This window comes from Ochotona princeps, chromosome 26 (genome assembly GCF_030435755.1).
Source record: "Ochotona princeps isolate mOchPri1 chromosome 26, mOchPri1.hap1, whole genome shotgun sequence".
NCBI classification, from domain to species: domain Eukaryota; kingdom Metazoa; phylum Chordata; class Mammalia; order Lagomorpha; family Ochotonidae; genus Ochotona; species Ochotona princeps.
This window is the reverse complement of record NC_080857.1, coordinates 26,984,537-27,561,252: the sequence shown is the minus strand read 5'-3', so window position 1 is coordinate 27,561,252 and position 576,716 is coordinate 26,984,537. Positions and strand designations below refer to the sequence as shown.

General features: G+C 40.2%; 4 protein-coding genes across 4 annotated transcripts; 1 reads left to right on the top strand and 3 right to left on the bottom strand.

Moving 5' to 3' along the window:
- Positions 1–145,383: 145,383 nt before the first annotated feature.
- Positions 145,384–386,013, bottom strand: KCNH5 (potassium voltage-gated channel subfamily H member 5). The gene is made up of 11 exons (XM_004584494.3): positions 385,941–386,013; positions 371,367–371,490; positions 360,954–361,060; positions 354,884–355,012; positions 335,327–335,442; positions 327,448–327,840; positions 305,812–306,238; positions 223,817–224,016; positions 201,781–202,033; positions 185,346–185,542; positions 145,384–146,594 (listed from the first exon to the last, which is right to left on the bottom strand). The coding sequence occupies exons 1-11, from the start codon at positions 386,011–386,013 to the stop codon at positions 145,647–145,649; spliced, it is 2,967 nt and encodes a 988-aa protein (XP_004584551.1). The 3' UTR covers positions 145,384–145,646.
- Positions 386,014–387,136: 1,123 nt separating this feature from the next.
- RHOJ (ras homolog family member J) lies at positions 387,137–555,513 on the top strand. The gene is made up of 6 exons (XM_058655107.1): positions 387,137–387,287; positions 474,510–474,704; positions 541,320–541,378; positions 546,598–546,762; positions 547,766–547,861; positions 555,170–555,513. The coding sequence occupies exons 1-6, from the start codon at positions 387,137–387,139 to the stop codon at positions 555,314–555,316; spliced, it is 813 nt and encodes a 270-aa protein (XP_058511090.1). The 3' UTR covers positions 555,317–555,513.
- On the bottom strand, positions 520,378–520,992 carry LOC131478027 (transmembrane protein 126A-like). Its single transcript, XM_058655245.1, has one exon. It carries the CDS (start codon positions 520,988–520,990, stop codon positions 520,412–520,414), a length of 579 nt encoding a protein of 192 aa, XP_058511228.1. The 5' UTR covers positions 520,991–520,992; the 3' UTR covers positions 520,378–520,411.
- Positions 555,514–565,061: 9,548 nt separating the features above from the next.
- Positions 565,062–567,458, bottom strand: GPHB5 (glycoprotein hormone subunit beta 5). The gene is made up of 2 exons (XM_004584493.2): positions 567,255–567,458; positions 565,062–565,577 (listed from the first exon to the last, which is right to left on the bottom strand). The coding sequence occupies exons 1-2, from the start codon at positions 567,456–567,458 to the stop codon at positions 565,389–565,391; spliced, it is 393 nt and encodes a 130-aa protein (XP_004584550.2). The 3' UTR covers positions 565,062–565,388.
- Between the last annotated feature and the right edge of the window lie 9,258 nt (positions 567,459–576,716).

The following is a 576,716-nucleotide window of genomic DNA, read 5'->3' as shown; positions in this document are numbered from 1 at the left end:
AAAATCAATTTGCCAGTTTCTTCTTGGGCTGTGATCCTTTTAGAAGGTGTTTTTTTGCCAAACCTCTTTAGTTGTCATCATCAAGAGAATTAATCCTACTTACCAGGACTGTCATGCCTGGGAACATTAATTATGTGTTCTTATATACTAATGGTTGTTTTGCATTTTATATTTGTTAATGGCATCTTTTTTATGTTTTTTTTTTCTGGTTTGATCAAATTGTAACTCATTCCATTTATTAAATTGAAAGTTTCATTAAATTCTCCCCTCCATTAATTACTGCACAATATCCATTACAAAACATATCATTTTATAATTATAGGAAGTTGATATTTCCAAATAACTTCCAATAATCTAACATACATAACAATTTCCAACAATTATCTTTAACATACATAAACTTTTTCAGTCCTTTTTTCTTCTCACTGGTTCAATGAGATCTTTGGAATTCTTTTCCTTGGCTTCTCCTTTCCAACCCAGTAAATCCCTCCAGCAAATGTTTCCCTGAAATAGCTGGGGTGTATTAATAATATTTACTTTACAGTCACTGCGTCCTTACATTTAAAAGATCCTTATTGGACACTTACATTACACATTCCTGGAATGGTTACTTCACTAAGTATTGATTTAAATTTTTATGCATTGCAGTTTTTTGTGATAAAGATTTTATGCCTGTTCTTGGAAATGAATTCTTGTTTTTGTTAGTTTCATTTTTTTGAAAGACAGAATAACACACAAAAATAAGAGGGAGGGAGGGAGGGAAGAAAGGATAGACAGAGGGAGGGAGTGAGGAAGGCAGGAAGAGCGAGAGAGAGCGAGAAAGGGGGGGCGGAAGGGAGAAATTCCCTACCTACAAATTCACTCCCCAAGCACCCACAACAGCCAGGGCTAGGCCAGGATGAAGGCAGTAATATGGAACTTGGATTACATATGTCAGAAACTCAAGTACTTGAGCCATCATCTGCTGTCTGTTACAGGGTGTAATAGCAGGAAGCCGACGAAATAGTGGAGAAAGGACTCAAACTCAGGTAACCCATTATTCAATGTGGCACCTGAAGCATTTAAAAAATATTTAGTTATCGTTTATTTGAAAGTCAGACTTGCGGAGAGAAGGAGAAACAGAAAGATCTTCCATCTTCTCGTTCACTCCCCAAGTGGCCACAATGGCCAGAGCTGAGCAGATCCAAAGCCAGGAGCTTCTTCCAGGTCTCCCACACAGGTGCAGGATCCCAGAGCTTCAGGCCATCCTCCACTGCTTTTCCAGGCCACAAGCTGGGAGCAGGATAGGAAGTAGAACAGCCAGGACTTGAACTGGTGTCCCTATGGTTTACTGTTGCTACAGATGAATGCTTAGCCTACTATGTCACAGCACCACCTTCTGAAGCAATGTCTTAACTGCTGTGCTGAACTGTCTACCATATCATGTGTCTATTGTTGAGATCAACGTATGGATTGGAAGGATGGTTCTTATGTATTTTGATCAAATGGTTTATGTGACATATTTTATTTTGAGTCTTACTTATCTGTGAATGCACCTTTGGGAATTTGTTATCTAAATAAAGAGGACAGATTTTATGTGTCCTGTAGGTCTAATTCCAAGAGCATGACAGCTCCTTCTCTCCCCTCTGGGCATCTCCTTTCTTCCTTTCTCTTCATCAGTTTCTGCAGTTTTGATCCACCCACCCTACATACTTAACCATTAATTATTAAATTCAAAAATTACAATATGGAGAGACAATGGTTCTAATGGAATATAAACACAGGCTACAAAGACTAAAAGTGGAAATCATATACTAACATGACTATTTCATTCCTATATATATTTTTATATTCTGTGATACTTGCCAGATACCAGGAAATATGTATTTGTCATTTTGCTACTGGCTTATTTCGCGAAATTGCATCCATTGTTTTGCAGAAGAGGTTTGAGGTTTTGGGTTTGTTTGCTTATTTTGCAGTTCAGTAGTATTTCATAGCATAGATATGCCCTGTTTTCTTTATCCAGTTTTCTGTGAGACATTTGGGTTGATGCCATATCATAGCTATTGCGAATTGAACTTCAACAAAAAAATGGGGTACAGACATTTAATTCACATGCCACCTCCATTCCCACAAGTGAGATTTTGTTCTTGTGTCTGTTGGCAACTTGAATTTCATCCTTTAAAAGTGTCCTGTTCATGTTTTTTTCTTATTTCTTGACTTGATTTGTTGTTGTTGTTGTGTTCCTCGTACTCTTTATACATCCTGGATTTTAATCCTCTAATAATAACATAGGTGCAAATATTTTCTCACATCCCGTTGGTTGTCTCTTTGTGGAGTTTTTACTTTATAGAGCAAAAGATTATAAGTTGATATAATTTCATTTTTGTACTTTTGCTTTGTTTGTGCCTCTGGGGTCTTTTCCAAGAAGTCTGTGCCTATTGCAATGTCGTGCAGAGTTTCAACCAGGTTTTCCTCTAGTAATTTCATGGTATCAGGTTGTAGATTTAGAACCTTGATCCAGTTTGAGTTGACTTTTGCATAAGGTGATTTTTGCATAAGATATTTGGATTAAATTTCTTGGATTTCCATTATGTTCCATATGTCTGAATTTCTGTTTTTGTTCCACTACCGGGCTTTTTAAATTATAACTATCACTTAATTATGACAACTATAAATCCTGAAATGTGGAGTTGTGATATCTCTGGATTGTTTGTTTGTTTATGTAAAATTTCTTGAGCCATTTGTGGTCTCCATATCAATTTTATTATTTTATTTTCCTAAACCTGAAAAAAATCTGATTGGTACTTTGATTGTGAACATCTAGACTCTGTAAATTGATCTTATTAGAGGAGAATTTTGATTATGTTAGCTTTTCCAATCTAGAAACACGGGCAATTTTTCCATTTTTTTGTTGTCTGTTTTATATGTAATGTTTTAGGATTTATACAATAGACACTTTTCACATTTTTTCAATAAATGTATTTCAACATATTTTAATTTTGTAACTATTGTGCGTGAGACTAATCTTACATGTTATCTTTCAGCCATGTAATTGTCTATGTGTTCAAGAACTGTTGAATATTGGCTGCTTATTTTATATCCTGCGACTCTACCAAACTTCTTATATGTTTTTATTTCCTCAGTATATAGGAGAATATCATTTGTGAGCTTGGATAATTTGAGTTCCTTGTTTTCAATTTACATTCTTTTTGATTTCTACTTGTTGTTTAATGCCTCTGGTTGAGGATTCCAGAACAATACTGTATAGCAATGATAAAAGGGGGCCTCCTTGCCCAGTATCAGATCTTAATGGAAATATATCTAACTTTCCCTACTTCAGAAATTATTCTGGCCATGTTTTCTCATATATTGCCTTGTTGGTGTTAAAGCATGTTTCTATAATAAATTTGCTTAATTTTTTGTTTTATCATGAAGGCCTGTTTCATTTTATCAACTGTTCTTTGTGTATATATTGATAATAATACGATTTTTATTCTTTATCTTTTTTAATGTGGTGGATCACACTCACTGTTTTGCGTATGTTGAACCATCACTGCATACCAGGAACAAATCTTACTTGGTGCAGACGAATGATCTTTAAGATGTGTTGTTGGATTCAATTAGCTAGTATTTTGTTCATCAGGAATGTATGTCTAAATCCCATTTCTTTGTTGTGTCCTGTCTGGCTTTTGGAATTAGATTGATTCTGGCCTCATAGAAGGAGTTCGGGAGGATTCCATGCTTTTCAATTTTTCAGCAGTTGGGAAGAGATATAATTACTTCTTTAAAATCATGGTGAATTTTAATAGTGAAGCTAACTAGTCTATGGCTTTCCTGTGTTTTGATTTTTTTTTTTCTGATTCAGTCTCCAGCTTTACTTCTGTTGGATCTGTTGTTACATCTTTTTTTTTCTCCTTTGATTGCATTGGTTTGGGTCTTTTTAATTTTTTTAAGACCAATAGTGTACTAATTCTATTTTCTTAAAAATAAAACTTTCTTTGCAGTGGTCTTTTATACCATTTTAAATTTCTATTTTGTTTATTTCCTTTCCTCTTTTAATTAGTTTTTTCTCTTACTCATTTTGAGTTTGGTTTATCGTTTTTGTAGGATCTTGAGGTACATTAATAGTTCAGTTATTTGATTCCCTTTTTGATTTCTTAGAGCAGTAGGCACGGATTGCTATGAACTCTGTATTAAACACTGCTGATATGTTTTTTAACCAAAAAAGAAAGAAAACCATAAAGTCACAATCAAAAGGAAATATTGAAGCTACAGGATACACTGGCTAAAAGAAAAATAAAATCAACAAAGTTTTATCACCAGAGTTGATCAAGTGAAAAATCAGTGAATGAGAAAGCAAGTCCTATGAAATTACACAGCAAGACAGAGGAAAAGAATGAATGAAAGAGTAAAGAGGATCATGAAAATGTCAGCGCATTATTAAGTAAATTGACATGCACATTACTGGATTATCAGCATGAGAAAGGAAGGGAAATGCATAAAGAGATTATTGTGAATAAATAAAGATTGTAAATGTTCCAAATATAAGAAAGGAAATAGAATCCATACTTATGAAGTCTAAATGGACTGAAATATACTGAACTTTGAGCCGTATACTGAAACACATTAAATTATTAAAACTGAAAGCTGGGGAATTTTGAAAGTACCAATGGAAAGTGACTTGCTTATATAAGGATACTGCGTATCAGTATGAAAAGATTTCTCAGTAAAAACCATGCAAGCAAAGGAGAGGGTAATAGAAAAGAGTGAAAATGTAGTTTTAAGCAAGAAAAGAAAAGCCAGATATGGAAAAACAAATGCTATAATGTTTCATTTTGTATGTGAAATGTAAAAAAAAAAAGCAAAACACAAAAGCTTGAATTCATAGAAATAAAACTAAATAATAATTTCCAAGTATGTGGTTAATGGGGAAATTTTGATCAAAGAATAGAAAAGTTCAATCTTCTATTGGATAAATGTGGTCTGATCTAATGTATACTGTACAATTGATGAGTTTGGTGATCTAATGTACATTGCGATGACCATAGCTACTAATGCTGTATCACACCTGGAAGTTGTTAGGAGAGCAATTTTGTAACAACAAATCTGAGGTTGGATACATTTTAGAAACCAGAAGTTTCTGGAAGCAAGGATCTATTTTTAAAAGTTTCATCTATTGTATTTTTTAATTGGAAAGTCAGATATACAAAGAGAGACAAAGAGGAAGATCTTCCATCCAATGATTCACTCCCCAACAGCCACAATAGCTGGAGCTGACACAATCTGAGGTCAAGAGCCAAGAGCTTTTTCTGAGTCTCCCACGTGGATGTAGGGTCCCAAAGCTTTGAGCCATCCTTGACTGCTTTCCAGGCCACAGGCAGGGAGTTGGAATGGAAGTGGGGATGCCAGGATTTGAACTCGTGCCCATGTGGGATCCTGGCCAGTGCATGGCTAGGACCTTAGCCACTAGGCTACCTCGCTGGGCCCAAGACAGGGAATTTTAAGCATAAGGTGCTGCTTGTGGGAAGGACTCTATAGTGTGCCATAAAATGGTAGCTGCCATCACCTGGCAGGAGCACACAGGAAAACAGTGAGCATACCAGATCTGAACAACACTTAGGATGAAATGGGGTCCCCAGCTGGGCGCCCACTTCATGGCACCCAGTCCTTCTCAAGCATACATAAGAAATTCTCCAGGGCAGAGCGCATGTTAAGATTAAAAAAACATATTTTGAAAAATGCTTTTTGATCACGATCAAATTATTCTTGGACAATGCCCATGAGGAACTGGTATTTCAATATGCAAAATTCCTTCACAAAGGACTTAATGACTTCCCTATCACACAAGACCCTAACCATTTAGGGAATGAAATCACACAAGGAAACAAAATCCTAAGGGCTCTCTTAGTATTTTTCCCCACATAACTTCATGTATATCTTTCTTTCTTTTCTTATTTTGTAAGTAGTTAAATAGCATTGCACACCTAATAGCATTCCGTTTTGTATACGTATCACATTTTCTTTATCCAAAAATAAGTTATTGAATGACTGAGTTTGTTACGTACCTTAACATTTTTTTCTTTTTAATACTGTTTACATAGTTGAGAGGGATGCATACCCATGTGGGCCTCTGATTAGGTTGGGAGGGTCAAGTATGGAGGCAGGTGGATGAGACAGAGGTTTCAGATGTTTTTTTCCCCCTGTGTCTGCAGTGGAGGAAAGTGGCGAAGGCTGCTCCTTGTTGTCAGACTACATCAGCAACTGTGGATGGGGAACCTCACCAGTTTTCCTTCTAACCCAGCTTCCACAAGTGTCAGATGTATGTTTCTGTGGTCTCTCTTGGCTTGGCTGTCACCACCCCAGTCTTTCTGTGTAAACCAGCAGATGCTACAGTCCCAAAAGGGTGAGACCGCAATTCCCCCACAGAATCTTCTCCCAGATCAGCTTCTGTCATATTCGGGTGAGTACCCTGGGCCAGCTTGATGTGGCCCACTGCCTGTTCCAACACTTGTGGGCGGGTACTGCAGTCTAACCCAGCCAGGCATGTGTGCACCAGCCCCAACGTTTGGCTGTGGCTGCTGCTATGTATCTCATCCCAGGTCTCCCACATGGGTGGGTGCCTTGACCTAACCCGGACATGTCATCTGGTCTCCCCCTCTGAACAACTCTGCCTCAGTTTGTTCACCAACCTACAAGTGCAGTGTCCTGACCCATGCAAGATCCTAGAAGGCATTCCTGCCCTGTCAAACATGTTCTTAGCCACCTCCCACTCCACTATGTCCCCCTCCCCCCCTGGACTCTATTCCCTGGACAATCTAAGCCTTTCCACCTGGAGCCACAGTGGTACATCTAAGCCTAGTATCCCTTGCCTTCCCCACAAATCTTTCAAAACAAGCAAACAAACAACATGAATAAGCAATTGTGCTGGGGTACTGAAATAGTTAACACAAATTTTGCATTCTTTGAAAAATACCTATTCTTTTCCTTAGCCAAATTCTGAACTGAGTTGTTTGTTTTGTTATTATTGAGTTTCTTGTGTTATTTATAGACGTTTGTTCTTAGTTCCTTAACAATTGCATAGTTTGCAAATATTTTCTTTTTTTTCTGTCTGTTGCTCCTTCATTTTATTGTTTCCTTTGCCGTATAGCTGAGCTTGATGTGGTCCCATTTGTCTACTTTTAATTTTATTGTCTGTGCCTCTGAGGTCTTTTCCAAGAAATCTTTGCCTATGCCAATACCTTGCAGTTTCCTTAGTGTTTTAGTAATTTGATGGGATCATAGATTTAGATCCTTATTTCATTTTGATTGTATTCATGCATTTACAGGGTGGACAGAAGGAAAGGTGTAAAAATAGGACAAGAGATGGAGAAACAATATAATTCCTACCTAGGGATAGATTGAAAACAGGAATCTTTAAAGGAAATTGGATTAGAGAAATTGACCCTCCATCTGAGCCAGTGTTCCAAAGCGGGTGTGGGGGAAGAGTTAGATCTACAAGACTGATAGATGCCAATGTCTCAGAATTTGTTAGTCAAGGTTCTCCAGGGAGACAGAACAAGATGCTGTAGAAAGAGCTATAGCTATAGAAGCAAATAAATTTAGATATTGTGAGGGCAGTTTTACAAGGAAACATGGTTTATACAGTTGTGGACACTGAGAGCTGTTTGCAAACTTCAGATAATGAGATAATGGCAGCATGAGTCAGATCAAGTTTAAAGGCCTTAGAAAGAAATCAGTGTTGTGACTCTCAGTATGAGGCTGCAAGCCTGCTAACCAAGAGATAAAGTGGCTTAAATACTTGAATACCAAGACTTGAAAACCTAGAGACCTGTGGAATTCCAAGGACAGAAGAAGGGTACATCTCTGCTCTAGGAGAGAAAGGAAATACTGTTTTCTTCGTCCCTGGGTCTCCAATTGATTGGAGGATGTTTGTCAACCAGTTGGATGCAGCTTCTTCAATCAGACACTGGACAGTATCCTCTGGATATGCCCTCTTAGATACACCAAGAAACAATCATTTGCCACTTCTCTGGATAACCTTTACTGTGTTTTTAAAAGATCTACTTATTTAACAAAAGCTTCTGAGAGAGAGAGAGAAAAGAGATAGAGATGTTCCAACAGTTGGTCACTCCCCAAATGGGCACAGAGATTGGGGCTGTGCCAGGATCCTGGTATTCCATCCAGGTCTCTCCTATTGGTGGCCCAATAGGACTTAGACCATCTTCCCCCCATTTTCCAAATGCACTAACGGGAGATGGATTGGCAGTGAAGTAGCAGGGACTTGAACCAGTGCCCATAACGGATCCTGTCCAAGCAGATGGCAGCTTCAGCTGATTTGCTAGAAATTTTAGGTAGTACAAACTCACACTTGGAAGTACCCATCACAGATAAGAGCAGCCTGATGGGGACATGAGCAGCAAGACCTGTACTAGGGCCCAGCACCGATGAGTAAATGGCTAAATTCTCTCCTTATAAGCATTGGGATCCTATATGAGTGCTAATTCACGTCCCGACTGCTCTACTTTCTTTTCAGCTCTTTGCCTGTGGCCTGGAAAAGCAGTAGAGGATGATCCAGAGCTTTAGGACCCTGCACCAGTGTGGAAGACCTGGAAAAAGCTCCTGGCTCCTTGATTCTGGCTTTGAATTGGATCAGCTCCAGCTGTTGTGGTTATTTGGGAAAAGAACCAGTGGATGGAAGCTCTTGGTATCTCCTTTACTCCATAAAACAAAAAAACAAAAAAAACAAAAAACAAAAAATAACAACCAAAAATCAAAAAACAAACAAACAAAAAAAACTTTACTAGGACACAGTTGACAGGGATGATGAGGAGCCTTATTAATCTACTGAATGAAGATCCAGTCCCATTTGACAGTTGATTTGGGAACCTTGAGGCTTAGATAAGAATAACCTCATGCAAAAGTATGTTTAAAGTTTTGTCACTCACTCACTTACAAACGAACAATGTAGTTTCTAACATGCTTTGCTCTTCATAAGAAAATATTTTATGTCAATTAAGCTATGCAGCAATGTTTTTCAACTATTTCCCTTGTCTGAATACAAATACAAAGAAACGATTTTAGATCACAGTGGAGAAGCTAGACACAGCAATGTGACAACACAGGAGTCTGACTGTAAGAATACCTGAAAGCCAGCTGAAGAACACTGCTTGGGAGTTCATTTGTAGAGTGTTTTGTTGGCAGAAATTGCTCAGTGATGTCTAAAAACCAATTAATTGCAAACATATTTACATATATCATAATAAAAAATGATGCCCTCTGAGCTCCATTTCATTTTCCTGAGAAAATAAAAACTCAGATTTCCTATCAAAAATGCTTTCTAAAATTCCTTTTTTTGTCACTTCAAATCTAAATAGTTTCCTCAAATTAGACAAATATGAACAGCAATATTTTTTGGAATTAGCTCATTGATGAGTTAATTTGACTCCTAACTAGATTGAATGGCTATTGATGGCTGCCCAGGGCACTGGAGACAAGGAGCTGGTCTGCTTCGGACCGGCATGTCTCCCAGGCTTCAGCCTGGAACAGGAGGGGCCACAGAAACCAGTTATGTCACCGACCTGGCAGGATTCCAGTTGACCAATGGCACACCTGAATGGACATTCCTTACATAGTTGGGGCACAGACAGCCCCTTTGCCAGCCCACGTGTCTATGGAAGTATAAAACTGCTCAACACGTATCTCAGCTGCCCTTTTCGCCTCCCTCTTTCTTCCCCTCTGTGCGAAGGGGCCCAGGAGTGGATTTTCCAATAAAGCTTCCATCACAACTCTGAACAACTTGCGGATATTATTCCACCAGCGGGTGGGCGGTCAGTGGTCATCATCTAACAGCTATCAACAGCCCCTGTTGCATAACTTTTTTTTCTGTCCTGTTCTTGTTGGAACCTGTTGGCAGTTAGGTCTAGGGACAATCTGGATCTGTTTCAGGTGGAACTTATGGGATGTCAAGTCATATTTTCCCCATGGGACAAGTACAATGTGTTGAGCTCCAAGTAAGTTCTCCTCTCGCTTAGAGCATGCAAATTTTGCTGTTGCCCTCCCCACCAGGGGCATTGTTGAAGAAATCAAAATGTGCTCTATGTGACACAGGCGGGTGTCTGGGCCATGTAACCCACCCTGTGTCCACATCTGTCTGAAAGGGCTTCACCATTCTGCCTTTCCTCATTACTGGATGTTAAACATCTGCAGAACTTGCAATTCTATGGCTGCATCCACTTTCTGCATTTCTGGTGATCTCCCCTTCCTGCTTGATAGCCAGTGGACCTCAGACCACTGTTGGGCTATCTGTTCACTTCACTACCACTTCACCGTTTGCTGCTTTATTGTGTCCGTCGGTCATCAGGTGTCCCTCTACTGCTGACCTGACCTCTCCCATTTCTCAGGATTGTAACCCTCTTTTCTTTTCAGTTAGTCCATTTCTATTTTTAGGTGCCTTCAGTCTATTCTGCCATCTTGTTTTCTAGTCAAGAATTTTATACTCTTACAATAGACTATATATTTGTATGTTTATACTTTAATGTAAATACATTTTTATAGCTGTTGATTCTTGAGACATTGGGTTTTGGCCCCATTTTTTTCTGTAGGTAGTAGCTAATATTTAATTACTTGCACATCTGTTGATCTGGAATTCAACTGAGTTCAGTCAAATACAGGACAGGGAAGGGTAAGGATGCAAATGTTCAGAATATTCTGAAAAGCCAGAGGGATGCAAAGATGCTTCATCTTACTGTTGGTAGCATTTTGCCATTGGGCAGACACACAGACTTCCAGTGGCATTCAAGGAGTCGGAAAGCTAAGTCAGCCTTTGATTACCATTGTTCCATTTATCTTTCTTCCAAAGCAAGAAAAATATCCAGACTGCAGCACTTTTTGTTTGTTTGTTTGTTTTAACCCTGATGTCACTCTTGGTTTGTGCCAACTCTTCTCATCTTAGTGAGACATGTGTAGCACACTCTGTGAAGGCACCATGAATCAAAAAGTAAAGTTTCTTGTGTTTCATTCCTTCCTAATAGGTGTCTCAGGAAAAGATCTAATTAGCAAGCACCTGACGATACTCAGGGAAACATTTACAAGACCCCTTTGCTGCCCACAGTCCAGAACCTGCCCAGTGATATATAACAAGATACTTGCTATATTAAGTTGATGTTCTCTGCTTTGTATTCCAAGGTTTGAGCTGGATGATGTGGGTCCTTAGGTAAGCAGGTTGCCCATGTACAGGCATTGGGATTCTCCTTTGCTTAGGAAATGTTGCCCTTTCTGTGGTCTGTATTTTAGAGGATGGTTAAAACGTTTCTGTAGGATGCATCTAGAAGAACCTCTCAGACTCCTGTGCCAGATTCATTGTTATTCTCTGACTTTGTTGAGTTTCTCATAGACCTGGATACCTCAAAAATCCTCAGGATCACAGTTTCACAACCTGTGAAGGATCTTCAAAACGTTTGTGCAACATATTCATCATGAAGAGAATATCTGCACCAAAATAAACATCATTTATTCCATTTTCAAAACTTTTCAGAAGACTCTCATAATCTCTATTTAAATGAGAAAGCGCATGTCTCCTGCAGTGAAATGTATTGCTTATTTTTTTAATCTTAGCTGGACGTTGGTTTATTTTTGTAAGCCTTTTCAAAGTCTGAGAAAATCCTGGAGTTTCACATAATTTGATTACCTTTTTGGGGTGACCAGGGAATTTCTGCTTATGGTGCAGAACAGGAAATCCTATGGGTTGTTCCCACATCTTATGTTTCTCAAGTAGCTGAAGAATTGACTACTAAAGCAAATGTCTAAATACACAATTTTCAGGTTTTCCAACCCTTTTTTTAGGAAAGAGTTAAGCTTCTGTTAAGCTCTATAAAGGTAAAAGTTGTCAATAGAATAGTGGGTTGGAATTGAACTGTTTCTATAAACCAGGAAATGATTGTCTCAGCTTTTATACCCCCTGGGGTATCCTGCTAGAATCAGGAAGCAACAGGAACTCTAGAGATGAAGGTATGGTGATGATTTCTGAGTTATCTGAAATATAGAAAGATGGGTTCAAATCCAAAGCTAAATTGAGAGTAGCTGAAAATTATAGGACAAGGCCCAATGCATGATGATACAGCAGATCAGTTTAGACTCAGAGGGTACCATGACTGAATTTGGCATCCCAGAAAGAGGTAATGCAGTAGCATGGAACGATTCTCTTGAAGAACAACCTTTACACCATTTCCTGAACCTAAAACTTTTATCTCCATGTTTATCATATGGCTTCCACTATCCGTAAGAAATCCATTGTTAAGGTGGGCTAAACATTTTAGAAACACTGATTGTCATAGAAGTGGATATAATATTATTTCAACACAAAGCTTTGATCTTTGTTTCCCTTCATAAATTATGAAATAAAAACAATGAATCAAAATAACTTACTTTATGGAAATGGTCTATTCTATTCATTTAGAGTTCACATCAGGGTAATGTATCTGTTAGTATAGGCACCTTGCCTTGACCATAACTTTGACAAATTGCAGTGACTCTGCTCAATATGTATAATGTAGCCATGTGATTGATGGCTTGCATTATTAATACTCTGAGCTTTTTTGTCAGTACTTGACATACTTTGGTCTTTTTGCAACTGAAAATTGCCTCAATAGTTACAATAGTATTAGGGCCCATCTTACACAGATACTTCCATGGACAGCCATATTGAAGGCTCAACTAAAAGGCTGTAAGACAGATAGATGTTCAGGATGTACACCCTCAGTCTTCATTGGCAGATGACTGAGGTGGGGAGGTTCTTGTGAGAGGTGCACAGTGTTATTTTAGATCAGCCTGACATTGCATTTTTGTAAAATAATCAAAACAGCCACCAAATCACTAGAATAACCTAGTGTTTGATATGAGTGGATCATACCAATTCTACTGAATTCAGAGTAGAAAAGTTTTTAAAAAAATATTAGCCACAAAGGTAAGTAGATTTTTTTGTGTTTCAGATCAGTTTTTACCAGTGCTTGATTTTATGTATTTAATCATATTTATTTGAAAGGCAGATTTTTTATAGAGAAGAGAGAGGAAGAAGGAATGGTCTTCCACCTGCAGCTTCTCTCACCAAATGGCTGCAATGATCAGAGCTAAGTTGATCCAAAGCCAGGAGCCAGTAGCCCCGCTCTCCCACAAGAGTGCAGGGTCCCAAAGATTTGGACTATTGTCTGAACTTTCCTAGGCCATAATCAGGAATCTGGATGGGAAGTGGAGCAACTGGGACATGAACCAGCTCCTGTATGTGATGCTTGTGCTTTGAGATGGAGGATTAACCTTTTGAGCCATGGTACCCATTCCCCAGTGACTGAATTTCTCTCCTACTTGATATGGGGCACCTGAAAGTGGTTGTTTCCTTTTGAGTAAGGCTTTATGTGGGCCAGATCACAATGAGCAATGAGTACTGCAAAGCAATAAAAGCCTATTTAAATTGATTTAGTTGGAATATTAATGATAAAATAAAATAAGAGGTACTGCCAAATCAGTGGTCTCTTTTGAATTTATCTCTTTTATACCCTCTTAGGGAAATGGCATTTCATTCTTTATCCAAAGCCAAATGGTCTTACACTTATGAAACAGGGTCACACTGTTCCTTTGTTTCTAGCTAGGAACGTCTCTCTTGGGTCTGCTGTTATATACTGTTGGCAACAGTTACCTGAATGCAGAGGTGTAGACACAGGTGAGGAACATGTGTTTCTATTCTCTAACATAAAAATATGAGAAAATTGGGATTTTTAATTCATGGCCTGGGAGACTCAGTAATCTAGCCATAGTTTATTGGCAAGGTGATGATTATGGTGCATTAAAGAATGTGAAAGCTCTCAAGCTAGATAAGTATGAGAAACGCCTCTTGTCTCTTGTTATCTTGGTTTCCAAGGTGATAAGAGTGTAGGCAGAATTAGGAAGAGGCTGTATGAGAAAATGTAATATCAGAGCTAATCACCTTTATAAAGCCCTTTTTTATTTTTAGTACATTATCTGAATATCACATAGTCATGATTCCTGGGCCAGAATCTCATATTTCTTAAATTAGATCTACACCTTAAAAAATTAAGAAGTTGAAACTATTACTATTGGAAGCATAATTTCTAATAACCGTGGCAAAATATTTTAATAGAACAGAATAGCGGTTTAACATTTGCAGATTTTTCTCCCAGATCTCACAACTGATTGGTGAAGGTTTTCAAGAAGGTGATTTAAGGAACAAACACTATCACAAGGCAAATAGTTTCTCCTAAAGCGCCTATTAACAGTCAACTCTTCTCCTTACAACTATGAAACCACTGCCTTTTATTTTCTGTTACTGGCAAGAACTGGGGGTATGAATTCCTCCAATTCTTGACAAGGGAAAAAAGAGAGATGTCATTTCTAAAAGAAATTTTCTGACCTGAAGTTGATGCATGTGGTTAGATGTGAACATTAGTGAGCATAAACGCTCAAGGAGAAATGCTCAACCTCATAAATCATGTTCACGAAGACAGAATGGTGTGTCCCATACAGGGAAGTCTGCCGACTTTAACATCGTGATGACATGGTTTGCTAAGTCATTTGTATGTAACCATTATACTCTCAGACCCATTACTGACCTATGCTTTTTTTTAAAGATTTATTGATTTTTATTACAAAGTCAGATATACAGAGAGGAGGAGAGACAGAGAGGAAGATCTTCTGTCCAATGATTCACTCCCCAAGTGAGCCGCAACGGGCGGTGCTGTGCTGATCCGATGCCAGGAACCAGGAACCTCTTCCAGGTCTCCCACGCAGGTGCAGGGTCCCAATGCATTGGGCCGTCCTCGACTGCTTTCCCAGGCCACAGGCCGGGAGCTGGATGGGAAGTGGAGCTGCCGGGATTAGAACTGGAGCCCACATGGGATCCTGGCTTGTGCAAGGTGAAGACTTAAACCACTACGCTAGTGCACCAGGCCCAATGCAGGTGTTATTTTAGCTGGATGTAAATTCTATGTGTTCCAATCAGTTTTTCACATTCTATACTAGTTGATAAACCTGCATATGGGATGGGAAGCTAAATGAGTGCCTAAATTGATACTCAAAAATGACATATGTATATATCATATATGTGTTTCTTAATTGTGAAAGTAGTTAAAGTCATGGAATGGCTAAAATGTATTATACTAAACTTGTGGAAACTTCTTCAACTACTGTATAAACAATAGTGCCCGCTGAACTCCAGGACTGCTGGGATCTCAATCTTTCTCTCTCTCTCTCTCTCTCTCTCTCTCTCTCTCTCTCTCTCTCTCAATCCAAACTGTAGCTGTTTTCTCTGCCTGGTAACCAATCTTTAAATTACAAACTTTGAGGGCCAGAGTTGCAGTGTAACAGATTAGGTTGCAGCTTGTCCTGCTGGCATCCTCCATCAGGTCCTGGTTATAGTTCTGCTGCTGTGCTTTCAAACACTGTGCTAGCATGCTTGGAAAGGTAGTGGATTATGGTGCAAGAACTTGGGTTATTGCTACCCACATGGGAGACCCAGTGCTCTGTGACTGCTTAGGGATTTAATCAGCCGCTAGATTTTTCTTGCCCTCTGTGTGAGAGTCTGTGTGTGTGTGTGTTTTCTCCAAACATTCTGACTTTGAATATATATATATAAATTTTGCATTTTCATTAAGCTAATAAGTTCGATATCAAGAAAATGTTTAGGCTGAAGTGGGGATACTAAGTCAATTTCAAATGATCGCCACATAGGGTAAGTTATGTATCACAGAGAGTCAATCAGGACTTATTGTGTATATTGAGACCTATGAATTGGAAGAATTAACTCTGCGCTGATCTAAAACAGGTACCAACATCACAACATACCATGACGTGTTTCTTTAGGAAAGACTGATGTTGTGACCTTGAATTGTAGCCTTGCCCAAAATAGACTTGAAGGCCTGATAGTTCCTGCTACTGAAAATGGAATCTTGTTGTTGCTCCGTTGTCTTAGGACTAAACGCCCGAGCCAGCAGGGTTCATGCCATCCATTTACCTCTCAGATATCTAAACAGGAATGACAGGTCTAATTTTATTATCCTTACTCTAGTAAAATACCCACTGTCATCTGGAAGGACAATATGATCAAGACTCTTGGCTCAGGAATGCATTTCCTCAGCCATCCTATCCCCGAGGCTTCTAAATAAAATGGAAATTCAAACTTTGCTTTAAGAAAAAAAATCACTGTGTTGCATTTCTAAAAATAAGTTTTTCTCAGACAGAGCTTTTCTGCAGTGCTGGAGGGATGTGCTCTAGGCTGACACTTATGGAGAGTGGCAACGGAGTCTCCTAATTGATGTACAGCCAACAGTTTGGCATGAACTCTAGTCATGGGTAAAATAAACGTAAGGGATGGATGAACTGCAGATAGTGGGGAAAAACAGAGAGTAGCAGTGATTGAAGAGCTGTAGGTCTTCTGAGTCAGACTTGAGTGCTTTCAGGGACCAAACTGGCAGTAAAACAGCCAGTGAGCATAATATAACACAGCGTTTTAGGGGCTATGACAAAGCAAGTGCATACATCTTGGGGAGCATTGTTTCATCAACCACGACTTTGTGATTCTGTATCTAAAACTTAGAGTAGAGGAAAATGGCCTTACTAGTTGATACTGCTTTCTTCTCAAAGAAAGAATTGGGACCTGGAGGAAAGAATTCATACTACAAGGTTCACAATTTGAGCCTTGCTTTTTTTTTAAATTGTTTATAATCCTTTCTTTTGAATGTTATCTTTAATAAATGTACACACAATATTTACATGTTTTATCGGATGTTTAAGAATATTTACCCAGTATGAACTGATAAAACCAGGTGGCTAGATTTCGCATTTCATTCTATTTTCCCTGTTTTTGTAGCCTACCAATTTTATTCTGGTTCTTCATTCATTGTATTATACATTATTGGGAACTATAGCTGTCTCAGTGTACTGTGGGATATTTAAACATATTTCCTCTAACTGTACTTTAGTATGCACTACCCAATCACACGATACCGGCTCTTCTGTCATTATTCCCAGGTGTAGTAACCACTAATTTAATGTCTATTGTTTTTAACTTCCACAAGACAGAAGACATGGTATTCACTTTGTGTCTGGCTTATTTTAACTAATGTAATGCCATTCAATTCATCGATTTTTAATTGTTTAAAATGTCAAGATTTCATTCTCTCGTGGGTGAATAATATTCCTCTGTGTGTGTATGTGTGTGTGTGTGTGTGTGTAGTTTTCTTTATCCGTTTATCTAGCAGTGGACACTGAGGATGAGTCTCTATCCCCCTATTGTGACTAGCACTACAATGAATAGATGAGTGCAACATCTCTTTCATAGGCTTGTTGTATGTCTGTTAGGTATATACCCAGACACCCATTCTTACAATCTTATGGAATCTTCATGATGTTTTCCACAATGTCTATACTAATTTTGATTCCCACCACAGCATAAATGGGTTCTCTTTATGAGGATTTGTTATTGTGTGTCTTTTTTGTGTTATCCATTGTAAGTGGGGTGAAATGACATCACTTTGTAGTTTTGATTTGATTTATCCTAATGGATGATGACAATGAGGGCTTTTGTATTCCCCTGTGAACTTGTTGGGCGTTTGTGTTTGGTAAATGAGATATTAAGATTCTTTGTTTGTTTATTAATATTTTATTGTCTGCTATTGCATTTTACAGTTCCTTTTACACTATAGATGTTAAATTTTTTCAAATTACTGGTTTCCGAATATGTTCTCCCATTCTATTAGGTCTCCTATTAGTCTAATGATTGTTCCCTTTGCTGTATAGTATATCTTAGTTTGTTATAATCCTATTTGTACAGTCTTTATTTTTATTGCCTTTGTCAATACAATTAATGTTTCCTGTTTTCTTCTAGTAGTTTTATACTTGGAGGTCTTAAATTTGGAAATTTGATCCATTTTTAGTTCATTTTTGTAGAGTTACTGGCATGTGAATTACAGAGAGCAACTCAATTTGCCACTTTCTTCCTACACATGTTCAGTTTTTTTTTCAGCTCTACTCATTGCTACATACCATTTCTCCCATGTATGAAGTTGGCTTCAGATATACAAATCCATTTCTAGAATCTGTATTCTGTTACTTTGACTTGTATACCCCTTTCTACAGCAATATGCTGTTTTGTGTACATCTTTAAAAATAAAGACTTTTGGTGCCTCTGGCTCTGTTCTTTTCTATTCAGTCTTTTGTGCCTTCATATGTATGAATTTCATGGTGTTGAAGACTGTTATTGGTGTTTTGACGGGGATTTCATGGACTGTGCATTCCTTAAGGTGATATGGATTCTTCTTATCCAGAAACTTGGAGGCCTTTTCTTGTTTTTGTGTCATTCTACTCTCATTAATGTTTTGTAATTTTTGTCTTTTGCATATTGTTCTATTTATTCCAAGGTATGATATTATTTTTTTCACTAATGTTAATTAAGATTGCTGTTATAGTTTCTTTCTCAGCAAGGTCATCATTACAGAAATGCTATGTTTGTGTGTTGACTTTGTATCTTGCTAGTTTTCTGAATTCATTTATCAGTTTTAGCAGTCCCTTGTTGAGTCCTCAGCTTTCCCCCACCATTCACTAAATTATTTCAGTATTGTTTGTGTATGTGCTTGTCTCACTGTATCTCTGTTTATTTCATTTTCTGCTTAGTCTACAATAGTCTATACACTATATGTGGAATTTATTTACACAATTATGATAATGTAAATTCAAAAAATTCAAGAATATTTTGCACCGAAAGAAGTTTACTTTCACTTTTCAGCAGCTTGTTAGAAGACCTTTCTATGCCTGTGATGTGTGGCTGGTTTCAGAGAGTATCCTGAAAGTGATAGACATATTTACTTGTACCATTGATACGGGAAAGTACATCATGGTCTGCGTTTCTCTCGGAAGCCATCTGCCCCACTTAACAATTGCCAGGAGAGAATAGGAACCCCAGAGTCAGTGTGTGGCCTTTCCATTCAGGGATTATCAAATTCCTGCTGGCTTTTACTCCAAAGGCTGTTGTCAGCAATACCGACAGCCCTAGCCAATGGAATCCTTATTTTTAGAAGCACTCTATTCTCTGTATTCTAAAAATAGATCTTAACTGTTCTCATCATCCAGAAATGTATGTTCATGGCACCTGGTGGGTAATTTTCATACCGCAGCAAAATTCTGTGAATTGAAGATAAATGAGATTACATATTTTGAGCTTTGTGGAAGGAACTCACACAAATATGGATGTATATATCTACAAGGCACAGAGGAATATGGGCAGAAAAGGCATTTAAAAATCTACACATCGGACAGTAATGCAACTTGTGACCTTGGTCTTCTCTCAGGCTGCTAATGGCCACTCTGGATTTTGATGTTAATGGACCCATGATCATGGTGTATTGCTTCTTAAGCTTTACTTTGTGTCTTTTCTGTGATCCTTCTGTCCACACCTCTCATGAACTAAAAGAAAAGAGCTCATTTTATCTGCATGTTAGTATAACTATGTTTCTCAAGCTAGCAAGATTGTTAATGGCTTAATCCCTCTTCTTTACAAAACCTTTTTTCTTCCTATTCCATCTTTTTCTTTTTTTATCCTTAATCTTGTCTGTTGCCATCATCTGCATCATCTTTAATGTTTTGATTTATAACAAGAACCTAGGATCCTCTTCTTAACCTTTACCCAACCCCAAACGCAAGGGTAATTGGAAGCTAAGTTTATTTGGGTGGGTAATTGTTTGAAAACTGCATTTGAGAAGTTTCAAAAACTTTATGGGAAATGTGTGTTATGAAAAACTATGCATAGATTTTTTTAACATCCACTACAATAAACACGTATTTTATTTCCATTTCCATAAACTTTTTGAAGTGTCTTTGCACTCTTACTGCCCCACGACAAGCAGCCAAGGTGCAAAGGGTTTCAGAAACATCTATTAGGACATAACTAGTAAATATTTTTAAATATTTTCCATAAAAAATCTCCAATTACTGTCTCTGACACCAGGAAGTTAGGAGTCAAGTGTTAGGGCCCAGCATGATAGCATAGTGGCTGAAGTCCTTGCCTTAAACGTGCTAGGATTCCATATGGGTGCCGGTTCTAACCCTGGCAGCACCGCTTGCCATCCAGCTCCCTGCCTGTGGCCTGGGAAAGCAGTCCAGGATGGCCTAAAGCCTTGGGACCCTGCACCCACTTGGGAGACCCAGAAGAAACTCCTGGCTCCTGGCTCCTGGTTTCAGATTGGCTCAGCTCCAGCCATTGTGGCTGCTTGGGGAGTGAGCCATTGGAGAGAAGATCTTCCTCTCTGTCTCTCCTCCTCTCTGTGTATCTGCCTTTCCAATAAAATAAATAAATAAATCTTTAAAAAAATAGGAGTCGGGCCTGGCGGCGTGGCCCAGCGGCTAAAGTCCTCGCCTTGAAAGCCCCGGGATCCCATATGGGCGCCGGTTCTAATCCCGGCAGCTCCACTTCCCATCCAGCTCCCTGCTTGTGGCCTGGGAAAGCAGTTGAGGACGGCCCAATGCATTGGGACCCTGCACCCGTGTGGGAGACCCGGAAGAGGTTCCAGGTTCCTGGCTTCGGATCGGCGCGCATCGGCCCGTTGCGGCTTACTTGGGGAGTGAATCATCGGACGGAAGATCTTCCTCTCTGTCTCTCCTCCTCTCTGTATATCTGGCTGTAATAAAATGAATAAATCTTAAAAAAAAAAATAGGAGTCAAATGTTAACATCTTTATCCTCGAAAATCAGGGGAAAATGCATTACTGTAGAATTGGTGTTCTGATTTGCATATTCTTGAAACGGTACAAAAACAAGATTCACAACATTAACTTGAAACAGAACAAAGGAAAAAAATCTACAAAGTATCTAGTGAAAAATTCCTGAAAAATACAAGGTAATGAAATAATAGCCATTTCAAACTTAAGACATGCATAGCATAGTATACTCACGAAATGAACTTGTTGCTGTGTTTGTGCTTTAGTGGGCAGCAAACAAAGCCCCATTGTTTGTTCCAGCGGTGCCCATTCTGGTTGCTTGCTGCCATCTAATATCTCAACTCACGCATCTCATCTCATTACAAGGATCAGGCTTGAGGGCCAGGATGTTATTACAAACATGCCTGACATCCCCCGGGTTTGTTTCCTTGGAAACATATCCTCAGGTGTCGCTGTCTCATTTTTAGGTGGTGTGAGCTAAAATTGCATGTGCCTTGCCTCTTCACATTTAACCCTTCTTGCCTTCCTCTCTCTTTCTCTCTAGTTACATGCATGTACATATATACATACATGTACACATATACTTGAAGTCATCATGTGGTTCACAGTAGGTATAGAAAATTTTATTTATCTATTAAAATATGTTTTAGATGTTAGGATAAATGCTACATGCCTGGCTATTTAAAAGGGAAGACAATGGAAGGCACACAGATCTCTGATACTGAATACTTTTGAAAATCAGTCACACGTAATTTTCCAGGTCCCTAATTTGCATGAGTGAGTTCTTGATTCTACCACTTGAGTTATGCATCTTGTTTCCGCTTCAAAAAGCAGGTTACGTGAGCAACTGAGTTAGCTTTACAGAGTATTTTCTGACTACATAAACAAAATGTACAAAATGTAGCTGTCCTTGTCATACACCAGGTCAATTTTCCGCACAATGTTGGCATCCCATATGAGTGCCAGTAGGCACTCCAACTATTCCTCTTCCTGTCCAGCTCCCTGCCAATGAGCCTGGAAAGGCAGTGGGTGATGGCTCAGGAGTTAGGAATAAAACCACTGCCTCTCGGCCTCAGCCCAATACAACTCTGGCAGCTGTAGCCATTTGGGGATTGAAGCAGCAAATGGGACATGTGTCTCTCTCTCTCACTGTCTACCTCTCTTTTTCTCTGCCTATATCTCTCTGTAACTCTGACTTTTAAATAAATTAACATATCTTTTAAAAATATCTTCAGAAAAAGTTTATATATGTCTGAAAAGTTCAGTGAAGCACCATAGATTTTATTTACCGAGGTCTTAAGAAGAAATCTTATAAATGCATCTTTAATTTTGTCATTTCTTCATTCATGCCTACATTGGAGCCTTACCACGTCCAGTAAAAGAAGAAATAGCTTATGCCACCAAATTCATTACAGGCAGAGTCATTAGCTCATGGGATGCAATTTCAGCTTTCTTTGTTCCTGTACGTGAGAGTGCGTGAGACACACACGCAGAGAAAACCCTATCTGTTCAATGTCCAAACATCGGCAGATGCACGGTAAACAAGGCTTGCGTGGGGCTAGATCCTGGAGCTGGAACTCCATCCAAGTCCCTCAAGTGTGCGGCAGAAAGCCAGTCGCTTGAGCCATCATTTGGTGCTGTTGTCTGCACCTGCAGCAAGGTGCAGTCAGAAGCAGGAGCCAGGGATGAAGCCGAGACCCTCTATGTGTAGGGCATCCTAACGGTCAGGCCCACTCCTCACATTTTGTTTTCAGTATTACCACACGTGACAGCTTACTAAACATTCTGCCACTGCATGAAAGGACTAGTTTTTCTCCAGCTTCAAATAATGTTCTCCTTTCCCCTAAGCCCTCACTAACAGCCTCTTGATGGCCTGTTGCTGCAGCTGCCTCAAGTCGGCTCGACGTCTGCCCACCATCTGGGCCCAAGGAAACACCAGCTGTTTCAGTCTGTGTTATACGTACATTCCATTTCCAGAGATCTTTTTCTTTTCTGCAGGAAAAAATAACCTAACATGGCTTTATGAGGCCATTGTGTTATAACTCACAATTTCTGTGGGTTCGTAATTCCACAGAGGGAGCATGTGATGGTGCTGCCTTGGTGTGTCCCAGCTTTCAGTTGTACAATGGCTAGAGTTACCTCCAGAGTACTGGGCCCCTGCGTCTCTGTGGAGTCAGAGCCAGCCCATGCAGTCCCTCTGCGTGTGGTAGTTTGTATTTGCTCAGAGCACATCAGCTCAGGGCAGTGGATCACACATTCCCATGAGCAAGGGAATAGCTTCATTTCTTTTATAAGCTAGCCTGGACAGTCACCTAGAAGTATGTCCACTTCAGTATTAAGTTCTCTCCAATGCGATGGTAGTAACGGATTTAAACCCTACTTCTCAGTGAACTTGGCCTGCTGCTTTGGAATTTCCCTGATGACTTTGTCTTTTTTTAATCATCATTTCTTCTTAATCTTGAAATCCCCTACAGATATTTCAGGCTATGAGATGAAAGTACCTAGTATCAATTTTACTAGCTTTATTATGAACTGCTAAGCTTCTGATTACATGGCTCTAGCATGGCTTAATCATGTGTTCCATTGTCTCCCCAGTGTACTAAAGCAGTTTAGGCCAGGTTCCAGTGGACCGGGCTGCCTGTGTATGAATTCTTTGTTCTGCTCAGTTGGTCCCAGATTCTGACCGTGGTCTACTACAATAGAACTATTTAAAATCAATTATACTAATTCAGACTTCTGAGCAAGCAACCCTGACCTTGGGCTCTAAAGAGTTTTTCTATTACACAATTGACTACTTTGCCCCTAAAAAGGCTCAGAAATTGAAGCCATTTCATTATACTGCTCTGCACAAATATCTTATTAGAATCAGGTGCTCATTATAACAGGTGAAAGGGAAAACTGTTAAGTGCACTCTTCATGACAAGGAAATTTTCTGTGATCTTGATTTTATGTCTATTTAAGAGCATAAACAGCACCAATATGCAAATGTAGACATTTTAATGATACTAGATCACTAGGACAAAATTTGGTGGGATGTCCCCCCATACACTTTCTTTCTTGTTTAAGGATCTGACCAGAGTTTTGGGCTCTAAATGACATATCATTATGCAAAATTCTTGTGTTACCTTTCCATTGCAACTCACTACCTGGCATCCATGAAAACATCTCAAATCACAGGCCAAAGAGAGTACGAATTTCAAGTAACTGTTCTTTCCCTGACTTTTTTTTTTAGCTCCTGAAGTTGTTTATTTGTATAGTACTTCTCAATTTACAATAATAATGTACTCTGGCTATCAAATATTTTTATTATATGATTTTTTTCTTATTATTTTTGCATAAACGATATTCTTATTTTCTTGTTGTTATTTTCCATGCTACAGTTATGTGGGTATAGGGATCCCTTTTCTCCTGGCCCTCTCCCCCTCCTCGTTTATCTTTTCCACAATGTTTCCCCCTATTGCCATGGTAGTACAGTCCCTTAGTAACAGTTACAAGTTCAACATTCTGCTATTTGTTGTGTCACAGCATTTTAGGTATAGGTACAAGTAGAAAATCAGGTATCGTACTGGCAAGGCATAGATAACTAGTTCATTCAGAGTCCTCCTTTTTGGGGGGAGTAGACATGCATATTTTTTTACTGTCAGTGAACACATGCTTTCATTTTCGTCAGTAACCTAATCAGAAGCCGTTCTGCCTATAATTTAAGATGCAGTGCAAACCTGTGCCTGTCTGTGGCTTTCCATCCACTCTCTAAAATATGAAAAATCCAGGTAATTTGAGTCAGAGAAACTGGCATTTTGTAAGATTATCATCCTTATCTTTCAAAAGTTTCTTGAGTCTAAGAGGTCAGTAAGAGGTATCTCCTGACTCATGCTCTCCAAATTCTTTACCACACCCAGCCCATAAGGTCAGGTGCTGTGGTCGATGACCTCAGTATTTTACAATATCAAACAGAAGGCGCTGGTGAGTCTCAATAGTAGTGGTTGCATAAAAGAGGAAAGATAAAGAAAACCTGATTTCATGACCACTTTCCCTTAGCCTCTGGCCTATTTTTTCTCTAGTCCCTATTTAAGAGCAAGTTAACAGAGCTCCCTTGTATGCTAAAAATGTCTGAGAAAGGAGAAAAGGTTTTCATTTGCAAATTGGAGGGAACTTATCTGCAAACAGGCGTGTGCTCCCACCCTGAATAACCAGAAAGGATCACATGTTCAGATGGGTTGTTTTGCTCCAATATGGATCCTGACGTCACAGGTAGCTTACTAATCAGATGTGTCACAGGTTGGAATATCTGTACTTTGATTTATGTAAAATGTCCGTTTCAATAGAAATTTAACTGCAACTTTGTCTTTCACTACCCTTCATCATTTATCCTACTGTTTCAATAGACTATTTCTTTCAGGTAGCTTTCTGTAAGTAAATTTAATCCCCAAAGTCGTCATAATGTTTAAATTAATCATCTAGTTGTCATCATCTGTTTGGCTTCAGTGTTGAACTATTGGAAACTAGTGCCTATGAAAAGGCAGTGCTTAGCCAGGGACTAGGTATGACTAAATAAGAAAGTTCAGCTACTACCTACATTTATGACTTATCCAGCTAAGAGAGTAGATTACATTGTAAACTACATTGTAAAGTTGTCTCTTCTGCTCATTTCAGACTCCTTATCTCCTAGTTTTTATTCACTTCCCAGTTTTGGAGGCCCTGATTCTTAGCAACTCCGCCCAAGCCTAAAGGTGGCATGTTAAGTTGCATCCTGACTAGAGTATACTTTTCCTCAAAAAAACCAGAAACCAGAGGTATTAAGAGTACTCAGGACAAATTCAATGGAATGAAAGTAAAAACTCAAGCTTACTAAAATAAACAAAAAGTAAGGGGAGGATGACAACACTTGACAAAACTTGGAAAAGCGTTATCTACAAGATATGTCCTCAAATTGTGCAAGTAGGCTTTTATATCAAGTGTGGAAAAGAGACCCTTTCCCTTGAACTTCAATATAAGTCATGTGGGCCCGTTGGGAGGAAATCAGCCTCCCATCCTCGGAAGACACAAATGGTTCTCATTGTTCTCTACTCAGAGAGTGAGCCAGAATCGAACCTCAGGGAACCCAAGAGAGAAGCATCCAAGACATAGAGTTTTGTCTGCTGCGTAAGTAACGTTCAGGGCTGTCTCAGATGGATCCGTCACAACCATACACAGTTCAGGCTTATGACAATGCAGGGATGTCAAAAGACTTGTGAAAAACAGACTTGAAACATGTGTTTGCTTTAGTGCCAAACCTTTGAAGTTCATATGCATAAGAGATCTTCAAAAAGTGTGTGGAAATGTGTCTTATGGAAAAACTGTACATCAATTTAAATTGTTTGAACCATAGTAAACTTGTAGTTTCCATTAACTTTTTAAGGTACTCTTCCATAATGCTAATATCAATGTGCTGAAACTATAAAACATTTGACCAGTACGACACTGTGATACCTTGGCTGTCTTTTCCACCATCTAGCATTAGTTAAAGAGCAAGCCAGCGGATTTGACAATTATACAGGAACCATTTTCCAGGTCAGTAACAATATCTCTCACATTTGCCATGGAAAAGCAGAGGAACACCTTATATGAATGAGGTTTAATATCTGCACTTGTGCTAAGGTAACAATTGCTTCTGGAAAAATGATTCTTGTGGTGTTTTTTGTTGTTGCTGCTGTTTTCTTTCTTTTGTCCAGAACAATCTATTTGTCCTCTTTGTTCAGCCTTTAAAAAAAATGGAAAAATTAAAAAACAGAAAGAAAAAAAAAAAGAGTTTAAAGGGAAAAAAAAGCCATTGCACTATTACAACAAATGCCCTAAAGAATGTAAAGGAAAAAAAAAAACATGGAAAATAAGCAAATTCTTGAAACTGTTTCCTTGGAGAAATAAAAACAAAATTTAAATGAAGCCATTTAAATGCAATGGTACTTCAAAACATTTGTAGGGAAAATGGAATTAAAAATGTTTATTTTGATGAAAAGGAAATTTAAAATCCATGCTTAATTTGTCACGATATGTATTTTTCATGAATCTTTGAAGAGCCCTTGTATGCTTGAATTTCAAAACTTTTTGGACCAAAATATATTTATCTTTTAATTTAATTTTCTCAAGATATCAAATCTTAGATTTTATTTTATTCATTCTCTACGACAATGTAGATTGGGCTGAATTGGCTACCCTTGCCAATTTCATTTGCAAGTTCATTTGCAAGAAGACTGAAGAGAATTCATCCTTAAAAAAGAATGAAAGTACTAGCCCCAATTTAGTTCTTTAATTATTGCGAAGGGTTTAGTGTGCTGGGTAATATTTGAATGTTGGTGTCTTTTTCCTCCACAACTCCTTGCCTTTGTCTAGGAAAAGAGACGCACATAACTTTAAATTGAAAAAAAGAAAAAAAAATGCAGTCTACCTCTGAATGTATTTAAAACAGTTCTTGGAGAAATGGAATTAGAAGATGCATTTATTTTAGTGTTGAAGAAGTTGAAATCCACGTATGCAATCATTTGTGCATCCCTGAAGCATTTTCCCAAAGGGATTCTCAAAAATGCTTAACGTTGAAGATATCGACCCATTTCCCAAGAGCAGCAGAAAGTATGAGCAAATCTCTCTTAAGTTTGAGTTATTCCTCTTCGTGGGACCCTGAACTCAGAAGTCCGTGAGACTTGGGAGATTTTACTGATAAATAATTGGCGTCTCTCTTGGTTTGGTATGACTGATAACAAAGTGGCTGAGAAGAACGGAACACATGTCTCACATCTCTGTAGGCTAGATGGCCACAATCAAGGCATTTTCTGTGGTTCTCTCCTCCTGCAGCTGTGATCCAGGCCTGCTCCTAGCCTCCTGAGTTCTTGGTCTGTCATTGTGGCCATCTCGGTCGCTGTCATCACAAGGGTCTGTGTAAGTCACTGTGTGTCCTCTTATGTTTTGTAAGGGTGCCTGTCATTGGAATTACAGTCTCGGCTTGTCTAATGACGCTAGTGAAGCCACTTTAAGATGACCCAAATGTGATCATATGCAGAAATCCTGCTAAACAGGAGTATTGAACGGCCACTGTTAAGGTTCACTATAGAAAGTTTATCTCATCATTACTTTTAAAAAGTTGCCTTCCCCCTCTGCTTTTGCAAATACAAAGGAAGAACATGATTTCAGCCCTGCTGAGATGCGCAACGCAAGATTGAGCCCAGAGTCAGTCAGCTGTGGCTTATGGACCATCACATGTGTCTGCAAGTCTGTCAGGATGTTTACACATATACACGCCCAACTGGAGAGCATCCTGAGTCCTCAGAGGCAATACATGTCCACTTCAAGTCACAGTTGAAAAGCCAACTGGAAAAAAGAGTTTCCTTCATCTATAAAACAGATTCTTTAAATGGAAATCTACTTTAAAAAAAATATTTATTGGGCTCGGCAGCGTGGCCTAGTGGCTAAGGTCCTTGTCTTGATCCCATATGGCCGCTGGTTCTTGTCCCGGCAGCTCCACTTCCTCTCTATCTCTCCTCCTCTCAGTATATCTGACTTTGTAATAAAAATAAGATAAATCTTAAAAAAAAATTTATTTATTTTTTGAATTCGATGGCAGATTTACAGAGTGAAGGAGAGACAGAGAAAGATCTTCCATCTGCCGGTTCACTCCCCAAGTGGCAACAATAGCCAACATCAGACCGATCTGAAGCCAGGAGTTGAGAGCTTCTTCCGGGTTTCCCACACTGGCGCAGGGTCACAAGGACCTGTCTGGGCCATCCTGTGCTGCTTTCCCAGGCCACAGGCAGGGAGCCAGATCGGACGTGCAGCAGCCAGGACATGAACCAGCTCCCATTTGGGATCCTGGCAGTTGCAAGCGGAGGATTTAGCCACCAGGTTACTGTGCCAGGTCCAAAAAATCTATGTTGTATTTTAAGATTTCTTAATTTTTCATTGGAAAGTCAGGTTTACAGAGTGAAGGAGAAACAGACAGAAATATCTTCCCTCCATCCGCTGGTTCACTGCCCAAGTGCTGGACTGATCCGAAGCTAGGAGCTAGGAACTTCTTAGAGGTCTGCCATGTTGGTGTAGGGTCCCAAGGCCTTGGGCTGTCCTCTACTGCTTTTCCAGGTCACAGGCAGGGACCTGGAGGGGAAGTCATCAGCCAGATATGAACTGGAATTCATATGGGATCCCCGTGCATGCAAGATGAGGACTTTAGCCACCAGGCTATCGCAACAGACCCCTGGAAATCTATTTTTAATTAATTATTCCAAATAATGTTTTTCTTAGTGACCACAAAGTTTTCCAGAATGTCTTTTTGTGCAAATGCGTCTTGTGCAAACTTTAAGATAATTCCTGGTACAGTTTGATGTAAGCGAAGAGGGGGCCGGCAGAGCTGAAGTGTGACAGTCCTGGCTTGTGTAGCCTTGCATTGTCCATCATGTGACAGATTACTCTGGAGCATCCAAACCCCCTCTTCATGCACGGCCCGGGCTTTTCCTTTCTGTGTAAGGAAAACACATTCAGTTATGTTGCAACTACAACCAGTGTCATTGGACACATGCAATATGGCTGTAGGTTATGTCCCCAAGATCACTTTTTAAAAACATCTGTGATAAAAATTCCATAGGATCAGGCTTTCCCACTTCCTCACCTCTCTATTCCCTTCTTCCCCCACTGGTTCCCCCTATATTATTACAATAGTACAGTCCTCCAACAGCAGTCACAACTCCATTATTCTGCTATTTAATTTTGTCCTAACATTGTAGGCATAGACAATAGTAGAAAGTCCAGCATCCTATTGTCAAGTTAGGTTTAACAGCTTCACTCTTCTATTGCAGAGTAGAATGCTTACAGCAATGTACCTTCACTTCTCAATATAGTTGAGAATATAGCTAGTTCCTATAATACAATTCCTGCAGATGAATACATATATATACATATATATGTTTACCTAAATACATTAAAATGCCTGAGTAAATACACAGAGGCCCCACTTCCCATCCAACTCTTTGCTTGTGGCCTGGAAAAGCAGTAGAGGATGGCCCAAAGCCTTAGGACCCTGCATTCACGTGGGAGACCCAGAAGAAACTCCAGGTTCCTGGCTTCGCATTGGCTCAGCTCCGGCCTTTGCAATCACGTTGTGAGTGAATCAACAGGCAGAAGATCTTCCTTTCCTCTCTGTCTCTCCTCCCCTCTGTATATCTGACTTTCCAATAAAAATAAATATATCTTTCAAGCAAAGCAAGTTCTACACTAAAATAATTTTGATTGCATTTTGCTTGTACTAGTAATTTATATTTATGATACTGAAAATCCAAGTCCACTCTTGGCTCTAAAGGAAATGGCAAGAGGCCAAAGCCACCTTTCCCCTTCATGCTGCTTTCATGACATATAAATCATCTATTTTCACTGTATTGAGCTACTTTGTATTATTTATATCTGTGTTTTGTGCTGTTTTGTGTCAATTTCCTCTCTTGCAATTAGTCCAAACCAAAATTTCCAGAGTTTGTTGTTGGCAAAGAAGTTATCGCTGGCTCTGAATGTCTTTAATTTTTTTTCTATAGCATAGTCTCATACATCTTCTAAGAAACCTTAAACCCACATTAAAGAAAAGGATAAAGAAGACCTTATATTGAGTGACAGATGATGCCACCAATGCATGCTTTTACAGTTCTCAAGCTTCACCATTATTCTTTCATGGTTAGTTCTCAACTACCATAATTGACAGAGTTCTTTGTGGTCATGAATCATGGGATCAGGTATTGGTATACTACATAACATTGTGTTTGTGTCCGATGTTTGGGCTTCTGAGTTGAACGTCTTGATTGCATGCATTATTTTCACAAACAGGCTGTCTTCTTTCTGTTCTAAAGAAGAAAGTTTGGACTATTTTCTAGGTTGTTTAGGAAAACAATGGTAAACAGTAAGCTCTAAAAATGTTCATGTCTCTCCTTTGGCCTCTTCCGTGGTGGTGACTCCTGTTTCACATTAGGGGGGTCTACTCTTTAGGTAAGAGCTCGATATTCCATCCCCAAAAGCCTAAAAAATCATCAAGAGTAGGTACGTATACCTCACCCAGCATCCTAGTCATCCTTGGAGCTGCATATAATTCACACAATCTCACACCATGCACCACAGTTAATTCATCTTGTTTATTGTTATAATTATTATACATGCAAGCACATTGTACTGGGGGGGAATGAGCCCTCTGACATTATTTAAATGAGCTTTCCTCCTTTGACCATTGTGCTACTTTTCCTAAATACAGATTGGCAGAAATATAGGTGTTTTGCACAAGAAAGAAACTGTTAGAATGGAAGTTTCATGCTACTTTCATACCCAAAATCTAGAATCCATAGCTTAGTTAATTTTCTAGCATGGATAGGAAAGTAAATCAGAGGAACTTTTTGCCAGTAACTGCTCTCTTTTATTATTGACCAGAAGACCTCTGCCTTTACTCGCATTGAACACCCATGTCAGCAGAAGGAGCAGCTGGTGCCCCTGGCAGATGAAGGCAATGGCAGTATCAGCACTGAGTGAAGACTGGCTTTCAAGATTCTCTCCCAGCCTCTGGCATTTCGTGAATGAGTCACAGTGCCAGAATAAATTGAGTCATAGAATATTCTCAAAATCAGCTCTCTATTAGGAACAAAACTCTATCAGAAGAAGTTCCACCTAATATATTAAAAAGCAAATTATCAATATTCCCTAGCTTTCTCAAGATAGTATCATTTTAAGCCCACAGCATAGCATGTTGCCACAAGTGAGCCAATAAATTTCATAGGTTACAAGATTTACTCCCCCCCCAAATAATAATGGCTACATCTATAAATTAATTTTATTACCTATGATGTATCAGATAATTTTGGTTCAGAATGTTAACCCTAATGTAACAGTAATAAGTTACAGCGGTTTCCACTATAATCATTGGCAGTGCTGTAGTGTTAGTAATATTGTTTTAACTTGAGTTAAGCTCATTCTTACAATACTTCCTTAGAAGTACTTAATATTTCCTAGACACAGAATTGACTAGAAGTGTCATCTTTAATGGGAATATCATGGAAAGTTGAATTTTGACATCATTTACTGCAGTATTATTACCATTAATGAACACCCATTTCTATGTAAAAATAAATAAATGCAAAACAAAATAAAAACTAAAAAATTTCAGGGACAGTCCATATTTCTCTTCAATTTTCTATGACATAGTCAACAGGTGAAATTAATTAATTTGCCTTCTTAGAGGGTATGATCAAGCTCTTAGCTCCATATATCATATGACCATTCATATTCACTTGAAGAGTTTTGTATTGGATACCAGAATGAAGTGTGTGACCAGAAAGCTAAAAGCAGTATAAAAGAACAGATCAGTACTTGAAATACATCACAGCATCCCTAGTGTAGCGCTCAATCCTAATTGTCTTTTGGAAACCGTATCTTTGAAGTGCTACTCCAAAGAACTGATACAATCAGCCAAGTTGTCAATAAGGGAGAAATCAAGATCTCATTATTACACTGTATCATTATGGTGATTGTAAGAAGATTTTTGAAAGGTGCTAAATAATTCAAGAACTAGCATACCCTTCTGAAAATCACTTGACTTAATGCAAGAGCTAGCCTCACAACTCTATCCTATTTCAGAGAATGAGCATTCTGGTAAATTGCTTAATAGTAGCCCAATAAAATAGTCAACACTTTTTGAATCTAGAAATTACTTCACCCAATCAGGAATCTGTAAAAGTCAAACAAATCTCCTTTTTTAAAAGGTTCGTTTTTGGTATGATAAAGAAAAGAAGTCCAGGTAGACTAAGCAAGATTTAGCTCTTTCGTCGTTAGATGGAAATGATTTCGTGGATTTATTTCAAAGCAAGTAGCTTCCACATTCAGGATTCTTTAGTTGAAACTTCCCATCTTTCGTGTCCAATCAGTTTCCTCCTCCAAACTGCTCATCATTAACAACATAATCACCAAACAAGGTGACCTACTTCACGATCAAAGGACCATCTTGACACAACCTGAAGAGCTAAATGATTGTGTCTTACCATTTATCCTTGAGTATATTCTCATTTTTGTCCTGGAACGTTTTTGGAGGAAAGTGATTAATTGACACTTTTCCACTATCAAAATTAGCATGCGGGTGTTGGTGGGTAGTGGGCATTGGGAGGAGCACACGTTGTTCCTGCTATTCCCCCACAAGACACTGTGAACAGAGGTTAGAACATACTATTTGAAAGAGTGATTTAATCAGCTAGGAGAGAGATGTACAAGATTTAACAGTGTATACCACAACTACACAAAGCATCATCAAGGGTTACTATAAATGTTTGTATGTCAAAAAACTGGAAAATCTAGAATTGGATAGATGTATGCATATACACATATCATCTAGCAAAATTATGACATGATGAGTTTGAAAACTCAAACAGATTAATAGCTAAGACAGAATTTGAGTCAATAAGAAAGACCCTCCCAACAAAGAAAAGCCCAAGACTGGATGGATTCATTGCTAAATTCTACCAAGACTTTAAAGGAAAACTAGTTATGGTTATTCTCAAATTGCTCAAACCAATTGAGAGAATCCTTCCAAATGCCTTTAGGAGGCTAACATCACCAAACCAGTAAAAGATACAACAACAAAAAAAAGAATTATGGGCCAATAACCTTAGTGAACATAAACGCAACAATTTTCAACAGAATATCAGCTAATTGAATCCAGAAACACATTACAAGAGTCATTCATTTAAATCAAATGGATTTATCATTGTATTCAGGGATGATTGAACATAAGCAAATCATTATAAATGATACATCAATTTAGCAAATAAGCAAGTAAAGAATATGATTATTTGCATCTGGTAAAATGCAACATCTTATTATGATAAAGATATTCAGCAAATTTGGCATACAAAGAACACTCCTCCACACAATCAAAACACTACATGAAAATCTAAAGCCAGCAACTACTAAATGTGGAAGAGTTGAAAGGATTTCCACTAAGTCCACAATCAGACCCAAATGCTCACACACACCAATGCTATTCAATATGGTGCTGGAAGTTTTAACCAGATGCATTAAGGCCAGGAAAAAAAAATCAAAGGGATACAAATTGGAAATCAGCAAGTCAAATTATACCTATTCGCAAATGGCATGCAAGACTCTACAATGAAACTATTGTAATTCATAAGAGAATCTGCTGAAGTTGCAGGATATAAAACTGAACACAAAAATCAATTATCTTTGTATACGCAACTTTGTGTATTTTATGTATACAAACTCTTCCTTAGTTGAAGAAGTTGTAAGGTCAATCCCCATTTACAATGGCTGCAGAACAATTTAAATACCTTGGAATAAATTTAACTATGAATTTGAAAGTTCTTTATGATGAATGCTACAACGCATTAAAGAAAGATATAAAAAAGATACCAAAATTGGACATTTTTTATGTTTGTGGATTGGTAGAATTAATATCACCAAAATATCTACTACATTTGCCACAGATTCCAGGAATCTAACCTGTGGATATTTTTCCAGGATTGGTTAAAAGTTTGGCCAGGGGCTAGAGTTGTGGCATTGTGGGTAAAGCTGCTACCTGCAATGCTTGCACTCCAAATGCATGGTGGCTTGTGTTTCAGCTGCTCCACTTCTGATCCAGCTCCACACTAGTAACCTGGGAAAAACATGGAAAGACAGTCCAAGTATTTGGGTCCTTAGCACTCACAGGCGAAACCTGGATGAAGCTCTTGGCTTTTGCTTGACCGAACCCTGTACATTGTAGGACTTTGGGGAATGAAATAGTGAATAAAAGCACTCAGAATGACCTCCAAATTAAAAAAGACCCCCAAGGTAACCTCGATGCAAAATGCAAGATAAATGGATATATAGGTGAATATGCATATACATACGTTCTCATAGATGAACTGTATAATGGAGACAGGAAATGAAGATATGCCGAGTTTGCATCTCTATTCCCAAATAAAAGAAGGACTACCAGTGAAACTATTAAATATACCTTGACAAAAGGATACTAGACGGTTTACTATTATCTATTTCTACAGCGCCATGATACATTTAAATAGCAGGCTGTTGGACTTGTGACTGTTGCTGAAGGACTAGACTATTGTAATGATATAGGGAAATCTTAAATGGAGGGAGGTGGAGGGATACTGGGAGAATCCCCGTGCCTATGGAACCGTAGCATTAAAAATAACAGTAATTTTAAAAAGAAAATATCCCTAATATATATTAACTGGAAAACTGGACAAATTGCAGCATATGCAAATAGTAAGATAACATATGCCTATTTTGATTATTTAATGTAACGACTTACACATCCTAAATTTAAGAATTTCCTTTTCTCCTATGTTTCTGTTTAGCATATGTTACTTTTTCTTCATATTTATTTACTTACTTTGACAGATGATATTGTGTATGTGTGGTTATGATGTCATTACAAAGCCATGCTTAGAAGTATATGTACGTTGTGCAGGCACTAAGTAAATCTAATTAACATAAGTACTTCACACTGTCATGATTTTTTGTGTTGAGAACACACCCAACCTTTAGCAATTTTAAGAACATATGAGTAACTCTAGTTACTTGGTAGATTTCATGGATTTATCCTCCTCTCTGCTGAAATATTCTTTCAGCAACATCTCTTCAAATGCTGCCTCCCCAACAAAGCTCCTGGTTAACATCATTCTTCTCAACTCCCATTAGATCAACATTTTTAGATTTGTTATTTGCCTGACTGTGTCTGGCTGACTTCATTTAAAATATGGCTTCCCAGGTTCACGAATTTGTTGGAAATTACAGGATTTCCCTGGTTTTCATGGATGAATAGTATTTAATTGTGTCTATTTACTGCACTTCATCATTAGTTTATTGTTGGACATAGGTTCAATACTTACATAGGTTACTGTAAATATTGCTGCAATAATCAGGGGAGTGCATGTAACTCTGCTAAATACTGACTTAATTTCCATTGTGCATAAATTCAGTAGTGAGGTGGCTGATGGGATGGTAGATGTATCTGTAACTTTTTGAGGAAACTCCACAATGCATTCTACAATGCCTGAGCTGTTGCATCATACCCCAATCATAATGATACCCTTGTCTCCACCCACTCACCAACATTTTATTTCATATTTTAATAGGTAATCTAACACTGTGAGGTGCTGTTTCATTGTGGTTTTAATTTGTATTTCTGTGATTATTAGTAATATTGAACATTCTTCCATATTTCCCTGCTACCTGTATGTCATTTTATGAGAGATAATATATATATCTCAATTAAATATTTAGGTCAATTGCCCATTTTTAGCTGGGTTTGTTCTATGGTTACTGAGTTGTTTGAGCTTCTGATAACTTCTGGTTATCAACCAGCTGTCCAATGTACAAGGATACTTCAGCAAGCTTATGTAAAATGAAATGAAAAGGTACATCAATTTTGCTGTAAATATTTTTAAATCTATGCAAAAGAGTAGTCCTCAGAACAACGCATGTCATTGAAAATGGATTTCAAAAAATTTGGTACCAAAAGAGATGCATGTTTCAAGTCTATTTTCCAACATATTTTCATATTTGGAGTGATGCCTCTAACATTGTTGTTTGACTATCTGAAATCTACAGCTCCATGTGCATTTTGGGATTGTTTGCATGATTCTTAAATACTGTCCTTGACATTCTGATAGGAATAAATCAATTTGTGGAGAACAGATATTGTAACTGTTAAATTTACAATCCATTAACATAAGATATCTTCCCATTCAATCGTGTCCTATTCCATTCTTTTCATCATGTTTTGTAGTTTTGCTTATATAGATATTTCGCTATTTTCATTAAATGTATTACCTAGCACTGTAATTCTGTAGCTATTGCATTGTTTGGTATTTTATAGCCAAATTATTTTTTCAGTGAATTATATAAACATTGCTGCTAGTGCGTATTAGTTTTATGTTTTTCTCCTTTGTTATGTAACATGAATGCAGGTATCTAATTTCGTCAATTGTTTTCTTCAAAGGAAGGCGAGATATCTAACCAACATTTATATTTTGTGACTTTGGGGATTTTAAATATTTGTGAATCAGAGTGAGGCCAAATGTAAAATGTCTGATTATAGCAGATGATCAAAACATCATCCCAAAGCTGTGTGATGACTAATAGCATGCACTATAATCCAAGAGAAGAAGTCACGGATAATATTTTGAGTCTGTAACATAAAATCAGTAACATACAAAATCCAAGAATCCTTAGATTCAGTATGTATCTCGTCTGAATTACTAATGAAAACCAGACAGGTGTTCTCTGTTTGTGTGATGATGTATAAAAAAGAAATAATTCATTCATCTTTTAAGAGCAAATGCACCATTGTAGGAAAAAGCATAGATTAACATCCTTCTTGGCATATTCTAAAATTGATCCTATTTATACGGAAAAGCTGCAAATGCACAAACTGTACAGAGCATTCATTTGGCAAGAAGACCAATGTGGTGTGTGACTGTGATTCAATTTTCCTTATTGTTTCCATAGTTTTGGAATCACTGTTCCACTTCACAGCCTTTTCAGAAACACTTGCCTTTTTTGCTTCAAAACTTTTTTAACACCTCCAGAAATTTATCAGCAAAAGCAGAATATCTAGTTTAGCAAAATCATTAACTAGTTCAAGAGCTAGTTAATGAGAAAAAGATAACAAAGTGGTTGTTGTTGAGGCTTGTATTATGACTTCTAAAAGTTTAATAAGAAGCGGCTGTTTTTGCTAGATTTAGTGTACATTTCTAACTATCAAATATTTAGTGTGTATACATACCCTTGCATGCATAATTCATTTCTGTGTCCTTACGCCTGTCTTTGTAGACACAGACAGATCCTTGAAGACTCTTGGTGTAAGTATTGTAGGAAAATTGTGTAAGACACAGGTTATCTGTCTACGTTTAGAGAGTCGATGGAACATACAGAACTAACCCTTAACACAAGATTTTCTAATTCGAAATAACATAGAAAGAAAATATTGAAGTTAAGCACTTTGGTCTATATTACAATACAATTTCACAGTAAGAGCTCCATAAAACTTTTGATTCAGTTAACTATAGGATGAAGAAAAATAGAAGTTACAGTCATCAGGAAGGAGCACATACAATAGCACAATGTGTCGACACATGGTTAGGGGACTCAGCATAAAGAAGAGAGACATAGAAAGTCGTTATAGAAGAAAATAGAGGAAATTATCTGGTAATGAATCAGTAATTAGAGTATACTTAACACTGACCATTTGAGATATTGAATACTGTCTTAGCAATATGAGTAGTAATTGGGATTTTTTGAACAGAAATATATGATGTGAAATTTTCTGCATCTAACCCATTAGGTATATAATGGAAAGGGATTATAAATTGAGGTTATAAGATAGGACAAAAGCAAGCTCTTAGAACATGTGTTGTTGGCACAATCTGAGAAATGACTAGCAATCCGTAAGGGGTAGTCATGCAAGATATATTAATACAAATAATAATGATCGCTGAGTTATTGAAAGCATTTACATAGGATGCAAGTGACTATAAGGACAGTTTCATTTTAGAAGTAAAATAATAAAATAAATAGATTATCTCAAAGCTCCTTTCCAAATGTAAAATATTACTTCTCTCTCATTTAATTTCCTTTGCTGATATTGCTTTTCCTGGTTTGATTTCTTTTATTTACAAAAATGTATCTATGAAAAAATAGATCTATGTCCCTTTCTTTCTAATAAATGTCAGATGCACAAGGTTTCACTAAAGCTGCATATTATTTGCTGTAGCAAAATGCATGAACAGCCAACAGTAAAGAAGCAAGCACTCCTCCAGGAGACAGCATCTCATTAAAAATGCAGCTTGCCTTAAGAGTTCTGTGCTATTATATGATTTTTTTTTAATTAAAGGACTTTTTCCTAATGTTCATTTTAGAACATGTAGAAGATTCTGAAGAAATGTAGGACTCTTGTGTGCCAAGTAAGGGAAATATTTTTTTCCTCTCTTCCTCTTTCTCCCTCTTGGAATGGAGTATGAATATGCAGGCCCAGTTCTGTAACACTGTAGGGCTCATCTTCTGGTATTTATATTCACTATATGTATTTTTCATTTTTTTCACATTCACTATATTTTTTTCTTTAAGATTTGTTTATTTTTATTGGAAAGGCAGATCAGACTTTAATTTTTATTTTGAATTTTGAATTTTATGGTACAGTTCTGTAGAATCCGGAATATATTTTAAAGTGTTGAAACTGGACCTGTTTCACTTCCTCCTTCCACTGCCAAACAGGAGGCAGAGCTGTTGTTGGACTGAGGCCTTGTATTGAAATCAGAGTTTATTCTCATTTCCCTCTGTTGTGCCAGCAGAACAGAGAAAATCCCCAAGACAGGTTGGGTTTGGGAGTGCATAGAAGTAGGACAGAGTGGGAAGCCAATTTAGAAGACAATCTTTTGATTTCTATCCTGGGGCATCAGCCTCCTTGGAGTTCTGATATATGGCCAAGTTTGTTGTCCCTTGATGTATTTATGCAGAAGAATGACTGAAAAATAAAATCAGAGTCCAATATTACTTGCTTCCTTGATTACAGGACATTAATCAAATATTGTACACGAGCACCATAATCTCCTTCTAATTTCTTCTAATTCCCTACACTCAGAGGTAATCACTTGGAGTATCTGAGTTAAAAGTTTTTGCATTCTTTCTTCAATAATACCAGTCCAGGAGACTCTTTTTATTATTAATATAATTTTACAAAGTGCATTGCATAGCTATAATTATTTATGATTGAGTGCAACAATTATTGTGATATTAAAAATTACAACACTTTTTATTTTTCTTTGTTTGTATTCATAATTATTGGACATACTTTTGGCAAATATTGTTAGTGCCTACCCACCAGCTGCTCTTTCTTTTTTCCTGATTGCGTTTGGAATTGCATTTTTCCTTATAATTAATTGAAGATTAACCCATATAAATCATAAAAAAAGTTTTTCCCAAGTATCCGGTTTTTCCAGTACAGCTTTCTTACAGCTAGAATTTGCCATGTGATCCAGTCTGCCAATGAGGTCCTAGCAAATTTGCTAGGGCAGATATCTGAAAAATTCTGCCCTTTCCATGAGGCATAGGAAATTCATTTTACCCCGTTTTCTTTTGTAATTATGCTATTAGGATCTGTAGACACAACTTGATAGCCAGAAGAAACCAAGCTGAGACAACGCCATCAAATGAAGATAGCACAGAAAAATGGATACAATCTGGTTCATCTCTTAAGATCAAAGAACCACAGGACTAAACCAGGAAAAGCCTACCTTGATACTCTTAAGAGGATATATACAGGCCTGGCAGCATGGCCTAGTGGCTAAAGTCCTCGCCTTGAAAGCCCCGGGATCTCATATGGGCTCCAGTGCTAATCCTGGCAGCTCCACTTCCCATCCAGCTCCCTGCTTGTGACCTGGGAAAGCAGTCGAGGACGGCCCAAAGCTTTGGGACCCTGCACCCGCGTGGGAGACCCGGAAGAGGTTCCTGGTCCCGGCATCGGATTGGCGCGTACCGGCCCATTGCAGCTCACGTGGGGAGTGAAACATCGGATGGAAGATCTTCCTCTCTGTCTCTCCTCTCTGTATATCCAGCTTTCCAATAATAATAAATCTTAAAAAAAGAGGATATATACAGCTAAATACAACCTATGATGTTAAAATTTTCCTGTTCTATAAAAAGAAATGTCATGGGCATTTGCATAGGAAATATTGGACAACTCAGTTAAGTCTTTATCATGCAGTGCTAAGAACGGGATTACTAGCATATAGAAAGTGTAAAGCACTGCAGCTTTGGTACATATTGCCATCAAACTTTCCCCAAGATGGATAGCTACATATTTAGGATGCAATAAGCACTATGGGAGCTGTTTTAAACATGAAATTGTACCAAACTACTAATTTTTCTCAAGAAAACCCTGTATATTCTGTCTCTCTTGAAACTTTCTGGAAACTTCAGCAAACTTCCAAGGGGAAAAAAACACAGAAAACTGATAAAGTTTGGAAAACATAATGAAATATGTACATTAATATACTTATTGCATATTATTCACAATACTCAACAAATGGAAACAATCTGAGAGTCTACTCATTGATGAATGGACAACAAACTTATGGTACATATGTATGGTGGGATATTACTCAACCATAGAAAAGGAAAGCTTGTTACTAGCAGCAGCCTGGATGTAACTGGAGATCATTATGCTAAGAAAACAAGCCAAACAGAGAGACACAAATATCTCATCATCTCATTTACATATGGAGTCTAAAAAAGATGAGTTTATCAATGCTAAAAACAACAGTAAGTGCCAGAGAATGTAAAGAGAAAAGAGATGTTTTGTTAATGGATATATGGCTATAGCTCGATAAAAAGATTACAGATAATGTCAGTGTGTCACATGTATTTCTATTAAAATAAACTGGATAATAAAAGTAAAATTTGCAATGCACATTGAAAAAATGAAGTCATTTCTAGATGTAAGGACAACTGGTAAAACTATCCCCTGACAAGACTGCATTTTACAGATAAGTACCTTCATTAGCTGTGCAGGTACAGTCACAACATAGCACAACACAGTGCTCTGACTAATGAGTAGTCCCATAACGATTGTCAGAAAAGTACCTGGGGAAAAAAAAAAAAAAAAACTGTCCCCGACTCCCAGTCTCAGACACTTAGTGCTGAGTTGATGCCTTGAAAGTCCCTACTGCCCCCATCTTCCTAGTCTGTTTGCCCTGATGAAGGTCATTTCAAAGAACTATAAAGGCAAACATCCACAATCATCTACAAGGCTCAGTGAGATGGGAAGCAAACATACAGCAAGCTATTACTGCAACAGCGTTCTAATTAATGACACAGCTGAACCCCATTATCAGGTTAGTTGACAGTGAAATAAAGGTCAAGTGAACACAGTGTCCTTTTAAGAAGTTTGTGGATTTCCACTTTATAGTGGCATTTGGCAAATTAATTTTCGACATATCCCCAGTGTGAGGAGCCTAATATTTAAATTTGTGTGCTAACATATGTTTCAAGCAAATTTCTGTTGCATGAATGTCATTTCACCTAATGAGCATTCCTAGCTTCCATTAAGGTCACCTAGCAGTAGGAATACACAGCATTTTCAAAAGCCAACATTTGCTTCAAACTACCTACCATTCAGTATGTGTGTCTTCCGTATAGAACGTGATGTTCATAAAAGAAGGGGTCCCGGGACACAGAGTATCCAGTGCAAGTGTTATAAACAACATACGATTTATCTTTTAGCCATTGAGTACATCCAGCTAGGAGAGAAAGACAACTGTATGATACTGTCAGGGTATGGTGAAGCCAAGGAAAGAAGAAAACTGTTTAAAAATCATTAAACTCAACAAGGAAGTCATTATTGTTAAAAGGAATTGTACTGAGAACTCATTACATGTATTGATATGTTCCAACATAGCCTTTGCTTATAACATATTTCCTAAGTAATTGGAAGAAGAACACATATACAGATAGACAATGTTCACACAAGGAACTTTCCATGGCCAGGCTGGAATTACGCTGTCTGCCATAGACATGCAGCAGTCAGGGAGGGGACCTGGAACAGATTGCTCAGGGGGAAACTGGCGCTCTTAACATGTACATGTCAGCCTGAGGTTTCTGCCGTTGGGAGACAAGGACTTGCCCCAGCTCCTTTGCACCCAAGTAAACAACTTTTCATTCCATGTTGCACCAATGTTTTCAAAGTGGCCTCACGTATATATTCACTTATAGCACAATATTTAGATTTTGCTAAGTTTCAGGCACTTCTGTGAACAAAATAACTCAATCCCTCCTTTCATGAAGTGTGTGTTCTTCAGTAAACAGAGAAACAAAATTACACAAACCTCATGAAGGAAATAAGGCTTAGTTAAATAACAGAGACTAGAACTGTGGGTGGAGTTGAAATGGAGTAGATAAAGGTAAGTCAGAAACAAACTAGATGTGTTTGAGGAGCGGCAGGGAGATAACTATTAGATCAGGTGAATAAATCAACTGAATGAAGAAGTGTTTTTACAATTCAGAATGTGAAACGGCAGGTGTTTGGCAAGCTGGGGATAGCATTGTGATTCAGGTAAGTATGTGTCATAAGGATGTATCAAAGAAGATCGTGGCATATATGGGATTATTTTATGAAATGATCCCTCTGGTTGCTATGTGACAGATGGATTGGAGCAGAAAGCTTTGTTTGGTGGCTGCTGCAAGAGCTGAGATGAGAGGTCATTGTGATGCTGTCTAGGGTGACCCAGAAGTGATGAGAAATCCATTTTATCAATGGATTTTGGAGACATGGCTGATAGGCCTAGCTGTTGGATCAACTATGGAGATACTGAAAAACAGGGAATCAGTAATTCTTAGTTTTCTCATTATCAAGTAAAACTGAATTTAATTTATTACATGACTTCCACTGAGTCATCTGCGGTTGGTAGGTAGGGGCTGCTAGGAAGGCATTGTTCATTTAGCCCATTTACATTCTGAATATTTCGAGCGGACCTGTTACTCTACTGTTGGTCAGTCAGTCTGAGAAACCGAATTCATACAGTGAAAGGAAAGTTTGGGGCAAGAAGGGAGACTCCACTCATGCTGAATATATATGCTGCAAAAATGTTTGAGCATCAGAAGACAATGCCTTGATTACTGACAATCCTTATCATTTTCTGCCTACCTTTGTATACAAGCTTAATGTTAATACTCTGCACATCTCATCACATAATCTTCATGGAAACAATGGATAGTAAATAAAAATGTCCCTTTCATGTAAGTTAAATAACTAAACAAACATTTTTCAAAAGAAAAAAAATCAGTTATCATTAGGTGTATGAAAATATGTTCAGGCTCCCAAGCTATCAGGAAATACAAAGATTCCACCTAACTCCAGTGAAATTGGCCTACATTCAGAAATTTACTAACAACATCTACTGACATGAATGTGGAGGAAAAAAAGTACACTCCTCCAATACTGGTGGGAGTGTAGGCTGGTGAGCTACTATGGAAGTCAGTACAGAGAATGCTAAGACAGTTGAAAATTGATCTATATATTCCAGCTATCCTTGCCCTGGAGATACATCCAAAAGTAGTGAAATCTGCATATAAGAAAGTGACCTGCAGCCCTATATTTATGGCAGCACAATCCACAATAGTGATGGCATGGAAACAAGCCAGATGCCCATCCAAAGAAAAATAAAGAAACTGTAGTCTATCTACTCCATGGAATACTATTCAGCCATTAAAAAATGAAATTCTAACACTTGTAACAAAATGGTCTCAACTGGAGATCAGTATGTTCAGCGGAATAAGCCAAACCCAAAAGGACAAATATCATGTGTTCTCTCTGATATAAGGCAACATTCATTCAAAATACAATACAGATACATATATATGTAAACATGTATGTACATACATTCTCATAGATGAACTATATAATGGAGACTAGCATACCTGGAAGTGAATATACATTGCAGTATGCATATTTACTCCTGAATAAAAGAAATCGCAATGAAATTGTTAAATATGCCTTGACAATAGGACACAAGATTTTTCATCATTGCCAATGATTGTAGAATACCAAGATACAATTAAACAGCAGATTGCTAGACTTCGGACTATTGCTGAAAAACAGTGCTTATAATGATATGGATAAAAATAGTGGTAGGAGTAAGAAAAGGAGGACAAAGGTGGGCATCCCTATACCCACAAAACTGTATCACAGAAAATAATAATAACAATAAAATACAAAAAATAAAAATAAACTATTGAAACAACTAGTATAGCTAGAAAAATTCTGGAGTGAGGAAGTGACATGATCGGAGATATAAACTAGATCTTCGTAATTTTAAAGGCTCTTCCATCTACGAAGGAAGAAAAATAACGGGTGTGAGAATTAAAAATTAAGTTGGAACAAATACATATTTTGCTTTTAATGTGTGAATGTAACATGCTTTATAGGAATATAGAAAACATGAATACATATGATTATAAGCATATTGATATACTCTATAAATGTGTGTACTATATACATACACAATAAAAAATTGACAAAAATTTCTTACAATGAGTAATTTTGGTGATTTTGTATCTAAAACCAAGAATTTTTGCGATCCATCAACACTTTAGATTTATTGGTAAAGAAACTTCCTCAAAGCCAAAGTAAGAGAGATTTTTTTTAAAATGCCATTTTTATTGTTTCTCTATGTTCCCATTCATTGGGTGGTTAGAGAAATAAATCAAAGTGACAACGAGTTAAAATGAAGATCAAGTTTTGCTAGTATTTTCATTCAAAGTAGAGTTCTTCAAAAGGCTTGAAAAAATGAAAGTCATTCTCACTGCTAATGAAATGTTTCCTTGCTGTCAAGCAGCATATGGCTGAAAGAAAAATGACTTGGACTTAACAAGAAACTCCAAAGCCAATGCATTTTCAACCTGGTGATTAGACTGATGTGGGAATGTCACAAATGGTGACTGTTCCAATGGGCTGGCTCTGAAAGGCATACTCCAGGTTAAAAACTGCCGGAATGGTGAGTGTGCCACTCTGCAGTCTCAATGAATCTGTGTGCGATGACAGTGTTTGGGAAGTCACTCCTGCTGGTTCTAACGTGTCCTCGTGCCCTGGCTGGAAAAGCAGGTGTTTTATTACACAGATTTGATTTTTAAAATAAGGTTAAAAGATAACAGCTGTGAGAGAATGAAGGCGTTCTCTGGAGAGGGGCTGTCTCTGGGATAAGGAAAACAGTTCGTGGAACCCAGCCCCACAGCACCACTTTAGTTAGATGTGAAGGGGGAGAGCTTCTATTCTTAGAACTTGCACTGAAAACATCCATTTGAACCTCTCCTTAGCAACATATTGTTCTCCATCTGCTAAAAAGCAAAGCAAAAAAACTCCATGTTTGTCATTTATTCAACAAATATCCATGAAACAATCACTAAAATTATATTTATAGTGATGCTAATATACATCTGAAAACCTAAACAACTGTATTGTATACAATTCAAGCTTCTATTGTGGCTTAATCAAAGGGTTTTTATTCAGCATGTCTACACAAACAGGAACACATTCTTGGTCATACCACATTCTGAGGTCATTTGGTGGTATTTCCAGGATTGGAGAAAAACTTTCCCAAACATATTTATCAAAGTCCTATTGTGCAAGATGTGTACCACAGAGGAGATTAATGTATTTTTAAAAACATTTACTTACTTAAAAAGCAGAGTTATAGAGTGTTAGAGAGAGAGAGAGAGATCCAATCTATTGATTCATGCCCCAGATAGTCTCCAAATGGCCATGGCTGAGCCAGTTCAAAGTCAGAAGCCAGAAGAGTCTTCCAAGTCTCCCACATGAGATATTGGGTCATCAGCCACTGTTCTCCCAGGCACATTAGCAGGAAACCTGTTTGGAAGTAGAGCAGTCAGGATTCAAATTGGTGCCCATATGGGATACCAGCAACACAGGTAGTAATGTTGACTATTAAGCCACAGTACCAATCCCAGGCTTAGTATTAAGTAAGATACTATTTCTTCCTGAAAAAGCACAGAATTTGGTATGAAAAAATGTGTACATATATATATGTGTGGTGTGTGTGTATATGTTTTATGTATATAATCTATAATATGTATTTGTATGTATGTATGTATATTTGCATATGTGTATTCAAAAACTCAAGGTACAATTGTTCGTACATAGTGAAATTATGAGTATAAAATAGAGAGAAATTAAATCCAATGAAAGTAATCAGAGAACTTTCAAGCGGATTATAAATGAACCTGGATCTGGTCATGAATGTGAAGCAGAAATTAGGAATGCATGAGAAGGCTGGTGTTGTAGCATAGTAGCTAAGCTCCTGCCTTTGACATTGGCATCCCATATAGTGCCTGTTTGGGTCCTGGATGCTCCATTTGCAATCCAACTTACTGCTTAACGGACTGGGAAGGCAGCAGAGGATAGCTAAAATCCTTGGGCTCTTGCACCCAAATGAGACCTGAAGAGAGTCTCCTGGCTTTTGGCTTCAGAACAGCTCAGCTCTGACTATGGCAGCCATTTGGAGAGTGAACCAGATGGAAGACTTCTCTGTCTTTCTTTCTCTCTGTAAAATCTAACTTTCAAGTAGAAGTAAACAAATATTTTTAAGGAAGAAAGGAAGGAGGGAAGGAAGAAAAGAGAAAGAAAGAAAGAAAGAAAGAAAGAAAGAAAGAAAGAAAGAAAGAAAGAAAGAAAGAAAGAAAGAAAGAAAAGAAAAGAAAGAAAGGAAAGAAAGAAATGAAGAAAGAAATGAAGGAAAAAAGAAATGAAGAAAGAATGAAAAGGAAGGAGCCCGTCAGAAGAATCCACAAAAATCAAATGAAAAGTTCCAGAGACCAGAAAAATGGTTGTGATTTGGGAGTAAGGGAAATGGCATATGTTAACAAGAACTAAAAGTAAGCCAGTGGTCTCAGTATCATGTTAAAGAATGTGGGCTGTCTTTGTATGACAACTGAAATCATGAGTATTGAGCATGCAATGTTATGATCACAAGTATTCTTTAGGAAGATAAAGCCTGTGGCTGTATGGGGGATAGAAAGACTGGTTTAGAGGCTATTGTGATGGTTGTAAGAAATAATAATAATAATAGTTGTGAGAAACAATAATAGTGTACAAGTAAAGATGAGATCTCAAGTTAGGTCAATAGCAGGTGAAATGAGGGAGAAAAGAGGTATTGCTAAAGGAATAAATGCACATTGGTTATTAGTAATTTGTGCATTGGGTTAGATTTTCATGTGACCAAGTCTGGAAAACTCTCAGTACTTCTGATCTGAGGTCAAGGGGAGTCCAGGATTGAAGTTCTGAATCGGGTTTCTAGGTGTAGATATAAGCGCCCAGGGGAAGAAACTGCAGCAATCAGTAGGATTAGAACCTGGAGAGATGATCAGAATTTAATAGTTGGGTTAAGAAGTCAAGACAGAGTGTACAGGGACTTAGAAATGCAAGGAGGGGCAAAAGTTGTAAATAGTGGGAATGGATCCCACAATCGGGGTGGCAGTCCATCCACCGTGATATGTAGACACTGGTAACCACTGATAGGACAGATTCAGAGCCACTGTGATGATCAGATTCCAGCAGTTACTGATCAGGAACTGAAGAGCTATAAAAGGGCAATCTGTGAGTAGAGATGACCTTTTGGAGCGCAGTTCAGAGTGAGCGTGCGCTATGAGTGGAGAGCGAAGACAAAGGATACCCTAGGAGTACTATTGCAAGAGCAAAGAAACCTGGAGCAGCAAAGAATGAAGAAGTGGGAGAGGGAATCTAAGGAGGATGAAGGCAAACACAGAGGCAAGCTCTATAGCTTGGCAAGGCAGAGAACGCTCAGAAATGCAGAGACTGTGCCCATGAACAACCTCACCCCATTCAGTATCCCACGCCTTATTCCCACGCTTGTAGCTACCATCCCACCATCAAAACCGCCAGTAAACCAATGTTTGCAGATTCCATATACGAGTGAGATCAAGTGGTGCGTATGTCTTTATCCTGAAGTTATTTCACTGAATGTCCTCCAGATCCCATCCATATAAATCATGAACATAGTTTTTAAGGAATGCAAAATCTTGCATGGTGGATGAGAAGAAAGCTCACAAAGTTCAGTGACAAGAAAGTACCACAGCTTGACGTGATGACCAATCCCAAATCTGTCCCTGTTGAAAACAGACAAAGGATTATAAATTAGTAGAAAGAAGTTGAGGTAAAGAGACACAGAGGTGAAAATCACTCAAGATGAACGCAGGAGAAGATTGGAAAACTGCAAACCATTCACTCGTACCATCTCTATCAGGATATAGGTAGTATGTTTTTCTATGTTCCACACACTACATGTATATGGCATGTCAATGGTGTTCATGCATGGGATGAGAAGTACACATTGTGGAAAAGCTATGCCTATGTTAAAATTAGTTTTGTACCAGAATAAAATACCTGCTAATTCAATTTTCCACCGACTTTTGAAACCCCCTAGACTACACATAGAGATTTTTCTTTGGTTGCCTATCCATAGAAGTGAGTGTATATATTTGCAAAACATTAGGATCAAATTATTATGAGACTTAAGGTTGATTGTTAACATGAAAATTAAAGTTCCCCCCAAAAGAAAAAGAAGGCTAGGCACTCACATTTTGACTTGGAGGTAGGGGAGGGTTGTTAGTCAGTACTTGTGAAGCCCATATTAGACAGCCAGTTTGAGACCAGGCTGCTCCACTTCTGTTTTAACTCCCTGACGATGCACTTGGAAAAGCAGTGGAGGATGACCCAAGCATTAGTTGCTTTGACATCCGAGTAGGAGACCTAGAAGGAGTTCCTGGCTCTGGAATTTGTAATGTGCAAACCATTTGAGGAATGAAGCAGTGGGTAGAATTCTCCCTGTCTCTGCCTGTCTCTGTTTCTCTGTGGTTGTTCCTTGAAAATCATAATAAATTAATAAAATATTTCTAAGTCCTAAAAAACTTCACATTTTAGTAGTGCTTTTGTAATTGTCCAAACACTGACACATATCCGGATATTCTAGGAGCCTCACAATGTAACTCTGGTCTTACTCAGAAAGAATTTATATTCCCTATTCTGCCAATGAAGTGGTCTCTTTGTCCTCTCTGATCATCTTGACAGCCCTGTCCACTATAGCCCACACATCACACAGTCTTTTAGTCCAGATATACATTATGATTTTGTATTTTCTCTACAGAATAAAGCTGTGAAAAACAAGATATTTTAAGTGTTGAGAATTCTTTTTTTTTTTTTTTGATTATTTTTAATAATCCTACTTAGTTGCTTGGGGTACAAAGGGTCAAGGGCTACAGGAAAGTGGGTAATACCACTGTTTCCACACTAATATCATCATTTTCCCCCTGTATCTGGGGTCTAGGGAAAAACAAAGGGAAAAGCCCCACCCAGCCTCCCTCTCATCCCAGTTCCCTGATGCAAGGCGACCTGCTCAAGCAGTTGTGATAGTTCAACAGTTCTGAATTGCTGCTAATCTCGCCATTGCCTTCGCGATGACATCTATTCAGAGTTTACTGGCTGACAAGTGATGAAAAATCTATACATAGAGTTTATACACACAATTGTTGCACATTTGTGTACTGTTCACAACAATTTGGCATGTCTGGCAGATAAGATATGGGCATTCTATACCCGTCACAGGTTTGATAACAGCCTCTGGCTCTTCATTACACCTTCTTCCCAGTTCAGACCCTAGGGCACAGCAGTGATGGCATGAGCGGTGCTCCTGTCCATCACATCGGAATGTGGATTCAGTCCTTAGTGCCTTGCTTTGGCCCTGGCCTCATCCTACCCATCGTAGGCCTTTGGGACTGAACCCACGGGCGGAAAATCCTCTTTCTCTTTTCTCCTCTCCTTGCCTGAAACTAACCAATAAATAAACAAGTAAAGATTTTCAGAAAGGGGATTTGTTATTAAAAAAAATCTCAGCTTCCATTACATGGTCTCTCAAATTAGAAAGCAATAGTTCATGAAGTAAACACAACCATTATTTCATTTCCAGCTTTCTGAAACCCAGGCACCATGAGGAATGCCTCACACTGGTAAGAAATCAGGCTTCAGAGGCGTTACTGGGGAGAAAAGAAACTATACTTTGATAGTATGAATTATTTAGTTGAAGCTTGCAATTCAACTATGCAAGAAGCTTTTGACATATCCCATGTTAGAGTCAGGCCCTGGAGAGAAAACAGCAATACAGAAATTTGCTTGTTGCCTGAGGTATGTTTTTAATTTGAGACTCCATGATTCATGGTGAACTTAAAAAAAAAGCAATAATGTTTATTTTGGAACTTAGTTCTTGAGGCTTTCAAGACTAACTTCCCTGAACACCATCAGTTCTACCTGCCGGAATATGCTCATTGTTATATTGGGTTTAGAATTGTATACAGATGGAGAAAAATCAACTCTTGTTAAATTCCAAAGTGTTTTCTCTGTGGTTACTTTGGAAATACGTTTTGCCATTGGTCAGGGAATAATAAAACAGCCTTCCTCGAGAAAGGATGTTAACGTATTTACCTCCGGTTTTATCACAGCCCCTTTCAACAGCACCAGGATCAAGGGACAGCTCCTAATGCATCTCACCTGAAATTGATTTCTTAACAAGTTATTTACGACCTGCAAAACAGTGGGGCTAAGAGCCATCTGCAGCTCAAGGGACCCATTTTCTGGGGGTTGGTTCTTTCCCCATAGTTCTGTCTCAAGTATGTAATTGGAAAAAGCTGCCATATTATTTTGAGGGTTAAGCTGAGAGCCCTCATGGGTAATTGGGGTCAGCTTCATGTGGGTAGTAGTGCATGTGAAGCAATTCCAGTTTGTCTTTTAACCTTTTTTCTGATATCTTCAGAGATAGCAATGAAACAGTGAAAACAGAGTACTCTAGTTTTTATTTCAAGCTGGGTACATGAATGCTGGGTTTTTACATTTTTAAATCACATATTCCCTTGTATACATAATCATATATCTATGCATGTATATCTGGAATAATTCAAGTCCTTTTGTAGAGTATCTTTTCTGATTTTTTTAAAGAAATAATAAGGTTCTCCCCTTATTCTACTGCAAACCTAAGAATTATGGACTGGGTAGCTAGGTTGCTTCTAATTATCTTTTTAAATTAAATTAAAAGACCACTTTGTATAACTCTGTATACTTTTTTTTTGTTTTTGTTTTACGTTTTCCCTGTTCAGTTGCAGAATTTTCAAGGCCTTATTTGTGAAATTCTATGTAGCTGTGGTGCTCCAGTCAAGAATATCTATAATCCAAAATGAGTTTCACTAAAATCAGGAATAAGAACTATCTGGGCCTTCTTCTTTGTGCCAGGGACCAACATTGTGGTGCCATGGGTTAACCCACTACTTGTAAAAACTGTACCCATATCAGAGCAGTACCTGGTTGACAATGAGCTGCTTCATTTTCAGTCCAAGCCCTGTTCATGTGTCTGGGGAAACAGCAAATAACAATCAAGTGCTTGGCTCCTAGCCACCATGTGGGAGACAGGGATGGAGTTCCTGGCTCTTGACTTCAGCCTATTTCATTTTCTCTCTCTCTCTCTCCTCTGTTTCTCTGCCTTTTCAAATAAATCCTAAAAAACTAACCATTGAAACATGAACATTTCACATTGCTTCCCTAGTTTCTCTTGGCAGAAGCAAGAAGGAAAGAAAATGAGCATGGAAAGCAACTGACTCCTAAGAAAGGAGAGAAGGAAGGTGTGAGAGAGAGGAGAGCATGTCCAAGACAGGGAGTGAGGAAGCAGTGTTCACACACTGCATCGTCCAGGACACCTCTGCGGAGCCACAGGCGCCCCAGATCTCACCTACAAGAACATGAACTGCGCACCTTCTGCTCTCATAGACAGAATATGTGCAGTGATGATGATAAGGCTGCTTACTGCAAGAAAGGGATGTCTAGTGAACTGTTGTTGGCCTGGGTTGCAGCGGGAGGATGTACCAAGGTCTGTGAGAGAGTGAGTCCAAGCCCCTGGTAATAGAAAGATCTGAACTCAAAATAGAACAATCAGCATCGTTCTGCTTTTTGTGTTTTGTTGTGTTTTGATTTTTAAAAAAAATAATCATTCATTTTAGAGGATCAACTATTATATACTTCATAAATACAATTTTGCAAGAATAATGATACCTCCTACCTACCTTATTTTCTTCCCCCCATTCCTACCCTTTCTACCATTCTTATTTTTCTTCTAGCTTTTACAGTGACATACTTTCAGTTTACTTATAATCACAAGCTTAACCCTAACCCTCCACTAAAATAAAGAATTTAAATAACAGTAAGGGAAAAAAACACTGTTCCTCAAAACGCATTTAAACAATAATCAAATCTCAAAGTGTAACTTTGCTCACATACATTACATTTTTTGTATTCTGTATATTAACAGTCACATATCAGAGAAAACATAATATTTGTCTTTTTGTTCCAGGCACATTTCACTAAGCATAATGGTCTCCAGTTGCATCTACGTTTGTGTGTATGATAGACAAGCTGTAAATTTTTTTAGAACTGAGTAGTAGTTCATCATACATATACACCAGAATTTCTTTATGTGTTCGTCAATAGATGCACATATGGGTTGATTCCATATCACAGCTATTACAAATTGAGCTATAGTAAGTATATGAGTACAAAAACCATTTTATATGCTTATTTCATTTCTTCTGGGTAAATTCGTGAGAGTGGAATAGCTGGATCAAACAATAGATCTATTTTCAGATTTCTGCGGAATTCTCATTCATCCTTCAATAATGGTTATACTAGCTTATGTTCCCACCCACAGTGAACGAAGCTACCTTTTCCCACACATCCTCATGGCTATATTTAGTTTTCTTATTTAAAGTCTGGTGGTGTTTATTTTTTGTTCGCATTCCTCTTGTGGCTAGTGGTCCTGATCATCTTTTCACGTGACTGCTCTCCATTTGTATCTCATTCTTTGAAAAATGCTCATACCTGTCCTTTGTCCATTTGGGCTGTCCTTGACTGCTTCCCAGGCCACAAGCAGGGAGTTGGATGGGAAGCAGGGCTACAGCGACTAGAACCAGTACCCATATGGGATCCTGGCATGTGTGAGGTGAGGACTTTAGCCCTAGGCTATTGCACCAGGCCCCGAGCCATGCTCTCTTATAGAGTTTTTCTATATTTGAGTTAAACCAGACTCTCACCCACCAGCTTTCACCTCATCAATTCCTGCTGTCCTTTCATTTGTTCTTAATTAAGGCAGTCTAAATTGTGTTCTATCCTCACAGAATAATATTCTTTCTTTTGACAATTTTTTAACTATTTGTAACTCCATACACTCAACACATACAAAAAAACCCTTAAAATTTCTTTTTATTCACGGTAGTCTCTCCATCACTTCTGTGCATAGAATTCAGGATAAATTTAACAACATTTTAAAAAATAGATGAAATTTGAAATATGATCATCACTGTTGTCCCATTTTAATGTTGGATGCATAGCGATAGAAGGGATAAGAAATGAGAAGGAACTGGAGAACACAAAGCAATGCTGAGTTTATTTGTGTCTTTCTAACATTTTCTGGGTGAGGTTTGAGCCGAGTCAGAGGTCTTCGTCTGCTCTGTGCTGTGCTGGGACTTGAGGCTCTATCGCCTGTGTGAGATGAGTTACTCTTAGTAGTGCCATTCCTTTACTCAGTTTAGCAGCCTGTTGCACAAAATTCAAACTCCCCCTCTGGAGTTTGGAAGGTGTTTCTGAAGTGTAGTGAATGTTCCCTACCAGGAGAAGTGTTCCGGAACTCAGTTCTGCTTTCCTGTGCATTTTTGCCATCCTTCCCTTTCCACAATGCCCCATGCCCTTTCTTTTGGGAGTCAATTCTCTTCCACTGTTAACTAATTCCAATGAAGTCAGGCTCTGTAAGGATCTGCTTTTAGAGTGGCTTCTTGCAATTGTCTTCCTCTGTGAACCATTTAGCATTAAACTAGGGAAACACACACAAAATTAAAAACAAAAATTGTGCCTATATTTTTTGTGTAGATTTGTATTTATTTGCAATCTTGTACGTGTGGACTTCTGTAAATGTGTTGTGTTGCTCTTCCTTATAAATTATTTGAGTGTGCAATGCATCAGTATTTTTATATTAAAGTCTACCTTCCAGAAAATACATACAAATTTCAGTAGACATTTTAAAAAACTTGAGCATTTTGTAAAACTGACGTGGGTTGCCCTGAAGACAAAAGCATTTTGCAAGCCAGATTTTTAGATTTAAAACTTATCATTCAATACTCGTATAGATAGTATATGCCATTATTTTTTTGCAACCAGAAGCACAGAAGAATAAATTTATTTTAAAGAACTCAATAGAGAACCCTAAAATTCTGCTTCCTGCCAATTAGTTCTTTCTTCCCTTCTTTTAAGTTCAAGAAATGACTTCTGAAAGCTTGTTCATGTATTATTCACAAAAGGAGCCCAAAACAGAGTTGTTTGGGTTATCTTTTGGAGTCTAAAGTTACGTTTCTTTACATCTAAGAACTAAAGCATTGAGTAGAAATCCTGTCAAGAAGCTCACAAAGATATGTCATTATCAGTTTCAGGATATAATTTTCCAAGAATGTTATAAACACAACATCCTAAAACTGTGATCTACTAATGCATCAGATATAAACTATTTCTCTTTATTATAAATTTAGTTGTTGAGGATTACCACCAAATAATAGAAACTTTAAAAGTATTATAATTATTTTTGTGTGATCTATACGAATATGCATTGAATTAAACTAAGTAAAAATCTACTCATAAACATTTTAGTTACACAATTAAGTGTGCACTTTTTTTGCAGAACTTCTCAAACATCATGATTTTTAAAACCTGGGAAGGGGCCAGCATTGCGGGCTAATGAATCAAGCCACTCCCTGCGAGGTTGACATCCTGTACGCATGCCAATTTTTGTCCCAGCTGCTCCATCTCCCATTCAGCTCCCTGCGGATGGCCTGGGAAAAGCAATGGAAGATAGCTCAAGGGTTTGGCCTACAGGAACCCTCAAGGCTGGCTCATGAAACACCTGCTTTCTCATGGCTCATGTTGGTCATTGCAGTCCTCTGGGGAATGGGCCAGTCGATGAAAGATCTCACTCTCTCTCTCTATCTCTTCCTCCATTTGTGAAATGCTGGCTTTTCTAAGTATTTTTTTCTGTTTTTCTCCTTTATTTCTTTATTGAAAAGTATGTTATATCTGATGACGACAGTGTATATACATGTAACACAAGATCAATAAAAACGTTTTTCTTGCACTCACCTGCAGGAACTGTATCCTGACAGAGGAGTTCCTCAAGCTCCTTTATCAGGTCTCCTCCTAGTGGCAGATCCCACGCACACCTGTGGGTCCTTGGTCCAGTCTGACTTAGTCCATCTTCTGTCCTGGCAAGAACAGTATCCTTGCTCATCCGGCCCTCACCCATTGTAGTTCTTACTGTTGGGAGCTTCAGCCCAGCCACACTTGGTCTGCTCCCAGACATAGCTCTCACATGATTCAGCGGGAGCCAAGACCAAGCCCAGCCCCTTCTACAACACCCTGGCTTTCATGAGCACCAGTGTGTTCTGTAGTCTAGCTGAATCTGGCACACCACAGACCCAGTCCACATCCATGCCAGGGGACACTGCAGTCATATCCAGCCCAGATCACTGCCCCTATTTTGGTTCTCATACTCAGCCGAGGGAGCCACAACCGACCCAGGGTATTCCCTTAGCTCTCCAACCAAGCCGTTTCCTGCACAGATTTTACATTTGCCAGTGGTTGCTCTGACCTCCCCAGACCTGCCCTTTCCCATTGGATGCTACAGCCTAGCACTGCCCAGTCTGGCTCACGCAAACCAGTAGGTGTAATAACCCAGTTTGGCATGACCCATACACTCCAACCTGGCTCCTGCATTTGCCAGTGGGCTCAAGTTTGGCCCAGCCCTGCCAAGTCAACCCTCCACCAGAATCAACCCACACACTTGCCAACAGGTGTAGCTATAATTCTTGGCCTGATTAACACCCGAGGTTGAATCACATGCTCGCCCACCAGGGGAGTTTCCCAAGTTCCCCCACCAGGCCCACTCCCAGACCCAGATCTCACATGTACCAGTGAGTGCTAGGTCCTAGTGTGTCCCCTCTGTCTTAGTATGAGGTGGATGTTGCGACCAGCCTGCCCCACTCCCTCTTCTTGGGTGTGCTTACAGGTGCTGCAGCCTGACCAATCAGCAGAAGCAAACCAGCAAAAATTGCAGTTCCATGGGAATGAGTCCACTTATTCTCCACCCCCCAAATCTGCTCTCAGTCCCGGTTCTCTCACATGCTGGTTATTTTCATGGCCCAGCCTAATGTCACCCCTCCTCTGTTCTGACTCTCATTGGCAGGTGCTATGATCTGGTCCTGCCAGGTAAGCCCCCAGGCCTAACTTTCATGTGCACTGGTGGGTGGTGGTCAGCATTGTACCCTGCTTACTAGCCCAGCTCAGGTCTCCCATATAGGTTGGTGCATTGATCTGACCTGCAAAGGTACTCCAGCATTCCCCCTCCAAACAGTTCCATTTCAGCATCCCTGCTTATTTGCAAGTATAGTGGCTTTTTCAGTGGAAGTCCCTCAGAAGTCCTTCCTCACCTGCAACATGCTACCCCAGTGGTCTTCTTTCCCACACATCCCCTTACCACTTTCCCTGATCAATCCACAGTCCCTGAACCCAGGAACTCACAGGTTCCTCAGCCTAGCCTTCCAGAGTTCAGTCTACAGGTGGCGTGGTGTGCTGGCCTGGAGCTCTGACCCCTCACTAAGGGCCCAAGCTCTTGGCATGTGTACTGGCCTGGGGCATTACCCATCTACACGCCCAAGAACCAGGCCCATTCCTAGTTCCCTAAGCCCAGTTCATCAGCACCCCAGACCAGCATTCTAACCTAGGACTTTTACCACCCTTCCACCATCTGGGATCAAAACGTAGGAAATCCCCAGGCTTGCTCTGCTTCTCTGCATGTGAGTCCCCAGGTCCCAGCACAACCCTTCTGGCTCCATCCCATTGACCCCTTGTATGCCTGCTTCCACCTCGTCCCCAGGTCCCCATGATCCCCCGGAACAGCCTGCCATGCACACTCTCTTTTTTTTTTTTTTGAAAAATTTATGTTGAGGTAGCATTATTCATTCTTCAAATGTTGGTGAAATTTTCCAGCAAAACCATCCAGCCGAGGTGATGTATTTTTTGGAAAGCCTTTAGTTATTAACTAAATAGCTGTAGAACTGTGCTACTTCAATTCGTTTTTAAAATCTGTACTTTTTGGTGAATTGATCCAATTCATTTCAATTTCAATCTTATTTGTGTAGAATATTTCTTAGTATTATTGCTTTATCCTTCTAACGTCTAGGGAGAACAGTGCTATTTTTCATTTCCTCAAAGTAGAAATATGTCTCTGTTCTTTTTGTGTGTCATTTTTTACAAAAAGTTTATTGTTGTTTCTTTATCTTCTGAAAGAATCGACGTTTAGGTTGGTTAATTCCTTTTAATGTTTTCCTATGTCACACTTCTTGATCACTGCTTTTATAATTGATTATTCCCTTGCGTTGCCTCACTCTGAATTAATTTTACTTTTGTATTTCTTGGCTTTTCAGAGGGAGTCTTTCATATTTTTATGTATCTTACAGTTTTTTCTCTACCTCAATGAGTCATTAAGCAAAACTGTAAAGAATATCAATGGAGACTTTACGTGGCTAGAAGAAATATAACATTCTTATGTGCTCCATTTTAGAAAAAGTCTCTCAAATCCTGGTTTAGATCATTGAATTGAAATTTATCTTCCTTCCTAATATGAACATTTAGGACTATTAGGTTTTTTTCCCAACACTGATTCATCAGTAGTCTATAGAATTTCATTGCTTAATTTTCATTTTTATGAAGTTCAAACTATAATTTTTCCTTTGAGCTCATCAATTATTTAGAATTACATTGTGCAAATTACAGGGGGAGATTTTTCATGTTATCATTTTGTTAATAACTTTTATTTAACTTAGAGAACAAACTTGTGTAGTTATGAGGCTTCTATTTTTCTGTAGTTTTTATGAGTCAAGGTAAGATTTGTTTCCATGAATGACATAGCCAGACTTTAAAAGGAAGTATCTTCTGCTAGTGTATTCTCTAAATGGCTGTGTAATTCAGTTGGCAGCTGGTAAGGCTGTGCTGTTCTGTATATATCTGGGCAGAGATGGTAGCACCAGTTACCAGTCTTGTTTGTGAATGAGATATTATTAACAAAGAGAAGTAGCCAGCGACTGCCCATGAAATAAGGACATTCCCATCAGAGATTTTACATAAAAATCTAATCTCAGTCTGTTATCTCTTGATAACATTTGCATTTAGGGGGAACACAAGTGGCATAACAGGAGTAGCTTCCACCTGCGGCACTACATCTCATATAGATGGAGGTGTAAGTCTCGCCTGTTTCACTTGCAGTCCAGCTCCCTGCTTTTGGGCTGAGGAACAACACAAGAATGCCCATGTCCTTGGGCCACTGCGCCCACATAGGAGACCTGGAGCTCCTGGCTCCTGCTTTAGTTAGGTGCAAATCTGACCCTTGCGGCCATTTGGGGGGGGTGCCCAATAAATGGAAGACCTCTCTCTGTCTCTGTTTCTCTTTCTATAATTCTGCTTTTCCTATAAAAATAAATCAATCTTTTAAAAAAGACATTCACATTCCAAGGACCCATCATGTCTAAGAGGTCCCTGTTAGACAATTTTTTTTTATGGACATATCCATGTCCTAAGAATTATCAAAGCAAAATAATAAAATACTGTAAATAAATTACCTGATACTCAAAGAACTGTATACAGACACATAGCCTTAGCCCAATCTGGATACATTTCAGGAATTGATATATGAGGCTTTGCAAATCTATGGAACAAGAATGTGGCGTGTGGCAGGATTCACTAGGTTATTTTATGCACACGGTAATCTGGGAATCACTAAGTTTAAACACAGGCTTCTTAGCTTCAATTAACTGTGGAAAATATTTATTTTTGTTATTTCTTGTTCATATGCATTGCAGACCAAGATATCTATAATGTGTAATAAAAATCAAACAATATGAAAATAAGATACAGTATGCAAAATATTCAATTTAAGTATTCAATTACATTTAAAAATATTATAAAATATATTATAAAAACATACATCTGCTAGTTCCACACCCGAGATGGCCCCAACAGCTGGATGCAGCCAGGACCCAGGAGTTTCCTCCAGGTCTGTCCTGTGGGTGTAGGGACCCAAGGACTTGAGCCAGCTTCGCTTCTGACACAGGCCAGAAGCCAGGATCTAGATTAGACACGGAGTAGCCAGGACTCGAAATGATGCCCATATAGGATGCTGGCACTGCAGGCTGAGGCTTAACTCGCCAAACCACAGCTCAGACCCTGGTTATAATCTTTTGATTCACATGTAGAAAGTTAGGCATCTTTGCTGACTTTACAATTTATTGATTTTTTTTGCAATTATTTATTTTGCTTCAATTTGTTATATGTTGGTCTGTATGAAGTTTCCACCTAAGAGTTCGACAGTTCCGTTGCGTTTTGATCCTGTGTATCTCTCTAAGTAATTCACTGTGTGTTCTTCAGTTCATCAGCTGTTTCACAGAACTGGGTCGAACATAGCCTTCTAAGAGCTGTTTTTTTCCCCCCATTTGGTTGTTATTTCAGCATTTGGAAAAAGTAGTGACTTTTGTTTGATAAAGATTCCAATGAAGATTACTGTCATCTATACAAACGATGTCATCCAAAACTCACTTAGGCAGTTGTTATAAACCTTATATTTAGCAAAATTATGATTATTTTAAAAAGACTTAAATGATTATGAATAATTATAAAAACAAATATTTGCATTTTCTCAAATATAGCTTTTGAATTAGAAAAGTGTGTCATAACATTATCTCATGAGGCAGTTTGTACTATGTAGTTTGGAAACCTGCATTTGGAAATCATGACTGAACTGTTGCAGAATTTACTCAAATGTGACAGTCCACTGATCGTGCTAGCAGATGTCACAATGGATGTTACCATACCTTGAAACGGCCACACATGCACGTCCAAACACATTGCTCCTCTTTCTGAAGATGTTGTGGAGTTGGTGATCTTTTTGATCAGTATCCACTTACAAACACAAGACCAATCAAGTCAGCCATCAGTGTGAATGTTCCTCATGCTCAGATCCATTTCCTTCAGAGAACAACATTAGATGTGCATAGAGCAACATCAAAACTTATGCACCCTGCTGTACCTACCTGAGTTTACCGAAGAAATGGTAATTTAGTACCTCAAAACTCACATGGATTTGGATCTGCACACTAAACGTACACCAAAATGTCCCTCCCCCTAAATTTGTCATCTATTATTTCACATAGAGGCTTCAGAAAACTTTGTTAATGCAGTCACAGTACTCTGTCCTAAGGCCGTGTCTGGCTTCTTCAGTTTGTACACTGCTGCTTTATACAGAGCAAACAGTCCTTTGCACTGTGTCTTACTTAACACTTCGTGTTAAGAAAATCTATGTGCAGTCACATGCATTGTTTTTTAGACAAGCCTTGTTTTCCTTAAATTTATGTATTCATTTCTAAAAACTATGAACTCTTTTCTGATTTATTTAAATTATCAATATCATTATGATAAGATTCATAATTGTAGGCTTTGGTGACTTTAAATCATAGTTTGAGTGGAAGACATTTTTACTGAATAAGGGCCTGGCAGGGACACAAGTGTTCACCAGTAAAAATCCAGTATCTGAGTGCTGGCATGCTCACTGGGTATCCAAACGCATGTTCCCTGAGTTATGTCTGTTGATTCTCCATAAGGTTCCAAAATCTTTGACCAAATGGTATGTTATTCCCTATATCACTAGGAATGCCGTGTTCCTCGGAGAAGGAAAAACAGCATGACTTTCTTTTCTGTTTGCCACCCATCATCATATTGATTCCAATGCAGCAATAATTATACCGTAGTCTCAAAGCAACCTACTGAAAGAGACTCTACCATCACATTGTTAATTAAGGTGAATATTACTATTAATCCAAAAGCAGATGAATAACGTGATTATGATTAAAAAAAAACCTGTAAGTAGGATCATTATAATAGCTAGGATCCAGATAAAAATGGACAGGGCCTGAAAAGCCAGGAGACAGAGAGAACAAAACAATTTAGAGAGACATTAAGGAGATTGGTAGGGAGCATGGAGCTTTGAGAAAAACAAAAAAAGAATGTAGATTAAAGGGTAGTAAATGCATTTTTACTAAATAGAATTTGAAGCCTCAATGGGATCCAAGTGGTAGCCATAAATTAAAAAAATCTGTATAATAACATTCTCACAAAGATGTGAAATAATGGCAAGCAAACATCTGGGTAAAATTATGAGTCAATAGTTGTAAAAAAAAAAAAGCAATTTCAAGTAATGACTAAGTGATGAGTCAAGAAATAAATGGATTTTTGTTTTCATGCCCAAAGGGTCTTAAACTATTAAAATATAGCTTTTAAATGCCCTGCAATATAGCATATAAAACACTGTGATGCATTATACAACATTTCATATAATTAATTAGAAAAGCATTAAGATTAAGATTATAAGAACCCAAGAGAGAACATAACACTCCATTGAATAAGTAGATAATTCATGCAAAAGAAAATGTCATTAGTAAGCATTTGAAATAACTTTTCTATGGAAAATTAAAGAAATTTATAAAGAAATTTAAAATTAATCGAATTATTTCTGATAATTAGTATCTTGAGTTGAATAAATTTGTCAAGATTTTTAAAACAGATACATACATACATACATACATACATACATAGACATAAAGAAAGAAGGAGAGACAGAGAGAAAGATCTTCCACCTGCTTGTTCAATTTTAAAATGGTCACAATGGCTGGAACTGAGCCAATACAAAGCCAGAAGCTTCTTCCAGGTCTCCCGTATGGATTGATGGCCTTGGGCCATCCTCTACCATTTTACCAGGCAATAAGCAGGGAGCTGGATGGGAAGTGAATCAGCTGGGACATGAAATGATACCCGAATGGGATACTGGCACTTGCAGGGGGAGGATTAACCAATCGAACAATCACACCAGGCTCCGTCTTTTTTTCTTGCTGAACTTTATTCTGTGGAATAGTAAGCCTTTGACAGCAATGTAACTTAAAAATATTTTACCTGAGAAATCAAGAGACAAAGAGGTAAAAACAAAGGAATAAACAGAGAGAGAGGGATAAGGGAAGTTTCATTATTTTCTCAAAATTCTGTTGAACACAATGAATCTGTTCTCTTTTTATTAATATCATAATAAAATCAGAATTGTGTTGTTACATTCTAGTGTATTAATAAACCCCTTTAGATGTTTCTACTTTACTCGTGGAACATGCTTACAAAAACTACTTAAAAGTCTTTTATTTAAAAACCAGGACGTATAATTGACTGGGATGATATTCTACCAGCTTTAACTTCAGACCAGAAATAGTCTCCCCAAGAAACTGTTCAACCCATCTGGACAATAATTAGCTGGACTCTATGCTTGGTATATGTTTGCAAAGAAAGAATCTTGATTGAATTTAAACTGTAATACTGCAACAAGGTGGAGGAATCCACCGGGGGGAAGGGTGTGGGGAGGGGTGGGGGGATTCCCAGAGCCTATGAAACTGTCACATAATGCAAAATAATTAATAAAAAAAAAAACCCAGGACATAGTAAGGGTCATTTTCTGTTGACTGGTTTTTTTTTTAATCCCTGACTATAGGTCACAGTTTTCTATTTCTTTTTATTTCTATGAGTTGTTTACATTTTAGTACACAGCAAAAAGGTTATTGTATCCCCAAGCTGTTTTACCTGAACTGACTCAATGTTTACTCTTTGTTCTCTGTATCTAAGACATAGTATGAAATTTTGTTGAGAAAGTCGTACAGTAAACACCCCTTCCCTTGCCCCTTTTTTTGATATTGGGTGTTTTCTCCTGACTCAGCTCAATTTTGGTCATTACTGATATATACACATACACACATATACATGCATCTGTATACGTATAAACAAGTGTACAATAATTGCAGCTGCTCTCGGAGAAGTTCCACTTGTCTTTTCTAGTTTAGTCTAATCCATTAGCGGAAACACACCAGGAAATTCTCGGCACAAATGCCTGCCTTCCGGGGACCGCAGCCTCCACTGTTTGGAACATCTGATTCCGAGCTCGGGATGACTTCCATGGCTCACCATGCTGAGAGCAGAACGTTATTTCAGGCAGCGAGGCGTTCTGCAATGGGACCTCGTCTTCAGCTTCTCTCTCGGCCATTAAAAATTCCACTCTCGCAGTTCCTGCTGTGTAGGGCCTGAAAACAGCTGCTTCATTAATTTGGCTCAATTTTACCGTTGTTTACAGGAAGTGGAAGGAGCTAGTGAAGCAAAATAGTGAAACAGAACTCAACTTGAACGATTCTAGGCATGAGGGGGCACCCTCCTAAGAGCTAAGAAAGCAGTGAAAGATCACAAAGCGTGGCGCTGTAAGAAGACTCATGAAAGAAGATAAGAAGGACGCTGTTGGGTGAGATACCTCACCACACCCCAGCCTCGGCAGCAGAGTACACTGAAACAGTAAGAGGAGGCAGCCTGGGCCTCCACTCCAACTCTTCATCTGCTTCTACTGCATGAACCACAGCACCAGGGAGGCTTCCCAGGCTTCAGAATTCATGTTATTGAAAAACCTCAAAATCAGAATCCCAACCATTTGCTCATTGCTCATTGCTAATTGCAATATTTTCTGCTTGCTTGCCTAAGAAACCATGTGAGCTCACAGGCCAACAGCCCAAGTGACATAGGACAAGTCATGATCACAGGACATTCCTCAAGGCAAGGTCCCCTAGGTGCCTTTCAGGTAACACTTGCTTACTTATAGTGTGCCTTAGAAAGATAGACTCAGTTGCCCCATAGCTGCTGCCCCATAGTCTGCCAATTTGCTTGTTTGAAACATGTTTTCTGCACCAATAGAAACCTGCCAACTTGCACTTTTTTGAAAGTGAAGAGTGTAACTGTGAGGAATCCCCTGAATTGTATAAAACCCTGCAATATCTTGTCTCGGGGTTTCAACCTAGAGCCGTTGTGGTGGTGATGGACATGCCGAACTTGAATAAACCACCCATGTGCACTTGCATCGACTTCAGACTCCTGGTGATCTCTGGGGAACTCGAAATCTGGGCATAACGTTAACACCTACAATGGAGGCTCCAAACCTCCCAAGTAACAGATGGGCTCCCACAGCTTCAGGTTTCAGATAAACAAGGTATATTCAATCTCCTGTTCATTGCAAAACTGCACAAGTTTCCAAGCTCCCAGGCTTTGGGATGATTTCTGATGCTTTGCCAACATGCTCTGGGCTATTATGACAAGGTTTTCCTGGACCAAGCCAACCTTGAAAACTGTGGTCATGACCCACTTCTCCAAGCGCACCTCCATAAACACAGAGAGACAAGAAATCAAGAACAATCAATAAAATATGATGTCATGAAAGGGATAAGAGAAAGTGCCAGTGGCTAAACTTAAAGATCAATAAATTACCCGACAAAAGAGTTCAAAGTAACTGATTTGAGGAAGCTTAGTGAATTAACTGAACATAAAAAGCTCAGTGAATTGAGGAAAACAACGCATGACTAGAATACAAACACTAAATGGACAGAAACAATAATAACAGATCAAAAGCAAAAATCTGAAACTGAAAAATGCAATGAAGGAAAAGAAAAGGGTAATACAGTTTCAGCCGAACTAGTCAAGCAGAAAGAATCTGAACTAAAGACAGATTGCTTGAACACAGACATTTGGGGGGAAAATGGGGGAAAAAATGAAAAGGAATGGAGAAAGTTCACAGTGTTTATGTGGTAGGAGCCAAAGAACAAATCTTTGAATCATGCAAGTAAAGAGAAGAGAAAATCTAGTTTATAACGGTTAAGGCACAAGTTAGAAAAATAATAGCAGAAAACTTGTCAAACTTAGAGAAGATATAAATATCTCAGATCCAAAAATATCAAAAGTTCCTAGCCATCTTCACTCCAAGTTAGACTACTCCAAGACAATTTAATCCAATGGTCAAAGACCAAGCACAAATAGAGGCTCATGAAAACAGGAGAGAAACAGAAACCGAGGGAGTTTAATACAGCAAGCAGCATCCTTCTTAGCGAAAGCCACCAGAGAATGAGTGGGTAAGGACTGAAAAGAGGCAACAAGACCTTCCTCAGGGAAATCTAGAATTCTGGTCAATGTTGTGAAAGTTTATGTCCAGCAGCTGCTAAGTCTCAAACGTCTATCTGCATGAGTCATGGCTTTCATTTGCCCTTCTCCATGAATTAAGGTAAAACAGAACATTCCCTTGAATTGATTGCATTCCAGATAATCTTTTGTACATGCTCCCAGGGTAATTTGTAAGGGTTCTGTCTTTTCAAATATATGTCAGGCTTGTCCATTGATACCAGACATCCCATTGTTGGCTTGGAAAGAAAAATAGAAAAACGCTCACTTAAAATGAAGATAACTATGCTATTGGATATTTAGAAACAAGTAATGGCTGTCCTGATATTATTTTTTAAAGCATTTCCTATATTTTAGTATTTATTTTCATTTATTTGACAGAGACAGATGGGGAAAGACAGAAAGAAAAAGGAAGATAGAAAATAATCTAAATGCTGGTTGTGTTTACATTGAAAATAAAATGTATACATTGAAAATAAAATGTATACATCGAAAATAAAATATATTTTATATATTGATAATAAGATGTATATGTTGAAAATAAAATATGTTTTACATATTGAAAATAAAATGTATATAATGAAAATAAAATATTATATATATATGAGAGAGAAAGAACTGAATTGTAAATAAAACATTTTTGGAGGAATGATAATGAAATATATTTAATAGAAATTTGTGGAATGCAGCTGCTATAACTTAGAAAGAAAAAAGTGATAATTAAACTATCTACATCTCTACATTGAAAACAAACCTAAAACTCCAACTATACTAAACCCAAAGGGAGAGAGCATGAGATGAGGCAGGGAGGGTAGGATACAGGTAACCAACATCCACATCACCAGGGATGAAGAAGCGGACATCACTAGAGAGCCCACAGATTGCAAAACTACAGGAGCATTTTGCTGAAATGTTACCAGAAAAAAAATCAGCATTTCTGATGACACTGATACAGGCCTTCAAATGACACATTGTGTTAAAGGTCACACCAGAAAAAAAAAGCAATTTGTAATTGTCAGTTTTAAAATTACACAAGGAAGTCTAAGCCCACATGTTTCGTTTGTCAAATTCTAGTATCTAAGGATAAACAATGCCAATTCTTTGAAATGATATAAGATATATAAGCCACAAAAGTATAACAAAAAAGATGTTACAACCAGATCCTTCATAAAGACATATATATGTATATATATGTATAGTGTGTATATATACCTAACCATATATATATATACACACACACATACACACACACATATATATCCTTAACAAGGCCTCTTAAAATTTAATTTAGCACTGTATAAAGGCGTAATTTATTATGATTAATTTGAATTCATTTCTAGAATGCAAGATTAGTCTAACATTAAAAAATAAATGTATGCAATTTATTTTACTAACAGAAGAAAGAAAAATATACTGTCAACTCTATGTATGCAGAAATATTATTTGTTTAAAGTAAACCTGTATTCTCAGAAAGAAAACTGTATAGTGAAAGAAATATCCTCAAGATAAATGACAAATTCTACAACTTTGTACTTAATGATTAAAGATTAAATACCCTCTGTAAAAGTGAAACACACATTCTGTCCTTTAACTGATCATCGTACACGATGTTCCAGACAGCACCAATAAGTCAAGAAAAAGAAACAAAACCAACAGGAAGCACCAACTAAAGTATTTGTAGACAACATGATTATAGATCGAAAAATCCTCTAGGGCCTACACACATGCCAGTAGAACTGTTCATTTAAAGTTCATTTTCAGAACACAAGTTCTACGTAGAAAACGAACACTCTGTCTACACTAGCAGAAAGCAATGAGAATGGGAAAACTGAAAGAGAAATGAATTGCAGTCCAATTTCCTAGCCTGACTTGCATCCAGAATATGCAACAAAAAGCGGCAATTCAATAAGGAGCCAATCAGCACATGAGTAAATAACAAGGTGACACATCTAGACAGGATACTCTTTTTCTTAGGGAAAAAAAAATAAGGCTGAATGTGCTAAAAAGCATGTCTTCTTTGAGCCATCGGAGATATGAGACCAGAAAGCAGCTGTTTCCCTGAATGCTGGAGAGACAGAGGGCAGACGCAGAGCGTCAGATAATGCAGATAGCAGCAGCACCAGGTAGAACCGGCATCAGTGGGAACACTTAGTCACCAACGAATTGTTGGTGGCTCTGGAGAGACTAACTTGCGTCTTACAAAATCCACCGGGTCCCAGTCTGAAAGAAGTCCTCACCCTGTTGATCTACCTGCAGGATTTCCTCTTCTGAGAGAGGGGAAAAAAGCAACCAAGTTGCAATTTTCCCAAATCTTTTCTTTATCTATCCATGTATGCGCTTATCTATTTATTTGAAAGAGTTGCGGGGTGGGGACACAGGGACAGAGTTGCTGATTCCCTCCCCCAGATGACTGCACTGGCCTGCGCTCTGCCAGGTCAAAGCCAGGTGCCAGGAACTCCATCCAGACCTTCCACGTGGTTGCAGGGGACCAAACACTTGGTTCATCTTCTGCTTTCCCAGGCACATTAGCAGGGAGCTGGATTGGAAGTGGAGCAGCTGGGACTTGGAACCATTGCTTATATGTAATGCTGGTGTTGCAGACACCACTATGCCACAATGCTGGTCTATTTTCTATTCCTCTTAACAGGGAATACTGGGAAAAGAAATTAACTTAGCAGAGCTTTAACCACCTGGTGCATCACCAAGCCTAACTGATCTGGAGAAAGAGAAACGTCACTCCCTTGCCTCTTCAATCCTTTCCTGTGGGGGGAGGGAGCTACAACACTCAGGCAGATCTGATCACAGGACTATACAGTGAGCTTCCTCTCTTCACATCCTACAACAATAGCATCCTATACGGGTACCAGGTCTAGTCCTGGATGCTCTGCTTCAGATCCCACTCCCTCCTCTTGGTCCTGGGAAAAGACAGGATGGCCCATGTGCCTGGGCCCCTGAACCCACCTGAGAGATTAGATGAAGCTCCGGGCTCGTGGCTTGGGCCAGCCCAGCCCCAGCTGTTGCAGACATTTGGGAAATGAACCAGCAGGTTATTCTCTTTCTCTTTCATATAAATAAGTAATCTTTATTTTTTTATATTTTAAATTAGAAATCTAGGCTTTAACAATAACATCATTGAAAATTATTAGGGAAAAGTGGAAAGTTACAATTTGTGTTTGAACAGTGGGTAGCCATGAGGAAATAGATGAGGTGATATTGACAAATGTATATATAAATCCAAAATGGGTCAAATGAATAAATATTAACATACTTAAGGTAGGAATGAGCCATCATTGTACATTAATGGAGTTGAAAATTTTATATAATTAAAGCTAAGCTTATTTGGCTGTAAAAAAATTTAAGATATGCATTCAAGAGATCTTAAGCAGCGCATAAAAATGTGTATTATCAAAGAGCTACATGTATTCTGTATCTTGGTTAATGTGATTTATGCTGCAGTAGCTACATGAATGCAGATGTTTCTTCCATAAAACAGTCTCATTTCCCTTGCTACATTCTCAGCTGGGAGACCATCCCATCGAACAGCAGCTCTATAAGCACTTTTGAGTCACCTCCATACTGTTTTCTGAAGCATCTACATTTTCATTTTGATTCACAATCTTTAAGAGTGTCCTTTCGTCCAAATTCTTGCCGATATTTATTTTTTGACTTTTTAGTTATTCTAACTGCAGTGAGAGGATAGGGATGAAATCCTGTCATCTGTGGACAACGTGGATGGAATTGGAGGACACTATGTTAGATGAAATTAGACATGCACACACAGAAAAATACATGTTCTGAAACAAAAGCTCTAAAAACTAACTTCCTGAGATAGAATAGAGCTCACTAGGGTGCTGGAAGAGAAGAGGAGAGTAGGGCTGGATGGAGGCCGAATAACGGGCATCAAAATAAGGGGCGTAATGGAGGAGTGAGTTCTAGTGCTTCATGCCACAGTGGGGTAATTTTAATTCCCAATCTACTACTTTATTAAGAACTGGAAGCCAGAACTTCAAAGCTTTCCAACACAAATTAATGATGAATGTTTATGGAGCAAGAAATGCTAAATACCCTGATTGATCATTACATTATATACCTGCATCAAATGATCACACTGTGCCCCATAAATATTTAGTATGTATCAATTAAAAGCAAAATCTAAAATAAAGCACTATTACTAAAAGAACCCATGGGAAATAATTTCAAAACTTTCTGACTCAGTCATACAACAAAGCAGGGAAACTACAGACTATGACATTTTTTATCCATTTAACCGATAAATATCCAAAAGGCTGAAGGTGCCTGTGTTCTAGGGAGTGGGAGCAAATGAGCATTCTCATACTTTACTAGTGTTGCCAAAGCAGTGGAATTTCAAGAGTTCAAAGCTATGGAGTCTGTATCTTTTTTTTAAAGATTTATTTATTTTTATTGGAGAAGTGGATATACAGAGAGGAGGAGAGACAGAGAGGAAGATCTTCCATCCGATGGTTCACTCCCCATGTGATCACAACGGCCAGAGCTGAGCCAATCCAAAGCCAGGAGCCAGGAACTCTTCCAGGTCTCCCACGCGGGTGCAGGATCCCAAGGCTTTGGCCATCCTGACTGTTTTCCCAGGCCACAAGTAGGGAGCTGGATGGGAAGCAGGGCCAGCGGGATTAGAACTGGCGCCCATATGGGATCCCCAGCGCGTGCAAGGTGAGGACTTTAACCACTAGGCCATCGTGCCGGGCTCTGAAGTCTGTATCTTACAATGACATCTATTACATCATTCTAAGGCTGCGGTGAAGTGCATTTCTTAGGAGACAAGGTTAATAAAGTTTCAACATAAAAATATATTCAATGAGTGTGCAGTGTTGTAGCATATGCATGTTAGAACAGTGCTGGCAGTGCTGGAATCCTACATTGAGATGCTAGTTCAAGCCCAGGCTGTTCTGCTTTCAATCCAGCTCCTGCTAATACACCGAAGGAAGCAGAAGAGGATGGTCCAAGTACTTGGGCCTCAGCCACCCATGTGGAAGACCCAGATGGAGTTCCCAGCCCCTGGCTTGGCTCTGGCCATTGCAGCTCATCTCTCCCTCCTTCTGACATTCTGCCTTTCAAGTAAATTGAGGGAAATTAGAATATTGCCACACTTAAACTGTCTTTCAACTAATTAAGAAAATTAAATGTTCTCACAATTAAATCTTATGCTTGACTTGCTAGTTTAACTAAAGAACCATGCCACTGTAATAACACAGATGTGTTTGATTTAAATTTGGTTTAGATTATGGAACAGCATGTAAGACAAGTTAATGTGTAAAATGCCTGATCAGCCGTGAATTAATTGAGCAGGAATCTGGGTAGATTTTAAAATAACTAGTAAGCTTAATGAAGTTCAAAGTTATTTAAACAAATGTATACATTAATTATTAAATAGTCACGGGCCTGTCGCAGTAGCCTAGTGGCTAAAGTCTTCATCTTGCATGCACTGGGATCCCATGTGGTTGCCAGTTCTTGTCTCAGATGTTCCAATGCCATCCAGCTCCCTGCTGATGGCCTGGGAACGCATGGAGGATAGCTCAAAGCCTTGGGACCCTGCACCCACATGGGAGACCCAAAAGAAACTCCTGGCTCCTGGCTTCAGATCAGTCCTTGCAGCCACTTGGGGAGTGAACCAGCAGACTGAAGATATTTTTATCTCTTCTTGTCTCTGTGAATATGCCTTTCCAAGAAAAACAAATAAATGTTTATAACAAAGAGAAGCATTAAATATTCACAAAGACCTGTTACACAACCTTACCTAAAATATATCAAAAAATATACTTTAAATATCTCAGTCCTCATTATAATCTAGAATCTGATTGGGTTTTTCTGCCCAAAATAAATCTAATTCATTAGGTGAATAAAAACTGTTGAGAACAAGAGCGTCCCAGGGAGTGAGCAGACATGTACACGCATAAGTGCAAGCACCAGTGGAACATCTAAAAGTCCATGGAAATGGAATTAAATGATGTTTCTCTTGGATGCAGAAAATTTTGAAATACATTACAGCTTTCCGTAGTACATATTTCCATGAATTTTGAAAGATTCTGCACATGCATAGATTTTGAAATATTTGGCCAAAATAAAACTCTTAATCATGTGTTTATACACATATATCCATTCAATAGATTTATATATTTGATGATTGATTATATATTATATATAAATATGGGCATAAAATGATACAGATACTTAAAAACCTCCATTAGGAATGGAATTCGACTCATCTTCACAATAAAAACTTTTAAAATGATGCAGTTTTTCATAGTAAGCGTTTTTCATGAAACTTCTGAAGACATTTTAGATAACCTGTAAATTACACAGTATAGACAATGTTCACATCCAGCTAGGAAAAAAATTAATTACATTCCAGTGGCAAGTAGATCTCCTGTCTCTAGGAACTCAAAATATTGCCTTCTGTGGAATGCCAGAGAGAGAGAGAGCTATAATTTTGACTTACTACAGAGCTTCAAAAGAACAAAAAAAGTTTCATGCTTCATTCCTTGGTAAATATTCTTTTAGGAAAATAGTAAAATTCAGTTTTTAATTTATTTACATGTTTACTTATTTGAATGACAGAGAAATAGCGTATTAAAAAATATGGGCATTTTCTCAGATATCACTTAGATATATTTCCAGAAATGGATTAGTTCGTTTTTGATGCTCATTCTATGTGTAGAGTCCATATCGTTTAAGTGAAGAATTTATCCCTTTACATTTAAAGTTACTGGTACGTAGTTGTACTACTTCCATTTCGATGCTAGTTTTATGTTTTTATTATAGCTTCTTTATCTCTCTCTACTATTGTCTTCCTTTGATGCATTGTGTTTTATTGATTGTGGTTTTTAGTTAGTGTGATAAAGGTTCTTGCTTTGTAGATACCTTGAAGTTTATGAACATTTTTTCGGGTAATATCTTGAAATGGTGACAATGTTGATTATAAAGATAGGAAGTTAAATAAGAAAAAAAAGATAAGAAACACTAACAAAAACACTATATATGTGCTTCATTCCTTTCTACATTTTGAATTTTTATTGTTACACAGACTTCTTTCTATAGTGCCCACCTCTTAGTATTTTAATATGGTAATTCCATCTTTTATTCCATACAGTAGATGCATGTGGCTTACAGGCCGCCTGTACAGTATCAGAGCACTTTAATTACATACTTGCTCAGACTTGTGGGTGTCCCACCTTTTGATACTCTTCTGACTTAAGAGCATCCCTTTGTTTGAAGAATGCCCTTGGCATCTGGTGTAACACTGCTGTGTGGTGAAAACTCTCTGAGTTCTTATTTTGTCAGGAAATGTCTTTATCTCCCCCTTATATTTGAAGAACAGCTTTGCTGGATACTGCGCTCCTGGCTAATTGTTTTTTCCCTTCAGTACTGCATCCCACTCCCTCCTATCCTAAAGGATGTCTGCTGAGAGAGCTGTAGCCTGGCAAGCTGGGAACACTTTCTATGTTCTTGGTTCCTCATCTCCGTGTTTTTGAGAATTCTATCCCAGTGTTTCTCCCTAGGGAGCTTGACTATAACATGTTGTGAGGGAGACTCAGCTGGACTGAGTGATGAACTTCTACTTCTCTGAGTGCCTTTCTGTCCCCATGCCTTTGCAGGTACTTTCTACACTTCTGTCATTCACAAGTCCCTGAATCCCAGTCGCTTCTCTTTCAGTGGTATGTCATACTTCCTATAAGCTTTTTCATTTTCATTCCTCTGGATTCTTTTTTCCTCTCCCAACACTGGTATTTTCAAATATCTGATCTTTGAGGTCACTGATGCATTCTTCTGTTTAGTCTGTTGATGTTTCTTACTGTGATTTAAACCTCATTTATAGTATTCTTCAGTTGAAACATATCTGCTTAATTTGAATTATTTCCCTCTTGATCAAACCTCTCTGTTAACATATTGAGTCATTTCTCCATATTCTCCATATTCTCTGCTTTCTTCACTACAAGTTTTGCTATGATTTTAATATGAGAATGCACTAGGCTTCTCAATTGGCAACTTACTGTATTTGTAGCTCTTCAGATTGGCATCTTTGCATGAAGGTGGTCACCAGAGCACCTTACTTAGTCACCATATTGGTTCAACTTATAGAGTTTACATCAAGAAACAACTACTGAAAAGTGTTTAACTCAACAGAATTAAGCAAGAATTATGTTTTCTTTAAATCAAAATGTAATTTCTCTGGACTTGCTGTTTTTGATTTTCAGATTCTAAATTTCTGTGATTTCTATCTAAAAGACAGCTGCCAATGGCACTTGATGTGAAAACTAAGGCATCAAATTAAGTGTAAAGGCTGTCAAGTAAAGCAAACTTTATAACATTGTAACATCCAAATTAATTAGAGAAAGAGCATCATAAAAATATTCTGATGAAAACACTTAAAAGAAAGCAGTAGAATCCCCAGTGTCAGGGTGGTAGAAATCTAATTGATCATCTGGTACCCACCAACAAGCCAAATATAATTGAACCGTACCTCAAGGTATCTTTATCGAAGGATATACTTTTTCAAACATCTGTATGGGTTTAACCTTTTTGCATGTTGTAATATCTTTCAAACATTTCTTTTTCTTCCATTCCGTCCTCTGGGCCCCCATTACCGTAACAATACATATTCCAAAATAAGCACTAGAAACCTTATCCGGAAGGATAGAGTGAGTTAGAATTTTGTGTTGGTTCCCAACTAGGAGATAGTTGTGATTGGAGAGCTCCTATAGTGCTATGATAGCAAAGACATTTTAATGGCCCTTTTACAAGAATAATAAGTTTTTTAGAAAGACCATGCCATTTGAGAAGACTTCAGCTATGTTTAGACATGCTGAACACTGAAGACAATAAATGTAAAATTAAACAGGTGTTGATCCATGTTCACTTGCCATTTTGTGGTGCTGTTCCCTTAATGAAGGCACAGTATAACCCAGAGGAGCTTTTCTTTCCCTCTGCCCATCATCCAAGGCTCGGTCTCAGGCAGTTCTTGTTCTATATAATTTTCTGCATGATTTTTGTTTGATCTTCATGCTAACATTACAAGTTAGAAGGTGATAAAACAAAGTTACAACCTTATCCTTGAGATTTTTTTTTTATGAACTACAATCTGCAGACCCAAGGTTTCAATAGTCTGTAGGCTATCCTTCTTATACTCTCAAATTCATTACAAAGAGAATCCATTTATACCTACCGTGACCAAACTTCTCCCTTCCAGTGTTCACTACCTCAAAATATGGATTTATTATTTTCTCAAATGAAATACCTGGGCCCTTTCTCTTGACACCCTTCCCCTCGCTCATCTCTATAATCTCCAGACTTTGCCATTTCTGGCTCCTGTCTGTCTCACAAATTAGTTCATAACTCTTTATAGCCTTACTGCTCTTGCCTTAAGTATCAAATCTCCAGCAGACTTAGTTGAGATGATTTCAAAGCCTCTTGGTAAAATTCAACTAACAGTTTTATTATTCTTCTAGGTGATCGTTCACAACTCACACAGAGCTAGTTTTTTCTTTTTTTTTTTAAATTTTGTTGACAATCTTTACATAGCTGATTAGGGTGCAAAGGGTCAAGGACTAGAGGAAAGTGGGTAAGACCATTGTTATCATAGTCTCTTTTTTCCTTCTTGCATCTGAGGGGAAGGGAAACATTAGGGGGAGAGTCCCACTCAGCCTCCCACCCATCCCAGGGTCCCCAATGTGGGACATGCTCCGAGGGCTCTGCTCAAGTGGTTTTGATAGTTCAACAGTTCTGAATTGCTGCCGATCTCACCACTCCAAGCACAATGAAATCTCTCCTGAATCTACTGGCTGACATAGTCCACCTTAAAGTCTCCATTCACTTAGATTTTCACTGCCAACACTTGGCTGGGGTAGTTAATTGATTTATTCTGTCCTCCATCATCTGTTCTAGTACCAGGTGTCCTCTGCAGGCTCCAGTGTACCATTGCATCCTCTGCCTATAACTGGCCATGCTGTCCACTGCTCTGAGCCACTAAGGAGGCCCAGTGAGGAGGCCCACTGAGCTCTGAACATGCATTCCACGGTCAGACCATGGACCCTGTAGTTCTATCCATGGTTGAAGTTCTGAGTCCAGTGGTTCAGTTGAGGAATTCTCTGAAATCTCATGTGGGTTGATCTGAGACCTGACTCTTGTCACACAGAACTCTTAACATCATATATTCACTATGTCAATTTGCTGCTTAAAAGACTTCATGGCTTTTTCTTTCAATTATCTTAAGGTTAAAATTCAAATTCATTTTATTGATTTTTTACAAGACCTGGTTCATGTTCACTTGTCCAACACTGTACCCAGCTGTTTCCTACCATCTACTTCATGCTACAGACACAATGAACAGCTGTAATTGCAATCCTGGAAAACAGTCGTGCACTTGATCAAACTCCTTTTAGACAAAATTCTCCCACTTCCTAGATTGATCTTGCACATATTTTTGTTTGTTTGATTTCCACCTGTCATGAACATTTTTTAATGTGTTTCTTTTGTAAAGTTATTACACAGCCTTTTCTTTATTTGTGCTACTTACACTAGACTGAGTACGTAAATCTGAGTTCCTCCATTGGGAAGCTCCACCATAACACTTCAGATCTCACCAATATCAATGTCTGTTAAGAACAGATTTCACATGCCAGCCATTGAACTCATATTCAGAGGTACACAAAGATGAAAATACAAACCCTTTCTTCTTGAAACCCGATGTCTAGTCTGGTTTCCTTTACATATTGTGTAACATTTGTTCATTTGTCTTTTTTCTTATATCAAGTGTTTTCAGAGTCCAGGAATTCTGGTCCATAAATAGCTTCAGCTTTACCCAGGTGTAGAAGATAATTATAGGGGCCTTTAAAGGCCTTGTAACATTGTTAAAATAAACCTTTGCATTTAAAAATGGGAGGAGAGAGTTATTTATTCAAGAGGATCTTCAACAACTTCAAGAAAATGCCTCTATGAGTGAATTATACATGGATTTCAACCTTTTTTTTTTTTTAACACCAAAATAAGGTTGCCTTTTACTTCATTTTTTTCCCAGAAACATCATGAAGTACTTTTGCATATTTCTGGAAGAAATGCTTCCAGTGTGCTGTTTCTATCTCCCTTCTACGTCTGTGAATATTGCGGCAGAATTTCAGGCTATACCCAGGGATGGCTCCTGTAATGTTGCATCCCCATACATGACTTGGATGAGTGGCATAAAAAACATTAACTTTTCCAGGAAATCAGGTCCTGTATATAACAGAATACTCAGCTTTGTTTTCTTGTTTTGCATTCCAGTGGCTTAATAGACATCCTAAAGGTTTTCTTATTAGCCCCCACTGGAGCACCCACGACAGCTGTAAACCATGAATTGTTGGGTTTGCTGCAGGCTGCAAAGCACTGTGCCATGCTGGCATGATTAATCCAATTCATGCAACAGTCATCATTCTGAGTTTATGATGGGATTTTAATAGGAATATTGAGGAAAGGAAGTACCTTAGAGCTACTAAAACTCATTTTGCTTCCCAATCAATGCCACAATGGATTGGAGAAAGCTTTTGACTTGTTTACTTTTAACAATCAAAATGGACAAAAACCTTCATATTTCTTGCCTGATGAAGTAAATTGTAGATACAATCTGGAAGTGGTTTGCATAAACCAACTCTTTATAATGTATGTTCGCCATTCGGATAGACGTGTCTGGACATGGAAAAGGGGCAGTAAATGGGTCTATGCACCTCTCCTACATGCCCCAGCTGTTTATGATGGCTTTTGTTCCTCACTTGGAGGTGACTGGCAATAATGACAACAACGTTATGGTTTGAGAATCCTGTCTAAAGATTTGATATTCTTAAAGGGTCTCTGAAGATCAAATAAAATCTTGACCATGACCATTGTACTATACTTTTGAAGTTTAAAGTTAAGACAGACACAAGAAAAATAAAAATCACAGTTCTCAGAAACTGTCTCAGTTCCTTATAGTTACTCCAATAATCTATTAAAATAGGAAATAAAGACATTATGGTATTTCCATTGAACCTTGCATCCATATCAACTGTTTCTTCTGCTAGTCTATGTTTGCAGGAGGACTGACTGGAAAGAAATTATTTCCCTCACAGTGGGACAACCTGGTAGTATATTTGATTGCTGATTTTCTCATGATTGCAAACTTTAATTACTATTGATAAATATATTTTATAAATTCTTCTTATGTGATTTTTTTCATCACAATAATTTATGGGGTGCTGAGTGCCCTGAGTGTTAAAAATAGACATTTTCCATATCCTCCATGAATTCGTAATGCAGCAAAGAAATCAGAACTGAATATGTATCTGACAAAATCATGTAAAGTATAAAACAAACAACAAAGTGGGAGCCCGCACCAGGCTCAGTAACTTTCTGCTCCCCACTTCCAACTCCATCACAGAGCAACCCTTCTAGAAATGGCAAAGACAGGAGTCAAGGTCTATCGGTGTTGTAGCCAGAAAGCTGTTGGGGAAGCTCCCTGACACCTGCAGATGGGATTCCCCCTTCTCTGGACCATCTATGATTGGCCACTGCCTGGGACTGTCTATGCGGGTTAATTTGAGTTTTGTTGCAAGATATGAAGGCTTAAAACACACTCTCTAGCTTCCAGAGACTTCTTCCAGACTATTTGTATCAACAAAGATAGCTTCATCTATCTATCTATTATCTATCTATCTATTATCTATTATCTATCTATCTATCTATCTATCTATCTATCTATCTATCTATCGCTTTGCAATTCCAAACTCATCCACATACACCATCCAGGTTAAGTCTCATGCCCACCACATCCCCAACCCCCAGAGCACACTTTCCAGTTTTCATTCATAGGATAGAACATCAAGGCTCACAAGGGGCCAGGCAATTTCCAAGGCCAAACATTTAAAGCATTAGGACACTGAGGTTAAAATCCAGCTCTGCTGAATCAGAAGCTAAAATCCTTCCCACTGCACTCTGTGGCCCTCACTCATCAACACACAGCTCATCCAGTCCTGTACTCTTATTTCCATCACGCTTGTAGCTGACAATGGCTTTTGAGCACCTCAGAAAAAACCTTGGATATTTAATTGTGATGAACAGGATGTGAGCCCCTGGAACCAGCTGAACTCAGAGCCTCTCTTGGAAGGAGAAGGAGATGCAAACGCTCAGTGTTAGCATCTTCATTAGATAAAGATCTGGGAAACTGAGGCAAAGGAAGTGACAAAAAAAGGGTCTGGAATGAAAAATTTGCAAGGAAGCAGGAGGCTGAATAAATACACAAGAGATGTTTTGTGTTAAGACCTGCAGGTCAGTATCCCAGTGGCAGATTTCATTTTAGAAAATTGAGGGTTTAGTTTAAACACTTCAGGAAGGTAAATTATTGTATCAATAGGGAAGAAAAGTCCTGGGGAAAAGAACACTCTTTTGAGGGACAATGGGAATCTCTAGTCTCCTCTCTGTTTCTTACAGCTGAATTCAAGTTTTAAACCAACAGTCACAGTTGGCTTTTGCTCCTGCTCAGTGGGAGAAACAGCATGAAAAGCAAGGACTTTGTGGTCGACCTGAAAAAACTGCTTAAAGGCAAAAGAAAATTACCTTAAAATACCCCAGGCTCTGCTTGGCATCGGCCTTCTCCATCCCCACCCACCAATCCCCTACCACAAAGGAAGGGGAGTTGCATCGTGCACACTGGGTATTTCACTTCCTCAATTAGTGCATGCTTTTCTCAGGGAAGAGAGGTAGTGCTCAAAATCAAACCAGCATGCAGTTACTTCCTTGGAGTCTGGGAAGTTAGGTGACCCCGGAAAGGCAGAATAGTAACCTCTCTGTCCTCTAGGTTTCTATCCTGACAGTCTGCGGTGCAAAAATAGCATGATTCAAACCCCAATCTGTAAACTCAGGCCGCCAAAATTGAATCTGGGCTATTTGGTATACCATGTGTATGTCCAGGAAGAAGCCATTTGCTTTGGGTATAAGGTCAAGCATGGCACAGAGGCCAGGAGGGGGCACCCAGGAGCACTAGCATAATGGCACCATCTCACCTCATTAACTTCTCCAGCCTTTGCAGTCCAAGTTACCCAACCTTTCCCTCATCCACCCATGAATTTCTTTTCTAAGCTAATCAAAGTCAGTCTCTATTATTTTCCTCTAAAAATGATGAAATGGGAAAGACATACAATTGCAAGGACTGAAATGGTAAGTGCCATTAGGTTTAATATTACTGACCTGCATTAAACATTGAACACATATTAGCTGTTGCGATGCTCCGAACTACTGTGTTAGTCTTATATGTATCTTAATGCGTACAAATTTTTTGTTTTTCTGGACATAACTTAAAATACGTTTCAGATTCAGTGTGGATGAAAGAGTATCATAAATTTTTAAAACATTGGAAATCATGAGAAAAGAAATACAAATAATTCAACAATACAATAGGAGTGCTTGCTATGGATTTGAGGCCCTCGGAGATCCCCTCGAAAAAGAACTGGTGGTGCAGTCAGCTGACAACCTGCAGGTGTTAATAGTTTCAGGATCCTCCTTAGGCTTTGAGGTGAGTTCCACGGTTTCCCAGGCAACACAATCCATAGCACAGGCAGGGCAGAAGTACGGTGACCGGGTCTAACCCACCCAGAATGGGGCCCTTCTAAATGGTTGTCTCATCCCAGATCTGCCTTCCGGGCTGGAGTTTGTCACATCTATTTTGTGAATCTTTGTTGTCCAGTCTTGCTTTTCACTCCTCTGCCTCATTATCAAATCCACACAGTTGTTGGAAGTTCATTTCTGCCCAGTCCTGCCTCCTCCCACTTTTATGCTCACAGATTTTATCCCCCCAGCAAAACATCTAAACTCCTAACCATGTCCTAATATCTTCTTCCCAGAAGAACCAGCATTAAGGTATACTTGCTGTCAGCATTTTCTTTCCAAATGTAGTTGTGCATGTATATATGACTATTGCCACATACATAGACCTTATTCCTAATAGTATTTTACTTTTTATTTTTGTCTTCTATTAAATATTAGGAAGTTTCCATAGCATCCACATCACTCTGAAGATGAATGACTGTTTTACTTACTTGTGTACATTCAAAGACTACATTAATCATCCCTTTTCTATAGACGAGAAAAATGAAGTTCGGGGAAATCCAATGACTCATCCGTGGGTGCAAAGTAAGCATGCGTGGGGTGGAACCTTTCACCTCGCTAGGACAGCCCTAGTACACTAACAGCAAAGGGGGCTGAAAAGGCAACAAGAGGCAATGGCTCAGTGGCTATATCCTTAGTTTTTTATTTTGTTTTTTTTGTTGTTGTTGTTGTTTTTTTACATCCATAGTTTGAAAGCACTGGGATCCATGTGGACACTGATTCATTTCCAGGCTGTTCTACTTCCCATCAAACTCCCTGCTTTGTGGCCTGGGAAAGCAGTCTAGGACGGTCCAAAGCCTTGGGATCCTGCACCTACGTGGTAGACCTGGAACAAGCTCCTGGCTTTTGGCTTTGGAACAGCTCAGCTCTAGCTGTTGCAGCCATTCAAGGAGTGAACCAATGGATGATAGATCTTTCTCTGTCCTCTCTGAGACCCTGTCTTTCCAATAAAAATAAATTTTAAAAAGGCAACAAAAATTGAATTATGAAGGCCTTAATATGTTATGTTTACAACTTTTTGCTTTTATTCTAAAGGCAATCACATGATGATAGATTTAAGTCAAGTACAGATACAATACAATTCATGCCTTTCCCAGGCACATTAGCTGGGAGCCAGACCAGAAGTGGAATAGCCTATGCTGATGCAAAGGCACAGCAAGCTAAGACTCTCTCTGTGGTACCAACATTCCATATGGGTTCATGTCCTGACTCTTCCACTTCTGATCCAGCTCCCTGCTAATGGATTGGAAAATCGGGGGTTGGGGGGGGGGGAGGTTCAAATCTTTGGGACCCTGCATCCACATGGAAAACCCAGAAGTCCTGGCTTCCAGTTTCCGATGGGTCCAGCTCCAGCTGTTGTGACCATTTGGGGTGTGAATGAGCAGAGAGATCCCTCTTTGTCTTTCCTTCTCTCTCTGAACCTTTGCCTTTGGAATAAGAATAAAATACATCTTTAAAAAAGAAGTGGAATAGCTGGTTCTCAAACTAGCTCCCATTTGGGATGGCACCACTCTAGGAAATAATCTAAGCTGTTATACCATAAAGTTGATCCCGCTGTATTGATTTCAAAGACAGAAGCAGAGAGCTATCATCCACTAGTTCACAGCACATGTCCCCACCAGTCTGGGCTGGGCCAGCCTTGGGAACAGAGCCAGGCCTTGAATGCAGGCATTCAGAAGGGGCACGGGTATTTTATCCACTACACACAATGCCTACTTGAGTAAATTTGCTTTATAATTCTCTTTTATATAAACATTTTTGAAGCATCTTCATGTAAAGGATTCTGGCACACTTGCCATGTGTTGTGCTTCGGGACAGAGTAAATGGTCTGGGAGTACCACGAGGTTCAAAGGGCTCCACACACTAACAGGTGAAACCGACTGCTCCCCATGGTCCTTGATGCTCCTGCCAAGAAAAAAAAAAGCAGTTTGATCAGTATGCAGTTCAGTTGTCAAAGGCTGTGCTGATTTGCTTCAGTAAATATGCTACATCTGGATCAGCAGCTGCAACTCATGGCAATCATCACCTAATTCAATTGATGGTACTCCATAGACATCCTGCACAATCTGTGTGTCACACAGGGCAGGTCAAGGTGGATGTGATAGGAATCAGCTCCCTCTTAACTCTCAACTACCATGGGGCATATTCTGTGCAGTATTCCTCTAGGTAGAGCCATGGTTGTGCTTTTCATGATGATGAGGTAGAGAAACTGCTGGGTCTTTGACACAAACAAGTCACTCTACAGGTAACCAATAGGATGATCTTGCAATTTGCTGAGTCTTCCTGTCCTACACTGAAGAAGAACTAAGGTGATAAGTACAGAATGGTTAGGCAGAGCTGTCAGATCAATGGTGCAATCTACAACTCTAGCCACTCCATGTTACTACTGGTCCCCATAAACTTTCTCTCAGCTCCTTGGAATCCATTCCAACACTTACATTACAACTTAACATTTTTCTACCTTTCAGTAGAAGCTAAGCTTTATCCTGATGAGAATCTGTATATTGCTCTCTAACATTTCTTTCCTGTGATCTTGGTTAGGGGGTTAGATGCAGTTAAAGTTAATGGGAGCTGATAATAATCATCTTATCAGATAACTGCTTGGCGGAGTCTTGAACCATATGGCTTTCTCCCAATAAAGATAGAAGAAACTGTCCTGTTAGCAGCATTGCTCAGGAAATTAAAGTCACACTTTTCCAATTTTATACAAGAGTTCCATGCCAAGCCTAAAGGTCTCTTTCCATTCCAATTAAGATTCAAACTTTAAAATGAGAAATTTGCAAAGTGTGTAATTACTAGAATTTGCGACTATGGCAAAAAGTTCTCAGTCTGGGTTTCAGCTTTTGAGTCTTTCTGATGCTAAGAGTTCTAAACATTGAGTTTGTTAATCTTGGTTACGGACACCGGAGATAAGCTTTCTGATGCAGTTAAACTGGCCAAATGGGACCCGGCATGATAGCCTAGTGGCTAAAGTCCTCGTCTTGAACACACCAGGAACCCATATCGGCACCGGCTCTAACCCCAGCAGCCCCACTTCCCGTCCAGCTCCCTGCTTGTGGCCTGAGAAAGCAGTCAAGCATGACCCAAAGCCTTGGGACCCTGCACCCACGTGGGAAACCTGAAAGAAGCTCCGGGCTCCTGGATTCACATCAGCTTAGCTCCAGCCATTACAGTCGCTTGGGGAGTGAATCATCGGATGGAAGATCTTCCTCTCTGTCTCTTCTGTCTGTGTGTCTGACTTTGTTTCCATGACATTGCTATTGTGGATTGTGCTGCTGTGAATATAGGATTACAGATCCCCTTCTCGTATGCAGATTTTACTTCTGTTGGGTATATTCCTAAGAGCGGGATTGCTGGGTCATATGGGAGGTTTATTTGCAATTTTCCAAGCACTCTCCATATGGACTTCCACAATGATTGTACTAGCCTACACTCCCACCAGCAGTGAAGGAGGGTACCTTTTTCCCCACATCCACGCCAGAATGCATAACACCAATTTTTTTCTTTGTCCTTCCTTCTTATGCTTTTTAATCACTTTCCTAATGCTTACTTGTCACCACACTTTACAATATTCATGTGCCTTAGATCTTGGTCTCACACCTCTCTCTGAGTGTGTGAAAGTATTTCAAACAGTTTGTGTGAAAAAATGGAATTGAAGGATGTTTGAAATCCATGCATAGTTTTTTTTTATTAAAATCTTAGGTAATGACCATGGTTGTCATGGAGGGGATTGTTCTTACACCTACAATGCTGACAGCCTGTGGGGCAATAGGGGAGTGAACCAATAGATAGAAGATTCATTCTCTCTCTCCCCACCCCTCTCTCTCTCTCTCTCTCTCCTTCCATCCCCTCTTCCTTTCCCTCTGCACCCTTCCTCCTGCCAACTCTCTCCCTTTCTCTCTCACTCTGCCTGCCAGATAAAATAAATCTTTTTTTTTAAAGTACTTCATGTAAAACACATAGTATAAAAAAGTGCATGCAAGTGTTTCAAAAGTTGTTTTTCACTAAGATAAGTGTTTCTTTTGAAGTGCCTTCATGTCTTTATAGATTTCTTCATTCAGTCTCATGGACTTTCATATCACTACTTGGTGAGGATTCCAAAGTCTTTATTTCTAACATCAACTTTTAACCCACGCTTTGATCTCAAATGTGTGAAACTGGCTACCGACATTTGCAGTTAACTTCACTTTATTAGCTTCACAAAGCTTCAGCGGGAATTTTTATTCAACTCAACACTGTTCCTGTGCAAGTATTTCCAGACTCAGAAAACAGAAGGAGTTTCCTTGTGCTCGTTCAGGCAAAACGCCCTGACTTTACTCTTCGCTCCCACTTTCACTCCATTTGCATTGCTCCTTTAATCAAATCCTACTTTTTCCTTCCTTCTCAATAAGTCCAGGATGGAAAAATAATTTTCAGTCCTTCTGCTACCACCTCTTTCAAGGCAGAAACATTTCTTGCCGACACTACTGAAATATTCCTAAATTTCTCAATTTATTCTTCTGCTGAAAACTTTTGAATCTTGGTGAAAGACTAGACACACAAATTGGGTGAACACGACATTTTAATGAAGCAAGTTGAGTAAACTACTATTTTAAATTATGATACCTTACACTTAAAAAATTAAGAGGATATTTTCACATTAATTTTGCCAGCAGTGCAAAGTTAAAATAATGCTGGAATTGCAATAAATAATTTACAACCATGACACAAAAACAGATAACAGCCACATGCAAGGCTCTAAATTATGATTACTAAATAACTGAGCACAAAAATCACTTTTCAAGAATTTTATTTTTGTTGTTATTCTTCGATGTTGTATGTTTAAAGGAATTTTGAAGAAAGAGCTAGAGTTTTGTGAATTAGCATTGAGGACTCCCATGGATATTCAATGTTTTTGCCATGATCACTGGTTTAACCGGCTGTCGGATTGCTCTTGGTTCTGGTCTGACAAGTCCGCTTGCTTAGACAGGCTTCTGGAACCTTACTAGGCTGCTCCACTGCTAAGGCTCTGCCCCCATCACAACTCATTGGGAAGTGTTTCCTTTTTTATTGCATTTCATTTTATAACATCGTTTCATAGGCTCTGATGTTCCCCCATCCCCTCCCCGTGCCCTCCCCCCACGGTGGATTGCTCCTCCTTATTGCAGTATTACGGTTCAAATCCAGTCTTGTTTCTTTCATTGCAAGCATGTGCCATGCATAGAGTCCGGCATCTTACTGTCTGGGAAGCGTTTCTTAAATAGACATGCTGCTGTTTGAAATTCAGCTTGCTTAGATATATTTGGTTTCAGTGTGTACCAGCACGGCAGAAGGTAATCCACAGAGATTTGAAGACAAAATTTTAAAGATTGGGTAATGGATACATAATCATATAAACACGCCTACTTGTGCGGACACAAGGAACTTCAAAAAGCCTGTGGAAAAGGCAGAGTATGAGAAAAATATTCATGAAATTCAAAATTTTTGCACCAATGTAAGCATTTTTATTTAAAATTTCCACAAATGTTTTGTAGTTCATGTACGTGTGCTTGTGTGCATATGTATATACTCATGGAAAATGGAATTAAGTGAAAAAACTTACTTTGGTGCAAAACATTCAAAACATTCTTTTTTGAGATTTATTTATTTATTTATTTTTAGAAAGTCAGATATATACAGAGAGGAGGAGAGGCAGAGAGGAAGATCTTCTGTCCAGTGATTCACTCCCCAAGCGACTGTAACTGCTGGTGCTGCGCTGATCTGAAGCCAGGAGTCAGGAGCTCTTCCAGGTCTCCTACACGGGTGCAGGGTCCCAGGGCTTTGGGCTGTCCTCCATTGCTTTCCCAGGCCACAGGCAGAGATCTGGATGGGAAGCGGGGTCACTGGGAATTATAACTGGCGCCAATATGGGATCCCGGCGCGTTCAAGGAGAGGACTTCAGCCGCTAGGCCACTGCGCCAGGTCCCAAAACATTGTTTTTAGTGGCAAATGTATATTATTAAAAATTCATGCAGTGATTTCAACATATGCTTTTAATTTCAGTTCCACTTTCTATGAACTTGTATGTTTTAGCATGTGTGCTATTATTGTAAACCCCACTAACTATCCAGTGGTCTTTGTTTTAGTTCTATGAAATTTTCAAAACATTGATTAGGATGTTTTAGTTATATATTATATGATGTCATCATCCATATACTTGTGATACTTTAAAAATATCTAAAGAATAAAATAATAGATCTCATTTCTATATATCTGCATGTTTTCTATGCTTTCTCCATAGCATGATGTCTTTTAAAAAGTAGCTATTTTCTCATTCATTATTTAACCATCAAATATATAATTTGTTTTAGATGTCTGAATTTCCAAAGCATTCTCCCCCTCACACAAATACATCAAACAAAATAAAACTACAGTGATTTGAACTGATAAAATGATCAACAAATTTGGAACATTTTTCTTCTTATACCAAAATGCAGAATTTATCTTTAAATTCCTTAACTATATCTACCTCTTAGTAAGGTTGTCTACAAACTTCTGTAGACTATGAACAATTTTCCCAGCTACTCTCAATATCATGTAGATGTTTCATATTTCTCTTGTGCTGAAAAAAAACATTGTAGTTTGAAGTTAACCTCATCATTATGCTATGGCTTCCGCCAAGCTTGCGAAAAGATGCATCAAGTTAATTTCACATAAAGGGATTGCTTTATAATGTTGCTCTGGAATCCTTTCTTGCTCCAGTGTAATGACTCCATCAGATCTACCTTTATGTACTCCTTCCTGTTAGGTATATTTTTATTGCTTGGAAAATATTGCACTAACATTTGAACCCCTTTGCTAGCTCCTTCAAAAATGTTATGAAAAAAGGAATTAAGATACTATATGTTAGAGCATGTTGAAGCTCTGCTGCGATACCTGTATCCCGAATGGATGCCAGTTTGTGTCTCAAATGATCCACTTCCAATCCAACTCACTATTAATGGCCTGGAAAAGTGGTGGAAGATGGCTCAGACATCCATTTGCTGCTACTTATATGCGACACCCAGATTAAGTTCCTGAGCCAGCCCTGCCCGTTGTAGCCATCTGAGGAGTCAGCCAGAACATGGAAGACCTCTGTGTGCCTCTCCCTCTCTCTGTGTAACTCATTCAAGTAAATAAATAATTAATTCCCTTAAAATAGAGACAAAATTTATTTTGGTGCAAAAAATATTGAAACTGAAGTTGGTTGGCATGCGTGCAGTGTTTGTCACTGTTGGAGGGTTCTTCATGAAATCCCTGCATCAACCAATACACATGCTTTGCTTTCTTCGTATGATGAAGATCAGGGATTCAAGCTTTTTCTTCAACTTTTGCAAAAATTTTTTATTGTGAAGAGCATTAGTAAGAATTTAACTCAATAGTTCTCCCCAAAAAAATAATTTAAGTACTTGGCCTCACTGCCCGAATGTTGTATTTTTAGAGAAATCTTTCCTATTGTACAAGTCTTCTGCTTCAGTGACACATGGTTTCAAATTAAATATTCTTGGAATGCTTATATTGGTTTGAATAAAGTGGACCTTCATAGATAGAAGTGGTGAGGGCAAGGGGGAAGAAATTGAGGGTAGACTGTGTCAGGCTGTGATCTCTCTGAAGAGATACTGGAATTGAAGAGGACCATAGAGTTCAAGGTTAGTGTTGGGGATCAAAATGGGGAAAAATACAGCTCATTCAACACAGTCTGAGAATGTACAACTGAACAGGTGTTGTAAGTCAAGTAGTGCTTGGCTCCCTGGCACACATGAACATTTAAACTCTGATGTCTTGATGTTTACAGAATCCAGCCAGACACCTGTTCTAATTCTAGCAGCTGGGTTTGGTGGAAGACTATTGTAATGACAAGGTTGATTCTTTGAGTTCAAGTTCTATCTAGATGTTCCCTCTCTGCATTTTTCGTAGTACCCTAATGAGTTTCATGCAGACTCAGTCTGATGAGGCTATCCAACCCTGAATTGTAACCTCCAAATTGTAACCTAAAATAAACTTTTTTCTTTCCCAAAAAACTCCTCTCGGGTGTGTTACACAAGGTAACCAAAGCAGACTGACACCATGGGACATTTGTAATTTTGCATTAGGGATTAATGTGATTGTTACTCATCTATTTCACAATGTAATAAAATCTTAATTTTAGTAAGTCTGCAACCAGCCCCTATGTCTGAGCAGTGATAAATGGACCCTGAAATTCCATTCTTCCAAATCAAATAAGAAATAGGAAGAAAAGGGGATAACAAGATCTCTCCATGGAAAATTCCCTGGCATTAGTTCCATGGAATTGGATTTTGAGCACTGCTAATAGGAATGCTCCCGCCAACCTAAATATCATGGGTGGATTTTGAAAGACATCCAGGCTGCAAACCCCTTAGGAATCTTGCTGGTAGTTAACACTCGGTGTTCTAGTCTGACAGCTCCTCAGAGCTGGTCGTGATGTGCTGCCTATGCCGTTACCATTTGATCAAACTCCTGGGTTCTGTGCCAGCTACCACTGTGGAACATAGAAAAGGAATAAAAATTTCCATAATGCAGGTAGGTCAGGGTAAGTCAGGTAGATCTACTTGGAGTTTAAACCACTAAAAGTGACAAGAATTTTCTTCAACACTGTTTTTCTCAACTTTTTCCACCTCTTCACAATTGCACTGGATAATTTCTTTGGGATGGGAGGCTATGCATCCGGACATGCTTATCATTGTCATCATCCTCAGCTTGCGAGGTCACTTGAGGTCAATAGCACTCTTGTCTGTAAAAATGATCAATAAAAGGGGAATGTGTTTGGCTTCACTGCTAGGACACTACTTGGGACACCACAGCCCAGATTAGCACATCTGGATTTAAGTCCCATTTCCATTTCTGCTTCCTGCTAATGTGTTCCCTGGGAAGCAGCAGGTGATGTGTTTAATTACTGAAGCCAATCCACCTGCCCAGGAGATCTACCTTGAGGTCTCTGCCCAGGGCTTCTGCCTGGCCCAGTCTCAGCTGTTGCAGGAATTTAGAAAGTAAACCAATCAATTTGGAATTCCTTTCTGTCTTGCTGTCTCTCTACTTTTCAAGTAAAAAAAAAACATAAATTTTTAAAAATTAAATAAAGTGCATCAATAGATACTGACACATGGTCCTGTAGCCAAAATTGTGTAACTTGCCCATCCAGTAGAGAACTGTTGCTCTATTCAGGGGTTAAACTCAGGCTGAAATCCTACAAATGACTCTGCTCTTTAGAACCAAAGAGGCCATACTGAACAAAGTTTCAAAAAAAAAAAAAACCCTTTTCTGTTTATCAGTGTGGAAATCAGAAGGGTTGGGAAGGCATAACTTTGGCTTGGTGACGTGGAGGCCACATTCAATATATGGAAGAGAGAGATGCAGTGGACGTAGAAATAAGCCAATTTTCTTCATGGTAACATAGAGGGGGTAAGTGAACTGGTATCAAGTGGGTTTCACTGCCTTACTAAATTGTGTTCTGAACAAATACCTAACTATTTGATTGATTGTGTGACTTACAGTTATTTCCTTAAATTAGAGACAGTGAAGCAGTTTGGAGGTTGGACAGAGTCAAGTGGAAAAGCGAGTGAAGGAAACACAGGAACGGAACAGGAGGTAACACGGCAACTCATGAGGAAGAACAGGAGTGAAAGGATGTCTGGAAAGGAGGCTGATGCTGACAAGAACTGAGGTTGGAAGAACCTGAAAGTTTGACAACTAGAACTAAGCTATCTGGTTTGAACTCTAAATTTATCATTTCCAAGTTACTTAACTTCAGGATTTTTTTAAGTTGACATTTCAATTTTCTCATCTGCAAAACGGCAATCTATTTCTACCTATAAGGTTACTGGGATATGAAAATGCTTATAAATTCTTACAAAGTGCTTATAAACACAAAGTTGTAACAGAACATGATCCATATGCATGCATTGCATATCAGTGTATATATGTGTATAGGCATTTGACATATCACACACACGTATGCATTTGTGTAATGTGTGTATGACATAAATACTACATCCATACTTGTATAGGGACTACACATGCATCTGTGCCTGTGTGTGATGTGTGTGCACATATGAAATTGAAGATATGATAGAACACTGAGGAACACACAGGTCCTACATTCGGTGCTTTCCGCTATACAATGATGATTCCTTGCGCTATCCTTTGTCCAGATGGACCTGGCCTAGTAGGTGCAAGAGAAATGAGAGGTAATTTAAAGATTTACCTAGGAGCTGGTACCTTGGCATGGCACATTAAACTGTGGGTATCATATCCAGCATCTCATATGAGCAACAGTGCAAGTCCTAGCTATTCCATTTCCAATGCAGCTCCCTGATAAGGTACCTGAAAAACAGCAATGGTCAGCCCAAATCCTTGAGCCTCTGCACCCATGGGGGAGATCCAGAAAATGCTCCTGCTTCCTTGCATTGGCTTTGTCTAGCCCCAGTCACTGCAATCATCTAAGGAGTGCATCAGCAAATGGAAGATCTCTGTCTGTCTCTCTGTGTGTGTGCGTGTGCGTGTTCTTCTTTCTCTGTAACTTTGCCTTTCAAATAAAACTACATAAATCATTTTTAAATGCTTAGCTGAAACACAGAATTAGGATGGGCCAATAATGAGCAGTCCTCCAGCGGGTTTGCTGGAAATGCACAGATGAGGAGCGGGGGTGCAGTAGCTGGTGTTCCAGGAACATCGGTAAGAGATGCAGGCAAGAGGCAGGAAGGTTGGGAGTGCACAGGCAACTGTCAGCCAGAGAGCAGGGGACAATGCCAGGTGACTCTGTGATACAGACTGTGCGTTGTGCTAGAATACACAGTGTCTATGGAAATGGACTTTATCATGTGATCTGAGCCCTTATCATGGATAACATCTTTCTCCTGTGAGTGTTCAATAAACATGTGTTGAGTGAATAATTGAACAGCAAACAAGGGAAAGTATGCTTTCTACTGTAATCCCTTCTTTCAAATATTTTAAATCATTGCAGCAAGTTTATCTTTAATGACAATTTCCATACTGTCAACTTGATTGAGCCACGGAGTATCCAGATGTTTGTGCACATGTTATTCTGGGTTTGTCTGTGAGTGTGTTTTCATTAAAACTAGCATCTGAATAGGTAGACTCACAGCAGATTGCCCTCATTGAAGCTGATAGAACTCATTAGTCAATTGAGGGCCTTAACAGTAAAAAAAAAAGGCATGATCCTCCCCCGGACAGGGAGGGTACCTCCTTCCTGAAAGCTTGAGCTCAGAGTTTAGTCCCCCTACCTTCTAGACCTAACTAACACATCAGCAGTTTCTGGGCTTTCAGCCTGCTGCCTTTACTGATTCCAAGCATTTAAATTAGGATGAGAACAATACTGTGGGCTCTCCTGGGTCTTCGACTTGCTGACTACAAATCCTGGGACTTCTCAGTCTCCATAACAGTGCAAGCCAATTAATGAATAGATTTTAGTGAATCAAAATATGTATATATCCCTTCCCAGATATCATATATACATACATATATATGCTCCTGTGTCTATCATATCTTCAGTTTCCTTTGCAGATCATATACAGAAACCCCTTATTAGTATCGTATAGACATATAGTAAATATCTCCATGTGCATAAGATTAAAACACCCACAAATATACTACGGATGTCCTGTTGGACATCACGAACTAATGTGCCTAATTCTGCTAGCGTTACAATTACACTACATGTAAATTAGTTCTTTCATAGACAAAAACTCTTTGAGAAAGCAACTGTAATCTACTTGTAATTATGTTTTTTCTCAAAGCACATTACTTGTATTAACCAACTAGTATAGAAATACATGGAATTACAACCAGGTTGGGTGGCAGGTCACAATTTGGGATAACATTTGTTAAAACGGAGTCCATAGTGGATCCTGAAGAATTTTTAAATAAATTTTTCCTTTAATAACCAGCTTTGATTTTGCTTTGATGATAGAACAATTCATCAATGACAAAGTCAAATTTATCTTTTGGGTTGATAATGCACAATTTAAAGAACTTTTGTTAGACTTGGAGCTGTGAAGTTAATGCTTCTCTGAGTTTTCAGGCTTTTTGCTATTAAAGAAGTTATTACATTAGCCTGGACTAAATATCAGGAGAGAGCAGCTTTTATCGCTAGCTCTGTCAACGTGTGACAAATTACTACACTCTTCCATGGATGCTATGTATGAAGCAAGCAGGGAAGCCCGGGGCTAGAAGCAACTAGTCTGGGTCCATCTTGCAGCTCCCAACCACCACATGCATACTAAACAAAACAGGACAGAAGTCTCTTGAGACAAATATTCATCCATGGACAACAAGATTTAGGTTAAGACAAAAACAAGCTAGACAGGGCTCGGTTAAGACTGCTCCTGCCTTCACAGTAGCTAATGTATAATCACAACACTTGCTCCTTAGAGAGAACACACTGAAGACCTGCAAAGAGCCCCTAGGCCATAAGATCTCAGGAGCACAGTCTCTTTTCCATCAACCCATCCCACTATGTGGGGAACTTCGCTTCTTGTTTAAACAAAACTTCATTTCTTCTACCGTCACCGGTATGTCCACCTTCATAAACTGCCATGGACACCAAGATGGGAATACACACTTGTGTTACCAGTCTTCCTACAACACGGAAGATTGAAGTTGATGATCTGGTGATTTTTAAGTGTCCTTCATGCTCTGAATGTCTGTTTACAAGCACACTGAAGTTGTACAAACCTGCATAAAGAAGAAATAGCGTCGACGCAGCAGTGAAAACCAGGCATCAACTACATCTTCTATGCATTCTCCCGCATGTGTAATGGACATCAGGCCTGGTTCCAGGTACTGAAATTCATCTGGTCCCAAATCAAAATCCAACCCTACCTCCAGGAAGCTTCAACTGAAGGCATACTGGACCAGGGAAGTGAGTAACCAAGTAAATAAATGATTTAATAAATATAGGGGAAAGTCATATACTGCTAAGAGGATATCTAGGTCGAGGTATTTGTTGCCTTTGGGAAAGCTTATAGCTTTAAAAATTATGGATAGCTAAAAAAAAAACTGTAAAATATTCCAAAGTACTTGTAAGTGCTAGTATAGGTACAATGATCTTTTCTTCACCATCTCTCATCATCCAAAAATAAAAACAAACAAATGGGGCCAGTGCAGTGGCTTAATGGTGAATCCTTACCTTGGAAGTGCTGGGACTCCATATGGGCAACGGTTTATATTCCCAATGCTCCATTTGCCATACAAATCTTTTCTTATGACCTGGGAAAGCAGCAGAGGATTGCCCATTTTGAGTCCTACATCTGTGCAGAAGACCTGAAAGAAGTCCTTGGATCCTGGCTTCAGATCGGCGCAGCTCTAGCCGCTGTGACTATTTGGGGAGTAAAGCAGCAGATGAAAGGTCTTTTTCTTTGTCTCTCTTCTCTGTAAATCTGATCTGCCTTTCCAATAAAAATAAACAAATCTCCCCCACCCTGCAAAATGGAGAGAGAGAACCAGCTTAGTCTGCATTTGCACACCAATGCCAATATGACTGACTGAAAAATTTGATTTGCAGACTCATCTGACTAAATGTTAACTATGGGGAAGAATTTGTAAGTTCAAAGTGTTCATTATTTGTTTAGTCGTTATTTTTTACCTTTTCCTCAAAGTGATCTTTTAGTTATGGGTAAAATAAAATAAGGAAATAAAGCAGGTTAGTATGATAAGCAGTGATGAAACGAATAAGGGCAGGTACAGCTTTCATCAGCTCATGAAGAATGGCTTCTTGGAGGAGGAAGTCATCAAAAACAGAGACTGGCATGATGACAGTGAAGGAATCAAGGGAGCAAACATCCTGGCACGAGGCTTCCTTTGGTATGTTCAGGGCACCAGCAAGAAGTCAGATCTGAGATTTGTACATCCTGAGAGGGAAAAACAAACAAACAAACAAATAAACAAGAGCAAAGACTATATAACTTGAGGACAGGGGACGCAGGCAAGTGACAGATGTTCAGGGCCTCCACAGCTATGGGAAAGTATATAGATTTCACTCAAGTCAATGAGGAAGACAGGAGAGCTAAAGGATCTGAATTCTATATTTGGAAGAACTTTCTAGAGGCAACTCATTTAACTGGCTGAATTTGTATGAATTACTTTAGTTAGTCCTCATATTAATTCTATGAAGCAGGGACTATGATTTTCCTCACTCCGTAGATGAGAAAATAAGGTAAATGGACACTAATTTCTACAAGGTAGCAAATGTTATATGCCACCATAAACAAGAGGCATTGTTTGTACAGTATCTATATTATGTTGTGAATAGATTCAGTCATAATCAGCAGCCCATTTCTAACCCTTAAAATTAAGTTTTATATATTAATTTTTCAGAGCTTGTTTTCTGACTTTCCTTTTTAGAGACATTAATAAAGTAAAGTATGACTGGGAATTTGAGCTAATGCTCTTATCGAACCAAAGTTGGCAATGAATACCTTGGAAAGCTTATCTAATTTCTATATTGTGTCTGGATTTTATTTGTGTTTGTAATGAAAGCATAATGTAGCTTGCATTTTTTTCCTAGTCAAGTTAGTGCTTAATTACTGACTAATCAATTAAGGCACTTAAATGACATGTTTCTCATAACTACTTTCTATTTCAACAGCCAGTGAAAACGTATGCGAATTAAATCACACTTCTGATAGCTTTTAGGTTAGGTTTATAATTAAATGGCTATGAGAATGCCTTTTTTCAATTTAAATAATTGAAAATAAATTGATCATTCACAAGTTAGAGTATTTAGTATTCTCCCTGAAGGAGTAGGAAAATTGCATATTTGTGGGGAAAAAACAAAAGGTTGGGTAACTGACAAGCCAAGTCTCACCCAATGAGCTGTGCCGAGGTTTGCCAGTATTGACATCTTATTAAGATAAGGGGTTATATAAAGTTTTCTACTGTGTACCTGTAAATCCTTTGTCATGGCCTGGCATTTTTACAGTTGACTATTTCATTTTCCTTTCTTAGCTGTACTAGTTTTCCATAGAACAACTTAGATGCTTTTCCATCTTTAAAATACAGATGACTTTGAAATGTGACAAGCAAGACAGTAACAATTTGGATATACTGAAATGAACCACCAGTGTTTCCCAGAAGTCACATCATGACTGTTTTGTGTGGAGAACAGCTCTCCCAGGGCTCTCTAAATCATTGAGGTTGGACACATCCTAAAGGTTCTTTCAGAAAAAAAATGGAGACACGGGGAAGATTGGGATGATGGGCTAAGCAACACGCAAGCTCCATAAGACTAAAGAAGCACAAAGAGTATTTCAGGAAGGACAATCAACTGGAAGATCAGGTTCAAAACCCATTTGCTTGTTGGGTCCAAAAGGCTTAGGAATTTAAATCTAGCTACAGAGAATGAAATTGTTCTTCCTGAACATGCGTGTGTACTTACGCATGTATGTATTGAAAACCATGAGGATAATTTATAATGCCCACGCATGATGGAATTAAAAGCTGAATTTATTTTGGTGAAAAAAATGCTTGGAATTTATGTTTGACTTATTGTAAAGATGTTAAAATTATCTGTAGAGGCTTTCTTTGTCAGGTTTATTCATTTTGCTTGAAAGAGTTACAGAAAGTTACAGAGAAAGAGAGAGAGAGAGAGATCCACTGGTTTGATCTCCAAATGGCTATTGCAACCAGAACAGGGGTGGTCCAAAGCCAGAAGCCAGGACCGTCCTCCACATCTCCCACGTGGATGCAGGAGCCTAAGGCCTTGAACCATCCTCCACTGCTTCCCCAAGCCATTAGCTGAGAGCTAGATTGGAAGTAGAGCATCTTGGACTCAAACCGGTGCCCACATGGGATGCTGGCTTTGCAGCAAGATTACCCTGATATGCCACCACACATTTTTAATCACGCACATTTCTTATGAACTTTCTGAAGATCTCTTTTATGCACTGATTTCACAATATTTGCACCAGAATAATCTGCAAATCTCATTTTTACCTCTTTATTTTTTTATTAATTGGTTATCTGAGTTGCAGACAGAGAGAATTCCCATCCACTGGTCACTCCTCAAATACCCAGTGACAGAAAGAGGCTAGATCAAAGCAGTAGTCATTGCCTGTTGCCTCCCAGGGTTTGTGTTGGCAGGAAGCTGGAATCAGGAGCAATACTGGGAATTGAACCCAGGGAATCCAGTGTGGGAAATGAGTGTTTAATCATCCAGCCAAATGCTCGCTCCACATTTTACCTCTTTTTTAAACTCAGTTTTACAAGCAGATGGTCATATTTGAGCTGATGCCATCCACACCCACACTGAGAAAGCACTAAACATATTAAAATGTATAAATATTTTTCTCCTGCTGACTTTATTAGCTGAGCAAATTATACATGTTGCTTCTCGCTCAGCTCAGTAGGTTTGCTTTCCTGCAGAGTGGGCAGAAAATTTCTCAGGTACAAATGAATAATCCCCCAGACACTGAGTTCACCCCAGCCAAGAGGGACTTCCATAACCTGCTCAAGCATTAAAAAGAAACACACAGACGCCGTTTGTGAAGATTAAGAGATCAAAATAGAATCCTTACCCAGCCCTTGGATGGGGCACCCAACATCCCATGGGCTCTCTTAATCTCCTTCAGCAAAAAGCAAAACTGTGATGCAGGTCCCTTTTCCCAATAAAACAGAATATGGTTCAAATGTGAACAGGAAAAAATAGTGACTACTTCTCAAATCAGAACCTGGACACTTTCTTTGATTCCATAATTCTGCTCTTATGACTTAATGTAAAATTTAAAATAACTGCATGTGATACCTTCAAAACTTCATGAAAATGTGTGCTATGAAAAATTACAAATACTCCAGGGTTTTTTTTCTTCTAAAATAAACATCTTGTAATTATACTTTTCCACAGCTTTTTGAAGTACCCTCATATTTTAGTATATGAGCAAGAATCCTTTCTTAGGAGGAAAAAGAGTCTACTGTGGCTGTGACAGTATCTAACATTAAAGGATACAAGAATGAATCTGGGAGAGGATAAACATGCCAGAAGAGCGAGGGTCTGTATCCACCTCATCTGGAAAAATGCTTCAGAAAGAGAGAAGACACTTGCAGAAGATAAAAGGGACAACCCACCGTAAAGTCAGCAAAGAAGAAAACAAAAGTCACGGTTCTGCCCTTCCCTCCAGGCTTCCGGATTTCCCAGCCAGAAACACCATCTGGGAAAAGGCTTTCTCAATAAAATATCAACTTAGAAAACCGACTGAGATGAGAACTTCGATAAGGAGGTAATAAGTTCTGCACACAGCCCAGAGAGAGTGAAGGTCGTTAGAAAGAGAAACAAAGCTGCCACCTTCCATCACTCCTTCCCCAGCTTCCCTGCCAAGAGACACCCTCGTGTCAGGAAGAAGCAAACCGAAGTCCGTGCAGCCCTGTCGCTGCCACAGACAGGCAGCCCTAGCCGCACGAGAAGCCAGCAGGCCTCACCAACTTTCAATCAAGTCTAGAGGGCTGGCTGGGGCCTTAGTGAATATGTTGTTCCACTGAAGGTACTCTTCTTCATACCACTGAGTGACTGCCAATAGGCTCCTAAACTCCGCCTGTCATGAGGGTAAGCCCTTGAAAATGACCCCAGAACTAGCAGGTGAAACTTCTGAGAACAAAATACCAGACATGTGTCACAGGAAGCCATGAGCAGGGTATTATATTAGAAGTCAACATTGTGAAAACACGTGACAGTACCCAGTCTATTATCAAAACATTCTATTAGCAAAAACAGGCAGGAACCAAACTACAACATGAAAGGAGTTATTTTAATCTAGCAACACTAGCCTAGAATGAAAATGGTTTAAATTTGCCAGTCAGAAGATACACATTGGGTCACCAGTGATTACATGAAGTTACACCACCTCTGCTTATTCTCTCAAACAGCTTTTACCTCTAGCTATCATAGAGTTAGAAACTGTTACTATTCACCAAAAATGCTTGTGATTCTAAATTGTATCCCAGTCTACTCAGGGCCCCATTTCCTTACAAAGTAAACAAGTGAAAACAAAGGCCAAATCACCTTGGGTTCTTGAAGCCCCCTCTTTCTCCATTAAAGTTAATGGATCCCTGGCATAGACAAGCAGGGGGGACCTCTAAAGCCCTAGCTACTTAGTCTACTCCAATGGCTTGCTCTGTTTCTTTGTGCTAAGACACCCTCACTTTCAGGGAGCTGTCTGGGAAGTTTTCGGAAGCCTTTGCTCATCAACAAATTTGTCAAAAATATTTATTGATGGATAAAATAAAAATATCAAAATCAAGCTTTGATCAAATTACTTACGATAAGCCAAATCATTTAGATTCTGGATTATGGATAACAGGAGGGATCTCATGGCAATGAGAGCTTGCGGTATCGAGCCTCAAAAAGTTTGTGAACATGTAAATCGTGGAAAAACCATGCATCGACTTCATTTTCTTGCACCAGATAAAACTTGCTAATTAACATTAATCAATCCCAGCTTTCCGTGAAAATTTTGGAGCCCACTCATATTTTTATCAGCGGTAACATGTTCCAAGGAATTTTACCATAAACACAATGTGATTCTTAGAGCAGTTAAAATGGCATAACGTGCTATCGTGAAAAGCCAGGACAGACCATCATGGGCTAATAATAACAATGGTGTATTCTTGGCTCATGTCATGTATGTTTCATGGGTCACCTGTAGGCGCATATTCCCTCGGGGACACAGGCTACAGGAGCCTCCATGTGTGCTTCTCTGCTTGCAAAGGTGGAGAACAGGGAGCAAACTTAGTAGTTCAGAGGCAGGCAAAGTGTCTCCTGGAAATTTCTCTATATTTTGAGATAGGATTATTGCTTACAACCTTTGAGGAACAGTGGTCTTTCAACTTTAAAAATATTCATATTTCTGCTTTCCATGTATGATTCAAAATAAATTCTTAGCTCTGTGAGAAAGTAGGCAGACAGGCAAGTCATGGAAACCGAGAGAATGAGTAGATAGGCACCTACAAAGCTAGGGTTCTTCTTTCTTGGTCAAAAGTATCTTCTTAAGGTGCCACAGTTTCCAAAGTGTCAGCTTTCATTTTTGTGTAAAAAATGACTCCTCAATTTGTTGCTTACAGGAGACACATCTCACTCACAAAGATCAGCAGAAACCACATCTCACAGACTTTGTTTCATTTCTTCAAAACAAAACACTTTTTCCTCATTAAATCATAAAGCAGCAATCATTCTCTTCGGAAGTTTCTTGATTTTCTTTTTCATTTCTTCAGTGACACATTAGTCATTCAGTAGCACGTTATTTAACATCACAGTGTTGTAAATTTCCTTTTGCTTCTGTTGTTGACTTTATATTATGTCTTTTCGTTTCAGGGAATGTATAGTAACTGTGTAATGGAGCCTATCATATCTAGTGGCATGTTGTTTAACTTCACAGCATTGCAAATTTCTGTTTTTCTTCCTGTTGTTGGTTTTTCCTGTTTTGCGGCTTTTCACTTGGGAGAATTTATAGTGACTGTGCAGTGGAGACTCACATGTCCAGATATGACAAGACGGCGCAGTATGCATCTCTACTTCCTGATTGAGGATGGACTCCCAGTGAAGCTGTTTACTGTATCTTGACAATGGGATGCTGGACTCTCTGTCATTGTCCATGCCCGCAATGATGGACATATGACTGTTTATGAGGAATTATGCTATTGTAAGCCTATGGGGGCACTCAATAGGGACAGGGATTTAGGAAGAGGGCAGGGGAAATCACAGGGCCTATGGAACTGTATCATAAAATAATAATAATAATAAATAAAAAATTTAAAAATGGATTCATATTTAAAAAACATAACTATGGAGAAGGAGAGAGAAGGTCCTTGCACTCACTCACCCACTTTCCAAAAGGCTGCAATGAGTGGGCGTGGGCAAGGAGCCAGGAGCATCCTCGGGGTCTCACAATGTGTGTCAGGAGCCCTAGATCATGGGTCAGTGCTCACTATTTCCCAGGCATGTCAGCAGAAAAATAATCAAACATGTAGCAGCCTGAAATTGAATCAGTGCCCACATGGGATTCTGGCACTATATGCCACAGTGCTGGCCCCCATCCTATGTGTGTGTGTGTGTGTGTGTGTGTGTGTGTGAGAGAGAGAGAGAGCTGAAACACAGCTCAGGTTAAAATGATAATACTTTTCCTAACAGCTTGGTACTAATGAGGTAAAAAATGATGAGAATGTGTTCTTCAAGGCAGATATGAAACACATCTCATGACATAAGAATTAAAAAATTGAGCAGAGTCGATTCTGCCAGAGTACCTGGTGTTAGCATGAGAGGGTCCATGACTAAAGTGGTATGGCAGGAGGAGAATGGGGCTTGGAAAGCTCTTTCACCAAAAGACAGAAAGTCTACGTATGTGTATATGTACCTGTGCATATATATATATATATATATGAGTGTACACTGGGAAACGACTCCTGTAGACTGCAGACATGATGCTATAAAAGCAATATGTATCTGTGTGTATATATATATATATATGAGTGTACACTGGGAAACGACCCCTGTAGACTGCAGACATGATGCTATAAAAGCATTAATTTCTACATCCTCATTAATTTGTATTCCTCAGACCTTATAAAGCAAATTAAAAGCAAAATAAAAACTGAATGTGACTTTTGTGAGAATGTGGAAAAGAGAATTTCCTTGAAATTACTGTGCTAAACTATCTGTATAACTGACTACGCAGTGACACTTAATATGGGATGCTGTAATTCAGAATTAAGATTATAGAAGAAAAGCCAAAAACAGAACTTGGAGAAAAAGTAACCACTGACATGTAGAAAAATTGGACAGTTGTTATCAAAATTTTGCTGAATATACAACTTGAAACATGAATGCATTTTTCTTTTATTAATAAGATACATCATGAAATATTTTTGGAGGATAAACTTTCATGAAGTTTCATATAAAAGTCTGATATACTAGCATTCTCATAAAATCCTAGCATATTTGCTTCCTGTTAAAAATATTTGTTTGAGGGCCCAGCAGCGTGGCCTAGCGGCTAAAGTCCTCTCCTTGAACATGCCAGGATCCATCCCATATGGGCGCCGGTTCTAATCCCAGCAGCTCCATTTCCCATCCAGCTCCCTGCTTGTGGCCTGGGAAAGCAGTCTAGGACGGCTCAAAGATTTGGGATCCTGCACCCGTGAGGAGACCAGGAGGAGGTTCCTGGTTCCCGGCTTCGGATTGGCGCAGCACCAGCCGTTGCGGTCACTTGGGGAGTGAATCATCGGACGGAAGATCTTCCTCTCTGTCTCTCCTCTCTGTATATCTGACTTTGTAATGAAAATCAATAAGTGTTTAAAAAAATTTGTTTGAAAGTCAGAATTGAAAGGAAAGACAGAGAGAGATGTCTTCCATGCTACTGGTTCCCTCACCTCTGCAGGCCAGGCTGGGCTAGGCTGGAGCCACTCTTTCCACATCTCACGTGGGAGGCACGACCCAGATGCTTCAGCCACCCTCTGCTGCTTGTTTCAGGTCATTAACAAAGAGCTGTAACAGAAACGGAGCAACCAGGACACCAACTAACATCCATATGGGATGCTGATATCACAGACGGTGACTTCAGCTTCTATGCCACAAAACCAACACCCTCACTTATTTTTAAAGATTTATTTATTTTTATTGGAAAGATAGATATACAGAGAGAAGGAGAGACAAAGATCTTCCAACCGATGATTCACTCCCCAAGCGCCTGCAATGGTCAGACCTGAGCAGATCCAAAGCCTTGAACCAGGAGCTTTTGCCGAGTCTCCCACACAGGTGCAGGGTTTCAAGGCTTTAGGCAGTCTTCAACTGCTTTCCCAGGCCACAAGCAGGGAGTTGGGTGGGAAGTAGAGCAGCTGGGATTAGAACAAGGATCCCAACAAATTCAAGGCAAGGACTTTAGCCACTAGGCTACTGTGTCAGGCTCCTGGCTCATTTTTTAATCCACCCTCATGGCTTAAGGGCCCAAGAACTCAACAAAAATGATATTCATATAAATGGCTTTAGGGAACCATCTGTTGTGGTTATAATTTTATTTGCTTAAAATTTTAAGTATTAAAGCATATCACCATTAAAATAAGATATTCAAAAAGGGTGCTTAAAAGTTGAATTAAAAGGTAAATTTAAGTTCCCCCTAATCTTTGAAATTCATGCCTATCAGGGGATCTTCAAAATGTTCATGAAAAACTTGCACTATACAAAATTTGTCGAAAATTGTGAACTTGTTGAAGTCACTTCATATGAAGAATTCTAGGATTTTCCATGAATTTATTCACTTGAGGCTATTATAAATGCAATGTTTTCCGAAAATGTAAAATTTAAAATTGCAGGGAAATGAAGAGATGTTCAAGTTACATTCAATTTCGGTTAGGAAGAGTAATTTCAGGAAGTACCTCATACAAAGCGGTGATTACAGTTAATGCAATATATTCTTGAAAGGTGCTGAAATTTTATGTGTTCCTACCACAAGAAAGTAAGTGGAATAATTAATATTGTAATTATCTCAATTTATCCATCATAAAGTGTGTATGTATTTCGAAATAACAATGGTGTACATCATTGTTATAATTTAAATGTCAACTGGACAAATGAAAAACCATTCTCAGTATGTTTTATAGACATTAAGATATGTGACATAGATCCATTCCTCAGCTGTACATGTACTTGTTCATATTAACGGTAGCCTCATTCTGAGTTTCTGGGTAGCGCTCAAGAGACCATCGCAACCTCTCCTCTTCTGAAACCCCAAACATGGAAGTTAGAAGAGCGTCAGGATTTGGTTCTGACTTCACTTGCAAGCTCTCAGCTTTTCCTCTAGTCACTCACTTTTTACAAATTAGTCATTTATTTACTTCAAAGATCGACTCTGTCTCCATTTCAAGGCCAAGGAGGGGTTGTAGAGGAGAAAGAGAGAGAGGCTTTCCACCTGCTGGCTCACTCCTCAAATGGCCAGGCCAGAGCCAAGAGTCTGTGATCACAGCTGACTCTCCCGCCCGCCCTGCGGTCGCCTGTTGCTGCTGCTTTTCCAGGCACATCAGCAGAGACCTCGACCCCCTCAATTGTAACATGCACAAAAATACAGTATCTCTCATGCTTTATTAACGATAAGAAAATTAAATGCATTTAAAACTATAAGAAAATGAGAAATTATAAAGCATTACAAAAATATAAGCTTCCAATGTTACCATTTATTATACGTCTCCTTTTAAAGAGAGAAGGCATTCACTTTTCTAACAACTAAAATTAGAAATAGTGGGAGCTTCAAAAAGTTTGCAGAAAATGCATAGTGTGAAAAAGACTGCGTATATCTCAAAATCTTTTTGCACTAGAATAAATTTATCTTGTCATTTTTCCCACAAATGCTTAAAAGTCTCTTTTATATAAAGATAAATAGACACACATATATATAGATAGATCTTTATATAACTAAAATATTCCGTTTACCTTTCAGCAATGGAAAGCTTTGAAGATTATAGTGTTACAATTCTAGGTAGACGGTGCGTATCTTATTTCCAGTATGTATTTTAATTGAGTTATGCCGCATGATTAATTATATTTAAGTATAACAAAATCTAATTTCCTATTTCATATGCAATTTGGGACCTAAAATATGCATATTTCAGTATGATTCTCTTCTCCGTGCTAGAGTAAAATGTATTTCTTCATAGGAGTTGAGAAATACAGGAGGATACAGAGGATGTTTTAAAGGCATTGACAGGGAGGCTTCACGTCACCGTTATTCCCCAGGACACCCATCCGCGCCCTGTTCACTCCAGACTCTTCAGTAGAAGGCCTTGGATTCCAGAAGTTGTTGGATTCTCGAAGGCACTGGATGCTGCATCAGAAAGGCACGCTGAAATAAAATGCACAAAGAATTAATGGATCAAATAAAACAACTGTTGAAAATACATGAAATGCCAAGTGAACTGTTAGGGAAAATAATTACTGTCAAACTTTACACTCTCCTTTTAATTCATGTTCTTGGATGAACATACTTTATTACTTATCTAGAAATGTCTCCCGAATAAGTCAGGATTCTCCTAAATGGGGGTCACCTGCTTGATTTTTTTACCTGTAAAACATTGACAATGCTTTTGTTTTCTTCCATATTCCATAGTGCAGGTATCCCCTCTGCAAGCAAAGCAATCATGATGTTCTTACTTTGGTGGAAAGAAATTGATTTAATAGCCATTGGCTTCTTTCACCAAGAGAATCATGTGTCCCATTTCAAAGAAAAAGCAAACTTCATTTAACAAGCACCCTATATGCCCACTGCCTGAAAACCTTAGTTGGGCAATTCCAGTGATAGATAATCATCGCCTGGGTACCTCTAGCAGGTAACTGGAAGATGGAAAACAGGAGCTGCACGTTTGCTACTGCATGGGAACTCCCATCACGTAACATTCCAACTCCACAGCACAGGTCTGTAGGAGAAAACAGCTTTAATGTTTATGGAGAAAGGCATGTCATCACAGTCAAAGCAGAATATACTTACTGTCGGCAGCCCGTGAAGGCAGGCTCAGCCTCTCCACACCCACACACCCTCAACAGCTGCAGTCAATTCCTTTTATTCTTCTTTGATATTTTTGCTTTCAACTTCCCCTTTCCACATTTGGTTCACACTTCTAGATGTGAAAGTTGAGGTCCTTTCTAGCTCTGTCTCGTGTGTACTGTTTGCTTCATCTGCAATCACTTCTGTCTTTAAAAAAAAAAAAAATTCTACCTAAACTCCTATAAGAATTCCTTATCCTATACTGGTGCATGATTTGTGCTTGCACAAATACTCCCCTACCTAACCCTCCACCTCTTCACTTGGGGGAATGGCTGTCCCTCCAGCTTTTCATTTCATTAATTATCATTTTTAGAGTATTTTGCATATTCTGAATTCATTTCTGTTAAATAATTTACCTGCCACTAAAACACATTCCACACTCCCGACGCTTGAACTTGCAGCTTTGTCTTATAGAACTAGCTATGGTGTCAGCAATTCCATGCAACTTGGACTGAAATTCCCATTATTTCTCAAACATTTTTTTAAATTAGACTAGATATGGCTCAGCATGGTAGCTTAGCGGCCAAAGTCCTCACCTTGCACACACCGGGAACCCATATGGGCACCGGTTTTAATCCCGGCAGCCCTACTTCCCAACCAGCTCCCTGCTTGTGGCCTGGGAAAGCAGTCAAGGACGGCCCAAAGCGTTGGGACCCTGCACCCATGTGGGAGACCTGGAAGAGGCTCCTGGCTCCTAGCTTTGGATCAGCTCAGCTCTGGCCATTGCGGCTACATGGGGAGTGAGTCATCGGATAATCAATCTTTTTTTAAAAAATGTAGACTAGATTAAAACCACCAAAGTTTAATTGACTAACAGGCAAAGCAACCGCTTTGCTCAGAGAGATTCTGTGAAATACATATCCCTCAAGAAGGAGTAACACTTTACAAAGAAATCTCCCCCAGAGCAGCTGGAGTGGAGTCCCAGAGGAAGGCACCAGTGCTGGCCATGCAGAGTAAAGGAAAGGCATGCGAACAGATGTCTGCAGGGTCAATGCGGAGAGTCAGGGGTTGGCACAGAATATTGGTTGGATTTTATTACTGGAATGAATACATGAGGCAGCAGACTGATAAAGAGTGGAAATTCTAAACTGTACAGAGGGAACGTCCCAATGGCATAGCATAGGTTTCTTTCTCTCCCAAGAGCCCTATAGAAGATAGCAAATGGCAAATTGCATGCAGAGAGAATCACACAGCACACCAGGCTTCTACAACAACCCTGTCTTGGGAACTCTGTTCTCAGCATACCCTTCTAATGATCCAAGGACCTCCCAGTGGGCCCCACCTCCTAAAGGTCCCACCACCTCCCCAGGACTCTACCCTGGGGACCAAGGCTTTACCACGTGGACCTTTGAGGAGTGCCCAAACTAATATCCATAGCATAGCTCAGAAGGGGCCCACGAGGGCAACAGAATGGTCACCTAGCAACATGCACTTGACATTTTGACTGGAATTAAACACTGGTCCTATGGAAGATGCTTAAGAAGGGAAAGATAATAGCAGTGAGTTATCCCATACAGAGCGTTTCAAAAGATTCACAAAAAAATAAATAAATAGATAAAATTAAAATATTATTTTGGTGCAAAATCATTTTGAAATTGATCCTTGAAAAGTTCGTAGAAAATGTGTCCTATTTAAAATCTCTTTTTGAATTTTAAAACATTTAAAGCTAAATGAACTTATTTTTAATTATATCTCATGGACCTTTTAAATGGCCCCAATATGGCAATCCCTGAGGAAATCTCACAGGCACGTGTATTTTATAGGCTAATCTCTCCATACTTACCTACTCTAGCTTCCAACAATATGCACTTCAATAAGCACCTTGAACAGCTCTGACATATAGACACCAAACGCCATCCACGGAAAATGGTTTCAGGGTTTAGGGGGCTCTGCTTTCCAAATACGTCTTATATCCTAACGTTCCAACTGATTGAGAGCTTGGTGTGTCCACAGGTCTGATGTCTTGCCAGGAAGGTACAACCTGGTTGGTCTCATCCACAGATCTGCTCACCAGTTTTGTTATCATCAGAAGTCCAACCAGAAGATCTGGTATATTCAAATCTGGAGACATTACGTTTGTTTCGGTTAGTATTACATGTTTCCAGCTCAATATGATGAAGCCCTTTTGTCACATTATTTTAAGATGCATAAAGTCCAGTGGTACATACAGTTTCCATAGTAAAAGTTCCCTAACTGTCCCAATGATAATTTACAAAACTCATAAAAGTCAAACATGGAAGCACCGACCAATCTTTTCATTTTTTAACTTTCAAGCAATATTCTAAGAGGACAATTACATCCCTATATAGCAATTTCCCATGAAAAAATGGCAGCAAATGCATCTCATAGATAATTTATTTTAGTGTTATTGATTTTTGTTTCCTTCTAAAAAGCTGCATTGAAACAATGGCCACTAACGCTTACAGAGCTTTGCAACATTGGTTATGACGGCAGACAATGTTTCCATTCTTTATCCTTAAGGCTGCAAAAATACCACTGATAACACCTTCATTAGGAACTTACTGCCCCCCTTTCAGATGGCACCTGGGGAGACCCACGTTAAAGAGGTAAACATCTGAAGGTAAAGCAATGATTATTGCACATGTATTACTAACATCATTTACTCCATGACTGCTCCATGGTGTTGACTTGGATAAACATTTTGCTTCCCTGTTTTTTTACTTGGGATAGCTTTTCCCGGTGCATTTATTTAATTAAATACAACCACTTTTAATTTGGAGGCAGAGCAGCACATAGTCTTCCATTTAAATAATTCTACATAAATAAACCTCATCTACATCCTTCATCAATTTTGATGGGTGAAATACAGTGATTGGAACTCAAATGTTTTTATTAGAAATATTGGAATTCTGGCACTGTTGCCTAGCGGCTGAAGTCCTCACCTTGCATGCTCTGGGATCCCATATGGGTGCCAATTCTAATCCCAGAAGCCCCGCTTCCCAACCAGCTCCCTGCTTGTGGCCTGGGAAAACAGTCGAGGACGGCCCAAAGCCTTGGGACCCTGCACCTGTGTGGGAGACCTGGTAGAAGCTCCTGGTTCCTGGCTTCAGATCAGCTCAGCTCTGGCCATTGCAGCCACTTGAGTGAAGCAATGGATGAAAGATCTTCCTCCCTGTCTCTCCTCCTCTCTGTATATCTGACTTTCCAATAAAAAATAAATCTTTAAAAAAACAAAGAGAAATATTGGAGTAACTGAGGAAGTTCCTGGAGAGCCCAGAGGAGGAGGCTTGGAGAGACAGGCAGAAACCCGTAAACCCCCCTGCTGTCACTCTGTGAGGTTGGGGACTCCCCTGTTATTTGTGAGGTGAGTTCATGCTCAGAACCAGAAATGCACACAAAGTGAAGCTCAGCTTAAAACAAGTTTGATCAAGTGCCCTCCTACTTATGTTTACTGGTCCAGCACTGACAGTGGGCCAGGGAAGTCCCGCCTGGGGAAAGCAAGGTACCATCTTTATCAGGGGGCTGCAACAAGAAACAGAGGTGGGGTTTAGAGGACTAAGGAATGCGTCTTAAACAGTTGCTATGGAATGCTATAGGATCCTTCAGGCCTTGGTGAGTCCACACAGCTGAGGGGACCGCAGTCTTCAGATCCAGCCTTACCAGCTTGTAGCAGACCGTGATGGAATTCCTGGCTCCTGACCAGCCTAGCTCGGCCCAGCTCTCACTGTTGCAGGCATTTGAGGAGTGGACTAGCGGTAGCAGTGGTGCTCTGCTTCTGATCCCAGCTTCCCGATCATACGTATCTGACTTTGCAATAAATAAATAAATAAATAAATAAATTATAAATCTTAAAAAAAAGACTTACACCAATGCCTTCCATTACTTTCTCATTAAGTAATCAAGAAAAGACAAAAAATCTAATGAGGGGCCCAGCATAGTAGCCAATGGCTAAATTCCTCACCTTGCAACTGCTAGGATCCCATATGAGCACTGGTTCATATCTCGGCTGCTCCACTTCTGATTCAGCTCTGTACTTGTGGCCTGGGAAAACAGTAGAGGGTGGCCCAAAGCTTTGGGACCTTGCACCCTTGTGGGAGACCTGGAAGAAGCTCCAGGCTCCTGGCTTTGTACTGACTCAGCTCTGGCCTTTGTGACCGCTTGGGGATTGAACCAGCAGATGGAGATCTTTATCTCTCTCTCCTCTCTGTCAATCTTTACTTTACTTTCAAGTAAAAATAAATAGATCTTTAAAAAGGAGCAGAGGAAATAATCTCACTCATAATACCTAATCAGACCTGTGTGAGATGAACAGTAGAAGGTAAGATCTCATTTCAATATACATGTCCATTTGGACAGACCTTTGGACTACAAATCTTTCTTGGTGTATGGATATGAATACATGATATCCAGATATAGTATGGATAGATGATGATACCTATATCTGTATCTATATCTATAGATAGAGGGATATAGAAAGGAATGGAGATGCCAACATGGTTATGGATAGTGCCAGAAATACAGAGATAAAAGTTTATCTGCCTCCTGATAGTTCAGGATGAATCCAGGACAACTAACACCCATAAGCGGTAAATGTCAGAAATTGATTTTGCCTTGTATGTATGATGATACTTCAAAAAGGTGGAAAATGAAGGTAAAAAAATAAGTTCATTTTAAGCAAAATTTTGAGCTCTTACATGATTTTTTCATATAGGCATTTTCTGTGTGCTTTTGGATGTACCTGCATATTTACAGGCAGAATGAACTCTGTTTCTTAATTTTTTTTGGAATTACAGTGAGAGGGGAAGTAAGTGGGACATAAGATTGGCTGGAAGTCAGTAAGTATTGAGGCTGAATGATAAATTATCTACATTTTCCATGATTGAAATATTTTTCCACAATCAGCTTTTTAGAAGATGAGCATTTACCTTACCAGGCATGATAGCCTAGTGGCTGAAGTCCTTGCCTTGCATCCTCCAACATCCTAGATGGGTACCAGTTTGTGTCCCGGCTGCTCCACTTTCCTTCCAGCTCCCTGCTCATACTCTAGGAAAGCAGTGGAAGATGCCCAAAGCCTTGGGACCCTGCACCCACATGGGAGACCCAGAGAAGATTCCTGGCTCCTGGCTTCAGATTGGTTCTGGCTATAACAGCCACTTAGAGAGTGAATCAGCAGATGGAAGATCTTTGTGTATCTCCTCTCTGTATATCTGCCTTTCCAATAAAAATAAATAAATAAATTAGAAGGTTACGCTGCTTGCCGGGATGCCCACATCTCATCTCCGAGGGCCTGAATCCCAGCTCCCTTTCTATTCCCTGTTTGCTGCTAATGCACACCCTGGGAGAGGGCAGGGTGATGGACCCCTGCCACTCACATGGAAACCAGGCTGGGTTACCAGCTCCAGCCTTCATTCTAGGTGTTTAAGGAGTGAACCAGCACTTGGGACATTTCCTTCCCCCCTTCCCTGTTCTCTCCCTCTCTATTTCCTTTCTTCCCTCCTTCCTGCCTTTCTTCCTTTATTCCTTCTTGCCTTCTTGCTTGCCTGCCTGCCTTCCGTCCCTCCCTGTTACCTCCTTTCTTCTTCTCTTTTCTCTCCCTCTCTATCTTTGCCTATCAATAAAATAAAGAAAAAATACATACATAAAATAGCATTATTTTTTAAAAATAAAAAGGAAAAATTGTTTTCCAGCTAAAGTGTTACATACAAAAATAACACTTTGTTAGCTGATTAACAACCTGATAGAGATTAGCTCAGAACATTCAAGAGGAGTGTCAAGGAGTTGGATCAGACTGGAGGCAGGATATTGAAAAGTGGGTAAGAAGAGGCTGGGTAGGCAAAGGAGCTGTAAGGAAAAAGGAAAGCAAGGGGAAAAGACAAGACTCATTCACTGAACATTAAAATATTAGTTTATTAGTGATGGACAAGTAATGCAAATATGGAAGTAGGAAGATTGAGCTGGATTGTGAAAACCCATCAATGCAGAGTTGTACAGAAAAATCTAATTTACAGACTTCTTGCTTGGACCATTGCATAGATGACGAAAGAAGAATCTGTGAAAGAAAATGGGAAAAGAGGAGCAGGTGGGATGTGGGATGAGTTTGTAAGTAATATCTGGAGCTAATTGCTGCACCATTAGATACATCTGTGGAAGTTCTTACGGGCTTTGCTATCGTTATTCGTCCTGAACATCAACAAAAACACTCTTGCTTCTCACCAGCTGCGTTTACCGGGAGGAACTGCAGCTGCTTTCTGTGTCCCCACGGTTGGGAAGCCTGGCATTGCTGTCAGCATTTCAGAGTGGTTGGCTGGCACTGTTTCGATATGTGGGTGGATTTCCTTATGGGTAGTAATAGTGGTGTTGTCTGATTTCAGCATTGGTGGTTTGTCTGCTGCTTGGTGTTGAAGCACAATTACTGAAACCAGGGTCCCTGGGGAAGCATCTTAAAATCGTGTCCTCTGAAAATGTTAACTAATGAACACCAGTTTGATGTGTTATGGGAGCCCATGGGATGCTGTGTAATAAAAACCTAAAAATGTAAGGTTGATGTGCTGAAAGTAATGGTAAAATTTGCTTTTTATGCACTTTGAGAAAATGCATGAATGTTCCAGGTCAGACAGTGCTGTAGCTGTCACAATGTGTTGGCATCATTCTTACCCTTTATCCTCGGTGTGGGATTGTGTTTGTTCAGACTCTGAACTGCATTAAGCTGCTGCATATTAGGATAAAACAGACTCGGTTCCATAAATACTGGACAAACTTAACTTGGGTATTTTCATGCTTTTAAGTGTTTTTAATCCAGCCTTCTTTTTATACTGAAATCTTAATAAGCTCAGCTGCATTAGGTGACAATTGAAATGCTCTTTACATTCTTATGTAATGAGTGAAGAATGGGGTTCTTGAATATTGATTTATTGTGTGGGTGTGTTGTAATGGACATCTAATTTTTTTCTTATCAACACAGTATAACCTTTAATAGAGTTCCCTTGTCCTTGAATATTGACTTCTGTAGTTTTCAGAGTACCTCTCTTACATATAAGATGCAGGCAGGATATTGGTTACAAGTGTTGTGCTCTGTTTAAAAAAAAAAAGGCTCTCTAAAACATAAATTTGGAAACATTAAAGAAAGCTGTATCTTCATTTATTGAAAACTGTCTGAAGATATTATCTCTTGAAATCAGCCCCTAGTTCTTGCCCAACTTTAACTTATTATACATACAACATTTGCTTGATGTGTCTTTAATGGACTCTACTTAGTTACAAGGGGTATTCCTTGGCTTCACCTCTGGGTGGTCATGCAGTCGTTTAGTTCTTGCTTCAAGTACTTTCTTTTATCCAGCCATTCCTTTGGGCCTCTCTACTGGGCCTTGAGCACATCATCTCCCAGTTAAGAAATCTCAATTCTACTTGCTTTTCTCTACTCACATTATCACACTTTGAGTCTACCCCTCTGGACTATTCCTGAAGGCTTCAGCCAGATTTGTGTTTGACCACAAATCATAGTATTCTATCTATAGTAAATCATCAAGCATAATTACACGAGGAGTTTTCAAAAGGTCAGTGTTGGAAAGCATCTGGCATTGTAGTTAAAATGTCCATGTTCACAACAGTTTCCACGTGCAATTCCCAGCTCCCGTTGGGACTCGGGCATTCTGTGGTTGTGCACTCTGGGAGGCAGCAGTGGTAGGTGACGTAACTGGGTTTTTGCTATTCATGTCAAAGGCATGGACTGTGTTCCTAACCCCAGCTTTGCTCCCAACCAGAGACCACTGTAAAGATTTGAAAAATGAACCAGTAAATAGAATCTCTCTCTTCTTCTATCCCTCCTGATAAAATATTTAAAGCTGATGAGAAATGCATATTATAGCAAGCTATGCACAAACTTCAAATCTTTTTCACCAAAACAAACATTTGTTTGGAGGGCAGACAAGTTTTTTTTTTTTTAGTTTAATTTGTTTTAAATAAGGAAGAATACTGTTCATACAGTATTCCTTATTATTATTTTCCAGGAAGCTGTATCAGTTCACTTGTGATATAGCTTCCTGAATCCTGTGAGGCAGTAGATGATAATTTAAGTGCTTTTACTCCTGCCATTCACATTGGGTTTCTAAGCTCCTGACTTCAGCTTTTCCCAGCCCTGGCTACTGCAGCCATTTGGGCAGTCAACTAGCGAATGGAAGATACATCTCTCTCTGTCTTATTTGTTCTCTCTCTTTCCCTCTCCCCCACCTCTCCCTCGCTCTGTGTCTCGCTATATCTTTCTCCTTCAAGCATGTAAAATAGAAGACAGCATGTAGCACAGACGATTGTAATACTCGCATGCCATAAGGACACTGGTTCAAATCGCAGCTTTTCTGCTTCCAATCCAGCTTCATGATAATATACCTGGGGAAACAAGGCAAGATGGCTTACATCCTTGGACCCCTGAAACCACAGGGAAGAACTGAATGAAGCTCCTGGCTTCTCATCAGTCAATGCGGCCATTGGAGAGCAAACAAAAAAATAAATGTTTCTGCAAAGACTAGTTGAAAAGAATAAGCATTAGACAGACACGCTACGTTTTCTCTGATAGAGATGACGAGATGCCTCCGTAACTGAGGTGGAATTTGAAGATTCTGTTCTCTAGCAACATAGACGTGGGTGAAGGGCGTGTCTCCTCAATCCTTTCCCCTGTGTGCACTTGGAAGTGTGGCACATCTAAGTTCTCAAGGGATTCATCTTGAGGAAATGAAGACATCATCTTTGATTTGAAATTTGAAGCTGTGCTGTTTCCTTTTCTGCCAAAGAAACAACTGCTTTTCTAAAACCCAACATCAATATGTTGAGGAATTTAGGCAGGTCTAGCCTATGAATGACAGCTTTGCAAGGGCTGTGTTGATCATACCACCTCTCTCCAGCAAGGCCACTGTTTCCAGTGCCATCAGGGGACATGCCCGATGGCACCTTGCCTTGATAGTCACCTTGGAGACCTAGCAAGAGCAGACGTTTTTTGCAGTTTCCTACTTTGAAAGCCACTTATACTTGAATGTATTATTTACTGTATTGAAAAATGCATCACTCTTCCAGATCTTCAGAGTTCAAACAGTTTTAAAAGGGTTGGAAACCTTTCCAAAGCTAAAATAGCCATGCCCTTGGAACAGCAATGCAAGCTAATCCTCCCAAGATTTTCACTGGTCGTCTGCCTGGAAGGGTGCAACAATTATATTAGCAGTTTGGTAAATGTTGGCAGTATGATGTCCCTCATCTCCATCCAGGAAGCTTAAAAGGGGCTTATATATCAAAACCAATTATCCTCCCATCCTGCTTCACATAAGTACGAAATCGCTGTAGCCACAGCCTAACAGTAGTGTTAAATCCTAGACACATTGAGAAGTAAAATAACTTGATCCAGCTTAGAGAACAAGGACTCTGAGAGGGCGCAGATGACCAGGTGCCTGGCAGAGAGACAAGACTAGCCAGGCTGACAGCATGAGAGATTACCTATCCAATTAGGTCATGGGAGCAAGCCCTAGAGAATTCACAAAATGAATTTTCAACACTCCTTTCCAGCTATTGGCTTGAGTCACTGGGGGGAGATACAAAGGCACGTTTGTTTAGTTATGCTCAGACTCTGTTTCCCACCCTTCTCTGTGTGGTCTAGGTTGGGATTGGTCAACATGGAAACTGAAAAGGGAAGAAAACTCCTCAATGGATTCAGTCTTGATATTAGGCCTGTAGGTCAGTGTGCTGCCAGGTGGTGGCGCAGTTTGGTATGTTTTGGGGTATGCTAGATTGCATCTCCATCATACCATTTTCTTCAGCAAATTTAGGGATTTAAAGGTTGTGAATTAGCCTCCAGCTAATTCTCAGGGGTTCAAATTTGTCCCTTCTCTGTCTCATTCAATACCCATTTTTTTTTTATTCTCTGCTCCCTGCCCATTTTAACCAACCTTCATCATACAAGATTCCATCTCTGTAGTACGTTTCTTATGCTCATTTCAGATGGCTTGCTTTCTAATCAAATCTTGATGGACACAAGGTTTTATGCAATGAAAGGAGCATCACCCAAGTACACCTTCACAAAAGCTTCAGCGTTTATTAAATTAGAGAAAAAAAATCTTAAAATGCCTGTAGTCAGTCAAGGTTCTGTAGACAATAAATTCCAGCTTTTTGTAGTAAATAAACAGTAAATAAACTAAGAGCCGCCAAGCTTTAACAACAAAGGTGGAAGGAAATACCTTGATTAGAAAGAGACAGAGCAGAACTACAAATGGCCAGGGCGAAACAAAGGCTCTGGAGGTAGGCCATCAAACTTTGGGCACCAAAGATTCTCAGTGATATTTTCAAGATAATAAACTCCCACAACATAGAAGAGATTTTCAAAAAAATGCAGATTATTGAAAAACTAGAGGAGAAGCCATTTAGCCTAGCAAACAGTTAAGAAGCCCATATCTCACAAAAGTGGGTGCCTGTAATTGGTTCTCAACCTCTCGACAGAAGCTTCCTGTAGGGCAGATCCCAAGAGTCAGTGTTGACGGCTCGACTAACTGGGTTTCTTCCCCGTGCATGGGAGCTTAGCATTACACTCCTGGATCTTGCCTTTCGGCCAGGACGTTTGAGGAGTGAAGCAGAGAATGAGAGCTTGAGCTTTTTCTCTCTCTCTTTTTCTTACCCCTTCTGAAATAATGTTTACAATATTCTAAAAATCTGGAAGAGATACATATTTCAAAACTTTTTATACCCGAGTGAATATTTTTTTAATTCAATCTTTTCCGATAAATTTTTGAGCTGCCCTCCTGGAAAATTTAATATTGGCGTAAATCATGCAAACAATAATTCAGAAGGCCCCAGAGTTCTGGAAGTCACTTCACCCAGTGTATGAATACTTATTATTATAAGGTAACTATGGGTGCTGTGGAATCTACAGGACAGAGCACAGTGAGAAAAGCAAAGTCCTTGTAGATGCCAATAACCATTTGTGAGGATTGGCTCTGGGACACAGCGGATTGTATTGACATTTGACATCCCATGTGGACAATCTCTTCCAGGCCAGTTGCCCCGCTGTTGATTCCCCTCCATGCTGATGTGCCTGGGAAAGCGGCAGAAGATGATTCCATTTGTTGGTCCTTGAAGAAGCTCCTGGCTCCTGATTTTGGCTTGGCCTTGTCATGACCGCTATGGCTGTTTGGGGAGTACACCAGTGGTTGGAAGACCTCCCTCCCTCTCCATAATTCAGTCTTTCAAGTAAATAAAACACATTTCTGATAGCAGGAAGAACCTGATCTAAGCTCATCTGCGTTCTTGAGAACAATGACTAGGTCAGCCACAAGACACCTTTCCAAAGCCAGGCTAGAGGGTGGGTAATGGTGACTTCATGTTGGACCACAAACCACCTGCCCTGAGAGTCTTTCCTTCATGGTGGAGGTCAGGATTGGTCCCAGAGATGCTGTACTCTGAAGTTAGGTAGTTTCTACAGGTGGCAAGAGCCAGGGCATAAGAAGATGTAAGGAGGTGTGAGGACTGAAGAATAAACTCTAGATGATCAAATGCATAAATCATAAATGAACCATGGAGTCAAAATGGATGACTATGTAGCAACTAATGTAATATATATAAAAATAGCCTAATGCTGTATTTGTGCATAAGGGATTTTCAAAAATTTATGGAAAATGCATATTGCTAAAAATTATACATTATAAACAGGTTTAACTTTTTTGCACCATAATAATTCAACTTTTCAATGCATTTTTGAAATAAACATTTCATGTATGATCAACAACAGAAATGCATGTATGTATGTATGCTCTGTATACATAAAGCAATGGTATTGAACCTATGTTCATGATGATTCTGTTTAAAGGAGTTAAATATAAAAGATAGTCTATTTTTTTAAAGATTTGTTTATTTTTATTGGAAAGGCAGATATACAGAGAGGAGGAGAGACAGAGAGGAAGATCTTCCATCTGATGGTTCACTGCCCAAGTGGCTACAATGACTGAAGTGGAGACAATCCGAAGCCAGGAGCCAGGAGCTTCTACCAGGTCTCCCAAGCCAATGCAGGGTCCCAAGGCTTCAGGCTATCCTCGACTGCCTTCCCAGGCCACAAGCAGGGAGCTGGATGGGAAGCGGGGATGCCAGGATTAGAACCAGTGCTCATATGGGATCCCGGAGCATGCAATGTGAGGATTTTAGCTGCTAGGCTATTACACCAGGCCCAAGGTAAAATCTATTAAGAGATCAAATTATGAAATTCTCTTATTTAAAAAAAAATGTTTGTTTCTTCCTAAATTGCTTACACTGGGATAAAATAACCTAATAGTCCTTTTGATAGTAATATATTTTCTCTTCTTTTGATTAAGTTGTGCTTTTCCACTTTGTAACTTGGTTTTGAGGTTCTAGTACCTCTAGAGTACCTACAATATCTCTTCAAATCGAAAAGACTGGGCCCAGCTACTGAGGAGGCTTCTGGCTCCTGGCTTCAGATCGGCTCAGCTCTGGTCTTTGCGATGGCTTGGGGAATGAATCAACGGATGGAAGATCTTCCTCTCTGTCTTTCCTCCTCTCTTTATATCTGCCTTCCCACTTAAAAAACAAAACAACAACAAAAAAAAAACTAGTAAGTCCACAGATGCATATCCTCTCAACCAGAGAACCTACCTGTATTTCAAATAAATCCTGTACAAGGGCAGGCATCTGGTCTTGTGGTTTAGATGCATGTTTCATTTTTGGAGTATTTGAACTCAGTGCTTGACCCCAGCTTCCTGCAAACACAGAGCCTGGCAGGTGGCAGCGATGGCTCAAGCATTTGCGTTCCTTCCAGCCCCATGAGAGACCTGGACTGAGTTCCCAGCTCCCACCTTAGCAGCGGTATAGTCTTGGTTCTTGTGGGTATCTGGAAAATGAATCTGCAGATGGGAGCCCACTTTCTCCCTCCTTCTCAAACTCATAAGATTAATTGGAGCCCTCTCACAGTTACTTGCTGTTTATAGCTGGCTAAGAAATGTTTGCAAACATGTAATGGCCACTTGCTGGCCTTTGGGATTGTGAAATCCTTGCTTAACAACAGCAATGTCTGTTCACACAGGTCTTCAAGACTCAGCAAATAAAAACTCTCATTACCAGAAGGCAATAAAGTTCACAAAAGCAATCTATTGTGGCAACATTGGCTTAGGCCCCTTTTTGGTAGTGATTCATTTTAATATTCTCAGTCGTATTGGATTATTACACTCGCTTTTATTTGCTCACTGTGTCCTAAGCAGCAAGAAAGCTATTAACATGACAGTTCATGCAAGTTCCTTTCTTTAGGTATTTTATTGTCTGTTCCTCTTCACTGGCGATAACAGCTTTAAAATGAGCATTACACTATTAGATTTTTATCTCTGCATAGTTTTAATGCATCCTGCCTAAAGAGGCAAATACCTCCCCTCATTGGATTAGAAGCAGCAAGAAAGGTCCAGGTTTCTGAAACTTGGTGCACAGCAGAGAATTGGACTAAGCCGATTTGCCGAGGAAACCTGGAGACAAATCATCTCATGACCAGATTATCCCCAGGCTAACAAGGTCGAGTAGAACTCCAGTTGTCACAGACAGTCAGAAAGATGCTCAAAAAATTCTTTAGTATATAAGAAAAATCATTTATTTGCTCTGCCATTTGAAAAACGTGTGTGGGCAATGGCAGAAAGACTGGCTGCTATTCATCAAAAATGATTCATCTCAGTGTTGTGGTTACCTGAAGGAGCCTGGAACATGTTGGGAATCTCCTACAAGCAGAGTGGAGCTTGGGAGAAGCTCTTGGGAGAAGCCTGTCTCAAGGAAACAACACAGGGAAAGGGCTCTTTGACCCAAGAGAAATGAAAAATAATCATCGAATCAGCTATCTTTTGTTAGCACTCTTACTTGGTCATTATTAACTTTATTAATCATCACGCCTCAAGAAACTCATTGTTTTGGTCTGAGTTCTGTAGTGTTGGTTGAGATCCGCACACACATATGCAGATCTGCACATGCATGATGATAACTCATGTGGGAATACATGAAACACAGCTTCCTATTTGTGTTTCCTATTGGAAAACTATGATAAACGTTAATTGTAAGGAGCAGTGTTTAAAATATTGTGCTGAATTTGAATAATTAATAATTGCTCTAAAATATTCATTTTTGTTGTTAGAAGATAAATTTTATGAAAAATTTATGAGATTATTGACATAAACAATCTGAAAATTATATTTGTGATTACGATTATTTTGCCAAATATTTTTGCTGTTCAGAGAAGGTATATTTAAAGAATGATCTGCTCCCAAGGGTCAGAAACACTATACACACCACTCAGGAAAATTAGCCAGGGCTAGGGTATAATTTACAGAGTGTATCAGACACTCCATCCAGAGAAATAAAATTGACCCAGTTAGCAAAGGACTCCAACAGGCACATATCTGACCAGTTCTGCACATGCTAGCTAGCCTGTCCCAAGTAACTGGTAATCTGCTTTTTACCTTTTTTGGGGGGGAGGTAAGATGCAATATTTCTGGAAAAAATGTGTTTTAATAATTTATTTGAAAGATACAATGAGAGAGAGAGAGAGAGAAAGAGAGAGAGAGACATAGAAAGAGATCTTCCATTCACTAGCTTACATCCCAAATATCTGCTTACTTACAGTGTTTCAACACAGAGAAGACACCAGAAATCCACTCTTCTCAGAAACCTTGGTTGCATTCAGGATGGAGAACAGTTTGTTTGGCTGCTTTGTGGGAGACCACACAGAGTAATTAGAATCTATCATGAGGAATGACTGCTCGTCCCAACCCTGGCTTCAATGTTGACACAGTATCACCGTAGCCAAGTGACATACTATGTCATTTTCCTCTCCTTGCCTTTCATTCCCACTCTTTCTACAGCTTAATGTATTTCATTTTCTCCCCTTGTAGCCTAATTTGTATTTAATAATAGAAGATAATCTTTGAAAATGAAATTGTTTCCTCTTGGTAATAATGATAAACCCAGAATGGAGATACAAAGTTGCAGGTTTGCCTGCCCCCACAACAATATCCAAGTAGAAAAAAACACAGGGTCCAGAAGTTCTTGCTTTCGTTAATGAGAGGGATTCTGATCATTGCTTCATGGATGGCTATAACTTACCAGGACAAGACAAAAACATCCCATGTCTTTTTATCATTGTTATTTTTAATTTTGTGCAACAAGATAATGTTGTAACATTGGAAAATAGAAAGTTCAAATGGAAATTATGACCATGATTGACATGAGCAAAACTTTGCTTCATCCACTTCATGCTTTCTCAAAGGAATAGAGGAAATGAGGAAATGAGTAAAAGTACTTCTTTAAAGAGTCACAAAGTATCTCACGGCTTAGCTACCAATTTAATATTGCTGAAAATGCCTCCATTCTTGTCCTGCACTTTTCACTAATCAAACAAGTCAACAGGATGCCAGCTTTCGTAGGTGCAACTGCTCAGTCCTGGTGGTTTAGAAATCGTGGAGATCATATTTACAGAGAACGCCACAGCAAGGAAAATGACACGTTTGCTTCACAGCGCAGCACCTTTCTCAATCACAGCTATTTTTAAGATAATGTTTCTCTCTTGGTGACAATGAAAAGAGTTTCACGCGTTAATCTATCTCTAAACCCAATTTAGATAAATAATTCAGCAGAAGCTTTTTTCCGGTTTCCACCTTGTCACATTCAATCATCACAGGAAGGAATATTATGAAAGCAAAAAATATATTGAAATCACTCAGAATTTGCTTCCTGATAGAAGTTATTTTTTCCCAATGCATTTTCTGCTATTTCTTCCACTTCTTCCCACATCTTGACATGGTGCCAACTCAATAGGATACATGTCCTACTAAATAACACATGACCTTATGCGATGCTAGGGTCCTATTAATAATGGAGGCATCTGCATGCCCAAAAGGACGCATGCAGGGCTCATGTTTGCCACCCACTGCTCTCCTCTGAGCAAAATAAAATAACCATTTTGTTTCTTCTCCAAACTCTTCTGCTCTTCTGTTTGTGTCTGGCCTCAGACATCTTCTCCTTGCTTTCCTGATTTCCATACCTGAATTGTGGTGCTTATTTTCAAGGCACGCTGGTATTTCACACATGCCTTTGATATTATTAACTATTTTTTGAACCCTCATTAACCCAAATTATTGTAGACTGAACTATTAGCTTTCTAATAACTTACCTACGTTGGATGCAGAAATCACCAATATCACAAGGTCCTTGATATTTCCGGAAGCAAAGAAAAGAAACCTGCCCAAATAACTATGTGTATTTAAGCTGGAAATAGAAAATTTCTTTAAAGAAATAAACCTTATTAACCTCAACGTCTTTTGTAGAAATTGCTTGATATGTATAAATGTCCTTAAGGAGAAGATAATAATTAATCTGAATTAGAAAGTTCACACAAAGAGGCTGCTGTTAGACACTATGGGTCAAATTATGCCTCGTCCGTGTACAAGCTGGGAAACAAGAACAGGTTTCTCAATATCTCAATGCCTCATTTTTCTCATCTTTAAAACTAGAATAATACAGCTGTAATTATTCAATGAGTTAGTGTTCATTTAAAAAAAAAATCCTTAGATCATCCTTAAGCTTAAATACAATGCCTTAATTTGCACACTGAGCTTTACTCTCAAAATGCACTAAGTTAGGAAACAACAAAGGAATAATTAATTCTGCAGTGGTCTTCCCATATGTTAATATAGACAGCAAGGACCCAGACCAATTGTGATGAAAGAACATCAGTGCTAAAGAATTATTAAATATCAAAAGGCACCTCCAGAAGCTCAGGCCAGAGGACTAGGCAACCTGTTGCTAGCCAAGAACACACAGGAGTATTTCTGAACCCTGTCAGATGAGTTTTCCTTTTCCAGCATATGCTGAGACCTCACAAGACCCCAAACTCTATGAGCCTGTTATTTGCATGCTGAGACTTATAGTGCTGCATTACAGCAGAATATACCTGTGTTATGGACAGCCATGGGGGTCCTCTCACTTCTCAGCCCTTCACTTCCTGCGAATTTCTTTGTTCTTGACCTCTAACGCAACAACCCTTCACCTCAATTACTGAAAATTTCTCTCCATGTGTCCTTTACTTATTCAAGATGAATGTTACCCTGGCTGCGTTCATCTGAATTCTTCACCAATGACTTACACAACCTTCTCCCCACTTAGCATCTTCATTTTCAAAATCTGTTTGAAATTTATAAGACATCAGAACAGACTGTGGAACCTGCAATTCTCTCCATGGTTGGAGCTCTGAGTTCAGCAGTTCGGTTGGGGGAATTCCCAAAGAAACTTCATCTGAGATGATCCCAGGCCTGATTCTTGTGTGTGCATACCAATGCAGGGTCTGGCACAGTACGTCGGTCTAACCATGGAATGCATGTGTCAGAGCTGGGCCTCCTCAGTGGCTTCGACTGAGCAATGGAAAGCATATCCGTAAACACTTGGAGGATGTGGAAGTACATTGGCATCTGCAGAGGATATCTGTTACCATAACAGAGGACAGAGGACAGAACCAATTGAGCAATTACCTCAGCCATCTGTTGGCAGTGCATACCTGGGCAAACGGAGTCTCTAAGGTAGATTATGTCAGTTAGTGGAGTCTGGAGAGATTTCATCATGATTTGAATGGCAAGATCAGCAGCAATACAAAACTGTTGAACTATCAAAACCACTTGAGCAGGACCCTTGGAACACGCCTCACATTAGGGACCTTGGATGCTTGGGAGGCTGGGTGTGGTTTCTCCCCTTATCTCTCCCCTACCCCCAGATACAGAAAGGAAAGAAGAGAATGTGAAAATGGTCTCACCCACTTTCCTCTAGCCCTTGACCCTTCATACCCTAATCAAATATGTAAAAATTCTCAAAAGTAAAATTTATGCAGTTAAAAAAAAGACATCAGAACGCGAACTCAAGACTTGTTGGCTTTTGTCATCCCAGGTTAAAACTCCTAACAAACCAAGCAAAGCTCTTTTTACTGATGTGTGCCTCCGTTCCTCCTGAAACAAGGCACTGCAAACAAGACAAGTTGTGCAGTAACACTTCACAGGAAGTGTGTCAACAGATAATCAGAGCAGGTGCCGTCAGAGCAAACCAATGACAGCTTTGAGACATCAAACAGAAGGAATCTACAGGAGAGTTAATGGACTGAGCAGCCAAAGTGAGGAATCAAGAAGAGTGGACCAAACCTTAGTATCCAGAAACATGAGGGCCTGTCTCATGCCAAAAGACATACAGCACCCTGAGACTGGGCACTGGGTGATCTTTCAACAACTGGAAGTCACAGGAATGTGAAGGCAGAAGTGGTCGATTGTGAAGAGAGTGTCAAAATCCAGTCATAAAACACATGCAGAAATCGTTATATGAGAAAATTAGAACGAGATGGCTCCTGGCTAGTGTCACAGTCTTGGCCCTAATGTCAAAGCAGAATCCTATGAGTTCTCCATCTGTCTCCCGGAACACTGGATTAGACCTTCCCAAACCACACAGTCTGATACAGGATGTGGGCAGCCTAAACTCTGATTTATTCTGCTCCATCACAACATCTACTCTGAAACTTCTATCTTACTTTCATTTTCCCATTGGTTATTTGAAGTATCTGTTATCATTAACTCCCACAAAGGGAGAATTTTCTACTAAGAAAAAGGTGATGGGGTTTGAGGGAGGTTTCTGATAACTTGTCAGCATAAGAGTGGATGCCGATAGCTGATACAATGGCTTGGCAAGCTAATCCTCTGCCTCTGGCAACCACATTCCATATGGATGCCAGTTCTAGTCCTGGCTGCTCCACTTGCAATCCACATCTCTGGTAAACTAGAGGAAAGGTCTCGCCACTAAAGGAGAGGCCTGGAAAAGCAGCTGGGGGGTCCTTGGGCCCCTGCACTCATCCAGGAGATCCAGAAGAAAGTCCTGGCTCCCTGCTTTGAATGACCCAGCTCTGCCCATGACAACATTTGGGAAATGAACTACTGGGTGTAAGATCTCTCTGTCTCTTCCTTTCTCTCTCTCTCTCTCTCTCTGATTCTGACTTTCAGATAAAATAAATAACTTTTTAATGGATGCTGAAACAGCAACTGTATTAAGCTCATTTATGACTTGGGTAAGGACTGAACAAAGAGGAAAGCGGAGGCTCTGCTGGGACAAGAGTGTGTAGTTTCCCTCAGGGTTGTTCCTGGGCTCAGGTCTGGCCATAGGCTGAGCCAACAGCAGAGGCAGACCTTACATTTTGGCATTGAGTACACCTGTAAGAACTGTCAGTGTCCATAATCGTGGTCCCAACAAATCCTAAATGCCCAGGTTTTCCAGTGGCCTAATTGTTCATCAAAGTGTTAGGGATATTTAATACTGGGCTGTTTTCATTGCAGTCTGCCTTCTTTAGCATAGGTATTGAGAATACAAGCTCTGAGAAAGACAGATCAGTAATTCTCAGCGACACACACACACACAAATGGCCATGCACTTTATATGATGTGAAATTATAGTGGACAATGGTTTTAGCCACAAATCGAAGAACACTATCACATGGGTACAGTGTGGTGAGGCCTGCTGTGTGGTATTGACCCCTGAGCCGCAGCCCCATCTATCCTACCTGAACATTCCAGAAGTATAGCTCTGTATTTCAGCTTTGAACTGTCGTAGGTCAGTAATAAGAATTATAAATCTAAGTGTTTCAAAGACTGATGGGTTGCCTAATTAGAAATGTTTATAGCAATCGATTGCACTCACATTAATAGTTTGAAAAGAGAATGTGAGTTTAAAATAATTAATAGGATAAGTCTGGTCGAACATTTCCCAAATGAATCAGATTATTAATGTGTGTGTTTGTGCATGACACTTTCTTTTTTTTTTTATTTTTTTCTTTTTTTTTTATTGTATTGTTGTTGACAATCTTTACATAGTTAACTATAGTTGAAGGAAAATCAAGAAAGAGAAGAAAAAAAAAAAAAGGTTCAGGGGGATAGGGAGGTGGGCAATGCTATTATGTCCATATTGTTTCCATCATGTATCTGAGGTAAAAGGGGATATTGAGGGAGAAGCCCCACCCGGTTTCCCGCCCACCCCAAGTCCCGGATGTGGGGCATGCTCTGAGATATGTGCTCAAGTGGAGTTAATAGTTCTCCAGTTATGAGTCACTGCCAGTTTCGCTCGATGAGGTGGTCCACTGATTGATATGGTCCATCATGAAGTCTCCATTTGTCCCATATTTCGCTGCCAACATGTAGCTGAGATGAATGATTGTCCTATTCTGTCTTCTGTCTTTTCTTGGTTAGAATTCTGAGTCCAGCAGTTCAAGTGGGGAGATCTCCAAAGATACTTTGAGGTATTCCCAGACCAGATTCTTGTATGTTCTAGCAAGCACAGGGCCCGGCACAGTCCATCACCCTGATCAGCTGGTGGTTGCAATTGCTGTGTTGGTTCTGTTTTCAGTCCCGAGTTGCACTGGAACCAATGGGTGTTGCAGTCCAGTCTGGTTCGGCCCTTACATCAACCAGTGGGAGCTGTAGCCTAGTTGGGGCGACCCACAATAACCCCCACCAGACCGCCCCTACCCTGGTTTGCCAGTATGTGTAGCAGAAGACCAATATGTCCCCCATCCCATTTGGCTCTGGTACTTGTCAATGGGTATTAAAGCTTGGTTTTATCTAACCAACTCAACCATCCAGCCCTCACAGATATTGTTGAGTACCTCTCTATCTAGCCATCCCAGCCCCCGTCCTAGTTTTCATGCCCTCCCACGGGAATAGTGACCCAAGAAGGGGGAACCCACTTTTTCCCTCCCAGGTCTCTCTGTCCCGGTTTATGTGCATGACACTTTCAAAAATTTCTGAAGTAAATTCACCCAATGAAAATGCAAACTATCACTGAAAGTTCACCAAGCACAATGAGCTCCCTACCAAAAAAAAACAAACACAGAGATTGTGCTGTTTTGGGGGAAAGTTATAGGTGTATTTATCCAGTGTTGTTAGAAAATATGTTTAAATACACAACCTCCAACTGTCCCACGAGTACAATGAAAGGAAAAATCCTTTATTTCTTTGTGCCTCATTCCTACTGTACACAGCACTGTGTACACAGACTTGTGGGCTAAAAAAACATTTATTACTGATTAATGAGAAATAAGTAAGGCAACAAAACACTGCTAGATTATCATCTATTGCTTGTTGAAGAGAAACATCTATCAGCTGCCACTGATACAAAAACATCAAAACATCATGCCAACCTGCCTTTGTAGACCACCTTTGTGCCTTTTATCTAAAGGGTAAATGAATCATTTCAAGCTTACACAAACCAACGTTGTGTGTGTGTGTGTGTGTGTGTGTGTGTGTATATATATATATATAACTTCTCTCGTAAAATGCTTTTCTGGAACGTCTTCAAAATATGACTGTCGGTATAAAATAAGTTCCTGACAAATCCCCAGTTCTCTCTAAAGCTACCACTTCCTCACTCTCAGCAAATAATCTTGCGTTTAAAGTGGCATTTTCCATCAGAAATGACCTTCTCTGCAATGCACTGGTCATCCTGCAGCCAGTAAGGTATGGAAAGACAGTAGGTATATAAACCAGCAGAAAAGCAGGATCAAGACTGCAAAAGGCTCTTATTCACTGACCAGTAAGGTTCCTTTTAGGAGTTTATTGTAAGAACCTAACTCAAAATCATAGATTTCATTTGTAAAGATGACCAGTGAACATTGCAAACACTTAGAATGCTCAAACTATCAACTACATGAACTCCTGTATTTCTATGTGGCAATGTTTCATATGCCCTTTAAAAGAATACTTTCAAGGAGAATATAATAACTGAGTGGTACATTAACAAAACAGATATTCTAATTTGAAGATACACTGTTAGACTATATATCAAAATTACAATTATATTTATCTTTTGTAGTATTACGAGATATATTTAATTGAATGTTAGCTTTATTTTCCTTAACAAGCACCCGTTCTTTTACAGAATAAAAAGTTTTAAAAACTTTTATTCATGCTTTTAGCAGAGCCTAAATCCGTCATCCCTCCCTGATACACCTCTTGCCTCTTCTTTTCTTTTTCAGTATCTCCCTCTCTTAGCTATCCCTCAACAGTATTTTCACATCATCACAGTAAACAAAAACAAGGAAATCAATCTTGAATATATTCTACTCTTTGATTTTATTCTATCGCTTCCCTTCAGAATCAATTTGCAGCATAAAAAGACAAAAATAAATAGAATAAATTGTCTTGCCTCTACCTCATCACTCTCTCGTCACCTGTTTACCCTTTGCAACGTGGGTTACGCCATTAGTCTTCAACTGGATCTCCTATCTCAAGGATTGTATTTGCAAAATCCCTTGGCATATTCTGATTTATTATCTAAGAAGCTTATGACCCAACAACCAAGCTTCTGTCTTAAAACTTTGCAGATGGATGCCTAGGCTGCCACGCTCTCTTAATTGCCCTTTCTTCTCTGACTTCTTGCTCATTCTCTGTTCTTGGCCCTTGCAATTATAATGAGAATGAGTAATGGAGATTCATGGCAACCATGAATATAAAATATTTACTACAAGCTAAGAACTGGTTTGCCATTATTTTATCTTTAAAATATATAAGTGTTACTGCCACGCTCTTATTGAGTCTGAGACACAATGAGGTTAATCTATCTGTCCACATCAATATCACCAGAAAGTTGTCAATGAAGATTTTAATCCACACAGTTTATATCAGGAAACCTGGCCTTGATCTTAATTTCCAGTAAATTTCTGATAAGCTCTATTAAGTGTTTTTAAACTTAGTTTGCCAAAACAGCAATTTTTATATTCACACAACTACTCCTTAACTTAATTTTTCTCTTGATCTTATTCATAATTATATTATTTCAGTCCCTAACTCCAAAATCTTTGACTTCAAAAGCCTTCCTATCCATGTCCCATTCCTTCCTCATTCGCACATTCAAATTAGGGAAACATTATACCACTTTCTCTGCCTCCATTTCTCATTATCTCCAATTGCCCTTAGAATACACTGTAATAACATTCACTGTGCTATAAATTATGTCACTTCCTTGTTTACCCATTCAACAAGTGTTTTTCTTACTGGACTGGAAGTACATTTGTCATTCAGCATGATATTTGAGCCATTCTCTGGTCCAGGTTCCCTGAGTTTTATGTCCTTTATAATAGATGATGTATGTTCAAGGTGCGGCCAAGCCACTGCCACACATCAAGGGCACTCTACCTATTGTAATCCTGTTCATTCAATTCCAGGACCAGCTCTTTCCCTGTGACCTCCAAACACACCCTGAAGTCCCTTCATAGCACTTACCACATCACGGCACTTCAAAATGTTCACAGAAAAACAGGAATAAACATAATATTTTTTTGTGTAAAGGATTTTGAAGGTTATGCATGATTTTAGTCATAATATACATTTTTTTCTTTTTTAAACTTTATTTATTTAATTGGAAGGCTGAATCATATATAGAAGGAGAGATTTCCATGTACCTGTTCAGTCCTCAAACGGCCTGGAGGAAGTGCTAGGCCCCTGGCTTTAGCCCAACCTTGTGATGTTAATTGTGGCCATCTGGGGAGTGAACCAGAAGATGGAAGATCTCATTCTCTCTCACCTATTTTTTTTTAAACATTCAAAATGGAAAACACAAGGACCTAAAATTTTCAGAAGTTATCATAGGAGAAAATCTTCAGAACATAGGATCTTATATAGCCCTTAGATATGATAGCAAAAAAATATTTTCTGAATCTATAAATTAGGTATTATCACAATTATACATTTCTGCTTTGTGGCTTTGCAAAAGGCCATGTTAGAATAATAAAAAGACAAGCTATGAAGTGGAATAAAATATTTTCAAAACATATATATGATAAAAGATATGCATTCAGAACACGTATCTAGCTCTCAAAAAAAAAGAACCAGTTCAATTGGGAAATGCCAGACACTTCAAAAGACATTTTCAGAAAATGATACTTACTGGCAAATAAACATCTGAAAACATTCAGCATCACTTGCCACTGGGAAAATACAAATTAAAGTTACTATGAACTGGTATTACATACCTATTAGAAGAGCTGATTTGAAAAACTGTGATAATGCCAAATATTGGCAGGGATGCAGAGAAACTGAATTTCTGGTCCACTACTAGTGGGGATGTAAAACATTTCTTAAAACTAAACATATGAGGCCTTCATAAGAAGCTCTGTCTGTGCCTGCAGAATCCGTGTCAAATATGGGCACCGGTTTGAGCCCTCACTGTTCCGTTTGCAATCTAGCTCCCCATTTATGGCCTGAGAAGATGGCGGAGAATGGCCCACATTCTTCAACTCTGCATCCACGTGGGACACACGGAAGAGGCTCCTGGCTTCTGGCTTCAGGTCATCCAAGTTGTGGCCATTTGGGGAGTGAACCAGTGAATGGAAGATCTCTCTCATCTCTCTTTAACTCTGCGTTTTCAATAAAGATACATGAACTCTTTAAAAAAAAAAAACTAAACATATACTCATCATATGTATAGCAATATGTACCCCTCAACATTGATACCAGGCAAATGAAACTAACATTCTCACAGAGACCTGAAAACAACTCATAGAAGTGTTATTTGGTAATTACTGCAATGGTCAATTGTACATCCATACTATGGAGCAGTGTGAAACAGTCGAGAAGAATAGCATATGCACATATACAGCATCTTGGGTAGATACAAAGGATATTAGGGCAAACATACTTTCATTTTTGAGATAATATTTTTAACATATGTTATAACTGAAGGTGCTACTATATTGCAAAGTGCCTGGATTTCAGTCTTTGTTTTACTTTGAATTCCAGTTTCCTGCTGATGTGCACCCAGGTAGATAGCAAGTGATAACTCTAGTACTTGAATCACTGCCACTCCTGTGGGATCTTGGATTGAGTTCCAGGGTCCTGGCTTCTGCCTGGCCCAGTCTGGCTATGGGTATTTGAGGAAAAGCCAGGGGGATTAACAATTTCTCTCTATCTCTCTATCTATTTCTCCATCTCCCTATGTATCTCTATTTTTTTTAATAAAAAACAAGATTTATTTAGCATTATGTAAAGGCAAATTCAGAAAGAGGAGAGAGAGTGAAAGATCTTCCATCCACTGGGTCACTCCCAAATTAGCTACAAAAGTTGGAGCTGGGTAATCTGAAGTCAGGAGCCAGGAGCTTCTCCCAGGTCTCCCATGCAATTCAGGGTCCCAAGGCTTTGGGCCACCCTTTATTGCTCACCCAGAGCATCTTGTACAGACACAGTGCTCATGGGGGGGCTCTTCCCCATCCATCACGAACCAGAGAAGAAACCAAGGTGATGCCAGGAATTGCAATATGCCCTATCTGTGCATAGGCAGATATAACATGGCGTTTCTCCTACCTGACAAGCATCAGAACACAGTAAAACTCTTAAGTTGTGTAATCAGATTCCAACATCCAGGGAAAGACTCTGAACCACTAAAGTGCTCCCCCAAATTATTTTTTTTTCACAGCTAATGTCATCCTGGGAGGCAGCCATGATGACTCAAGGAGTTAGGTCTTTACCGCCCATCCAGAGATTCGAGTGGAGTTCTTTTCTTTTTTTTCTTAAGATTTATGTATTTTTATTGGAAAGTCAGCTATACAGAGAGGAGAGACAGAGAGGAAGATCTGTCCACTGATTCACTCCCCAGGTGGATGCAATGTCTGGAGCTGAGCATATCTGAAACTAGGAGCTTCTTCTGGGTCTCCCACATGGGTGCAGGGTTCCAAGGCCTTGGGCCATCCTTGATTTCCTTCCCAGCATACAAGCCGGGAGCAGAATGGGACGTGGAGCCAAAAGGACATGAACCGGCACCCATATAGGATCTTGGTGCATAGAAGGTGAGGACTTTTGCTGCTATTGTATCTCGCCACCCCCATTCCCACCCCCAAAATTAATTTTAACAGTTTCTTCTATAAGTTATGGCATAAAAGCCATGTATCTTATGTGAGTCTGAAAGTCACTGGAAGGCAAATAAAAGCTTGGTTTGGAGTCAGAGATCTGGGTTTGAAAATTTTCTGTTTACATTCCAGTTCTCTGAGGTTAGAAAAGGCTCTCTATCATCCAGAGCTCATGCCTTGTTTTTCTAATGCAGAGATGGGGAGCATTATGTATTATGAGAACATCTGTGACTCCAGCTGACAAGCAGGTAAAATTCCATTTACTCATTTATCCATCATTATGTTCATCCATCCATACATGCTTCTGTCCATTCATATATAACACAAAGTAGAATATCAGCTAAACGTCAAAGTTTGTTCATTGTCTGTCTACCAATGCATACACACATACTGACATACAAACTCATCCAACCAGCCACCTGTTCATTAACCGATCAACCCATTCACACAAGCATCTGTCAGTACACCCATCTGCCCATTCATCTGTCCATTCTTTTTTGTTTTTTTATATCCATGTGCCCATTTATTCATTGATTCATACACAAAAATATGAAAAATAAAAATCTTAGTTCTCTATCAAACTTAATAAAACAACAAAATAACAATAAAACCCAGTGCTTGGAAAAAATATTGTAGAAGAAAATCTCCGACACTGTACAGAAAGAAGGCAGGTCAGACAAAGTTGCTGATATTGAAGTTGCTAATCACTGTGTCGCGTAGGAATAAGCATGTACTGTGTCAACTCCAGCAGTGTGTGCTGACATGGACCTAATAAACTGTGCCAGAGTCCTTAACTATTTCACCATTTATAAGATTTCCTATTTGCTTTACCCTGAACTTTCGGAATTTATATTCTTCTAAGTTGAAACCAGTAAGAACTCTGAAATATGATGTAGCTCCTAATCTGTATAACAGAAATCTCGGAAGTATTGGAAATTGACTCTGGAAGTGAAAATGTTAACTAACACTTATATCAAGAACATTTTATTTAGTTTCCAGACTAATGAAATTCATGCGATATTGTTCATTTATTAATTGGTGCCTCTTAAAAATATTCTATTACCTAAAAGATAGGAAGGCAGGTGAAGTGGTTTGTTGAGTGCATTTTCCTTTCAGGGTGACAGAGAAGTAAAAGCACTGCATTTGTTATATAGAGAAAAACTGTGAGCTAAGTTTCTGTACATTTATGTGAAAAAGTTGAAACTTCAGTGTATGTTATTTATGGTCGTTAAAAAGCTCTGGAATCGCCTCTTGATAACTTGGAAAATAATGGCAAGCAGAATCCCAACTTCGTCATCTGTTATTGTTCAGAGCACTTTCAGTACTATTGTCTCATTTACTCTGATCCCAGCTGACTTTAGGCTCCAGGAAGAATAGCACACTGGCAGAGGAGGGGAAAAGAAGAGACTCCTGGCAACTCCAGCACACAAGTGTCTGTTTTTTTTTGCTGTTGATGTCTTGAAGGGCAAATACCCCCTGGCCGTCCTCCATTCAGACACTGCAGAGACAGACAGATGCCTTGCTTTTGTCCCGTCTTCTCTCCTGGGGCAGGCAAGCAGCCACAAAGCCACCAGCTCAAGGTTACCTGCAGAGTGTTTCCTTCCCCCAGCCTTACTGCAGAGTGGAAAGCTACAGGGAAGAGAAGGTCTTGTATGCAGGCACTTGTGAAGGAACCACAAGTCTGGTAATTGGTTTTCTTCTCCCATTAACGAAAGTGTTAGTATTTGGGAAAAGGAGGTTCAGGATGGAGAATAAATATGCCAGTTTCCTGGTTTGATCAGTTTACTGTCACAGGTGTGTTGAAATGTTGAACTGCGCACAAAATAAACACATGTTGCACGTTTTTCAAAGAGTTGTAATTAAAAACCAATAGAAAAAAAAACAACAATGGAGAAGACTGAAAATTTAAGAAGGCTTGAAGAAAGCTGAAATAGTCCACAGTCTCTAAAATCCAGATATTATTCCTGTACTCCTGCTCAGTTACACAACTCAAAGCTTGTTAATATGCAGTATGCTTGAAACAGGTTGTTGACAGTGATGGGGAAGACTCCTAACGGAGATCCGCATTTGAGGAATGGCTGAATTCGGTCAGAGTAGGATGCTCAGAGCAATGCTAACCAGGGAAGAATTGTTTGTTGATGGACTGAATGACTGCAAATGAATAGAAGCCAGTCACTGTGCACTGCTTACTGGCCACATTGAACAGCATCACATACAAACTGTAAACATGGAGACACATTTCTGTTTACATGGTAAGGCATACGTTTATTTTGACATGAAAACATTGGAAATTCATGCATAGATTTTCATAATATGTGCTTTCCAAGAACTGTTTGAACGATTTCTCTAGATAGGAATTTCAAAGAAAATTGACACAAAAAATAATCACAATCTTTTAATTCCATTTTCCCTGAATTTTGCGAAGCACTTTTGCAATCCTTAGGAGTTTTAAGAACCAAGAAGAGGGCCCGGCATGATAGCCCAGCAGTTAAGTCCTCGCCTTGCACCTGCCGAGATTCCATATGGGTGCTGGTTCTAATCCCGGTGGACCTGCTTCCCATCCAGCTCCCTGCTTGTGGCCTGGGGAAGCAGTCTAGGACGACCCAAAGCCTTGGGACCCTGCACCTGCGTGGGAGTCTTGGAAGAAGCTCCGAGCTCCTGGCTTCAGATTGGCTTAGCTCTGGTCATTGCAGCTACTTGGGGAGTGAATCAACAGGCGGAAGATCTTCCTCTCTGTGTATCTGTTTATCTGTATATCTGATTTTCCAACCAAATAAAATAACCATTTAAAAATCTTTTATTTAAAAAAAAGATGAATGATATTTACACACATGTGCATACATACATTAATGTTGGAAATTTGGGTATGAGAGTACAGGAGAATCAACAGAGAGGAAAAACTGTGTTTAGGGTACCCATTGGTTCCGGAGAAGAGAAGAAATCCAGAAGTTTGAGTTTCTACCCCTTACACAATGATCTACTGTGGTTCATAGTCCATGTTTTCCTGGTGCACTTGAAAACTGGTCCATATGAATAAACTTCGCCAGCTACAACAAACAGATGATGTGTCCAGCACCGATTCAGGAATCTGAAGTGAACTGAAGATCCTGAGTGTGATATGCAGTGACTTTATGCAAAGTACCACCATGAATGTAATGACTCTGGAAGGGCATATATAATATCAAATAAATAACAAGAACTGTCTTTTCAGCAACACCCAGTGATCAATGAACAGCAATTTCAGTAGCGTTAGGTATTGTGTGTCGATGTGTGTGTTACACTCAGAAAAGCGATAAATAACGTGAAATATATTGGATTCAGAGGAAACTCAATTCCAAGCTCCTCTATTCATTATGTGTCTATCTTAGGGGATTGTATGCCTTCTCTAATTTCTGCTTTCCCCACTTTTCAGAGTTCATTTAGTGCAAATTCATCTCCAATATTTCCTCCCGTCAGTTCTGGGTTGCTAATCTTATCTAGTCAAATGGAGACAGATTGTGATGACTCCGCTAAGCAAACTTTGCTTGCTGTAATTCACTCCTATAATTTTGTTTTCATCTCTCATTTTTCATAAGGGCTATTGGCAAAGACGATTATATTTTCCCCAAGTGAGAAAAAAACACTTTTTTGTCCCTCATACATTCTGACCTTTATATCTCTAAATTTTATAGAAAATCAATCTTAATAATAGATACCTTTTTGATACCTCTAAATTTCTACAAATATAATGGCAATGATAAAAACAATTGAGAATTTACAATCCAACAATAATAACAAAAGTTATGACCTATTAGTAGGATTAAGAACTCCTGAAAACTAGTTCAAAATGAAAATTTCTGAAATATTTTATTTATAGTTGATCATTATTTTTTATGATAAAGAGGAAATTTTAAAATGCATAAAGTTACTGCTGGAGTTTAAAATGTTAACTTCTCATATGATACTACTTTAATTTTATTGTTTATACCATAATAGTATAATTTATCAAAGGAAAACTGTAATACAGTATAAAATAACATGCACAGAGTTAATATACCAAAAGACTTCTCTTTAAGGCCATTGTTTCATGCGTTTATATTGGGGAGCTTTTCATTTATTTAACTAAGTTCAAAACAGCAAACTCCAACAAAGACCCAATTCAAACAAATTCCATAAAATGCATGTTTTATTCTGCATCATGAAAAAATATCCACATTTAAATTAAGTGTGAAAAAATTAAAGTTAATCCGCCCTGATGAAATACAGTTTATTGTGCTGAAACCCAGAATTCTTTTGGGTTAGACACTTCCACCTGCCAATTCCTTTTTTTAAAACGACTACTTAATGAACACAGATGTAAAATAAAGCAATAATCACCATAGATTTCCCAGCCGCAATTCAACTTTGATCACCAGTATTCCAGAACTGACTCTAATATTTCAAAGTTAAAAAAGATTTTCACACATCTTTCAGCTACCTTGTAATTGGTCAATAGTACATACAAAATTCTATATTACATGTTGTAGCATCTTTAAGTAGAAAAAATGGCCTGCTTAGTTTTAGACTTCATAAAAAGCAGACGTGTACAGCTTAATAGAATGATATGAAAAACATCTTACAGAAGAATTTACATTTTAACTTTGGTCAATGCATGCATTTACTCTTCCAAAGGACTTATTCTCGAAGGCAGGAGCATTTTTAATATCCATTAATTCCCACAAGTATGGTTGCAGTGACAGGAATATTTAACAATTAGCAACAATAAATTCCTAAACATAATCAAGAATTTTACATTCATGCTCAAAGTATCATAACAGGTACAAAATCACTGAAACATATCATACAATGAAATGTGACGTTTTTACTATATTAAAGATATGCACATTTTATTTTGGGTTGGCTGAGTACTCAGCAATTGGAGGAGTCAGCTTTCGGTGAACTACAATGAATGCTTTGGGGTAAAAAGGATCTAAACTGCTTTCACATTTTGGTGCAGTGACAAGATTCATGAAATAGGTTCCTAATAAGAAATGCGTATTGTCTCTTACTTTGCTGGCTTTGCGCATAGGACCTGAGTTGGAGAGTACTATATGAGAGAGATCAGTATACCCCACCAGAAGGATACGCTGGCCAGCATCATGCTAACCCTCTCTGACAAAGTTTCCCGAAAATCAAAAATCATAAGACAAAAGCACTTCCCCTTAGCAACCCAATCACTAATTTCTCTCTAAAAATGAAACGTTAAATAATCCTTCAAATAAAAGCAATCTTGGTTTGTGTGTGAGTTGCAAATCCACTGCTCTGACATAATACACCAATCTTAAAGTCAAGTTTGTGAAGCATCTTTGGGCATGGAATTGCAAATGAATCTTGCCTATCATTTGTGTGGTTTGCCAGCTAACTATTCTCCCGGAATGCTCTTGCTTGGCCTCACCAGGAATTTTTTTTATCATACATTAGTTGCAGAAGTTGAAGAGCAAATGACACCTACAGTTGTGTGATCAAATATTGCTTTCATGTTGCTTTTCACACAAAGCTCAACTACCGCAATTCAATGGGGAGTGATTAGTGAAGGAAAGACGGCTGCACTAAACTACGTAAGTTAGTTATTATGAATACCCAAATGTGATTATTCAGGCGTATGATGCATATTTTGGTATTAATTGCTCTGATCATTTAAGTCAGTGATTCTGCATGAGTGAGATGATGATCAAATCTTGTTGACTTCATTATATTGAACATGTGGCCGGAAACGGCAAGTGCTTACGGTCCTACACTTCCAAGCCAGAACCAGAGTGCTAAACTCCTTGATGATGGATGAACACTCACGTCATGCATTGAGAGAAAGAAAGAGAGATTAAGAGGGAGGGAGGAGGAAGGATGAAAGAACTGAAGAAAGGAAGGAAGGCAGACAGGAGAGAGGTAAGGTTCTAACTTTTGATGAGCTTCAGAGAACTGCTTCCTGAAGATTCATTAAATCTAAATAATGATTGCAACAATGTGTTATTAAAAAGACTATTTTAAGAAGCAACACACAGAAAAACCATTAAGAGAAATCAGCTGCTAACACATCTCCCTTTTCTTCATTTATAATTCTGCCATAACATTGTACTTTTTGGTTCATAGCTCTGTAACCCAATGCCTTTATAAATAGCACAAGGGAGAACCCCATTTTAATAGCAAGCAACTATGCAGAAAAACAGGAATGGAAGGCGCTCACTATGAAATCCCTGGGAGGGTGTCACTGGAGTTCTCCTGGATTATGAAGCCAGTAGTACAGTCCTTCGCACAGTTTGCTCTTGCTCTTAGCAATGAAGTGAAAGCAAGATGGTTAGGCTGGAGATAGGCATCTAGAGACACTTGGTTTACAAATTCCAAAGGACAGAAGAAACTCATCGCTTTGCAGAAATTAACGTTGTTTTTTCATTAGAGAAGATTATGGAAACTCTCCGAAGTAAATACACAGATCACAGGCTCATTTAATGTTGCCATTTCAAACTGAAAGAGTTTATTTGGATAGTGCATGTAAGAGTGGCTTGGCCAAAGAACCAACATTAACGCAATCAATAAAAAGATCTGAACAATGTACTTAAAACTCAGTGGATCAAATCATATTAAAAAAAAAAAAACAAGACTGAGGTTTTTCTGCAGTCTTATCCAAATTCTAGCATTGAATAATAATTAATAAAAAACTAAACATCTCTTGCATTGTTTCACTACCATTCATTACCTTTTATAGGTTAGAATTCAATTGGAAGAGAAAATGTTGATAGCAGTGACATATCAACACCGCTTCTTCCTCATATCCACATTTGGCAATTTGTCTCAACCACGCGTATCAACTATTCTTGGGAAAAACGATGAAAACTTCACTCTGAGGACAAGGATGCCTTATGCTGTCCAACATCTATGATTTCCACCTCTGCCATTCTCTCAGACCTACTATGAGAAATCAGACACTTACACTGGAGAGTAAATTTTAAAATAAAATTTGAATGTATAGAAGTTGTAAAAGCATATGTCTTGAAAGATTCAGTGTTGGACTGGATAGTCTTCCCAATGTCAGCATTCTACTTATGTAAGACAGATTTCCCTTTAAGGTGTGATTGCCTGGTTCACTATCTGATTTGCTGCTTAATAGCTAAGCTACTTTGGACAAGTTCCCAAGCCAATTCCTTCACACAGTCTTAGGAAAACTTAAATGTGATCATCTAAGTAAATTAGCACCGTGAACTTAATAAATACAAATTTAGTTTAATAATTTGACTTTTCAGACTAAAGTGAAAAAATGGTTAGTCTTAGGGTTCTTTAAGACTTTGCCTTCAACGTCTTTCTAATTCCCATCTCAGACCCTCAATGGTGCTGAGCCTCCTACAGCTTACAAATACACTGGTATCAACTAAAAAATAACAAAATGTCAAGGTAGAAAACAGTCATACCACCCAGTACATAGTAGGCACCAAGAATTCTAGTTCACAGTCCTCCTCACTATATCCCACGATTCAGAACTTTAAACAAAACCTAGGGCCAGGTACAAGCCTAGCATCACTTGAATAGACATCAACGTATGCATGTACCATTTGTCACAGAACTTCATTGTTCAAATTCCTCCAAATGCCAGCATGCACTCTAATAGATCTAAATTTTCCAGAAAGAATGGAAAGCTTAGGTGTCTTACTTAATTCATGTCCAAGGGGAAGACTTCTTTGGTTGTGTTTGTGAGCATTTTGAGAAATAAACATGATAATATGAGAGAGCTTTGTACAGCATCGGAAAGCTTCTGGGTTGGACAGGGTTTTTTCTAGGCTTTCACCAGATGACTGAAAACAATTTCACTTAAAATGCTGTGAAGAATAAGCTTACGAGTAATAATGAATATGGGAACTGTTTAACATATGGATTTGCAGGATATGATTAGGTAATATTAGTTCATTCAATAAATAATGGCAGTCATTGTTTTAACATAGACTCTCTAGTTTAGAAATATTTGATATGAAAAAAAGTTGGGTAAAACATGAAGGGCAGAAGAAGCTACAGATTTAGGGAGAAGAAAAAGGTGTATTCGCAGAGAAATGAAACAGTGAATTTCAAATGCTCAAAAGAAAGAACACAAGCCACAATTAGTATTGAACTTGTAGGGGCTGATTCTGTGAAAATTAAGTGTGGGATTCATATTTTTGAATCTAAAATTCACAGAAAAGATATGGAAAACTTCAGCATGGATCTCTGCACACTGGTGGTTCTGTAACTTATTAAAATTTACATTTTAAACAAATTATAGGGTTTAAAAATATCTCACAGGAGCAACTCCTTTGCTTAAAGATAAGAAAACCCAATACTAAGGGAGAATGCGTGCACCATATAAATATATTTGAATTTAGTTCCTGTCTAAATTGTAGGAAAGCATTAAGTCTATTAATTGCTATTATTTAAGTGTAGGCTCTGATGCTCTAAAAAGGCATGTGAATCTGTCCTTTTTATTTCACTGGTACTGTCCAAGAGAGAAATAAAAGGATGTGGTTGCTGTAATTCAGTTTCTGCTCGAATGCCCATCTTACTCTTTCGTACTTTTCTCACTTGTCTGTCTTGCTTTGCAAACAACTAGTAGCAGGTGCAGACTTAGCCAATCCTCACTTAGGGAGGTTGCACAAATGAGTGGACTTCAAAACATTCTTGGAAAGATGGAATTAAAAGATAAGTATATTTTAATGCAAAAGCATGTTGAAACCTATGCATTGCTTTTATATTTTCCACAAACTTGAAGATTGCTCTTACTTAACACAAAACCAGTCTACAAATGCAAAGGACTGCACCACAGTAAAACTGAAGTAAAATGCATTTTAAAAGCTTTCCATTAGCTCACTGGAGTTTATCTGATTGCACACTAAAAGCACCAGAACACTTGCTTCAATTTACATGCATCTAAATTGAGCCTCTCGTGTGTTTCTCTTTGTAAATTTGTTCCAATCATGGAAATTTAAATCCTGGTTTGGCATTACTAACCTACTTAGCACTTGAATATTTGCTTTTATTGTGATTAAACATCATCTCTTGGTTTTCTTTCCTGAAATAAAATGAATATTTTCCATGATGTCAAGTTGATCTTTACAGACTCTAAAAAGGGACAGGTGATTGTCTCAGCAATGAAGACACCAATTGGGATGTCCACAAACCACAGCAGAGTGTCTGCTTTGTTCAAGTCCCAGCTCTGCTTCTACCATATGCTCTTGCAAAAACCCTGAGCAGCCTCGGTGATGGTTCAAGAACTTGGGTCCTTCTTACTCATGTGGGAGGCAGGGATTAAATTCTAGGCTCCTTGATTCCACCTGATTGGTGTGAGCATTTGGGGATTGAACTAGCAGATAGACAATTCTTGTGTGTCTGTTCTCCCAGTTTTTTTTAAATGAAGTGAAAGCAAAAACAAAAAAAAATGTCAAACTGCTTATGGAAAATATATGCTACTGCAAAGCTATGTGTGTGGACTTTCTAAAAAAAGCTGCTAACCCTGTTGCGAACAATGATTACATGATAAATACAAATTAAGACTGACAGCAAGTTGATTGAAGACATTTATTTACATATGTGTAGAATACATATGTAAAACAATCATAAGTTAGAAAGTCAAGGACTTAACATGGAAGATTAAAATATAAATGTTACCAACCATTTAGCAAGTAAATAGAAAGGATTAGAGTGGATTTAAAAACCCAGGTCAGTGAACAGTCTTCTTCAAGGTCCTTTTATTTCACTTCCCAAACAGAAGTCATTCACAACTCACCCATGTTCAGTTTGGAAAACTGACCAGTTTCAAAAAGTATCTAATTTCTAATTTGTAATAACTATTGTAAAATTGTGGCTTGTCCAAAAGATTAAGAAAACTCAGTAAGTGATGGAGATACAAATATCCCTTCTTGTGCATCCATCCTCCCCCGTGTTTCTCTGTGCCCTTATTTTCTTGATTTGAAAGGTCAGAGTCAATGGACTGACTGCTGAGCATAGCCCTGCGGACAGCTGAAGCAAGCATTAACAAAAATGGAGCTCAGTGCTGGCTTCGGCAGTGTATATACTAAAATTGGAACAAAGTGGAACTCGTTGTCCAAACTCAAGTGTGCAAGCTTTATAAGTGACTTTTCTTGCATCACCCAATTTCTCACAATCCTTTAAAACAATTTCCTTACAACAAAATAACTAACAACAGTGGACTCTCCAAAAGATTTGGCTTTTTTCAGCCTGATCAGTTCAACAAAACTGATCTTTCGAAATGTGTGTGGAAAATGGTGTTAAAAGATTATTCTGATTTCAAATTTTTTTTAGCTCCATGCATAAAAGTCTTCTTCAAAAAGTTCGTGGAAAATGTGTACTTTGAAAAAAGCATGCATAGATCTCAAAATGTTTTCAGTAAAATAAGTTTAGTTTTAATTCCATGTTCCCATTATTCTTTAAAGTATTCTCCTATACTGAAAAATTTACTGATTAACAAATTGTTTTCACAGTTAAGAATGCTTTGCCCATGTGAAATCATAAATCTTGAGTGAGATATGATTATTTTTGTTAAAAAACTTCAAAGATTAATTACTTTATACCTTGAATACTAACTAATATGCACATTTTTAACCCAAAATGGACAGTATTGACTGAGCAGTATAATTAAGTGGAAAAAGAGGACTGATAAAATTGGCCTATGTCTGTTTTCCTTCTTTCTCTCAAGACTTTCAGTCTTTGCTTGCTTATTTGGTTAGCAGTTCCAAATTAGTGAATCTTTCGTTCTCATGATACTGATGAATAAATAGTTATCAACCTGTGACTCCACCAACCCATGTCTCGAGAAATCTCTCCTAAATTTTAATAATTTTCAGATAGAGAAGACTTTATAGCTTATTAATCTGTCCAAAAAAAGAATAAGTTGTTTTAATGTGATCTTCATCTGCAAGCAAAATGAATTTTCCCAACTTTCACAATCTTACTACCAGAGAGGATCTGATTTTAATTGTTTCATTCTCTGTTGATGGGGGGAAATTGGGAGAAGTAAGTTAACTTGCTCACAATTACACTGCTAAATTATGGCAAAGATAGAGTCAGAATTCAGGAAAGAGTTCAGCAATCCATGCTAGATGTTCTTCAAAAGGTCGTTTTGAGAGCAAGTATTTGACCAGCAGTCAAGATATCCACATTCCATGTTGGGGTACCTGGGTTTCACAACCTAGTTCCTTGTCCTGAATCCAGCTTCCTATCGAAGCAAACCCTAAGAGGCAACAGAGAAGACATCAAGTGACAGACACTCAGCTGGTTGACTTGGATTAAGCATCTGGCACCTGCCTTGAGCATTGTAGGTTTTAGACAGAGTGAACAATTAGGTTGAAGTTCTCTCTCTCTGTTGCTCAAATGAATAATACATAAGTTATTTAACATTTTCTCTTCTTCTCTCTACCCAGAACACCAGAGAAGCATTCGTGTCAAATAATGAAATGTTAAAATGCATTCAGACAACTACAAAATTTTTACAGTTTAAAGTTAACCATGTATGATACTTTAGACCCATTTTCTCATTATTTAGAATTAAATTTTGGAAAAGAGACTCAGGGAAAATATCTTAAAAGACAAAGTGATACAAAACAGCAAAACCATTGGAAATCTGACAATTTCACAAGTATCAGCCACTGCACATTTTCATACAGTCACTGCTCTGAAGACATTTTTTTTAATTTTTGAAAAATAACTCAGTTATCCAAAGTAGAATATCAAATGGGTCGGATCCTCTTAAATTTAAGAAATAAAGTTCCATCAAAACTAAAGCAAACTGGGATTTGAATTTTGGCTTTAATAATGTTTCAAAATAACACTTGATTTACTGATTGTAAGTGCCGGGCACAAGGATCTGAATGTGCTTGTGCTAGAAGCAATTTAAGACCTAATTTTCTTACTCTTTTCTGGTAATCCATATCCCTTTAATACTTCTACATTTGTATACCTACACTTAATAAGAAGAAACCAGTACCAAAATTAAAATATCCCACCTTAGCAATTGAGTATCATTTGGTCACTACGCCTGAGCCATTTTAAATGCCATTCACGTCAATGTGGGACACAAGGTGCTTTGGTGTTGTCATCTGTCTTTTATGTGATGTTTACCTTTTATCATAGCTTTCCCATCTACTAGGTCACATTTAGTGTAACAATATCCTGATGGAAATGGATAAAATCGCTATTATGATACATAGCTCACATTTCAATTTCTATTTGGCTTTTGCTATTATGTGAAAACCACCTGACCAGGATATAGTAACTGACCTTACATATTAATATTATCATAGAAAAAATATTAAAGGCTTGTATGTTGCTTTGGAAAAACCATTGGATTTTAAATACACATCCTTTTATTTCTATTAGTACATTGTCCAGAAATAGAATAGTAAAAAATGTATTGGAGATGCACTTGGAAGCATCTATACAGTGTAGGAATAATGCATGCAGTTGTGTGGTACTCTAGAGAGCTCCTATTGTCTCGACGTGCTGGCTGTGGCAACACAGAGACCATGACTGACTGATCATTACTGCATGTGTTACAGCAGGTGTTCACTGTTCATTCAAACTGGAGTAAATTCTACTATGAGGAACAGTGGATTCTGGGAACCTATAAAGCTAGTCTATATACAGTGTGTGCTGAAAACAGCAGAGTGCATTCAGCACCACATCATGTCATGCACACAGAGAGAAGTGGCTCGAATAGAAAGCTGTGATAACTGCACCAGAAAGAAATCATTGGTATGCCCTCCCGTTTCTTGACAACCGGAATAGCCCAAAACCGTTCTTTCTTTCCCATCTATCTAAAAAATAATATTGTGGGTCAATTAGGTAAGACTCTGAGTCTATGTCAGAACACAGCAAACACCTTGCATTTTAACATGCAAAAGCATAGATGGACACTTTAAGACATCCTACTGTCTTGCAGTCATGCTTTTACAGGTTTACACCAATTTTTGAAGCAGATGGCTAAAGATAAACTGACCATTTCTGTACTCTATGTCTTACCACTCATTTGTAAAACTTGACCCAACCTGTCTATCACAAGCAGAAAGACTCTGAAATTCAGTAAATGTCAAGGAGAAAGACAAAGCTATCCTCACCGTGAAAGCAATACAATTCCAGTTTCCATGCTGCTCTCTTTTTACATGTTATGGGCAGATATTGTAACAAAAGGTAGAGCCAAGCTCCCCCACAGCCTTCTACTAAAGGAAGTTATGTGCTCCAAGAAGGGAAATACGGAACCCATGCACACACCACATGTTCTGAGACTCCACGATTAGACACATATCTTGGAGGCAATGTAAGTGAGTTCTAATGGAAATTTCTAAAATAGCAAATGTTTTTATAAACTGCTACTTTGCACTTCCCCAGTCTATTTATATTAACTTGTCTTTCAGATCTGGTGACATTTGGTTTGGGGGTTATGGAGAGAAAGTTAGCAAAGCTCATAGAAATGAGTACTGTAGATCCAAATAGCTCCTTCTCACGATTTGTGTTTTACGTAGATGTACAGATGGCCCAATAATACACAAATCGCTGGAACTTATTTTCAACTTGACGCACACACAAGCTCCCCTGCTTTCAGCATTAAATGACATGCATGCAAAGACCGAAAAATACGCCTGTCTGAACAGCTGCAGAAAATAAACCTCGGTCAAAGTCAAATTCTTCTGGGCTCTTGCAATGAATGTGTTTTTTGTTCTCAACGCGTATCACTGAAGATATTGGCTACACACAACACAACTCTTTGTGACTTTTTCCTTAATTGACAAATAGGCACTTTCTAAGAGGAAGATTTGTGACCCAAAGACTATGAAATTCAGTTTTTCCCTTTCAAAAGTGGATCTCGCTGAGTCACATTAGTCTCTGGTAACAGCTCAGCAGAATTGCATGTAATAGGCTTTATAAAATTGTAACCAGAATAAAATGATAAAAAACAGTTATCTAGCTGAGCAGCTTAATATCTATTTCTTGGTTTGGTTGGTTTTGTTTGTTTGTTTGTTTATCACATTTCAGATGTTATCTCTACAGTTAGAAACACTTGCCAACACTTCCTCACCTCCGTTTCATTCCAAATTACACATATGCTACAAAACATATCCACCTGTTTACACTTTCTATTTTTACAACAATAAGTAAACATTTTGATATGATTATTTCAAGGTTTTGTTTTCATATGCTTCTTTCAACTTCACTCTTAAGCAAGTTTTGGGAACAGAAATTTATAACAGTCATCACCTTAGGAAAACCAGCATCTCAAACATGAGTTGTTAAAAGGCTGTTTATACCCTGTGGTGCAGTATGTCTATCATAGAGTACACTACATTAATAGCTTAGTATTTACCATGTTGATAACGTCAGCTTACAAGATGACAGCGGTTCCCCAAGATGGAGGATGTAGGGATAGCCTTACATAAGAGCTAATGATTACTATCTATGTATAATGTTAAAAAAGGAGAAGTATAGTTGAGCAGAAATGCAATTCATGCACAAAACCCGTAACAACAAGTTCTCGATCCCACATGTCTTTCTGACTTAGACAACAGAACAATCATTGAAGTGGAGCAAACACTGCCTTGTAGAGGAAAACAACCTAACACCAAGTTATAGAAAAACACCCTACAGAAAGAGATCAGAAAAATGGTAGCAACAATTTAAAAGGTTGAACTCTTTCTTGGCATTAATCTACAGTTTCAACTTAACGGAACAGCGAGGAAATGACAGCTCAATATATACTCAGCCTGAGATCAAACTTGTCACGGCAACATTGGCAGGTTGGACCCTGATTCTTCAAATATTACATTGCCTTAGTTAATACAAATCATAGTTTTTTTTGTGAGAATAGAGAGTATAAAGTAAGTGTGCATGCAGTCAACTGCATCGTATACAAGCAACATCTATGTCTTTAATAATCGTCTTCTTTGGCAGGCCAGAATCCAGCTGGACATGCAATATTTACATATCAAAATCCATGTTGTGTTCATCATATTGAAAGCAAGTGAAAATATATATATATGTATATACTGTATATACACGCATATGTATATAGATGTATATACTGTCTTTAATATATTAACAAATATATATGTGTATTATATATATTAAAAGTGGATTTCATCTTTGTCAGATTCAGGTGAGTCAGGCCTTGAAACACTAAAAATATCCTGACAGGGGATCTGGGCAGGTACTTGGAGAGGTGTTTGGGACTTGGGCGACAAGGTCTGGGGGCTGCTCCTTTCCGACAGTATTTTTAGAATCTCTGCCACCTGCTTTTCCAGGGCAGTCATTCTGCAGCTCAGGAGCTGAAAGTCCTCTTTGAGTTCGTGTTTGACTTCTTGCAGTGTGGTTTGTAAGGCCTGCTCGGGAATGGGGTAGAAAGGGTGTTTGGCATCAGCCTGGATGGGGCTGTGCTCCAGCGGACTTCGGGCCTCCCCGGCCTTATCCAAACGAAGGTCACTTTTTGTAATTCCGCTGTCACAAGAATCTGTTTTTCTGAGTGGGTTTTTGGTCACACTGTTTTCTGAATCACTGCCCTTGGGGTCCTCTGACAAAAGCCCCATGGACTCAGCTTTGGTCACGTTATTCCAGTCTTCCTTTTTCTCCTCATGGGTGCCCATGTGATTTTTGAGGCGTAGCCACCCTTTACCATTGCCGTTTTTCATTCTAACCGGGCTGTTGACTTTGAGACATTTGGGGTCAGCACCTCCGTTGGGCTTCAGTTCCATGGCATCTCGGTTGTTCTGCTTGAGGGACTCACTGGTCTTCACGTAGGCCAGGGATGTCTGGATGGGCGTGATCTGAGACACGGTCACCACGCTGGTGCCTGTCATGGAGGCCCCGTTCTGCAGCGCGCGGCTTTCTACCTGCAGCTGGCTCCTCTCGGGGTCACTCTGCGTGGAGCCCTGGTTCCGCAGCTCCTTCTGCTGCTTGAACTTCTGGAAGAGCTTTCTGACCGGGTGGTCCACGGGGATGCTGAGAGTCACCTCATTCTTCTGCCTCAGGCGCTCCTCCTCCTCCTTCTTGACGTCGCTGATCTTACGGAAGATTATCTGCGGGGCAGGAGAGAGATTCAAATCATGAATACACAGGCGGTTGCGTTTGTATCTGTGTGTCACAGCACTAGACGTGCCTTGCTTTACACAGAAAATCCTAGAGCAGAAAATAGATCTTTCTGAAGGGGCAAAGAGCATATCCCAACCCCATTTAGCAGGTGCGATACTTAACATCCAACAGGAACACCCATAGCTGACGCAGTTATACTCCCTTACCTATCAGAATGGAAATGTGGTAGAGACAGTTGAGGAGAGGTGCTTTGCTTCCAGTTTATGAGTCCATTATGTTCCCATTTAATAGAAAGCATGACTTCAAAAATTTACCAAAAAATGAAGTGAAAGATGCATCTATTTTGGTTCATAAAATTATAACCCATGCAGTTTTAATTTTTCCATCACAATACAAGGGTATACAAAAGTTCACAGAAAAGGGAATGAAAATATAAATACATTGTCACGTAAAACATTTTGAAATTCCTGATTATGAGAGGCTAAGTTCATGGATAGTGTGTATTAAGGAAAAGGGAATGACTTTCAGAAAATTTTCTGCACCTCCATAGTATCTTTTCATTCAGTTCTTTCAGGACATTCTTAAGGTATATTCTTGTTAGGAAGAAAATATATGCTTATTCCCTATATTACACTATAATGCATCATTGTTTCATTCGGTTTTTCTCTTTTCCCTGTAAATATAACTCAAAACCAATTCTAACGTTAGGCTGTGTTTGAGAGTTGTATATTGAGGTTTCTATGCTATGAAGGTACTGAGAAGTTGCTCGACTAACATGGTACCTACATTGGGCTCCATGGGAAGACAGGTTTATTCATGAGGCTTCAAGATGAAGAACTGGGAAGTGGGTGGTGAAAGTTCTGGGAGGACAGGCACAGATTCACCATGGGGACTTCATTACACACTGCTTCCCAGTATCTGAAGTGGGCTATTTCAACAGAGGGAAGAACATAGTATACTTGAGCCTTTCACTGGGTGGCAGGTTGACTCTTGAAATTCCAAGGTTCCTTACATTTCATATGTAAAATTAAGTGCTTAGTCCATGCAAGGATAGATGGGTATTCACAAATATGCATCCTTTGATTAAAATTGTGTTTTGAAAATAGCGTTGAAAAGAAATTGTAATCACTCCATGAACAGAAATATAAAACATCGGTGTCACATCAAGAATCAGCTTCATCTATAATATGTGAGATTATTTTTGACTCAGAATCCTGAAAGAAAAAGTAACTTCAGACAAAGATCCTATGGAAAACTCAAGTTCGAATTATGTTAGACAAGCCCTGTCACAGTCAGACGCCTGGAAGGCCTAAGCAAAATTGCTTATCTCCATCGCCGTCCTTCAAGCTACTGGCTGGATTAGAAATACAGGAGAAACTCCTTGTCAATAACATTCCAGATACGACACAAAAACTATTTTCAGCACCCTTTGAGGTTTCCACAGATTCCAGCAGCAGCAGAAGCAGTTTGATATCAGAAACAATAGTCACTGTTGATCAGAAAATCAGAGAAGCAGCTGTTCTACGCCAGAGCACATCTCCCAGGTTGAGACTGATGTACTTCACACAGCCTATAAGGCGGTCTTCATTTGAATTTTAAAACACATATTCCCTAAATTCAATATCTGTCTACAAAGGCCAACATATTTTGCCTTCTGCAGTGACACATGAAATTGGATCTTTTTCTGATAGATGTCAAAACAGATCTGAAAGTCTGACACTAAGGCTCCAGCAGTTTGATTAAAAAATCTTTCAAAACCTTGACGTATTTCTTTTACTTCCTGAGAAAATTAAGCTTATTCGGAGCCTATGATATATACCCATGCTCTTTTGGACTGGACAGATGCAAACACGGAAATGCTATAGATATCCTTTTGCTGTCTCATCCTCTGTTATGGAAAAGGGATTCATTTGGATTCACTGGACACACAGGGAGGTCCTAATGTAAATGCATTGGTGGTGTCCCCTCCTCTCACCGACCAGTGATCTCTTTATTCTAATTGTTTACCCTCATATACACAATGTTGGTGTAGCCTGGTAACAGGAAATAGCCCTTAAGTATGGGGAAAAGGACTCTCTCAAGCTATCAGTGGAGGAAGAAAGGCACATAGCACATGCAATGTAACACTGTCATGCGATTTTTGGAAATCAACAGTAAAACATGCAGCATTTTATCTGAAGATATATATCGATATATAGACTTTAGAAAGTATTATTTATTTATTAATTCAATAACCTGCTCATATAGTCAGAAAACACTTGTTTGGTAAGGGTCTGTAAATAGAAAATATCATAGACAGAAAGAATACTTTCCAATTCCTTTGTTGTTTTCCACTCTCTAACCAATGGATCCATGTTATCTGTTTTATGTTGATTTATCATTAATGTCAACCTCTTATTCCTGTTTTGGAAGCAGACATAATAACATGGTCTACCTTCTGACATCTAGTCCACTGCTACGCCCAGGCAGCCAGTTAGTTACCAAATGCATAGTGAGGATAATAAAATTCACATGTTCCATTGACAAAAATAGCCTTGGAGAGATTTTCAATCAGAACCCTTCTTCAATTCCACTGTAATAGCATCCATCTCCCAGCTTATGCCAAGATAATATTCTTTTAAAGCATGAAAAGAGAACATTAGCAACAAGATTAAAAGCAAAAATGAAGAGGTGGTTTTATGCTTAGGAGGTTTAAGGAGTAGTTTATCAAGGCGCTTCAATATATTGACCCAAGTAGTATAGGCAGAATTTGATGGATTCTTGTATTGTTTTGAGTTTTTAAAAATGCATTACCTAATAAACAAGAAGATAAAATATCAGGGCTGCCCAATTCAAATAACTTACTGTATTGAAAAATAAATAAATGCAACATGTCCCCTCTGTAAGTTCACGGAGTGTGGAAGCTAACTTTCTGATCTTAAATTTCAATTTTGAGCAATACTGAATTTTTATTACTAAGGAAACTGCAAGGTAATTTTTCTAAATTAGCATTTCAAGCATTCTGTTTAATTCTGCTGAACATTACCTTTCAAGAGCTGTTTTCTACCTCTACCATCTCGATCATGCCTGTAATATTTCAATTTAAAAACACAATGAGAATTGACAAATTTTATTTAGTTAAGCTCTTTAAGAATAATGCTTTTATTTAGATCTTTGTTTAATTCTGCAGGTTACACTTCAGTCATTGAAAGAACTTGGAAACATCAACTTTCATAATCCAGTCAACTCTCATGGGCGACATTTCACACGAAAACCACAAAGTCTCCTAATAATTCAATGCAAGAGCTATGTGAATTAATTCCACTCAATTACCGTATCAGAATGATAATAGATTCACTCTAGAAAGTAAACACTGTGGTTTTTTTTTAAGTACAGTGCAGAAATCATTTCACAAAATGTGGAAGGATTTGGGTTTATGAGAATTTAGCTTGTGTTACATAGGTGTTCGATGTGGGGTTCAAAGAATCATTGAAGAAACCAATGTTTGCTGTTTTGTTTTTCAGACTAGTAAGCCAGATCTTCACAGCTGGTGTACGGTACATCTATCTAATGCAAGTTAAAGTGCTGTTTAACATCATAAAAATTTAGGACAAAATGTAAAAAGAAAAATGAGGAATCGGTGTACAGTTCCAGCTACACATTTCTTGGTAGAATGCACACCAGCTTACACTGTTTCTATCAGTAAACAGGCTTCTTTCATTTAAGCTTTTTCTTTTCCAGGGCTTCATTATGTTCTGTGGAACCCATGCTGGATGGTTTAATTTATTTAAATGATGAAAGCTCCCTAAACTTAAACGGGAACATGGCCAACTGAGCTTTCCATTTCAAAAGTACAACATTTGATCATAAAAATGATATCAAAATTGAATGATTTGAATGTGTACTGAACTTTGAAATCTAATAAAGGCAAGGGAGAAGAGGGAGTTAGAAAGGTCTGATTAATGACATGGATTTAGTGTTATGCAGTTGCAGAAAGACAGAGGAGTTTTCTCTCAAGGGGTCCATTGCTTTCAAGACCTGTGAATCTAGGGAACAGGCTGGAATTTTTCACATAAAAAAAAAATTAAGTAATGCACAGCTCCAGTTCATCTGACTCAACTGGGATCTAATTGGATTAGCCACTTGGTGCTTCTTTCTTTTTCTATAAACTTAATCACTAATTTTGGTTCCAGTCTTTCCAGTCCATTTCAACTTCACTACACACAGCATTGCCATGCACGTATTAGAGATTGCAAGATCTTAGCAAAGGCCACAGGATTGGCTTGCTTACAGATGGCTATTCTGCATGTTTAGACATATAGACTAGTGAGGGTGAATCACATTTTGCTTTGACATATGATTGCTTTGCTTTACTCTGGCCTCTTATAAATCTATAAGTACTATAAGGGAAGGAATGTGTTATAAACTGGGCAGCCTTTCAATCCCCAAACTTTGAGGAATGTATACATTGATTAACTCATGTAAACATACGAATAAAGAAAGGAATGAAGATAAATACAGAAGAAAAACAGGGAAGGAATGAACCATTTCTGTTTTAAAAAAAAAATTCTGATTTTTTAATGTATTTGAAGTTAGAGAAAAAGAGACAGTGAGATAGGGAAAGAAATCTGATTCTCTGGTTCACCCTCCAAATACCTGCAACAGCTGGGACAGGGCCAGCTTGAAGCCAGGAGCCTGGAACTCCAATGGGTATCTTACGCTGACCTTCACTAGGTACATCAGAAGGAAGTTGAAATGAAAAGCAGAACCAGTTGTTGAACCCAGGCAGTCCAACATGGATGCAGGAATTCCAAACAGCATCATCAGTTCAACACCCTCCCAACTGAGCTATCTTGCCCCCCCCCCCAAGCAACCTCTCAACGACTGTCAAATCCACATCCCTAAACATTTTTTGATTTTGCTAGGTTGGGTATTAGTGATAAGCCAATACAGAACAGTCTAGAACGACTGCTAAGGCAAATTAACTAATGAAGTCTTCTTGGCCTCATTTTTTTATCATATAAAAGATCCATTATCACTGTTTTCCACTACATCGTAAGTGTAAAACTATTGTGAACTCTACTGATGTTAGCTAACATCGCTTTGAAGCACAGATGCTCAAAATAAATATGATTGATGGTCAAAAGGTCTTATTTAAAACAATAACAAAAGATGGAAGACAACAAAATCTGGATGCATGGAGACTTGAGGTCGATTATGTCAGCCAATGGGGTATGCTGGGCTGGTATCAGGTGACATTTCCCTATCTCTGCCTGCTGGGGCATATGGGAGGCTGGGAATGGCTTCTTCCTTTATCTCTCTCCTTCCCCTAGAATCAGGAATAGAAAATTTGGAAATGATGATCACACCCACTGTTCCCTAACCCTTGATCCTTCCCAACCTGATCAACTATGTAGACATCATCAAAAATACAAAAATTACTAAAAGAAAAAAAAAATGGAAAAGCAAAATCTTCCAAAGCTAGATTATAACAATCGAAGTATAACTGGTAAGGCTCAGATGCACTAGCTCCAACACTGCTACACTCATGAATTGTTTTCCTTGCCTCAATTTCTCATCTCCTCTCCCTTCAGACTATTCAAGTATGATAGTGTCCTAGGCTAAAAAACATCCCAGGACAAACTGAAAATCCCTTAATAAGAAGTCAGCAACTGAATTTCTGCGACTCTACCAGTCCATCTGGTAGAGTTCCTTTGACTTCTCCAATCTGTTCCTTTGACTTCTCCCACCGAGTCACTTTAAGTCCACAATTTCCTTGTGATATTGTTCATGTTGTTCTCTGTCCTCTGTGTCTGCTTGAGACCTCCCACATATCTTTGACACGCACCTCCTTATGCCCCTATGCATAAGACAGAACAAGCTCAGTGATTTTCAGGGTCCAAAGCAACAAAAATTCAGGACCTCTAACATCAAACTTAATGAAAAAAAATATTGAAAGGTTTTCTCTGGTGTTCAGAAAAAAAAAGCAAGTATGTATGATGATAAACTAGAAAATTAGTGGAAAATATTCCAGTTGCTTATTTTTCAGAAATTGACAAGCTGACACAAGAATTGTGATGGAAATCCAAGTGGCCCAGAATAATCAAAATAATATTGAAAAGTAAGAAGAAATTTAAAAAAAATCTCATTTCCAGATTTTAAAAAAAACCTTATTTCAAATCTATAATAATCAAGAAATCTGGCAGTTTTAATAATATACACAGACATCAGTGGAATAGAATTGAGAGTCCTAAAATAAACCCTCATGCTTACAGCCAACTGATTTTTGCCAATTGTTCCAAGGCAATTCAATGATGAAATGATAACTTTTGCAACAAAAATAATACAAGAGCTCATGCATGATTACTCATAATATCATTATGTATGATACCAAGTGGTAGAAATATCCACTAACTGATGAATGAAGAAAGCCTACATTGCATATGCATGTAAAGGAATATCATTCAGCCAAGACAAAACAAAACAAAACAGAAAAAGAATGAAGCACTGATATACATGACAGCATGGATGAGAGCATGCTACATGGAAACAACACATATTTTAGGACCTTACATTTACACAACGTCAAGAATAAACAGAACCAGAAATACATTAATGTTGCCAAGGGTGTTGCTAAAGAGCCTGGGATGATGAAAACATTCTGGAATTACTGTGTGAAGCCATTTGTGCAGAATACACCAAAAATATAGTGAGGGTCTGATGTGACAGCCAAGTAGCTAAATCCTCTCCTTGCATGCACCAGGATCCCATATGGGCGCTGGTTCATATCTCAGCTGCTCTGCTTCCCTTGCAGCTCCCTATTTGTGGCCTGGGAAAGCAGTAGAAGATGGCCCAAAATCTTGGGATTCTGCACCCGCGTGTGGGAGACCCAGACGAAACTCCTGGCTTTGGATTGGCTCAGTTCCTGCCACTGCGGCCACTTGGGGAGTAAATCAGGAGACAGAAGATCTTTCTCTCTGTATCTCCTTCTCCTGGTATATCTGCCTTTCCAATAAAAATGAATCTTTAAAAAGAACCACAGTGAATGATATGGTGTATAATTCTGAATTATGATCAATAAAATAAGTGAAACAGGGGCTCCCTGTTTCAAATTATTGCTAAGAATTTCAAGATGGCAAAAACACAACATTTACCCAGGAGCAGGCCCTTTCCAGGGGCAAAGAGCTGGGCAGCTGCCAAGGCCGCACACCCTGGGACCAGCTAGGAGGCTCTTATTAAGCTTAGTCAGACTCAGGTGCATTTGATTCTATACCCCAACTACGTTTCTTTTATATTACGGATGCAGCAGCGAACAGGATACTCACACTACGAATATTGTTAAATAGCTACCCTGATCCCGGTTTGTTTCTCTCTTTCTCTCTCTCTCTCTCTCTCTCTCTCTCTCTCTCTCTCTCTCTCTCTCTTTCACTTTGTTTCTCTCTCTGTCTCTCTCTGTCTGTCTCTGTCTCTCTTCTCTTTCTTATTAGGAATACATCTGTAAATAAAGAAAAATCCACTGGATAATCTCATTGGGAAATGAAATGAACAACACTTGACATCTCCTGCTATGGAGGCAGAATGGGGCCTGCCAGAGCAGGGGAAGGGACAAGATGGAGGAGGACAGAGAAGAGCCAGGAGAAGGGAAGGGAAGACACACGGGAAGGAAAAGGGAGGTGTTGTGTGGGCTCTGTGCGTGCTCCGGACACTGGTCACTGAGATTACCTGAGCCACAGGCAGGTGGGTGGAGACCAGGGGGAGACTCGGGCCAGAGAGACTGGGGAGTGGAATTCTCAGGTAAGGCACCAGGTTACATCTGATTGGTGGGTAAGCAGAACAGTGCAAATTTCGGGAGGTGTGGGGAAGGGGAAGCAGGATTTGCTTTTGCAGAATTCGGTACCTGAAGCACAGAGGTCAAATTGGTGAGTATCATGCTGGGCAATTGATCCATAATTCTCCCTGGATCTCACTTTTCCTAATTTCTAAATCCACCTTTCACTTCCGAGGTATCATGTCTCTTATTTCTGGGTTAAAATATGTGGAGTGGGAGTTAAAACCAGAATGAAAGATCCTGTAAGAGTCAGGGAGACTGCAATGAAAGAGATTATCCAATCAGAATTTATCCAAAAGAGTCAGGATTATTTTGCCTTTCCCAGGTAGGAAAGTGGCAGACTATATCCCAGAGTGCTTCAAAAAGTAAAAATAAAATTTAAAAAAAAAATGAGTATTTGGGGGGTGGAGGGGCAAGTGTTTAAATGGCACAGCAGTTAAGATGTCACATGCCACAACCAAGTTGTTGAAGTCCTGGCACCACTTTCAATTCCAGCTTCTTGTAAGTGAACACCCTGGCGGGGAGGGGGCAACAAAACATTGCTCAAGAGTTAGGGTCCTGGCCACACACATAGCAGACCCAAACTTAGTTCTCCATTGCTAGCTTTGTCCCTGGCCTGCCCCTTAGCCATTGCAACCATTTGGGGAGTGAGCAACGAGATGAAGGAAATGAGTGGTGGATCCCTCTTGCATGCTCTTGCTCTCTGTCTTGTCGACTTTCAAACAGTTAAATATAAATATTTAAAAAGATGTTTGCTGCAAAAAATATAAAAAAATTCATGCATTTGATGGTTCTCCAAAAAGTTCATGAAGAAATGCATATTATGAAAATTGTATGGTTTTAAAATTTTATACAAGAATGAACTTGCCTTTTATTTCATTTTACATGGAGTATTTAACTCCCCTGGCAATATTATATTTAATTTAATAAAATGCTCCTAGCATTGCATTGGGGCATTTCTCTTCTACTGGAAAATTCACTTTTCAGGGCACTTAATGCTGGGAGGCTGTACTGGGAAAGGCTGTGCCGGATCACTGAAGACTTGACTTCCAGTTCTAAGCAGAGTTCTAGCTTGTTGTGGGATTTTTTTTGCGCAGGACCCATCTTCCTTTTGGACGTTAGTATCTTTCTTAAAATAGTGATACGATGATAGGGTTATTCTTGGTTCTTCTCAGTTTGGGCTATCCTGGAATATATGATTTAAGAGATCACTGTCCATTGTTTAAACCTTAAAATGGCAAATATAATCTACTTTGTTTTTGAAAATTATTCCTGATATAATTTCTTGCTAGAAAATACCGTATTTGTTTCACACTCAGTATATTTCCCTGACCCTCAGCAGCAAGCATGGATCTGGGATCCTTTCATTTGCTTGTGATTCTGCTGTCTGGAGGCCAGAGCTCACATGCTGTGCTGAGACGATAAAAATGGACTTCTAATTACCAAGGCCTGTGTTTCTAAACATTGCTGGCCAGTAATTGAATTGCAGCGTTTAGAGTCAAATACTAGCTAATAACTTTTGTCTCCATGGAGTAGCACTGTAATTAGTTATAACAGTCAGAAAGAAAAAAAAGACAATATGAAAAGCTTAAGAGGTTGTTTCTTTAGTGTTGCAATTGGCAGGAGTTGGAACTCAAAATTTTCAAAAGAGAAAAACCCATTGAAGTGATTGTAATATGCCATAACATGCAGGGACATACGCACACAGCAAAGCCAGGGGAGGCCTGGGGAGCAGAGTTTGAGCTGTTAACATTAGAAAGTGTGATTAGGAGCTAGTTGTGGCACAATGCCTGCCTGCTCTGTTGATATCCCAAATGGACACCAACTGGAATATGTTTGCTGTACTTCCAGTCCAGCTTGCTATTCATATTAATTGGTCTGGGAAAGCAAAAGATGACCCAAGTGCTCAGGCCTCACCACCATGTGGGATGCTCAGATGAAGTTCCAGGCCCCTGGCTTTGATCTGGCACAGCCACAGCCAGTGTGACAATTTGGAGAGTGAAGCAGTAGACAGAAGATCTCTTTGTCTCTTTTTTCATCTCATTTTGTAAGTCTGTCTTTCAAATAAACAAATTTTTTTTGGTCTGGATAAAGTGATCTTACTTTTGAATATTACTGGGCCATTGAAAGTAAGTCCCAAAATAATATTTTGAATGCGGGCTCTAGAAACCCTCAGGAAGCAGTATTCTAGCCACCCTCCCTGGATTAAGTCCTTGAAGCGAGGGAGTGACATAGCTAACCTTGCAAGATTCTGATCATCAGATCAATGAGGTCTTATGCGTCTACAAAGGATGATGTATTGATAGTCAGTAAGATCCTAACGGGTTCTGTTAGGGAAATTTCAGGTCTAGGGAGGAAGGCTCGCAGTTCCCAAACTGTCTGAGATCCATTTTGACTTCACATCAGCAGAGCGTCCTATTGCTGTTTCAAGGCTAGACTACAGGCGGCCCACTTGACCATGTCCTGAGAAGTACAATTCCTCGTTTCTCGTCTGAATATCTTAGTAGACAACCAGAGTGCAAAGAAGGAATGTGCAAACCTCAGAGCCTGACCAGAAGCCAGATGCAGCTGCCTCTATCCTTTGCCTCCCTTGTTCTGGTCTCTCCTTCTAGCCCCAAATGCCACCACTCAAAGAGTGATAGTCCTTGAGACCCAGGGGTATGCTACCCTCCCGTCTGTCCACAGGTTAAACGCTCTCCTTTCTGCATCCCAAAACCTTGCCTTATGATTTTCATTTGGCACCAGAGACCAGAACCCAGCTTTCAGCAACACAATAGCCTGTGCAAAATTATATGCAACTATTTAAAATAGAATGTATAATTCCATTGGGAACTTTCTGTGCATTTATGTAATTGGTGCCAAATCTGATGTCTGTTAACAAGAAACAAAGGAGGATACCTCAAATGATGTGTGGCAAATGGAACTAAAAAACAATGTCATCTTGGTGTAAAAAATATGGAAATCTGTATACTTTTCTATGGTACACATTTTCCATGAGTTTCTTGGAAGATTCCTGGTTGGCCTGGATTAAAACCAGTTTTTGCATCAAATAAACATGTGTTCATTGCATTTTAATGAAGTTTTTGAAGTTCCCTTGTGTCCTATTTTGGTGTTATCTGTAAACAGTAAAAGCAAATCACTCACTATCATACTCTCCTTAACTTTGCCAAGTTTTGTTACCATGCATAGAGGAACTTTATATTCTATACTAGGATTTGTCTTCTACAAATGCAATCTCTAGGTAACTAGAAAAGAACCTGTGATATTTTGCTGAGAATCACTGACTGTACTTTCCCTATTAATACTTTAGAGTTCTGGCATTGAGCAAAAGGTGATCTCTGAGGAGTGAGATCAATATATTTAGCTGAGGAAAGTAAAGTGCAAAACTGGCAAAATGAGGGAGTTTATGGTTGATTAAAGACAGCAGAGAAGGGTAGAGAGTATGAGTTTGTATTTTTGAGAGTCAACTAGATTCTAGAAATATTCAATGCATATAAAACAGAAAACAATAAATTATCTAAGTCAGTTTGGGCATACATCATCTTTATGGTTTGGAAGATCAGCTACTGAGAAGATGAAATCTTATTGGTTCTTATTTTTATTAGAATCTAAGTAAAAGTCTTAGCAGGATAATTTTGAGGAAATTAACAAACTAATCCTATAATTTATATGGAAATGCAAAAAGCCTCTAGTAGTTAGAGCTGTATTAATTAGTAGACAGAAAATTATCTCATGTGTTACAACTAAAAATTTTAAATGGGGCAGATGTTTGGCTTAGCAGTGAAAATGGCATTTGGCATGGCCTCATCCCATACTGAAGTGTCTGGATTGACACACCCACAGCCTCCTGGTTATGTGTATGCTAGGAAGCAGCAGGTAAAGGCTCGGATCACTTGGTCATTTTCACCTATTGTGGAAGACAGAGTTACTGGCTTCATCTTGGCCTACTCCTGGCAATTGCAGACATCTGAGGTGAATAAGCCAGTGGATGAAAGATCTTTCTTTTTCTCTCTGCCTTTCAAATAAATGAGTAGAAAAATTATAATTATAATATTATGTGACTTGCATTGTGATGTAGTAGTCAAGCTAACAGAACCCAGTGTGAATACCAGTTTGGATCCCAGCTGATTTACCTTCAATATACCTTCCTGCTAATACACCTGGCGAAACAACAGAGGAAGGCCCAAGGACTTGGGCCACTGCACTCACTTAGGGGACATGAGGACACTCCTGTCTCTAGCTTTGGCCTGGTTCATCCTTGGTTGTTGTGACCTATTGGGGAGTGAACCAACCGATGGACAATCTCTCTCTCTCTCTCTCTCTCTTTCTCTCTCTCTCTCTCTCTCTCTCTCTCTCTCTATATATATATATATATATATATATATATATATATATATATATATTTCTTTCCCTATCTCCCTCTTCTCTCTCCTTTCCCCTAACTCTTCATTTCACACAAATAAATAAGTCTTAACATAGAAGAATGAAGTGCAGAGTTTTCATAATAAGAGACCAATAAGCAGCAGAATAATGTCCAGAAATAGCTCCATAGGTATTTAACACAGAATAATGGTGAAAGTAACACTGCAGTACACCGGGAAAACAATGGTCTTTGCAACGCATATGCGAGAGGCTTTTAAATCTATGTCTATATATATATATAGAAAGACTTCAAAAAATTGGTGGAGAGTGGAATAAAAAGGCAACGATTTCTATGAATCTTAAAGACCCTTCATGCATCTAACCCTTACACTGGATACAGGTTCAACTATTAATAAATTGTAGATTTAAATACAGCAAGTAAAAATCATAAAACTTATACAAGAAAAGAGGAGAAATCTTCATGACCTTGAGATAATACTTGTTTTCAGCATCACACAAGTCACTTACATAAGCAGTGAAAGGAATAAATCATACAACACTAAAATATTTTTCCCATGAGCGTCATCATGAAGAGATCAAAAAACAAGTCAAAATGAAAGAAGATTCTCAGAATACCTATCTCCAGTAAATAACTCACAACCAAAATCTATACAGCATGGCTAAATGTTGCTAATAATAAAGATTGACCATTCCAATAGAAAAATGAGCATTTTACCAAAAAGTTACATAAACACACAATAAGTATGTGGAAAAATGCTCATATTAATTAAGCATCACAAAAGTACGATTTAAAACTAGAATATGTTATACTTACACACTCACCAGAGCAGCAAATATGAAAAAGAACTGATGTACAGAAACTGAATTCTCATAAGCAGTTATCTTGGTTGTACATTCAAAGGACCATTTGGAAAACGACTCAATGAGCTATAAAGCTAAAGACAAACTTTCTATTCTCAGAAACATTATTTCTGAATATGTACTTCTTTCCAAATAATGTTGTACATTTCTACATTAAAAAGTACAGTAAGATTTGTCACAACAATGTTCATGATAGCCCTGAATTGCAAATATAAATGTCCATCAAAAATAGGATGAATAAATAAATGTAATTAAACTTTACTATAAAACGCTACAATAAAAAACAAAGAACCAAAACTGCAGGTAATATCAGTGATCCCTACAAAATAATACTGAGTGAAAAAGCCAGATACAAATCAGAGTGTTTTGCATGGCTCCACTTACACAAAACTAAATATTGGGAAAAAAAAGTGACACTAGCCAAAAGTATAAACATGGTGTAGTACTTCAAACTTTACAAGCTGGGATTGGTGTTGTGGCATCAAATAGGTTAAGCTGCCACATGTAGCAAAAGCATCTCATGTTTCTCCTCTGGATGGACAGCTACTCGCTCCACTTTTAATCCAATTCCCTGCTAATGTGGCTAGAAAAGCAGCAGAAGATGGTCCAAGTGTTTTGGCCCTTGCACCCACATGGGAGAAGTGATAGAGTTTCCTGGTACCTGGCTTCAGCTTGCTCCAGACTCCATGGTTGTGGACATTTAAGAGTTGAGCTAGTTTTATACACAAGGATACTTCATAAGATTGGGGGAAATGGAAATAAAGCATAAGCTTATTTGGTGCAAAGCAATGAAATCTGTGCACAAAGGGTTTCAGAAAAATTCACTGAAAATGTGTAACTTGCAAAACTATTTGGAGATTTTGAAATGTTTTTTCACCAAAATAAATTTTAACTGAAGTTTTATGAACTTTCGAAAAGTCCTTCATATGTCAATCGATATATTTACTGCTCCACTTTAAATGAATGGAAATTAGAAGTATCAATGTCTATATTATGGCATTGCTTTCATAAGAAATATTGCTAGTGCTTCCAGACATAAGCAATCAGTGTACATTTTTCAATACTCAAAATAAAAAAAGATAACTAAGCAGAATTTTTTAGAACTATTTATTTATTTGAAAGGCAGGATAACTGAGGAATAGAAGGAGAGAGACAGAGAGAGAGAGAGAGAGAGAGAGAGAGAGAGAGAGAGAGAGAGAGAGAGAGAGAGAGAGAATCTTCCATCCACAGAATCACTCCCTAAATGACCACAACAGCCAGGTGTGAGTAAGGCTGAAGCCAGAAGACAGGAGCCTCATCTTTGTCTCACACATGGGTGTGACAACATTGTCATCTTGCTCTCCAAGCTCTCTTCCTAGTCATTGGTTGGTGACTAGCCCAATCAGACGAACTGTATCTTCTTCTTCTTGACTTTTTTATTTAAACATTTATTTAGTTATTTTTAAAGGTAGGTTTTACAAAGAGAGAGAAGGAAACACACACACACACACACACACACACACACACACACAGTCGTCCATCTGCTGGTTCACTCTTCACTCTTCAGATGGCCATAATGGTCAGAACTGAGCTGATCTAAAGCTGGGATCTGGGAGCTTCTCCCCTGTCTTCCACGTGGGTACAGGGGCTCAAGGATTTTAGTCATCCTCCAGTACTTTTCCATATCATAAGTAAGGAGCTGGATCATAAGTGGAGCAACCAAGGCACAAGCCTGTGTCTATATGGGATGCTGGTGCTACAGCTGGAGGGTTAGCTTGCTACGCCACCTCTTCATGATTTTTAAATATCAATACTACCTGAGGTTCCATTATCTTAAATAACAGATCTTAAAGATTCTGGTTTTGTTGGGTTTTTTTTCCATGATAGTCTGTTGCTTGAATTGCAAACTCAACTGCATCTAATGTATCAATCTCAAGTGAATCAAGTACATATATGGAGATGTTATAATTACTTCAGTACAACAGGCATACAGCAGGGATATTCTGGGGGGCAAAGTGGGATATATGGATGCCTTATATATCCAACTACTTACTCAATAGTCTAGAGAAAGAGATTATACATTGCCTGGACATTCGTACCTTCAGTGGATGACAATGTCTTGAGATTTGCCATTGCCCACTCTGAGTAATCTGTGTAAGAAGGAGGACCCATAGAACCGATCTCTGTTAGTTATGAGGCTTTTGTTCCCTAGACACAGAAGTTTCTGCACAACTAGCCTTCAATGAAGGGATCCTAAGTAGAAACGATTTGCTATAGCTAGAAGGGAAAGACCAATGCGTGTAGGTGACATCAGTGAAAGATGCTTGGGACCCGCAATCACCAATGGGAGACTGCGAAACACTTGCTTTGCAATGCTACACAAACAAGGTTATGACACTTAAATTGAAGGTTTTATTGATTTTAGCAGCTGTAATTTCCTTGACAAAGAAATGGATAAATTTTCCATGAATTTCCGTTTGATTTAGTCTTATCACAGTATACACATTATTATGGAATTAAAGTTCAAGAGAGCATTACAACAATCTCTATGTCCCTCCATGCAAATGAAGTCTTAGCTTATTTCTTTTTGGACTCTGCAAGAACTTACAATTGTTCTAAAATTTATTTTTATAATTTGAAATGCGAACAGTTTCAGTAGTTAAAGGACTGGAAGCAGGAACAAGAAACATGTGAATAAAATGTTATCTTGTGATTTTTATTTCACCAAAGTCCAAATAAAGTAGCTGTTAAAGTATAGTTACTTAATTCCAAGGTCTTCATTATAAATAGTGATTCCTGCAGATGGATGTGATTATCTGGTCTTTTTCTAATAGTTATGGGGAAATGGCTGCAAGAAATCACAATCAATAACTTTACAACAGTAATGTTCACCATGGATCAATTACTACAATCAATAGCATTCTAATCAATTTAAATGGCTCACAATCTTCTTTTATGCTACACAGGAAAATAAATTTCTCCAAATTATTTTATATGGATTAGTATTAGCAGAAGCTAAAAATATCTTGCCACGCCTAGTCAAGACCAACAACAGTGTAGAATTTACTTATTAAATGAACCTAAGAACAGAAAAGACTCACGGGAACCTTAATTTCTACTGAAATGGCATTATTTACAATTAACATCTACCTGTATTGGCAGGCAGCTTTTTAGCTCCCCTGTAGGAAAACACATATCAAAAGTTAGTAGAATACAACCACAAAGGGATAATTTCCAATTTAACTGCATTCAAAACACTGAGTCTAGATGCAGGGAAAGGGAGGTGGAGGAGTAGCTGTAGTCACAGCACTCTTTTCATTGACTTTATATGTAAAAGCAAAAGGTATAGAGCTTTGAGAAGAGTATGCTTATTGTGTGTTTCAGATACTAACTGCACTGATGAGAAGAAATAAAAAATGAAATGACAGGAAAATGTGCTTGAAAATTCTGTGTGCTTCTCTTTCTTTAGAAACACACATTGGTTTGTCAGCTTTAAGTTGTATGGATTCAGCAAAGTTGATCATGTTCTAGGTATGGAAACTCAGCATAATTTTCTACTAAAATTAAAATCTCAGCTATATTCATTTACCTTTCTCTCATGCTTCCCATAATCATCAAAAGAAATTTGTTGTATAAAACATGAAAATCCCAGTTACAGTTAAGGAATTCCAATAATTCAATTTCATAAAGTAAGTATAATAATGTCACCATTCAAAATGTTCATGGAAATAATGCGATGAAAAGATAGGTTTATTTTGATGCAAAAATTCTGGAATCTGTGCATATATTAGGTCTTCAAAAGAAGTTCACGGAAAATCTATATTATAAAAAACATTGTGGGTAAATTTTTAAAGCTTTTGCACCAACACAGGCATCTTTTCATTCCGTATTTGCAAATTTTTGAAGTACCCTCATGCAATGTTTTAGAGTGGCACCAAAGGACAAATGGAGGAATAAATGTTCTTGACTGGTTAAAACTAATTTAGCGGTTGATTCCCAACAGCCTCCTTTCATGGTGTCCCATCCTAGCACGGAACTTTCAAGCACCTTGATCTTGAATCATCCTTTCCATTGGTTTCAAGTTAAACATAATGGAGTGGAAAAATCCCTCAGTTACACACATGAGAGGCCTTCAAAATGTTCAAAATGTTCATGGAAAAAAAAATGAACTGACTTCGATGTTTTTCTTTGACCAAAATACTTAGTTTTTAATATAGTGTGCCCTCAATTTTCTGAAGTATGTTCAGATAAGGTATGTGTGACAGCTCGCCATCCTATATCAAAAGGACTTCCTTGTGTTTGGTCAATTCCATCTTCTAATCATCTCAGTGACCTTTCAAATATCTCAACTCTTCAAAATCCATCAAGATGCTGTCTGTCAGTATCAACAGATGTGCATGATTTCTATTTGTAGAATATTTTTTTGAAAGGCAGTTCCAGAAAGAGAAGGGGAGAAAGAGAGCATGAGGGTGAGAAAAACAAAGAGACAGATCTTCCATTCACTGGGTCACTCTTCAAATGGCTACAATAACTGGGATTGGGCCAAACTAAAGCCAGGAAGCTGAAACTTGGTCCAAGTCTCTCACATGGTGTCAGGAGCTCAAATATTGGATCAATTTTCATTGCTTTCCCAGGTGTTTTGGCAGGGAGCTGGATCAGAAGCAGAGCACTCAGGGCCTGGTATGATGACTCCATGACTAAATCTTCATCTTGTACACACTGGGATCCCATGTGAGCACCAGTTCCTGCTCCATTTAACTTCCAGCTCCCTGCTTATGGCCTGGAAAGCAGACGAAGATGACCTAAAGCACTGGGACCCTGTACCCACCGCTGCACAAACCCTCCCCCAATGGTGGATTCCTCCACCTTGTTGCATTACCACAGTTCAAATTCAGTTGAGATTCTTTCATTGCAAGCATTTACCAAGCATAAAGTCCAGCATCTTATTGTCCAGGTAAGTTCAACGGTTTCTTGGGGAAACCATCTCTGGTCTGAAGGTAGAGCCGGCAGAGTTTCATCCCGATCAATTAAAAGCCCCGACATAACATCAGTAACAATTTATAACGTTATGGAATTAGTTGACATGGTATTGAGTAACCAATATGTTAAAAGAAAAAAAAAAAGAATGCAAGTTCTGAACCACATCCTGTGACTTCTTCATTGACATTTCAATTATTAGTTTATGTACAACTGGGTTCTATACACCTTAAAATGGCTATAGATTACTATTCAGCTGTCTCATGTCTATTTTAATTTTAGTATTTAGCAGTTTATAGCGTTGAAGCATGATTTTGCTGAACCTGGCTGCTTTTCGGGTAGTCTAACTCTATAACTCTAACAAGACGTATGTCAACTTCTTAAATATTTCTTTATGTTCATTGGAAAGGCAGATTTACAGAAAGAAGGAGAGACAGAAAGATCTTCCATTCATTAGTTAACTCCCCAAGTGGCCTAATGGCCAGAGCTGAGTCAATCCAACACCAGAAGCTATGAGTTTTTCTGGGTTTCCCCTGCAGGTGCAGGGTTCCAAGGCTTTGGGCCATCCTCTGCTGTTTTCCCAGGCTACAAGCAGGGAGCTGGATGGCAAATGGAACAGCCAGGACAAGAATTAGCAGTCATATGGGATGCTGGTGCTTGCAAGGTGGGTATTTAGCCACTAAGCCATCACTCTGCACCCTGTAACTGACTTTGTAGTTTTCTTCAAATGATCCAGGAAAAGTATGCCATTCGTCTCCTACAGCATTTCAGTAGATTTTTCTTGGAAGAATAGTTTACTTAAATCATGGCCTCAAGACTTTTGCCAATGGAAACCTCAGTCCCCACTGCTATTTTGTCTAGACACGGGAACTTTGAGAGGTGATTAGGCAAAGAGGAAAGAAATTGTGTGAATATGATTTCTGTCTTGTAAGAAGAGATATGAAAACTTGTTTCCTTTTTGCTTTCCAGCATGTGAAAAAATAGCCAACCACAAACCAACAGGCACCTGATTTCCTGCGACATTGATCTTAGTCACTTCCAGCCTCCAGGATGGTGAGAAATATGTTTGTTGTCTCCCGTCTCCTAGTCTCAATATATTCACACAGTAGTATAAACACCTCACAACTCCTGGTCAGTCATTAACCCATACAACTTATCTTTTGCCTCACTATCCACACATCAAAACCATTTTTGCTTCTTTCTTCTCACTGTTATTCATATATACATCCTTCAGTCCACAGCCCATAGTGGAAATGACTGCTGTGTTTATCACCACCCATCACTCTACTCTGGGAGAGCCCTTTGTCTGGCAGCCATGGTACACTTTTATTCTTCTTTATATCTCATTCAAAGACTCTCCTAACCTTTATTCCTGCAAACACCGGTGTTCTCCATGCTTCAGTCCTTAGCATATCCTAGTTACACATTGTAAGATTTTTCTAACTGAAGTCTTCCACTCCCAAGGCACTGATCCAGATCTCACCATCCAAATCTGCCGGACACAATCATCCTAATATGCCAGTAACACTGCAAATTCAGGTATCAAAAATAGCTATATACTAAAATCAGTGTCCTTATAAATCACTATTTAAATGAACAGTACTTCAGAACTCTTTCTACTTCTTTTGTTTCTTAGCCAACAGCTTCCTTTATTAAATCAGAATAATCTTCCTATATTTCTATTTCCCCACCACATGTGAAAATCATGCTGCTATGATTTAAGAACCTCCCATAGCTTATGGTCCCTTCATAGTTCTTGGTTGTAAACGTTCAAGGTCCAGAGGATGTTTTCTGCTTGCTCAGATCCTTACCTATTGTAACTTTGGTCATGGCAGAATGCCATGCCTTTTGCCTTATGAGTTATCAAGACAAAATTCATTGTAGATTCTAGTTCAAATTAGTTTCCTCCCCCCACACTTTTAAAAAGAGATTTATTGATTTTATTGGAAAGGCAGATTTACAGGGAGGAGAGACAAAGAGAGGGAAGATCTTCTATCCGTTGGTTCACTTCCTAAGTGGCCACAACTGCCAGAACTGATCCAAAGCCAGGAGCTTTTTCTGGGTCTCCCATGTGGATGCAGGGTTCCAAGGCATTGGGTCATCCTCTACTGATTTGCCAGGCTACAAGCAGGGGTTTCAAGGTAAGTGGAGCACCCAAGACAGGAACTGGTGGTAATTATGGGATCCTGGTACGAGCAAGGCAAGGATTTAGGTACTGAGCCATCATACCAGGCCCGTCCCCACACTTTTTGGGATCTGTTTTTCCACCCAAATGTCTTAGAACAGCCTGTAGGATTTGCCCATAGCCCTTCAGGTTCCTACTCAGCCTACTACCTCTTCTACTTGAATTCTTCCCTCCCCATTATCCTACTGCTTCTAAATTTCTACACTAAGGCTCCTGGGATATCATAAAATCTCTTACTAAATTGAAAATGTTGTACTTAAATTAGCATCTCTCTCTTCCTCACCAAGTTTGAAGCATTCTAAGGCAGAGAACATGGTTTGACCTTCTTTTTATGATTGTATAGCATAGTTATGTGAGGCAACTCAAATACATAACCACAGGTTACCTAATGAAAAATAGTTCTCTTAATAAAATGATTTTTTGTACTCTTTCTTATTCTCAGTGCCATCATTTTAAAAATATTTAGTGAAACATTTTAAATATCTATTCAAATATCATTATTCTGATCTACTAGGACACATTTTCAAGATTTGAACTGCTATATTGTACAAAAGCTGTCATACCAGCATAAAGTCCTGTACTTTATACTTATTAGAAAGCAAGACAAGAGTAAACAGTCCTTTGGAAGAGGCCTCATTGATTTGTATGCTTTACGACCAAGGGGATGTCATTTTTTTCTCATGTTTTAGACTTACTGTTTACTCCATTTACCTGAAATCCTGAGAAAAATATGGCTGTTTTTTTTTCAGCTTATAAAGTGGGAGAAGGATCTTGTAACAGAAGGAATCATGGAGTCAAGAAAAAGATTTGGAGCTGACCCCATTGCACAGCATGCACAGCTTCTGCTTGTGATGTCAGCGTTCCTTATGGGCACAAGCTCAAGTCATGGCTGGTCCACCTCCGATCCAGCTCCCTGCTAACGAATCTGAGAAAGCCGGGAAGCTGGTCCAAGTCCTTAGGTCCCTGCACCCATGTGGGAAGCCCAATTGAAACTCCTGGTTCCTGCTTTCAACCTGCTCCATGCCTTGTCACTGTGGCTATTTGGGGAATGAAATAGCTAATAGAAGCTCCCTCCCTCTGGCTCTCCCTCTCTGCAACCAGCCTATCTGATATGTAAATGAATCTTTAAAAAAAATAAGAGAAACAGGTGACATAGATCAACATCCCTGAGGCAAAGTGGTGACAGACTGATGGGGCTGCAAGAAAGAAATCAATTGGGCCTAAGTGTGATGGGCAGAGCAGGCACTGCCAGTTCATGAGGCAAGGCTGTACAAGGGAATGTGAGATTCCTTGGAGACCTCTTGAATTGAAAGAGTGCTTTGGAAGCATCAAAGTTCTTGAACTTTGTTCTTTCTGTGATGGTCATGTGTTACCTGGGGTAGCATAAACTCACCATTCAGACAAGTGTTGCTAATCACCACTTCTATTTATTAGCCCATATTAGAGGCACTAAGATATATATTATATAGGTGTATATCCAATTATTCAATAACTGTTGTTGGCTCCACCTTCAAAATAAATGTAGAATTAAATCACAGTATTTCCATTGATATCATCCTGGTTGAAACAACTAATTTAGGTTGAATTACATCCCACCCTTCAGACAAGAATGTTGAAGTCCTAATCCTCATTACCTGTCTTTATTTGAAGATAGAATCATTATAGAAGGAATCCAGTTAGAAAGAGATCATTAAAATGGACCTAATCCAAAACAACTGGTTCTTTATTCAAACGGGGGAAATTTAGACACAGAAACAGTCATGAACAGCAGGAGGAAGCTGTGGGAACAAACTGGGAGAAGACAGATAGCCAAGGGGTGGGAGTAACAAAGTAGCATGCCAACAAACCACAAGAGCCGCTGGTATGTAGCAGAATCTGGACAGCCCAGGAAGGACGCTCCTCAGCAGCTGGCAGACGGCCCTGGCCTCGGTTGTGATTTCAGGCTTTGAGCTTCCAGAGTTTGAGAATCGATTTCTCTCCCTAGCCACCCCGCCTTTGTCTCATTTTTACAGCAGCCTGTGCAAACACGAAGCGCTACTAACATTGGTCCCTTATCCTCTGATTCTGTACTTCCGTGTCTTCCTTAACGAGTCTTACTCAGTTTATAACCCTGGTGTCCATATCATGATCTCTGTGAATCAGTTGTCTAGATTAGAAAGCAGAACGGTGATATCGTCCTCAAAGGCCTAGAGGATTGAAGTGAAATAACATCTGAACATTGTGGGCATGACAAGAGCTCAGCATATTTTAGCAGCTTTAGGACAAGGAATGCCCTAAGTACCACAAGAAAACAAGGACACTCTGCAATAGAAGATGACAGATATCGTAGTTTTTAAAAGATTTTAATTTCTTGGGCCCGGCGGCATGGCCTAGTGGCTAAAGTCCTCGCCTTGAACACCGGGATTCCATATGGGCGCCGGCTCTAATCCCGGCAGCTCCACTTCCCATCCAGCTCCCTGCTTGTGGCCTGGGAAAGCAGTCGAGGAAGGCCCAATGCTTTGAGATCCTGCACCCGCGTGGGAGACCCAGAAGAGGTTCCTGGTTCCCAGCTTCGGATCGGCACAGCACCGGCCATTGCGGCTCACCTGGGAAGTGAATCATCAGACGGAAGATCTTCCTCTCTGTCTCTCCTCTCTGTATATCTGACTTTGTAATAAAAGTAAAATAAATCTGTTAAAAAAAGATTTTAATTTCTTTTAGACTTTTTATTAGATGTTAACAAAAATACATTCATTTTAATAAGCAAAACTCCTAAATAAGGAGTGACTGAAAATAATCCAGCTAAATTTTCATTTAGAAAACAGAGTAGGGGGCCTGGCGGCGTGGCCTAGCGGCTAAAGTCCTCGCCTTGAAAGCCCCGGGATCCCATATGGGCGCCGGTTCTAATCCCGGCAGCTTCACTTCCCATCCAGCTCCCTGCTTGTGGCCTGGGAAAGCAGTCAGGACGATTCAAAGCTTTGGGACCCTGCACCCGCGTGGGAGACCCGGAAGAGGTTCCTGGTTCCCGGCATTGAATTGGCGCGTACCGGCCCGTTGCGGCTCACTTGGGGAGTGAAACATCGGACGGAAGATCTTCCTCTCTGTCTCTCCTCCTCTCTGTATATCTGGCTTTCCAATAATAATAAAAATCTAAAAAAAAAAAAAAAAGAAAACAGTAGGGACTGTTAAATAAGTGATTAATAGATCTATGTGTGTCAATAATCCTCTGTGATTCTTGTGCAGTTTTAGAATCACTGACCTCTGAAAAGTAGTGTTCAACCTTGGTTGAGCACTACAATAACTCTGTAACTAATGCTAAGCCAGTAAAAACACCCTGTCTATGCCTTGTCTCAAACCGTTTTAAATTGAATCTCCAGGAATGTGGTCACTGGACTTTTTTTCAAGCTCTCCGGGGGCTTCAGAGCACAGCCGGATTAAAAACCATTGCTTGAAAGCACTCAGAGGTTCCATGTCTCATCTATCTAAGGTAAAGATGAGAAATCTTCATTTAAACAGGCTCTGCGTCACATGCCTGCTCCAGTGGGGCCTCATTACTGAGGCTCACATGACCCTTGATCTCCCTGTGTAAGATGTTGTCTGTCCCCAGAGAGCTGACTCCGTGATGTGTTCTTCCCAGGTCCACCCCCACGCGGGCAGTTACATTCTCCGAGACAGTGGAAGTCACTAGACATTTACTGGAAACAGGCATTTTGAAAAAGAAAGCTATCTTGGGAGGAAGGGAAGGGAGGTGGCAGGAAGCCCAGGTGCCTAGGTTCAGCTCAGAGCTGCCCAAGTCCTCTTCATTCAACATACAAGAAGCCAGGAAACAATCCTGGCATGATTTGAAATGATTAGTTAACACAGAAAATAAAGAATCTGCTAACCATTGTTTGCCTTCAAAGGAATAAATGTTTGAAGAGACAGGTTTATCCTGATTGGACACTTTGCATTATGACATGATAACCTATAAATGAAGAAAATGTTCATGGTCAGTTTTTTAAAAGGACAAAGTTACTCTGTATAAATGCCACATAAAGTTTCAAATACATTTTAATTTCCACACCCTTTCTCGGCATTGGATTCTTAGAACCTCAGGGAACTAAGTAAAAGCATTGAAAGGATTCATTCGCTTCATTCTTATTGATCTGGTATTAGTGTAACTGTTCATACATTTTAAGCACTTGTTGTTCGTTTGAAAGGCACAGTAACAAAGAGAAAGAGTAAAGAGGAGATAACAAGAAGCAGAGAAAAGAGGGGAATTTGCACGCATTGATTTGTTTCCTAAATAGGCAGAACAGCTGTAATGGACTAGAATAAGTCAGGAGCCATCTGAGTCTCCCACACGGACAGCAGGAAGCCAGCTATTCAGGCCATCACCAACTGCTGGCCAGAAAGTTGGGTCAGAAGCAATGATGAGAATTGAACCCAGTCATGCTGATATAAAATAGTGGCATCCCAAACAGCATCTTAACTGGCTACGCCACAACACTTGTCCCACTGTTGATATTTTAAAACTCTTTGCTATAACATTTATACTTTACTTTGAAATAATTTGAGATTTGTAGAATGCATTTTTATGAAGTAATAACTAATACACTTTGATGATTTAGGTACATCTCATAAATGTTACTGTGCTTAGAATATACTCACCCATTTTCTATTTCCTAGTCAATAAGTCACTGGTATAGTGACTTATTCTACAGTCTTAGAATCAAAATAGCACCCAACTGACATTCTGAAATCATGGAACAGAGGGGAGACAGAGAGAGAGAGAGAGAGAGAGAGAGAGAGAGAGAATCTTAAGCTCTTGAAGTCCAATAACTCCCTAAAAGATAAATGCTAGGTGAACTCAAGAGAAGACTGTAGAGGGAGAATAAAGTGTAGGAGGCAGAGCTGGAGGTGGGACTAGGGGCTCCATGAGGGAGAGGAGACAACAAAGAGCTCATCAGAGGAAGTGTCTGCATGGCCGTGTGTTCACACTCCAGCTGTACTGCAAGCTTTTTACAGCATTTGGTTATCTTCAACAAATTAAACTATCCTGGCTTCTCTAACCTTTTCTTAGAGACTGTCTATCTATCTATCTACCTATCTATCTATCTACAGTATATAGAGATATATGGAATATAAATCCATGTAATATCACTATTCAGTTCTCTTGCCAATGGCAGACACCGAAATGCAGATTAACTCGCTCAACAGCTTTTTTAACCTTACAGAACAGTATTCTAAGGATTACATTACTCCCAATCTTTACCCTTTACTAGATGACAATCTGAGGAGAACAATGTTCAAAAAATAAGAAATGCAGTCAAATATTCTCACAACATACTTTCAAGGAACTACTTCTCTGAATTTCCCAAGATTTCAATGCAAAGTGTCTCACACCCACATTAGCCATGTGTAAGATGGGGTGCGGCGTCCGAGCCATGTCCAGGGGTGGGACGGCCACGGTCCTGCAGACGGCTTCACCAGGCTATATTCCTGACTGCAGACTCTGAATCAACAGATGCTCTTTTAAAATGACACTTCTCTCATTCTGTATTTCTTTTAATTAACAACCCTGTGGAACATTTTTCATTAAAAATGAATTGTACCTTTACTATGGAATGTCAAACATGAATAAAACAAGTTACTTTTTCCAGCAGGGACTATCACTTAAAAAGATGTTAGTTTGGCTTTTATTTGGCAAATCTGACTAGAAGAATGAGCTTTTTTAAAGCAGTAACCATGTCTCTTCCTATACTAGTGATTCCCTATTATGTTCTTTTATAAGCAGATGAATGAAATAAGGCAATTTTCCTTAAAACATTCAAATCATGTAATATTAAGGGCAGATGAAATTTAAAGTTTTGTGACAGCAGACAGCATAAGCTAGCTTTGTCTTACTCCAAAAAGCACAAATTGCATAAGTTTCTAAATAAATGCAGGAACTTTTAGCTTTCAGTTTACAAAACTACTGGATTAATACAAAGCACAGATTGACAATACTCATTTCTGTTTTTCTCAGTGCTTCCCCAGAGTGTCTTCCATTCAGAGGCACATCTTTGCATAATAACCATTTCCACAGCTGCAGGAGCATGGCTGTAAGAAAAGCATTTCAACAGAAATAGGGGCACTCAGATAGCCACACCCGATAGATATAATTCAGGATAAGTTTAGAGCCTATAGATAAAGTGCAAGTCTCAGGTCAAGTTAAAATGAGGAATGCTAATCTTAGCATAGGCAGCAAAACAGAGCTTGGAAGCTTGTTCATTAACCTAGATTAGAAAACTACAATCATTGATCTGAAAGTGCATTTAACATTTTGACCTTTGTTATCTGAAGAGGCAAGGAACTTTCAAAAATTTATGGAAAATGAAATTTAAACATAGGTTCATTTTTGTGTCAACTTTTGAAAGTTCACATACAGTTTTTTTGTAGTATACACTTTTTCATGACCAGTTTGAAGATCTCTCCTGTATCAGTAGCCAAATGGTGTCATCAAATGTTGGGAAATCCACTTGAGATTTTATGCCCAACAAAGGACATGCTAAATGCATGGAGTTTTGAAACAGGTGCAGGTAGACAACAGATGTCCTTCAGGAAAATAGTGCATGTTTCCTTCAGCCAATCTGACTCTGGGAAAGTACAACAGTGTTTCTGCGTTTCTCAGCACATCCTATTACCGTATGTAGAATTCGTTGCCACTAAACATTACACGTAGCTTGTTACAGGGAGATTCTATTCCCTAAAGCAGTCAAACCTTGAGGCCTAGTTACTATTTCTTTTATATTCTTATCACCAAGGACTAATAAACTCCAAAAACATTGACACCACAGTTTGACCTCTTTCTGTTAGAATTTTGGGAGTGAATGTTGAGCACCAACCACGTCTATGTCATCATTTTCATCATCCTATTCTTCTCTCTGCATGCACTCTTCCACGGTTAGTGTATTTCATCACAAGGAAGAGAATGCACCAGCACACATTGCTTTTAAGTAATGAACTCTGCAACATCATTACTCTTTCAATCAACACATGTTAGTGAAGCGCTGGAGCGCACAGAGCAGTTGGAGAAATGTCTCCTTAAGAGTTCAATGGAAACAAGGCAACAGTTCAGCTACCTGCTATGATCCTTCAAAGCAATTCACAATAAATTCTGAGCAAATAGTGCAGTGTTTGGTTGTGTTTTTGTAGGAGATGGACAGAAGAGAGGTTATGTGGAGTTGGACCACAAGGGAAGACTGGAGAACATGGAGTTATAGCTGGTCCTGGAGGAAGGAGCTAGAGAAAAAGTATAAAGGGATTGGCTCTCTCTCCACATAACATCTCAGGGTCAAGTTCCTTTTCCCTTGTTATGAGAGAATATTCACCATGATCATGTTAAATATAAGTGGTTTTGGTGAAAAGATTTTTTTGAAAGTCATGCCTAGTTTCTTCATAATAGGCATTTCCCATGACTTTGCTGAAGACCCATTATATATATTTTTTTTCCCAAATTGTATTCATGTGACTAATTCTTAACGATTTTATTGTGCCACAGTTTAGACAGGAAATGTTAAATGTTGTGTGTTTTTGCTTTATTTACTTGTAGGCAGATTTACAAAAGCAGGCAGAGAGAGCACGCTCTCATCCACTGTCTCATTTCCCAAATACCTGCAAGGGCTGGAGCTGAAGCTGACAGCAGGTAACTCAGTTGAGGTCTCCCCCATTGGTCGTAGGGACCCAAATACTTAAGGCATCACCTGCTGTCTCCCAGGGTCTGCATTAGCAGAAGGTTGGACTCAGAAGCCAAACCCAGAAATAAAACCCAGGGACTCTGACCACAGACACTGGTTTTAGCCAATAGTCCAAATATCCACCCTTCAGATGTCCAGTTTTCCAAATAAAAGGCCTTGTGTGACTCAAAAAAGGAAGACTTCTACCCTAAATTAAGCAATTTCGTTACTACAGAAATGACTGCTGTGCTGTGGTCACCAATATTAGTTTGAACTTTATTTTGGTAAGACACAAAATGTACCACTGATATTTTTTAACCAACTGTGTTTTGGATAAACTAGAATACACCTGAAGATTGAATATTCTTACTCCTGAAAAAACGAGTAAGAATAATAGCTAACTAAATTGGCCATATTCTTCCAAAGAGGCTTTAGACAAAATGAAAAAGAGTTTGGGTAATTTGAAATTCCGCAGCATCCGTCAGGAATTTATTTATGGGGCAAGGCTATTTAGCCAGGAAAAATGCAGAAAACGCTTGTGCTGCTAGAAAGAGACTGATATGTTTGCTTAATAAAGATGGTTCAAAAGTTGGCAATTCACATCACTTTTACTTCAGTTGGTGCAGTAATGCCAGCTGACACTATAAACATCTGGCACACTTTTACATAACTACATCTGTTGCAAGTCTTTTTACCGAAAGATTGCACTGACTGAACTTTTATAGCTCTATCTCTTTCCCTCCATCTCTCTTTGTCTCCCTCTCCTCCTTTCTCAACATTATCCATTAATGTTTTTAATGTCTGTCTAACCCCTGGTTCAAAATCAAACACTAGCTTTGGAAGGCATGCATCCAGTAGAATGGCCTAGAAACCTAACACTAGAGATTTTCAGCATTACAAAGATACCAGATCCAGATCTCCCTGCAGAGTTTTCTCACCAGAGCAAACATTCACTTTGGGTAACAAGCCATTGGTGATTCTCAGGTGTAGAAATGTTGCTGTTAACAAGCCTGCAGTCAGCCATGTTTTATGAAGTCATAAATCCAACAAGCTGGATCAGAATTCTCCAGCTCAGTTTCCTCTGGCATAATAGACCCTTCTTGGCATAGCAGCACATTCTACAATAGCTAAGTAGGTCATTCAACAGCTTGGTTTCTGAATTCTGAGCATTAAGTAACACTGCTTTCTCACACAAAGGGACATATGCAACTTCTTGTCATGGGAAACTAAATTCCAAAGGATTCATGTTGCTGAATTCCATCTTATGTGCCTAGATGATGATGCACTCTGTAACCTTACTTAAACAAGATGCTGAAGTCCTGGATCAAAAAAGGAAGCAAATCTGTACCAGGGCCCAATGCCTCACACTCCCTCCATGCACTTCTAATGGGGGAAGTCGGTTGCCTCTGATGCATAGAATTAGCCATGGCCATTATTCACTGTACAATTTACATCTTAAGTGTTGAATTTCCTAGGGGACTGTGCCTCTGTTGACCGTGCACGGATGACATTTTTCTCTAGAGGACAAAGCTGTGGGTGCAGGAGACACACAGTGAGATCAGATGTCAACCTCTGAAGCATTGAGAGAATCACGTACAACCGGATTCAGACGGAAGAGGCAGGAAATGAATGACTTGATCCATGAGAAATTACTGAAGCCCCACTGGGTCACCTGCATGCCTGGCTGTTTAGTAGAACCACTTTATTTGATTCCTGTGGGTGAAAAGGATCACTTCACTGGAATGTTAAAATACAGGAAATGCATCTTCCAGCTTCGGGGCAGGGCTTGGACATACCAGGGAATCAGATGTTGTCTTAGTCTCAATAATCAACTATTAAGTATTCAATATAACCTAAAAGAGGTTATTTTCTCACTTGTATCACAAGGGCATGGCCCTGCACACACACACACACACACACACACACACACACACACACGGTGTTTCTAAGCCCTTATTAGTCTATAACCATGCACATATATTACTAAAATATCTATTATGCGTTTTTGTAGCAGTCTAACTTAGCTCGCAGTGAATACCTTGAAATCTCTCTCATTAATGACCAGAGCCTTTTGAAAATGTATTCCCTGATAAAACAGCAAGCATTTGTTGTAACAGTTAGGATATTGTCCAGACTGCCACTGTCCCACATCATAGTGCCTGGGACTCAAGTGTTCATTCTGCTTCCAGTTCCAGCTTCCTGCTGATGTGCACCCTGGAATGAAAATAGTGGTTCAAGTCCTTGGGTCCCTGACACTCACATGCGACATATAGACTAAGTTTCAGATTCTTGGCTTTAGCTTAGCCTAGACTTAGATGTTGTGGGCATTCTTTAAGGAACGGTTTAGGAATGGCTTATGGCCCAGCGCAGTGGCCTAGTGGCTAAGGTCCTTGCCTTACATGCTCCTGGATCTCATAGGGCTCCAGTTCTGATCCCAACAGCCCTGCTTCCCATCCAGTTCCCTCTTTGTAGCCTGGGAAAGCAGTCAAGGACAGCCCAAAGCCTTGGGACCCAGCACCCACGTCGAAGATCCGGAAGAAGCTCCTGACTCCTGGCTTCGGACTGGCACAGCTCTGGCAGTTGCAATCACTTGGGGAGTGAATCATTGGACGAAAGATCTTTCTCTCTGTCTCTCCTCCTCTCTCTATATATAAATATATATATGACTTTACAATAAAAATAAACAAATCTTAAAGAAAAAAGGACGAATGGCTTTTTGGATTTCTGTAGGATTTATTATTTATTTATTTACTCATTTATTTATTTGGAATGCATACCTATAGCAATAGAGGGGGAGGGAAGGACAGAGAATGGGAGAGAGAGAGAATTTTCCATTGCTTATTCATTCCCCAAATTGCCAGAACTGGCTTGGATGATATGTAATGCGGTCGCTGCACGTGAGAGTTAAACCTGTTACATCATAACACCAGCTAGATGGTCTGTTTCTGTCTCCTTCTGTTAAATACATCAAATCAACAAGTAAACATTTTATAAGAAGCAGCATGGATGACTTTTGAATACGTGTCTGGGGTTTTAATTTTCTCAAATACTTCAGAAAACAGTAAAAGTTGAGCCTGTGGATCCAACTCAAAAAGTGAAGAGAAGAAACCCCTAGAATGACAAACTACAATGATCAGACTTAGACATTGCCTCAGGGGTTGCGCGGAGCAACTCCCAAAAGAACACTGTCTGAAAATACATTAACAGATTTATTTTTAAAAGAATATTTTTAAATGTTATTATTTTATGGCACCAACCACAGGCATTATGAAGGATTCTTTTTTTTCCCCCTCCGAAAAGAGAAGGAAAAAAAATACATAAAGTCAGGGTAGGAAAATTGTATGCATTCTAAATTCAAATCAATATTAAAAGGCAGTAGGTAAGAAAATAATATCCATCTTTCTGATGCAAAGCTAATAAGCATTCCTGATTCTTCATTCTAAAGGAGCACTTTCCTTTCAAGGAAGATGATGTAGCACAGCACCTTTCTTCTGCTGGCTTCTCCTCAGTGAATAATTGTTGAGAACTATAAGAGGTAAAGATTTTGGAAACAAACAGTCTGGTCTCTAACCTCATTGCTCCCAAGAAACCATTACTTAAGTCAGAATTCAGCCCTAATACAAGCACATGCTTGAAGTGGATTACGAATTTTCAAGAAAAACAACTTATAAAATACCCATCATCGTATCTTCTGTTTTTTTTTTTAAATACCTCTATCAAATGCTCACGTCTCCTTTCCATTTAGTATTAAACCACACAGTTTCTATCATGTTAGATCCTCATATTGAAAACAAGAAGTGGCAAACAACAGTGCACAATAGCCCACTGTCAAGTACATTGGCAGAGTCCTGACTCCATCAAAGCGTTGTCCTTAAATAACTGCTTTGCAGGCATATTGAAAAGTAAGGGATCTGTGAACTTCTGTCCTAGCAACTAAATGTGGAAAGGTTTTTACTTCAGTCTGGAAGTGGACCAACAGAGAGCCCTAAATAGAAGCGGCTTAAGGGCTCAAAGAATCCATAATTAGGTCCTTGCTGCATCTACATGTACAAGACCAACATCTTGACTTGCAGCAAGTCGGCTTCTTCTTATCCCAGCAGTGGAATGGGAACCAGTTGGAGGCTGGAGAACCCAGGGAGCAACCTCAAAACTTATAATCAGCTCTGTGGACCACGATCTAGTGCCTTCATCTCTCAGCACCCTTCTCCTACAGCACTGACTCAAAGCCTGAAGGAGATAACGTTTGCACTGTGTCCATTGCCAAGCAGCAGCTACATGGAAGTAAAAGTTCTATGAACCCTAACGCATAAGCAGAGTCATTACTAACAGGATTGGTAGTTCAGGGGGAGTTTGAAACCCTCATGACCAACTGAGGTGCTGAGAATTAATGTAATTTGAAGTGTGGTGTACAAATTCTCCAAAGGAAACTGCAAGAAGAGACAGTGTCTTCTCTCTTCAGAGTGCTTAAGAATGAGACTACGGCACAATTCTGGCAATCACAGTACCAGGCATCGGGTGATCCTGATGCATTCAAACGAGTTGTTGAAATTGCCTTATTCTGAGAGCACTAGATCAGTTTCTGTAGAACCTTGCAGATTCTGCAAGCACAAGCGACTAGAAGCAGCAGCTGGAAGTGAACTCTAATTGTGATTTAACACCAATTAGTTGTAATCATTTTCATAATCCTATTTCATAAGGCTCTTCGCCAAAGTTGTCAAGGGTCTCATGTGTTTTTCTAGATGACAGTGATTATTCAAGGCAGTAATGATTAAAAACTGTGCTAGCCAACAAGACAGATTCATGCTGCATTCATTCTCCAGCTCATTCATTAAATTATACAGTATACTTTTCTGGTCATTGACAACAAAAAACGTTACAGAAAATGAATACCTAAGAGATGTCATTGGTTGGAAAAGCAAAAAATATGAATAAGAAGTCAAAATGCCACAATCAATGCTATGGCAGAAGTAAGCATGAACATACCATAGAGTTTTGTGGAACCCACATTATCTTTCATTCTCAATTTATATAATGTCTCTTCAAGGCCTTTTCCATAGCTTCAACGCATGATTGGGTTTGTGGGGTAAATGTACTCTCGCATTTTGTAGAGCTTACTCACCAAGTTGTGGGGTGGGAGAGAAAAGGAAGTAGTGAAGTTGGAATTCATTGGAGATCATTTCTCCAAAGATGCTTGTATTGACTCCTGAAGTACACCCAACGTGCACTCCCTGCCCATCAAGCAGGTACTGGAGCCCCATGCAATGACCACAACCAGGATATGCTTTGCCCACAAATGAAAAACTGCTGCTGAGGTGCCTTGTGGCTCACAGAGAAAGAGCATTCTGGGCTGTTGGATTCATGTCAATAAGAATGCTGAAAAGAGGATCAGTTACTGAGTTCTGAGCCTTTTTTTAAGCAAGAATACCCCTTTCTGCACCTGAGTGCAAACCCTACTGTTATTCAAATGACTCTTGTGCAATTGCTCCCTAGACTGTACATTCCCTGAGATCAGGCATTATGTCTTTTATCTCCTTGATCCACAGTCACATTTGTAGAGAATTGATGAATATATACTGAACAGAACTACAGTCAAAACTCCCTGTGCTACAGTTAAACAAAGTGCTTCATGAGAAGATGGATAGAAAATAGCAAACAAAATCCCTCACCCACCCTATTTGCAAAGTCAATTTGGAGGAAAATATGGTCCTCCTATCTTGAAAGTGAAGGAAATATTCAGAAATAATTCAAGCTCTCAGCCATGCTTAATGCAGCTGTAAGTGTTAATGTAACATTTATTTTAAGCTTCAAGGAGATGGAATTCTCCTGACAGCCTCATGGACAAATACACTCGCTAGTTTTAAAAAAGCTCATCTTCTTATCCACATAACACACTAACCTATAGACTGCCCTATGTTTCACAGGAAAAACAAAGAGTACGGGGTGAGCGTTTGGACTAGTGTTTAAGGTGACAGTTAAGATAACACTGTCACACACCTGGATTTGATGCATGGCTCTGGCTCATGAATCTAGATTTCTATTAATGCTGGGAGGCATTGGTGTTAGCTCAAGTAATCAGGTCCATTCCAACCAGGTGGGAGTTGTGAATTGAAACTTGGCTCCTGGTTTTGGCTAAGCCCAGCCCGACACTGAAAAAGCAAACGAGAAAGCCATCCCTTTCACCACCCTTAAAAATAAATAACTAGGTGAGCAAATAATATTTTAAAAAAAGAAACAAGTTACAAGGAAGTATCAGCATACATGCAGATTTGAGGGCCTCTGAGAATACAAAGTTCTTACTCAGGATATAAAGGGTGCAGGAATGATGTTTAAGACCATCCGGGTTGGATGATGCACTAACAGAGCTCCCAGGATTCAGCAGTATGTCAGACTCCTGTCTTACAGCATGGGGGCAGCACACAGGTTTCTTCAGAAAGTTTACAGAAAATGCGCACTGTAAAACAATTATGTGCAGATTTCAAAATTTATTCTGCACCAATATAACTTTTTAATTCCATTTTTCTTGAATTCATGCTCCTCAAAAAACACGAAACAAATTCAAGGAAAAGAAAATATGCACAGTACAAGTTAAAAGGACGGTAGGCACAAGCTACAAGCCCTCTCTCATAAATTTCTCCAGCAAGAGTCGTGGCAGCATTGAACGTCATCTACCAGGCAAGTTCATTAGCGACTCAGTGCCCAACACTTTTTACAAAAGCATTCTCTGCCTGGAATATACCAAATCCCATATTCTGGAAGGTCAGTAGGTGTTCAACATAGATCACACTGTGTGAATAAACAATGTGGGCATGGCAGCAACTTTTCACCAGTTAGAATAATGGGTACCACCCCATAATACGAGTTCCCAAGGACAAGCTTGCTAAGTAAGTTTTCAAAGCATAGCCCTCCTGCCTGAAAGTTGTAAAATCACTATATAGCAACTAGGGAAAATGGGTACAAACTACAACAATGATTTAAAAGCTTAATGAAGGGGGTTGAATAAAGACAGGTTGGGTAACAAACAGAAAAACAATTAGATTGAAGGTATGCTCTCCAGAATTCAACAGAATAGAGGAATGGTTCACAAAACCTGCTGTATACATATGAGCAAATAGATGTGAGGAGTTCAAAGATTCCAAACATATATTCATGACAATGAGGGTCAATCATTTACCACCCAGCTATAACCCAAGTACACTGTATCCCTATAGTGAGATAGCTCCTTATATCAGATCAATTCATACAACTGTATATGTTAATCAAAAACCTTTTCAAAGTGTTTAAGGATATGGAAATGCTAACTAAACTGATTTTATTATCATGTGCTTAACATCTGTATTGAACTTTTACATTGTACCTCATAAATGTGCCCAATTATATATATGCCCGTGTATATATATGCATATTAGCTGTCACCTGTAGTGGGTGAGCTGCTTATTTTCTTGATGAATTCCTGAGGACTGGTCTTCAGTTTAACCAAACCCATTTTTCATTCCATGAAACACCATCTTAAATTGAGCAAATAAATACTCAAAATCAGCAAGAGAGTAAACATTCCTTTGTTGCTTTTCCATGTCATTTCTAAATATGCCTAATTTGGGGGTGGGGGAAACTATGGAATTGTGTTCTTCTTAGCGAAGAAAGAGACACACCAACCAGATCTTGTACTCCACTCTGTTTAGTTTCTGACTCTTGAATGTGTCTCTTTAATCTACAGTAGTCCAGCCAAGCCTGTGGACTTCTCACAAGGTTACTTTAAGTTCACAAAAGTCCACAGGACTGCATAATCTCTTAGCAGGTCTAATGACCATCATAAGATTTAAGTCACAGTGAACATGGTGTTCCAGGATATTTTTAATACATACAATATGATGTGAAAATATCTATGATTTCTTCTGGTACTTTTAGTAAAACTACAGTTGATCATCCATCTTCATGACTGAATAAAAAAAAGTCAAATTTCAGTTAGCAACTAGGGAAAATAAATATATAATCATTTTTCTCATTAAAATTTATAGATAGGCCTTGGGTAAAACAAACAAACAAATAAGCAAAAAAAAAAAAAAAACCCTCAAATCTCTAGTACGTGGGATCTGAGGTTCATTACGCCGTTCCATTAGATTTCAAACTGTTCAGCCAACAACAAGCATACCTGCTTTGTTTCATAGGAGTCGGAAAATCAAATTAATTACTAAACTAATGTGCTTTCATAGTAAAATTCATAATTCTTGATTCTCCAGAGGGAAAAACAAATGGAGATTGAGCAACCCTAGGCTGCCATTCAGCAAGGTCATGTGCAACCAGACTGATTGAACAGCACCTGGTGTTCATAAGGCATGAACTTCCCAGTCTTGGAAGTTACTATAAACTTGGCCTCACCCTACCACCACACGGGGATAGAGTTAGTCAGCCGACATCTTCTTTGTTTTTTTTTTTAATTTAAACTTAGCAGTTTATAGTATTCAAGCAAGATTTTACAGAACTTTGTGCATTCTAGAGCAATAAAGCAGTCTTGTAACTCTAACAAGCCATATAGTAGCTATTGAAGTGTAGAACAGTCTTAGGCAGGTGAGCAGAGAAATCCCCAATAACTCAACAAGTGAGGAATAACTGAACTCTGGAACCTACGTAGTGAGGTCTAGGAAAAGCCAAATAGAGAACCTCACCAGTAAGGTACAGGTTGAGCAATCATAAGCCAGCTGACTTCTTCCTGTTTGTTCAAACTTTCTGTATTAGTCTCTCTGTCTATGTGAGCTGACTTGGGGGCTCCTGACCCTCCTCATAGGGTCTGGTGACATCAGAACAACAGCCAGGAACCTTGGGTGGTCCTCAGAGATAAAAGAACTGTAAATCTCCTTCTGGACTCAGGAGAGGTGCTTTCTCTGGTCCTTACTTAGGTCCAGCTTTTGCTACCCATCCTCACTTGCACTGTCAGCTGACATCTTAAAGCCAGTATGAAAGCCCTTACCATTGAGCCACGTAGCTTGATCTTGGACTTACAAGCCCGTGCTGTTTATATTACATTGTCCATTGTATTGTGTCATGGCAGCCCAGGCTAACCTGGCTGCTTTCACACTACAATGGCAAAATGTAGTAACTGGGATTCGTTTATAATCCTAAAATACTTAGTGTCCACTCTTGTTCTGAAAAGTTTTCCAAACTCTGTTCCAGTTGATAAATGAAATACCAGCAATACCTCTAAACTTTCCATAGAGAGAAAATGAAGGACAGTCAGGGGCATAACAAGTATCTAATCCACGGAAAGATTCCATCCGTTCCTGTATCCTCCACTGCAAACAGCTCATCTACCTAAACCCATGCACTGAGTCACAGAATACACTATTTGGACAGAGCCAGATCTACTATGACTGAAAACTTGTATTCTAAATCTATTCCTAAATTTGCCAGAAGCAATCCCTTTATTAAGGGCCATAAAATCTATGGGACACCAAAAGCAGACAAAGCGCATTGCTTTGATTATGCAATGATGCTTTTACTCTTGTGTTGTAGAACTAACAACACAATATCTACATTAATAGATCCATAGGGAATAAAACTGTAAGTGAGGAAGACACTGTAACTTGTTTAGAGTGTGGCTATGGAATATGCTTGCAGAAAAAATGTCAGCAACTTTAACAAATGAAAGTAATGCGGTACAATCTATTATGCATAACCAGATTTTAGAATCAAATAGAGATAGTTTCAAACTCAGACTCCAACCTGTTAGTCATCTGGGAAACAACTTCTCTAGTCGAAGAATCTCAATTTCTCATAGGTGACATGGAGATTATGCTGCCGTGTTTTGTGGGTTGTTCACTCTTAATAAGGTTATTACAGGTCAGACATGCTGAAATGCTGGTTACAAGGGTTAGACTCTGAAAACTGAAGCATATTTTCTCACAGTTTCATTTTTGTAAGAACGTACTTTGCTCCTAAGAATGAAATGACATTCATCGACAGTACACCCTGTGCCCACAATTTGCCAAGTTATTGAGACCATCCATCAAGCAGAACTGGGAAAGTTGGCACCAGTAATAATGGGTAGCAGGTTACAAGGGGAATAAGTTATTTGGTGTAACTCAGTTCCTAGCTCTAATAATATTTGCACGTAAGTGTACTTGCATCTGAAGAGAGACACCACATCACCGCAAATTCCACTAAAAAGCAGTATACAGGTTTTCTTTCGCCAGTATGCCTATTCAGTTATTCTAATCAATGCGTGGTGTGTGAGTGTATATATGGAAGAGAAACAGGCAAGACAGTTTTGTGATGAACTAACTTTGAAGAATCAAAATCCATCTTCCACTGGTGGTTTGCCCGAACCATCCCTTACCGAGACAAAGAGAAACATTACAAACACAACGTTTGATTATTTCATATAAATCACTGTGGCCTCTTCTCAGCGTTTTAAGCAGGAAGTTAACTTTTGGTTTTATTTCAACAGAAAAAATTCAAATATCAAATGAGACACATCATAAACAATGTGTTTGGGCAAGACAAATAAGATGTGTCCTGAGGAAAGCAATGTGGCAATGGATCCATTTGTTTTTTGCAGAAGGCAAAGCATAAACCATACCAAACCAAACATTTATGTGGGTAACATTGAAAGGAACTCTGAGCTTCCTCATGAATAAGCAAAGAAGTTCCTTATTTGGTACCTAGTTAGCACCCCTCTTCCACATTCAAATGATTATCCATATAACCAAGGCATTTTATTCCTTTGAAAAATAAACAAGATAGAAATCATAGCACTTTCCATTGGTTAGAATGCATTGCTACCAAATGAGGAACTTTTCCACTCCTCAGCCAACATAGTACAACGTATTGACCATCTGAGCACATTGACAAAGGCAAGTAGACGCAGACAACATACCCGTTTCCTCAGGTTGCACGTCAGCGTCAGATTCCTTGAGAATGAGTTTGCAAATGCCGTGTAGAAGTCCAAAACTTTCAGCAAAGCCTCTCGCTTGATGATATGGAGGTCACAGTACGTCAGTGCCCGGACATTGGCACAGGCATGAGCAAGGGTGGTTTCTTTCCAGAAGATGTCTCCAAACACATCCCCTTTCCCTGGAAAACATGATAAGACAGGGCTTCCATAAACTAAAACACCTGTTACTGTAAGAGCAGCATTGTAATGACCTTCTAACCCAGCTAAAGATCTGAGAGGACAACTTCCTGTACACATACAACAACAACACGCAACACTTTTACATACCAGGTAAAGTAACACCCCCCTGAATTCAGTACCTGATGAAAATTTGGAAGGACATAAATAAATATAATCCAATGCAAAGGCATTATTTAAATGCAACCACTTTTATTGTTTAAATTATTTAACAAAAATTTCATTTCTTCTGTCATCTTAACTGCTCCCATTCTGAGTAGAAGAAGCAAATGTAGTTTCAGTCTTTCTCTACTTCTTCAGGTAAAGATGACAATAATAACAGTATATAAAGATTCACTGTCATAGTCTTTGTTAATCTAGTTTTGGTTCAACATATGTTAAATACACATTAGTCTTTAAGAAGGCAGAACTTCAGAAAGTTCATAGAAAACTGGAATGAAAGCTTGACAATTTTTTTTTTGTGGAATCAATTCTGAAATTCATTTGTTTGAAATCCACTAGGATTTTTTTCCCCACAAAGTTTTTAAAGACCCAGTTATATGCATGAATGTGAACAATGCCTTGCCCCAAAATAAATTTTTACTTCACTTTTGTTTATCCACAAACTTTTGGAAAGATCTTTACATTGTGTACCAAGCAGCCTAGAACTAACCATGACTCTGCCACCAAAGGATGCCTTACCATTACACCTCTCCAAAGCCCTATCCTGCGTGTCAGCACCCAGCCCGAGGGCCCCCTTCCACAGAGTCCAAGCCCCATACTAGGTGTCAGCACCCAGCCCGAGGGCTCCCTTCCACAGAGTCCAAGCCCTATCCTGCGTGTCAGCACCCAGCTCGAGGGCTCCCTTCCACAGTTCCCAAGCCAAATGCTAGGTGTCAGCACCCAGCTCATGGACTCCCTTCCACAGTTCCAATGCTTGGCTAAATTGTGGAGGCCTAGATTTGTTATCCCATAGCCAATCCATAAAAACGTTGTAAATGTTTTCTGAAAATTTCTGGAAACAGTACAAAAATACCTATTTTCTCCAGATGTAAACTGGAAGTCTGAACTAAACCATCTACCTTTCCAACTACAGAGTACTGAGTTTCCCCAAAAGTAAATGAGGCAGAAACAAAAGTTAATGGTTTCCAAAGGCTCTTCTGCAGAAACAGTTTCAAAAGAGCCTTTGGTCCCTAAAGTATAGTCAGTTGCACTCAGTTCAACTTTGGGAGGAAGCGGAAGGTTTTAAAGTGGAGAAGACAGGAGGAATACATCTAAGCGGGAAAAACCTTGCTGCAGGCAGTCTGCTAACGATGCATTCTACCGCATTCAAACCAAAGACATGAGAAAATAACTACAGTTGTCATTCAGGTTCAGATGAGAACCAACAGGAAAACAGAACAAAGTCATCACCTTACAGTTATTTAGGTCAGCCATACCATCAGAGGGTAAAGGTAACAGGTACGTAGAGAACTAGAAGGCAGAGAAAGAGCAAAAGGCTGGAAAATTACAGACTGCCCAAACAGGCAATTGGAAAGCCCTTGCAGGCTCATAAACTTGGACAGGAACCTTAAGAAGCATTCTAGATAGGAAAAAAAATGTACATTCTTGGACTGGTGGTGGCCACATGATCAGCATAAAAGAATCATGATACGTAGTTACTTAGCCTTAAGCAAGTAATTTGTTTCTGGACGCTGAAGAAATTCAGACAGGACAATAATATCGAAGAACGGCACAACTATTGCTTTGATAGCCACTTACTTTTCCACAGAAGAAAGGTGAGAGACACAGGTAAAATCTCTGAAATGATACAATACTCTAATATCCTAAGAGAACTTTTTAAATAGAAATTTAAAATACAAACTCCACTTCCTCATGTAGATACATTTCAGGTATCTGCAATGCTATTTTCTTTGATTTAGAAATTCAAATTATAGATATTTATTCTAATTTCAAATTCAGAAGTGTAAAGATTTAGTTATAAAAATGCTCACAACGGGGCTGGCACAGTGGTGTAGCATGCTAGTCCTCTGCCTACATGCAGGTGTCCCATACGGGCACCAATTGATGTCCTGGCTGCTCCCCTTCCAACCAAGCTCTCTGAAAATAACCTGGGAAAGCAGCAGAAGATAAGCCAAGGCCTGGGAACCTTCAACCATAGGGGAGACTCAGAAGAAGCTCCTGGCTCCCATCTTCGGACAAGCTCAGCTCTGGTCACTTTGGGCCATTTGAGGAGAAAACCTGCAGATGGGTGATCTCTCTCTGTCTCTCCTACTCTCTTAACTATTCCAAGTAAAGATACATGAATGTTTACTCAAAAAATGCTCACAAAAGCGACATAACATTAAAAAGCAATAGAGAAAGCAAACATGAATATATAAATTATGAAATACATAGCACCAAATGCTGTGACATTTACAAAGTGGCTTAGAGAAATGTTCATAATATGAAAAATAATTCAAGCAGGATATCAGATTACATGAACAGTATAATCTCAATCTAGAAGTTCTATCTACATATCCCAACACATATGTAATTACATGAAAGTAAATGTTTCAATATGACAGTCTCTATATATATATTATGAAACAATGGAAGGATCTTATTTTTCTTACAACTAACATGCATTTTTTTCCTCAACAGAAGAGATCAACAATTATTTTATTGCTATGTCCCTGTTGCTTCTCAAGTGAGTTTTAATGGGCTTCTTTGTTTACTTCTTCAAGATGCTCATTTCCTTGACTGCTTCTCAAAATATGAATTATAATACAACTCTGTACCATTTATAAAGACTCATTACTTTGCAGCTATCTGATTTGCATGCATAGAATACCTTGAATGATAATCAATGCTTTGACTCAGTAATTTCACTTCTGGGAACCAGCCAAAAGATTACAATCAACACACAGAATATACACTGTAATGTTATCAATCACAACTCCACACCAGACAAAAATTCTGCCCCCAAATAAAAGAATGTGCAAAAAATGTAAAATACCAATTAAACAGAATTAAGAAAAGTATTGAAACAACATGTAAAAATCTTAATTTATAATATTAAATAAAAATGAATTCAAAGAAATATGATTAAGGTTACAGCTATAGCAAAATGCACAAAAAATGAAATTGAAAAACTGAAGAACCAAGTGAATTATCATTAAACAAATATCCTTGTCTTTACAAAAACTGTTTTCATAGAAGCAAAGTATATTTTCATATAGTCCTTCTTCACGTATATTACTAAGGGAACAGCAGAAATTACAGGGTGAGTGGATGTGGGCCCATGTGTGGAATTATCTAATAGAAAAATGACCTTTTCTTCATTGCAAAAATTTTTCACACTTTCAGCACTAGACTCTACTGTTCGTCTTTATGAGTACAGAACAGTTGATGCTGGTTTTTAGGTCAGCACCTGCTGGGTGTTAAGTAGTCATAGCTACAAACATTTCAAAATTTGAGAGAACTCTGCGCCACCCCCTTCCCAGAGTCCTAAAATTAGTAGAAAAGCTCACACTCAACACAAAAGTTGTTGTTTGGTCTATTTATATTTTCTCAGTTCTTTGTGCCAAATCTTATGAAGTAGTTCACTGAAAGCCACAGGAAACAAGACTGGAATTGAATTTAATGTTAATGATTCATAAACTGAGAAAATGGAAAACTCCAAAAGGAAACAGTCAGGGTTAAAGCATAATTAAAGGGGTAATACAGGGGTTAGGATCCTTGTATGGTGCTGTGTTGCAGACGGATTTCTTTTTTAGATTTGTTTATTTTGAAAATCAGAGCTATAAAAAGAGATTCTTTGATCGTCTGGTTCACTCCCTAGATGGCGAGGTCAAAAATCAAAAGCCAGGGGCTTCTTCCAGGTCTCCCACATGGAGACAGGGCCCAGACACTTGGACCACCTTCCAGAGCTTTTTCAGGCAATTTATGGGGAACTGGATTGGATGTGGATCAGCCTGGACAGGGACCTTCCTGTCTGGGACGCTGGTATCATAAGAGGAGATTTAACCTGCACAGTACTGGTCTAAGGATTTTTTTTTAAAGATATATGTTATTTGGTGAGATAATGGTATGGATAAACAAATGCATAAACTTATCACAGTTTTTCATTAGTTTGTGTATGTAACTCCATCTAATAGATCCTTGGCAACATATCCTTTGCATTTTCCTTATGCAGCATCCTGTGTGTGTGAAGTTTAATAGTGACTACAGTTGATGATTCTGCCATACATTAGACAATCCAGATACTTACTAATTTCTTACAATTAAAGTTTATTGTGTACACTTGGGGTTTCAAACAGGATGCATTTGGTTAATAAAATGTTTCAGACAGTGAAGCAAAATAAGATGTTTCACTTCACATGCTCATTTCTGTAAGTGTTAGAGGAACAGATAGAATCTACTCAATAACAAAAACCTCATACAAAATACAGCTTTACTAACCACAGGGCTCATTTACTGCATTGACTACGTAGTCTTCTTCATCCTATACATCTACTGGATTGCTCTATTGATCAATATCTCACCATTTCATCCCCCTTCTCTCCACCTTCACACCTGGTAAACTATTGTTTTAATCTCTCCTTATATTTCACATCTTCTTCCTTAGGAGTCCATGTAAAAATATAAATGTAGCCATGCAATATTTTTCTTTATGTCTCTGGCTTATTCCGTTCAGCATAACGCTAAATTTCATGTTGTGAAAAATGTCATGATCTCCATTCTGAAGGCTGAATGATATTCTATTTTGCCTGTGGATCACATGTCCTTTATCCATTTACCCACTGAAGAGCAGCTTGTTTTATAAAGATGGACTAGTATACCTAATGTTGTCATGAACATGGAAATGTACATTGGGAGGTACTAATTTCAACATCTTTGGATATATACACCTACAAAAGGGACTGCTGGGCCATTTGATAAAACACTTCAAGAAATATCAAACTTTCTAGAGCTGTTTCTCTGGTACGTATCCTACCAACATTGTTCTAAGGTTCCATTTTATACACAACTTCAATGTTGGCTTTTACTTGTTGGATTTTTGATAATGGTCTGCCTAGTGTGTGTGACCCAACAGACGGAGGCTCACTCTCTCATTCTCACTTTTCCTCTTTCTCTGTCTCTCCTTCTCTCTGTGACTCTGCCTTTCAAATCAAAATAAATCTTTATAAAGAAATAAATAGACTTTGACTACTTACAAACAAGTGAAATTCAGTAATATTTTAAAGGGGAAGAGCAGACAATGCAAAAATAAGAAAGTATATGTAGGTATAAGAATATCATGTTTTATAGCACGTCAAATGATGCACCAGTGACTGATGTCATTTTGTTAAAAAGCATAATAGACACAAATTTGAAGACATTTTGAGAGAAGCAAATAATAATTATCCAAAAGAAAATAATTCAGTTTACAAATCTTTCTTTTCACATACAAAATGAGTCAAATATCTCGTGAAGTAGGAGTAAAAAATAGAGCATACTGATATTTGTAAGACACCATAGTAGTTTCTTTTAAACAGATGCCAATAATAAACAGGTTCATAATATTGAGCTCTGAAATATTACTGTTAACAAATTGATTAGAAACAGAAACCCAAGCATGGGCCTGAATTAACATTTAGTGGCATGTTATTAAAAAGAAAACCACGGGGGGGTGGAGAGAACTAAATTAAAAATTAGTTACGTCTTTTTTTAAAGATTTTAGTTATGTTTATTATAAAGTCAGATTTACAGAGAGGAGGAGAGACAGAGAGGAAGATCTTCCGTCCGATGATTCACTCCCCAAGTGAGCCGCAACAGCCGGTGCTGCACCAATCCGAAGTTGGGAACCTGGAACCTCTTTCGGGTCTCCCACACGGGTGCAGGGTCCCAAGGCTTTGGGTCATCCTCGACTGCTTTCCCAGGACACAAGCATGGAGCTGGATGGGAAGTGGAGCTGCCGGGATTAGAACCAGCACCCATATGGGATCCTGGTGTGTTCAAGGCGAGGACTTTAGCCACTAGGCCACGCCGCCGGGCCCAAAAATTAGTTACATCTTGAAATCCTTTCACTTTTTTCTAAGGAAAAATTAGACCTGAAGCCTATAACTAGATAAATGTTTTAACTAAGTCTTATAACTTTCACATTTGTCAAATGTGAAAAACAATGGTGTTTTGTTCACCTTATCTAAGTCTGGTATCCTAGCCCTAATTGTAACCTGTGACCCAGCTATTCAAATGCTAGACATATACCCAAAAGAACTGAAGCAAGAATCTCAAAAACAAGCCTCCATCAATGCAGCAGCATTATTTAACACAGCCAGATACGGAAACTACACAAGCGTCCATGAACAGATGAATGGATAAAGAAAATGTGGTAAATACTTACAACAGAATGCTATTTAGCATATAAAAATATATGAAATTTCCCCATATGCAATAACACAGACAACCTGGAAGACACTATGCTAAGTGAAAAGAACCAGTCACTGAAGGATAAATATTGCATGATTACACTTGATAAATAGTCGAACTCATAGAAGCAGACTGCAATAGTGGTTACCACGGGTTAAGAGGAATCAAGAGTTGTTTAATCAATATACACTTTCATTTATGCTAGAGAAATAAGTTTTAGCTATTTGCTATACAACACAGAGCTTGCAATTATTAACACAATATTAAAAACTATAAAATTCAAGGATAGATGTCACATTGAATGTTCATGTCACACACAACAAACATAAATGACACAAGTTGAGTAGTATTGCAATGTCTATGACACTGATTGTGTGGATGGTATGCAGATGTTTGCAAATGTCCAAATTCAGCAAATTGAATAGATTAAATATGCGTGAGCTTTTGTAGCACAATTATATCTCAATAAAAAACAAAAATGTGATACATTTTTTGCAAAACAAAAAATGTGATACATCACATCAACAAATTGACTGGTAAAAACCATATGATCCTCTCAATAGATGCAGAGAAGGCATTTGATAATATCCAACACCACTTCATGTTAAAAACCCTAAACAAGATAGGCATAGAAGGAACATTCTACAACATAATCAAAGCAATTTACGATAAACCCAATGCCAGTATCATACTAAATCGGGAAAGATTGGAAGCCTTCCTGCTAAAATCTGGAACTAGACAGGGATGTCCACACTCACTGCTACTCTTCAATATAGTTTTGGAAGTCCTTGCCAGAGCTATTAGACAAGAAAAAGCAATTAAAGGAATACAAATTGGAAATGAGGAATGCAGGGAGTTTGTTCACGAAGTAGAATGAGATCTTAATATTATTCCATTAATCAGAGTCAAAGTGGAGTCCTTGGAATGTTTGAAAAATATGCTAGCCAGGGAGGTGAGTCCTGTGCTTTTCGTGAAATAGCTTAAAGACTTCAAAAATGCCATTATTGAAACAAAATAAGGGATAAATTAATCTTTCCAGGAAGTGGCAGAAATCCAAGTATAATTCTTTTATGTAGTTCACCAATGGCAATTTATTTGTAGTGTCAAAATAATAAAAAATTGAATTTCAGCAAAGAAAAATTGCTTTAAAGTGAGGCAAAAATATTTGTGCAGTGGGTTCACAGAGAAATTCAGAAGGTACAAATCCGACTTTCAGGAAATCTATGAGTAAAAGATATGTACAAAAAAGGATTTACAAAATAGGAAAAATAAAATGATCTTTTCAGGATCAGGATAGACAAAGCAAATAAGACAGAGATATTTTAAAATTAATAAGATTTGGAAAAGATCTGATAAAGAAAGTGCTCTTTGAATTTAATTGTATCTGAGCTTTCTACTAGATGGGTGGGATTTAAAATAGAGAGAAAATGACCTACCCAGTGAGCAATGAGAATTGCTAACCCAGAAAGATACCTACATACCTAAAGGACCAAGCACGGAGGAACCCCGCAAGACACAATTAAAAAAAAAACACCTTAAGTGAGAGATAGTGGAATCTGCTTAATCTTGCTTCAAAAAAGCCACAAAGTCAGGAGCTGTCTCATGCATTTTAAAACAAGACTAAATGCTAGTGTGAAGAGTGACAAAGTACTGTTGAAAGACCATTTAGCACTACCTTTAAACAACAGGGCATTTCACAGATTCCTAACGTTATGAATTCCACTCACCTCACCACTTCATCACTTGTGATAGTGGTGACAATAAAAAGGACAGAAAGATAAAACAACACCGTGCTAGACAACAGAAACGCCTTGGTTGTGCTTTGTCAACTGATCTGAATGGAACAGAGAGCAGTGTGTTGAACATAGTATAGGAAAGAAATGTGAGCCAAGAATTTCTTGTCCAGAAAAACTGACTTTCAAGTCTAAAGGACACACGCTATGTAGCTGGGATAACAGAAATGAAGGAATATGGTTCCAGTGGATCCTTTCAAAGGGATGTATTACTACATCCAAACAGCCAAAAAGACAGTGATGTAAAGACTAATGGTAATACCATGTGTACCCTTTAATTTAGAAACAAGACAAAATAATGACTGAAAAGGAGAGAGAGAGTATGGAGTGATCAAAAATCATGATGCATAGGAGAGAATGGGACAAGTGTAAGCAAAAATATTTTCATGGATATTAATAATTTTACTGATGTTGGTAGTGGTATTGCTACTTTGAGGCTGAGATTGTAACATGGCATTGAGTGAACAGTTAGGGAATGTCTTAACTCTACCATCACTCACATTGTCAATAAAAGCAGATGATGAAAGGTAATAAGAAATGGATAAGGCCCAGTGCAATGGCTCAGTGACTAAATCCTCATCCTGAACACCTCAGCATTCCACATGGCTACCAGTTCGTGTCCCAGCTGCTCCACTTCTAATCCAGCTCCCTGTTTGTGGCCTGGGAAAGCAGTAGAGGGTGACTCCTGGCTCGGATGGCCTTGGGCTCTGGGTCTTTTGTGCTTTTATTGGTTTCAGGAACTTTTTTTCCCCCTAATTCCAGTGGCATTTGCAGAAGGATTGTATTTCACATGCAGAGTGTTTTAGGCAGTATGGATCAGTAGGTGGCATCACTTGTTCCAATCTATGAACCAGAAACACCATTCCGTTTTTTGTGTCCTTGATGAGTTCCACATTGTGTCGTAATTCTCATTATAGAGACCATTCACTTATTTGATTAAATTTATCTCTGAGGATTATAGTTCCTAAGACTAAATGAAATTGTTTTGTATAATTTTTGAAGTCTAATTTTTGAAATACTACTAAAGTATTTTGTTTTGAATTGATGATTAAGGGCATGGTATAATCTCTCAGATTGGATTCAAATCCTGTAATCACCACTGTCTTACTAGCTATGACCTGGGTGATGACCATATACAACATACTTCTATTTCCTTCCATCTGTAAGATAACTAATTCTTCACAGGAATGATTAAGTTATTAAGTTATTTAAATATTAAGTATAATAACGTATAAACATAATGAATACTAAATAAATATGGCATTTTAAATCACATGGTTAAATGGTCTGCATGCACTCTAAATATACTTTAAAAGTCTGGTTAAAAATAAAGTGTATCTATGGACTTCACACTTCATTTTTCTCTAGAAGAGACACATTTATTAACTACAAGTAAGTTTTTAATTTCAGCACCATGGCTCTGTGGCTAAATCCTCATGTTGCAAGTGTCAGCATCTCTTGTAGACACTGGTTCTTGTCCCAGCTGCACTTCCCTTCCAGCTCCATGCTCATAGTCTGAGAAGGCAATAGAGGGCGGCCCAAAGCCTTGAGTCCTGCACCCACATGGGAGACCGGGAAGAAATTCCTGGCTCCTGGCTTTGGATCAGCCCAGCTAAGGTCATTACAGCCACTTGGTGAATTAACCAGCAGATGAAAGACCTTTCTCTCTGTATCTTCTTCATTCTGTACAAATAAAAATAAACTTAAAAAATTTAAGTCCCTTTTAATTCTTAAGTTTTAAAATAAAATGTATTTATTTTTCATTTAATGATACAGTTCTATAGGTTCTGGAGTTTCTCATCTCTCCTCCTAAAGCCCCCTTTCCCCTCTGATCTCCCCTACATCATTACAATAGTATAGTCCTTCAGAAATAGTCATAAGTCCATCATTCAGCTATCCAACTGTATCCTAACCTTGCAGGTATGGACAATGGCAGAGCATCCTATTGTCAAGATACATTCAATAGTTTAATTGGGAGTCTATCTTCGATTTGGAAGTAGCATAGTGCAATGTATATTTACATCTCAATATGTTAGTCTCTACCACAAAGTTACTATATATCCCTTTAAATAAAAAATTAAAACAAATCCAGCAACAGAAAAAGAAAGTATCAACATCATGCATTTGAATAAATGCTACTGAATGACCAATATGTCTATGAAGAAATGAAAAATGTAAATCAAAAATACTCCTGAAGCAATTGATGAAAGTATCAAAACCCTGAGATATAGCAAAAACAATATTGAAAGGGCTATTCTTGTATTTGGCATAAAGGTTGCCTTATATCAGAAATAAGTATATTTGTCCTTTGGGATTGACTTATTGCACTTAGCATAAGGGGCCTCTGGTAGTGACCATTAGGCTGCAAATGGTAGAATGTGATTTTGTTTATTGGCTGAGTAGTATTCCATGGAGTAGATGTATCACGCTATTTTTATCCACTCCTCTTTGGACAGGCATCGTTGTTGCTTCTATGTTTTTGCTATTGTAGATTGCACTGCTGCTGTGAATACAAGATTTCAGATCCCTTTCACATATGCAGATCTCATTTCCCTTGGATATACTCCCAGAAGTAGGATAGCTGGGTCCTATGGCAGGTCTATTTTCAGTTCTCTTAGCAAAATCCATACTGGCTTCCATAGCAGTCGTACCAGTCTACACTCTCACAAGCAGTGATGGAGAGCACCTTTCTCCCCACATCCACACCAACAGGTGTTGTTAGTAGAGTTCTGAATGTAGGCCAATCTCAATGGTGTTAGGTGGAACCTCAGCATGGTTTTCATTTGTATCTCCCTGACGGCTAGGGAGCCTGAGATTTTTTTTTCCTAAGTCTATTAGCCGTTTGGATTTGTTCTATTGAAACATGTCTGTTCATTTCCTTTGCCTATTAATTCACAGCATTTTTTGGCTATTGTTGACATTCTGAAACTATTTGCAAAACCTGAATATTAGTTTCCTTTCTCTTGTTTAGTGCAAAAAGCCAAAAACTAAATCATAGTCTCCCACATAGGTGGCAGGTACCACAGCACCCAAGTCATCACAGCTGCCTTCTAGGGTGGGATCAGAAGCCACACTGGGACTCAGATCCAGGCACTCTGAACATAGGTGTCCCAAGAAGTGACTTAAACATTGCACCAAAAATCTATCTTCTGAGAACAAGTTTTAAGATCAATAGTGGGTTGATGGATATGAAGGACAAGAACAAGGGACATCAAGGGGTTGGAACACATAAGCCTCAGTTCTCAAGTCTGCTCTAGAGAGGTGTTCATCTGAGTCTATGCAGGATTGCAGAAACCTAAACGTATCTGAAAAATATGCAGGCTGAGGAACGCTAACATTATGCTAATGGTGTTATAATCACAGCTTAGAATGTTAAAAATCAAAGAGCATCGTTTTTTAAAAGAATTGATGAAAACAATGAAAAACAATTGATTTCCCTTTTACAATATTTTAATTAACTAAATTCAAAATCATAGTATGTAAAATAGGCCTACATATTTCACAGTTCAAACCTAAAAACAGCAATGTTGTTGCAAAAGAAAGTAATTTTCTGGAACTTAGGCAAAGCTCTTTTAAGAGTGTAAAGTGTGAAACATTTGATTTATAACAGAAAGTGTACAGGAAAAAAATCTTAACCACAGAATGCAAGTCACATTTTCACAGATTCTCAAAATAGCAAAATATTATTGATTCACATCCCAGATTTGTTCTGTTTCAAATAAAAAAATAGGCTCTGATTTTTGAAAATGATAAATTAAAAGTTTTCTGTACTAATTCACAAATGTTTAGAGGAAAACATATTTAAATAATGGATTCTAATGAAAATAAAATCTTACCAAATGTCAAAAACTATCTTATCAAGTTAACTTACTCTCTATATATTCATTATGACTTATGCTTCCTTCTTGTAGTGTCCTAGTTAATATTTAATTCTTTGATCCAAACTCTACACAAATAGAACAGGTCTACTGGAAATTTAAAGTTATAATCAAGACTTAGCACAGAAGTTGCATAGTTTAACAAATCTAACCAAATAATTATAATAATCAACAACACACACACACAAACATAAAACGTGGATGCAACAAAGCAATGTCCTAGGAACAAGATCTACTGTTAGTGGGGAAATGTCATTTGTATACCCTTTGAAAGACATACTATACTTGTCAGGATAGCTAAGAGTAATCTGGCTATTACAACCACACCAATAAGCCCATTCACATTAAGTCATTATAAGATAAGAACTGAAAAGTAAGAAGATGTTAAAGAAGTATGCATCACAAACTTAATTTGGAATTCATTGTGTTTCATAGAAACTGGGAAGGTAAAAAAAAAAAGGTGGAGATGTAAGAATTGAAAGAACTTCAAACTAGAAAAGACACGAATTGCAATGATGTTCATATGTCCTATTTATAAAAACACCTTGAAGCCACCCTCCAGTGTTAAAAATCAAGTATTTGTTGACAACTCATTTTATCTCTGCATTAGTTAGCTATCCTTCAGAACCTGCTCATTACACACCTCAGCACTTTTGGCAAACCTAAGAATTATGTACCTGATTAGTAACTGCTTGGAGGCAAGAACACAAAAGAATGATATTTTACCTGATTTTAGATTCAGAGATTTTTAACAAAATTTCTAAAGTTCTATTAATATAAAGAGAACACATTTTGAGCATCCCACAGGTACTGTTCCAAGAAGACAGCCATACTCTCCTCCCTCCCCTTTCTTCATCAGTTTTTGCAAATGAATCATTTTCATCCTCTCCATAGTCACAGGCCTAATTCATTACTAATCACAATAATCAACAAGTAAAAGGTAGAAAAGTCACTTTTCCACCAGAATGTAAACATCAGTCAAAAACACCAATCATAACCCAAAGTGACGATTTCATTTCCAAACATTTTTTTTGTATTTTATATTAGTTACTACATATCAGAGAAAATATATGTTTCTTGGAGACCGATTTACTTCACTGAATATAATGGCTTCCAGCTCCATCAATTTGTTGCAAAAACAGGATTTCATTCTTTTTGTGGATGAGCAGTATTTGTAGTGTATATATACATGTATCCCTTATCCAGTTATCAGCTGAGGGACATGTCGGCCGACTTCATATCTCAGCTGTTGTGAATAGAATGGAAACAAACATGGAAGTATACATAATTCTCTCATATGCTGATTTCTCTTAGGTAAATTCTCAGGAATAGGGTGGCTGTGTTATATGACAGCTGTATTTTCAGATCTCTGAAGATTCTAAATAGTTTTAAAATCCCCTCAGTTCTCTAGCTTTCACTGGCAAATGAATCAGCATAAGGCATATCAAGTTCTGTAAGTTCTGCTTTTACTGGGATGTCCTCACATGTTGCAGAAAGGGGTCTATTTCTTTCTAGCTCTTACAAGAATATTGGTAAAACAACTAAATATGTTAAAGAGGACACATTCCATCCCCCAAAGCCAGAGTTGACAACGAAAATAGAACAGTTACAAACACCTGTGTGCCAACAAGCACATTGGAAAAATTGTGAAACATAATGTATAGAAAGTACAAGAGGATATAAATAAAACATAAGACCAATAAGATAAATTAAATGAAATTGTCAGTACAGGGGCAGATCAGGAAGAGGAAAGAAGCAGAGAACTAGATGTAAAGGACGCAATCAACTTAATCAATGAGGTGGAACCTATTAAAAAAAAGATATATATCACAGTTTACATCCTGGTAATTTCTGCAGCTTTTCTTACAGGTTTCAGTTACTGGAAAATTAAGCTAATAAAAATAAACATAGGAGGAAAAAAAAACAAGCTGCAAGGAAGAAATGGACAGGTATCAAACTGAAGAAAGCAACATTGATAAGTTAGTATTTTCCTTCTTTACTGACACATTGTTAAAATTTGTCAAACTATATTGGCCATCAAGCTACTAAATGAACAAACAAAAAAGTCTGTATTTGCTTGCCTTTTATTTAATAAGTCTTTATTAGAGGCCCATGGAAAAAAGAAAGCCATTTAGGCTGTCAGAGTTGTCTCTACAATCAGATCCATTAAAGCCAGAAATGAAAAGTTTCTGAAGCCAAAGATTTTTTTGAGAGGAAGAACAAAAAGTACACATTCAAAGAAATGGAATGTGACAGATCCACGGTGAGAGTGGCCCGATGCTCAGGCCTTGTGTCATTGGCCAAAACCCATGACCATTTTATTTTAAAAACAAAAGGAAAATGCATTTTGTCTATCTTGCTGAGCAAATGATTTCATTTTAGCAGACCCGGGCCAGAGGCTCAGGGCTTTCTCCAATCGTCTTTGGGAAGGTGGAAGCAGGTATGAAGGTGAGGCCGTAACGAAGGACATCGAGCAAAAGCAAATGACAGCGAGTCTGCTGGGGAGGTCATTCATCTCAGGACCGCTTATTAGCATGTCATATTTTTTATGTCATTTTTCCAACCATCATTGCCAGTTATCAGGGGGGAAAAAATAATACCTGTTTGGTACTTGAGTATCATTCCTTTTTAAAGCAAATAAAAATGGTTGTATAGACATGCTTCATTCCTTGGTATGGATTACTCTGGTAAAATGCATACGTTCTAAAAGGCTTATGTGCAACTCTTTCAAACAGCAATAAATAAATCAGAACAAGAACTAACTGGCATTAAACATACCGAGAGTGTTGATTTTTTTTTGTCTTCTTGCAAATAAATAAATAGAAACTTAACTATAGCTGGAGCATTATTAAGAGTCAAGGAACGGTTTGCAAACCATGACATTTTGTCTATGACAACCTTGAACCATTTTCTATGACTCATAATTTTTAGAGAATTTGTTTTCCTATGAAGGGTCACGTCTCCTCCATTCTCAATTCTTTCTCAAGTAATTGTGCACTTTGAATCAGTTTTTCCATTTTTTTTTTCTGTTGGATTTGCTTTTGCCGCTTCAAAAAATCCATCAGTCAATCTTTTACTTAAAAGAATAAGTAGTGTTCAAGCTATGGTAGGTTGACCTCAATAGCTAAAAATCCAATAACTTAAAAATTGAGCTCATTTTTCATGAGACACAAGCCGTGGAAAATGTGATCAGAAAGGAGCAGACATCCTGCAATTCTAATTTATTTTACCTAAGAAAAAATATGGAATGATTCTCTTCTGACCTCATCATTGCTTCCTTTCATTTCAGCATAGATTTTATGAACTTGCTGCAGATACTTGAGCAGAAATCTGATCCAAAGGGTCATTTAGCAATTTGTATGATCTTTACCAAGATACTCATATATCTTACACTCTCTCAAACTATGCCTTTTTTTTTAAACAAAAAAATGTCACTTGCATGCACTACAATGCCCTGTCATTGTTCTTCTGAATACAGATGCCTACTGGGTCTCAAAATTTTAGGATGGACTTATTATGAGTCAAATAATATTCCTGATTTGTGAATATGAATGAGCAGAATCAGCTTTTTCAACCTAAGATGAATTTACTTGTTCTGTGATTACACCAACATAACAATGAAGACTCATTAACTTCTTCAGTATTTTTATTATTTAGGTCCACCATGATAAAAAAAAATGTGTATCATGTGATTTATACAGAAACTTTAACGCGTTTACTAATTAGCTGAGCACGTCATTTAATTCTTATGGGCCACAGATGACTTCTCTCTAAAGGAAAGGATTGAATTAAACAGGCTATATGGGCCCCTTTGGAACTAAGACGCTGGCAATTACACCACATGTCATTTCCATACTTACCAACAAGAAAGCACACAGAGCCTTAGGCTGTGCTTCTTAGTCTTAAAGCCACTATCCTACTGTTTCTAAAGTCTAACCACCCACCTCCACAGCCTATGAGACTGTAACCCATATTAACGTTACTCCCTGAAGCAGCATGACTACTTCTCCCCGAGATTCATCATCTCCTTAGGGACCCTATTTCCAAAGTCACCAAAGAGAATTTCTGTTTAGAAACCTGAGAGACATCTCTAAAACTGTTACACATTTGTTACTCCATAAGGAAAGTTCACAGTACCTAAAATTGCCACCACCTCATCATCCTGGATGACTTCCAAGGATCCCGACACGACAAAGCAGAGGGCATCCACACTTTCTCCAGCGTGGTAAATGAGGTCCCCAGGGGCACAGTGAATGGTTTGGAACTCTACTGCTAAGGCGCGCAGACACCCATCGCTGGCCAATCGGAAAGCAGGATGCTCATTAAAAACCTTCCGGTTTAGATGGACACAGATATCAGCTCTCATGTCCTTGGGACAGATGGAGAGGACCTGAAGAGAAGCAAGAGGAGAGTAACTAAGAGGGAGAAAGAAAGGCCATTTCAGAGAAAAAAAAAAAAAGCTTGTCCAACAAACATTTGCTGATCGTGACTGTTTATCGCACACCATGTGAGGAAATGGGAGGGCAACGTTAACAGATGTAGCTCTTCTTTGAGGAGCTGCACCATAATGACACAACACCGTGGAGAAAATGCTTTTAGGAGAATAAGGGTCTTGCCTCTACCCCAACACACAAGGATTAGAGAGCCGGGACAGTCCTGAGATGATTAAGGTATCATGAAAACATATTTTTTCATCAAAACACTAAGGAAAACAGGGCATTCATTTTAGACTTGAGCATGTTTCAGAATTTTTATAGCTAAATCTAAATTCAAATTGTAGTCCCTAACCATAGTGGATTTGGACCCCTATCAGCCAGCTACAAAAACACAAAATCAATAAAAGCCCCCGGGCACCTTGACACACTGGCACTGACTGATATAACTGCACGTTTTCTTCACTGTGAAAGATTCTCCCCTTTAAACGCATGCCAAAAATACGGTCCAGGAAGAGGTGTTCTGTACTCCCCTGACAGGTTTAGGCACCTGGCAATGTCGGCATCACTGGGGGGATGCGTAAGTGCCTAATCAACCAAGACTTGGGTTTCTAGTGGTTGCTAAGAATAGCAGCAGAATGTGAACTCCAAACATCCTTTGCAAGAGAGTGTGCCAGTAAAATTGTTCTTACAGAGCAACGGGCAGAGGTCTTTTCCTGGTTACGGCTTCTCAATGGGGCATGTAAACCCAGACATACACAGACATGACCATCACATCTAAGCAAAACTATGGAGCCACTTATGATTACCAAAGTTGGTATTACCCACTTTAAGGAAGTACACACAGATTAATGTAAAGCCCTCCATCTCACTTGGTGAACTATACCTTTAATCAAAATGTTCTTTGATGGGATTTTGATCTCTCAAAGCTATCTAAGTTCATTTTCCTTCATTAAGTTACACCATATGTTTAACATAAAACAGTTTTTTTTTTCCCTCTGTTAATTGCTCTTTAAGCTCTAAAAAAGTACCTGAGACTTGAAATATTCCCTTGACGATATCTTTCATGTTGGGCTCGTCATCAATGAAATGCCAATTGCTACACCATGGGGAAAGTAGCCTCATTTAAAGACCATTAATTAAGTCATGCCTTCAATATGCCTTCTCCACAGCTTTCCCAACATTTTCATCAGTTAAGCACGTCTGTGCATTTTTCTTTTATCCCTCAGATTCCTACAGGCAACAGCAATCAGCTCACTACCTTTCTGAAAAACAAACTTCATCTTTGAGGAAAGGAACACTTAATAGTTTCGAAAGCCATTGGCATTTTGGCCTGTGTTATTTATCTTTCATAATAATTTACTATTTCCTTATATATATTACCTTTGGTGGTGGATGGTTTTGCACAATGTTAGTCACTTATGAACAGTTGCTGAGTTTTACCACTGTGTTAAATCCCTGAAATTAAAAGGATAAATAAGACACTGTCTACGCCCTTCGTCAACCAGGGAGCATAGAATTTTAGGAAAAAGACAAACAAAAAGGATAATTAAGACACATTTAAAAAGGTGTGAGGATGAGTCCTGGCCATGGTGCCAGGAGAGTACTTGCTGACTGAGACTTTAGACCTAAGCTTCAACAGGATGTAACTCTGGATACAAATCTATCACTTACAACCTCTGCAACCCAGAGCAAGTCAGTCTCACAACACCTCATCGTGAACACCAGACATGACACAGGCTTGTTATAGGAATTAAATGAAAGGGTATGAATTTGGGCCAGTTCTGCCTCCCACAGAGCAAGGGCTGAAAACCACTAGTTTCTGTTTCCTATTGATCCTTTAGTTCCTGAAAAAGCAATTTGCTTATTTTACTTTCTACTCCTGTGTAAACTCTGCATCTGAGTTGGATAAAGATAATAATACATAACTAGGACTCTGTAGATAAAACAGGTCTTGGAAAAGGTTATTTTTTCTCAAGTTAAAATTACTTCTAGGAAAATAAAAAAAAATGGATATATGCAAATATTAGAGTATTTAGAACGTTCATAGAAAATCAAATTGAATGATATTTATTTTGGCATAAAAAACTTAGAAATTATACATATTGAATATCCTGCAAAAGTTCAAGGAAAATGTATATTATGAAAAAAACACACTTTCAATATCTTCATATAAAAATAAGTGATCTTTTTGTTATTATATTGTTTTTAAGTGGTCTTTTAATTTCATTTTCCCATAAACCATAAGCATTAACACTGAATGGCTTAATGGGAAAATGCAGTGCTCAGTTTCTATCCATTTGCAATGCGTGACTTTCATTGTTTTAGATTCATTTGGATAATAGTTATTTTATGTCCTTTAATTATTTCTTTTCAGGATTCATCATACTGCAAGTGAAATATTTCAGTATTTGCAATATTCTCTGCCTAGTGGCATATAAAAGGGGATATATATATATATATATATATATTCCATTTGAAATTATTTTTTCTTTTCTTCACTTATGACATTAGCATTTATTTTGGTTGATGGTGTATTCTTATGTCCAGATGCTGTACAATTGCAATCTCCCTCCCTCCCATCCCTATATAGAATATCTGTCTGACGTGGTTGAGTGTGATAGAAATACAAATACAATGTCATATAGCCTGGAAATGGAAGCATTAATAGCCATCATAAGCAAAGTAAAATTTAAATGACAGAATAAAATCATCATTCAAGATAACTCTCGTACCTGACCTTTGGTCTCCATTTTAAGATACTCTCCCTGGAGAGATTGTGAGAGGGTGAAAAATTACAGAGTGAGTCCATTCAACGGTCACCGGTTGGGTGTTAGATTGACCCTCCTTCCCTAAGGAGGAACCAGGTCCTGGGAACTGAACCCCATGAAAAGTAGAACCAATTTCCAAGAAGTTAAACTGATTGTAACTATAGAATTGCTCATCTTGGCTCTAACTTGCTTATCGTACCCTTCTTGCTTTCTTGGTTGTCTGTGCAAAGGTCCCCCAGGATGTGGGTGTTTTCCTTTAAACACTCACTGCCCGACAGCTAACAGCTGTCTCCCTCAGACCTATTTTAATTGGGTACAGTTGCTAGCTGACCAATAAATACTACCCGAATTCTAAATTGACTTCGGTGCTATTTTATACAGTGCACCCCATAACAATATTTCATACTGACCCTTATATGGTTGACATGTCTAATGTGTATCTCATAGTTTTAACCAAATACAATTATATTTCAGTTTTAAAAAGGGGGTTAAATGATTTATATATGTCTCTGTGGTTGTTTCTCCCCTGTTTCAGAATACAAAAAGTAAATCTTTAATTAAGACAAACAGTACTCTTTCTATTCAGAACAGCTGTAGCAGTGATGAGGAATCCATTTTTTTATATAATTCTACAAACAATCCCTGAAAATCAATGGATACTTTGGTTTGATAAAAAGAAAATCTTTTTTCTATTATTTATGACATCCATGAAATCCAAGGTAATAAATAGCCAATAGGCTCCAAAATTAAAACCTAAACATTGCCACTAGAACACCTCTGGCAAGACAAAATACTATTAATTATTTATTTATTTTATCTATTTGAAAAACAGAGCGAGAGAGAGAGAGAGATGGTGAGCTCCCATCTACCAGTTCAGATTTAACAGCTGGTGCTATGCCAGGAAGAAGCCTGGAGTCATGAACCCAATCCAGGTCTCCCATATGGGTGCAGGGACTCAAGTACGTGAGCCGCTGTCTGTTGCCTCCAGTGGTGTACATTAGTAGGAAGCTAGAACTGGAAGCAGATCGGGAACTCAAATCTAAGCATTTCGATGTAACATGCTGTGTTTCGAGGTGCATCTTGTCACTACATAATTGTCTTCACCTTTAAAACACAAACACAAAGATAACTCAAAAAATTCATGAAAAAATACAATGAAAAGTTTATTTGGGTGCTAAAAAATGAAATTCCAGGCATAGCTTTTCCATGCTACACATTTTACATGAATTATTTGAAGAAACTTATACCAAGACACATTGTAATCAAAATGTTAACAGTCAAACATAAAGAAAAGATTATAAAATTTTCATGAGAATAGTGCCAGATTGCCTTCAAAGTCTTTTCAACTAGACTAATAGCCAGTTTCTCATCAAAAACCTACAGGCGGGCCCGGCACTATAGCATAGCGGTTAAGGTCCTCACCTTGAACGCTCTGGGATCCCATATGGGTGCTGGTTCTAATCCTGGTAGCTCCACTTCCCATCCAGCTCCCTGCCTGTGGCCTGGGAAAACAGCCAGGATGGCCAAAGCCTTGGGATCCTGCACCTGAGTGGGAGACCTGGAAGAGTTCCTGGCTCCTGGCTTCAGATTGGCTCAGCTCCAGCCGTTGTGGGCACTTGGGGAGTGAACCATCGGTTGGAAGATCTTCCTCTCTGTCTCTCCTCCTCTCTGTATATCCACCTTTCCAATAAAAATAAATAAATCTTTAAGAAAAAAACCTACGGGCTAGAAGAGAATGAAGAGACAAATGCCCTAAAAGAAAACAAGTCAACCCACAACACTGTACCCAGCAAAGCTCTCGTTAATAAATACACGTGACCTAAAGGTCTTTCAAAACAAACAAAATATGTCACCACTTGTCCAATCTTGAAAATGCTATTTAATAATGTGCCACACACAGAAACAAAGAAAGAGCACCATCATTAGTAAGGAATGTGAAGGCACAAAACTCCTTAATAGAAGTACAGAAGAAATCTAAAGGAAACAATAGGAATATTTACGGAAAAGTAGCAAGTCATGTCACTGTTTAGTAATAATAGTCTGGAATGTCAATAGCCTCAATTAGCCAATGAAGATACAGACTTGCTGAATATATGAAACAACAAGACCCAACTAGTTACTGCCTAGAAGAAATTTACTTCACTTACGAGGATAAGCATAGATTGAAAAAAAAAAAAGCATGTAAATAGATACTCCCTTATATCAGGGCGCAAAATTATTAAGAGTAGTAATCCTGGTATCAGACAGAATAGAAGTCAGCACAAAAACTCTTAAAAGTGACAATGAAAAGCATTCTGTAACAATTAAGTAAAAGGGAGATGTGACCCCAGTAACTATATCTGTACCCCGTGCTAGGATGCCTGGCTATTTAAAACAAATGTTAATGGATCCGAAGAGAGTTATAGACTTCACTACAGTAATAAGGGAAGATTTTATCATCACACTTTCATCAACCAACAAATCAGTTAGATAAAAAAAAAATCAACAAAGAAACAACAGAGCCAATCTACATTAGGGACCTAATTATGCAATACATGTACATCCACACAACAATGCAATGACCCAGAATACTCACACTAAAAAGTAAAGATGTTTAACAGAACATAAAGTAGTAAATGGAGCAGAGTACGAGTTAATTCTGCTTTTAAACAGGATTTATTTATTTTATTATTTGAAAGGTAGATTTTACGGAGATAGAGAGAAGCAGAGATAGAAGATCTTTCATTCACTGGTCCTCTCCCCAAATGGCACAAAAGCCAGAAATGAGCTGACCTGAAGTAGAGAAACAGTAGCATATTTCCAGACACTTCTTGATCCCATGTTTCAGTTAGGTGATTCTAAAAGTGAAACATTGAAGAACTGGCATGTTACAATTACAAATGGGGATGGAAACTGCTTTGGCAGTGAAGAAAATGGCCTCCAATTGGGTATTGGTGGTGGCTGTTCAACCCTGTGGATACAGTGAAAATCACAGATGTATACATATTCTTAAAATTTGTACTTTCACTTCATTTGAAAGACGAGAGACAGAGAAATTTTCCACTGTGAATTCATTCCCCAAATATATGCAAGTGCTGGGGCTGGGCGGGCAAAAGTCAGAAGCCCAGAACTCAACCCAAGTTTCTTACACTGCAGCAGGTTTGCAAGTCCTTGAGGGATCACCTGCTGCCTTCCGGGACGCACGTTAGCAGGAAGCAGAGGTGGGGATGCAATCCGGGACTCTGAGGCATGTTACACAATATGTGATCTGCTGTAACAAACACCTGCCCTAAGACTGTACATTTTCACATGCTGAGTCTTGTTATATCTAAATTATGTCTTGGTTTTTAAAAATGGTTAGTTCAGGAAGAGAGGAAGTAACTGCCTGGACAAGACAGGGAGAAGATTTCAAGGATGTTTGTTTGTTTGTTAATCTTGATCCCAGGAATATTTGCAAGGTAATGAGTAAAACTGCAATTGTTTGTACAATCTCAGAGTTACATATTTTACAGACATATGTGAACTTTTCCATGATAAACATTAGATGAAAAAACATTACTGCCAAATTCTACAACCACTAGAAAGCATGTACATCTTTACTCACAATTTACTCACAATAATAGATTGAGCCATTTCATCAGCCATGAGTATTTAATTTCATTTAGTAGTTATCTTCATATTGTCCTGGTCAAGTGTGACTGTTACATGCAAAAACATATAGGAGGCTGCATTTGAAAACTGCTAATAACCACTTAAGCATACAGTTCATTTTTCCAGGAAGACAGTCTTACCAACCCTGGGTCAGACAGAGCTATGGCAGGGGATTAGCCTGTGGTAAGAGGAAGACAGGTTCAGGAAAAATAGGCAGTGACGAGAAGGAAGCAGAGTAAAAAATGAAGAGGACACAAGAAGACACTTTACAAAGGAAAAAGCAAAGTGACCATCAGGCCACTTCATAATTATTCAATCAACTTTCTGACTGTGACACTTGTGTTTGCAGTTTGTGTGGTGGAAGCGGCGTTGAATAGCTGGTGCACTCCAATGAATTTCTACAATGAAACATAGGTTCTAGTGCCTTATCTGTTAAGTTTGTATCAGTGCCTGTTGATAAGATCTGAGAACAGAACATTGAACACTGCAACGTATCATTGCTTATTCAGAGAAATACATGCTTTCATGGCGACTAAAATGCTTTATGGTTTGTTTTCAGAAGTAGAAATAACAAACTTTCCTATGTGCTGAGTTCATCTAGTAGCACATGGAAAATATATTTTTTATAATTTTAAAGAATGACTTAATCTTATTTGCAATATACCACATCCTAGATGCCAAATTATCATCTTTTTGAAATAGCACCTTATGTTGACATTATTTAAAGATGCTTTGGGGAAAGAAGTCGTAATTGAATTGCAGTTTATGTGTTATTTACGTTGATATTTGTACCACCCTCAGAACTGAGAAACTGGACATGCCAGCAACACTATCCAACACGTTAAACTTGCCACAAATTTCATCATCCTGTAACTAACCATGAATCTCAGAGAAGATAAAATGACGTCACATGGCCTACACCATTTGTAGTAACAAAGGCCATTCAATGCCACAGAATGCTTCAAGGAATCCTTCTGCAGTTCCAAATCCTATCAGCACAGTCTTGTTTCTGCTTATGGCAGATCAAAGACAACAGATGGAAACATGCTGGAGGTGATTACTCCCACGGTAGGATAATACAACAAATGACAACAGCCTCATGCCAAAGAAATGTGCAACAAGTTCAAACATAGCAATGAACATAAGTAACTTAAATGCATAATATGAGGAAGATGTTTGGTATATCAGTTAAGATGCTACTTAGAATGTTCATATTCCCTATCAAAATGTCTTGGTTCAGGGCTGGAACAATGGCTCTACCGGTTACTCTTCTACTACCAAGTGCCAGTATCCCACATGGGTGCCAGTTTGTGTTCCAGCTGCTCCACTTCCCATCCAGTTCCCTGCTTGTGACTTGGGAAAGCAGTAGAAGATTTGCCAAAATCTTGGGACTCCAGACCTGCGTGGGAGACCGAGAGGAGGCTCCTGGCAGTGAATGGAAGATCTCTCTTTCTCTCTGTCTCTCTCTCTCTCTCTCTCTCACTCCCTCTCTCTCTCTCTCCCTCTCTCTCTCTCTCTCTCCTTCTCTGCAAATCTGCCTATTGCAAATAAAAATGAATAAATCTTTTTTAAAAAGTCTAGGTTCAAGTCCTGAGCCTACTCCAATTTCTAGTTTCCTATCCCTTATGGTATCCACAGTTGCACCTGGTTGTTTTGCAAATGTTCCCAGAAAGATCCACAGCTTGGGTCCTTGGCCATGTGGTGAGATCTACCTACCTGACAACATTCTTGTTAGTTTGTAACAGCAGCAGCACCTGTCCCTTAAGTTTGCTCATCTGTTGACATCCTTTTTTTATATATAAGATTTATTTTTTATTACAAAGTCAGATATACAGAGAGGAGGAGAGACAGAGAGGAAGATCTTCTATCCGATGATTCACTCCCCAAGTGAGCCGCAACCTCCAGTGCTGCACCAATCCGAAGCTGGGAACCCGGAACCTCTTCTGGGTCTCCCACGCGGGTGCAGGGTCCCAAAGATTTGGGCCATCCTCGACTGCTTTCCCAGGCCACAGCAGGGAGCTGGATGGGAAGTGGAGCTGCCAGGATTAGAACTGGCGCCCATATGGGATCCCAGCACGTTCAAGGCGAAGACTTTAGCCGCTAGGCCACCACGCCAGGCCCCTGTTGACATCCTTTATGCTCTTCAAATTGACTTTTCATCTATCCTACTCACTGCATAAGAAATATGATCATTATCTGCATTCAGCTTGACCATTTTCAAATTTTTTTTTCTGCTTCGAAGTAAGCAAATGAGAAAGCTCACACCTTGTCCTAACACGAAGTTCATACATTCATCTTGCATCTAAGTAGAACAAAGCCTGAGGATAATGGTGCTGTAAATAATGTAGCCTTTGTGAAATTAAATACCTCTAATCATCCCACAGTCATATCCACGCACACTTACAGTTAGCAGCAGTTCATTGCCTTATCAAGCTCTCCAGCCTGCTGCTCCCCCAACACTTCCCACTAACCATTCAGCATTCCTGCAGTCACTTCTAGGATGGCAAGCATAGACTCCTATTGTTTACCATTTTAAGTACTTTGAGTCATTCTTCCTCTACTTATATTATCTGCAAAAACTTCAACTTTGATGTATATCTCTTGGCTACACAATTTCATAGGAGGTTGCTAAATGGTTTTACTATAAAATGATGAATATCAACTTATTCTGGAGCCTCATCAATATCTAAAATTTTTATTGTATCTTGCTGACATGTATAGCTTCTCATTTGTCAATGTAGCTGTTTCCTAGACTCTAATCTTTTTTCAGTCTTTACACTCAACCCTAAACCTTAAATTTTGTCTGACTAGTTTCCCTCATATTTGATTTTAAAGTAACACAAGCTTGATTTCTCCTAGCTTGATGAGCTGTCTTGCCACAGACATGTTTCTCTACTGACAACAAGCATTAAGCTTGAAAAACAAAAACAAAAAGGTAACTCAACCGTAATTCTAGAGAGAAGCAATCCTAAAGAGAAGAAAAACCCAAAAAGATGAGTTCATTTTTCCCCTACAGAATGTATTTACTGTACATTGAATGATGCAGGCAGGAGAGTCTGCCATGCTAAGAAGTTGTTTCAGTAGTTCAGGGCCAACAAGACAGTCAGTACTTGAGATCCCGAGATGCTGAAGAACAAGAAAGCCAAAGTCCAAGCTGCTCTCTCCCAGGCTTCAGGATCTCTAAACATCAAAAGATCCTGACACTAAGCAATGGTTATGGAAATCTTCCTGCGTTACGAAGATGAAATTTGGAGTTCAGAGTCTTCAATGGGTGAAGGCTTTCATACACAAGATTTCAAACAGAGACCCCTGAAACACAGAGCAACTGGAGTAATTGATTATTTCAGAAAATTCAAATTACAGATGAGACTTTGATTTGACAGTTTAGCTCCAGACCAGCTTCAAGTTGATGTAGATGTTGGGAGGGAGTAGTGGATGATGGCTCAGAAAGTTTGGTTCCTTTCATCTTCATAAGATACCGGGACTGAGTTCCCTGACCTACAAACACTGGCTGGGGCAGACATTTGGAAATAAACAGGCTCGCTCGCTCGCTCTCTCTGTCTCTGTCTCTGTCTGTCTCTCTCTCTCTCTCTCTCTCTCTCTCTCTCTCTCTTTCTCCTCCGTCTCCATGTTTCTAACTCTCTCTCATCCTAAAGGTATCTGTTCCATTTTTCCATCCTTTCCCATTCTATGTTGTCTTTCTTTCATTTTATTACTTTCCACTAAAAACACAGAACATGTTTTCATTTTCTTCTGCCTAATTGGACTTAATAGAGCTGTCACTGTAAATATGCATTTAATTTTTTAAAAGTTTCTACAGTGATTTGAAAGTAAATTGCATTTCCATAGACTCCAGATCAAATATGAACATGTATTTCTTCAATGCTATTATTTAGCTCATCTGCCTTTCCTCTTATTTCTGTTTACCTGATGTTAGTATCTCCACTACGTCAATTGAAAGTGATAGGAAAGTAATGTGTTAAAGTGATAATGGTTTAGGCAAGCAGCTAGTTTAGGGAAACAACTTTGGAAGCCACACCTCCCCACCCTGTGTCATCTTTCTGCCCATATGTGAGTCAAATGACACTCATCCATCATGGCCTGGAACCTGAAGGGGGCGGGGTTGCATTATTGGGTAACAACTCCCCTCTCCGCCCCACAAAGCCTCTGTTGGAGAGAGGCTGGGCCCTCTTAGTTGCACCTGCTACAGGCTTGCTCTGCTGCTTTCAGTGGATGGACTGAGGACAGAAATAACAATCTCTCTCCCTTACCCTTTCTCTTTCTGGCCCACTCTCCCTGTATGGCTCCTCTGTATCTGTGTTCTTCACCCTCTGAATAGACTAAACCACTTGCTTAGGCTGTGTCAATGCCTGTGCTTAAAACTCTTTTTAAGTAAAACAAAACAAACAAACAAAACAAAACAAAACAAGAACCTAGAAAGTAAATATTTGGCCGAAAACCTAGACCTCAACAAAAGCACCCCATTTTTATGTGTCGTTTACATGTTTCCATCCTCAGTGGTCTCTACTTTATATGATTAGATTCATATCATTTGTTGCATTTAAGTGAACAGCTAATGTAGCCACGTTCTGAATCATGATCCATCTTTGTCTGGTCAAAGATATTTTTGTCAAACTTCCTTCCTTTTTAAAGCATATCTTTTGAAAAGTGTATTTGTTTATTTTCATTTTACTGAAAACACAGAGCAAGAGAAAATCTCCCATCCGCTGATTTATACTTCAGAGTTTCATTGTTGCTACTAGTTTTAAACTTATTTGCATTTTTTAAAAAATAGATGTATGAGTTAAGGCAGGGAGGGAGGAAGAAAGAAACAAGATTGTTCATCCACTGGTTCACTCCACAGATGCCTGCAACAGCGAGGGCTGGACCGAGCAAAGCCAGGAGCAGGCAGTTCACATGTGTAGTAAAGCTTGGTAGGCACCATCGCAACAGAATCACAAAGAGGAGCCTGTAACACAGCATTCCTGAAGGCAGTTAGTGTTTCAGTCTGCTTTTTGTGGTCTACAGACTTCAAGCCTAAAGCACAGCAAACTTAACCATAAAGTTCTGCTCATTTTTCTCAATTATCGCTCCTCCATTACAGTTTTTGCTTTGTACATGGATATGACGATGGTGCATGTCAAGTTAATTTTCTGAACATTCTAAGTGGTCTTTTCTTTTTGTGTGGTGTTTACAGTAATATGAAATTTAAAATCTCTTATATACCCCTCTTGGATCTCTCCAATAAAAACACTTTCACCAGTAATACTCTGGTTTCTCTTCAGAGCAAATAAAAAAAGTTCATCAGCAATGCTTTTACTGAAAAAATCCAAAACATTTTCTTTCATATTTTGTTTTGTTCATTTTTAAAATTCTAATTTTTTTCCTTTGGCTTCCATGAAAATGAAATAATTCTATTTCTTTTTTTTTAAGATTTATTCATTTTTTTATTACAGCCAGATATACACAGAGGAGAGACAGAGAGGAAGATCTTCCGTCCGGTGATTCACTCCCCAAGTGAGCCGCAACCTCCAGTGCTGCACCAATCCGAAGCTGGGAACCTGGAACCTCTTCCGGGTCTCCCACACGGGTGCAGTGTCCCAATGCATTGGGCCATCCTCAACTGCCTTCCCAGGCCACAAGCAGGGAGCTGGATGGGAAGTGGAGCTGCCAGGATTAGAACCGGCGCCCATATGGGATCCCGGGGCTTTCAAGGCGAGGACTTTAGCCGCTAGGCCACGCCGCCAGGCCCAATAATTCTATTTCTAACCTAATGTCATTTCTTACTCATCCTTATCTACCTGACATTTCATCACCAGCCTGATTTAAAAACTCTTTTCTCTTTCCAGATATATATTTATATAAATATATATATTTTTATATAATCACAGATACACAGCCTTGTTATATATTAAAGGCTTCAAAATTTATCTGCTCTGCTGAACTCTAGAATTACATTCACTGATAAAATACATATTTATGCTGCATTTACCAAGCTCTGCCCTAGGTGATAATTATTCAACAGTGAACAAAGTAGGCAAAACTCAGCACACTGGGCAAATTTATCCTAGCAAAAGTATCGTTAACAAATAACACATAAATAAACTGTATAAAGTTCATGGAAAATGGAATTAAAACATAAGATCACGGAATGTTTTGACGAACTTAAAACTTAAGTTGGAAAACAACGAAATCTATACCTAAGTCTTTTCATAGTTAGCATTTTCCATAATTTTTAGTCATATGCGTCTTTAAAAAATAATTACAGTTGTGTGTGTGTGTGTGTCTGTAAACACGCATGTCACACATAGTTTCTAACAAGCTCTGTGTGAAAACCAAAGCAGGCCAGGCACATAAGGACTTTGGGATGGGAAAATTTGCAATGTCAAACATGATAAAAATCTGAAATTCTGACCCATGATCCAGTAATGAGAAGCAGACATCAGCAGATTACTTCCTGAAGGCCAAGTCTGGACCACTTACTGTATTCCTAGGCCATAGAGATAAGAACAACTTTCAAATTTTCAAGTGGTTTTTAAGTATTAAAAGAAAAATTTGTAGCATATGAAACTACATGTAATTACAATGACCAGGTTCATTAATACTTTTTATTAAAACACAAAAATATTCAATTATTTACATATGGTATATGACTCCTTTCATGCATTTATGAAAATGTTGAATAATTGCAACAACCTTTAGATGGCTAACAAGGTCTTAGCTACTTACTACATGATACTTTCCAACAATGCTTCATGATTTCCGTTCCTAATTAATATTCCCTAATACTTGTAAGCAGAAAGTCCCACATTTTAAAGGCATTCAGTACCCGAAGAAAATATATGTCTTGAGACAAATGTGTTTGTTCCTTTAAGATACGAAAGCATTTCACTTTTAAATTTAGCTGCCAACAGACTGTAACACTCAATATCATGTTCAGTAACACTCCAGGTGGCTGGACACCTTGACTGTGTTTCATTCTTTACATGTTTTAGCGTGTGCCTCCACGCATCAACAAAGTCAGGACAAACGTGTGTGTCCCCTCAAACATTTATCACTTATTGGGAGTGGACATTGAGTCAGGAGTGAAGATGCCTTTTGGGGTACCTACATTTCATGTCAGAGTGATGAGGTTTGAGCCTGCCTCCACAAACCATGCAGATTCAGTCTGTGCACAACGCCCTCAAGACAACCAGATCCACATATTGCTTTAGAAATAGGCTAAACAAGTAACAACTGGTTAGTTCAACCAGATGTGTTCCTGTCTCAACTTATGCGTTGGCTCTGGCTTTAAGAGTGACATGATCCACATGACACATTAGTTGAAATTGTGCTGTGGCACATGAAGCACACATTGATATTCAGTTAATTGATATTCATGAATAAATGAGTTAGTAGTAGCTTGTGGATTAGCTAGACCTTTGCTTTTTCATCTTTGTGTAGTTTTTCACTTTTAGAACAATTGGTTGATTATTAGTACAGAATACATTAAGATACATGCTTCTCACAAACTTTATGTCCACACTTCCTTGTTTTTCTATCACCTTCTTTGAACATAGTCTCCAACTTTAATTATCAATCCTCTTCCTTTTTAGTGTCTTACATAAGTCTTTCCACCGCATTTCCACCACCACCACAATTTGGGTCACATATTTATAATTACTTCTTCTCCCATGAGGCTCTGAGTGACATAAGAACATGCACGTTTTTTCCTTATCATTCTAAAACAATGGTCCTAAACCCAATGATATTTCTCTTTGTTGGAAGTGCAAATTTTGAAGAATGGATATTTTGCTATCCATAGCATAAATTCTTATTTTACTGGTGTCTTCTATCACTCAGAGATACCCTTATCAGAAATTACAGAAGCAAGGATTTCTGCAAGAAACTTCAGGCATAAAGAAACAATATGAGAACAGAAAAGGTGATCTGAAGGTCACAGGAGAGTCTGAGACTCAAGCAGAGTGGAGTTAGTAGAAAGCCATCAGGTAGCACAGGACTCGCAGCAGAACCCAGACCCAGAGCCCCAACTTATATCCGACGGGTAGCAAGGCAATAGCCTTCTGCCATGCTAAACAGAGATACCCATAGTTAACTGGCATTACCAAAAAGAAGCTAACAGTGGATTTTCAGCAGTTCACAGAACATAAATGAATGGAGTCTCAACAACCATCAGACTGAGCCAAAGATACAAACTTTTTGTTCATCACCATAAAACCAAGAAGGAGATACAAAGCTGAGCAGAGAGTCACAATGTCCTGGAAGAAAAAAGAATTTCCAAAAAAACAGTCAAAAGCTACACTAAAATGAGCAGAAATGGAAGCATCTTTTGAAAAAGCTCAGTTTATAAAATCCAATTATTAGCTTAATCCTACCTTCATGTTAGAAAACTACAAAAAAAAAAGGTAGGAGGCAGCAAAATCTCATTCAAAAATAACAGTTGCTGTAGCCCTAACTGCAGAAACACTCCAGAGGAGTTTGAAAACAGATCAATCATGTCCTCTCAGCACAGAATAATAGGTTGGCTGCAAACACCTACTCACACTATAATATTGTCTGCAGCAAGTGGATTTGGTTATAATTTATTTTTTCCCCATAGTCTAATTTCAGAATTTGCATTCAAGGTACAAGCCTATCAAAATATTTTGTTCATCCAAGTTGCTTTACCACCGATGTTCTATTTTCATCTATATTGAAGGACAACAGTATCCACTGAACAGTAAGCAAAGGTGACGATTTAAAATGATGCCAGGGATGATGGGGAGTCGGTACTTTATGACTTGTATAGGAAGAGATGCATTACAGCTACAATGGGCAAAGTAATTTGCTGACTCTTATTATTGCTTTTTTATGCAAGTTTCATGTGGGCGTTTTGGATCCTCCACCTAAGCAAGGCAGGTTGCTGGTGTTATTTCTATGGGGGATGTCAACAGGAAAGGATAAAGGCCAGTTCTTATGCTCTAGAACACACCAGAACAAACTTCATGGCCCTCTGCAGACAGTCTTTCTTCTGATTTCTGCACAGTGGGCTAGCAAACAACTCCTTTGGCCTTCCCTCAGAAGCTGATGGCACAGCAATTAAAAAACATCGTTCCAACTAGCTTGCATTATCAGACTAAAGTAATTTCAACAACAAAAAGAGAATGTACTTAATATTATTCCTAGAGAGCTGTGAATCATTCAGGATTTAACCTAGCTCTTTATGCCTCCCTATCATTACCATACAAAATGAATATTGCCTAGTACGTGTCTCACACACACACACACACACAAAACACTAACAGATTTAATAACACTGATGTAAGAGTGTGTTGAAGAATTCTTCAACTATGCTGAAAGTTCTGACAAACTAATACAAAGATACTTAAAAAATTCACAACAGGGCCCGACACCATAGCCTAGCTACTAAAGTCCTTGCCTTGAACGTACTGGGCACCAGCTGTAATCCCAGCATTCTCGTTTCCTACCCAGTTTTCTCCCTGTGGCCTGGGAAAGCAGTTGAGGATGGCCCAAAACCTTGGGACTCTGCAACTTCGTGGGAGACCCAGAAGAAACTCCTGTCTCCTGGCTTCGGATCAGCTCAACTCTGGCCATCGTAGCTACTTGAGGAGTGAGTCAATGGAGGGAAAATCTTCCTCTCTGTCTCTCCTCCTCTCTGTATATCTGACTTTCCAATAAAAATAAATAAGTCTTTTAAAAAAAAAGTTTCTTCAACATGCTGATTCCCTCCTGAAATGGCTGGCCCAGGCTGACACTAGCAGCCAAACCTCTGTCTGCAATAAAAATAAATAAATCTTAAAAAAAAAAAGTTCAGGACAAAAAACGTTCACAGACATGTATGTTATGAAAAAATGATGCACAAATGGAGGAATTTGGGGCACCAAATAAACTTCTCTTTTGTTCCGTTTTCCATGAACTATTTGAGATTCCTTCATATAGACCATCGAGTGCTTCAAATTTGTCTCAGTGAAATACCAAACTTCCATTCAAAACGGTCCAAATAAAACTGAGGGGTCAAATAAAATCTATTTTCTCAAATGAAGTATGTAGGTCAGTTAGAAAAGAGAAGCATCAGGAGCAATATGTAGACTAGTGGTTCAGTTGCTTGTATCTGACATAAATCTACTTGAACCTTTCTGGCTAATTCTGTCAGAATATTTTAGATGTTGTTCCCTTTCCACTAATGTGTTAGGCTTATTACCAAACATATGAACCAAAACAAATATGAAATATAAAATTATAAAATATAAAAAAAATAATCAAGACCAAAGAGTTTTGACTGATATTTTAAAAGCTATACATTAGGGGGAGAAAAGTAAGACAGTGGAAAACTAAAATGGTACGATTTTAGGCTTCATTCCCTAAAACAGACCGGGAAAATTATCCAGTATGTTGAGACATATTTGTTCTGTATCAGGTTATAAAGCTTTATATAAAGTTTTGCACATGGTTCCAAAAGCTGGAAATAAGTTCCCCCAATTTATTTCATTTTAAATATTTCACAATAAAGTCATTCTAAATTGTAGGATAAATTTTTCTAAGCTAGGCCATCATAAATTCTACTTTTTGCTCCATCATCTTCTCTCTCCCTTTTAAATTCTCCCTCATTTTATCCATTTCTTAGTCTTTGAAGTCCATAGAATGTTGCCAAGTGGCAGAGCCCAGGGGACCGACTTGGCTGTTAAATTTTAAAGGAACCTAAAAGCAACTGTAGTAATTAATGGGCAATAAAATATTTTCAGCTGAATAAAATTGATCTCAGTACTTTTCTGTATTTAAAAATGGTGCCTAAAGCAAACACTAATGGTAGAACTGACACACTCCTGCTCAGTACAGATGTTAATATTGCCATTGTATGACTGAAATTATTATTCACAGAAGGCAAGTTAAGATTCAACTAAATCACAGTGATTAATTTGCTTTCGGGTTAATGCTGAGTTCAAAAATCTATAAAACTAAATATGTGGAAAGATGGAAGGAAATAATAATTGGGGTAAAGGTTTTTCTCTAATTGGCTATAACGCAACCCTACATTCCATTGTCCTTGCAACTGGAAAAAAACTGCATACCTGTTTTAAAGCAAGAGAAGCAAAACACACTGCATTTCCTATATTTTTAACATGCACTCAGAGCCAAAAATTGTCAACTGTCATTCAGAAAATAGTTGAAAGAAACCAAAACACATTGAAATAGGATGCATAGAGTAACATGAAATATTTGTCTTATTAAGGAACAAGAAGTCTCAAATAGAGATCATCTCATGAAACCAAGGGTACTTAAAATTCTGATGCTGTTTTATGGTTATGTCCTGCACTCGTCACAATTCTAAGATCGTCACTATAATTACAGAATATGCTTATCAAACTCTCATTTTGTTTACACTTGTATTTTAACAGGTTCAATGAATTTGACTCATTACATCTATCAGGAACCCCTAAGCACAGATGAATATGTAACAGGGCTGGAAAGAGACAGAGACAGGTGGGCAAAGTCATAAATGTTGACTAGCTACTATGCTGAGAATAGACTACAAATGAAGAACGAAACAAAAACAGATTAACTGGCTACTACAAAACCCAGAAAAGCAAATGATGGCTACTCAGGCAGGTGCTAACGACAGAGGTGATAAGACCTGGTGGTAAAGTTATATGGATTTGGTGGAGGTTTAAATTGAAAGCTTTCCGGTTTCCATTAATTGCCTTACAGAAGAACATCTGTAGAACAGGATTCCAGGAGATGATTAGGAATTTGGTTTGGGACAAATTTCATTGAACATTAGCATAAGGAAGTTAGATGGGGGTGGGGTAGTTAGCGCACATTTTGTTAGACATTGGACAAGATGATCGCAGTGAACTCCAGAAAGTTCCCAATACTGTACACCAGCCTGGTCAAATCACTTTCAAGAAATTCCCTAACTACAATTACACAGTAGTGCCAATCACTTTTGATCTTGCCAACGTAGGGCATTATCTTTGTCCATTGGATATATTAAAAATGGTATCTTTCTGGGACAACTCTTATGCCTTGCTACATATAAAAATTAAAATGTTTTATTGTTTGTCAGTAATTTATATTTAGTCTTCTATAAATTATCTACATCTTCAGCTCATTTTTCCCAAGTATTGTAATTCTTCTTAATGAATTATAAAATCTCATTAAATATAAAAATAATCACATGTTCACCTGTGATACTTGTCACAAATGTTTAACTTGTTTCATTTCCATGGCTTTTTGTTGTGAGGGATTTTACAATTGGGGGAAGAAGATTTTATAGCTCTGAGTTAAATGTGAGTATCAGCTACCTTCAAGTTTTTCTTACTTTAATGAGTACAAGGATAAGTTAAATTTATTCATAAGTTTTCTTCTAAGAGTTTATAATTGTTAGTTTTTTTTTTAACCTTAACCACTCAGTTCTTCTGATACGTATGTTAGGCCATGATCTAAGATTTCTGACAAATATTTTCTTAAGCATTTTAGTTCACTTCATACTTTTTAAAAAATAATATATCAATTCCATTTTTGCAGTTCAGCTTTAACTTGCATTCAAGTCTTAGATATAACTTAACATATTCGTAAACTACAATCCCCTCTCTTTACTTTGGTTTACTTTGTCTATGCCCCAACATCTTATGACTATATTTTAAAGGTCCATGTTTTATATATACTATTGGTTAAATAACTGAATACCTAACAGATGCACAAATCTCCTGTTCTACTTTGGGTTTTCTAAGTTGCTTAGTGAGTTTGATGCCAATTTTTGTTTTCTTCTTATTCCAGAGCATATGGTGTTTAGTCTAAGAAGCATCCTTACATTCAGGCTCCTTACTGGGAATTCCTACACCCCCTGTCCAGACCCACATTTTGGCGTACATCTATTCTTGTTTCTCTTTACATAAAATGTCAGTTCTCAAATTCTTATATGTCTCAGTGGGATTTTCTCACTAGTCCTTAAAACATCAACGCATGTGTGGAGTATGTTTTCTGTGTCACAGTTATTTAGCTGTCTCTTCTATTAGCCAAAAACAACTTTCAATAATCCCTCATTCAAGTAGAAGCAAAAATTGTGATTTTTTTATTCTCATGCTAATCTGTTTCAGCATCTTAAACACATTTGTAAAAGATCTTTCATTTAAATTATTTCACCTTTAATGTCAGCATTCTCTAAAGCACATTTTTGTGCCTCTGCAATTGATAAACAAGCAAAAAAAACAGCATAGTACAAATCTAGACATTTTTTCCTGCTCCATGATGTGTGATTTCCAGACACGCCCCATGCCAATTTGTTGACCTCCTCAGTGTAGTGTGTCAATCCCAGGGAGGCATGGAATGACTATAGTCAGCTTCACCACAGCAACATCCAGGAATAAAGGGAACGGGGCCTCCAGCGTCCACCCAGTGCTACAGTCAGGGCATAGACCCTGTGCTGGACCCTGTCCTTGTATGTAAAAGACTAGCACTGCAACATCTCACTGATGTCATCTCCTTTTCTGAAAAAGAGCTTCCAGCTGACACAGTGATTTGACAAGGCAAGAGGTTGCCCTGAATCTCTGTTTGACTCAAGACAGGATTTCAAGAAAGTTCTGCCTTGGGTGACCATGACCCTGTTACTCTCACACTCGCCCCAGGAAGGAATCTGTTCTTCTCTGGATACTTTTCCTAACATATCTTGCTGCAGATGCATATTAACCAAATCCTATAGAATATGCTCTTTTTCCTGCTATGGTTATGCATAGCACTTTAAGTGGCCATTAACTACATGTCCACACATAACTAATTCCAGGGCCTCCACCTGTACTCCCTCTGAAGGCATCTAATATCCCCAGACCCCCTCAATCATGTGCCCCTAACAACACTTGCTTGCTTTATAGAATTCTAAATAAATCCCTACTTTGCTCATTTGTTCTTCCCATTTGAGGTTGAAATATGCTTGTTGCACAAGTCTTAAATGACAGGCCAACTTCAGAAAGTTGAAACAGCAACAAGGAATGGATACTTCACATGTCAATTAAGACACACAAGTCCCACGTCAAGATGCCTGGATTGAATTGTTGGCTGTAGATTGCCTCTGATTGCAGACCCTGGGAAGCAGCAGCTGATGGCTCAATCACAGGGTTTGTGCCATGCACATGGCAGAGCCAAACTCAGTTCCTGGCTTTTGGATTCAGCTTGACCCAGTCCTAAGCACTGTGAACATTAGAGATTGAATCAGTAAGTGTGTGGGATCTCTCTTTCTCTCTCGTTCTCTCTCTCTCTCTCTCTCTTTCTTCCTCCATCTCTCTCCCTCTATTCTTCCTCTTCTTTTGTCCATCTTTGTCTCAAATAAATAAGTAAAAATTGAAAATAAATACTGTGAAAAATTGAAAGCAAATGTATGAAATCTGTCAGAACAGTCAGGAAGATACTGTGCTATCTGCTTGCATATATAAAAAACATTATCTACAAATAGTCTTATCTGATGCTTTATATAAGCAAAATAGCTCCAAATAGATTTTCTCTGTAATTCAATGCACATACTCTATTTATAATCTGTATTTTATGCGAATCTGTTGGGTGCATAAAATTATTTTTTGCTTTGTTTTATTTATTTTAACAAGGGGTTTGGGTCCTTGTCTCAAATATGATATAGGTAGAAAAACTTAAAATGAAAGTCAAAGAGAGATTTCAGATGACTAAAGGTGGAGGTATCGATTTTATAGGTTCGTTTAATGACAGTTGTAAAGTGAAGAATAATGAGTGGTTTAACAAGACATAGCAGTGAAGAGAAATTAAGAGGAAGCTAACATAAAAGGTAATTTTTTAATTTAGACAGTGTTTTTAGAAAGTTCATGGGAAAGACAAATGCTAAAAAAGCAAAATAAGGAGTTCAAAGTTCTTTTAGCATCAAAAGAAATATATCTTTCCATTCAATTTTTTCCTTTCCATTGAATTTTCAAGAAACTTTTAAAAATACATATAGCTAAGAAAATGTCTTCTTAACATTACAATAGGCAAAAAGTCAAAACAGAAATTAAAAATAAACAAATTCTAATGGGAGAAATAACAGCATTTTATTTTGAAGAACTGCAGCATGTTTTCACGATTATTATGCAAACGTTTTCTGGAACTAATTTTCCTAAATTGAGTGTGATGACTAGGACTAACTGATGATTAATGGTCGAATGCTTTGCACCTTATAAACACCCAATTAGTATGATTGATACGCCACTTACAAAGTAGAGAGTAACACTTATAAGTCAATCTCAACAAGCAACACATAAGTTAGAAAGCCACATGCTTCGAAGGATCCCATTGAAACATAAAGCTAATCGTTGTAAATAAAAATCGAGTGACAATCCATACCTTCTCAGTGTCAATGCCTTTTGACATGGACCATGTTGAGACAATATAATCCATGACTCGTTCACTAAGGCCTTTGGGGACCTGATAGAGTTTCAGGAAGTCTCGTACATTATTCAGCATCTCGTGGTATCGGTTGGTGTTGGCATACATTTGTTGGAAAATTGTGGTGACATTTCCGAAAATAGTTGCATAAAGAAGAGCTGAAAGAGAAAAAAAAGTGAAACTAATACCACAAGTGAAACAGTAATGTGCATATTGGCTAACACAATCATTTGACAGAGATGTCTTCATAAACATGAAAACATGTTGTGGATATTAACATTGACAAGCGTGCATTCATTGGGGATTTACTTGGGGAATGATCTCTTCCTTGTGACCAATAAAACTGTATCAGGGGGCCACCTATGTGGCATAGCAGGACAAGCTACTTCAGGATATGCTGGCTTCCCACATGAGTGCTGATTCATGTCCTGGCTGCTCCATTTCCAATCCAGCTCCCTACTAATGATCTGGGAAAAGCAGCAGAGGATGGCCCAGGCAGGTGAAGGCCAGGATGAAGATCCTGCCTTGAGGCTTCAGCTTGGCACAGCCCTGGCCATTGCAGTTATCTGGGAAGTGAACCAGTGGATGGAAATCTGTCTCAAACTCTGTGTGTGTGTGTGTGTGTGTGTGTGTGTGTGTGTGTGTGTGTGTGTGACTCTGACAGTCAAATATTCATTTTGTAATGAACTTTATGTATATACACTACTACAGTCAACAGGACAAAATATCTGGGTGGCTAAGAAATTTTTGAAGAAGCAAGTCATATAATTTACTAGTTACCATAAGAAATTTTAGATTACGATTAAGGTTATCCTTCTGATTGAAGCCTAATCAGTTAATGTGTTTCAGGGACACATGACCCAGCCGAGAGAATGTATATTCACTCTCCCTGCTTGTTCCTTCAGGTTCTGGAATACTTGTCTGGTTATAAATATTTTTGACAGAACATCAGAAAGGTAAGATGAGCATCCAACTTAAAGTGCTCTATTTTCAGAATTCTCTGAAGACAAGCAGAGATGAATTGAAAAGCTAAAATAAAACTTTGGGAGTACCTGGAGTAATTAAACTCCTGTCAGTACTCCAATGATTAAACACTTTTTAATTCTATCATGTTAGTTAAGAGCAAAGTCAACTTCTTGACCCTTGTTATTAAATCGACAGGGAGCATTGAGTAGGACAGGGCTTTCTGACATGGCAGACAGCTGCTGCGGCCTCGAATCATGATTCCTCAACTTTCCTTTCTCCACAGTTAGTCATGTTGACATGATCCTGAGAAAGGGTTTGTTGGTTTTTTATTTTTTTTAAGATTTAATTATTTTTGAAAGACAAAATGACAGAGCGTGAAAGAGAGAGACAGAGATACAGAGAGAGATTTCCTTGTGCTGGCTCACTACCCAAATGGCCACAAAGACCAAAGACCAGGTCATAGCCAGGAGAACTTGGAACTCCTTCTGGGTCTCCTAAGTGCGTAGGAGGGGCCCAAGTATTCAGGCCCTCACATATGATTTTCCCAGGCATATTGGCAAGGATCTGGCTCAGAAGTGGCATAGTCGGGACTCCAACAAGAGTTCTCAGGGTTGCAGTCATTGCAAGCAACAGATTTAGCCACTGAGCCACGATGCCAGTACTAAGCAAAAAAAAAAAAAAAAAAAAGTTTAAAGCTGTTGAATTCCTTGCTAACTGAATACAACTCCAATCAGCAGTCACACCATCTCCAGACTACACTATCCCTCTGCTTTCATTCCCTTGTTAAAAAGAAGCTCTTTTGAAATAGGACAATACCACATTTGCCTTCATACTCAGTATTTACAATGCTTAGTAACCACAGACATTCCATAAGCATTTCACAAATAACAGAGTTTCAAACAATGATCATTTCTGTGCTACCGCCTCCAACCATTTAAAAGATGACCTTGGTTATCAAGGTGAGAGCTCTTTGAGTTCGCATTTTCAATAATCAAACTCCTTTTGATGGAAGGACCACAGACTCAAGCAGGCAAAGCAACTTAGAGTCATCAATATGCCATCTTTGAGAAATGATTTATTTTACCAGGAATACCTGCTAGTTCTCTGGATATCACAAATCATAGTTTCACATCAGAAAGCTATCATTTCATGACAAATTAGTCATTTTTCTGTTGTTATTAGGAATTCTGAGGTCAATTAGGATGATTTTCAAAATGTTCTGCTAAACATGACTAGGGGGAATCTGGTGTTACAATTGCTCAGCAGAGTCCCTGAAACCTCACACATTTCTGTTTAATAACCAAACCAAAACATGGGTTTAATCACTGGCTCAACATCTATATTCTGTCATTGTCGCTATGAGGACACTTCCAAATCATGGGAAAAGTAGAATTAAAAGAGAAATTTATTTTAGTACAAAAGAAACCGGAAGTCCATTCAGTGTTTTTCATAGTACAGATGTTCATGAATTTTTGAAGACCCTCTGTATTAAGAAAGAAAATCATTAATGTGCACAAATAAATGGCAGGAAAATCATCTAATAAATGTGAAACTTTGTATTTTCAGAAGAGAAATAGGAGAATTTACAGTTCTAAAATAATAGCCATCTTAGGAATTATAGAAGTCATACTGTATTTAGATTTTGAATAGAATCCAGCTAGGAGAGAATGTTAATAAAGATCACAGAAGTATCCCATTTCTCTTGATCGGCTACGATGTTTCCAATAAATTAGCTTACGCAAATGTCTTACTACTTCTTTTTGTATAACAAATGTCCACACATTTTAACTTTTGCAGTGTACTGCATTTCCACACAAAAATACATTTTTGCTATGTGAAAAATTTTAAATGTGACAAAATTGCTAATGTATTAAAAGTTTGTGACGATAATTGCTAAAATAATCAGCACCTGACTGAGTATATTTCAAAGACAGCCACATGTGCCTGCCATGTTCCAGTGAATGTGTTATCCTTACGCAAGGTCCTAACTTAAAGCAAGCTCTTCAATGATACCTTCAAGCACTTTTCATTTTTCAGAACTGAAAATAATTTTAGATTCAAAAGAAGCTGCAGAATAGTACAGAATGCTCATAGGTATCTGTGGCATTTTACTCAACTGTAACAATCTGTAAAAACCTGGACACTGATAATGGCACAGACAAGTTTTATTCATATTTTATCTTTTTTTTTGCCTGCACTCATTTATTTGGTGTACGGACTTAGCCAATTTTATCACATGGGCGGCTTCATGGAATGTATATCTACTTTTTAAAAGTAAAACGACTTTCTTACAAATAGTTCAGCACTTACAGATGTAATATATTTCAAAAGAAAAAAAAAAAACGTGTGATAGTTCAGCACAAGCAGCAACACTACAGCCGCTGCAGCCTCTGCTCCCAAGACAAACGGGCACATCTTTAATGAGAAAAGCCTTGGAACACAATACAAAATAGTGAAGGAAATGGATCTCCCTGGAAGGTACCTCTATACAGATAATCCCCCAAATAATACTTCCCATCTGAATTATAGACACACATACACACATTATCTGGAATGTTGAGCAGTCACTTGGATCTAGCATGTCCATAAGAAAATGTCCATCTATCCAACAACCAAAGGTGCTTTATTTTTGGTCTCAGTAAGAGGCAAAGCTACATCTTGTTGTTCAGACCAAGGTCATTCTTCAATTTCCTCTGATTCATCCTCAGCCTCTAATCCATCAACCGTTCCTGCTGGCTCTGCCTCAGCACCCAGCTTCTATTTTATCATTTTTCACTTTTCTACCAGCGTTCTTGCAGGGTCTTACAGAGTGGGTCTCCTTCTGTTGGTGAGTCGGAGTCTTTAGGCCAGTTATCAAGTCTCTATGACCTCTACTTCCTCTTCTCTAACTTTAAAATCATACTAGAACTTTCACAAGGAGGTTGTGTTAGATGACATAACACACATAAACCGGTTTTTAAAAAAATTTAGTCCAGTAGGGAGCCACAAAATGCCATGTATCATCATCATCAATTGTCATCACATAAAAGAAGGCTCTATGTACATGCATAGGTAGGTAAGCAGGTATACAACCACTCACCTATGCAATGTATAAACATATGGATATGCATCAACCCACACAGGAGAGGACTCCAAAAATGCATGGAAATAGAATTTACATACTTTTTGGTGAAGAAAAATTTTAGGTCTATGCATGAAAATCTTCAGAGAGCTAATGGATGTGTATGGTTATGAAATCTTTCATTTTTTAAAGATTTTTATGTGTATTGCAGTTAGATATACAGAGAAGAGGAGAGACAGAAAGGAAGATTTTCCATCTGCTGAATCACTCCCCAAGTGACGGCTAACGACAGGAGCTGTGCTGATCCGAAGCCAGGAGCCTGAACCTCCTCCGGGTCTCCCATGTGGGTACAGGATCCCAAGGCTTTGGGCCATCCTCAGATGCTTTCCCAGGCCACAAGCAAGGAGCTGGATGGAAGTGGAGCTGCTGGGATTAGAACTAGTGCCTATATGGGGTCCCAGCGCATTCAAAGCGAGGACTTTTAGCAGCTAAGCCACCACATCCAGCCCTCATTATGAAATCTAAAAGGATGGATCTCAAAACCCTTTGCTACACAGAAAATGGATCTAATTCTATTTTTGTGAATATTTTCTAAAGCACCTTGGCGTGCAGAGATCTGAGTGTGTGTGTGTGTAAGGGGGAGAGGGAGATATATATATATATATATATATATATATATATATATATATATATATATATATATATATATAGAGAGAGAGAGAGAGAGAGAGAGAGAGAGAGCGAGCGCGCCGAATCCCTTGTATTCAAATCTGTAGGTCCTTTCCTGCTACTCTTCAACATGAACCCAAGCCTCAGCATCGTGCAAGGACATACACGGTTAGAACATTGCCTCCTTGCCTGATCCTGAGCGCTATCTGTCCTCCCTTCATTCATTCCCTCTGCTCCATCCACAAAGAGCTTTCCTGTTGCTCCCCACAAACCCCAAACCTGATTCTACCTCAGTACCCCTGCATTAGCTCTCCAGGTTGCTCCAGGCTTTTCCAAGATCCTTGCCTGGTCTGATTTCTCTCTGTCTTCCCAGTCTTTTCAAAAAATTCAACTCATCCTGGAGTCCTTGCTGGGTCACATGGTCTGGACACCCCATCCTCCAGCCGATAACTTTCCATCCCCTCACTATGTTTTTTCTTTACATATTACCACATCAATTTACAGCACGTATCTACCTGCTTGTTCTCCATCTTCATCCACAGGAATGCAAGCATGAATATAAGTATAGATCTGTTCCTTTGGGTTCACAGTTATATATCCTCACACAGACCAATTCCAGAAACAAAGGAAGAATGCACAATACTTGTTTTATTTCTTGACAGTAAACTTAATAACCCAATCAATAGATAGCTTTTCAGAAACATTCATTTCTGCATTAAAATCTCACCATGGGTAATTTAAAAATATAGAAGAGATAGCATACAGTATGTACAGCAAAAAAAACCCTAGTATTTATGGGGTTTATTAGTGACAATTCCGTAAGTTAGTCTCCTACAGACTTTAAACAATATATAAATTTGCAGGCTTATCATATTTAAAGTCTTGATAATCTTAACACATACACTATTTAATGGCTTACCTAAAAATCTTATATTCTTATTAGTAACACAAACTCAGTTATAATAAGGACAGATTAAAGATAGCTACAAATACTCTGCCTCCCTTTCCTTATAGAAATAAGTGCTATGATTCTTCCGATTACATCTAGGCATACTCTGACACCTGGCCAACAGACTATTGCAATCATGTTTATAAGTCAATTTTCAGGACCCTGTCTTAAGAAACTGGAATCTTCTAATTCTACGTATTAAAACATCTGCTCTTAGGATCTGATATCCATGCTGGAGGGAAGCCTAATCATTCTGCTCAAGTGGCTCACATAGACAGGACTAAAGGCCCCGGACTAATAGCCGTGGCTAAATTCCCAATTAAGCACCAGCCTCTGATTAAGCAATATAAAATACTGACATGAGTATTCCTTCCTCATAACATGTTGCACTGTATAAGTGTTCAGCCATCACTACCATTTCTGCTTACATATGTAATGTTTATTAATGACAGGTAAGATATGAAGAAAATGTTCCATCAATCTGTGGTTTATGTGTAGCTCATGGATTGCCCACACCAGATTTCCTGCCAGGGGTTGAGCCAAAAAGAAAAAGATTTTTCCAGGCTGTTCATGTCATTCCAGCTTACATCCTATGAAATAGAAATAAGTAATAACCCTCTAGTGCTGAGTAAATTATAGATTCATGGGTAACCAGTAATTTCTTTACTAAGCCACTAACTTTGATATATTATGAAATTAAGGTAACTTAAACTCTAATGAAATGGGATAATTCTCAATTGGATAAAGGATCTCAAGGAGGAGTGTATTGAAACCTTAGCACACATATCACAGCTTTAAACATACATTTAAAATACTTAAAAACTTTTAAAATACATAAAAACTATCTAATATTGCATTATATTTTAAATGAAAGCATATCTATTATATTTTCAGAAAGGCATAGATTAGAAAATTGAAAAATGTTATAACTAATCACAGATATTTCTACTAATGGTTTCACCATTATTGATTCCATTACTTATTTCAACTTGATGAACATCTGGTATATGACAGCCACTAGCAATACAACCATAACTTAACCCCATGTTTAAGTAGTATCCACTGTACCCTCTGTAGAAAAGTATGAGTCCTTAATTTTTCCAAATAACATCATTGAAACAATACTAAAATTTGCTCTTCGTAATTTATAGAATCCCCCAATACATAGCCATTCCAAACATAAATGTGATACAGTTGTTTTGTCAGTTGGAACCAACTGTAGGGTTAAAAATCCACTCTCAGGAGCAGGTGGTAAGGAGGAAGCTTGGATCCCAACCATGAAGACTCCCAGCCCTTCACCACAAACTATTAATACGAGCAACAAGGACTACTATATCCCAACTGCCAAGGAGGCCACAGGGAATTGGATGCCCTCAGAGGCCAAGTACTCTGAGGTCACCCACCCCCAACCGGAGCTTCCACAGGGGATGGAAGAAGTCCAAACACTACCGTGCAGAAACCAACGTCATCGGAAAGACAACCAGAAGCCCTGAGCGGTCCGCAGAAACAGAAGAACAATAAACATCCTTCAGGACCAGGGAGGAGAGCTTTCTCTGGTCCGAGCCTGGCTCCAACTCTGGACCCCCACCCTCCCTCGCAATGACCATCGGGTCACTCCTAAAACCCCTCATAGCAAACAAACAAACAATCATACAAACTAAAAAAAAACTAAAATAAATAGACAAACAACAAAAAGTAGAGCTTGGAATCTGACAGGAAAGAGCTGGCGTGGATTGGCTCATGCCTCGCTGGGTGGGACACAAAGATTAGTCACTCCTCACCATGGCGTTGAGGATTTTCCTGCACAACCCCCCCCCCAAAAAACTGTTCTGCACCTTAATTGTCGACAAATGTCTTGTTAGAGTTACAAGCCAGTCTAGATTATCCTAAAATCTGCCAAGATCAGCAAAATTATACTTCAACACAACAAATGGCTAAATACTAAAATGAAATAGACACGAGACAGCTGAATGGTACCTTAGAGCCATTTTAAGGTATATAGCAGCCGGTCCTGTATATAAATTAAAATTGAAATGTCAGTGAGCTAATCATAGGTTGTGGTTAAGAACTTGCTTTTTTTTTTTTTTTAACATAGTGGTTACTCAAAACCATGTCAATTCCATAATGTTGCAAATTGCTGTTGATGTTATATTGGGACTCTTAATTGACTGGGATGATATTCTACCAGCTCTAACTTCGGACCAGAAATGGTCTCCCCAAGAAACTGTTCAACCCATCTGGACAATAAGTAGCTGGACTCTATGCTTGGTATACGTTTGCAAGGAAAGAATCTTGATTGAATTTGAACTGTAATACTGCATCAAGGTGGAGGAATCCACCAGGGGGGAGGGGCGTGGGGAGGGGTGGGAGGATTCCCAGAGCCTATGAAACTGTCACATAATGCAAAATAATTTAAAAAAATCCACTCTCAGTTTATTCATTGAAAGTTGCTCTCCACACTTAACTTGTAACACTATCAGATAATACAATGATGTGAGAATGAATTCCAGGAATGCTCAAATTCACATAGGTAGTCCAACCATCTTTTTGTCTACTTCCCAGGATTCTCAAGCTGTTCTCATTCTGTCTAAAATGGAAACCGTGACAATTACCCTGCTAGACAGTAATCTCATTAATGATTTCATGTGAATTATTAAATGTTGAAAATTAAGGTGTGATCCCTCTCCATGATGTTCAAATTACGAAAGGGGAACTTCAAGCAAGACGAGATGAGCTGACTGACTCACAATTCGTTAACTGTCAGTTAACGAGGCGAATTGGAACACAGATGTCATATTTCGCACTAGCAATATTAGCATAATGTTAGACAGATTTTACATAGTTTACAGATTATCCCTCGATTGCTGAACTGATTTTACTAAAATAGTTTTAATAATTCTATGACAATAAGTATTAACATTATTTCATATATGTCCCACAAAAGCAATTTTAGGAAATTAATCATGAGCTTAGATTAGTTAGTTACTGAGGTAAACTCAAAGATAAAAATGGGACAAAGGAGGATGTGAATGTAGACACGAGGTTCATGTAATGTTTTGTCCTTTGTTTATTGTTTCTGGTTTTGTTTTTGTTTTTACACTTAAGACTTCTCAGGAAACAAAGAAAAAGTTAAAGTGTCAGGCGAGTCTGATCTCCACTTTATCCTTGCGTCATGCTCTTCCACGTTTCGTGAGTCCATCTTCTCTACTCTCCCTACATGTTACGAAGTTGCTATTACTTTGATAAAAACTGGCTAAAACAATGGCTGTGAAATTAGAACAAAAATGATAAGTGCAGAGTGAATACTGATATCATTTCGGACTGATGTGTTAGGGCTCAAACACAAGTTCTTCGATGTATCCCTCATCAAGTGAACAAAGAACATGAACAGATAGGAGAGTTAGAGTTTTAGTCTTCCTCAGCTAGTTCACATCTGTTCCCTACTGCTCGTACACCTTCTATCATGCCAATTTCTCTTTCTCAAGGGCCCCAGTGCTTATGATTTCATACCCTCCTCCTAGCTGTCAGCCAGGAGCTGAATTAGGCACTGAACCACCGTCCCAGGTAAGCACACTGCTGTTCATGCCTACCATGGAACACTAGTCTCTCTTCTCCATATTTTTCACAAATTTTGAACTCAGCTGGAAAGCAGCAGAGGAAAAAACCACAATGGGTGAGCTTTAAAAAGGTCAGAGCCAGAGACTGCTTGCAATTCACCGTAACTCAGAGATTGCCAGCAGAAGGAAAAGAGAGGAAGAGATTTTTATTTTGATGATATTTTCGAAAAAGTGGCCTCCCAAAAAAGAAACAAAGACTAAAACTTCTGTTGAATACAAATGACCCAAGATAAAGAAGATAGGTTTGTACCACCCAATGTAGAATGGACAGGGGTGAGCACACACACGATTTCATTTCTCAAGCAGCAGAACATCAAATGGGAAAAGATAGAATGGTCGACACTTTCTTCACCACAGCTGACATTCGGTTTGCTTTGTTTCCTAACTCAAAGATCGCTGGTTTTACAGATTCACAGAGCAACTGGAAGTCCAGCATTTCACAAGTTATACAGCTGACGACAGTGCCTATGGCATTTGCATTTTGTTTCTTACATTTTTTCCCTCTATAAGTTGGGGAGCAGGCATGATTCCTCTTTTAGCATCTCTCATCATATAAATTTATCCACAATTGTATTTATATACACACATACCGAAATCCATATGCATAAACTCAACTCATAGGAGGGCACTTCAAAACTTCTGGAAATGCAATTTAAAAATAAGCTTATTTTAGTGCAAAAAATTGTGAAATGCATGTATTCAAAATGTATGAATTTTGCAGTCAATCCATGCAAAAAAGAGAGACACAGAGAATCTTCAGAAAGTTCAAGAAATGCATTTTATGAAAATGCTATCTATGTGGGGGGGGGGGGTTCCTTTTTCCCAGCTCAATTCCAAGAAAATATCTTGGCACATAGGAAAGGGAGGAAAATAGGTACAAGTAAGTAAAAGGGTACAGCCCATGCTCACATGCCAAAGAACACAACCCTGAAGAGGAGGATGCTAATTTTGCACTAGCTGCTCAGGAGATATATGACTCTGAGGTTCAGTGCTACCTGCATCACTGAGACATGTTCAAAAGCAACTAGATTCTCATGGATCACAGCCACAAGCTCTGGCAGATATGATGTACAAGACCAGGCAGAAGCCCACAGGTCTAACACCAAGAAGGCACACAAACCTTCAGGGTCTGGCAAGCAAATCACTGCCTGTAAGGCTGGTATCCCATGTTGGCACAGACCCTATTGCCCTATTTCTCATCCAATCCCCTGCTAATAATCTGCTTGCGCAACAGAAGCCTTCTGCACCTAAATACGGGACTGGGATTATGCTTCTGAAAGGAAGCAATAAAATATAAAACAGAATTAAATCATTTACTGTTTCTATTTATAACATTGATATTAATATTATTCTTACTTCAAAGTGGAAGCATTATTATGAGAAGTCTCCAAAATGCTTGTGGGAAATAAGTATTCTGAAAAAAAAAAAGTATTGAAAAGTAAAACTAGACAAATGGGACTATATCCAACACAGAAACTTTTACACAACAAAGGAAACAACTAATAGTATGAAGAGACATCCAACAAAATGAAAAAGAAATTGCAAGTTATCTATCAGAAAAAGAATTAATATCCAGAATAGATCAGCAACTCAAAAATTCAACAGGAAAGAATGGCCATTCAATAGGAAAGAATGGACACTCAAGAGTGGAACTCAACAGCTAACAAAGGGACAAAAGACCTTAGCAGAAGAAAATTCACAACAGAAGAAATACAAATGACCAAAAACCATATGGAAAGATGCTAAACATCACTAGCCATGCGAAAAATGTGAATCAATTATCCTAAAATCTGCCAAGATCAGCAAAATTCTACTTCAACACAACAAATGGCTAAATACTAAAATGAAATAGACACAAGACAGCTGAATGGTACCTTAGAGCCATTTTATGGTATATAGCAGCCGGTCCTGTATATAAACTAAAATTGAAATGTCAGTGAGCTAATCATAGGTTGTGGTTAAGAATTTGCTTTTTTTTTTTTTTTTTAACATAGTGGTTACTCAAAACCATGTCAATTCCATAATGTTGCAAATTGCTGTTGATGTTATATTGGGACTCTTAATTGACTGGGATGATATTCTACCAGCTCTAACTTCGGACCAGAAATGGTCTCCCCAAGAAACTGTTCAACCCATCTGGACAATAAGTAGCTGGACTCTATGCTTGGTATACATTTGCAAGGAAAGAATCTTGATTGAATTTGAACTGTAATACTGCATCAAGGTGGAGGAATCCACCAGGGGGAAGGGGCGTGGGGAGGGGTGGGGGGATTCCCAGAGCCTATGAAACTGTCACATAATGCAAAATAATTAATTTAAAAAATTCAAAAAAAAAAAAAAGAAAAGAAAATTGTGAATCAAGCCCACACTGCAGTATCACTTCACCCCTGTCAGTATTGCTATTAAACAAAACAGATAGTAACAGATGCCAGTGAGGATGTGGAGAAAGGGGGAATCCCCATGCGCTATTGGCGGGAATGTAATGAGATCACTGGAAACCAGTGTGAAAATTTTTGAAAATGCTAGCAAAAATTTGTCATATGATCCTTGCAAGCCCAGTCCTGGAAAAAGCCTGCATATGCTTTATCCAAAACAGAAAAGTACTGTTAATAACAGCCAAAATATAGAATTAGTCCAGGTGTCCATCACCAGATAAGTGGATGAGGGAAGTGTGATGTATATGTACAATACAATACTAGTCAGCTATGACAAAGAATTAAATTCTGCCATTTGCATCAAAATGAATGCAGTTTAAGGATATCATGTTGACTAAAAGAAGGCAGGCACAGAGATACAAGTACCCCATAGTCTCCCTCAGATGTGGGAGCTAAAATTGTTTAGGAAGGCGAAATGAAAGAAAAAAGAATTGCCTATATGCATCCATATTTCTGTAAATATGATTTCGTTGAAATTATATTGTGGCTGAGAACAATGTACTCCCAGAGTTCAAATGACATGTAGTTGTGTGACTAGAATGGTCAACTTTTCATTTAATAATTGCTTATATTGCTGTTATTTAACCTAGGATTTTACTTTGTACTTATCGACCTCTTTAGGGGAGAATTAGGAATTTAATCACAATGTACATTAATAATGTTATTTCTTAAAGGAAGAAAGAAGGAAGGAAGGAAGGATGGGAGAAAGGAAGGAATGGAGGAAGGAAGGAAAGAAAGAAACCAATCAAAAAGTATTGATTGTACATTGATAAAAAGCAGATTAGTAATTTCTGAGTCCCAGAGAAGTCTGAAGATGAAATAGCTGTGGCAGTGAAAGACTGGCTGTCGAGGAGGCTCCTGTCTAAGGATCATTGCACCTGTGGTTTAGTCTTGAGTTGCACCCTGAGGAGCCTCTAGCGCAGGGATATGTGCTGTGATTTCACTACAGGTGAAATGAAATCTGGACTCCTATCTATCACTTCCAATGGCACAGCTCTGGTTTCATTCGTTTTTCATAAGTGTCTTCCCTGTAAGACTTGGAGAAGAAAACAACAAGAAAATTGTTATCACAAGTGATGACTGGTTACATAATTAGAAAAAAAAAGTAGGCATTCATTTCAATTTTTTTAGCACTGAAATAAGTTTACTCTCTTAATTCCATTTCCCCCATAAACTTTCTGGAGTATTCTCACATAATACTTGAAATAATATGAAATATCTTGTTTTCCAAAACAAAATAATTATATTGATCAAGAGAAGAGATCCTCACGCATTGTGTCGGATGGTCAAGATCTATTCACACATCCAAGAAATAGTGTCCTATCTTATTGATTCACAAAAACTTGTCCATGCAATTCACTCGTGACAGATTTCAAAATATGATCACAAACAGTTCTCATCTTGGTACACACACACATTCTTGGAGAGGCTTTTCTGCTTCTCCTACCAAATGATGGAATCCATTTTCTTGAATCTGAGCTACAAATATTTCAACAAATATGAAAGAGAACTGTACTTGTCTGAGCAGACTTGACCTTCACTCTCTTTGGACAATGCCTGGATGCCCCAAATTCTGAGGAAGCCTGTGATATGATGGGAAACAGCAAGAAAATAATATGGGGAAATATGATTTTTGAGAGGTTCCAGCCTAGCTCCCAACTTAATATGCCAGCAAAATGAAGCTGCTTGAGAGACACCAGGCAAGAGGAGCAGAAGGATCGCTTGTTCAGTCACCCCATAGGATCATGAGCAATAATGACTCATTGTGGTTTAAGTCACTGTGGTTTGAAGTCATTTACTGAATGGTAATAAATAACTGCTACATCTCTCCTCCATGATAGCCCTTCTTTTAGCTCCATCCTTTCTAAATCCCAACCATGCCTCAGGATCTATTGATTATCCCCGTCACACAATCTTTTCTGACTGATCTGTGGTCAAGGAGTTTCTCCTACTATTTTATAGGAATTGGTCATACACCAGTCCAAAAAAAGTCTCTGTACAGGTACTTCAAAATATTCATGGAAATTTAAGATTTTAATTTATTTGGGTGGGAAAATAATATGTTGAAATCCACAGGGCCTAGAGCCCTTCAAAAATTCCATGGAAAATATGTACTATGAAAAACCAGAATAAATTTCCAGAACGTTTGCACCAAAGTGAGCTTATCCTTGTATTCCATTTTTCCATAAGCATTTTACAGTAACCTTGTAAGACCTATTTGCATTTTTAACTTCCAAATATGTCCATATCTCGACGTAAATGTAGTGAAGCTCCTGAAAGCAACTACCTTGTAAACTTCTTGACGTCCATTAACAACTTAATGCTGAAAATAAAACATCTGACTTTATGACTAATATAGAATTAGAACCAAACTTTAAGATTTTTCTACATAGCAAAGAGAGAAGCAAGTGGATAAGAACCATTGCACTTTAAATATGACTGAGCATAACATACTTTTGATTTGCCAGTCTGAAGACATACAAGAAAAAATAAGAAGTCATTGAAGAGTAAAATGTCAAGCACTAGCACTAAGGTAAAAATTCCCTGCTGAGCTGAACCAGACCCATTATGTCCTGCAAATATCAAAGGCTGCATGTTGATAGTTTACAAAAAATACAATATAAACCATATTATAATTATACAGATACAGTCTTCAGAAATTAATAAAAAGATGTACATATCCAGCATTTGTTTAAAGTTTAAATGAGTACACTCTGTTCAGTTATTCCATTTCTTAGAAATTATATTAGGTGGGTGCCAGTTTCATGAGCCCAGGGGTGGAGAATGCGACAGGGCTCGGGCCACCTTTCCCGGGTCCTGGTGCCCACCTTTGCAGCGGATGTCAGGTTTGAGATGCAGGGAGTGGGGCTCCGGCAGGGATTGGGTTGCCTGGTCCGGGTCCTGCGAGGTGGGTACTGATTTGTGAGCCCTGGGGTGGGGGACCCAAGGGGCTAATGTCCCCTGGCCTTGGTGCTTGGGCCTGCCCATGAGTAAAAAATGGCAGTACAGTGGACACAGTCCCTGATGCACAGGGAGCATAAGGCAGCCCATTTGGTGCCATCACAGAGGAAAGAGAAAGGCCAAATTGGACAACCAGACCAGCAAATGTTGACAGTAAAAACCTGGGTAAATGCAGACTTGAGGTCATCTATGTCAGCCAACGGACATTGGGAGGGTCGCCTCACCCTTGGATCAACGAAACTGACAGCATTTCAAAACTATCCGAACCACTTGGTCAGAACCCACAAAACATGCACTACAGCGGCACCCTGGGTTGATACTGGCGGTTCCCCGGGCCTGGGTACTGGAACATTTGGGAGGCTGGGTGTGGCTTCCTCCTTTATCTCTCCTCTTCCCCAAGAGACAAGAAGAAACAGAGATTTTGGAAACAATGATTTCACCCACTTTTCCCTCTAACCCTTGATCCTACCCACTCTGGTCAACCATGTAATCATCATCAAATAAATAAATAAATAAAAGAAAAGCACAAAGAAATTATACCAAGGCCCAGAGCAATGGCTCAGAGGCTAAATCTTCCCTTTGCAAGGACCGGCATCCCAGGTGGGTGCCAATTTGTGCTGTGCTGATCCATTTCCCATGCAGCTAGCTGCTTGTGGCCTGGGCAAACAGAGGAGGGTGGTCCAAAGGTACAAAGCCTTTCAGATATCAAGATCAGCCCTCTGAAATAAAGTGTGCATAAACTTTCTTCTGCAATTTTCAAATCTCTTCTTTAGAGTACGAGGCAGAACAATTTGTATCAAAAGACCTCTCCTGTTTCTCTCCTAATATGAAAAAACTATACTAAAAATTCAAATTGTCAAACAAACAAAAGTAACAGAATTTTGGGCAAGTGAAGAGCAGGACTTTGCTTTGGAGTTGGAAAGAAAGGCAGACTATTATGAATCCGTATTTCCATTTCCCCAGTATATGCATTCCATTGCCTGTTGCATCGTGGAATGCAGACAGACTTAGAACAAAGGTGGAACGGTGAGCCGGTTCATGAGGCAGTCACTGTGGTCATGTTGACCTCTGTTGCGCTTTTCTCTGGACATTCCTTATTTTGGAAATAGCTACAAGATGTTTCTTCGGTTGTCTTTCTGAAGTTTTGTTAAATTCACAGTCTCCTGTCTATTAACATTCCAGAATTCAGTATTATCTCCCCAAGGCTACGTCACCATAACATCTATTTAGTAACTGTTCCCTTCTTCATCCCCTACCTATTATAAATCATTCTGCACATGCCCACTAGACAAACTTTCTTAAAATACTGATTTTTTAAAAAATTTATTTCCTTTTCTTAAAAAAAAAATTAGCCAAGGAGGTCTGGCATGGTGGTGTGACAAGCTAATCCTTCTCCTTTAGCACCGCGGAGAGACAGAGAGGAAGGTCTTCTGTCCACGGCTGCAACGGCTGGAACTGAGCCAATCCAAACCCAGGAGCCAGGAGTTCCTCCATGTCTCTCACTTGGACACAGGGTCCCAAGGCCTTGGGCCATCCTTGACTGCTTTCCCAGGACACAAGCAGGGAGCTGGATGGGAAGCGGGGCTGCCAGGATTAGAACCAGCACCCATATGGGATCCTGGTGCATTCAAGGAAAGGACTTCAACCACTACGCCATCACGCCGGGCCCAGCTGCTCCACTTCCAACCCAGCTTCCTGCTTATGGTCTGAGAAGGCAGAAGAGAGGATGGCTCAAGTCCTTGGACCTCTCCTCCCACGTGAGAGAACCAGAGGAAGCTCCTGGCTCCGAGGTTAGGATCAGCTCAACTCTGGCTTTTGTGCCCAGTTGAGGAGTGAACTAGCAGATGGAAGACCTCTCTCTATCTCTCGCTTTCTCTCTCTCAGTCTCTTCCCTCTTTGTAAAATCTGCATTTCAAATAAAAATAAATGAATCTTTCAAAAAATATTTGCCCTTATAATGAAGTCATTCTGGAAGCAACTGTAGAATCTTACTGCCAAATTCAGCACTTGTCTTTGTTTTTCAAAAAGGTCACTTCCCTACATGAACTCTGAACTACTGTAAATAAGAAACCATATCCCTCATTTACTCTGCAAATAAAAATATTCCTGTGAACAAATAAATAAAACCTAATTTAGGATGTATGTGAACAAATGTGCATAAGATTTTTGCTGACCACATACGCATAACAAAGCATGGACGCTCTACATGTCTTGAGCTGCCTGATCCAGTGAATGAATTATCTTCCTACCTGTAAAAATCTCATGCATGGCATAGCAAGCAATTCATCAAGAGAAAAGCAATATCATCATTGAGCAAATTAGTTCTCTAAGCTCTTTGACATAGGGTCAGTATAATCTATTTCTTTCATAATCCCCAAGGATAACTACAATGTTCTTCAACAAAGTATTATTTAACATAAGTTGCCAACTCATATGAAAAAAAATGCTATACTGGGCAAATTGTAATGCTAGTTTACGTGATCACATGCTTACTAAATTACATTCACATTGTTAACATTATAAGAATCATATTTTGTATAATTAGGCTGTTTTGTTTTCATCAGCCAAAAGTCAGGATATACATTAATGCAGTGAGCAGAGTTTTTGGTTACTGTTGCTTTTTTAAAGACTTATTTATTTTTACTTGAAAGTAAACGTTACAAAGAGAGAAACAGAGATGGGAGGGGGGAGAGAGATACTCTATTTGCTGGTTCACTCCCCCAATGGCCACAAAATCAGAACTGAGCCATTCCTCAGAGGAGAGAGAAACTTCCTTCAGGTCTCCCATGTGGGTGTAGGAGCCCAAGGCCTTGGGTCATTTCCTTCTGCTTTTCCAGGCCATCAGCAGAAAGCTGGGTCAGAAATGAACTAGCCCATATGGGATGCCAGCACTGCAGGGGGAGGATTACCTTGCAAGCCACCACAGCGCATTCCCACCCCTGCAAGCCCGCAGTTTTGACCACAGACTTTATGTCCACACAAAGCTGGGCACAACTGGAGATGTGCTTTTTTGCTTAACCTTTTATGTTTGCTTTTAACTAATACTTGAACCACTTTAGTTGTAAAATCCCATGACTTTAGATTCCATGTTCCTTAAAAGCCTTCAGCCATGTGTCAGATATCTGACAGAATTTCAACACAATTAAAAAAAAAATCCGATTATTAAAAAGAACACATTTGAGAAAATGCTCTGAGAGGGTCAACAAGTTCAAAAGTAAATGCTCTGACCTCCCCTTCCTGCCCCAACTATCCTACATTAAAATATTGGCTTAGCTTCATCATCACTACCTTCACACATTGTCCTTGACCATGTTCGTCCTTTTCTTCGTTGAGTAGTGCTACTGCCTTTACGGCTCCCTGCCTGCCGGTCCTCTCCTCCCTGACGCAAAGGGACTTTTCACATAATTGGTCCAGTTGACACCTTCTAATGAATAAAAGAAAGAGCTCTTTAAAAAGTATGTTAGGACAGTACGAGGCGGCAGGGCAGTCCTGGTACAGCAGGATTCTCTGTGACACTCTTCTTCGATTCCAATTTCTCTTCCTTACATTACAAGGGATAAGGTCTATGGTTTTCTCATCAGCCTTCATCCACAAGGAAGTCTGTCCATTCCAGAGTTACAACCAACGTCTGAACGCAATCACACCTGATTACTACCAAGGTATATCACAAGTAACAACACAGTCACACTACTTGAATCAATATATTTCTCGAACTTTCTGTTATAATGTGTAAAAAAATATGTCATTGACTCCCCACCTGGAACATTCCTCTCCTACAAAATGTTGTTTATATGCTCCTAAATGAGTATTAAGCAAGGTTCGTGTCTGAAACTATTATGTTCTTTCATGTTGTTGTAACTATATACAGACTTTCAGGGTTTAAATGCGATTAAGATAAGTATGTCTTGAAAGATAAGAGCTGGGCAAGATATAATGAATTAGATTTGGTGAAACATTCCAAAATTTGCAAACTGTAGTCTATCGGGATGCTACAATTCTCTGTGATGGAAACAGATGTTCATTAAAAAAAAAAAGTTGCTGTATCAAAGAAGTTTCATTATTGTTGCACATTAATTCTCTCTCTTGGAGAGTTTCAATTCCTATTAGCATATCACAATGCATATTAGCATTTCAAATGCTCTGGGAAGCCTTGCAGGAAAGGCACTTTCTTTCTTGTCTGTTTCCTACAGCCTCATTTGTTCATTGAAAACCTAGGAGCATATGAGAAATCTCCATGGAATCCACAATCACCACAGCGACAGAGGTAACCAGTGCAGACGCCGGGGCCTGTGACACAAGATCAGTATGCTAAAGCGGCCCAGCACCTGAGGAGCCTGGCTTAGCATAGCTAAGATCAGGTGGTTGCTACAACCACCGTTGTCATAAACTGGTATAAAGAAGAAACCAGTCATGAAAAGCCATGCCTGTCCATGGTGTAAGCAAGAACGGGAGTACCACTCATGGATTCAATTAAAAAAAAAAAAAAAAACCACTCTGCAGTGACAAAGAACAGGGAGAAGACCAATGTACACATGAGTGAATGAGCAAGCTTGGTGCTGGTTGCTTAGCAAGATGCTCTGCACTTCCTACCACTATCACTATGAACCTTAAAAGGGCATCTCTAGTCGAGTCTGAGGTCTGTATTTGATGAGTCAAGGGCAGCACGTTAATTTTTTTTTTTTAAGTTTGTAGGTTTAGACAAATCGGATCGAGGTGGGTACGAGACAAAGCGAGTAAACAAGCTAACACAGCGGAAGCTGCCATCTTTAGGAAGAAAGGATGAGGATCTGGAACACAACGGTTGAGGGCTAAGGAAGAAAAGAACACATAAAGAAACCTGCCCTAGAATGTTTCAGATGGGTGATCTCAGTCAAGAGTCGAACATGATTTGCATACTTGCAACCTAGAAGGTCTCAGGGAACCCTATGGTCTGTTCATTCCATATCTAAACTAGACCATTTGCTTGTACTCTGTTCTGCACCTTTCCCACTCCTTTTTGACACAAAATGCAAATTTACTATAATATAGAAGGCATTTTCTATTAACTATGGATTTTCTGGGACAACCTTGTACAGTGCTTGCCACAAAAATTGGCTAATTAATTCTTTGTAACCATCTACTCTAGTTGTTTTATCTATGATGAAGTAATAAGTCAGTTCTGTGTTTAAAGAAAGATGGATTCTTCATTGTTGTTTTTGTTAAAGGTTTACAGAGAAAAGGAGAGACAGAGAGAAAAATCTTCCATCTGCTGGTTCACTCCCCAGGTGGCCGCAACAGCCAGAGCTGAGCTGATCCAAAGCCAGGAGCCAAGAGCCAGGAGCTTCTTCCAGGTCTCTCGCACAGGTGCAGGGTTCCAAAGCTTTGGGCTATCCTCAGCTGCTTTCCTAGCCACAAGAAAGAAGCTAGATGGGAAGCAGGGTTGCTGGGATTAGAGCCAGACCCCATATGGGATCTTGGCATGTGCAAGGTGAGGAATTTAGCCACTAGGCTACTATGCCAGACTCAAAGTTGGATCCTTTAAATGAATAGTCATAGAGAAGTTATTTTTGATACAACAACATTACCATCAAAATAGAGGAATAGATCCATACGAAAGTAATCAAAGAAATAAAAAAAATCTAGTATCTAAAAATTTAAAAGGTAAATCCACTTTTCCACTTAAAATTCTCATAAATCATGATTTGGAAAAATGCTACAGAAACTACAGTGTTTCTTAGAAGTAGCCCCCCAAATGAAAAAAAATACTTATGATGCATTAAAACAATACCAGATAAAACTATCACATAGTTCTAATTTTCAAGACTATGTACATCTAAGAAACATTATGTATCCCATGGAATAATTTATGGTATATAATAAATTCTTAGTTTCCATAGGTGATCAGTTACAGTATACTCCTGCAGATACTAAAATCCACAGAGCGCAAATCCCTTAAATATAACCTGGATATAACCTCCAGTAGGGTTTACATCCTTTCTAGATTACTTACACTTCCTGGTATGAGACAATTGGTAGGTAAACAGTTGCATATGGTATTGTTTGGGGAATAATGACAAGAATACAACTCTATACAAATATGGTACAAATGCATTTTTTCCTGAATATTTTCAACTAACAATTGAATGAATTTCACAGATGTGGAGCCCAGGGATTTTGAGCACAGATTGTATAACTGAATTTCTTCTCTTACAATCTCCCACATTACTAGGTTTTATTCTTTTCTAATAACAGTTGGTACCAAACATTCACCTTTTCAATAAATCATTACTGCCAACGTTTGACAAGTATGAAATAAAGCCATATCAAGCTCACTCTACCGGGCACATCACTGTGGCAGAAACGTCAACCATAATAAGCATGTGATGAAAAAGATCTTAAGGGTGCCTGTCAGGTAGTACCTAACCTGACAGCAGGTTAAAACTGAACATTCACACAAAGAGGTAGGGTGACTAGAACTGACAGCTGTCATCAACACTGTGAAGAAGTGGAAATATGCCAACATTTCCCAGCTCACACACTCCATAGGTGCCCCCCCATTCTCATGTGATCCTTCTAACAGTGAGAGTTGGGTCTCCCCTCTCCACCCACAGTCCCACTGTTCTGGTGAATACACTCATCGTGTTTCAGCTGAAGTACAAAAAAGCTTTCTGTCCAAATGGTTATCTTAGCAGCCATCATGTCTTTGCTATAGGAACTGAGAAATACTTGGTAATTCCAGGAGGAAAAATACCTGAAAACTCAGCGGCTGAACAATACCCAAGTTCTACCCAAGTGCACAAACCACAGGCTGCAGGTGGACTGCCCAGACCTCCAAATGGCTGATGCTCCCTCTATGGGGGAGCTTCAGCAGCTTTTTTCGACCTCCTACTCTGTCCACTCAACATGTGTTCCCCCAACATCGTCACCCATGCAGACCACTTCCTACCACCTCTCAGTGGCACAGCCCAGGCACATGTCTGCGCCTGCTACTCCCCAACCCAATCTCTTACAACAATTCTCCGATGCCCACAGGCCTACTCCCCTTCTTTGTCTTCTGCTGCCTCAAACCCCCAAATGTAGTTCTGTGGACACTGAGCCACTGGCATTTTGTGTTCTTTGCAGATTTTACGTTGGCTCATATTTTCCCAAATATATCAAACTTGCGACTACTTTTTATTCCATTCACATCCACCACCCTGGCTCAACCCACCTCTTTTTCCTGGGTTTCTGAAATCACTCCCTACCCAGTCCTGTCTCTCTATCCTTCCTGCTCATTCTCAATACAGCAGAGAGAACGTGTGGTGAATGAAATAAACCAGACACAGAAAGACAGTATTGTGTGTTCTCATACGTGGAACTTAACTAGTTGACTCAAAATGGAAAATGATTTCTATTGTCTGGACCAGGAATGGAGGCAGATAAATAGGGGCTGGATAAAGAGTATCAAAATATGGAGAGAATGAATAAGTTTTGGTACCCTACAACACAGTGGGGTGACTGTGGCTTACAATAGTTTATTATATGCTTTATGAAACAATGAACAAAAGAACTTAAAGGCCTCAAGCATAAAGCAATGATCAAGAGGTGGAAAAACTAATTTCATTAATTGGATCAGTAGACACTGAATCCATGTCTTGAAATAGCAGACTGTGGTACCCCACAAAATTTTGGTGACCATTTTTTTAAATATGTAAGATGAAAATTCTGACTACCCTGATTTTGTCATTATACATTCTTTGCATTTATTGAATCATCACATTGTATCCAACGAATAAATACAACTAAAATAATTATAATTATGAATAAAATTATTCCACTGGCTTGTCAGAAGCTTTGAGAGTCGCTAGCACAAGCAGAATAAATTCAGAACTCCACAATCCAGCCCCATCTTTATCCTTAAATTCATTTCCTATTCTCTCCTCCATCTTAGCATACATTGGCTCTCTAGATGCCAGTGTTCAATCTTCTACCACACAAATTACTAAACTTTTTGCCCCCTGGTATTCTCAGCACACTTACATGGCTTCCTAACTTCACTCACGACCCTAACACGTCACCACCTAAGACAGAAGCTTGGTATGCCTTGCCCTTCACCTGTCTTACCGTCCTTGACAACATTCATCTCTACCCAACACTGTAATGACAATCAGCTTGTCTGTCACTGGACATTTCTCTTCAGCAAGTGAAGGGCATGATACCGTGTGTTATCTGTCAGAATCCATATAATATTCCCGGAGTTGAGTCCATATCAAACAAGCAAATTAATAAACAAACAAGTGACTCCCAGCCCTTTATGCCTACAATGCACTTTCTCCTACGTCACTGGGTGGCTAAGCAGATTTATGGATTTACCCAAGCCTTCCACATCCTTCCCACCAAGACCAGTGAAGCCAAATGACAAGGCAGTGTCAAGACAGAGATGTCAATTCAGCACTTAAAATCTTTAGGTGCATGGTTATCTCAACCATCTGGCTTAGCTGCTGTGAAATAGACAGCTGGTAGGTCACATTTGGGAGTTCAAGTTTTTCTTGTCTTTATAATACTTTCAACATAGTTAGCATTTTAGTCAAATGAAATAAATCCTGAGTGACAGATGTGCTGAGGGCAAATCTCTTTTTAAAATAGCCTTCCGAGATTTATTCAGCACACCTACATGGAAACATGTCAGTAAGTAGTCTTGTGCATTTCAGAGAGGAAGAGTGACATTTTTATTTGACTCCTTAAAATAACTGAATGTGAAAACTGAGATTTTCACTGCAATATACAGGTCTATGATTTCTTCAGAGGGTCAAGGCTTTAATATTAACAGCTTGCAGGGGGCAGGTATTCAGCTCACAGCTAGGACACCCACAACCCACAGCAGAGTCCCTTAGTCTGTTTCTCGTCTCCAGTGCGGAAGCAGGTATTGACTCAAGTCCTTGGGTTCCCTACCACTCATGTAGGAGATGAGACTTAAATTCTCAGCTGATACCCAGATTCAGTCCCACTGTTGTAGGCATTTGGGGAATGAATACTCAAATAGGAATGTTTTCTCTTTTTCTCTTTGTGAATGTCTTTCTCCATGCCTCATAAAAAATAAATGTTAAAAGTTATACATATATGTGTGTATATATATCTCTATATAGATATCGATATATAGATCTATATATATATATATATAGAGAGAGAGAGAGAGAGAGAGAGCGTGCGCAAGAATGCATTATTTGATTGTAAATTCATTTGTTCAAAAGTAGTCATGTCTATAACTGGTGGCCAAGAAGTGCCAATCATCTGACCAGTGGTCAGTGCCACATGTAGGAAAAGCAAATACTATTTTTTTTAACACAAGAAAGATTTGACTTCACTCCATTTGTAAACATAATGTTTCTGTTAAAGTTTGGAATAAAATAAAATAGGGAAATGACAATATTTTTCATATGAAAACTTTTCAAGTAATTACTTGAAAAATATGAACACACGGATTTACTACCAAACATGCAGGAAAATGTTTCAAACATGTGCCTACTGAAATAGGCATATTATAAATCATACACTTCCATAAATTTTACTTTAAAACAGTTCTCTGAGATAGGTTTAGTATCATCTCTTTTTTAGATATGATGAAACTAAAGACAAACAGAAGCTAGGCTGCTTCCCAAGGCAAAACAGCCAATGACGTCACAGAGTCAAGGTTTAAATCCAGGCATCCTGACCACAAAGCCTATCTTTTGCAATCTTGTTTAAGATTGCTGCCAATAGACACTTCAAGATTTTCCACCAGCCAATAGAACTTAATATAGGTTCTCTGTATTTATATAACACATCAGGAAAAAAACTTGTTTTATTACAACTGAAAACCCAACTAAGATGGAAACAAAAACTTAAGATTTCATGTCATCAATTGTTTTTTTTTTAATATTCATTTATTCATTAATTACATTGCATTACATGACACAATTTCATAGGTACTGGGATTCCCCCCCCTTCACCCCAAACCCTTCCCCCATCATGAATTCCTTCACCTTGATGCATAACCACAGCTCAAGTTCCGTTGAGATTCCCTAATTAAAAGTTTACACCATACAGAGTCCAGCATCCCACTTGTCCAGTTCAAGTTCAACCGCCTCTTAGGGAGGCCCTCTCAGGTTTGTAGGCAGAGCCAGCAGAGCGTCACCTCGATCAATTAGAAGCACCAACATATCATCAGCAACAGTCCAGGTATGATGAGGCTGGTGCAGAGTCCACTGATTGACATAGTCCGTCTTAGGGTTTCCCCTTGTCCAGTTTTCCGCTGCAAGCATAAAGCTGAGGTGGTTGATTCATCTACTCCATTTTCCATCTTTTTTTGATTAATGCTTTGATTCTTCCATTTTGTTCAGGGGAATCCCCCTAAAAAAAACTTTGAGGCATTCCCAGTCCAGGCTCCTACATGTACTACTAGTAAGCACAGTGCCCGCCACCGTCCATCACTCCGATCAGCTGATGGTTTTAACTCCTGGGTTGGTTCTCTTCTGAGCCCCGACCTCTATTGGAACCAATGAGTATCGCATCTCTCCCCGGCTCTGCCCATCACACTCTTGATTGGTTTTTTGGATACTACTTCACATTAGTCATTTTCTAAATATCAGAACCAATGTTGGATGCTGAGTAAGTGGTGTAAATGATTGGGTCTATGGAGCTAGTGAGCCATGGTGCAGCAGTGAAGCCCCTGGCTGCAGTGCCAGTGTCCCACATGGACACCTATGTGAGTCCTGACTGTTTCATTTCAGACCCAGCTCCCTGCTAATGGCCTGGTAAAGCAATGTAAGATGGCCCAACTCCTTAGACCCCCTGTATTCACCTGGGAGACCCAGATGATCCTCCAGCTTCCCAGCTTTGGCCTGGCCCAGCTCCTCCACTGGAGTCAGTTGGGGAGTGAACAAGTGGATGGGAAGATCTCTCTGTCTCTCTGCAAATCTGTATTTCAAGCAAAATAAATCATTCTTTTCTTAAAAAAGAATGACCTTATCCTAAAGGTAACTAGAGTCTATTATAGACAGATAACAATCACTTCTAAATGCTTTGGCTACGATCCAGTGTACTGTAAATAGATGAACCACTTCTGTGCAGTGTCACAAGCGTGACATCAGGTGCTATAGGAATTCACTGGAAGGTTACATGCTTCCTAAAGTTGTTGGATGTTACTCCCACAGAGGATGATAAAATTTGTACCAAGGTATGTTAATGGAATGATAAATAATAATAATGTAAAATAATAAATCTCTTTACAGAAAACAAGTTGTCTTGGGGTTTCATTTAGAGATTTATCAAAGCAATAGGATTGGGTTGGAAATTTGGTTTTAGTTCTAGTTTCAGCATGAAGCAGCTCCCAAAATTTCAGGTAGGAAAAATTTGCAACCTGAATTGATATGATATGTGAGAAGAGAGTGACAGAATATTAAAAAAATGAGGAAATATACACAAGGATTCTTCTTCAAAATATTGATGGAAAATGAAATAAAAAGATAAGCGTAAAGCAATATTTATTCCTGGGATGCAGGAATGGTTCAACATATACAAATCAACAAATATGATATAACCCATTAATAGACTGAGGAATTTAAAAGTATATGATTATCTCAATAGATGCAGAGAAAGCGTTTATAACACCCCTTCATGATAAAAGTCTCAAGTACGTTGGGCATACAAAGAGCATACCTCAACACAATCAAGACAATCCATGACAAAACGATGGCCAGCATCATACTGAAACAGAAAAGTTGAAAGCATTTCTACCAAGATCCAGAGCCAGACAAGCATGTCCAGTCTCAACATCAGATTCATTCGACAAAGAAATAAAAAAGAGTTACAAGCTGGAAACGAAGAGGTCAAATCACCCCTGTTTGCAAATGATATGATGCTATACACAAGGGAATCAAAAGACTCCAGCAAGAGATTATTAGAACTCACAGGAGAAACTGACCAAGTTGCAGGATATAAAATCAATAGTATTTGTATATACAAGAAATGCCATGACAAAGAACAAATTTATAAGATCAGTGCCCACTCACAACAGCTCAAAAAAATGTAAATGCCCTAAGATAAATCTCACCAAGGAACTAAAAGATCTCTACATTGAAAATTAGAAATCATTAAGGAAAGAAATAGAAAAAGGCACACGCGAAAGGAAAAAAATCTCCCTATGTTCATGCACTGGGAAATTAATACAATGAAAATGCGCATTCCACCCACAGCAGTTTACAGACTCATTGTGATGCCAAACAAAATACCAAAGACAACTTTCCAAGACCTGAAAAAAAAATTCATAGTGAATCAGAAGAGACCTCAAGTAGCTACATCAGTCATAAACAGCAAAAATAAAGCTGAAGGTATCTCCATACCAGATTTCAAGATATATTCCAGGGCATCTATAATCAAAACATATTTGATACTAACACAAGAATTGAAATGAATCCAATGAAACAGAGACCATGGTAATTAATCTATGCAACTACCATCAACTAATCTTTGGCAAGGAGCTAAAACCAATTCCTGGAGAAATTAAAATCTTTTCAACAAAAGGCGATGGGAAAATTTGACCTCTGCAAGCAAAAGTATGAATCAAAACACGACTCTTGCTACCCACACAAAAACCAACTCGCGATGGATACGGGATCTAAATCTGAGACCTGAAACCATGCAACACTAGACAAAAACACAAAGAAAACACTGCAACACCTTGGCACAGGCAGAGAAGCTTGGATAAGATTCCAGAAACAAGCAATAAAGGCAAAGATAGACAAACGGGGTTACATCGCACTAAGAAGCTTCTGCCCAAAGTAGCTTTGCTCAACAAAGTCCAAGGCAATCTACAGAATCAGAGAAACATTTGATAAAAGATCAACAGCCAAGACCTAAAAAGACCTCAATCATTTCAATAACAACAAAGCAAATAATCCAGTTAAGAAATAAGCAAAGGAATGAACATTTTTCAAAGTACGAAATTCAAATGGCCACCAGACACACGAAAAGATACTCAGGATCATTAGTCATCAGAGAAATGCAAATAAAAAAACCCACAAGGTTTCACCTCACTCCAGTTAGAATGGCTGTATCTCCAAAACAAAAAACAACAAATGCTGGCAAAGATGGGAGAAAAAGACATTCTAATACATGGTTGTTGTGAATATAAACTACTACAACTATTATGGTCTGGATATCCCTCAGAAATCTGAAAACACAACTGCTATATGAATCAACCATTCCAGATCTCAGAATTTACCCATAGGAAATGAAACCAGCACATGAAAAAAGCTATTTGTATCTCTTTCTGTATAGCATCTCAACTCCGAGAAGCTAAGAGATGGAATCAAGCTAAATGTCCATCAACTGATGACTGGATAAAGAAATTGTAGTATATGCACGTGATGAAATATTACTCAGCCATAAAAACAATGAAATCCAATATTTCACATAACAAAATTGATGCAACTAGAGACCACTATGCTTAGTGAAATACATGGTAACTAAGACAGAGTACCAAATAAAAACTCATACTGCATATAAAGGAAATTGACAGTTTGCTTATAGCCCCGTCTATACTCTAGAGGAATACTGGGTTTTATTTTGCTTACTGCTTGTTTAATTCTTTATTCAGTGCAGATTTAAACTTGTGATTATAAAGAAAATTGAAAGTATATTATATTAATATTAATTGTAAAAATTAAAATAAGAGAGGAAGAAAGGTGGGCGGTGATGGAAGGAGTGAGTGATAGAGAGGGGTTAGGGTGAGAAGCACCATTATACTCTTAAAACTTGATTTATGAAGTATATGACATTTGCTCCTTTTACATAAGCAAAAAAATTAAAAATAAGCTTATCGTTGGTGGAAACATTTTTAAGCCATTCCACGATATTTTCATATCTGTATTTTCCATGAACTTTCTGAATGCTTTCACATGTGCTTCCATGAGCAAAAGTGTTTAAGCGATGAGCTCACAAGAGACCTGGATGGAATTCATGCTCTGGCTTTGACCTAGATGAACCCTGGCTATTGCATCCATGTGGGGAGTGTACCAGCTGCTGGAAGATGGCGCTCTTGCTCCTGCTCTGTTTCTGCCTCTGTCACGCTTGCCTTTCAAAGAAAACAAATAAGTAGTTCCAGAAAATTTAAAAACTTTCTGCATAACAAGAGCCATTAGATTTGTATGAATCCATTCGTATTTTATGATCAAAGAAATGCTTGTATTATATCTGAAAATTTGATCTATAGCTTATAATATTAGGCTTCTATCATTAGAAGTTAAATCTCTAAATATCAGTCTATCCCCAAACTGCACCGAGAAAGCACAGAAAAACTGCTTAATTATCTAATTAGCGCTCACTCTTCCTCTAGAGCTATCCTCATCCATCTGGGAGGTGAAAATCAAACAGATGCATTCTTCCTACTTTGAGAAACAGCATTCTTTATACACATCTTTATTGTCCATTTAATATTTGAATCCAATCAGAACAACTTTTCTGGTAAGAATTGGGTGTATTTCCAGGTTCACGAGAATCTAGTTACTGATGCTGTATCTAGGAAAATTTAGTTGTCCTGTTTGAAAAAGAGTAAATGAGTTAACACCTGCTAACTCCCAAGAACTGCAATCATTTCACCTGAATAAACAATTTTAGCTTGCTTCAAAAAGTTCATGGAAAAAAGAAACGAAGAGTGAAGTTTACTGTTCTGCAGGAAAATTGAAATCCAGTCATAATACTGTTTTCATCAGATGCATCTTCAGTGACCTCTCTAAAGACCCCTTGTAGAAATATTTTCTCTATGTGGTGTGATTAATATTAACGAAGGACCTGCATTTCAGTTCCTGACAGTGCTAACCCTGCTGTCACTGCTAATGGAATGCAAATTAAAAACACTAAGATTCCATAACGTGTTCAAACTGGGACTCTGGAAATCCAATGTTCATTATTACTGTATTTGCAAATAGCATATACTAAGAAAATAATTGGGCTTGGCAGCATGGTCTAGTGGCTAAGGTCCTCGCCTTGATCCCATATGGCCGCTGGTTCTAATCCCGGCAGTTCCACTTCCTCTCTATCTCTCCTCCTCTCAGTATATCTGACTTTGCAATAAAAATAAAATAAATCTTTAAAAAAAAAAAAAGAAAAGAATTGAAATTGAGATAGCTTAACTGAAATTGGGATCGGCTGAATGAAATATATATATAAATATACGTATAAAATATATAATATAGTATATGTGTGTATACAGATATATAAATATATGCATATCTGTCAGCATATATATTTCATATATAATACATGTGTATATATATCTCTATATAGATACAGATACATATACAATTTCTATGATAACAAATTGTAAGGTAATAAAAAAAGAGTTCCTGAGGCATAGATGATAAACTGTCAGGAAGAGGGAGGCTTCAATTTTTCATCTTGCATCAAGTTGTTCTTTTTTCCAACTCAAAGAACAACAGCAAAATATTCATGATGGTGATGACAAATGGCTCATAACAGGTGCCAAGATGAAGCCTGAGGAATCTGGTTAAGAATTTTTTAAGTTGTGGCGGCAAATGTTGATCTCCCAAATAGAGATTTTGTTCTCAGTGGATATATTTGCCCCAAGTGTGCCCTAATCTATATGCCAATATTTACATGTGGAATAATGACCAGTGTTTCATCTTATTTAAACACAGATGGGAAGCAACATCTTGTAATCTTGTAAGTATCTAATTTGATAGTCACAGCCCGTTTTGCTGTAAGTAATCAGCAGTATTGTAAAAAAAAAAAAAAAAAAAAAAAGGATTTTTCTGAGCAAAGATGCAACCTAGATGCTCCTCAAAAGAGAATTGGGTAAAGAAACTGTAGTACATCTACTACATGGAATACTACTCAGCCAGTCAAAGGAATGAAATTTTAGTGTTTGCAACCAAACAGTCCAAACTTGAGATTATCATGCTCAGTGAAAATAAGTCAATCCCAAAAGGGCAAATATCACATGTTCTCTCTGATATAAGGCAACCTTCATGCAAAATACAAGATCAATAACCTTTTCAATGCTCTTTTTGCTACATCAAATGGGTTTTGATATTTTTATTTTATTTTCATTTCTTCAAAAAAATTTTATTATTAATGATTTCTTCACTGATTCATACTTCATATATTAGCATCAGATGATTCAAGCGTCTTCATTTTCTTCTTCATTTCTTCAGGGACATATTGGTCATTCAGTAGCATATTATTTAACTTCATGTTGTTGTGAATTTTCTGGGTTTTTTTTTCCTTTTGTTGGGTTTGCTTTATGGATTTTCAGTTAAGGGTATGTATAGTCGATGTGTAATATAGACTATACATCCAGATTTAAAGATACAATGTCATATGCATCTTTACTTCCAAATCGAAGATGGACTCCCAATGAAACTGTTAAATATATTTTCACAATATGATGATGAACTCTTTGTCCATACTTACAGGGTCAGAATACACTTAAATAACAGAATGATGGACTTATAATCATTTATGGAGGACTATACAATTGTAATAATATAGAGGAAATTAATGGTGGGGAGAGAAAAAGAGAAATCCCAAAGTCTGTGGAACTGTATCATAAAATAAAAATAAAACTTTACAAAGGATTTTTTTTTTCAGGCCTGCTGTGGTAACCTAGTGGCTAGAGTACTCATGCAAGGGCCAGGATCCCATATAGGCATCGGTTCATGTCCCGGCTGCTCCACTTCCCTTCCAGTTCCCAGCTTGTTGCCTAGGAAAGGAGTGGAGGATGGCTGAAAGCCTTGGGACCCTGCACCTGCATGGGAGACCCAGAAGTTGTTCCTGACTCCTTTCTTCAGATCAGCTCAGCTCTGGCCATTACAGCCACTTGGGGAGTGAACCAGCAGATGGAAGACCATTCTCTCTGTCTCTCTTCTTTTTCTCTGTAAATCTGACTTTCCAATAAAAAATAAATAAATCTTTAAAAAAAAAGGATTTTTCCTTCAAGTTCTGTGTTAGAATTCAAAATGCTCTCCTTATTGAATGTACAATAAAATTTGAAAGTAACTACAAAATATTTAACCCATAGCATATCTTTGCTACAAAACTAATATCAGTCTATGAGCTGCATTGCAAACAAATCAAGATATGTAAAAATAGAAATGATAATTATTGTTTTAGACTTTATCATTTACATAGTCAAAATTATGCATGTGAGATTCAAATGTGTATGCAAATATGTATCGTGTGCACGTTTATACACACTCATGTATACAGATGTATTTAAAACATCAAATGACAAACACAAAGTAACAGGAAGCTAGATAACAAGTATCTATCATATCTATATCTATTTGTATTTGTATCTTTCATTAGATATTTGTATCTATCATTTCTATATGGTATGAGCATTCAAACTTCTCTTTTCTAACTATTTTGAGATACGCATTGCGTTATTATTATTAGTTATATTCACTCTACTTTGCAGTACAAAACACAGGACATATTAACCCTATGGTACTATAACACTACCTATTAACCAACCTGCTCCCATCAAACAAGCCATAACTGGCAACCAAGACCTACCAAATAAATACAATGCAACACGAGCCTTGTCACTTTTGCAAACTTTGATTTAATTATCTTTCCTATAGACTACATGACATTTAATGTTCTTTTTTGCTCTAAGATGGTTATATTAATTAATCATCATTAATCATATTAATTAATTCCTTTAATCTAGGAATATGATAAGCTCATAATAACTTAGATTACCACATTTCAACATTGGCTTGTCTCATAAGTAATCATTAAAGAATTACAATTGAAAGTGTTCTAATAGGAAAGCATGTTTTTTTCATGATTGGGCAAGGTGACAAAGACTGGTTAATGAATAATGACCTAAGACACTTGAAGACAAAAAAAAATATTTAAAGTAAGAAAACCTGTTGAGCAAATAGTGAAAAAAAAAAAAAAGCATTCATGCATTATATTTTTTTCCAAGCATCTAAGTGTCCCTGTGTCAATAGGGACACAGGGTGAAATGTTTTGCCATTTGCCCTTGGGGAGTCATATCACAGTGAATGTAGTAAACAGTTGAATAAACAATTACAGCTCCAAGAACTTTGCTGATGATACAGTGAACAATATTGCCTAAGGATCCTCTTGTATTTTGCAATTATCATTTATCGTCATGTAGTAGCTGAGAGAAGCACAATTAAGATTAGATGGAGTCCTTTTATAATAAAGTTTGATCTCACAAATACGTGGAGTGTTTAAAAATGCATATCATCCATGCACACATCTCAACATTTTTTTTGCACCAAAAGAAATATCTTTTATTTTTCACAAGATTTTTAATAACCCTCATAAATAAAGTAGTCAATTGTAAGGTAAAATTGTCAGATGAAAGACATGATTTTCTATGTGAGAATTTACCTAGCTCCAAATCCCACAGCAGTTCTCTAACGCCATCATTTGCACTTTGTATTCAGCACAGCCAATGCTTGTCAGCTGGCAAATAAACATCCCACAATTCTAAGTCACATCTGCTCATGCTCTACATCTCTCTCCTTGAAAATGTAGCACCTGCAGGGAAAACACACGTGAGAATACTATTCTCTGGGCAGCTTCAGAATGTAATTTCGGTCAAGTTGGCCAAAAGATCACTAAGCTGCACTTGTGTCAATCATCCTGCCAACCCAAGTTTGACCAACAAGTGCAACGCCACACACCATCCATCTAACACTTGGTACTCTGATTTATCTGTTGCACCATGTAGTTTGCCCTTCAAACTCCTCGAAACAGAATCATGAAGGTTACAAGTTTTCAGGGAAACAGCCAGCCCACTACCTCTCCTTAATGGTTGTGCTACATCATAATGTGTTTTAACCCAGCAGGGTTTCTTAATGCTTTAGCCAGGAGTGGGGGTGCATGAGTGTAGAAACCCACAAGGAAGTGACACAAGTAGCAAATGTAAAATGAATATTTCCCATTTGTCTCATGAAACTCTTCAGGCTGTCAAATCCAATTTGAAACTTGAAATTGGTCATAATCTCCCTGTCTGAAAAACTGCATTCATCAATCATGCTTTTAAGGGTGAATATGATTCCTGTCACCATGAGCATTATGCTAACACGTAGGGTGGGACGATCATTTCCTTCTGAATACCCTACCATGTTGCAGAACAGTTTCGAGTTCATAAAGCACGTTGAAAATAATAAATGGTCCATTGCTATACTAAACAAAAACAATTAACACTAAAAAAGAAAGTAAGCCAAGAACAATTAAGATGTTGTTACATGATGTGGTTGAATAATAGGATATTTAGATATGAGACGCATCAATACTGAGTAAGACAATAGGGCAAGTTGTAGCTTTCAGGAGTGCAAAAATGGTATTTCTAGACATAATACCAAAAACATTGTTTTCTGTGGTTTACCTCCTCTTTAGCCTCCTACCAGTGCAGAAAGGGCATTTTTAAAGAATACACAACTAGCTCCTTCACTCCCATTTTCCCTTAATTAAACAAATACTCTGTCATCCAATTTAAATGAGACATTCCTTTTATTATTAATTTGAGAAGGTCCATGTCTTATCCATTATACATTCCTAGATGTTAGACAGACTTGAGGATGTATTACTCAGATTGTGCGGCCTTTACAACAACAGTAGGAAACAACACATGTATGATCAGTTCTGGAATGAGCAGGTGCAGAACTATACCAATAGACATTCCGGCAGTGCCACCAAGCATAATAACAAAGAAGGTGTTCCAGGCAAGATCAGTTCCTGCAATTCAGTATCAGCAATTTTAGGCTTTATGGAAAGTATATCTAGATGTATTAGCAAAAAACAAGACAAAATCTGCCTTGTCATCAACATTAGAAAATCACACAGATATATTTAACAAAACAACTATAAAGTCTCCATTCAAGCCACATGTTGAACAAAAGAAAAACTGTAATACAGGGTATGAAATAAAACACAACATTTCTTGTCCTTTACCACCAATCCAGTGACTTGCACACATCTTGCTTGATCATCATTTATTTATTGGTAAAAGAAAAAAAATTGCCTTCTTCCCAAGGCTGTGTCTAAGTTAAGTTCATTTTCTTTTTTACAAAATCACAAACACCCTATGTTTTACCATAAAAATACAGTTTAGAAAATTCAAAGGATTATTATGGCTGAATATCTTCTTTTAATAATTTGTTCATTTGTTCATTTAACAGCAGACAAAGTTCTTCCACAAACTGGTTTACTCCTCAAAACTGCAATGGCTAGGTTTGATTCAGGCTGAAACCAGAAGCCTGAACTGTCTAGGTTTTTCACATTTGTAGCAGGCGTCCAAACACTTGGGTCATCCTTTGTTTCTTTCCCAGGCAAATTAACACAAAACCAGATGGGAAACAGAGCCACTTGGGATCAAATGACATCTGATACTGGATGCTAGTGTTGTCAGCAGAGGCTTAACCCGCCGGGTCACAATACCTGTACCTAAACCTCATCTTACTAACCAATTACTGCTGTTAAAAATAATTACCTGAGATTAAACCCTCATTTACCTCCCAAGATCATTTTCAGCATCGGCTAAGTTGACATGTGGCCTAGATGGTAGTCCAATTAACTTGAATCTGCTCAGCTTTACTTTCCAGCCTTCCATTTTTAACTAGTCTTGGCATACAAATGCCATAGTAACAACAATAACAAAGACACACACTGGAATTTGTTAGATTACCAGTGTTCTATCAAACTACACTTAGAAAAATCAATACCACAAATGCCTCTGAGCATTCAGAAATGGACATTTGGAATAGGAATCGTCAGAAAAACAGTTCAAATAAAACTGAGCACTTGACATCTGGTCTTATGCAAAGCTAAGTAGGTCAACTTTCTCTCCCTAGAGGAACATAGGATGTTCTTAAAATGAATTTCAGAAGCAGAGAAACAGGGAAAGACATACAGACAGAGTGAGCTCCCATTCAGTAATCCACTCCCCAAAAGTATCTACAATGACCAGAACTGGATCAGGACGGAAGCAGTAAACTGGAAACAACACAGGTCTCCTCTATGAGTAGCCAGAATCCAGCTACTTGAGCTATCCATGGTCGCCTCCCAGCATTTTCATTAGCAGAAATCTGAGTCAGGAGCTGGGACTGGGCATGGAACCCAGATACTCTGATGTGGGGTGTGGGCATCTTAATGAATGTTAAGTAAGCTAAATGTTGACATCTATTGTTATTTTAAATCATAAACTGAATTATCAAAGGGTTTTTTTGGATGATAAAATTATAAAACATTTTTCACACTATAAAAAGATACATAAAAATATTGATGGGGTACCAAATGATGTTCTAACACATTTTTGTACTAGATGATGTTCAAGCGAAGCTACACACATTAAATTCATCAAATATTTATTATTTGTTGTGGAGAAGACATTCATAATACTTTGGAAAACAACCCTGGAAGGCGTAGATAAAGGGATTCCTTTTATCAAAATGGAAAAGGCCTTAGTTTTGGATTTTTAAGGAGCACAACGTGGTATCAGCTTGCTACTAAGGAGTTCTGCAAGAAACTTCAGGAACAATCGTTCCCTTATTTTTAGTTCTTAAATATATAAACTTACCACTTATTTATTGGTCCTGGTTTTTCTATCGTAAGAAGGAAAATGGAGATGATCTTCAGTCTTAACTGTCTCTGAAATTTTATGGATCTTTCTACTCAAACACATATGGTTCTAAGAGTACTTTAAATTTGTCCTCATCCAGGAATGATTTAAAGATGTTGGCATAGTTCCTTCAGGAGTCTAAGATTCTGCAGGTAACATTTTAGTCTACTTTAGCTTTGTTTTTTATTCTTCGCCCATTCAGCTGAAACTACAAAGACTGAACTACAAGGTATCCTATACATACCATAAGAATATGTGTGAGAGTGTTTATCCTAGTAGTGTAGACAACCTTCTGGACACAAAATATCACATTTGGGTTTTGGAGTTTGAATTCTGTGTTCCCTATACTAGCCTCCACTGACACACACCCTAGGAGGAGACAGCGTGTGATTGTTCAAGTAGTTGGGTTCCTGCCCCTCAGAGACCTGTTTCGAGCCCGTCACCTTGACCTGGCTCAACATTTGATACGGAAGGAGATTCAATGACTGGAAGACCTCTCTCTCCCCTCTCTTTTTTTCAAATCAATCAGTAAACAAACTTTCAAAGAATATGTGCTTATAACATTATAGGTTGTCGAGGAAGCTTACTATAATAGGAGAATTTAAACAGAAATTACGAAAACACATATTTCTGTTTGGAGTATAACTCAATAGATGGAATTTAATTTTGCCCTGTCACCCCTGGCAGAAGAGTCTTTAACCTCTTTGAATCTCAAATCTATGCTTTGAGTAACATTCAAATTATAGCTAACCTGCCTGTGGGTAGTCATCCAAAATAGATGACCTACCAAGGTTCCTTTCAACTCCTAAGACCTATATTTCTAGCCATCTGTGGTTTTAAGTTGGAAAATAACTTGATATATATTGCCATATGATTCAATCCTATAGAATTTTAAAGTTTCCGTCAGAGAACTGTGTCAGATCAACTCTTGACCATAGAAGCAGTATCACTAGCTATTAAGAAGCAAGGGTCTGTGTATATCTTGACTCACCACTGACACCATTATTATTTGCAGACTTCCAAAGATGCCTGTCACTCATGTGCATGACCCATTTGAATCTGTGTCCCTCTTTGCAACAGTAAATTTTAGTGTCACAGTCAATTTCACTGGCTCCCACCCAATCACAAAGTATGGGGAGATAAGGCTAAGCATTTCCTGGAATCTCTCTTTAATAAAATCCAAGAATGTCTTAGGCAAGAAAATATTTAATTTGGGGAAATCCAAAAACACTTGGAGACAATTTATCCTTAGGCACAAGATATCTGTGCTAATGGATGACAACATCCTGGAACATTAAAGTTCTTGTGTCAAATATGCCCATGGGTGGATTGCCATGGAGTGGGAGTGGCTGAATGTGCAGGAGTCCTAGAAGAGTGAATTGTCCATGGAATTCCTGCCCTATGCCCTACTATTATGGAAACTCGCAGGTAAGAGAGGAAACAAACTGGTAGGAAATCCCATTCAATCAAAATGCATTAATTCAGAAGGTCTCTCACCTGTCAGACAATATGAACACAGAAATTAAAAAAAGGAAGAAGGGAAGGAAGGAAGGAAGGAAGGAAGGAAGGAAGGAAGGAAGGAAGGAAGGAAGGAAAGAAGGAAAGAAGGAAGGAAGGAAAGAAGGAAGGAAGGAAAGAAGGAAGGAAGGAAATGTTCCATTTGGAGTTTCTGCAGTGCATCACAAAGAGGCCCAGCCAACAAGAGAGAAACTGCATGAAAGAAAGCTCAGTGTAAGGGAATAGGCAAGGCAAAATCAGATGATTAGGTACAAAAGAAACTCAATAACAGAGGAGATACCAAAAATTGGGGGGAATAGCATGTGAGGATCCAGGGAGCAGCCAAAGGGCTCCTGAGCATAGGACTGGATTTTCAGATGCTGGCCCCCTTCCCAATGTTGTGCCTCTGATTCTTACAAGACTGATCCTCACAAGGCAAGGAGTCAGGGAGGGTTCTAACAGACTATTTCAGTACCTGCAATGTTTTGGATGCGAGACAACAATTGGATCATTAAGTGCTGTATTCTGCACAATAACAGTTTTGGACCATGATAAATTATTCTGCAAGCTGCCAAGGTATTTCAACAATATTCACAACTATATAGTAGAGAAGCTACTTATCCACAGATACTGAAAACTTCAGAAATGCTAAGTAGAATAGTTAGACATTGAATGTTCATCAAAATGCCATGGACACTTCAGTCATCAAATCTTTCAGAGCCACCAAGGCTTGAAAAACATCATGTCCTAATCCTACAATTCTAAATTTAGAACATTTACACACCTACACCACATAAAATACACATACATACAAACACCAATTAAGTATTTAAGATTCATGTACATACCTGCATCCAGATAAGTGTGGGAGTAAGAAGGGCATAGTTTCAATTGATGAGCAAAAAAGATGTTACCAATCAAGGGATATAAGTATATACTTAGACTTTCTTCCTGTATGTTTTTCAGTGTGTTAATGTTCAGCTACATCAGTAGATGCTTGCTGGATTGAATAGCAATATTGTTGTATTAACTCAAGCTTCTTCATCCAGGAATTTATTCTATCTTTATTTTCACCAACATATTTAAGCTAAATATTCATCTATAGCCACGTGCAACCTGGAATTCAGGCAGATTTCTATGATTTCCATTGTATTAACAACCATTCAACTCTAGAGCCTTTTTCTGACTACTTGCTAAATTATATGTAAAAATTAGTTGTAAGTCCTTCTCCATTTTGCACAGTAGAATGCTTGCCTCTCTGACGGCCTTAACTAAATGAATCCACCTTTGACTTTCAATAAATGCGCTAAAATTAAACTCACTGATGCTCCATAAATTTTTCAGATATTCTAAAAAAGATAACTCTTTTTAATTTAATTTCTAAAACTCTGAAATAACATGTTCCTCTCTTCTACAGCTGGGACTTTATAGATAACCAACCCTGTAATCTGTCCTAATGATTACTCAAAAAAGAGCTAAAACCTTACATTTGTAACACTGAATTTAATAATGGAAGAGAACTTGACATTCAGCTTTTCTTTGGTTTTAGGTTCACTTAACAAAATCATAATAGAATTCCTATGTGCTCATTTAACTCTTACTAAATCTTAAAGCTTTAGACATGTGAGATGGAAGACTTTCTTGCTTCTATTTTTGAGAGATTTTACAATATTGCTACTAAGTAGTAATATCCTCTGTTACGTTATTCTTTTCAAAAGTCTAGAAAATTGTAAAAATGTTTCACCATCTTAATGACTCACAAATTTGACCACTTAACTATGCATCTATCTACCTATCAAGAAAATCATTATTTGACAATAACTCATTCAACATCATGCTGTTGATAGGATGTGGATAACGGAAAAATCAAAATACACTGCAAGTAACATCTTCTTAGTTTGGCGATTGGACAAGAAGAGACATTGAAAGTCAAGACTACCAGTCAGGATACACATTGGTATCATAAAGAAGCTAATGAAAAAACTCAGACGACAAGGAGATAACTTGTAAAGGTTCATTAGCATCAGCGACAAACACTGCCTTTTACCTGAACATTCCTTGGGACAAATTCCTGCAGCAGATACAATCCTAACTCCATTTAAATCAAGAGTAAACTTACTTTTTAATCAAATAATCAATTTTTAGGGCAGACACAGAAGAATTTTAACATTGCAAGCTTCTGCAGTAGATAATCATCACCATCATCATCATCATCATCATGCAAATCTCCACAATGTTTTCAACCAAGTAGATCATTGATAAGTTTCGAAGCAAGAAATCTACAGGAAGGATTCTCAAAATATTGCTTCCCTAATTCCAATGTCCATCAGGCTAAGGAGGAAAGCATAAGTCCTCAGCAGCCCATGCGAAGCCTTCTTTCCATCAGAAATATCAACAAGCCACCTGCAGCTGTGAATCAACCAGATTTACATTCTGTTTGACTGCACAAGACCCTGTGTACCCAGGGAAGCAGTTCAATTTACTGTTGTCAACAAATCACAAATAATGGAGATATACATGTTCTAAGAGAGGGAGGTAGGTCTACAACTGATACTGTGAAGGAATCTCATGTTCACCCTTTTCTTACCATGGACAGCATCCATAAAGGAAAAAGAAGATTGGTCCACATGCTACAATATTCTTCTTAGAGTAGACTCAGAGTTCAATTTTTATAATCATTTGAACAACAGAACTCACAGTAAATTGCAACTTGACAGACTATGAAATAAATTTCTTTCTGCTTTATAGGCATTCAGATCAGATTTCAGATTTTCAAAAACAAATAAAGGTCATAGAATGCCCTTTACTGAGTCTCTTTGGTCCCAACAGCAATTTGAAACTTAACACATTTCACAATTTTAATGGACAATTAAAACTTGGCAATGACTATAAATGTATATAAATACATATACATAATCTCAACAAAAAAATGTGACAAATATACACAACAAATAGCTGTCTCTCCAAAAAAGAGCCTGATTACTAAAAGTTAAGAAAATGATACAACTGTTCAGCAGCTGAGTTAGTTAGCCAGTGGTCACAGGGAGGCAGCAGTCAGGCTGAAAAACTATATATTGAATCTATTTTATTTATTTCAAGGGCTGAAAGAGGGGGTAAGAAGGAGAGAAAAGAAGAGAGAAACAGAGAGATTTGAAGGCTCATACTTCAAATGCCCAAAATGGTCAGGGTGAATTTAATCTTCTTCTGCCTTGTGATGGCTAGAACACAACCACCTCAGCCATCATAGTTACTTTCCTAGGTGCATACCAACCAGAAGCTGGAATTGGGAGCCAAACCAGGACTTGGACCTAAGTAATACAAGGTGGGACGCATCCATCACAATGAAATCGTAACTGAAGCCCAGTGTCACCTCAGACTAACAAAGTTTGATCATCAACTTGCTTTATGTTGGTAGCCCCATTATCACCCAGGGTTTCAAATTTTACTTCTTTTATTCTGACACCACAAGCTAAATAAAAAAGACCAAAAAGAGTGCATGAGTCTATTGAACAAGCAATCTAAGGAATAAATAGCACTAACTCCTTATTAGCATGACTGTTAGCCTTGGGTTATAAATAATGAGTAACAGATGTCTGATCTGGAGTCTTTTATTATATTATCTTGAGTGAATGCACGTTCATTTTTATACTATTCTTGGATCAGATACTGTAAGGCAGTCAAAATGTTGTTATGAGTGGGAAAGAAAAGTTTCTGGATGAACCATGTGGAAAAATTAAGACTGAAAAATTAACAAGGGTTTCTAACACATACTAAAGTAAGCGGCTTTTTTAAATCTGAAAAATGTCAGAATACTGGAAGAACAGCATGGATAAAAAAAGAGACTAGAAGTTGTCTTTGGGCTTGCATAGCCTTCTGTGACGCAGAAGACTCAAGAATAAAACATACTGGGGCAGCACGGTGGTAGAAAAGCAAGCTAATCCTCTATGCGGTGGTGTTAGCATCACACATGGATGTCAGTTCATGTCATGACTGCTCCACTTTCAATCCAACTCCGCTTAGTGTCTGTGACAGCAGCAGAACACAGCCCAGCAGCCACATGAGAGTGCCAAAGCTCCTGGCTCTCAGCTTCTGCTCCACTCAAACATCTGGGAACTGAAACTGGATGGAAGAGCTAGCTTGTTCGTTCTTTCTTTCTTTCTTTCTTTCTTTCTTTCTTTCTTTCTTTCTTCCTTTCTTCCTTTCTTCCTTTCTTCCTTTCTTCCTTCCTTTCTTTCTTTCTTTCATCTCTATCTCCCTTTCTCTCTTTATAAAATCTGTCTTTCAAAGAAAAAGTTTAAATTTTTTTTAAAACAGCACATATCAATTCGTTCCTCTTCTACAGCATGACAACTAATAGATGTCAATAAATTAAAATGAATGAAAATGGGTAGAAGAGAAGAAAATGAAAAGGGAAAGCATAGCTATTTTACTGTTTTCCACAGTCACAAAGTACAGCAATTTTTTTTTTTTTTGGTCTTCCTTTGGTTTTCTTTCTCTCTCTTCCCACCCACTACTTCCTACAATAACCTGTCCTACTAATTTAAACTGCCAGCTAAATGCAAACGGAGCATAGAAAACCAATACTAACCACTGAGGACTAAGAATGCTTACATTTGGATGTTAATTTTTTTCTTTTAGTGAAATTCATGAGTGTAAAGGGATATTGAATCAATGAACCAATGAGTATTATTGAGCACACTATGGGTAAATGAATAATAAATAAGACTAGATACTTGGTCTTAAGGAGAGTCTTGGGATAGGCTATAGATGTGGATTTTAAAACATAATGTAATATACGAAAAAGGATTCAATTCTAAGTCTGCATTGTAGAAGAAAAAGGAGTTTATTGTGATGAATATTTTGTTCACTATGATGCCTCTGTGGTCAAAAGCAAGATAGAATTAATTGAAGAAAAGAAAACAACAACATAAAATTTCAGAAAGCAATAAGACATTCTTAAAGTGCTTATACTGCACTAAAAGAAGGCATAGATACACAGTAATAATAGACTTTGTTAAAACATACACAATAAAATATCTAAGGAAATCGCTAAAATAATAAATGTGGATATTTTATCTCCTAAACTAATAGTGCAAGACCCCTATAATGAAAATTACAAAACGTTAAAAAGAAGAAATAGAAGAAAACATTAAAAGATGGAGAAACTTAACATGTTCCTGGATCAGCAGGATCACCATAATCAAAATGTCCATGTTACCACAAGTAATTAACAGAGTTAACATGACCACGAATAGCCAAAGCTATCCTGAAGAATAAAAATCAAGCTGAAGGAATCATAAAACCAGACGTCAGGACATACTACAGTCATTGAAACAATCTGGTACTGGTATAGAAACAGAGAAGATGATCAGTGGAACAGAATAGAAACCCCGGAAGGGAGACCACATATGTAGAGCCAACTAATCTACTACAAGATATCTGAAAATAATCCAGAGAAAAAGCCTGGTCTCTTCAACAAATGCTGCTGACACAATTGGATAGCAGCCTCCAGAAGTAAGCAGCAGAACCCCTCACACACACACACACACACACACACACACACACACTCCACAGAGAGTAAACCCTCAAGTTTATAAAGCACATTTTTCTTTTAGACATTTTTTATTATTTTCCTTATATTCCATACAAGACACACTGAGGCTAATGTGACTGCTAAAGATCCCCACCAGGACGGACTTTAGAAAAAATAAAGAGAATTAAAATCAAACTGGGGGTACATTTCTCAATTCACTCTTCCCCATGACAATTTTCTGCTTCTACCACACAGAGATCTTGTATCTGAAATTTGATTATATTTAACTTCTGTAAACTCCAGCCACAATACTTAACAATGGATTTGCAGGTTCAAACATTCATCTTTCGATAAAAGGAAGTTTAGCAGGAAATAGGACTAATTCTGCAGATTATAAATTCAAGATATTCCACCCTAAAATTGAAACTAGACCCCTACCATCCATCTAACTCCATTAGCTGAATTCCAACTCTCTCTTTTTTTTTTTTCTTAGCCTTATACACAGAATGAGGAGGCTTGTAGGAATCAGGGAGAAAGCTCAGGGCTCCAGGTGCAGACAGGATTAAAGCCATACTCAGCTAAGAAAAGAAAGAAAATGAAGGGTTCATAGACCCCTTTTCCCTGAAAATACTACTAAAGGGTCCCTTCCTAGTAGAACCTCAATCCATAGCTATTCCAGTCCAATTGGAGTGGACCTTATTGGGTCACTTTAAATGTCACAGTTGCTAAGCAGTCGGGATTTCCCACACAGATTCATTTCTGCATTTTAAAACTTGCCCTGAGCAGGAAGAGAACTGGAGGGAGACCCTGAAGAAATGGCCATTATAAACCGTAATATCCACATCTTTCCACCTCACTGCTATTCCAACAGATTCTGAAGAGATGACTACTTAGAAAACTCTAACACTACCCTCTCCCGTGTCAGATCTTAGACAGTCCTAAGATATTGTCTTGACAACTCAAAAACTCCATTCTTCACCCAGTTCCTACTTGCTTCTAGCCAAGACCCACTGTTGCATCGCCAGAGTCCCCTCCCAGAGCAACTTTGCCCTTAGAGAGCTCTCTCTTGAGCTATGTGGAATATTGATCAAGAACAGTGGCCTTTTAAACCAGCAGGCTCACTGAATTAATTACTATGCCTCTCCCCGGCAAGCTAATGGCAACTCCTTCCGAACAGACTTTGTGCTCAAGCTTCTCACCTGCTTTGTGCATGGGATTCCGTCTTTAATCTTCAATTCTGTGTAGGTTGTCCTCCTATAACACATCAGAAGTTACCCAAATTAACCACAACAATCCTTTACAACCACTCACGGGTACAATACAGAAAGGCCCTCTCAATATTTGGGAGAATGAACCCAAAGAAGAAATTGTTATTGCATCAATCAATCCAGTCTCATTCATGACGCTGCTCCCAACATACAGAGCACCCAGAAGTCAATTGCAGACTTTTGACTTTTGAACCATCTGGTACCAAAAGCCCTCTTGTCTACCTCAGCTTGTGTCCCTTCAACATCCATCATAACAAAGTTTTCTTCTTGTTTATCCAGAGCCATGCATGATTGAGCTACTGAAATGGTTTATTCAGTACTCCAGAACATCACTCAGACTCATTGCAACAATATCCTGCTAAAAGATGCCCAATTCCAGGAATCAGTTCCACTGGCAGGAGCTGAGCTGCCACCACCATATCTGCCCTCTCAGCAGCCATTGAGAATTGTCCACATCCCCATTCTCGGTTTCTCCTTCCCCAGGAGCTCTCATTAGGTAACACCAAAAAACACCAAACCCATTGTTTGTTTCTTTCATTCTATGTATGTATTGGAACGCTGGGTTTGTTGGCAAGCAGGACCAGTTGATGGAACTGGGTCCAGATAGTTTATCCAAAGGCAGGTGGAATGCTTATTGCTCCAGAACAGCCCTCCCTTGGCAACACTCCAAACAATTAAAACAATTGCACTGTAAATTTCACCAAGGAGCCTTTCTACATATCCCCCACCCATCTTATAAGGGTCTCTGCAGTACTCTGTACCCCCTCCCAACAAGCCTTTCCCCAATAATGTCCTTAACAAGGGACTCTGCCTGCTGTGCAAAAGTACTGAAGGCTGGTTTCAAACCCATTGCACTCTGTCTGGGCAGAATGTAGCCCTACTCTCTTTATCCCCCTCCTCTGATTCCATCCCCCTAAAATAAAGTCTTCCTATCTTTTCTTAAAGAGAGAAGAGAAAATCAACCTCCTTTCTAATGATCTCCACACAAGTAACTACAATTTTCTTGCTAACCCTGTTTTCAAATCTCCATCCTTGCCAGTCCATCAGATCCTTTGGAAAACAATTAAACCTCTTTTGTTTTGTAAAAAAAAAAAAAAAAACCAGCTGGTATCATTTGCATAATAACCCTAGTATTGAAAATTATTAATGAATATGGAAAACGATGAGACGCAGAACAAGGCTACAGAAGGTAAGAATTATGCATGTCTGCCATGACGATCAGCATCATGCTGGACAATTCCACGGGGACTACAAGAAAAACATCTGGCTCCTTCCCCTTCCCCTTCCCCTCTCTCACTACAATCTCTTTTCTTCCCTTTTCCTGCACTGTAAGAAAAATGCCAGATGTTAGGCAAGAGTCCTGCAGTTTCCCAAAGAAAAAGATATCACAAAGTTTCCAAAGATTAGGAAAGGACTCTGCTAAATGGGTTCAGTTGCTGTGAAAATCCTGTCATCTTCCCTACTCTCAGCAAATGAGTGCGAACTTCCTGCTCAGTGAATCAGTCATAGGGGGTGCAACCGAAGAGCTGTGACTGAAGGCCGCCTTCTAGGCTGAGCCAACAACCACAAGTTTGAAGGGCTTAGATCATCTTCACAAAAGGATATCAGAAGGGCCTCTCCAGTGCTTTTAAAGGAGCTTTCAAAAAACACAATGAAAAAGAAACACACTCGGTGATTAAAAGTAGACTGAGACGGAAGTTGGAACTTGTCTATCACCTTCACTCCCTCGTCACCGACACAGCAAAGGCACAGTGCTCTTCTTCCTCCTCCAATCTCCCCGGTCCTCTCCACCTCTTCTTCTGTATGTTTGAAAAAGTGTCCTTCTTAAGAAAAAAAGGAATGCCTAATGTTTGGAGGTGGGTGGGTATTACAGGCAGTAGGTAAGCCAACACCTGAAAGCTCAACTTCAAACTCATATCACTGTTCCTGGGTTCAAGTTTTGGCTATTTGTATTTCCAACCTAGCATCCTACTATGCACCTGGAAAGCAATGGATGCTGACCCAATTGCGGGGTTCCTGTCACCCACATCAAAGACCAGGATGGAGTTCCAGACTCCTGAGCTCGGCCTTGCCCAGCCCTGTCATGGATACTTGGGAAGTGAACCAATAGATGGTATGTTTCTATCTCTCCCTCTCATTTCCCCACTTCCCTGACTTTCTTTCTCTGTCAAGCTAACTTTGAAATACAAAAATTAATTCTTTTATGGGTAATGACTATGTTGTTTTTCTTCCCATATTTATTAGGTAACCTCATAGCTTTGTTACATTCATTCAATCATTGGCTCATTCATTTATTGGCAATCCAACAGCTATCAGAACCATACATGGTTTCAGTCAAATGTGGCAATCTGGAGTAGGTGTTTAGTGTGGCAGGTTGGATGTCTCTTGTGATGGCTGCATTCCTATGCCTGGATTCCAGTCCTCAGCTGGACTCCCAGTTGGAGCTTCCTGAGGATGCACACCCTGGGAGGCAGTAGTGATGGCAAGTGAACAATAGGAGAAGTCATGAATCAGTGTGTAAAAACTCTCTCTCTCTCTCTCTCTCTCTCTCGCTCTCGCTCTCGCTCTCGCTCTCTCTCTGCCTAATATACATTTTAAAAGAAAGCAATAGTTATCTGGTAGAGATGGGAATAAAACAGAGATGCCCCTTCTATACGAAATTCCTTTCTTCTTTCATGAATCTATATTTCACCTGGACCAATGCTATTCACAGTTCCTATTAAAAAATGAAAATAATCCAGCTTACCTTAAGAAGGGTTGGTGAGATAGAGAGTGAAACTATAAAACCCATACACTGCTCTGTTGAACACAACATGGATAGGCTCTACCAACCCTTTGCTTTCCAGTTGAAACTGTTTTAAAGATGAAATACACAGAAGTCCCTTCACATACAAGGGCACTTAAAATTTCATAAAGAAATGGAACTAAACGTGCTTATCTTGTGAAATAATTTTTGAAATCCATGCACTGGATTTTTATAACTTGCATTTTGCATAAACCTTTTGAAGACCCCTAGCAAAGGATGCAAATTAGAAGAGTTTTGTATTTTTTTTTATAACAAGACTTTTTTCCCTTGTCTTAGCTTTAGGGTGAAATTCATACTTCTTTCTCATTCTGCTTTTCCTATAACCAAGGTTCATTTCACTAGATTTAAGAAAGAATCAAAATTCAACGCACTTCAAAGCATCCTCAAGTACCTTACCTAAGATATCTTAAAAGCAAAATAAAAATTGAGTCTACCAGGCAGGAATGATAGCATAGCATATTAAGTCACATTTGGATTTCATATTGGAGTGCCAGTTTGAGTCCTGGTTCTTCTCTCAATGTATCTTACCGCTAGTGCACCTGCAAGGGCAGCAGAGGATGACCCAAGGACTCAGACCCCTGCCATGCATGTGGAATACTTGGATGGAGTTCCAGTTTCCTGGTTTCAGCCGGATCCAGCGTCAGCCATTACAACCACTTGGGAAACTTCAAATACTTCGTAAGTAAAGTGTTATTTTCATTCTTTAACTCATTTAATCTTCACAAGATTGCCATGTGCTCTATTTTAGAGATTAGGAGAATGATGAAGCAGAAGTGCTTCATTAGTAGCCAGTAGAGCAAAAATATACACAGATCTGGCAAGTTTAAGTTTCAAACACCTGCCTGCTTCTTGTCCTTACTCTCACCTACTATTCCCACTCCTGCCTCTTGTACTCACATCAGTTTGATACATGAAAAAAACTGTCTCCTAAATTCTTCGTTGAGATGATGGTCTTAGAATACACTAAAGTTTTTTTTTCTTTTGTCGAACTTAAAATCATTTTGAAAATGAAAGAACACACTCATTTTGTAACTACTACCACAGATTTTACTGAGCATTTTAGACGTGCAATGGGACTAGGAAAAGGGAAACAAAATTGGTATTCTATGATGCAGAAAACAGTCAGCAGGCATATTTGTCCCTTACAAGAAAACCAGATGGATTCAGTTGTTAAAATACTAGCGCTGTTTGGCAATGCAAACAGACCTAACATGAAGGATTTAAGGTTTTAATCCGTAAACTACAAAACAGTTCTGACTGTCTCTGGATTCCACCCGTGCTTGGCTCTGTTGGCATCCTGGATCCTGTTTAGAAAGTGCCTCAGAAGATAGTCACATGGTTCACTTTCTCCTTTGACCGACATGTCCTCAAAAGTGAGTCTGAGAAGACTCCCCTTCCAATCAAACATGTTACAGAGAGAGAGAGAGAGAGAGAATACTTCAAAACATTCATAAAACAATAGAATTAAACTACATTTATTTGGTACAAAACTTTGAATTTCATGTACAGTATTTTCATAATGAATATTTCTATGAAATTTTTAAAAGACCTCTCTCTCTCTCTCTCTCTCTCTCTCTATATATATATATATATATATATATATATTAAATGTACAAAGGAGTCTTGCGTGGTGCTTAAGAATAGTCAAAGTCTAGAACTGTAGTATAGAAGATGTCAAAATATATTACAAAAAGGTAAAAATTAGCGAAGTACAACATTGATTCAGAAACAGGCAACATGATCATTAGAATGAAACAGAAAGATAGAAATGTGGGCCCATTGCATGAGAAGGTTTGCTACAAGGAAAAGATAAAATCACCGAAGATTATTGGAGGAAAGCTTTCAATTAGTTAGTGCTTCAAGAGTAAAAAATGCGAACAGTTTTAAACAGTGTGTGCATTAATTATTGCGTATCATATGCCACTTACAAGATATAACTCAAAGGATTTTCACCCACGACAGCCTGAGAGGTGTTGTAGAGGATTAAACGAAATGGGGCATACATGTGGAGCAATGATGAACTGTATTGAAATGACCCCCATGTAATAAAAGGCTCAGTAAATTCCATATAAAGATAGTTCAAAAGTTTGTGGAAAATAAAATTAAAATATAAGCTTGTTTTGGAACAAAAACTCTCATGCCTAGTATTTTTCATAACACACGTTTTTATGAAGTTGTTAAAGAGTTCTAATGTACACATATTTCAAAATATTTTGCACCAAAATAAATCCATCTTTTAATTTCATTTCCCATGAATTTTTTAAAAATTCTCACATTAAGATTTTCACAATTTTGAACTAATAAATTGAGCATCATTGATAGTAATTAATTCCTATTTTTTGTCTTTTAGTTCTTTAAATGAATGCTGAATTAAATCAGGATCTAGTCTTCTATTTTCTCTGATCATGATCTGTGACTTCTTCCTCTTCAATTGTGATTTCCTTTAACAGTGGGTTCTAATAGCAGTCCTGTCTAATACAACACAGCTAAATGTAAGAGTAAGCTTTGTGATTAGCCACTTCAATTTGGTAAATCAAAGCTAACAGATTCAGCTATTTTTATTTAACACTGAAGTAATTCCTATGTAGTAGAATAATACCTTTTCCTCCTAGTTACTCATTGGTATATCCATTTACTTAGGGCTCAGTCCATGCTGTGAATATAAATTACTACAAAGAACCAAATATGGTACAAGTTTCTTCCCTTAAATTGTGTAGAATTATTGAACAAACATATCTAGGGGTTCTAGTAACATCTATCTGAAAATGACTTCTAATCAGTTCCTAGTTAAATTTTTCTTTCTAAGTACTACAAATGGATGAGGAAGAGGACAGTGATTTGTCAAGACAACTGAAGCCACAGGACAAATCTAATGCATCCTCTTGGCTTTGGATGGAAAACAAGCCATGAATAATCAATGCGGTGTGAATCAGGAAGGAACCGTATGTTCAAATAAATCTTAAACTTTCCTGTTTATACAGCAGGAATAGGTAACTGATTTGGCTTTCTAGGTCATATGGAAACGGCCTACCTAGCGGTTCTTTCTAAATTCAGTTTATACAATTAGTCCTTATAGTACTCCAGAGAGGATAATGCATAAAAAGACAAGAAAACTTAAGATGTATGGCTTCTGGTGTATACCCCCACCCCAAAAAAGTTTGACACTCTTAAGGATTCATAACAGCTGCAATTAGTTTAGTTTGTCAAATGTTATTCATCTTTCAAACAATTTGGGGAGATTATTTCATTATTTCAAATAATCATCCTTGATATAAAAAAAGGCTCACAGCTTTCTTCCCACAACCTGCTCCTCAGAGAACAGCAGTAGCGCTGGCCTCAATCAGCAAAAACCCCTCACTAGTCCCATTTACACCAAAACCAAGAATTAACTCTCACTTCAACCTCAGATATTAATCATATTCCTTCTAAAAAGAGATATTTTTAATAGCCATCTCCACTAAGTTAATTGTGACGAGTAATCACTCGGGTTGGTCAAAGTGATTAGAGATTGTCTTGCTTGTGTATACACTTTGCGGAGGGCGACCAAGCCACCTTTAAAAATGAGAAAGATACAAATAATGAAATCAATACAGGGGATGTCTTCAGGATTGTGCAACACCATGAAACTCTCAGCACTGAGAAATTAAGTAAAACTCACCACTGACAGTTGGAATCAAATATTTGAAATAATGATCCATAAAACTTCGTTTGCAAAAGCACAGGGGCTGACATCGAATTGTGATGAGCAAACCACTCCTGCATTCCATGTGACCCTAGTTCTAGTCCAGGATGCTGCATTTCTGCCCAGGTCCCTTCTAATGTGCCTGGGAAAGCATCGGAAGATGGTTCAGATTTCGGGATCATTCTACCAAGGTAGCAGGCCTGAAAAATCCCAAGCTCTGGCTACCTAGGGCCGTCAGGGTAACGAAGCAAGGATAAGAAGAAGGCAAGATTCTCTTTCTCTCTCTCACTCTCTCTCCAGCAATGATCCAAAGTGATCTAGCCAGAATGTACAGAAGTGGAATCACTCCTAGGGTACCTGCACTGCGGCTGCTACTTGGATCCAATAGTGACAAGGTTTCTATGTGCAATTCACTTTTCTCATAGGAGAAATAGATGCTCAATGAACACAGGAAAGACAGGAAGGAGAAGGAACAGGTCCTGACAACAGCTCAGAAAGCGATGAATGAAAAGCGCAGAAATGCAGCCGTTGAACTTGACTGGACAATAAGATGCTGGACTCTAGGTTTGGTATATGCTTGCAACGGGGGAATCTCAACTGAACTTGAACTGTGGTTATGCAACAAGGTGGAGGAATCCACCATGGTGGGAGGGTTTGGGGAGGGGTGGGGAGAATCCAAGTACCTATGAAACTGTGTCACATAATACAATGTAATTAATGAATTAAAAATAAATAAATAAATAAATAAATAAATAAATAAATAAAAAGAAAAGCACAGAAATGCAGTGAGCAACCTGCCAGCGCCATCAGTCGTAAGGAGTTCAAGGAGAAGATGAAGTTGCTTCTCCAGAGGAGATCCTACTCGCTCCCCAATCCCTTCATATGCTGTTAACAGGATGATACTGTTTATTCTTACTCCGATCTGTTAGTACTCACATGGAAGCCAGCTTGAAATTTTACCACCTGCAAGTACTGACAGTGTATGAACAAGTGCCTTGATTTACTCCACCTTTTGTATTTGCATTAGTTGTCAGCATCCACAGGGAGATATCATCACACTTGGACTTCCCAGAACTATCAGAAATAAATTTCTGTCATCTGTCAGCCACTCAGCATGCAGCCACCTATTGTGGTAGCTTAAACAGACTCAGACAACGCACATGAGACCATTGGATTTCAGACGCACAAACCTGGCCCTTTGCAGTGAAAACAGGTCCGAAGTGAGTTCTCAAACATAGCGATAGAGATTTTGGAGTTTTTGCTCCTTGAAAACAGGGCCTGTGCTTTATTCAACTTGTGTTTCTGGAGTTGAGTCCGTGCCTGGCACAGATTAGTCAATAAATACTGATGGCATCAGATCAACACACCACAAGTGTCAACCAAAGATCTCTCTGCTCCACTTAGGCTGGCTGTGGAAAGTAACAACTTCATACCTAATTGGCTCTGGAACTTTGCAACGTCCAAAACTCATGTGAGGCTCCTCTCGATTATCTGCAGAGAACCAACTGTGTTTCTCCCCTCTCCGCATTAAATTATTGCCACCAATTCACTATATAAATTGACATTCTCTTTTGAGTACTTCCCTTCCCATTTCTTGAGATGCAGGGACTATAAACACATGGAATAAAGTTAGTAAGATTCCAACATTGCTGTCATTTGTGGAAGGCGCCCTATGTCTAAATACTAGAACAAGAAATGGAAGTCTTACGGGTAAGTACGCATCGGTTGTTTCCCAGCAGAATTTTTAAGGGTCAGAAATGTCATGAAAATGCACATATGATATTGAAGCAGAGGCAGTAAACATAAAGGCAGAATTGTTTGTCTCCTCAACTCCTTTAGAGCAAAGGCACTATGTCATCTTTATTTGTTTCTCAGTGTTCAATACACAACAGGTCCTCATTTTATGTGAAAGTGAAAGCATCAGAAAATGGGGTGAAAATGTTATTTCAAGAAGCATTTCTGAATGTTAGACGTGCGAAAAATTATCATCAGTATGGTGATCATTGCTACCTAAAACAGAATCAATTACTCTACTTGAAAATAGATTTGATGTCAGGCAGTACAACACCATTGCATATGAATTGCCTCTTTAATAGTAACTAGGGTTTTGATAAGAGATGAGCACCCAAACTCCTTCTTGATCAGTAAGGAAATTGTGCTTGAACAAGTAGCTGTCCATCAACAAATGAAAAAAAAATTGGAGATACACACACACACACACACACACAAATATAATATATTATTCAGTCATAAAACAAAAAGTATGAAAGTTTGCCATTTGCCACAAAGTGGATGACACTGGAGGTCATTATACTAAGTGCATGAAACCAGGTACAGAAAGACAAGTAACACATAATCTCACTCACATGTGGAATCTAAAAAGACCTTACCTCATACAAATTGAGATTAAAATAGTAGCAACCAGAGGCTGGGGAGAGTAGGAGAGAGAGAAAGGAAAAGCTTGGGTGCTAGGCCATAATTACATAAGAGAAAAAGTTCTGTTCTAATGCACAATATGGGGACTATATATAATGAAAATATTCTGTGCTTTCAACAAAGAAATAATTTTGAATGTTTTCCCAAGAAATGTATAATAAATGTTTGAGAAAATGCTTTATGGAGAGCAGGACCGTATTCAGGATTTTGCATAAGGCTGTCAAACTATCAAGTGCTTCTTAGGGCCATGGCTTAATTTTGATAGAGACAGGAAACCTAATGTGAGAAGTAATTTACTTGGGAAAAGCCTTGACTCAATGAAACCTCTTAGTATATGAAAACAATAAAGTTTAGGCACCAGTGAGGTCTTTTTTCCACTTCTCTAAGGACAAAACACCTTTCCCCACTCCTATCTTAATTTTGAATGCTGTTTTGAAAAGCATCTGACCAGAAAATACCGCCAGCAGGCTTTAAGAATGCATCAAAGCTCTGGAACTGAACAACTCGACTGAAGCAGGGAGAAGCACAAGCCAATCAGGACCCCAGGATGAGGACTCCAGGGTGACACAGGTGCGGATAAGTGCTGGGATTCATAAAACCATCTCCTCAATCCCAAAGATGGGTTTAATTCAGTTGTCATGACCACTGTCTCAACGAGGATAAAAATAACAGATAATGGGACATGCAGGCAATGTTCCAAAAACTCCATCACTGACACCTGAAAGATCAAAGATCAGTTCACACAGTTAGAGCATCCACGTTCCAGCTGGGAGTGAGGAGTTGGAGAATTCAGCCCAAAGGAATGAATTAGGGAAACGCCCAGTTTGCAGTTTAAAACATATTCAACTGCCATTAAAGAGAAGCCAATACAAAACAAGGGTATTTTGTTTTGCCACAGTCATAAGATCTGCTCTTCTAGTTTGGTGTGGTTACAGAGGGAGCCTCAAGAATTCAAGGAAAATGGGAAGAAAAGATTAATTTCTTGGCAGGCAAAACTACTTTTGACATCGTAACAGTGTTTTTCCCATAACACTCCCTTTCCATAAACTTTTGAAAACTGTTTATATGCATAAATTTCAACTATTGCGAGGAAAAAAATAACCTGTCATGAAATTCCATTTCTGACAAAATTTTTGAAGTACTCTTTATAGAACCTCTACTGTTCTGCACTAAACTTTTGAATTTGTTTAATGACATTGAGCTCTGTTTATCTCATGTACCTATAGATCCTTACTAACTTGAACCTGAGAGGGGGACCAAAAAAAGCAAAATATGTCTCACTTTTATATATTGTCTCAATAATATGCCTTCCTGAAAAATCACTGGATCCAGGCTAGTGTCAATAATTCATCAAGTATGTGATATCTACATTTATATCCATGTTTGTATTTTAACAGTAAAATCTGACTTCGAAGACTGAAAGTGTTCTGCGAATGACAAGTTTATCTGCATGAAAATCCAGTATAATACCAAGCATAAAATCCTTTCTAATTGTACATGTAAAATCCTGCTTAATACTTGCTCTGACTACATACTGGAAATGAGATAAGAATTTGCTCAATATGCCTGCCTGAAAATGGACCAAGCATTCTGATCATCACTCTTGCTGACCCATTTTAACAAACTCATTTAACTACTTGGCCATCATCCTCTTAATTCTTAAAAATCCAAAGCATAACCCCACGTTATTCTTAATACTGAACATTCCCAGGACTCTTTTCTTTGAACATCTAATTGCTTTCCTACCGAAATTCCTTTCCAAAGACTGAACCGGAATCCGATTACTACTAGAAGGATCATATTAACAGTCTGGGATTCAGTTCCTAATCTTTCTATCAAAAGAGGACAACGTTCTTCACCATGATGCAGGTCGTTTCACCTTCCTTTTTTCTTTCATCTTCCGAAAAGATCTTGGTGTAAAGGCACAGCTGAAAGCATGGCTTTGGATCACAATCACCTCTATTCTCTTCCAAGACATCAGTTGCAATGAGTTTTATTCGCTACCTCATCATTAACTCACCAGAGAAATATTAATGGTATTAAAAGTTAAAACGTTAAGTGCAACACAAAAGGCACAAAAAGACGAACCCCAGCTGCTTTCCCTTACTTGTGGGAGTTAAAATACAAAACTTAAAAGACCGTAAAATGACACCTGTGTGCATCAGCTTTGCTGCGAGTATGGCGTTTCACCAAACTGTTTTAAATACTTCTGAAGCAAATTGATATGAATTACAGGCTATTGTAAAATCAATGATCTTACAGTTATCACTTTTATGATCATCTTCCCGTCAGATTATTTATTTATCTCTTCCATATTATTTTTTTGACCATGATCTTTTTATTTGTTGAATTCCTTCCTTAGCAGAGCCGCTAAGCCTTGCAATATAATGTAAATGAAAACAAAGTCTTACCTTAAAAAATACTTTTTCTTAAAAAGACAAGGTTCCTGTAAGCTTTTAGTAAGCTCTACAGCGACTGCCATGCCAGCAACGGTTACATGCCCTGGCTTTCTTTGAGTTCTTGAAAAGAGATCATTTCAACAATGTTGGAGTAAAGAGCCCTTATTAAGAGTAGCCCTCATGCCTGAAATGAAAAGATTTGTTTGGTTACGTAAAAATGTAAATTCCTGGGGTCAGTGTTGTGGAATAACAGGTTAAGCTGCTCCCTGCAATGCCAGCATCCCATACTTGTGTGGGTTCAAGTCCTAGTGACTGTTCTGCTTCCAATCCAGCTTTCTGCTGATGTGCCAGAGAAAACAGCAGAAGAGGGCCTGAATCCTTGGACCCCTGCTCCCACATGGGGCACCTGGATAGGATCCAGCTCGGCCTGGCCCAGTCTCTGCCATTTGGGCCATCTAGGGTGTGAACCAGCAGCTGTAAAATCTCTCTCCCTGTGTCTGGGATTCTGCGTTTCAAACAAACCCAGTTCAAAAAATGTTTGTTTTTAATTCACGTTATGGCAAATGATAAACTTTGAAACACTATCTACAACACACAAGAGAGGCAATAATCTTGTTAATGTGTAAGAAACATCATAAAAATTTAAAAATGCATACTGATAGAAACAGTGCTTCCAGGACATCAATAAGTAATTTGCAGAATTCATAACAGTCGATAGGCATAATAAATACATTCAATATCACTAATTCAAATGCTTGAAATAAAACAAAGCCCACGACTCTCAGGCAGTGATCATTTTCAATGATTAAATTGACATTTGCAAGGAAGCAGAAAAATTGGCATAATTAAACTATCTTAATAGAGTAAGTCATTACAATTGAAAAACTTGGCATTATAAAACCAAATAAAAACACATATGGTCTTTATGCCACTAAGCCAGTTTTGGCAAATTTGCTCAGTAATAGGTAGCTGTGCAAATGTCAGATTTGTGAAAGCCATGGCTACAGATAGAGGGAGAGACAGAGAGAAACGTTGTCTATGTACCATTCACTCCCCCCAAATGGCTACAATAGCAAAAGCTGAGCCAAGCTGCTGTGGGGAGGCAGCAGTTTCTTCCACGTCTCCCCTGTGGGTACAGGAAATCAAGGCTTTGAGCCATCCTCTGCTGCTTTTCCCAGGCCACTCATAGGGAACTGGATCAGAAATGGAGTAGCTGGGACTTGAGTCAGCACCCATATGGATGCTGACACCACAGGCAGATGATTAGTACACAATGCTACCACATAGCATGGAAGTCATGCTGTTATCAAATTGTTTGTAATATTAGAGATTTAAATGTTCATCAGTCAGAGGATAGACATGTCATGGTGTAGCCACACAAAGCAGGACCAAACAGTCATTCAAAGTCATGCTGTATGTCAGGGAATGTCAAAAAGTTCTGGATAAAGAAACTAAACATAAATTTATTTAGTGCAAAGAATTTTGAAATCCATGCATACAAGAGTTCTCCAAAACACTCATAGAGAATTCATATTATGAAATGTTCTGTAAGGATGTCAAATTTGTTTGCCCCAAAGTAAGTTTATCTTCCAATTCCATCTTTCCATGTACTTCCTCTGAAGTTCTGCCGTACTTACATTCATTGCTACAGAAAGGTAACTCTAACACATTACAAACTTACAACTAGATTTAAACACACGAAAAGCATATTCATGCAACATGGATATATAACGTGTCATAATACATAGACACATATGTATTGTGTGTATACATTTATCTGTACAGGGGCATAACAGCAATATCAATAAGAGTAGTTTTCCTAATACCTCCAGGTTGTAGAGTTTCCAGTGACTGACCTCGCATTTGCATTTTCAATATTGTTTTATTTTTTCACATGTATATGTTATATTCATCATCAGAAAAAAATGAAACTATTTTCAGTTTTTTTAGAAAACAAAAATTATACCTATCTTCCCTAGAGCTTCCATATAATTACCTTTGAATATACTTCCTTAATACATCCATATAACTATCTTTCCCGTGAACTTTTAGTAATGATGTAACTGCTGTATTTGATGTAACTTCTTCTGCATTTTATAAAGCTCAGAATGCATTCTACCACAATCGGGCATCAATGCAGGTGAGTGAGTACTGCTCAGATGGTAACTGACAGTGACTCACCATGCAGGCTGGCCAAGACCTCCACAACAGGTTCTGCTCTTTCCTTACGGGGTGACTTTTAGCACTTACTTCACCTTTCTTATTCACTTTTATGTCCTGTATAAAATGTGGGAAGTAGAATATCCCATCTTCCAACATCTGGCAGATGAAATAAATTCATGTGTGTGTAAAGCATTTAGATTCATAGGTGATATTCCAGGAAAAGAATCATGCTTTCACTGTAAAATGAGAAAATATACAGAATCCACCTGGTACACCATGGAAGTTAAATAAATGGTATCCACTGTTACTGTCTGCGTATTCATTATGTCACCTAAGGACAATGTGAGAGAATCAACCACTTTCTCCATCTCGAAGTACAGAGAGTCAAACAGTCTACTGAACATCATTAGTTTTAAACATAGCATCTCCAACCAAGGATATGATGTTTGATTAAGCTTAAGCCATTTACATTCAGAGTTTAATATACATGGGTGTTACATTGGTCCTGTCATTTTAGCAATGGGTTGTTCATTGGTTTAGTCTTCTGTTGTCATTTTACTGGGATGTTCTTCCCGTTTGCCTTAATCTGCTTATTGTCTGGAGGAGACACACTTCAACAAAGATTAGCGGAAACTATATCACATGGGTTTTGTTATTTTCTGTTAGTTTCATCTCTTCAAAACACTTCCTTCTGATTAAATCATTCAATGACTCGTATATCATACGGTAGCATCATTTTCTTCAAGAAGGTTCTTGACTTTCATTTCTTCAGCTACATATTAGTCATTTAATAGCATGTTACTTAACTTCTTGGTGTTGTTAATTTCTTTTTTCTCCCAGATGTTGATTTTGTTTTGTGGCTCTTCATTTAAGGGGATGTATAGTAGCTGTGTAATGGAGACTGTCATATCTAGTAACATGTCATTTAACTTCAGGCATTGTAAATTTCTATTTGTTGATTTTGTATCGTGACCTTTCATTTAAGGGGATGTACAGTAGTTGTGTAATGGAGACTGTCATATCTAGTAACATGTCATTTAACTTCATGGCATTTTAATTTTCTTCTTTTCTTTCTATTGTTGATTTTGAAACATGACTTTTCATTTAAGGGGATGTACAGTAGCTGTGAAATGGAGACTAACATCCAGATATGAGGATGTAGTGTGGTATGCATTTCTGCTTCCAGACAAAGATGGACTTACAATGAAACCGTTTACTATATTTTGACAATAGGATTCTGGACTCTCTGCCATTGTCCATGCCCACAATGATGGACATATGACTGAATATGAAGAAATATATGTTAGTAATGATATAGCGGAACTGGGGGGGGGGAACTGGGGAGGGGATAAGGGAATATGAAACTGCACTATAAAATAATAAGAATAATAATAAAATGTATAAAAAAAGAAAGGGAGGTCAGAGACGCTTCAGGAAGGTAGGGCAGGCAAACACCCAGAACATCTGAGGTTCCCCAAATTTGGCAAGATGATATCAATTACTTTGGTAAATCAATACAACTTCCTACATACAATTATTCCTAATGCCTTGCCTTTTTTCACCGCATGACAGTTTGGGGGGAATTTGCCCATCTCTACTATAAGCTGGCAATCTTTTTGTTCATTCTGCCAACTAAATGAGAAATGGAGACTATCCTGCAGTGGCACATTAGGGCACTGCTGCTCATCAGGCTAAGTGGTGCAGGGGAGCTGGGGTCCTGCACAGGACCAGGCAATGAAGACAGCTGACAGACACAGTAGAGTCGGGATACGGTATGCCTCGGGAGCAGCAACAGGTCCCAGCTCCTCAGAGCAGCAGGCTTCATTCCTCTGTGCAGCTCCCTCAGTAAACTTAAAAACCCGCTTTGGGTTCAATGAAGGAACGAGGGAAACAAAATCTCTTCAATTAGAGCACGGAGCAAGGGATTTAGAGGGAAGGATAAATTTGCTCCATAGTTTATTTCAAGTATGCTAAAAAGCTAGATTTAGGAAGAACTGCAAATAGTTCATGAAACACACACACACACACACACACACACACTTAAAAGACAAATCTAGGGCCAACGCTGTGATGAAGAAAGATAAATTTCTGCCAGCAGCGCCAGCATCCCTTATGGGTTCCAGTTCAAGTCCTGGCAGGTGCACTTGTAATCCAGCTTCCTGCTTAGGCCCCTTAAACCCACGTGGGAGACCCCGAAGAAGCCCCTTGCCCTTGGCTTCAGCTCAGCTCAGCTAAGGCTGTTGCGGCCATTCGGAAAGTGACCCAGTGGGTAGAAGATTGTCTCTCCCATTCTCTCTCAAATCTATTTTGATGCCAAAAATGTTGAAATTCAGACATAGTCACTTTCACAATCAATGCATAACTTAGTGCAAATGGGCCTCAATTTTTGCTTTTTTGCAGCAAAATAGACTCATCTTTTAGTTCCCTTTCCATACACTGAGGAGCAAAATCCCATGTGGCTGACAATGTGGTGCCTATCTTCTTACGCTCCTCACCCTTCCCCGAGCTGCAAGGGGAGCCTGCTAATGTCTCAGGCCTGCAAGTGCAACTGTGGGTGCTGGTCTGGATTATTTTAAAAAGTCCCTGAAATAAACTAATTCACACCGAGAAATAAAAATTACACACTTGAAAATAAGATTCATTAAGCCATGAAATCTGAAATATCATAAATTATTCAGCTTTTAAATTTCTTAAAATAAATTTCATTTATCTGCTCTTCTCTAATTACTTATTAATCTCATTAGCAAATCAGAATTTACACAATACAAAGGTAAAATACGATTTTAAAATAAAACTAAAAATACAAAGAGATATACAGTAGCCAAATTCCCTACATCAGAGATCCTGCGTTCATTTGCAAATGTATGCAGTATTCTCATTACACAGAGAAATTATACAAACTGCAAAAAGGCTTTTTGTTTCAATAAAGCAATTAAAGACATTAATTGCCCTGTGTTATCACTTAACGGCGGCATGTTTAATTTATCATGCCTACCAATGCCTGTGTGCTTTTGTAAGGTGTTCTATCTTTGGCTATCTCAATGCATTTCCCAAAACATTCATTTTATTTTTATCCTTTATTGTAGAGCTGCAAAACCTGTTCTGTGGCTGGCTTGAAAAGCTGACATTATTTCAGAAATAAACAGAAAAAAATGGCCAAATGTGGCTCAGTGTGTTCTGTAATTAAACATGGTTGCAAGAAGTCAAGATTGGTTTTTTTTCCACTTTCTTGCTAACCACAAATCTACTCATTAATCCAAAGCAAAAGAAGAAGCCAAAAACCTGTAACTCTTCTGCATAAAGAAAGACGATTTAAACTTACCCTTTAAAATAAAATATTAATGTCTCTGAGGACTTTTTATGTAGTATCTCTAACCCTAATCGAATGTGTAATACATCAAGTGAAAGAAAAAGAATCTCTTCAAATGAATGTGATGGACTTCTGGAGAGGACGTCATCCTGGTCTACCATGTTCTGAGCCATCAGTATCCTGGGAAACTGGAGTATGCTACCAGCCTGGCTTTGATCCGATTTCATAATGCACAAAGACAAGGCCTTCAACTGGCAAAGGGACTGATCAATATGAATATTTGAAAACTACCTACCAAGGGGTTAAAGCACAAAATATCTATGGAATTCATTCAACTAAACAACCAAGAAACCAATCTGACTTTGAATAGGGACTTCTGAAAAAGGAACTACAAATAGCCAAGTTGAACATGAGTAGGTGCTCAGCATCACCAGTCATCACGAAAAGGCAAGACAAAACCACAACGCCGCTACTTCACACCTGCCCAAATGGATATGAACAAGAGCTCAGACAATCATAAGTGTCCAGGAAGGCAGTAGCTTAGCAGCAGCTTAACTGAGCTGTCACTTGGGACACTCACATACCGAATATGAGTTCCTGGATTGGAGTTCCAGCTGCGTTCCCAAATCCAGTTTCTTGCTAGTGTATACCTTAGGGAAGTAAGAGATCATGTGATGGGTTTCCTACCAAACACATGGTAAAGCTAGGCTCCCAGCTTTGGGAATAAACCAGCAGAGGATGGCTCTGTCCATCTGTCTGTCTGTTTTTCTTTCTGCATTTCAAATAAATAAATGCATTTTAAAAGGAATATCAAGCATTGGTGAGGATCAAAGAAAGCAGAAACTCATATGCCACTGATGGGATTATAAATTAGTAAAGTCAATGCGAAAAATAATATGAAGATTCCCCCAAAATAGTAAATATGAAACTACCATGGGTATGATCCAGCAATTCCACTTCAAGTTATCAACCCAAAGAAAAACAGCATTATAAACAGGTGTCTGCATTCTCATGCTCACTTCAGCATGATACACAGCAGTCAAGACATAGAAACATTCCAGGTTCTCATCACTAGATGAATGCATCAGGAAAAATTGATACGTGGAGGGGCACACATACAGAGGAATAATGTTTGGCCTTGAAGAGGAAAAGAATTACCTGCTCTTCACAGGAACATGGGTAGGCCTGGAGGACATTATGTTCAGCGAAATCAGCACAAAACAATAATGCATTGTCTCACATGTGGAATCTAAAAACATCGAACCCACAGACCCAGAGCATAGAAGGGCCCAGGGAGTAGAGGACAGGATCAACAGGTAAAAACGTGCACTTATGAAATGAATGTATCCTAACAAATAGCCTCAGTCTGTCTTGAACAATTTATTTGCTTACAGATCACTGAGAGACTAGATCTTAAGTATTCTCAACACACAGTCCCTATAAAGTAATTGATATGTAAAGTTGTTTTATTGTAATAATCACCTCAAAATTTATGAAAATAAAAACATCAAGTTGTATGTCTTAAGTATTTTCTTTTGTCAATCCCTGGCAAAAAAAATAATCATATTAAGCAAACTAGCAAAGATAAATAACTAAAATGTAGCCCTGGTCTCTATGGACCAAATTTTGTTGGTTACTGAAAATTTAGGTCTCTCAACAAGAAAAAAAAAATTAGAGAATACCACATAAACTACTGTTTAACTAAAAGACATATGCCTTCTTATCCCCATTTCAAGACTAATTGAAGTACACACTCATTTTAAATTAAAATAAACCACAAAAGACTTAAAACAAACTAATGTATGGCATTCAACCATATGTTCTTTCTTTTGTGTAACTGTGGCTTGCATAGTTAACTATCCACTAAATGCTTCTTCCTCCTTGTAAGTTCCCCAGAAGTACAGCTTTATTTTTCTCTTTGAGCACCACATGAATATTCTTCAAAAATCACATATAAGTCAGCCCAAAATGTATACTTATATATGACACAATAGATATATATAGAGACACAGATACCTATTCATTCTGTATTTCACAGGCAGAAGAGAGAACTATAATATTAATCAACCTTCTCCCACCATCCAGGCATGTATGCCTGGTTTCTTTTAACCCTTAAACTCCCAACAAGAAACCAATATTTTGGGGCCTACATGACTAACATGATTCATAGTCTGAGACATGAGGCCACAATAAACACTTAGAGATCTAATTCTGGAACCTGAAGTTAGATGTTCAGTTATGGAAAACCCAAACAAGGGCATTCTTTTCCTATAAAGGTAGTTAACCAAATTATTGTAAAATCCAAAGTCTAGAAAGCACTAACGATTATCCCAAGAATGCTAACAGCAATGAATAGGAAAAAGAAAGAACTAGGACATTTTTGCCCAAGTACCTTTGTTTTCCACAGTTGTGGACTCTGAGAGATCAGGGAGCCAGCACAGTTGGCTGAGAGTGCTACCTTCTCACTGTATTGTCTCTTCCTCTTCTTCCTTTTTGCCCCTTTTGTTTGTTTGAAAGAAAGATGAAGATAAACTAAGAGACGTCTACCATTTTCCGGTCCATTCTCCAAATTCTTACAGGAGCCTGTCCAGGCCAAAATCAAGAACTCAGAACTCAACCCAAGTCTCACTTGGGTAGCAGGACCTCAGGTATCAACCCACCACTTACTGCTTCCCAGAATTCATATGAGCAAGATGTTAGACTGGAAGTAGAGGAGCTTAAACATGAACCAGCACTCTGACATGGGCTATGGGCATCGCCGACAGGGATCTAATTTCTGCAGCAAGTAGCTACTTCTTCCCCTTTTCTTACAACAACACCAGTACCATCAGATTAGAGATTCACTCTTGTGGCTTCCATACAATCACAATATAGAAAGCTTTAATATACGAGCAGCACAATTCAATCCATATCACCATTGTAGGTCAGTGTTGATGATTGGTAAGATGCACAAGACCTTGTGAACTGCTCTGCCTGTCCTTAATTTCACACAGAATAAAGACTGCCAAACCAGAGGGCAATGAGACCACTAGGAGACTTCATAATCCCACAGGAGACAAACATTTAAAAAGAAAACTTCAGGCAACACAAAAGCAAACTGCCAGAATTGAAAATGGGCAAAGGACTTGAAGAGATCTTTATTCCAAAGAACTTATGCAAAGAGTACTAGCAGAAAAATTAAAAGTGCCTGAGAGTTTATGGAGAAATTAGAACTCTTGTGCACTGTTGATTGGCAAGTGAGGTGCCACCGCCACACCATTCAGGAGAACAGTGTGATAGCGCTCCCAAGACATTAAAAATAGAAAGATTGTATGCCTCGACAATTCTATTTCTGGGCATATATGCAACAGAAATGAAAACAGGGGCAAGTGTTTAGCCTAGCCTTCTAAATCAGAGTTCATGAGCTCAGTTCCCACCGCTGATTCCTGGATGCAGCATCTTAGCGTTATGTATTTTGGGAGGCAGAGGCGATAGTTCAAACAGTTGGGTTCCTGCCACCTACACAGGAGAACTGGCTTCCAGCACCAGCTACTGCTAACACGTGGGGAGTGAACCAATTGATAGGAATATATTTCTCTCTCCCCTTTTCTCTCATTCTGCCTCCCTCTGACATTAGATAGATAGATGATAGATAGATAGATAGAATAGTAGACAGAGAGACTTGAAGTAGAATTTTTAAGAGATAATTGCACACCTAAGTTGATAGCACTAAGTTGATAGCAGTGAACAGCATTCACTGGCAGATGACTGGATAAACAAAATGTGGGAGAAAAAGAGGAAGTTCTCACATATCCTACCCCCTAGAGGAACCTGAAAGCACTAAGTAAAGTGGGATAAACCAGTCACAAAAGGACTAATAATATGAGTCCACCCATAATGAGGTACCCAGAGTAGTCAAATTCTTGGAGGCACAGCATAGAATGGTGGTTGCTAGAGGATAAGAGGAAGAAGAATGGAGTGGATCACTCAATGGCTTCAGAAGTTTAGCTTTATAAAACCAAAACAGTTACGGAGATGGCTGGTAATAATGGTTGTGCAACATTATGAAATTATTTAATACCACTAAAGTATAAATTTCAAAATTGCTAGGATGGGGACTTTTACATTTTATGCAGTTTATCACAATAAAGTACTAGGAAGGGGATGGAAACAAAACTTTAATGGTTTTAAATGAGTTTGTGTGATCATCTCGGGACACTTGGGAGAGCCTGCCAATTCAGTAACTATGCCACTGCCAGCAATGCTTGAAGAAGACAGAGTTGGCAAGTGACTAAAAATAAAGCAAGCCAAATTTGAATTTTCTAATAGTATCAATAAAATGCAGTGAGCTCCAACAGGAGACTGGAGAAACAAGCATTTGTGGATAAGAGTCAGAATGAATCAGCATCCAGAAATCAAAAGACTGTTCTGTGAGACACATCATGTGCTCCTGTGGAGGAAGTCACACTGTGATAGCCTCCTTTCTTGTTCGGCAGAGTTATCACGTTGCTCAGATTTATCTAAACTTGGGTGAAATCACGGAAAAGATCTTCAAAGAGAGCTTAACAAAGAAGTATATGGATTATGTGCTCATTCGGGTGGGCGAGTTCTGGATTTATTGTATGGCCTCAGTGAAAGACTATGAATGAAAATTCATGAGTACCTGAATAAATGTTTTTAGAAAAAACAAAAAGTGTGTTCACCATTTAAAACGTGTTAATCACTACAGCACACATTTTATATTAATTTATCTGGTTCTTACAAGAATCCAATTACAGAAGTAATATCATTTCCCTATTTTTGTAAGATAAGGTAAAAGAGGCCAAGAGAGGTTAGAGCTTTTGCCCCCAAAATTGCATCAAATCTGTCCAAGACTGCAAAATCCATGATTCATTTTCTCCAAAAAGGAAGAAAAATAAACCTTTGCTTTCCTCAAATTCTTCCATATCCATAGGAGTGTATAGGTCAACATGTATTAATCCGTTTGTGTAAGTTTATTTGAGAGGTAAAGAGAACTAGACTGTTTAATGGAGCTTCCATCTACTGCCACAATCCCCAAATGCCTCCAATACCTATAACTTTGGGGCCAAAGTTGGGAGCTGGGAGCTGGGAATCAATGTGGGTTTCCCTTGTGGGTGGTAGGAAACCATTGAAGTAAGCCATCCTTGTCTTCATTAAGCTTCCTGAGGTCTTCATTAGAAGGAATCTATGGTCTCGGCATTGTGGCCAAGTGGCTAAAGTCCTCACCTTGCATGCACTGGGATCCCATATGGGAGCCAATTTGTTGCTCAACTGCTCCACTTCCCTTCCAGCTTTCTGTTTGTGGTGTGGGAAAGCAGTATAGAATGGACCAAAGCCATGGGACCCCGCACCTGCACGGGAGACCCAAAGGAAGCTCCTTGCTCCTGGCTCCAGGCTGCGGGCTTCAGATTGGTTCAGCTCCAGCTGTTGCGGCCACTTTGGGAGTGAACCAGTGAATAGAAAATCTTTGTCTCTCCTCTGTATATCTGACTTTCCAATAAAAATAAAACAAAATCTTTATTAAAAAAAAGATGAAAGAAGAGGAGGACAAGGAAGAGTCTAAAGTCAGGAGATAGGGCCATGAATTAAACTAAGCAATGTGAAACATAGGTGCCTGAACTTCTAGGCTAAACACAGTCTAAGCACTTCCTGCCTTTTCGTTGCTAGAGTCTTTGTCCAAGTCATCTTCATCTCTCAAGGAGATTGCAAAAATCCTTCTGGAATTGTCTCTTCCCCTCCCACTTTGTTACTTTAGAGTTTACACATTTGGATTGACTCCGTTAAAATATTTGTCAGATCACATTATCTTTTTTTAGCATTTTTTTATTATTAATTACATTGCATTATGTGACACAGTTTTATAGGTACTGGGATTCCCCCCACCCCTCGCCAAACCCTCCCCAAATGGTGGATTCCTCCACCTTGTTGCATTGCCACAGTTCAAATTCAGTTGAGATTCTTTCACTGCAAGCATATACCAAGCACAGAGTCCAGCATCTTATTGTCCAGATTATCTTTCATTCAGAACCCACTGGAAGTCCCCATTACGTGATCACGGCATGATCTACCCAATTCCATTATCTTTCTGATCTCATTGCACATCGTTTTCTCCCTCTCTCTATCCCAGATACTCTGCCAGTTCCATTTATAAAGGGAGCACAGATTTTAATCATGATACTTTTAAAGGTTTCTTTTTACTACTTAGCATGATGATTTTTATTAGTCCTTGCCTGCTCTAAATTTTTGAAGGCAAAGTTTCATTAACAGCACACATATTCCAATCACCATTTAATTTGCATCCCTCCTCTGCCAATAGACCCAGACACTAGCAATCTAGTTACTTGTGACTCAAGCCAAAAATGTTCAAGGCAGTAATTATATAACAATGTTCACAAGATACAGCTTCACAGGAGTCGCAGTCGTTTTAACTGAGAAGCAGCTTTCATCAAAGGCACATATGTTCTCATCCTACACTGGCTGTTTCCAAAGCACACCAGCTGACAGTGTTTCAGCCCAAACACAAACCGAAAAACACATGTAACAGGGTTATCAACAAATCCGAACAGCATTGTGATGAATTCTACGAGGAAGACAGAATGCTGCTTATTAGAGGCTGATAGAGTAGAAATTTTCGCCCCAGTGGTTTCTGAAGTTAAAGTATTGATGGTGATTTTTCTTTTCACTCCTTTATTGTGGACCACATCTAGTCTAACAAATTTAACAAAATCCTGACATTAAATTCAGAAGGTGCTTAAGTCCAGCTTCATTCCTGAAGCTGGTGAACTTCACACCTTCCTTCAGTTAAATTATAGCCTTAGACGAAAACATTAGACTCGTGTCTTATCCTAGTGAATACCTGATATCTACAGTGCCAGTTTGTATATTTACGGGCCTGGGGGAAGATGTTCTACTGGAATAGGGGTTGAGGAATGATGTAGGATCAGAAATCCTGGATTTAACACATAGAGAGAGAATCAGCAGAGGTTGTCCAGGACATCACAGCATATTCAAAGAGCAGAACTGACCCAGATTACCTGGGATTTCAAGCAGACAGTAAACTTGCAGGTTATGGTATAGCAAAGGGCTTTTATTGGATTTAACAAGATGGAATATTTTCTACTGACAGGTCGCTTGAGTCAAATACCAGTGGGGACTGATGTTTTGCAGAATTCCGGACAATAAACAAGTGATGGAGAAACTAGAAGCAGCAGAATGAACACACCAGAAAAACAGAAAGAAACTCAGCTGAAATCCAAAAGATCGAACATTGTGTGAGGATGAGGAGCTACCAAAATTTGTGGAAATGCATAGTGTGAACAAACTAGACAAGAATTACTTATTATTTTGAACAAAAATAAGCCATTTTTACAAACCATTTGAAGTACCATCAGATAACCACACGTTTTAACTCTCCAAATCAAATAAAATTATAGTAAATGTAAAGCCACAAGGTAAAGTATATGTAAAGTATACAATGTCAAGTATAGTAAAGCCACAATGACAAACAAAACACTAGAACACATAACACGGACAAGAATTTGCAAGCTAGAAAACACAGGATGACTAGTGTCAGACTTAGAGACAAGAAAGCTGAATCAAACCTGCAGAAGAGAAAGCCCACAAGTGACCTGACTTGGAATACATATTTCTGTACAGCCCAGGGAATGTTACCAATGGGTACTCAGGCAATGAGGGGACAAAGGTGGGACTGACTAAAGCTGGAAGACTTTGCTAAAACTCTGATTAAGAAAGAGATGAACCTCACACCTCATGCCTCCCTAATTCCAAAAGCCCATTCATTTTTCTTTTCACATGTCAGAGAGGACATGAGGAAGGATTCTGGACTACAGTTAAAATCAGAAATAGGAGTTTCACAATGAACTCAAGGGGTTACTATGGAAGTTCACAAACTCATTGTCAAACTCACGACTCATAGAAAACTGTAGAAAACGAATAACAAAACTAGAAAGCCAGTCTTAGAGATATGACATTCAAATAATAAAAGCTACAAAGAACTAAAAGAAAGAACTCATTAAGAAAATAACCCAGCAAGATATCCTGTGGGGACCGGCATTGTGGTGCAGTAGGGAAAGCTGTTGCCTGTAGTGTCAGCATCCATTACAGTCACCAGTTCGAGTCTAGGATGCACTGTTTCTGATCCACATCCATGCTAATATGCCTGATAAAGCATCAGATGATGACCCAAGAGCCTGGGTCATTGTCACTCACATAGGACACCTAGCTGGCACTGCAGGGTTTCTGTTTAGATCTGGCCCAGCCAGTGAACTCATGGATGTAAGGTTTCTCTCTCCCATTCTCTGTCTCTTTTCTCTGTGTAACAATGCTTTTCATAAAAGACCCGGATTAGCCCAAACACTACTGAGCAAAAGAAATCAAGCTAGATGGATCATAATACCTGACTTCAAAGCATACTACAAAGCTAAATAATTAAAGCAGTATGGTACTGGTATAAAACCAGATATGTATAGGAACAGAAGAAAGAACCCAGAAGTTCATCCACATACAGACAACTGCAGGTTTTTTTTTTTAATGACACAGTTTAATAGGCACTGGGGTTCTCCCTTCCCCCTCCCTAGATTCCTTCCCCTCCCCCCCCCCCCGTTCTCCCCTCCAGTCTTACAAAGGATGCCTTTCATGAATTTTCACAAGTCCATCCACTGAGGCGCAGATAACTGTTTTGACAAACTTGCCCAGACTACACACATATCAGAAATTCATAAAACTCAGCAACAAAATGTAACCAATCCAGACAAGAAATGGACAAAGAACAGATCATTCTCAAAAGAAAAAAATATGAATTTTCAGGAAATACAGGGAAAAATGCAGGAACCAGCATCCTGGAATAGTCAGTTAAGTCAATGCCTGTGATACTAGCATCCCATATTTGCTCTGATTCATATCCTGGCTGCTCCACTTCCAATCCAACTCCCTGCTAATGTACCTGGGAGAGAAGATGGAGACGGTCTGAGTGTGTGTGCCACTGATGTCTACATGGGAGACCTGGAAGGAGCTTCTGGTCCCTGATTTAGAACTGGCTCAACTCTGGTCATTGTGCCCATTTTGGGAGCAAACCAGCAAATCCCATTATAGTCACTTTCTCTCCCTCTGGAAACTTCTAATGACTCAATGAGCAGTGAAAGTCACCCAGCCACCGGAGGCTCTGATCATGCATCAGAAGAGACTGTACAGACATACATTCTCATAGATGAACTGTATAATGGAGACTAGCATACCGGAAAGTGAAGATACACTGCAGTATGCATCTCTGCTCCCAAAGAAAGGGAGGACTCCCCATGAAACTGTTAAGTATACTATGACAATATCGATTCCCTACCATTGCCTTTACAATATACTTAAACAGCAGAATGTTGGACTTGTGACTGTTGCTAAAGGACTATACTATTGTAATAATATGGCGGGGGGCAGGGAGGCGCAGCTGGTGAAGGAAGAAAGAACAGGAGGAAGAGGAGATGGAAGGCAGAATCCCTTTACCTACAAAGCTGTATCATGGAAAATACTAATAACAAGAAAAAATACAAACAAAAAGAGACCGAAATCTCAGGACACAGTTTTTTCAAGATGCAAGTTTCACTAAAATACATTTATTTATTTAGCAAACAACAGCAGCAGTAAAAAAGAAGATATTTGTGCTTCTAAGATGAGACAGTTCTGACTTTCTTTTGTCCGTTACAACAGAGTACCCAAACTTCATCATGCAGCCTGCCTGCAGGAGACAGCTGCTTGCAAACCTTTTGCATTTCCATGTGCGCCTTTCCTATTACCAGCAAATCAAAAAGATTGGGGGACTGACAAATTCATTTATTCTAGGACTCAACCATGATAGAGGATGAGGCACACACAGAAAGTGTTGTCAGCCCTTCTAACTCCTGGTTCCTCCTATTGGTTCTTCAGCCTTCTTCCCAAGAAAACAGTGAAGGTGGTTTGCTTTTTTGTTTTTGTTTTTGTTTTTGTTTTGTTTTGTTTTGTTTAAGAAGAATGTGGATTCAGCTGAGAACAAAGAAAGCAGCTCAGCTTTTAAGTTTCAAATTAGTCATTTTTAAAGTGCGGAGCCAAAACAATCATCTTGAAAGCATAGATTTCCTTTGCAACTGCCAGGCCCTTGAGATAGCAAATGGCTTTTTGCTGTTGCTGTTCTGCGATTTTGTTTTTACTGTTAAAATCATAGTCTTTTTCACAGAAAACATGGGAGGAGCGGCAGTGACACACAGGCGGGCAGAATAAAAGGAACTCTCTAGGGCAAGAAAAGAAATTCCACATGTGTCAAAGGAAAAACTCCAGACAACAAGGTATGGCCTGTTTCCCACTCAGAGGCTGTGCAGAGGGCCAGGTCAGATGCAGCCAGCAATGGCACCTGGGAAAGTGTCACAGCAGGCCAAGCGTCATCAAGTTGGCTCTGTTACAGAGACATGGCATCAGCCACCTGTTCCCACATCTGAGTTCTATCATACAACAATGTAAACTGAAGGACTTCAGTCTAGAGAACGAGGGTCATTTTTCTTTGCTTTGAATTTACAGCATTTCAAATAGGGAGAGTCACAAACTATCCATGTCTTCCAAAAGACACTATTGAACACCTTCTGTGCTCCTGCTACACGGGAGATGCAGACTTGAACCAGACAAGTTCTCTTCTCCCCTGATTCTGTCCTAGTTCTGATCTGAGACGATGAGGTAGACAATGTAACTGCAGATCATACTAAAGAGATAATGAGACAAAAGACTGGCAGGAACATTTCAGAAGCAGGGAAGGTGGTGTCGTAAACTCAATCCCCTGTTGGTTTCCCCACCATAGAGCTGTGAAGGGGCAGAAAGTCCTTCTCGAGTAGTCTCTTCCTGTTGGCACTGTGACCTTCGATTCTTCCTACAAGTTGTACGCCATGTTTCACACACGGCCTCTAGCCTCTCTGCAACACCAGCAGCCCCTTCTCCTTCCTGTGACGTGTTAACCATGATTTTGTTTTCATGAGAACTTAGCTTAACCCTAGGACAGCCATGATGCCAGAGCTCGGTCCCCATCTACAAACGGGTCTGTGGAGGAAGAGGAAAACACCATAATGGATTAACTACTGAGCTTGCTGCACAGGTCTTGTACTTCAGTCTTTTTGTGCAATCAACAACCCTAACTATGTTGTGATCAGTAGACACAAGACCCTTGTTCATGCTAGTTTCTGGCCTCAGTCTGAACCAACAGCTGCCAAAGGTGCTGTCCTGGGTACCACCTCTCATCACAAGCCCCCTCCCTGTGTTGCCTCCTAATCACAGTCAAACTTCTCTTCTCACCTTCCCCTCTCATACATATCTGCCTGGTAACTGGTCTGGGTACCCATTCTTCTACTATCCCACCCAACCTTAGATGCTGCTCAGGTCTAGATTGTACCTCTCACGTTGCTCAGTCAGTGAGAAACAGGGGCCAGGGACCAGTGTGTCACAGGAATATAGAGGAGCTAAATGCTAAAAGGGCCCAGCCTGGTTTCATCATCTGGTCACTGCTTTTGAACCCAGGAGAAAATAAACAACCACTTTCTGAGTCCATCCTTTGGTGGGTAGGTGGTCTCAGGTGGCTTCATTTCTCACAGTGAGCCAGTTCAAAGCTCAGGTTGGGCTGTTGCACTTACAGAGGCTGCTATAGACTGACAGCTTTTAGCAGGGACTCTTGGGTCAAGGACACACAAAACAGGGTTTATAACAGTGAGACTCTCAGGCCAGGTGATACAGGGAGGTGTGTGGGAGTTGGCTGGTTCCCACCAACAACTGGTTCTCACTATCACTTCAGTATTGAAGAGGGGGAGTAACATGATTCAACAAAGCAAACAAAAAACCAGCAAGACACAAAAACATCAAAGAATCAAAGGAGAATACTTCTACATGGATGAAAACCACCAAATTCAGCAAATGCACCTGTACAGGTGGCACAGGGGCAGAGGCACATTCTCTTTTTTTTTTTTCTTTTTGAAAATTTATATATTTTATTGTAAAGGAAGACTTACAGAGAAAAGGATGGAAAAATCATCTGCTGGTTCACTCTCCAAATGGCCACAATAGCTAGAATTCAGCCGATCGAAGCCAAGAGCTTCTTCCAGGTCTCTGAAGCAGGGGCAGGGTCCCAAGGCTTGGGGCCATCCTTGTTCTGCTTTCCCAGGCCTCAAGCAAGGAGCTGGATGGAAAGTGGAGTCGCTGGGACCAGCACCCATATGGGATGCCAGTGCTTGGAGGTGAAGGATTCACCAGTTGAGCCGTCACGCCTGCTCCCACAGGCACATATTCAATTGGTGAGTGAAGGGAGGTAGGGGTGGAGAAGATCCATGCCCCAGGAAGCTTAAAGAAAGGAGAATCAGTGCGGGAGTTGTTAAGGTAGAGATAGACGCAAGCTCAGGCTGAGTGTTTCATTCACAGATTTTTATACTTTTAAATTGAAAGATATGAATGATATAGGTTGAGACGAACGAATCTGTAGAGAGTCAGCGAAGAGTGCAACATGAGGAAAAAGGGCAAATACTTAGAGAAATCACTGAAGCCACAAGGCAAATCTCTGTACCCAAGACCACTCTGCTAATAACTGTCCACCTGACAAATGGCCAGCTTCAACTGAGCACAACAGCTACTGATAGTAACAACCTAAATAAATCCTGACTCGTTGCCTCTTACCTGCCTTCCATTCTGGTTAGTCTGAACCACATATCCTCAGCCCTGTCTGTTTTGGGCATTTGGGGAGTGAGTCTAAGCAATTTTAACTATCAGCACCATCACCATTTCTCACCTGGATTATGAATCTAACTGGTTTCTTTCATTCTGACCCTTACAGTCTGTTTTCCATACAGCAGCAAAATTTATCTTTCTACATAACATAGAACAAATCATGACCATTTTTGATCCAAATCTTCAAAATGCTTTCCATCTGACTCAGAATCAAAGCCACTATTTGCCCTGCAAGGCACATAGTGTCTTCCCCAATCTTCCTTTTTAGGAGACTTGGGAGTGTTGAGGAGTGCAATCTGCTTACAGCTATCCTCTTCTTAAATATGTCCTGACTACATGTTGACTGCTCAATACCATGTCAATTAATTCCATAACGATGTTAATTGTTGCAGATGGTATGTTGGGGCTTTTAATTGATCGGGATGATACTCTGCTGACTCTGCCCTCATACCAGAGAGGGTCTACCCAATAAGTAGTTGGACTTGACTGGACTATAAGATGTTGGACTCTATGCATGGCAAATACTTGCAAAGAGGGAATTTCAACTGAACTTGAACTATGGTTATGCAACAAGGTGGAGGAACCCACCATGGAGGGAAGGTGGGGGGGAGAATCCCAGATTCTATGTAATTACAACACAATGTAATTAATGAATAAATTTAATTAAAAAAATATGTCCTGACAATAGGATGCTGGACCTTCTGCCATTGTCTACACCTACAATTTAAATAGTAGAATGATGGACTCATGACTGTTTTTGAAGGACTATACTATTGTAATAATATAGAGGAAACCAGTAGCAGGATAAGCCCCTGAGTCTATGGAACTGTATCATGAAACATATCCCTCTCATAAGGGGAGGTTTTAGGGGTGCCACCCCAAACAAGTCCTTTGTTGTCTTTTCTCAAGAAACTGATTGTCAAGTTCACAAGAAGCCAAATTGTCAGAAAAGATCCCAAGGTCTATGGCTGTCATAACTGGAGTCTCAGCAGAGCAACCAGTACTAGACATATCTTCTTTGCCAGTACCCAACCAGAGGCATACACGTAGGTGTCCTTTCCTTAACACTTATTTGAAATAAGTGAAGCTCCCAAAAATAGACCTTCACAGACTGAGATATTTAAGGGTTGCTAAAAATAATTTCAACATTAAAGATAGGATCTAAAAAGGTGGTTATAGAAATAGCGCCTAAAAGAGTAACTATAAACCAGCTTCAAAGAACATTTTTAAAGCTTTCAGTATTTCCTGAACATCAACTTGGATATTGTTCCAATCCCAAAATGATCTGCTCACCGACATACACAGCCCAAAGCCAGCACCTGGCACCCTTAAGACATCATTCCAGCACAAGTTTTATAAATGTTAAATAAATAGGTAAAAAGCAGTTATCAGGGAGTGGCTTAGAAATTTCTCCAAAGAGAGAATCAAGATGGCAGAACAGGGCAAGGATATGTTTAAACAGAGAAATATTAGCCAGTGTGAAGCAGAGGATCTTGAGTCCCAAAGAAAGTTCTCACATCTCCGAAACCGAAACAGATATCCTGAACTAAATGAATGACTGGCAGTGGGAAAAACAATCTATTCACTTGCTATAGTAATAATCGCTCCCTCTTTCCTATTTTAGAAGAGTTGTGCTACAGCAGGCATTTGGCCCAGTGGTTAAGAAGCTACTTGGGATGCCCACATTCTATAATAGATTGCCAAGTGCAAGCTCTGGCTCCACTTACAATCCAGTCTCCCACTAATGAGCAACTTTAGAGGTAGCTGATGATGGTTGACGGACTTGGAGCTCTACAACTCACATGAGACAGCTAAATTGAATTCTAGCCCTGGCTGTTGTGGGCATTTAGAAAATGAACCAGGGTATGAAAACTTCTCTGCGTCTGTGAATCTATGTCTTTCTCTTGCTTTCTCTCTCAAATAAAATTAAAATTTTAACTATTTGCAACAAAATGTTCCCAACTTGAGGGCATTAAGCTCAGTGGAATAAGACAATCCCAAAAGGCCAAATGTCACATTTCCCTCTTATGTAAGGCAACATTTATGCAAAATATAAAACAGATATATAGGTTACTATATATTTTTTTTTCATAAATGAACTGTATAGTGGAGGCCAGTGTACCAGAAAGTGAAGATACATTGCAGTATGCATCTGTACTCCAGAATAAAATGAAGACTCACAATGAAACTGTTAAATATACCTTGACAGTAGAACACTAGATTGTCTACCATTGTCTATACCTACAGTGCTATGATACACTTAAATAGAGGAATGTTGGACCTGTGACTGTTGCTGTGACTATCATGACAAGATAGGGGAAAACAGAGTGAGAGGAAGAGGAGGTGGAGAGGGAAATATTGATAACTACAAAACCAGATCACGGAAAATAATGATAAATTTTAAATTTAATTTTAAAAAACAGTAAAAAGAAGTTAATAAAATTTCAAGATTTAAAAAAAAAAAGATGGATGGGCATTTAGCCTGGCAGTTAAGAAATCACTTTGAATATCTACAGTCCACATCAGAACACAAAGTCCAGCTCAGCTTCTCGTTGCAGTTTGCTGCTAATGCATGGGAGACAGTAAGTGACATCTTAAGCACTTGAGTCCTTGCCATCAGTGTGGAAGACACAGACTGGGTTATCAGCTCCTGGCTCTGGCCTTGCCCAGTCTTGGTTGTTGGTGACATTCACCAGTACATGGGCTATTATGAATTAGCCAATGGATGGAAGAGTCTCTCTTTCTCCTTCCCTTCCTCTCCAATAAATGAACACTTTTCATATTTTTTAAAAGATGAGCTTATTTTGATGCAACAAATTTTGAAATGTATGCATATTTTTTTCATTTTCCAAAGATTTTTTTGGAGACCCTTCATTTGTACATCTGGGTTGTGGTTTTTTGTTTTTTTGTTTTTTGTTTTTTTGTTTTTTTGGGGTTTTTTTGCTTTAATTTAAAAGAGTCTAAGCTCTGCAAAGCTCTGCCTCACTGATTTCCCTGCTCTGTTTTCTCAGCTCAAGAGTCACTTCCTTCTAGAATACTTTCTGGACTCTCTGATTCTAAGCTTGGACTTTTCTCATTCATTCATTCAACTTATGTTCATGAATATAACCATAAACTAGAAGGCAAAGTTTATCCTAAATATAAAATGTTGAGCTGAAAAAAACATAAGTTCTGACTACAAGTCCAATTTCCTTATCTAAAGTCTTAGTTCTGAAATCACAGCATAAAGATGAGGTTGAAGATGGGTGTAGCAATGGAAATGGAGATGAGAATAGAATTAAAGGATATGATGAGAGGAGAAAGAGAGAGAGAAATGATTTGGTGATCTTCTTGTCTGTCACTCTTATCACATCACAAGTTCATGGAGGACCAGCAGTATCAACCGTCTCCCAAATCCCAATCCTTAGAATGATGCTCAGCACCGTGTTGAATGAATCAGAGGATTCCAAGTCACACAAGGACACAAGGGAGTTTCAGGGGCAAAGACACTTGCAAGTGTATAACCCTCTTAACAGGCAACCAAGAAACTATCCTATTGTCTTCTGGGAAACCTCAACCTTCCAGAACCTGAGAATCTTGGTGAAAACATGATTGGACATAAAAAGAAGCATGGAATAAAAAAACAATCTGCAAGAGATACAACAAGGAGGGAATGGAGGCCACATCACTCAGTTTTTCCTGGCTCCTAAACTATACACCTGAAACCAGTGAACCTTTTTAAACAATGCCTATAACCCAGTACTTTAGGTTCCACAAAAATATTTTTTTCTCATAGAATACTCAGCTCATTAAAGAAAAGAAAAGGGCAAAAAAGTATTTTGTACAAGTATTTTGTACAAGCTAGGGTAAAGCTGACACAAAGAACTGACCCAGTTTCCAAAATAAACACTGGGCTTAAAGCTCTCTCCATCTGGCTAAAACTAAAAGCAGAAATGAAAATCAGCATGTTCACCCTCTACTTCTTACCTGTACCACAAGATCAAGGGCAAAAAAATAAAATTAACATATAGCTTAACAAAATACCTATATTACCTGCAAAGAAAGATTTTCAGAACCTCTTGAAATCTTAGCAATGGTATAAAGCTATTGGGAAGCCTGCCTGAATACCCATCTAGGTCAAGTGCCTTCGTGAGTCCCAGTGGGCGTGTTGTAGAGACCCCTTCACCCCAAATCACATGCTTCTTAGTCTTTCCAGCTGACTACTTTTTCTGCAATAAAACATTTCTATTTTGGTTTGTCTGTTTTTGCTATTATGAAGTGTTTGTGCTGGGAAACGTATAAAGAAAAGCTTCCTTCATAGTACAAAAGGCTCATGAGCAATGCAGAAGCATGGGCTGGGCACTGGCGAAGGTTCATGGCAGACAGCATCACAACAGTGACCCCACGTGTGAAAGAAATCACATAGTGAGGCAAGAAGCCAGAGAATGGGAGACAGCATGCCTTGTTTGTTGTTGTTAACAAGTATCTCATAAGAACTGACCAAGGTCCTATGAGAATGAATTCATTTTCTTGGAAGACAGAACTCCCAATGACATGATTCTTTCCCTCTAAGCCTATCTCATAAAAGTCTCATAAGCTACCTTGTCACCACTATGGACCAAACTTCCAATCCGTGAACATTTAGAGGATTCACTCAACCCACATCTAAACCACGACACTTTTCAAAAGCATTTGGTCTATTCTGCATAATATTACCAGAAAATTCCCCCCTTAATTCTTTCCTGAACACTTTTCACTGAATACAAATTTAGCTTTTTCTAAAACAAGGAATATACTAGACAGGAGAAGTATGAAACCATTCTGGCACCAGTTATTTTTCGCATAAACTTCATCCTCAATAACAAATCCCATTCTGCACATAGAGATTTCACTACACTAATAGACTCAGTTATATAGAATGTTAGCTCTAAAAAGAACTTTTAAAGCCCTTTATTTCAACCTCTGCATTTATTTCAAAAAAACATAAAACATAAATAGATTTGAAGAGTCTAAGGCCACTCAGGTCTTTTGTCCCAACTTGTTCTATAGGCCTCAAACCTTTGGGGGCTTGCCATTTGAATTTACTTCCTTTTCCTATTGAGAAGGGTCAAGAGAACGCATATGATCACCAAGTGGCTTTTATCTAAATTACACAGAGTTGATGAATCTGTGAACATGACACATGAACCTGGTCTCCTGCACAGGATGGTGAATGGCCAGTGTGTCACTCAACATTCCTTTGTTACTTAACCACCCACAAGGAAATTCAAATTTCCCATCATACATATCCTACTGGCAGGTGGTACTGCTATCCTTGTATATGTGCAAAACCATTTGTCTGGCTGCATTACAAACCATACCAGTGAATTACAGAATCTGTTTAGACTGTTTAAGCTACCATCAATTACATCCTGTTTGAAAATTGCAAATTAGCATCATTATGACTGGGTTTCCTGTCTACCAGCTAAAACTCTGTAATTTTCATATTTATAGCTTCTAGTTTTGTCTTGTCTTACTTTTTAAAACATAGTTTGCATGACATCATAGTAGGACAATTTCCGAACATCGTATTCCACATAATCCAGGCTGGCTCAATATACGAGCTTAGCAAGACAAAGCAAACAACTCCTGTAAGTAAAATGAATACCCCAAATCCAACCTTGGTAGCCCTTTGACTTATGATATCTACATGGTTAATGATGTATTATGTAGAATACAAAAATAAATATATTTGGAAAGACAGCAGTTATGGTTGTATATAAATTATGGAAAGCAGTTATGTGTAACTTGCACTTTTGTTTTATATGTTTAGCTTTTGAAATGTAATAACAGGTGCAAATGTAGAGTTCTTTATGTGACTGTATTCTACTGAAACACAATTTATATGATATTTTAGTAATAAAGAAGTAACTAAATAATTGCTTTCTTGATGAATCTTCAGAAGAGGGTTCATGAAAGTATATTAAAACAAGAAGATAATCATATTAGGAAAATTCCATACTCGTGTTCATTCGTTTTATAACCATCAAAACAAATCATCAGTATACAAAAGTGCTTTCCAATAGCAGCAAAATTAATCAGCCTGCTAAGCCTCAGAAAACTGAATATTATTAGGGGTTTAATAATAAGATTATGTAAATAAAATGGACCAGAAAATACTTAATAAGGCATCATTAAGTATTTACTGAGCAAATTTGCAAAGAGATTGCCCACACCTTGGAAAAAAATTACATGGCACTTTCCAATTCCTATCATAAAGTTCTGTGACAGTGGATTCTGTAAATGTCAGCAAAGTAGCTGGATTCATTCATGAGTGGACAGATCCAAAGAAACGGGGAGGACAGTACTATGTTGGGGAAGTAACAGCTGCTACAGAGCAGTAGCGGTCACACGAGGCACACAGGTTGCCAAAATAACAAGAGGTTTAGAGGCAAAGAATATAAGAAAGTAGACATAGGTACATTGCAGACCAAAGAACCCTTTGAGCTCAGGAATCCAAGCAGGAGCGTTCTCCACACTGGGGACATGCAGCAATCAAAGACTTAGGCTGAGTAGCTGTCCAGGTCATCGAAAAGAGTTACGCTGAGATCCTGCTCACATAGGCCAGATCTGTCTGGAGGGGTATATCCAGGGACTGAGGCTGAGGAAGAGTTCACAGGCGCCATTTCTTGGAAGATGTGTATGATAGCAAAAGATGTATATAGACAGACATATATAATACATATATTATGTATACATATACACATACATATTTGTACTTTCATATATTCATGTATATACATATGTATGCATGTGTGTATATATATACATATATATACGTGAATATATATGTATATATATTCATCCTTCTTCCTTCCACTCTCTTTCTTCATCTTTCTCTCACTGGTCCTCAAATAAATAATTTTTTAAAAAATTTAAAACAGCATAGTACTAAATACTATAGCTGACTAAATATTGCCTTCCAGAATTTGTAAGCCATTAATGCAATATATCTTACTATTCTTTGCATATAAGTACATGAGAAAACAAATTAAGCAATCATCAGGATCTCTCTGTGTGTGTAAGTACTTATTCCTCCTGAAAGCCTCTCTGGCAGAAAACATTTGGAATTGCCTCTCTAATTGTAAGGTCTTACTGTGCATGAGTTTAATTCAATAATTCAGCTATTAAATAAAATATTTGCTAGGATCTGGTACTATAGGATAGCAGGTAATACATTGGCAGTGGCTCATATCCTAGCTACTCCGTTTCAAATCCAATTCCCTCTTAATGACTAGGACAGCAGAGTCAGAGCGCCTATATGTCTGAGCCCCTTCCACTCGCACAGCAGAGCTAGATGAGTCTAATGGATTCTGGCTTAAGCCTGACCCAGTGCTAGTCATTGTAGCCATCTGGGAAGTGAACAGGTGGACAGCAGATCTCACACTCCATGAGTGACTTTCAAAATAAATAAATTGCTTTTGAAAAAATGTTTCTAAACTACATATATCTCACATGATTCTCTGCTTTTTGGAGAAATTAATTTAACACAATGCCAACAAATCCTATTGAATGTGCCACCCACTGCCTATCTGGAGGTTCTTCAGGATGCTCTGCCAGGTACAACTAGGCATAATAGAATTCAGATACACAAGTTCCCATTCCGATTTTGGATCACCCTATCCATACTGTTTCTCACATGCCAATACACATTGAAGAGTAAAACCCATGGTTTGCATTTTTACTCAGGCCAAATAAAATTAAATCAATTGCAAATGAGATGGATTAAGCACTAGGTGATGACAAAATAGTTCATATTAATCCTATCAGAGCTTGGAGCCAAACTTTTGCCAACAACAATTTTTTGTAAAAAAGAAAAATATACTTACAGCCAACCATCATCATTGCCACCGAGAACATCTTCTCCACGTCCGTAGTAGGAGCTATGTTTCCAAATCCTATGGTGGTAAGGCTTGTCATGGTAAAGTAGAGTGAGGACACATACAATGAGTCTTTGCTCGGTCCTCCTTCCCACACTCCTGCACTGGTATTGTATCGATATGGAGTCCCAATGCTCAGGGCCAGCTGGTAGAGCCAACTATCTATTTGGATGGTGTTGGTGACTTCATCGATGACTTCGTAATCTCCAATGCTATACCATATGCAGGCCAGCCAGTGGGCAACCAGTCCAAACACACACACCAAGAGCACCAGGACAGCTGCTCCATACTCCAGGTAATGGTCCAGTTTCCTAGCCACACGACCCAAGCGTAAGAGACGCACCACTTTTAAAGAACTGAACAGGCTGCTGATTCCCTGAATGAAAAAAAAAAAGAAACAGAACTTTCAGCAGAGAAAAAACTAGGGAGACAAAAACAATGATTCACCTTTTATGAATCTGATTATTCATTTATATATTAAGAGTGTATATCTGCTTAAGAAAATGTGGTATCTCCACACTATGAAAATACTACTCAGCCATAAAACACAGTGAAATTCTGTCTTTTGCAACAAAATGAATGCAAGTGGAAGCCATTAAGCTTAGTGAAATACGTTTCTCTTGTATATGTAATAACTAATACATAGAGTACACCAAATATAATGTATATGAGTGAAATGGACATTTTAAAAATTTATAATCATTCATAGCCCTTGTTTCTATATCAACAAACAGTGGTTTATCTACTTAATCCATGTTGGATTCTGTATTTAGTGGGGATTGTAAAATAGATTGAAAGTACATCACTTTAAAAATTCAAAAAAAAAGTAAAAAAGAGAGTAGGAGAGTGGGAGTTTGAGTGGGAAGAACCAAAGGGTAGGAAGTTCCATTATGCTCTTAAACCTGAATATATGAAATACCTGAAACTCGTTCATCTTACATAAATAAAAAAAAAATTAAAAAGAAAAAAGAGCATGTACATGACATAGTTGACTTCACATGAGAAAAAGAACAAAATGATAAGCTTTTGTGGATAAATGAAGATTATTTTCTCTCCAGAGATATTTGTGTGCTATTAGATAAGGTAATGGTCTGTTGAGAAAGCCACCTACATGGCACAAAGAAAAGGCTAAATAAGCAAAGGAGAAAATTATTCAAATGCAACATACACAGAGCACTGAAATAGCAGTGAGAGAATCAAATATTTTATTTCCTCATCCTATAAATTTTTCTCTTTGCTTTAAATGTTTTGCTTTTATTTCTTATTTTAAAACTGGTACAAACATCAAAACTTTGAAAATAGAAAGCATAATAATATTGACAACAGAAAATACTTCTGTGCACATATGAAGAATTACAAACATCACAGTTTAGCCCTATACCTGCCACTGTCACAATAAGCACTACATTTACTGAGCTCTGGAAAACTGAACATAGTTGAACTTAGAAAGGGGACATATCCCACGAAATCCTATCCCCCTCTAGCAACAGATAAGCAACAAGAAATTCATATCCTGTTGAGAAACTTAAAACACCAAATCAAGTATCATCTAAATGCAGGCAGAGAGCATGGCTTTTCTTCAGTCAACAAATGCCCCATCGTTTCTTTTCTCTTTTTTTTTCTTTTTAAATTATTTTGTAATAATCTTACTTAGTTGATTAGGGTACAAAGGGTCAAGGGCTACAGGGTGAAAGTGGTTAATACCATTGTTTCCACACTAAGATTATCATTTTTCCCTGTATCTGTGGTCAGGGGAGAAACAAAGGGAAAAACCCCACCCAACCTCCCACCCATCCCATATCCCCAACGGGAGGCGCGCTCTGAGGGTCCTGCTCATACAGTTTTGATAGTTCATCAGTTCTGGATTGCTGCCAATCCCGCAGTTCCAATCGCAATGAACCCTATTCAGAGTCCACTGGCTGACAGTCTCTTCACCCCATCGTTTCTTTTTGATGCATACAATAGTTTACCTAGGGAGACACCTTAAATGCAAGCTTGAGGTGAATCCCAAAGTAAGCAAATAGCAAAAATAGATTAGTGATCCAGAAAGCCTTTCATGTCATCACCAACTCAAAAACAAATGGAATCCATCACTTTGCTTCTGCTAGTTCTTTTCCTCAGAAAGAAGAAAAGGAATCCAACATAACTATTACTTGCACATTGTTCTCGTCTTCATGGACATGGGCTGGTATAGTCGAATGGGTCTGACATTTACAAGAGACCAATTTTGACATGGCTAAAGTGAACAAGGTCTGGTTTTGTGATACCAGATTCTCTATAACAGAATATGTTTAACGCTTTTTCAGAATAAAATCTTCAAAGGGAGAGAAAAAAAAGAGGAAGTAGAAAACAAAGATCCTTTGTAAGTAAAAAAGTAGTTGCAGAATTATGCTACAAATTGTATCCCTCAACTTCATCCTTCTTAAACGGGCCTCCATTTCAATTGTAGAACGCAGCTGTAATGGCTTCTATGCAACCTTAAAATAAATTCTCACCTCACTCGAAAACTTGTACAAAAAATGATATTGAATTCTAAGCAGTTAAAAAGAGTAAAGTTTTAAAAGCTCAAAACACAAATGGTTATAATGTAGTGACCTGCCATAAGGTAGGATTAAATAGACCATGAAAGCCTCAAAGGTAGAACTGGTTAGGCATAGAAGAAAAACAAAAAACAAGTGTTTATCAAGCATATTGAAATGCTGGGCTTTGGCTTAAGCTCTCCAGATATTAACATAAACATGTCTTGCTTCTGCTCTGAAATGCATGAAAAACTCAGAATTCAATCTACAAATAAAAAAACAATCCTGCTATAGGTAGTTTATGGTTACCTCCAGTTTTTAAAGGCCTCTTAGGATTTCTGTTGCCTGCATAAAAGAGCTGATCATTTGAGGCAGTAACTAAACTCCACTTGGGACTTCTTCATCCCACAATGGAGGTCTTTGGCTCATGTCCGCGGGCTCTTAGCTTCCTCCACATGCAAGTGAAGGTTCAAGCATCCGGGCCCCTATCACCCACGTTGCAGGACTCTGGCTTCCACCCCACTGGTGCTCTTGCATGCACCTGGAGAATCAATCAACAGCTGGGGAGAACCTCACTCTCCCCGCATCCCCAGCCCACCACTCTGTCTCTCTCTGGTATTCAAAAAAGGAAAAATAAATTTAAAAAATGTCCATAAACAGAGCACAGCAAAATTATTTCCACCTGAATTATTTTCTCCAAAAACAAAAGGAAGGCAAAGCAGAAAATCTTTACCTCATTCAAACTAACACAATCCCAATCTTGCTCCCTGTTAAAAGTGTATGAATTAGGGCCTACGATAATTAGAACACTGGATTGGAGGACACAAATCCATGATCTCTAGCAAACATATTTCTCTCTGAAAGGACGCACCTACATTGGCAGACACCTGCTCTAGACAGCATTTATTCAAAGTACATTTTTTACAGCCATCCAACAACTTCAGCATGGCAGCGGATGTCACATCAGTGACAACCCACATGGCATCTCTCACAATCCATTGTCTAGGGCTACCTTCTTCACACTGCTGTATTAGATGAGAATTCTCATCACGATTGCATTCACCTTCAGCCTGATCAACCACACATTCATGTTGTAATCATATTCCACACACCAGGGTATTTCAGACAGTTCATGGAAAATGGAATTCAAACATAAGTTTACACTGTTCCAAAAAATTAAGTCTTCCTATGCTTGTTTCAAAAAGTTGGCAGAAAATGTGCGTTATGAAAAGGTGAGATACCTTCGCAGGTATCAGACATAGGTCCAGTTCTCGGCACAAACCAAGCAGCTCACCTGAGTTCCCAACCGTAAGCCATATTCCTGTCACACACCTCCATCTGGGCACTGCAGTGGTTACTGAGGTCTCCGGAGGGCAACAGCATCCTCCACTTCTCCTGGTTCAGTTCTTTATCTCCCATTTTGTAAAGGACATCGTTATCTCACCAGTCACCCCGTCCCATTCCTTTGCTGCACACAGGCACTGAGATCTCACTACTCATGGTGCCTAACTGCTCAAAGCCCATCCACTTCATTAATCTCAGAATTCTTCCTTTTCTCTGTTCCTGTGAAATGCCTGCATCAAGATTTTATGAGTGTGTTTCCTCACACATGTGAGGAAAACGGTCACTCCATTAGCTGCATTATTTACATGAGTTCAAGAATTTTACAGAAAAAAAAAATGAATTAAGATAGGCTTATTTGTGGCAAAAAGGAAAAAAAAAAAGCCCGAGATCCCTGCAGTTTATTTTGTAAGATTACTTGTTTTTCATGGACTTTTTGAAAATCCCTTACCATCCTGCTGACTCTAACGCACAGGACACAGAATCTAGGCTCCTAGCCCAGTACTTTTTGTTTTTAATGCACATTATCTAATCACATCTTTCTCTGGTGTCTAATCTTTCATGTTTATACATTACCTCTAGGATTAACTGCAATTCTCTACCATGACACAGCCCATTGAATGTTGGTCCACTTGGCAAGACTCCATCCTAACCAATTCCTCTATAGCTTCATTCTGCAGTTATGGTCAGCTCTTCACAGTGCCCTAAATGCCCATGTGGTTTCTCACTACACGACTGCTCCTTCAGCTCGAAGGGTTCTTCCCTTCCACCCCAGAATATTACATTCATATCTACATAAAACACACTCTCTCCTCCATGTGCCTATCATCACAGCTTCACTTTCTTCCCCACTGTGGGAATTCATTGTCCATATTTTATGTTCGTTAATACGTTCTCCACATCTCTATCACAACAACTGTCACTGTCACATTTTTTTTACAAGTCTGCTTGTACCTTTGAGCTGTGCTAGTAGCATCGCAAGTTAGGCAAGTCTCAAGAAATGGAAGTACTACTCAACTGGCCCTTCAGATTATGCCCATGTGCGTGTCCCACAAGCAAAAACTGAGCCATCTTCCTGCCCCTGCCCCAAACACTCCAATACAATGGTTAAAATATTAGGTGTCTACAGAGCGGTACTGAGCAAATCCTCCATGAGCAGGTCTTCGACACCCCCAAACTGTCTGTCAACAATACTGGCTAATATTCCATTATAATTCTACACAGCAATGGTGCTCCATTCAAAGCAAACTACATTTTGCTCCCAAAAGCAACCCCCAATTTTCATCTCTGAATTTGTTTTAGTGTTCTGTTAACCTATCAATCAAATTAGAAGCAGTTATTCAAACTGAATAATGCATAAACAAATAAGCCTTCTTTATTTGGAAAACAGCATTCTCTTTTGGATAAGGGAGAGTATAATGTGATCGTTATCGTCCAACCTCAACTGGAAATGATTTGGTTTAAACATGTGTCCCAAATATAAAACGAAAAATCCAAATGCTCATTTATTCAATTCTACTGATTATCACTGGAGTTAGCAGGATACTGGATACACAAAGCGTATAAACTAGAGTATATTCACTCAATAGAGTAGTATCCAAAGCAAACATGAACACCCCACAATTTATATTGCATAATAAGACTGAATCTGGAAAAAAACACATTGAGCCTAAGAAACTAGATTTTAAAAATAAGAGTTTATAGGCTCTACACGATCCTGTTTATGAATGGAAAGTTGATTCATGCAAAGTTCTAAAACAAGCTGAACTGCTCTATAAAGCCAGAAGAGAAGATAGTGGTTCCCTTATAGAGCAGACAGTAACCATGAACGGGAGGAGGTAGCGCTGGTGTTCCTACAGGTTCCTGCCTGCTAATACGCATACTAATTACTAACACGGGGACTTGATTTAGCGATAAAAAGTTATAGGTAACTCAGCATGCATTGCTAAGTTGTTAGGTTAACATCTCAGCCTAGTACATGATGAAAATTAATTATATTCTACTTATCAGGGGTATTGTGTCCAGCATTAGATCTAATATTATAGATTTTCCTTGTTTATGTCTGTCCTCTTACCTTTACATGGGGCAGGCAATTTCCCAACCTAAAGACAATTTTAATTTTACTTACAAAATAATATTGGATACTTTCAGAGACTACTCCCCAAAATGCCCTCTTCTGCATCCCTTCCTTTTTGTAACAATTTCTTGACGTGGTTCTTTCCACTAGTCTTTTTGTTCATTCATTTTCTGCTTCATTTTATCCCAAACTTTGCAATTCTCTGTGCCCTTCTATGCACTTTTGTGGCTTTCTGCTTCTATCTTAACCTCTGAGCTCTTAGTACACAAATCCCTGGGGTTCCACTGGTGGAAGAAAATATCAAACATCTCAAATACATAATAGAACACAGCAGGGTTAATACAGAACTGTCAGTCATCAGCCTTTCACCTTTCTCGCCAATTTCCTTACTTGCCAAGCCCTTCAGGCTGTAATAGCATAAGGAAAAATGTCCAACAGACATCTTTGTGCAGTTAGCTCTTCAACCTATTTTGTGGACTCACATATTAAAATACTACTGGCGCAAAAAAGAAAAAGTATCTTGCAATGATGTATCCAGAAAAACACAAATCGATTCTCTTATTTGAGCATCATTTGTGATAGTAGGTAGCTGGTTCAGCCAATATTTCTTCCTATTTTATTCCTTTCATTGTATCATAAACAGGAAAGGGATGATCAAAGTACTTTCTTGTACAAGGACGTATTAAATTTAACTGGGATAATGAATATTTACAACATAGAATATTGTGGTCGATTTTCAAGAATAAATGTGATGACTGTCCTCCCTGCATCCATATCTCTTGGCAATGAGGTTCTCAATTCCTCATCAAAAGGTAAAGTCCACTTACAATCTCTTGAGTCTAGACTAGCCTCATGACTTGTTTTAGCCAATAGCATGTGGCATAAATTATATTGTGCCAGCTCCAAGCCTACCCTTGAAATGAACTTGCACTCCTCCACCCTTAGTCTTGCAAACTAACTGACCTCAAATGGTTCCTGCCAACCATGGGAGAGACTTCTTTTTCATGGTAACAGTTCCATAGGCTCAGAGTTTTCCCTTCTACCTTCCCACTCTCCCACCCTCACTGATTTCCTACATATTATTACAATACTATAGTTCTTCAGCAACAGACACAAGTCCATCATTCTGCTATTTAATCATATCCTAAAATCGTAGGTATAAACAAAGGCAAAAAGTCTAGCATTCTATTGGCAAGATATTTAACAGTTTCATCATGGGAGATTCAGATTGAGTTTCCAGTTCCTGGTTTTTGGCCTCTTCCCAACTATAGCTGTGCAGGCGTTTGGTGAGTGAACAGGTGAGCAGGATCTATCTCATACCTCTCCCTCTCTCTCCACTGTGTATATGGGTGTGACTGTACCTTCACCTATCAAATAACAATTAAGGGATGGTGGTCATTTGGCCTAGTAGATGAGGCACTAGTTAAGATGCCTGCATTCCATGTTGAAGTGATAACTTCTAACTTCAGCTTCCTACTGTGCTCTCAGGCAAGCAGTGGTGAGGACAAAAGTTAATTGGGTTCCTGCCACTCAGATAGGAGACCAGGATTATATCACAACCACTAGCCTTAGCTTTGGCCCAGACCTGTCCATTACAAGCATTTGGGGACTAAATCAGCATATGGTAGAGCTCATTGTCTCCCCACTCGCATCTCTCTGCCTCTTACATTGACTTTTTACTGAAAGTTACTTCCAGTTTAAAATCACATGGTAGCTTCTCATTTTTCTAAAATTGATTTTGGTTTACACAGACTTGCATAAGTCTTCTCCCTCCAGCCTTATCCTTGATCATTTTTTTGCTCATTCTCCATCAAACCTTCAATCTTTAAAAATGGCACGCTCCTGAAATCATAGGGAGTATGCATTGGCAATTCCTTATAAATTGAATATTCTGAACCTTTCTCACACTGCTGTGCTTAGCCTAGTTTTTCTATTCAGACTTCAGATTTCAGCTTAGTCATCACTTCCTCAGGGAGCCTTGTCTCTCCAATCCAGATCAAGTCATTTCATTATGTAATCTCAGGTCCATGCACACGGCCTTCGTGACACTTGTCTCTCTGCAAATATACATCATATCATGTTTTCCATCCATTTATCCTTAGCATACTCTTTAATACAAAATAGGTTCTAAAATGTTTATTGAAATCATGAAAATATTAATTAAAGAATAAACTACCCAATATTTAAATTTCTCATAATCATTTATGATGACTCCTGCAGGACTGAACTTATGACAAATAATTAACAGTTGTTGAATCTTCATGAGTAACATCACATAAAGCAACCCTAGAGAAATCACCAAGTAATAAAAAGCTCTGTTTCATGTGCCCTGAATCCTTATTCGAAACAGATTTTCTCCATCCAAGACTACATAGTCCATTTCCATTTCTTCTTGTAGAGGCCAATTTAAGGACAGAGAAAACTGAAAACTGCATTTTTTATCTGAACCTTTAACCCAGAAAATAAATTCTATTGCCTCCTTCCTATTCAAAACTCACTTTTTCAATTCATGCTACCAAGAGTTCTGTGGAGAAATAATCTTAACTACTACATGTGGCAGGTAACATGCTTCAGCAGAGTATCTGAAAATCAGATTTTTAATAAAGTTTGCATTTTTATATGCATTGAGAGATTATGGCATTCAGAGGGAAGAAGAGAGGAGAGACAGACATTCATCTTTAGCAAAAACCATAGTGTACTAACTCTACATGCACCTTATTGTAAAGAAGACTTTCTATTTCATAACCATTGAATTCACAGTGAACATAAAGCCTGTCCAAAAGTACACCCTTTGAAGAAGTGTCTAAAGTATGAAGATTTTCAATATATATCCAGTATATATCCAAAGAATCCTCCAACTTGGTTTACATATATATAATGCAAATATATGTGTTACATAAGTAAACCTACACACGTATGTGTGTATGTATGTATGTATATGTATATATGTGTATATATTATATACATATGTAAACCAAGTTGGAGGATTCTTCAAATCCTTCTTCAATAACTTTTTTGCAGTCTTCAGAATAAATTCCGAACAGAGCCCGAACCTTCACATCTCTGAAGTATCACTTCTGTTTTTTTCAGCACCTCTGTTCTCTGCACTCTGTTCATAGAGGATTTGTTTCCTGCTTTCAAAAAATGACATATTCAAAAAAGCCTGGAGAATTCCCAAGCACTGCTGTAAAAACAACCTCCTGGGGCCGGCACAATGACTCGATTGGCTAATTCTTCCCCCATAAGTGCCAACATTCCAGGTGGGTTCCGGTTCCTGTCCTGGCTACTCCACGTCCCTTCCAGACGCCTGCTTGTGGGTGAGAAAGCAGCCAAGGATGGCACAAAGCCTTGGGATGCTGCACCCACACTGGAGACCCAGAAGCTCCTGGTTCCTGGCTTCGGATCTACTCGACACTGGTCATTGCATTCATTTATGGAGCAAATCTGCAGATGAAAGATCTTTCTGTCCCCTCTCTGTGGATTTACCCTTCCAACACAAATAATGTTTAAAAATAATCTTCCTAACCCCAAATTCCTTTTGCCAGAATTAAAGATGACCTCTTCAAAGAGACTTTCCCTAATTATTCTTTCAAGTAGATTAGGATGATTGTTTTACAGGATGAATAATCCATCCATGAAATGAGGAAGGAATGAAGCAGTAGGTAATGCAAGCTGAAACACAGAAGAACTAAAGTGATCATGATGGAACATGTAAGTGAAGAAATAACGAAGAATTAAACGAGGGTAAGTGTATCATTCAGAGCCCTCCACAGAAACAGAACCAGCAGTAGCTAGAGACAACAAAAACGGGGAGGTTAAAGAGATGGAAAGGCAGTAGACAGAAATAATTTGCTACCACTTGAACAGGATTGGCCCAACAAACTCATGCATCTGTTTAAACCTCAAAGTATGACATTAAATATGAATGCTACTGATTGATACATTGGGGTGGTGTGTGAGGGTGCAGTCTTTGTGAAGTAATTGAACAAGATTAACTTGCTGTGGTGATCTCAGCATCACAGATTTATGATGGCATTGAAGCAGAGACCACATGGAGGGTATAGGAAGTGTGTGCTTCCTGTGTATCTCTCTTTCCTGGTTCATTATGTGATTCTCCCGTACCCCCGACCCTGCCCATCATCCTCTGTTTGGCCCTACCAGATACCAAAACAAACAGGTACACCAAGTCTTGGCATGTGAATCTCCAAACCTCTGAGTAAAAGTAGCTCATCCCAATTGTGCCAGCTAAAGTATTGAAACACTGGCTGATGCAGGTACCCATAGAGATATCGAGGGTTGGCTTGTTTTGAAGAATTGGTTCACACAATTACAGAGGCTGAGAAGTGCCACAACCTTCCATCTGCAAGCTAGACAGCCAGGAAGGGCAATGGTTTAGTCCAGGTAAGCCTGAAAGCCTGAGAACTAAATATGGGAAGTAATTCCAATTCCAAGGGCAACAGGAGTTGGGTTGAAATGTCCTCTATCGTATCAATGTAGAAAAAAGGAGAGAAATCTTAATTCCTCTACACATTGTTCCATCCGGGTCCTCCATAGATTGGAGGATGCACACCCACAAAGTGGAGAAAAATTTACTTTCCTGAATATGCTGATTAAAATGCCAGTCACACCTCACAGATGCACCTCAAAGTGAGCGCTTCACAGCACTGTCAAGTTCAGACATAAAATTTACCATCGTACCAAGGAAATAAATCAGTAGAGAGAAGAGAGAAAAACAGACAGGAGTAAGCGACCCATGTTATGCTAGAATGCAAGACATGAAGCTATGGGAAAATATCTGCAAAGGGACAGTAAACAGTCATGACCTCCTCGACCCCCCCAAAAAAACTTCTGAAAGTAGCTCTTTTCAATATGTTAATGCAATAATGTAATTGCCAAGAGTATAACAAAAAGATATTGACAGAAGTCATACCAAAGCAAGACTGTGAGACATATGAAGAAATTGATCAAAGGTGTGACTTTCACTCCCTGCTATATATGCTTTAGCCCAGTGCTGACTTTCAGGCTGAGTAACCTTGAAGACAACATCCCTGGAGCCACTTTACTCCAGGACCACACTAGGTCATAAGATATCACTGCTTCTTTCACATTCTGAAAACTGTCCATCCGTGCAGTTTATATCCCACCACTGAAGGTAACATGAATCTCACTTCTTTATAACATACAAGAAATAATAACTCATTAACTGTACTTAACCCTCTACATGTCTTCCTATATAGTTTAACTTCTATTCACCCAAGGCAAATCTATATGCTATTGCCATGTATTGGTCTAAATTTCTAATTTGTAAAGCATAGCACTGTATGAGATGTTCATACACACATTATATGTATATACACACAAATATATACTAAAGTCGTGTCTATTGTCTGATTTTCCCCATCAGAATATACACTCTGATCAAAATGACTTTACCATGATTAAACTTTACATAAATTTCTTCCAAACTCAGCCCCTGATTTTTCTTTTCTTATAGCACTTATTTTACTTTACAAAACCTTCCATTGGAAATTCCTTGCCAGGGACACATTTTCAAAGATGCGCAGGGCATGTCTTTGAAATTTAATCAAGAGCATCTATAGGAGTCTAGGATCCTAACTTTGATCAACAACAATGAAAGCAAACAGCCTACTCATATCGCTGAATCTCCAGAGTAATTGTTCCGGCAAACTTGATTCAGTCTTGCATTCCTGTTGCAATAGTCTTGAATAAAATCATTCCTGCCATTTTTAATGAATGACTTGTACAATTCCTCTTTAACCATTTCATGAATGTAGAGGATTTTTGCGTTTGTTCCTTGCGTTTGTTCATCCTTAGAATAAAGTAGTTCCCAGTGTGGGGACAAATGGATGAATGAAACCAAATAAGGCAGTTTATTTTTGCATTGAAGGATGTTTATGAAGGAAAAATAAAGCCCCCTTGGGCTATAGCTGAATATTTCTAAGTGTATCACCACAATTCAGAAGTCAATCTAATAATGGCATGCTCATTATTCACACTTAAAAGCAGAAGTATAACAACTAAGCTATGATTAGTCCAAACAGTACACACTGAAAGGCTTCTGTGCAAAGAGACAGTTTCCTAAAATCGATCATGGTCTCTGAAAACAAATAGAAAGATTTTAGTATTAAACAAAGGAAGTAGAATAGGTTCTAAAATTCTAGCAGGATCATATTGAGTACAAAGTGCAGATAATCTAAAAATCTGTAATTATGATGATTGTTGCATAGGCACCTGCCATCCATTCATCTTCATTCACTATCACCAAGATAGCCACAGCATCTATACAAACTTGTTAGAAACTTTGAAGAAGGCCCTTCTTCATTTGGTGTAATCCTGTGTATAAATGTAAACTCAGCTGAAGATAACTGACTTATTGGCACAATCCCTTAAGTACAAATATGCCAGTGTAAATTAGAATGCAGACCAAGAATTCAGTTGCAAAATCCATGTTTCTGTCTTCAGTGTTGACTAACGTAACACTGGGACTCACAGGACTAGCCATCCTTGCTCTCAGCAGACTCGGAAGGTGCAGAGTACGAGTCTGCTTACCAGGAAGGAAGCATCAGACATTTCTTTTTTGAGATTTGAGCTCATACAAATCTGAGTATCAGTCTGCAGTGCTGCATGAGTTGTGCCCTCTTCCGGTGGCAGGGGAGGGAGAGGGAACACAACTCAAGAGTGAATAAACTCATTTGGCAGATACTAGAGTTATCTTGACTTAAAGACTTAAAAACTGACATTCTGTAACACTCCCATCCTCACTTACACAGTGCACATTTAGCCCATATTAATGCCTACATGAACATGGCTTTATGTTCATTCTCTGTCCCCCATAGCACAACATTATTTTTTTCCAGGATTCTTCTATTAGATTTCATTTTTTCATGACAGCAGCTTCTGGAATACTTATTAACCCCTCAATGGAAAAGTTATAACCTAATATCCTTGGAATTCTTTGCGTCAAAAACTTCAACATGCTGCTCTCACCAATTCTGGGTTATTGGATCCTATGACTGATTTTTATGAATGCATTTCTATTTATAAACTGCTTCCTTAAATCAAGCACAAAATCTCAATGAGTTCTTGGTTTTTCCTGCCCGAAGATACTGCCCAAGCCTTGCACAGTAGCTCTCCCTCCTGGTAGTAAGTGAGAAATTGACCTCAGCTTTATCAAATCAATAGGTTGTGTGTGTTGTACTTGGGGGATCTAGCTTTCCGATAGCCTCAGATCACCCTGATTCAATACCTCTGATACTACCACAGAGACAGGCTTCTGAATCCCAGAGAGGAAGCAACAGTGTCATGGTCAGCTTTTTGTAGTTCACTGAATATTCCTCGCAGATAATTTCAACATACTAGATTTACTGCTTTTATCAGTTCCCGGAGAAACAGACAATAGTTCACTACAGGTCAGCATAACGGGAGGAGAGTGGTTTTATTAATTCTTTAGCCACAATTGCTGATAAATAATGCTTCTTGAAGAAGAACAACTCTAATACAGAGATAATCATATTCCTGTTAATTAGCATGTGTCAGGGAAAACAATGAAAGGAAGATAGGAAAGGTCACACAGGGGGATGGATCCAAAGAAGAAGTGGTGAAGCTATCAGTCATGATAGCACGACTACACAAAAGATAATAAAGAGTAACCTCTATGCAAATAGTTACAGGAAAACTTGAAAGTAATCACAGCATGCCAATCGCAATGTAGCTCAACTTTGTTTGCCTCGATATTAAAATCATTCTCTAACGTTTAACAAAAGGAAGTCTTCCGTATGAATGAAGGTCAGTAGAGAGAAAATTTGCTTTTCATGGAAACAACAAAATCAAAGGGAATCTCATTGCCATCTTCACTGCTTGTGTTTTTTTCCAATCTGCTCAGGGCAAATTCCCCCAGGTAGACAGGATGCAATATCTTAGTGAAAAATGCTTGCAAAAGAATAAGTTCCTGGAACACCAATAATATTTTTAATATAAAAAGGATATCCATCCTTAAACATGTGTCTGCCACCAACCTCCACAAAGAATAAATCGTGCCGCTCTATTCCAGTTTGATATCTGAGGCTAACATTCCACCGTTTTTTAAACCTTTTCCACATGTCTTCCTTCAGTCTGACCCCTCCTTCTTTCAAACCCTTGAACAGCTAGTGATCCAGGTTTTCTCTCAAATTAGAACAGAAGAAAGCTTCCATTCAAAGGCTATCCCTTGCACTTGCTTGTCTGCAGTTCTCTGCACTCTGGGAGGCTCTTTAAGGTAACCTCTGGATACATATGGAAAGAATGAGAAGCAGATTTACACACTGGAAGGCTCTTTACACAACAGCGTAAGAACACTAGCAGGAAGGGACTCCAACAAGAATGTAGCACAGTGACCAAAGGAGAATACACCATCATCAACAAGGAGAAGTTTGGCATACAGCTAAGGCGATGCCACAGATTTCCCTGTTATCCTATTACATCATTAGCAAGAACCAGAAACATAGTAAGCACGGATGCCTCATTGGCTTCAATAGAAATGTTTATATTATGGCAGTTGTGTATCCATCATGGTAGATGCTACCAGAAGGAGGAGATTGCCTTAGGAAAAGCACAGATTTACCTGAAGGAGCAAGTCTAGCACCTAATCGTCAGTTGCCTAAATGTCTAGTTTCACTTGAATTCTTTATTTGAATTAGTTAAATAATTAATGTTCTCACAATGCCAACAGAGTCACCCTCACACCTTCCACAAGTTTATAAATGAAAGATAATATGCATAACCGCATAACTGAGAAACGACTCTTAATTGCGATTATAACCACTATTATTATGAAAAGATTCAGCATTTAAAAGTTTGTTTTTGAAGTCAATTGCAGAATATCTTGAAAATCTCAATGCATTTTGAGATTAAACAATGTATTTCTGTGTAACCTGAGTCAAATTAGAAATCTCAAAAGAAATTTAAAATATTTAATCCATAAAAAATTACAGGTATAAATAAAAAGTTATGGGATATGGTGAAGGCAGTTCATAAGATAAAATTTATACTTTTAAATGTAAATATTTAAAAAAACAAAGGGCATTAAGGCCAATAGTTTAATAAGCTTTTATCTTCGCAAATTAGAAATACAAAGTTGAAAATATCAAAATAAGTTAAAAAACAGAAATTGATGGAACTTAAAACAGGAAGTCAATAAAGAAAAATCAACAGAATCAAAAGTTAATTCTTTGAAAAAAATCAACAAAATCCATAGTTCTCTAAAGAGACTAGCAAGAAAAATGAAAGAAGAGAGAGACCAATAATACTGTAAATGAAACAGGAAATGCCATTACAGATCCTCACACATTGAAAGGATGCTAAAAGAATATCATAATCAACCCTCTGTCAACAAATCTGGTCATCGATTTGAAAGGAACCAATCCTTGAAAGATATACCTGCACAACTCACTCAAGAAGAAGCTGTCCGGATAAGAGTCTATTCGTTAGATTAATTAATTTACTAATAACTTTCCAAAACAGGGAGCATCGTGCTGAGCTGGGGTCACAGGTGAAGACTACCAAACATTTAAGGTGAAAATTGTACCTACTGTCTAAGATTTTCTTTCCAGAGTGTCTTAAGCAAAGGGACTATTATCTAAAGACTACCCTAATGCCAAACCAGACAAAGATGTTACAATAAATCAACAGACATACAGTATTTCTCGTGAGTTCAGGTGCAAAAAAAATGTTCAATGTATATTAACAATTTCCATCCGATAATGTGAAAAAATTATACAGCATGACAATGTTAATTTATCAGATATGCAAGGCAAGTTCAACAGGTGAAAATAAATTAATGTAATCCAGAACATCAATAGGTTCAAAAATAAAAATCACATGATTATGAAATCAACAAATAAAAACCATTTGATAAAATCTGATTTTAAAAACTCTCATCAAACTAAATATAAAAAGGAAGCACACTAACCTGATAAATAACATTTGTGTGAAGAACCTACAGCTAACATCATGCCTAATAGTAAGAAGCTAGAAGCTTCAACACCAAGATCAGAAACAAGGCAAGCATGTTATTTAACTTCTTGATGTTGTTAATTTCTTTTTTCTCCCTGATGTTGATTTTGTTTTGTGGCTTTTCATTTAAAGGGATGTATAGCAGCTGTTTAATGGATACTGTCATATCTAGTAACATGTTATTTAACTTCATGGCATCGTAAATTTCTACTTTCTATTTTCGATTTTGTATTATGACTTTTCATTTGAGGAGATGTACAGTAGCTGTGAAATGGAGACTAACATTTCCAAATGTGAGGATACAATGTAGTATGCATTTCTACTTCCAGACAAAGATGGACTTACAATGAAACTGTTTACTCTATCTTGATAATAGGATGCTGGACTCTGCCATTGTCCATGCCCGCAATGATGGACATATGACTGTGTATGAAGAACTATACTTTAGTAATGATATAGAGGAACTAGGTGGTGGTGGGGGGTGGAAATTGGGGCTGGGATAAGGGAAATACCAGGAGCCTATGGAACTGTATCATAAAATGATAATAATAAAAGTAATAATCAAAAATTTAAATGCAGTGTTATGAAAGAAAAAAAAGAATAATAAACACAGCACACCTATTCAAATGGCCCAAGTCCAAAAGACTAACATCATTAAACGCTGACAACAGTGTGAACCAATAGGAACTACTGTTTACTGCTGAGAGAAACGCATAATTATATAATCATATGGAAGACAGCTGGGCAGTTTTTCACAAAACTAAACATACCATTACTTCACAACCCAGCAATTGTGTTTCTTGTTATTTACTCTAATATGTAGAAAATTTATGTCCACATATAAAACTGCACTTGAATATTTATAGCATCCCTATTCACAATTGCCAAAACCTGGAAGCATCCAAGACATTCATCAACAAGCGAGTAAATAAATAAATAATCTGTGGTCCATCCGGATGATGATACATTTTTCTGCGCTAATGAAGACCGATCATTAGGTCATGATTGAAAAGACATGAACAAACTTTAACGTACAGTACTAAGTGAAGTAAGCCAATGTGAGAAGACTAGATACCACATGATGGCAACTTTTAATGCCCGGGAAAGGCAAAGCTAAGGAAACCCTTTACAAGTACCTATGAAACTGTGTCACATAATACAATGTAATTAATGAATTAAAAATAATAAATAAATAAATAAAGGAAACCCTTTAAATTTAATGGTTGTCAGGAGAACAAGCAGACCATGGAGAATTTTTAGAAAAGTGAAGCTAACTTATGTGAGACTGTACTGATGGATAACTGTCACCAGGCAGTTGCCCAAACTCACAGCATAGATAAAACCAAAATGAATCTTAATGTAAACTGGGAACTCTGGATGATAATGATGTAACCCTACAGATGTATCCCTACAGATGTATTCATTATAACACACACACACACACACACACACACACACACACCCTCTGTTGTGAGACTCTTACAGTGGTGAAATCTTGCATGCATGGGAACAAGAGATAATAAGAGGTTTCTGAATCTTCTTCCTCAACTTTGCTGTAAACCTAAAACTACTGTTTAAAATAAAGGGTTTTTACTCCCCCCGCTCCAAAGCCTTGTTGTTTTTACAAACTCAGATTTAAAACGAATTACTTAGGACTCAATATTGGTATTCTATTGTGGGCAGAGAAATGCAGTAAAAAGAAAATTGAATCTATTCCAAGGAGGATTGAGAAAATATGACTTGCATATTTTCGTATTCTCCCCAATTCATGTTGAAACTTAATCCTCCATGAAACACTGTTGGGAAATGGGACTTAATAGGGGTGTTTAAGCCTGCCCTATGAAATGAATTAGTGTTGCTTGAAAATGGACATGCAGGAGTGGACTCACTCTCTTCTACTTTCTGCCATGTGTAACGTTACATGTTCTCACGTTCTGTCACGTGAGAATGGAGCAAAAAAAAAAAGGGCCACTGCACACCAGATGCCAGCACCTGATGTTGGAATTCCCAGTCTTCAGAATTTTAAGGATAAATGTATGCTTTTTATAAATTAAATAAATAAATCACTGGCTCCTGGCTCCTGGCCTCGGATCGGCTCAGCTCCAGCTGTTGTGGCCACTTAGAAATTAAACCAAGACAGAAGATCTTTCTCCCTGTATCTTCTCTCTACAAATCTGTCTTCCCAATAAAAATCAATAATAAACCTTTTTTCAAAATAAAAAAGCCTAGGACAGAAAAATCTGGAGGGAAGGAATATAATCACATCATTTGGTTGGTATGGAGACAAATCATAAATTCCCTGAACAGTTCGTAAAAGATTGATTCTAGGGTCTGTTCCTTTTTAAAATAAGACATTGTCAATTATTCTCCATAAAAGTCTCACCGATTATACCACCTTGAGCAATGTATGAGGCCCTTCTTCAACCTATGCTTCATCAGTTTAGGTCCTATCAAGGGAAGATGCCAACATTGAAGTACTTGTGCTGGAAATTTACCGTGATAAAAATTTAGGAAATAAGAAGGGAGGCAAAGGGAAACCAGAGGAGCCTGCAGACCACAATGCCAAACTGACACCTATGCCACAATGATGGAGGAGGTGAGTGAGAAGAAAACATCAGACCCCAGCACAGCAAACGCTGAGACCCGGAGCAAAACGAGAAGTCGCAACCTTATTGTAAGAGATGCACCCCACTCAGTCATTGGCTGAGATCTCCCAGGCTTGTTTCTCAGTTCTAACCAAAATTTTGTATTCTTTTATTGGTATCTTTCCAGTTCTCCCCAGCACCTAGTAAACACAATTCAAATGACCTGAGATCAACTTTTCAAAATTCCACATGAGTGATTATTTTTGTTGAGATATTTATACCTACATTCTTAGTAAGCAAAATCCCAGTATATGAGTGTTCTAGTCCATGTAAGATAAGCTATCCAAGCACTGCCTATCATTTCCTCTTCACTTGAAGCAGATCAGCATTTTCAAAATTATTTCCAATTGGCCCTACCCAAAGGACAGACTTGAGATAAATACACCTTTACAATCCTGACAGGAGTAGAATCTAAAATAACAATTACAACGGTAGGAGGACAATTTATATGAAGTGTGGGCCTAGTTTAAAAAGCAGAGGAACTTCCAGGCAGGGGTGAGGGAACTCCCAAAGTCTCAAGTCAACGCCCTCTTGCTATTGACATGTAATTCCTCAAACCCTCCTCCCTTATGCCCAGGTGACCTTCAGGCTTTTAAAGTCTGATGCTGTGGACAAACTGCGGTTGCTAACCATCAGTCAGTAGCCCACATGTATGATTATCAGCTCCATGCACCATGTCCATTGCTGCGAGACAGTGAACAATAAGTTTCAATAAATATGTGATCACTGTCAAAAGGCAGGATCTGTACTTTGGAGGAAATAATTTTAAATGTCATTACAGTTGATTGAATGTAATCTTGTGGCACGAAGTCATTCAGGAAGTTTCACAACAAGTAGAGAACAACACTGAAATGATTTGGGGAGATCTGAATTTAAAATAGGGATTGCTCAAGGCACACAAAGACAGAAATACAAAGCTGGCATCTCGCAGCACAGAGAGGTTACTGTAGTTCTCAATACCATAATCCGCATCACACAAAGAACTGGAAGAAAGCAGCTGCTATGCACCAAGCACAAAGAAAAGAGAATAGAAAGGCTAGTTACCTGGCCTATTAGCTTGTGTTGTGCATATGTGTCAAAATATTGTATTGAAACCCATAAAAATGTATCAGTATGAATTAATCAAAAGTGTTAAATAGTAAGATGATAAACAAACACATTGTATTGGAAGTTTTCCACCAAGTAGTTAACCAGAACAGAATCTTTAGGAAAATTATGTTAATAGCATTATCATCATGAACACATTTTATCTAAATATATTCTATTTTTACTCATGTAGATAATAATCATCCATTGTAATTACCAGTTGCATCCTATTAGTTTGGTGTAGCAATTTATAATCCATTTTCTATTAAGTTAGAATTCTAAGAAGCTGGGGCTTGGTGTTGTGATATAGCAGGTGACACCACATACGGTATCTACACCCCACATGGGTGTAGGCTCATGTCCAGGCTGCTCTACTTCCTTCCAATCCTACCCTCTGCTGATGGTCTTGAAAAAAACCTGGAATTGACAGCCCAAGATTCTGGTTCCCTGAAATCCATATGGGAGATCCAGATGAAGCTCCTCACTTGTGAATTTAGTCAGGTTCAGCCCTGCATGAACATTGCAGCTGCTTGAGGAGCGAACCAGTGGATGAAAGAGCCTTCTCTCTCAGTGGGTGTAGGTGTGTCCCTCTCTCTTTTGGACTTGCAAATAAATATAAATAAGTCTTTAAAAGAATGCTCAGGTGGTCTTTTGCACTATGACATACATTAGGAATTTCCACTTGCACAAATAGCATTAAAGGAGCAGGAGTTTGAATTAAAGCAGACATCAAACGGGATTCCATTCAGCTCCTAACCACAAACATATTCAAGCAAAACTGGAAGTGAGAGATTATAAGAAAGAAACAAAAATAGCAACAATGCAGGGCCTGGCATGGTAGCCTAGTGGCTAAAGTCCTCACCTTGCATGCACCAGGATTCCATAAGAGCACTGGTTCTAATTCTGGCAGCCCCACTTTCCATCCAGCTCCCTGCTTATGGCCTGGGAAAGCAGTGGAGGACGGCCCAAAGCCTTGAAACCCTGCACCGGCATGGGAGACCTGGAAGAAGCTCTAGACTCCTGGCTTTGGATTGGCTCAGCTCCAGCCTTTGCGGTCACTTGGGGAGTGAACCAATGGACAGAAGATCTTCCTCTCTGTCTCTGCTCCTCTTTATGTATCTAACTTTGTAATGAAAAAAAATCTTTAGTAAAAACAGTAACAATGCAAGAGTTCCTCTTCCTGAAATATTTGTTAATTTTCATGCTACTAGTATCAATGGTAACTCATAGCTAGATGTGAAAAGCCAAAACCTCTAAGGATGCATGCTTTTAGTCCTCATCTTTTCTGTTTTCTAGTTTGTGAACTATCATAGCAGTCCATCTTATCTGCAGTTTCTCATCCCTGGGTTTCAAGTAGCTATGGTCAACTGTGGTCTAAAAGTATTAGGATGTGTCTTGATTATGCAGAGAGTAATAACATATTCACACAATCTTAGCAATACCTTACTTTAATTGACCTATTTTATTCTTATTGTTTATCTCTGTGTTGTGCTTAATTTATAAATTAAGCTTTATCATAAATGAGCACATATAGGATAAAAGAAAGTTACATACATTATAATATGCGTAACACGTGCTGTATGGGTCTCAGGCATATATCGGGAGTCTTAGAATGTATGCTGTGGATAAGTAGGGACCACTGTACTTGACTCTAAATGCTGTTACCTGCTCCTAAAACCATAGCCGCTCTCATCATAATTAGCAATTTTAATTAGAAATCAAGGCCAAAACCAATGAAAATCAAATATGATCATTTGTGGCAAGGGTTTAGTGGGGTGGAGACTGAATTTGGTAGCTAAAAGGAAGCATGCCTTTTCTGTAGAATTGTTTTATCTTGTAGTTCTCAAATTGTAAGATCCACCATACCAAAAATCAAAACCCCAAAACACACACAAAAAAAACCTACCTCATCCACATTTTCAAAGGCATTGATGATGTCATAAGGTAAACAGGAAAGAAGATCAATCACAAACCATGTTTTCAAATAGTTCATCCGTATGAGTTTAGGGTCAGAAATGACCTCTCCACCGGGCCCCACAAAAGTCGTGTGAAAATTTAAAACAATATCAACCAGAAAAATCACGTCTACCACGCTGTCCAGCACCAGCCAGGCTATGTTGTTCTGCTTCGTTTTGAAAGAAACGTTGTAAGGAACCATGATGGCGGTGTAGAACGTAAGAATTAGAATCACCCAGTCCCAAGTGGTTTTAAAAGCACAATAGTGCAAGATGATGTGTGGTGGCGTCTTTGGCGCTTCTTGTTTATACTGAGGAAGGATGTCTGATCCCAGCTGAAGAACCTAAAACATAGAAAACGTGTAAGTGAAGAACTTCATCACTCCCATACAAGGTGTAGTATGGATTGCCAGGGGCAATCACACACACTCTCTTCTTCATGGTTTTAGGGCAGTCATGCTTCTTACTTTCCTCAACGCCTTGTCGCACGTGGTCCCAGCATTCACTCCAAGGAAGTCACTCCAACCCACCACACTACTCACATTGGCCTATTTGCTGCTCTGTTCAGTTGCTCTCTAGTGCACACCACAGCTGGAGCTCGCTGCTACGAGATCCTCCTGCACTGGCTCTGCCTACCGTCCAGACTCAGATACCCAGTAGATGTCCTCACCCGTGACTCATTCCTTACCCTGCTTCTACCCAGCTTCAGCACCTCAGGAAATACATCTGGGATGTTGACAACCCACTTAAACTTCAGGACCTCACCCCTGCGGAGCCACAGTATGTGCTATATGGTCTCAGGCAGCTATTGGGAGTCTTAGAATGTATGCTGCGGATAAGTAAGGACCGTTATGTTTGACTCTAAATGCTGTTACCTGCTCCTAAAACCATAGCCGCTCTCATAGTAATTAGCAATTTCAACCAGAAATCAAGGCCAGCAGTGTAAAACGATGTGCGCTGGTGTAGTGGGGAGTGTAAATGTGATAGCCTGTTTTTTACTTTCTTCCTTAAAGGAGGACTGTAAGATTGTGTGCCCTCCCCAGTTTCAAATTCCCTTTAGGGAAAAGAAATGCTAAATACTCGAGTTTGCTTCTCTATACCGATTTCACAAATGGAAACTATCCGGTACACGTTGATAAAGAACTTACTCTGATTGCATACAATTAAAGAATGAGAGAAAGAAAAAAATCACATGACAGCACCAGTAGAGGCTTAAGTACCCCTTGGCAAAGGTTTTTTTTTTTTTTTAAATAGCATTTTCTTCTGGAAACTGGAAATTGTGAAAAAGCTGAAGGAGCAGATCAAAGGCCCTTGCCTCGCACTATCATCAAAGCGAAGTGTAAAAAGCCTAGTAGGGAACAGTTTGCTTTAAAAAAAAAATGGGTCCAACAGTTCAGATAATCTTTTGCAACCGATTATTCTGTGTCGGTGGCACCAAGGGGAGGTAGCAGTCAGAAAAATCCAGATCATAAAGTCATAAACACTCAAAACATTTGAATGCAGGAAAAATATAAAGCATGCATTAGCATGTCACTTGGCGTTACACGCCACAAAGCCAAATAAATATCTTAGTATCATTTGAAATTTTGGGGAGAATATGCTGAAATGTTTCTCATTCACAAAATGTATATAACTGAAAATTAAGTATATGATACCCATTACTACTATTTTAATGTGAAAAATATTGCAGGCATTCTCATTAATTGGGAATTATTATTACTAGTTTAGGAACTGTAAAAACTAGTTGTAAGCATATTTTATGTACTTACCCACATTATCAACTCCCAAGACAAATTTTTTTTCCAGAAAGAAATTACTTAGCAGCAAATTATCCAGGAATATAATCTTCATGCTGGGACCAAATGTTATTTACACAAAATCCTACAGACTCTTGGCTTATCTTTCACCTTACAAACACTACGTTCAACGTGAACACTTCTCTCATGCTGAGTGTTACTATTTTCTTTTTTCTGCCTGTGTAACATATTTTTTAAGGATGAAGAAATCAAACTTGGAAAATAACAAACCCAGAGCCAAGGAGACTGGGATGCAAAGGAAACAACTTGGTGGTCTCCCTTTTATTAGAATGCATCTCGGCTTTCCTTACATGGACCATTTCAGAGAATTCAGAGGATGGGGCCATCCCCCTTGAATTAGGCCACTCTCTGTGGAATGAGCATCTTGGCTTCCTAAATAAAATTCTTGGTGCTCTCTATTCATATTGGTGTCTAATTTGTTCTTGAATGCTTTCTAAAAGTGAAGTTGGGCAGCTGGTAGCACACAGTACCCACTGCCTGATGTGGCACGGCTGTATCAACAACGTTTGGGGACTGAGGTCCTCCTGCCTTCTTGGGTCTCATTTTCTCACTAAGAAAATAAAACTGTATTCTATGATATGATTGGTGTTAATATGACTTCACATTCTATGTGGTGTTTTATGCAGGTTTCTTGTTTGTTTTGCTTCTGCTCTGAAAAGAAATAAAGATACACTATGGGCATCAACACTGTGCCTGCCATGCTAATGAGCATGCCAGCCCTGCTTGGCACCTAGCATCATGGGAGGACTCTCCTCTAGAAATGCAATGGGATCCATATGCCTTATATCTGAATTCAGTATTCCTTAAATCTGATCTCATTCGAATCATCTGGGAAAATTTTTAAAAATACATATTTTGCATACATATTACACCTGCCCCCAGAGAATGATTAAATTGTTCTTGGGTGGATTCCTAGAAAATCTATATTTTCTTTTATTTAAAAAAAAAGATTTATTTAGTTTTGTTGGAAAGTCAGATTTACAGAGAGAAGGAGACAGAGAGAAACATCTTCCACCTGCTGGTTCACTCCCCAAGTGGTCACAATGGCCAGAGCTGAGCAAATCCAAAACCAGGAGCCACGAGCTTCTTCCGGTTCTCCCACGCAGTTGCACAGTCCCAAGGCTTTGGGCCAACCTCTAACTATTTCCCAAGCCACAAGCAGGCAGCTGGATGGGAAGTAGGGCTGCCAGGATACAAATCGGCACCCATATGGGATCCTGGTGCATGCAAGGTGAGGACACAACGGGCTATTGTGCTGAGCCCACAAATCTATGCTTTCAAAATCTTTTCAGGTGAGTATAGTATACAGTCTAGGTAATATCCTTGTGTTACTTTCTTTAATTCATTCAGAAGCCAGTTCTTCTGAATGACATGTGTAGGAAAAACATTATTAGATGAAAAGGAATAAAAGAACCTGGGGAGGACAGTGGAATGAAGAAAACAACATTCCCAAAAGATGGATGAGACGGTTTAGGGTTTGATATTTATGTCTTAACTAATTCATCAAAGTTCATTCAGTTTTTATTTGAAAGGCAGAGAGAGAGAGAAGAGAAAGAGAGAGATGGGCCAGGCCAAAGCAAGCATCGACAACTCCATCCAGGTCTCTCATGTGGATGATGGATCCCTGAGAACTCGAGCCACCCTCTGCTGCCTCCTAGGGTGAGCATTAGCAGAACACAATCCCAGGCACTGACATGGAATGCGTTTTCATCAGTAATAAGCTTTAGGTGGGAGGGCAGAAGTCGTATCTTCTGATGTATTTTTGTGCCAATACAGGCACATTCAGTCTCTCTGAAGTCCTAAGGGCTCTCATGAAGTCAGGCCCACACATGCACAAGGCCACACTCCTGTATCTCCACCCAGCACAAGTGTGAGCAAGCTGAACACAATCAACAGAGAGGCAATGTATGTGGGAACTGAGTAAGTGCCTATAGGGTAACTGGAATCTCAGAGAGTGAGAGCCCATTCCAAATCTTGGAGGATCAGGTGAAATCGAGATCAAATGTGATTTGGAAAAGGTGAAAGAACCTGAAATTCCACAGCAAAAACTAAGTTCTGTCATGCCAAACGTATAAGTCCTTTGAGTAGAAATAAACAAACAAACAAACAAAAAAAAAAAACGATGTGCCTGTGCAAACTTGTTATTTCTTAGGGTGTCTCTTTGGAAAACCAATAGCCTAAACTACATATGTATAACTAAATCGCTTTTGAAAAATTATGATCTCAGGTCCTCTGAAATCAAGCCTAAAATCCAAGAGGAAGCAGTTTTCTGTTGGGATCAGCTTTACGAACAGGAAAAACATAACATCAGAGATCAGATGTGTGTCCGAGGAATTAAGGCTCCGGGTGGGATACCGCATTCCATCACAGGTCTGCTCCTGACTCCAGCTCTTGCTATTGCAGGCCCTGAAGGGGGGAGGGGACAGCAGGCAAAGACTCAAGTACTTGGATACTGTGTGACACGTGGACTGAACTCCCAGTCCTGGCTTTGATTTGGTCCCTCTCCAGGTATTGTAAGCATCTGGGGAGTGGACGAGAAAACAGGAGCTATCCGCATGCGTGTATCTTTCTCTCTCTCCCTTTCAAGTAAATGCATATGGATGCCACAAAGCAAACATGAATCAACAGGTACAGCCAAAAAAAAAAAAAAAAAAAACCTTGGAAAGGTAGGAATAAATCTTCAAAAATAGCCATGTTGACACAAGAAAAGTTATCCCTGGTATTAAGATAAAGGATTTTCTTCTCTGTGACTGTCCCACCCCACGTCTCAAAAAGGGTTCTTGCTCTTTGTGTAAAAAAAAGAAAGAGAAATTCTGAATAAAGTATAGTAAGGATTGGGAAGGGGGAAATATGACTGTCATCTTACAATTGTATATATGTAATACATGAGGTCTGTTTTCATTCTTCACAATTTTTTTTATAAGCTGTGTCTTTGAAATACATGAAATCATATTTAACTAAATTGAAATTTTAAAATATACAAAAAGCAAAAAATACAAATAAATAAATATAAACATAAGGGGGGGAAGGTATAGTGAGGACCCAGCAGTAATTAGGACTAAGAAAGCCTAACATTCACCAAAATAAGCTTCCACACTTCAGCTTCATTTTTAGAAAGAATTGGATAATTCATAGAAAGAGAAAAATCAGTCATAAAACCAAGTAATATTGAAGAAGAAGCATTATTGGAGGTCATATCTAACTATCTTCTTCAGGTCTCGTACTAACTGCATATCATCTTTGAAAACATTGCATCATTGCTACTTAATATTTAGTTATGCATGTGTCTTACTTTGTCTTTAGAAAACCTGTCTGTACATCAAAGAATTCATCTTTCCCCAAGCTAACAGTGCTATGTAGAGCAGAAAACCATAACAAGCATCTTTGTTAGTTGTGCACTAAAAAAAAAAAAAAACCCTCCAGAGCCCTCCAAACGCAGGGAACACGACTCATTTTCTAACCCTTTCTGAACTCTAGTTAACGTCTATGCAAAGTTGGGAAATGTTACTCTGGATTTCTCTTTTCATTCCCTTTCCCTTTGGTCTTGGTTCTCTCTCAAGGGTCCACTGCCTCATGACTTTAACAGCCACATCTATGAGGGTGACACCAAAGCCTGCAATCCAAACCAAAAGATCCCCATGGGGTGGCAGCCCTGTCAATCCTGCTGCCATGTAGGCACCTGCACTTAGCAGGTCCAAAATCATGTTCAAAATGAATTCGCAATCATTGTGCACAAACCACCTCTCCCTCCTACTGTATTCCACGTTTTACTAACCGACTATATTATCAACCCAGCTGCTGAAGTCAAATACACAAAACTGTCCTTGGTTCATCTTAAAGTACAAGCAGTTGTGGTCTAGCAAGAAATGTGTTCAGGAAGGTGTATAGCCTAGGGCTTAAGATGCTCACTGGGCTGTCCAAACGACACATCCTCACAATGGTGTGTTTGGATCCAAGGGCCAGCTTTCACTCCCCATCCAGGTCCCTGCCATTGTAGACAGTAGGGGATAACCAGTCATGCCTCAGGTACTGGGTGTCTGCCAGTCTTGTGGGAGACCCAGACAGCATCCTGGGTTCCAACTTTCAGGTTCCACAGCCCAAAACATTGCAGGTATTTAGAAACTAAACCAGCAGATGTAAGAATTAGCTCACTCTTTTTTTCTCTCATCCTTCTGCCACTGTCTTTTTCTCTCAAAAAAAAAAAAAAAAAAAAAAAAAACTCAAAAAGGAATGTGTTGATCTCATCTTGATGTCTGCCATCTGTCTGCTTCTGCCCCCACTACCTTGCTTCAGGCTACGGTTATTTTAGCTAACTTAGAATATCACAGGACCACTAGGTCAAGCAAAAGATCTTAATCACCTTTGGGTTTTGGATCCCACTTGATTAGGGGTGGCCAAATTTTTTTTTTTGCCATGGGCCCTTCAGATATGTCTCTCATTTATGGGCCACACTTCAGTTTAAAAAAAAAAAAAAGTAAAAGATGGCTACAGAGTTATTGAATGTCAAGGCCTGCCTGCAGTTGCCCTCACAGGAACTAAACCATTTGATTGTGCTGGTCTTCTACAGCCAACTACTGCCTTGACAAGTTAGTGAAAGCTATGAACTCCTTCTTAAAATTAAGTTTTCGTTTTGTTTTGTTTTTTAACATATAAAATAGGGGGACTATGCTTATGGAAACATTGCTCTGAAACAGCCACCTGCAACAACAGACTTCCATGTCAGAGCACCAGCCGCTCAGCTTCCAATGCAACTCCCTGCTGATGTGCCTGGGAAAGCAGAAGACAGCCCAAGAACCTGGCCCCCTCACCCACATGGAGACCCAGATGGAGTCGGGGCTGTACTTCCTGTCCAAACCAGTCCAAGCTGTCATGGAGCTCTCTTTGATTTCAATTAAATAGATTTTTAAAACTGCAATAAAATCATGGTACTACTCCAAAAAATAAAACTTTCTTTAAATGGAACCAGTCTCCCTTTAGAGGCTTTTCTGAGGCACACATGGGATCATGTCATTTTCCTGGCACATTTAGACTCAGCTACCAGCATCTTATCGTATCCACGACAGCACACTTCCTTTTTCACCGGAAAGCAGGCACTCTGAAGTCAAGCGAAACACTGTCACATGACCTTATCTCTGGCTTTTTGCCCACGCTGACCTCCCTGGTGGGGATGTCCTCCATCCCTCTTGTATTTAATCCACTCACATTTTGCCTGCAGGGTTCATTCAGCCTAGGTACCCTCTCACTTGGGCAGCCTTCCTTGAAGGAAGGTCGATGTCTATGTGGGCACCTCACCATGAGCTCCCTCTGTCCATCCTTGTATCTTTCATATTGTTAAAGATTTATTTTATCTTCTTATTGGAAAAGCAGATCTACACAGAGGAAGAGAGAATGAGAGAAAGATCTTCCATCGACTGGTTCACACCACAACAGCTAGAGCTGAACCGATCCAAAGCCAGGTGCTAGCAGCTCCTTCCAGGTCTCCCACGTGGGTGTAGGGCCATTCCCTACTGCTTTCTCAGGCCACAAGCAGGGAACCAGAAGGCAAGTGCAGTAGCCAGGACTCAACCTGGCACCTTGCATGCGCTAGCATGCAAGGTGAGAATTTAACCACTAGACTATCACGCCAGGCCCTACTCTATCTTTGGTTCCTTGATGACAGCCCAGTTCGTGCTCAGTGCAGCATCCTCTGCATAGTCCTAAGCACTGAGCACAGCCTCCATGTTTGCTACATCCTCAAAATGAAGACGTGACTGGAACCCCTTTCCTATTTGCTAAAAGGAACCCTCACACTGTGCATACACCACCCAGGATGCCAATAACCACATTCCTGTTTCCAAAGGTAGACAGGATAAAAAGAAATGAATGTTGGGGATTTCTGGTTTGCTAACAAGGGAAAAAATAAATGACTAGCTTTGTGCTTATAAATAGTGGCCATAGTTGTCTACAGTGAATGAGTTTTGGCATAGCAGCTGCTTGTACCACCACCTCAGGAAGCCATGAGTCTTCCACTTACTTCAGCCAGTCTTGAGTGCTTGTGGACCACCTCTGTTTTGTTCATTGGCGTGAGCTGCTGCAAAACACTCCGACTATTTGTCAAAGCCCGTGTCAGCCGGGCAAATTTGGTCCAGCCTTAAAGATAAGGAAAGAAAGATCTGAGTTTTTCAGGCATGATAAAACACTACATTAGCCAATATTCTTAGTGAAATTTGCAGAATATCTCAGGCAACACCTCATATTCAGAACAAATACAAAATATTCATCTACAGCTTTATTTTCAGCAGAGTCATTATCATATATTTGAAATATAGCTATGAAATTAAGAGCAATCTTTATGTGCAATTTTTGTATAGCCACTGTCCACAAAATTCTGCACTTCCACTCCATTGCATGGGTTTGTGACTGGGGGTAACAGCTGCTCAGGCCAGGAATACATTTCCCAGCACTCCTTGCATCGAGGTGTATCCCATGTCCCCAGTTCTTACCAATGGAATGCAAGCAAAAGTAGTACATACTGCTTTCATGCCACAACTTAGAAAGAAAGTGGGACTTGAGGTTTCTCACGACTTCTAGCGGCTGAATTCAAACAAAGCCCTCAAGGAATCACAAAGGAACAGAATCACTGCATGGAACACAGCCATAGGCCAGCCAGGATCATTTTCCTGGACTTTCTATGAGCGAGAATATTAATATAATGTCCTCATTATATTAAACTGTGGTAAATTGGAAGTTGGTTAACTATAATCGGCAGCATTACCCTAATAAAAATAGTCCTACTGTAGTTGTGTAATGATGTACACACAGAATAATGCATGGTTTCAAACAATCTCACATATTATGATTATGCCACATACCTCGATATTTCTTACAATGTAACAAAATGTGGTTCATTAACAACGATAGGGAGATTTAAAAATTGTTTTTAACAGTCCTAAAAATGTTTCCTGGAAGAGCAGTAACTTCTGAACAAACAATGTGAATTTAATGGAAAAGAATTTTTTTTCTTAGGAACTCAACTTGTCATTATTATTAAAATTAATGATTGCAAGCAAATTTCAGTTTAATGTGAATAGGAGAAGAAGCAACCCATACTCTGGTCCTCTCCCAATTATCCTTTGTCAGAAGCTCTGATCCATTAGTGATCTCATTAGAACTATTTCAACAATTTTACAGAATTATCCTTTGCTAGGGCGGTCACAAACACTATCTTTAAAACGGAAAACTTCTGATAGTACAAAGGAATAGCTAAAATGCAAATTATTAAATTAAAGAGAATGCCACAAGAAAATGATGGAAGGAATCCTGGGATGATGCCAACCACAATGCTAGCGGCATTGTTTTACTTCTCTCTTCAGTGAAATTCCAACTTCACTTGGGGTTTATGTAGCCTTATCATTTCCACCCCCTCTGTGTGTTCAATAACTGACACAGGAAACAAAAAGCAAACATATCAATTTATGGATGGTTCTTATTACTTCCTCCTAAATGGACTTCATCCTACTGACTAAAAACATGGGAGTTTTCAGAAACTCCAAAGTGCATTCAACCCCAGGTAGCCTGTGCAGTGTGCTGGAAAAAAACAAAGATGTGCCTCCCGCTCACACTAAACACTCAGCATCAACACAGAAATTCTCAACTGCAAGCCTCCCACTACCCACGCTTTCCCAACCTTGCTATGTCAGACAACACATCATTCTTCACTCGGATCAGATACCAAACGACTACATGCGCTGACAGAGACTTTTATAAGGCACAGATCTGATCACACCGATCACTTACTTCGACCCTTTTTTTTTTTTTTTTTTTTTTTTTAATTTTAAATTCATTAATTACATTGTATTATGTGACACAGTTTCATAGGTACTGGGATTCTCCCCACCCCTCCCCAAACCCTCCCACCATGGTGGATTCCTCCACCTTGTTGCATAACCACAGTTCAAGTTCAGTTGAGATTCCCCCATTGCAAGCATATACCAAACATAGAGTCCAGCATCTTATTGTCCAGATAAGTTCAACGGCTTCTTAGGTATACACTCTCTGGTCTGAAGACAGAGCCAGCAGACTATCATCCCGATCAATTAAAAGCTCCAACATACCATCAGCAAAAATTTACATCACCATGGAATTAATTGACATAGTAACGAGTAACCAATATGGTAAAAGTAAATGCGATTTCTTATCCACCTTCTGTGACCAACTCATTGACATTTCAATTTAGGTTTATACACAACATATAACATTCATAACATAACTTGTTATACATAACATCGTGTCATCTTAAATTAAGGCAAATATGTGGTATTTAACCTTTTGGGATTGGCTCATTTCCCTTAGCATTATGGTTTCCAGTTTGGCCCATTTGGCCACAAAGAACTGCATTTTGTTTTGTTTAATAGCTGAGTAGTATTCCATGGAGTAGATGAACCATAGCTTTCTTATCCAATCCTCTGTTGATGGGCATTTTGGTTGCTTCCATGTCTTTGCAATTACTGATTGTGCTGCTATGAGCATAGGAGTGCATGTTGGTTTCTCATAAAACAAGTGTTCTGGATATATTCCTAGGAGTGCTATTGCCGGGTCATACGGTATGTTGTATTTGAGTTGTTTGAATGTCCTCCATACTGATTTCCATAGAGGCTGTACCAGCCTGCAGCCCCACCAGCAGTGGAGTAGGGTTCCCTTTTCCCCGCAACCTCGCCAACAAGTGTTGTTGGTGCTTTTATTCATGTGGGCCAGTCTTACTGGCGTTAGGTGGTACCTCATTGATGTTTTAATTTGGATTTCCCTTATTGCCAGGGAACTTGAGCATTTTTTCATATGTTTATTTGCCATTTGGGTTTGTTCCTTTGTGAAGTGTTTGCCCATTTCCCGTGCCCATTTCTTGAGTGGCTTGTTTGTTTTGACATTTTGGTTGTTTTGTAGCTCTTTGTATATTCTGGAGATCAGCCCTCTATCACCTAAGTCGTGTGCAAAGATCTTCTCCCATTCTGTGGGTTGCCTTTTTACTTTGCTGATTGTTTCTCTAGCTGTACAGAAGCTTCTTAGTTTGATGAGGTCCCAATTGTTTATTTTGGTCTTGATTTCTACTGCATCTGGAGTCTTTTTTAGGAAGTGAGGGCCTACCCCTAAGTGTTCCAGTGTGTTTCCAACATTTTCTTCCAAAAGTTTGAAGGTTTCTGGATGTAGGTTTAAATCTTTTATCCATTTGGATTTGATCTTAGTATATGGTGAGAGATGTGGGTCTATCTTTTTGTTTCTGCAGGCTATCAACCAGTTGTCCCAACAGCATTTATTGAACAGACCTTCCCATTTGCCTGGGTTGTCGTTTGTCTTTTTGTCAAAGATTATTTGGCTGTATTTCTGTGGGTTCCCATCTGGTGTTTCTATTCTGCTCCATTGATCTTCTTCTCTATTTTTGTGCCAGTACCAGGCTGTTTTGATAACCACTGCCCTATAGTATGTCCAGAGGTCCGGAACTGTGATTCCCCCTGCTAACTTCCTGTTCTTGAGAATGGTTCTAGCTATTCGTGGTTTTTTGTGTTTCCAGATGAACCTTTGAATCATTGTTTCCAGGTCTGTGAAGAATGTTTTGGGCAATTTGATTGGGATTGCGTTGAATGTATATATTGCTTTTGGCAGTATAGACATTTTAATGATATTGATTTTACCTATCCAGGAGCATGGGATGTTACTCCATCTTTCTAGATCTTGTTCAATTTCTTTTTTAAGTAGTTTGTAGTTTTCCTCGAATAGGTCTCCTACATTTTTGGTTAGGTTAATTCCCAGATACTTCATGCTTTCCTTTGTTACTTTGAATGGTATCTTGCTGGTTAGATCTTTTTCCAACTTGGGGCTGTTAGCATACACTATGGCTGTTGATTTTTGTTCATTAATTTTGTACCCTGCCACTCTACCGAACTCTCGTATAAGTTCTAGTAGTCTCTGTGTTGAGCCTTTTGGCTCTTCCATATAAAGAATCATGTCATCTGCATATAGTGAAAGCTTGACTTCTTCATTTCCCATTTGGATTCCTTTGATTTCTTTTTCTTGTCTTATGGCCTCAGCGAGTACCTCTAGAACTATGTTGAATAGCAGCGGAGAAAGCGGACATCCCTGTCTTGTTCCAGATCTCAGTGGGAAGGGTTCCAGTTTTTCTCCATTCAGTATGATGCTGGCATTGGGTTTTGCATATATTGCTTTGATTATGTTGTGGATTTTTCCATCTATGCCTACCTTGGTTAGGGTCTTTAGCAGGAAGTTGTGCTGAATTTTGTCGAAAGCTTTTTCTGCATCTATTGATACTATCATGTGATTCTTGTTTTTCAGTTTTTGGATGTGGTGTATCACATTTATGGATTTGCGAATGTTGAACCATCCCTGCATTCCAGGGATGAATCCTACTTGATCTGGATGAATGATCTGTCTGATGTGTTTTTGAATTCTGTTGGCTAGGATTTTGTTGAGAATCTTAGCATCAATGTTCATCAAAGAGATAGGTCTGTAGTTTTCTTTCTCTGTAGGATCTCTGCCCGGTTTTGGGATTAAGGTAATGTTGGCTTCATAGAATGAGTTTGGAAGGGTTGCTTCCTTTTCTATTGTTTTGAAGAGTTTGTAGAGGATTGGAGTTAGTTCTGTTCGGAATGTTTTGTAGAATTCTGTAGTGAAGCCGTCTGGGCCTGGGCTTTTCTTTGTTGGGAGGTCTTTAATCACTGATTCAATCTCTGCTTCAGTTATGGGTTTGTTCAGGTTGATTGTTGCCTCTGGGCTAAGTTTTGGCAGGTTGTGTGAGTCTAAGAACTTTTCCATTTCTTGGTGGTCTTCTGATTTGTTGGAGTACAGTGCTTTGTAGTAATTTCTGATTATGTTCTTAATGGTTGTAATGTCTGTTGTTATGTTGCCTTTTTCATCTTTGATGCTGTTAATTCTTGCTTTCTCTTGTTTTTTCTTTGTCAGACGGGCCAGCGGGGTGTCTATTTTGTTTATCTTTTCAAAAAACCAGCTTTTTGATTCGTTGATTTTGTGTATGGTTTTTTTTATTTCTATCTGGTTGATTTCCTCCCTTGTTTTGATGATTTCTTGTTTCCTGTTGTGTGTGGGGCTCATCTGCTGCTGCTTTTCCAATTCCTGGAGGTGTGTGGTTAGTTCCTGTATTTGGCGACTCTCTTGGGCCTTGACATGAGCTCCAATTGCGATGAGTTTACCCCGTAGCACTGCTTTGGCAGTGTCCCACAAGTTTTGGAATGTTGTGTCAGAGTTTTCATTGGTTTCCATAAATTTTTTGATCTCATCTTTAATTTCTTCCCTGACCCATTGTTCGTTTAATAGCATATTGTTCAGCCTCCAAGAGTTTCTATATTTCCTGGGACATTTTGAATTGCTGATTTCCAGTTTCATTCCGTGGTGGTCTGAGAGGGTACATGGTATGATTCCTATCTTTTTGAAGTTATTTAGATTTGCTTTGTGTCCTATCATGTGGTCGATCCTGGAGAAGGTGCCATGCACTGCTGAAAAAAATGTATAATCTGTGGTCTTAGGATAAAAAATTCTATAAATGTCTACCAAGTCTAGTTGTTCTAATGTTTGTACGAGCTCTGTTGTTTCTTTGTTGAGTTTTTGTTTTGTTGATCTGTCTATAGTTGTTAGTGGGGTGTTAAGATCACCCACTATTATTGTGTGTGTATCTATGTCTCCCCTTAAGTCTGTAAGTAGTTGCTTCACGAAGCTAGGCGCATTGGAATTAGGTGCATATATGTTCACGATTGTAATTACTTCTTGATGGATCAGTCCCTTCACCAATATATAATGTCCTTCTCTGTCCTTTTTGATGTCTGTCAGCTTGAAGTCTAGGTCATCTGAGATTAGAACAGCTACGCCAGCCTTTTTTTCTCGTCCATTGGCATGAAATGTCTTTTTCCATCCTTTCACTTTAAATTTCTTACAGGATTTTCTGGTTAGATGTGTCTCTTGTAGACAACATATAGTTGGGTGCTGTTTGATGATCCATTCCGTTAATCTATGCCTTTTGATTGGTGAGTTTAAGCCATTTGTGTTTAGAGATAATATTGAAAGGAATTGGTTTTGGGCTGCCATGAGTGTAAGTATGCAAGTGTGTATTTGCGACTATTAGAGTTCTTGATTGGTTGACTTTTCTTGTATGGATTTTAGTGGGGAGGTCTTCCCATTTGCCATCTTTGATTTTGGTTTGTATTTTTTCTTTCTGGGTTTAGCACCTTCCTGAGGAGATTTTCCAGAGCTGGTTTCGTGTTGATGTATTCTTCGAGTTTCTCTTTACTGTTGAAGTATTTGATTTCATTCTCGAATATAAATGAGAGCTTTGCTGGGTACATTATTCTTGGTTGGCAGTTGTTTTGTTTCAGGATTTGATAGGTTTTACCCCATTCTCTCCTTGCTTGGAGCGTTTCTTCTGATAGGTCGGCTGTGATCCTGATTTCCCTTCCCCTGAAAGTAATCTTATCCTTTTTTCTTACTTGTCTTAGAATGGTTTCCTTGTATTCACTTGAAGGTAGCTTGAGGACCACATGTCTGGGAGACGATTTGTTTGGGTCGTATCTCCTGGGGGTTCTTTGCCCTTCCTGGATTTGTGCTGGATTTATATTTCCAATATTCTGGAAGTTCTCCTGTATTATCTCATTGAGCACCCGTTGCAAGCCTGTCTCCTTTTCCACTCCTTCGGGAAGGCCTATTATTCTAATATTTGATTTTTTGAGGTTGTCTTTCATTTCCTGTATGGACCTATTGGCTTTCTCTAGATTTGTCTCCAACTGTTTGATGAGCTGCTGCCTTTCATTCTGATTGTCTTCCAATTCTGATATTCTGTCCTCTGCTGTGTTCATTCTGTTGGTTAGGCTTTCAATTTTGTGCTCTATATCGAGGATTCCCTTTTTGATTTGATTTATTTCTGCAGTGATATGGTTTTCGAATGCCTTAGACTCTTCCCAGCGCTTTTCACTCTCTCTGACGAATTTCATCATTAGCTTCTTAAAGTCTTTATCTGATAGTTCCTCTATGTCTTCATCTTGCATCTCAGATATTGAGATTAGTTTTTGGTTGTATTGGGAGGGAGTGCTTGATCTTTCCTCTGGGTCATTGCTTTTTCTGATACTTCTCCTCATTGTGTTTTTGCTTCTTGTTGTTTTGAGATTTTAGCGGTGATTCAGCTGAGCCGGCTCTGGTTTGGGGTCTCCGGCTGAGCCCAGCAGGGCTTACTGCCTGAGTCACCAGCTGCTTTCAGGGTCTGTAGATCACAGCCCTGAGCTGGGTCAGGAGGCTTTGTGGGCCAGCCCTAGTGCCAGGCCCCTTCCCCTGTGGCTCCCTCTCAAAGGCAGTGCCCTACAGATTCACTCTGCTGAGCCGCGCCTGGGCTTTGGGTCACAAGGCTAATACAGCGGGGGTCTCCGCCTCAGTGCTGAGCCGAGACTCTCCTTCAGGGCTTGAGGTTAGCACAGCAGGGGCTCCTGCTGCTCGGAGTCTAAAATCCCCAACCCCGGCCTGTGCTGGGCTGGAAATCTCCGCGGCCCCAGTGCCAAACTCGGAAGCGCTGCTCCGCTGAGGGCTGCAACACCGCAGGCAGGTCTTTCCGAGTGGGCTCCTGCTGGGAAAACCTGTCCGGCCAGTTCAGCTGAGCCCGCTCTGGTCTGGCCTCTCTAGCTGAGCCCAGCTGGGGACTCTGCCCTGAAGAAGCCACTTCCTCAGCTGCACTCTCTCAAGGGTAGAAGCTGATCTCTGAGAGGCACAGAGCCCTTGAGGTGAGATATGCCCCCACTAGTCTGCTCCTCTGCCCAGGACGTGAGGCCCTGTCGAGCGTTGCCCAGCCTCTGGGGCTCAGGGCTAGTCCAACAACAGGATCCACTGACTCTCCCACAGCCAGTCCACAGCTCGGAGCCGATACGGGGATCTCTGAGCCCCAGTCCCACAGCGCTGCTCCTGTTCCCTCTGCACTCTCCCTCAGCCGCTGAGCAGCGGGTAGGCAAGCCTCTGGGAAATCTCCCCTGCTTTTCCTCCACTTCTGCAGGGATGATGCACCCAATGATCAGTCCAGTAGCCTCCTCTGGGGGCTCCTGCCTTCCAGGGGACTGGTGCCCCTGTCGGTGTGGGCGCCTATCCTTCCAGCCGCCTCTGTTTTCCCTGGGGCGGTTGAGCCTCCGCCGCCTTCCCCCTGCCTGGGATCGTGACTCACCAGGTTTCTCGCGGCGTGCTGTATTTTCTTTCCTACTTTTTGCGGCTGTTCCTTCACGCTGTGTAGATCTTCTTGCTTTAGTGGACTCCAGTGACCTTCTCGTTCTTCTCCCTACAGTTTCGCACCTCCTGGCCTGCTTCTCTGCTGGATCGGCTCCCCTCCTTCCCTACTCCACCCTACACCAGCTCTCTGCAGTCGGCCATCTTTTTTCTGTCCCTACTTCGACCCTTTTAACAACAGTCCAGAAACCCACAGGATGACACTACATTGTATATTCTGGTGTATAATTCATCTGATTTCTAACCCCCAAAATTTGCTCTGTGTCCATCTCCTGCCACTTTCTCACATGCTCTGCCTATTTCAGCCTTATCAAAACCAGTAGCACACTGGATGAAGAATAAATTCAAGGTTAAAACTAAATGCACCATGGATTTGTTGCACATGTTATGATGTGTCCACATGTTTCTCCCTGCTGAGAATTTCCTGTCTGTCCCCAGTGTGTCTGGCTGATAAACTCACTTCGACTTCCGACTATTAAAGTACTATTTCCCTCCAGAAGTGTTCTTGGCCTCCCCATAAAAGAAAGGAATCCTTCTCTGCACATTCAAGCCATAGGACACAAACCTCAAGCAACATTAACACCATCGGTCTAGTTGTTGGTTAATATATCAGCCATTCTCACTACGCAGTGTTCATCACTCCATGCTCAGAAGTTAATAGAACAGACCGCACATTAATTTAAAAAAATATTTGTAACTTTAAAATCATAATTAAAAGCAAGCTTTATTTTTTTATTATCACTGAGTTTGGGTTTGGTTTGATTTTGTAGGATAAAATGAAAGATACTGTCTTCAGATAACAGAAACTGTATTAGCCATACTGTTTGGAGTTACTACCTGGTATTCAGCTTTATACCACCTGAATATTATAATCTCAATGATTGCTCCTAAAAACATCCCAGCCAATCTTTCACTTACTGAAGTTCATATTTTAAGACAGGTAATGTCATACTCCTTTACACATCAGAGTCAGATTAAAAGAGAAGTCTATTGCATCCTCCACATGGAGTAAGATTTACCCCCAAAATATTTTGCAAAACCAAAAACAAAGAAGATACTGAAGAAATACATTCAATGACATGTAGAAGATACAAATCACCATATAACAGGTGTTCTTTCATTTCATAATAGTATGCAAGGAAGTGAATGCGTGATGAAAGAGAAACATGGGAGTGAAAGCGTACTGCTATTTTCTGCTCATCTATTTACATTCTTTTAAGCACATACCACTTTGTGAATGAGTAACAGGAGTTGCTATGCCAAATATCTAAAAGAACTTATTCAAGTGTATCCATGCATGTATACAGCTACTTTTACATAAGAAATCAGTATGATCAAGGAATATTCTATCCCTTTATCTCATTCTAGTTTCCTAAAGGAAGGGGGAAAAAACCTTACACAGTGATAAGAAAACACATTTATTTTTTTCTTCTTGGGTAAAATAAGGCTGTGTTTGATAATTAACAGAAAGAAACAAAAAGCAAAAAGGCAATATTGATGAATCAGTCTAAAAGTGTTTTAACTAGCATAGTAGGGGTTAATCTATGTTTGAACATTGATAAAAAAACAGCTTATTGCATGATATATAGTTTAGTTGCTCACCCTTATTCTGGTTATGCCTGATCGTTTAACGCTGTGACTAACATTCAATGGATGATAGATATAATTTTGTTCAATAAATGAGGACGAATTAAGAAAGTGGATGAAAACAACCTCTGTGTTACACACAGCAAAGTGAGAGCATAAACAAGTAAATATGCTTTTAGCAGGTGCCGTCATCACTCAGAATAAAGAGCTTTGAGCTGGAGAAGTTAGCGGGAGTGTGGAGGCAGAGCAGGAAAGTAATGCCGGTGGAGGACAAATCAGAATAGAATAATTTAAGAAGAAAAACGAGGAAAGAATTTTTTAAATCCCTAGAGAAATCAAAGCCGAGAGTGCTTTCAAACTGAAATGTCCTAAAAGATGAAAAATTCATGCAAAGCAAGTACTATTTGATTCTACCTTTTTCTCATTTTTTTTTATTTTTTAATAGTTTACATATTTGAAAGGGATGCATACCCATGTGGGTCTCCAATTAGGGTGGGGAGGGTTGAGGTATTTGTGTGAGAAAATTTTTTCTTTTTTTTTTTCTTCCCTGTTTGGAGCAGTTAAGGGAAGCAGGCTACTCCTTGCTGTCAAGCGACATTGGCTCCTGTGGATGGAGGATGGCCCTTTGATGAGGCCTTAAAGACCCTGACGTGGGGAAGAGTGTCCCAGGTATGTTGGTAGTTCTGGGATGTCGTCGGTTTCATTGCAACAGACCTGAGAAAAATCTTTCCAAGGTCTATTGGATGACCAAGTCCACCTTAATGCTTCTATAGGCCCAGGAACATGTTGCAAACTTTGGCCAGGAGAATGGGTCAACCAGTTCTGCTTTTCATTCTCTGACAAGACACTTGATGTCCTCTGCTGGCCTAGGTAAGCTGGCTGTCATGCCTCCGGTGTGCATCTGGGCATGCTGTCCACTGCACAGGCCTCTGTAACTGAGGGGATCCTCCTGATACTGCATTCTAAGGTCTGAACACATGTGTTGTGTGTTTGAATGCAGTCATCTGCTTGGGGAGTGGCCGATGCAGGTGACAGACCGCCATACCTGATCCCACACTGACTTGTACACACTAGAGTCTTAAATCTGACGTCACACCAAGCGAAGCTTCTTGATTTCACCTTTAAATCAACAGGAGTACCCAGTGAGAACCTCCCTAAACTGCTCAATAATCCTTCTTATTTGTCTATGACCAGTCTCCATGACATTTTCAGATCAAAGCATCAGTATGTTTGCTTCTCAAGACGTTTATTCAACAATTCTGTCCTCCTTCTCTGCACATACCCTTGCCAACACTTATCTGAATAGCCCACATGCTGCGCACAGGTGTTGCAGCCTTGCTTAGTCTGGTCTGTCCCCATCCCAGCCCACGCTCTCCAGTGGGAGTAGCTGTCCGGCGAGGGGACCAGCCCCTTAATCCCCTTGCCAGCTCTGTCCCTCCCTTCCTGGATCTCACGTGTGCTGGTTGGGTGCCGCAGTCAAATCCAGTACAGGCTGGGCTGATTATTCCTGTGGGTGCAAGCATAAATTAGAGCAGGTGAGGGATGTTTGAGCTTGCCCACAGCATCAGCTGGCAGAAGCTGGCACTGGGGACTAATTCTGTCAAGTCAAATCACAGAACCACCTAAAGAGTGTATAAACCGGGAGTGAGAGAGACCTGGGAGGGGAAAAGTGGGTTCCCCCTTCCCAGGTCACTAGTCCCACGGGAGAGCATGAAAACTAGGACGGGGGCTGAGGTAGCTAGACAGAGAGGCACTCAACAACATCCGTGAGGGCTGGCTGGTTGAGTTGGTTAGATGGAACTAAGCTTTAATACCCATTGACAAGCACAAGAGCCAAATGGGATGGGGGACAGACTGGTCTACTGCTACACATACTGGCAAACCAGGGTAGGGGGTGGGCCTGCTGGGGGTTATTGTGGGTCGCCCCAACTAGGCTGCAGCTCCCACTGGTTGATGTAAGGGCCGAGTATGTGCTGGGCAGAACCAGACTGGACTGCAACACCCATTGGTTCCAGTGCAACTTGGGACTGAAAACAGAACCAACCCAGCAATTGCAACCACCAGCTGATCGGGGTGATGGACTGTGCCGGACCCTGTGCTTGCTAGAACATACAAGAATCTGGTCTGGGAATACCTCAAGGTTTCTTTGGAGATCTCCCCAATCGAACTGCTGGACTCAGAACTCTAACCAAGGAAAGACAGAAGACAGAACAGGTCAATCATTCATCTCAGCTATATGTTGGCAGCGAAATATGGGGCAAACGGTGACTTTATGATGGACCATATCAATCAGTGGACGACCTCATCGAATGAAAATGTCAGCGATTCATAACTGGAGAACTATTAAAACCACTCAAGCAAATATCTCAGAGCATGCCCCACATCCGGGACTTGGGGTGGGCGGGAAACCGGGAGGGGCTTCACCCTCAATGTCCCCCTTTACCTCAGATACATGATGGAAACAATATGGACATAATAGTATTACCCACTTCCCTATACCCCCTGAACCTTTTTTTTAACCACAATTAACTACGTAAAGATTGTCAACAACAATACAATAAAATAAAAAAAATGAAAAACAAAAACAAAAAAAATAAACACTTCTCTGAATAAAATAGAAGCCATGAGAAACACAGCAGCCCTTAAGAACTCCCCTTCTCATCCCTGCACCAGTACATCACCCCATATCTCTAGACCAACCTGATTCCTGCATGTACCTCCACAATCTCAGAGAATTGAGCATTCGCTCTTTCTCAATCACCTGGGTGTCCCATTCAGGCACACTGAAGTACTTTACATTTTTACTCTAACAGTGCCACAGTGAGTTTCTTTATGACTACCCCACTTGTGTCTTGAACATGTCCAGAACTGCTTGTGTTATTTAGCTAAATTAGCTCATTGGATCTCTGCAAGCCGGTTGTACAGTCAAACTTTGAAAGAGCTGAGCAGCCACACTGCTGAGGTCAGAGAAATAGGCACATCAGCAGTTCTAACTTTTCCCAGTGATACATTTACTGGTCTCACCTTTACAGAGACCTAACCAGTGTCAATGATTATTCAGCACACTTTGCTGATGTTACTTAGATGTGGTCGATATGGGGTAATGTGAACAGACAGCTGAATATGAAGAGTGCAATTCTTGCTCTGTAAGTTGTTCATGGCATGATGAGAACATTTGTTCTCCTAAAAGCACAGGATGCCAACTCCTTCTTAATAAAACATTAGTTTAGCTCTACTGGGTTGCAATTAACCTCTCTGTCATGGATTGTCTAATCTTAAAAATGAAAGGAAGTAAGAGAAGCAGTTAAATCAATCTACTAGGCTGCAACACAAGATTCTAATCCATAAGAAAAAAGCTTAGGTAAACAATTATACCCTTGCCCAAAGTGACTACATGGTATAATTACTCATATTTCATGTGTTTCCTCTCTAAAGAAAGCCATTGGCTCTCTTAAGAAGCTGGATACTATTTTTTCTGTTATTTTTATCCCACAGGATTTTTTTGTCTCAGTTATTGGCAAGTATGTGCCATAACTATCTGGCACAGGATGGCTCACACTGTAATTATCTTGATAGTTTGGGAGTCTATTTAAAATACTGTAGAGTGGTATAAATGGGCAGAGATGCAGGTTATATTTTTTTAGAACCATATGGATAATAACAGAATGGATTTCCTGGCTGTAGTTTCCACCCTTTTTATGTTTATCAATAATGTATCAGATACTATTGACAGATGATCTACACAGTAGTTCCAAGACCTCAATACTGAAACAAATGATAAAAATATCACATGGCTCGCTTGCATTATAATCACTAAGCTTCCTTGGTTGAAAACAGCACAGTTCTGTCAGAAGGGCAATATTGTCAATTTGGATGCAGTTTCTGCAGAGAGAATGGACAGCAGGGGCTCAAGGAAGCCAAAGCCATTATTAAATTTCCACTGGAAAGGGAGAGCCAGCGTGGAACACATGGGGGATTTGAGATCAGCCAGACTCTGAGTGTCAGCACATCTTTGACATTGAAGACAATAATACTAATTTTATGGGAATGCAAAACAATGAATGTAAAATTACTTGGAAATATTCATTGCTCTGTCAAAGTTATTTTCCTCCTCTTTCAATGTTTTTTGCTATCATCAATCACAGATTCTATCAAAGATATTCATGACATCACCCACTGCTATTCAATCTAAAGACATAAATGAAATTCTGAAACAGATCTTGATGATTATAGGATTCATTATAAAGGAAGCACTACCTTTAAATTAATTGGCTTCCTTCAAATATTTTAGATGCAGTACCAGACAATCCAGAGAGAAAATTCAGATGCAAGCATTTATCCTAGAGGTTAACATAGCTAGAGCCCATACTAGAGTACTGCATTTCTAGACCCAACTCAGCTTGACTTCAGCCTCCTGCCAAGTGCACCCTGGGAGGCAGCAGAAATTGGTCGAATGGATTGAATCTTTGCTATCCACAGGGGAGACCAGGTTTTAATTCCTGACTGCCAGATTTGATCCGATCCAGCACACTCTATTGTAGAAGAAATCCAAATAAGATGAGTTTCCTTTGTCTCTCATGTAAATAACATAAATTAACTGGCTTTTTTTCTTTTTTAGAAAAATCAGAACTGATTTCTGTATTCAAGGTTTTGATCCATGCATCTGAGCTTCTTGGTGAAATTATCTGTACAAGTGAAAGGAAATTGATGTCAGCTTCAACCAGCTTGGAGAAATGTTCATAGAACTTGCATCACTGCTCTAATGAAAACCCACTGAAATATTCAAATGGCAAAAAACTCTGGATTTGGATTTATTGTGGTTTTGCCAGTGTGTAGCTCCACCTATTTGCTTCAAATATAAAATACTAGTCTAAATATTCTAAAATATCATTCCCCTGTGCCAGGCATGCTTTTATCACCCAAATATTTCTTCAGAATTTTACAAATTTTGGGATGGTATTCTGCCAGCTCTGCTTTCAGACCAGAGATGGTCTCCCCAAGAAACTGTTGAACTTATCTGGACAATAAGATGCTGGACTCTATGCATGGTACATGTTTGCAATGAAAGAATCATGACTAGATTTGAACTGTAATATTGCAACAAGGTGGAGGAATCCACCTTGTGGGGAGAGTATGGGGAGGGGTTGGGGGAATCCCAGAGCCTATGAAACTATATCATAAAATGAAATGAAATGAAATAAAATTGCTGTTTTCACAAAAAAATTACAAAAAACAATCCACTTGCAAATACTCTCAACTGTCTGATACATGAGCACTCCTAATTTTTCTCACTAACTTTTCCTCTGCTTTTGTGCTTGTAGCCCATTAACTAAACATGGGTGAGATAAAACATGGAACAAAGCTAGACACTAGTGAGAGTCATGACCATGACTCTTCAGACGATCGTCCTTGCTGCCCAGCCATCCTGCAGGGCCTGCCTCTGCTCATTTTCTACTCCAGTGCCACTCTTCTACATAATCAGTTCATGGCTACTGTTCACAGCCTTCATACATCCCTACATCTTACCAGCCTTATTCAGCTGATAACTGGGGCATACAGGAGCCACCTGAGGAAAGTTTCCATTACACAGTCACTTGGTTGGTTGTTTCTCCATCAGAATGTGAAAGAAGAAGTTTTGTATCTACATGGCCTAGAGTATGCCTGAAACCCATTCTGTGCTTAACTACAATTTTCAACTGGGAGGAAAATAGATAACCATTAGGCAAGGGGAATAGAACATTGCATATAGGGCCATGAATAGGTTTCTGTCAAGTAAATCTCATGTCCAAGACTGAATCAAAAGCAAGTCTACTGTTCTCCAGCTCAACACTCTAGACTCAAATTGACTGATATTACGGTATTATAAAGAAACTCCATCGGTTATTTCCCAAATGTTCCACAGCCCATTTTACCTGCTTCAAATGAGGACAAATGTATTACTGTGCCAAGATTTCAAAACATACTTTCTTATAATGCCAGCTTCAAAGTTACATTAGGGTAATGACTTAATAACATAAATATTTCATTTCCTTTGAATTTTTCATGTGAATGTACAGCTCACATGAATAATAGAAAGCAGCTCATACACACCATTCATAGTTACATTTTATGACTTTTACAGTCATCTGTTATGTATTTGGAAGGTGTGCAGGCCTCTGAAAGGTTTATCCATGATAAGCCCTTCTCCTACAAATTCTGCTACTGGAAGCATATATTTGTTTTCAGTGATTTACACAATAGGAACTGGTTTTCTCTATCATTTATAATTCACAAATATGTCTCTCAAACCCATAGTTTAAAATCAAGTGATCTGCATACCAATAGTTTAAAAATCAAATGCTCTAAAGCTTACTCATTTTTTTTTGTAAAGATGAATTATTCACACTAAAGGGAAAGTGCCTGACGACGAATTCTGAGATTCTGACATGGAGATGCGGAGAGATGGAGGTCAGATGAGATCAATCAGGAAACACTGATATCAACGAGGGCTTCAGCATCTGCATGCTTGCCTCTGCTTCTTTGTAAAACACTGCCAACTTGCACTTTCCATAAATAGGTATGTCATTACTGCCAGCCCCACCGAGGTTCATCTTATCAAAACTGAGAGAAGGCCACATCTTTTGCCTGACCAGCTTCAACTGTGCTTGAAAACAGCACTTAAAAATGAGAGAAACAATACAAAAAATTATATGAGCAGATTTCCAAAAGCTCAGGGAGAAAAGCAATTTAAAAATAAGTTCATTTTGGTGGGAAAAAAAAAAACCACTTGATATTGATGTGTACAGGGAATCTTCAAAAAGTTTATGGTCAATTTGTGTTGTCAAAACACAATCTGAGGTTTTCAAAATTTTTGCAGCAGGTTTATCATTAAATTCCATTTCCATGAACTATTTGAAGTATCCTCATGTATTGAGACATAAGATTTATCCAATCTCATATGAAGTAAATGAAAATTCACTTGAAGAATGCATTTGATCACAAATTAAACATCAATGATTTATTTTTACTTTAAAAAAAAGCTCACTGATAAATATAGGTTTTTCATAGACATTCTTTATCAGATGTAGGTAGATTCTCTTTATTGCTACTTTGCTGAGAGTTTAACCAAGAATGGATGTTGGTATTTATCAAATGTCTTTCCAACACCAATTGATACGATTGTATGATTTTTCTTCAATTGTCTGTTGATCTGTTGGTTAATATCAATTGGGTTATTTTTTTAATGCTGAACCAGCCTTGCACAAGAATTATAAGCATCACTTGATTGTCATATAAAATTGTTATGTGTGACCAAATTTTATTTTTGTTGAAGATTAGTTTCAATAGGTATAGACATGAAAAAATTGTTTCATAGTTTTATTATCTATTTACATAATATCTTATATAATAATGTGTTATAACATATTGTATATGTTATTTATATATTACATATTATCTATTATCTATTATCTATTATCTATTATATATTATATATTATATATTTATTGTTTTATACTTTTATTGTCATAATGTGTGTGTGTGTGTGTGTGTGTGTGTGTGTGTATGAAGGAATTGAAATTCTTTGTTTCTATATTCTGCAAGGTGCCTGGAAAAATAGTACTCTTTCTTTCCTAAATGTTTGAGAGCTACTGATGAAACCATCTGCACATGGTCTTTTCTTGGTTTGGGAAGGTGACTATTTATTTATTATTTTGAAGTAGTTACAGGATTTTTTATGTTATCTTCCTTTGTGTGAGTTTGGGTAGTATGAGTATTTCGAAGTATTTAAGTTTTCCATTATGGCTGCAGAGTTGTTCATAGTACTCCTTTATCATGTTTTAAAGTCCATTGGATAAATAATAATGGGTTTTATTTAATCTCTTTTTTATTATGAATAATTTTTATTTTTGATGATTTTTACATAGTTGATTTCCATATTCTCTTTTTTACCTTCCTGTAGCTGGGCAAGGGAGGGGGGGACAAGGAGAATACTGTTGATTTGTATATTGTTCCTTTTTTCTTGGTTAGTCTGACTAGAAGTTTATTAACAAACAATCTTTTTCAAAGAACCAGCTTTGAATTTGAGAGATTTTCTCTAATGTTGTCCTGCTTTTTATTTCATTGATTTCTGCTCTGAGGTTTATTATGTCTAGTCTTCAGCTTGCTTTGTTTTAAATTGCCCTTCTTTTTCTAAGGTGGGAAGCTTATGTTATTGATTTTATATCTTTCTTCTTTTCTAATATATACCTTTCATGTTACAGATTTTACCCTAAGCACTTCTTTTTCTGCACCCCCAAAATTTCATAATTTTCACTTAGTTCACAATTTTTCCAATTTATCTTAAGGCTTTTTTGCCCGTAAGTTATTTAGAAGTACGTTGTTTCATTCCCAAGTATTTGGGAAATCGGTCACTGATTTCTAGCTTAATTCCTTCATAGTGTAGAAACATAGTTTTGCTATTTCCTTCTTTAAATTTGTAGAAATTTGGGAGTTTGGGCCAGAATTGAATTAACCTAGTGAAGGGTCTATGCGAGATAATCAACTTCCCCTGCGACTAAAACATTTAAATAAGACTCAAATCTAACACTATTAGAATACTATTTAGTAAATAAAAATCAGTATTTAGGCTTAACTTTAACTTCCCAGACAGCACAGCTATGTGCAAAGGCAGGACAACAGACACATGAGTCTAAACTTGAATGTTTTGTTCAGTCATTCAGGATATGATATATATTGCTTATCTCATTTTAATAAACAATAACCAATGAATTGTTCTGTGTCAGACTTCAGATAAGCTAAATGTATTTCCTTGAAATTTGATGTTAACTAGAAGCTGAAGCTGTATATTATGTGTGTCAATGCATATGCAAGAAATAAACTCAATGTGGTTTTATAATTGAGCTTACAATTGAAAGGATCAAAGTCTCTGTGCCAGATCTTCTGAAAAACGTAACAAAAGGCAATGCTGGTGAAATGCAAAGAGGAATATATTTCACTTTAAGTCTCCTAAGAGATCATTAAAAATAATATTTTATAAAAACCGCTTCTAAGGACATTTAAAATCCTTCATTATAGGATACCAGCTTCTAATTTAAACATAATTGAAGAAAATACATTCATAATAAATTACATAGCAAAAGAGGTAAGAGTGCATGCCACTATTGATCTCTGCAGTTCTCTTTCTGGATATTGCAAGACTCCAGTCAGGAGAGTTGCATTTTGCCAGCCACCCTCTTGATGCCAAAATTAAAGTTTCCATAATCCAGCAACATCTACTCAAGAAAATTTACATCAACTGAAGAGATAACAGCTTAAAAAAAAGTAATGTAGAAAGGGCAACTAAACCACTCAACCAAATACAGTCAACTCATCAACTAGGCTGAATCTCACCCAAACCATGCGACAGATCACACACATTTCTGGTTCTAGTGCTCACTATGGTCCAGAGAGCTGAAAATCTGATGACAGTGACTCTGAATTAAAGCTCCTTTATTGAATTTCTTTCTTATAGCTCAGCCTCTCTATCGTAACAAGTTAATCAACTATTAGTTCAACTTTGACAATCATACAGCTTCCATTCAAACAGTGTCAGTGAATGAAATTTATTCTGGGCAGCCATTCACAGGCATACAAATCAGAAAGAAGGGCCACATAACACAATTTTTGTTTTTGGTTTAACCACTGGCATCTGCTAAAATAAGATCTTACAGTTCACAGTCTAATTCTTAATTGTAGCAATCCTAAAGAGTACCTTTTGTTGAGTCATCTTCTATTGGCTGTTTGAACAATGTGATATCCTTGAAAGTACACAGGAACAACACCACTTTTTCGTGTTCATTTCTTATTGGTGCAATTTGCATGTAAAACCAAACAGGGGTTCCTGTAACAGAGAGAAAGAAAAGGAAAAAGGACAATGGAGTGTGACGAGGCCACAGCAGAGGTTTGTTCTCTTACCTTTCCGTTCCTTGAACTGGCATACCAGGAAGCAGCGACAGAACAACACTCCTTTAGTTTTTGCAAAGCATCATAAAGCCTCTACTTCTCTATCAACCACTAGTTGTTCAGCTCCAACAAGCATACACTGCAACCAAAAATGTCAAGACTAAAACAGATCACAGACTTCAACAAACCATTTAAGTCATGTCAACATCACCTTTAGTTCTGGATCCCTAAACCACTGTGGTACCCACCATCTCCCTTTGGAAAATCTTCCCAAATATACCTACTCATCCTGCTTCACTCATCCTGTCACTTTGACAAGTATTTTCAATTAACTGTAACAATAGTATCTGCTACTCTGAGAAATAGTCCTCTTGGAGGAATGTCTGAAATGCTATTCCTATCATCTTAAATGCTTTTCCATCAGTCAGACAGATTTGCATTACAGCTCTAAAGCCTTGACTATATCCTCAAGTCAGACTAAGAGAGGGAGAGAGAGATGTGTCAACAACACATGATGTGTGTGTTCAGTGTCCCTGAGGGTTTCGGGCATCTTTAAGAGCCACCACTTCCTCCACCCTCACTCAAAGCATGAAGCTAGACTCTGTCACATTCTTCGAAGACTGAAAACTTCTCACTCTAGAGAGGGGTTTCAATTCTTCAAAGCTTAATATCTAGAGCAACCAGGACCTATGTATTCAAATGATGAAGATGTGAAGGCACAAGAAATTCTATCAAAGGGGTAATTATCCATTAAATGATAGAAACAGTGAAGCAATGTTCCCTCCAAATCAAAGGACACATTTTGCATTTGTTATCCCCAAACCAGTAAAGACTCTCCAAACAGTCTATCTGGAAAGACAATGGTGGGTTTTTTTTTCAAGTCTAAGACTTGGGGTGTAAAATGTTCAGCTGTTAAAAGTGTGCATGTGGGAATTGTAGACTCCTAGTGGCTTCCAAAGAAAATCAAATAAGAAACAACTCTATAACCCTGACTTCATAAAAAAGAAGAAAAAAACTCACCTTAGTGTCACCACAAAGGGGAATTTTGTCACTTAGAAAAGATGAGGTGGCTTAACTCTGGGCTTAAGAGGCCAGAAAATTGGATAGAGGATATTTCCATGGGAATATTCAGCTTTGACAAGCCAAGTCCTTTGCAACCCCAGAGGGAGCAATGAAGGACAGGTCTTTTTCCAAAATGATTGCAGGATGAGAAAGGGCCCTCAAAAAATAACCCCACCGTCTCCCACAGAGGCTTGTTCTTTGCTTTTGTTTCTTATTTTTATGCAATGTGTCTAGGAACAGTGAGTGATGTGCACAGTTTATGAATCACCAGCCCCGTGTTCTCGTGGCTGTGCCCTATACCTGTTACACAGAGAGTCAGAGACAGAGAAGTTAGAAGAAAAGAGAAAGGGCCATCACAAACAGGCCATTCCCAGGGTCTGTCTGAAGTTGAAGACAATGTTACATTTTGTGCCCTCCTATGAAAACAGTAACTCTTCCAACTGTGGAAGAATTGGGGCAGTTTTCAGACAAAGCACCAATTTTAAATATATGTTTATTTGCAAATTTTCAATTGATGGGGCAGACCTCCTTACTTAGGCTACATGCTTGTCAAGTAGATGGTGAAAGATACTTCTTAGCCTGGATTTGGGGTTCAGGGACTCAGGGGGTCTGGAGGTGGGCGGAGAAGACATTGCACATCCAGAGCAGTGGCCTGGCCTTGAGAGTGGCAGCTGTCATTGTTCTGCCTTTGTATACCCAGAAAGAGCTATTTAAAATCATTGTCCCTGAGTTGCTAATTCTTTCCCCCACTGTAGACACAGATTCCCTTGCTATTCAGAGTACTGGCTGCAAAGAACAGAAGCTGCAAAACGAAATGCCAGCCGTGACGAGCACTGAATCAAAGCTCTCATTTCCCCCATTTGCTAGATAGCGTTTAACCCAATTACTTAATGAAAGTGTTAGGAGGGTTGGCGTTCAAGCATTTCCTAAATAATTTTTACACAGACTTGTGAATTTTTCTAACAATAACAAAATCACAAGGGAACAGACATCTGGCTTAGTGCTTCACAAGCTATACCCATGTCAGAGTGCCTGGATTGGAGTCCGGGATCCAGCTGCTGGCCTGAGCTTCCCACCAATACAGACCCTGGGAGGTAGTGTTGATGATTCTAGTTCCTGCAACCCACATGGGAGACCTGAGCTGGGTTCCAGACTCTAGATCTGGCACCAGTCCAGCACCAGCCATTTCAGTCATTCAGCTGCATAGTAAATCAGGGTCTTTCTCTTCAGCAAACTCATTTATAAACTTTCTAAGCCAGCTATATAGAGTAGATCTCTGTTCTAACACATAGATAATACCTATCCTTCACTTTAAAGCAAGAAACAAAAACAAAGTCCAGTCACAGAGAGTACACATGGAGGGAAATGTAACACACTGCCATGGGGCTAGTCTCCTACCGGCCAAAAGCAGACATCTGTACGTACATAGACACCCATCTGCAAAGAACTGCACAGGCCAGAACAGAGGTCAGAGATCAGTGTCAATCTATGAATGCAAGGTGAAAGATCTAAAATATTTTTGAAAACATCCTTTAAAAGTAAAGAATTCAAGCCATTACTAACCTGATTGAATAAGCAAATCTTAACTCCCATGGGCACTTTTGAGACATGCAGAAATTGAGGACACAGTTTTGATTCATCAAAAGCACGCAAAGACCTGTTTATTCTGTTTAAATTTCAGCATGAATGACCTCAATCCAATGGTGTATGCACACATTGCCTGCTAAACTCAAGCCACACATCTAATCCATTGAAGGGATAACAAGTCTATGAGAATGGGAGCTTCATCCTCCAGCTTTGCTCGCAATGTATCAATCAAGATGTATTTGGATCTGTAGAGAAGGGCTTAGTACAGACAGAGCTGACTATTCAGAATGCATTGTGTTCCAGGTGAGAAGACAAGTGCCATGCTTGGAACAGAAATATCTTTTTGGCCTTGATGGCCAAATGAAAGATGGTAAGTCATTCCTTAGGTAAAAACTACCAGAGACAAATGGATCCATTGTCAACTAAACTGCTCTGAAGCAATGCCTAGGCTTGTTTTTCTCCCTTTGTTAATCTATTAATAAAAAAAAGAAAATCTAATTTTAACTTCAAATATTTCACAGCGAACAAATGCTTGAGGAAAATATAGATGATGAATTATATCCCACAAGATCCAACAGGCACTGAATGTGAAACAAATGCTTGTCATTAAAAGATGGCAAGGTTTTAGTAACTATGAATTCTATAATTTCCACTGAAGATACTATAGGTGCTGATATTATTTATGACTATTACTAAAATGACTGGTCTGTCTTATTCAGTCACCGTTCATTGAGACAGAAGAAGGGAAGGGATGAGAGAGAAAGGGAAGGATGATCTGAGGGGGGTAATTTGGGAAAGCAGCAAAAGTAGATAAAAGCAGGTGATCATTCAAAACACAAAAACAAATGAGAAAGGGAATCTGAATGCTGGGTGTACTGGTTGGCTTTCTTTTTACTCTTTCTCCCTCCAAACTCCGACAGAAAATCTTTGGAGTCCTATGTGATAGATATTTGGGGAGTTTTGTTTTTTATTATTTTATTTACTCAAAATGCACAGTGACAGCGAAAGATAGAGACATTCTGTCCCCTGGGCCCCTCACAAATGCCTGAAATAGCCGGGACTGGCCTAGACCAAGCCAGGACATCCAGATCTCACACATAGAGGGCAAGGATGCAACCTGGTGAACCATCACTTGCTGCCTCCCAAGGTACACATTAGAACTAAGCTGGGTTAGAAGCATGTCTCAAACCTAAACACTCTCATGTGGGATGTAGGCATCCCAAACGGTAGCTTAATGTGCTCCACCACAACAGCTGCCCCCAAATGGACAAGTAGCCATGTACACATTTCACATTGCAAAACACGCCGTAGTCCTCGCAGCTTTACCAGATGTGAAGGGCCTATTCTGAAAGGAATGATTAGTTACACTAGTCTTCTGAAAAACTGTCTACCGAAAGGCCACAGTAATACATACTCACCTCAAGCAGTTCCCATACATTCACATTATCTACACTTAATGCAGGAAAAAATAGCATATACTCATTGTTACAACTCCCCTTTTATTTTACCCATTACACATCTATTCTCATAGATGAACTGTATAATGTTGACTAGCTTACTGGAAAGTGGAGATACGTTGCAGTATGCATATCCACTGCTGAATAAAGTGAGACCTCTCAAAAAAAATGCCTTGCCAGTGTGAAACTAGATTTTCTACCTTTTCCTATGGCTACAATGCCATGATACACTTACACAGCAGAATGCTACGCTTGTCAGTATTACAATACTGTAGTCCCATAATAATATGGAGGAAAATCATGGGATGGCAAAACGGAGAGGAAGGTAGAGGGATGGAAAATCCCTATACCTACAAAGCTGTATCATGAAAATAATAACAATAAGAAAGAAAAAATAGAAATATGAATTTCTTCATCACTTTAGCTGCTGTTACAAAAATGTACCTTTATAAAAACTACTGGTTACAAAATATTTTTGTGAAATGACACAAAAAATGATTACACTTAAAGGCTAAGAGAAAATATAAGACAACAAAGGATTAGTAGTCAAAATATATAGGGAACTCAAGCTTTTCTATAGAAATAAGACAAATATCCTGATTTTAAAGTGAGCAAGAAATCTGAACAGATATTTATCAAAGAAAGAAACGCAAATGGCCAACAAGTACTTGCAAAATGCTCAGTGTCATCCACCTTTATGAAAATGCAAATTAAAGTTACAATGAGACATCATCTCTCACATCTCAGAACAACTATTACCAAGACAAAAGATAAGTTTTGCTGAGAATGTGAAGAGAGCAACCACCTTATGCAGTCTGGGCAGGAATGTAAATGAGAACAACCATTGTAGAAAACTATGGAGGTTTCTAAAAAAGCAAAATATCACCACATGATCCAGCCATCCCATTTCTTTGTATTTATCCAAAAGATTGAAGTAAGGGTGTTAAAAATATAGCTGTGCTCCATATTCATTGCAACGCTGCTCACAATACTGATGATGTGGAACCAGCTGAAGTGTCAATCAACATATATATGGTTCAAGAAACTAGGGTGCAAGCATAACAGAATGCTATTCACCTTAAAAAATGATTCTTCATCATTTAAGACAATATAGATGCAACTGGCAAACATTACGGTCAGTGAAATAAGCCAAGCACAGCCAGAAAAATACTTTGTGTTCTCCCATAAAAGTAAAATTTAAAACAACTGAGCTCATAGAAACAGAGAATAGAATCAGGGCTACCAGATGGCAGACGGGAGGGAATGAGGAGTTGATGAACAGTACGTAGCTCATGCTCAACAAGAGGAAGTAGCTATTTTTCTCTCTATATTGTACAACATGGTGAACATAGTTAATAAATGAACAGTACATTTACGATATATTTTTATAAATGTGTAGATTTCAAAGACGCTAAGAGAATGAATTCAAATGTTCCAAAACAAATGATAACTATGTGATGGATATGTTAATTGGCTGATTTAACATAACACCACTCTGTACCCTATAAATACTTACACCTGCACTGTACAAGTTTATAATAAGAAATTAACAAAACAGAACAAAAAGCAGCATATTTTCTACCAGTCCTCGCAAGGTGGCTTCTCATTGGCAAAATCATTTGTCATTTCTAATTCTACCAGCAACCCCTTCCCCACAGCAAGAGCAGGAGTAATAAGTTTTACATTCTTTCTACATTGTAGCTCAACTCCCATGGACTGAAAGGTAGCATCAATAAAAAGTTAGCCCATCATGTTGATAACTGAGATACCTACTGTTTTTTTTGTACAGAAGAACTTCAAAACAATTTGACTCGTAGTTGTCAAAAGTCTGCCTCACTTTCTCAATTGTCTTCTTGTCAGTCAATTCCCCATACATAAAACTGGAAAAAACAAACAAGCATTTCAGTTCTGTGTTGCTTTCAAATGCTGCATAAAATCATACAACATTTTTTGATCAAGGTTTCAAATATGCTCACAAAATATAATGTTGCTTCCATATAATGTATAAAAAATGTTTAATTTTTGAGGTTTTTTAACTATTGTGTTTATTAGAGGTTTACAACATGATGTTATGGGATATATTAAAGATCAGAAAATGCTTAGCCATGTGTTAATCATGTTTGTTGACCTTTTTTCTGACAACGCCCTCTAGAATTTTTTTAATATTGAAAGACGAAGAGACAAAAGAAGGAAGGAAGGCAGGGGAGTACCTGTTTCATACCATTCCTACATGCATAAACCATAATCATTTTATGATAACGAATTCTCTATTTAGCTATTAAAATAACTGTTAAATCAATAATTGAATACAATAAAATTTAAGCATTATAATAATTAACTTCCATTGTTCAAGTGCTTTACTTAAATAACACCAGATTCATAGGAACACAGTTTGAACCACAATGTTAATTACCATTTGTGCTAGCTCTTCAGTCTATAAAGAAATAATAAGAACAGATACATGTCACAATCAGGATGTGAGTAACCAATCAGTTTCTTCTTTTAAATACTGTCCAGATGCATCACCGTACAACTGATGCTCAGCTTACACACAGATGGAAAATATGCCATTGTGTGGCCTCCTTACCTCTATGTAAAAACCCACATGGTTGGGTATTTTTGGAGGTGTGTGTGGTTTCTTTTGTTACTTTTATTTTTCTTTGTTTTGTCTTTCTTTATAAAACACAGGTGCTTGAAAACCAAGAACTGGTCAACAAAGAGAATAAATTCAAATGTACACTGAAAAAATGGGAAAGTGACTAGGCTGGAATGGAAATTCAAATTGAATGTGAAAGAGTTGTAGAAGAAAGAGATGACCAGGGCAAGGCTGTCACTGCTGCCGTTTGAGGACCTCCAGCTGGGCAGCCACGGGCTCTGTAGAGGGAAACTCCTCAACGCAAATGAAGAAAGTGATTGTGACAAGAAGATGAAGGTTTTCACAGTAAGTGATGTCATGGGGGAAAACACTTCACATTCAATGATCTCCAGGAAGCAGGTCACGTTTCTGAAACTGGAAAGTTAAACTACTTGAAGTGGATTCAAACTTATAAAGAAAGATGACAGTTTGTTAACCAAGAGGGAACGCATTCTGTTCATATCACAGAAAGGCAGATATTTTCCAAAAACTTCTGCTAAGTTTCCAGCAAGGACACAAAACATTTCAACTCTCAGTAATTTAAATACTCTAAATCACAACAAACCAAACGAATATTAGTTTTACTGTTTTCATTTCCCTAAATATAAAAGCAACAGTAATTTTTTGACAAATATTTAAAGGTGACAGAACAAGCGTGATTTTTCCATTAAGTATTAAGAAGGTGTTATGTGACTAGAACTTGCGTGGTCTTCTGTATGCTCCCATATTACTATAAAAACAGACGTTTGCATTTTCATCATTTCAGAGGATTTACAACAAATATGTGAGCAGCTAAGGATTAAAAACTAAAACTGATATTTTAATTTTTTTTATTTATTGAAAGAATTACACAGAGAGAGAGATCTACCATTTCCTGGCTCACTCCCCTACTGCCAATAACAGCCAGGCAGAGATCAGGAGCCTAAAACTTCATCACAGTCTGCTTCATTGGCGCAGTGGGTTGTCTTCCATGGCTTTGCCTGCATATTAGCAAAGAGCTGAGCTAGAAGTGGAGCAGCCAGGACACAACCTGTGAGCCTACAGGATAGTAACATCATTGGTGGTAGCTGAACCCTACACCACAGTGCCAGCACCAAAGCTGGAGTCTTGAACCCGGACATACACTGTCACCATGACCGATGGAACACACAAAACAAAAATGAAAGAGTGAATTTCTACATTACATAAAAACTTTCTAAAGTCTGGCATGCTATTTCTGTCCAAAGAATCACAGTAAAAGACTTATAAACTACAAAATCCATAATGCTTGTTAGCTTCAGAGCTTCCAGAGGAGCATCAGGTGTCAGATGTATAGTCCAAACCACTTCCCCTTGTAAAGAATACACAACATTGTTGATGGATCAGACATACCTCTTTGGTATTGCTTTACTTGCACATTTCAAGAAACCTTACAGATCGTATATTGATCAGAGGCAATCCCATGTTGCCTTTTGGGACTTCACTCTTAGCTTCACTCAAACCCTGGGACTTCAGCTAAAACCTACCTTGGAGTCTTTGGGAGAGTACAAAATCATAAAAACAAAATTATGCACAGAGTCTGAAAGAAAATGCACTCAGTTGAGGCCTCTGAAGGTTGATTACATTACACTCTGGGAAAAATGAGGATTGGTCCCTGAATCCATCCGTCTATACCACGAAATTTCCACCAGGAAAAGCATAGTCTGTTGGCATAGTGACTAGCAGAATGCTGTGAACAGTAACGCTTTTACTAATCACTGCATCCATCTTCTAGAACAGAAACCTGAACAACTAGAATTCTAGAAACTGACAAAGGCAACTAGAGAAAGCATCAGGAACCCATGTCCCTCATTTTCAATTACATATCCAAGCTTTATTAACATAATAATAAGTGTAAAAGTCTCAGATTAAGAGACATTAATTCCATAATCTTTTGTCTACATTAATACATGTACCTTCAGAGTCTACTTGCATGGAAAAACACCGTTGAAATGAAAGCCTGAATTTCAGGTATTATGAGTTTTGGAAAAATCTCTTAAACTCATTGCAGTCGGATTAGAAGTTTTCAGTTAAACAGAATCCTTGTCCTCACAAAAGAGAAAACATTTTAACACTATGAGCAAGATTTTTATATACAAATGAATGTTTTTAGTTAACCTCTACTTTCCCTTTCTTTTTTAATCTAAATATAGATCTTCTTTCTTTAGCAAAGACGAAACATTGTAAAACTCAAAAAAAAGGCTGTAAAGCTAATTAAATACATTTGTCTTCTTTAAAAAGGAGGCATTTTACTTCTTACTACTAAATGATAGTTTTCTATAATTCAATCACCTGAAACATAAAATAGACAGCTTGTTCATAGAAAAATACAGAATAACAAAAATTATATAATGTGACAAGTAACAAGAGCTAGTTACGAAAAGAGAGTAATTAAAAATAAGTTGTAGGAGCCAGCATGGTGGCATAGTGCACTAATCCCCCACCTGCTACACCAGCATCTCTTTTTGGTGCCAGTCTAAGTCCCAGGTGCTCCACTTTCAATCCAGCTGCCTGTTAATGGTCTGGGAAAGCAGCATAGGATGCCTAATGTGCCTGAAACCCTACACCCAAGAATGAGGCCTGAAAGATGCTCCTGGCTCCCAGTTTTCGATCTCCCCACTTCTGGCCAACGTGGCCATTTGGGGGATGAATCAGCAGATGAAAGATTTCTCTATCTCTCCCCCTTTCTCTGTAACTCAAAGTTTCAAACAAAATGAACTTTAAAACCTGCAAGTTATGAATCAAATAAAAAATATTTAATAATATTCCTTAAGAGGGAATCCGATGTAGGCCTAAGCAGAGAAAATCCTGGCAAGATTAAAATGAACAAGCAATGTCTCAAGTAAATCAAGAAAACTCTCTAATAGCATGTATCCATTAACCAACCTCTTTCAATGCTAACATAGCAAACCCTGGGACAACAGAGACACTTACTTTAAAAATGTGATTAAAACTTGAATACATTTTTTTCTTTTTAAAAAATCCTTATTACATTACTCCCCTCACATTTCTTATTGTAAGTTTGTGATGGCAGATGTTTCTGAGACAGAACACACATCTGAAGTGGTGAAGGGAAGCTTTTAAGTAATAAAGGGTCATCAGACATGGATGCTGTGGAACAGCAGCGTCATATCTCCACGACAAGCATCACAGTTCATGCAAACTATGAAAAAGCTTCCATGCAAATCTGTCCACACCATACTGCCTAAATCAGGGATCCCATGTTCTCTGTGGCTTTGAGACATTCCTTTGCTCGTGTTAGTTAGCTGTACTTGCAGACTACTTTATCTCAGCTTCCCAAAGTTAAATGTCAATGCATCTTTAAATGGTTAATGAAATTTCAGAGAACCTAAATTTTAGAAATGTTAATAGCCAGGCTTTAGAAGCTACATATAATGATTTGACACAATTCTCATTTCTCTTACTGAATGCAAGGGACATACATTGTAAAAAAAATTGCATAACTTCCACTTGTTCCCTTACAGGGAATGTCAAGGTCCTCTTTAATAATTATAAATGATTCCTCCAACTGCTGTTTTATTGGGAGGGAAGTAGAATTGGATTCACAGAAATTATCTGTCTCTGCCATAATATTGAAGTCATGAAATAACAGGATATTTGTACTTGGGCTGTGAATAAATGGTGTGAGGTTATATAACCTCTCTCACTCTCAGCTTCTGCACCAGTAAAATGTAAGCAATGATAATACAATGCAAAAGGCGAGGAATAAGACACAAGCACACATGAAGTTACAAATCATGCTGTGCTCTACAATCATGAAAACACTACCAAGGTGCTTCTAATGGGTGGGATTGGAAGAAGCACTCGCAAACACAAGCTGTTTGGCTTCTCCAGAATCCTGCAAGCTATGTCACTGGGTCATAAGAGGAGATGCGTGTGAGTCTGGGAATCCTTTTGTGAGCTCTTGACGTTGAAGGATACATTCACCCAGGGGCTGTGCCCGTATCATGTGGCCATCTTCTGCTACGCATCAGCTTAGTGATAAGAGTGGGTCTTGGAGTCAGCAGTAAGTCTTCTTCAGGCCTGATCTAGAACACATATCATTTGCCAAATATCTGATGGGTATCATTCATGCATATCCATCTTCCAAATTTTGGAAACAGGTACCTTTGGTTTACAGTGGGATTTATTTACTTATGGATCTCCTGTCTGATATCAGAATCTCACAAACAAGTATAATTATGATACTGCCTAACCATAAGGGTGTCTGTTAAGGTTGGCAAACTTCCAAGGAGGGAAAGAACTGTTAACTCTAGGCTTGCCATCTAAGCTACTTTATCCCTGGGCAGTGATGTCCCTAGACCAAAGCAACACAGCATTCAGCTGTCACTACTGAAGGTAACACCTATAGGACACAGTTCACAGACTGGCAAGTGCACTTTCCCATTAAAAAAAAAAAAGCCCAACCCAGATAGACATAATGCAGCAATCGTTTGCAAGCATGACCTGGAGGTGGACAGGCAGAGGATCAAAAAGAAGCATAAGGGAGATCTAGGGAAGAAAAATCGAAAAATAAGAGTGCAGCTTCCCAAATCTGAAAGAAGTAATTCTGAAACAAGGAAAAGGCACTCCTTCGAACAGCGGATTGTAACCAAAGGGTTTTTGCAGCCCCATGATTTATATGGTTTTAAAAGAATTTAGATAGTCTCATAAGCGGCTGACCTATGACACATGATTAAGGAGAATCACAGATAGCAATAACCGTCTCTAAATTCCCCACCCCAGCATCACTAGGCACCTCTGCCCTCCAACACGGTCCTCAGCACCACGCTGGGAAGCAGAGCCCTCAATCACTGACACTCATCATCCATAACGTGCCACTGCTGACTGCTGAAAAAAACACGTTCATAAGACTGCTTCTGAAATCAACTTAAAGGAGTGGCTCAGCATCACTGCCTCATGTGATGCTTGGATGAAGAATTTCTAATGGCCTCCAGGAAAAAAAAAAAAGACTGTATTCTCAGTGTGTATTCACTCCTCAGTACTTCCACCTGCCTGATGGTCCTTCTCATCCCTCTGCAACCAAACAAGAACAACGAGGCGTCACAACAGATTGCTCTAAGTTTCAGATTAACGGGCACTAAATGCTAAAACGTGCTTCTTTCCTAACCTCTGACAGTGTGTCATAAATATCAACACTTCTTTGGGGGTCACGAAATAAGATCCTGTGCTGTTAAATACCATTCCCTCGAGACCTTTAACATGCAATACTTTCTCTGTCCTCCAATAAACCCTGCAATAGCTGCAGGCTTGGAAATGCAATTATTACTCCAAAGAAACCTAAAGGATCAAATATTTTTTAGTGTTAGATAAAAATAAGAATTCAAGATACATCAGACAAAAGTAAAAAAAGAATCCTCACCCCTGGCTGGTGGAAGTAAAAGCAGAAGACCATCCTGGGCAGTCTCTGCTAGCACTTAATTCACAAATTAGGCATATATTCTATTACCCAGTAGTCCCACGTCTGGGCATAGATATAGAAAACATTTCACACAAGCCCTTAGAAAGATGTCATGAGGCTGTTTGTCTCCAAGTGGTTTGAGGGAGCAAAGTAGGCACAATAGATCAAACGAAGACAGTGAAAAGACCCAGGGACACTAAATAACACTCAGACAGGATGGAACAGCTTATGATGTGGAGACATCAGGAAATCTCAGAACCAACACAGAGTGGAAAGAATCAGCAGCCATACATATTCCCCCATGACAGTATTTGTGTAGTCTTACAGACAGTCAATCAAGTATCACTTCAAGAATACACATTTCTAACAAACTGATGGATCAGAAAGATACACAGTGAGCAACTAAAATGAGAAACTACAGGAAGAAAGAGAATATGCAGGGGAAAAGAAGCAGCAGACCAAGACATTACATAGCGAACACGTCCAGCCAGAGTGCAAGGGTAACACTGTGACCGACTGAGGAGGATGCTGAATTTAATTCTGTGCACCTGCTCCTCAGGGGAATGTACCAAAGAGGACAAAGGAACAGAAAAAGCAGATCTTAGCTTTTGAATACCATCAAAAAATCAATGTATGGGTATTGTTCTGCAAGACAATTCACATCAGAGTGTTTTTAAAATACAACACACAATTGTTTACCACAGTACCACTCTAATCTTGACATGAACTAATCTAATGCAAGTTATACGTCAACATGATTATTTTCATATGACACCAAATAGAATAAGCTGAATTTTCACACAAGCATTGGAACTAAGCAATTTAGTATTCCATTTTCTGAATTGTGTAGTTACTAAAATTGTAAAAAAAAAAAAATGCCTTGAACTATTTACAGATACTTTGATAAACTGTTCCAGGGTTGGTTTTCCTAACATTTTTGTATCCCAGACTTTTTTTTCATTCTTATCTAATAGCTTTTTCTGATGTTGTTATGCTTCCAACAGACGATGCAGAAAGTTAGGGCTTTGCCACGATAATTTGTAACAACTTTTCACTCTTAGACATTTGATTATTTCTAGGTCTTCAATCTTTTGAACAACGCTGCAGCAAATGTAACATGGGAATTGTTTGATTGTGAAGGGGTGATGGGGATGTTTAAAAAGAAGGCTCAGCAAAATAAATTATTTCCTGGAAGGCCTGATGGTCCTCAGATGTCATTTGCTCATTTATCAGTTGTTAGATTTCAATTCCCTGTAAAAACATAGGCCCGGGTACAATTTTTGGATTAGCAAAATATACTTAGTATTGTGTGCAAGCCAGTAATAACTATGTATGTGAAGAATCTGCTTGCTTCAAAAATACTGTCTTTGGTAAGTGAAGAAGACTGGAGAAAAACTGGCTCACCCACCTCCAACGTATTCGCCCTTGGGATGTAACAGTGTAAGTAAAGCATGGTTCTTGGAAGCAGGTGGACCTAGGTCAAATTGCAAAACAGACCAATGTATTCAACAGACTTTGACACGGAACACTGCCTTGGGTGCCATAGCGCATGCAAAGGTGGACAAGATGGAATCCCTGCCTTCAAAACTCTTACAGTGTAGAACTGGAAAAAGTGGTTTTCTCAGGTGGAAGGCACATACTAATAAAAGCATACTTCAAAAATTTCTTAGGAAAAAAAAAGCTGAATTAAAAAGCTAAGTTTATGGTGGTGCCATCAAACAAAAAATCTGAAATCCATGCATGACTTTTTTCATAATACTCATTCTCCACAAACTTTCAAGACTCCTCGCTAAGCATGCCACCAGATTTTAAGTAAACAATTTAACAAGGAAAATATCACTTTCCAAAGAAAACGGGCTGGGGATAGGGGAAATGGATGGGAGGCAGGAAGGATGCAGATACAACTTTACATAAGATAGGAAAAGCAGGGCTTCTCACAAAATAACAATAAAAACAGTAAGAATAAAAGCCAAAGTGCCAAGAGCAACACACGTAAAGAACTCTGAGGGATCAGAGGAGAGACCTGTCTTGAAGAAACAGTGAACGCCTCCCAGTAGATAGGATGAGCACAGTCCAGCAAGATTAAAGGCTGTGATGAAATCACCCAGAATTCCTTGATGCACCTGTTCCAGTGTAAGACCGACCGCAAAACCAGTCTTTTCCTAGCTTCAACCCTTCTGTGGACACAGCAGCGCTGTGTCGTAACACAGACCTCAGCTCCCCAGGCACAGAACACACACCGTACTGAGAGTTCAAGCACAAGAAATGCTCGCTCCAGGAGTGACCTAAGGAGTGTCTGAGCATGGGCCCATCATTTTGCATGACTCCAGTTCCCACCTGCTTGCATGGGATGGCAATCTGAATGTAAGGACTTCAACAGAGAGGACTCAGGGATGGTTCAGAGAAGGGAAGAACAAGAGGATATTTGAACTGATTCTTTCTCCTACCTGGCTAAGGATCAACATCTCATCACCTGGCCCCCAGCCCTACCTTCTCACCCAGGCCCAATCTGACTCAGTATGTCTGAGTGTTGGGGGGGCTCCACAACACTGCTAATGTGCTGTCAGGGTTAAACTCACTGGTATAAAACCAAATTCCTCTTTTCCATTAAGATGCAGAATTTATGAATATAAACAGAAAAAAAGATAAATCACCATTTTTCCCTTATAAACTCTTCAACATAATCTACCTCAAATTTTTTTTCGCATCTGAGAAACAGAATTTGGATTGGAAAAAAAAATCAGATCCTTTGTAGTTCTAAAATAATCTGATTTCAGGGTTTACTTAAGTGAGAGCTTTAAAGAAAAACTGACTCAAGGAAAACTGTATCCCATCTGGCCTCACTAAATATTGTTAAAAAAGTTTTAGATGTTAAATTTTTATATACGGTTTCCTTTTATTGTTTTCTGATTCCCCTTCATTATAACACTCTCAGGTCAAAGGCATATATATACATATAGATGAATATTGAATATGAATATATACGATTCATCTATTTTACTGGGAAGTTGGAGTTGGAGAGAGAGGGACAGGATTTTCCATCCACTGAATCACTTGCCAAATGGCCACAATGGACAGAGCTGAAGTGAGCAGGCAGAAGTATCCCACATGGATGCAGGTGTCCAAGGCCTCCGGCCATCCTCTGCTGCTTTCCCAGGCCATTAGCAGGGAGTTGGATCAGAAGTGGAGCAGCTGGCACCACTGTGTCCACATGGGATGTTGGCACACAGTGCACAGACAGGATTAGCTTGCTGTGCCACCACACCAGCTCCCCAAAGACAATATTAAAATGAATTTTTGGTAAGTCAAATAAATGTCAGATTAAGTGTTGCAGAAAACTAAAAAAAAAAAATAGTACTTCTATTACAATGTAGCAACATTGCAAAGTGTGTATGATTCAAGACAGGATTTAGAAAATCCACGGTGATATTCTTTAAATGTCATGCCCACTCTTCTGCTTGGTTAAGAACAATTTCTTCTGCTCTTTCTTGAAAAGATTTACTTATTTCTTTGTTTTTATTTATTTATATGTCAATGTTACAGACAGAGAGGGAGAGGCACAGGGAGAAAGATACATTCCATCTTCCATTTCACTTCTGAGACGGCCACAACAGCTGGGGTTGGGCCAGGTTGAAGCTATGAACCAGGAGCCTTTCAAGTCCCCCAGCACTTGGGCCATCTTCCACTGCTTTCCCCCAGGCCACTAGCAGGAACTGGATCAGACCTGAAGCATCTGGGACATAAACTGGCACTCATGTAAGATGCTGGCATCCTAGGCAAACGCTATAGCATATTCACCTGTTCCCAAGGGTGTTTTCAGAAGTTCCCTTTGTAAGCGATGCTTCATTGATCACGCGGCACTTAGGTTGGTTTCCTGCTCACAGGGTGTCCAAAAAAAACTGCTATTGAATGAAATAATGATTTCATAGATTGAAGAAAATACCCTCTAGTTACAAAAGCTCCTGATAATGTCCCATCGGCTGCGTTTCCAATTGGCTATTGGTTCTCTAATCTTCTAACAGCGCCCTCTAGTTGTTGCATTGATTCTAGGTAAGCTCAGACTCTTGCACTCAGAAGGGGACTAAGATCCCTCCCTTGTTCCATTCCGTACCTGCAAGTGCTGCTTTTCTGCATGACGTCAGCTCGATGATAGCCGGAGAGTTTACAGAAACCGTCATTACTGTACACTACAGGCCAGTCCACGATCTGCGCATTCCCCAGTAAGAAACTCGATTCTAAGAAAGAAGAAAAAGAGAGTCACTTAGCTTCAGTCACAACTTGAAGTAATCCAAGTGGCAAACACATGCAGATAGACAAAAGCAACTGTGGTTAGTTTAGGCACAAGGCATATGACTTGTCTTTGAGTTGCACATGATCAATTTAGCATAGTCCCAAATGTAAAATGAAAGAAAGCAAAGTTAGAGAAATTTAATACTATAGACATTAAGATAACTTGAAATTGCCGTAAAAACACGTAAGTAGGTCAACAAAACTAAATATTCAGAAACCTAGCCTCTCTTAAATAGTCATATGATTTTGTGCAAATATACCAAGTAAACTTACTGAGTCAAGCAAAACCTAATCAGTGATTTGTACTGAAACAACTTCCTACCTCTGTGAGCAAAAACTAAACCATGTTCCCTACCTCACACCACATACAAAAATGTAATTTGAAGTTTATCCATGGGGGCATTTCAAAAAGTTAGTGGAAAAATATAATTAAAGATAAACTTATTTACCATTAAAATGCTGACCCTGATCTCATCATACCATTTTTAAAGTTCTACAGTTGGAAAGCTAGGACTTTCACTCAACAGAGCCCAACTATCACTACTGACTTTTTGCACAAATACCACAGTATTCAAAGTAACAATAAACCGAATAAGAAAAGCGGCCATTCATGGAATGCCTACTCTATGCTAAGCACTTAGCCAATGATGCATGCTTTCTGTAATCCAGAAAAACAACTGACTACATGTCCTCTTTTACTGATGATTTAACATGTGAAAATCAGATATTCACAAAGAATAGATTCCCTAAAGCTGCTAGAACACACATTTCCTAAATCATGTTTTTGAATATTTATTTATTTGAAAGGCCAGGTTACAGAGAGAGGGAGAGAGAGATAGCTACAATGATCAAGGTTGGCCCAGGCCTGAGCCAAGAGTGCCAAACTCCATCTTGGTTTTCCCATGTGAGGATTAGGGCCCCCAAATAACTGGTCATTATCCATTGATTTTCCAGGTGCATCAGGAGGGAGCAGGATTGGGAGTGGAGCACACAGGGCTCAAACCTACGCTCCGATATGGAATTCCAGCATCTGGAGAGCCATTTTGATGTGTTATGCCACAAAGCCAGTCCCACATTTTCTAAATTCTCATCTGTGGCTGAGATTTTCGCAAATTGAACTCTTCCTGGAGGAAACTGCATCTCTTTTTGGCTTTAGATACAAAAAGAGAGACAAGGAATAACGAAATGTTAAAGCAATTCACTTCAGGGAGGACTAACTCTTCCTATTAGCTTCAAAATAGTTGTTTAAAGAAAAGAATACAGGAATTAAAGTAAAAATGGGTGGCTGAGAGCGTGCCTTCCTTCAAACCCATTTTTCAGGTTATCCACTTTATTTTCTTATCGATAACACAAAACATACAATTCAGACGCTTGTGAGATACATTCTACAATATGTGCTCCCATGTTCAACCAGATCTGGCAACTTAGAGAATTTTTTAAACCAACTGAAAGTTTACGAAAACAACTCCAGAACTGAGTTCTTCATTTGGTTTTTTTCTGCTTCAAGTTGAGTCCAATCATTAGGCCACCAATGAGTGAAGAACTGAATTCTCTAGCCCTTATCAATTGCACTTAACAAACTTGTTTGGGATTTATGAAGGGTGTGGGATAAATGGAAGAACTACCTCTATCCTTGCTAAATGTTTCATGACATGCTTGGTTAGCCTTATTGCTACTTCTTCGTATATGAAGCCATCAGTGTAACTGTTGACGACAATCAAAGTGTCATAACCCAACTATTCTTCCAGGAATTGGATCCATTCTAAGAGAAGGGAGAATACAAAGGGAATTACTGTGACAAACCAGAATAGTTTTAATTAGATATGATTTTCCTTATGCACATCTTTGGGTAGTCGAAATTAAGTAGGAATAATGCGAGCAAAATCTACATAAACTAACAACAGGATCAAAAAGTCTTCATAAACTCTTATTATGTATCATTTTAAAAGATGCCTCCACAATTACATCATATAAGGCTCCTTCAACAAGTTCATGGGAAAAAGTAGCTGTAAAAAAATCATGCATGAATTTCAAGATTTTTGCATCAAAATGAATTTATCTTCTAATTCCACTTTCTAAAAACTTTCTAAAAACTTTCTGAAGTATTCTCCTATAGCATAAATACTTGGTTACGTATGCAGAAATGTGCATATGTACAAAGAACCTAAGGGAAAAAAACCCCTAAACATTCATCCTATAAGCCAAAACCTATAAAATCCTAATTATTACTGTGTGCTAATGAAAAAATAAAATATGGAAAAATGAGATACATTGAAAACATAAAATATGAAAGAATGAGAAATAAAAGAAATGCAACTGCTTTTTAAAAAGTTCCTGGCAAATTTGAGATCACTGAGTATTGAGTAATCTATCCTAGGAGTAGGATTTGCGCCATAATGTATTAAGCCAATGTTTGGGATGTCCACAGCCCTTCCTAGAGTGACACTTCAAGCCCCAACAATGTTGTTTCTGATCCAACCTCCTGCTAATTCCCCAGGGAAGACAACAGATGATGTCCCAAGTATTGTGATTCCTGACACTCACATGGGAGACCCAGCTGGAGTTCCAAGATTCTTGCTTTGGCCTGACCCAGCTCCAACTATCAAAGGCACTTGGACAGTGAAACAACAGATACGAATGTCTCTTTCTATCTTTCGCTATCACTTAGCACTTCCAAAACATAAATGTTATTTATCTTTTAAAAAAACTATCCAGCATGTTAATAAAACTAAGGGAAATTAGAAAATATGTCTGGAAAGCAATTTTAATTAACTTGCTGTCTTTTTCTTAATATTTATTGATAATATTAGATTTCCCATCTGTTGAAATAAGACTTTTCATGACTGCAGGGAAATGGACCCATAATGGGAATATTTCAAGTGTCTCAATGAACACAGATTTATGAGAAAGTGCTGGACAGTTTTTTTTTTAAGATAAATAACACCTGCATCCTGTATTGCGTGCTGGTTTCCATGATTTTGACTCTGTCAATGCAGAGTCTCTGAGGTAGGCTTATTGAGACACCCCTCGTGGGAGAACCGTATTGAGTTCCCCAGCTTCTATACCCAGGTCAGCCTCAGCCTAGTCCCATGGCGACTGCCAGCCTTTCGGGAGTGGATGAAGATCTCTTTCTCTCTCTGCTTCTCAATTAATAGCATTTTTCATGTGGTACATATATACACACACACACATATATATACATACATATATATATACACACACACACATATATATACATATATATATACACACACAGTGTTTCAGCATATGTTAGAAGGCTTCAAAATGTTTGCAAAGAATGCAATTAAAAAATGGCAAACTTTCTGATGTCCACAAAAAAACTCACAAAAATGCATGTTATGAAAAAATTCTGCATACATCTCAAATTCGTTGCACTGTAAGAAACTCATCTTCTGTCCCATTTTCCATGAAGATTTTTTTAAAGATTTATTTATTTTTATTGGAAAGGCGAATATACACAGTGGAGCAGAGACAGAGAGGAAAATCTTCCATCCAATGGGTCACTATCCAAGCAGCTGCAACTGGCTGGAGCTTAGCCAATCCGAAGCCAGCAGCCAGGAGCTCTTCTGGGTCTCCCACACGGGTGCAGGGTCCCAAAGCTTTGGGCCATCCTTGACTGCTTTCCCAGACCACAAGCAGGGAGCTGGGTGGGAAGCGGGGCCGCTGGCATTAGACCCAGTGCCGATATGGGATCCTGGCATGTTCAAAGCAAGGACTTTAGCCTGAGGCTTTTTATTATATAATAATACCAGCAACATTAGGCAGGCCATCACTGTGGGAGTAAGAAATATGCAAAAAAACTATCTGTTAATTTATTCAAACTTATTCAGCTGTCATTAAGGATAACATTATGCCTTTACTTTTCATCTTCTTCAAGATCAAAGGTACATTTTTAAGTCTGTGATTCTTTGATGGCACTCACTTCATCATTTTTCTATCCTTCCAAAGTGATTCAAAAAGCATGAGACACTCTAACATCTGTTTCTGAAATTCTGATGGTAGGAATAGAAACAAGTTTGCTACACAAAATTTCTCCCCAACAACAAAAAACTAAAAGATGTTCAACACTTCAGATTCTTCTTTTAATGACTACTGCTTTGTTCATGAAAAAAAAACGAGTTTCTGAAAAGTATACGGATCCAAATTGTCAGAAGTAAAAATACAACTAGTCCAGTGGCCTACAAGACTCGTACCCTCATAATATAACAGAAAATTGTCATCCTCATGTATATATAATGACAAATGCTAGTGAATTTTATTACAATTTCATGTCTTAAAATACAAAAAATATAAGATACACACTATATAATCTCAGGGAATAAATGCTAAACAACTCAATATGTGTTTATTCAGGAAAAAATCAAATATTTAATGTTTATGTATCATGTTTTTAAATCCTGCGAATAAACAAACATCTTTGCAAATAATGTTCATCTTATCTGAAAGGACTGTATCTCTTCCTTAAAGTTAACTTTCTAACACCATCAAATACTAGTGATAAGATAGTGGAAGACTTTAATTCAAAGACTGGCTCAGCCTACATCCGTGGCAAAAAGCAGAAGAGAGGCTTTTAAAATCCATTACAATCCAAATTAATTTTCTAAAGCTTTGTCCTATTTTTGTTTAATATAACTGTCTCTGCAATAGGAGCTAATTGTTCAAGGAAAAGAGACAGACCTACAAATTCAATCCACTTTTGTCTTTTGGCCAGATTTCACCGCGCCTGTGAGCAAAAGAGCTGACATTTTAACTTTGTTCTGGGTCTTTTGCAACAACTGCCAGATCCTGCAGTGAACTGGTGTTTACTTGCTCTAGGTAGACTGTTTTTTCCTTCACGGTGGCATCAAGAACGCAGGGCTGCTTTGCACCCCTCCAGCGTGTCTAGGAGAACAGCCAGGAGCACTGCTCTCTGAGCCTCAGAGGCGCCACCCTAGTCACCACTGGCCCCCTAGCCCACAGCTACACGACCGGAAAGGCTGCCTTTGGACGTGCATGCGACCCCCTCACTCCTGGAGAATGTTTCTGAGCGCTGTCGGAAAGGCAGCACTCTTCCGTCAGCCAGAGTTCATCCTTTGGCTCTTGCACACACCGGCCGCATAGGATGTCACTTTGGGACATGTTTGTGAATGGACATGAGTTCATTCACCGAATACACAACACCAGAAGAAGGCACAAGAGAAAGAGATAGCCAAACTCTGATGCCCAAGACTCAATCAGCTAGTCAGGAAGCTACTACTTGATTGAGTGGGAACGCAAAGGTGACCCTGTTACTGCCAAGTGACAGAAACGGGTAAAACCAAGGACAATGCATGAGGCCAGAAGGACAAACATTAATGCCATTTGGGCCACACTGAAGTTTTCAGTGACTTGGAGGAACTACAAATCCCACACAGCCCTGGAGAGCCAGGAGTGGGATACAGAACGTAAGAGCCGAAGTTATGACAGAGAGTACGTCTACTTAGAGAAGGAAGACACAGGCGGACAGCAAGCGACAGGAGAAACTGGGAGACTGCTCAGAGGAGAGGAAGCCAGCATGTGTGCCCTTACGAAGGCTGGAGGATGCCTGTGGCTGTGCAGAGGGCACACGACAAAGGAAAGACCCGGGGATCACAGGAAGGATGCCCCCTTCAGCCCCTGGAGGAAGGCTCAGCAGCATGAAAGAATAAAAACTAGTTGCAAGGAGGTGTCAAAGGAAATCGCTGCCGGAAATTAACAACGTCAACTGCACAGGGTGCGTCGAACGCTGGAACGATCCAAATGATAATCACCATGAACCACAGGGCATATTCCATGCAAGACACTGCTCCCTGCACTTCGCGCATATCATTTCAATTAATCCTCAGTCTAACCTCATGGGGTTACTATTGTTACTCATATTTTACAAATGAGCTAACAAGGTACAGTTCAAGAAGTCCGCCAGGATTCTACTGAAGGCCTCCAGAAAAGCATCCACGTCTCGCCGTTTCTTGCAGAACTATAGGAAAAGCACTGCTGTTATCATGGTGTTCATTGAGTGTCCTCTGAGATATATTGGAGCTGAGTATATTACAAGCAACAATCAAGTTTTGCAACATTAATGAATCATTAACTGCAAAGGGCATAGGTGTGCAACAGAAGAGTGGGAGTTGCTTTTAGGGAACTTCATACTGAATCCCATTAGAGGACTCCACTATTCCTTCTACGCCATAACACATGAAAATCTCACATATCATTTTCTCCACAATTTAACAGAAAAAGATGCCAGCAGACAGAAATAGCTCACAGAGAGGAATGGAACCAAGGTTAACATTTCCTCCTTAACCCCAGTGAGTTTTATTTAATTTTTAGTTAAATCCCACAATTTGGAACTGGCCCTTTGGTTTTTACCACAGAAAAGCCCAGATTCCATTTCCTTCATTGTCTAGCTGCTACACAAGACCATAAGCTGTTCCCCGAGGTACAACTCACTCACTGAAGTAGGTAATGCTTGCTTCCAGGGTAAGACTCACCATCAATAACGCTTAACTAAAAAGTTGTTTAAAAAATAATCTGATTAGGATCCCAAAATCTTTAAACGGTTCTTTTTTGTATTTAAAAAAAAAAAAAGTCTACCCTTTCAACGCTTGGAGATTGAGACAGATAAGGTATAAAATATTTCAGTTGTACACTAGGTTAGGAAAAGAGATAAGCAATCCTACACATGTTTCTCTGGTCTGTCCTACAGAGTGAATTTCAGATATGTTAAGCTAAGCAATGATGTATACATACCTACTTAACGTATTTGATCAATTACAGATTTGGTCAATTTCAGAGACAAACATCAAAAACATTTATTCAGTTGACACTCAGTGGTCAGCAAACAATATAAAACATTTGCAAGGTAGCACCCATATCCTAGAATTTGGTCTAGATACCAAAATTTGCATAACTCCCCAGCTATATGTCATCATTTCTAAAAAACTTTTGATTGTGCACTTGACCTTAGATCTTAAATAGACTATTTCTTGCAGTCCACAAGATTTAACTACATTTCCCTGATGGAACCAACCCCTCAAAAGAGGAAGACACACACGTTCTAAAAAATTTCAAACAACTGTCTAACCATTCTGCTCCTCTAAATGATCTTATAATAAAAATACAGAAATATATAATTACATAAATAATCTTAATTAAATTTTTTGCCTTTGCCTTTATTATTGGTTCACTGATAACGTCATATGCTTTTGTCATGTACAACATGGTCTTTTGCAGTGTGTGTGTGTATATATATATAGTAGAATTGCAAAATCTAACTAAGTTAATAATGCATTACCTCATGTAATCTTCATTTTTGTAGCAGAACATGTAACACTGTTGCACTGTTATCTATTTCTAGAATATGATACATCACCAAGCGTACTTGCTTTGTTGTATAATATCTCACCCTCTACCTAGCTACCCCAGCCCCATTCCACTTTGTTCTGCTGTGAGATCAAATTCCCTTCCTCTTCTATAGGAAAACTAAACAAATATTGGAAATCAATGCAAACATAAAAGGACTTCAATAAGTTCATGCAAAATGAAATAAAAAACCAAATCAACTTGGTTCAAGACAAAATGTGGCATTCAGAAACACAAAGGGTTTTCAGGAGACATGGAAAATACAAACTTTGAAATGCATGGTTTTCAACAACTGTTGCACCAAAATAAACTTAAATTTTAATTTCATTTTACAAATTCTATATATACCCTACCATGTCTATTAATCACATACATATGTCACTATATATTAAGACAACATCTAGAATATCACTGATTTATGGAGCTATTTAAAACAATGCTTTAATTCAGTTAAATATCTCTTAGGATTCCTGCTTTCCAGTATTAATGTTTACAGTACAAACAATGAGACCATTTAAATGATACTGCTTAGATATTCTAAAATGATCAAAAGTACCCACACTGCATTTTTTAAAAATTTATTTATTTTTAACGGAAAGTCAGATACACACAGAAGAGCAGAGACAGAGGAGAAGATCTTCCATCCATTGATTCATTCCCCAAGTGGCCGCAATAGCCAGAGCTGTGCCAAACCAAAGCCAGGAGCCCAGAGCCTCTTCCAGGTCTCCCATACAGATGCAGGGTCCCAAGGCTTTGGGTCATCCTCCACTGCTTTCCCAGCCCACAAGCAGGGAGCTGGATGGGAAGCAAGACTGCTGGGATTAAAAGTAGTGCCCATATGGGATCCTGGCGAGTTCAAGGCGAGGACTTTAGCCACTAGACTGCCGCACCTGGCCCCCACATTACATTTTATTAAGATAGAATTTCTCGTGCACCATGCTAAGGAATCTTTTTAATTGTACTCTGCTGTTGGTAAAGGAAAGTGTGCTATAAATATTCATTTTAAAGACTACTTTTTTTGACCTCAATTTCTACAACAATTACCAGTGATTTTATATTGGACTTGTTAGTCACGCTTGCTTGATTTCATGACACATCTTTTATTCATAAATGTAATGCACAGCATATTTTATTTTTCACGTTAAAACTAATTCAGTTTGAGACATTTTGAAGCACTTGTCAATATATGGTTCCTAATGTTATCAAAGAAAAAAACAATTTTCAAACCCGACAGAAAACAAAACCTGCTCATGTAATAAATTCTAAGCCATATCTCTTTGGGAGCTTAATAATTTGAGAAATTTTGAAGACATCTGATTTCAGCCTTGTGTTTTATTTTTAAAGTTTGTGTCATATCAAAATATCATATAATACCCAAAGCAGTAGCTATAAACCTGTGAACTAACTTTTTAAATAATTAAAAACTGGCATGAACTGATTCTCCCTTATCAATTTAATAGAAATTATACAGAGATATTGGACAGAGAAAAATTATTCTAAAGTTGAATAAAGAAAGTTATCAGCCCTGAATAAAGCATTTTTGTCATGGTATTTCTTCAATAAGACTTTGCATTTCATATCTATTGCCAAGACAATGAGATCATGTACAACAACAAAATGTTGGTCATCTGCTAAAATAACATGTTCGATTAGTCTAAAATACATTCATATTTCTTTCTTTATGACATTATTTTTACATCACCTTCATTTAGTCAGCCACCGTCAACTAAAATGAATGATGATTCTTCAAAAAAATAAATATCTTTCTTCATTTAACTTTCCCGCATGGATTATACTGCAGATACTTCCAGGAATAACAGCCAGTGGCACTGACCCCCTAACCAGAATGAGGGGCCCTGGAGAACAGCTTAAGGTACAAGCTTCGTTTCACCTGTGACAGAACCTACAGTGACCTCTTGTGGCAAAGACTAACGCAGTACTGGGATGAGCAAGACAACCTGTTTCCAGGCTACAACCCCGAGGAGGGGGAACCCTTGTCCCTCCAAGAGACAGCTGCTCTTCACAAACATTGACTAACCTACAGCGCTTTTTCCGAAATCTACTTAGTCACTGTCAATTGAAATCAAAGCGTTTCTATTAAAACACGGTGTTTCCGTGTGGTTCTTTTCAAAGGTCAGTAAAGATGGTTCGGTTGATGATCGCCTTACACATCCTGCTTCTGGAGTCAGACAGAACACAAAGAGGCAATTTTTAGAAAGACAATAGCATCCTGGGATAAGCAACCCTCCAGTCAGCAATATACTGCACTTGTTACGTAACGCAGCGTGGGCTCTGAAGCAGGGGACGGTGCTCTGGCTTATTTATAAACATCATCTAGGAAGTGGTCAGTATCATCATCCAACCTCGATATTTTAAATGTCAAAGTGCTACATTATAAGACCTGGGTAAACCGACATTTTGAAAAAACTCTGTGGTTTTATCAATATTTCCTGAATAGTGTCTTAGATGTTAAAACATTTCCAGAAAAAAAAATCTCAATGACTTCATAAGCAAAACCAAAAAAAAAAAAAAAACTATTTGTTTTGCAGCACTTCTTTTAAAGTGATTAATACTTAAAAGCTATTGTTCATTTTAAAAGCACTCATTCTGTATCTCCTTCTCTTTTTAAGATCTCAATTCAGACAAATATCAATTACAGCCCAAAACAATGTTGGATTTCCCTACAAGTAGAAGACGTGTAACTAAAGAAAGTGCAGTTTGACTATCTCTACTAAGATCAGGAAGTTTAGTCCATAAATTTCTTTTCTATAGAGGTGAGAGGTTCAGAAACTGCTATATTTCCCATTTTCTTCCCTTTCTGCTCCAAAGAAGAAGTCTAACAGCACGCATATTCATTTCTAATTTTTAATAGTGCTCAAAATGCTAAACAGTAGCTACTCTCTAATAAAGATATTTATACTTTTTCAAAATACCGATCAAATTCAGGGCCATCCAAGAATAATTCTGTCAATTAGCCAAAGACAATCGATGTAAAGATACTTGTAAAAAATGTGATTGCACCAAAGGACTTTGAAATGGGTCACACATCTCTCACATCTAAAACTCTACCTTAATGGTCCCAAAACAATCACTTCCTTTTTCCTGTATTTAAACTCTTCTCACAAATTTACTGATCGCTGCAGCCCAATGTACATTGGGCTGTACATTACATAAGTCAGTGGAATTTAAAGAAAGAGTAACCTCCCAATGATGTGCCACATGCAGAAGCAGTCAGTAAGCGCTTCTAGAGACCATGCTCGGATGCAAAGACCTTACCACACTGTTCCCAAACTTCCCTCTCCTGACACCTTCTTTTGATCTTACCAGCCCCAAAATATACACCTGGTGGCCTTCACAACTTCTGGGATTGGTCAGAAGTTCGTGTTTGTCATTGCAATTCCTTACACTTACCTAAAAGTGAGTGTGACTTTTCCAACTAAAGAAAGGAATTCCCTGCTTCTCTTCCTTGGAGATTTGACTCCAAAGTGTGTGCGTGTATCCATCCTGCTCAATAGCTCTCATTACTTCATTTTATAGACTTTGAATCACCCATAACAACTTGGGCTGCCTTCCCATAACAGAGTCAACTAAATCAGGAAAGTAAAACTCCAATCTCTGCAGGTGTAAAATCACAGCAAGTGAGCTGTCACTGCCACACCAGGGCACAGGACACAGCACCGTTATTCTGGGAAATGGCAGCTGAGGAGCCTAGAGCGTTACAAGGAAATCCTCCTCATATTTAAGAGCTGTTCTCAAATACGTCACACTTCTCACTCTTTTATGGTACATCAACAAGAAGTTCTGTGATGGCTTTTTGGTAGGCCAAGGCTTCAGGTCATTAGATACCCATGGACAGAAGGTAAAATCCTGATATTGGGGTCGATGTGGTAGCCTAGTGGCTATATCCTTGCTTTGCATGCCTGGGATCCTATATTGGCACCAGTTCGTGTCCCGGTGGCCCCACTTCCCATCCAGCTCCCTGCTCCCTGCTTGTGGGCTGGAAAAGCAGTCGAGGACAGCCCAAAGCCTTGGGACCCTACACCTGCATGGGAGACCCAAAGAAGCTCCTGGCTCCTGGCTTCAGATCAGCTCAGCTCAGCTCAGCCACTGCAGCCACTTAGAGAGTGAATCATCTGTCTCTCCTCCTCTCTGTATATCTGACTTTCCAATAAAAATTTTTAAAAAATTAAAAATCTTTTTTAAAAAAAAGTCTGTTGTTTTCTCTTCCTCCCCCACCCCTCCAACCCTCTCTCTGTATTGATGTGCAATTCCTCTTTTTCAACATTCAGCTTTTGCTCTTTGAGGCTGAGATGAAATGAGAGTGAGTTCGCTGCATCTGTGTGCATACTGGTGTCTGCATGGGCACCTGCCCTCTGGTTTTTCTGTCTGCTCTCCTGTCTCTCTCCGCATGTCTGCCTGGTACTGCTAAGATCTGACCTTTTCATAAGCAGCAAATGGTGCAGAAAGAAAATCTTCTCTTGAAGGGCAGGTGAGTAGACAGTCCAGCAAGCCCCTGTGTCCTCCTCAAGCCTTAACCAGTTCAGAAGTACCAGCTCCTTTCCTTTCTTGTCCCGTAAAGTTCTGCCAACACTTCACATTCAATGCTGTTAAGTTAGTGCATAATGCAATCTTCAGTCTGACAAACCTGATCCATCTGCTAGAATCCTGGAGCGAATTTCTTTGTTAGTCTCAATTAAACAGTTCTCGGGCGAATTCTTCTCCTACTTTGTCAATTCATACAGAAATGACCACTGTGATGTATTCAATTCATACAGAAATGATCACTGTGATGTATTCAATTCATACAGAAATGACCACTGTGATATATTCCCACATGAATGTGTAGACCTCCTGGAGGTCTTCCTGTGAAACCAGGTGCAAGGACCCCCATGCAATATTTGTAACCCTCACTTGTGCAGAGACTCCAAGTCTCTAACACATGGGGCCTTCGAAGTCAACTATCAACAACTAGGGGTAGCATTTTCAGATGCCAACATGGATTTGATTTTCACTGGGTATTTCCCATGGGAAGAAACATTAAACCAATGAATCAATCAAGGGCATGACGTGCTAAAAGGTTAAGATGTTCATTATTTTGCATCGTGGATATAAGATGGAGGTGATGCGAGCAGTATTTCTAGGCCACATAAGGGGAGGCTTGGTTTTCTGCTGTAACTGGAATAATAAGTCATCTACAAACAGCCAAAAGTCCCACTCAGTAGTAAAATATTTCACCCAAAGACACTTTATTAGTAAAGTTTGAGCAAGGGAATCTTTGCTTTGTTTTTTCTCTGCACCAAGTATAGTAACAGAGTGGGGGGGGGGGTTATCTGTGGAGATCTCTGAAAATTCCTCTCCCAGACCAATTCCCATGGTGTTGAGTAACCAAAAGGAACAAGTGTGAAATAAGATGCCAAATCTTGAATAGCTGATTTCAATAGCCCTTAAATCTGCCCAAAATGCTTTACTATTAATATCCCCTGATACTGGAGACCTGTGCATGGTATGAATAAGGTACTGCTAAGACGTAGAAATTGTGTACTGCAAGAATTTGTACAGACTCACAAATTGGAAAAGCACACAAAATCATCTAAGATGGCTAAAAATACTATAGGTATACAAGGAATGCCAGGCCAGTTCCTACCACCCATTCTCTTCAACTCACACATCATGCTGCTGCCCTGCATTCATTCAGGATCAGGTGTTCACCAAAGCGGAAAAAATGAAGACGTGAGTTCCAAACGCAAACCAGATAGATACCACATCAAGTACTGCAGAAACTAGAACACAAACATACCACAAACTGGAAAGTCAAGTGTCAGAGACCCTCCTAATCGAAGAATCAGGAGAGCCTACTCCACCGACTTGGAAAGCATCCTTTCACTCCATTCTTTAAGATCACTTGAGCGTTGCTTTGTCTCACCCACCCAGCATAGTGTCTTGAAAACACAGTGTCTTCCTCACCTGCTCATCCAAAGGACCTACAGAGGTGCCCCTGTACACAACACCCAAATAAATATGGTTGTAAGGAATCGCTAATGAACAATGGAGTTGCACAAAGCCATTGGATTGCTTTGTCCCCGTGTCTTTCTCATGACCCTCCAAGCAAGGGATCTCAGAGTAAAACAATAGGGCCTCTGAAGGAAAAACTTTAAAGGACGGCCCACGTATCTCACGTATGAAGTTGAACCAGAACAAGCAAAAAAAAAAAAAAAAGCAGCTCTCAGCAAAAGGTAAAGTTCACACGGTCTTAAAACTTAAGACACACAACCAGTCCCATTCGGAACATCTTGTGGGAAGTGAATTTAAAACCGATCTGATATTTTTCAACACTTTGAGGCAACAGCACCTTTTCATCAGTAGCTAGGTAGAAAAGCATTGTTAGAAATTTGTGTTCACTTCTCCACTCCACTTGCTTAACATGAAGGAAATGTCTCGTGAGACCAAGGCACAGTTAAAAAAAAAAAAAAAAAAAAAAAAGCAAACTTTAAACACTGGTATGACCGTCCCAATCGCCAATCGCCCTTCCAGGCACTGACTCTTCGTTAGGTTCAACTTCATCTGCTCTCCCCAGCTCTGGACATCTCTCAGCCAAGCCCACCAGGGCCAAAGCATGCCCAACTGGAGGGAAACCCTTCCGCTGAGATGGACAAAGCGTTTAATCCCTGCAGCCTGCTTGGGAGAAAATGTTGTGTGAGAAGGATAAGCGAGAAGCAGATCCTTGCTCAGAGAGATATTCAACTCTCTTTTTGTGCCTCCTCCAGACCCACCCTTCCACTTGTCCTGGGTTTTGGACAGGTGGAAGGTAGAGAGTGAGCCCAGCCCCTAGGAAGAGGATGCAACTAATAACTTTACTCCCACCCCAAAGCAGGTCCAACCCCTAACTGCGGCCACCAGGTAAGGCTGCTTGCACCCCCTCCCCCTCTCCTGGGGTGAGGGATGCGATGGGAAGGAAGAGGGGGTCTCGTGGGGGTGGCATGCAGGTGGAGGTGTCCTGAACTACAACTCTGCTTACCGCTGGAGCGCCTGACGATGTTCTCCAAAAACGTGTTCTGCGGTGCCACCAGCCCTCTCTTGCCCCCCGGCATCCTGGGTCTGGAAAGCAGCGGCGGCCAGGATCCGCGGCGGGGGAGGGGGGGACGCAGGAAGAGAAGGTGGAGGAAGAGGAGGAAAAGGTGCGGGAGCAGGAGCTCGAGCCGAAGGGAGAGAGGGCGCGGCGGCGGCGGCGGGGTCCCCTGACTGTGTCTCCAGCCCGACCCGGATGAGCAGCTCTGGGGAGGAGGACCAGGCAGTTCATGGTAGTAACGCTCCCCCGGCCGCCGCTGCCCGGACTGTGGCGGTGCCGCACACGGGGCTCGGGAACTGCAGGCTCCGCGGGGCACAGTGCGCCTGCGCCGCCCCCGCTGTCGCTGTCCCGCCGGTGCTGATGCTGAGGATGCTGCCTCCCCGGCGGTGGCCCGGGCGCGGGCTCCGCATGGTTCCCGCTGCCCCGAGCTCCAGGGCAGCGCCAACTCCGGCTCCTTCTCCTCCAGGCGCCCCTAGTCCAGCCGAGTCCCGGTTACTGTGCTGTGCCCACCGGGTCCACTGGCCCGCCCCCTCCCCTGGCGCCGCTGGAGCACAGCTGCCCAGAGCAGTCCAACTTCTGCTGGGCTATGCGCCGGTGGCCCTTCAGCTCCCCCCGGGCAGATAGAGGCAGGCACCGCCGTCCAGTGGGGGCTGTCGGCCGCGAGGAGCTGAAGGCGGTGAGCATTCGGAGGATATCACATCCCAGCTTCTCCCGCCGGGGCCCCGAACCCTAGCAGTCCCCGGCGGACGCGGCTCCAGGGCCGACGGCGATGATGGGCTCTGGCTCTGGCCGTGGCTGAGCGCGGAGCAAAGACTGACGGGGCGGCGCGGGGACGCAGAGCAGCCACCTGACGCTGCTACCGCCCCCCTCCTGGCTTCAGCGCCTGACGCCTCACCCCGCGAGCGCTCAGCAGCCGCCCAGCCCACACCCGGGAGCCCCAGCCAGCCGGGGTCAGCGCGCAGAGCCGGCTCGCCAGCTGTCCCTGCGCCCCAGGCTGAGTCGGGTGCGCGCCGGGACGTGTGTAGCCTCCCCGGGGAGCGTCTCCCAGAGCTGCCAAGTGCAGGCGGCCGGCCGGGTTATCGCCGCAAAGTTGCGGAAAGGGTTGTGAAAGGGTTGCACTTGAGAGAGGAGTAGGGAGCAAGGGAATGAGGGAGCTCGGCGGGCTGAGTAGACGGCGCAAAAGGGTGCAGGCGGTGGACAGCCAGCTGCGCGAGGCTGGGCGAATGGGGCGGGCATCGCCTCTCAACATCCCTGGTGCGACTAGAATCCGCGACGGGGCGGAGCCGTCAGCACCGAGTAAAACGCAGGATCTGCCTCGGAGAGGGCACAAGGCTTGAGTGCGCAGGGGGGAGTCGAGGGGAGACAGTGGAGCGCTACCCGGTGCGCTGTTTCATCCGTGGCAACTGTTCTCCAAGGGGTCCTAAATCCGCGGCCTGAGCAGCACTTAAAAGCTTGTTCAAAACGCAGAGGATGCCTTTCCCCGACCCAGAGACCAGGAATCATGCGTGCTAACCCTCTGATATCACAGGCCCCTCTGGTAACCACAACCCACACGCAACGCTGCTGTCTAGGTGCGATCAAGGAGGGCGGTTGGGGGTCCCGAAACAAGCTGTTACGAGCCCACATTTGAAAGGGCAAAAGGAGGAGGTTGTGGGATGGGCGCTTCCACTTTGGCTGGGCCCGGACTAAGGGGAGTGCGCGGTGACTGCATTGGAAATGGCCAAGAAGGGGTTGACAGGGCTAAGCTGTCGCAAATCTCTGCGCCTGCCCTCAGGGTCGGGTGTCTGGGCTTGCTGGACAATCACGGGTCTTTAGAAGGATCCGCGGGCTCTGTCCAGCGCACCAGAGCCTGTGTCCCAGAAGCCCTTAAATGCACCGGAATCCAGGCTTTCCCTTTAGAGGCACTCTTTTCTGCACTTCTCTCCGAAGTTTTTATCCACTCGCCCAGCGCTTGGGCAGCTGTAAAGTGGTATTTGCTCTACTAACAGAAAAAAAAAAAAAGCAAGCCACTTCGTGCAATAGCCCTGAGGTCTACTACGCTGGAGTGCCTTTAGTTAAAAGCAAGGACCTGGGCGCAGATTGGATCTGTGTGATTGGTTTGCCAGGGGCAGGAGTCAGGGACGTGGGGGAGGCGCTGGCTCCTCCTGCAGTTGGTAGGGAGAGGGCGCAATCACCCAGCCTGGAACACACAATTGGATTTCCCCCACTGGTGAGTCTTCAGAAGATCCTGAGCAGCTATGCACTAGCAGGAGTGGTAAGCAGGCAGCGTCATTTTTTTTTTAATTCATATATAATTCATAGAGAGCTATCCTAGATTTCTAGCGTGATGGGATAATTCCATCATCATCATCATCATTAGCAGGAAATATTTCCAATCTATAAGTCCTCTTACACATAGTCAGCTGTCCCATCTCGCCTCTGGGTGTTGATTTACAATCTCAGCTTCCTAGCATTTCGTATTTAAAATAAATATCCCTGCTCCTAATCATTCTCTGTGGGAGTATTAGCTCACACTCCCCGAAGAGCAGATTTGTAGATTCCATTAAGGCACCATCACACAATTACTAGTAGGACTTCCCTCTCTATTTCCAACTGCAGATTTAATTTTTTAAATGGAATTGACCCCTTCTTCTTTGTCTTTAATAACTACACATAGCATTATAAGCTTGGGATTATTTTAATGATTACTTTAAAAAAAATTAGCAAGCGTCAAATGATTGCATTGCACACTTTGCTGAATCTCCCAGCTTGAATTGTAAACAGGAAGCAACCAGGATCCACAGAGATGAATTGCCTTGTCTAGGGGGACAAGGTGCTTTAAAAGCTTTCAGTGTGGAGACTGACGGGGATCTCCTGACCCTATGTGTAGCCATGGCTCCCAGGCAACAACAGAAAACAGCCTAATGTCCAGTTCACACAGTAACATCCAGCATTTTCTCTCGCCATCACAGATTGTGCAGCACAGGAGAGAGGAGAAACCCCAGGCAACAACTTGTAACAGTTCCCAGTCGAAACAGTGAAGGCAGACAGAGCAGCAGCACCTTATGGACCGACTGGCCCCAAGGCACATGCTGGCAGATTACAGCAAGGTGCCACTCCAGCACGGATGGCATGCTGCAGACAGAGTCCATCTGTTCTGACCCAACCACAGGACTAAACAGGTGAGAGACATCATGATGGAAAGGCTCCAATGTCACACAGAGGGCTTCCTATTGTCTTTTTTTTTTTACTTGTTTACTTTTTAAAAATCCATTTGAGTGAAAAATCTTTGGTCCTTTTTTTTTAAGCCTGTTAATATATAGGAATCTGAGACTCATCTGTGAGGACCAAGAGTTCCAGTTCCTGGAACCGTTTCCTTGTCCCCCAAGTCACAGCAGAAGGAAAGCAAGCCAGGCTTGCAAGTGGATTCCCTTGAACAGTAAACAACATAGAAGTAAAGAAATCACGCATTAACAGATTAAGGCAGAGGGTTATTTCTCATTGCTACTGTGTCTTGCTGGAAGAGTCTGTGATCAAATACCCCTCCTTTGAGGATTTTTAAAAATCCTGGGTATGTGTAAAATTTCAGAAATGTGTTAGAACTAAGTTAGATACGACAATGTTCGATCCACGACACTCATGAAAAATGCTTTTTCTGCTCCTCCCTGCTCTCTGCTTTGGAGCTCCCCAGTCCAGGTCCAAGACACAGCCCGCAGATGCTACATGGGTGGCTCTGATGGAGGAACAGGCAAAGGGGCAAAGGGGCAAAGGAAAGTCTGGGTGCCACTCTCCACCCTGGCCTCTGGGGTTGGTGTCATACACAGCAGCAACGGTTTATCCCGCTTCCTCTTCCCTGAGCCTCCCTCAGGGCCTCCCTGCACAGAGCCCAGCTCTGCCGATGAAACACACGAACATTTCTATGGACTCCTCCCACATTTCTCCTTTGGCCCACTATCCCAACATGGGATCTAGGTTGAGATAAGAAAGAAGAGAGGAGCAATACAGCACAGAAATTCTGAATACTTCACCTGCAGACCCTGGCTGCCTGGAATTCCATCTTGCCTCTGCTACCTATTAGTTACATGACCTGGAACAATTTGTTTAACTTCAGCTTTCCTTACTGTAAAACAGGGATTGAAAATTACCTATTTAAAGGGCTATAATGGGAATTAATTGAATCCCTTTTTGAAAGCCTTATAATCATATCTAGCATTCAATAAGCACTATACAAAATATTTTAAAGTACACACATAAAATTTTTTTTCTCCTCGCTCTTCTGCTTAATACAGTTTACCAATATCCTGTTATCTTTTCCTCTTCCTTGAGGTTAGTTGTGGCTATACAATGAGTGCTGACCAATGAAATAGGATAATTCAAAAGCTCCGTGCAAAATGGAATAAAAAGGAAGTTTATTCTGGTGCAAAAAAAAATTGACATCCACAACTAGCTTTGTGCATTTCCATGAATTTGTTTTTCAAGACCCGCCATAGGCATAGAGGTGAGGGCTGTTACTTCATGTGAAAGCTGGCAACAGCAAGGACTGACACAAGGAGAAGAGCTGCCCAGAGTCACCCGTACCTGCAGGAGATATTAGATATGCAAGAAACACACTTTTGCAGCAGGAAGACAGTGAGATTCTGGCACTGCTTACTGCTATGTCACAGTCTAGTCTATCCTGGCAGATCCTCTAAGTGATGCGCTTACTATAGGTACAGAAAGGGGAGAGTGCACGAGGGTGGTATAGGGTTTTGTGGGTGAGAGCGAGATCACGCCAGTCAAGTCTAGGGCTTATTAAGATGTCTTTATTAACCAGGTTTGGTGATAACATGGCCCGCTACAAAGAGCAAATCCATATAAATCCACATAACAATCCAGTCAATCATAACCCCAAGAGAAACAAATGGTCATTACCCTCAAGTCCATACATGAAGTCGAAGACCTATGTCCCAGCTTCCCCAACAATGTAAGTTATCCTAAGAAGCATACAGCAAACAACCTGGACACACTCACAAAGCTGTGGACACTCTCCTTTCCCTGGCTTCTCTGCCCACATTCCATTACTGCTAGGCCTCACCTTTCCTTGAACTCTTGAAAGTTTACAAATTAGAAATACAAAGCATCTTAGCATTAGAATTTTCACTATCCCGCCCAAGCAGTGAACATCGGGTGAGAAATACAGACATACAGGGGCCATGCTCAGGGGCTACCTGTCCTCAGAGCCTGTCCATGGAAAGTCAGAGGGCAAGCAGGGGCTGGGGAGGCCAAGAGTTGGAGTGCCAGAGCCATGGAAGCGCAAGACCAAGACTGCGAGCCCCTCTCTATCAGGGGCCTTCATGGGGGCTTGCAAGGGGAGTGGTTACACAACAATGCAATACTGTCCCCTCTCAGGTTCCAGGTGATGACAGGTAAGCATCACAAGTGGGCAGAAGGGAACACCTCAGTGGTGGAGGGAGGGGAGTGGCTTCCAAGCTAGTGACCCTGAACTAGCTGCATACCTCACAACAGTGTGAAAACAGGCTTAAACTAATGGAGAATGAATAGCCAGGGTGAAGCAAAGGGGACAGATTCCAGGAAATAGGATAGGACAAACCCACAGCAGAGGGGCACCTGAGACCCATGGACAGGAAAGCAGTAAAGACAATGGAGCGGTGTTGCAGTGACCAGGTGCCCCAGGAGCGGTCGGCAATCAGTGATCAGAGCTCTGTTGGTAACCAGATAGGAAGGGGAGTTCACCAAGAGATCAGAAGGTGAACCGAGTGAAGAACTGCCTATCCTACTGATTTTTTTTAATCTGACCATGAGCATAGACAGACTGGCAGATCCTAAGTGTAGTGTGGAAACAGAGTGGATTTCATAGCCCAGACCACCACCAGCACCACATCAGGCAGCATTTTGTATGCTGTGGCAAAGGCTGTAGGACCAGAAGGATAGCAGAGAGCTGTGCACATGCTAAGCTGGATGTAAATCCACTTCTAGCTCAGCATGTTGCACTGATTCCATGGCAAGAACAGTACCAACTTGACTTCCTACAGGTCCCACCCATAATAGGTCTGGATGATCCCAGACTTAATGCCCAGCAGACCCATAAACCAACCACTGCCATATCAGGTGCCATTCTGTGCATTGTGGCAAATCCTGTAAGACCAGAGAGACAACTGTAAGCTGTGAATGTGCTGAACCAGGAGTAAGGAACTTCTTCCGTGTCTCCCATGCCGGTACAGAATCCCAAGGTCTTGGGCTATCCTCTACTGCTTTCCCAGGCAACAAGAAGGAAGTGGGATGGTACCCAGGGCTGCCGGGGTTAGAACTGGCACCTATATGGGATCCCAGCACTTGCAAGGCGAGGACTTTAGCTGCTAGGCTACCGCGCCAGGCCTTATCCTCAGAAATTTTGATTTTTTTGGTTTGGGCTGTGGCATGACCTTTGGGATGCTTATAAACTCACCTGGTGATTTTAAGGTGTATAAAAGTTTGCTTCAGATGTCAAGGTCATTTTGCAGCCAAGTGAACTTATCTTCTAATTCCACTTGGCATGAACTTTTCAAAGTAAGTACCCACACACATCCAGCTATGTCTCCACACTGACAGCTGCTGAGCATCTCAGGAGACAACCACAAAGCCTCTAGGACAGGTGCACCCCAGATGCAAGGTCTCCAAGGTCGACCCTCGCAATGCAGCCCAGTCCTTCCACGTGTCCCTCACCAGCTCCCATTCTGTGGGGAAGCTTTCCCAAAGCAGCTCCTTTTGCTTCACACCTCAGTGATCACCCTCTCACCTCCCAGTCTCTGAAGATGACTCCCAGAAAGCCGATCATGTCGTCATTCCTTACTGTTACCTTGGTCCTTTTCCTTTCCCTCATTTCTTCTAAACTAGCAGGAAGCAATTTCCCTCCCTGTCCCTCCACTGTATTCCAAATCCCAGCCCTTTGTTCCTCTTGGAGGGATCTCACCTAACCATCCGCTGGTTCCTTGCTTAAACCTTCAATGTGCTCTAATGATGCTTCTTCACCCAGCCTTTCCTCATGCTTTTGTTCTGTCTCTCATCCCTCCATGGTCAGTCCTCTCAAGAAAAATCACCTCTAGCACCTCCAACGTGTTCTGCCTCTCTTCCCATCCTAATCCACCACAGACTGGCCCCCAACATGACCTCCCTAAAATTGCCTCCTGAGAGGTCATTTCTTGAATTGTCAAATCCACTACAACAATTTCACTTTTAGCTTTACTTTTACCTGCTTGTGGGATTTGATCTTATTGTCACTCCTTTCCTCGGGAACTGTCCTCCTGCCTGACATTGGCTGGCATTCAATGCTGATTATGAGGGGCTTCATTTTAATTAATTTGCCAAGCCATTGTATCCTTATCTGTGCAAAGTGAATAATAATGCTCACCGTGTAGAGTTGCTGGAAGAACAAAATAAAATAGGACAGGTGGACAATCTTGTATCCAGGCCCCTAAACATTTTTTTCATAGATTTGTCACAATTTCATATGCTAAGGAAAAAAAAACAGTCCGAACTGTCAGGAGGGTGTCTGGGCTCTCCCCTCCTCCCACCAGTTGTGCACATTGGTGTGTATTTGCTGTCTAGATAGGAATGCATCTGATAGACAGGAGTGCCATTCCTGACCCTGACCAACTCTGCAGATCCAATCATTTCAGAACACACAGCTGCTTCCTGCAGCTTGGACACCCATACTGATAGGCTGTGACTCTCTCTATGTGGCCCCTCCATTAAAACCCCTCACACAATAGCCAAGGCAACTGCAAAACCTCACATGCTGCCCAAACTCTCTCCACTTCCTGGGTCTCCTTCCTCAGGAGTTCCACCTTTACCCATCCAGTTGCCTGATGTGTGGCCCTACTGGAGCCACTTGTCTATTTGACTGTCTACTTGGCAATACCTGCATCAGGAATGATTACAAAAGACAGTTGGAACCATAGCTGGGCTTGTACTCTCTCCTGGTTCCCAGGAAAGCCCTGTGGGATGATCTCAGTGATGATGGAGACCCAATTTCCCCAAACCAAGAGATACTGACCATGCAAAATTATGGAAAACCATTACAGTAGTGGAGAGTCATGCCATCATGGTCTAACAGTTCCCCTGAGTCAGAAAATTACATTGTCCATTTCTCACAAAATCCAACAGTATTCATCCCAATTACTAGTATATTCTGCCCCTTCATTCCTGTGGACCCTACCCTAACACTGTTTCTCTTTCAGAACAGGATGTCTTTCACCAACAGCACCCCCAGGCCAATCAGTCCTTGACCAACTCCATGCAACATGGCCACCAGGACAAACTTCAGAAGACCTTGAACTTCATCAGCATCTAATTTCCATCTAGTGACGCTCCCACCAGCATCCTGACAATTGATCATCAGCATCACCATCACTAGAAGATTCAGAGAATTCCACCACCCTTTACCAGAAAATCCACACGTATCCGAGTATCCCTCCCACCTATTTGCCTATCCTCTTCCTTGCTTCTGTCCTGTATCTTTCTACAGCTCCTCAGCCCCCAGCAGGCTGAGAAGTTTCTTGGTGTCCCAAGCTCCATCTGTCTTCCCAGTTCTTTGTCTACTCAATGAAGTTAGTATTGATATTCAGCTTTGGTTTCATGATTGAGTTTTGGGACACTGATTCAGGTATTTGAGAGAAAGGAGCTCCCTCCGCTGCTCAGAGTCAGATATACATTCTGCTAAGTATTTTTTTTTCCTTTTTTGCTCTTAGACCACTTTTTTTTTAAAGATTTTTTTATTATTATTGGAAAGCCAGATATACAGAGAGGAGGAGAGACAGAGAGGAAGATCTTCCATCCGATGATTCACTCCCCAAGTGAGCCGCAACAGGCCGGTGCGCGCCGATCCGAAGCCAGGAACTGGAAACTCTTCCGGGTCCCCCACGCGGGTCAGGGTCCCAAAGCTTTGGGCCGTTCTCGACTGCTTTCCCAGGCCACAAGCAGAGAGCTGGATGGGAAGTGGAGCTGCCGGGATTAGAACCGGCACCCATATGGGATCCCGGGGCTTTCAAGGCGAGGACTTTAGCCGCTAGGCCATGCCGCCGGGCCCTCTTAGACCACTTTTACAGGAGCCCTGCATACTTGATTATCTTGGGGACTTCATCAGAACATAGCTACTTGTTAGACTTCCTGCCTGGCCAGATAAAGGCGACCATAAGACCTGCAAGATACCCACGTTGCCAGCTCCAGTTCATGCAACCAGAAGGCCCAGATTTTGTCTGCATCCCCCAAGCCACTCATGGCTGCTGCTGCTTTAAAAAAAAAATTTTTTTTTTTTTAAAAAAAGGCTGATTCATTTCAAGAGCTATAGAATTACAGGGGGGAGGGGAGCAGAGAGAAAGATCTTCTCTCCACTGGCTCACTCCCTAAATGGTCATTACAGCTAGAGCTCAGGTGGTCCAAAGCTAAGAGCCAGGAGCTCCTAAGGGCTTGGGTCATTCTCCACTGCTTCCCCGGGCACATTAGAAGGGAACTGGATCATAAATGGAGCAGCCGGGACAAAAACCAGCAACCATATGGGATTATGGTGCCACAAGCAGAGGATTAACCTGTTATGCTACCATGCCAGCCCCTGCTGCTGGTTCTTCAGACACAGTTCTCCAGGCACAGCCCTTTCTCTGTGAAATAAAACTTGTAGTTCTTCTTCACTTCCCTGTTCCTCTCCTCAGTCTCCCTGAGATTATTGATTCTTGAAGACACAGCCCTTCTCCTGCAAAATCAAACTTTGTCAACAAATTCCTGGTGAACCAGTCTTGGTTGCCTTGTGCACCTTGGCCTATTGCAAGGGATGCAATTTTCACATGCCTACCCACATAACAGATGTCTGTTAACAGTGTGGTAGCGTTAGGCTCTCCATTTATAGTAGTCATTGATCTCTGACTTTTCCATCTCTAGGAGGAAAATTAGCAGCCATTCGCTCATTCCATAGTGCCTCTGACATTCAATAATCCCAGCTCATCAAAATGCTGTCCCTTCCCCAAGGCCTCAATAGCAGCGCTGTCCCCAGCTTTCTTAGGAAACTGCCTCTATTTTGTTTACTGATTTAGGTGCTATGCATGTACTTCCATTCACTCTGAATCTAATAAATGACACCCCAGTCTGATCACCAGCCCATGTGTTGTGTCTACAACATTCTGTCCTAAATATGGTACCACTTCTTTAGCAAAAACAGTTCATGCTACCTCAGCTTCAGTTGGCTAATTGAAGCAAACATGTTCAAAGAGGCAAACTCTAAGAATAAAACCCCAAATGTCAAGACTACCTAGAAGGAATGAAGAAACATATGGGACTCCAGTCATTCTTCACATTATGCCTGCCGAGGTGTCTGAGGGGGCTGAACTCCAGAGAGCAGCTTTACGCCTTCCAGAAAAGCTGTCTGGCCATGTAATCCAAATCATAACCTTGGAAAAATAAATTGTACATTGACAATCTTTGCAAAGATTCTTATCATGGAGGACATTGTGTTGCAGTCTATTTTCAGAATAATTCACATTGTAGCTCTAAAACCCATCAAAAATGCCCGCCAGGTACCCAGGCAGCCTCTGGTGCTCAGGGACTGACACTGGGGTCCACCAGAGAGGAGCAGGCCTTGGAACTCCTGCATGTGCTTGGGCCCAAGGCAGGGGATGGGAAAGAGGGTGCTAGGGCCCCAGGCCAGCATGCGGGCATGGTGTGCTGGTGGACTGGGCTTAGGGACTTATTAATATGCTTGAGTCCTGGGTGGGTGAAGAGGTAAGTAGTCTACGCTGACACATGTGCTGAAGGACTTGGTCTGGGGCCCTGGGTGGGCAGGTAGGGCTTTGGGCCAGCACAACACCCCACCAAGAGACCAGACTGGGGAACCCATGTGAATGCAGGTGCAAAGGCTAGTGATTGATCAGGGAAGGGAGTATAGGATGTGTGAGAGGGGAGACCATTGAGGGAGTACACTACAAGTGAGGAATGATTTCTGAGGGACTTCTTCTGACAATGCTAATGTACTTGTAGGGAAGCGAGGGTGCTGAGGCCAAGCAGTTTGGAAGACAGAAGCTAAAGGACGTTTCTGGGTCAGACCAATGTACCTATCTATCTGGGAGACCTAACCTGGGCTAGTTAACATTGATCACCACTGGTCACCACCCACTGGTACACACTAAAGTTAAGGCTGGGGGCCTACCTGGCAGGGTTAGATCACAATACCCATCAGTGAGTGTCACAATAAGGGATGGGTCATGTTAGGCTGGGCCATGACACTAACCAGCACATGAGAGAACTAAGTCTGGGGGATGAGTCTGTGGGGGGTTGTAGGCTCATTTCTGTGGGACTACTCAAGAACTAGGGAGTCGGGGGGTGGTAGGCTGAGCTGGGCATGACCATGGAACCCTCCAACATTCATGGGCTGATTCGGGCTACAGTACCCATAGACACATCTAAGAATGGCGGGGGGGGGGGGGGGGGGGAGGATGAGCCACAACATCCACCAGCATGTACAAAGGCAGAGACACAGGAGGCAGACTATGCCAGCTAAGGACTTAGCAACCATTGGCACACACAAAATCTGGGTCTGGGATTGGGCCTGGTAGGGGAACTTAGGGAGCTCCCAAGATGGGTGATAGCTACTGTTGGTGAGCATGTGATTCAGGCCTAGGTGTTGGTCAGGTCAGACAAGGCTGTTCCACTTGTTAGCAAGTGTGTGGGTTGGTTCAGAGTCGGGGAAGGGTGTGGACTGGGTAAGGCTGGCCCAAACCTTAGCACACTAGCATTTGCAGCAGCCAGGATGGAGTGCAGGTCATGCTGGGTTAGGCTATCACACCTGCTGGTTTGCATGAAAGCCAGGGAGGAGGGAAGACTAAGGCAGGGCTAGGCTGCTGCAACCAACAGTGAGAGTTGGGACTGAAAGTGGGCCAGGCCAGGCCAGGCTCCAGAATCCAATGGCAAAGACCAAGATGGGAGTTGGGCTAGGTTAGGCAAACCACCAGCATGTTCAAGAACTGTATCTGGGAGCAGGTCTGGTTGGGGAACTAAGGGTATATCCCAGCTAGGTTGTCATTCTTACTGGTGAGTATGAGAGCTGGAATGGGGTCGGCAATCTGGGCTGTGCATGGCTGCATTATGCCTTGGCATGGGTGTGGACTGGGTCTGGGGTGTGCCAGACTGGACTAGACCTTAGCACCCATGGCACTCACAAGAGCCAGAATGGGTATAGGACAGTCTGAACTAGGTGTCAACATCCGCTAAACCACATAAGAGCTGTGCCTGTGTGTGGACCAGGTGTGTCTGAGCTGTAATACCCAACAGTAAGAGCCAGAATGGGTCCAGACTCATCCCCCAGTCAAGTAAGGTCGCTGTACCTGCCAGGACAGGAGATGGGCCATGCCAGGCTAGGCCAAGGACCCACCTGTGTATGCAAGCTCTGTCACTGGGAGGAGACCTGGTAGAGGAGCTTGGGGAACTCCTTTGTCAGGACACAGTCCCTGCAGCTGAGCACAAGAATCAAAACTGAGAGCAGCCCAGATCAGACCAGATTACAGTACCTGCTGGCACAAGTGTGGGTCAGGTCTGGGGGCAGGTCAGGCTGGGCCAGTTCATAGCAACCCTGGCAAATTTGAGAACCAGGATTGGGTGCAGTACAGGCTGAGTTGGGCTGCAACATCATCTGATTCACATTAGGGCTGGGACTGGAGGCAATCCAGGCTGGGCCACATCACCCATCAATACAAGTAACACTGGGTGGGGTAGTGATCCTGCTAGGGGGACAGCACAAGCTCCCCTGTTGAGTCATTGCTCTTGATAGTTAGCATGAGAACTGGGACTGGGGGCAGACTAGGCTCAGCAGGGCCACAATACCTGCTGGCCTACATGTGAGCTAAGTTAGGGAGAGAGCCAGGTTAGGCTAAACAACCATACACACTGGTGCATGCATAAGTTAGCGTAAGGGCAGGCTGGTCTGGTTGGGCTTTATTGCAGTATTATCTGGCAAGTGCTGGGACAGGGAGAAAGTCCTGTTATATTAGAACATAGAACCACCTGGAAAGTGCAAGATCTGGGGCTGGGATTGGGCCCAGTAGGGAAACTGTGGGTACCTTTCTGATGGGCTGCAGCTCCCACCTTTGAGCATGGGAAATAGGTCTGGGGGTGGGCCTTGCTGGACAGGCAGTAGCACCCGCCAGCATAAGTGTGGGCTGGATAGTGGATTCGATTGGGCTAAGCAAGCTACAACACCCATTGGTGTATACAAAAACCAAATGGGATGTGGGATAGACCAGAGCAATCTTCCACACAAACCATCATGCATAGGAACCAGGGCTGGGGTCAGTCCTGGTGAGAGTTTTGGGGGGTGACTTTAGCTAGGTCGCAGTTACCACTGATGTGTATGAGGACAACATCCATTGGTTTGTGTAAAAGATGGGGCTGAAGACAGAAGTGACCCAGTAACTGCAACCACCAATGTGTATGTAGATTGCTGTGGGTGATGGACTAAGCCAGACTCATACTGGCAAGCACACATGAGTCAGGTCTGTGACAACTTCAGATGAAGTCCCAACTGAACTACTTAACCACAGGGAAAATCACAGGATCTGTGGTCTGACCATGGAGTTCATGTACCCGAATTGGGCCTCCTCAGTTGCTGAAGACAGTGCAGTGGATGAAATGTCCAGATGCACATGGGGGATAGGGCAGTCCATTGGGACCTATAGAGGAATTTAATATCATAGCAGAGGATGGAGGACAGAATAAATTGGACAACTCTCCCAACCAAGTGTTGACAGCTAGTATCTGGGCAAATGGAAACTCTAGGGTGGACTATGTCAGCCAATAAACCTTGGAAGAATTTCCTCGATCTTGGAGCAATGAAATAAACATTTCAGAACTATCAAAGCCACTTGAGCAGTCCCCTTGAAGCATGCTGCACCTCAGGGACCCTGGGTTGGCATGGGGTGGTTGTTCCTTGTTCCATCAGGGGGTACTGATGAGGTTAGGATACTGGGTGCAGTTTCTCCTCTTCTCTCCTCCCTCTTTGCTCAGATACAGGAAAGAAGAAAAAGAAAATTGGAAACAATGATGTCATCCATTTCCTCCTATTCCTTGGCCCTTCTCACGCTTATCAGTGGTCCACATGGTCATGCATCCTTCTCAACTATGTAAATATCATCAAAAATTAAACTAAATTAAATGTAAAGAATGTCAAAACTGTCCCTGGTGTAAGAGCGCCCTTTTCCTGTGAGTGGAATACATGCCATCCACCATGTCCACCATGGGGAAATGAGGGCAGTCTTCTCTGGATATGACCACAAAGCTCTTTGAAAAGTCCACGGCACACATCTTACTTCCAAAAGCAAACAAATGGTTCTTGTGCTAGAAAGAAATAGATCAAAAGTGACTCAGATGTATAAACCAGAGACAGTTAAAAAAGAAACTCTGTTTAAAGGATAAGTATGCCCCAAAAAGAAAACAGAAACTGGGAAAGTTAAAAAGTCAGCCAAGCTCACCAAGCTCACAGAGAATAAAGAAAGAGACTAAAAACAGAGGGGCTGCAGCTAGCAAGGTGAGAAGGTAGGAGTGTCAGCTCTGTGCTGGAATCTGCATTCAATGTTTATCACGAGCGATCATTAATCCTCACAGCATTCCAAGTGGGCCATCATTTACCATCACATTATAGATGAGGAAACCCAGAGAAGTCAGGAGCACACACAACTAAGAAGGAACAGAGCTATTTGCCTCCAAAGACCACCTTCTCCTGTGGATGTCTACAATGAGACTGGAAAGCAAACCATCCAAATCCCACTATCCAAAGAAGCAGTAGTGAAAGTGATTCCACGGTATGGTGCTATTTCAGATGAAACATGGCAGAAAGCTCTAGACAGTGGTCATACTTTCAGTCAGGTGGGTCAAACAGGGAGGGAGGAGAGTCAGGTTAACTGGAGAAGTACAATCTGTCTTAAAGACAACATCCCAGCCAATGGATAGGCATGGACTCAGGCACAAGTCCAGTTTCAGAAAAGGGGACGGTAGAGCTATACTCAACGAACCCCAGTTGCAGCCTGCACCTCACTCATTAGAACCCAAACGAGGTGCAAAAGTCCTCTACAGTATGCATATGGGGTAGGCTCTCAGTACAATAGCATATGGGGGAAAGGACTAGGAGGGAATGAAAGTTAAGGCTCAGGAGGCCGGCTGCAGACCCTAGAAATTCATTCCAGTGTCACCGGACTCTGGGTTGAGGGATGGAGAATCACCTCTGTTGGAACCATACCTCCTTACGTAGTGAGATGAGTCTGCAGGAGAAAGAGCTTCAGTAGAGGAATTGAAGCCTCGCTGTGTAAGAAAACCACGGAAGCAACAACTCAATGTTTGGGTTGTTTATGCAGAACCTACTCCAGGCTTCAGTTTAGTGACACATTAGAGAGTAAGAGGGAACCCTGATTCCATGGACCCAATAGCCCAGTAGAGGAGATAGACAATGAATAATAAAATTGAAAAATAAGTAAAGCATAAGTGAAAAAAATCACTAATAAAGTAAAAAGCAAGAGGTGGACATCCAAAGCAGGAAAACTAGAAAGTGAGCATCCTCTATGGAACACACAGGTAAGTTGTAGATGAAGGAAAGGAGAGGTTAAGCTCATAAAGAAGTAGAAAAAGGTACAAGACAGAGAGAGAACAGCTTGTAAAACTTTCCCGAAACAGGAAAAAAGCTGGAAAGTTCAAGAATCAGATACATCCAACTGGCAACCTGTCACTTCATCTGGTTCCTGGAAGCAGGTGGAGGTGTCCTCCCTCCCCAAGGCAATTGAGCAATGACCTCTTTGTAGGGCATCCTTAGTACCTCTACATGTACATGGTGCCTCTTTATGGAGTGCACACCTACATGTATTACAGAGCTGTGTTATTTCATATTTGTCTTAAATCAATAAGGAGATAAAAATACAAAGAGGACTAATGAGACAGGAATTAGCAAAAGGAACAAATCTTCATAGTCATATTCCTGTTAGGCAAAGAAGAGAAACACTCTCCATCAATGAGGACCAGAAGTCACTACATAAGGGCACCTCAAAAAAGTTTCTGGAAAAATACAGTTCAAGAATGAGGCTATTCTGGGGCAAAATCATTTTTAAGTCTATACATGGTGTTTTTCTCATAATACACTTTTTTCCATGAAATTTTTGAAGACCCCTTGGTATATTCCTTAAATGAAATATAGTTCAAATAGTTGAAATTGTTACTATTAGCCTACACTTACTTTATTTTATGGTATGAAAAGATACCAACAATATATTATATGCAGAATAAGCATGATATTAAAATGACATATACTATATAGATCATGCCACTTTTCTGTCAAGGGAGAGAGAAATTGATAACTATGAAGATATGACCCATTGTCCAATCTCTTTTAAAAAGGCCATAGGGAAAAAATGCAAACACCAGTTACTTTGAATAGCTGAATTTCACCTTCTTTTCCATCCTTGAATGCATCAGCAGGCTACCATTACTATGTGTGCACATTTGTATACATGCATACATTTCACCTCTGCTCTGAGAGAAAAAACACAAAAACGCTGCATTTATTGAGAAAGAACTGAATGACAAATCCAGAAGCTTCGGGTGGCAGTCACCAAGAGTCAGGCTGTTCGTCAGGTGCTCTGTCACTGCTGAGATCAAAACATAGTTTGTGTTTATTCAGTTCAGTTCAACAAAAGTTCCCCCCTCAGCTACTCCAGGCTCTGGTGCAGTGAGGATATGGAGATGAATCCATCCAAGCCTTTCATCTCTACAACCTCACAAGGAAATAAACCAACTTTGAACACATCTTGATGGAAGCCACCCTGAAAGTACCACAGACTGCATGACTTCACCAACAGAAATGTGTTTTCTCAGAGCACTAGATCCTGGAAGCTCAAGATTAAGATGTTGTAGGTTTGGGGTCTCCTTAGGTCTCAGGTGGCTGTGCAGAAGGCTGCTTTCCCTGAGCCCTCGCTCGGTCACTCTGTGCATGGCATGTCTTCACCTCTTCTCCCTATGAAGTCGATAGGATTAGAGCCCACCCTTGGAACTGCATTTTGAGTGAATCAGTCCTTACAAATTCTCCCTCTAAATTATTTTATAGCAGGAGGTACCAAGAACAACAACTTCATTCTACAAGTTTTAGGGGGGACACAGTCCATCCCATGCAGAAAGTTCACAAGTTTAAACTTTCAGTCATAAGACTCACACTTGTTTTGTGATTTATTGTTGAAGTCTTTAAAATTTCTTTGTGGAATCTGGACCAGATGTTCAGAAGTACTTTATAGAACAATGCATATAAATAAAGAAAATGACTCCTGTCTTCTTATAATATAATTAGGTATTAGATGACACATTCATTTATGATTTACATTTGAGACAAAAACTTAATCAAAACATAATGAAGAACCATTTTCATTCAGGCACTAGTACAATCAAGAAAAGCAGCACATGGAATAAATTTTCCAGGTATTTATATTTGTTAACATATTAAAGTTTTATACTACACTCTATCAATAACTGTTAAGTCATCTACTGCATGGGTAACAAGGTGAATCGAGCTAAAATAAAAGAAAGATGCAAAAACTGAAGCCACTTGCAAGATTTTTAAAAGTGGTTGTTTGTTTGTTTGTTTGTTTAAGTCATGTCCTGAAATGCACTCACTATCTCTTGGGAATGTTTGAAATCCAGCCTGCCGTAAAGTATGCGAAAGAAAATGGGAAATCCCTTCTTGAAGAAAAGGGAGTTACCCAAGGAACATCTGATGCCATGTAACTGCTCATTGTAACAAAAATTAAGTGAAAAAAAAGATCCAATTCTAATTTAAAAGCCCATGAACTCTTTCAATTCCGTCAAGCCTAGCAAACTTAGGATAATGCTAACCGTGTGTCCTCTTTAGTGTGCACATACTCACACACAAACATTAACCCTCTCCACAGCCTCTGCATTCTCTTCTGTCCAAGATTCCATCTAAAAATGCTAGAAGTAGTCCAGCAGCACTATTCAAACAGCACTATTCACCAACACACACCAGGTGTGGGTGCAGGAGCGGAGTGGGCATCTGTCCGTTCTTTCTCTGAAATACAGGTTATTTCAAAAGTTTCTGAAAATTCAATTAAAAGGTAAGTTTATTTTGGAGATTCACACTGTGGCTCAGTGGGTTAAGCTGCCACCCACAATAACAGCATCCCATGCTGGAGCCCAGCTCTCTGATAATTTTCTATGGAAAATCAGTAGAAATGTGTCAAATATGCAGGGGTCGGTCTGCCTCCCATGTGGGAAACCAGAATGGAGCTCCAGATATCTGACTACGAAAAATCTTCTCTGTCTCTCCTCCTGTATGTACATCTGACTTCCCAATAAAAATAAATAAATCTATTAAAGAGAAGTATATACCTCAAATATAGCAGATGGCAAAATAATGATTCATTTAATTGTAGCAGAAGTAATCAAGTACTAAGCTATGTCCTAGCAGACAAAGTCTCAAAATGTATATATATGAGTTGCAGAATAGAAAGAGCTAGTATAATACTTCTTGTGTTCTGAAGTCTCTTTCATATGCTTAAACCAGCAACACAGCTTCCAAATATAGACATTAACAACAGTGGGTCTACATAAAATAACTATTCTTCCTTATCACTGCCACCACTGCTGAAAGATAATACAGTAGTTTCTGCCAACAATGTAACAATGTGTTTCTTGGTACAAGTTACATGACTAATAAATGTTACTAATGTTTATTTTTGAACTAAAATAATGTAGCACTAAAAGGTAATTAGATGGGGCCCAGCACGGTAGCCTAGCAGCTAACGGCCTTTCCTTGCACAAGCCAGGATGCCATGTGGGCGCCAGTTCTAATCCTGGCGGCCCCATTTCCCATCCAGCTCCCTGCTTGTGCCCTGGAAAAACAGTTGAATACTGCCCAAAACCTTTGCACCCTGTACCTATGTGGGTCATCTAGAAGGGATTCATGGCTTCTGGCTTCAGACTGGCTCAGCTACAGCCGTTGAGGCAGTTTGAGGCGTGAATCAACAGATGGAAGATCTTTCCATCTCTTCTTCTCACTGTATATCTGACTTTCCGATAAAAATAAAATAAATCTTTACCCAAAAAAAGCAACTAGGTGAAGAAACCACAGCTTATGAAATAAGCTGATACTTTGGTTCATCAGGTTAAGCCACAACCTATAAAGCTGGTATACCATGTGAAAGCCAGATCAAGTCCAGGCTACTTCCCTGCCAATGCATATGGAAAAGCAATAGATGGTGGTCTGAGTGCTTGGGTCACTGCACCCACGTGAGAGACCAGAGTGGAGTGCCTGGTTCCTGTTTTCAGCATGACCCAGTCCCAACCCTAGCTGCTGAGACAATTTGGGAAGTGAACCAGCAGGTGGAAATTATCTTTCTCTCTCTCTCTCTCTCTGTCTCTCTATTTCTTGCTCACTCGCTTACTCTAGTTCTCTCACTCTGATTTTTAAAAAGGAGTTAAAACTAATATTGGATTTTTTGGAATATGATCCACCTTCTTAAAAACGTTTTCTGTAACATGGCAATAGTGTGTTGACCACGAGAAGGCTACAATTCAGTGAAGAGTATAATTCCCAGAGCCAAATAATGTGGATAAATTCTAGATCTATGACTTGCTGCCAAATGATCTTTGACATAGTCTTACCTATAAATTAAAATAATCCTAGTACTTAGAGGTCTGTAATAATTGAAAAAGATTTTTATTTGCAATCAATGCTTCATAATGTACCATTTAACACATGCAAAACTATTTCAAAAAGTTTATGGGAAGTGGAGTTAAAAGATACCTTTAATTTGAAGAAAAAAAAATGAAATCCATGCCTAGAGGAGCGTCCCGATAGTTCAGGGAAGTTGTATGTAATGAGAAGCTATACACAGATTGAAACAGTCTGAGCTTATCTTTTAAATCCATTTTCCATGATTGACCCCTTACTCCACAGAGGAACTTGAATTCTGCAAAAGTCAAATAAACGAAAATAACGTTGCCTCCAAACACCGGTTCAGCAGTTACTAGGAATCAATCCAAAGCATGATGAGAAGCAATAATGTTGGGTTTCAGTCAGTACTTCTCATCACCTGTCTAATAGATGTTGACTGTTGTCCCAAATGTTAGGGGAAAACATGGTAGACAAGCTCAGTTTATAACTTCATATCCCACTGATGCAAGTATTATAGTAAGACAAGTTCAAAAAATTGCACTTCTGGTGTTTGGAGTTGGGAAGCACTTTTGTCAACAGGTAGACAGGAGATGTTCAAGGAGAAGTTTATGGACAGATGTAAAACAGTCTGATCCGCAGATGGCCACCATCTCAATATGTTGTCTGTGGAGCAGGGGCAGGAACAAGTTAGCTCAAGTGCCTGGATTCCTCTAACCCTGAACATCACAAAGACAGTAATGACCCTCTGTCAGTACATGGGAGATACCTTCTGAGCTTTAGCAAGAGCCTGTCTGATGAGCTTGTTTTTGTAAAACAGCCTTGGTCCAAGCCATTTAGGATTTGTTAAGAACATGGTCATCAGTTTGAGCTAAGGTCAGCTGCCAGGATGCCTCATGCTTATATGGCTGCTCAGCAATGAAAGCTCTGGACACCTAAACTCAACTAGGCTTTTCTGGATGTCGTCAGCAATGCTGAGAGAAACATTACAGCACTACTGGAAGCAGATATGCGGAAGCTCATGCCTGGTCTCCCGTAAGTCCCATCCTTTGTACCTTGATCTCTTTCTTCTTTTAAAAAAAGATTGATTGATTGATTGATTGATTGATTGATTGATTGATTTTAAAGTCAGCAGGTGCCCAAGTATTGGGGCCATCTTCTATTGCTTTTGCAGATTTATTAGCAGTGAGCTGGATCAGAAATGGAGCAGCCTGGACTCGAACTGGCAGCCATTAGGGATAAAACATTGCAGGTGGTAGCTTAACTCACTACACCCATCAGGCCAACCCCAGTTTGTTCTTTTCTGGTTTCAGTGTGGATCCTTTCACTATGATAAATTGAAGCCAACAAAATAACAGCTTTTTAGAGTTCTTTGAGAACCTCTTGTGAATCAGTGAGCCTGAGCGATTTAGAAGATCCTTGATATGGGGTGTCAAATAACCCAAACTGTAAAGAATGGGTAGGATTTCAGCATTTCAAACCTGGATTAAAGAACAATTTAGAAGGCATGAGAGTTACAGCAAACATATTCATATAAAAAACAAGCAACAAAAAACCCTCCAAATATTCCTATGTCAACACAGTCTCAAGACCAGAAGTGATTTTTAAGTATCTGAGATAGTTTTGTAAATGTTATTACCCATCAACAGATTGGTTTCTAACAATAACTGACTATGTAAATATGGAATACCTATATAAAGTATTCCATAATTTTGATCATTTAACAATCATTCTACATTTTTACCCATATATTATATTTTTACTACTGAGGATGAATTACAGAGAATATTTTTCTGTTATTTTCATTTTGAAGCCTGCAACTTTTAGTTTTGGATATAGAGTTAGATTCTTTTAAAAGCTCATCAGGATAACTATACTCAAATATTGATATATTTGTATTTAGCAGTTTCAAAAACTTGATGGGCCATTCAGATCTTTATACTAAGTATGTAAATACTTATTCATCAAATTAGGTTCATATAACAATTCAGCAAGATTAAACTGGACAACATTTCCCAGAAGTAGCTAAACATGCCTTTGAGTTGCTGCTGATTTCCTGTTAACTGAAGTATGACTGAAATATGACCTGGCAGAGTAGAGTCAAAGTTTAGCACAATGTTTTTCCTTTTTTGGGCTCAGCAAATGTTTTCTGAATGAGTGAATAAGAATCCAAGAGATCAAAAGAAGGGTGACTTTCCTCCATTCCAGAGTACAAAGGCAAGGAAGCCAGGTATGGTTTCTTTCCTTATCTCCCCCTTCTCCCAGATACAAAATGGGAAAAAAAAAGAGAGAGAGAGAGAGAATGTGGAAATAATGGTCTCACCCACCTTCCTGTAGCCCTTGACTCTTATTACCCTAATTGAGTATGTAAAAAAATCAAAATAAATAAATCTAAAAAAGTATTTAACAAAATTCAGCAACCATGTATAACTAATCTCTGTAAATGAGAAATAGAAGGGAATTGTTTACACAGGAAGGACCATCTAAGACAGATAAAACTATAACATCATAAGTAATCATGAAATATAGAATGCTTTCTAAGATCAAGAGCAGAACAAGCATGTCCATTCCCAGCACACCTGTTCAACCATGTGTGATGGTACTAGACAGTGCAGAAAGGCAAATAGCAAATGAGAGGTATAAAAATTAGGAAGAACGATCAAAACCATGTTTCTTCACACATTACATAACAGCTTAGGTAGAAAATTCTAACAACTGTAATTGAATTTCAAGGTCTCGGGACAGAAAGTCAATACACCAAAACAAAGTGCATATGCTAGCAATAAGTCACTAGAAAAATGTTCTTAATACCATTTACACAAGCATCAAATCCAGTAAATAATTAGAAATTTATTTAACAAATCCATTTGAAATAGCTGCATTGGAAGACATAAAATAAAGAAAACCTCAATAAATGGAGTAATGTACCATGTTCAGGTATCAGAAATAATATTATTAGGACATATTTTATGTATGAATTGATCCAGCAATTCAACAAAACTTCAGTGCCCAATAGGCATTTTGCAAACACTGATCAGCACTTTCTAAAATTATACCAAAAGGCAAAGCAGCTAGAACACCCAAAGCCATCTTAGTGAGGGTAAAGCTGGAAGACTTCCTGTACCTGCTTAAGTCCTACTCTAAGTATTGTAACTGTGACTTCCACACCATGGGGCAAGCCTTTTGGCACAGCAGGTTAACGCACCAGTGGAGGCTCAGGCATCCCCGAAACAGAATGCCAGTCTCAACTTCCCTGCTTTGGATCCAGCACACATCAACACGCCTGGAAACGCAGGAGAAGATGGACCAAGTACGTGTGGCTCTGCCACTCATGTGAAAAATTATGCATGGATTTCAAAATACTTTTGCACCAAAATAACTTTATTTTCAACAAAGAGCCAAAGGAATCCAACAGGCTAAGGGAGTCATTTGTTCAAACATTGCTAATACATATGAAGAAACTTCAGAATATTTATGGGAAAATGCACATTATAGAAAAATTATGCATGGATTTCAAAATACTTCTGCACCAAAATAATCTTTTCATTCTTTTATACATTTCATGAAAATTATATTATTGAATATATATGGATTCCTATGGAAAAATTAAGCCTCTATGCCTACTTCAATATTGAGATAAATTATAGACTTCCACAAAAGCACAAAGACTGTAATTATAGAGCTTTAGTTAAAAAACTGCTAAAGAAAAAACATATGTTCAACATATAATGACAGAGTAAGCAAAAATGACAAAATTAATGTAAAATTGGACTTGGTCAAAATTAAAAATTTTCATCATGCATTATTATCTAGAAAATAAATATTATGCCACACACCAGAACAAAATGTCAATATATTTTCTGAAAAGAATTTGTATCCAGAACACATAAAAAAGCTTTGAAAATTAATAAATTTATATACATACACAATCACAAGGAATATTACCTAATGTAAATAAATTAACTCAAAAAAAAACCGATGTTCTGATGCTCTACACAATTCTCTATCTCCCTTCAAGGAGGGAAATATCACTGTAAATATCAGTTAACTAATGAAACATCAGTACGAATTTTGGATCAAAATACCATCTTATTAGAGCAGGTGTTTGAGATGCAATGTGCTAGCCCACTGCTTAGAATATCGGCATCCCTTACTGCAGTTCCTAGGATTGAGTCCACTTCTACTTGCAACTGATTCTTGCAAATGTGTATTCTGGGAGGCAGCAGGGGACGGTCCCAGTGCTTGGGTGCCTGCCACTCCCGTGGAAGGGCCAGATGCAGTTCCTGGCTCCCGGCTTCTACCTGGCTCAGTCCAGGCCTGGACTCAGTACAGGGTACTGCAGGCATGGCAGCTGAAATATACACATTCCCCTATTTCACTCCATGTGTCCCTGTCACTTTACCTTTTCATTAAGTAAGTGAACTTTAAAAATAGCATTTTCTCTGTACAATAAGATGCTGGACTCTATGCTTGGTATACGCCTACAACGAAAGAATCTTGACTGGATTTGAACTGTAATATTGCAACTAGGTGGAGGAATCCACCATGGGGGCAGGTCACGGGGGGGGGAAGTTAGGGGAATCCCAGAGCCTATATTTTAAAAAATAATATCATTTTCTCAGTGTTAAATTTCTGACTTTGATACATGTCCTGTGTTTTTCTAAAAGAATATTCTTTCTTTGCAGAAAACATGAGTATCTGCTGAAACACTGTTGAGGGCATGGTGTCCCTGATTCACTTTCAAATTAGTAATAAAAAATAATGTGTATGGGGGAGAGTAATACAGAAAATAGATTGAACTGAAATACAAACAACCAATGAATCTGAGCAAAACATCTGCGATGATTTGTATGTGCTCCCAAAGATTCACCTGTCAGAACTTTCCTCTCCACACCCATATGCTAATGGCCATTCAAACTCACATTCTGGGGAACTAATTAGAACTTACATGGGTGGGGTTCCCATGACGGCATTAGTAGCTCTTTCCCCATGGGTTGTTCTTGACCGTGTCATCTTGTAGTAAGAAGGCATTCACAAATTCCAGTGCCAAGCTTTGGGGTGCCCCAGCATCCAGAACTCTTAGAAACAAACATTTTTAATAAATTATCCAACCTCAGCTCTTCTGTTACAACGTACAAGGAACTAAAACAGTGAACAAAGGAGTCTCTCATGCTATTGTAACTTTTCTATAAAGTTGAAAATCCATCACGTTGAAATGTTACAAAATCAATGACAGAGGAGTTAGAAAGCCAGCAGAGAGGGAAGAAGAAAAACCTCTGCCTGCCCAGACAGCAGCTACCCCGGCAGACACTGCCTGATGTATCAGGAGTCTTTGGAAAGCTTCTAAGTTCCAGGAGCAGGTCTGGATGATACATTGTCATTAATTTCAGCTAACAGCGTGAGAGCAGCTGCCATCCCTCACATCCAGTCCCATGACAAGCAACTGCACTGTGTTCCTGAAGTAACTAGCACACAGTTGGCAGGAGCAAATGAGCAGGGGAAAGACGAAGCAAGCCCCGGAGAGGGGAGATAATCTGGTTTCCAGAATTACTGCATCATTTAACCTGACACAAATCACAATGCATGCAAAGAAGCAGGAAAGTGTGATCACATATTATATATATATATATATATATATATATATATATATATATATTTCATATGTGTAACAATAGTCTATATATGATATATTTATATGTGATTATATAATATATCATGTATGATATCATATATATGATCACATATGATGTATATTTCATAAATGTAACAATAATCTATATAGATTATATATATGTATAGCAGCAAGTATCTATGAGTAATAGAAGTATATGTGTATATAATGTATGCATATATGTATATAAAACAGGAAAATTCCCTGAACAAGACTCAATGACAAACACACAAGGCAAGACTTTTAAATAACTGTCTTAAAGATGTTCAGAGAACTAAAGCGATATGTAGAGAAAAATCAAAATTATATATGAACAAAAATAGCAATCCCAATACACTATAGAAACTCCTACCAAAGACTGAAAGGAAATCTGAAGTTTACAAGTACAATAACAAAAACAATCAGTTCCCTGGAGGAATTCAAAGACAAATCAGAATTGACCAAATAAAGAATCAACAAACTTGAAGAGAAGACAACAGCAATTCCAAGTTCGAGAAGCAAAAGGAAAAAAGGTTGAAGCAACGTGAACAGAGCCCAAGCGAACTGCAGAACAATATCAAAAGCATTGTCAGAAGAAATGAGAAGAAATAGGGGGACATCCATGATGCCGGATGAACTCAAGGACTCACATAAAGACAATATCATCTCTTTTTGAAGCACCAAGACAAAGAGTCTTAAACGCTTTAACAGAGAAGTAGGTAATCATATAAAATGCTTCAGTCTTCAACAGGACTGTAGGCCAATGTCTCATCATAAACATTGGGCTGATACAAAAAATAAAACAGTAAAGTGAGATAGAAAAAGAGGAAGGAAGGAAGGCAGGAAAATAAAAGACTCTCAAGTCCAGCAAAGCTGTCTACTAAAAGTGGGGGAGAAGTTTAGACATTCTCAAGAAAGAAAAAGCTAGAATTATTATTGCTGGTGGTTCATTACAAGAAATGCTAAAGAGAGTTACATAGGCTAAGAAAGATCTCAGTGAAGGCATATGTATATATGGATATATGCAACTGTAAAAGCTACAGCAATGACTCACACATCTGCCTTTTGTTTCCTACATGCGAGACTACTGCCTGAACTTCCAGGGAATTCTTAGCTTATGTGTATAAGCATACAACATATAAAGATGCAATTTTGTATACTGATGTCTCCAGATTGATTTTTTTTTTCCTCCTGCTTGCTTTGGCTATTTTGAGTCTCCTGGGACTCCAAACGAATTTCAGGATGTTCTTTTACGACTCTGTAAAGAATGTCAGGATATTCTGACAGAGACTGCACTTAATCTATGGATTATCTTAGGAAGTATAGACATTTAAATGATACGGATTATTTCAATTCATGAGCAAGGAATATGTTTCCATTTTTGTCTTTGATGATTTTAATCATCAATGTTTTTATTGACGATATCTTGAACTTCTTTGGTTAGATTTATTCCTAAATATTTCATTTTGTTTTAACTACAGGAAACAAAATTTCTTTTATGATATCTCAGTGAGGTCATCATTAGCATATAAAAATGCCACTTTTGTGTCTGCTTATTTTGTAACCTGCAACCTTCTGAATCGACTTCTCAGTTCTAGCAGCTTTTTGATAGAATGTTTAGATTTTTACAGGTACAATATCACAAACTCTGCAAATCTGAATATCTTCACTTTCTGCTTTCCAGTCGGTACCTTTCTTTGGTCTCCATAATTGTTCTTGCTGTTATTTCCAGTTGTACACTGAATAACAGTGGTGAAAGTTGAACCCTTTGTGCTGTCCCAATCTGAAGGAGCATGCTTTCAGTCTTTCTTCGTTCAGTATGATACATATGAATTAAAGCATCATGATTCTGGCATAAAAACCGTCACATAAGTGCCCGTGCAATGGCTTAATTGGCTAATCTTCCTCTTGCAAGTGCCAGACTTCCATATGAGTGCCAGATAGTGTCCTGGCTACTTCGCTTCCTATCCAGCTCTCTGCTTATAGTCTGGGAAGGCAGCGGAGGATGGCCCAAAGCCTTGGGATCCTACACCCACCTTGGAGACTTGGAAGAAACTCCTGACTCCTGGTCTTGTGTCGGCTCAGCTCCGTTCAGCTCAGGTTCAGCTGTTTTGAGGCCGATTAGGGAGTGAATGAGCAAATGGAAGATCTTTCTGTCTCTCTTGCTTTCTGTAAAATCTGCCTTTCCAATAAAAATACATAAATCTTTCTTTTAAAAATGACACATAAATCAATGAAACAGGATAGAAAGCCCAAATATTAATCCAGCTATATACAGCCAAATTTTTTTTAAGGTTTATTTTTAAAGTGATAAATATTATATATTTCTATTTTTCAATTATTATGATCATTTTATGATACAGTTCCATAGACTCTGTCATTTACACCAAAATGGATGCAACTGGAAGACATCATGTTAAGTGAAATAAGCTACAGAGGGAGAAATAGCTTGTATTCTCTCCTGTATATGGAATTTAAAATTAAAAGGAAAGGGACCTGGGGCAGTAGCCTATTAGCTAAAGTCCTTGCCTTGAAAGCCCCGGGATCCCATATGGGCGCCGGTTCTAATCCCGGCAGCTCCACTTCCCATCCAGCTCTCTGCTTGTGGCCTGGAAAAGCAGTCAAGGACGGCCCAATGCATTGGGACACTGCACCCGCGTGGGAGACCCAGAAGAGGTTCCAGGTTCCCGGCATCGGATCGGCGTGCATTGGCCCATTGCGGCTCACTTGGGGAGTGAATCATCGGATGGAAGATCTTCCTCTATGTCTCTCCTCCTCTGTGTATATCTGGCTGTAACAAAAAATGAATAAATCTTTAAAAAAAAAAGAAAAGAAAGAAAGCCTCACATAACTGGTGACAGAAGTGTTTGGAGTTGGCTGTGTAAGCCAAAAGAATAAAGGAGAAGAAAACAGTTGGGTTTGATTTATCTATATCCATTTAGCTCAATGTCTAAATTCAAAGTCTAAGTTCCGTTGTCTACTGTTGAGCTGGGACAGCTTATTAAAAGTTTCTGCTTCTTGCTTTTTTTCACACGTATAATGAAGATAATAATTAAACTGCTCATCCTATTAATTAAGTGGATTAAAAAAAATACCTAACATGGTTCCTGGCATCTATGGCTACTCAGTAAACATTAGACCCCTTCATCTAGAAGAAAGGATGGCATTATTAGCTTTGCAAAGGTACTACTTTAACAAAGTAGACACCAAATGGTGTTTGCAAACAGTGTTGGAAAGCATGTGGTGGGAAGGGGAGGCAAGTGTTTGATACAGCAATTAATAAAACTTGAGACGCTTACCAGAAGACCTCAGCTTGTTTGACTGTCAGGTTTACTCCAAATTTCAGCTTCCTGCCAATATGTGCCTTGGGGAAGCTGTTGGTTCCTGCCACTGACCTGGAGACCTGGATTGAGTTCCCAGTTCTGCCTTCAGTCTGGTCCAAACTTGGCCATTGAAAGCAGCTGGAGTGTGAGCCCACAAAAGGGAAGTCACTTTCTCTCAGATACACAAAGCTAATTTTTCAAAAGACTATATAGAGATAAAAACCTGTAGTGAGTGCCAAGAAATCCACATAGAGTATATAACCAGAGACAAATGATCCAAAATTGAAATAACACTTTCTATGATAATGAATTATAAATTTCCACTTGAAATACCTTCATTTGGATTTATCTCTGAGGCATTTTTCCTTATGGCATGAATCTCAAGGATTATACTTCATCAACCTGAAGCTTGTAATAAAGTAACCCCTTGAATTCAGACAGAAATACATGAAATTCATCTGTAAATGTTTTTTGCAAATAGATCACCGAAAGAATCTGTGCATAAAGTTACAACATTGAAGATGTTTAGCAACTGAGAGAAATTATGATGACATCACTCAGTGTTTTTTGTTGTTATTATTGTTGTTGTTTCAAGACTTATTATTTAAGAAGCAGAGTGGCAAACAGAGGAAGAGAGAGACAGAGAAAGAGATCTTCTACTGGCTGGTTCATTCCCTAAATAGCCTCACAGCTAAATCTGAGCCAGACTGAAGCCTGGAGCCAGAAACACCATCGTGATCTCTCACAGGAGTGTCAGGGACCCAAGTCATCTTCCCCTGAATTCCCAAGCATACTAACAGGAAAATGGATTAAAGATGGAACAGTTGGAACTTGAACTGGTACTCTGCCCTATCCTGAAAATATTTTATTTTCCAGTTAAATATGACATTCTTTTATAGTTTAATTATTTATTTATTTAAAGGGCTGAGTTACAGAGAGAGAGAGAGAAATCATCCTCCACTGATTCACTGTCAGCCGCAATGGCTGGAGGTGGGACAGCTCCAAAGGAGTGGCAGGGCCCAAGTATTTGGATCATCCTCCACTCATCTCCCAGGGGCGATTGAAAGTGGGATTCACGGCATCTACAGGGCGAGGCATTTATATCAGATACATTTCATAAAAGTAAACAAATTGTTGGCATGAAGATCTCTTAGAAAGAAAGAAAATTTTCAAGGATCTGTACACACTAAGGACAGGTGCACCGTGTATTGGTCCTGGACAGCTAGCAGAATGTCAGTTTCTCCTCCTTCAATCCGACTATTGGTCATTGGAACTCTGAGATAGAAAAGGGATTCTTAAATCCTTAAATGCAAAGGCAGAAAAAAGAGAAAGGATTTTTAATGTACTTTTTTTTTAATTGAGAGACAAATCTTCTGTTTGCTGTTTCACTTTCCAGATGTTCACAATGGACAATAATTGGAAGGAGCCAAAACCAGGAGACAGGAACCCATCCATTCAGGTCCCCCATGAAAGTGGCTGGGACACAATTTCCAGATCAATCATTGCTACCCCCCAGGCTGCACATTAAGAAAAGCTGGAACCAGGGGACAAGCCGCCCAACCAACTCAAGCAGTCCAAAATGAGACACAGGTATCTTAACTACTAGATTAACTGCTTGTTCCACTCCAAGTTTCAATGCAAAAATTCCAGAGCCTAGACAGAGATGTCTTATAACCAAGAGCATTCCATAAATTACAGAAATGTTTCTCCAATGATAAGTATTATCACTCTATGAATAATTAAAACAGCTCCTATCCATATATCGTTTCACATTTCAAAACCTGCTTTCCCATTCTTAATCTCCTAAAAACCCTGCAGGTGAAGTATTTTACAGATAAGGAAATGGAGGTCCAAGGAATTAAATAATCTGACCAAAGCAGCACAGGGCTTACACAATCCAGCTAGCAGTTCTTGTTGCTTTCTCCAAGCCTCACAAATACATGTGAGTGGCATCAATAGGCACATGCAAACACCTCATTTTTAACATCATAGGATAAATGCAAAATCATAAATAGAAACACAACAGCATAATAGAGATACAGAGACTAACAGTTCTTTAAAGCAAAGTGGCTATGTAAGACCAGCACACAACAATCATTAATATTCATTATGGGAGAATAATTATCTCTGGGCATATTGAATTTACTAAAAGATTAATAAGGCTCTAGAAACCCAGAGGAGTATTGATTATGTGGTTGCAGCATGGATTTACATATAACCAAGGAAGCACTGGAAAGTGTGTTTGCCTTTGGTGTGTGTGTATGTGTGTGTGTGTGTGTGTGTGTGTGTTTTGACTCATTGTCTTCACTTGGCCCAGTAATTACACTTCGGAGTTCCATAGCACAGAGCAGTTGATATAGCAACTAAGCTGATTTGAATAGTTGCTCATTGTTTCTCAAAAAGACATGATTTGTGTTTATAATGTTTTCCTTCACACAGTGCTTTCAAATTATCAAATCTTCCCTTCTAGGACAGAAACAAAATCAGCCAAACTGCCAACATGCTTCACCTTGACATGCCTCAGGACGAATTTAACTGCCTGCTGTACTGAAGACACTTCTAGAGCCTTAAGTTTAGAATATTGCATTTTACAGTGATCCTAAAATACAAAGACATAGTATCTCTAGCTGTGTGATTATGATAATACCCATCATATAGAGTTCTTTGCATGCTTAACACTTTATCATTGCCTCAAATTATGCAGTGAAACAACTTGCAGTTGTTTTTAATCATCCATTCAGCAAATAATGAAAGATTCTCTGGTGCACATTGCCTATTCCTTATCTGAAGTCAAATTTGCTCTCCCTTCTTGCCTAGCCGGTGTAACCAAGGTTCGGCGACCTCAAGTAAGTAATTGAGATTCAAAGGCCCATGAGAAAATTAAGTTCTCTAATAGTTTACACAGCACCTGAGCAGAACTGGAGATGGAAGAGAGACACAGAGAGAAAGCATCTCCAAAAGTAGTTGGGAGGAGACCCGACACAGGTCAGGGTGTAGGCTTTCCTGACCTTGAAATGAATTTTGAGGTACCCAGGCACTAGCAAGAACTTAAAATATCTCAGAAAAGCAAACACTGGGCCCAGCGTGATGGCCTGGTAGCTAAATCCTTGTCTTGGATGGTCCAGGATCCCACATGGGCACCAGTTTGTGTCCTGGATACCCATCCAGCTCCCTGCTTGTGGCCTGGGAAAGCAGTAGATGATGGCTCAAAGCCTTAGGACCCTGCACCAGGAGAAGTTCTTGACGCCTGGCTTTGGATCGGGTCAGCTCTGGTCATTGCAATGAACCAGTGGACAGATCTTTTTCTCTGTCTCTCCTTCTCTGTAAATCTGCCTTTCCAATAAAAATAAATAATTTTTTTTAACAAATGGGAAAAGCAAACACCATGAGAAACTTTATGAAGATGGAATTCGGGTCAGAAGCAGCAGGAGCAGAAGGGGGCCAACACCCTGGACAAAGACAGGATATGAGAAGCTAATTTCTTTCCTGGCACATGCTGGATGCTAAGTTAGTAGGACCAATTTGGGAATATCCAATTGCACTGGGGGAGCAGTAACTACAGGATGGACCATTGCTTCCTTCACAGCCATCCAAGCTGACAACCTGGTAATTACAACTGCAAGAAACATCTGCTAGAAACAAATTTCCGGAAGGACATGTTGATTGGGATAGGGTTTGGTGGAGGGAAACCACCCTGGGGATTGTTGGTAGCAGGTGAAACACAACAATCAATGTGCAGGCATGCTTGATGCAAGCAAAAGAAATGAAATAATAAAAAGTAGAAATCATTGCAATAGAGAAGAGTAGGAAATATCAATGAAACCAAAAGTCTATCAGCAAAATTAACACATTTCTATAAATGATCAACTTCAAGATTGAGAAAAAGAGCATAACTACAGTTCCTACCACTTTAAATAAATTTATATGGGGAGAGTAAAATAAATTATACCAACAAATTTGAAAACTTGGAAGAAATGATTAGATTATTTGACGCAGCTTCCAAAAGTTTTCAAAGAGTAACTTGAGTAGACAATTATCTATTTTCTGTTGAATTTTGTGCTTTAAAACTTTCCCATGGAGAAAAGCTGAAGATACAAAAATTGTTATGGCAAACGTTTTAAAATTCTTAGAGGAAATATGGGAAGAAACAATTCCAAACTCTTCCACAAAAAGAAAATTGCAACACTTCCAGAATCTTCCCATACGGCCTACATTACCATGGCAAAAACACAAAAACCTCACAAGAAACAGAATTCAGACCAATTTGTGTCATTCTTGTGAATTTAAAAATAAATAATAAAATTTTATCTAAATGAACCCATGATATATAAAAAGTAAATGACATCAAGATCAAATAGGATTTTTCACAGAAGCACAAAAAAGATGGTTTAATTTTTGAAAATTATAATCTCAGCATTAGAAATTTAAAATTATAATTTAAATAATGTAAGTGGACACTAACAGAACAAAAGGGAAAAGATCTTATCCCAATCATGAAGTGCTAAAAGTTTTTGACGGTCCACAATAATTTATGATAAAAAAAAAAAACTTTCAGAAAATTAGGATAATTTTTAAAAATAATTTTAGTTTATTTTTGATGCTGTTTACATAGTTGGCAAGGATGCATGCCCATGAGGACCACAGAGTAGGGTGGGGAGGGTCAGGGCATGGCAGAAGGTAGATGGGACAAATTCTTCCAATTTTCCTTTTCTTCCTTCATCTTCCATATCTGGGAGGGAGAAAAAAAAGGGGGAGGATGCCAAACTACATCAGTACGGCAGGGATGGGAGATGTCCACTTGATGTCCTATTCAAAACTTCAATGAAGAAAAGAATGTTCCTAGGGTACTACTTCAGTAGTTTTGATAGCTCTGAGATGTTGTTGGTTTCATTGCCCCGGAATTGAGAAAATCCTTCCAAGATCCATTAGTTGGCAGAGTTCACCCCAGTGTATCCACTCACCCAGATGCTTGTTGCCAAAGAGAGTTGTCCAAACCGTTCTGTGATCCATCTTCTTACATGGCACTTGTCGTCCTCTGTGGCCCAAATGAGCTGGCTGTGTTGTTTCCCGTATGTACTTGGGCATGTCGTCCACTGCACAGGCATCAGCAGTAACGACGCCCAGTCCCGACACATCCATATGGTTCCAAGGTCAGAAGCAAAGTTTCAAAAACAGATTTACAGAGAAGAAGAAAAGAGTGAAAGAGAACATTCCATCTTTCAGTTCACTACTCAAGTAACCACTATGGCTGGAGCAGAGCCTGTTTGAAGCCAGGAACGTGGAGCTTCTTCTGGTCTCTCCAGTGGAGTTGTGACCCAAGCACTTGGGCCATCTTTCACTGCTTTACCAGGCACATTATTAGCAGGGTAATGCATCAAAAGTGGAGCAACTGGGACTCAATGTGTTGCCTATGGGATGTTGGTGTCGCAGGTACAGGCTTAAGTTCTTAGTCTGCAGCACCAACCCCTATAAAATCTTAATTAATGGTGAAACACTGAGCGTTCGGATGCTTTTCTCTAACAGCCAAATCAAGGGATGAAATGTATCCATTCTTCCCACTTTTTAACATTGCCCTAGACATTTTTCCAAGTGAAATAACTTTTGAAAATGAAAGTACTGTAGATTAGAAAACAAAAAAATAAAACCATTTTTAACACATAAAATATGATCCTGCATGTAGAAAACCGTAAAGAAGTTGCCAGAACTGTGGCACCACAAGTTAAGCCACTATGTGCAATACCAACATCCCATATCAGAGAGCTGGTTCAGGTTCCAGCCGCCCCACTTGTAGCCCAGCTACCTAGTCGTGCTCCCAGGAAGGCAGCAGAAGATGGCCTAAGTTCTTTGGACACTGCCACCCGTAGAGGAGACCCATTCGGAGCTCCAGGCTCCTGGCTCCTGAACCATCCACAGCTCCTGCTATGGATTCAAAGAGTGAACCAGTAGGTGGAAGACTTTCTTTCCACCTCTCTTTATCACTCTGCCTTTCAAATAAATAAGTAAATCTTAAACAAGAAAATTAAAATCCTAAGGATCCTCCAAGCTTGCTAAACCTAATAACAATTACCACAAACAGGTGTCAGCTCTATCAACAGGCTAGGTTAAGCAACAGATGTCTATTTATTTGACAGTCCTGGAGGGTGAGAATGCACTCAGAAGGCCAACACGGCTGCACTCCAGGGAAAACTCTCCTCCTGCTTGTCTGCCTTCCTCTGTGTATGCACAAGACCTTCCCAGACACACTTGCATGGACAAAAAGCAAATCTTCTGGTACTAATCCCATCTCGAGGGTGCCACCCTCTTACCCACATGTGACTCTGCTGACCCCGAACACCCACTCTAAATACCATCACACTGGAAATGAAGGTTTCAAATCTTGACCCAGGGCAGGGGGTGGGGCACACACTTCAGAGCAGTGTGGTGTCACATCACAAGGCCAATAGACACAAATCAATTACATTTTTCACACTAGCAAAGAATAGTAGGCAGTTGAAAGGGTTTTGAAAAAACAACCATGAATAACCAAAAATATTAATTCTTGAAAGGTATTGCTGACTGAAATTGTGGAGACCTAAATATATAAATAAAAAATACCATTTATGAACCAAATGTCAATACTATTAGTATTTTTTTTAATTCTCACCAATGTGATCTATGGATTCAATAAAATGATGATCAGAAACCAGGATTTTGGGCCCAGCAGCTAAGGTCCTCACCTTGAACTTGCCAGGATCCCATATGGGCGCTGGTTCTAATCCCAGCAGCCCCGCTTCCCATCCAACTCCCTGCTTGTGGCCTGATGGCCCAAAGCCTTGGAACCCTGCACCTGTGTGGGAGACCTGGAAGAAACTTCTGGCTTTGGATTGACTTAGCTCTAGCCGTTGAGGCCACTTGGAGAGTGAATCAGCTGATGGAAAATCTTTCTCTCTGTCTCTCTCTATAAATCTGCCATTCCAATAAAAATAAATAAATCTTAAAATATATATAAAAAAACAGGATTTTTATACAAACACTGGAAATTTTGTATAAAATTTACAGAGATGCAAAGAATTTTAAAAAGACTAAACAATCTCAAAAAAAGGAACAGTTTTGGTAGCTTTGTATTACTGTATTTAAAGACTTATAAAGATGCATTAACCAACACAGTGTGTTATTCATGATACACATTTGCTAATCAACACAAAAGCTTGAAAATAAACCCTACATGTGAAGTTAAATGAACGTGCCAAGATAATTATTTCCAACAAATAATACTGGAATATATGGTATATGTGTATATATGTGTGCATACACACTCTCTCATACCGCAGACCAAATACAAAAATTAACTTGAAATAGATTATAGACCCAACATAAGGATTGCAATAGAAAAACCTTCTATAACGAAATATGGAAGAAAATCTTAGTGATCCTGCATTAAGCAACATCCTTAAAGGATCTAAACAGTATAAACTATGAAAGAATAATGTTGATAAACTGGAATTCACCAAAATTAAAAATACTTGGCTGCAAATGCAAACAAAAACCATAATGAAACACACCCGATATCCAGCTTCAAATGGCTGCCTTGAAACAAATGCTCAAGTAGTAAAGCAAGTATTGGCGAGCCCATGAGGAAGGTGGACGCCTGGGTAACACTCTTGGCAATGCTACTGATAACGGTGCAGCTGCTACGGAAAATCACACAGAGTTTCCTAAAAAGGCCAAGAACGTATTTATTTAGGACCCAGCAATCCCACTTCTGGATAGGTTGCCCCCAAAAAATTGAAGGGAAGGTCTCCATGAGTTATTGTGTGCCCATGTTCATAGCAACATTACTCACCACAGCCAAAAGGTGGGCAACTCGAATGTTCATCAAAGGTGAGAGTTTTTGAAATGTAGTCTATCCAATCAAGAGAGTATTTTTTTAACCTTCAAAGTGTATTCTACATCTGCTGTGACATGCATACATGTGAAAGACACGCTGCTAAGATTGCAGTTTACCTAGGGTAAACACAATGGGATAGCAAGCAGAATGGCAGCTGCCAGAAGTTGAGGCCAAAGGGCAATGAGAACTTACTTCCTAACAGGTATGGAGCTGCAGTTTGCCAAGACAAAGAATTCCAGAAGAGATTGTAGTGTTGATTGCATAATAGATTGTACTTAATACTACTACAGTGTGCATTTGAAAGCGATAAAAATTACAATTCTTGTGTTTTATGCATTTTACCATAATTATATGCAAAAAACATTTGAAATAAAAACACTTGCTCTCAAAAAGATAAAAATGAAATTCAAACCATAACAGAAAGAATGTTTCTAAACATACATCTGATAAACAACTTAAATTCAAAACACAGGAAGTCCTACAACATGATAGTAATAAGACAAACATCCCTCCCAAAAGGAAATAAAAAACTTGAACAGAACCTCATCAAAGAAGATTCATGAATGGCAATTCATCACACAGAAAGACACCTGAGTTTGGTCACCTGGGATACAGAAAAAATGATTTATTTAATTGGAAGGCAGAATTACAGAGAAAAGGAGAGACAGAGTGAAAGAAAGCTTCCAACTGCTTGTTAACTCCTCAAGTGGCAACAATACCTAATGCTGAGCTTGGCTGAAATCAGGATCCTGCAACTCCATCTGAGTCTCCTTTGTGAATGGCAAGGGCTCCAGTTCATGGTTCATCTCCGGCTACTTTTGCAGGCATATTAGCAGACAGCTGGATTGGAAGTGGAGCTGCTGGAACTCAAACTAGCACTGACCCTTGCCACAATGTGGACAGATCTCCAAATCATTATGTTGAATTACATGCAGACCAAAAATTACATGTTACACAATTTCATTCATATAAAAGTTTAGACATTCAGTATCATACTACTGTGACAGAAAGGATACTCCCTCTCCAGCACCAGTCACAGTTTGGTGTGAATGAGTGAACGGGACTCTTTTTCTTTGACTTCTGTCCAAAACACAAGGCATGATACTTGAGTGCTTTGTGGTGCCTGACAAACAACACTTGACGATCCAGTATTCCCCTAAGCCTCTGTGCTTCTCTGCTTCCCGCTCTCTTCCCTCCCTTTGGTGTCTTTAGGAAATTCCATTTCCCTCTTTAATTTGCAGAGCGCTTGAGCTTTCTGCTCCCTGTGGCGTGGCTTGGACACAGCTGCTTTGCTAAGACTCATTCACATGCGTTGCTCAGCTGTGGGCTAGCTTCTCCAGGCTGCCTGGGGGAAGCATCCAGAAGGGCGCATCTGAGGCTTGCTCTTCTCATCCTTTCCCCCATCCCCATCACATTCCAGCAGTTTATTTCTCACACCTCGGTGAATTTTTCTACCAACTTTAAAAGTCAGACAATGCTCATTGGAATATTCAGTCGTATTTAGAAAAACTATCTTTTATGACACCATCATTAATACCTAAGTCACTTGTAACCCAATAAGAAATGAAGAACAATCATGTAATTACTTATAAATTACTAATAACTTAGTCACACAGGAAACATCTGTCTCTTCCTTTTTTTAAGATTTATTTATTTTATTGAAACATAGATATACAGAGAGGAGAAGAGACAGAGAGGAAGATCTTCCATCCGTTGATTCACTCCCCAAGCAGCTGCAACAGCCAGAGCTTAGCCAGAGCTTAGCCAATCCAAAGTCAGGACCCGGGAACCTCCTCCAGGTCTCCCAGGGTCCCAAGGCTTTGGGTCGTCCTTGACTGCTTTCCCAGGCCACAAGCAGGAAGCTGGATGGGAAGTGGAGCTGCCGGGATTAGAACCAGCATCCATCATGAGATCTTGGCACATGCAAGGCAAGGACATGATCTGCTAAGCAACCAAGCCAAGCCCACACCTGTCTCTTCCAACCAAAGTAGACGAGGTGCGCTTCCTAATAATCCTGCCGGAGCACCGTCAAGCCAACAGAACTTTTCAGATATAAAATTTTGGAAGGAAAGTATCACATTCATCCCAGATGATGGCATGCTTTTTAAAAACATTTTGAGTTAATACTTGTGTCACAAAAGCTTCAGCAGTGACAAATCAATAACAAAGGATCTGGTTAATGCTTTAGCTCACACTGAGGAAAGGTAGTGCCAGGATTCTCAGATGAAGCAAGGCAGGCAGCAGCATGTGTCCAGGCTGTGAGGCAAATTAAGAAGTGTATAACGGAATTTAGCATACCGAGAAGTGAAGATACAATGCAGTATGCACTTCTACTCCTGAATAGAAGATGGACTCCCAATGAAAACATTAAATCTATCTTGACAATAGGATGCTGGAGTTTCTGCCATTATCTGTACCTTCAGTGTCATGATGTACTTAAATGGCAGAATGTTGGGCTTGTGACAGTAGTCTAAGGACTATACTATTGTAATAATATAGTGAAAACAGTGAGCAGAGAGAGAATGGGGAGGTAGAATGGGAAATCCCTGAGCTTATAGAACTGTATCATAAAAAAAAATAAAATAAGTGTACCTAGAGACTGCCCAGACCCTCACTGCAAATGTCAAAGGAAACCAAGGAAGGAAATGAGCCCCTTTTAATGATAGAGGAGAGAAGACAGAAACTTGGAACATCCTATTTCCCCCAAAGATCAAAAAGCTCAGAGCATTTCTACTCTTCTTGTTTTTTTAAGAAAAATATTCAAGCAATTCTTGAACCTAAGATGAATGATTTACACAAGTTAAGCCTTCATGGCCATGGGGGTATTCCTATCTGATTTCTGCTTTCCACCAAATGATGGTCTCAGAAAATTTTCTGAAATCTCAGAGGTAAAAAATAAAGGCAAGCCAGGACCTCCAACAACTGTTCAAATGTTTTGTGTAATCCATGAGGTTTATTCTGCCCCCAGGGCGGGCTGAGTTTAATCCTCGAATACAGTCCATTGTGACCCTTCTGCCCATGAAGATAAGAGGAGTAGAGCTTTTACAATAATGTAATATCATATCTGGAAAGGATGCCACAAATCCTCCTGTAAGATTGCCACTGTAAAATCCAATTTAACCAAAGCTTTAAATACACCCGCACATACAGAGGCACACACACAATAACACTGTATCTTGCAGTACACAGGTGGAAGACACAAGCCTGTACTCCTGAAAGCACACACTGCTTCACAAGATTGGTGCTAATATGAAAATGTTTAATAAACAGGGAAGTTATTAACTGAATTTGGAGATCCCATTTCATGTTTATGCCATTTTTTCTCAATCTATCAAAATATGAGAGGATGTCAAAAGTTCATGGGAAATAGATTAAAAGATAAGTCTATTTAGGCGCAAAATAAGTTGAAATCCATCCATAGTTTTTCATAATGTGAGTTTCCACAAATATTTCGAAGGCCGTGTCATGAACTTGTTGGTTTTACCTTATGACTCTCCAAATTTTCAATTAAAAAAAGGGGGAGATAGCTCTGACAAATCCCGTTTTGCTTTCACTTCTCCTTTAAGACATACTGATATGGTGGTGGAGGAGAGTCCACAATTTTCTGATTTTAAGCTTTATGCTTATAATATAATCCAGATTTAATGGAGAATTAATACACAAACACAAGACCACTAAGAGAGTATACCAACCAACAGCAGCACAAATAAAAGCATCTGCCTCCCTGGGGCAGATTTTGATCAGCATTATCACAATGACCTTAGCCTGGACACAAATCCACGCGATTCCCCCAAAGCACCCACCCGACTACCTGCTCAGGCTATTAATCTACTCATTATCTACATGTGTAATCTGCTTTGTGTGAGCCCCTGGATGCCTGTTCATTTCCTGAAGCAGCATATTCACGCACCCCAAGTGGAGAAAGAAAGTCCAGATACAGTGTATGTGGCTGATACACAAGCCTGACTTCACTTGAGATTTGAAAATTTCTCAAAGTGACTTTTTAAAATGGTTATTTGTTTATTTGAGAGTCAGAGAGACAGAGACAGATCTCCCAGCTGCTCATTCACTCCCCCACAATATTTACAACACCACAAATAGGGCGAAAGAGTGAAGAACTAAATTCAGGACTCCCATGTGGATGGCAGAAGTCCAGTCACTAGAATCATCAGGAACATTTTTTTTTCAGTAAAATTCTCCTTCACCCTTGCAATAGCATACTGCCAGTTTGTTCTATGGTGAATGCTTCCTTGAAGTAAAATATTACTTGGGAACAGGTTTAACCCAGTCTTTCTTTGTCCTAAGTTTGGGTCTTTACTTGTTGGATTTTGTTAACAATTTTCCGAGCCTACCATACTCTCAACCGACAGCTTGTTGATTGTTTTAATAATTATTTGTTTGAAAGGTAAACATAAACAGATCTTCTATACATTGGTTTACCCCACCCCCCACCAATGGCCAAAATGACAAAAGATGGGCCAGGCTGAATCCAACAGCCAAGAACTCCAGCCAGGCCTCCCATATGGATCCTGGAACCCAAGGACTTCGGCCATTTCCCACTGCTTCCCAGACACACTACCAGGGATCTTTGTAAGTGGAGCAGCGAGGACTCAAACTGGTGCTCATATGAAATGCCAGCATCACAGAGTACAGTTTAACCCAGTGTTGTACAATACCGGTCTGATTATTTAATCTCTGCTTTCTATTACACGGACAAGAAACTCATTCGCGTATTCACAAAGCTTGACTACAAGTCACAAATCTATTATCTTTAATGGAATATAAGACCATTCAAATGACTTATCTCCTGAAAGATTTTCTCTTTTAGGGATGCAAGCTAGCATCTTCACTCTCTCAGAGGTCCCACTTGGCGGGCAGGCATGTGGCACCATGGACACAGCCTGGCACTCCCACACCCCGCAGGGGAGTGCAGATGTGACTGTCTGCTCCACTCCTCCAATCTGGCTTCCTAGTGCTGCACCTGTGAAGCAACTCATGATGGCTGCCACCCACGTGGGAGTCTTGGATGGAGTTTTAGGGTCCTGGCATCAACCTGGCCCACCTTTGGAAGATTTATGTCTGTGTGTGATTCCTTCTCTTGGTCATCTGTCTCTTAAGTAGGTGAAAATACATACATATGTCAAGAAAAAGTAAGTTCCACTTCACTGCCTCCCAGTTATCTCAGAGTTACCAGGTTCCAAACTAAACTCCTGTGGTTTTCTACTGCAATCTGCTCCTATACTCATTTCTTCTATCTCAGAAACATGCACTGTACCCAGCCAGGGACAGAAACACGAGAGACAACGTCAGTGACTCTCTGCCTTACTATTCAGTGTGATTTGTCATCATAGCCTGTTGATTTCACCACTAAATTTATCCCTTGAAATCATACATGAGCATGTACCTCTGTTTCGAAGACCACCACTAGTTCAAACCAACTTCATCTTTCACCAGACTATCACAAAATAATTGCCCTTTCTGCCTTTGCTGTAAATTTTGTTCCCTTTATTTCCTTTTTAAATTGTTTTCTTTTTCAATTTTTAATTAATGCTTAATATTTGTACATTTTGTAGGGTATGGTATGATATTTCAATACATACATATGTAGCATAAATGAATCAAATCAGGCACGTAGCCTTTCCATTTCCTTCTCTTTGTGTATGGAGTCTACCAACATTTTTATTCCAGTTCTTTATGCAGTGTATCATACTTTACTGGGATCTATAATCACCCCGCCAATATATTTTTTTTACACAGAATACAGAACATACAAATCTGAGGCAGGCAGTTGGCCACATGGCCCAGCAGTTCAAAGTGTTAGTTTGGACATAGGCATTCCCACATCAAAGTGTCAATTCTGAGGTCAATTCCTGCTCCCAAGCTCCTGACTCCAGCTTCCTACTAATGCAGACCCTGAAAAACATCAGAGACAGCCAAGTGACTGGGTTCCTGCTACACACTTGAGAGACCTTCGTGGAATTCCACATCCAGTTTTGGGTCTCAGTTTTACATTTGATCTTAGCCAAAAGGTCAAGAAGCAATGGGTCTCAATTTTTTCCCAAGTCCAGCTTCTGTGGGTGAGATTTGGAAAGTGGGCCAATAAATGATTTCTCTCTCTCTCTCACCCTCAAAATAAAATATGCAAAACTTATCATGTCTTCCTTATTTAAAAATTATTTTCTGCTTCCTAAAATTTTAAATATATAAAAGGGACTTCACTTCTCATTGAAGGGAATGTATAGTGATGGAGTAATAGAGACTACCATATCCAGATGTGGGGATACAATGCAATATACATCCTTGCTTCCAAATCAAAGATGGACTCCAACAAAACTGTTGAACATGAGTAGATAATCGAATGTTGGACTTCTGACATTGTACCAGCAATGTTGGGGCACACTTAAACAACAGACTGATGGAATCATGACTCCTTATGAAGGACTATACTATTGTAACAACATGGGGAAAATCCATGGGGGGGGTGGGTTGTGGGATTTTGTGGGGAAAGTCCCAGACTCTACGAAATTGTACCATAAAATTTTTTTTAAAATTCAAAAAAAAAACGGATATAAAATGACTCCAAAAAATTGCAGAAATGGAATTAAAAACTAGCATGTTTGTATGTCAACAATTGAAATATATGCAGCTTTTTCATAACATACATTGTCCATGAACTTAATGAAAATCTTGCATATGATTCAAAACCCCAGTGTGTCTATAATGCCAGAAAAACTTTGGCTTGTACCTTCCTCTAATTGATTCATGAGACCACTCCCCCACCTCACAATGCTCCAGCACTCTAACTTCCTCTGCTTTCCCTACTCACAAAGTCAGCCCTTCATTGTGCTTCTCTCTACTGTTACATAAGCATCCAATTAATGTTGGCTGTACACACTCAATTAATATTTACTGAATATTATGTAAGAGAATAAATAGGCTTTCCTGACCAGAACCTTTATGCCAGGAAAAAGGTTGAATCAGTTATGCAACTTTGAAATGGAAGTGATGGAAGACCCAGCTAATACAGGTCTAGACAATAAAGAAATTCATTCCATTACACAGCTAGACACCCAAGCACAAGTCACCTTTGGGCCAGTTATTTGAGCTAATTGATAATGTAGTCAAGCCTCCGGGTCCTTTCTTTGCTGTCAGCAGGCAATGCTTCCCCTTAAGGTCACAAGCAGATACAGCATTTCAAACATCCCAAGTAGATGACCACGGCAGCCAGTAACGGGAGGGTTTCCCCCATGCAGCTCTCTCTGTCCATGAGAAAAGAGTTTCCAGGAATTCTTCAGCTGAGCTATCCTCACTCCTCTGAGACAAGATGGAGTTATACACTTGACATGTTCCTAATCAAATCACTGGCAGAGAAAATGAGACCAACAGGACACAATGACTGAGACTGCTTAAAATCTATACCCTGCAGCTGGGGAAAAAAAAGTCCACTTACATCGTGCAAAGACAAAAAAAAAAATCAGAGCTCTAACAACAATGAAAACTTGAGGGACAGAAAGTGGAAAATCAGACAGCAGGCAGCTTAGTGTCCATTCCAGCTTCATTCACGATGGTGCTCGCCCTGGAAGTCAGCAGGTCACGGAGATCCCGCGGGTTAAGCTCCAATTAATGTGATTTAAACCTGACCCAACCTCATCGGTAGCAGACACCTGGGGAGCGAATCAGTGGATGGAAGATGTGTCTCTCCTCCTTTCAAACAAGTAGATACAGGTACATTTTAAAGACACCAATCATCAAGACTGGTGGCATTTCAGCCAAGATTGCAGGATGATTGATATTAGACTTCGAGGAGAAGCTCAGAGGGGAATCGCTGAGCACTGAGATGAGGAGCAACTGCCTTATGGCTTCTGAGCATCCCCTTTGCAACATCCCTTCTCCAGCAGCTCGTGACATTCTCTTTGACCTGCTCTTCCAATGCTGATTTATTCCAGTACCTTCGCTCGATACTGCTTTTCTCATGTTGTCTTTCTCTGGCCTCCACCATCAGTTTTTGGTTAATAATGGGATACCACCCCCCAGCACTTCTCTCTCACACGCTTCAGAGTTGAACCTGCTGCCACCACTGGTGCTAATCGGCAGCAATTAATCATCCCACTGACGCCTCCCCATCCACATATCTCCCCATTTCTCTCAGACTATCGTTTTCCCATCCTCACCCATGCTCCTTCTCTCTTACGTGTTCCTAACAGCGTTACAATTCCTCATGCCATTAAGCACCAGAGCAGAAGCTTAGCCAGTAATTGGCCAATCTTCTTTTCCTCACTCATATATCAAAACGTTGCCAGTTTTGCCCCTTTTAATGACCAAATCTTTCTCCCATTGGCCCCTTTTCATTCTGTCTCTGTCCGCTCTTCTCATTATTTCTTGTCTGTCTTTTTAGTAGTTAACTCTGTGGTGTTACACCTGCCTCCTATAATCCATCCTTCATACTCCAACCACAGTGATATTTGTAAAACAAACATTCACTGTTATTTTTTCTCAAGTTGTTTTCCAGAGCTTCAGGACAGAGCTCAAATTCCTCAGAGTACCCTGTGAGCTGATGGTTTGGCTCCCATTCCCCTTCCAGCCTAATCATTCATCCCTTTATACTCACAGAGGGAGGTGACATAATTTACAGATTTAGAGCCCAAGGCCTTGAAGTCACACTGTCTCAGCTTGAATATTAGCTCTGTCACTTACTGAGTTGCCTGAGAAAGTCATTTAACTCTGTACCTCTGAGTTCCCATTGGTAAAATAGAAATAGCAATATTCACTCAGAATGAAGAGTGCAACGTACATGTAACATATGAGAAAAAATTTTGGATGAATGGTCAGTACTCAATAACGATTCTATCATTAACTTTAAAATCATCAAATTTCTGTAAAACCTAGTATTTTTGTTCCTGACCTTGTTCATCATCCTTGCATCTTTCCTGTCTTGTTTGCCTGGTAAAATCCTCTCCCTGTTCAACAGCTGTTTCTATTGGACGCGAAACTTTAGAAATGAATCTCTGAATCTGTGTCTTTATTTGACAAAAGAGATAGTGACATGACAAACTTATTTAGGGTTGCAAAACCCACATCAAGAAATTCTATATCATTCATTCAAAAGCCATTTATTAAACAGCTATCACAGGCCCTACACTGAAAGCAGGAAACACAAAAGTTATTAATGCAAGAGGTCACAATCCAAAATGTAGACTAGAACTGCCCAATAAAACGTTCAGTGATCATTCCAATGTTCCACATCTTCTCTGACCCGTATTATGACCACCAGCTACATATGTCTATGAAACAGTGCAAATATGATTTGTGCAAATAAGTGAATATTTTATCCTATTTAATTTTGCTCGCTTAGTTTAAATATCCATATGGTACTAATGACTACCATATTGGGTAGGACATTTTAGGCCAATACGTGAATAAATAGTTACCAAGTGGCTAAGTAGATACAGAAAATACATATAAAGCAATATGGAAACACAGAGAACTGAGTGAGGGATGAAGTTTAAAGTATTTTCTCACAAACAATGATTTACAGATTGTTTTGGGGAAAAGGCCGACACAATGGAAAACTAAGCTCTTCCTAGCCCATTCAGAGCATAAAGAAGTGGCTAGAGAGGTGTTATGGGGCAACAGGTCAAGTTACCACCTGGGAGGCACTGGAATCAAGCTCTACCACAACTCCCAATCCACTTTCCTGCTTATACGCCTGGGAAGCGATTGGTGATGGCCTAAATACTTGGATCCCTGCACAAGGAGTGAGGTGTTGATGGCTGATTTTAATCTGGCTCATCCCCAAGTCTTGCTGGCATTTGAAGAATGAACTGTCCAGCTCCACAGCAGGTTGGGTGACGGGGCTTGGCTGACACCAGAAGTTTAGAACTTAATCTGGTTTTCCCTCTTTCTGTCACACTGCTTCTCAAAGACTTACATCTTAAAAACAAAGTAAGCAGTCGGTAACTCATCTGAGAACTCAAGCAAGTCCTTAGAAGCCGAAACTTGGTGTCACTGAATGCTTTCTTTAACAGATACTGTCATGTCTTGGTTTGTGATAGAGCAAGTGAGGCCGCCACTTGGGATGCCTTCCTCCCAAACTTGAGTGTCCAGGTTCAAGTTTCATTTGTGTTTCCTACTGAGGCATTTGCCACTGACAAGGGACACCAGACTGGGTTTTAAGCTCCTGGTTTCAGCCCAGCCCAGCCACTCAGCCTGCTGTGGATATTTGGCAAGTTAACCAACAGACAGAAGACCTCTCAGGGTCAGTACCTCTCTCCCTCGCTGACTCTGCCTTTCAAACAAATAGAATCACACAACTTTTAAAATGCCAAACATTCTAATTTCTAACCACCTTGCCATTACATACAATCCCAAAACCACCTGGCACTAATCAGCATAACGTGTAGCCGCGTCAAAATGTGTATTGCATTCAGCAGCACCACCCTGGCTCTGGGGCAATCCCACAGGAGCTGTGTTCTAGGTCTGACAGAAGCCAGCTGGCACACCAGGTGAGAACAGGCAGTTGCAGGGGATCTGGCAGGCTTCCTGCAGGAGAATGAGGCTCCCTGATTCTCATTTGATCTCATTTGATCTCACAGTTAGTTACTCGTCCAAGAATCTTTAAAACTTAGTAAAAATGCCCATTTCCCTTGGTTGTAAGACACTGTAATAAGCAGGAGTTCCCCCCATCAGCCCTTCCCCTACACCCTGGAGGATGAGTATGAGTGCTGTGTGGGCTGTGAGCATGCTGAAGAATGAGGAACAGGTTTTCTGAGTCAGTTCCTCCCTGCTCAGCCATCTGGTGGAGTGACCTTGGGCAAATCCACTGCCACTCAAAATCGTGCTCCTCACCCATAACAGAATCCCAAGTAAGTCATCACTAATACCTTTACATCACTACTGTTCTAATTTATGATCAGTCATTTTTTGTCCCTTTTCCTCATGTAGCTACAATTTCCAAACACTCTTGTCTCCTCATCAAGAGAAAGAAAACACAGGTTGATACAGAAACAAATGTGATGTGTGTGGCAGACAGCTCATAAGAGATCACACAAACTCCTCAGCATGAAAGTAAATACCTAAATATTAAAGGCTCTAACTTACGTACAATAAAGCAGCCTGCTTCTTTTCCATTGTTATATAATTTCAATTCTGACACAGCAATTTGTCCTGCAATTTCCATCCAGAAGATGAATTAAAACTTTGATTAATGAAAAGCAAATGTTTCATATTTATGCATCCTCTTTAATCTTTGGTAAGAAAAATGAGGGAGCATTCATCTCTGCCAAAGAGGAAGGCTCAGAGCCGAGGCAGTATGGAGTAGCACTCTGCGTTAACAAGTCAGGGAGTTCGTGATCATTTTCAATGTCTAGGACAAATTTCTAGATATTCCTAACATTTATTTTCGACTCCCAATTTAAAGGCTTGTCAGGAAATACGAGAAGAAAAATATTCACAACACAGCCCTCAATTTCCAGAACAAATTGAGTCTCATTATAAAATGTCCACATTTTTGTACTATAATTAATCTGCTCACAAGAAGGCCAAAGGCAAAAGATGAATGGATCATGGGTGAAGGTTGCTGGCATAGCAGAATCACCACCACCACTCCCACATCAAGCTCTTCTACAGGAAATGGCAACATCCGTACATTACCACTAAGTGTTTCCTAAAAAGCTGCATACCACAAGTTCTTGCACTCTGAACTTAAAATAAAGACTTTCTCACTGTTGCAACTTCAGGCGCCCAAAGTAAGGATCATGGGAAGATGCTGTCACATGTTCAGTAGTACTAATATCTATACTATTTATGGCATCCTTGAAGCATTTTTGCCCTTCTACTTGCTTATTAAAGGAGTTAATTTTAAGTTGAAAACCTGCACCATTTGGAGGAAAGTAACCTTGAAAAACTACACATATGGCAACTTTTCCAATGATGTTGTTTGAGGTTGTGATTCAGCTGGTGATCACATTCATGGAGTAGCTGGGAATCCATAGACTCTATTGAGATCTGAGCTAGGCACAAAATAAAGAGATGGCCTAAAGCAGGAAAAATAACACTGCAACTTGGTAAGAAAAGACGTAAACTAGTGTGAAATCAAACAGAATGAAAACCCTAAGAGCCCATCAAAGGAGAACACAAACCAGCTCAGGAAATGCCAACACGTCTGACTCCAAGTGTCCCTTGGTTAGGCAGGAGATGAGACTCATAGAGGCATCGCACAGCTGTGGGAAGTGGGAGCTGAGGGATAGAGTAATAGCCAGAGCCTCAAACTTAGAGAAAAGTTTAAACAGTGGAAATTTTGGTAGAGGTAGTAACAAGCAATTTTTGACAGTCTTTCTGATCAGTTTTCTTCAATCATTGCTTGGGATAACAAATGAGAAGTATGTTATCAATCATAGTTAAGGTACCAGACCAGGCATCTAGAGAAAAGATCAGAGTAGTGACATTAAGCATTCATGCTATCAGAAAATTCCAAAAAAGTATAGAATACTTCCAGCTTTTTGTGTTCATATTCATATGTTGGGTTCCACTTTGGAAACTTTAATCATTATAGAACAGGGTGGTGGGGTGAGACAGAACTGGCTGTGAAGTCTAAACATCTTCTGTGCCTCAGCCCAGAGCAGCTGCTTTCCAACCTAGTTGTTGTTTCCAAAACTGTGTAAATATGTGTGCCTGAATCTGAAATACACAGAAAAGGAAAGAAAGTTGCCTGTAAATATGAACCCTTGACCTAAGCTGCTTTTCCTTTTCTTGTATCTTTTACTTGAACACGTGTTCAAAGACTTCTCAAGGTAGTCATACAAAGAGGTGGATATTCGCTGTTCCATTTAAATGATAAAATCTGAGACAAGGCATTGGAGGGAGATGAGTGAAGGAGATTGCAGGAGCTCCCATATCTGAGCAAGGAAGGGACAATGAGTGTTGTCAGAGCTGTGGGGAGATTGGTGTCCTCACACAACTGTAGGCAACACAAAACAGAGAGGCCAGTTTGGAAAACAATTTTACTCAAAAAGTTAAAAACTAAGTATGTGAGTCAGCAAGTCCACTTCTAGTAATATACCCTGGATAATTTAAAATATAAAGAAAAGTTTTTACATGAATGTCCATAACGCATTATTCTAAATTGGCCAAAAAAAAAAAAAGAAACATCCAGAAACTAAAAAAATTAAAGATCAACAAAGCAAAAAAGCTGGATTTTTGAGGGGGGAAACATAAGCAAAAGCAATAAATGTGTAGTCATACTAAAAACCTGTAGCCAGATTAATAGAGGAAAAAAGAGAAAAACTCCAAATAAGTAAAATTAGAGATGAAAAGGGAAATATTATAACCAATACAACTGAAATACAGAAAACTGTAAGAAGCTATTTTGCTAATAAACCTCATACAAATTCCCAGATACATATGAAGATTAAATTAAGACACATAGACAACCTAAACCTACACGTAACAAACAAGAAGATGGAAACCATACTCAGAAGTCTGTGGCCTGATAGCTTTGCAACTGAATTCTACAAAGCATCTGAAGCAGCAAAAAGCCAACATTTTTTCAAACTATTCCAAAATACTGAACAGGATGGGACTCCGCCAAACTCTTTTTATGAGTTTGACACCAAAACTGAACAAAGACAAGACACAAAACTCTAACTGCATACCTATATCCTTACTGGATCTGGTTGCAAAAATGCTTAACAGAACACTAGTAATCCAAACCCGAAACCACATCAAAAAGATTTATGTCAAATTCAAGTGGGATTTATCTCAGAACGGCAAGAGTGGTTCAAGATTTGTAAATCAGCAAACATCACAAATCACCACATCAGCAGAATGAAGGATAGAAACCATGTGGTCATCTCCATACATGCACAGAGCACCCAACGGGCTTTAACACTCCTTCGTAATTAGAAGGAGTTAGGTCTGGAAGCTCAAAATTATAAAGGCTATATTGACAAACCAGTGGCTGAAAACATTTCCCCTCAGATGTAGAACAAGACAAGGATGTCCACTTTCACCTCTCATTTTTTCAAGATTTATTTATTATTATTGTTATTGGAAAATCAGATCTATACACAAAACGATCTTCCCTCCACTGATTCAAACCCCAAGTGGCCGCAACAGCTGGAGCTGACTGAGCCACGTGGATTATTTCTTTATGGACGAACCTGCTCCACGCTTCTCTTTCCCTCTTGGGAACAGAAAGGAATTTTTAACATTACATGCTTTCCTCGGTCCTATAAAGCCAAGCCAGGTGCCGAAGGACTCCCACCAGAAGGTTCCAAGGAGATGCCCTTAAAATGCTCCAATGAACGTACCATCTCCCAGTTTTACAGAGTCTAGCCTGCTGTCTATGTAAAAGTTTTGCTGTCACTGACAGCAGCTGGAGGTGGATCTGGGAAACCTGTGAGTCAGGTAGGCATGTGGGCCACAGGTGAGTCGTCCCACATGACGGAAAAGTGTCTCCTGTCATTTTTCTTACAGAACCAGCTTTTGACAACTACCCACAGATGAGAGCACCCCTGTGAGCACTGGGGAGTGTAGTGAAATTCCAGGACACCATTGGAGCAGAAACCAGAGAACAGGTGTGGTAAAGAGGACAGGGGAATAAAAAGCTTTTACATCACCCATCAGTACCCTTCTCCCAAGGTCAGCAAGGTCTGCATCCTCTCCTCCCTGCCCCCGGCCTCTACAAGTGCTCAGCAGTGGAACCATCCCAGTCCTCCAGGTGGGAAGAGAAACAACTGGCCAACTGGACAACCCCCCACAGGGTGCGCACTGGCACTCCAGTCAGAGATGGACATGTCCCATACGGCTGGGGGAGTGGAGTGCTCACTCCTCGTGCCTTCACTTGCCCCTTTGGAGAAGCTGGTGAGAGCTCTGAGTTTTGCCCCTGGGACGAGGGGGCGGGTGGGCAGTGTGCACCCACAAACGTGCTGTCATCTGTGGGTAGTTGTTAGAACAGTAAAAGCCCCTCCTGCTGACATCCTCCCCCAGCATTTATCTATTATGGCTTCCACTTTGGTCACTGATGATGCCCTGATTAGTAAAGTTGGTGAAGAGGCGTGACTTTTAACAGAACTTTCTGCGGTCCTTGATGTCCAAGGGTCCTGTTTACAGAGCGCCTCTTCATCTATTCAGCCTCTAGGTGGCGACATCGGCAGGCAACTCCAATGGCTGCTTTCTCTAGTTCCCTCCGCGATTTCATCAATAAGCAAAAATGATGTGGGGATGCCACGGAAGCTCTCTCGGCGCCATATAATCTCCTCATTTGTATAATGGAAGTATGGGATGAAGAGAAGTGTCCATAAATCATTGCTCAAAATGGGAGAGTTGATGCATTTACAGTATCTAAAATGTGGGGAGCCTTGTTACATAGCAGGATATGTTAGCAGCTGTGACATGGTTCTCTTTCACAGTGCAGGTTGTAGCAGCACAAAAAAGAGAAGCAAGGGACTTCTGACTTGACCCTGACCTAACCGCCATTTTTGGTGTCATTTGGGGGGTTAAACCAGCAAGTGGAAACTCTTGTCTCCCTCTTTGTCATTCTTCCGTTCAAATGAATAAGTGATAAGTCTTTGTTTTAAAAATAAAGCATCAAAAGTAAAAATAAAGTGTCTAAGACATTGTCTGACACATAAAATGTGCTGGCTATTTTGTTTCATTAGACTTGGACATCACTTTGTAACATTCTCTGCAAGGACCTCAGGCTTATTTCCTAAAACCACCATCAGTACATTATTTTATCTCATGCCATTTCTCTGTATCCCAGCTGTCACACCACACTCACCTTTATAACTCTATTGCTGGCTGTTTCCCTCTTGCTCGCCTCCCTGACTCCTTGACTCAGAATAGAAACTGAATTCCAGTGTTTGGTTCATTCACTAACTGCCACTCCAGGCTCACAACCTTTCTCACCTATATGCCTCGCTTTACCTGGAGCTTTTCTCTCATTCATTCCCATTCCCACAGCTTAGGTAATTCCCACACGCAGGCACGGGGCCTCGATGCTTGCTAAGCAGGTCGATTACTGGTGAACATTCAGGGTTTCCATTCACATCTCAGTGCAGGTGGTGGGCAATGCCTGGAGTTGCACAGTAGCTATGCAGTCATATGCGATGGCTCTGGCCCATGCTACCTTAGCAAACTAACTTTGACTTTAGGTTCCTTACTTCAGAGAGAGTTCTTCCTCACTCCGTTCTTGGTCTCTACTCTTCTTTAGCAGCCTGTGCCATTCATCACATTCCTTTACACGAGAGATTGTACTGGTCACCACTAGTCAGTTAGTGCTTCAGGATGTCCAAGCACAGCTCAGTCACTTCTCTTCACCTTAACTCCGCTTATCCAGCCCGTTAACAAACCTCCCTCCTCCTGTATTCCCTAGTCTCTGTTTTCAATGCATCATCTTACACTTTCATCTCTTTCAGATATAATTACTTAGTACCCGTATCACTTACACATAGTGTTTCCACCACAGCACATTTCACTGACGTTCGAGACTACCTACTTATCACTAGCCATGAAACAGGCCTTGAAAGTGTGCTGTAGTAAGACAAGAGGTTCTGGATAGCGTCAAACCACCTGGGTGCAAATCCCAGCTCTTCAACTAAATGGTGACTAACCCTGTGAAAGGTTAGAAAGTTTTCTGTGGCACAATTTCCCTGACATAAAACAGGACAAGCTATACTATCAGGACACCTCAAACATTTTATGGGAAACGCATTAAATGGTTGATTTAGGAGTGGGCATTTGGCAGAATGGATTAAGACACCACTTAAAATCCCCAATTCCGCACTGGAGAACCTGGATTCAGCTACTGACTTAGCCTCGGACTACAGGTGCCAGCTGATGCAGACCCTGGGAGGTCACGGTGCTGTCGCAAATAGCTGGGGTCTGCCACCCAATTGGGAGACCTGGGTTAGGTTCCTAACTTGCAGTTGCAGTGCTGGTGTGGTCCTAACTGCTGCAGGCTTCTGGGGAGTGAACCAACAATCAGAACTTTCCCTCCTGCGCATCCACGCTTTCACTCTCGCTCTGCCATCAAAATGAGCGTTTTTTTTTTTAAAGATAAATATATTTTGGTGCAACAATTTTGAAACTCATTCATACTTTTTCATCATATGCAATTTTGAATACTGTTACATTCATGAATTTCCAAACTTTTTGTAGCAAAATAAATTTATCTTTTAATTCTATTTTCCATGAACCTTTTGAAGTACTTGCGTATCATCTCACAAGAATGTCTTGTGAGAATTATACGGTATGCTTCTCAGTTTGAAAGCTGAGACAGGACTTACAGAAAGATGGGAGAGTGAGGCAGGGACAGAAACACCAAGCCAGCCTTCTAATGCCTGGTTGGACAGACGCCCATTCTTGGCCATTGCAGCTCCAACCTGCAACCTTGTGCAAAGGCCTCAAAAGTGTGTCTGCCATGCATAGAGAAGTGGAGAATTCATCCAATAACACCTTGGAGCCTTCACTACCCTGCTCAATGTGGCATGCTTGGTCACTGGTACAGGCGCCATGCCCAGCCTTAAAGCAAGTTCAAAGCAGGAGGTTGAGGCCTAGGGAACGATGATAGGCCAAGCACAGAGGTTTTCACCATAGCTGTACTAAAATAAAACTTAAGATAATGTGGCACCAGGTTTGGAAATGATCCAACATGATACTCAAAACATTAAGCACAAGAGATGAAAACTGATAATATGTCAGAAGTTGCAATTAGCAGTACGGATTATGAGATGTGGAAAAGGCAAACATCATGATTCTTTTGGATTCTGAGGAATCCAAATATTGTTACACACTCAGATAGGAAATATGATGGGTCAAAGAACATAGAGAAATCAGCTCAGCATTTCAGGACTATCGAAGCCACTTGAACCCTAGGACAACGTACACAGTGAGACTCTGGCTTGACATAAGGTGGCAGTTCTTCATCCCTGGGTACTGGGACAGTGGAAAGTCGGAGTGGTTTCCTCCTTTGTCGCTCCTCTTCCCCCAGGAGCAAGAAAAAAGGCAGATTTGGAGGCAATGAATTCAATTTTCCCCAAGCCTCAATTCTTTCTACCCTGATCAATCATGTAATCATTATTTAAAAAATAATAAAATTTAAAAAAAGAAATGAGCTCAGGTAGTATCATAAGGGGTTCTAGCACCCACGGTGTGTTGCACTAGCGATGCAGTCATTAGGGGACACTGGAATCTTTGGAACACAGGAGAGCTAGAGACAGACACTGAGAAACCATCAGGGTCACATTAAAGTTCCAATATTGATAAGTGACCTGGGGGAAACACAAAGTGAGTAGAGAAGAGGTCCAAGAGTGAATCTCGGGCCACAGTAGCTCCTGTTTAAGGGACCAAGAAGGGAAAGTGGTGTCAGAAAGCAGGGAAGTAGAAGACAAATGGGAGAGGGTGAAGTCATGAAAACCGGAATAGAGAGAAAGAAACGAATTTCCAGGAGAAGGAAGTCTTCAGCGCTGTCAGATGTTGTGGAGAACAACATGAAAATAACTTTTTTAAAATGCTCATTATGTGTATTTCTGAAAAAATGTATAAGACTAATAATGACAGATTCGGTAAAGTTTTTTTCTTCTCATCCCTTTCTCTTCCTGAACGGTGAGTTTTATGATGTGAAGATATCCTATTACAAAACCGGCCACGAGTTGAATTCCATTTGCATTTACTAGATCAGCAAGACTCACTGTCTGCTCTTTCTCCAGTAGAATGCAAAGCATGGCATCAGAACAATGCAAGCTGTACAAGCCAAGCTGATTATTAATACGCCCACTGGCTTTTCCAACCGTACATTTAAACCTCTTTCTAGGATTTGAAAGCCTGGCATTGCAACACAAGAACCCTCACTTGCTTCATTGGTATAATAACCAGTTGTCTCAGTTTTGTGGTTGGGAGACACTGACCACTAGGTGGAGAAAGACATCAGTGACCCTTGGGTAAAGGCATGATCTGAAGTCTTTACATTTTTAGACTCATTAACTCTCTAAACAGTAGGTCGGATTCAGTTGTGTACAAAGGAATTTCTATGAATGGTGATGACAAGTATTCCATACACTTCGGGTCATTTTTCTTTTCCCCAGAATTTATGTATTCACTTTCCAAGAATGAGTCCTCTGCCCTTTTGATCAAGATAGTCCCCGCAATGTGAATTAATGAGCTTTATTGTTCTGCCTCCTGGGATTTAGCCTCATGCACCCAAGAACACAGCTCTGGTTGCCTCTGTGAGTCCTAGAGGATTACATCCCTTTGTCTCAACCCCAGTCCCAGTGCGTTCTCAGGCGCATGCTTGCCCTCAAAACACATAAAGGACCAATTTTGTCATCCAGTTGTATGCTTACTGGGTACTTCAGAAGGACAAGAAATCTGTAAGATCTTTTGAAATGAAACTCTTCAGGCATATTCATAACCCCTCTGAAGTCCTGCCTTGAACTGGAATTGTAAATTTCCTATGATTGTTGAACACCCTGCATGAATAATGATTTATAAAAAATTAATCTGTGCCTCTGACAAAAGATTTTTATTCAGGAAAATCAAAAAAAAATCAATTGCTTATGAAATGTCTTGTTATATCTCTTCAATTCTTTACATCCGAACATCCTCTTCTTTTGATTTTCTTTTTAACTTTTTGACTGATTACCCAACTCTTCTATTTGTAGTGCACTTAATTATATGTACGGAAAGCCTGAAATAGAGACCCCTAATTTTCTCTTCAAATAAAGCTATACACCTATTTTCTCATCTTTCTTCTAAATGATTACACATTTTCAAATATGCGAGTTATTTATTGGAAAACACTGTCCTGCTTCCCAACTGATTGTTTTTGGCAGAGAGGAAAAACAAAAAGAGCCTTAATTGTTTCAAGACATGATTGTCGTCTTGCCTAAGAATTTCCAGCATCTTTGTTTTTCAAGCTTTGCGTTACATAAATTTAAAAACTAAAAGCCTGAAACTTAATCATGGATGGAGATGCTTCAAAGGGGAATGAAAAACTGAAAATGAAATCCAAGGAGCAGAGTGAAGAAGTGAGGACTGAATGGAAAGATGTCTGACGCGATCACAAGGCTGCATTTGAAGATCTGGTGCATTTTTATCCCAGACTAAATCAATTTCTCTCTCTCTCTCTCTCTCCCTCTCTCTCTCTCTCTCTTTCCTCTTCCTCTGACCCTGCTGCCCCCGCATATCTTTTTAGGTTTAATTCCTTACTCCTTTCCTGCCCATTTGTTCTTTTCTTGATGTTTTAGCTCGTATAATGATATCAGTAACTGTTAACTTTGGCTAAGGAGGAGTCACCAGAACTGACTTGGCATGAACATTTTGAGATCAAATCTTTTACTTGGCTAAACCAGCCAATCTTCGAGAAACCAAGCCCCATGCACACACAGAAGCAGGCTGATACAGCTTGTTGACCTCAGGCAGGATGTCTCCATGACCCAGGCATTAAATCGCACTGCCCTAAGAAAGACCAGAGAAGCCCCTCCTTCCCTCCTTTCTCAGTGGTCAGCAGGCTTGGACCATAAAGCAGCACACCTCAATCTGACCCAGTGCTTGCTCTAAGCGTGGGCTTCCTGAAACAGACAAGTTCAGCGAAAGTGAGGGTACTTATTACCGCAACAGCAACAGAAAACAGCAAGAGAGCCTGATGTGGAAGCCTAGTGTCTAAAAGCACTCACTCTGCATGCCTATACAGATTGGATCCCATACGGGTGGTGGTTTGTATCCTGGATGTTCTACTTCCCTTCTAGCTCCTTGTTTGAGACCTGGGAAAGCAGTAGAGGATGGCCCAAAGCCTTGGGACCCTGCATCTGTGTGGGAGACCCAGAAGAAGCTCCTAGATTCAAATCAGCTCAACTCCAGCCATTGCGGTCGCTTGGGGAGTGAACCAGCAGATGGAAGATCTATCTCCCTGTCTCTCCTCTCTATAAATCTGACTTTCTAATAAAAAAATAAACAAATCTTAAATAAAAGAGAAAGAAAGCAGCAAGGACTCTATGATTTCCACCACTGGCAATGGACAGGAACAATCTGTGCAGGTCAGATTCTCTGGGAGTGGAGGCCCATGACTTGTGGGGCTAGGACAGCCATGAGCCCAAGCCAAACAGGATAAGATGTTAAATTACAGAAAGACATAAACAAGACCAGAAACCATTTCCTGTACAGGGTTCAACTGTCCCCTCTCCAAACCATCCTATAAGCCACAACAATCTTATGAATGACACAACCATGTTGCATGAGTTTTATGTTGCATTGAATACAATCATATAAACTATATCTACACTTTGGCATTTCTCTTTTCCATATATATAGCAGACTAAAAACTGAATATGTGCTAGATTTTTTGGAGACACTCTTACTAACAGAAATCCCAAGTTGTTTTGTGGGATAGCTTCTCTTTTTATTTTTTCTTATTTACTTATTTTTAAAAAGTTGAGCTGGCAGGCATTGAGCCATCACCTGCTCCCCTGGGTGAGGATTGGAGTCCCTGCTGCTCCACTTCCCCATCAAGCCAAGCTTCCTAACAATGCCTGAGAAGTCAGTGGAGATGGCCCACATCTTCAGGCCCTTATACCCTTTGGAAGAAGTTCCAGACTCCTGGCTCTTACCTAGCCCAGCCCTGGCCACTGTGGTCATTAGGGAGTGAATCAACATATGGAAGAGATCTCGCTCTCTCTCTCTCTCTTTCTATGTCTCTGATTCTCAAATAAATAAATCTTTTTTTTTTAAAGAGACAAAAGTATCATTCATACATATGTCACCTCTTATAGATATTCTTTTTTAAATAAAAATGTATTTATTTATTTGAAGGGAAAAGAGACAGTACAGTGTTGAGGGACAGTGTGGGCAGAGAGGGAAATACAGAGAGCTCCACCAGCTCATTCAAGCTCCAAGAGTCCACAATGGCCAGGACTGGTCCAAGCCGAATCTAGGATCCTAGAGCTCTAACCTGGTCTTCTCCAACATGAGTTTCAGGAGCCCATGTGTTTGGGCCACCCCCAGCTGCTTTTCCAGGCACAGTAATGGGGAACTAGATCCAAAGCATCACAGCCAAAAACTGAGCCAGAACTCATATAAAGTAGCATCTTAACCACTGAGCCATAACACTGGGGCCTCTACTAGACACTCTAATTGGAACTTTGCGATATCCTGTCACACAATAATCCCATACAATCCTCACAGAGTCCTAAGGCATGCATACTACTACCACGCCCAGTTCACAGTCAAGAAAAGAAGGGCTTGGGTTAACTAGTAAGTGGCTAATCCAGGTACTAGAGAGAATCCAGCCCTGGTTGACTCCAAAACCTTGTTCCCGCCACTATGGATCTCCATTTCTGGGGGTGGGGGTGCAGATTATTTTCCATGAAGTAACTCTAACTTCAGTCAATTTACCAGAAGGTCAATTCTTCCTCAGCCACCTGCCAATCACACAGTATGTTACATCCCCACCCCTCGGCCTGTACAGCCTATCTGCTCATAACATGGAGAAAGTGGGCTCCAGCTTGTCCCAGGGAGGGAGGGTTTGTGTGATGCTTGGCATGTGTCTGTAACATTCAGAGACAAAGGACATGGCCTGAGGATCCTCTGTCATTTGATTTGCTTTAATCCTGCAGCCTTGCCCCGAAGTTTCTTCCTAACTCCTTTTGACATCCTCTAGTTTTGTTCAATTTGAGTCTACTGAATGGGGTCCTTATTGTTAATTTTCTCTGAAGTTCTATTTCTGTTTCTCTCCACAGCCCCTAAAGGACAATGATTTTGCACAATACCATCCCAGAGCTCATGATGTACCAAACTAAAAATATGTGAACTCTTAAGTCCAGGCCTGGGGATCAAGTAAAGTCAGAAAGACAAGAGTTTGTCCCTAGTGCCTCACTCTATTTGTTCCCTGGACAAATTCTTTCCGACATACTCTCCCTGACCTCCCACACTCACTCACCATCCTGGAATCCTGTGGTTAAGTGAGAGGATGCTGACACTAATGAATGGCCAGTGTGTGGTCCTGTCCTGTACTTCTCCAGCAGATTCCTGGAGGTTGCAAAGCCATTGAGAGAACCACAGATGTTTCACACCTGGAAGGATGATATGAAAGTAACCGTTTGCTCACATATGTTGGCTCTTCCAGTGTGCCAGGCAAGTCGGACGGGGTGTGTCAGGGCGGGGCGGCGAGCTTTTTTCTAAAGAGACCAAAATACCAGGCAAGCATTTGGGATAGCAATGTGCTCAAGAAAACTAAGACAAATCTACTTCTTGAATATAGGAGGAACATTTGAAACTCAGGGCCAAATCTCCCTGATTGGAATGGAGATACAAGCCCAGAGCCAGACTCAGGGCTGTGTCCACAGAGTCTTGAATACTTCCTGTTCTACAGTCAGAGTGGATCCATCTTGCAGACTTGGGAATTACTGGCCAAGAGGGCGATGACTCCAAATGCTATGCCTGAGAGTAGTGTAGGAATGCTACTGGAAAAAGATATGCCATCCAGAAAGAGGCAAACCTGTAGGCTCAATATCCAACAGGTGGACAGCACCTGTGTCACTGAGGAAAGAGGTAGCCTTCCCAGGAGAACAGAGGCCTGTAGAACTTAAGGTAGAGAAAACAGGCTAGATTCAGACCTTTTTTTCTCCATTTTGTGCCCTTAGACATTAAACAACATTCAACCTGTATCCTGAAGGCACAGTGCACAGTGGCTTTCCTGAGAGAGGCTTGTTTTGGAGAAAAAAAAAAGAAGAAGAAGATATAGAATTTAGGGCAAAGAAAAGGGGTTCCCTTTCCTCTAAGCCTCCTCCCCCAAAAGAGAATATGAACAGGAGAATTAAACAGGCCCTGCATCCGACTTTTTCTTCAGGAAGGACACTGCAATGAGTTCAGGCTAAGGAGGCTGAGAGGCTGCAGTATGAGTGCTTTGACTAAAAACAGCAGCACGTGTGACTTCGTGTCATACTGAAGTTATGTTCCTTCTTTGTCCAAGCCTTCCTAGCAGGGTTTTCATTATCTATCACATAGAAGATAAGTTGGACAGATGCACCATTCAGAGGCCAAGTTCTCTACAGCAATTTTTTTTCTAGAAGTAACATCTGGCTTTGTGGGTTTTTTTAACCCCTTAGAGACTCAGTGGATATGGATATGGCTGGCTATTTGGCTTGCTTCGCAAGTGAGAGACTGCAGTCCAAATCACTTTTGGCACCAGCTACAGCTGCTCAATATATGATTCATCCTTCCACATCTTTCCCTGTCCATTCACTTAGGCAGGCCACAAAACAGGACAAGACTCTGGCGCTGTGGGCCTCAGCTCTTCATAACCTTTGGACATGAGACTGGCTGCATGGGGACTGGTGTGTTATAACGGATTCTGTCTGGGAGAGAGGCTAGTCCCTTCTGTTGGGCAAGACTTGGGATGAATTGGAGGGGATGAGTATCTATTTACAAGGAAGATAAAAAAAAATAAATCCTTCTTCTAGAGTGAGGTTTTTCTACAGTGAAGCCTGAAGATAAAACAATGAAGAAAGGACCTATAGAGATATCTGTGAGAGAGAGAGAGAGGAGACAGAGAGTCCCTTAGGATTCCAGAAACTCCTTTGAATTGATGGGGCTCAGGTCTGGTAATTCTTGGGGAAAAAAAATTATTTTGCAAACTACCTAGAGAAACTATAGAGGAAGAACAAAAATGGTATTTGAGAGTAAATCAAAGCCACGGCCAGGGCCCACCTTGGGCTGCTGTGATATTGGCATCCCATAGCGCAGTTCCCAATGGCAGCTATGCTGCCAATCCAGAGCTCTCTGATGCACCTGTGAAGGCAGCAAAAGATCCAAGTGCTTGAGTCTCTGATACCTGAAGGCCAGAATGGAGTTTCTCCCCACTCCTCGCTTCTTTCTCGCTCAGACCTGATAACTGCAGCCATTTGACAAGTGAACCAGTAAGTGTAAGAAATCTCAGCACCATTAAAAAATAATATTTTTTAAAAGTTTGTTGCCAACTGGAATTAAACTGTATTAATTTTAGAATCTATACTTAGTTATTTTTTGGAATATGCCTTATCAATGAACTTTTGGAAGGCCCTCCTATATTCATGGATATCAACATTTGAATGGAAATAAACTTACCTTTGAATTTTTCTACAACTACTCCCTCACCCCCATACAGACACAGACATACATACCCCTCCAACCTCCCTGGCCACTGGAAGAACCGACCTGTGTGAGCAAGGTACTTCAAAGACAGAACCATATCTTTATCAACCAAACTCAGCCCATGTACAGCATTTTCCTGCTGGGAGAGGATGGGTTCTCCTTAGATTTAATCATACATAATGTATGTCCAAATAATCACAATATTGCATTCTATAAATATCTCTATGTTATTAATATTCATTGCCATGATTTTTAACTGTGACATAATTGAGCAGTTATATCAATTTTCTAAATCACTCTTATAGTTCAGTCTCAAGGAACACTGAAGAGGCATTCTAACAGAGGAAATTGAGTCGATTAATCAAAAAAAGATTGAATTCTGACAATAAGGAAGAAAATAATGAAACTAAAAGATATAAGGTTGATACAGCCCAGAGACTGGAAAGATAGAGATACCAATTGCAGAAAATATAGCTGCCAGGAATCAGAGGCTGCCTATCCCAACTGTGGCCCAGCAACCATTGGTACCACCTGGAATCCTGGAATTACCTGGAATCCTGCTGGAAAGGCAGAGTCTCTTCCTCCACCCACACCTACTCAATCAGCCTCTGACTCATACTAGAACTCACAAGGAGTTGGATACACAATGAAGATTACAAACCATTGGGTCAGTACAATGTTTGGCCATAACAACCAAGCTACAGTTTGACCATAGACAGACAATTAAATAAGTGAGGCCCACTTTCTGGTTTGTTCTACTAAGTCAAAATTTGTCTTAACAAATAACAGATAATATTCATCAGGGACTTTGTGCCAGAAATTATTTCAGTCGCTTGATATTTAATTCTTACAGTAGCCATATTTGTATTACAGTTTTGTAGATAAAGAAGAAATGTGAGTATTAAGAAAATGTGAGTTTTGGAGGGCTGCGGGAGAGGACGTCTAGCTCGGATCCCGAACCCAGTCCGCCATGTGCCCATGGCTCATGGCGGGCTGGGCCCGGACATGCCTGGGTGCGGCCTGCTTCCTTCTGGGTGCAACTCGGGACTGAAAACAGAACCAACACAGCAATTGCAACCACCAGCTGATCAGGGTGATGGACTGTGCCGGGCCCTGTGCTTGCTAGAACATACAAGAATCTGGTCTGGGAATACCTCAAAGTATCTTTGGAGATCTCCCTACTTGAACTGCTGGACTCAGAATTCTAACCAAGAAAAGACAGAAGACAGAATAGGACAATCATTCATCTCAGCTACATGTTGGCAGCGAAATATGGGACAAATGGAGACTTCATGATGGACCATATCAATCAGTGGACCACCTCATCGAGCGAAACTGGCAGTGACTCATAACTGGAGAACTATTAACTCCACTTGAGCACATATCTCAGAGCATGCCCCACATATGGGACTTGGGGTGGGCGGGAAACCGGGTGGGGCTTCTCCCTCAATATCCCCTTTTACCTCAGATACATGATGGAAACAATATGGACATAATAGCATTGCCCACCTCCCTATCCCCCTGAACCTTTTTTTTTTTTTTCCTTCTCTTTCTTGATTTTCCTTCAACTATAGTTAACTATGTAAAGATTGTCAACAACAATACAATAAAATGGATTATACATAAAAAAAAAAAAAAAAAAAAAAAAAAAAAAAAAAAAAAGAAAATGTGAGTTTTAACAAAGGTCATTGAACCCCTAGTATGTATCTGCATAGTTCATGCTGCTGCCAAGAGAACTGAATTGGATGGATGGGTGGACAGGTGGACGAACAGGTGACAATGGACTGCTTTGTTAAACATTAATTCAGCAGAACTGACAAGTATCACATTTCAGTATGTTAGGAACTTACTTCCATATGTGAAAGACAGAGTTAATTCATTAGCAATATGGATTTGAGCTTGTTTGGCTCAAATACATTTACTTCCAATGTGTGCACCTGTTTAGAATCAACAACTACAGCAGGTCTGCAAAATAAAACAGTACATGAGGATATCACATTCTGACTTACACTGAAAACAAGCGTAGGGGCTAGAGCCATGGCCTAGTAGTCCAGGCTTCCCCTGCAGTGCCAGCACCCCATATGAGATGCTGGTTCAAGTCCCAACTGCTCTACCTCTGATCCAGCCCTGATTATGACCAGAGAAAGCAGCAAATGATGGCTCAGTTTCTTGAGCCCCTACATCCATGTGGCCGACCCGAAAGGCTCCTGGTTTCAAATCAGCTCAGCTCTGGCTATTACAGCCCTTTGGAGAGTGAACCAGCAGATGAAGGATCTGTGTGTGTGTGTGTATGTGTGTGTATGTGTGTGTGTGTGTCCCCTTCTCTAAGTAACTCCAGCTTTCATGTAAAAATAGCATACATCTTTTAACAAGAAAGTTTCACATCTGTAAAAAGGCATCCCTCTATAATACTTTCCATCGCAGCTACCCAGCCATATCTTCTCCCAACTTACTTGCCTCCTTTCATCTCATGCCTATTTTGCTATGTATTAGATATTCTAGGAGTCTGTGGTGATCAAACTCCTCCCTCTCAGGAGTTGCAGTCTAAAGGGAAATATGGAGAATGACTAATTGCATAAATAATAAGGTTAAATCCAAGTGGTGCTAAGAAGGGACAGAAAAAAAAACTCAAAGAGTCATGATCTGATCTGGCCCTAAACCAGATCAGAAAACCTTATGCTTCTCTGCCCTGTGTCTCCATCATTGTCTCTCCTCTCACATGTCAAACTCCTCTTGCAAAGTGCATGAATGCTTCATTAGATCGCATTGTCACTCATTAGAAACAGCCTTTGTACTAGTTTCACATCACTGCATTAACACATTTAGTGACCCAAAACAAAACAAGTGTATGATCAGATCATGGGTCACCCTGGACTAAAGCCCAGTTCTTGTCAGGGCTGCCTTCTGCAGAGGCTGGGAGCAACAGGCTCCCCTCTTGTTCCAGCTTCCAGAGTCTCCCTCAACTCTTAGCTTGTAGCTTCTTATCGCATTCTGATTTCTGACTCTGCCTTCATGTCTTCTTTTCTGAATTTTTTAAAGATTTATGTATTTATTATTGCAAAGTCAGATATATACAGAGAGGAGGAGACACAGAGAGAAGAAGTATCTTCCATCTGATGATTCACTCCCCAAGTGACCACAACGGCCGGTGCTGTGCAGATACGAAGCCAGGAGCCGGGAACTTATTCCTGGTCTCCCACACGGGTGCAGGGTCCCAAGGCTTTGGGCATCCTCAACTGTTTTCCCAGGCCACAAGCAGTGAGCTGGATGGAAAGTGAAGCTGCCAGGATTAGAATCGAAGCCCATATGGGATCCCGGCACGTTCAAAGCGAGGACTTTAGCCGCTAGGCCACCACACCGGGCCCTCCTTCTCTGAATTTCACAGGCTTCCCTCACCCACATCCAGGGACTCTGACAATGACATTGACCCCACCTACATCACCCAGGTGATGCTCCCTCCCTCAAGATGCTGTGCTTATTCACACCTGCAAAATCACCTTTACCAACGATGGAAACATGTTCACCTATGCAGAGGGTTAGATTGTGGATCTCTTGGGGGCCATGGAATCCCCCTTACCCCAGAATTCCCTTCATCCTAACCCTCACTGTTTCCTTCCCATGCTTGTAAGAAAATCCCCAGCCTAGCAGGGAGAAGGAATTATCATGAGCCAACCCCTGAGCCATGATTTTTCCAAAAGGACATCACTCTTCTTTTTTTTTTTTTTTTTTTCTTTTAATCAAACAAAGCCTCTGCTCTTGGATCTGGTTTTCTAAAAATCAAAACAGCACATTTCCTGATGCAGAACAATAGAAATTTCTCATTTTTTCCAGGTGACTTACAAAAAGGAAAAGTTATGATGCAATTGTTTATCAGGCTGGTACAGACATGGAAAAAGTTGATTCACAAGTTTCTATCAAAAGCAAATTGAAGTCTGAAAATCAATCCTGAAAAAGTCATCAAGGGTGGACCCAAAGTGTCCGTTGTTTGCTACAACAAAGGGTAGAAAAGAAGCTAAATGCTTGAAGTTACAGGATTAACCTGTGCGTCTGAGTGTTTGCTCATCCCAAAGCCTTTAATAACACAGTATGCACCAAGACACATGAAAACAGAATATACCAATTTCACCATGTGCCAGGTTGGCTAATCTATAAAGAAATGTCAAAAAGCTCATGGAAGCAAAATTAAAATATGTCACTTTGGGGGAAAATGGGTTTTCACATCTGGTTGCATCCATGCACAGTTTTTCTCATAACACAAATTTTCTGTGAACTTTTTGAATACCCCTTAAAAACAATTGCATCTAGAATTACAATACTAAGGCAATTATGAGGTTTTTGTCTTTTTTTCTTTATCTATGGTTTGGCTGTTACATCAAAGCTCATATTACTAAGGATGAAAAAAGAAAAGCTATGAAAAGTAGAGTTGGGATAAGTATTTGGTGTATCCATAAAGACATCACTTAGGACTCTCACCCACTGGGCTTGGACTTGACTCACAAACCCACTCTCCTGCTCAGCTTCCCGTCAAGTGCAGCAGCAGATATACCTGAGTCCCTGCCACCTACACAAGAAATCTAGATTGAGCTCCTGGGTCCTGGCGTTGGCCTGGGTAAGCTCTGGCTCTTGTGGGCATTTGGGGAATCAATCAGATCATGGGAGAAATCTATCTATCTACCTATCTAGTTACCTCTAGCTCTTTATATAAAGTTGTCACTATATCTTACCTTTCAAATGAATAAATAAATCCTTTAAGCTAGTTTTTTTTTAAGTTATTTGTTTTTATTTGAAAGGCAGATTTACAAAGAGAAGGATAGAGAGAAATGATCTTCCATCTGCTGCTTCACTCTGCAAATGGCTGTAACGGCCAGAGCTGAACTGATAACAAAGCCTGGAGCCAAGAACCTCTTCCAGGTTTCCCATGTGGGTTCAGTGTCCCACGGACTTGGGCCATCATCTGCTGCTTTCCCAGGTCATAAGCCGAGAGCTGGATTGGAAGTAGAGCAGCCAAGACACACACTGACACCCCTGTGGGATGGCAGCACCACAGCTGGGAGGGTTGAGCCAAGGTTTGGCCCCACAAATATTTTTAAATTTAAAATAATAAAAAATGTGCACCCAGGAGGCATCAGGTAATTGCTCAATACTTGAGTACTACCACCCACATTAAAGACACAGACTGAAGTCCTTCTATCAGCTTCAGCCTGCACCAGCCCTAGCTGCAGTCCACAATTGTCCAGTGTTGAACCACCTGATGGCAGCTTGCTCGCTCTCTCTCTCTCTTTCTGTCTCTCTCTCTCCCTCCTCCTTCTTTCTCTCTCCTCATCCTTCTCAAATCAACACATGAAATAAATAATAGTGGCTAGTGTTCAAATTACTTTGTGGTATATGCATGAGACATTTCTTTTTCAAATGCAAAGAACTAAGAAGAAATAAGATGGTGGACTAGAGTAAGGACGTGTTTAAGAAGACAAAGAATCATTAGCCAGGGTGAAACAGAGAGGCTGTGATCCTGAGAAAAAGGAAAGGACAGCCAATGGCAGAAGGACAACTGGAGTCTCGGGGACGCGGGGAACAGCAGAGACTGCAGCGTAGTGTTGCCAGATGACAAGTGACAAGATGCCCCAGCAATAATCAAGTGGGAAGGGGAGTTCACAGAGAGCTCAAGTGAACCCAGGTATAGAATTACCCATCCTGCTGATTCATTTGCTTCGACCATGAGCAAAAGCAGAGTGGCAGAGCCCAAACAGGGCAGTGAAGGAATAAGGTAAATTTCACAGCTCAGACCCATACCAATGCCACTTTGGGCACCATTTTGTGTACTAAGGAAAAAAAGATGGGGGGCTGGAGGGACAACAACGAGCTGTGCATGCACTAAGCCAGGAGCAAATTCATTCCAGCTCGATACATTGCACTGGTCTCATAGGGAAAGCACTATCAACCTGCCTTCTACAGGTTAGTCCCCAAGACCTAATGACCAGAAGGCTCAGACCTCCACCAGTACCACATCGGGTGCCATTTCGTGTACTGAGGAAAAGACTGGGGGGCGGGGTGACTGAAGGAGAAACAGTGAGCACCACATCTACTAGGCTGAGCCTAAACCCACATCTGACACAACACATTGCACTGGTCCCATAGGGAAAATAGCAATGACTTGACATCCTACAGATACCATCCAAAATAGGTCCGGGTGGTCCCCAGACCTAATAGCCGGCAGGGCCAGACCTCCATCATTGCCACACCGTTTTATGCACTGAGGAAAACACTGTGGGTCTGGAGGAACAATCGTAAGCTGCACAGGCACTGAGCCAATAGAGAACTCACTTCCAGGACAACACATTGCACTGGTATCAGAGGCATCCTATGGTTTCCACTCAAAAATAGGTCCCAGTACCCTTCAGACCTAACAGTCAGAAGGTTCCAGCAAAATCAGCACTGCTGACAATCCAGTGATTTAGGACAGCTCGCATCTCCCTAATCCCAGGCACTGTTCGAACCAGGAGTGGGAGAAAGGCTCTGCAGGCAACGGTGCAGCCACAGCATGGGATCCCAGGGGGTTTGAAGTGGTGCGCCAGGAGCTGGGGCTACAGAGACTGTGATGGAATCCTAGCACAAGAGCCCAGAACTGAAACTCGCTGGAGGGAGTGGCACAAGTGACTACAAACAAAGAACTAGGTCCTGGATGCAATCAGTAAAATCGACATGTAATAACTCTAACCCTAACCCCTAACCCAGCTTAGAAACATGAATTAAGGAGAAGAATCTGCTAACCAGAACAGCAATGACCAGAAACAAGAAGAAACAGAGGCACAATGCATATTACTGATGGCTCCCCCACAAAGGAGCAATAGCCTTTGTCAACCTGAGTTAACTGAAGAAGACATCGAGGAAATGGGGCATAAAGAACTTTAACAACTTGTTATAAAGCTTCTTATTAACAATGAGAAGCACATACAGGAGTTCGAGGAATTTAAGGAATATGTCACACAGGAAATAGCAACACTGAAAGAAAATCAAGCAGATTTATTAGAAATGAAGGACACAATGGAGCAAATTGAAAATTCAGTGGAAAGTCTCAATAACAAAATAAGTGAGGCAGAAGAAGGAATGTAAGAATACATTTCCTTCAACAATGGGGAGAAAATTAAAAGCTGGAAGAGGAATTGAGTCAAGCTAAGACTTAAGAGACCCTATTAAAAGGCCAAATATAAGAGTTGTGGGAGTTGCAGAAGGTATAGAAAGAGAAGCTGGGTTTAAAAATGTATTCAATGAAATAATAAAGGAAAACTTCCCTAATTTGGAGAAAGAAATGGAAACAAAATACAGACGGGGAATAGAATTCCCAATAGAATTGACCAAAAGTGATCTTCACTACCATATACAACAACCAAGCTCTCTTCAGTTGAACATGGGCAAAAGATCCTTAAAAACAAGCATGTGAAAAAATAAATTAACATATAGAGGAATAGCAATCAGGCTCATAGCTGACCTCTGAGAGGAAACTCTATAGGCCAGAAGAGGACGGAGTGGAATATTCCAGATTCTCAAAAGAAAATATTGTCAGCCCAGGATAATTTATACTGCAAAACTTGCCTTTGTCTTTGAAAATGACATACAGTTCTTCCACAGTAAAGAAAAGCTCTCAAAGAATTCACTTTTTCTACACCTGCCCTACAAATGAGACTTAACGATGTTATCTTGACAGAGAAAAGAATAGCACCCACCAAAATCAAAGGCAAACATGGAGAACCTCCCAGTAAAATAACAACAGAAGACTAAATCAATAAACAACCCATTGCTAAAATGACAGGATCAAATTACTACCTGTCTATATTAATCCTAAATGTAAAGGGCTTAAACTCATCAATCAAACATATCTTATAGACTGGATCAAAAAATCAAACCCATCTATCTGTTGCCTACAGGAGACACATCTCACCAACAAAGATATGTGGAAACTGAAAGTGAAAGGATGGGAAAAGATATTTTTCATATTTTTTTCATCAGTTTTGTTGGGAGGTCGTTAACATTATTAGACCTTTTCTTTAAAACTTCCCTCGAGCTCTGTTGATTTTCTGTAATGTTTTTCATCTAGATGTTTGTGAAGTTTTTTGAGTTTTCGGTAAGTTGACTTAGTTGTATAGGTGTGGAGTTTGTTTTGTTGCTATTGTTGGTTATTACCCTTGGGATTCATGATGTGTGCAAAGTTCTTAGCCTTCATTTTCTCTCTCCCCTCTTCTCGCATTTCTGTTTCATTCCAAATCCTTGTTAATTTTGCTGCTTCATTTTGGTACTTTATATTGGTATGGTTTTAAAGTTCACTGATCCATTCTTTTGAGTGTCCTATCTAATGTTAAGTGGATATACTGAGCTTCTTATTTCAGAAATTATATTTTTGCTCTACTTTTATTCAAATTTTGACAGTGTTCTTGTTTAAAAATAAGGCTTATTTGTTAATATACACTATCTCTTAATATGTTCTATTCATCCATTCCTATAAATTGCTTTAATATATTAATATATTTATAATAGATGTCTCTGCCTGTTGATTTAAAAAATGGGGATATGTAGAAGCCTGAATCTAGTGACTCTGCTTTTTCTTGATTCTGAAGGCTACATCCCTGTCTGTTTTCATTTCCCTTATGTAAAAGCAAAATGAGGCTAGCATTTGGCAGGATGGTCAAGTTATTGTTTGGACCTCCCAAAATCCACATCAGTGCTCCTGATCCAAGACTCTGTTCTTCTTTCAATCCAGCTTCCTGCTAATGTGCACCTGGAAGGCAATGGCTCAATACTCCGGTTCCTGTCACTCCCATCAGAGTCCTAGACTACTGTCTCGGTTCAACTGGTCCAGCCCTGGCTATTGCAAGCATTTAGGGAGTGAACTAGCAGAGAGAAGACCTCTGTCTTATTCTGTCTCTCATTATACCTTTCAAATATATGAATAGGTGAACTTTAAAAACAATGACTAGATAGGTATTTTTTTACTCATTTTGTTTTGCTTTCTTTTTTTTTTTTTTTCTAAAAAGTGTGAATTGTTTCCTCTGCTGGCAGTGGAGTTGAGAAGCTGACATTCAGTTAATCTGGGGCTGCGTACTTAAATTCATGCTGATTGTGACTGGCCCTAACCTTCCATCATCCCACATACTTCTGGCTTTCTGATCACCATCAATGGTTCTAGCATTTCTTCACATTTTTTCAAGCCAAACTTGACTTTCTTGTTCTAGACTATGTTTTCGAGGGTATTTGTGTAGAAAACAGCCTTGATTATCTAAGATATCAAATCATCAATTGGAGTGAAAAGCAGGTGTGCTTACAGCAGCCCATCAATGGAAATGATTTGGCTGTTAGAAGTTCAAAGTTCCTTTACTGTGACACAACTTACCGAACGTTCCATCAGCATCTGACCCCATCTGTCTCATCCTGTGGGAATTTTACCCCAGGAAATTGGCAGAAATGTGATGAGTCTCAGCTCTTGCTTCAAGAAATAAGTTATTCTTCATCTGTGACCCAGGAGTTTTGTGTTACCACCTATCATCATCCTTGAAGCTATGGTTTGATTAACTTGTTACTTTGCAAAGGCAGTAAAATTTTGTTTTCAGAATCTTAGGCAAACAGCATTTAAGTTGGGATGGATTTGGAATATGTTTTATCCAGTCTGATATTCAACTCTGGTGGAGTGCAGGAATCCATTCCCATGAGAATGCATAAACCACATAATTTCTCTGCCTTTCAGCCCCTCACAATTGTAACCTCAATAATATTCAAGAATAGTAAAAGAGACAAAAGAGCACAGATTTTTAAGTTCAAGGAAAATGTAACTAAAAGATACGCTTATTCTGGTGCAAAATTTTTTGAAACCTATGCAGCAGGGGGGGTTTTTCAATGTTCATGGAAATGCACCAGATGAACAATAAGGTTATGAGTTTGAAAAATTTTCTTGCACCACATTAATTTACTTTCCATAAAGTTTTTGAAATACTTTTTGGATCAAGCAATTTGCTGTTGTATATGGTGTTATTCCAAATCCCAGTCTTTCTCACTAGCCACAAAAGTTGTTGAACATGTGACTGATTGCTCCTCACTCCCAGAAGTTGATTTATTGAAATAATTATTTATAATAAGTATCATGCCAAACATCAACTTTCTTCTAGGAATGTGTGCATAAATAGACTACACTGGGTCTGGCACAATAGCTCACAATAGCTCAGTGGTTAAATCCTTACCTTTCATTCTCAGTAATCAACCAATCTATCTATCTATCTATCTATCAAGATATGCAAACAGACTACACTCTCCATCCTTGAAGATTTCAGAATGAACTTTTAGCGCACATTAAAAGATTCAGCTCTTCTTAGTCCCCTTTTCCTGTTCCTGACCCAAACTACTTATTTCTCTGTCACCTCAAGACCCTTACTTCCAGCTGGTGACTGCCTTTCACATAATCTGACTTCTTGAAGCAATTGGGCTCCTGTTCTGTATGCTACAGACCTAAAACACCATACTGCTTACAAACCCTCTCTGAATGAGTCCAGAGGAATCCCAGCCCCAGTGATGCAGAATGTCCTGTTTCGGGAAGACTTCCAAATGAAGTAATCGCCAGCCTCAACTGCCAGGACTGACACAGAACCATTCATTACACCTCCAGCATCCTTAAACTCATCCCAAAAGCAAACATACAGTGTCGCCAACAGTACATATAACCCATCCATTCTTTCTTATTCTCTAGTTTAACTCTTTCCATTTCCAGTCCTGAAATTCCCTTGAGATAGAATGAAAATGGATTGACCTTAGGATCCGTTTGCCTTCCGTGGGAACTTCAGTTCTTGATAGAGGGACTCTCAGATCATCATTTCCTTAAGTTCTATTTAGTGCAAGATTTTGAGAGCTGGAATAGCACATCATTTGCACTAAATTGTTTATTACAAAGACAAGCTACTACAGTAGTTCACACCCCATATGTCTTCAGCAATTACGGTTTTCTACCACCCTTAGATATCTATAGAATTACCTGTTAAATCTGTACTTGAATTGATTTCTCCCCCTCAAAAATACAATGTTGTGCAACTGAAGTTCTAGTATTTCCAAAGTCAAAAGCTTTCACCACAGACAACACTCTGTTGTAGAATGCTGCGTGGAGGAAGATGTCTTATGAAGGAACCCAAGCTACTCATGAGGAAAAGCATGGAAAGGAGAATCAAGAAGCTCCAGCCGAGATCTACAGCTGAGCCCAGTTCTCATCCAGCCTGGCCACTGAATGTGGGAGCCAGAGTGGCTTAGGCAGCAAGCGAACCACCTGGCCAAACCCACAGAACACAAATGACAAATAACCACTGTGTATTTTATTGCTGATATAAGCAATGCCAACTGCAACAGCATTTAAGACCATGTTCTCTGCAATAAAGCTGCTTGATTTTGAATCCCAACTCTTATTATTTTTTTCTGTGTGACCTTAGGCGAGCTAGCTGTCCATTCCATCTTCCATACTCACAGTTCTCACTGGATAGACAGCTATCTAGCTACAGCACGTTTCTTGGCTTCCCTTTTACTTGGTAACCACTTGACTAGGAAAACAAGCAGAATCCATGTGTATCATTTCCTAGCATGGATTAATACATGAGCTATTCATTTCTTCATACTCTCTTCCCTTTCTAAAGTGCTGGAACATCTGAGCATACTTCAAATGTTTATTAAAAAAATGGAATCAGAAGAGAAGCTTACTTTGGTGCAGAAAATGCTTGAAGTCTACGAATAGTTTTTTTCATAGTACTCATTTTTGGTAAACTTTTTCAAGGCTCGCAGTATTTATGATTCCAAAAATTTTATATGAAAACAAATTATTTTAAATATTTATCTATTCATTGAAAAGGCCCAGTGACAAAGAGAAAAGAAAAGATAGAACCCAAAGGGCTGTAATAGTCATGGCTAGTCCAGGCCAAAAACAGGCGTCAGTAACTCTACTCAGGTGAGTGGCAGACGTCCAAGCACTTGGGCCATAGTCTATCATGTTCTCAAGCACAAGAGTGGACAGAAGGGTCAGAAGTGGAACAGCTTGGACTTGAACCAGTGCAGACTAACCCGCTGAACCACAATGCCACTCCCAAAAATAAACTTTCAATTCCAATTTTTACCAAATCTTTGGAATGCCATTGTAGACAATTCCATGACCCAACATTACTTGTATGGACTATAATCTAAAAAATAATGGAGGAACAAGATGAAAGAAATATGATTTGTTGAATGACTAATGTACCTTCTGTACCTTAGCTTAAAATCATGATCAAGATAAGTGTGAAAATGGTTGATATTCTCTTCCTAGAGTGGAAATGATAGAAACAGAATAAAATAATTGATTCTCTCAATATTCGCCCCCAGGAAAAGTGTCTTGCCACAACTGAACACAATAAATTGTCTTAATAATGTTGTACAAGAAATGTTCTTATAATTTATAAAGCACATGAATTCAAGGCTCAAAATATTTCTGCAACATTGGCTTTAATTGGAAAGCCATTCTACAAGTACCCAAAGCATTTATTCTACCATTGAGCTAACAGTGTTTGTGTTAACAGAGTACATTTTTGAATATCCAGTTCCAAAACTTGAGCCACTATGGTGAGATTCCTGTTTCAATTGGATATTCAATTTATTTAATTTATTAATATTAAGGCTGCTTTTTTTAAACAGTATTGGATACATAAGAGTACTTTAAAAAGCTAGTGGAAAAATAGAATTATTAAATATGAGTTTATTTTGTTTCAAAAATAAGACTTCAGGATACATTGGAAATGTTCTAAAGTGAAAAACCATGAAGGATTTCAGATATTTTGTCACTAAAATAAACTCAAATTTTCACCCTTCCCAGCAGAACAGCATTTCCTGGTTTGTTTGTTTTTTTAAGATTTATTTATTTTTATTGCAAAGTCAGATATACAGAGAGGAAGAGAGACAGAAAGGAAGATCTTCCATCCATTGATTCACTCTCTAAATTGCTGCAATGGCCAGAGCTGCACTGACCTGAAACCAGGAGCCAGAAGCTCTTCCTGGTCTCCCACACAGGTACACGGTCCCAAATATTGGGCCGTCCTCAACTGCTTTCCCAGGCCACAAGCAGGGAGCTGGATGGGATGCAGGGCTGCCAGGATTAAAACCAGCACCCATATCAGATCCTGGCCTGTACAAGGTGAGGACTTCAGCTGCTAAGCCACCGCACCGGGCCCTAAACTCATATTTTTAACTTTGTTTTTCCACTAACTTTTTAAGCACTCTCATATTCTGCTTTGTGGGTTATTACTTGGACAGTCAACTAAGGAGACAAAGTGATTAAATAGAGGATTAACTGTTTTTTAAACAATGGCTTTCATTTGAGTTTTATAAACTGAACAGAAAGATCATTTTTGAGGCAGAAAAAATACAAATAGCTTATTTAAATATTCACCCTTTAAGAGCATTCTTCCTGAAATTTCCTCTTTTTTTTTTTGTATGTCTTATACAGCAGGAATTTGTGTAAACTTGAGCAGATGTGGAACAAGGCAAAATACAGCCCAGTGTTATGAGAATCTGAAAAAATTCACACAACTGTGCTATTTTACACTCATCTGCCAAAATTCACATTGGATGACTCATTAGAAGTTTATGAAATCAAAATGGGTAAAATATGTATAAAGCCTTACGCAAGTATGTTGTTTTTCATGTCTTTATGGCTGTTTGAGGATCTGTTTTAAAACTGATGACAACATGCCTGGGAGAATAGCCATTTAACTCAAGAATAAAATAAAAATAAGTTCAGAGATACATTTCTTCAGAGGTAAAGTTTCTTGACAATGGGAGGTCTGTTTCAAGCATGAGGATTTAAAAGCAAGGGCGCAGGGCAGGATTTGGTGGGCGGACGAAGGTGTGAATAGCCATTTCCAGGATGCTAGGAATGTTGCAAAGAGTACTTGAAGATCTACCAGATCCCAACCCAACTTAGTTTCTAGCGTCTTTTGATAACAATACTGAAAGAGTATAAATTCAATCCGATTGTGATGTTTGGAGGTGGAGTCTTCGGGGTAATTAAATGGAAACGTGTCCTCAAGATGAAGCCCTTACGATTGAACCTTGGTGGGATTTTCAGGAAAGACAGGCACTCAGACGCAAGTGGTCTTTCTCTTGGTGATGAAATGCCCTGTGCCACCTCGGGACTCTGCAATGAAATGGTCCCCCTCAGTCCGAAAAATGGAGCTCATACAATCATGAACTTTGAACCTTTAAAATCATGAGCATTTTTCTTTTATCAAGCGAGGCTGCCTCCAGTCTTACACTAATGCAAAGCTGATTAATATGTAGGAAGAGCAGGTAACTATATTCATTCAAAATAACTGGCATACACATTGAATAAGAAACAGGTGAACTGTTTATAACTGAGCTGAGAAAAAGAGTAGGGACTGTGCAGAGACCAGATGTTTTCTTCTGACTACCAGAACCAGCTAAAACCACACCAGGGGTATGATCTCATCCCACCAGCCTTCCAACTGACACCTATGGTGTCATTCAGAAATTTAAATAAGTGCATTGTTAGAACAGTCTTCCAACATGGCGACCCCACAGGATTCTAGATTGCTAATGCTCCGAGATGTCTAACAATTAACAAGTCAATTGTAGGTTCTGCACTTTTACTTTAAACATTAGTGCTTTCAGATTAGTTATTATTTATAATGAGACAACTTAGGGCTGTACAATGAGGAAACAAGACCAACTTAACCAAGTGACTCCAGTGAACATCACTAACAGTCAGGAAAACATTATTAGCTTCCTGACATTGTACATATGACTCAAACTTTCATGGAATTGGTACCCAAATGATATAACCAAAATCCAGGCATGTTATGCAGCAGGAGGTGACCCCAGGAAACCTAATGTGAAGGATATTTTAAGAAATACTGGCCTATATTCTTCAAATGACCTGTTTTGAATGGCAAATAAAAGCCAAATAGTTGTCCAAATTGAAGGCTGAATAAACACAATGCCCAATCCAAAGTTAGATCTTCTATTGCAGGGAAAAGTATTAACAAAAAATATTGAGATATGTTTACACACTAGAAAACATTATGAATATGTTCTATTTTATAAATTTGTCAACTGTACTATGGCCATATTACAGAATGTGCTCATTCTTAGGAAATACAGACTTAAATACATAAGAGTCAAGGAACACAATGTTTGCAACATATTCTTTAAAATGCACGATACCACTTCAAGAAGTTCATGGAAAATTGGTTTTTAAAGATACATTTATTTTGGTGCAGGAAAAAAATGGAATAAATGCCATCCCAAGAACTTTTTGAAGACCTAACTGTGCATCTCAAAAATGTTTGCATCAAAACAAACATCTTTTAAGTCTGTTTTCCACCAACTTTCTAGGATATGAGGACAAAAGTGTATGTTCTCACTTGAAGCAAAATGTTAATAGTTAATGAACTTGAGCCTGAATGAATAATTTAAGGTATCTCTTCTTTAAATCTGAAGTTATTTTCCACTTAAAAGTGTTTAAAATTGGGGCCAGCTCCATGGCCTAGCACGTTAATTATCTGCCTGTGGCACCAACATCCCATGTAGGCACTGGTTCATGTCCCAACTGCTCCACCTTCTGTTTAGGCCTTTGTTTATGGCCTGAGAAAGCAGTGGAGGATGGCCCAAGGTCTTGGAACCCTACACCCATGTGAGAGACCTGGAAGATGCTCCTGGTTTGGGACAACCTCAGATCCAGTTTTTGCAGCCAACTAGGGAGCGAAGCAGCAGTTGGAAGATTTTTCTTTCTCTCTGTCTCTCCTTCTCTCCATAAATCTGCCTTTCAAATAGAAATAAATCTCTTATTAAGAAAGCATTCAAACTTATTTATTTCAAACATTTTTTAAATTTATTTATTTTATTATTTTATGATACAGTTCCCAACCTTCAACCCCACACACTATAATTTCCCCTATATCATTATAATGGTATAGTCTTTCATAAGCAGTCATAAGTCTATTATTCCGCTGTTTAAGTGAATCCTGACATTGTAGGTATGGACAATGGCAGAGAATGCAGGAAACCATTGTCAAGATATATTTAACAACTTCATTGGGAGTCCATCGTTGGTTTGAAAGTAGAGATGTATACTGAATTTTATCTTCACATCTCGATCTGATAGTCTCTATTACACAATTACTATACATTCTATTACATGAAAAGCCATAAAATAAAATCAACAACAGGAAGAAAAAAAACAGAAAATTCACAACATGAAGTTAAATATCCTGCTGCCAAAAAAAAGTTTTGTGTTATTTTCAATACTTTGGTCAATACTGTTGGTGAGTTTCAAAGCCTAAAAACATGTTAATCTCCTAGCAAACCACTAGCACAGATAATCAGAGCTTTTCATTACAGAAATAATATTTAGTCCTCCTATACATGCTGGCAATGGAAATTTTTCACAGTGCTTTCCTTGCATAAGGGTTTCATTGGAAGTACTTGAGAGCTGATGGTGTCTTGAGTAGACCTCAGTCACATAACATGCAGAAAGCTGAATTTTAGAGCTCATGGATCTTTACTCTTAGGTGCATTCTGTGTTTGAAGTCCCACACCTGTTCTACAAATGCCTTCCCTCGGGGCAAAAGGCCCCTGTTCCGCATCAGGTACCACATCATTTGTGAATCATCCTCAACAGCAACCATAGTGTTGCGGCTTGGGTGCAATGTAAGTGTGTCTCTAAGGACTCCTGTATTAGCAGTCAGTCCTCGGGGTGGTAAAGTTAGAGAATGGGGAACATGTACCTTCTCCCAGTAATTGGATCACAGAGAGTGCTGCCATTAGAAGCAATAGATGTAGTTCTCACGAGATCCTGATTAGTTCCACACCGTTATTCTAAGATAGCCTGACCGGTCCCTCCCCACACTGTGGCTTCTGTCTGGCCATGGGATTCTTCCCTCCTGCCATGATGCCATTCACCATGAGATAATACAAGCAAGGAGCCACTCAACAGAGCCTGTGCCTCATCGATGGCCTTGAACTGCCAGAACTGTACATTAATTAAGTCACTTTTCCCTATAAAACCTGGTCTCAGAAATACAAATTTAGCAACAGACAAAGCAGCAACAAATGTGGTTTCCAACTGGCAGTTTCTGCACTACACTGCAGTGCAGACTTCAGAGCTCCAAACCCATGTGGGCCAGTCTTCCATGCAGTGTCACTTGGATGTCCCACAGGTCCCTCAGCTTTACCTGCCACCCTGAAATTTTGACCTTCCCCTATAAAACTGTGTGGCCTTCCCTGTTTATTTATTTCAGTAAACACTGAATCCTTCCAGTCGACTAAGGGAGACACAGGATCTTATTGCTGCATCCTGTCTTCCTTCCTGCCATATTAAATGAGTGGCCGAGCCCTACTGATCCTGTGTCTAAATATGTCATCTATTTTCATTTGCATTCAAAAGAGGCGAGCATGAGCCACGTGCAATGACTCAATTGGCTAATCCTCCCTTGCAAACACTGGGATCCCATATGGGCACCAGTTCATGTCCTGGCTGTTCCACTCCCCATCCAACTGCCTGCTTATGGCTTGGGAAAGCAACAGAGAATGACCCAAAGCCTTGGGACACTACACCCATGTAGGAGACATGGAAGAAGCTCCTAGCTCCTGGCTTTGGAAAAAAAGCTGGAGCTGGATTGGAAGTGAAACAGTCATGACCCAAACTGATGCCCATTTGGGATACTGGTTTGGTAGGCAGAGGATTAGGTTGCTACACCAGCAACCTTTTCTCCTTTCTTTCTTTTTGTTTTAATTGGGATGAGCCTTTGGTTCTTTTTTAAGTCTAAAACAGGTAGCACTGTGTCCACTTACTGCCCGTTGTGTGATTTTTCAGCTGTCAGAATTTGGAGAAACTCTGGACCAGTCACATGGGGACACTGTAGGCTTTAAAAAAGTATTTCAATATCTTTATGAAGAATGGGTAGCCACTGAGAGACCTCAAGCTGGACACCTGCATGCTCCTGTCATTATTTGGTACAGATGCTGTGGAATCATGCAGGTTAGAGAAGCACAAATGTGAGATGAAGGGAGGCCAGTCGGAGGCTGCTGTGGTGGAGAGATGGTGGCTGCTGGTATGGGAGCAAATGAGAGGGTGATAATGTGTTGAATCAAGCTCACAAAAGATAAGCTTATTTTATCACAGAAAGATGGAAATTGTGCATATGGGGGAGTCTTTTAAAAGTTCATGAAAATTGCATTTTGTGAATATAATTCTAAATGGATTTCAGGGTTGTTTTGCAGGAAAAAAAAAAAACAACTTTAAACCCTTATCTTTCAGCTTGATCTTTCCATGAACTCTCTCTTTTTAATATAATTTATTTATTTTTGTAGGAATGCAGATTTACAGAGAGAAGGAGAGACAGACAGAAAGATATTCCATCAGCATCCTACATGGGCTCTGGTTGGCTCCCTAATTTTGGCCTGAGAAAACCAGCAGAAGATGCCCCCAAGCACTTGTGGCCCTGAACCTAAGAGGGAGACCCAGATGAAGCTCCTGGCACCTGATTTCAGCTTGCTCTGGCTATGGCTGTTGCAGCCATTTGGGGAGTGAATACGGAGGCAGAAGACCCATCTCTCTCTCTCTCTCTCTCTCTCTCTCTCTCTCTCTCTCATTGTATCTCCCTCTCTCTGTGTAACTCTGACCTTGAAAAGGGAAGGGAAGGGAAGGGAACGGAAGGGAACGGAAGGGAATGTTCTGTCAGAGGCCATGTCACTCAGTCTCTCACAAAGCAAGAAATGTTAGCCAGCTGAACCAATTCCCATCATGTTCCAATAGCCTCCCAGTTCTGCTATCAGTGCTTCTGGTTCAATTGTAGCATTTAGATGTGGCATTCAACTGTCCTCCAGCAGTACATTGTCTGCTTCTGGGAGCAGAGAAGAGCATCATCACATACTAGGGAAAGAAAGTAACTCTCTTCAATGGAGACTTTCACTCCAGGTCATTCTTTGTAACAAATCATTTTACTCCTAACATGGAAAATCATGAGACACCAATTTTCAAACAGGGAATGATACTGTTTGAGAGCCTTAGATCACTAATACACACCACCTGAGCAAACACTTGAGACTATGCTCCATCCAGCAACGTAATGCTGTTTTCAGATCCTCATGAAGGAGGGTTTGTTATGCTTTCTCTCATTGCAAAAGCTTGTCAGCACCCTTCTTCTCCCCAACAGTTCTTCCTATATTCCCTATGTCATCATTATTTTTCCTTTTCGTTAATCATTCCCGTTATCATAAAAAAATGCTATTCTTAAAAAAGAAAAAACTTTGATTTCCCCAATTCCTCTCTTAAATTTCCCTGTGTTCACACATTCGTACCTACAAACTTTACCAGAATCGCTCTGCCAAAAATGCCAGTGACCTATTATCAATAAATTTGACAATCAGTTTCCATTCGTCCTCCTCTTTACACATCAGCTATATTTGGCATGATGTCTTAACTTTGCATTAAAAGTTAATACTGTAATCATATAGTAATCTTGATAATAATAGCTAACCTCCTTAACACAGCTGATCTTATGGGGAACTTTTTGACATTTCAGCGTTTTACATTGTTTAAGTTTCAAACCAGGGTACGGATGTCTCTCTCCCGAGACAGTGATCATTTCTAGGTGATGGAAGCATCCAAACCCTCTTCTAGCTTCTCTGATGGTATCAGTGCTTCTGTCACTTCTTCATCCAGTGAACAGCATCTTCACTTGCTACCTTAGTTCATTTGCTGTTGTCCTGGCAAAATACCTGAGACCTAGCCGTTAGTAAATAATAGACTTCATGTGTCTTACGGTTCTCAGGGTTACTCTGCTCTGATTGCCTTCCCGCTGGAATGTAAGCTGATGAAACATCAACGATGCTTTCTATCTGATTTGTTCACTGCAATATCCCCCAACATAGCAAATACTATTGCAGAAGTCAATGGAAATTGTAAACTGCTTCTAGTCATGTTCCTGAACCTGTGCTGTCTACCTAAAATCATATCATTTTTTTTATTTTAAAAGCTTGAAGAGAAAGCGTGATGTGATCTTAAGCTTCAGACTTGAAAATGAATGTCCACTGCACCATTTAAACTAACACCTGGGCCTCTGTCTCTCTTTAAGAACAATTGAAATCATGACACCTTAGTCCCCCTATCTTTTGAAAAACTCAGACATGGTCAGTGCGCATGTAATCATTGTTGCTTAAATGTTAGTAGCCTCTGTTTCCCTTTGTTCCTTCCTCTTTGATTTCAGTAAGAAGTTGTGTCTTCTATCTGGTAAAGTCTGAACAGGACTGGCAAAGGTTTTACTTTGCAAGTCAGCTAGTATGTAATAGTTTCTTGGAGTACTGGGAGGAGAAGCACTTGGGGACCATGTCTGATTCAATAGACCAGCACCACCTCATTGGAAGGAACATAGTACCTGAGTAGACTCAACCATCGTGGACTTAAAGGTTTATCATTTTGTCACATAGAGACATCCTTTATTTCTCAAATTTCTCATTGGATCTGTCTAGCATAGCTAAGAGCAACTAGGCTATACCAGTGTCTATTTTAAAATTATTTCAGATGTTAAGAAATGCTTAAGAAAAGCATTGGAGAATCTTTTTTCTACAACAGCATATCAAACTGTGATTGCACTGTCACATCATTTGGTGCTATCTACACCTTTCAACACATGAAGGCCTGGTTTTAAGACCATGAAAGTTTGGGAAACCAACCTTCACCAAGCCATGTCTTCAAGAGATTTTGAAAACCCACCTTTACTTTCAGGAAGCTTCCCCAGGACACAAAACAAATTTGAACATTGTTTTTAGATCTTCAGTTCAGAATAATTTAAGATCAAGCATTGTATTGATTCCAATAGTGTAAAAAAACAAATGCAAAGTGTATGAGACAGATGTTAAGCGAAAAAAAGAACTTTAGAAATGGCTATAATTATCCTCCCCAAACGGTATGGTATTCATCAAATTGACTTGTCCCTGTATCAGCACCTGTTATGTTTTTCCTGATGCAGAGAATGTAGCAGCTTAATTGTCAAAATATGTACTGTGTCCAAAATACACCTTGCAGGAAGGAAGAGTGTCGAGAAAATAGTACCAAAAACAGTCAACGTCTGTAACAATAAGCTTTACGCTTTTGTAAACAAAGTAGAAGAAATACGTGTTTCCTATTATGTGCCAAACTTATCTACTGGAAGAAATAAAACAAGATATGAGACTGCTATTATTCTGTTTCAAATCAAAAAATCTGTCACTAATGATGTAGCCTTTTCATGCAAGCTCCATGTATGAAGTTCCATGTTTATAGATCTAATCCTGTGGATTATGCAAAGGATGCCCATGAAAATGGGGGAGAACATTTTTCAACAGTAACCCTTGACTAGAGAATTTTTGGAATCGGTTGCAGAGATTAACATAGCCAAGGAGATAGTGTGAGGCCCCCATCCAGGGAAACTGCTTGAATGCTGACCCTAGCACTTCCTAGCTGTGGGCACACAGTCACTCTGTGACTGGGATAGCCCTTCAATAAAATAATGACTTGACAGCACCTGCTTTTTGCAATTCCAGTAAGATCAGGTGTGTTAAAGAGGTTACTATAGGATTACAGCATTATTATTGGTTCAAGTATATTTTCACACCCTCTTGTTGTATCAGTATGTGGAGTTTCCTTGTTACCTTCCACCCCTTTTACATCCTTATAGTTTGTTGGGCACCAAAGGAGGAGCCTTGATTGACCTAAACCCAACAAGATATCCCACCTAAGCTACCTGGGGAGTGGGGCTTGCAGAAATGAAATTTGAAGAAAGAAAGATCTTGTGAGACAATAAAAATGATAATATAGAAAAAAAATAATCTTTGGGTATCTGCAGAGTGGACAAATGTCATTATGAAATCTCTACATTTAAAACAACACATAAATGCCATTACTTGGGTTTTACTGTCAGTGGAATTAAGCCTGAATGTTTTATAAATATGAGCACTTTTGTATAGGAGGATGAAATAAAGGTTGGGTAAAAAGCATATGTAAAATTTCCAAAAACCAAGCTATTTTTAAGCACATTGCCTTTCATAATAAAGTCATTACAAAGTTGAAGTAAAGAAGCGTTACCTTCAGACTCCAGAATAAACAAAAGAGACACATATATAAAAAACCCATTATAATTTTTTAATTGTCTGAAAAATTAAGTGAAATACAAAGTAATCTCAAATTACAAAATGGACAAAAACAATAGAATCAAATGTTTAAAGCCACTATTTAACATTGTTGAAGTTCCCACAGTGCTTTTCATAAATTAACACAATAGTGAATAAGAAAATAACAAAATAGGAAATTTTATAAATTTTTTTGTCTTGAAAACAACCACATTTCAGGAATTTTCCACCTTGACAATTACAGGAGTGTCTTTTCAATGGGGGAAAGGGAGGGAGCAGGAAAGGGACACTTAACCTGAAGCCTTTGCATGAAGGATTTTTTAAAATTCATCGAAGATTGAATTAAAAGATTATTTCATTGCAAAACAAATTTGAAAATTCATGCATAGTTCTCTTACGTGTTTTCCATAAACTTTCTGGAGACCCCTCTGTGCTTGGGTTTCAAAATAAACTGAGTTTTTACATTTCATTTTTAATTTCTTTCACATAGTAACTCTTCTATCCTCTGTCCATGACTACGAGGGTTCCAAATCAATGGAGCCTTGAACCTCTTCCGTCTTTTGTCCGAGGAATGTTGATAGATGGGTTGGATGGTGTTTCCTTTCTCTTTCATCCACTTCTCCCATGTAGGGATGGTTCCTAGATCATTACTCCCAGGCCCTCTCACGCATAAGCACTGCATCTAAAATTGAAGCTATGGACTTATTTAAATCTTGGAGGTCTTTATACTTCTCTTTCTTGTGATGCGGGTGATTCCTTGAAACACATTAATTAGCAAATGAGCTGTTCAGGAAGTCTGGTCACACACAGTCCACAGAGTAGAATTCTATTTCCCTTCACAGTTCGTATTTCGCCAGCAAGCAAACAGGAGGTTAGTAACCTGAGGATTCTCACAAGGACTTATTTTTGTGAAGTCAGGGACCAAAGTACCTCCTTCCATACAAAAGAGTCCTCAGCAAATGCATTACTTGTTTACAGACTTTGATGTAATCAGGATCATCTAAGTAGCTTGCCTGTTGACCTGTCTTTCCAGCAAAGTGAGAAACTTTCACCAATCTTCCTTAGGCTCCCAATCCATCCCATACATAAACAAAGACAACAGACTATGACATGACTCAGAGCTACAGAAGTCCAGCCTGTAGTGGTGACACTACGATGCTTACCCTACCAGACAATATGATGTGAGATATATGTTGCGATATGATGTAGGTCATAAGCAATAAATGCAGGCAATGACCCAGTCCAGGCCAGTCTTTGTACAACCTGTTCAGCTTTAGCCATACTCCAATTGATCTTGAGGTTTTGGCTCAGTAAGAGATTTGGATCAGAACCGACAGACCTACATATATCACCTACACACACACACCCCTCAAACCTCGCTCAGACACCTGACTTCCCTTTACCCCAGAGATGGTTTTTTCTGGAATGGAAGAGTCTTGACTATGCTGGGCATTCTGGAATTGTTGGGAACACATCCCACATTCTTAAGACTGGAGTCAAAACACAGAGGTGTCCCATCTGGATTCCTACATGGGGACCAATCCAGAACCAGAAATCTCAAAAATACAATACAGTTGCATTACTTTCAGTTGCAACCACTAGTATGAAGTACAAAACACAAAATGAAAGTTAGGAAGAAAGTCTGGGCATAGGCATAATAAAATTAAAAACAGAAAAATCAAAATTTCATGCAAAAATGCCCTGCTGGCACTTAGGGAAATTCATGTAAAGCCAAAGCTCAGAAAGCAAGAAGGATGGAAGAAATTAAGACTTCTTATGAAAAGCAAAAAATACCACCCAGCAAGATTTAATGCAATGCTGTAAGTTTGTGTAAACGTGGAGCTTGAGGTAAACCCAATAATTAGTGGCTATGTAACCACCACTCAGTCACTTTTATAGATCCAGATTCAAAAACATGAGCATCTGGTAAGGACACACATTAGATAATAGTCTCCATGCCACTTGCAAATCCATCTCTCTAAATTTTTGGAATTAAAATATATTCTGATCATTCCACCTGGGCAAGCAAACACAAGTCTGTTGCCTCACAGCCCTAAAGAAAAAACACTGAATTATCCTTTCATTTTTAAGACGTTGTTATTCAGGTGCAGATCAGTCTCTTAATGGTGAAAAAGATTAATTAAAAGCCGATGTTTGGTGCAGTGGTTGAGACACTGCTTGGAATGCCAACAGTTTTGTATCAGAGTGCCTAGGCTCAAATCTAGATTCTACTGTCAATCCAACTTTCTTCTAATGTACCTCCTGGTAAGATGCAGGTATTGGCTCAGAGAGTCGGGTCCCTGCTACCCAAGTGGGAGAGTCACACTGAGTTCTGTGATCCTGCATGGGCCTGGCCCAGCTCTGGCTGTTGCAGCCGTCAGGGAGTAAATCAGCAGTTAGAGGCTCTCTCTGTGTATGTCTATCTCTATTTCTTTTCTTCCCTCTCTCTCTCTTTCTGTTTCTCTCTCTCAGGGTTGCTTGTCAACTGCAGCACACCTTAGTTGATACATCACAGCCTGACTGAAACACCACCCTTCGCAAGAAATAAGTATCAGGACTCTAATCACTATGGCAAATGTTACTAGAATCAAAAACAAAACAAAGATGAAACTGCATGTATTCTCTGTTGTCACGTGTGATATACGGGAATATACATGAAGGCTCTTCAGAAAGTCCATGGAAAATGGGATTCAATGATCTTTATTTCAGGTAAAAATAATTTTTGAAACCCATGCGTTTTTTTCTTCATGATGTGAATTTTCCATAAACTTTTGTAAGATCCCTTCTACTCTTTTCAAACATTTGTTTATTTTCACCTACTCTCAAGATCAGAGAAGAGAACGAAAGAAAGCGTGAGATCATTCATCCACTGGTTCATTTCTCAAATGTCTGCAATGGCCAGGGCAGGGCTAGGTCAAAGCCAGGAGCCCAGAACTCCATCCAAGCTTGCTCTGTAGATGGCAGCGGCTCAGATATTTGAACCATCGCTTACCGCCTTCTAAGATGCAACAGCAAGAAGCAGATGAGAAACAGAGCAGAACTGGAGCTCAGTACTCCATGTGGGAGGGAAACAACCTAAGTGGGGGCTTTACCCACTGCCCTGCAATGTCTGCCTTATTCTCTGGAGAGCTACCAACTAAAAGCTTTCTCTCCCCAACTCCTCCACCCAAAAGCAAACAAAAACAAGTGATTGGGTAACTTGAATTCTTCAAAATCAGTGTTCAAAAATCTCAAAGAAAGAGCTCTCCTATTTTGATGCGTGTGTCAAACTGATTTGCGGACTTATGCTTATTTTCCGAGAACAAGAGCATTTATCAAACATAGAGTTTCGCTTAGAGTGACCAAACCAACAAATAATTTAACAGCTCTTTGGTAATAAAAGAGGGCCAGGACTAAACAAAAAAGGGAACCGTCCAGCTAACATTAGCATCAGACTCAGACAAGCCAAAAAGTCACCCTCACCCTCACGTTCTAGGATATGAGGCAGAATCCAAGCACATGTCTATTTCCTCAAAAGAAAATGCAAACTTTCCACACCTGATTTATGTAATACAACCGAAAGAGTGTTTGTGTCTGGAATACATATTTGGGTGTTACACTCCAATGGATCAGCTTGTAAATCCAATCTCTCTCTCTCTCTCTCTCTCTCTCTCACACACACACACACACACACACACACACACGTCCCTTGAAAATTTCATGGAAAATGCAACTGAAAAACTTTGAAATCCACATACAAATTTTTCATGGCTTGTATATAGGTTGCAAAACGTTTGGCACCAAAGTAAACAACTTTTGAGTCGGTTTTCCACAAACCTTTGGAAGTACTCTGGTGTTACACCCACAACCTGCAAAGATGCAACCCTGGAGGGTTTGTTTGTGGACCGCAGTGAAGAACAGTGCAGTTTCTCGCTTCACTGTCCGTTTTCAGTGTGAGCTCCCCACCGGTGACTCACTGAGGAATTACGTCATATGTTATCCTACAACTGCTGCTGTGGTTTCTCGGAGCTGGTTCCAGCCCTTCCCCATGCTTCTGGGGCAGACAGGACTCCAGCCAGCCAGGAATGAGCAGCCTCCCTAACGGCGATGGGACAGGAAGCCTGACAGCTTGCGCTTGCAGTGGAACTCCTAGTGTTTTCCCACTCCTTGTCCTGGCATCGTTCCCCACAAGCACAAACACACACACACACACACACACACACACACACACAGCTCCCATTGTTGCAACCTTCTCCAGCCCACTGATCCTAATATGGAATGCAGCAGGAAACCCATGATTTCCTGATACTCGGCAAGCTGGAGGAAGCAAGGGAGGAAAAAAAAAAAAAACACTCCATGAAAAAGCCCAGCTTTCCTCCATGTTAGATGTGAAGTGGAAAATGGGGAGGATTTAGCCAAGTTCCAGCCAGGCTGCAGAGGAGCAGAGCAGAGCGAAACCTTCAGGCTGCTGGAATTTCTAGACTGCCAGGAAGCCTTCTCCCTCCCCCCCGCCACCCCCACCCCTGGGACTCTGGAAGTGAGAATTGCTTAAACCGAGAAGGAAAAGGGACAAACTCTTCGTAGCATTCCTCTGTGTCTGTGTGTGTGTGTGTGTTGTGTGGCCGGCCTTTCTGGACCAGCATGGGAAGCAGCAGCGCGCACCCCAGCCTCCGCGACGTGTCTGGATGATCCAGGGAACCCCAAGTGAGGCAGAGTGAACTCCAGATTCCCGCCGCTTCATGTGCTCTGGGAGCCGCAGAAGAAGCAGCCGCTGGAGCCGCGAGAATGAACGACAGCAGCTGCGGCTGTGGGGACCTGGGCGAGAAGAAGATGCTCAAGTGTGTGGTGGTCGGGGACGGGGCTGTGGGCAAAACCTGCCTGCTCATGAGCTACGCCAACGACGCCTTCCCCGAGGAGTACGTGCCCACCGTGTTTGACCACTATGCAGGTAAGAAAGAGGGGGCGCCGCAAGCTGCGTCAGGATGAACCGGGCGGGAGGGGTGTAGGGGGAGGGGCGAGGAGAGACCCCAAGTTCACAAAGACCTGGCTCAACGCTAACGTCACGGTTAGGTGCGGGCCTGGGAGGTATCAGGTGGCTCACTTTAGGATAAAGAGACTTTGGCTTTGGTGGGAACTGTTTTAAATCTGCGCGTAGGTGCCCTACTCAAAACTTTGCAGAAGAGACGTGGTATGGGAAAACCGTGTGTGCATTTCAAAAGTTTTGGCTCCGCAGTAAACGTATCTTTCAGTTCTATTCTTCGTGAACATGTGAAGTGCCCTCACTCGAGCAATGACTTGGGCAACTGTTGAGGGAACAGTTTGTGCAGCAATCCTTAGTTCAACACCTTAAAGCAAAGGGCAAACGCGGGAAAAAATCTTCCAACTGCCTTCCTAAAGGTGGGTCCAGAGGTTTGGTTCAACATCTGGCTGAAGCGTCACCGACGTTGTATTGCTCACTTTTTCAAATGTAGCGTAATTGCAAAAAGTCAGCATTGGACACACAACTGGGCCAAGAAGGGTTTCTGCCGGTTCTCGTTTCTTCTGCCCGTAACTCAAAGTGCTAAGACTAACAAATAAAACCCTCATTTCTCCCAAACGCCGGCGCTGCATCACACCCGTCGTACTTTCATTTTCTTGGGAGGGAATGATATCTTTAATTAAAGCTTTTAAATATCTATTAGACAATGTGTACCTGGAATTTTTAAAAAAAATTTAATTAAGATGTTTTCTAAAGTAAAAGCGCAAATAAAACCTGATTTGCTTTAAAATCTGTTCAAGACAGACAAAACTAAGCATAAAAGATTTTGAAGCATGATCGTTCAAACCGGCCAGTCTGTCAGCAGATTTGGGGGGGTGAGCTAGAGTTTGTAGGTGTTCTTGTCTGTGAGATACCTAAAATCTTCCACTTTTACTCTCACTTTTTCTCAGAATTTCCAAACAAATCTTACCAAGTTTCTCAGACTGAAACTCATAAAGTCTTCCAGCTTGCAATCACTCAAATGTTATAAAAAGTGAGTTACCAGAGAGCTAGGATGTTGTAAGAGAAACATTTCCCTTCTTTCTTTGTAGTTGGTTTGGGGTCAGAATTAGCACAAGAGAAATGGTCCCCAGAGAAGCAGTGTGTCATTGCTCTGTGACCATCTGAAGTTTTCCTACCAATAGCAAGTGGCTTCTTTTCCAGAACCGGACATTTCCCAAGTTCCCTCCCACCCCTGACTTCCTCCTACATTTATATGACTTGTGACAGAGAAAACCACAAGGAAAACAGAGTGTCCATTTCACAGCAAAGCGGGGGTGGGGCGGGATGTCTGCACACGAGAGTACATTTTCAATGCTGACCCCCTTAAGCTTTTCTGAGGTATAATGACTATGCCCAGAAAATAACATTTGAATGAGAACAAGGAAAAAAAAGAGAGAACAGGTAGAGTTTCATCTTGAGGGCAAAAGAAAGCTAATTATAAAATTCGTTTCTCTGTGCCTTTAGAGAATTAACCAAGATGCCTGACCTGCAAACTTCTTAGCCAGTTTTATCCCACCCACTTCCCCTTGAAAGGGGAAGTGGCTAGTACTTTAACTTCACCAACTTTTACATCAAAGGTGGAATCCAAAATCTACTCGTGAGAGAGGCCTCAGAGGCTTATGAAAATTCTATGTACCACCTCTTATCTGTTGAGTGAAGCGATTACCTACCATGTGCTATCAGAAAGAAAAGGGGGTGGGTAGGTAACATCTTTAGAAACCGAGTAGGTCTGCCACACAATAGGGATCATACAAAGGTAGATCCACAGAAAGATTCTTCAACAATCAAATTCATTTATTACTTTTTAAAGATTTATTGATTTATTTATTTGTTTGTTTATTTATTTATTTATTTATTTTGGAAAGGCAGATTTACAGACAGAAGGAAAAACACAAAGACCTTCTGTCCACTGGTTCATTCCCCCAAGTAGCCTCAATGGCTAGAACTGAGCCAATCCGAAGCCATGCGCTTTCTCCAGTCGGTCTCCCATGTTGATACAGGATCCCAGGGCTTTAGGCCATGTTCAACTGCTTCCTCAGGCCAAAAGTATGGATCTGGAAAGGAAGTGGAGCAGCCAGGACACAAACTGGTGCCCATATGGGATCCCGATGAGTACAAGGCAAGGATTTAGTCACTGAGCCATCATACAGGGCCCTAATATATTGTTTGAATAACGAAGAATCTTGAAGTTATCAGCTACATATTATTTTATGTAGAGACTATTAGAGAGTGCGAGCCCGAATGCCTCACTGGGCTGAAACTGGAGTCAGCTGATTCCTGCTTCCTGCTAAAGTGTACCCTGTGAGGTAGTGCTGATGGCCCAGGTGACTGGGTTTCTGCCATCTACATGAAGGACCTGGGTTGAGATCCCGGGTCTGGCGCAGAATCCACCATTTCAAGCACTTGAAAAGTGAAACAGCGAATATAATATCCCTTTCCCCTCCCTTTCTCCTCTCTTTCTCATACAGGTTTTTTTTTTTTAAGTTTCAAAGTTTTTTCTAATAGGAAATGATCGTAATGAAGAGTTCATTTCTATCAGCAGAATGATACCCTCCACCACAGCATCCAGCACCTTTTACCCACCAACCTTCTCATAGATGATCTGGTTGGACAGACCCCTCACGTAATTGTGTGAGAATTACCACCATCTATAAAAGAACTAAATGCCTTCTTCTCCATTTGGATGTATCATTCAGGCCCTGGGCTCTATTAGTCCACCCAAAAATGACAATCCACAATTGTTACTGACTTTGTAGAAAATTGTGATTTCAAGAGAACTACGATTTGTCACTGAAACCTCCCATCCTGAGAAAGTGGGGCTGCATGAGTAAGGACGGAAGTGCAATGTTCTGCTCAAGGTGGTCAGTTCTGAAGCAGACTGACACAGCTCTAACCCTGCCTCTGTCACTTACTCTGTAGCCTGGAGCAGGTGACTTCATCCCTCTGTGCCTTTGTTATCAAAGGAAAAACAAGGCCAATAAAGGTAGCAGGACTGTTTGCAAGAATAAAAGAAGTGTTGGGTGCATAGTAGCTATCAGTATGAAAATTAGTATTTGCATACAGCTAACAGAAGAAATTAAAAGGTAATTAAAAGAACAAGACTACAACGAGGGAAAACAGAACTCACTAAGAGTAGGATGTGGTGGGCCTTGTTTTGGGAACATTGATAACTGACAAATGTCTGTTCGTGGAGTACTACTAGTAAGATGCTAACTTGTGAGGAGAAATATTCATTCTGCATGAATGGTGGGCAGGAAATTCAACAACTAACTAGGAAAAAATATGTTAAGCTTCAAGCTTTTAACCCCTCTATCCACCTCCAGAATACAAAATATGTGTCTACCCTGTAGTTTTTCTTGTCACCCCAAGCAGAACTCCCTGCTCCATCTCCCATCTGTCTCCAGGAATTCACTCACTGTGCCACTGGATAACAACTGATTCGTCTCGCTGTGCTGTGAGCTCCAATGGGAAAAGGTCTTGCCTTGCCAAACCCAATGGCTACTTTTCAGTCTTCATCTTGCCCTCTCAGAAGCTTTTCAGTGGCTTATTGCTCTGTTTAAAACACTTTCTTTGTTTGGTTTCTGGGCTGCCATATCTCTTTGCTTTCAATCCACTTTCCAGCAAGTCTCTCCATCTTCCCTGTCACCTACGCCATTTCCTCCCAACCACTAAGTGTTGGCACAACTCAGTGTTCGTCCTATTGTTCCATTAGTCTATGTGTCTATTTTTTTACTGTCTATTTTGTACCATACTGTTTTGATTATAACAGCCCTGAGTTATATCTTTAAATCTGCCATTATGATGTTGTTCACTTTAATGTTATTAAAGTTGTTTTGGTTCTACAGGGTATTTTACATTTCCAGATGAATTTTAGGGCTGTCTTTCCTAGTTCTGTGAGGAATATCCTTAGAATAATGATGGGAATTGTATTGAATCATAAATTGTTTGCGGTATAGACATTTTGATATATTAATCATTTCAACTCAGGAACATAGGGGCTTTTGTCATCTTTTAGATGTAGTTCCTTGTAGTTCCTTCCTTAATATTTTACGATTTCCATTATAGAGATCTCCTATATCTTCAGTTAGTTTTTCCCAAGTTATTTATTTACATTTTGTAGCTATTGTACATAGGATTGTTTGTGTAAATTCATTTTCACTCAGATTGCTATTGGTGCAGAAAAAGCTATTAATGTTTGTGTGTCAACTTCGTATTCTGCAACTTCCTATTAAAGATTTGTTTTGTTTTTGTTTGAAAGGCATAGTGAGAGAGAGAGAGAAATCTTCCATTAGCTAGTTCTGAAGCCAGCGCTTCTTCAAGATCGCCCATGTGGATGCAGAGGCCCAAAGACTTGAGCAACTTCTGCTGCTCTCCCGGGCTATAAGCAGGGAGCTAAATCTGAACCGGACCAGCCAGAATATGAACCAACATCCATATGGGATGTTGGCTCCACAGGAAGAGCCAAGTTGCCAGTCCCTATGTTCTCAGTTTGATGAATTCTCTTATCAATTCTCTTTTTTCTATTTTTATTGCTATTATTATTTTCCATGATATAATTTTGAAGTATGCAGAGTCCCCCGCTACATCTCTTCCCTTCCCATTCTACCCACACACACAATTTTCACCCATGTTATTATATTATAGTCCTGCAGCAATAGTCACAAGTCAACTTTCTGCTGCTTAGATATATTATGGAATTGTAGGCTTAGACAACGGCAGAAAAATCTAGTATTGTCAATAATAGTTTCATTAGGAGTCCTTCTTTTATTCCGGAATAGGTAGAGATGCATGCTGCAACATAGCTTCACATCCTGGTATGCTACCTTCTACTATACAGATCATTTATGAGAATATATGTATATGCTTACTTACCTATATAACTATTCATTTTGTATTTTGCATGGCTATTGCCTTATATCAGACAGAACATATGATATTTGTCCTTTGGGAAATGATTTATTTCACCAAGCATAATGTTACCTCTTGGTGGAGTCTTTTGGTTCTCCTATATTAAAGAATTATGTCATCTATAACAAGGATAATTTGGTTTTCTCCTTTCCAATTTATGTCCCCCTTGGTGTCTTTTTCTTGCCTAGTGGTTCTGGCTAAGCCTTCCAGAATGAAAATGAATAATAGTGGTAAGGGTGTTCATCCTTATCTAGTACCAGATGTTGGTCAAGCTTCTCCTAGCTTTTTCCCATTCAGTAAGATATTGATTGTGGAATGGTTGCATATTTCCTTTATTATGTTGAACTATGTTCTTTCTATACCCAATTCTTTAAGATTTTCATCATGAAAGGATGTTGTATTTTATTAGATGTGTTCCCTGCACCTATTCATATAACCATATGGTTTTTATCCTGCATTGACTGATGTGAATTTCTTGAATCATCCCTGCAACCCTGGATAAATCCTACTTGGTCACAGTGGACTAACAAATATTTCATATCTGACCAAATTTTTTAAAGCATTTAATTACTTACAATTTTTGATTTAATATAATCTTTGTACATTTTATGGGTTTCACTACATTATATCACCACATGTATACAGCATAGTTGAATTAATTCAGATAATTGTGCTTTCTATTTTTGTAATCTCTTCATTATGTTCAAAGCCCACCAGCAACCTTCTTCTAGGTCTTCCTAAGTATATAATCCTGTGGGAGAGCTACAGGAACCCACCGTGCTGTGGAGGACCGTAACCCATAACATCTTTCCCAGCGTGATCTGGGGTCCATTATAAACCTCCCGCTATGCCCTACACTTTCTATCCTCTAGCAATCATTATTCTGGGTCCAGAATAATGAGTCCAGAGAAGCTGTTTTTTTAACTTCCATATATGTAAGGGAGAGCATGTGGAATTTGTCTTTCGGTGTCTGGTTTATTTAACTTGACAATGATCTCTAGCTCCACCCATTTTGCGCAAATGTCAGGATTCCATTCTTTTATAGCTGAATAAATATTCCATCATGTATATATTCCCCATTTTCTTTATCCCCTCATCCACTAATGGGCATAAAGGTTCATTCCATACCTTGGCTTTTGGGAGTAAGGCAGCAGGAAGCACAGGAGTACAGCTGTTTCTTTAAGATGCTGATTTCATATCCTTTGGATATAAACCTAGAAGTGGGATAGCTGGCTTATATGGTAGTTTTGGTTTTAGTTTTGAGATGAACTTCCATACTGTTCTTCATGATTGTTTCCATTTTCATTCCCACCAGCTGTATATAAGGGCTGCCTCTTCTCCAGGTTCTCACCTCGCAGAATTTCTCTGCTCTCTTATACACTCTTGCCCATATAAGTACTCTTCACTGTCTGACAACCAGTTTCTGAGAACAAAATCTTTAATATTATACACAATGCCTTTCTTCCTTTAATAACACCCTCTTCTCTAATCATATCATTAGTTACCATCCCTTCCTCCTACAACCAATTCAGCATTGAGAATATTGCACATTTCTAGTCTGGTCATGTGTTGTCTTCATTCTTGCTCAAGCCACCTCTGTCTCACACCCAAACTACCATAAGCAACTCCTTCAAACAATTGTACTCCATCCTTTATCATGGAGCCCTATCACCACACCAACCTCATTTATGAACACTTAGCTATTTCTGTTGTGGTCACGTGGTCCATCTTCCTATCTCTCGAGTATATCAAACTTCTTTTTCCCTCTTTTTGCCCCAGTCTGAGACTATTCCCCAGACGTATCTTACCTTCAAGTGATCACATTTTTTAACACATACATACAAACACATACACAGACACCAGTTCACTCTTCAACCTCTTTTACTGCTATGTACTTCTTCAAAACATTTAATACTAACTGACATTGCAGATTTACTTTCTATCTCCAGCCTTTGAAAAGAGTCCAACGTTTAATAGGCTCTCAATAGACAGTCACCGAATAATTGAATTAGTTCGTTTTACTCATCAAGTCCCTTCAGCATTTAGACAATTCCTAGACCATTAGTTTTTTGATGATAGCAGCAATTTACCTTGCAGTTAAGATGTTCATATTCCACATTAAACCCAACCCAAGTTTAATTCCCAGCTTCGGCTCCTGACTCCAGCTTCCTGCTAATGCATGGGAAATGGCAGTGATGGCTCCAGTGACTGGGTTTCTGGCAGTGATGGCTCCAGTGATTGGGTTTCTGGCAGTGATGGCTCCAGTGACTGGGTTTCTGGCAGTGATGGCTCCAGTGACTGGGTTTCTGGCAGCGATTGCTCCAGTGACTGGGTTTCTGGCAGTGATGGCTCCAGTGACTGGGTTTCTGGCCATGATGGCTCCAGTGACTGGGTTTCTGCCACCCATGTGGAAGACCTGGATTCAGTTCTTAGATTCTCATTCAGACCCTGGGGCTCAGCTGTAGCCATTCTATGGTATAACTAATAGAGCCTCTGTCTGCGACACCAGCATCCTATATTGATAGCAGTTTGTATCCTGCTGCTCTACTTCCATTCGAGCCCCCTGCTAATGGTCTGGGGAAAGCAGCGGACGATGGTGTGTGTGTTTAGGACCTTGTCCTCCACGTAGGAGACTTAGAAGAAACTCCTAGTTCCTGACTTCAGTCTGATAAAGCCCAGGCCAATGGGGAGTAAAGCAGCAGATAGAAAATTCTCTCTCTCTCTCTCTCTCTCTCTCTGGCTTTCAAATAAAAAAATAAATCTTTTTTTAAAAAATCTTGATGCATAAGTGAACAGACTGCTGTTCAGTAGCTATTTTCCTAGAATTTAACACTTATGCATTCATTACATGTGTTACATTTGCATCTTAAGCTATCTTTCACATGTTCAATCTTTTAATCTATACTATAATTCTAGTACAGCATTGAATTTTCATGACCTAAGAATATAGTATCACTTCTATTGAATCATGTATTCCACTGTGTGTAAAATGTATGAATGTCACTTGGTATTCCTTCATCCACATCACAAAGCTGACCTAAATTTAGAGTGACCCATTTAAACATCTATAATTTTTATTTACATTATACATTCTAGAGCAATCACAGCTTCCATAGGACTATGACGAAAGAGGGTCCTGGGTTCACTCATGTCTGTTATAATCACAGCCAGGAAACATCTACTTCCTCCTCCCTTGCAAGAATGACTCAAGATATCCCAGCGACGTTTACAGCCTTCACAGCTTATCATGTCTTCATCCTGTCTCCATCATATTTAGCCTTGATCATTACACCCCTAAATTATCCTTATCAATGCATACTTTGCATACCAAATGAGGGCAGGATAAGACTTTAATTTTGAGTTTAATCAAATTGTGTGGCTGGCTTGCATGTTTGGACGCGTGGGTGTAGAAAATAAGTCAAATCCACTTGAAATCTGTGAGCACCTGATTCATTATTTCCACTACCCTCTTTTCTCCATTAAAACTGATTGTCTCTGGATCTTTGTTCCTTACTAGGGCTTCTTAGTGAAAAGCCACCAAACTAAGAATTGAACTTTAACCCATGTTTTTGCCAACTCAGGCTGCCTAATGCAGGAACTGAACACAAGTCATGAAAAGAAGGAAGGTTGAACTACTTTGTGTCATTAGTATCTCAGCCGTGTTTTGTAATAGGAAACTGTTTGCACAGAGTTGGGAGTCAGGTCTAACTTTTTTCACCAAACTGAATACAGTTAGCCCAAGGTAGATTCAGTCAAAACTTCAATGGGCAGAGCCAGGGCTGGGGGAAGAAAAAAAAACACAAAAATAATGAATAGGGAATCAAAACAGAGTTCTAGGCTTATAAAGGACTATTTTATAGTTCTGCCCACCTGGAAAAATGTACTCAAGCATTTCTCTTGTACTCTTTGTGAAATTGAGAGTCTCTGAAAAAAGGAGGAGATTCATTTTGGGTAAGCCACAGAAAACTTACAGGAATTTTTACTACTATGAAAGAATTCCAAGGCTCTTAAGTTTGACAAAACATTACAGAAATTTATGAAAGAAGAAACATAAATGGGCAGGTGTAACCACTCGTTCTGCTTCTTCTTAAGGTAAGGATGCTCAGAAACCCCAGAGTCTCAGGAAGGGGATTTGGCAGAGCAGTGAAGAAGTCATTTGAGATACCCACATTCCACATTGGCATGGATTTCAGACTCCGCTCCCAGGTTCAGCTTCCTGCTTGTGTGCACCCTGGGAGACAGCACGTGTTGGTGGTTCAAGTAGTTGAATCCCTGCCTCCCATAGAGGAGATTCACATTGAATTCCCAGCTCCTGGCTTCAGTTTGGCCCAACTTCAGCCATTGTGAGGACGTGGGGAGTAAACCAGAAGATGTAGTCATCTATCATTTGTGTCTCTACTTTCTATTTCAATAAAATTTAGCATAAGCATTCAATGTCCCAATATCTGTGTTTGACAGTATCTCTGGGGTCCCAGAGGTGACATAAAGGTATGAGATATCACAAAGGAGTTTGTGGAAAGGAGGCATTAAAAGGAGGTGTACTTTGCTACAACCCGTTTTCAATATCCAAGGCACAGTTTTTAAGCTATGCTTTTGCCATGAAGTGCATTTTTGAAATTTACTTATTATTCATTCATATGTAGAAGGCAGAGAGACAAACAGAGATTTCCCGCTTGCTGATTACATCTTATGTACCTGCAATAGCCAGAGATGAACCAGGCCAAAGAAGGAGAGTGAAATGCCATTGGTGAGCTTTCAGAAGATCATTCATAAGCATGAATTTAAAATTTCTCACACCAAAATAAGTTTCCCTTTTAATTTCATTCTCCATAAACTTTTTGAAGTGACCTCACACAGTGACAGGAATCATACATACAGCGAGCTCCCTACAAGACTTTGGGAGTGCAATTGGCACTAAGAAAGTTGAAACAGGCTGCAGAGATGATTGATTTGAGCCTTTCTACTAGAAATAGGAAAATGGAATCAAGGCCAGAATGCAGCATCAGCAATTAAGCCTCTGCCTGTGATGCCAGCATCCCCTGTGGCCACAAGTTTGAGTCCCACCTGCTCCACTTTCATCTAGCTCCCTGAAAGTGCACCTGGGAAAACAGCAAAAGATGATCCAAATGCTTGGGCCCCTGCACCCATGTGGGAGACCCAGAAGAAGCTCTGGACTCTGGCACATGAAAGATTCTCCATCCTGCTTTCTCTGAAACTCTGCATTTCAAATAATTAAAAAATAAAATTTTTAAAAAGTAAAAACAAAAAAAGAAGCAAGGAATGATAGCAAGGGGAAGAAAAAATAAGTGTTGAGAACAGAGCTGCAAAAAAAAAAAAAGCCAAGTTCCAGGGTCAAAAACTGCATCAGCCATCAATGACCTTTTGGCCTTGCAACATCAGGCGACAACAATCCAAGAACTGTGTCCAAGTCGGGCCTCAGTAAACAGGTTTCCTGTGAATGAGAAGACTTGTGATGCCACACAACCAGGCTGCCTTTACCATCCACGTTAGAAAAGCTTTGTAAATGTTACTTCCTGACTATCCATCAAAGTTGGGCTTCAGATAAGCTACCATTTTCAGAAGCTTCCAACTTGCCGTCTTCTTTTGGGACAAGTGGAAAATCTGCCTGGTAGATGTCTCAGCACATCAGACATCTCTGTTAGGGCATAGGGTTGCCATCTTCTACAAAGGCAGCATGAAGGAGGACAGCAAACACAGGGCTCCTCAGGGAAGAGCCAGTAGGACATTTCAATGAAAACTGTCTCGCTCATTAATCCTGGGCACAAGATCCACCGAGATCCTGGCCTACGTATTGCAATCTGGCTGAAATGTACTTTCCCGCCAACAAACTCCCATGAGCTCTTTCAGCTTAGTTGACAGAATCCAAACAGTTAATTTTCCAGGGATAACACAGCCAGGATAAATCCATCATGAATTCAATAGGGACCAACTCTGCGTCACAGAGGAGCCTGGCATTGATCCTGAACACTCTGAACTTCAACCTTTTGGATGTGCCCAATTTTCAGAAAACAAAGAAATCTCATTTTATGGTTTCATTTATCATTTTGTCATGGTTTCACAATACTCATACAGCTTCCCTTTCTTTATTTGAGAGTCAAAGAACCAGAGATAAACATACAGAGAGAACTCCCATAAGCTACTTTCATTTTCAGTACCCACAACAGTCAGGGCTGGACCAGTCAGAGCCAGGAGCCACAAACACAATTCAGGTCTCCAGCCATCACTTGCTGCTCCCCAAAGATTACACCTGCAGGAAACTGCAGTCAGGAACCAAATATAGTACCAAATGCAGGATCTCCGGCACAGAATAGGGGCACACCAAATGGCATGTTAATGACTAGGCCAGAAGCCCACCCACAGCACAGCTTCCATCCACTGTGCTTTTCTGAAGTGAATTTATTTTTGGCCATGTAAGACTCTGCAAGCAGTACAGTGGTAAGTATAAGACACAATGCCACCACCATGCATGTGAGCTTCCATTACAATGGATAAGTACTTCCATAGCTCGTGCTGCGATCAGGCATCCCTAAAGTATTTTCAGTCATGAGTTTGTACTATGCTTGGACTGATCCTATGAGATGTAATACTTTTCTGAACTTTTTAATGAGAAAACTGAGGCACAAAGCTGTTCATCAATTGTCTTTGGGTTCAGCATCCTTTAAAGGAACAAGTGTAGGCTATGGAGTAGTAAAGAGTAGACATAGCATATAGATTTATACCTGGTAGCATCGATCAAAAAGCTGCTGTTTGAGTATGCTAACCTATTGCATGTCAGGGATTGGCTCAAAGCAGGGTGTTCCTCACCACTGTTACGCTCCTGGACAGACCCTCCAGCCACTACTGGTGCTTTTCTTCATGTTTTCACTTAACAACCAAGCCCTTCCACCCTGTGCTGGTCTCATCCCCTGTAATCCAATATCTCATCCCCTGTAATCCCATAGTTACGTGCAACCAACCAGTCTAACGAGATAGAACATGGAGAAATCTGAATGGAAAGTTTTATGGGCCAGTCCTGGAAGTACAGGCATCATTTCCAGTTACATTCATCAGCCCACACCTCATTCTACAGGAAGCTGAGGGGAAAATGTCCACCCATGTATTCAGCGAAGGGAAATATGGCATTTTGATGGAAATTAGCAAGCCATGGCCCCCAAATATCCTTGCTTACTTTTTCTCACATGTAAGACAGTTCCCTTTTTGTCCCAAGAGAACCATGCAGAGTCCTATTCCATCACTGTCCCCAGAACATCTGTAGTGTGATTTAAATATGGTTCTCGTAGTCAAATAAAAACCAAGCCTTCTGCCCCATACACATAGTTGTCTCCCATGCAATAGTGCAACAAGAAGATAAGCAAAATATCCAAACACCCATGCAGAAAGGGAGGACTGGGAGACACATAGTAGTAATAATAGCCTCACAACAATCTAGGGAAAATCTGCTATTTGTGGATCAGATCTAATCGATTTTTAACCCTGTATGATCATTACTAAGTTTGTTTTCATCAATCTGTGTTTTAAAATGCCCAAATTGAGTTTGTTGTTTGTTTGTTTGTTCTATTTCACCAGAGGAAGAAGAAGAAAGAAAAAAGAGAGAAAGAGAGAAAAAGATCTTCCAATCACAGGTTCATTCCCTAAATGCATGCAACATCAAGGCTTGGGCCAAGGTGGGGCCAGGAGCTGGGAACACAATCCAGGTCTCTCCCATGTGAGCCATCACTGAGGCTCCCTCTCTGTTCGCATTAGCAGGAAGCTGGGGTCAAGAACAGAGCCAGATATCACACCCAAGCACCCCAATGTGAGATGCAGACATCTTAACCAATAGGCCAAAGGCAAGCCGCCCCAGTCTTGCGTTACACACAAGGTAACAACTGGTGCACACTGGCATTCCGGCTTTGTCCAACCTTTCCATCCAGTGCTAGGAGCTCAATAGGAGATAGTTTTGCTTCTGGTTTTCACAGATAATAACAAAATGTTCTGCCACAGTTTTGACATAGACCTTCATCTTCCCAACTTCATCATTCATCAGCATCTGTCACCTAAAAGCTAATCCAACCACTCGCATAGTTTAGGTGGTCTTAGTGATAAATTTTCTCCTCTAGGTACATTAGGGAACCATAGATGCAACAAATATAGAATGGTTCTGATTTTTAGAACCCTATTTCTTCATCATGTAAAAGATGTGAGCAGGTATCTGGGATGGTGAAATGGTTTCGTTCCGTGTGGTTATTCAGGGATCTACTTTTTGCCACTGATGGACTTTTCCATCATCCAGGACTTTGTAGCACTCCGTATGAAGACAGTAGATGTAATAACAAGGAATGAAGACAGGGAGGGCAGGACTGGCCAAGTCCATGTGTGGCATACATCACTTCTGCTCACAGACTCAGAGGTAGGTCACACACCATTGCAGGGAATGCTAGCTAACTGCCCAAGGAAAGGACAATGAGGCTCCAATGGACACTTACAAATCAGCACTGGTCACTAAGTTAAAAATTGTTTCCATCAACTACAATATTCACAGAAAAACAATCTAAGCTTCTCTGCACACACTGTTTTATTAGCTCTTTGTTTAATTACAAATTGCATACTGATGTGTCTCCAACATGTCTGGTCATCAGTAAAGCTGGTTGCTATAAAATAAGATTCTTGGGTCCAAGCCAGAATGGCTAACCCAGAGCCATGAAGAGAAGAGCTGTGAACATGAATCCAGCAAGCATCATATGTGTTTTATGAATCAACCTGTGAACCCATCATTTGACAGTTGAAAACCATTTGAAAATAACAAATTCATATAACTCAGCCAATGCAATTGAATAAGCTCGGAAAACCCTTTTTATACTATGTAAGTACATACAAATCAAGCCAAAAGAAGCAATTCTGTAATCAACCATCAATCAGTAAAATGCAATATAAGAAACAGATTACATACACAACACAATAACTTCGGAGCTTCTAATAGGTTGCGTAAAACAGAAGGGACCTTGAGGAATTCTCAGAAAAGCTGTCCAATTCCTAAATGAAGAATTGGGCTGCACTCAACCAAAATACATAGCTGTGACAGGGACACAGAGATTATTGAAGACTACAGAAGGAGGAGCGGGAGAAAATATGTGGAATTTTCAAAAAGTCCATGAGAAAAACAAATGTAAGCCAGACAAAGCCAGACAAGGGGGCTCTCTGCCTTGTGGTAAAACCATGAGAAAAAAAATGTCCTGGTGTAAAAATAAAACATCTTTCTAAAAAAAATAAATTATATATGAAGTTTGAAATATTTTCACCACAAATACAATATATTTTCCATAAATTTTTCAAGTCTTTTTAGGTATAATTTATATACATATCAAATTCAGCCATGAGAAGTGGACAGATTTTTAGTGAATGTACAGACTTGTGGACTATCACCACTTGCAATCTTAGAATCTGCTCCACACACTCAAAAGTCCCTTATGACCATTGCAGTTAATTCTCTAATGTCAAGATTTTAATAATGGCATTTTTTCTTTTTTTAAGCTTTTTAAAAAATATGTTTTTGTGTATTTGACAAGCATAGAAAAAAAGACAGTGAGCTTACGTAGTATCTCCTGGTTGACTCCCCAAACACTCTCAATGGCAGTGATGGGACAGAGGTCGGACAGGGGCCTGGAATGCGATCCAGACCTCCCCTGAGAGTGACAGACACACCATCACTCAGGTCATCACCATTGCCTCCTAAGGTGGAGTTAAGAGCTGGAGCAGAGTATTGAGCCAAGTGCTACAATGTAAACGTGAACATTTCAATCATGAGGCCAACTGCCTGCTCCTCTAGTTTTGTTGTTGTTGTATTTATTAACATGCAATCCTTGTGCATTTTTATGGTATATACAGGGCAAATTTCAGACATATTTATACAATGTAAACTGATCAGACCAGACCACCAGCCTTATCTTTTCATCACGTGTGCAGCACGCCAGGACTTTCCATAGCATGCTATGCAATACTATGAGCTACCGTCATCCCACTGTGCTGTTCCAGGAACTGTTTGCCAACATCAATATGGCAAGAGCATTATTGCAGGGTAGGCAGAGAAGCCTCTGATATCCAGAACAAAGGCAAGTGCGAAGTATAAAGCACAAGAGTAAAGAAACTAGCCAGGCCGACTCGAATGCGCCAAGGGCCAGCTGTTGGAGCAAAGCCTTGAACTTGGGCATGATCTCCAAAGCTCACTAGCATGAATCATTGCTCGCTGAGCCTCCAGCCTATAAAATAATTAAGCAATGAGGCTGAAACACTCTCAGAGGGGTCACTGGTGGAAACTAGAGAACATTCACTCTCCGGGGAAGAAGCAAGAAGGCCTTCAAAACAGGAAAGAGCCTGGGATTTGGTGCAGTTGTGTCTTGGAAACTATTATTGTTCTTTCACATCCCTCCAGCTCTGTGATTGTGAAACGAACAGTAAACATCTGTTTCCCCTCTGCAAATCCTTCTGTTCCTCTTCATGCTTTGACCTAACATTTGGGGAAAAGAAGGGAGAAAAAAAATCCAAAAGGAAAAAAAAAAACCTTCTTCTGAGTCCAAGAATGCTACACTGGATTTTGGTGCCTGAGAGACAATGTAAATTCTGGAGGCAGAAATGTTGTAACTGGAACTCATCTGCCGTTCTCTGGCCCACACATGGGCAGCCATCGATGGTAGTAGGGACCAAGCCTTCCTTCGGCAGCTCTTCAGCTGCTTTAAAAAAAAAAAAAAAAAAGATTTATTATTTTATTTATTTGAAAGGCAGAATAAGAGAGATTCGTAATGGAGCAGGCTGGACTCGAACCACCACCCATGTGGGATGCCAGCATTGCAGGTAGCGACTTAAGTTGCTATGCCATCACACTGGCCCTAAGATGTTTTAATATGAGCAGTTCAATCAGGCCTCCAAATATGACCTTTGCTTGCCAATGAGAGAGAAGCAACACTCTATGTGGCCTTAGCAGGCTGCGTCCCAATGGACAGCCTTCGTTCGTGGTCTTTCTGCATAGATGCTTCCCTGTCGATGGGAATATTACCAGCTAATATTAAGTCGCTGGCTCGTACGCTGCGTGAAGCCCCGTGTTACCTTTGCTCTGCTGCTCTAGCCACATGGTATTTCTAGGTATGGGCTCCCGCTTTGATGGAGTAGAACATGAAAGCCCAGAGAAATTAGCTGTCCAATATCACATTCTGGTCCTTAGGAAGTCTCAACTTCCTTGATCAACACACAGAAGCCTGCTTCTTACAGCAGTGCTCACACAACCACCAGGAGCTAAGAAGTGGCAGAAGTGGAATTCCAATCTGTTCATTCAAGTGTTACCTCTTCAGCAAGACCAGACCACCCCGATTAGATTACACTCCCTTTCAAAACCTAGTCCCCCTTTTAATTGCTATCATGCTTCATTGCTCATTATTTTTCTCCTCCTACAATGAAATTTTTGAAGGCAGGGTTCTCTGACTTGTTTGCTCGGACCTGAAATCCTGTCAGCCGGCCTGCAGCCACAATAGCAACTCAGAAATGCTCGGTAACTGGGGCCTGCAACAACAATAGCAATCCAGAAATGCTTGTTGAATAACGGAACGAGGGCGTGACATCCAAGAGTCTGAACCAATGTGAGGGATCATGATAATATTCTATTTGGAATTATTTTATCTTCCCACATCCGAAAAAGATATATCCCATGTATCATGAAAAAAAAAACACTCAAAATATACTAAAAAAAAAATCTGTTAGTCTTGTTCTAAGACTTACGGGGGAAAAAAAGTTAGGTGTTTGTTTTTTTTTTTAAGAGAGAGTATTTCCAAAAGGTTTTGCTCCCAAATTTCAAACTTGGGAGTTCTGAATGAATTAGCTAGACATAAAGTTGCTTTCCTAGGGGTCAATGCTATGGTGTTTCAGGTAAAACTGCCACTTGTAGCACCAAGCATCCTATATGAGCACCGGTTCGAGTTCCAGCTGTCCACTTCTGATCAGCTGCTTGCTAAGAATGTACCTGGGAAAGCAATGGAAGAAGGTCCAAATGCTAAAGTCCCGGAGCCAGCACGGCCCAGTTCCGCCTGCTACAGCCATTGGGGAGCAAGCCAGTAGACGAAAGCTGATGCCCTTTTTCTATGTCTCTCCCTACAAATAAAGAGATAAGCTCTCTCTATATGTAACTGTTTGTAACTCTGTCTTTCAAATAAATAAACAAGTAAATCTGAAGAAAAAAAAAAGCTGCTGGGCCCTGTATGATAGCCTAGTGGCTAAAGTCCTCACCTTGCATACGTCGAGATCCCAAATGGGCACCAGTTTGTATCCAGCTGCTCTACTTCCCTTCCAGCTCCCTGCTTGTAACCTGGGAAAACAGTTGAGGACAATCCAAAGTCTTGGGACCCTGCACTCACATAGGAGATTTGGAGAAAGCTGTTGGCTCCTGGCTTCGGATCAGCTCAGCTCCAACTCTGTGGCCACTTGGGGAGTGAACCATCAGACAGAAGATCTTTTTCTGTCTCTCCTTCTCTCTGTAACTCTGCCTTTCAAATAAAAATAAACAAATATTTTTTTAAGTTAGGTTTTTCTCTGTGCCTATATTGCGCAGCATTAGAAAAACAGAGATGAAACAAATGCTAGTGTGATTAGGAAAGTAACTTTTTGTTTAAGATTTAACAGGGATCTTCCATCCTCTGGTTCATACCCCCGAAGGGCTACAAAAGCCAGAGGTAGGCCGATCTGAAGGTAGACGCTTCTTCCTGGTCTCCCTCATTGGGTACAAGGGCCAATCGCTGAGGTCATCCTCCATTGCTTTCCTAGGGCATTTTCAGGTAACTGTACCAGAAATGGAGCAGCCCAGACCAGTACCAGTGCTCTTATGAGATGCCGGTGCCACAGATGGAGGCTTAACTTGATATGCCATGGTGCCAGCCCCAAAACTTAATTTCTTAAAGTATATACTTTATGACTTTTTTTTCAAATAATGAGATTAATTAGGAGAAAAAATAATAAGCAAGTATCTCCTTAGTGTATTCCCGGAGTAATTCTAGTAAGAGTGATGAATGTTTGTAAAATGTATCTATTTGTTTCTTAGCATGCCAATTTTTAGGCAACATGCTCACAAAACAGACAATGTATTTTTCCATTCACATTCGTAAGGGGACACTTTATGCTTTTCAAAGTGAAAGTTTTTAGGAGAAAAAAGGCAATGCCATCCCTCCCCGGGACTCTTTCTTTCTGCTCCTTTGTCTTTCCTCAACTAAAATGAATTTCATATGACACTGGCAAGCGTGCACCCTGGTCAGTAAGACTTTATAATAGCAAATGTGCTTTTTAAATAGCTTCGAAAGAGACAGAGGAGAGCAACAAAATCTTAAGTGTGGGTGTTAGGTAGAAACTTTGCTATACAAGTTCTGCCTTATTCATGCAGTTCATTTATTCTCTTGATAACCATCTATGCCCAGCTCTTTTCCTTTAGATAAACAAAATCTATCAGGCTACAGTTCAGAACCATTTCCTCTCCCTGGAGCTCAGCAAAGATGACGAAAGCCTCATTATCACTCTCAGAGGATTGGCTCCTCAGATATTTGAAAAAGTAAGGACATTCTTCCCATTATTATTTGCAGAAAATATGCCCACATCTTTCCAACTCACTTCATGGTGGTGTGAGCAATTCTTCTCTTTTTTTTTTTTTTTCTCTTTTTTTAATGGGAAGCGTCTCATGCATCGCTTCAAGTCAATCACAAACAATTTGTATTTCCAGTCCCTAGACGGTACACAGTAGCTTCTGCATTCTGGGGTAGGGGTCTTGCCCCATACGCTTGGACACAGTCCTACAAGCTAGAGAAGCCTAGACTGGCCTATCACATCATCTCCCTTTCTGTTGCTTTTCCCCTCTTGCTATTCAAAATGACTAGATCAACCTAATTGGTATTAGGCAACTAAAGTCATTAGTATGAAAGAATTGTATTTCTTTTCCAGATTTTTAACAAATCTCCATTAAATTACCGCCAAGTTTAGCTGCAGTTTAGTATATACCATGCTAAGACCTTCAAAACACAGCACTTCACTGGGTCCCAGAATTCATGTAATTATGAGGTCTTCTTATAACTTCAGGAGGTCATGCATGACTTGTTAAAAAGCATCCTCAGGCTTGGTTCCATCACTGGACACACTTTTTGATATCATAAGAATTATTTTGGTTGCTGAGTTTACCATAAATCACTGTGTTTGATGGCATTAAATACACTTTCATTTTAATGAATATCCCAGTTTTACCAGGAGTTAATATGAGGGTGCTTCAAAAATGATGATAGAAAATGCATATCAGGCAAAAAAAATGACGTACAGATCTCAAAAATGTTCTGCACAAAAATAAACTGGTTTTTAAAATTCTATATTTATGGGCCCAGTGTGGTAGCATGCGCCGGGATCACACATGAGCACTGGTTCTATCCTGGCAACCACACTCCCCATCCAGCTCCCTACTTGTGACCTGGGATAACAGTCGAGAATGGCCCAAAGCCTTGGGACCCTGCACCCTTGTTGGAAACCTGAAAGAGACTCCTGGCTCCTGGCTTCGGATTGGCTCAGCTCTGGCTGTTGCAACTGCATGGGGAGTAGATCAATGGATAAAAGATCTTCCTCTCTGTCTCTCCTCTCTGTATACCTGACTTTCCAATAAAAGTTAAAATATACACATCTTTTTAAAAATTCTACATTTACACAAACTTTTTAAAGATCCCTCATATGCAATAAGTAGAAGTCATCCTGAATGATCTTATGCAGCCATGTATTTCCCACCAGTTAAAACATTAAAAATACCACAAGGAAGTGCATATCATCCAAACAGCCAGTCTCTGAATTCAACTTACAAAAGACATCCTGAACCAGGGAGATCTAGAAGTCAGTGGACTTTTCTGCATAGGAAGAGACCAAGCTGTAATGTTTGAATGTTTGAATGTTTTGGTCCCTGCAACCTCATGAATTAACCTTTAGTATAATAACAAACAAGTACAGTAAATTGCTTCAAATCGTGTGTGTCCTCAATCACTTGTGATGTCCAAACTTCAACCCACGTCCAAGTATTAGCACTGTAACAAAACGAAGGCCAACACCACAGACTACTGACTCTGGGAGGACCTGTTGGCTGAACAAGAGGGAATCTCATCCCCTCTGTCGGGCACCATCCACCTTCCCGGCGTGGAATCTCCACTGCTAACAGGTGGCTCATCTTAGATCTAAGGAACGCTTCTCTTTACATAGTCACGCTTGTGCGAGGCCTGCTCAGCAGTCAGCCTTCTTTGTCATTACCCTAGCTAAGGCAGGAGGTGCACAGCAGAGACACATTCAGTGACTGACTGTTGCCCAAAAACCCATTCTGTTACCTATGATCAGTGAATCTCCTGCAGGAGTTACCACCAGCAGAGTTTTCTGGAAAAGTTAGGAAATGTTTATAGAAGTTAAGTCCCATGGCTAGCACATCAGCTTTCAATAAAAAATGTGCAACTTGGAATTGCCTGGACACCCCAGAAGACTGAAATAAATACAATCTATCTCTTCATTGCTGTGTGGTGTGTGTGTGTGTGTGTGTGTGTGTGTGTGTGTAACAGAAAGAGACAGTCAACTTTCTTGGTGAGACAAACACAGAAATATAATAATAAATTCTGGGTTGATTCTTCCATGCTCCTACACAGTGTTGTTTTTCCAGATTCAGTTTCTGTCCTCAAGATAACTTCAATGTGTTTCCATTTCTTTTTCTTAAGAAGAGAAATATTACCTATGAAATCTCTTAAAAATATTTTATAGTCTCAATTCACAGTCCAATTCCACTGAACCCTGAGAGCCTCTGAAAAAATTTTTGTTGAATAAATGTATTACAACTTTCTCTTAAATATAATTTTGCACTGAAAAGTTTTCCAGGAAACAAATTTTTTTAGATGAAACATTCAATAAGAAATTTTTGTTAAAATCATTTTTCTATGTTGCCATGGTGTCTGAAATACTATTTTTTTAACTTTTTTAAATTTTCAATTTCCTATTGTGTTTATTATTTTTTCAGATAACCTGACATTTAATAGACATTGTAGTTAAAGATATAATAGTTTTACTAAATAAAAGTCCAACAAATAAGAATTTAAAAAGACTACAGTCCAGCCCTAAGATAGGAACAGTCTATAAATATTCAAATGAAACAGTGTTCAACTTTACTCTTAGAAAGTAAGTTTCACAATAGTCATAAGGTCATTAAAACAGTAGTGTTATATAATCCCTATCAACTTATTTGCAAAGATTTAAAAATCAAGCTTGCCAAACACTGTATGTCCAGCAAAGCTGTTACACCCAGAACATGATGCTGCAGAGTCTCCCAGGCACCCTCAAGGAATCACACATTGTTTAATGTACACAAAAGCATCGCATGTGCTGTGAAGCACTAGAAAGTGTGATCGTTTCGTGTCAGTAATCACTTTAGTTATTCAATATGCCATGAATGCGAAATGATGGGAGATGTCGTTAGTCACAAGCTACCGCCAGTTCCTAAAAGAAAAGCGAGCCTCTGTTGCCAGTGCAACTTTGCTAGCAACGTAGTCAATCTTACTCGCTCCTTCAGACGCGTATAAACCACATGGATACGGGAGTCCAGAGACAAGGCTTGGAAGGGGAGGTTCTGACTCCCTCCTGGCGCGTTTTCTTCCCATTTCTGGGATGGATACAAATGGCTCGGGCTGTTGTCCTCCCAGCGGCTGGGGGAAGGGAGTCCAGGGCCCAGCTGGCCTAGTGCTGATGCCATAGGCAGCAGTTCTAATAAGCATGCAAATCCATTTTTAAGACCTTACAATAAGGGCATGTGGCTAATAAAGCACTCTATTCTAAAGACATAATTGTAATTGCACTGTTTACTGTTGATACTATCCCTCAAATAATTCGTTGCCTAGTGAAAAAATTCCAAGCCTACTTTATGCCAAATTCACAGAAGAGTTAATAGCAAAGTTCCCTACCCACAACTATAGGGAATATGTTCTAAGGTTCCCTATGGATGTCCGAGATCATGGAAAATGTCAAATCTCAGAGATAAAATGTTTTTGCCTATCTGTGCATACTTAGGATGCAGTTCAGCTTGCAAACTAGGCACAGAGAGTCTTGAAACTAATGACAAAATAGAACAGTAATAATAGAGTATAAAGTATTAGTGAAAGTTCTGTCTCTCAAAATGCTCTATACTCACCTTTCTATTTTCTGTGATGTGAACGATACAGTAGCACTAGACCTGTAATATTGTGACAGCCGATCTGACAGCCAAAGGGGCTACTTAGTGACTCACTGGCAGGCAGGTAGTATATACAATATGGGCACACCAGACAAAGGGATGGTTTCAACCCCGACTGGATCAGGCACTGTGGACGACAGTGAGACTTCAGAATGGTGCGTCATCTCAAACTTAGGAATTTCCCGCTTGCTACTTTCCGACTGTGACTGACCAAAGGCAACTGACACATCTGAAAGTGGAACTCTGGAATAACTGCAACTACTCTCCACTGTTGGGAGAGTTTGGACTTGGTTGTTCCAAAGATTTTATTTGTTTTATTCCTGATTTTCCTAGCAATCTCTGGCTTCTAAATTTAATATTCACATTTATCCCACTTTCAACTCTTAAGAGTCTCAACAACCATGAGCCATATTCTTTAGCCACTTGACCCCATCACAATAAATCAATCAAAATCAATCGTTGAGGAAACATATTTCCCCCTTTGCATGCTACTATCATTTAAACAATTCTTACCACTTACAAAAGTCTATTTAAAACATCTTCATTTGCAAGTGGAAGTTGATGGAAACAAATTTCTTTCCTATGCAGCAATAAATAAGTTGCAGCTAGCACCACAGATAAGGGTCATATTTGTTACTAAAGCAGGAAAAAAGGCATTTGTAAGTCAGCTCAAGTTGTAAAAATTAACTTGATATTTTCATATTTTCTTGTGTAAAAATAACATCTCATTGGGACTTCTGGTATGCCATGATTATATAAATTCAATTATCTCCTTTTCTCTTCCTGAAAATCTTCCAAATGAAAAACATGCAAAACTAAACATAAGCAATATTTTCCATAAATCTAAAATAAACTCAAAGATATTTATAAAACAACACCAGAAAGAGAGGAATTCACAGAAGTGGCAACAGAAAGAAAAAGAGGTTAATAAGACAGAGTCCAGTGGTTACAGGTCTCAGAAACAGCTAACAAAAATGTATTTTTTCTGAAAGGGAGGTAAATATTTGACAGTTTCATGAAGAGTCTATCTTTTCTTCAGGAATAGAGAGGTGTACTGCAATTTATCTTCACTTCTTGACATGCTAATCTCCATTATACAATTCCTCTGGATGAATATATGTACATACATGCTTACCTAGGCTTTCTACCACTGTCTATACCTACAATGTCATGATACACTTAAACAGAAGAATGATGGACTTATGACTGCTGTTGAAGAACTGTATTATTATAACAATATAGGGGAAATCAGTGGGGGGTGTGGCGAATAAGGAAAGTGGAACAACTCCCTGAGCCTATGCAACTGTATCATGAAAAATTTTAAAAATTAAAAAGACAGTGGGGGGCGGGTAAAAAGAAAGTGAGAGTCGTGGAACTGGTGCTGTGATAAAGCAGGTGACGCTGCCGTCTGTGATGCCTGCACCTAGATAGGCGTTGGTTCACATCATGACTACTCCATTTACAATCCAGCTCCCAATTAATGAATCCGGGAAAACAATGGAACATGGGCCGAGTGCTTGGGCCCCTGCCACCCATGTAGGAGACTTAGATAAGCTACTGCCTCTTGGCTTCAGCTTGGCGCAGCCCTGGCTGTTGCAGCCCTAAGGTAGGAATGAACTAGCAGATAAAAGGGGTACGTGTGTGTGTTCCTCTCTCTTGTGACTCTGCCTAACAATTACATTTTTTAAAATAAAGAAAAGAAATAACATGAGAAACACGCTGGGAAGGGGAAAATTTTATGTAAATAACACAGATGCAGGAAAGATACTCTTGCAGCTAGTAGCAGCCCCGTAGACCTTGTTCAAGTCACAGAACACAAGAGCCTCTGGAAACATAAGGCAACTAAAGTCAGATTTCCCGAAGATGAGAAAGAATAAGCTTCTCACTGTAAAGTGGCCAGCCTTGAACACAATGGAGAGCCCTTCCAATGACCACATACAAGTAGCTGGTGCGGGAAACTTCACTCTTCACATAATGATCAATTTTTAAAGAAACTTGCACTGTGTCATCAATTAAAGATACCAGAGGGACTAAATAGGGGAAAGAGCAAAAATATATAATATACAAAAGAATAAGAAGACCCAACATATATATATAATTGGCATTTCCAAAGAATCTTTTTAAAGCAAAATAATGTTATAGAACGTTAGAATGATATTCTTTAAGGAAAATGTAAATATGTCCAGGAATGAAAGACACAAACCTACATTTTGGAAGAATTTTGCTGGGATAATTGACCTGAGACCGTCTTAACTGATAGAACCAGAGAAGGAACTGTTCACTGCCCTCCACGTACCTTCATTTTTTGTAAAATTTCTCACTATCTGATAGATTGCGCGCACACACACACACACACACACACATACACACACAGAGTTTCATCACATCTGTTAAGACATTTCCAGCATTTAAAAAAAATGCCTGGCACCCAATAAATATTGTTCAATAAATGGATGAAAGTTAGTAAGAGTACAGTGCTTCGATTTTCTGATCATTTTTACTCATTAGCTCTCCCCCTTACTCCAACAATTAAATTATAACCATCCTACCTCTTCTCTCAGACTTTATGGGTCTTTTACAGTACATATGAAGCCCTATTTAGGAGTAAACATAGAAAAACGTACCAGTTCCATAAATCACTAGCAAACCCAGATAATATGCCAGGTAACATTTACAGCTGTACAAATAAATTAAAACTACTTCCCTTATCATCTGCTGTGCTTCAACCATTGTTTTCCCTGGTTAAATGGGCCAGGTATTAGCTGCACTTTGGCAAGGTTTCATTTTACAAATATACTGCAGAATCATGTCGGGAATGAATACCCTTGCATGAAGAATAGTCAAGATGATGTGATCTGGAAGTAAATATATCCAAATGAGACATTCAGCAGTGTGAATCAGTGATGGCTGGATCTTAGGCAAGTCATTCAAGCCTTCTGAGTTTACCTTCACTTATAAATAAGAATCACATCAGGCCTTCTGCCTTTACAATTTAGGGGGATTAGATGAGCCTGTGCCCTAGTATATCTAATATACTAGATAGCTCTCAGTGACTTTTGCAAACATTGTTTCTATTCATGTGAGAGAGATAGAAGCCTTAGAAGCTACAGATTCCAACAAAGTGCTTTGTGAATTACTTGACATGGTACTCCTTCTTTGAACCAAGCTTCTTAGTAAGGGCTTAGTGTAGCCCAGTGGGATTTCTTCTGGAATATTCTTTCCAAAGTCCGTATGGGGCATGAAATGCTTTCTAGTAGCCAAAAAAGCAATCAAGAGTCTGGAATTTTTTCTTCCTGGGAAGAAGTTTGAAGTACACCACACATGCATATTAGGAACTTTGCTTCAAAAGAACTTTACATAAACTGAGGAGAATGTCTCAAGGGATGTAACTTGTCTATAGAAAAAAAAAACAGAAAAATGAATAAAAGGGTAAAAGCTGGAGTCCCTATTTTTAAATGAAGATCTTGGCCTTGGTGGGGTAACAAAATGACCTGACCTAAACCATGTGATCTGACAAAACATTAGCCAGCCTGTTATATCTCATGAGAAAACAAAACTCTGAAAGCATAATTTTCTTTAGTTTTCTTAGAATTCTGCAAAATACTCTAAATAATATCTATGTCAGATTAATTTCAATCCCCGGAAGATGTTAGATTTTAAACATTAAGAAATATCTGCTCTTATGGGTCATTATCATTTCTTCAATGTTCCTGGTTTCCCTCTTAGGCCAATAGCAAGTGAGGGGAGGTTTGTGACATGCATGCTGTTAACCGTTAGAGCTCAAATTACACACTCATTTTCACTTAAACTTAAATTTTCATGGTCTAAATAGCATGTTTCTGGTCTTCCAAATAATACCCAAATGCAGCAGCAATTTAAGATGGAACTGAAAAATACTAATAAAAATTTAATATGCGTGTTTATAAGTGAGACTTTTGATCATGAATTCCTACTGTATTTGAAAGCTAGCGTGACTTGGCCAGTGTGTGACACCGGAACCTCTCCATCATACCTGGTCTTCTTATCACAGCACAGTGAGATTAAGAAACTTTTGTTCTCATTCTTTAGCAGGTACAAGTTAGGTGTGAAGGGAGTTTCCCTTGTCACCTAAGCCTGGTTGTTCTCTCACCCTATCCTGTCCTGCTGGTCCTACAAACTTCAGGCTAGCTCCAGCCACATGGCTTAGTAACTCTTACGAGTTCACCTCTTGGCTTTGGCTTCTGCTGGTAGTAGATCATGACTCAATATGGAAAACCTTTCACATAAGGAAATAATTTTTCTTGATAACTCACAGTGAGGCATTTAGAAAGAAAGAATACAGTTCAGGTGTATTTAAAAACTTCCTTTATTTGGCTTTTTATTTTCTTCCAACATAGGAGAAAACTGAAATTCAGATCAAGCTATACAAACTGCTGAACAAATGTCAACATCATCAGAATATAAAGCTAACTTTTTAAAAATCAAAGTTGCGAGGAAGTCTTGGGCTGCGTGCTTTTGGTAGAACACAAGGTGATAATACTGCCAACATGAGTTACAGGAGCCCTGCTCAAGCCTCAGAAACTATGTACAGGGTTTTCACGTATAGATGAGACTTCAAAGAGCTTATGAAAAAAATGAGTTTTAGTGGTAGGTTTATTTTGGTTTTGAAAAATTGTGACCTTCATACACATGATGTATCTTCAACACATTCATGAAAAATGATTGTCATGAAGGGGCAAAAGCGCGTATGGATTTCAAATTTTTTGCACTGAAATTGGCTTATACTTCGTAATGTCTAGAATTTTTCTATGATTATGTATTTAAGAGAGAACAGAAATTTTCCAACCTCTGGTTCTTTCTCGAATACCTACAATATTGGGACTGAGTCAGGCCAAAGCCAAGGTCTTAATCTAGGTCAACCATGGGAGTAACAGAGATGTAAGTACTTGAACTGCCAACTGTTTCATCCCAGGGTGTGAATTAGCAGGAGTCTGGAATCAGAAGCAGAACAGGGACGCCAACCTAAACCCTCCACTATGGCACTGCAGGCATGACAAGAAGCGCCTTCATAGCTATGCCAAGAACCCACTCCTAAAAATTCAATTTTTCCACCAACTTTTTGAAGTACCCTCGTATATAACAGGGTTTGTCCTGGAGGTTCTGAGAAGTAACCCATCTCTAGAAACGAAGATAATGCAGCACAGCTAGGAAACATGCTGACGGTCACATCCTGCACACATAAACTGCAAAGCTAGAATGCCACCCCATGTTCATGACCATCAAACCACACTGCTGCATCTACCCGTAGACTGAGTGTTGGGGAATGAAATCCCAGACTCAGCCAGTGGTCTTTCTAGGTTATTCTACAATGCCGAGCATAACTTGTTCCAATGAATAGGAAAACATTTTTTCATACAACAAATTTGACCCATGTCACCAGAGACACTTTGGGGAACCCCAGAGACTTTCTGTGACCCCCCCTCTCATTTTTTAAATGTTTATTTATTTGAAAAACATAAATTGCAGAGAGGGAAATCATCAATCCTCTGATTCATTCCCCAGATGGCCACAACAGCCAGGGCAGCACAAGGTCAGAGCCAGGAGTGAGGAGCAAGGTCTCCCATGTGGGTGGCAAGGGCCCAAGTCATCGTCTCCTGGCTTCCCAAATGCATTAGCAGGGAGCTGGACCTGAAGCAGAACAAGCTGGGTCTTGAACCTCGCCAGCAAAGGTGGGTGCTTCACCTGCCACGCCACAGCATCGACAACCCCCACCACCTAACTTTATTACAAGAACTTCAGAAATCAGGGATCCAGGTACATTTACTGATTCCTTTGGAGGAATAAAATGCCTCCCACTTGTTTCTGAAAGCTACTTTAGCTACAACCATTAGCTCAATTATGAGAACTTAACCCAACCATCATCCTCCGCAGGTGGACACTGCTTCAGAACTGCAGGATGAAGAAATTAAAGGGGTGGGCTGGAATCTTTGCTACAGCCACTGTGTAGGACAGAGACACAGGATGGCTGGGGAAGGAGGAGCTGGTTCATTATCAATCTGGGTGTGATATTTTCTAGAAAGAAGGGCAGAGGAAACGAGAGGTCGCAAAGCAAGCAAAGATACATCAGAAATCTTCAAAAAGATCATGGAAATTTCTAAAGTGTTTTGCACCAGGATAAACATGTCTTTTCATTCCGTTTCCCCAGAGACTGAAGTCCCTTTGTATAGAGCTTACCATTTTCTATCCTCAGGAGCAACATCCCTGAATTCCATTTCCCTCAGAAAGTAAGCATCACAGGGTTTCATGTTTTATTTCATGTGATAAGTATGCCACCAATATGCACGATGATAAAATGAGTAATTTCTAAGACTGAAAATAAGGCGTTTAGAAAACCTTTTAGGAATTGGATTTGCTTAATAGGAAAAACAAACACTAGAAAATGACTCATACCTCAACAGAAACATAGGACAGGGGTTTGGCACAGCAGCTAAGAGGCCCTTGGGATGGAACGCTGGGGTTTGAGTCCCAACTCCTCTGCCTCTGATCCAGCTTCCTGCTAAGGAGCACCCTGGGAGGCAGCAGACATGGCTTGTAAACTTAGGATCCCTGGCACCCATGGGGAAGACGCAGATGGACTCCTAGGCTCCCAGCTTCAACCCAAGCCAGCACTAGCTTTTGCAAGTAATTGGAGAACTGAACCAATATGTGAAAAATCTCTCTCTCTCTCTGTCTCTCTCTCTCTCTCTCTCTCTCTCTCTTTCTTTCTCTTTGTTTGTTTTTCAAACAAAATGAAAATAAATTAACTTTTTGTAAAGAAAAAAGCATGGGTTTTAATAGTACACAATGTGTTTGTATTTTCTGTCTATAACAGTCCAAGTGCAGTTATGTTTTTAAGCAAGTAAGCATTCCTTCCTATTCTAAGATACATATTTATTATTGCCATCAAAACCATTCAGTGCTTTTTGGCATGAGACACAACTATGTTAGTTGCTAGGCAGAGCAGTCTGAACTGAAATCTTCTCCATTCCTTTATAACTTATAGTCTAATTTCTGCAAAGCCTGCTACAGCACACTATAGCAAACAAGTGCTGCTTGATTGATTTCAGAGAAGAGAAACCAAAGTGCTAGCTGAAGATGTGGCTCTAGGCAGCAAAAGACAAATAATGAATAAGACAGAGATCCTGGAATATTTGCGCTGAGCGTGTGATAGAAGCAGTCGGAGATGGAATGATGATTAATATCCAGAAGCAGCCATCAAAATGGAAAAAAAGACTTCCGGATTATTTCTTTTATAATCTTTATTATCAAGTCACACAGTGGACACAGTGGACAAAAAAACACAATGATATTAAGTAATGTAAGAATTTTCTCCATGAAATTATATGTATTTAAAGGAATATCATTCAACTCAAGAAGACATGGATAGCCATCTTTGATCATGGATGGCTCCATGAAACAGCAATTCAGAGTCGCTCAAAAGTGCTCAGCCGTGGAGTACACACGTCAGGCTTGCCGCTTCCAGTTCAACCCATAGCAGGTGCTTTCCCAGAGAGCCCAGGAGAAGCACCACCGCCACATAATGATGATGCTGTTCCTGAAAGCTCTTTTGGAGTTTTCATCAGTCCTAGAATTGCTCACAGACACTACTCGGGGAAAGTCCGTGGCAGCCTGTGCCACGTGCATGTTCATTCCGTGGTCACTGCAAGGTTGTATGTTTTTTTTTAATGTGGATTTTCAGCAGTAGGTCAGAAATCCAAAATCACCCTAATTGTATTGATCGTATGTCCTCTAAGCTTTCTGAGAAAGGACCAAAAATTATTTGCATTTTCCAAAGTCTTTGAAGATCCAAGAGGCACCGAGTGAGGAAAAGAAGAGCTTCTGATTTGTATATTTTCTTTTAGATTTTCCACCCTCTGGCTCACCTCCCAAGTGGTCGCAACAGCTAGAGCTGAGCCAATCTGAAGCCAGGAGCCAGGAGCTTTCTCCGGGTCTCCCATGTGGGTGCAGGGTCCCAAGGCTTTGGCATCCTCGACTGTTTTCCCAGGCCACAGGCAGGGAGCTAAATGGGAAGTAAAGCAGCCAGAATACAAACTGGCACCCGCATGGGGTCCCGGCAGATGCTAGGAAAGGATTCTAGCCAGTAGGCTACTGCGCCAGGCCCTATTTTTGTATTTTAAACAAAATGCTTGTTCCCTGTCTCTGGGCACTTATTTTGAAGAATGACTTGGCCAGTAGACGTTGGTGGTTTCAAGGGACAGTTCAGGGCTTACAGACATAAAAGAAAGCAAGTACAAGCGAAAGACTCTCACATTAACCAGCTTTATGTTATTTATTCTGCAGCTTTGCAGATGACAGGGGCATCAATATCCTGTTAACTCTGCAAAGCACTTCGGTGCATTGTTCTGAAGTTCAGGAGGGAAAGGTGCAGGTGGGCACCCACAGCCAACCAAAAAATCATCCTAAAGCCTGCAAAGTGTCTGCAAAGTCCTGGCGATCCGGTAGCTAAATGTAAAACTAACCTGTATTCAAGCCAGGGATGTCTGCAAAACAGAGATACGTGTATAAAAACACTATTTTCTTTATTTTCACTCTTGAAAGGCAGACAGAAGGAAAAACACAAAACAACGGAGGTTTTCAGTCCACGGGGGAACTCTTGAGTCTCCCGCATGCGTAGCAAGGGTCCAGGCGTTTGTGTTCTCATCTGCTGCCTCCCACAGCGTGCATGAGCAGCGTCTGGGTGAAAGGCAGAGGAACTGCACTTGAACTGGGCATTCAGACAGAGGACACAAGAAACCCCAGCTGCAACTCAACCACTGCCATCAAACACCAATCACAAGACACTATTTTTTTAATGTTTCAAAATTTTAAAATATTTGAAAGAATTACAGAGAGAAAAGCAGAAATAGAAATCTTCCATGTACACATTCCCCCAGATGGCTGGACCAAGCTGAACGTAAGAGCTTCATCCCGGTCTCCCTCGTGGGTGGCAGGGGCCTAAAACCTGGACCATCTTTCCACTGCTTTTTCCAACCATGAGCAGGTGGCAGCCTGAATACACACTGGCACCATATGGGATACCAGTGCCACAGGCAGTAGCTTGACTCACCTAACCACAATGCCAGCCATATGGAAGACTTTAGGTTAAAAAAAAAAATGGGTATGAAAGTAATCCTTTAGTCTGGGTAAGTGACTTGGAAATGGTCCAAAAAGGAGAGAACTCAGCAGGGACAAGGACAAAAGTTTCCTCAAGTTCCATGTTTCACCTTTAACATCCTTGTGGAGTTCATATTCTGTCCCACAATATGCTGTCCTTTGTTGCAATGTGAAAACAGTGTGTTGTGATTCGGCTATCTCTTTGAAAGTGGATGTTGCTGGACAATGAACCCTTCTCTGCCTTCTCTACTCAAGCCCTGTATCAGCAGCCTGGTTTGATGAGACCCACGAATCAGTTATCACCATACTTTTTTTTAATCCATGATTCTCTTTAATAAACCACTTTTCATTTCATGACAAAAATCTCATTCTTTAAATAAGATACCACAACCAACAGATCTATGAAAACAGCTTAATAATGTTGATTCAAATATATAAAATAGGTACTTTTTTGATACATGCAGTATTTTTATACAAATAAAAATTGCCAGAAAATTTCAAAAATTCAAGTTCCATTTTTTGTTGAATTTCACAGTTCAGATCAATTTGGTGTGTTCTGCACATCACCAAACACAAACATCTCACCAGATTTCTAGAAATATTCCAAATGAGAAGTTGACCAAATAAAGAACTTGAACTCTCTCTTATTTTTTTACTTGAAATAAAAAGTAAAGAGAGTCTTTAGTAATATTCACTGTGCCTTTGTCTCTTCTTTTGCTTTTGGTCATTGTACTTCTGGTTAGCAGTCTTCTCCTTGGGGCAGGTTTCTAAGCTGTGTCACCCACAGATCTACAACTCGATTTTACTTATTGTGATTGGTACATAGCTCTTTATTTACAGTCACTTGTGCCACTCCCTCCAGCGAGTTCCAGGTCTGGGATCTTACATTAGACTTCCACCATGGTCTCTGGAGCCCCAACTCCTGGCTCACCAGTCTCCACCTCCTGTGATACTGTGCTGAGGCTGCACCGTCTGTACCTTTCTCCCACTTCCGGTTGGAGCAGGTCCCAGGATTAGGGAGACACCAGGTGTCCTGCATAACTAGGTTGTTGGTGGTGCTAATCTTGCTGGAACTTGTGGGCCATTAGGTCTGGGGGGCCACATGGACCTATTTTGAACTGTACAATGTCAAACTCAGTATTATTTTCCCTCTGGGACCAGTGCAATGCACTGAGCTCAGTGAGTTCACTCCCAGCTCAGAACATGAGAAGCTCACTGTTGTCTCTGCAGTCTTAAAACTTTTGCCACACTATACAAAATGGCACCTGATGTGCCACAACTAGAGTTCTTGTTCGACTGGCTGTCAGGTCTGAGGGTCTCCCAGACCTATCCTGATAGGTTGCTGGACTCTGCCCTTGTCCAAGCCCGCAACGATGGACTATTTAGGAATGATTATGCTATAGTAACAATATAGGGGAACTCAGTAGAGAGTGGGAGGAGACTTGGGGAGGGGATAAGGGAAATCCCAGGGCCTATGGAACTACATCATAAAATAATAATAATAATAATAATAATAATATTAAAAGAAGTTAAAAAACAGTAAAGAGAAATTCCTAAGGGGGGAAAAAGGGATGAAATATAGCTTTAAGTTCATCCCATTCCCAATCAACAAGCCCTTCTAAAATCCAAGAAAAAACGGTGTTTCTCCTCTCATTCCTTGAGGTCGCCGTGTATCATCACTATTAACTGGTGTGTCAATCAGAGTAATGGATTCCTGATCACCATGGCTCACTCTGCCTGTGCCCCTGCTCTTCTGAATGACATAGTGTCGTAGAGCACAAATGACTCACACCACTCTTTGCCTACAGGCAAGAATAGCCTGAAAATAATTGCTGTAAGACAACTCCCTAGCAGGAAAAGAGGACTTAACTCCTAGCTCCTTTAAACATGACATGGGAAAAACAATAATAAGAGAAACTACCTTGGCCTGGTGATCTTCCTTTGAATTAGGCTGTGCCTGCCCATGAACTCTGCCAAGGCAAGCAATGAGGCATTTACACAGCTGTGTTGTGTATGTGCCTCTGACATAATGCCAAGTAGAAAACATCGTGAAAACAGCACTGGTGTACTTCAAAAGGTTCACAGAGAGTAGAATTTAAAAATAAGTGTATTTTCCTGTAAGAAACTTGGAATCTGCAGATCGTATTCCATAATACACACTTTTCGTGAGGTCTTGGGGAAAAGAAACCCATTTGATAGATAAATTTTGTAACAGGCTAATGTCAATTAATTCAGGTACAGATTCCCATTCAAAACATGTACAACATTCATTTCTGAAGTCAGTTTAATGTTCTAAGTTCTCACCCTCAATCTTTTTTTTTCAAGATTTATATTATTTATTTGAAAGGCAGGATCACGAAGAGAAAGGGAGAGTAAAAGAGGTCTTCCATCCATTGGTTCACTTCACAAATGGCTGCAACAGCTGGTACTGGGCCAGGCTGAAGCCAGGAGCTGCTTCTGGGTCTCGCTTCTGGATGTAGGGAACCAAACACTTGGGCCATCTTCTGCTGCTTTTTCAGGTGAATCAGCAGGAAGCTAGATAGGAGGTGGAGCAGCTGGGATTTGAATTCATGCTCATACGGGGTGTTGACACTTCAGACATGGCTTAATTCTGCCACAAAAGTGGTCTCTCCTGTCTTGTCTTGTCTTTTTTTTTATTTATTTTATTTTATTGTATAGTTGTTGACAATCTTTACATAGTTAATTATGGTTAACAAAAAAAAGGTTCAGGGGGTATAGGGAAGTATGTAATACTATTATGTCCATATTGTTTCCATCGTGTATCTGAGGTAAAGGGGGATATTGAGGGAGAAGCCCCACCCGGTTTCCCGCCCACCCCAAGTCCTGGATGTGGGGCATGCTCTGAGATATTTGCTCGAGTGGTTTTAATAGTTCTCCATTTATGTTGCCCCATATTTTGCTGCCAATATATAGCTGAGATGAATGATTGACCTGTTCTGTCTTCTGTCTTTTCTTGGTTAGAGTTCTGAGTCCAGCAGTTCGATTGGGGAGATCTCCAAAGAAACTTTGAGGTATTCCCAGACTAGATTCTTGTATGTTCTAGCAAGCACAGGGCCCGGCACAGTCCATCACCCTGATCAGCTGGTGGTTTCAATTGCTGGGTTATTTCTGTTTTCAGTCCCGAGTTGCACTGGAACCAATGGGTGTTGCAGTCCAGCCTGGTTCTGCCCAGCACATACTCGGCCCTTACATCAACCAGTGGGAGCTGCAGCCTAGCTGGGGCGACCCACAATAACCCCTACCAGGCCCCGCCCCCTACCCTGGCTTGCCAGTATGTGTAGCAGTAGACCAGTCTGTCCCCCATCCCATTTGGCTCTTGTACTTGTCAATGGGTATTAAAGCTTAGTTCCATCTAACCAACTCAACCAGCCAGCCCTCACGGATGTTGTTGAGTGCCTCTCTGTCTAGCCACCCAGCCCCCATCCTAGTTTACATGCCCTCCCGTGGGAGTAGTAACCCAAGAAGGGGGAACCCACTATTTCCCTCCCGGGTCTCTCTCAATCCTGGTTTATGCACTCTTTAGGTGGTTCTGTGGTTTGACTTGACAGAATTAGCCCCCAGTGCCAGCTTCTGCCATCTGGTGCTGTGGCTAAGCCCTAACAACCCTCACCCACTCTAATTTATGCTTGCACCAGTAGGAACAATCAGCCCAGCCTGGCTTTTCCCTGATCTAGTCCATATGCAGCGCACAGGTGTTGCCACCTTGCTTAGTCTGGTCTGTCCCCATCCCAGCCCACGCTCTCCAGTGGGAGTAGCTGTCCGGCGAGGGGACCAGCCCCTTAATGCCCCTGCCAGCTCTGCCCCACCCTTCCTGGATCTCATGTGTGCTGGTTGGGTGCTGCAGTCAAATCCAGTACAGGCAACCACGCCCTGACATTCCATAATGTGTACTGGCTTTGTCGCGACCAAACCCAGCTCAACCCACACTCTGTTCTGGTGAGCAAATTTGCCAGTGGATGACATGAACTGATTCAGCCTGGTCTGCCCCTGACCCATGCCGAATGTGTGCCAGTGGGAAACTTTCCGTGGCCTATTCTGGGCTGTTTCCTACCATGCTTCTTGCGCTTACCTGCAGGGACTGTGTCCTGCCAGAGGAGTTGCCCAGGCTCCTCCATCAGAACCCCTCCCAATGCCAGATTTTGCGCATACCAGGGGGTCCTTGAGCCAACCCTACTCAGTTCACCTCCTGTCCTAGCAGGAATAGTGGCTTTTCCTGGCTGGCTTTCACCCCATTCTGGTTCTTGTTGTTGGATGTTTCAGCCCAGCCATGGCTCGTCCATACCTACATACAGCTCACACATGGCTCAGTAGGGGGTTGAGACCCAGCCTAGTCAGTCCCACATCTACCCTGGTTCTCCATGACACCAGATGGTGTTGGAATCTGAACTGGCCTGGTGCATCCAATCCCAGCCCATACTAGTGCCTCGGGTGACTACAACTGTTTCCTAGATAGAACGCAGCCCCCATTCCAGCACACGTGCCCCTTGGTGGGAACCTCAACCCAGTTAGGGTGTCCCCTTACCTTCCCAATTGGGCCTGTTCCTGGCTGTAAATCACGCACCTGCCCGTGGTTGCTCTGAGGACCAGTAGGTGCAAAGGCCTAGCTCGGTATGACCTGTGCTCCATGCTGGTTTCTAGTTTTGCTTGTAGGCTAAGGTTTGCTCAGTCCTGCCTGGTACATTCCGTTCCTTTACCAATTTACACATCTTGGAGCTACTATGCCCTGCTTGTCCGACCCCCAGATCTGGACCACGTGTTCACCAGCAAGAGCTATGACTCGCCAGGGGAGTTTCCCAAGTTCCTCCACTTGATCCACTCCCACACCCAGTTCTCATACATGCCAATGGGTTTTAGGCCAGTGCCCGGTGTACTCTGGCCTCCCATTTGGCCTTGTATGAGCTGCTCACCCTCAATCTTAACACGTGTGTGTTAGAAAGAATACGAGAAACCTTCTGACCTCATGTGTTTATAGGAGAAACAACATCATGTGTAAAACTGTTTGGCGTAACACAAGAAGACAATAAATTTTAGCTATTATAGTCATCGTTGTTTGTGAAACCATTAGGAAGGTTATCAAATTGAGACAATGATTGGTTGAAAATAATTAACTCTGGAGATTAATAATGACTACCATTTTAACTAATTATCAAATGTCAAGCATTACATTAGGGATAGCAATGAACACTATCTCTAGCCCTTACAGCAATAACACAAAGGTGTTAAGACTATTGCAGGCTGGTACAATGGTGCAGCAAGCTCTGGCACCCCAGAATGAGCACCAGTTCAAATCTCAGCTGCTCCACTTCTGGTCCAGCCAGCTCCTGCTAATGACCTGAGGAAACAGTAGGGAATGACTCAAGTGCTAGAGTCTCAGCACCCACGTGAGACATGGCAGAAGCTTCCGGCTCCCAGCTTCAGATCAGCCCAGTTCTGGCTGTTGTGGCCATTTGGAGAGTGAACCAGTGGATGGAAGAGCTGTGTCTCTCCTTTCCTCTCTTTAACTATGCCTTTCAAATAAAAAGCAAATAAATCTTAAAAATAAGAGATTGTAATTGTCGGAGCAGATGTTGCACAGTGATTAAATCACCACTTGGGATGCTTGTCTCTCAGGGCATCTGGTTCAAGTCCAGGCTCCTCCACTTGTAATCCACTTCCCTGCTAAGGTACAACCTGGGGGGATGGGTGGCAGGTGATAGCTCAAGTACATGAAGCTCTGCCACCCACCTAAGAGACTGGTTTGAGTTTTGAGTTTCTGGCTCCTGGCTTCCACCTGGCCCAGGCTGTACCTTTGTGGGTATTTGCAGAGTGAATCTACAGATGGCAAATCTCTCTGTGTCATCTGTCTTTCTCTCTTCCTTTCAAATTAAATGAAAACAAAACTACTGAATTAAGAATCTCTCAATTTTGAAAATAAGGACATTAAGATGGGTTTATCTGAAGTGTAACCCTCTACATATGAGGGTCCTTTTCTAGAAAACTCACAGGATAACTAGGCCAGTCTTTCTATATCTTTCAAAAGAATTCAGTTACATCTAGATACTGCACCAACTTTCACTTCCAGTGAAATTGCTTCTGAGCATCACCTTACCTTATCTTTGAGTCATCTTGGAACAAATAATGGGAAAAAAGTTCAAAATTGCTCATTAAAGCAAACATCAGAGGACATTTAGCCTAGCAGATAAAAGGCAGGTTGAGACAGTTCCATCCCATGTCTGAGTACCTGAGCTCGATGTCTAGTTCCTGGTCCTCACTCAAGGTGCCTACAAATGCAGACCCTGTGAGGCAGCAGCAGTTCTAGTAATGGAATTCTGGCCATCCGTGGAAGACCTGCATTGAGTTTCTGGCTTCAGACTTCAGCCAGCCTAACCTAGACCACCGTGAATCTGTGGGAATGAACCAGCAGATGGAGCTTATGCGCTCTTACTGTAGTTCTGCATCCCAAATAACTAAATATTTTAAAAATTAAATTAGGAAGAATATCAGAAAGCATAACTGGCTATACAGGGCACGCTGTTTGGAAAAATAAAATATTTTAACTGTATAATCCAATTATGGCACCAAAGCTGTGACACAGCCAGTTAAGCCGCTGACAGCAATGCTGACATTCGTGTACCATTCTGAATCCTGATGGGTCTACTTCCAACCCTGCTCCCCTATAACATGCCTGGGTAAACAACAGAAGATGGTCCGAGTGCTTGAGCCTCTGCCACTCACATGGGAAACTTGAATGAATGAGTGGTAGACGTCTGGCTCTTGCAGCCATTTGGGGAGTGAATCAGGAGCTGGAAGATATCGCTCTTGCTTTCTCTCTCTCTCTCTCTCTCTCTCTCTCTCTGAGTTCTGCCTTTCAAATATCTTTTTAAAAATCTTTTTAAAAGCATATGACCTAGGCATGGGCCATGCATGTAATAGAAATAGGACCTCTTCATGGGTGAAAGCTTGCACATAGAAGCGACAAATGTAAAATTACAGCCACCCAAGGAAGTGACCTCAGCAATGTTCAGTTGTGGGAGCTCAGATTTTCAGCAGCATCAGAAGGCAGTGTATCACCACATCTCTGGGTAACTAAGGTTATTATTAGATGCAGACTCCATCCTACAAGGATTCCCAATGCTTCTAAGACTCAGAATAGGAGTGGTCTATGCTTCCCCTCCCCCATCCCAGCTCTCTCCTGGCAGCAGCCAAGGGAACTGGCCAGGCTCCAGGGAAGGGCACAACCCCATGTCTGTTTCCCACCACCTTTTCAAGTATTCACCCTCTCCTCCCCGCTCTCCTGCTCTCTTCATAGTCTTTCTATTCACTGCACATCTCTAAACCCCTACCTTTCTCCTTGGTTTTCGAAAGATTTTTTTTTTCCATTTAATTCAGGTCATGACTTTCTTCTCCCATTTGATATGTAGATGAAAAGCATAATCGGCCACAAGAAGAAAAAGTTACACACCGAAATGTTGGGAAAACTGGCCTTAAGAACAAGCCAGTGAGGACATTTAGCCTAGTAGATGTGGCATGCTGGCTCACAGGCTAATACTCCACCCTGGCGCCAGCATCCCATTGGTTCCTGTTCCAGCTGCTTCACTTCCAGTACAGCTCTCTGCTTACAGCTTGGGAAAACAGCAGAAGATGGTACAAGTCCTTGGGATTCTGCACCTATGTAGGAAGCTTGGAAGAAACTCCTGGCTCCTTGTTTCGAATCTGCTCATCTCTGACATGGTGGCCATTAGGGAGGGAACCAGTGGATGGAAGACTCTTCTCTCTTCTTCTCTCTCCATAAAATCTGACTTCCACCAAAAAAGAAAATGAGTAAGCCAATGACGTCAGAGGTTTTCTGTGTGCAAAGGTTTTCTGCAGAATCTCCATTTAAAAACACACAGTGCATGAAGGGAAAATGCCTTTTCCCTTTGGTGTTAAAGTAAGAAATAGAAAGAGGTGAGTCACACAAACTGCTTAGCCCAGTGCTTACACTAGGAATGCTGCTTATCATGCCTTCTATCATCTCCTCATACTTCTTGAACTTTGCTTTCATCTGTAGGATTCAAGATGCAATTTTAACTATTACTTTTTTTTAACTGTAACTGTATCTGGAATAATTAGCTTTGTTATTTGCTACTGTGGACTAACCTAGGAACCACCATGTTGAGGGGCCATAGATACAGTCCAGATTTCAAATTCAGCCCAACACACTTTAGATTACAACCTGTCTGTGCTTTTATAGAAGGCTTCACAGACAGCCCTTCTTGGAAACAGACTTGTTCATTTTTAACTTTTCTCTGTACTCCTATCTAGCTCCTTTTTCTAGACTTTGAGATACAATTGGAAGAAGTATTAAAGTATATGGGATCAGAAAGAACTGGAGGCTTCCAAAGGACATGTAAATCCTGGCCTGTAGAGATGGTGTAAAGTAAAGAGTAGGGCAACAACCATTGTGGAATTGTGTCAGAATCCTGCACAGGTTTCCTTGATAGATGCTCAGGGTTATGGAAGTGCCAAGGACTCTCAACAAGCCTAGAATAGCATCCCCAAGAGTAGTAACTTGCTTATCCATTGTCTCTGAACTTTTTTCCTTTTAAGATTTATTTATTTTTATTGGGAAGGCAGATTTCACACAGAGAAAAGGAGAAATAGCAAAAAGGTCTTCTATCCTCTGGTTCACTCTCCAAACGGCCATAATGGTCAGAGCAGATCCAAAGCCGACATCCAGGAGCTTTTTCTGGATCTCCCACATGCGTGCGCAGTCCGAAGGACTTGGGCCATCTTCTGCTGCTTTCCCAAGCCATAAGCAGCACAGAAAGCTGGATTTGAAGTGTAGCAGCTGGAACACGAACCAGCGTCCATATGGGATGCTGGCACCCCAAGATGGAGGATTAGCATGCTGCAACCAACAGCCCCACCAATGTCTCTCAACTTTTGAAACATGAACACTGAAACTAGTACCTTTCTCTCTAATCTCCGCTCCTTTCATCATTCTTGTCTTTATACTTCTCTGTTTCCTGTAGCCCTAGGATCTACTATGTTCTAGTAAGTAGCTGAAAAAAGAAAGAGAAATCAAGCATTATTTTCTTAAGGGGAGAAATGATGAAATCTCACTGTAATTTGTCTAGTAAGAAACTAACAAACTTCTATAGAAAATGAAAACTACCCTTACTCCTAGTTATAGAAACAAATTGCCTCTTTTCATCATAGAAAAATATCCTTGAATAAAATCGTGATAGAGGTTTCATCAGAATGTTATTATTTTCCTTTATTCTTGCCTATTTTAAAATACAAACTAAGATAAATTCCTCAAATAGTCCCCAATAAAGTATTATGATATGATTGTTGACTAGGTATGTCAATCTTGAATAGTGTGTCAAAAAGTGCTCATGACTCAGTGAGTCCATTAACTCAAGTATGGACAAAATTTGGGTAGATTAAACAAAATGGAATCTTTATACAGCCCAGGAAATCATAAACTACTTAAATGTGGGAACTTGTTGGCTAACATGCCTTACATCTGAGTCAGACTTCCCTGGACACTAGAGTTACAAAGGAAGAATTTCCTCCCTCCTGTCCATTGTGTGGCCAACTTTATTATTTATTACTACTTTTGTACATTTTTAGCTCCCTTTGTCATACTCAGGTATTCATAAGGGAATTTCACATTTAGCCATTTCAAACGGATTGCAAAGTCAAGAGAATGATGGCAGTTTGACCTGTAAATAATGATTCTTTCTTCAGTTTCAGAAACTTAACATTGGTTTCTATCTCCTCACCTTGCTGCTTCCCTGTTCACTGTTCACACATTTGACAAACACTGCTTAGCAGAAGTCACAGAGTGAACAAAGCAAACACACTTCTTGTTTCATTGCAAGTTGCAGGGCAGTCCCAGCTTCGAGTGGAACTGTATGACTCACCTGAGCAGCATCCTTCAGCCTGGGATGTGCAGAAATGGCTCCATCACAAATAGATTTTTTTTTCTCCACAATTGATCTATTCCTCCTCAACTGCAATAATGGACCTGGAAGTGAATGCTGCTGGTCCCAGTTAGTCTGCAGGTCATGTGTCAACTCCTAACCAATGAACCAGAAGACATGTGACACGTGATAGGCTTAGACCAATCAGAGCATATTCTCAGAACCAACTAGAGCCCAGTGGCTAAAACAGATGCTGTGAGGAATGAGATGTATCTATTAAAATGCCTCTCCTTGGCGGCATACACATGAATCATTTCTGATAGATGAAGCTAACAAGTGTGTAGCCCTGGGAATCTTTCCATAGCAACAGGATGCAGGCTGAGCATTCTGTTAAAAACCACCACTGAGCATACACCATCTGCTCGAAACCACAGGCCTCTGGCAGAGACACAGAGGTGAAACCTTTCGTGTCCAATTAGCCTACACTTTGATTCTCCATACCATGTCTAAGAAGTCATCTTTATTTATAAAACTCAGGGTTTTAGAAAAATTTGACAAGAGCTACTGAAAGTTAAAGTGTTTTCAGAAAGGCCCATTTCCTCAATTAATCACAATTTAGTGTTCCCCATGTAGAGCCGGTAGGCGAAAACTGAAAATCAGATTCCACTGAAGCCTCCTCTTAGAAATATTCTCCCTTCACCTTGCTTTCCACCTTGAAGCTGGGGTTTGGTTCCAGCTTTGCATGTAACCCCTCATCATCCATAGACTGCTCTAAATTAGGGCTCCCAACCTTGGTTGCACAATTGAATCACACAAGTGGTTTCAGACAGCAGCCATGCTGGGTCACCAAAGATTCTGTTGTCATGGGTCCAGGGTGCAACCAAGGGTAAGAACCTCCGTGTAAGTACAGCCTCATTGGAGATGAAGACACGCCTCCTAGGAAATGTGCCCGACACGGCTCATATAAACACTACGACCTGATCAGTCCAGAAACAGTTAAGGTCACACTGGGATTAAATCCAATTCAGAAATACACAGAAATGTTCACATCACCAGCAAAGTGCCCAGCTGTGTCTTCTTTTGCTCCCACCCCAGATACATCTCCCACATCTCTGCTGCCCCCACCTGGTCTAATTCACCATCACCTTTCCCTGGGCCACAGCAGCAAGCTCCCAAGGTATAAAACACGCCAGTTTCCAGGCTTCTGTTTTCCCATTCCCCAGCCTTCACTGTGCTGCAACCACGCTGACCTTCACTTGCTTTCACATCATTCCCGGCACCTCGGGACCTCTGGATATGTCACTGTCTCTGCCTAAGTGTTTCGTAGACTTGACCACTTCCTATTTCACACCCAAGCACTCTGCCCTCCTTATTATTCATGAGTCAGGGCTCGACTGAAATGTCTCCTTCTCAGAGATTCTCCCTGACCTGTAATTTAAAGTGAGCCTCCTGTGTTAAATACATTTGCATTCCTTTCTTTTCCATTTTTATTTTATTTAGAGAGAGAGAGAAGAGAAGAGGCGAAGAGGGAGGGAGAAAAGAGAGAGCTCTTCCATCATCCTCTGGTTTGTTTCCCAAATGCCCACAACTGGGAGTCGGGCAGAATCCAGTACTTGCAGCATCACCTACTGTCTCCCAGGATGCACACTAGCAGGAAGCTGGGATTGGAAGCAGAGCTGAGATGCAAACCCAGGTTTCCTGATAAGGGCTGTAGGCATCGCAGACAGCATCTGCAGCACCAGGTACCCCAGAGAGGACCTGTTGGCACACTATCTGGCTCTCACCTTCAAACGAAAAGCCCCCCGAAGACAAAAACAATTCTGTTGTGCTCACCCGTGTATGCTGTAGTTCCCAGCTTACCCCTGCCCCCGGTAGGCACTCAGTACTGACTCAGTGTAAATAAAAGTAGTGTGGTGCTGAACCACTTACCTACACTGAGGGACACGGTGACAAACAGCTCACAAAACACACAGTCATAAGCTTGAGATGACATTAGAACATATTCTCTTCGTAAAAATTCATTGTGAATGTTTTTTTTCCCACAATCTCAGTTCCAGGAATAGTTCTGCTTTGCTTAAGGACCGGTTGGTGTTCTGCTACTATATGCCATAAGTCATTTGATTTTTGGTTTTGTAAGTCATTGATCAATTAGGCTTTTCTCTGCTCTGATTGACTCAAACACTCAGAGCCAAGTCCTTGACTCTCACCAACCCCAGTCCCTGGCATGAAGCTAACTTCATTCCAATTTCAACTCATCAACACTGCCTTCATGCTCCCTTTGCTCTTCATTTTAAGTGTATATAGATATATTTATATAATATTAGCATATTATATATAAGACCATACATATATGAAGATATATATAAGCCAGTTTTGCTGGAACTGCCCAAGATACAGTAGACACATGAATTAATCCAAGGAAAAGAGAGAAAATGTCCATATGGTGAGATGTTTCAGGAGAGTGAATAAACAGCACCACTTTTCCTGGCATGCGAGAGGAAACAAGAAAGAAAGAAAGAGAGAGAGAGAGAGAGAGAGAGAGAGAGCGCAGAAGTGGCTGGGGCACAAGGATAAGAGTGGTTTCCAAGCTTACTACAAGTATCTGAGAGCCAAGGCCTTGAGGGTGGGAGGCCCGAGAGCCTGTGCCTCCCAGGTGCTACTGAGCTGTCTGAGGACAAGCTCCAAAGGCGCAGGACTAAGCTGCATGAGGCCCTCACCACTCCCAAATCTACCCATCAGATCATTCCCTCTGCTCCTCTAATCCAAGAGGGATTAGCCCTAAGTGATGCCCTTCACAAGGAAGCATTGAGTCGAGGGAAGGGGTGTCTCCTCTCCCCATCTGTTACATCTGAGCACCAGCTGTCGCTCAGTGGCATGCACCAGCCCATTCTCCATCAGACGAAATACACTCACATGAACACTTAGAGAGCACGTAGGGTTTAGGTAACACTTGACCTCGTCCGCTTAGTATTTTCTTTTCTCCCTTTAAGCCATATCCCTTTCTTGACTATCTCTACTGCCCGCCACATTCCTGCCACATTCCCACTTCTAGGTAGGGAATCACTTAGTGATATGTGTAGCTGGTAACCATTTCTGAGATGACAAGATGTGAACATTACAAATGCCAGATCCTGAGGTAGTGGAAAAACCCGGTCCCGTTAAATCATAGTCTTAAAAAAGAAGAAAAAAAAAAGGAACTTTTGCCAAAGAGTGGCAAGGTCAAACCACTCAAGGATTCTCTTAAAAAGTTTGATTTTGTCTTAAATGGTACCATCACTACTCACTTATCCTCATCAACTATTTTTCTAAGTCTAGAACATAAGGATCAAAATGCTCTGTTACTTTTCTCTTTGCTTGTTGGCCAGGAAGTCAGCTTTGGAAGCAGCATGACTGCTGTGCTAGCTCCGTCCTCATCCAATAACCCCCCCACCTCCTACCCCACAGTGTGGGAGTTGGAATGATGATGGAGCCAGTCCCTGGAAGAGGTTGGGGTCAAGGGCTTGGGCTGCTCCCCGCCCTCCGGGGTCCCTGAAAATGATCACTTCAATAGCTGCCTTACATCACACAAGACTGACTCGGAGTGGCTTCGGCTTCCAGAGCTGGGAAGCAGCCAAATACTCCATCACTGTCTGCCATGGAGTGTGCCCAAGCCATGGACTCAATAGCCTTCCTTGTTTCCAGAATTGATTGGTTTCAATTCAACAACTGTGTCTCCTGGCATGCACACCAGAAAGTATCACCAGGACCTTCTGCTGTGATTTTCTGAGTGCTGGGAAAGGTGTAGGAGTCCCTAAACTCCCTCCAGCCTCCCAGATGCTCCTACCAGAACCTTCTTTGCAGTGTGCCCCAAACATGGTCCCCTTTGAAATGTTTGCCCTTCTTGTGGCCAAGAAGTAGAAGGGGCACATTTACCCATTGATCTCACTGATTGAATACTCATTCCCTGTGTAACTGGCTTTGAGGCACTATGATGATTCTAGAGGTTTGCCTACCTGTAAGGAAGTCACAGTCCAGCTGTTAACCATTTGTACTGCTGCGTTATGCAAAGAGGGAGGAGGGTAAGTGACCCAGGACATGAACTCTGGAGTATGCAGGTGATGAATTAAAAAGTAGAGATAGTAAAATCATTTCCAAATACCTTGGCCATCCGTGACACAAAGCATCCTTCAGTGAACAGTGGAAGAGGCATTCTGGGTGAAGTCAAGCCAAGCCAAGAGCCTCTTCGGAAGGTCTCAAAAAAGTGGCTCTAACACAGGCATACAGAAGCTAGTGCTGCAGTGAGTGAAGCTGCCGCCTGCGATGCTGGAATCCCATGTTGGAGCTCTGGGTCAAGCCTGAGTGCTCTGCTTCTGATTCAGCTCCCTGCTCATGCCCTGGGAAGGCAACAGAAGCCATTTGTAACATTTCATTTTCATTCATATATTTTCTTAAAATCAGTGAAATTTTAGGCCAGTTTCAGGTAGCTGAAGGGCCTTTATAAGTAGCTGATATTGTCTGGACCCCAGGTATGCTGCAAACATAGTCTGGAGCATAATAGGAAATACCATCTTCCTAAAGACAGGCTTTGAAATTCTAATCCAATAAGTTAAGATGTTTCCTTTCTCTGGCAGCAGAGCTGATTGATACCTGGCTGCTAAGCCACCGTTCACAGGTATAGCTAAAAAAATAGGGTACAGGCCACCAAGAACAAGACCAACCAGTCCACCCCATATTAAGGTACAGGTTTCACAACTCAAAACACCTGTACTTAAAGGGAAACTTACAAAACGTGCTGTCAAAAATGGAATCACTGCCATTGGTAAGCCAGTAGCTATTCGGGCATGAGTCACATTCAAGACACGCCGAAAAAGACTGTTTGCTATTAGGCCAGAGAGAGCAGCATTAATTCCAACATATGTTGATCCATGTTCAAGCAGATTCCTTTCTGGTTCTGGAAGCTGGCTGATTTTTCTGGTTATGATAGCCAAAGTTGTTAAGTTTTTTTTGACAGTACCTGGTTCATGATTTTCCATTTTGAGCCTTACTCTCGCCCTTGCCCAGGAGCCGCTGCCGCCCGGGTCTTGCTCAGCCCTGCCGACGCTCACGCCGTAACCTTTGCCTTTTTTTTTTTTTTTTCCACACTCTCAATATTGGATACAGCTGAGTTCCATTAGACCAGGTGCTTTCAGCCCCAAGCCCATTACCTGTAGTGCTCAGTTTAGCCCACAACAGGTCCCCCTGTTTTTGTTTTAAAGCAGACTTGAATGTGCCTGACTTAGGTTGTGAACTCGCAGGTTATCAGCCTTACCCGTCATCAGAAATCTCCGTAGCATGACAGAGACCCTGTCTTAGGTTGTCAGTGCCCGGTCCATCTTACCTATCACTGGCTGCCATTCAACGCATTGCCTGCTACAGATGCACAAACCATACTTGGGGAGGCTGGTAACCCTGTTCCATGGCTAGGAGTGTCAGTAGCATTGAGCAGACAGCTGTTCCTGGGCTTGGGGAATCAGCACTACACAGGTGAAACATACATAAAGCATATGATGGGGAACAAGAAGCCCTGACCATAGGAGTATCTTTAGCTCAGTATCAACGAGCAGACAGCAGTTCCAGGGCTTGGGAAACATTTTGCACTTGCATAGGTGATACACACAAAAAGGCATACAATGGGGTACAAGAGGTCTAGGCCAAATCTCACAGCATCTGCTGTTCCTCTGACAACAAATCAACCCACAGTTACAACGCAAGCATGCCCACCCGCTCATGTTCATCAGTAAAGTCCTGTTGTCCGCAACTCTGGCAGTCTGTTCCGCGACCTTGTTCACTGTCACCACGGTAGCTGGTCGCGGCGGCTGCTGATGTACTGGCTACGATGGTCACCGTTATGCCAAAGTCTCTTTTATTCTTTATCAGGCTAACAAAGGTCTCTCCGTCAGTCCCAACAGGAGCTGGTGGGATTCAGGACAGCTGCAGGATAACAGCAGAATCGCAATTACCATTTGAGTATGCTGTCAGGGTGCACTGGAACTCGGTGTCAGAGGCGTTTTTTGCTTGTCCCGTCGATCTTCCGATTGAAATGCCATCATCTTGGCCAGTACCCGAACTTTCACAACACTCAGCAGCAGCAGCTTGCCGGACAAGCCTCTCAGGAATCCACCTGGGACCATGTTCGTCCTTTCCATCCTTTTCCTCTTCATCCTCCTCAGAAGAGGACTGCGAATCTTCTTTGCGCACTCTCTCCCAACTTTGTCTGGTTTGGGGTTCCTTCTTTTTTACCCTGGTTTGCAGCTCTCTCCTCCTTCTAATGGACCATTTTTCACGGCGGGGTTGCCCCACTGCTTGAGGGGATGGCAAAGCGCTTTTTGCCAAGCTCCAGAGAAGGAAGGTGGCTACAATGAGAGCCAACCATGGGAATACATCGCAGTTTCAAAAAAACTCTGCGAGGCCTTAAGCTTAGTGTCGGTGCCTTGTGACTGGAGCAGATCTCTGATTCCTTTAATTACCTGCACTTTAGCGAGTTCTTGCAGCATTATAAATTTTACTTATGCCCCTGTAAAAATTTCTAAATGTGCCTCTAGATTTCTGGGGTCCCTCAGATTGTCCCTCATGCCCCTGAATGGGGAGAAGGTCTGGGGATGAGATTAATTATGCCCCTCCAGAGTTAAATCCTAAACCTGCCTCTGGATTACCGGGATCCCTCAGATTGTCCCTCATGCCCCAGAACGGAGAGAAGGTCTGGGGATGAAATTAATTATGCCCCTCCAGTGTTAAACCTGCCTCTGGATTTCCAGGGTCCCTCAGATTGTCCCTCATGCCCCAGAACGGGGAGAAGGTCTGGGGATGAGATTAATTATGCCCCTCCAGAGTTAAATCCTAAACCTGCCTCTGGATTACCGGGATCCCTCAGATTGTCCCTCATGCCCCAGAACAGGGAGAAGGTCTGGGGATGAAATTAATTATGACCCTCCAGAGTTAAACCTGCCTCTGGATTTCCAGGGTCCCTCAGATTGTCCCTCATGCCCCAGAACGGGGAGAAGGTCTGGGGATGAGATTAATTATGCCCCTCCAGAGTTAAATCCTAAACCTGCCTCTGGATTACCGGGGTCCCTCAGATTGTCCCTCATGCCCCAGAACAGGGAGAAGGTCTGGGGATGAAATTAATTATGCCCCTCCAGAGTTCCAGGGGTCCCTCAGATTGTCCCTCATGCCCTAGCACAGGGAGAGGGTCTGGGGATGAAATCAATTATGTCCCTGCAAAATTCCTAAATTCTAAACTTACTATCATAAGTCCAGGGGTCCCTCAGATGTCGTTCATGCTGTGCCCGACGTTGGGCGCCATTTGTTGTGGCTGGCTAGGTCAGTAACGTGGGCACAACGAAGGATCTGGGGATGAGACACCGACACGGAGACCAGTGCCAGGGTTCCTGCCATTCATGTAGAAGACCCAGATGGAGTTCCAGGCTCCTGGCTTTGGTCTGGTAATTGTAGTCATTTGGGGAGTAAATCAGTGGTCAGAGGGTCTCTTTCTCTGTCAATTCCCTTTTCTCGGTCACTATGCTTTTCAAATACACATTTAAAAATTATTAAAGAAATACAAGTAGATAACACAGCACTTGGAGGAGCAGTGGCCTTTTCACTGAGTGTGAGCTGGGCAGTGTCCATGCCCTGTTGTCCATTTCAGGTGCATCTGAATCGGGGCCACAGGGAGGGTGATCGGGACAAAAGAGGTGGATGTAGTTGTTGTAATTGTAAGTGCATATTCTGAATCTGTTGATTCCAGCGGGGCCCAAAGTACTGCACTTCTAACAAGCTGTGTGGGTGGGAGTGCTTTTGATAATGGTGCAGATCATACTCCAATGACAAGGCTCATGCCCCTTGCTTAAATGTAGCTACTGTTTCTTAAATTATATTTACTTAGTTTTATTAGAGTGTGTGTGTGTGTGTGTGTGTGTGTGTGTGTGTCAGTGAGAGAGGGAGGGAGAAAGAAAGAATCAGAGAGAGAGAGAGAAAGTTAAGGTTGGGCCAGGCTGAAGCCTAGACCAAGAAACTTCATCTGGATCTCTTGTACAGATATGGACCCAAGTACCAGTACCATTCTCGGCTGCTTCCTAAAGGGCATGTAATCAAAAAGCTGGTTGGAAGCAGAGGGGGATTTCACTCCAGGCGCTCTGATATGGGATGGGAGCATCCCTAGTGGTGGCTCACCCTGCACCTCCACAACACTCAAAGAGGAGACACAGCATCAACACTGATAGGAGAAGGGGGTGGGCTCAGGAAGAAATGGGGAGGACAGAGAGGGGTTCTGGGGAAAGGTGGACTACTGTAATACTCATCTGTCTTTGGAAGCTTACATGGGTCTCACTCCAGGCTTGGAGCTAGTGCTGTCTGGGTTACTAGGCTTGTGGGCATGGCACACAGCATCCATGAGCTCTCCACGGTTCCTGAGACAAGGCCTGCCCCTCCCACCCTCATCACCCTCATCACTGCTTGACTTGTGGCCTCTCTGTGTGTCCTCCAGGAAAATCCAAACCAATTGTCGGGGGTTGTTAAGCTACCCAGGTTAGCTAGCTGTGGCCGAAGGGCTCCCGGACTTGGATTTGTGAGTGGAGAGATATTGGGGTGAGGGCAGGGAGCTACTGACAGAAGCTCTTGTCACTTTGGTCTGACCTATTGTTTTCTGAGTGAACGCATTCCTTACTGAGCCCTGTCCTCCAAGGGGGCTTTGCACTCAGGGCTTTGCAGCACAAACTCAGGAAGGCACACCTATGGCCCATGCTGTGGCTCTGGCACCGCTGCCTTGTGAAGCTGAGGCTCTCCCCAACCCAAGTCACAGATGTCCCAAGAGGGCCATATGGTGGACTGTGCAGTCTGCACCACAAGCTCTTACTCAGAGAAAAAAAAAATTAGCAACTAGACAGATTCAACAAAAGGCCAATAAGCCAATAAATATTTTTGGTCACAGAATTTGTTTGAGTGATGCCAGATCCCAGCCTCCTTTTTGAGTGTTTCACAAGATTTTCATTTCCTTGTAGTTACTGGCAAAGCCCTAAATCCCATCTCTCCCCAGTTTCATTGGCATCCATCCCACACGTCATTATCTCACAAAGATACTGTGGGGGACACAGCCTCACCTCTGCCCCACGGGCCACATCCGGACCCATATTTCACATGACACCACCACATTTTTGCCTCTGATCAATTAATGACTGACTCTAAGTTGGCCACTTCTGATCTCTGCTTCCTTTTCCTTTACTCAGCCTTGAGGCTTCTGGTTTCAAACAGTCAAAAGTTCTAGCTGCCCATGCTGGCCCTGGCTGTGTGGTTCTTGAAACTTAAAGGCATCTGTGGCTCCGAGAGAGGCAATATGATAGCCTAGTAAACAGGATCTGGCAACAGACCCGTTAATGATTCTGCTACCTCATGTTTTATTATATTCTTTTTGATATAACATATTTTTCAATTCACATTCTAGTCAAAGGTTTACTGTTCCACTAACCAAAGAGTTCAACACCTAAAGCACAAAAAGATCATGGTTCAGCAGGAAAATGGGTAAGGGCAGAAAACAATAATCATATGAAAAGATGAACCTGTATTAGGATTGTGTCAGGCACACAAGAGAGGGCTCTAAATTCTAGGTGTTCATCATCCAAGCACCCCCACCCCGACTCTCCACTCCTTATGCTGAACAGGGAAGATGACCTTTGACCCTTCCGTTTCCCTTTGCTGCAAAGCTGAAAGGAGAGCAAGAGAGGGAGCCAAGCCCTGGGCTGTATAGTGTTGTCAGAGAGGAGTCTACAACCTTCACAGAAGGAGTGCTGGTGAAAAATAGCAGGTGGAGCTGGTGCTTCCCAACTGTGGTTGGCTATGAAAGACACCAGGAAGATACTATTAAGGAGCAGTGCTGGGGCTTCTGATTTTTATGTGCCTTGTGACTTGGAGGAAAGATGAGAACAGTTGACACATTTCTTTTGCTGATTGTTGCTGTGTTTCCTTGAATATGAAACTGCCATGCAGTTCTCCCAACACGATTTTCTAACCTATCCCCTTTGGAAGCACAAGCCCTGCTCCAGATTAATTGCACATTAACCAAAATCTTGCAGAACAGCCTCAGCAAAAAAAAAAAAAAAAAAAAAGAAAAGAAAAAGAAAAAAGAACAAGAAGCCAAAGTTTCAAATTGCTCTCAACAGTTGCTCACAGGCTCCTAACACTGCACATGTAGCTCTCTGCTTTGAGTAACAAAGCAAACCATAGGTTCTGAGGGTTGATCACAGAGCACTCCTCATTGGCTTTGAACTACTCCTTCATAGCACTGGCTAACCCTGCAAGGTATGTGGTAGAGGCTACTCCACACAAATAGAAAATTATTAACAGCAAAGCTACAAGGAAAAGCTTGCCTTGCATATATGTATTGAAGAAAAGATCCAAGCTTTATTTCATCTCAAATTCTCATACACATAACCTCCTTCGATGACTATGATTAACCACCAAATACTAAAATTTCTAAATTTGCAAAGTCAAAAATAAGGCTCCTTTATTGTTTTTAACCTGAAAAGAATCCATTTTTGTTAACCTGAGAAAGAACTGTTCTCCTGATTGTGGATATTACATGAAGAAAAAGAAATCTTATGACTGTAATGACAAAAAGAGAGCTGAGTAGAAATAATCTCAGGGCAATGACCAAGCAAAGTAGAAAATGAAGAAAAAATTACTTAGCGTTCTCCAGATTATCTTGTAACACTTTGGAATAGAAGTTGAGGGCAGAAGCACACGCTCTAAATATGCACTTGGCTAGTTTATCCCACTACGCCTCGACATTGTCAACAAAGGGCTATATTTAGAATCAATTTACTACTGCTGTCCTTACAGCTCCTACACATTCTCTGGTTTACAACTAATACGCTTTGGCAGATCCTGCAATTTCAAGCACACATACTTTCTTGGTACCTTTGCAAAAAGAGATATAGGTAGAGCATCAGTTGTCCATCATCATTCTCTTAGAAAGATGAGTTTCTTTGCAATCTGTGGTTTATAAACCTCCACTGCAGTGGGCCTATTCATCACGCAGCATCTCATAAAAATATAAGCTTGGTCCTAAGGCTGAAAATAAATCTGGACAAGCTGAAGACAAAAGCTTCAGGGAGTGAAGTGGGAGAAACGCTAGAATTTAAGCCATGAGAGGTAACATACATGACACTTAACCCATTCTATACAGTAATAAAGGCAGCAGAACGTTGAACACTGAAGGTCCTTTTTTTTCTTATTTTTATGTTTATCATGGAAAAATATAGGAAAAAATTTAAGCATATTTTTACATATGAAATTTTGATTTTTGTCATCTTTGGTTTAATGTTGTATCCTCAATATTTTATCACATTCATCATTTTTAAATGTATTTATTTATTTTGAAATAGACATTCCCCCATCTCCTGGTTCACTTCCCAAATGCCCACAGATGGCTGGGTTTGGGTCAGGCTGAAGTCAGAGGCCAAGAACTTAATCCCAGTTTGTCACATGGGTGGTGTAAACCCAATCACTTGAACTATCACCTGCTGCCTTTCAGAGTCAGTCAGTAGTCAGATCCAAGTATTGACCCAAGGACTCATATGATATGAGAGTGGCACTGTCACCATCAGATTAAACATTTACCCCTCATTATTCTTTGAGTGGTCGATCCCATCCTAACAGTGCTGTGGAACCAGCGCAGGCCAACCCCTGGCTGTTGAGTATCGAGATTATTTCCAACTGATAGCTCTTATCAATCCTTAGATAAAGAATATTTCTATATGTATGCATTGTTCCACACCTGCTAGATTATTCCTTGGTACACATTGCAGAAATAGGATTGGCAAGTCAGAGAAGAGAAATTATTCATGCTTATACTATTCATACAATTTCCAGAAAACCTAAGCCAATGTACATTTCCCCTAGCATCTTCAGACAACCTGTCAGCACTAGTCATTATTCTCTTCATCACAGCCAATTTCATGGATCAAAGGCTGTACCACTGTTTAATATGAAAGATTTCTACTAACCAACATTTTCCTAGCCCTGTATAAACTATATTCTTTATTTTTTTTTTTTTTTGTAGATTTATTTTATTTCCATTACAAAGTCAGATATACTGAGAGGAGGAGAGACAGAGAGGAAGTGGAGCCGCCGGGATTAGAACCAGCGGCCATATGGGATCAAGGCGAGGACCTTAGCCACTAGGCCACGCTGCCGAGCCCTAAACTATATTCTTTAAAAACATCTTTTGAAAGACAGGCAAAGGAAGAAATCACATCCACTGGTTCACTCCTCAAACGCCTATTATGGCCAGGCTGGACAGTTGAAGCTGGGAACCAAGAACTCAATCCAGGTCTTTCATGTGGGCGGCAGGAACCCAATGACTTGAGCCATCCCAGCTGCTTCCCAGGGACTGCATTGGCAGGATGTTGGAACTGGAAGCCCAAATCAGAAATCAACACCAAATATGCCTATGCAGGATAGGGATATTTTAACTACCAGAATAAATGCCTCCCCCCCCCCTTTTATTTTCTTTTGCATTATTCACTGTTGATTAGAAAGCACACATAAGGAACAGCACTGTGGCATAATTGGCTAAGCCACCACAGGCATCCCATATGGGTGCTGGTTCAAGTTCCAGCTGCTCCACTTCTGATCCAGCTCCCTGGAAGGTCTGGAAGTAGCTCCTAGCTCCTGGCTTCAGATAGACCCAGCTCTAGCCATTGTGGCCATTTAGAAATGAATCAACAGATTGAAGAGCTTTCTCTCTTTCTCTCTCTCTAAGCCTTTCGAATAAAACAAAATCTTTTTTTTTGGAAAAACACACTAATGTATTTTTTAAAGATTTATTCAGCTTTATTTAAAAGAATTCTGGGCTAAGGGGAGAGACAAAGAGACAGAAAGACAGAAACATTAAGAGGTATCCCATCTGCTTGTTCACCTGCAAAATGACTGCAATAGGCATGGCTGGACCAAGCCAAAGCCAGGAGCCAAGAGTTCCCTCCACCTGGGTGGCAGAGGCCCCGACACTTGGCCATCTGCAGCTGCTTTTCCCAAGCATGTAGCGGGTTCCCTTCTTGAGTCAGGATTTGAACCAGTGCCCATATGGAATGCCAGTCTGTAGGCAGCAGCTTTACCTACTGTGTTACATCATTGGCCCCGATACTAATCATATTCTTTGGCCCTCAGGTAGTACAACTTTTTTTCCTAATACTGTTAGTTTCCTTTCTTTTTTAAAAAGTCCAGTCTATCACCCTTTTTTCCTTATGGCTTTTCTCCACTTGTATTTTTAAAGTCCTTTTTTTAAAAAATTTCCAAACAGAAATCAATTGTTTAAATGTAATATATTGAGTACTTAACCTTTTCCAGCTGATTTGAAATGCTACTCATAATGTACCTGTGTAGGCCGGGCTGTGCTGCTCAAATTCCTACTCATTTTCATTGATCTTCACACCAGAGCTATTTTGCAAAGCATTATCATACTTGCAGGTGCTTCAAAAAGTTTGCGGAAAATGGAATTAAATGACAAGTTTATTGTGAGTGAAATATTTTGAAAGCCATATAGCTTTTTTCTCATATGAACTTTTTGAAGCACATTTCTAATCACAATTATATAATGTCTTCCTATGACATTCTTAATTATCAACCGACCCCATCAATTTAAATTTTTATGTAGCTACTACAATCACTCCATTACATTCCTAACTCAAAACATTCTATTTCCAGTATTTTAAACGTACTAAGGCTGTATGACAGCTTTGCTGTATAAAGCTTCCCACCCAAGAATATGAACTCTTTCTCCATATTTCATATTTCTTGCACTGGTCTCTCAGCAAAATGTCATATTTGTTGCCATAAAAATCTTGTACACTACTGGACATGTTATAGGTTCTGCTGTTACTGTGAAAAAAGTATTTTCCATCATACCTTTTAACCAGCTACAGTTAGCACCTGGCAGGACTTTTATGAGCCTAGAGATTCTTGACAAAGACACACTATTCCACCTTCACCATCATCTCAGCATTTGAATTTCTTCGCGACCATTTCTGGAGAAGCAGCGTTGCTCTTGTGTGCACCAGATGTGGTTGAAAGAATGAATGTCCGTGCAGTCCTGAGCACACAGTAAGGTTTTCCCCAGTCACTACCTCATCTGATGCTCTCTCAAAAGTGGATGGGATCATTCAGAACAGCAGAGTCATTATTTGTTCATCATAAAGATGAGGGAACTGAGATTCAGGCCCAACTCAACCAAAATGCAGACTTTCAGAGACCAGGTGTAAAACTAGAAGTTCCCCATGGTGCCCGGTCTGATACATGCAGATCGGCGCATCAAAGGCAAGGCTAAATACTTCTGCCTCTACATCAGGCACAGGTTGCCACCCCTCACACCCCTTGCGAGATGTTTTAGATTAGAAGTATTTGGCACTGGAGTTTTTTTTTTTTTAAGATTTCAGAATATCTACGTACACACAAAGAGATACATTGATCATGGACCCAAAAATAAATACAAAGTTCATCTCTATTTGTTACCTACACGGCCTGAAGGTACTTTCATACAAGATGTTCAGCAGTCCTTTGCTCATACTGCAACCTATCCCGTGAGGTCAGGTGTGAAATGTTTTACCTCTAGTGTCTTGTTGGCACTCAGAAAGCTTCCGATTTCATGGCATTTCAGAACTCTTCAGATTAGGAATACTCACTACTCAACCTGTGCATTGTCAGCAACTTCACAATCCTGACTTTCCAGCAGCAGTAGGAATATGGCATCAAGAGCTGTCCTACTCATTAAAAAAAAAAAAAGGAATTTTCACAAAAAGCACAGTCTGCTTATAAGCTACAGTCCCCACATACAGATTTTATTTAGAATTTGTTCAATCTTTCCCAAAGTCTCCCTCAAGGAATAAGTCCTGTGAAATGCATGACTAATGACCTCTTGGCCTGGCTACCATGGGAACTGGGAGACAACTTGGTGGTGGCCATTTCCCCGCTGACCCAGTCTCCAGCAACCTCATAGCTGGTAGAAGTTGCCCAGAAATGTGGAAAAGTGATGCAAGCAGCATTGCCTCGCAGTACGTGCACTGGCTTTCGTATAGGATGTCACCACTGGTGACCCCGCCTGTCATCCATGTTCCTTCAGAGCTCTTGGGTAGCCCTTTGGGTAACACAAAAAAATGCAACTAGATGTAAAACATCTCACAGAACTCCCTCACTTTTTTTTTTAATTTTGATGATGATTATATGTTTGGTCAGGGTGGGAAGGATTGAGGGTTAGGGGAGAGTGGGTGAAATAATTTTATCCAAATTTTCTTGTATCTGGGGGAAAGGAAAAGATAAAGGGGGAAGCCACACCCAGCCTCCCAAATGTCCCAGTACCCAAGGATGGGTAGCCACCATCCAATATCAACCCAGAGCCCTCTGGAACAGTGGTACATGTTTCAAGGGTTCTGGCCAAGTGATTGGGGCAGTTCTGCAATGCTGTCTATTTCACCAATCTGAGGCTGAGACGACCCTCCCAATGTCCATTGGCTGACATAGTCGACCTTCAGTCTCCATTCACCCAGAATTTTGCTGTCATCGTTTGCTGGGGTAGTTGTCCAATTTGCTCTGTTCTCCTTCCTCTGCAATGGTACAAAATGGGCTGCCATATTCTCCATGTACATCAGGGCAGTGCTCCTCCTTTTTAATTTGCAGGCAGGCCCAAAGACTAGGGCCAGGCTACCTGAACCCTGCCAGATCCCCCGCCCCTGGGGCTCACAAACCTGACACCCACCATACAGGCAGGCCGAGAGACCAGGTCAGGCAACCCAAGCCCCACTGGATCCCCTGCCCCTTGGGTCATGAACCCAGCACCCACCCACTGGCAGGTCCCAGGACCCAGGCCAGGTGACCTGAGCCCCCAGCTTCTGGAGCTACAAACCTGATACCCACCTCGCTGGTGAGCCCAAGGTCCCAGGCCAGGTGACCCAAACCCCTCCAGATCCCCTACTCCTGGAGCTCACAAATCCAGTACCCACTGACCCCAGGCTGGCATGGATTGCCTCACTTCAACATCCACTATCATGTTGTGCAACCTGGCTCAATCCAGCAGGCCCCCAGTTCCAGCTCCTGGTGGTGGGTACTGCAGCCTAGCCCAGAACAGCCAGACCCCTGTCCTAGCTCCAGTGTGAACTGGCTGGTGTTGCGTCCTAATCTGGCCCCTCCTGCACCCTGTCCTAGGCTCAGATGTGCCAGTGGATGTTATGAACTGGCCCAGCCTGGTCTGTCCCCAGACCTGACCCACATGTGTGCCAGTGGGTACTGTAATCTGGCTTGGCCTGGACTGTTCCTTACCTTGCGTTTGTGCTCATCTGCAGAGACTGCATCCTGACAAAGGAGTTTCCTAAGCTCCTCTGTTGGGTTTCCTTCCAGTGGCTTATCTTGCACACATCGCTGAGTCCTTGGCCCAGGTTGACTTTGTCCACTTCCTATCCTGGCAGGAACAGTTGCCTTGCTCAGCCAGCCCACACCCATTCTGGTTCTTACTGTTGGGTGGTGCAACCCAATCATGCCTGGTCCACACCCAGACACAGCTTTTGTGCGGTTCAGCAGGAGTCAAGACCTAGCCCAGCCCATTCTACACCCACCCTGGCTCTCATGAAGGCCAGTGAGTGCTGGAGTACAGCGCAGTCTGAGAACTCCTTCACTTTGGTAAGAGTTCCATGGACTTTTCAGGGACTAAGTCAGCATTTATGAGGCTGCCTGTCCAGACTGGACTGGGTCCTGAGACATAAGAATAAATACTCACAGCCTTTTCTGACCCAATCAGCAAGGGAAAGTGGAGTTCTTGGGGGACTTCGAGGATGGAAAGCATTCAGACCTTTTCATTCAAGAATCCCAGAAGGAAGAGCTTAAGTAAGACTTTGGAATATAATGGCATATAAGTCTCTGGAATACAATGAGTTGCAGAAGGGTAAGCAATAAGAGAGCTGGAAAAGTTAAAAGGGGGTTGGATTACAAAGACTTTCTTGGAAAATGCTTGACTTTATTCCAGGAGGTGACTGGGAGCCTCAGTGGGATTTCTCCCCTACAGCAGCACAAACGAAATATGAAAGATGGGGTTCAGGGAAAGGCAGCAGATCGGGTGCCTGCTGCAAATAACAACATGGGTGTGGAGCTCTGCCTCACGATGATGAGCGTTGGATTGTAAAAACACATTGCAGGTAGAACTGGCAGGATGTGCAAACCAAGCAAATGCTGAGGAAGGAAGAGAGAAGCCAAGCTAAACTCTAAAGTTCCAGGGTGTGGATGTTATGGAATCTGTGGCTTTTTGGTTTGGCTTTATCCCCAGGCCGTTCAGAGTGTCCTGGAGCTGAGCAAATGCCCACTGATTCTCTTCCTCCAACCACGCCCCCTTTGCCTCCACCATCATAAAAGTATAAAAAGATGGAGCTTTCCTGACCATTTGCTCTCCACTCACAGGCAGGACAGCTTTGTTCCAGAAAGCTCCATTTCCTGAAGTTTTGTTAACCAAGGAGCTGTGTACTCAGTGATATACCTGCACTTGTAGAACCTTTGATGCACGTTTCACATTTAGGATCTCCTTGGCTCAAATAAATGTCATTTTTACCCATAAGAAAATTGAGGATCAGTAAAACTGTTTTTCAAGGCCCCGGAGTCTGTTCACAGAGAGCCCAGGGCTCTGATCAGTTCTTCTGTTTTAAAAAAATGCAGGTAGGGTACAGGTGTTTGGATTTCCAGTCAAAATACTGGTTAGGATGCCCACATCCCCTGTTGACAAACTTGAGTTTAAGTCCCAGCTGTGGCTCCTGATTGCAGATTCCTGATGCATACCCAAGGAGGCAGCAACAATGGACAAAAAGCTGTGTTCCTGTCACCCACATAAAAGGCCCGAATTTAGTCCTCAGCTTCCACCCTCAGTTTGGTCCAATTCCAGCCTTTGTGGACATTTTGAGAGTAAATCAGTACATGGAAGTGCCCTCTCTCCCCTGCCCCTCCTCTTCTCTCATATATGTGTATATATCCAAGAGGTTTACAAACTGATGCAAACCGAATCATTGAAGGGAAAGTAAAATATGAATGGAACTAGAGGATTCATAGGATTCATACAGGTTATAGGACACTTCTAAAAGTTTATAAAAATAGAGTTGAAATTTACTTTAGTCCAAAAAAAGTTTAAACCCACACCTCAAGGGATCCTCAAAAACATTCAAAGAGAATGTATCTTATGAAAAAAAAAGTATGCTTGGATTTCAAGTTATCACACCAAAATAAACTTTCATATTTTAAAAGTAATGGAGAGGCTGAGTAAGAGAGGTAGCTCCCACCTACTGGTTTGCTCTGCAGCTCCCCACGATGGCCAGGTCTTGTCAGTCCAAAGCCGAGAGCTGGGAACTCAGTCGCGGTCTCCAATGTTTATGTGGCAAGAACCCAATGTCTTGAGCCATCACTGCCGTTACAAAGGACCCACGTTAGCAGGAGGCTGCAGTCAGAAATAGATACTGTCATATGGGGTGCAAAGATACCTTTTAAAAGAAAAAAAAAAGATTTATTTGTTTGTTAAGCAGAGTAATAAAGATGGAGAGAGAGAGAGAGAGAGAGAGAGAGAGAGAGAGATCTCATTCTACTGGTTCACACTCCAAATGGTCACAATACCCAACTCTGGCCCAGGCTAATGCCAGGAGCCATGAGCTCCATCCTGATTTCCCAGGTCTCTAGGCTCAAGGACCTATGGCATCTCCTACTGTCTTCCCTAAGCTGGATCAGAAGTGGAGTAGCCAGAACTTGCCCTGGCACTCCAACATGGGATGCCAGCATTGCAAGTCACTACTTAACCCACTGTACAACACCTGCCCCAGTACAAATGCCTTAACTGACATCTTAGCCACTAAGCTAAATGCCTGGCCCAATTTATCTTTTTAACTCTGTTTCTCTTGAACTTTTTTAGGTACCCATCTCTGTTACCAGATTGAAATGAAATACTTTTTATTATGGAATAGACCTATATAAGAAAAGCCCCTAACTCTGAATCTCAGCGGTTCCTAAGAAAACCCACTTGGTTTTCACCCCATTGGTTGTTGCGTAGTCACAGGATCTGGTGCCAACACATGAAGTGAGACGGGCCTGAGCGGCTGGTATTTCCCAGCACGGCCTATGTACGGACAAGAGGTCCCATGCATGCTGAAAGTTGGGGGCTGAGATGGGCTGGTGTCAGCAGACAGGAAGGACAAAAAGCATTAACAAGAATGTGAATGTGTGTTGAAGGACAATGAGTCACACCCACTCATAGCTGTGGCCATCCAGTGTTTGTTTCTGATTAACATGTTGATTTGGGAGGAGTTATATCCTTAGTGAAATGTGCATGTATATTTGTAAGGTTTACATCAGGGAGCAACGTGCATGCAAGCACACACACACACAGCCTGACAAACACACACACACACACACACACACACATACACACACACACATGCACACACACACACAGCCTAACAAACATACACACATGCTCACACACACAGCCTAACAAACACACACACACAGCCTGATACACATACACACAGCCTGACAAACACACACACACACACAGACTGGCAGCCACTGGAGCTGGATGAGTCACAGCCCCCGTAGGGTCTTCTAGAACACAGGAAAGGGAGGGGCACAGGGGTGAGCAACGGAGAAGGGGAATAGGTGGGACCACTGTCGAAGGCGTCCCGTCCACACCCCTGGAAGTCAGAGCTGGGAACTCCTGCTGAGCTCCCCATTACTTGCAGCTCCTACACAAGGAAAACTTCTAGTGCTGATTGCCCTTCATTTTTGGACAACATTTTATTGTAAACACACTTGTTCTTTTCCAAGTGTGACAGAGACCCGGTGACGATTTGCCCAACATCTCATTAAAGAAACAGAGTACACACTTAAATTCAGGCATGAAGAAAACGGATGGGAAACTTTCCTGTCAGGCCAGGAGTGTGCACTCTGTCCTCCCATCATCCTGATGGATAATGCGGCCCAGCCCTTCTTCCCAGATCAACCTCTTACCGAGGGGAAAGGACCTTGAAAAGCCTAGACTTCGTGAAGTTACGTTAACTTGTAAATATTGTTGGACTGACATGCAAATAACCCCTGTCCAAGATAACGAGCTTCCCTGGAAGCTACGTGTCTTCTTCTAACATTACTTTCAGGCACTTCAAAATCTCTATTTCTCAAAATGCTCTATGAACTGTTACCATTTTCCTAAGTTTTCCACTAAAGAGTTTTTAAATCTTTGCTCAAGTCCTCCTCTCATCCAATAAATAATAAAAGAAAAAAAATTATACTAAATCTTTGCTAGATGTTCATTTCATATTTGCATGAGAGGATGGCTTTAACTTTTTTAAAAATTTTGTTTCTTCCTGTATTTATAATCTAGTGCCTCTTCCTCCAAAACCACACCTGCATGGTATTTCCTCCGCCACGTGGTCAGGTGTGTCTGCCTCTGCTGGCCACTACAGAACGTCAGACATTAACAATGCAGAATCACCAAAGTGTTTGGAACGGAAGGGTATCAGAGTACTTTAAAAGGTACTGGAAAAAAATAGAATTAGAAGATAATTTTGAGATCTGTGCATATGATTTGTCTTCAAAAAGTCCATGGAATATATGCATTACAAAAAAACACTATTCATAGAGTTCAAATTTAATCTAGGGTTCAATTGCATTGTTCAATGACCTTTCAGAAGTTACTCTTATCCTGGGAGGCTGACACATCCACAGTGGAATTCTCTTAGAATTCATATTTTTGGCATACTGCTCTAGTTTTGTCATATTTTAGACGCCTGCTCTAAACAGTGGAAATGGTTAGTCCAGCACCCAAAAAGGAAAGCGTTGCAAGTCAAGCACCTGGTGCCACCTGAGCTGGCTGCCAGGACATGGCCATCACGCACTTCCTCACCCAAGTCTACGAGTGACACACAGCTAGGGGAGATGACTGACACACTGGGGGAAAGTAGGCCTTGGAAGGAGTGAGATGAACTGATTTCATTAACACCTTACAGGATGCTTAATCACTCCAGTTCTTTCAAAGAAGAAACATGGAGAAGCAATGAATTTAATGGGTTTGGAGAAGGAGGCCTTCAAGGTTCATACACTTAACACGTCACTGACAACTTTTGGCACTTTATTCAGAGAACTACCTAAGCCATTAGTAGGTCATTGGACTCACTCTGCTTTACAATCTCTCTAAACTATAAAAACATCTCTAAAAGCTCCGAGAATATCAGGTGCCCTGGGATTTTAGCCTGACCCCTGTCTACCAGGCTGACTTGCTGGATGCAGGCACTTTGCGGTAGTTGCGTCAAGCTGCTGCTCAGCCTGTCTTGAAAGACCTGATACTGCATTTCTGTACTCATGTACATGTCACATGTGGTGGTGCCAGCAGCTGCGCTGTGCACTGTGGGGCAAACTGGGTGTGGGGACTCCATCGTCAAGGATCTTCTGTTCAGTTGCGGTGATCAGACTAGTACTTTGCAAGCACTAAGATCCACTTCGTGCCAGTTAATGGATGCTGTGTAAAACAGAGTGCTCCTTACAGCAAAACCTATAAGCATTTGTTAAAAGAGAACAATGATCTACAATGGCCCAAACTGTATGCCAGGCATTTTCTCATTTTGTTTCCTCCTCACAAGTTACCAGCCTTGGTAGATGACAGTCTGCCTAATTTTATTAATAAGGATAGAGTTGATGGAGGACTCAAGGTGATTTTTTTTCCCAAGATCACTTAAAAGACGACTAGCACAGATGGGATTCATACGCTGAACTGTCTGACTTGAAAGATGGTACTTTCATGGCAATGCGTTTGCGCTAGCATTTGGTGGCGATGGCAATGCCTTCCTTCTGTGCAGCTGTGACTGACTCCTTTCCAAACTCAGAAACCACACAGGACACTAGTTGGCGAGTGCAGGCATCTACTGCTAGTCCAAGATGAGGACTCACAATGCCATGACTTGTACAACACGCAATGTATGACTGTGCGTGCATCTGTCGCTGGCTGTCCCTTGGTGTCCTCTGGCATGCACTGTGCCATCTCTTTGCCGTCCTTCCGATAGAATAGGAAGGATAGAATTCTTCTAGAAGAGCTGGCTCCACACAGACTGTTCAACCACCACATGGCAAAGCTGGAAGTCCAACATGGCTTCCACACAAAAACACCATCCTCTCTTCCTCCATCACTTGCCTTAAGTCAACAAAGTTATTTTGACTCCTTCTCTTTAGTGTTTTTGGTGGGGGGCACAGAGAAGAAGTTTGTCCTTTTGTAGCTTAACAAAGCTTTCAAAATAAGGCCGAATGTAGTGAGTTGGGACAGCTGGATTCTTCATTTTCATCTTCCCATGGCATCCTAGGTAGCTCACAGGACACATCAGTCCCTCCCCCCTGCGCACTCTGGGTAGCTCAGAGACACCTCTGCTTCCCCACCAGTGCATTCTAGGTAACTCTTGGCCATCATTCAGAACTCTGCTCAGACTGCTCCCCTCCAAACAGCCTGACCAGTTCAGTGCAGTGTGCATACAGACACGGATGCAGACCAAGTGCCCTCCTCTATGCTGCCCCTGGCGTGGCATCTCTTATTCTCCTCCTACATCACCTCTGCTATGTGTTCATGTTTTGCTCATAAACTACTTGCCTCCAATGTCCCATGACAAAGAGCTATGGCTGATCTTTGTGCTGCCAACATTGAGCACAGTCTGGGAACTCAACAGAGATTTGAAGAAGGGGAGGATGAATGGACAGTGCACTATACCCAAACTGCTCACTGCTACACTTTCCTGTGCTCCCATATACCCCCAACGAAATCCCCCAGAGTCAAAGCTGCCAAAGGGAAAAGGGCGATTCCCAGGAGGAAGCAGGAAAGAAAAACGGGGGAAACCTAAGCAGTTACATCAACACTCCAGTGACAAAGGTCAGAGTCAGCACTTAGAACACTACACTTGTCGTGCCCGGTGGAGCAGAGGGGATGCCTTGGCTGCCCGTACTCACTCTGCTCATGAGCCTCTGTCTCATGCAACAAGGTGAAGGCGCTCAGGAACTGCTGCCCAGTCTTCCATGTAGGGCAGGAAAGTCCATATCAAAACAGCTGCATTTCTTCCTTTGTTCCTGATCCATGATGAGACAGTGAATTCATCCCTGGAGAAACCCTTTAAGCAGCATCTTCAGCAACATTTGGCTGGGTTCTCTTCTTCCATTGTGCGCACAGAGGAAAATAAAACAGGACCAAAACTCAGGTCCAATGCTGTCACCTTCACTTCCGTTGCTAGCCTGACATAAGGAAGAGAAGATGTTTAGATGTCTTTCTTCTACCACCATTGTAACAGGGTTTGATGGTGCCTGGCTCACTGTTTAGAAATACACATTTGAAAGCTCATCAGAATAACTAGCTATGCTATCAAGCTGAACACACATAGCTCTAAGTAGATTAGAAAACTAGCTCCCAGTGTCTGGGAAGGCAACCTTTTCAAAAAAAGACTGAGTCACTAAGAAATAATTTGTATATATTCAGCCCATGAACCTGGAAACAAACAAGGGTAAAAATAGATACCAGTGGTTTGGTATTGTGGCACAGTGCGTTAAGCCAACATTGTAACACTAGCATCCCATATCAAAGTACTAGTTCAAGTCCTCACTGTTCCACTTCCAATCCAGCACCCTGACAATGTGCCTGGGAAGGGAGGAGAAGATGGCTCAAGAATTTTGATCCCTGCCACCCACTTAAGAAATTCAGATGGAATGCTTGTCTCCTGGCTTTGACCTGCGCTCTTATAGCCATGAGGGGAGTAAAACAATGAATGAACGACCTCTTTCTCTCTGTCTCCCCCTCTCTGTGTCACCATCCCTTTCAAATAAATGAAAGTCAATTATGTTTTTAAATTTCAATGTTATTCAGCAACTCTGAACAGTAAACTAGAGAATCAGCCTACACGTGTTCTAGATATATTAGAAAGTGGCTCCTCAGAGTTTGCTTTACATTATCTGCACAACTAATGATGGGAGGAAGCAAACATTCTCTTTAAAGATTTATTTGTTTATCTTGAAAAGGCAGATCATATTTATAAAGAGAGACAGAGATCTTCTAACCACTGGTTCACTCCCCAAGCGGCCGCAATGGCTGGAACTGAGCTGATCTGAAGCCAGGAGCCAGGAGCTCTTCCAGGTCTCCCAAGTGGGTACAGGGTCCCAAAGTTTCAGGCTGTCCTCGACTGCTTTCCCAGGCCACAAGCAGAGAGGAGGATGGAAAGGGAGGAGCCACAACCTGAACTGGTACACATATGGGATCCTGCTAATGAGATGAGAGTTTAGCCACTGAGCCATCGCTCCAAGCCACACAAACATCATATTTCTATGGCATTTGCCTGTTTGTGGTTTTTTTTTTTTTAATTAGGAAAAACTATCCCACCTTTTCCTTCATTTTTTATTTCCCAAGTCAAATTGTTTTTGGAAATTTCAACTTGTCCTTTCCATTCTCCCAGAAAATCGTACTACTCCAGCGTTCAATCTGTTCAATCTTGGTTTAGTTTCAAGTTGAGACTTTAGTTCAATTCCAGACATACGCTGAGTAGTTGGTATCCTTGTATTACTTCTCACTTTCAGCCACAATTGCTTGGCACGGTGGAAAGCCTGTTGGGTAAATCAAGCCTGCTCCTTTTCATTCTCTGTTTACCCTTCAGACATGGGAGACTGAAGTCACACAACATCTCCTGCCTCGAAGGGGCAAGATTGAAATGAACCAGCTGAGCTAAACACACTAGAATAGTCTATGTTTTAAATCATGTTGGTTATATTTAATTAGCAAACTTTCTTAAATTAACGGCAAGTCCTTATTACTTAATTATTTGCTTTACTCTCTTTATAGACTATAAAATGTGCAGGTAGGTTGTTTTTAGGGTTTTATTAAAATTTCGTAGACAAATGGAAGCAAAGAGGTTTCAAAGAGAGAAGTTATTCTCGCTATCAATATGCTACAAGGTGCTTCAACTAAAGACAAGATGACAATAAGTTAACCAGAAAGGCATCCAGCACCCTTTTTTCTGCAGGAGCTTGATATTCTAGAGACAAGCTGGCATTCATGTGCAACCTCCGGAGTGCCCTGGTAGCACCGATAATAATCATCTCCGTTAAGAAATATGGACTTGGCACATGCCATCTGCTGTCACCACAGCCCAAGGTTGCGTTTCATTTGTAATTCATGCTGTCGACCTGGTTTAGAATCTACATGGGGGAGGCATATGCTTCTCCTTGCTGTCCAGGGAGATGCTGGCGAGAAGACAGGGGAAGCTTAGGGCTGAAGCATGTGCTTACCGACTCTCCTCTTCTCTTCTCCCCTAGTCACCGTGACAGTGGGAGGCAAGCAGCACTTGCTGGGACTGTATGACACCGCAGGACAGGTACGTTCTTATTATCTTGATAACTAAGAGTTGGTGGGGGACATCAGCGGAAAACTATCTGGCTGGGTTAGTGTAGTCCAAGCACAGACGCGACTCAGTCTGACCATTCAAGTGTCAGTCCAAACAACTGCAAGTGCGTTCTTGGGATTTCAAAAATATTTTCAAGTATAAAAACCTAAATCATGCTGATAATGAAGTAATGATGCATTTGTTGATGGATAACCATCAACAACCAAAATAACATTCAATCAAGATTTTTAATTTCCTCTTACCCAATCCTATTCCAGATCCAGAATAAATGGGTAAATGTTTCACTTCACCTATGTGATCCTCATTGCCTACCATTTATTTGAACCCTCAAATGAGCTATGAAAAGTTTCAAAAGAGACAAATGTGAGGAAAGGTGGCAGAGAAGAGATGAATGAAGTGTTGAAAGAAAGAAAAGCCAGCATTTTGGGATGTTTTCCACAAGTGCAGGTCTTTCCCCCTGAACAACTGGGAATTAACTCTAAATTATCTAGGCATCTTGAAATGCATTCACCCTGTGAATGTATTCACAGACATGGTGAAAGAAATATTTCTTTAAGTTGGGAAACCTGGCCAGCCGTAATGTCGGGCAATGGATCAGAACCCTTCGTCAGCTGGCACATGCTCTAATGGGTGAAAACATCCCTGGGCCGTGCATCCCGACACCCCACACATTGTGCCAGTGAACTCTTCAATGTTACGTGTTCTTAGGTTGGAGGAGGGAAAATGAGCAATCGGTGGCTACGGCCCAATTTCTTAGATAAAGTTTTTATTACCAAATAAGCCTTGGGTCATTTATTGAGGTCAAAATCTGGGTTGTTCAGTTTGCCCAGATGCTTGCCTCTGAAGTCCTTTAGAGTGGTTCTTCGACCAATTTCCCACTGTGAGTTTTCTGGTAATTGCTATTTGTAGTTAAGCATCTGTCTAGCCCTTTTTTCACAATTATCTGGGTACATGTCATTTTGCTCAACTTAAAAGCTGTTTACCAGGAAATAAAGAAGTGGAGGTCTCTTTGGGGAATTTGCAAAGGAACATGCACGTCATAAGAATCGCTGAACACGTCTGAGTGTGGCATTGGTCAAGTGGGGGTGGAGAGACTGGGAAACCTGGCACCACATCGAAGCTCTAAGGAGCATCGCTATTTCAGCAGAACTGGGGAGCAGAGGTGACCGCTCACATGCACAGAGCATCGGGGATCTAGGGAACTTTGTCAGGGCAGTCAGGCTCATATTTTGTATCACCCTATCACCAAGACTGGCAAAGAGCAAGGGAGACTAGACTTGTCTCACTTCCACATCCTTGCAATTGCTTTCTGGGCTTTTGCCTTCTTCCCTCTTTACTGACCTTACCTAGTTGGGTTAGCATCCTTATCTGTGCTACATTGACAAGGCAAGGAATCTTTCAGGCCTCATGACGGAGCAGGGCCCACAGAGCTCAACAATGCAGAACGTGGCGAAGCTGCCCTGCTAAGACAATAAAGGATCAGAAATACAAACTGACCTCACTTGCCCACCCAGCAATGCCAGAGGAAAATTCCTCTGGCAGCCACATGAATCAAACACACCTGATCCCTCCATGCCACCGGTTATTTGCTCCCATAGTTGTAACATTTCTCCAACTCGAGTTTTCTTCAGGTTTTTGATCTTTCAAGTTTAAATACACAGTATCTGCTGCCATCTGGTGGTCATTTCCAGCAGTTGCCAGCCATCAAATAGATGGCACATCCCAAGGCCTGACAATGTCTTCAGGGGCCGGGTAACCGCTGCATCTTTATTATATCCCTGAATAACTGAATAATTGAGTTTCCAGAAAAAATATTTAATCTGTCACTTAAAATTCTGAGCTTCCACAAACAGTGATATGAAAAATAGCTATAATGCTTTACCTTAAGTGTCAGTGTATGAAGACTTTGTCAAGAAACATACTATGGCCCTCCCCAGCCCTCACGCAGCCACAATCGTGGTGAGGCAATCAGCAGGCCTGATTCAACCTCCCATTTTGACCAGTGTTTGTGGAGATAAGCACCCACCTATATATATAAATGAGGTAAAGGAGACATAACAACAGAATCTTCTAGAATAATTCATCTGGGAGTGGCGGGGGCAGGGGAAGGCCCTCACAAGGCCTCCAGGTGGTTCTGAGGCAGCCTCAGCCTCAGAAACACAGGTTAGCCTACATTCCTCTCCGTTCCCCACTCCCACGCCCCACCCCATCCCAGCCAGTTGTAGCATGTGAGAAGTCAAGGCCTGGATCCATGATGCTTCACCCCAGGTCGCCCATAGGACGCCAGGAGACCACGAGGAGTGAACCAGTGATCTAGCTGACGGTGGAGGGGGCAGCTTCCAGTGCTGAAATACAGAATGCCCCCTGGTTAGGAAGCCAGGATGATGAAGTTCCTGGCTCTACCCATTCACTTCGGGAATAAATCAACAAATAGAAGATCTCTTTTACTCTCTCTCTCTCTCTCTCTCTCTCTCTTTCTCTCTCTCTCTCTTTCTCTCTCTCTCTCTCTAACTCTCCCCCCCCCCCCCGATTCTGTCACCCGGCCTCTCAAAGTAAGTCTTTAAAAACCACACATGCGCATTAAGATGTGAATGAGCAAGAAAGTTGGAGCTTCTCACTGAGGGAAATATTTGTTCTGAGGTTTCGGGCTGACTTTCCAGAGGGGCTGGATGCCAGATCTCCGGCTGCAGCTGGCCCCATTAGGTCAGCCACCAGCAAAGAGGAAGGCTGGAGTCCTCCCCAGGGGTCCTTAGGCTGTGGTTCATGGACCGCAGCTGCACTGTTGCCTGCCTGCCTGCCTGCCTGGTTTGGCGTCTTCAGTCCTTGGGGGAAGCAGGGACTTCAGGAATCAGAGCCCAGGCAGAGCTGTGCAGGCTGCTGTGCTGGGGAGTGAGGGGCCTGGGGTGTGCACGGGTGTTCCACACTCCCTTGGCAGGGTGGCCCCTGAACTTCTGTGGTTCCTCGGTGACCGGTGACCGATGCCATGGCTGCCCCCATGCACACATTCCTTGAGGGGTTGAGCTGCAGAGCAACCAAGGGCCTGGCCAGGCTGGCCTGCTGACTGTACCTGCTTCCTGATGGGTTCTTACTCTCTTGCAATGCATTTTTCTTAGAAACCTAAAACCTTGGATAACTAGAGCATCCGTGCCAATTGAGCCCTGAGTTCCAGGTGCTTGGGAGCTTCATGAAGGCTCCATGTGAGCATACCCACCTTACACAATACTCCAAGTCCCTTCCAGTCACGTGTGTGTGTGTGTGTACGTGTGTGCACATCCAAATAATACTTTAGGTTTCAAACTAAGCTGGTATATACTGCATGTGTAAATAATCCTGAAATGTTTGAGTGAACAACGGCGGGCAGTGGCTCTCTGAGCAGCGAGGAAAAACTACCAAAAATCACTTTGGAGATGAAAACAAATTTTCCCTCCTATCCCACATCCTTCCGTAACATTTGCATTTTGCAACAAGCACATACATGTTTTTATAGTCTTCTGGAATGTTCAGATGAGTTACTCCATGATTGAATGTGAGCCTATCTCTGTGAACACAACGCATGGATTAAGTGTGAGCGTGCAGGCATATCTCTATGAGTGGTATATTTGGATTCATAGTCATGCTGCTATATGTGACATGTGTATAATGTAACACATGCAAAGCTCCTCTGGGCTCATGTGTGATTGACTGACTAACTTGTATGAAAATACCTAAAACTTTCCGTTGAGATCTCAGATTTTTACCCTGAAATTCCTAAAACATTTCACACACAGCAGAAAGCATTTGCTGGCATTTTCCCGAAGCTGAGATGGTGCAATGTCTGAATGCGGGTATCTCCCACTGAAACACAGGATCCATGATACCACATGGAGCCAAGGAGCCCTCAGCCAGGGCACAGCCGTACCTGAAAGATCTTTGGGAAGAAAACCATTAATGCAGCATTTTACTTGGACACACCATGACCTGTTGGCAAACTTTCAACAAGCCCTAAATGCGCAACTCCTCAGCCCTCACCCAACAGATTCCTTCAAACATTGTAGTATTCAACTTGGCAACAAATATTTGGTTTTGCATTTTTAGGTAATTCTAAATTAACTTGGGAAGTAATTTTTAAGCAGATTAGGAAATTCTGTGCCTTGGTCAAGGGCTTACTAATTTAAAGCCAATAATCGATACTACACGATTCTGTTGTTAAAAGGAGAATTAAATTCTTTCTTGATTCTTACTTAAATTCTTACTAAATTGTGCACCTTATTTTTTGAAAGATTGATTTACTTATTTATTTCTTAGGATGACAGGGTAACACGGATGGGAGGTGGGGGACGGAGAAGGGGAAGAGGGAGCTCTTACAAGCACTGATTCACTGCCCAGACGCCCACCAGAGCCAGCTGTGGGCCAGGCGGAAGCCAAGAGCTAGAAACTGATCCTGTTCTCCTACACGGGTGGCAGAGGGCCTAATTCTTGGGTTGTTTTTACTGCTTCTGTGGACACTTTATTAGGGAGCTGGGTAGGAAGTGAAGCAGCCAAATCTCAAACTAATGTGGGACACCAGTATCGCAAGATGATGCTTAACACACGAAGCCCAATGTCAGGTTCAAATCACACACTTTAAATGGGCAAATGTTCATATATACATATGAACATTTACATATATATAGTATATATACACAGACATATATACATATAGTTGTTCCCAGATGTGGGAAGGTATTTGTCAACAGTATAAAGTTGCAATTACATTTAAGGAATAAATCTAGAGCTCTGTTGTACAGCTCAGAGGTCACAATGAATAAAATTGTCATATCACAGAAATTTCCTAGGAGTAAATTTTAGAAGCTCTCGCTATTAAAAAAAGAAGAAAAAAAGAAAAATAGCTATATGCAGGTTAATTGACTTGGCTGTAGTCTTTACATGTGCTTGAAACATGTTGTATGCTTTAAATTTTAAATTCTTAGGTAAAATAAATGGCTGAACTTCGTAACTTGTCTAAGAATAAACGACCATACTTCATCTCGGGGCACAGCAGAAAGTTTCCCAACTCCTGATTTCCTCACGTCTAACGCCACCAGGCTCCTGGCCAGGGAGGGCACAAGATAAGATCCCCAGCCCCGCTGCCTGGTGCACCTCTCGGCTCTCTGGAGCACGTGAGACCCCGCTTACCAAGCTGCACCCCCACTTGTCTGCTCTCCCCACAGGAGGACTACAACCAGCTGAGGCCGCTCTCCTACCCCAACACGGACGTGTTTCTGATCTGCTTCTCTGTCGTCAACCCTGCCTCGTACCACAACGTCCAGGAGGAGTGGGTCCCGGAGCTGAAAGACTGCATGCCTCATGTGCCTTATGTCCTCATCGGGACCCAGGTGCCAACATGAGCTAGGGCGGGTGGGAGGGGTTGCAACAGAGGAGAGACCCTACACACACACACACTCATACAACACTCACACTCATGCACTCACACACTCCCACACACACACACCCCTCATGGATGTTCCAGTCCTCTGTGGACACAACGCACGGGGGCTCCCGCAGTAATCCTGTGACCAGGCGCTCTCACTGTGTGCATGGTGACTTGGCTCATGATTGAGATGCTAATGGAGCCGTTTAATACCAGCAGGAAGTTTCTCTCTGGTTTCATCCAAAAAAAAAAAAAAAAAAAAACTTTTTCCCCCCCAAAACAGACCTCTTTCTCCAGCCTTGAATTAGAGTCATGAGGTGAAAGTGTCATTGTGTGTATTATTTAATACTTTTTTATTAGCTGAAGTCCATGTTTGTTTTAGAATCACAAGATGGGTGTGTCAAAGTGACCCCAGCTACCAGAACCAGCTTACAATGACAAGAAATCAATGCGTATTTCTGAGCAAACACTTTGGAAATTCTTTTTTGGAACTTGTCTTGCTGAAGGCTTGTTGGAATATCCTCGGAGGTAGCAAATGTCGCCCCATTTCAGGTGAAGATTTACTTTGGAAAAAAAAAGTGGTCAGATTCAGGATATGTGTTATTAAATAATATAATTTGGGATCCAATGAGACAGGGCACTGCAGCTCGTTCATACCGGCTGGTTAGCGCACAAGCCTGTCTCTAAGGAGAATCTAGGATCACACAGGACATTTCAGCAACACCTGCGACAGCAGTCCAGCCCCAGGAGGAACCGCTGTGAGGGCGCAAGTACAGAGACTGGTGCATGCGGGCACACGTAAGGCGCCTTGCTTTTACAACTCGGCGTCAGCATGCGCTTTCTTCAACAAAATCCACCAACTTCAAAAACATTCGGCAGCGGGCGCCAACACTCTGATGACGGCTCCGTTTCCAATGCCTGGCAATGGCAGCTGAATGAACTGACCGCATGTGTGTGTTTGCTTCCAGATCGACCTCCGTGATGATCCAAAAACCTTGGCGCGTTTGCTGTACATGAAGGAGAAGCCTCTCACCTATGAGCATGGCGTGAAGCTGGCCAGAGCGGTAACCATCACATTTATCATGAACTTTAAACACCCGCTGGCAGTCTGCTTTGCGAGTCTCAATGTTGCGTGTGCCTCGATGCGTTTAGCATCCTCTTGCTGCCCATGGGTGCCCTCCTCTAGGTCCCAGGCCAGCTGGAGGAGCTATTTGGTTGGCATCGTGACCAGCCAACACTGTCTGTTTTCCACTAAGAAGAAACCTTGGTGAATGGGTGCAGCGGAAGTGCTTAACTGATGTAGCAACCCCTGGAGCATCCACTGGCCAGGTCTAGTGTTAATGAGAGGGATGGTTCAGACGTGTGTTTATACATCTTAGGTAAATTATTTGAGTAACTCATGGAAATGAGACAGAGACATTTTGTGGATTTTCCTGGGAGAGATCTGGCAGGGTTGTGTTGGTCCACTATTTCTCACCAGATAATGAATAGCCACATAGAGACTGGCATCTGGAAAAATTACACAGGGAGTCAGGAGTTACCATTACCTGGGGCATGAAGGATGGCCCCAACGTCTGGACTCCTGTCACCTATGTGGGAGACCCAGATGAAGCTCCTGGATCCTGGCTTAGGGCTGCCTCAGCCCTGGGCATTGCAGCCACTTGGGAAGTGAACCAGCAGAAGGAAGAACTTTCTTTCTGTGTATGTGTGTGTCCCTCTGTTTCTCAGTATCTGACTTTCAGGTAGATAAGTACATCTTTCAAATAAATACATAAATAGTGAAAACCTTGATTGGGGCACCTGCATCCCACTTTGGAGTGCCAGTGTTCAAGATCAGGCTCTGCTCCCTATGCCAGCGTGCCGCTAATGCTCACCCGGGGAGGCAGCAGGCTCAAGTACCTGAATCCCTGCCACCCACGTAGGTGACCCAGACTGAGTTTACAACCCATGACTTCAGCCCAGATCCAATTGTTGTTGCTCCTTGGGGAGCTAGCCAATGGATGTGAGTGATCTGTTTCTTCTTCTCTATCTCACTGCCCTGTTTCTCAAATAAATAGATACAGAAATAAATGAAACATACTATGCACAGCCTCAGATGCTGCCATGGAGTGTAAACAAGCACATGTAATTCACAGCTTTGTGTAATTCACACCTCTGCGTCATTTCAAGGCATATGCAACCAGGAGGTCACTGGTGGACCAGCCCCCTCTCCACATCGGCAGGTGTCCCTTGCTCCTGCACTGCCTCCCCACCTCGCGCTCTGGCAGCCACCCTCCCTTCTCCCGGGGGAACTTGCTCCTTCCCCTCTGAGGAGAAGCCTCCCCTCTGCCCGTGCAGGCTTATGTCGGGAACAATGGCTGAGCTCTCACGGCTTCACCCCGCCTTTTACCTGTCTCTCCTAGCAACGGTTCTCAGCTACAGAGAGAATCACGTTGAGCTCACAAAATCCAATTTAAAAGAAAGCCAAGCAAGATTGCAACGAGTTTCATCAGGATTGGTGTAATTACAGAGATGCTGTGTGTGTCCTCTCTTTGGCCCTTCTGTCAAGTGGTTCAAAGAAAGGGCATTTACAGGGTGTTTCTAACGCGCTGGGCTGGGCACCGGGCACTGGGCTGGCTTTGTCTTAATTCATTCTGCCAGCAGCCCCTGAGGTGTGTATCTTATCACTTCTACTTCCCTAGGGAAGTCCAGGTCATACAGCAAGAGGGTGGCAGAGCTCCCTGGAAACTGGGCTCATTGTCCATGCTTTCCCTACTCCTTCCTGTCATCTGAAAACATGCCCGGGTGGGGGGCTTCTTTCTTATACACTAAAGATGCATATGCTAGCATACAAAGCTTGTAGGGAATGGAGTTTTTAAAAATAAGTTTACTGGAGTGCAAACATTGTTTTGAAATCCATGCGATTTTTTTTCTTAACGCATATTTGTCCTGGATTTTTGAAGACCCCCTTCATACATGTAAGTTTCAAAACTAATTTGCACCAAAATAAATTATCCTTTAACTTCTTTTTTCTTTTCACTTTAATTTTGTAAGTCTCCTCATATTCTTTCCAAAACTTGAATCCTTGGGCCCCTACTCCCCCTCCTGAGCCCAGCTTCCTGCTGGTGCTCAGCCTCAGAGGCAACATGACGGCTCAATTACGTGGACCGCTGCCACCCATATAGGGCGGCCCAGATGGAGTTCCAGGCTCTTGCTTTGGGCTGGCCCAGCTCAGCCCTGACTGTGGTAGCCAATTGGAGAATACATCGTTAACTGAAGATATCTCTCTCTCTCTCTCTCTCTCTCTCTCTTTCTCTCTTCCTTTCTTTTTCTCTCCCAAATAAATAAAATAAATGTAAATAAACACAGATGGACAAAGTTAGGGGTCCAGGGTAAAAAAAATCCCAGACAGAAAGATAAACACATGGCAAGGTGCCCTTCAAAGCACAGGAAGACAAGGGAACTGAAGGGCCCAATGTCATGTACCAAGGCTTCCATCAGTCTGTGCCAGCATTTTTAAAAGCAAATTAATTCAAACTTTTGAAGCTCTGGAAACTTTCATAAGCAGGGCATGGTTTTGATTTTTTTAAGAACAAAATCAGATGTGGCCGCTCTAAACCAGCATTTCCTCAGCAACGTGTACAGTCTTGTACCCCCTGGTACAACAGCTGTGTGCCCTCCGATCAGCCACACTCCCCACCATTCCATGCTAGCCTACACTAACGCAGTGCCTGGGCATTATCTATCCTGAGTTGGCAATCCCCAGCTTTACGGTCTTGGAAAAGCCAGCAGCAACCCTGGCTGGCCTGGGAATGTTCAGCCTCACCTCACTAGTTTAGAGCAATACAGATTCACTCATACATTCTCTAGTTCTTTTTCCTTTCCTTGGCTATCTGCCTTTGCCATGTTGGTACGCAGCCCTTCCAGTTCTCAAAGAAGGAACGAAGAATAGCTCTGCTCCCCCTGCTCCTTTAGAGACGGATTTATTCTGTTGGCCCCACTCAGCTTTTCTCTCCTCTCTCTTCTTTTGCAAGGAAATGCCTTCCTTTGCTTTTGCTTCTCTCATGCTGTTGTACGTGCACACTCACTCCCCCCCCCATTCAAAGCCTTGTTCGTCCACACATAGCTTTACACTGTGTGAGATAGCCCAGCCCAGTGGTTAAAACTCGGGCCCAGGAGTGCCAGATTCTAATCTTTGCTGTTTTCTTAGCTGTGTGGCTGCAGCAGGGTTACTTCGCCTCTCTGGGCCCCAGTTTCCTGAGCTATAAGAGAAGGATGGTGGTTTATTGATTTGAGAGGCAGGTCAATGGAGAGAAAAAGAGATCTTCCATCTGCCGGTTCACTCCGCAAAAGGTTACAACAACTAGAACAAGACCGGCCCAAACCAGGAGTGTGGAACACCACCCAGGCCTCCCACACGGATGCCAAAGGCACAAGCAGTCGGACTGTCTTCCACTGCTCTCCCAGGCACATCAGCAGAGAGCTGAATCAGAGGCAAAGCAGCAGAGACTCAAACTGGCACTCCAATCTGAGATGTCAGCATCGCAAGCTAAAGCTTAACTCACTGCACCACAACACCGATCCCACCTGGTGACGCCCCCGAGATGATGAAATGAATTAGCAAAGTACGTGGTGTAACCCAGCAAGGGAGAGTTGCTGCCCCACAGGCTTACCCCCTGAGGCCTCTGATTGTCTGAGGACCCCTGTCTGCCATTATTCCTTTCAGTGTCTGTCTGATCCCTTGACAATCTGGAAGAAGTACTAAGTTTTTCCTCCAGTTGATTAGCTACTGAGGATTGGTGAGTTTGTTCATTTCTTCTTGTCAAGCTCATGTTTTCTGTAGATCTCTGATAAATTCCCCAGGTTTTGAGTCAATCGAGCTCTTGCAATCAGAAAATTTTTCAGGAAAGCATTCTCTCTGTGTACAATAGCATTATCTCCTTTATCTCGAAAATAAGTCATGTACATACAGAAGGCAGCAAAGATCTAACAAGGGTCCCCAAGCTCTGAGGTCCCACAGCTGTATTGTACACATTCTGCTCCGAGATGCAGATAAAGTTCGTGTGTAAGAAAAGCAAGGCACATCTTTGAGGGCTCACGGAATTATTTTTCTTAGCAATCCCTCTAACGTGGGCTGCGTCTTTTCCTCAAACCAAGATAAATTCTTCACTCTGACCCAAACAGCACTCAAGTTCTGGTAATAATACTCACCTCCTAACAGAGTTGTTTCTCACACATATTTCCCAAATCACACCCCAAATCTGTTGGCCACTTTTCCTGGAACTATCAGTACAGCATGAGGTTATGTTAACCCAGTTGCGCAAGAATGCCTTTATCTGTGATTTATCTTCTGAACCGTCAGAACAGAGAAAGACAAGTCTGGGCTCCTCCTGCACCATGGAAGGTGAACTCTGACTTGCTGAGGGGTAGCACCAAAGGGGAGCCCAACCGGCTTTCCAGACCCTCAGTGGGCGCTGAGCTCAGCCGAGCTCTCCAGGAATTCCTGGAACTAACTCAAGGCTATTGAGTTGACATACTCATTGGATTAATGAGATTTTGAAATCGTGCATTTGAGAGGCAAAGGGGCAAAGATGGAAAGCTCCTGTCTGCTGGATCACTCCCGAAATACCTGCAGTAGCCAGGGCTGGGCCAGGTCAAAGCAGGGAGCCAGGAACTCAACCCAGTTCTCCCATTTGGGTGGTAGAGACCCAGCTACTCGAGCCAGTACCACTGCCACCCATTGGTTTGCATTAGTAGGAATCTGGAATCAGGAGCAGAGCTGGGACTTGAAACCAAGTACTCCATCTTGGGCAGTGGATACCCCAACAGGGATGTAAACTGCTAGGCTGAATTCCTGCCCCATGTGTATGTAACAAACATTGGGCACAATCCCAAAAGGCAACACACTATGACATTATTAGGAACATCTTCTGCCTTTTGCTCTTCTACTCTATCTGTCTTTAATTTTTTTCCATTATTTTCTAATCCAAGGGCCAAATTATGCTTGAAACAAAAGCCATAAAGCACATTTTCAACATCCACCCATGATTTCAATCCACGCCCTTGGCATTTTCCCTTGGTTTCTGCAGTCACCATTCTTGGAGACCAAAAGGGAGCATGATAAATGTTAGAAAGATTGGAAAATTGTTTCAGGACCCAGCTTTATCTCAAGCTTAGTTTCTGTGTCTGTGGCCTTTCAAAGAGGTAGGTAATCTCATTTCACTGTCCATTTGACCAGCTGCTGCAGAGTTGAGTGATAAGCCTCATAGACACTCTCAGTAAGCAAGGAAGTGAACACACCTCAAGAGACCAGACTCCAAGCCTATTTCTTTCACCTGCCAGTTAATGCCTTGCTACATTCATTTTACCTGTCACAGGCTGTTGCCTCTTGATTATAAACTGAAGAACTACTTCCTGAAGTACATACACTGCAAACGAGTTGTGTAGCAAAAGATTTCCCTAGAGGGCTTTGCTTGACCTGCTGGGTGTTTGGAAAATATTGGTAAAAATAGCCAATGACCTGCTCCTCTTGATAAATGCAAAAAAATGGACAACAGAGAATCAACCTTCCCACATGGGGCATGTACTTGACGGCCTCCTGCGGGCTCCACCTCTCCCTGTAGGCTCACACTAGCCCTGCTTCCTCGCTTGCATAAGCTACTGGCCATGCCAGGCATACAGTTCTGCTGCCTGGTTTGGGGCCTTTGCTGGAATCTCCAAAAGCTCACCAGCCAGCCAGCATCCCCTGCAAAGGCCTTGTTTTTCAAAGGCATGCTTAGAGTGTGAGACAAAAAGAAGTATTGCTCCAGGTGCCTTTGTTATAAAAAAAAGACCCACATCCTAATGTTGGTTCAGGCTGAGCTTATAAGCAATTAAATCCCCAGGTCTCCTTCCCAGCAAGTTCACATGATCTACACAGTCTGAGATTATCTTTTTAGTGAGGATCTATAGTTTTGACCTCACTTTGTGTACTTCTCACGGAGGTGTTGCGATTCTCGAATACACCACAGAATGCACTCATCCAAAGCCTTGAAATCTCATCCAAAGAAAGTACAAAATATTTTCTCACTCACATATACAGAACATACACTGCCAAAGAAGATGTCTGGGTTACTAAATGTATAATATCATTTTTATTTTTATACATTAGAGTTTGCTTAATTTCTTTAAGACATGCCTTTGGACTGGTGCAATGGCTCAATTGCAAGCCCTGGCATCCCATACGGGTGCAGGCTGGTGTTCTGGCTGCTCCACTTGCCACCCAGCTCCCTGTTTATGGCCTAAGAAAGCATCTGAGAATTGACCAAAGCCTGAGGACCCTGCACCTATGTGGGAAACCCACTTGGAAGAGAAACTCCTAGCTCCTGGCTTCAGAACAGCTCAGCTCCAAATGTTGCAGTCACATGGGGAGTGAACCAGAGAATGGAAGATCTTTCAGCCCCTCTCTCCTTCTCTCTGTAAATCTGTCTTTCCAATTTAAAAAATTAATCTTTTTTTGAGAAAAGATATGCCTTTAGCAGTATGCTAACACTGAATAGCAATACCGATCAGATAGCCTATAAGAGGTAATTTTTAGTCAAGAATGACCAATAAAACCACACCACCCACTCTATGGACCTGGCCAACCAAGATGGCATTGAGCCATTGCACATACAGAAAGAGATACATGTTACTTGTACTTGACTTTCACATTCCACATGCAAAGGAGAGGATGCTAAAAACAACTTTAGATAGCTCTGTTGTTCAGAAAATACATTTCAACCATATCACTGGTTTGAATCCTCTCCTGGTGTTCTATATTTTTTATATTCTTATATTAGACACAAATGGTTGTAGGTCACTTTCAGAATGTGTTGCTTAACAAAAATGATCTTCAGCCACTAATTTCTCTCTTATTTAAGATTTATTCTATTTATTTGAAAAGCAGAGAGAGATACAGATGATGGGATGAGGAAGGGAGTCCTTCCATTCACTGGGTCACTCCCCAAATGGTTGCAACAGCAGGTGCTAAGCCAACAGGAAGCTGGACCAAGCCAAAGCTAGGGGACAGGAGCTTCTTCCAGATCTCCCACAAGGGTACAGGGGCCCAAGTATTTTATTGTTGCTTTCCCAGCTTGCATTGCAGGGAGCTGATGTAAAGTGGACCAGCATCCACTGCAAGCAATGACTTAACTCACTATGCCACAGCACAAGCCCCATAACCATTCATTTCTAAAATCGAAATGTAAGACGTTTTCTAAAAACCAACAAAGTTAGGTTGGCAGACACAAGCTGAACTGCAGAAGAGAAAACCCAATTGAAATCAGTCCCTAAGCTGTTTCTAAGACAGAGGAGGGTTTTCTGGCCACCACCGCTTGCCTCTCTCTAATGCTTCTCTCTCTTCTGTCTTTAAGATTGGAGCCCAGTGCTACCTGGAATGCTCAGCCCTGACCCAGAAAGGTCTTAAAGCAGTTTTCGACGAAGCCATCCTCACCATCTTCCACCCCAAGAAAAAGCAGAAACGCTGCTTGCAGTGCCGCGGCTGCTGCTCAATCGCTTGAAGTGGCTGAAGACAGGCCTCCACCCCAGCTGTCGGGGAGTGAGGCAGCCAGGCTGCGGAACCAGACAGAAGCAGCCAAAAAGAAGGGCACGACCACAGAGGAACCCCCTCGTACAGACGCCTGTCCCCGGCCCCCGGTGTCCTCCAGGGCGGTGCCCTGCCAGCCGCCACGGCTGCTAACCTGCTCTGCAGCCTGCAGCGTCCCACTGTGCGCACTCTGCCAATGCTGAACTGGCCTTCCGACCACGCGCTCTTGGAGCACGTTGGAAGCCAAGCTCAATGCCGCCTTGCCTTTCACATCGCTTCCTCCCATGAACCTGGAGCTAACCAGAAGGAAACCGTGCCAAGAAAACCAGACTCGGATCCTACAGCGGTGGCTTCATTTTATGCCTTTTGCAAAATATGGGAATCCCATCCGTACTAACCTCTTTTTTCTAAATCTGCTGTTCTACCCATGTGTGTTATATTCGTTTATAGCATCCCAAGAAATGTCCTAATTTCCAGTTTTCTCAGGCCTTTACAATCCATACCAAATTAGCCTAGAGATGGAGCATTTTATATTCACTCACATTTTCATCGTGTTTTCTACCAAAGCTGTCAGAACCAGCATGTACTGCTGAATGCCAGACTATGAGGAGGCATGAGAAAATGTTAAAAACTGTTGGAAATGTACAGAGCCATGATCTGTGAGCATGGTTGGGCAAGAAAAAAAAAAAAACACCATCTGAGCTGTTTCATGCCCAAATTTTATTTTGCCAAAGATTCAGTCTTCAAGTGCGTAAGTTGGTAGGTAGTGGTCTGGGTTTTGTCATTATTCTACTACACTGGCAATCAAGCCAACAAATGGACAAACGAAATGAATTATGCTTAAGAAAGTAGCATTTCCGCATTTCCTCAAAATTGATTGGGGGAGAAGAGGGCAGGACTCATCTTCTAAAATATTCTTTGTTCAATAGTTGTTCCTGCTGCCTCCCTTCCCCATGGCAGGCCCTTCTTCCCCCTTAATTTTACACTTTCACCCATGCCTTGTCCTCCTGACCCAAAAGAAGGATCTCGCCAATGGACATTTAAAAAGGCAAGAGTCAAAAAAAAATTCCAAAAGTCAAGCAAAGTGCCTCAACTTCCTGCCTGCCCTCACCTTGTCTTGTGTAATCTCCCATCCCTCCAAATGTCATTTTCCAGTTACAACTGGAAATGTATACAAATATTGTCCCTGTCTCTTTCATTATTCATCTCCCCAAATGTCTATTTCAGGTCCAGATTTGTGCCAAGCCCTGGATCCATTTCCAGAATACTGTGCTACTATACAAAGCAGGGACTTTGGACTTGAGAAGTGAAACTTCCCAGTAAGGAACCATGTGCCCTTTCTTTATGATAACTCCAAACACCCGGGAATTCTTGTATCACAGAATGAGTTACTTCCTATCCTTATATTAGAGGCCACAGTTACTCTCTTTGCTTACCAGTGTACCTGGATAGCTGCTTAATCTTTTCTGTAAAAGCATAAGCTAAGTGTGTTTTGCAGTATGAAATCATAGCAATTCTAATTTAAGACTTTCCAAATTCAAGAAGCCCCCTCCGTTAGAGGGGCAGAAGGACAAACGCCTCATCCCGGCTGCTCCTACAAGAAGCACATGAAAAGGAAATGATACAGTGAGGATCCTTTCCGTTAAGACCTTCCAGACTGCCCCCTCAGCTAGGAGTTTTGGGGTGAGTGTTTAAAGCTTCTGAAATGTGTTTTCCCATCCTCCACATTTCAAACACGGTTTCCCACTTGCTCTCACACACACACACACACACACACACACACTCAAGAAAATAGGAGTTCTGTAAGCCAAAGCTTGACATTTAAAGAAAACAACGACCTTCTGCCTTTGCCCATGGGAATCAAGTGTGTCTGAACTCTAACTCTACCAAGGTTATGATTTCATCCTTTACAAACAATAATGAGCATTTAGCCCTGTAACAAAGGAAGTGCTGTTAGCTGGATGTGTTACATTATTGGGTAGTTACATCTTGTTAAAGGGCCACTCCTCACTCCTCATTGAATTGGATGAAAACTTGCAAGCAACATGTTTGTTCCGCCAAGGAGAATTTTCCAGATGTGTGCACTCCACAGGCAAGCGGTGCTGCAGGTCATCACCTCCCAAATGGGCCATGGGGATTAACTTGTTCTCGGTGGGGAAATCCCTCCCTGGACTAGAAGCAGAACATGACGGAGATTGTTAGCATCTGAGTAGAACACAGCTCCAAGAGTCCTTAAAACAATGCAGAACAAAGCAACTCTACGTGACTCAGTGCCATTCTGTCAAAGTCATCATGTACTCCCTATCCCGTGGCAATGCCTAGTTCAGTTCACTAAAGAAGTGCATTCTACCATAAGATTGAATAAAACCGAAAGCAAAGATGCAGAAAGAGACCTCGAGATCTGAGGAAGGATGCCTTCATGGGCCACTCCATCTTCCAAAGTCAAGACATAGCAACTCATCTCTGAGAGAAGAATCTTAACTTTCCAGAGCTAGAAACAGTCTCAGAAGTAATACCCCAGTTCCTCATGGTACAGATGAGAAACTTGGGCCTAGAAAGCTGTGCTGCAGCAGAAGTGGGATATCCCTCAGCTTTTCTGCTTCCCATCCAATGCCTTTCAACCCCCTATCATCATGCATTCATTATCACATGTCATTAAGTTATAGTTTTTATAGACGTATTCTAGAAATTTTATGTGCTTATCCAGTAGATTTCAGCCACATTTTGAACACATAACTTCAGGTAGTTAGGCTACTATATATAGGTTAATCCATCAAGACAGTAGTGAACTAGAGATAAGCATTGTATCTGTGTACTAAAAAGCCTGGAACCCGAAGTAATCCCAATATGATGGATTGTTCAAACTGCTAAATTGAAAGATATATTTTCATTCTGTAGTTAGAGAGAATTAATGGGTTCCTTTACCTACACTGGAAACATAAAAGCTCTAAGACCCAAGTCAAAGCCAAGTTCACAATAGGAAAGTTGGGCAAGAAGAGATACATCCTATGAATGAGTACTGATGTTAATAATTACCACAATCCTAACCCAGGAAGGGCTAAACTGAGAAGTCAAAAACTGAGTCGCACACAAATGAGAGGAAGTGGAGTTTGGTTCCAATACTCCAATGTTATCACATCCAGTTGTGATAGGCAAAGAACCATTGGGAGAATTTTGGTCCATGACAGAGTAACTAATGATGTGGCTAACATCATACACAATTTTCACCAAAAACCCCATCAGAAAATACTATTAAAATGAAAATCAAAGATTAGTCACTTTTAGCTTCTAAATTTTATCAGAAAATAAAGGAATCTAACTCCAGTATTTGAGGTCAGCAAAAATGCCATTGTTTAAGGAATAAGTGTGGAGACTTAGGAACTCTGTGAAATGTTTTTGGGAAGAAATATTTGACTTGAAGCAGGTCTCTCGGGATACTGGATCACATTCATAGCAAATCCATCCATGAGACTAAAGTGATGAAAGGTTAGCAATGGGAATTTTTGCTTTAGAGGAAAGTCTGACTGGAGCTTAGGATCTAGCCAGTTATTGTTCATTTTTAAGACCAACCCTGTATTTTCGCTGACAGAAGGCAGAGAAAATCACAGGTCCCCAGCTCATCTCCAAAGAGTCCTGGAAGGGCTGATCCAAGAACAAACAAGGAAACTCAAAATATTTTCATTCCCAGGACCTTTGGAAACAGAAAGGAAAATATCAAGCCAGGAGAACTGAATCTCTTACAAAGGAAGTCGGGCACTTAGGGAAAAGAAATGAAGACAAAGGAGAGGAAGCCAAAATCAAACACAAGGCCAAAACCCAAGCTGACAAATCTCGCAGGGTCAAGCCTGGGAATGCTACCTGGTCCCCAGAGGTTTTGGGAGAAAAGGCCTGGAGATGAAACACAGCCCAGGGTCCACAAGGCCAATGTCATGATACTGCCACCTCTGGATGTCCCTCTGGGCAAGGTTCTCTGGGTCTTGACCAGCCATGAGTGGAGGGCCTCGTTCTCTGACCTTCTCTGCTAACCTGAGGATATTTTTCCAAGTTCATGGGAAAATAAATAAGAAGATAAATTTATTTTGGCACAAAAGATCTTGAAATCCGTGCATAAATTTTTTTTTCTCAATATGTGTTTTGCATGAAGTTTCTGAAGACCTCTTGTACACAGCAAGCCAGCAGGGGAAAGGTAGCAAGAAATGCAGGACAGCATGACCCATGACCCAAAACCACAAAAGGAATCTAGAAAACCAGTTACTTACAAGAATGATATTTATTCATCTTCAGTGGAATAGTTTTAAATACCATGATTGCTTGTTAAAGGCACAACCACACTGCAAAAGAGTAGCAAGAGTTCTTGGCTTTGGAATTCCACTCCAGGGAACTGGGGCTTTTGCTGCAGCACTGATCTTGATCGGGATCTATTTTGTTTCTCCTGAGGGGATCTTGGGTCAGTGTCAGGGTTGCTTTGGTGCCTGTGCGTGTTGTAACATGCTTTGCCCTGATAGTTCTGCTCTGACTATGAGTTCTATGGTGGTTCTGAAGTTTTCTAATAATTCTGCAGGGTCATCAATCATTTCATGGGATAAATGTGCATTGTGAAAAACTACGTGTGCAGTTCAACATATTTCTTTTGCCCCCAAAATAAACTTCTTTTGTAATTATGTTTTTCCCCAATGAATCTTTCAAGTGCTCTCATGCAGGTGGGGTAATTCGGCTGTGGTTTCCAGCAGGTGCTGCTAGCCTCCGAGCAAAGGCTACTGTCTTTGCTGAACCGGATCTGGTTGGTGCTATAGAGGATGTGCTGTCTGGAGTGTGAAGGGAGAAACCCCTGGGACTAGACCTGACTCTCACACTGAAGCTACCTTAGCCTCCCAGTGACCTATGCAAGCAAGTCTTAGTTCTTGGTGGGGAGGGTGGGGGAAGAAACCCTTCTTGCACAGGGCACTCTATGCAGCGCAGCTTCATAAGTGCACAGCTAAGTCACCTCCAGCAGCAGTTATCTGCTGGTTCACTCCCCCAAAGGCAGACAACAGCTAGGGCCAAAGCCAAGAACCAAATGTAGGTCTTCCACATGGTTGGCTGGAATCCAGCCACCTGAGCCATCGCTGCCGTGTCCCAGGTCTGCCTTAGCAAGAAGCTGGAATCAGGAACAGAACTAAGACTTAGACCCTGGCCCTGAGATGTGGGATGCAGGCATCCCAATACTGGCTTAACTGATGTGTCCAATGATGTCCTCCTACTGTTTTTATTAAGATTTGTGGTGACAGAGAGAAAGTTAGAGAGAGATCCTCTAGCTACTGTTTCACTCCCCAAACCATCACAATGGCTGGGGCCAAGCAAGACCAAAGCCAAGAGCCTAGAATCCCATCAGGCTGTTACACATGGGGTGGCCAAGTGCTTGGACCCTCTTCTGCTGCTTTACCAGGCTCATCAGCACAGAACTGATCTGGAAGCAGAGCCACCCGCAACTCAGAGTCATTGCTCTGAAATGGGATACCAGTGTCACTCAGGGTGGCTAAACCTGGTGAGTCACAACATTCCCCCCAACTCACCCGAACACGCCCCATACTCAACAATTTTTAAAACCAGTTCTTAGACAATCAGAGTTTTCTCCTAGAATAATCACAAGCAAGAATGTTAATGCATTCTTCATCCTCACCTGGTTTCCATTTTTTACCAGGAATCAGCGCTGGAGCACACTCAGCAGAATTGTGTTCCAGCAATGTCAGCTCATGCTCTTCCCATTGCAATCCCTAGGCAGGACAGCGTGGCCTGCCCACACGTGGGATGCTGTCCTCACGTTGCACATCTTGCACAGTCACAACTTGTGTACCTTTCCCATAATTCATGGACAAGTCATGAAATTGCCTTTTCCTGTTCTCTTCCCTGGGTGGCTGAAGGTCCATCACTCCAGCACACTGCCTTTCCCAGGCCTCTGGGAGAACAGGACGCTATCCAGCCACTTGCTGCTCAAGCATGGCCTGGGGACTGTGAGCAGCTGGGAGCCAGTTAGAGCAGCATAATCTCAGGTCAAGTTCAGAATTACTTAATCAGCATCTGCATTTTAGCAACATTCCCAAGTGATATATGTGCACTTTAAAACTGAGGGGAAAAAAGCTGGTCCACAAGAGAGTCTTTCTATCTGAACATGCAAGGATACTTTGGAACGTTTATAAAAAAAACAGAGTCAAAAGATGTTTATGGGATGCAGGGGCATTTAGTGTAGGACTTAGTATGCCAATTAGGACACTGCCATGTTCAAGTTCAATCCCTGGGTCACCACCAAGTGTAGCTTTCTGCTCATGCAGACCCTGGGAGCAACAGATGTAAGTAGTTGGGCTCCAGCTTCAATGCAGGAGACCTGGACTGCATTCCAGCTCTTTGCTTCAGCTCCATCTCCAAACACTCAGGACATTTACAGAGTAAACCATGAGGTGGGAGCGCGCTCTCTCTCTCGCTCTCTCTCCCTTATCTCTCTACCTCTCACATTGACTAGGTTCTTGAAAAGGGAGTTTATTTGATGCAAAAACAGTTGGTTATCTAAATGCAGTGTTTTTACAACATGCATTCTTCATGAACTTTTTCACGATACCATATATTGCATGGATTCCAAAAGATGTTTCACCAAAAAGTACCTGGTCTTTTGATTTCATTTGCCACATGCTTTTTGAAGAATTCCTGTCCAGTTGTCTGATGTAGCAAACATTACATGACACCTGTTCCTCGAGTGTGACCTTCAGGCCACTGTTAGAGGTTGCACACACCTCCTGGGTGAACGGAAGGACCTTCGGCACCCTTCCTTCTTTGTCCTGTGCCATCCAGCTTGAGTAAAAGTATGTTTTGGAATCAGAAATAAAAGAGCTGCAACCAGTTTGAAGTTCTGAGTCTGAAGTATTTTTTTTGTGCTGAAACTCTGGTGTTTCTCCAAATTGCTTTCATGACAAAATAAGATTCAAGTCACGCATCTATGCGCTTATAAAATGAAGATAAATTTCTGAAGCATAAAGCATGCGTCTTCATCGCTCATGGCGTGGAACCCTTGATGGCAAGAGGATTGAGTACAGATATTCCGCATGCTTGTATCCTTGTTGTCATTAACACAGAACAGACTTCTATTTGCTTCGTCACATACCAAGGAACCCCAAACTGCTCTTGGAAAAATGAAGTTAAAAGATATTGTAAATTTGCATGAATGTTTTGAAATGCATTTGTATTTTCTCTACAGATCACTGGACCATGATTTGTCCTCCCTGTTCACACCCCACCCTGTGTATAAAAACACTAAAAAACAAAACTGTACACAGGCATGGGCATCTAGCCTGAGACAGCAGTTACCAGGCCTTCATTCCGTATCATAGGCATGGGCCAAATGGTGACATGAAGCGATGCAGAGAAGATGCCGCAAATAGTCTGGCAGAAGATGGAGAAGCAAAAGTCTGAGAGGTGGGACTGCCAGAACATATTCATATAAAACCTGAAAACACTCTATCTGGCTCTCCCTCATGGCATGATCAAGCACTTGGGCCATCTTCTGCCGCTTTACCAGGCTCGTTAGCAGAGAACTGATTTGGAAGCAGAGCCACCCACAACTCAGAATCCTCATTAGTAGGGAGCTGGACAGGAAGTGGAGCAGCCAGACTGTGAATCGATGCCCATATGGGATACTGGCGCATGCAGGTAGAGGCTTAGGTGGCTATGCCACAGCACCGGCTGAAGATTCAGTCTTTATTGGGTCTTAGGTCTGGATTTCAGCCCACTCTGCCTTCTAGCTGCATTAGAAGAGAGTTAACTTCCAAGCAGGTTTCACAACGGGCTCCAAGAGCTCTGACTGCACCTAAGGACCCAGGAATCTCATGCCATGCCCATTATCCTGGTGTCTCCATATCAGTCCATGCACATTGTCATACTGCTTCCCCGACAAATCTTAGTAAGAATGATGCCGCAGCACACCCAGTGGCTCTCCCAGCCAACATTACTGCATAGAGCATTTTAACCAAGCTTCCCAAAAGAGATCTCCATAGGATTTTGCCTCCTCTAATTCACTTTCAACCCTCAACATGCTGCCCACGAGGTCAACACCTATGGCTTGTATCTGTGAGTTCTCTCATGCTCTGCCTTCTGTCAGTTTCTGTTTCATCCAACAGAAGACTAAGGGGTGGACGGAGAATGAAATGGGGGTATTTGCTCCCCACCTCCCTCACTGACTGGTCTCATTTTGTAGAACCTATGTGCCCTCAGAAAAGGCTACCACTCTTGTCAGGCTACTGCTCTTGTCTCTGCTACTTTTTGGTATCCACCACTCACTCCATCTTCTCATTCACCGAGCCTCAAATCGCCCAGTGTTTCTGAGCCAGACAGAAATGCTTCTGCTCCCCAACCTGGCAGATCTCCTTAACTCTGCCCACACTTTTACAAACAGCCTCTTTGTTTTCCATCAGCTCTCCACAAACTCTCACTACGGCATATCCTTTGCTTCCTGCCATGATTTTTATTGATGCTGTGGTCATCTTTTCTTTAAATGTGCCAAGCCCTTTAAGGCCTCAGAGAGTCTTGTGGAAAGTTCATAGAGTTGGGTTGAGTGATGCCATCCGACCTAATCATCACCCAGCTGACTCAGAGAAAACCCAGGCGCTCATTTCCTCTTTTCCACTGGAGTCCCTTCCTTAGCTACTAGCGGATCCACTGAGCGTTGGAGTGGACCTTGTTCTTACCCTCTGTCCCCACATGCCCACAGCAGCATCTCAGTACTTGACCATCCATCCCAGCAACTGACTCCTGCTTTTCATGGAGTTTCTTTTATCCCTCCTTCAAAGGGGGCTCCTGGCCCCCAGAATGCACCACCACTGGGGCCAGAGCGACCGGAGTCATCTGTGTCCCTTACTAAACATGACATCCCAAATTAAGGCTTAAGTAAAAATAATTCCCCTTGTTCGTTTTAGCTGTTCTCACTGATAGAGCGAGTATTTGAAAGACTAAAAATAGTGTTTTAATGATTTCAAAAGACATGCTTTATTGACATTAATATAGATTTTTCTCAGCATATTATGAAAAATGAACAAGGTAAAACTCACCCCCCAAATGCCAGAATTGCAGTCATTAGCATAACAATGTTTTTTTTTTTAAATCACAGGAACAGCTCAGGTAAGATTTTACAGAGGGCAAAGGCCAGGCACTCACAAACTTTTCCCCTCTGAGCTGACAGTGCAGTGTCATCCCCACAAACACAGGAAAAGCTTCAGTTTAATAAATGATAATTCCCACTTAAAATATACTGAATTAGTCACTCTTTTAACATTGCTTGGGAAAACTGTCACACTCTAAAAACATGAGTTTAGTTTCATAAGTTTTAGTTTTAAATGATAGCTTTCAGTTAAGTATTTTTCCCTGTTATATCCTAAAGAAGAATGTTAATTAAGTATCTTACAGGAACTTAGGGAATATTGCTTGGGAAAAGAACTGTGTAAATCCAACCACCTTAGAATTAGAACTATTCTGCGTCAAGCCAAGCAAGCTCTATTTCTTGCATAGATAACTGCTCTGTTAGTTATCTAGAAGGAAACACTTTCTCGATGGAAGTTTGCAGTTGGATTTCCTATGCAGTAAAGAGAACTAGTACATGGGTTTTGTTCTGTTTCTCGCTCTTGAAGCATAAATCCAGATGGAAATCTGCACCTGAATAGAAGATGAGAATTGAAAGACTTTCTAGGCCCACTTCCTGTTCATATTCAGTGCATGGAAATCATTGACATAAATCCAAATTGGAGAAGGACTGAGAGACTAAAGTCATGTTCCAAGACTGAAGGTAAAGAAACATGAATGTGCAATTACTTTGGTTAAGGCACAAATATTGTCTCACATTTTTAGGACAAGCATATAGACTGACCCTTGTGCCTGACTTGGCCTCGAGAAGACAGTTAAGTTCCTCCACTAGCATGGGCAAAGCTAAACAGTCCTTGAAACAATCCGGGGGGTAGAGCAGCGTGGACTGCCACTGCAGGTGGGTCCACAAGGCCCAAGGCCACGAGCTGTGTTCTGCAGACCACGCCTTAGAAGGTCTCACACTCCGTGGTGGCCGTGGAGCAGCTTCCGCAGTCGCAGCGAACAGCCACTGGGTAGGTGTAGGAGGGATCGACTCCAGGGACACAGTTGGGCAGTTTGACAGTCACCTGTTTGGTCTCATTGTAGGTGCAGACTCGGTGGTAGGCTTCAATGTATGGAGGTTCCAGAATGGGCTTCTGTCCCCACAGTAGAAAACAGGGCACCCATTAGAACCTTCCTGCTTCATTTTCTTGGTATCATTTGCCAATATGCGAAATTAACCTGCTTTTCATTGGTTTGCTTATTTTTATCTACTCCCAATAGCAAGCTCAAATAAGATTTCATTCTTTCCCACATCCCAAACCCCCAGAAGGGTCCAGGATACATGGGGAGTGCTTGCTCAATCAAGATTTAGCCAATGGATAATCTTGATCTTGGTCTCCCCTCTCCCATCACCACCCACTGCAGTTTACACGATGCTTCACAAAGCTCATGGAAAATTGAACTAAGTACAACAAGAACAACACGCTGCTCTCCGAGTCCCTGTAAAGATGATGCTCCTAATGGCAATCACCTTGGATGTCGCTCATGGGTTTCAAAGTTGATTGCCATTCAGCTGCACAAATCCAAGGAAAGTTAGACAATTTTATGCATTTATTTGAGAGGTAGAGACAGACAGAGCAAATTAACCCCCACCCCAAAGGCTGGGGAGCAAATCTAGAGACCGGAAGCTCAGTTCAGGTCTTCTTCTCTGGGTCTGCTTTAGTAAAAGGCTGGAGCTGGGTAGCCAAACACACATTCCGACATGAGAGACCTGTATCTTAACTTCTAGGTCAAACAGCTGCCTGGTCAATCCCTTCCAATTTGTTGAATTCTTCGTTTGTGCATGGGCACTTGGACAAAAGTTGTGAATCCTGCCAGAGTGCACTTCAACCCTTCCAAAAAGTTAAAACAAAAGGTAGAACACAGTCAAGGTGTGACCTAAGAGGCAGGAGGATTTGCAGAAGCTATTGGCACTGGAGTCAGGTGTCAAGGAGTAAACATGACGATGGCAGATGGAAATGAGAAGCAAAAGGAGAGAAGAGACAAGATGAGATCTTGTGAGGACAATGTAAAAGCCAGTCAGTTGGCGCCAGAGCTAAGAGCATGTGTACGCCTAGGAAAGCAGGTGGCCGCCATATTGCTGTGGTCCTGGACAGCTGGCCATTCAGATTGCAAACGTGAGTGACGATGAATGGTTTCTGAGAGAAGAGTGATGGAAGTGGAGCTGACAGAGCCTTGGTGAGAAGAGCCAGCAGCTAGCTACAGGGCCCTCATCCCCTTCACCCCTCAAACTCCTCATCTCAGCCCAGGAGGATTCTGGCATTGCTTTTGAGTCCCTATTTACAATGAAACACTTCTAAAGGGATCAAGCCAGACTCAATCTACAGGAGCTGATTGGCTCTGTCTGAGTGAATCCTTTAGGATTCCAGGCAACCTGAGAGGCACAGATAGTGGTGAGACACAGAGGAATGTCCTGGAACCTACTCTTTCCAGGCAGCTTAGGGCCTCCTTCTTGGTTATTCTTGCCACAGGGGAGGGAATACAGCAGAGTTTTCTTACAGGCTTCCCTCCGTGTGGAATTAAATGAGTACAATAGAAACACACATTGACCTCCAGGGATGATTCTTAAGTGCCACAGAAATCATTAAATCTCATCAAGGCTTGGTTAGGAGGGAAATCTTGTAGCTCATTTTTGGAAGCTGTCATCTCATTGTTTTGTTTGTAAATCATGGAAATGGCAGTTTCCCCAGTTCAAATTCACATATCTAAAAAAGGGGAGTGGGGAAGGATGTTGAAGCATTGAGCCGCCCCAGCACTCACACCTGACTTACCTCCCAGGTCTCGCAGCGGCCCCAGCAGGCATCTGTGGTGATGCGAAGGCCCCTGCAGCCCGGCTTCTTGGCCAGGAAGGTAAACTCCCTCACAGCACAGCCCAGGAAGGTGCGCAGGTTCCCATTGGAGAGGCTGAGGGCACAGCCGCAGTCAGCCAGAAGTAGGAGGACCATGGGGCCAAGGACAAGGGATGGCTGCTTCATGCTGTTCCACCAGAGAGGGAAGAAAGCAGACTGATGAATCCAGGGCAGCCAACAGTATGTGGGTCATTATCAATCTTCACTCGGATCTATTTGGATATTTGGACGCTGTGTTACGTGCTGTGTTCAAAGTCTTATTTTCAGGATCATTAATGGGAAAATGATGAAAAAGGTAGAGGAGCACTGATAATGATAGGTCCTGTATGTGTTGCTCCTAACCCAAGTCATCACAAAACATGGACGGCAAAAGGTATCATGAAATTGGTGCCTGACACAATGGCCATTTGTGAAACTGTCCAACCTATCACAAATTGATACTGTATTAATGCATTAGTTGTGTCATCATAATCCAATTTAAATTCCTACTGATTCTATCTGGGTCATGGCCACCTACAGTGTGTTCTAGGGGCCAGGATCCACTACACACAGCACACCTGGATGTTGAAACAAGGGTGGACAGCGCCTATGTTTTAATTGAGTAGCCCTTCAAATGGGTGCAAAGTTACTCATTTCCCAGTCTGAGCTCATGGCCTGCCACTATTTCAGGATCTCTGAGATTCCCTTCCAGAGAAACAAAGTCCCAAAGATGGGGCAGAGCTTACCTGATCTTGCTGCAAAGCTGAACCCAGCACACCCCACTTCAGAAAGCCACAATGACAGGTGGAAGTTTGCTGTGTCTCTTCCCTCTGTAACTGAGCTGCCTGATTGCTTAAATATATAGCCAAGGTCTTGTCAATCAAAACAAGAGAGGCAAATCCTTACAGGAACAACTAACTACATCAAAGCCATGGACTATAAAGCCAGTCTCTATTTTCCAAAACTGATAAACGGAAAGGGTGTTGCTTTGTTTCTTGACATCACCTACTGAAACAGAAAGTTGCCTTGGTGGGTGACATAATCCTGGGGAAACAATCAGAGGTAGCTCACCTGGCTCTGGGCAGAACAAAGGCACTGGGGCAAGATGGATTTGATTTTCCTTTGTGGTAACCACAAACTTCTTTTGAGACAGGAGTAAATCACTAGTTTCAAGTGGCTGACACTTCATTCCACAGCATGTTTGAATACATTGGAGATGACAAAAGCAATACCTCTCACTGAAAAGATACAGGATTACTAACTAAAAGAATGGGACTCCTATTGTGAGGAAAACTCTTGGAGAGTTTGCAAATTAGTGTGCAGTGTTAGATTATATTCTCAAAATGAATCATAAAGGGAAAAATACCAAGATGAGCTAAGTGGCTATCTTTCAGCATGAAAATTAAAGATAACTTTTCATTTCTCTTCTATGCTTTCCAGTATTTTTCCTGTTTTCTATACCAGGTGGACTTATATAATAGGAAGTCCATTAATAAAATATTTTTACCTTAAAATACCCATTAGACATACATTTATACTGCATTTAAAGTCATTTGGTGCTCCTCTAATGAAGACATTTCATTATATTTCTGGTGTTCAGAAGTTAAAATAACAACAAAATATAAACACAGTTTATATTCCAGCCTTACACAACAACATGCAAATAAATTTAAAAACTACCCGGCTATGGCATTTTTCTGAGTGTTCTGAAAATCAAATGAGGGCCCGGCGGCGTGGCCTAGCGGCTAAGTCCTCGCCCTGAAAGCCCCGGGATCCCATATGGGCGCCGGTTCTAATCCCGGCAGCTCCACTTCCCATCCAGCTCCCTGCTTGTGACCTGGGAAAGCAGTCGAGGACGGCCCAATGCATTGGGACACTGCACCCGCGTGGGAGACCCGGAAGAGGTTCCTGGTTCCCGGCTTCGGATCGGCGCGCACCGGCCCGTTGCGGCTCACTTGGGGAGTGAATCATCGGATGGAAGATCTTCCTCTCTGTCTCTCCTCCTCTCTGTATATGTGGCTGTAATAAAATGAATAAATCTTTAAAAAAAAAAAAGAAAATAAAATGAAGCCGACATCATCTTTGCCCTTAGGAGTTTACATATCATAGCAAATAATGACCTAGCCAGAGACATTTAAGGTGTGTGTTAAATAAACAGTGAAACTAAATGGAGAGGTAATTCCATTTTTTTTGCAGAGTAAGGTACTCTTTAAGCAAATAAATCTAACTCAAAGTTTTGATTTTTCAAACATGCAGCGCTCCATGATCCCATCAGTACCCTGGCACCTCTAAAGTCAGATCACCATGTGTGTCTACAGAAAGGGAAATTAAAGGGGCAGGCATTTGGTGCAGTAATTAACATCCCTGCGAGCAGCACTGTATCCTGCACTGGAGTTTCTTGCTCAGATCTCAGCTGCTCTGCTTCTGACTCAGCTTCCTACTAATGCCCACCTTGGAAGGCAACACTGATAGCGAAAGTACTTGGTTCTCGGTGTCCATGTTCAAGTTCCAGATTGGATTGTCAGCTCCTAGCTTCATTCTGGCCCAGCCCCTGCCAGTGCAGGCATCTGAGGAGTGAACCAGAGGATTCTCTCTGACTCTGCCTTTCAAATAAAGTGAAAATAAAGAAAATTCAATTAGTCATGTGATAAAGGACTTCCTTTAGCCTGCAAGTAAACATTACCAGAACCAGGTACCAGGTAGTAAAGGGACAGACACCTTACCCGATGCCATCTTCCTAGGCTGTCAGCCCTTACCATGTTTCTCAAAATGACAGTTCAGTCCTTTAGACTGGAAGCACATGAGGGTGCTTAACAAAAGTCTTGAAAATGGAATTGAAAAATAAGCTTATTTTGACACACAAAAAAATTTTGAAAGCCATTCATACAAGTATGTTCATATTATGAAAACACGACTCATGAATTTCACATTTGTTTTGCAACAGAATGAACATGCTATTTCCATTTTTTCCTTGCACTCTCTCAAGTATCCTCAAACCTACTCATGTCTACAATGTCACACACAACAAAGGGAAACTAAGAGCATCTTTCTGTCACAAGTCCCTACCTCTTTACAAGGCAAAGCTGTGATATGAATTGCTCCACCTCACTGGCCTTAACCCTATAATGATGACAGAGTATAGCCCCACACATCTACTACATACCAGGTACCGTGGAAGCCCCTGTGTGTCTAGATATTTTATCTCTGAACCCTCTGGCAATTATGCAAATAAATAGATGTCTTCTCCACGCTCCATAGGCAAAACCGAAAGTTCAGTCATCTTATAATATTTCCAAAACTTCTGGCAACACTGGGAATAGCAAATGAGCTTGTCCCATCTCTGTCTGTTGGAAGCAGTTGCCCGGACCCCCACATTAAGAAGGTGACGGGGAATGTTTCAGGTGCAAAGGGCTGCGAGCTGTTGCTTGGTTATGACTACAGAAAAAGAGGCATGGTACATGGATGCTGCTTTCCCCCAGTCCTCCCACTATGCCACATTATCTGCGTCTCTGCAAGCAGAGTGAGAGCTTGTTGTCATGCAGTCTCAAAGGTTACATAGGACCCTGGTTCCTACAGAAGATCTTTGCACCATAGCCCATGCACCTGCCACCTTTTTTGAAGTCCCTGTGATTGAATGTGTCCGTAGACGTGGCAAAAGGCATAGATATGATCACTAGCTAGAAACATCTCTCCTCTCACTTTGTCTCATTGTCATTGTCACATGAATCTCTTGAAACCTTGGCAAATGAGTGACAAGATACAGATTCACTAGGGGTATAAGGAGAGGAGGAAGAGGAACGTATGTAACAATTCTGTTGTGATCTGGGAGTGATGTGACGCTGTGACTGACACCTGTGCCTTGGTGCCTGGAGGGCAGCTCAGGAGGGGAGCCCCTGTGATGAGTGTGTGCATGGAGACTGGAGACACTTCCTTTGGCATCCCAGCCATGCTGCTTCTCAGTGCATATCTTCCTCTGGGGTTACACTGGAAAGTCAGTTCTCTTTGTTTCCTCCTCAACAGCCTGCTAAGGTTGGACCCCAAGACTCATAAGGTCCTTCCAAGCTCCAGATTGGAGGATTTGCAAGTGATTATATGAACAGAACAAGTAGAGGACAAGTCAGATGGAAAATCCATGAGCTACAAAGATGTCCTACCTATTTGTGTTCCAAACTTGAATCTGACACTTACCAACTTGTGAACCTAGAAGAAACTTGTAACACTCCTGGGCCTCAAAGCATTTGATGTAGTGGGTAAGACAACACTTCGGATGTCCATATCCCAAATTGGGCTGTCTGGGTCCAACTCTCAGCTCTGCTCCTAATTTCAGCTTCATGCTAATGTGCATGTTAGGAAGAAACAGGTGTGAGGCCTGTATTGAGTTCCTGACTCCTGACTTTGGCCTGGTCCAGCCCTGGTTGGTAAAGGCTATTGGAAAGTAAGTCAGCATTGATACGCACACAATAAATGATGTTTCACTTTCCTTACCAGGAAAATGCCATTGTTCTGTGTAACACTCATGGCAAGCAGTGATTACTGGGTACATTGAAAGATACTATGATATGTTGGGATGGAGTAGGGTTCTGAGCCCTAGAGCAGAGAAAGCCAAGTCTCTGGGAGCTCTGAGAACTTAGTAGCTTTTCTGAAACTGAACATGGGGTAGGCAAAACTGTCATGCTTCGATTTGGTGCTAAAAATCCATGTGTTATTCAGTAGGATAAAAGTCTAAGGGATTAGATTCATTTTTTAATGCCACCAAAATTTCATGCTTTTGTGCACACAAGCTTCGCCAGCTGTAAGAATCCTCCCAAGTCATTTCTGCTCTTCCCCAATATGGAATCAAGCTAAGGAGGCTAGCCAGTGCCTCCTGAGCACACACTCTGTCCTGCAAGTCCTATCTGCCAGGGCCCAGAGGATCCGAAGCATTGACTACAGCCTTAAAGTGGTCTAGAAAAGAGGTGCCTGCCCCCATGGTCCTCTAAAAATATAGAGGGCTGCAGCCAGCATTGCGGCACCGCAGCTCAAGCCACAGTCTGCGACACCAGAATCCCATGTGACCTTCAGTTCAAGTCTCAGCTGCTCTGCTTCCTATCCAGCTCCCTGCTGATGCACCTGGGAAAGCAGCAGAAAATGGCCCAGTTGCCTGGGCCCTTGTCACCCACATGAAAGACCTGGATAGAGTTCCTAGATCCTGGCTTCAGTCTGGGAAACCCTAGCCATTTTACAAATGAAAAAGCTGCAAATGCAACCACCTATTCCTGGGAACTAACAAAATTAATGGCTTTGTGCAAGCAGATACAAGAAAGGTCCACCTTGGATCTTAAGTTACATGCAGTTCTTAATGACTCTCATGGACAAGGTGGAAAAATACTGGACTTACGAATAAAGATAAATGGTGAGGACAGAAGAAATGAATTTTATTGAAAAGTATTCGTGGGCACTCATGTTATTGACTTAAAGAGATAACATTTGCCCTAGGTGATGATGCCGTTGCTATGGTAACTTTTTTTTAATGAGACTAAAAATAATGAAGCCTCTGTTTGATTTGTTAGGACAAGCCAAGCTTTTCTCCACCACAGTCGAAAGGAGTGTCTGTTGGTTGTCACAGATTCATTTTGAATTAAGGGGTACATGGTTCAGGAGCTGAAGTGAAGTGTTTTTATTTCCGCCTGATTCTTCCACTTTCAAATGTCATCACTGTGCAGGGCACGGCAGACACACGTCTAGTAAAGATGAAAAGAGCAGAGTTTAATGAGCCTCAAAGAAGCATTCTTTCTGTCAAGTGCATCCCGTATTCTCCTTGGAATAAGTCCATAAAGCCACTGGGTCCCCAATCCTTCATTTGTTATTTCCCAAGGAGCCACACAGACAAGGCCAACCTGCTTGTGGGCTACACATTGGAGATGCAGTTCCCCCTGTCTTGCCTACTGCCTTTGTTTCCAGGAACATGGCTCCAGACCACAGATACCTGTGCTTGATGTTGAAGAAGGTGATGGGAGGATGGAGAAGGGACAGAGGCAAGCTGATCTATTCACCGGAATTCACAACATCCCCTATAAATATCCACTATGCTATGACTGTATGCTAGGCACTGTGTCACATCAGGATCACCAAGTTCATTTGAAAAATTGAAAGATGATGATGTTGGGAGCTGTGGGGACGGGAATATCAGGCCGTGAGGACTTCCTTCTTTTCTCTCCCTCCCCCCTCCTTCCCTGTCCTTCCGTAGTATACTGAGTGTTAAAGAATATTACCATGTTAGAAGCATACCAAGCATGTTCAGCATAACTGTGACTAGATCTGGAAGAGGCAGTGGTCTAATGCAGGCCGTAAGGAAGTCGATGGATCCATGATTTTGAAATTGTACTCTTGGTCATCCAACGTAAAGAAAAGGAAATTTATATTCTCACAAAAATGTTTAAGAAAGATCCTCAGAAATTTCATGGAAATGTATAGCATGAAAAATGCATACATAGTTTTCACTATTTTGCACAGAAATCAATGTTTTTGAATTAATTTTTCCATGAACTATCTTTGAATGCTTATTTACATATTTTTTTTAATTTACTTGAAAAGCAAAGCAACAGAGAAAGAGGCAGAGAATCCTCCATTGGCTGGTTCACTCTTCAAATGCTGCCAGTGGCCAGACTGGGCCAGATCACAACACACAGCTGGGAATTCCATCCAGGTCTCCCACGTGGGCAGCAAGGACCCAAGCACCTGAACCATCATCTGCTGCCTCCTAGGGTGCACATTGGCAGGAAGCTGGAGGGGAGATGGAGGGGAGACTCAATCCCAGGCGCTCTGATAGGGGATGTGGGTACCCCCAGCAGCAGCTTAACTCACTGCACCACGCTACCTATTTCTCCATGAATTCTTTGGTGTACCCACACACCTGCTCAAAGCAGTTATACCCATGAGTACCCCAAACTGAAAACTACTCGGGTGCCCTTTGACAGATGAACAAAGTGGGGTACATCTTCATCATAGAGCACCCAGATGAATCTCCAGGGAGCCAGGCTGAACTTAAAAAGCCCATCCTGGAAGTTAACACACTGTGTGACTCCAACAACGAAACCTGTGGGAATGACAATTAAAGAAACGCAGCACAAACCCGAGTGGAGAGGTGGGCAGGCTGTGGCCACAAAAGGGCAATACAAAGAACATTCTTGATGACAAGTTCATTCTGTCTCTTAGCTGTGCTGGTGGATAAGCAAAAGGAAGCATGCAATAGAACTACAGAATTAAATACGCATCCACACAGAGGAACACGAATGAAGTGGGAAATATGAACAAGCTGAGGGATTGCAGCCATGTAAATACCCCGGTGGTGGTCATGCCTCACAGTTAATAAGGTGTTGTCATTGAGGGAAACCAGCAGAAGGTACCTGGAATAGCTCTGCATTTTTTACAATTACATGTGAATCCACAATTATCTCAAAAAGTTTGATCTTTTTCATTGATACCACATTCAATTGTGGTAAGTGCCATGATAAAAAGGGAATGCTACGAGTTTAGCCAGTGGGGTGGGGAGGGGTGTCCTCTGGAGAAAATTCCTACACAGACAACTCCAGTTAGTTAGGGAAATATGAGAGAAAGAGACAGAAACTCTTCTCAGGCAGAGGAAACCACACGTACAGCAAGACCTCTGTTCACCCTGATTGCCCCAGTGACCAGAAAACTGCCTAGGAAACAGCTAATTATCCAAAATTGAGTAGCTAAAGACTTGGTTGGAGGTGCATGGCTTTAAGCTTGTCGTGGTTGAGCATAGCATGTCCTTAGGAAGACAAGCAGGAATAAGGATGTAGCAGCAGGGTCGGTATGGGTCCAGGTGTTTGGTTGACCCCACAGACACAGTGAGGAGGCCGTTCAGGTAAAAGTCTTCCCTATATGTGTTGGGAGACCTTCAGGGTAAGCTGAGGTCTAATGCAAAGATGCCCAGTAGAGACAGAACTCAAACCACAGTGTCAAATCCCCTAGCAGCTACATGGAAGTAGTAACAGAGCAAGTGAGAGAGAGAGGCATTTAGCCAAGAGTGTCTAGGTTCAACACCCAGCTCCAGCTACTGCTCCTGACAGAACCTTCCTGCCCAAGAGGACTTTGGGAAGCAGTAGTGATAGCTCAAGTAATTTGATTCTGCCATCCATAGAAACTTGGATTGAGTTCTGGGCTCGTGGCTTCATCCCTGGCCCAACCCTGGCCATTGCAGCTGTTTGAGGAGTGAAAGCAGATGTAAGATTCTCTCTCTCTTTCAAATAAATAAAGAAATTTTAAATAAGAAAATTAATCTTAAATAAACAGAAACAGGTGAGATTCATTTTTAATAAGTGCATATCGCTATTATTCAACTCATTCCACATCATCCTAAATGTTTACACTCCAAGATGTCATCAGCATAAAGTTATTTATTAAATATTTTGCAGCCTTGATGTCTTTTTCATGCCGAGTCTTTGGAGTCTGACTTGAGCCAATAGACCATCTCACCCAAACCAGCCACATTTCCAATGTGCTAAGACCTGGATGGCTATGGTTATCATCTACCACCATGCTGGTGCTCGCTCACCAGTGGCAAAGAGTAATAGTCCTTTCCATGTGGCACGCTCATTAATTCTGACAGTGATGATAATCCTACGAAGGCTTACTTTCCAGATTCTGCGATGAGAAAACAGGCCTAGAGAGATGAGACCCATTAAACAGCTAAAGCTGGAATTCACAAGCTGCACGCCTGCAACCTTACTGTCTTTGGCTGCTTTAGCTGCTTACACTGTTCCTGTAAGAACCCGCAGCTCACACAGAGAGACTCATTAGATCAACCTCCTAACAATAGCCAAGCCCACACCAGCTGAGTCCTTGAAGTGGATGCACGTGGAATTGCAAAGTATAAATGTAGCAAGAAGTCCCTAGAAGAGATTTTTTTTATTCCAGAACTTATCAAAATGATTATTTATCCAGAACCATAATTTATGATCTGCTGAACCTAATGACTTGGCTTGAAAGTCTCCACCTCTGGAAGTACGCCTGTTGGCTAGACTGATTCACTGCTTCTTACCATCACTGAAGAGGCTGTCTGAAAATGCATGGCAAAAACAATTTCTCCCAAGCAGACATGGTCCTGACATTTAGGGATCAGTGAAGCCGGAATACTAATCAGTACAGAGAAGAGAAGCTAAGATACCAAAATGGAGGAATTTCATAATGAAGAATAGAATTTTTAAAAAAATTATCCAGCCAGGCTGGACAGGCAGTGTCAGAGCAGAAGGAAAACGCAATGAGCGGGCTTGAAGCATGGCAGCTGTTGGTACTACAGTCACATTCCTAAGACTTGCACGGAAGGTTCATTTCTGTCTGTGGCTGTGGCTGCTAGGTCCTGGATCTCTCTCTCTCAGAATCACCTTTGCAGAAACTTTA

What these genes read in the sequence shown, in the direction of transcription:
- KCNH5 (XM_004584494.3), bottom strand. Translation starts at nt 386,013, where the DNA reads ATGCCGGGGGGCAAGAGAGGGCTGGTGGCACCGCAGAACACGTTTTTG. An exon ending in AGCACTCAAGACTGGCTGAA is followed by an intron (nt 327,841 to 335,326) that starts GTAAGTGGAAGA and finishes TCTATGTTTTAG; the next exon opens with GTTCTTCAGCTGGGATCAGA. An exon ending in TGAGGTGGTGGCAATTTTAG is followed by an intron (nt 185,543 to 201,780) that starts GTACTGTGAACT and finishes CATGTTTTCCAG; the next exon opens with GGAAAGGGGATGTGTTTGGA.
- RHOJ (XM_058655107.1), top strand. Translation starts at nt 387,137, where the DNA reads ATGAGGGAGCTCGGCGGGCTGAGTAGACGGCGCAAAAGGGTGCAGGCG. An exon ending in GGCGGAGCCGTCAGCACCGA is followed by an intron (nt 387,288 to 474,509) that starts GTAAAACGCAGG and finishes GTGCTCTGGGAG; the next exon opens with CCGCAGAAGAAGCAGCCGCT. An exon ending in TGTATGACACCGCAGGACAG is followed by an intron (nt 541,379 to 546,597) that starts GTACGTTCTTAT and finishes CTCTCCCCACAG; the next exon opens with GAGGACTACAACCAGCTGAG.
- LOC131478027 (XM_058655245.1), bottom strand. Translation starts at nt 520,990, where the DNA reads ATGGAAAATCATGAACCAGGTACTGTCAAAAAAAACTTAACAACTTTG.
- GPHB5 (XM_004584493.2), bottom strand. Translation starts at nt 567,458, where the DNA reads ATGAAGCAGCCATCCCTTGTCCTTGGCCCCATGGTCCTCCTACTTCTG. An exon ending in GCCGCTGCGAGACCTGGGAG is followed by an intron (nt 565,578 to 567,254) that starts GTAAGTCAGGTG and finishes CTGTGGGGACAG; the next exon opens with AAGCCCATTCTGGAACCTCC.